Source organism: Semicossyphus pulcher, unplaced genomic scaffold, assembly GCF_022749685.1.
Source record: "Semicossyphus pulcher isolate SPU_LCO1_2020_fin unplaced genomic scaffold, fSemPul1.0.p SCAF_9, whole genome shotgun sequence".
Classification (NCBI taxonomy): domain Eukaryota; kingdom Metazoa; phylum Chordata; class Actinopteri; order Labriformes; family Labridae; genus Semicossyphus; species Semicossyphus pulcher.
In genome coordinates this window covers 6,049,876-6,553,459 of record NW_027211770.1, presented here as the reverse complement: position 1 = coordinate 6,553,459, position 503,584 = coordinate 6,049,876, and the positions used below count along the sequence as shown (strand labels likewise).

The 503,584-nt window shown below is 40.6% G+C and overlaps 7 protein-coding genes and 1 long non-coding RNA gene across 13 annotated transcripts; 4 read left to right on the top strand and 4 right to left on the bottom strand.

Annotated features, from left to right (window-relative positions):
* Nucleotides 1-16,243: 16,243 nt before the first annotated feature.
* Nucleotides 16,244-130,531, top strand: zfpm2a (zinc finger protein, FOG family member 2a). Its single transcript, XM_069656208.1, has 8 exons — nucleotides 16,244-16,592; nucleotides 47,875-48,033; nucleotides 55,296-55,397; nucleotides 70,606-70,730; nucleotides 87,308-87,419; nucleotides 126,273-126,479; nucleotides 127,116-127,343; nucleotides 127,704-130,531. Exons 1-8 carry the CDS (start codon nucleotides 16,553-16,555, stop codon nucleotides 130,238-130,240), a joined length of 3,510 nt encoding a protein of 1,169 aa, XP_069512309.1. The 5' UTR covers nucleotides 16,244-16,552; the 3' UTR covers nucleotides 130,241-130,531.
* Nucleotides 130,532-131,284: 753 nt separating this feature from the next.
* Nucleotides 131,285-173,182, bottom strand: LOC138584076 (uncharacterized). The gene is made up of 11 exons (XM_069656209.1): nucleotides 173,077-173,182; nucleotides 172,211-172,373; nucleotides 171,978-172,049; nucleotides 171,766-171,842; nucleotides 171,125-171,225; nucleotides 166,200-166,316; nucleotides 164,644-164,718; nucleotides 144,679-144,817; nucleotides 132,416-132,498; nucleotides 132,200-132,296; nucleotides 131,285-132,076 (listed from the first exon to the last, which is right to left on the bottom strand). Exons 1-11 carry the CDS (start codon nucleotides 173,134-173,136, stop codon nucleotides 131,909-131,911), a joined length of 1,152 nt encoding a protein of 383 aa, XP_069512310.1. The 5' UTR covers nucleotides 173,137-173,182; the 3' UTR covers nucleotides 131,285-131,908.
* Nucleotides 173,183-178,191: 5,009 nt separating this feature from the next.
* On the top strand, nucleotides 178,192-357,898 carry oxr1a (oxidation resistance 1a). 5 transcript variants are annotated; one of them, XM_069655581.1, is made up of 17 exons: nucleotides 178,192-178,298; nucleotides 201,082-201,167; nucleotides 262,554-262,747; nucleotides 303,733-303,815; nucleotides 321,202-321,309; nucleotides 323,984-324,097; nucleotides 332,815-332,967; nucleotides 335,454-335,638; nucleotides 336,329-336,975; nucleotides 340,187-340,343; nucleotides 342,809-342,974; nucleotides 345,775-345,855; nucleotides 347,259-347,384; nucleotides 353,539-353,691; nucleotides 355,315-355,410; nucleotides 356,791-356,864; nucleotides 357,053-357,898. In XM_069655581.1, exons 2-17 carry the CDS (start codon nucleotides 201,151-201,153, stop codon nucleotides 357,186-357,188), a joined length of 2,490 nt encoding a protein of 829 aa, XP_069511682.1. In that variant the 5' UTR covers nucleotides 178,192-178,298; nucleotides 201,082-201,150; the 3' UTR covers nucleotides 357,189-357,898. The 5 variants fall into 5 exon arrangements, with proteins under 5 accessions (XP_069511682.1, XP_069511684.1, XP_069511683.1 ...); XM_069655583.1 differs by lacking the exon at nucleotides 345,775-345,855 and having other exon boundaries at nucleotides 178,193-178,298; XM_069655582.1 differs by lacking the exons at nucleotides 178,192-178,298; nucleotides 201,082-201,167; nucleotides 262,554-262,747 and adding an exon at nucleotides 285,763-286,079.
* Nucleotides 357,899-361,771: 3,873 nt separating this feature from the next.
* Nucleotides 361,772-380,488, bottom strand: sqlea (squalene epoxidase a). Its single transcript, XM_069656809.1, has 11 exons — nucleotides 380,068-380,488; nucleotides 379,282-379,540; nucleotides 372,907-373,084; nucleotides 372,669-372,765; nucleotides 369,821-369,934; nucleotides 369,061-369,232; nucleotides 368,543-368,638; nucleotides 367,164-367,306; nucleotides 366,752-366,848; nucleotides 366,496-366,583; nucleotides 361,772-362,523 (listed from the first exon to the last, which is right to left on the bottom strand). The coding sequence occupies exons 1-11, from the start codon at nucleotides 380,344-380,346 to the stop codon at nucleotides 362,331-362,333; spliced, it is 1,716 nt and encodes a 571-aa protein (XP_069512910.1). The 5' UTR covers nucleotides 380,347-380,488; the 3' UTR covers nucleotides 361,772-362,330.
* Nucleotides 380,489-388,823: 8,335 nt separating this feature from the next.
* On the top strand, nucleotides 388,824-394,043 carry LOC138583704 (dynein regulatory complex protein 9-like). Its single transcript, XM_069655666.1, has 9 exons — nucleotides 388,824-388,946; nucleotides 389,090-389,124; nucleotides 389,213-389,335; nucleotides 389,544-389,628; nucleotides 389,733-389,894; nucleotides 390,172-390,246; nucleotides 393,443-393,574; nucleotides 393,687-393,776; nucleotides 393,921-394,043. The coding sequence occupies exons 1-9, from the start codon at nucleotides 388,824-388,826 to the stop codon at nucleotides 394,041-394,043; spliced, it is 948 nt and encodes a 315-aa protein (XP_069511767.1).
* A 15,399-nt stretch (nucleotides 394,044-409,442) lies between these two features.
* LOC138583703 (NACHT, LRR and PYD domains-containing protein 1a allele 5-like) lies at nucleotides 409,443-440,910 on the bottom strand. Its single transcript, XM_069655664.1, is given in 13 exon segments — nucleotides 409,443-409,859; nucleotides 410,721-410,862; nucleotides 410,951-411,067; nucleotides 417,113-417,378; nucleotides 417,529-417,743; nucleotides 419,989-420,032; nucleotides 436,088-436,149; nucleotides 436,293-436,333; nucleotides 436,955-437,128; nucleotides 437,986-438,159; nucleotides 440,001-440,089; nucleotides 440,091-440,177; nucleotides 440,884-440,910. Coding segments are annotated over 13 exon segments (1,773 nt in total). The 3' UTR covers nucleotides 409,443-409,524.
* A 2,664-nt stretch (nucleotides 440,911-443,574) lies between these two features.
* Nucleotides 443,575-478,776, bottom strand: LOC138583653 (protein NLRC3-like). 2 transcript variants are annotated; one of them, XM_069655599.1, is made up of 6 exons: nucleotides 478,716-478,776; nucleotides 478,295-478,444; nucleotides 457,088-457,323; nucleotides 453,902-456,110; nucleotides 452,656-452,829; nucleotides 443,575-444,764 (listed from the first exon to the last, which is right to left on the bottom strand). In XM_069655599.1, exons 2-6 carry the CDS (start codon nucleotides 478,423-478,425, stop codon nucleotides 444,641-444,643), a joined length of 2,874 nt encoding a protein of 957 aa, XP_069511700.1. In that variant the 5' UTR covers nucleotides 478,426-478,444; nucleotides 478,716-478,776; the 3' UTR covers nucleotides 443,575-444,640. The 2 variants fall into 2 exon arrangements, with proteins under 2 accessions (XP_069511700.1, XP_069511701.1); XM_069655600.1 differs by lacking the exons at nucleotides 443,575-444,764; nucleotides 452,656-452,829 and having other exon boundaries at nucleotides 453,875-456,110.
* Nucleotides 478,777-481,127: 2,351 nt separating this feature from the next.
* On the top strand, nucleotides 481,128-484,722 carry LOC138583655 (uncharacterized). Its single transcript, XR_011305433.1, has 3 exons — nucleotides 481,128-481,187; nucleotides 484,347-484,401; nucleotides 484,488-484,722. It is a non-coding gene; the product is annotated as an uncharacterized lncRNA (long non-coding RNA).
* Nucleotides 484,723-503,584: the final 18,862 nt, after the last annotated feature.

Sequence of the window (503,584 nt, the reverse complement as noted above, 5' to 3'; positions counted from 1 at the left end):
TCTCAAAGTGTCGCTGTATAGACGCAAAGTCTAAATGTCTGAAAGCAGAGCAGCAGTGGATCCTAAATTAATTCCTTTATGTTTCCGTTGTGTGTGAATGTGCTCACAGCTTAATTTAGTCAATATGCAAATGTCGGTTTTCCGGCGTCAGACTTTCGGTGTGAATTGGTTGGGTTCAGCTGAGCCAAACAGCTCCACCATAATCATTTGATCTTAATGATGTCGACAGAATTGCAGCATCACCCCTGTGATTTAATCAAACCTAATTCGGGTCAGTCAATTTTGGATGCAGCTGAGCTCCTCAACATCACCATTACACTTCTCAACCCAACCTCGGTGCTCACCTTACCTCCTCAGAGGCCGGCCAAGCCTGCCAAGCCTCAAACAGCTGTTCATCATCTGTTTTGTCACAACCTGTCCCGCTTTCGGACATGGGCATGTACATTCTCAAGTTTTGGTTCTGAATTTTACCATGATCCGAATCAGAAATGAGACTTTGTGTTTAAGATTTCACTTCCAAGCTCTCTCTGCCTGTGGGACCTGCTCCTTGGGCTTTTCATCAGCTGCCATTTTCGACGGCATGCAGTAATTTCATGGCTCATTGCAAGCGCTGAAAACCTTTGAAACTGCAAATGTTAACTTTGCCTGGCCTGGAGCCATTTAGGAAGCGATTAATTTAGCAAACAGAAGTGAGCCACTTTCTCCTCCTAGCCTGCGCATAATTTTTGGGGGCTTCTATCTGTATTTGAGTAAGAGTGAGCAATGTAATGACGATTCCTGTAATTGTGGCAGTGTGAAAATGGTTCCTACCTCAGCCTCCACTATCTCGCTCATCTCTCTTGGCGGAGCCTCGACTGCCTTGTACAGTGAGAGCACACGTAGATTGAGAAGAGGTGGAATCACTTACAACATGCTTGACCTTATTTCTTGTTGCGAGTTGTTAAAGTGAATAAAAAGAACATGTTTGTTTGCAATTTCACAACCTCGCGCATTGATGCCGTGCTAATATTTGCAAGCCACTGACTGAACAGGCATTTTCTGATCGTGACAATTCCATATCTTTGATAGCAATGTGATACGGGAGCAACAATTCAATTTAGAAGAAGAAGTGAGGATGATTTTGGAAGTGTGAAGCTTTTTGGCTGTGGTACTCTGAGGAAATAGTGCGGATCCCAGTGAGAGGCTCTCACTGTTTGCCCAGTATTCCTGGAGGCTTGTTTTGTCACAGACTCTGTGCAGCTAGGCATGGGAGAGGCAGAAGGCAGCGGGTCGGCCAGCCTTCCCCCACAGCTGTCCTCCTCCATCCTGGCACTCAGCTCCACCAAGCCAATATGAAAACAAATTCTTGTCCCTCTTTGCAATTAATTTTCCTTTGCCGCTGAAAAAAAGACAGTCTTGACAACATAACATATAGCAAGTTCTGTACAGAAAATCTGGTCGTACACAGAAGCAAGAGTAATTTTTCACTCTGCCGGGACACTCTGCAGTTGTCTAGTACATATTCCTCCCCATGTGAATATAGATCTGTGCAGTCCAATGAAGTGTTGGAGTAAAGAAATGTGTGCTCATTTTATTACAGAAACATAAGGCTCAACTATAGTTAGAATACTTTGATATTCAGGTAATCACTATTTTTCTATATTCTTTATGGGTCAAAGGGCGAACCCGACAAAGGAGAGAAAGGTGGGAGTAATAGGAACACACAATGACAATAATCCAAATTCCTATTATGCTTCTTACAATTATACCATGCATGTGTGTGCGTGTGTACATGTGTATCCGTGCTGTGTATAGGAAATGACTGCTTCCTTACCTGGATGCCCTGTAACCACATCTGCATCCTGTTTTACCACGGCCACACTGCAATCTCCCCCACACCATTAATTTTACTGAAAGCCATTCACAATAACCATGAGATACTGGGCAGCGGTGTTCAAACGTTTTCTTCCCCCTTCTTATCATAAAGGTCCCACATGTCTTGGCAATATCCCCTAAATAAAAAAAAGATAAATTTGTCCTAATTACGTCCCTCGAACAATGTTGTTGGACGGCCAAAGACATCAAATTAAATAGTATTTTGATTCTGCAAAAGTGGTGTCAAGGTCTTATATTTTCGTTGCAGGTACATTGACTGATAAATATGAGGGAGAGAACAGTAATTATAGGGTGGGAATGACATCAGAAATTAAGCAAATTGTGAAGGGTTCGCCTTTAAATGGGTTTGAGCCATGAATTAAAAAGACCATTAACTGGGAAGAGGCAGGTGTTATCCTCCCCACCCAAAACAAAACAAACAGGGGGGTTGGTGAGTGTGTAAATGCGTGTTGTGTGTGTGTGTGCTTGTGCAAGGAGAAAGAGATGCAGGTGTGTGTTGTTATCTATGAACAATCCCATGTCATTACCAAGTGAAGGTGTATTTAGCTGATTTTCAGCATTGGGTAATTTGTGATGCATTGTTCCATAAATAAACACTGTTGGACTGAATGAATATGTCCCTTATATTCAGTGCAAGGAAACTGTCATTATTATACAAACTAATGCAATCAATAAGTCCTCCTTATTGCTGCTGCTTTCCTTTATTACATGTTTAAGTTTGTTGAAAAAAAGGCACGTAACATCTGTATGCAACTTCATTGATACAGCTTACTAGCTTTAACATTTTTCTACATTTCAATAAAGAGTTCAGAATGTTCTCCATTGTATTGTGTCTGCTTGTCTGCAAGCCAGCATGAGTACAAATTCAAAGGACTTTAAATTGTACTACAAGCAAGTTGTTGCATAGTGACTCCACCAGATTTCAAAAGGCAGAGGATCAGAGTCTCATTCCACCCCATTTTGTGTTGCCAAAGTTTTTTTTGCTTTCATTTTATCAAACCTGTGTCTGGTCTTTTCATGAGCCCAGAGAAATTTAAAGGTGATGAGAGGTCCTCTGCCCGATAGGACACTGGGCCAGTGTGGTGATCAGACAAAATTACATCAAGTTTTTCCCCCTCGACTATGCTTGTCTTTTTTTTTTTCTTCATTTAATCAAAGCTCTTGCAGCCTGATGCTGCCCTCTCTCTGGGCCAGGTGTCAAATGGTTTCCATTGATGTCAGTGCGGTGGTAATCACAAAGTCTATCCACAGATGCCTGCTTGCACCAGCGTTTCACTGGGCCACCGCATTCTCCGCTCAACACCTTTGAGGCATGTAAGATTATTTCTGCAATCTGAAAGAGAGAATAACCTCTAGGAAGAAACTAAATCACAATATAAAGTAATTAAGCACATTATCAACGTGGAGGTTAATTAGTGAGACCCTATATGCCTGCACCACTGGTAGCATTGCAAACAGACAAATGCTTTGGTTTCGTCTCTTTTTTGACCACAGTCTCTCACTTACACACACATACCTACACGTAAGCACATGCACACACACGGACTGCAGGCAGTTGATTGTCACTGTTTGGGGCTCTGAAATTGATTAAACAACTTGCAATCCAGTTTTAATTAATGGAAACTATCTGTAGTTCAAAGCTATTTAGCTGAATGTTGTGCCTTAGCACTGCCCTCCTGTCTCATTTTGCTTAGACAATCGTGGAAATTAATTGAATTCTTGCATTACTGAATAGAATAACATTAAAACAATCTTTGATGTTGATTTAAAAAGCTATTCTATGTATAAACACACACAACCAGAAAGGTGATATACTGTTAGCCAGTGTTTATCCTTTAACATGAAAGAACTGTTCCTAGCTGTAATATCACAATACAGGGAAGACAACATGCCCAGCCTCTGTATCTCTGAAGTGCAGCTGAGTCCGAAATGGCACACTGACAACAACATACATAGTTGCTGCATAGAAACAAAAGGCAAGGCATTCCTAATTATTGACAAGCAACATATATTTACTTTCCCTCATTTCAAAATGATAAGTCCTTCAAGCCCCACTCAGTGTCTGCAGCGTGGAGATGTCCCTATCAAAAGCTACAGGCGTACCTGTTTGTTCAGGAAGGCTTGGCAAGAAAATACCCTCCCTTCTGTTCCAGCGCTGGATGAGGCCATTAACCAACTTAACTTGACTTGACTTTCTTTCTACACATCGTATTTTTGATTGCTCCTTTTGTGCTGCATATCTCATTTCATTACACTAGAAGGCATAAAACACAAGTTAAAGGCTTGTCATTTTTTAATACTACTACCACTAAGATACTTTTGTCCTTGTCTCAGGAGTCTGAAGAGTTAAGTTGTATTTCCAAACCAGGGATACCTTGTTGGCAGAACTTCATGAACTTAAGAAAAATGTTAATAGAAAAAAAAGGGATTTGATTGTAAATATAAACAGTGTTGCTACAATATGAATTCACACATCAACGGACATATAATAATGAAAATAACAATAACCAGTACATTTCCTTCTAACCTGCATCTGTTGTAACACAACTGAAACTGCATGTTAGAATTTGCTTGAAAACTAACGACTTAGTAATCTTACAAACTAATCAACTTCCAAAATATACAGTAAGAAAGATTGGCTACAAATACTAAATATAGTGCCAAAGTCAGAAGTTTTATAATGCAAAACCACAAACAATCATATTAAAATGTAATGTTTAAGGCAAAGTGAAACTCTTCTGTTTTTAAGATTTATATCTTTTCCCTCCATAAAAACATGTGAGGGAAACTTTGGCACATCCCTTTAACGTGAAGCACATGATACCCTTTAGCATCTCAAGTCAATCAGTCTCTTTTGTCATTTTAACTGTATACAAGTAAAAACAGACCAATGTAGGCCCATCTACACAGTATTAAAATGCAGCTAGCATATACTGTATGCACAGTATACATAGTGCAAGTATTGCAATAAATTGACTTAACATAAGATATATGGATGCAGAAAACTGTGCAATGTACAAATATACATGCGCAAATTGCTGCACAATTTTTTAACATAATTTATCTTCCCTCTATTTTAAGGTTTGCATCTTGTTCTTTCTTTCTAACATCAATATATTGATTATTATCAATGTATTTTATGACTCTTTTTTATTAAAGAATCTGGAAATTTGACATAGTAAAAAATAAATGTATAGTATCAAAGTGGGGACACATCACAAACCTGGAAGCTTAAAGCTTTTTTGGCGTATGTTCCAGACATGAAATTGTTTGGGACTTTTATCCGATCCTAGCATTTGGTTAGTGTTCGTCTAAAGGTAACCTTTCTTCCTGTCTAACAAGTTCTTAAAGTTGTGAAACTGTCACAGTTTGGTTCAGTTCGGCACACAACGTGGTTATGAAACACATTTTGCCATTGGCTGAAAAGAAATAACTCCTTGTTTACAATTGGTTTTACAGAGAACCCAAATCTAGGTCTCATGGATGACAGTTCTGTGTTGCCAGCCAAAGCTGACTCTATGGCTCCATCCAACTTCCCACGTAGTGAGAGCAGTTACCGGAGGATCTAATCGGAGCAGTTACCCGAGCTCTTTATGTATCAGATGTTTTGGGCATCTTGTGTGTGTCTGCGTCTTGTGCATCTGCATCTTGTGTGTCTATATGAGACACCTTAGGGTTATGACAAGACGTCTGTATTTGTGAATCTGGGAAGGAGAACGTCCAACAGCTGCTTACTTGCCCCAAAACCTAAGAGCAGGATCAAGCAGCCTTATTCACCCTCCCCCTTCCCTTACTCTTTTCTCTCTATCCTGCTGCCCCTTCCCCCCTCTCTTTTCTTAAATGGCATGAAGGTTGAGATGGCTGGAGTCCAAGATCATCGCGCCTGAGACCACACAGATGGGGAGATAAAAGTTCTCTGTGAGCTGCTCACAGTGCTGCCATTTTCCACACAAGTAGAAAGGAGGCAAGGAGGAGGGGGAGCCACCTGCAGCCGTGACATCACTGCCTTATCACATATCATGTATCACCTGCAGCTTCACGTCAAGCCCAAAGAGACAGATTTCATCTGTCATCTCTGAGAGAATCTCAATATAATTTACTCCGCTGATCTGACATCCAGCAGAGAGGAGAAGAGTTGCCAAACCTAATCTTACAGATGAGGACTCTCCTTTTTCTGCCCAGTCATGTCCTTGTGTGCTGTTGCAAAGGGGGAGAGGGGGTGGCATATCAGATTTAGCTGTTATTTGAAAGCAGAACCCAGGGTTAAGTGGCTCTTGTGGTTTCATTTCTTTGTTAACTCAATACATGTACAAGTTGAGCTACTGTTCTTTCGTTTTAAAGAAACATGAACCAACCTTACATGCTAAATATTCCAAAAATGCTAAATATTTTGCAAGGAAAAACAGAAACATACAGGATATTTATCACACCCATGGGCATGGGAATACAGGCTCTACCAAAATGTGTTTCCTGTCTCCTGTCTCCACTTTCATGATGCCAGTGTGTACAACTACAATGAATTAACTTTGTAGGCAAGTATGCAAAAAAGAGATTATCATACATAAAAGCCAGAAGCAAAAAACACAAGTGGTATCAAAAAGCATAACCTAATTAGAAAGACTAATCAACTTTAATGTCTTCATATTTAAGGGAGAGGCAAAGGATAATTAGTCTTGGGGTTCAGTCCTCTTTCCTCTGCAGTCATGCTACTAACAAGAGTTGATGCTGTCTAGAATAGCCACCCACATATACCAGCTAATTGCAGGTCTTCGCCCTCAAGCACCCCTCTAGTCATAGAGACAACAGGGAAATTGGCCATTTCAGCTGTGCTGTGTATCATTAATAATTAATGGCACTTTCAAGAGTCAGACTGTCCCTAAAAAAACGAAGCAAGAGATGCACTGGGAACTGCGCAATGCCATTTGCTCTTCTTGCAAATATAGCATTTTTATAAGTTGAGATTTTTTGTTGTTATTATCACAATTAACTATCCAACAGTTACTCAAATAAACAAGCTTAAATAAAATGCATATCACGGTATATTCCAGTGTGTTTGAGATATAGGCTACAGCAGACATTACTCACAGTCAAGGAGAGCCATTATTGGTTGCCTTCAATTCAATTCAAACTTTATTACAGACTCAACGTCCAAATAAAAGACAAGGCAATGCACAGAATGATATTAATAAAGCACGATTCATGGTTTCAAATGTAAAATACATAAAAATGTACATCTTATGAGGAGGCAACTGTACCAGTGTCTCTGGTATCATCACTGTTGTTATAGCTGAAATATTCACAGGTAAAAACTATCATGTGTCAGCCTCCAAAGCTAAATGGGATACTGTAATTTCACCTTAATGGCTTTTGTTTGGGATACTTCACACCCCACCTAGATTTGATACTAAAAACGTATGCTTCACTGCAACATGGCTAAATACGATTTACTTTAAACTCCTACTATTTCTTATTCTGTTATAAGTGCTTTGCAACGATTTGTTTAGTCTAACGGGGGTTATACCTCTCTGGGGTCTAATTGACTGAACACATACACTAAACAACAAGGCTCTGCACAGGGCATACATACTGTTATATACCGTACGATGCTTAGTCTGTGATAGACCTACAAAAATTGAATATATTTGTGTTCATGCAAAGCTTGAATATGTATGAGTATATTCTGCAAAACATGAAATATTTTTTATTTGATTCAAAAGCGATCCTTATTTTTATTACATATTGGTATTTAATTGGGTCTAAAAAAAGAAAACAATAATCAAAGGGGGAAGAGAAACTTCTATTCAAATTATTATTTTTTACATATTCCACAGTTATATATATTCCACAAATTATTGGGCTTCCATGTCTGTGGAACCCCAATAATTTGAGATACAATACTGTGCTTTGGCAGTTTATTCGTGGGTCTGAATGAATGAACCATTTCAAACACTATCATTATAAATGTCATATTAAAAATTGTTTTATGAGGTTGCTCAAGTGAGTAATAAAATAACAAACTAATAGTTCCCATGTTCAAAACAGTGAGGAAGAATGTTTTTCTTATAAAACATCAGCAAAAAAGCTGCAGAAAGGATGATCACCTTTCCCCTCCTCAGGAAGTCATCCATGGCACCGTTCAAGGGTAACCAACCACTGTCTTATAACTTTATTATTCTTTCTTAATCGGTTTATAAATATTTATGAATCACCAAAGCCCCCCTGACTAGCGGCTGAGATTGAAGCCGGAGCGGAGTATGTACGTTCCAAAGCAGCCATGGGTCGGAAGGAGAGAGATAGCGTGGACAGGAGATTTGTGACAGAGCAGAGCATGAAACCCATCAGTTGATGAGTGGAAATCCCTACTTTCTAATTAATAGAGGTACACAGGCCAGGGGGATAAGGAGGATCAGGGAAATGAAATCAGCAAAAAGATACCATCTCTCATTTCTGAGGTCCATTGTCACACTTCAGAATCTGCTGTAATGAATCACTCAAGCATTCTGCAGATACATTTGAATGGTGGAGAAAATTCATTGTCCGGTGGAGAGCATTCGATAAGGATCTTTTCTCTTGCCTCTCACTCTTCAGCCTCTTCTTTCCCCCTTTTGTCAAAGGGCCCTCTGATCAAAAAGCGAAATCAAGGCTCAAGCAACAGGTGTGCCGTCTGAAAGGCTGCTGCAATCTGCAAGTGAACTGGAAAGCTATCTCGGATATAAAGACTGATTCAAAAAGTTTCAAGGGATTTGCTTCTTAGGGTCAGTTGAAAAAGTCAGAATGGGGTAAGGCGCCAGAGTAGCTCCATGATTTGAGATAAGTATGTGACAGAACATCTTCAGGAAAATATCTTAATCACCTTCTCGTATACATACTGTCATAAACCTATTGTAGCATGAGAAATAACTTAAACAGAAATCAGTAATGTTTACCATCTTGACCCTTGGTTTCCTAATTGGAAGCTTCACTCCTGAATCTGTTGTGTAAGATTTTTTGTGCTTTAAGTGCTTGAGATAGATATGACATGTTATGTCCAAGTAACTCTGCATTGTAAAGATGCAAAAATCAAAAATATAAATCAACACAAAGGCCTTGTAACCCTCATTAGATGTCTGTACAAGCACGTGAAGACAATGGCAGTCATCATTCATCACTCTCTCTTTTGCTTGGAACGTTTTTTCATATTAAAGAAATTAGCTTTTAAATGTTTCCTACATGATGGATTCATCTGCGGCCGAGGCAGCCTGAGCACTTACCTTTGTGTAAATGCTCTTTTTGCTTTTTACCAGAGGTGTCTCTTAAAAAGAGGTTTGAAACCTCTCACTTGTTTGTAATCAGTGACTGTATGACATTTACAGTTTATGATGCCTCTCGTTAACGGACAAGAGAAGTACAAGCATAAGCCCAGCACATATTAGCTGCTGCTTACACAACTGGCAACCAGCTTCTAAACAAGCAAGAACGCAAGACTGTGATGGTGAAATCGAAGATGATGTGAAATGAGAAACAAAATGCAGCATATATCTTTCCATATCATACATCCTCAGAGGGGATTTACCACAACTGCCTTTAGACATTATTATTCTTGTTTGCAAAATGCACCGAGAGCTCGTTTGAAAAACACAAGTAAGTAAACATACAGTAGCTTAAGTCTTCTCTCTTTAGCCTTTGTCTTTGTTTGCTTTCCAAAGATAATTTAAGTTTTCAGTTTCTAAGTAGTTCAATCCAACCCAGGGGAGCTATACCCCTGTGAGACAAGGTTTTTTTTTACGTCTTTCTCTCTCTCTCTCTTTTTTTTTTTTACTTTAACCCTTATATCCCAATGCAATTATTTAATATACACCCACTCATAGTCTGCATATGAGATATGAATATAATTGTATGTTACTTTTTAATTACAGGAAGAATCTAACTTGTAAGATGATGGGCTGGAAGGTGCCATTGCATTGTTATTTTTTTTCATCCTCGTTTTCTGATTATGTGAGCTGGGCTCCTTTGCTAAGCGATGATAAGCAGAATTTCCATGTTCTCTGCATAATTAATCCATCTTTGCCTCTCTTCATGCCAACTCTGCCGTTATCGCCTGCACATGCCTGAATTGCAAAAGAATCCTTTCTTCAATTGGAACTTATTGATATTCTAAAAAACTGGAAATCCTCAAATTTAAGCCACAGATTGTTAAATGGATTAATTTCGCGGCAATCGCAACCATCTAACGCGGGGAGACAGGCAAGGCAAATTGAAAGTATCTCCTGTTTGTGGAGTTTTAGTCCCAAATGATAGGGTTTATTGGCATGTTTTTTTCTCCATAGTCAAAAATTACCATTTATTTGCATGCCATAAAATACTTTTATATGGTTGAAAATTCAGAGGAATTTCTTTCAATGCCTGTCGTTGGCTTCATGATAACAACTTCAGCTTCCCACATCTGGGCGCTTTTGATACTGGGTGAAAGGAATGTCTGAATATTTAATATTTTTATCTGTTTTCATCGATGGTTTCACCATTAAGGAAGGCTCTGCTGTTTGCATGGAGCCTGGCAGATGTAGATTTATTTTCTGAGCTGTCTACGGCCTGCCTTTCTGTGAATATATTGATGCCTTTTTCCATTTTGCTGTGCACTGATGCCTCTGCATATGTAATAAACCAGCAGACACACTTATAAAATACATCAACAGACTGTATTATAATGCTGCGTTCAGATGTGGGTCCTCAGTTACTCATGCACATATAGGAAAATAGGGAAAGGATCAGCCACACATCAAATATAATTTCCTTGACCTCATAAAAATGAATAATATTAAATCACAGGATGTCAAAACAGAGAGGGTGCTCATGTTCAAGGCAGCAAATGTGTTATTTGGAAACTGCAACCCCCTGACTTACATGCAAACAGTGACATATTGTAATATGGGCATGATCACTACAGTGAACCTTAATGTTACTTTTAATGTAGTGCACATATTAACTGATGTTAGGGGGTGTACTGCCAGAATTACTCTAATATTGTAACAGTTGCTTTTTGTGACTGCACAATTCTAACTGCACAATTAGAAAAGAAAGATTTTGTAGATTGTGAATATAAATAGGTACGTAATAGCCGTCATAAACTCTGTTAAAACTCATATTTGTTGTATTTTAATTATCGGTTAGTACTACAGGAAAGAAGCTAAAGCCCTTTAGATGCTGACAAATGGTACTGGTAAGAGGCTGGCAGTTTGAAATATGGTCAAGAGAAAAAAAAGGATTGTGTGAGTGGAAAGGTAGTCCCATTTCTCTAATAGTAAAACTATTGCGATTTTATTGAGTTAATTTGCCATGAAATGCATTGAACATCACTACAGTATAATTAACAGGTACAGAACATTCACATTTGGAATAGTTGTTTATTTTATATTACATTGAATGTAAGATCTTTTTAAGTATTTGTTAAATTAGGTTTTCTTTAGTTTTCTTGTATGTGAATATATTTATGAAGCACTATAGCTTCTATCATATTGTGGTGTTCTGCAAGCCAGAACAGTCTGGCCAAAGTTAGAAAAAATCATGAATGAACTGTGTGCCAGGATCCCATATTTACGCTGGTATAAGCGGTAATGTATTCTCCATTATGCAGAAATGTCATTTTAAAAAACATTTCTTTAGATTTTAGATCAAATAACACTTTCACCTTTGTCCCTACAAACTGAAACATACAGCAAAGCATAAAACGTCACATCCACTTTTTTTGTATTATTAATTCAATGATATGTAATTCAGATTATTTCATCATGGATATGAGCACCGACTGTTATAAGGTAATTTTAGGGTAATGTTGAAGGTTCTCACAAACGTAATTGATTAATCAATTCATTCTACAGGCTGCATGCCCTAACCTTCCACTGGCAGATCAATCTACTTCTTATTTAATAATGCACACACTTTTTCCAAGAACTGTACCCGTTGAAACAAGTAAAGATATTTTATATTTTAATCCATAAAAGCCTCACTGGTTATTCCCTGGAGGAGTCACAATCTCAGCTTTTGACCACATGAAAAGACACTGAGATTAGCAGTAAGAATATACTGCCCCGTGGTTCTCTCGTCCTCAGCCCCTTCCTCTACAAAAAGCCTTTATTTACAGATTTACACACTCCCATTGAGAGGAACATAGTTTGTTCATCCCGCCCTCTTTTAGTATTTCCATCTCTCCCCTGGACTTTTATGTTTTGGTGTAATCTTAAGATGCTTTGGGAATGTGTGGCATTTTGATTTAATTTTTTTGAACGGTCCGACTTTTTTGACGATGCATTTTCCTGGAGGGGGGGGGGTGCGAGTTATATTATATCTCCCTGGTAAACGAAAGCGATGGGAAGGAGGTGTAGAGGGAAGGGTACTGGATGGTGGTGCGGAGAATGAAGTCTCCCTGGAAAGAGCAGGCGCTGAGGCCTCCAGGGCCGCGGGTGGTTTTGGCAGCTCGGCCAGCGCAGTGGGCACTGTCTCAGACATCTGTTTGCTCACTGCTGCTGGAGCGGCTGGCTGGATGGATGGTGGGGCTGGAGAGCTGGAGCATTTAGCCACAACCAGCACCATAACCAGCATCTTACCCAGGAAAGACAACAACAACCCAATATTAAAGCTATTCAAAGTATCAAATCATATTTATACGTTATGACATTTGGAAGGCTGCTTTCATGTGCTCTGAGTAAAGCAGGAAACTGTGGATGTCAGCATTAGGATGCGGTGCTACATCCAGGGCATTCAAGGACACTAACGTAAACAAAAAAATCCCAAAGAATTGTGGGATATAATGCAAAAATAAAAGCTGATCAGCATCCATTTATTGCTGAACAAAATTCTATTTGAATTTTTCTGTCTTTCTCTCTCTCTTCTACAACATATAAGGTCCTAAACAGTTATGTGTCACATGCCGTGCCCTTCATCCCACATCTGTCTGCTGCACGCGCACACACACACACACACACACACACACACACACACATAAAGACCTAGCATCCTCTGGAGACAAACCAATCCCCAAGAGCCAGAGGCTGACACCACACCAGGCAAACTCATAACGCTGATGTCCAGGTTGAGCTGCTGAGGCTGCTTTTTAAGGATGGCGTCCCTGTCCAACCGATGGCTGTCACTCCTAGCGCCACTGGACATGTGTGATCCCTTAAAGAAATCAACCCAGTAATTTGTCATACCAGACTCCCTGTGATATTACCCAGTCAGCACAGCGCCCCCCACCCCCCCACCCCCAACAGTGTAAGAGTGACACTGAAGCCATCATTATATTATACAATTAAGTATTGTCATAAAATGAACACAGAAGTGGGATAACATTGTTTTATATCTCAATCGTCAATGGATAGGTAAATTTAAGATTTAAGTTTTTTAAACTTTGTTATGATGCACTCCCAAAGTCAATGAGACACTGTGCAATAATGCATTACAGGGGTGGGGGTCAGGAAGGGGACAGGGTTAATCCTTTCTCTCTTTCCTTAAAGGAGGTCACTCTAGAGCCTTTGACTTAACTGTATTCCTGAAAAATAAAGAATTAAAATATTTACTGTTTATTAAAAACAAACAAAAACAAACATATCTGTTTCCATATCCAAGCTTTAAGACAAATAATGCATGTGGATCATTGTAATTATTAGCTGTTGAACATTTCACCTCATTTAAAATGTCTGTGTCACAGTAACAGTAACATCTATTACAAAAAAAAACTTGCTGGAATACTAGGGAAACAAGACAGCAGTTACTTCCATATTTTAACATTGTTCTGTTTTTGTTGTTACAGAAAAAGTGCATGGCAGAAATGTAATATCGTCATAGTCTGAGATATTGAAAAAAGGGCATAGAGGGTTTTTTTACGTAAAGGGGAGGGTCTAAAGAAAGAACAATAAGGCTTAAAGGGTGTTGAATAGGTAAATAAATTTTGTCTAGTCCCTAACTACTTTATAGTGTTATAGCAATGTTTAACATGTTAAGTTTCCACCAAATAAGAGTACAGCTAAATGCTTTATTGACAAAAAAAATCCCTTTCAATTGAACTGTATAATTTGGGTCAAACTGGAGAAAAAATGTAGTTGACGTGAAATACTCAGCCATAGCTAGTGGTTGAGCTGGCAATGGTCACATCAGTAGAAAAAAACGTTATTGATTATTTCAACATGTCACTTTAACAAAACGTTTCAGTTGTGAGTGAGACAAACAGTTCACTGACACGCTGACGTATCTTCAGTCAGAACACTATTGGGCATGGCAGTGAACTGTTTACAAACATCATTTGTTCTGAAACATATTTTCTTTAAGAATGAACATGATGAATCCACCAGACAGCCCACCTCCGCTGCCCCGATACTGAATGGCATTCCCCAAATGTGACTTGGCAGTTCTAATCAAATGATTTAGCACATTAAATCAACCTTTTCCCCTGTAATCAGATTATGTGAGTGCACTGTGCAACATCTCCACAGCGTACAGTATACCTTAACCTATTAATATGACCAACCTTGTGTCAGTGATTTCCCATGCGATGGAAACAGTATCATGTTAATTATCACAACCATCTGGTCCGAGCTGTGAAAAAAAGCTTTCTCTTCCACTCGCAGATTTGTACCTGTCAATCAAAGTCGGCTTCAAACAAGCCACTGGGGCTCAGGAACAGCAGAGAAGAACCACGCTGCAGTCTCAGAGGATTTAGGAGTGGCGTTAAATTAATCTTCAGCTGGCAATTTGACTCTCCTTCTCTCACTATGTTGTTGCTCTTACAACAATTATTATTGATTTTGGTGGTAGGTTCCTAATATGCCTCCTAATGCTATTTATGCATGTTTAGCATGGTCATTTTAAAGACTTTTTTTTAACATTGTCATAAGTTTAAAATTTTACTTGCAGGTTTTTGGAGACTTTATTTTGTGTTTTGAATTGTTATAACAGGAAATCACTCCAAAAAGTGCTACATTAACATTATTTTAATTATCATGTGCTTTTCTATTTAAGACCTTTTTCTTCATTGTCTCACTTTTCAACAGGAAGTGAGATCAGTGTGACATAGCTGAGATATTGGAATGATACGTGACCACTGTCTGATAACATCACTCTGTTTGGATCATGACCATAGCTCTAAGTAAAGAAGAAAAAGAAAGACACACAAAAACTTTTGCTTGGAATTTTGGGGTGGGGTGGGGGGTGGGGGGTGGGGGGTGCAAGAAGAGACATGAATGATGCTCTGCTCAAGGTGAACCACCGCTGACCTGTCTGCCACATAAATTATTCTGTAGTTTCAGACTCCATTCCAAAGTTGTGGAATTGGGTTACAAGATAATTTCACAGGCCACTTGCTTGTCTTCCTTGGCAGTCCAACTGGCTAATTGAAGAGAGTGATTTCCAGTTTGGGCAACTATTCAGAACATGGCAGTCAAAATCTGAATGATTCAAAGACTCTTTCCTGTCCCTCTCTCACTCTCTTTTTAATATCCTGAATATTTTTCTCATCCATACAGACTACTAGTAGGCAAGAAAAAAAAAAGGCTCAGATTCTGATTCAATCTATTAATTAGTGATAAATTAACAAAGCATTAAAAGTTGGAACTGTTTCTCACTGCAATTTATAAAATCAGTATATTTAAAAGTACAAAATATATTTATCGCTGTGTTGGAAATATCTCCAGTATAAGGGTCAAGCACGGAGGATTTTACTCAAGGATTTTTAACACTGATAATTTGAAACTGTAGGTGGTGTGTGTCTTTAATATAATCTAGACTGTAGGTTACATCTATCAGCTTTTGGCAAAGAGGTCAAGTCATTTAAGGTCATGGCATTTCAATCAGGATCAAGTCTCAGAGTCCATTATGGGGGAATGAGAGGCCAAGCTGCAACTGAGCTAATCCTGGTGTATTTAACCAACATAGGTTCAGATGTGTTGGTAATATGTGTACGACCACTTGAGATATTAAATTGTCCTGATGTAATATTGAAGAGCTCTCTCTTTTTTGGAAAACATAACGTAGCAGTGAAAATAATTGTATGCAACACTTTTAAGCAGCATTAATTGAGGGTCACAGGTCACTTTGGGATAAAAGAAAAGTGGAAATAAAATGTTTACATGAAATAAATTGGAAGCAAATAAGTTGTGTTTATACTGGGACTGTAATCTCTCATGATGATCACCGGCTGGAGCTCAGTTTGTTTTTATCTCCATTCATATGTAGCCCAAACACATAACTAAACATGACGCTAATTAATTACTGGAAGTTAAAGTAATTGTGGATCAAGTGAAGTTCACGAAGCTGCGGCTACGGTACCCGGGGAGGAACAAACTTATCTTCAAACAAAAGCGCGAAACGCTTTCACCTCCCCAGTCAGTCCGTGCGGATCGCGGCGAAGCGCAGCCTCATCACGGAGAACGGTGCTGAGAAAGAGTGAGAGAGAGAGGGAGGGTGTGCATGTGTGTGCGAGAGAGAGAGGGAGAGAGAGAAAGCCAAAACCAGAGCCAGAGAGACGAGAAAGATAAAGGAAAGACAGACGGAACGATAGACTTGTGCGTAAAAAGTACTGGTGCCCCCCTTCTTCTTCTTTTTCTTTCTCAATTTCCATTAGACAAAAACTCAAACCGGCTGCTTGGATGATCCAGAACCTATCGATCTGTCAGTACTACACCTGGATTCACTGACCAGCCGCACAACAGGCATGTCCCGAAGGAAGCAGAGCAACCCCAGGCAGATCAAACGTAAGTTTTTTTTGTTTTTTTTTAATGTTGTCTAGCCGCTAAAGCGCGTCTCCAGGCTTATTAGAGTTAGCAGAATATTGTAATGATAGTGACCACACTGACGCTGATTCAGCAGCACTCAACTGTCGCCACTCATGTTGCCTGTCACGGTCCAGACGCTTCAGTTTCCCTCCGCTGATATTTTGTGTTTTTTGAAGAATTGATTTACAATCCAAATCCCACGGTGCTGCTGGCTGAAAAGTTTCACCGCTGCTGCCAAGTAGTAGCAAAATGAAGTTATTTTGTTGTTCGCGTGATGTGACCCTATTCGAGTTTTCATCCAAAATTGCAAATAATGCATCAGTGAATCACTTCGACTGGGTGTGCAGACTAAAGCGCTTTATGCCAATTAATCACATGTAGTCTAATTGTAAGTTAAAGGCCATTAATAAATACTGAATCGGTTTTGTGAGATTGGTTTAATAGGCCGAAGTGTAATTTCATTCAGTAAATATTTTTATTTGGAACTTATTTACACACTCGCCTTACACACACTCCAACTCATTACACTCTTCAGATGCTTTTCTTTTCCACACACTTGCAGGATAGTGTGCATTTATTCGTGCACACACACACACACACACTTGTTTTCAAACTTCCCATTAGAGGCTACATTATGTTAATATCCATTGGTAGTGTTGACAAGTGTCACAAGTTCTAGCACGTTTCAATTTTTATTTCACTGAACTAGCATTCATCCGGGGAAAGAGTTGACCTCATCTCTCAGCAGCTTGTTTTCCACATATTTGCATCTAGAATTTAGATAAAATTTGACCTAAATTTTAATGGAATGGTATTTGTTTTATATGCATGAGAACATAGAGAAATTAATAAAAAGTATAGCCCCATTGTCTAAATTATTTTAAAAGTGTGTGATATTGGTAAATTGTCTTTCCCTTCAAATTTAATTTTAATGAATTTATAGATTTCAAAAAATATGTGGTGACCTGTTCACACACTCCCACAAGCACATGGACATAAACACAATTTGATATCTTAAATACAGCTGACATGTGAGTGGGTGTGCAGTGTGTGTGTTCAGTTTGTCCACTGTATGCTGTTACTTGTAGCTGCTGCTGTAAGAGGCGAAAAGCAGACTGTGGTTACTTTGGGGTCAAAACATGAAATATCAATCCACTTTCAGTCATTTGTTTTCTAATCATCGTATCTGTGCTACAAAATAATAAGAAGAACTTCAGCAACATTTGTTTGTTTGTTTGTCTGCATGTGTCCAAGCGTGTTTGTGTCCATGTGTGGGTGCGTGTGATGCCTGTGTGTGTGTGTGTGTGTTCCCATGCATGAATTCATGAGGACAAGTGCAGGTTAGTATACTAGAGCTTGTTTTATTACTTTTATGTAAGACAGGTTATGCGACACAAGAGATTTGTTTTCTTCAACAAACTGTAGTTGTTATTGTTTAACCTATTAAATAGATACGCTCCGTACATTAAAAATACAATTTAGGGCAAATTTTATTTTTGAAATTGGATTTATTTATAAGACATTTCAACATATTTGGGATTTGGGATTATTTAAGTAAGAGTAAAAGAGTAAAAATGATGGAAAAACAATAGTGAAATCAAACATTTTAAATCAAGTTTGACATTTTATTTATTTTGCTTTTATTTAAATAATTGTAGAAATATGTGTATATGTATATATGTATGTATATATATATATATATATTTACATATACACACACATAAATTTCTCGTGTAGTTTAGTACCGCATAGTTGCGATAAACTTTCAATGAAAAAAAAATATTTAGCAGAAACATCCTTTATTTCAACTATCTCTGGTATACATATTTGTGTTTTTTGCTGGCTGCTAGCACAACCCTACAACCATTTCTAATCAACAAAGCGGCACGACAACATATGACGTGATAGGCCCACTCATCTTTGGACCAATCCCCATCGTAGCATCCAAATACTTTTGAGCAAAGGAGGTCGAACATTTGTGTTACGCTTTCATCATTGTGACCTGGCCTTATGTGAATTAGTAAGTCATGTGTAAGATCTTGTTAATATGGAGCCGGTGTGCAGCCGTATAATCAAGCCCTAGTTAGAAACAGAAAGGTCACGAGGAGCCTAGATCCTCTCTCCTACCCCAGGAACTCTGGGAAAAAGGCCGAGGAGGCACTGCACAGAAAGTCGGCACACACAGTCATTCTAAAGGACAAAAAGGTTGTTGGGCGCAGTCCCCCCCCCTCCTCCTGCATACATTGGACTGTTATCTAAAATTGTGATTTATGCAGTATTTTAATATTTTGCTTATTCTTTCCCCTTGGGTGCTCTCTGAGCGGTGATAAAAAGGCGATGCTGAAAGAGCACCATTAATTTGCTCCGATGACTGGGGAGATATGGCCAGATAATGGGAAAGATAAGCAGAGAAGATATACCATCAGAAACCCGATTATTACCATTAAAATTCCAGCCCAGCAATCTGCAGCTGGCTGATAATTCCTTCTCCGTTTCCACCACTTTGGATGATAAGGCAAAAAATAGTCACTCAGTGCTCCTTGATTAGGCTGCCTGGATATCCCGATAATGCAGTGATAAATTATGTATTTCCCCCCTTGTTTTTTTTTATGAAACGTTACATCTGATTTTATATATATATTTATATATATATATATATTTGTCTGGCCCCTTTTCTGTACCCCCCTCCCCTCGTGGATTTTCCAAGAAAAGAAAACCCCCCATACACTTTTATTGTAATAAGTGTTTGATAGAAAGGGGAGATAGTGGTAGAGGTGTTTTGTGTGGGAGCACATATCAATGTTATCAGCTCATCTCGCAGGGCCAGCTGCTAGCTGCTGTTGTTTTTAGCCTTATCACCCCGTGCCAATATGCCAATAAATTGCCCAGATTGTTAGCTGTTCCAAGGCGGGTCAGTAGAATTTGACAGGAATGATGAAAATATCGCTGATGCTCTGCGGATTGCGATTAGCTGCTGTAATATGATGTGTGAATTCCACCAAGCTCCCTCTATCCGCTCTTCTGCCTCCTTCCTTTCCTCCCTGCCCCCCACCCTACGCCAACCCCACCCCCCCACCCCACTCCTTCGCCTCTCCCCTGCTGATGGTGGTGTCCATACCTCTATTGGTACTGAGAAGAGAACATTTTGATGCTTAATAGGAAGAAAAGATATGAACAGGCTGAATTGAAACCAGGCCCCTCAGAGTAATTTTTCTGTAAAATTGCCCCCCAAACTTTCATGGCGTAGAGGGGAATCTGGATGATGTAGGGAGCGTGCCTCTGCCAATGTTTATGGGAACATATTGAAGCAGCCCTCTGAGGCCATGGTCGGACATCTAATGTCAAATGTGCTTATTAAACTGACTTAGTGCTCTCCCCTTTACTGTTGTCTTCGCCATATGGACCGTCTGAGAATTCATGTTGCTTCCTCTGGCTTTTTAACTCAACATTGTCCAACCAGAATCCACCACTATATTGTATTGATTATACTGATCGTTTACTGTAGGTTTGTATAAGTGCACAAGTCCAAAGAGCCTACCACTGTGTCATACTGTCAAAATGTCTTATCACCCCATGTGATAATGACCATATATCTGTAAAGCCGTTCACCTGCAGTTAACAGTATTTTTTGCTGTTGTTGCTACTTCACTTCATTTTTACCTATAACACCTTGATGTTATAGTTGGAACGGAGAATGAAGATGCTTTGGTAACCATTTATTTCAACCCATATGTTTCGATGCACTGTTGGCTGATATATTTGATATTTATATATATCATAATAATGACGAATATGCTTTGTGGTTATTTATCTGCTTCTATTTATATTTGCCATCAAATGACCTTAAAACCAGTATAGTGTAGGCTACCTGACACCCTGGAATTGTTATAATAGTGTCCTTGTTTTTTCTCAGCTCGTCAGGTTGGAACAGAACTAGACTCTCTGCTGGAGTCTGTTCTTTTTTTATGGTAGCTACCATTTTTATCCATCTCTGCTTTACAGTTAATCTCTCATACTCCTTAGTATAAGGCCACTTTATGTAACGTTAGCATACTGTTTATCATATCAGGTGACATTTATATCTTTGAGGGGCATTTATCAGAGGCAGATTACAGTAGTAAGGGATAAGGGGAGTGTTTACTGAATTGACTGCGACTGCCAACATCCTGTATCTGAATTTGCGAGAGTGTTTGCTTGTGTATACATTGGTGCATGTACAGTATGTGCAATGAGCATGTGGCTTTTAGCAGAGCTGTTAGCTTGATGTATTTTCCTTTTTTTCTCAGGGACAGACTTCTCATCCATATTTCCAACAATTTAGCTCCGCTTTGCTGTTTTGTATAAGGAAAGCGTGCTGAAGCTGTGGAAGTCGTATATGCTGCGTTTCACCCTTGGCCTAAAAATGCTGGCAACTTCAGCAGTCAGATGTTTTGGGGGTGTAAAATCAAAAAATGTTTGCATGCCAGCCTCCCTGTATATTTAAGGGTTTCTCTTTCATTGGGTGACAATCTCGGCATGTCTCTTGTGTTTCTCTTGTTGATTTCTGTCAGAAGAAGAATGGTTGTTGAATGCCAACTTTCCCTCAAACATCTGTTCCTTGCCAATAACAGCTTGTGCCGTTGCCTCGTCTTAGCTGAAGGATCCCCAATTGCCTCCTCACTTTTGACACAAAACAACAATGCAGATGAATGTCATCTTCTTGTAATGTTCTTTCTATTGTGTCGAAAGTACAATAATTCTTCTATAGAGAAAGTATTTTACGATGTTGCTTTTACTGTTTATGTCACAGACTTCCTAGCTATAGGGAGAGTAGTGTATAGCCGCTGTTGTTTCCTTTGTTGACAACAGTACTGTGCGATGTGTTGGATGGGCTGAGGTTGGCAGGCGATGGCCTGGCGCTGCCTGTGTCGCTGTGCCTGCAGTGCCCGGACAGCAGTGTGAGATGTGGGCTGGGTAACTGAAAGGTGGAGGTCACTTCCTCACACAGTTTCCTCTTTATCTTCCTCTTTCCTGAATTCCACTGCTATTATTCCAATAACTGGTCCAAGCTTTCACCATTGTGTTTTTCATTCAGGCTTTGTAACTGTCACCAAGGTGAAGAAAATGTTAATTTTAGAAATATTTACAGATCAAACACAATTTAACAAATGCTTCCAATGTTTTGTCCATTGTCCATTTTACGTTTCAGTCCCTGACCGTATTCCTCTCTGTTTATTCAGATTTTATATCAATGAAGTCCGTTGAGCCCCCAGGTAACAATTGACTTTCAGCCTGCTTTAAGTTAATAGCCTTGTCTCTTGCTTGTAGGGATCAATATTGGTATTAATTAATCACCATTATCAAGAGCAGGATCTAGTTCCATTTGTTGTTACATCAACAAAATATCAATAAAGAAAGTGGACTCCCTGATCGTCATGGCAACTTCATCTCTTAGGTCAAAGAGAGTTTATCTTATCTTGCTGCTGAGAGTGGCAAACTGCTTAGGAATCTAGTTTAGACTGAAAGATCATTGATTTAAGGCTTTTTTACCCCCACCTTGTTGTTTCAGGAGAGGGGGGGCACAAAGAAAGGCAGCATTCTAATCACAACAAAGATGTGAGATTTAAATATTGATGTCCAAAGGCCATTACAGCAAAGAAGGCCCCTGGTCTCGCTGTTGTTCAAGTACGTCCTTTTAAGACCCAGACAAAGCTTTGATTTGATTATCAGAGGTGTCACCGTGGAGTATGTCTGTATAGCTGACAGTGTGTGGCTGCAGGGGAGATCAGTTTCCTGCAGCCACCGCTACAGAATGTTAACAGATCAGGCTCTACATCCTTGTACATCTGCAGGCCTCCTCCCGGCACTCGCTGTTTACGGCCCTCCCTATTTCTTGATAATGCAAAGTTTCATTTGAGATGAAATGATAAGTTGATCTGCAAATTTGTCAATTAACATTAATTTAGTTGATGTACTAATGCACTGCTTCCATGTTCCCTGATTATGACGGAAAATATTGAAATATTGGACTGTTGTTCTGCCGAAACTGGACAAAAGGACAAAAAAATGACTAATTTTTTGTTTTTAGTTACTTTATATATAGAGACATTTTACAGAAGAAAAGATGAATCATTCTTTCAAAGTTGGTCAAAGTGGTCACTTATTTTTTTCTATTATAGTTTTAAATACATTTAAAAAATCTAAATATGGTCACGTGTTGTGCTCATGTGTTGTGTTCACACACACACGCACACACACCGAACACACAGTAATAATGAGAGTAAATGTACTAAGTAACTGTCCAAGAGTCACAGTTGTGCTGAGATTCAGTAAATTCTTGGTAATACATTCTTTTCAACCTGGACGTCCTGTGTACATAGTTTAATAAAACACAAGCTGCATTAAGTATTTGACAAATGAGTAGTTTGCTTCTATGCGTATTAGACTTGAGTAGCCGGCTCTCATGGTTAGTTGGGTCCGGTATGAGTTATTTTGGTGGTGGAAGGCCTGAGTTCTTGGATGTACCTCATCATACTGCAGAATGCTCCTCAGGGTTGGAGCAGAGAGCAGGGGCAGTGCCTGCTTTTCTTTTTTTCTTCCTCTTTTTGCCTCCGGGACACAATTGCCTCATTTAACATTCTCTATTTGGCCCCTGCCAAGAGGGGAAATAGCCAGGGTGAGTAAGAGAGGCCGCCACACATCATGAATTCTTCTTTCATTTAACTTGCACAGTCCCTTTTCACCTTGGTGATGCACATGGATCAGGAATGATGATATTGCTCAATTAAGGGGATTTCTGAGGTTGCTCCTGAGGTATTGCAGTTATTTTTGCGGCATACCGAGGTTTTGATGTATCATGGATATGGATATTGGGTTCATCACATTTGTGTGATGCTTTGACATCTCCATAGCCCAGAAGAGAAACAGCTCTGCGCCTGCAAAAGCATCTTGTCTCTGCCATATTCAGAAAGTCTTTCAGTCTTCCATTGCAGAGATGTAAATAACTTTTATGTCTGTATGAGGATTTTTTTTTTTTTTCAATTTTGATTAGCCACAGTTAATCAAAACATTTTCATGGAATATGTCAAAATTAATATCCGGGTATTGACTTAACCTTGGATGAGCAAGACAAGGCTTTACTAGGAAAAATGACTCATGATTTGTAGTGTGTGTGTGTGTGTCAACAATATACTGCAAAATTACTGGCCTTGACTTTGACTTCAACCAAATAAATGTTTCCAGTAATTAGAAAATAAATGTGATGGTCCTTTTTCAGAAGAGATGATGTTAAGGAGGGACAGTTGAGCACCATTTCCTGAGCAGAATAGTCGCTGGCACACAAGAAAGTGATGCCCTAAGAGCTGTTCAGTGTAAATCTCTGGCTTGGCAGGAATTACTGAGGATATATTTGTGGGGGGCAGCGCGATGCAGAACTTTGCATTGGAATGAAATGCAGCAAGCTCTATAGTTAAGAGATAGGTGGCAACAGAGGATTAAGTAACAAGCTTTTCAGTTCAATTTGTACATCAGTATTTTCAGCTAGACGAACGGCACAAAACACATCGCATCTTAAGGCTGCGGTGGAAAATCACTAATGACAAAGCTTTGTAAATAGATAAACAATTTATGTCAAATATGCTGAAAATATAAAACAAACTTCAAAACATGTTAATACTTTAAAGAGGCTGTGTTTTGATTTGCACCATTGCAAAGCTTGTAAAGCTGTTGACAGCACGGCTTACACATCATGTGATCAGTGGCCATATCTGCCTGCCTGTGGTTAGCAGTGAGCCCTGTTACAGAAATAGCCATAATGGGGCCATATTACATACAGCACACTTTGATGACGATCGATTATATTTACAGTAAATTATGCAAATCAGATTAGACAGAGCGTGCGCGATATTGGACAGTGACGAAAGGAATGACGTGTGGCAAGGAGCACGTCTCCTGCTCCTTTTTATTTCAAAGCAGGCTTTGTGAAATGACAGAGACATCCATAGAGAAATGCAGCCGCTATTATTTCATATTCAGCCAATATTCTTTCTCTGTGTATTTCTGAGAATGCTTATCTAGTAATTACTAAAAACTGTTGACATTGAGCAAGTGCTGTAGCCAACAAAAAATGCCTTTTTGTCTTATGATATCAGATTGGATTTTTATCTTAGGTTTACACACTCACGCATTCCTGAAAACTAAAGATAACTGGCTCAAACTCTTTTATTTCTAGCCTGAGTATAGAATTAAGAGCCTTGTTTAAAAAGCTATAATCATTACATCCTGTGTTCATGTGGTGAAATACTGACAATATTTTCCACCTCTGGTTCAGTCTAGGATGTGCTTAAGACATACATTTGACCATAATCAAGTTTTTTAAGCTTCAGAAACAGGATAACAACTGGGTCAGATGATAAGCGAGGGCAAAACAGGGAAAAAAGCCTCCTCTGATAGACGAGGAGAAAATCTGATTGATTGATGTCTGCTGGCTTTGCCACCATCACAAGCCAGTTGACAGTTGGTTTGGGATCAGATGATTTCACTCTTAAGATTGGGGTTGAGGGGAGGCTAGGCAAATATGAAGGACACAAAGGTCAATGGCTTCTCTCCTCCTCTCTGTATCTATCTCTCCCTCGCAATAGCTTGCTTTGACAAACTGTAATATGTTGCTAAGCTTTGTGGCAGCAGGACACATGGTCATAGTTTGTACAGTAATATCCTATTGCAGTAATCTCACGAGGAATGATTGAAAGTGCTGGAGGAATCTGGTACTAGCAGGGACCCGTTGACATCATCAGCTGCTGTGGACTGTCAGATGTCTCCTGACTTGTTTGAACTGAATTTTCCCATGGGATTGAATAAGTTAAACAACAGCCTCGACTTGAAGTAAATCTGTTATTGTAAGCAGGATCTGATAAGACGGTACCATATTATGAGTTTTTGTTGCAAAGAGGCCAAAAATGGAATCTCCAGCGAGTGTCTCTCTCTCTGTGGTTTCGGAAAAAGACGAACATGGAACCCTGACAAAGGATGATTGGATGCATATTGTAAATAAACACCCAAGTCCCTCAGTCTCTCCATAAAGATGTTCCATACAACATTTCAGCTGCGCTGGCTGCTGAGATCATGCATCACTTAGATGAAGTGACAAGAGCTGCTCTGGAGTTGACCTCGTTTTGGCAAAAGTCACGTGAATTACGTTAACCAAAACAAACACTTGAGAGATATTTTTTGGTCTTAACAATCCTTAATAATGCCAGCGTTTGTCATTTTCTTTCTTTAGCTATTGTTATGGAAGGGAAATTTAATAAGACAAGCCTTTGGTGCCAATAGTGATGTCTGGGATATTGAATAGAAGGCCTTGACTCCTCTGAAGGTCCATCTCTAATAGACATAACAGACGTGTCCATTAGCTTTATATAAGGGATGCTTTCAAGATCAAGGTCTCACTTGTAATGAAGTGGCTATGCAAATGCAAGTCAAATGTTACATTTGTGAATCACTTGTTTTAATCACGTTTTTATTGAAAGAAATATAGCCTCCCCTCAGAACAACCAATCAAACAGCTAAAAAGGATAATCCGAAAAGACAATTCCAATCCAAATGGAACCGGACATCATTTAGGAGAAGAGACAACAACTCTTTGTTTGTTTGAAGTGGTTGATATGACATCCTACTTGTCAAAGACTCAGGGCGAATAAAAGGGACTTGTAATTACCATAATTATCTCTTATATGTTTTCACCTAATGATGTCCATTAAATGCCTGAGGCTTCATTTGCAGACTGCCTCACTGTAGGTTGGCATTGACTCATAATACAGCATGTAACATTACACAGCGCACAAGTAATGAACTTCTTTCATCAAAGATGTTTATCGTGCAGTGCTTCTGGGGGGAAAAGCCAATATACTTCAGCTTTTTGTTACAGCTGGATTATAACAATTCTCATAGTTCCCACTTATCTTTCAAATTTTCTCTACATGTGATATCAACCCAATTGGCTTCATGTCTAAACAGGATGGCTCTCTAATCTAGACTGCAGTTCGTTTCATGTAAAACATCTCATTTTGTGGCTTAGGCTGGTGGCTGTCTTATCATTACATAATTCACTGCCCTCCTCCTGATTTTCTTTGTGGCAATTTATTTAAATTCCCCCATGTTTATACAATACATTTCCTGTGTCCTTTCTTTCTAAATGATTGCCTTTCACAAGTTCAAAGACTCATCTTCAAGACTTTCGGTAACTTTTCAGATACGAATTCACGGTGGAGAGGAAAGCTATTTTGCTGGTGAGCAGAAGAGGGAGAGTTAGTGCATGTCCATCTCTGTCTTGAGGCTGAATCCAGAGGTTGAACTAACCCCGATCAAAAGCACAGATATAGCACTCTAACAGTCCACACCTCAGCAAGTACAGCGTTTGAGAGATCATGCCTGAATACATGTGTGCTGTTCTGCCTCTGCGCTTAGGCCCTCAGTCCTGCATGTGGCTCTGCTTCTGTGGTTGCCTTGGTCTTTGTCCGCCACCTATCAGCATATCAGCACTGTCTCTGAAGCCCAGTTGTATAATGCACCATTTATGGCTTTGTGGAGGGAGATGGCGGTTGGGCGGCGGAATAGCTCCAGGCCTTCCCCTCAGTGAGTGGATTAACGGCGGCCTGCTTTAGCGCACACTACCGCGGTGTGAAATCGGCCCCGCTTCGGCGCCGGCGATGAAGCTCCCTCTCTCTCTCTCTCTCTTTCTCTCTCTTTTCTCTCTCTCTGTTTCCTCACCTCCATGCAAAGCCTCTCCCTGCCATCTGTGAAATGTGGAAACTCTGTGTCTAAGTTGAGTTCAGATCCCATCCCCTCCGTCAAGCTGAGGCCAGGAAGCAAATGGGCAGGCAGTCGGTAAAGGGGGTTTGCGGGAGGGAGGGGCGGGGGGGGGGAAAGGAGGAGGTGGAGGAGGGTGGTGGTGGTGGCGGATCAGCTCACTGATGTCGTGCCGCGTGTGCAGGAACCCTGCCTGTTCTCCGCGGGCGAGTTGGAGGAGGGTCCAGGCCTGGGTGCCGGCCGAGAGATCTCTGGTTCCTGCTTGCAGGTCCAAATCCCCCCTCTGTGTGTGTCTGTGTGGAGACGAGGCAGTGGCACAGCTCCCCTGAGCCCCTGCCCAGTCCTTTGAAGATAAGATGGTGATACAGAGTCCCTTTCGGTACGTCGCTAACCGATGGTCTTTGTGTGACACACATGCCTCTCTCCTTTCGAGCCTGCGGCTGAAACACCTATGGTCTTTACTGAAACGAATCAGCTGTATGGCCTTAGGTCAAATTAGATTTTGAATGGGTGGCAAAATCCTAGATTGTATGTTTAGGATATATATTTTTTTCATCATTTCATGCTGATAACTTAGAGTTCTGCTGTGGTTGATATTTCTATTTGATTTCCCTCCACTGAGAAGAATCACTTCCATAAATTCACCGACTACACTGGCTGCTGACTTAATTTTTCCAGTTTTCCATGGCAACGAGTTGTCATCTTAACTGTGCTGATTTCTCTGCTATCTGCGCTGTATTGCTCTTCATCATGACAGTTTTTTAAACAAGTTCCTCCTCTGCATTTATAACCATATTTTGTGTCACTCTCGGGCCAATTCTCCCACTTCTGGCTCTCCACAGCAGCTTTTCACAAGAACGACCATCATAATCAGGCTTTTGAATTATGAACTCAATATTCCCTTTTTTCCCTCTATCCTGTGGCTTTGGGGTTCAGATCTGTGCATAATGTCTTGTGATTGCATGGCATTATGGTGGTTTGGAAAGCTGTGTCGAGGTCCAGCCACGTATCATCTTTCCATAGACAATGTGGATCTCTGTGTCTCTCTGAGCTCATCAGGGATGGGGCGTTGATTGCTTTTTGATACGCCTCCAACGTGGATGAGATCCTGCATACATCAGCTAATTAGAATGTACTTATACTGTGTGTGTTTGTGTGTGACAGACCCCACACTTCTCAACAGATCTTCAGCCCAAGTGCTTTAACCACACTCGCTAAAGGCTTTATCAAATTCCTGACAAGAAAAGAAAAGCTAAACAGTGCAGTGGTAGGGATGTTGTGTGTATATGTGTGTGTGGTTTGTGTGTGGGATTTGATGACAGGGAAAATAAAACAAAGAAAATGAAAAGAGAATATATAAGGACAGGAGTTACATCAGTTTTTGTGTTACAATTCCACCAACCCACTTTATACTCATTACATATAGGGGAAAATCAGATGGCAGATGCCAGCTCACTACTGTTCCAGACTACAGTCAGTACTGTCAAACATAGTGGCAGCAATGGATTTAAATACACCCCACAACACCTAATGACAGTCACTTTGCTAGAAGCTCTAAATGGATAACAGGCACAGCAGTTGGGAGGGAAGTTTCAGCAGCTAATTAGGCAGCACAAATGAGTGAGTGGTATCATCCAATACACCTTGATGATATAACGGTTGTGAAACATCATAGAGGGAAATTTGGAAAGTTTTGCTGTTGTCTCATTGACTTTGGATTTTGGGGTATTTTACCAAGGCCATATTCGTCTAGCTTCCCGTCTTCTGCCTGTTCATCAACAATCCTAGCCCATGCTATGATCTGTGGTCGTCTCTATATTTCATAAAGCCATCCTATTACACCCCCATGGCTTGCTGGGAACAGCACACTGCGGTCTAGTCCCCAAACAGCAGAGAATAAAGTGTAGGATGTGGCACTGGAACAGGAATCTAACTGCTGTTTCCTCATGTAATCTTGACTTGGATCTTAATTCCAATAAAGTGTTTTCTTTTTTTTTTACACAGCGTAAGCCAGATCCAAGCAAGAACACTCCACTCGTATTTCTACCGCCATACTTCATTGAATATCATTTCAGATAAGAGGTGTAATCCCTTGGGTGGGAGTGATGTATATTGACCAGCTCAATGATAGCGATACAGTGCATGTCTCTGATCTGAAAGTGGTAAATAACTGTTTCTGTCACTGGCTCAGTCAAATGGCATGGCATATTTAAAACTGAATATCTTGTTGTCTGTCTCAAACTTTGGTCTCTGTTGGCATATCTAGTATGTCAGGACACCTCCAAGATGTAGGTAGTTGATTCTTTTGTGCTGAGCATAGCAGCTAGTGGTATTCTGCATACTTGAATGGCTAGATAAAAATGTCAGTTAATCAATCAGAAATTAGTTAAAATCTTTAAGCAGCTGTCAGGCTGGTATATTTTGATATTCGGACTCAGAATCAGAAATATTTTATTAATCCCGGGGAGAAATTCGGGCAACTCATGTGCTCTGCAGCTGCTATTTGGTGCCTTTTCTCAACTGAGTCTACATCAGATCACTGTAAAAAATAGTTAGAAATTTCAACAAAACTATTTTGCTGAATTTTTTTATATGGACTTCATTATTCATGGTTAGAAAAGTCAAACCAGCATAATTCATTTACGTACACTAAGTATTGCTTAGAGTAAAGGACCTCATATCAGCTCATAAATCAATTTGACAATGGCATTGTTCTGTAATTATCTGAAAAATGCATTGATTTACTGTAGCACAGTGATAGGTAAATATATGTATGTGCATTCATAGGTAGATGTGCAAAATCTTTATTTGCAATGTTACAGGTAATTCTAGCTGTTACGATGCAAATGTACAACATTTCCCTCAGAAATGTAGTTGCAAATGTTGTAAAAGTTGCTTATAATCATATTCATACAATAAATATAAGAAAAGTGGAAAATTATTAAACTGTTAATTATTTGTTTAGGCTGCCAGTATATAAGTAAAGCCCTACTGTGTGTTCCTGGCTCTCTAAAGTGAGTGTAAAGGAGCCCAAACAGTGAGCCAGGTCACTCAGGTCAATACGACACTCTTACAGTCTTACCTCTCAGAATGACTGGGTTCCTTCCATCTGTAGAGAGCAGCCCTCTCTGCTACCACATGGTTCATTCCATCAGGGTTTGTTTTATCTTGACTGGCCAGGCCCATGACCCCTCACTACTGATAGTTCAATAAGAATGCATCCCCGGGACATTGTTGAGAATGAAACTGGACTTAAATAGGTTAACTTTTCTTGCACATAAAGTTTTTTGTGTGTGTTTTTGCATCTGTGTATGTATTCATCTACTGACATATACATCTGTATGTTGAAAAGTTAAGTATGACATCCTCAGACAGTTAACGGGAATGACATATGAACAGTGTCAGATTCAGCATGAAAAATGCATCATCAATTAAAGTCGAGGTGAAATGAAAAATGTCATTTTAATCACATCCCTGGTAATATTGTGCATCTATTTGACAATTTAGGCCAAAAAAATACAGAAAATCAATTTCTTCGTATTCTTATATCAAAATCCGATCATTTTTTCTTCCAGTAAAACTAAATTTCACGCGTGCTTACGTAAGCTAGGACCAACCAATTTCAACCAATCAATCTGCAACATTTAGCCGCAGAGCACCAAGAACACTCGGTCAGTTAGCTAGCTACTGCGCTGTGGAGAACGTCTGTCTGCGCCCACTTTTCAACGATCAAATCAAGTCCCTCCAATGATATGTCCCGCCTGCACCTCCTGTTTCACTCGGAAATACGTCACGATACAGAAGCTAGATACTCTCGAAATGCCGTTTCAGCTCGACTTTAAGTTTGAAGCATTTTGAAAAATATATACAGCAAAAGCAGCGGTGGAGCTACCAAAACTAATTCTAAAACACAAAAAAGAAAGCGATGGCTTTCATGCTCAGAACTGTTCAATTTCATGAGCCTGCAGAGAGTGTCATGTTTACTTTCCATCGCATAGAAGAAGAGAAATGAACGCTCTGGGTTCCCAGTAAAGACAAACATGAAAGGAATCATCAACAGTTCTTTAGGCCCTTTCTCTTGTGTTGTGTGTAATGCAGCTTTTTTACTGCCTAGGTAGTCCCTGCAATCCGACTGCTGTTTGAAGTCAGCAGAAGTCAACAATATTTGCTTTTCAGCAATTCTCGCCCACTGTGTCTCTCTGTTGCATTTGAAAGTCTGACCAGTGTGGAGTCTCTATCAGTTCACTCCTTGGAAGAAATGGCTCAAATTGGGTTCGTCAGTGGATTGATGATGAGGTCCTTGCAAGTGCAGGGTTGGTGCTCATTGTTGTCATGGGGTAAACAAGACGGCTATGGTTGGGGGAGGAGGTGGACAGTGATTGGGAAGTTGGACAAAGAGGATGGAGGGTGCAGAAATAGTCTCAGCTCAGACCTGCTGGGGTGCGATCTCACCAAAGCACCCCCCCACCCCAACCCACCCCGAATAAAAAAAGCGACAGGGTAAAAGAGAAGAAAACAGGAACTCAGCACAGCTCCCGGGACCAAATTTAACTCACTTCAATATCTTCCCTTTATTCATTTTCTTTATTACTAGTATTGTGTTAATTTTTAAATTTAGTCAAACGAATCAAAAGCATCAGTGTTTGTTTGTGCCTTAATGTAAAGGGCCTGGAAAAGAAATCTAAATTTAAAATAAAGAAAAATTGTATCCAAGAACAAGTACACAATCGGACCAGGCATTTGATGCCAACTTTGAATTTCAGACAGTCCACAAAATGTGCAATATTGAGAACATGTGTAATTAGTCTGCTTCTGTGCTCCTAGCTCTTTTGTCTTAAAACATTTAACTGCCCTGCGATGGAGCTCACTAAATTAAGTGATGTGCACAACCTATCCCCAATATACATTACTGTAAGTTTTCCTATTTCAGCAAGCACATGTTTGTGGATTAAGTGCTATTTCTAATGGCCTTAGCCAATGATTGTGTATGAAAGCTGCTCCCTTTCAGCAGCTGAGGTGTGTGTGGGTGGGTTAGAGGGAAGGCTGTGAAGCTGCTGAGACCCTGGCGTTATCAGCACCAGATGCAGGTTGACTTCAGACTTTCAATGGAAGGTAAAGGGAGAGAGGGGGGAAATTAATGAGAGCCATAAAGCCAGCAGGATAAATAATTAGCCAACTGGTTCTAAGATCCATCCGTTCATTTGCAGCTGCAAATAAATTCTCCTGGCAAAGTTTGTTTGTCAAAACTGCAGCCTGACGCTATTGGCTCTTTTTTGTTGCAATTGCATACATGTGTGCATTTTAAGATTCACTTGTTGGTGTTTCGCTGCGCTGTCCCTTCATCATTTCTCATGTATATTCTAGTGACAGGTTTCTCTGTCCTGCCACCGATAATTGGCCGGACTAGTGCTTCCTCCAAATGTGTGCACAGACTGACTGAACAAAAGACAATTCAGCCGTCATAACGTTCTTCATAAATCAACTGGATGAGAGAGTGTCATATTTGTGTCCACAGTTTTGTTTTGAATAATCAGAAGGATATAATGTTGCTTGTTTACTTGTGGCTGTTGTTTCCCCAGCTGAGCTTCTTTAGCAGCGCGGTTGTTAAACACATTGCTTTGTACAGATACAGAACCAGACGTGCCTCAAACTGCATTTATGTCCGACAACTGATGTAATTTCACTGAACTGATAGCTACTTTGCCATGCCCTCGTCAGGATCAAAGCTAATTTTTGCTGCATTAGAGGACACTTTGTGACAGTGTACTGTGTGTTGATCTGAAGTGTTTACATGCGGTTCACTCCCTGAGGATTTTGTATTATTGTTGTCACACTATATGGAGCACAGCCGCTTGTATTGTTCTAATACTCCACCGGTACATTTGAAAAGAGCTGAGCAATCACTGAAAGACTTACATTATCCGCCAGTCTTTGATCGCTATTCATGTGTCTGCGCAAAGTAATCTTCTCCTCTAATCTCATTCACAGATATAAATAAACAAGTAATGCTCTAAACGAGAGAGAGAGCACACGAGTGAACATCCAGAGGATTATGGTAATTTGTGGATAAATAGAGGTGTTTAAAAAATGTGACTTTTTATTAAGAATGTTTAAAAATCAGTTTTCACTCCATGAACCCAGAGAATTTATCAGTAAATAGACTTTCACTCAGACATTCTGCATTAGTAAATCATGGAGTGATTATCTTTTATGTGTATTTGGCTGATTTTAGGAACACATGCTGTATGATTGTAACAGTTGTTCAAAACGTTATTTTCTATACAGTCAAAATCCCCTGGGAATTATAGAATTTTACAGAGCTTTAATGTAGAAAACAATCTTTGGGTGATTCAGGAAAAATGTCATCAGATTATAATTTTCCCAGCATATTTGCTCCAGCTGCATGCATCACACTCTTCTCAACACTGTCTGCAGTCACATGAAGCAGAGCTTTACATCTGGGCAGACAGTAGTCCACATTAGTGTCGGTTGACAGTTGAAGCTGTTTGTTTAAGAGAACAGCCTTCTGAGTACATATAAATGGTCAAATCCAATCTCTTAGATTAACTATATCAACCACCATATCTGTAATCTGTCATTTTTTCTTTCTTTAATGGTGTCAGCAGTATATCCCATATTGGTCGGACTGTAATGTCTTTACTGATCTGGCCCTGTCGGTGTGTGTGTGTGTGTGTGTAGTTTTCTCTAAAGATCCACCCGCTTCCTTTTAAACTGGTTAACGTAGCACTCACTTCCAAACCGCTATATAGAAATAGCAAATCTTCTCGCTAATGGTCTGGTTTGTGTTTGGAGGTCATATACCTCGGTATTAAAATGAAACCATTTCATCACCAGGTAAAAACTCCTCGGAGTGATTTAACTTAAAATTAAAAGACCAAAACTCTAAATGCCATCCAAATAAAGATGCCCATATTGGTGATTGATTTTTCGTACATTGCTCTTTTTTGTCATCTCTTCCAACTTGACATTTGGTAAGTCAGAAATCAATTATGTCTCCTTCCCAAATGAAAGGCTGAAAAAAAACTAGTTTATGACTTTAAAGTCAGCCTAGTTCGCCTTTGACACGGCACATTACAAAGGGAAAGGAAAATCACACTGCATACCTGATCCATAAAAAAGCCTTTGAAATGGATTGCTGGGTGGGATCCAGTCTGGCACAAGTCATGGCATTGATGGCACAGCCCCTGGGCGCAGGGATACTTGGCCTGGACAAGATGGTTGCTGGGCCCGTATCAGTGGGCACTGGCCCATCCTCTGGGAGCTCCTAAGCCATGCCGTCTGAAGAAGAACTGATGGGGTTGGCAGCACATATGGGCATGCTACGGGTTTTATTTCAGTCAAAAAAACAGCCCCGATGTTATCGCCTTCAGTCACCAGCACAGCAGCATTAGCAGGGCTGACCAAGATGATTAGACTTCACAGGAAAAAAACCTTCCTGCAAATTAACTTCAAAACAAAAACTTTTCTTTCATTCCATCTGCACTGTTTCCCTTTAGTTTCAAAGTAAATACATCCCAGGTGCTCAAATCTAATTGCAAAGCAGCGTTTCTATCTTCCATATTGTGTTGAGGTGACAATTTGTTCCAGCTAATTGGAAATGTTGCGTAAGCCTTGCCTGCAAAACATCAGCATATCATAAATGACATTGATATGATGAGCATGGATTCCGCTAGCCTCCGCTGTTTTTCATGGCAAGACAGGAAGTTGACAGCTGCAACAGTTTTCAGTTATAGTTTGTTGATAACCATCCACAGGGTAATGAAACTTCCACCTTTGATGAGAAGTTGAAAAGAGTGTTTCACTGTTGGCTTGGCAGAACATTAGAAATGGCTGCAGGCAGGCAGGGCAAGGCTAGGGATCGAGCTGTTTTAATAGGGCTCATCCAAAGGTGACGAGAGCACTTCATGCACTGAACCGTAGGTGTGAGCTGGGGCTGCCAGTACATATCTTTTGTCTTTCATTATCTTTATTTCCTTATTATTTTAAATGGCCGGTGTGTGTATTTTTTTTTCTTCACTAGAAGCTTTTTTGATATCCATTTAGATTGGAGCTTCATTAAAAAACCTCAGACAATGGAGTGACTTCTAATTAAGAAGCGCCGCATCTGGCCCCTGGCACCCTATCCCGTTGTTCCATCTATTTTGCTGGGGAGAATTCATTTGTTTCTTAATTAAGAAAAACACCAATAGCGTGAAAAATCTGCTTATGGTACCTGAATCCTAATTAGTTAAATAGTGAGGGGAAGGGGAAACACATTCCAGTAGCCCTAGAAATGAACTCAGAGCTGATAAAAATGAACTAACTAGCCTTGCATAAATCGAAGCTGGGGAGAAAGTGTACCATCATTATGGCTAAGACAATATGCAAACTATCTTCAAAGAAATCAAATTGCCGGAATGTTTTCATTTGCATGTATTAACCATTAACATAATGAGGAGAAGTGACATTGGACCCGGATTGTGTGTCTGTTCGGATTGATAACTCTGCTGCATCTGCAAATAGTCTTCTCTGCAAAATTATGCTAGCAGTCAAATCAGTGTTGAACTGTGGAGGGAGAGGGAGAGTGATGGAAAGAGTGAAAGAAAGACAGAGACACACAAAAACAGGGGGAGAGAGAGAAGAGGCTTTTACATTTTTTCATTTTATCAGGGAGCTCGGTGCAAACCTGCTGCAGTGTTGAATCGGAGCCATCCTCCTCTGACAGCTATCCTTAAACAGGAAGGGGCCGCGAGTCTTTGTCTCTAAGGCTCTGACGAAAGCTGCTGTGTGAGGGACTTGGGGCAGAGGGATGTGCCCATGTGGCTGCTAGCTGGAGATGGACCTCAAGTGGGCACACTTCACAACCCCCCCCACCACACACACACACATATCGGACACATGCACACACACGGCTGTACACAGGCTCGTGAATTTATGTGTGCCGCCCCCCCTACTCGAAAAACACACACACACATCTGAGTGCTTCCAGGATACCAAAGGCTCACTTATCTGTTCCGTAAAGATTCAACATGGCCCACATTGGCGAGTTGGTGGGCAACCAGCCAAATCCACTGTGTGTTTTCCTACTGCAGGCGACATGCAAAACACTGAACTGTCTTCAATATTCAAAATAATTTTTCAAACATGCTACTTCCCAGGATCAGCCTCTTAGGTCGAATTATTCAATTAAGTGTCTGTTTATTACTGATACCGAAGCTGGGTGGCGGGTCTACTTATCACCTTTTTTGCAGATTGGTGTTCTTGCAGAATACCACCATAAAGATTGCCTTGGCTGTAATTAAAATGGCAGAGAGACAAATTTGGCGCAGGGCTAAGACACGGGGAAATGAAGGCGGTAGGGGGAAATTGCAGGGGCTACATTCTGTCATCCAATGAAAGAGTTGAAACTGTAGAGCAGCAAAATTATTGTCAGAGCACTACTGTACACCACAAAGGAGCAGGCATATGAAAAGAAAAATGAAACCTTATGGTTGTTGTGTTATCATTGCGGTGCATTTATGTGCAGAGAATGATCGGGAAACGAGGGCCGTCTTCGTAACTCTAACTGAATCAAGTAAACAGAAGTCAGTGACGGTTTGTGTGGCAGAGCGGATGCTGTTTAGACATCCTAAACGCCAGCCGGGCTTGCGTCCATCCACAGGCCTGTGTGTTTGATGAGCTATTGGCAAGCTATGGGGACACGTGTTCCCGAGCCTCGTGGCAAACATACCTTTCACCGTCTTTGACTCCACAAGCCTGTGTGACTTCTCAGGGAAAAAAATATGAAAGGAATCAAAGCGCCAATAAGCTGAGGGTGTTAAGCCAGAGAGGAAAAAAGAGAAAAGAAAGACCTTAGCGACTTTGGATTTTGACAGAATCTTCATGCGCTCTCTGACAAAAATTTGCATTGTTATCACAGATAACTAGTGATGTTTTTACTTGGTAGTACATTTTTGTGAAATATGTAAAATGTAAACCAAGCCTCTAACGATTCCCTTAATGACGAGGATCTTGCTTTTTTTCCTCCGAATCGCGTCTTAGCGGGCTTCTCGGTGCAGGGTGTCTGATATCTGAATATTAAAAGGGAGTTTCAAGCTCATCTGCAAATGTGATTTGCACATATCACACTTCTGCAGTCGTCAAGCTGCTTCATCGCCAAGCTTCTGAGCAAAGACGGCTGGGGAGGAGAGGGAGAAAGAAGAAAAAGAAAGATGCACATATGGGTTGCTATTGATGTATTCCATTTCTGACCTAATTTAAATCCCTGCCAACAAGCTCATATGCATACTGTACATTTGCTAAATTACAGAGTGTAAACCTTTCCTCCTCACAGAGACAGGTGTAAACATCAATGTTGTCATAATGCACCACCAGTAAATATGATAATCGCGCCATGCTGCAATAGAGCACAAAATAATTTGGACATCATTTTGATGCCTGAGGGGCCCAGGGGAATGCCCTGCACAACGAAGGTGGCCCATTGACATGCCATACACGCCAAGATATAATTATGGCTGCCTGTCTTTGTTCCTCCCAAGCTTCCTCTCAGAGCACTAGTAATTTGCTTGTGATATTTTGGTATTCTTTACAATTGAGTTATTCTCTGTGGACTTGAGTATTACATGGGTTTAAATGAAGATGCAAAGAAGCTGCTCAACTGCAAAATCTCAAGTTCAGAAATAAGCATTCACAATATATATCAGCAGATTAATTATCTGCAGATATTAGCCTATCTGTGTTATATAGGTATATATCTGTATCGGCACACATTTTGTCTCATCTGCACAAACAAGACTGCTTCTATTTTGTGTACAACTTGATGTTTGAATTAAATAGAAATAAAGATAATTTATCCGGTAGAGCACTTCATTGGTAAAAATGTTGTCACAGGGATGAAGCATGGATTTAGACTTAAGTCATCATCTGTCTTTGCTCCCTTCATTTTGCTCTATTTTACACTAAGGTGTGCTAAAACTAAAGATCTTGAAACTTCTTTTTAAAAAACAAAAATGCAAATAGAGGTATTGGCAGAAAAAATCCATAAGGTGCATCCCTTTTCAGAAGCTCTAAGCGTAATATCACAACAGCAAAGTTGATGCAAGGAGTCAAAAGCTGTTTTGTAAAGTCGGATTTGAAAATGCGTGTGAGATTCTGACACCTAAACGAGTTCTGTTCCTTCCCATTTTTGGTGTCATCACTTGCTATCTGTGTGGGACATTGCTGATAATAAGGAGCAATGCCAGAATATCTTTAGGGTATGCAATGTGTCGAGCTGCGGTTTGTTGTCATGATAATCCCCTCATTTGTAATGTCGGGATCAGCAGGTTACGGCTCTCCACTTGACTGCCATGTCAAGACTTGGGACTGGTGAGGTGGATTGTCCTTTCTGAAGCAATATTTTGACAGCACCTTCACTTTACTCGCATGCTTCAGCTCAAAGGTCAGAGCTGTGCCACTTCCATTTACTGTGTGTGAACACTCAATCCCCGAGGAGCTCTCTACATCTCCCCCTGCAGTCTTTCTCTCTGAAAAACACAGATGCACATAGTCTTTCTCTGCCTCTCACCATTTAACTCACTTGTTTTAGGAGATAGATGTCAAGGCTAGTCCCACACAGAGCTTTATAGTGGGTCTAAAGCTCCCAAATTGAAGGCCAATTACAACTTATAAACCTTTAGAATAGAGTAAATGGAAAAAGGCATCTGCTCAGTTTTGTTCACTGTGATGCCTGATTTCTCCTCCTGCCATTATTCAAATTAGTGTATCGCAAAGACAGGCACCTCTCCGTCAGTCACTGCTGTTTTGGCTTACCTCATATCACACAAACTGAGATGGGGTATTTTTTAAAAACATAGTCTGGTATGATTGTTACAGCTGCACAATGTCTCAATGGTGTAGCTGTCATGCATTTTTCCGTGTGCTTAGTGCCACTCCTCGCACACCGAGGCAGGTTATGTCAACCAAATAAGGCACTTGTCAGTAATACAAAAAGACATTGTTGCTGGTCTATTGTTACCTGCTCTGCCAGCTATCATATAGAAAGTGATGGAGTGACGGTGTTTTGGAAAACGGTGCAGCTTCCAGAGCCCCAGGGGTATTATGGGTGTAAATCTCCCTCACACAGTTCTGCTCAAGGCCAGGGAGAGCACCATCATTAGCCGCAGCAGATGGGGGGGCTTCAGCGCTGTTTTGCTCTCTCTTCTGTCGGACTGTACTGCTGGAATCTGGTTTGATACAATGAGAAGGGAAGTAAGCAACAGCCAAGCTTAGACAATGAATGATGAAATCCACATGAAATCAGATGAAAGCTACAGTACACACATAGGCAGTCTGATTCATCATTTATTTGTGAGATGATAATAGTGGAGGTTTGCTCATGTGCTGTGTGTGTTCACACTGTATGTCTGTGCTCCTTTGTTTTATTTGAAGGGGAGAAGCTTGTAAGAGACGCTGTAACTAACAATAAAGGCTGATAATGGCATTAGAGAAACGATGACTTATACTCGATAGACAGAAGATTAAGGCAACAATTTTGATTTGATTTGTTAATTGTATAAACTCATTTCTGAAGCAAAAAAATGTCACACACTCTAAGATTCGAGTGTTGTAGTGTGAGCCTTTGCCATCTTTGCCTGCCTTATATTTTTCTATCTTTGGTTTTTGGCCAGGCAAAGCAAGTAACAATATTTGAGTTGTTACAGCTGATCATTTCCACACTGTAGTTTTTATTATGTCACCCAATTACATATTCTTAGTATGGTTGTAAAAAATTTTTTACAAGAAATCTCCTCTTTACATCATCATCCATCTTCTTTATTTAAAAGAACTTAAAAAAAATGTAAACATTAATATAAAAAAAGTCTGTAAAGTTTAACAATAAAATATAAATATAGAAATATGCACAGTGGGATGCATCAGATGACCATTACCAGATATCTCATAAAGAGCCAATATCCAGCTGATATATCAGTTTAAGTCTGATTCCATGCAGCCAATCAGTGCAATCATTTATCAATGAGGAGTATTTATCTGTAGCAGCCACTAGCTCTTCATTGATGCAGCAGTATTTCACAGTGTGCTAGAGGCCTGCTATCCAGGGAGCTGTATGTGTGTGTGTGTGTGTGTGTGTGTGTTTGTGTGTGTGTGTGTGTGTGTGTGTGTGTGTGTGTGTGTGTGTGTGTGTGTGTGCGCGTGCTGTCTGAAGCACTGGCAGAATTCTAATCTTCCAGCAAGAAGCTTCACATGGCCAGATCAAGAATTAGAAGGGAGGCTGACTGGGGGAGGAAAGGGGAGGAGGAAAAAAAGCCCATCTCGGTCTGTGTTTTAAAGGACAGTGCTTTGAATGTCATTTGACAATTTCCTTTTAATTAGAACTAATTTACAGAAAGATGCCCACCAGCTAATCTTTACAGGATAATTAACTTCTATTTTCTTTACTTTTAATTAAAAAGTGGAAAAGATTTAGCTGATCCATAAAGAATTGTTCTTTTGAAATGTTCATCAGACTTCACACTTCTTTTGGCATTGGTAATATTTAGATCCTATCTGCTCCTCACAGTCTCTACTGAGTTATTGCAATGATTTTCTCCCCCTTATCCGAGGTATTAAGAAGTAGAACTATCAATAGTGGAAATAGGAACCAGAGGAAAATTAGAATTGAATTAATGAAGAATTTAATGCAAAAGCCACCCCCCATCCTTCATAATACTGGAATGAAATTGACATCTTAGATATATCCATTTCATAGAAATTCCTTGATGGAAAAATATTGTTTTATCTATTATTTGATACAGAAATAATTTTTCCTTTTCTGAGGGCTCCCCATTAAATTCTTTGAAATGACGCTTGACTAAAAGCTAATTGTTGCAGAGGCAGTTTTAGCATTTACATTACTGCTATTTTAGTCCCCAGAGAATTGTGGGTCACTAAATATTCTGAATGTGATGCCTCTCGGGTTTAACAGTGGCATCTTATTAAGCATTAAAGACACAGCGGAGTGTGTGATGCTTCTACAGGATGAAAACTCCATCGGCCTCATCAGGGCTGATGGAGAAAAGTCTTTTTTTGCCACTGTTAGCACCTTCCAAAAGACTTTACTTAGTGGAGATAAAGTGAGCCAATATGAGGTGAGCATGCAGTAGACAGAGCCTCCACTCGTCTGCAGACGAGCCAATGGCTGAAGATGGATGCCCCCACTTAACCATGATAGCTCCCTGGAGGAGCCTCAGTCAATGGCTTCATTAAAAGTGAACGTTCTGGTGAAAAGCTTGCTTATAAACCAGTAATTAAGACCACACATATTTTACCTGCTTTGTTTCAGCTGTCACATCTGGTGTAACGGCACATGGTTAACTTTTATTTCCTTATAAGTAACAGACTGACACTAATAAATCATTCAGCTAGAGAACAAGCAAGTGTGCAACAGAAAGGATTTGAGGATGCTGTAATACAGCAGACATTTTTAACAGCATTTTAATCAGTTTGTTGCCCTTGAAAAGCAAATGTTACCCTGCTAAAGAGGCATTAGTTAGGCCCATATTACTTGGAGGACAGGCTTTGTGACTTTTATGGACCAAACCTTGTACCAGTGTCCACTTGGACGTGTGTATGTGTCTGTAAACTCTAGAGAGGCAAGTACAGGCAGTAGAGTAAAGCAGGACCCAGCTAACTCCACAGAGAAACTGGCTGGCATCTGCTGAAGCCCTCGGGCATGCTCAGAGGTGCCTCCAGCATTTTAATGGCATAGTCAAATGCCAGCATGTTTTTATGCCTTTCCAATTCAAATTCATTGGATAAAGAAGTAAGAGCGTGTTATTCCCCTTCAACAGTCCAGACAGAAACACTGGGCGCAACAACACAGAACTTAGCAACTCTGCAAACATGCTGGGATCCAACGTTTTGTCTGATTGGAATAAGATACTTGACTAGAATTATGTTAGCAGTGTTTGAGAAATGTGAACAAAAATACATTTCTGTCTTAGAGAAATAACACTTTCTGCATCTGGGTTCATAAACTGTGAAGCGGTGATATTGGCAGAAATCGTTTTTCCCAGCTGATGGGTGTGTCTCAGTCTTACTGTATGAAGCATAAATGTACTGTAATGTAAACGTAGTGGACCATCTAAATGCATGATGTCATCGGATTGCCTTCTGCCTTGTCATCTCTAGCGCTGCAGCCTCACAAAACAGTGTGCATATCCACACGTGTGTGTGTGTTTCACAGGAAAGTGAAGACATTTATTCATCTCCCCATGAATCCGCCCTCTCTCCTTTCCACTGCAATTTTCAGGTGATCGTTGGTACTGAGTTCTCAAGCAGTTTGTTGATTGTTGATTGTAAGTACCCGAATTTAGGAATGCAGCCATTTTTAATCACGAGAATTACATTGCTTAGCAACCGGAAAATCAAGTTAAACAATACCATCGCTTATTCTTGGTCACAGACTGCAGCTCTGAGAACACATCAGTCTCCACTGAAGCTGTTTCACACCCCTCCCGAAACACACTCACAAACGCGCTCTCTGTCTCTCACACACACATGCACGCACACACACACACACACACATTAGCCATTCACAGAAAATATACAGACTGTTAATTTACTTCTGACTTGTTCGAGAGCATTAGCTCCACATTTAGTCTGATCACAGTGTACAATTTGGAAAGGCGCTTTTTTACGCAGTTTGTAAAAAAGGAGCATTTCGTTTGAGGGTTCCTGTACCATATTAAGCTATTAAGAGCTGCTTAAATGGTATCTGTTTTATTACAGTGATCAAGGATTAAATTAGACGCTTGAGCCCTGTTACATTTACACTAAGTCTCCACCTAGACTGAGGGAGCCCTCTGCTTCCCAAAGGTCATTAGAGCTGAAGAGAGAGTATGGCCCCCAGTCTCCCCTTGTCTTTCCCCACTTTCTCCTCCTTCTTTTTCTCTTCTCTCTCGGCCTTCCCAAACCTTATTGCAGATGAGACTTTTTTTTTTCTCTCTCTCTGTCTTTAACACTTTGCTTTTCGAGAGTGACTGTTTATCCATGTTCTTTCCCTCCAGCTGTGAAGGTTAACATAAGAATGTGTATCTAGACCTACCTGGCTCACAGCACACAGCTACTTTCAACTTTAGACAAAGTCTCTATTTCTGTATTTCCTCCCCCGCAGAAGTTTGAAGAGTCCTGCGGAGTATGTGTGTGTTAACCTGGAAGTGAGGAAGGCCCAGTATCAGTGTTGGCACAAAGGTACAGTCACAGAGAGCGGAGTTGGCAGGGGTTGAGCCGTATGGCCCTGTTGGATTTTAGGGCTGCATTATGCATTCATGTTTAGTCTCAGGTGCAACGTTTTATCCCCAGGCCAGCTTGGACACATTTTCAATGGACCTTTTGGATGAAAAACTGTATAGGTGGGAGCAAAAATGATTTCCATGCTTATAGAGATCTGCCGCTTTGTTCTGTCAGATTCAATTACCTCACCTCTAATTAGGGAGCTATAGAGGAGGCTGGGTTTGTGATCCACACATCACACTGTGGAGCCTGCTGATAATGTGAGGTATCGCTATCACAGCCCAGCCACAAGCTCCCCACATTGTGGCAGCGGAAAAAGCAAGCCATGAAATACAGTTTTGCACATACACACATTTTCATTTAGCTCTTCTTTTTTTAAGTGTAACATACTGCGGCAAGGGTAGTGCATCATGTGTGTGTTTTTCCTGTTTTTCTCCATTAATGCACAGACTCCTGTACAGAGTATTAACCTTAAAGATACGCTCATTCCACCTACTTTGTCCGTACTCCTCTCTTCCATGCTTCCCTTCCTCTGTGACTCATTAATCCTCTGTCCATCATATGGTCTCAGAGTATCACCCCATTTTATAGACTCAGTGGGGGCATTACCATATCCCTCTCCGGAGCTCCACTCCGCATGGCCGATCCCTATCAGACAGAGGCCATGCCATGAACAAAAGAGCCACTGTGATCAAGCCTGCATTCAGCTACCAATGTCTCTATTAGCATTGGCTGCTCCTGCCGGCTGCTCCTGCTGCATGACTGTTTGTACAGGGCTGTGATTTCTCTCTCTAGTCGATTCAGGAAGAGTCTGATGAATACGGATGATACAGTTCAGGGCGGAGGGTGTGGATGACAGGGCTCTGGGATACCTGGACACTGACCCTGATTGAAAGGACGCTCAGACAGGGTACAGTTTCTAAAATTGGCAGATATGAGTCTTGAGGCTGAGATAACTTGCAAACCAAACCTTTTACAAGAGAAAGAGTTCATGAATTCCCACTTGAGCAGAGCAGCTGTCAGACTTAATATTGTAGATTAACAACACTGCAACTCATACTCCTTGTTCTAATGATTACTTTGATTATTGATCATTGTTTAGTAGAGTGGTTCCCAACCTTTTTGGCTTGTGACCCGTTAAAATAAAGACTTAGGCTCATCACAGTTTAAGTCTGTTGATGTACTTTAATTTTGAGCAGTTTACTCAAAGATCTTTTGCTCTGTAAGAGTGTTTCATCTGAATTACTTTGACAAGGAAAAAAGGTTGAAGTATCCAGAATGTTTCAAGAAAACAGTCAGAGAAACCAGACAAGTAATTTTGTGTAACAAAAGCATTTCTGTTCTGTTATTGATAATTCTTATTCCCTTATCATCACATGACCACCTTAGTTTTGTTTTTAATTCCTTGAGCTTCCAAGTGTTATGTTCAGTTATGGGCAAATGAAGTGAACATTCCCCTTTGCCCAGCCCGGGTGCGCTAGTTTACATTTGTTTTGTCTGACCAAATGGTTTATTCCTAAAAACATAACATGGTGTCATTAAATGTTGTATAATGCAATTCTCTTGAACATTATGTTCATCAATACATTTATAAGTTTGTAAATGGCCTTTAAAATTAAACAATCATTCTGACATTGGCGTTTTGGAAAAGTAACTGATGGATGTTTTTACATACAGCAGCGAATTCAAACATCAAAAGAAACATTTCATTGTGATTTGGTTTCTCTTTTAGGCATCACACAATAAGACATCACAAAAAATCCTCATGTAAAATCACTGTATTCCACCGATTTTCGTGTCTTTTCGGGTGCTGTAATGAATGCACCATCTTGAAGCAGACTGTTATTGTGGCGACGTGAAACTCAGACTCTCTCTTAGTGGTGTCATTGGCCATCTGAACCCCAGAGAAGACTCGATAAAAGGGTAAAGCAGCAGACATTCCTCCGGCCCATTTCGTCAACAGACCCTATAGAAATGCACCAACAAGCGTGGGTCACACAGTGAATGTGACAGGATTTTAAACAGTACACAACTAAATATAGCAGGAACGCCACTATCAGAAAATGAGTTAGGAGTGTGGTGCTAGTCGTTTAGAAAGTCATTATTCTTATCATTGCTGTCTCTGAAATAATTTCAGGTCTCTCCATGCAATGAATACTGTATAATAAACTAAACATATGAGAATGCGTACAAACTTTGGTAATCAACGTAGCCCCCAAGAAGTAGCCATCAGACACCCTTGAATGTCCACCGTGACTGGTTAAAGTATTTTATTTCTCCATATTCAGTAAGGCGTCCAGTATCTCTATCAGTCTGAAAATGCTCCATTTAGTTACTATCTGTTCGAGTGGGGAAGTGAGATGCCCTTATTCTGAGTCTATTAAACCTCAATTCTATCTCATCTTATCTGCCTAATCTTTGTGTCTTATTGACCATGACGTTTATCTTTAATCTCCCTTTACCCTTACTATCTCACAACACTGTAGGTCTATTTTCTATGGTGCACAAGTGCTGCTGTATTTGCCGGCAACAGAGGAAGAATCGTTTAGTTGTACACACAGTTCTTATTCAGCTGTGTAATGGAATGTGTACAGAGTGTGTGTATAGAAATGTATTTCCCCGTTTTCTTTCACACTGTCTTCAATTGCCTTGGCAGAAGCTTTTAACGCCAGTCATACAATCTCCCCTTGATACTGCGATATTTATCTCTCAGTATCATCTTAAGCGATGGTAGACTCATCGAGTCACTTCACGCCTCACTTCACTCCTCAGCAAATCAGCAGAAGGCATCAGATAAGATCATAAAAATGTATCCTAATTTAAAAGCAGCACTCTGCCTCCACAGTGTCTATTAGAGATCTGTGTGCTAATTCTTTTCATGTCTGGGGCTCCTGCAGATGTAGGCTTCTACAAAGGAGTAATTTATAAGACTAATGAAAAGAGCAAGCAGTTTGTGGACATCAGGGGGGTCTTTTATGAGGCTCACTGAAAGAAGAAAGAGAAACAGGAGAGCCACACCAGCCCCACTTTCTGAACTGAAATTATTGCTTTATCAAAGCCGAGGGGCTCACACTTGCTACAATAAAACAAACACAATGAAAGGTGTCGAGAGGATATCAGTGCACTCTGTTTGAGCTCCAGGATGATGCACAAGGGGCTGCAACATAGCTCATGGTTGACAAGCAGAAATTGAGACAGCATCCACATCTAGCAGGCAGCGATGGCAGCACTTCTGATATGATGTTTAGTTCAGACAAGTCAGGAAGAATAGTTGTTTTTTTTTTGCTTGGAGTGTATTTTTTTTTTTAAATAAACTTACTTCAAAATTAAAGTGTTCCATCACTTTGCTTCTACAGTGTAATTCATATGCAGACATGGTTTTGAAGGGGAGGTGTTCAAGATGCACATTATCTATTAACATTCAAAAGTCGAATGACATGTTTTTCAGTACCAATACAATTCAGGTAGCAGTACAGTAATTCCATCAACACCCTTGATTGAAGCAAAATGGTAATATGCAAATACCAAAAGAGATGTACAGCTACAAGCAAAACTCTGAAATCATTTAGATTTAAAGAAATAATATTGCACAGAGGGGGGAAAACATTAATCACACGGAAAAGTGTCTCCTTTAAGATTGCACTGGTGTATTACCCCGAGGCATGGAATGTAAATGGAAAATCAACATTGTACGCTGTGATAAGGCTAACAAATTAATAAAAGTATTTTCTTTCCTCCTACCGTGCTGATGCCCATATGAAATGAACTTTTTTTCCTCCTCCCTCCCATCTGTGTGAGGTTTTGTGTTGCAGGTTGCAGGATTAAAATTGGCACTCACCTTGGCTGCATGTCAGCTTGTTTTGCAGAATGCACGAGGCTTTTCAGCCGCTAAAATGGAAATTTCTGCGTGAAATATTATGGTTAAATAATATTCTTTATTGATATGACCTTATCTTTGTCTATACTGAATGTCTGAACAACAGGAGTACAGACAGTGCACGTCTCTGCTGCGCTTTAACTTGTATCTGCATTTGTAGTATCTGAACAAAAGAAACGAGGAGAGGGAGAAGTTTTTTGAAAGCCTGAAGGATATGATGAAACTGCTGAACATCTCCCCTGTGTGTGTGTGTGTGTGCGTGCGTGTGTGTGTGTGTGTTTTTATGTGTGTCTATATGTGTGTCTATGTGTGTATGTGTTCCCTCAGGTCCTCTGGAGGATGGCCTGGAGGAAGAGGAGGAGGAGTGTGTCTCTGAGGAGAATGAGCTCTTGGCCAAAGACGAGTTCTCGGTGGATGATAACTTCTCCACTGAGTTTGAGACTGAGAACATGAGCTGTGAAGACATGGAGTTCTTCTGCAACAAAGGTTAGGATCATTTACTTACCCTATCTAAAACCAAAAATACAAACGCTATTATCCCCAAGCTGTGTACAGTGTTCTTTTTAATACCTAATCTAAGACAATATGTTAAGGTACACTTTGCCAAAACATCAAAAATAAGTTAAACTCCTGCCAATGTTGTCTGATAAAATTCCTCAACATGTTCAAATCAAACCTGGCAGAACTTGTATCCATATGAGAATCTCTCCTGCATCACTGCCTAGAGTTGAAACTATCCATTTTGAAATTTGATCCCAGCACTCCACCCAAGAGCAGTGGTTTGATCTGAGAGAGAGATGGCATCGGCAACACCGGCTCTCCCTCTGTGATAATGCTGTGAAGGTGTGCTACGATACACCAATGCACTGGAGAGCGTAGCATTTCCCTTTGAGCCGGCGCTAAAGCTCTGTGAACACTCAGCAGCACCTGCTACTGCTTGGAGGTCCAACACTATAAAGCGCCTTAGCATCGCCAAATGCGCCCAAGTCCTCTTTGAACTCCAATTCAATTAGATTGCTTCTTTGTATGTTTGTTTCATTTCGGTCACACCTTGCCATCACAGGAGCTAATTTGTGGTCTGCTCCAGGTTATAGTGTGAAGATGACAGACTTGTCCCGCCTCCCTCCCCCTAACTCCCCCCCACCCCTTCCTACCCCCCGGTTGCGTTGCTTTCACTACCCCAGGTGTCCCCGTCCCCACTTTTACTGGAGCAGGGATGCCATAAATTTGACTTTTTAATGAAGAACCAATGCTTTGAATGTCTGCCTCTTCCTCCTCTTTTCAAAGGGAAAACTGTTTAGAATTATTTCTTCACACTTCTAAACTGATGTGCCTCGTGGGATTACATTATTGAAGAAAAATAAATCTTTCATGTTTCAGGTAGGCTATGGCCCAGTAATCGTATCAATAATGTTTTCCTTTTGTTCTCCGGGAAAAGTTGAACAGCGCAATTGTTCAGAAATTGCAATTACCAGTGACGCCTCGTTGGCTTTACCCTTTGTCTCCCTCATAATGTGTCCTTCCACAAACTTCAAAGTAGAATGTATGGTCGTGTAATAAGCCTGTAGCCATGAAATAGATGGTGCAGTATACATACAAAGTTAAAGCTAGGGAAAGAAGTACACTTCTGGAAATCTTCAAAGAACCTTGTCAAAGACATTAGATATTTTCATTGTTTTGGATAAAACCATGCAAGGACCAGGGCCTTAAATCTCCTCTCCATGTTTCTGTATAGAGTCAACACTATACAGCAAACCCAAATGTCAAATACTACTTTTTGGGGACACTAGTAATCTGTTCCTTGTCATACACAAACCCATTTTATTACTTTGCTATCTAAGCTTATAGCTAAGTCTCCCATTGCCTCCTAAGACCCAAATGATGTACTAGCCAAATTCTTTTTTCCTCATGGCGAGTTGTGCGCAATCATCAGGTGTAGCCATTTTCCCCATGATCCCTTCCTCAATTAGATCTATTTAAAACTAATGTCGCCGTGGCTTAAATTTTCCCCACTGTGAAACTGCCGTGAATTAAACAAGACGCAATCCTGGCGGCATTAAATGGTTTAAGTGTGTTATTCCTCGAATATAGGAGGAAAAGAGAGCCCCCTTGATTAACTAAACCCTCTCAAATGTGATGGCTTGCTGTAATTAGTCCTATGCGGACTTGAACGTGGGTTTTAAAGCAGCCACTCATCCCATGGCCTTTATCTTCTGCTGCTTCCCGGAGAATAAGGTCTCCCGTGTAAGGTTCCTCCACTGAGCAGTGACTCTCTGGTCTTAGCTTAGCCTTGTATCTGTGTAGTCACTCTCTGAAATGGGCTTGTCAGGGGGACCTAAAACCTCCATTAAAAGTTTCAGTCTATAATAGGTATTAAAAAGCTGTAGGAACACAAAGAGGAGTACCAATTTTCATTAACATATGAAGCACTTATTAACTTTGATCAGAGTGCGGTGAAGTAGCAAAGCTGCTTAAAGGCGCAAAGGTCAAGAAGTTGAATGCCACCAAAGACTCAGTCATTTGCCTTACCCTTGCAGAAAAGGGACTCCCCAGATAAGTGCAAGGAGCACCTTGTCGCCCCATCTTGTCCTGAAGCTCGGGAACCTCTGAATTAGGCAATGGTTGACTCCATAACCTGCTCTCAATTGGTTCAGGTGCTTATATGTAGTGTATATGATGCCATATATCTGCAACATAAACGTAAAAACACACTGATGCTAAACGGTGTCTGCACTGCTTTGTTCAGACATAAAGAGACAATTACCTCTTTCCTTCAAATCCCTAGCTGTATTATCCAAATTAGTGGTTTCAAATACTGTTGGCTTGTGGTCCTCAGCAGAACTCCTATGAGTAGTGACCAGTTCAAGAAAAGCCTCAAATTTACTAAATTATTATACAGGCTTTAAAGGTAAACTTGTGTACTTAGTCACTATAAGAAAATAAAGGAATTAATTGAAATTAAGTAGAGCAATGCTTTTTCATCGTTCCCTTCTGGTTCCTTTCTGTTACCTGCTAACTCCTTGGTAGTGAAAACAACCAGTACTGTACTGAAGCACTATTTTGACGGACTTGTGCAGCACTTTACTTTTAATTGTATGGTACTGTAAACTGTAACTCCGTTACATATGTGAGGGAAATATTGCGATGTTTGCTCTACTAGTTATTAGACCACTTAAGTTACTGGTTACTTTGCACACTTAGGTTTTAGATTCACAACATACTATCAACAAATTATATATGATGCATTTTATGAATTAAACAATCCAACTGCAAATAAGTTGATACAATTTGAGCCATGAAGACCAACTTCTACAATAAAATGTTACTAATAAGTCATAATTATGGGTAATTTTCCACTGTGGTTCAAAGGATCTGACTACTTCCACTTCCCCTCTTAATTATATTGCAACCATTCCCCAGCGTTAGGAACTAGTCATCAATAATATCAATTTCTAAAACATTTTGTAACTACAATTAAATATGTAGCACAGATGTTACAATACATGTAAGAAGAGTGACTCTCAACACATTACCTAAATGTCATACATGGTGTGAACTGAATTTATGTGTCAGAAGAGTCGGGCCAAAGAGAAGTTTTCATATCGGCTACATGGAATGAGAGGGGCTCTGGCTGTTATTGGCTCTGTTAGAAAAAGAAATGCACATATCTAAAGAAAAAACCTTGACATTTTTCTGTGTTTATACAGAATCTTACCTCAAACAACTTCTGCTAGGTCAATTTCACATTTATGGAGCTTCGCTTGTGAAGAGCCTGCTGTTAAACATGTTGATTCCACAGCAAAGATTTATACTCTATTGACACACCTGGCTCCATAATTGTAAGAAAGATACCTCTTTTATATACACTGAGTGGCACCTTTTTTTTACTGAAATTGTGAAATTTCACCTTGCTGTTGTACCCCCTCTTTTATTGTTGGCTATCTGTGAAGTTCAGCACAGGGTGTTGCCACAAGCTGTTCCCTTTGTGCGTTCCAAGTGTGGTTGAAGACAAATGACTTCCTTAGTTTGCTCTAACAGTAATTTTACATGTAATTTCATTGGTCTCATGTTTGTAATATGAAACACCTTTCTGTGTACCATGTTTTTTTATTACCTCAAATTACCTCATCATGATGCTGTTTCCAGTGTTCAATTTTAGGATACATTAAGCACAACTTAATGTGAACATTTTTTTGTCTTCGACACTGAAGAAGTAAGAATAAAAGCTGAGGATTGAACATGTCGGACTTGAAATAGCAAATAACAAACCCACCTTGACGCTACAAATAACTTCTTGGTGAGTAATTTGACTTGCAGCTGTCAGAGACTACAGTAACAAACAGAAAGTAGCAGAATTAATTATGCCACTCTTTGTGTAACACAGAAATAATCAGAATCTCCGGCAACAGAGGAGAAAGATCTCCTTGGCGCTTTCTCACAAGCTGCCAGTGCCCAGAATGGTAAATGTGGAATTTTAATGCACAGTTGATGCTGGAGAATATGGGGAAATGCTAATTTGTGGTGCGATAAGATGAATCGAGTCATCCCTTTAGCCCCATTTGACTCAGTGGAGGAAATTAATCATTAATGTTTGTTAAGTATGACAATCTAACTGGGCCAGATCTACATGCTCAGAGACTGAGGCAGAGCGAGATAAAGACCCAGGCTGCAGACAGGGAGGAAAACTGCCAGATTCTGTAATGATGGGAATTTATTGGCATTTAAAGAGACAGTGGCAAGGCATTTCACTAATAGCTTCCCTTCATTGGAGTGCTCTGCCTGCCACGAACTGCATACAATTCTAACCTATTTTTCAGATAGTAGAGAAGTCTTACAGCTATGCTTGACTTTGGTGACAGAGGTTTATTTCTGGAATTGACTTTATCTGTTGCAGTATAATCTGCATCAACAACCAAATATGCAATATCAACTGACTAGCACTACCACTGCTGGGGGGATAGCAGGCATTCCCCCTATATTACATTCTGAAAATCATTGCCAAGTACCAATACTAGCAAGAAAAGTGGCAGTAGGTCAAAGTCATTGAGCCTAGAATTTATTAACACATATAGCTGTGCAGTGAAGACCTTAAAATACTTATAATCCATTTTTGCATAAATTGCAACCTGTCTCTAGATTCACTTTTAAGGATTAGAGTGTTCTGAGTTCCTTGGAGTTGTTCATGAGAGATTGACATTTTCAAGGGCTCCCTAAGCAGAGACAATGCTAAAAGGGAGACAAAAAGCCAATATGACTTTGTTGCTACCTTGCTCCAGGAATTGTGTGTGTAAATCGCCTATAAGCTTATTGACCTGAATGCATAGCACGCTGCGTGTGACTGCGATTTGGCTAGAGAGCTGTCCTTTGATAGAGCAGCGATAGGGCTGATTTTAACAGCTCACTGGCTCCTCTTGCATGCCTGCCAACCCTGCACTCAGCAAGCTGCCTCACCTCGCCTCCCAAGCCCTCCCCATCCCTTCTGTTCTGTTCAGCCTTTTTTTCTCTAGACCTTCCTTAAGTATCTTTATTTGATTGTGCAAGGAAGGGAATATAAGCCAGATGTAAATTAAGATCCAAGTGATAATGTAGATGATGATCATCTATCTGTCTGTCTTTAAAAGACATCAGAGGTTTTCAATTCGAATGATGAAAAAGGCTCTACTGGTTGTAGTGGACCTCTGTTCATGAAACTGAGCTCTTTAGTTGATCTCTTTCTACGTACGAAATTTCAAAATTCATCTATTGTTTCAAACCATAAAATTTGGTCCTATCTTCTTCATATTCTTTTTTTTAAAGCACACTGTAAGAAAAGGAGTTTTTTTTTTTATATTGCTCCAGCACTTCTTCCTCTGCTCAGCTCTTTCCTTGTGACATTTGTGCAGGAAACTTCATCAAAGCCCTGTGACATTGTTCCCTGTGAGGTTGCCTGGGTGATTGTGTTTAAAATGCATTGCAAACTGTGTTAGATAGAAGGCAGAAAATCCTTAATCACTGCTTAATTAAGGAATCATCTTGTAGCTTCATTTCCCGGGCTGTAATTAAACACTTCCAATACGTTTCGTTACAGGGCTTAACATGTTCGCCTGAGATCAAGGTAGTGCCTTTAATGTTATCTTGCCAGCTTTTTTAAACTCCGCTCCATTGGAAGGAACTGTTGATATACGCCTTTGTTATCCTCATCATAATACGAGCCTAGTATGCTAAAGAGGTTCTCCAGGCCCAACAATAAATGGTGGGGGAATTTAGTTGAGTGGGCTCCCTGATAATATACTGGGAGAGGCAGAAAAGTGGGGGAGAATTTGCCAGCCCAAGCAGACACATGCATAAGCAAAAGTGGGTCATAATGACCTCATAAGTAGATCATTTTAGCAGACCTACCTACAGAATCACTTTTTTTCTGTTTACATCTTTTCTTATATTGCAAGGCAGAAAACCGAAATCCTTTTGGCAATGTTTGGTACCTTCTTTGATGTGAGCCATGCCAAAAAAAAAGCTAAACAAGCGTGGTGTGTGTGCTTGATCGAGAGATTAACCTTACTGAAGACGGACAGCACTGGAGTGAGGTAGTGTGTGTCCCGTGGCAGTTGTCACTGGAAATGTGATAACTAACACTCACTGAACACACACTGAAATGCTTTTTGGAAGCTGGGGGGGGCGTAAGATACAGATGTGTTAAACGACCATATGACAACAACTTATACTGTATGTTTGTGCTGTCATATTTGCTAGAACCAAATCTATATATATATATATATATATGTATTGACCAGGTCATCAAAATATATTAACCTTTTAATTACCTCCATTCTTTTTTCCTTGTTGAGTGTATAAAGTGTAATAATCCATTGTATACTCCAGGCCTGTTCTTGACCGTTCATTATTTGGTTTAGAACATCAAAGGGATCAAACGATACAGTGACAAAACTGGGAGAAGTGTTCCTCCACAAACTATCAACCAAAACTACATGCCCCGAGCAGGTTTGCTCTTACTTGTCCAACTTTGAGGAGATACAGTGCCGCCACTGTGTCAGCCATATTTGATTTATTAAAGGCACGACTTGAGGGGCAGATTTATGTGCTTATAAACTTTGTGTAAAAACTGTGCTTACTGTAGACATGTATTTTTTTTAGTTAGTGCATCTACAGCACTCAACTCAAGTTTTCCTGTCAGTGTTACCGCTGCACATGTAGAAGCTCAGTCTGTTTAACATGATCTTTAAGCATGTACACCTTAGACACCCAAATCTCCCTTAGCATGGTCTGTGTTAGCTCTGAGACTGTAAATCTGCCCTACATCCTATAACACACATTCTAGCTCGCTCCACAATAGATCAAACAGTAATAAATAGCCAGCTCTCTCCCACACATTGCTTTCCTTCCTGTTCCATGAGGCTTCCTCCTGTTCCTGCAAGCACTCATGGGAACTCCTTTTTACATAAAAGTATGCAGCTGAACCTGCTGAGCTCACAGCAAATGTGCATACAGATCTATATTTACACAAAAACACTGTTGAGTACAATGACTTTGGCTCACACGACTTCAGATTGTGAGACACAGGAAATGGTTATAAAACGACATCATTTTTTATGGGATAATGACCAAAGTACTAAGAGTTTACCTTTTGGAAGGGCTGCACAGTCCATAATGAAGTGTAGCTAAGTTAAGTCTGAGCAATACATTTAGATTGAATGTTGCTCACTTTGTTTTTTGTGTGCTTTATAAGAGTTAACAAAAATTCTATGTTGCAGGAGAGGAAGATGTCAACCAAGAAGCAGGAGACTCAGAGATGGATGGGCAGGGCGAGAAGACCAGGCATACCGCCACTGGGCCGGATGAATGGGATGGTCCAAGTAAGAAAAGTCTTCATATCACTTGTTAGCCTCTGATCAATATTGTGACTGGACTGCAATGCATGTTTAAGGTTAGGTTCTGATTTCGGCATTGCTGATGAAGCTTTTTTAATGAGTTAACATCAATCTTTTTTTTAATCTTATTGGGCCTTTTTAGGAAAAGTAACTTTATCAAAGGATGGATAATACATTTAACAAGGTGGTTGCACGGCAATTACTGCTCAGCAATAGCCTGCACTCACACTGCTTAACACAGAAAATAAGATTCCTTTTAATGCTTCAAATGACCCCAAGAATTCATTGCAGGTACATGCGTATGTAAAAAAGGAAGAAACGAGAGGAAAAAAAGAGGGAAGAGAGAGGGAGAAAAAAGTGGATTTGGGCAAGTTGTGCTTGCTAGCTCAAAGCCCCCCGGGGTGTGTATTTTATACTGACAGTGAATCAGTGTTATCACACCTATCAGATAATGCATTTATCATTAAATTTCACATTTGCATTTAAATCTGGGGAAGGAAATGAGCATTGCTGGCTAAAGATAAGAACGCTGGGACGACAGTAATAAACCATCACTGTGATCAGTCGGGAGACAGGGCTGAGGGGGTCAGCTCAGAACTATGGGGGCCATGACAAAAAGAAGGCAACACATGCGGAAAAAGGCCCTTTTGGATGAGAAAATGCTGAGCTTAAAAATACTGCTTTGAAAAGGAAGGATGGATGTAGCATGACAAGATGTATGACTGACTGTAATTATACTTACCCTTTCTACTTAGCCATCAGAATGAGAATTAGAGGCTCAGAAACACACTGCTGGACAGGCAGTGGAGAGAGGCGGGAGAGGAGTTTTATGGGAGTATCTCTTGCATACAGTGAGAATGGCTGAAATGCAGACAAGGTGATGTGAGACAGGATGCCCATTTCATGTTTTAGTAAACCATAGCCTGCAGACTTATCAAGTGACATCCAGTTTGAGGACTTCAGCACTGTGTCCTAATCTTGCCTGTAGTACAAACTGAAAAAGGGCCCTCAGCACATGGCTGCATCCAACTCAAAATAAAACACGCTTTTAAAGATGTACTGTTTACAGTAAAGCCTGTTGTTTAAAGGAAAGCATACAAACCTCTTCATAATCAACTTGCTCCCACCGATGTAACTTTCTCAACATCTCTATGATATGCCAACCAATTAGTAAGTGATTTACTCTGAGGCAGTCGTGCCCCTGTTTTCTCAATGGGCAGCATAGAGTGGGCAGAAATTAATCTAGCCGCATAATAATGCCATTCACTCCCCCATCATGGCTGCCATGAAAGGTCATTTCCCTTTTTAATTTTTCCCATTGTGCTGGAAAAGTCAGATGGGCATGTTATAATTTGAATAAAGAGGGGAATCAGACAATCAGATAGGAACATTTGAAATTACATGACTTCCTGTTCGAAGCGATTAAAAGCAAATTTATTTAGTTTGAGACTGTCTACCCTTTAATCTCTTTGTAAATGTTCCGATAGTTCAGCATTCAAAAGTTCTTTGTTATTCTTTGGCTTAAGTTTAAGCAGGTGTGATTATGATCACCAACAGATAATTTTAATCACTGCGCGTGTGCATCTGAATAGGATGTGAAATGGCCGTTACATAAAAAGAGAGTGAAGCCTTTTAATGAGGTGGGCTAACTCGAAGCATGCCCACCTGCTTTGGTGATTCTATTGAAGCACCTCCATACAGTTTCCCTTTTGCTGAGTAACAACAAAAGCCTTTACAATCTACATCCTTTAATTGAACTTTTTTTGTCCCAGCTTTTCATCTCCACTTTAGTAACTCATGTCAAGTGCTGTCCGCGATTGCCCGTGTTCTCTGATTGTCTTTCTGTCTGGAAAAGCAGAGAACCGCACTGAATGACTCACTATTAATCTGATAGCTGCCTCTTCTCTGCTGTTCAGAGTGCTGGGTCTCTGATGTGGAACACCCAGCGAGTTTCCTTTCTCTCCACTCGTCTCCACAAGTATGTCCTTAAGCAAATCTGCACACTGATCTTGTGTCTCGTGTTCATTTCTCGTCACGGATGTTTCGCAATCAGCCGCTGATTTGGGAGATAGCGTGTCATGCTATTCTATTCATTTTCATGGACTAGCGGTGATAGGAATCTGACTCTGTCTCTCTCATTCTCTCACACTCGATCTCCTCTAGGCTAATTGGGAATAGTACGTCTTAGCTAGCTAACTCTGCTAATGAACTTGTTCTCAGCCTTATCTAAATGCTTGCGCTTGTAAACTACACCCCCTTTTGAAAGTCATAAAATCGAGCATGTGTTAAGAGTGTGGTAATTATGATCACTGTCAATTCTGTTACAAGTCTTAAGCGTGAAATATTCCATTTGATTTGGTGTGTAATTTAGTAATACATTTCCTAATGTAAATAAACTATAAGGAAATGAATGTGTGGTGCAGGAGAAGGGGCCTTTAATTATGGAGATGTAGTTTTGTTGTCTTGGCTGATTCTATACATTTAACTAGTGAACACTATGCTGGTTGGAAAGACCTGAATATACATACATATGGCCTACACATGAGTAATCTCTGTCTCTAACTTATATGAATTAGTTGCAGAAAGGGATTCAGGACATTGCCAAGCAGACAAAGTTGAAATTAACAGAATAATAAAAATAAAATAGGGACATGCCACCATAATTACACACCAAGCTCAGTTTACTCACCCTGTAAAAACAGTAGTTCTTAATATTGTGGGTTTTTTGTTCTATGGGAAAGCTTTAAAAAACATTTCTCTGATGATGTCAAAAGGGCGCCAGGAATTTTCATCAGAAAGCTGGGGGGCATGCGGTTTGAAAGAAGGCATTTAGCAGGAAGGGAGACTCTTTCTGGAGATACAACTGAGTTGCGTAATAGAAAATAGAATCTATTGTTTTGGAGGCTTGACAAATATTTAGTTCAAAATCTGTTTCTTGTATTGATGCACAATATAAAGTTGCTTGAGTTCCCCTTCAATACAAAGAACAGTACGCGTAAAAAACCTTCAAGCATTATTGATCATTTTAAATCTTTATTTTGGTCTAAACTAAACCAGATCTTACCAGCAGTGTTGGAAATCTTACTTTTCATAGAGTGACTCAAGCCATTGTGGCTGCAGCTTTGCATCCCACATTTAACTGTACGGTTTAACTTCGGATGGTAAATAATTGTACAATACAGGTTTTGCATGATACAAAACAACTGCCATTAGGATCTGATATTCAGACAGCACCAAACAAACGTAAAATAAGGCACATAGCAAAGGAGGGGATAGAGAAGGAGGATTGTGACGGAGAGGTAACAAAAGCCAAGTGATCACCTTGTCCGCAAATCTCTTTTCTTGGCTGTCCCTGATGGCTGGTGTGGCCCAGCTTGCTCAGCACCTGATGCCAGCTGGGCATCGGCCAGGGCAAGGCATGGGTCAGCTAAAGGAGTGGCCATCTGAGACTCTACCTGACGGTCAGACACAGACGGAGCCCAAGCAAAGAGACCCACTCCTCACACTCACCACCACCACCACCACCTAAAAAAATTATGATTTTCATCCACCCCCCTTTCCTCTTCCGTTCATGACATCAAACATGCACGCACTGAAAACACAGCTTCACTCAGATGTAAAAACGCTTGTGTCTCATTTTTGACTCCAGCCAACCCAGAAGGGTCCGTGGCAGATCCGTCTTCTTCCTGTCTGAAAAAACAACAATAGCCATTTCAGTTTTAATGCACATATGTCATGCTTGGAAAATAGGAAGAGCAGATGGCCACGATACTGTGGCAGGTGCCTCTACAAATGTTTGGGGTTATTCTTGCTGCTATTTATATCACATGGTGAAACACAGACATGCTCCTATTGGGCATTGGGCCCCATTTTTATACAGATGGGATTAAACCTTTTGACTATCAGTCACCTGAACATTGAAATTCCTTCTGTTTATCAAAAGACAATTCCCGTTCTGGAGAAGAAGAAAAAATGAGACAATGAAAAAAAGGTGCAGGTTTATGGGGTATTTATTGAGAGTTCAGTTCATCTTCAACAGCGTCATCTTCAACGTTTCAACAGTTCATAATGCATTTCAGTAGCAGACACTGAGCTGAAAACAAACTGCAAACAAACTCCAGGAAAATGCAGCGGAAAAACTTTTCAATTCTTGCACAGCGAACAGTCCATTTGAGCACAGTTCAGTCAGGTTGCACTCGGTAAACAAGGAATTTTCTAACTCAGCACCCAAGTTTATTATAAAGTCAGGGTGTCGTCAAGGAAGGAGGGGCGAGCTAAAATGAGGGAGAGAGACAAACGGAGCACCCAGATGCAGATTAGGCTGCAGAAGATGAGGGTGTAAAAGGGATTTAATGGTAGGATGGATTAGAGAAATCCTTGTAACAATGTTAAATAATTATGGTTCCAGCCGAGATCAAAGCGCCATTGATTGAACCCCTCAAGCCTTCAGCACACAGAGTCTTGGAAAGCAAAGATTGGTAAACTAGTGCTCAGACCACTCCGTCTGCTCCAGTTAAATTGGATTGGAAATATTAGGATATAGATGAATCCTTCAGGAGGCTTTCGCAAAGCTTTTGTCACCGGAAATGTAGCTTGGGAACGGTATGAAAGGTTTGATAGTGTACTGTCTCGACAGAATCATAAGACGAGGGTGTCGCAGCTGTCTCCACTGATACCTAAGCGTTTTAAGTAGACTTATAGACACACTTGACTGTTATATCAGCAAACGGAAAACTTTCAGCGCAGGCTTTCATTCAAGGTTTTATTTTTTTCCCCCTTCGTCTTGTAATCAAGAAATTTGGACGTGCATCATGGCAATTCTCTCCCAGAAAAGCAGGGTTTTATCTCACTTCTCCAGGGGTTTATTCAAAGTCCTCAGACAAGTCTCACAAAACATGAATGACACTGAGATTGCTGATACTGATGATGAAAGTCCATCATCAGCTTCTCTGTGAGTTCTCGACCTTGAGTGATGTAAAATTTAATTGCAATCAAAGTGCTTTAAGAGTAAACACTGCCTGCCTTCTTCCAGATACATTTATGCCTTAAGAGATTACTGATAAGGGCTTTATACTATATGCATCACCTGTGTGCAGAAACAAGACCTTCCCCCTCTGCCTCACACACACACACACACACACACACACACACACACACACAACAAATGCGCACTTACACAGATTCACAATGTGTGATTATAATGATGAAATATGCAACAAGAGATTAGACAAATCACTGTACTTCTATGCCGCATCGCCTTGATGCAAATTTAGTCACTGATCCGCTATACTAAGAGGCTTTATGGAGGTTTTTCATGGTTGTTAGTTATATAATCTAAAAAAGGGCAAAATGCAATCACTGTTCTTATCATCTGAGAAAGATGTCACTATATTCAGTTCTAGTTTTGTGTGGATACGTGGGATGTGGCAAGCTGAGAATGAACCATAATAAGATAAATCACTTCCAACCATTTTGTCCACATTTGAGCTGAATTTGTGTCTGCTTACAATGCCATCTTTTCACTGTGATTACTATTTCACATTAACAAGACCAAAATGTGGAGCTGACTTAAAGTGCGGCTGGTGTTTCTGTACCCCCAGGGACTTGACACCCATTGCGCCTTTCTTTAGCTCTCTGAATATGTTTGTTCTGCAATGCATACCCTCCCAGGCGCTGTAGGTGCACACGCACAAGAGGTATCATTGTAATTGGTTGAATATTTGATGTGTATTTAACATTAACATGGAGACACTCATGAAAGCGTTGCAGGGGGATATAAGGCTGGGTAAACTCTGAATTGCTCAACTGAAACGTACTTGTATGTGGAAATGTTCATTTCTTTTGGCCTTTTCTTTTGATAAAACTACTGAATATTTAATTTACCTTCCGCTTGTAGTTCTTTTAATGCGCAAATTTGCAAAGTATTGTTTGTTTTTGTTTGGGGTTGTTTAAGTACAGTTTTTATTGAGTTCGAGGTCCTTCTTAGGAATCCATTCATTCCCATCCAAGCCACATCCCCCTACTCCCTTAACCCTACTCTTTCTTTCACACACACACACACACACACACACCCACACAATTATGTACAGACTTCACACTGATAGGTATTGATATAATAACAGTGTCCCCGCTTGTGAAGGCCTCTCATTGGTGATGAACAGCTGGGCCCAGCTTGGCCCGCTGGTCACGCCAATTCCACCTCCTTCTTTTTTTTCTGTTTAGGGGTGGTGGGGGGTGGGGCCCGCTTGTCAAGTGAATTAAAATACCAAATAATAGTAATAATAATGATAATAAAAAGTTAATAAAAAATGGCATGTTCCTTCCTGATTGTGCGGGTGTTGTGGTATTCAATTATGCAATTTTCATTGGCATATTAATCATCTTTTCAACAAACAAGCCGCCGTTAATTAAAGCAAAGCATGGATAAAGACGTGTTGCCGGATCATCACTCCGTTTATCACCGCGCACAGACCCGCAGTTAAGTAAATTCAGGCTGTGAGATGAATTTCAATGGTTTCCCCGTTTCTTCCGCTACGCGCGCGCGTGTGTGTGTGTGTGTGTATTAAACCATATATTTATGCACATTGTGTTTGGAGGTGTGGTTTGTGACGTTTCAGCTCAGTTTGTGTGGGAATTGTACAGAATGCAGACCTCCAACTCGTGAGGGAGATTTTTTTTCAGCTCTTTCATTATGACGGCCACTATTAGGTTTTGTCAGCCTGACTCTAATTGATGAATTTAGATTTTTCCTTTGCACCTCGGTGGCCATACTAGAGGCGACCAATGGAACTATGTGACATACTGTATACACAGGACGGCTCTGCCCATCCTCCCTTACTCCTACTGGCTTTTGTGCCACCTCTGTGCCTTGCTCACTGGTGGTGGTGGGGGGGGGGGGGGGGTGGAGATTATTTCGGATCAGGTAAGATATGGGCTTCTCTAATCATAGCTCACTGCCTCTACTGTCATTCAGTCACTAAATAGAAGTGGGAAAATGTCTTGTCGACGGGGGCAGCCAGACAGCCATGCAAGTACTTGAGTTCCGCCAGCAGAAAAAGAACTCCAGGCATCTGTAGACATGTCGCTTGTCCCTGTCGTTTATTGTGGAGCAACTTATCAGCACCAGCTGCTCACCCACTTGCAAAACTGGAGGGCCAGTCGCCTCTTAACTTAAACATAAGATCTTTGTGGTTTGAAGCACTCGGCTGCTCTGCGCCCAATGTGGATCTGAAAGGCAACACGACTCCAGTGTTGCTGTTACCCATCACAAAATCACACCTCATGGAAAACTTGTTTCTGCTGTATTAGCTTGAATCTAAATGCTCTCAAACAGACTGTTGCACTGGAGCAAGATCCCACCCCAACCCATCTCTGAAGAAAAAGGAAAAGAGATGATGGAGAAAGAAAAGGAGAGGGAAGGAGAGAGGGAGATGAAGTGGGAGAGTATGAAAGTGATGGAGATGGAGGAAAGAGAAGGAGGAGTAAGAGAGGGGGAGAGAAAAGTCAAAAACCTCCACATAACAATGCCGGAGAAAAATCAGAACATTTTCCACCGAAAGATGGGCCATTTCCAAATCCTTGTGCCCTATCAGACAAATTAAAGTAAATCAAGCATGAAATGAAGCAGAAGAGCCCGGAGATAAGGCTCCTTTAAGTCGTTTACAGATTAGGACAGAGAGAGAGAGAGAGAGAGGGAGAGGTGCATCTGGTCTCTCGCAGTAAAGGAGGCTAGTTTCTCATTTCACAATAGCAGCCTGTGTATAGGATTACTCTCCCCTGTCACCAACATGAGGAGCAGTGGGGGAATAGACGTCCACAAATGTGTCTAAATATGTCCCCTCAGAAACGTTACAAACCAAAAACCTCTCAATGTCAACCTGATGTGACACATGATAAACAAACATGTTAGATGCAGCATTTGACCCAGTGTATCATTCTAATTTGTTTGTTATTTCGGTCGCCTCTTTACCTTTTCTTATGCTCAAGTAGCTTCATCACGGCGTGGCTTAAAAATTCAAATGAATTCAGGATTGGCTGAGCTGCATCACGTGATTGTACGGCTGTCAGCTCTTATGCGCATGTTAAGCACGCCTCAGATCAGGTCTGGAGGAGGCGGAGAAGGGAGTTGGTGGAGGTGGTGAGGGGGTGTTGTACAAATTATGTTCTCAAAATGTGATTTTGTTTTAATGTTGCTTTGCTCTGTAAACTAGGTTGTCTAATATGTACGTCATACTTCTATTTTCTGTCTTACATCAACACATTAATTGCTGTTTTATTTTAGTACTCACAAATTATCAAAACATAATTATGGAGCTAGTTGCTCATGGAGGAATGTTATTTTACAGTGTACACACAGACACAAAGGAACACACACACACACTACCATCTCATTCATGCATGCACGCGGTGTAAGCAGGATCTAAACAACCCCCCACACACACATGCTTACTTACACACACACACACAGGCACCCACACAAGGCAAGGGTGCACTGCTCTTTGATGCCACCCGTCGAGCTCTCACTGGATTTTGTTTCACTCCTTTCGTGTATCCTTTCTGGGAGTGATGAGAGGTGGCTCGGCTGCGGGCTCAGCTTGCTCTGAGCGAGACGAGAGCTGGCCCCTGTCGCCTGGTAGCTGCCCTCCAAAGCCGCGACCTTGACCTTCCCTGCCCAAGTCTTAGGTTTAGCTCTTTTATCACACTATCTCCAGGCATTTAAAAATACTCCTGAAACTCAATGATTTAACCCGCTTTTACGCTGTTCACATCAAAACTGGATGAAAAAAAAGCTTAATCCATCTTATCTGTTTACTGTCAAACTGCTCTGGCTAAAACCTACTCACAAAAGACAAGTAGGTCACCCAGGAAAAAAGCAGAATTCCCCGTTACCCAGGGGAAGTTTTAGCCTGGTAATTGACTTGGTAGGAGATGCAGGAGTGTATCTTGAAATAACTACACAAGGTAGCAATGTTTCATGTGTTCCTCAAAAGTACTTTGTTTCACAGCACTGTCACATGAGGATTTCTCAAACCAGTCTCCACCTATATTTCCTTCTTAAATAACTATTGCATGCCATGCTGCATTTCACACTTTATTTATGACAAGACTGAACAGACAAAACAGCAACTACCTTTTGTAGCTCAAGTCTTAGTGTTGTTATACACACATAGCAATTGCTCATTCCCCCTGACACACTCAATAGGAGTAATGTCCTTTTGATGGCTCTGAAATTTTAAGAAACCCTTTAAAATAATCAGATTCCAGCTGAAGTGGTGTGTGTCCTCTAGATGTTGTTGGCGATACGGTGATATCTCTGTGTGAGGACAGTCATTCTTTAAGTTTTGCTGTCTCCCTTTACATGCTATCAATAGAAATTGCAGTGCTTCACTAAAGATGGATGTCTCAGAGATTGTTGTCAGCGGCCCTGCTGCTGACTTCGCCAGGCTTCTGATAAAATGGCGTGCTTGACAGCTGGTATATTTCAAATATTCAATGACACCTAACAACGGTCTCTGAGTTCATAATGTACTTCAGGGCCAAGTCTCCTTTTTTTTTGGTAGTCACTCATGCGTGTGTGGCTCCATACTCGCTCATATACTTTATTATTTCATTGCTGAAGTTTGAATTTAAAATGGGTTGTTGGCATAATAAGAATCTGGGTTATCCTGAGAATTCACTGTTTACCTCCACTGCCAAGGGATCATGCCATTCCAGGAAGTTGCGTGCCATTTACGTAAGCACATGAAAAGAGGTTTGAGTGGAGGTCGGGGTTGATGGGAGGGGGCCATGTGACTTGTCAATGTCCTATTGCAGACCTACAAATAAGGTTGTCCTTTTCATTGCACATACAGTGATTGCTCTTTGATGGAGAGTTAGATGAGAAAATCACCTATCGGCCCATTAAATATAAGGCTACAGTCAGCAGCCAGTTTGGCTATAGCTTAACACAGAGACTGGAATCAGGGGGGAAACGGCAACCTCTGTCTAAAGGTAACAAAATCCATCTAACAGCACCTGTAACGCACCTGTAACGCTCACTTATTTTTATTTTATATTTAGTTTTTATCTATGTAAAAAAATAAATTGTAAAAACTACAATTTCTAGCTTGTAGCCATTGCCAGCCGAGAATCCAACATATTACTCTGGACAAAGAAATAGTCTGCTTGTAGTCTACCTTGTAAAAATGTGGTTCTTACCTTTGGGCTTGACATGGCTAAGATTTTCCTGCTTGTTTCCAGTCTTTAAGCTTAGCTTAGCTAACTTGCTGCAAGCAGTAGCCATAATTTTAAAAGACTAGAACAGTATCGGCTTATCTAACTCTCTACAAATGATTGAGCCTAATTTAAAACATGTTCAAAATTAGCTTTTTAGTTGCCCTAACATCGTTTGTGTTTTTCAGACGTAGCCAATATCAATTTTCTTGTCTGGCCATTTTGCTGTTTTTCACCTGTTTCTCAAGCTGTGTCTTTGAAAACAATACTTTGCAGGCTTTGTTGGGTTCTTCTTCAACAAAGGGGTGGGTGTCCTCCATCCAAGGGACCCCCACGACCCCCATCTCTGCCTCCCAAACCCCCTTCTCAGCCTATTTAAGTGTCACAGTTTAAATGCTCTAATCCCTTTGGCTTGTTTAACTCTTTCCCCCCCAGTCCTCCACTCTCTAAAAGACAAGCCTGACCTAAAGGGTTGAATCGCCCAATTAATTCACCCCTTCACCCCCCCTTCCCTAAACTCCTCCCTCCTCAGATGGTTCAAACTGATGTGGTTGCTCTCAAATCAATGGTCAACTTGGTCAACTTTTTTCACGACCAATGGTCATGAAAAAGGTGGGTAAGGAGGAGACAGCACTGCCGGGGTTGGCCATCTTCCACTGTTTTAAAACAAGCCCCATCTTTGAGATAATAGTGTAGGCTGTGGGTTATAAATGATGTATTTTGCTCAGTAGGACCTGATAATAGTGGTTTGGGTTGGGGGGTGGGAAAGTTCATCCCTCTCTTATCAAAGCTCTGCGACATTTCTCCTTCAGCTGTAAAATTTCATATCACATATCTGCTTTAAAGATGTGGCACCTTTTGTTGAACCGATACAGTGCATCCCATTTCACCCCATATGCCTCTCTCATGGTACATTAATTTATGGCCCATTTGCTGGCTCTATAACACTGCCTGTCAGTGGAGATGACTGGGATTCAGTAAGACATCTGTGAATTGCCATGCACAGGTTATTGAACTTTCAACAGCTGTCATTTATTTGCTTTGATTCAAAGGTAATGCTTGATATCAATGGGGATCATCTGCCGTGTGATGCTCAGCCGTATTTTCCCACTCGTCTGTACTCTTGCCCTTCTTTGTTTCCCAATAACATCCGCCCTCACAATGTACTCCAGATAACTGGGAAAAAGGTTGATGAAATCAAAAGCTAGGTTAGTAATATTTTCTTGTGCTGCAGGCTTTTTCTCTAGTTAAAAACAAAGAAAAACTAGACATATTGAATTTGTGAAAGAAATTGCTCCAGCAAATCCATTGCTTTAACAAATGTTCATCTGCAGTAGAAAGTTGATGATGTCATTTGTCATCTTTGACCATTAGCAAAGACCTTACTCCAGGCCAGAAATTACATTAGGCTTACCTTTCATGTGCATTAATAGAAACATTCACAGAGAGATCTGAATCTATCACTGCATTTCAAACAGTTAAGAGAGAGAAGTTGAAGTCTTGAATATGGCATTTAATTAAAAGTTTAGTGTTTCAATAAAAATGAACTTTATCATTTATTCAAAGCAAAAAAACATCTTTATGAACTCCTGGTTCCATGTTCTTAAAGATACATATACAGTATGACAAACTGATACCAAACGTTATATTTTTGGGTGCAGTCATAACAAACATGGACTTTATATATAAAATTGTAAACATCATATACTTTCAATGAAGACAGTATGGAATAAGAAAAGACTGTATATAAGACGTGGACTAAGCCACCATGACATCAGCCCTTAGTTTGTGGACTACTATTTTAGAGCATTGTTTGGCACTTTGGTTGTCGCCATCTTTTTATGTATTTTTGGTGAAGCCTGTAGTGACTGGAGCTTGAGAGCAGCGAGGTGCTAGCAAATGCCAAGATGATCAGCTAATTATTAAGCTTTTAGCAATGCTGAAAAAAACAGGATTAGAAAAAAATTAACTTACCAGAATAAATTATAAAGAGCCCACTCCCAATATTGTCTTGTAGTCCAGCCAAACTTTAAACAAAGCATGCATTCTGTGCCATCAAACTTTGTGAAACTTGGAATTGACCTCTGCTGGCCGTTAGAAAGAATGCAGGTTTGAGGCAAATCGCCATTGGCTTTACTTTAGAGACCTGGATTCTACACCATGTACAGTCGATGGGAATAAGAGGATTTTCCCAATCTGAATGGGAAATAAAAGGAACATTTTGAATGTTGAAAAGTGTTAAACTATCTACTTATATCAGTAGAAAAGTGGGAGTTCACCTCTTTTAGGCTGTCTGTCTGTCAATGGGACACATTAGTTTCTTACCAAGCTGGCACCATGCCACTGAGAAACTCATGTCTTGTGCCATTGAAGAGAGAGATGACTTTCCCGTAACTCTGCACCTTAACAAAAACGGATGACAGGACACACATTAAAAAAACAAACAGTTGCCAGCATGGAGCATTTTTGGTTGCTATCTTGGGAGGATCTCTCCACACAAAGAGACATTTATTGGTCTGCCAAGGATCTGTGGAGCGCAGGAACAGACCCTCGAGTCTAGTGACAGATGATGATCTTATCGAGGGAGGGGTGGGGGTAGGTGGTGGTTGAGGGGGTGTTGGTGGGTGTAAAGGGTGAAGGTGGCGGAGATGGGTTGGTTTGGATTTGAAGAAGAGGATACAGCTTTTAAGCATGCGGGATCGTGAACTTTGTGAAGTGTGTGGCATTTAAAAATATTGATAGTAACATTGAAGAGAGACTGGGTTTCTTAAATTTCTTAACAGTCTTTGTAAGCTTTTCATCATTTTTTAAGAAAAGAAATGTTTGTGATGTGTAATTAACAGAGTTGAGATATTGGAGCTTGTAAAAATCTAAATTATCTCCAAAAAAAAGAGAAAAAAATTACTAAAAATGTCACAAATCCTGTTGAAAACAGATCACATCTGTCCGTTTATTGTTGGGATGTTACTAAACTTGAAAATGCTCATTGAAAACGTACAGACTGTGCATAAAGACAACTAATTATTCATCCACGGTTGTTTTTGTGGAGATCTTGCGCTAGTATCTGCAACAGATGTGACAAGCCATCTGTGAGCCAAGGTCCTCAGGCAACATTTGGTGTGAGATGCACACAACTGGCACCTAAACATGGTGGACTGCAAACGGCACGGATTAAATCATACTCCCCTTACCACAACCCTTTTTGCACCTACATTACCCATTACCCCCTTTTTATGCCATGCATCCCACCCAAAAAAAGAAAGAAAGGGTACAGGAAAGAAATCAGAATCGTTGGCTCGGGATGGCTGTAGCTGTTTGTCAAGCGGGGCTAAACAGGAACTTGCATCCAAGCGGTTAAAGGCCGTGGGTCTTATCTGAGGACAAACAGAATGCATCAAGCGGTGGCTGTTGCTCTCAGTGATGACGACCAGCTGTGCACCAATGTTTAATTATTTCTCTGTAATGAGCTTACCCACCTTCCACTGCTGCTCCACAAAGACAGCATGCAGAAGCTGGAACTCAGGAGGGGAGGCAGAGTGAAAGAAAGAATGAAATAACGCTGTCCTGATTATCTTATTTTCAGGCCTGTTCCAAAACTGTGTTTTCTCTTAAGATTAAACCGACTTTCTTACCATTTTCTTATGGTACAGATATTTAGCTTCTAGCTTTAACAAAGATTTGGGCTATCAAGTGGTTACATTCAGGTTGTCAATGTTACTGGTGTGACCACCAATGATAACTGTATGATCACCAAGACGTCATGTGTAGCAGGTAATAACAACAGCCTGAAGTTTGATCATGTTTATACATGCAAAGACATTAGCTCACGTTTCCAAACCAGTACGACAGACACAGCAGCTGCTGCAGGTACATGCAGATTCAATAGGTCATTATACCACATAAGTATAGTAAGTATATCAGTAAGTATATCATAAGTATATCAGAAAGTTCAGCAACCTCTTCAGACCAGCATGGGCTGAATGCCCTGAGTACCTATTAGCCCAATGCATGAACTTACTGAGGTTAAAATACATGATGTGAACATCTCTGATGAAGTCTGTTTGAATAATATTACATTTTGATATATATAGATGGGAGGGTTTTTTTCTGCTCAAAGGTCAGACCTTCAGTTGGAGCATGCTAGAACAATGGTGATAATTACCAGCTGAGCAAGATCTTTTATCTCCCATGAATAAGTCAAATGATCAAACAGTAACATGTAAAAAAGGCTAAACAAGACTCAGTCCTTATAAAAGTGTTCTTCATATGCATTTATGGAACATCCTGTTTCTAGCAAGTTTATGGAATAGGAAATAACTTGTAGCTACAGATATCTGAATCATCAAAGTTCCCCTAACAAGACTCCTTAGGGTTGTCAAGGCAATCATTTTGAAATGTACAGTTGAGAGCTGCGCACACACAGGGAAACATCCTCTTCAGTAAACGATGTCATGGCCTGCTACATGGCTTATCATAACTATTTGATTAATCACCATCAGGAAAAAGTACACTAAAACTAAGAGATAAGATAGTGGGGGGTGTAAGGGAGGTGAGCACCGTGGTTTCTTGTAAGTGGTTCTTACAGTGCTATCCAGTTTCAGTGTTAATTAACTGGAGTTCTGCACAGCACTAACGAGGGCCCAGCCTTCCTGGAACAACAGAAATAGGCCTGCCACTAACTGCTCGCACAAGCCAGAGCCTGCACTGTCTCACAGAGATTATCTCACACAAGACACCTTTCACATAAGGTTAGCGCACCATGTGCCTGAGGAACACCATCAGATGGATGCTTGCTTGATTTGCTTATCCATTTGAAGCTGCTCGGCTTTAACCTTCACTGCATTGTTGCCTGCTCTGAGGCAATAATGTAATCACACATGTAGGTTTGAGGGGAAAGTACAATGAATGCACATCACTTTGATTTGATTCTGAACTTGTGTGCTCTAGAGAGCTGACAGCTTTGGGTTCTGGTGTTTTTTAGGAGAGCTGGATGCGTTCCTCAAAGAGGGCGAGCGTCGGATCCACAGCCGGCAGCAGCTCCCTGTGGGGACAACATGGGGACCCTTCGAGGGGAAGATCGAGATGAGCACTGACAGCACTGCACTGGTATGTCCTTGTTTTAGTCAAGTATGGTGTAATAATTTGGATTTTAGGTACCACTTAATACTAACCAACCAAAATTGTGAAACGTAATCCAAAATGAATTATGAATTAAATGCAACAGGCTTAAAAACCAAGAAAGAAAAATTAAAATGAAGAAAATGAGAGACAGTAAGTAACTTAAACAACTCTTTTCTAGCAAACTGCTCCAGAGCTTTAGGGTGTTAACAAAAATCAGGCAATCACCCCTGACCTTATGCTAGGAGACCTCTGCTACAGGATCTTTGGTTAGGTTCATATGTTCATTAAATGTAGCTAGGTGCATGCAATGCTTTAACCATTTTCCGTAACATTTTTAAGATCAATCCTGAAAAAATTTGGCTGCTAGTGTAAAGAAGCTAAATGTGATCCCGTCTCTTAGTCGGAGTTTTAAGGCTTTCGGCTTAATAATTCACAAGATGCAAAAATTAAATGAAAGAGGTGAAAAAAAGCATTGCAATAACCAAGACAAGACCTTATCTTAGTCAATGGACTGTACTTATAGTGCTTTTCTTTTCTTTTTCTTCCGACCACTCAGAGCACTTTTACACTACATGTCACATTCACCCATTCACACTCACATTCACACACTGACGGCAAAGGCCTAAGTGCCAATCTCCAATCAGTATCTATGCACATTCATACCCAATGGCCATACCTTCGGAGAAATTTGGGGTTCATTGTCTAGCCCAAGGACACGTGTGACATGTGACTGTGGCAGTCAGGGATCGAACCCCCAACCTTCCAATTGAGAGATGACTGACTCTACCACTGAGCCACAGCCGCACCCGAAGGCGTGTATAGTGCCTTTAAAACTAAGCATTTTTTAATCTTTGCAATGTTTTTCAGTAAAACAAGACTGAAGTAGTGCATTGTAAGAATATCAGGTTTAGCAGTACCTTATTAAGAGTCTGTTGCAGGACAATGATTACAATGTTGGTCTTGTCCAAATTTAGCTGAAGACAGTTATAAGCCAGACAGTCCTTTAGTCGATGCAACATGTATAAAAGCTAAGATAAGGCACTTTAGAAGCTGTAAAAATAATGGACAAGTGCTGTGATTTTCCTCTGGATGCTCTTCTGTGTTTTTTCTGAAATTTGGAGGTCAGACTGTCCATTGTTGGAGTAAACATGATGAATAAAAAGATAAAGCAAGTCATGCTACGGTCAAATAGGACATAAAACACCCGAACACGTTTCTCACTGCCTATGAACTCAAAAATTGGAATTAAAAATGTCTCATTATAAAGTTTGTTGTTTGGACTGAAGGGAAACTGCATCCGAATCACTTTATTTGTTCAGACTCTGCCTATAGCAACCATGGACAAATGATGCAGGTCCTATATCATAACCATTTTAATGTCAATTCCCATTACATCCAAACATACTGAGGTGAATCTTCAGGGATCAAACTGGCCCCCAAACAGAAGACTTGCTTCCATTTTTAACATTTAATCTGCATATTTGGTTGATTTGAGCTCAATCCGGCTTCAGTTGAATGAAGTCACTATCCATTATTTAGGATGTTGGAAGCACACAGCCACTTTATATCTCTTGTTTCAAAAGATCCCAGAAGAGGTTCGTGCTGACCTGCTGCTCTGGTAAAGTGGCAATTCCTCCATGGGTTTGATTACATTCTGCCTCAGATTAATTAAGAAATTCGTATTAAAATTGTAACCAAGCTCAGAGTATCCCTGTTTAAAAACATAAGGAAAAGTCCACGCGGATTGTTTGGCCTTCCCCATGTTTCCAAACTGCATTAAATCATTTTCAGAGCAGTTTCGACTGTTTTCTAAGCTCTCCTTGTGGTTTAGAAGTCATCAGTGGCTTTAAATAACTCAGGCCGTATTATAGCCATGAAATACGGCTTCTCTCAGGGTAAAGCCAGTTATCCTTGGGCGGAATAGATTTGACAGAGCAACACCTCAAGTTGCCTTACAAAGTAACACACTCCCTATATTTCTCCTGCAATCTCTGCATGAATTCTTCTGAAAGCGATCCAAAACCAACCTTCAACTGTCCCTAAAATGAACCTTATGCTGTGATGTCATATAAAACGTTTGTTTCAGAATGGTTTGTTGCTTGAGTGCTTTAAGTAGATACAAACTTTACAAAATCATTACACTACAAACTGAACTACATTCATAAATTGATTGTTACTCTTGGCAACAGTGAAAAGTTCTTAACTAACTGCCCTCTGAGGAATTTATTGCCGCTTTCCAGAACCTTCTCGGGTTTTCTCTTTTTTTTTTCTTCTTTTTTTTTGTTGTAAGTGAGCAGGTGCTGGTCATCACCTGAAACAGGCTGTGGAGGGGTTACAGAATATGCCAAACCTCCCTCGCAATTAAAAGCAGTGGAGAAAGCTTCGGCATATTGCCTTTAAGGATCTTGTGTGTGTCTATTCTCCTGGGGCCCCTTTTAATGCTTTGCTGCTTGCCCCCCCCCTACTTAGTTTCATCTTTCAAATAGGGTACTGGCTGTTAGCAGCTTCTCACCATCTCTCATTAAAGGCTAGGTCAACTCAACTGGCAAGTTTTGTTTTATTGAGCCTTCCTTTCAGTTCGGTGTAACTTTTTTCTTTGTTTCTTTGTTTTTTAGAGGCTGAAATAGGCAGAAATTCAATACAAAATAAAGAATGAATACACTAAGAAATCAGATCATTTACAGAGGCATAGTTTTATTTCTTCTTTTTAAAAATCAAACCACTGGTTATCTATGCTATTGCGTAGTTAAACATGCATCTGTTGGCAACATCCCTAATATGCTGTTGCATTTAGTTGCAGCACCATATTAGGGACTCAGTTGTTTCAGTGGGAGGCAAGGGAGCTGTGCAAATCTTCTAACACTAAAACATCAGGCCAGGAACAAACCCACATGCCTCACCTGGGAAGGGAAACTGGGGAAAGTTTAAATAAGAAATTTTAGTGTGAGAGAAAAAAGAATAAAAAAGAAAAGCCTGTCTAGTTTTTTTTTTTTTTTTTGTCAGGGCTGCCGTTGCTGCAGAGCAGGGTTAGAAGGCAGTGGAAAGCGTTTGAGGTAGAAATAAAGGCTCATTGCTTCATGGGCTCTACCTTAGCTAGGAGGCACTCTCAGTCACTCTTATGATGTGTGACCTCCACAGACTATTAAATCTCCTTTTACTCTCCAGTTTTTTTTTAAAACCATAGAGGTGAATGAATTACCCAAAGGCAGCCAGTTCTATGGCAGGAGGGACACCTCTCTCATGCTTGAAACACATGACCCACTGGTGAGATATTGATAGGCCCCCTTTGAAATCAAACATATATTATCCCTTCATTCGGACATGTCATTTAAGAAAAGACTTTTTAGAGGTCAAGCTGGGTTGGTCTGTTTCGCAATCCTTGGCATCACGCCCAGAGAGGGACTAAAGTGTAGGGACACCTTAAATTGGCTTACAGCAAATAATGAAAATACAGTTAATTTAAGAGGCTTTTGCGTTAAACTGATATGGAGCAGCACTTTGGTACATACAGAGCCATTACAGAGGAGAGCATGTAAGGTCTTGCTGGTCACTGGGGAGCAGTCCTGATGGAGTGGTGGGGAAGATGGGAGGTAGGGAGGGTTACTGGTTCTCATAGGAAGCAAATGTAGGCAAAAGCTGGAGCTTGCCTCGCTATATGTACTTTGGCAAAGAATCTGACGTTGGCTGGCTGCTAGTGGACAACAGGCCTCAGTTGCCGACTACAGTGATGGATGCTGCTAAGAAAGAACGACGAGTGGAGCATTACATCCAGTTGTCCGTGCAGGCCTGGAAAGAAAAGAGTATAAAGCTCAAAAAAGAAAGAATGAAAAGAGAGAAAAAGAGAGAGCAGGAGAGAGGAAGCAGGAAAAACAGGGGGGAAAGCATGACAGGAAATCTGGGCATCTGCAGGACAGAGATAGGGTCACATCTCTACCGTTTATCAAAGAGGAAAGCAGATTTCACAGCTGATGGGTCGGCCTTGGCAGGTCTGTAGACCCCAGGCGCTCAGCTCGGCATGAGGGACTGGAGTTATAGTTATTGCTGTTGCAGGCCTGTTAACACAATCACATTGCTCTGTATTAGACAGCTCATATGCCTGGCCTGTCTGTGGTATTTTTATACATTCTATATCACTTTTACATCACATACGATCTAATACATTTTTGTCAAAGTACAAAGCTAGTTGTAACACATTTGTTCATGTAGGAAAAAGAACAAAACACAGCTAATGAAGGGAGCAAAGCAGTCTCAGGAATACAAGGCTCTGAACTAGATTAACTAGAGAGACTCTGGTCTTTAGTTGATCTCTAGTTAAAGCAAGTAACAGACAGCAAGAGAAAAAACAAGTGAGGAAAATATCCATAAAGAATAAACACACAAGAGTTAGCGTCATGCTGCTGTTGTCATCCTATTCTCTGTTCCTCTTACTCCTCCTCTCCTCTGTCCTCTCTCCTCTCTGTCTGACTGATGGAGCTGCCAGAGCGCCGTCTCATCCCTCACTTCTCTCACTGATCAATCAGACCATTAGACTCCAATTACAGCCGTAGCCACGGCGCAGGTGAGCGACGAGCACATTCAGCCGGCTGCCGACAACGCCTCTGCCCGGCTTCCTCACACTCCAAATTAACGTAAATTAATAGTGACACTTAGACATAAATGTCTGCAATCGAGGGGCTAAATTAACAGTCTGGGTCGAAGCTATTGAGTAGCAGGTGTCTTAAAAAGCAGTAATTACCTATGCCGGACAGAATAGGAAAAAGAGGGTGGCCCACAGTTTGCCTGGAGTGAGAGGCCTGGCCCTGGTGTGCCTTGCTTCCATTGTAGGTGTTAATAATTGATTGGGAGGCAAGCTATTAATGAGCAGCAGATTTAGAGCTCTGTTGTAAATGTGTGTTGATGAGGGTGTTGCCGCCTCTTGTACAATGCTTCACCAACGCTAATTACTGGGGCTTAGCCAAGGTGCACTGTAATGAGTCTGGTTTCAATACAATTCTTTATGTGTTTTGAGGGCCTTTTTGTGTAAATGACGTTGTAATTGTAATGCACATGACTTCCTCAATTCCAGATTAAAATCCACGTGTGCATTTAGCATCTTGTCTTCTAACTTTACAAACTTGTTGTACAATAGCTCTATTTACTGTGATCATAGTTTTATGATCAAATTAATTTTTTATACAAGGGTCCTGATATAAACGTAATTTGGAAGGTTATAAGTGCATAATGAAGTCAGAAGGCCCTAACTAAATATAATAACCAATTTAGTCTTAACACTGTATTACAATATCATCCTGAATCATAAGTCAGTAATAATAATAATACTATGTTTTATCTAATAATACTGTGTCATATTTCGCCAATCCAAGGCTCTGTAGGGAAACAAGAGAGAACAAAACATGAAGTATGAGGAACCTTTTTTTCTTATTATTTAATGTGAAATTGTTAAAGATACAAAATGAACCTTTAATTAAGGGTGTAAGTCTCGCACTGAGAGAAGGGACAGAGTCACATTTTTGCTAAATGCACATGAGAACAAAACCATTAAATGCCCCTGTGCTTGCACGTGCACACTATGTTTGCATATTTGAAAGTACATTTCAGTGTGTTTCGGGTTATACAGTAGTGTCAGTGTTTGTGTGGGAGGGCATGTGCAAGCGCCTTCTTGTGCGTGTACAGAATGTGAGTTGCTTTTTGCTGTGAACATAGAGCTTTAGCTTGTAGACTACAGAAGAGCAAAATGTCAAGATACTGTCCTAATTTTCACCTGGGACAGAGAGAGAGGCAGAGGCTGTCAACTGATGGAGTGTGATTATTGTGTAATTTAGTACAAGGGTAGGAATATGGGCTTGTGCGACCAAAAACTGCTCCAGAAATTATTCAGCCCATCACTCAAGCCATTTATCTCACCCCTTTTGCCCACCCTCTCCCTCCAATATGTTTATTGTTAGCTACCCCTAAACTTTAACAAGTGGTGGCGGATTTTTCTGTTTCAGAAATTATATTTTTCTTCTTGTCACTGCTTCATTAATCAAGAGGAGGCATTCTGAAAAATGTTTTGTTTTGGAGGCTGCAATCTATTTTGTGTGTGTGTGTGTTGTAGTTAATCTGCGCCCGTGGCAGGTTTCCCCTCCGAAACGCAGCGCTAAGCAGCGGTATCGCAGGCCTATTGTTGTAGCCTCTGTCATAGCAAGGAGAGCCTGATGCAGGCCTGGGCTCGCCTGATAAGGAAAAGAGGATTCAACATGGCTGGAAAGGAGAATCAGTGGGACTTGAGAGTGGAGTACGGATGGGGCAGATGCGCTCGCGCTCACACACACACACACACACACACACACACACACATACAAACTCACACAGAGGATGATACACACATGTTCTACACACATACATTCACACATGGGCTGACACACAAACACACACACACACACACACACAGAAATCATCGCCATCATCACACTGGCACATGCCCAGGCAATTATTTACGGTAACATCCAATTACATATGCAAGAAGGCACCCCAGGATAGGACCTCTGTGTAGCATAGCTGTTAAATGACACACACACGAACACACATCCCAGAATATGAATGCACATAAACAAACAAACCATTCAAGTAAAAAAAATCAACAATTTGAAGTCCAAACATTTTGATGTGTGTATGTTTGCATTTTAAGGTGGCCTGTGCCTTCTATCTGTAAGTTACACTGTCTGGGATTGGGTCTGAAAACAGCAGACTTTATCAGGACTAACAGGATTTGAATTTCTGAGTTGGACACACAAATAATTTTGGCACAAAGAATGTGGCTTCATCTAATGAAATAATGGGCCCAAATTTTAGGCGGAGAACCAATTTGTGATTGCATGCATCAATTATTTCTTGGGTTTGAACCAATATCAGGGCTGGGGTCTCTTCAGATGAGTAAAATGGTAATTATCTGGCATGCTTTCCCTTGCTCAATGCCATCCATATATTTATCTATGGCATTATCAATGGTTTTCATGTTCTTATATTTAATGCAGGAATCATCCAAGCAAATTCTATTAAAGTGGCCTTTAGAGCTGGGCCTTTTAACACTGATCCACATGAATTTGGTGTCTGTTTGTAATTCAGATGGAGAATGGATTGCAGCCTGTGGCAAATATAACTCAGAACTTTTGTTTTTGTTTTTATCGCTATTTACATTTATTCCCCAAACCTCTACTTACCAAAGTTTCCCTATTCAGGGCTTAAACTAATTGCAGCTCCACGTATTAGTGGTGAAGCATGTCAGCGTGGTAGTCAGAGCTATAATGGTCACAGCCAAGCTGCACAGTTTGAGAAATAATGCACGGTTGACTTGATCTACAAGTGAACCTGACATTTTGCTGTCCTTACATCACAACACAAATACCCAAACTGATATTGCAGGTCCCCTGATAAGCAGAGCAAGGCTAACTGATTTGCTTTGTGCTCGCTGACATACCACAGATACAGCAGCAAGATTTAAACACGATTACAAAATTCACAGCAGTTTTTGGTCCAGAGGTTGTTACAATCATCAGACTGTCTGAAGGACTATTTAATGCCTATCTATGAATGCATTATTCTGTTGTTATAATTACTAACAAATGGTGCTATAAAAGGAAAACTATGGTTGGGGATGAAGGTTTTTTTCTCCCAAATTAAGACCATATTTCTCTGAGATCCTCATATCACAATGTTCATAGCTTTCTTTCTATATTTCCTCCAAACAGAAACAAATTGAACATGAGTTGATTTTTTTTCACTCCCCTTTTAGTCTTTTGCTTTCATCAAGTTAATGCTTTTTTATACTTCTACTCCGTTTAATTAGAGTAAAATATTACTGATGCATCGATTCAGCAGTATCATCCATTATCCATGTTCATTTCCGGTCACTATATTTATTATTCACTTCAGATTACGTGCTAAAAATGCTTTTATTCAGTAATGATATATTCTGTGAACTTTTTCTGCAGCGGGTACAGTAGAGCTAAATTAGATGTATGTTCTGCAGATTTCAGTAACATAACATTGCTAATATCTTCTTAAAGACATGGCTCCATCTTCAGAGATGCAGAAGATGTTGCCATTTTACTGAAATACATAGACATGCATCTGTCTTCTTGCAACCATATGCCCATCATTTATCACTCAGCAGCAGCAGAGGACTTGTGGTGGCTGAAGGCCCAGCGAGGCACCAGGTCCTGGGGGGCCACACTTCACACCACAGTGTCCCTGTAGCCCTCACAACTCCCTGGGTGTTTGCTGTCTGCGAGTGCAACATCAGAGACACAGACACACACAGTCATGGTAGCAAATTGTCATTTTGAAGAGATGAAGTGTATGCATGCATATGTTTTCTGTACGTCGTACACACACATACACAGCTTGAGACAAAAATTAACATTCCTTAACAACTGTTTTATTTCAGATAGCAAAACAGTTTAACAAGTCATACACTATCACCTCCACAATTAGCAGGACTCACTGATTTGCTTTGTGCTCACTGTAATGGCTGCATGCTTTAGTGATAGTTGAATGAATTTGAATGACAGCTTGCAGCAGATTTGGGGAGATGGTTCTTTGGCTTCAATATGCCTTACAATCAAATAAGCAAACCTTGGTTTCGTCTCGACAGAATCGGACGGACGATGATAGCGCTGCTAATAAGTACATAATTACACAATAGGTCTTCCCAAATGAATGATTATCAAACACAAATAAACCATAGACCTCTATTGCACCAAAAGTGCAGGATGAACAAGAAGAAGAGGTAAAAATAGAAAAATGTAGCAAAGTTGAGAAGTGCCAGCTGCTTTTCCATCTGTCACTGTCGTAGCTGCTCTTGTGATGTGTTGAAACAACTTCCTTGAGAAGTGGTGAGGATAATCCTCGGTTGTTTCCATTTTCAAGCCCTTGATAGTCCTCTTGGCATTCCTGCAGACAGTGAGTGACGGTAGCTGTACGTTGTGACCAGTCTCTATATCAGCTGCCTTTGTATTTATAAAGTTTATGTCCTTATAATCCCAGGAAGTCAAAGGAAATGAAGCTGGAGTCATCCATGTATGGCTTGAAAATTAGGAAATTATACTTCAGAATATTTCCAAAATCACATATTTTGTTTACAACCAGAAGCTTTGTACATTGTCATTGTAACTCTTAGAAAATCAGCATTTTCCTTCCTCTGTCTATTTTGGTGGCATTGGCAAAGGAAGTGGAGAAGCACAGAGGCTTTGCTTGCTTCACCTCCTTCGGAGAAAGAAGGACAACCTCCCTACAGGGAGGCAAACCCCTGCTGGTAGACCTTGATAAGTCCTCGCAGTCCCTCGTCCTGGCCTTAGCCCTCTGATGCTCAGCCTAGTTGGCCCGGGGCCTACCTTAGACAAAGCCCTGTCAAAATGACTCTGGATGGATGAACAACCAAGCAGAAAAATTAAAGTCTTCTGACAAAAAAAGGTTAGCATTGAAGATAAGAAAGCTGATAGGTGCTGGAGGAGATGAAGGTCTGGACAGTGTCCATACGCTCCCTGGTGGTCCAGCAGCGCCTCATTAGATGGATGTATTTGAGGCTCTCAAAGCAGGAATATTATACCATGGGGTCGTCAGCAAACTAATTGGGTAACAAAGACCATTTCCAGCCCAGAAACCCATCTTTTAACAGTCCGTGTGCTGAGACTCTGATAAGAGAGTTCAAGTCTAATGCATTTAGTGAGGGGCAAGTTCACCATCTTTATCTTATTTACTATACTTGGTGTAAATATTGTTGGTCTTTTACGTGGGATTTAGTAAGACCCCATTTCTCTGAAGTGCACCCATGGATCAAACTACTGCAGCAAACTGTAGATGATCAGGTGGTATGCTAATCACAGATACCTTCGTTCAGGCTGCTCACCATTAAAATAAAGTTGCATTTGCTGTGCATTTCATGTTCACATTCTCGCTCTTTCAAAATCTCACTCATGATTGCTGAATTTGTTCTGGCTCTATTTTTATTGTAAATATTATTTTGAATGCTGAGACGTGGCTGCAGCTCAGTTTTGAATCAGGAGGTGAGATTTGATGCGGAGACTGAGAGAGTCTCCCACATCACGTAAAGGACATATGCTATTCTAATACATCATAAAATGTATAACTCCAGCGAAAAGAGAGCGGAGTTCAAAAGAATATTAAAATTCAATACCTAAAGGGGGGCACAGAGGTTTATCTAAAGTCAGGGGCTTTATTCAGGCATCATGCCTACTATTTTATTGTTTGTCTTTATTTACTGCCTCTGACTGATCCTTGTTCTCTGTGTGTGGTTATGAAAGCAGAGATTTGTTGTGACCCCATTGACTGATTGACTCTGGAGTTCCCTTTCTTCCTTTTGAAGAAATCCCCCATCCGCATGTTTATTCCTGACAGGGAATGAGTGGATCTGTCCAGAGAATATGCCACCTGCCACCTTGACCCCCAGGGGCCATGGTAATATCCATACAGGTGAACATTACTGGCTCCAGGTTCCCTATTATGTTCCCTCACACAGCTTCATGCTGCTCGGGGACTCAGCCCTAACTTACATGCAAAAGATCAAACAAGTCCTTCCCAATTGAATTCAAATGGGAAATTTCCTGTAATTCAAACAGTGAGTAGTGAAGCGACTGGGCTGTTCTGTCCCCTGACCAAAGCTTAACACAAGAAGTACATGTGTGTCTATGTGAACTCTACCTCCTAGACATGATTAAGTCCTGGAGCACATGCATTACAAATTCAGCCTTCTCTTGTTTACAACTTCAAATAATTTTCAGGACATACGCATCATCCAAAGTTATGGAAGTACACACAACTTTGAAGTTTAATGAAACATTATACATTACAAAGAAAGTGGGGGACATTGTTGTATGATGCTGAAGGGCTGGGAAAGGAAAGGAAGTGAATAAGAGGAGGTTTTGACTTAATCAAGAGTGAGTATAGGTGATATAAAAATATTAGAAGAAAGACAATTGATATGGGAGAGAAGAGGAGAAAAGGAGCAGGGAAGGAAATTCAAAGGCATGAAGGGAATGAAAAGGAGAGAAATGTAAGGAGTGTATACCAAAGAATATGAGAGAAAAATAATAGCAAAAGAAAGAGGAGGAAAGGAAAAGGGACAGGGGTGTAAAAGGGGTTTCTTGTCTTCAGGGCAGGTACAGCTTACACTAAACTGTTCAGCTTTAGAGTTGGAGAACCTCAATGTGCCTGAAGGTCTCCAAAAATGGAGGATGGATAGAGTGTTTCCTTCTTCTGAATCTCCATTCTTCTCTCTTCTTCTCCCCGATTTAAAAAGCAGCAGATTTAGTATAAAAGAAATAAAAAATAAGGTAGGAAAACAAAATCACAATAAAATTTCTATATATGCTGTTCGTTAATAAAGTATTGCTCTTAATCAACACCCAGAGCAGCCAATCACTTATCTGCCTTATTATGAAGTTATGTCTTTTACAAGAAAGGAAACGTACCGTAATCATGCAAAGCCGACCATAGTCAATATAAATACAGCCACTGTGAGCATTTCAATTGAGTGATATAAGTAATAGCTAATGCAGCACATGAACTTTGATGTTTACAGTCCAGTCAGCAGGATAAAAGGTGATTTAAATGAGAAAATATTTATTCCCCATAGCGCCGCCATGATAGCAGCTGTTAAATAAAGGCACATGCGCACAGTGATGGGTGTCCCTTTAAAGATTCCGGGAACAGCAGTGACTCTCAATTTAATCGATTTTAAAATGAAAAGTCAATTTAACAAAGTTGAAAAGAGAAAGATGGGCTAAGGGAAGAAAAAAGCATTCTCTTGCACTCAAGCAGTAAACTAACTGCTGCACAGAGCAGGCAGAGATTTCAGCTGAATTATCTCCCACCTCACATTTGCTCTTAGGCAAGCAGTTTAAAAGCCAAGCGATTGAGCCAGTGATCCAATTTGAAATGCAGAAATGATTAGAGCAGCTTGCCTCATTTCATATCGAAATTCTCTGATTTATGACAGGGCACCAGCCAAGATCTATCTCTAAAAGGAATTAGTGTGCAATTCCTGCATATTTCTGTTATTTAGTCTCCCAATAGAAGAGGCTATAGCCTTAGAGAGAGGAGCGAGGGGGAAGAAAAAGGAACAAAAGTGGTATGTAGGTATCTTCTAATTTCAGCAGATGTAACCTTAGCCATTTAGAAGAGGAGAAAATGACACAAAGCAGGCGGGAGAAATGAGGGTATTTCCCACTTTGTGTAGGATGTTGACTGAGAATCTTATTTCAGGGTGCAATGAAAAATATTCAGCATACTAAGCATATAGCTGCTCTTTTTCCAAGCATGCATAGAGGAGGCAGAACACAGACTTAGAGGTTGGCTCTGGCCATTTTTGTTCGACAAAAAAGACCCTTGCAACCCATCCATCCTTGAGGCTAAGAAAATATTAATACACCGAGTGATAACGAGGGCTAGAGGAAAATCTCCCTTAATGAAATTTCCAGTTGACCACATGCAATTTGTTTCATCGCAGTGAACAACTAATTGCAAAGGACGTTATCAAAGGTGTGAGTGTGCTGTCTGCTGTAAACTGACTGGTAAAACAGGTACAAATCCTTTATCCTCACTCCCATGTTAGAAACAGAGAACATATAAACCTGACATATATAAGCTTGTTTTGTGTTATATTTATACTGCTAGAATCGTCTGAAAAGGACATAGTAGTTTAAAATAATTCAGTACACGGTACAAGTAATGTCAGGAAGGAAAAGTCAATGTTTAAACAATAATTCCCTTGGAGAAAAAAAAACATTTGTTGAAAGTGGTATTTTTTGGGGGGTAAAATAGAAAAACATGCAACATTCAAAAGCAGTTTGCAGATATTTTGACTGGTGTTTTTGTTTCAAAATGGCACTACTTCATACTGAGTGGGTGTTGAAAGCGTGATGTACAAAGCCAATGAATGTCTTGCTATATTCAGACGGAGTGGTTTTGATCTCTCAGTTGTCTAAATCCCGCAGCTGTAGGATCAAGACGGATACAGTGCCAGTTAGTGACCTTGTTGGAAAAAAAAAAAAAAAGATGAGATGATCATTCCCACCAAGGTTTGTATCGATTTCACCTGGCCTGACCATGAAGCGGGTTAAGAGTAGCCAGTAGTGGTGAAATGGTCAGCCGTGATATCATTAGCTTGTTGTTTACACAGGAAAGCAGGGAGTTAGAGGAAGGCTGAGTGTCACAAGCCACTTTCTTCTTCACCTCCTTCAGCTGATCAGAGGATCATGGTATCAAGGAGGGATTAGTAGCGACTTGGGATTTGTGTGATTGGTTAATTTATTGCGGTGATGGCAGGTCTTTCATCTATGGCAACATTTAATCAGCGCAGCCACAGAGGCTATTACAGGTTAGCTCCTTTCTGGAGTCAGTCCGGCTGTGCCATCAGCTCTATCACAATTCCCCTGAAATTTCCAAATTATCTGGAACAGGCTTTAGCTTCTCAGTAATAAAAATTAGAACAGATTCCTGATAGAAGCTTTTGCTCACACAGGGCCAATTATAAATAGCACAGCCCTGCCTTGGAAGAGGAAAAGGGGAGGGAAAAAAATCCAACTCTGAGAGATGTGCACGGAACTTATCGTTCAGCCCCTGCTCCGCTCTGATCCAAATCCGTGTGGCTGAAAATTTATATTAGATTTTATCACAGAGGCCTAAGTCTAGAAAAATCAATGAAGGTTATCTTTTATGTTGCAGCAACTTGTGGAAATATTGATTTTCATTTTATAGCGAATTTGGAGCATCAGTTTGTAATCACTTCCTCGCTGACTACACTGTTTTGGTCACTGTATCTCTTACACGAGGAACGGTAACAGAGCTCAGAGAAAAAAAATACCAGGAGAGTATTGAAACCACTGGAGTGAAAGCAGAGGGTGGATAAACCATAACACAGTACACAGACAGGAAGGCCAGAGGGGCTTCTACAAGCTCTGACAGGGATGATGTCTGTAAACTGATATGTAACACTGTGACTATATATTTAAAATAACTGCAGCAAACATGTGATATAAAAATAAATCATTTTGTTTTTCCCCCCTTTTTTTTTTGTTTGTTTTTACATTTTCATCATAAAGGTGACATTGAAATATGGATTAAGTTGAGAACAGCCGCTTGTATACATTAATGCATACACACACATTTTACTGACATAATAAACTATCCAATAGTGGTTTGCATATTTTACAAACTCAGGAAAAAGCTCCCTTATGTCAGATCCACTGGTTGTGTGATTGTCAGGTAGAAGAGGACTTTGTTTCTCTAAAGACAGTTCGTCTCGTGCTCACTCGCTCTGGGGAAATCTAATTTTTCAGCCTGTCAATCTGCATTTCTTCTGACCTCACCCACTTAGGCCAACTGATCCGGAGGTATAAATGTTTTCATTTGCATTTGCAGGCGCACCTTCCTGCAGTGACACCACTAGGTCTTAATCCAAAGTATAATGTGTGCGGTTGCTCTTCTGCCTTTCTTTGTCTTTGTGACGGCTGATACGTGCAGCATGCTTACACAGTACATGGGCCGCTATAGTCACAATAGATGTATTATGTTCATCTGCAGTGAGAAACTGTCATCTGTTTTTGGGGCTGGGTTTCCAACAAAAAGGAGCAAAGAAAATACAACTCATTTAGAATGCCATACAAATAATTCATATAACCCAGAGTTAGAATTTTACTAGTTTCTGTCTCATTAGTAACTAAAGAAAACATTCTGATTTCGAACAAATTGTATCATCATTTCTAACAGTGGGAAGATGTCCAGTTAATGCAGCTTTTTTCCCTCTTGGCTACATTAAGAGCAGCTGGAATATCATGAATTCCCAAAGGCTCAGAGGGACCGCAGAGGCCTCACTCTGTTGAATAAGAGATGGCTCCAGTCTGGAGATCTAAGAAAGGGTTAATCTGATTCCCATTTTAGATAGTTGTCCTAGCAACAATCGGTCGGTCTGCTCTGCTCTTTTGACAGGGGTGTGAGATTTTCAGGTTAGCCTGATAGAAGACTTTTTTGTGAGGCTAATTTGAAATGTGAAATCGAGGATGACTTAAATTACAGAGGTCCTCTCTCTCTCATCTTCTGCCAGGATGGGATAAGAAGATGCCAGGAGACGGAATAAGACTATCAACAGCCACAATTTACTGTCTGTGTTTGATCAGTTTGAAAGTATATGTATATATTACAATTTGCAGACATAATCCTAACAAATACCTAACGGAGTTGTATTTGCTTTTTGAAAATAATGCTCTCTTAAAAAAATCAGTTTGTCCTCCAGCCTCACACTAGATAGAGTTCATGGAAAGAGAAATAGGCAGGTGGATGAGGAGGAGGACAAAGAGGAGGGGGGAGCATGCAGGCGCACTGCCGGAGCACAGTGCTCATCTCTTGTGCATATCTGTGCCAATTCAGACCTTTAACATGCTCAAGTGACATTTGCATTTATCCTTGAAGGTTGTTGCCTTTTGCGGGGGAGAAATAAGTGAAAAGCACGAGAGGGACTAGTATTTTTCTGTTGCATTAGGCAGATGGACAGTGTTCTGTCGCTGCCTGCCTCAGATGGAAAAAGAAATGAAGTGTCGAGATTGCGCCCTTACCCATTTTCTCTTTGCTAAACTATTTCTGTAACATCCTAATAAAGGAGGGCCCCAGGGTTCAAAAGTAATGGCCCTGAAAAACTGACATTTGCCTTTGAGTAATACTGTACCCAACTGCCTGAGATGTTGCCACCACCCCCCAACACAAACACAACTACACCAACACACCATTTTGTAGGATGCTAAGCAAAATCAAACAGAATAATACAGTTATTGATATGAGGATAAGCGAGTGAGAAAATCCGGTTACACTACATCGTATGAATCTATTATGGTGGACATCGTACTAAACCTCCCTGTTTTATTTTTTTCTTTACGAGAAATAAAATTCCATGTTAGACCTCTGACCAAGAAGAAAAATGACCTTACACATCGAGAATAATTTTCATATTATAACAACTTTAACCTCAGTTGCCCTTTGAAATGGATACTGATTCTTTAAATTCTTTCCTGCTTGTTTCAGGAAATAGTGAGATCCTGGCGATAGCGAGGCACAATGCCCAAAGTTCAACGCTGAACACTCGCTTCCCTCTCTCTGAAAGTCACCGGCATTTTTTTCTTTCTTTCTTTTTTCATAATTCCCAGACACCTAAGATGTTCTAGTTAATCCAAGAGATCTGATGCTTAATCATTGGTCACAATCCTGGATGATTACTCCCACTTTTAATGAAATGCAGGCTCCTGTACACATTTTTCACCACTTCAACTGCGGGGCAGCCTTTGTCTGTTGGCCACCATACACACATGCAAGTGCACTAAAAGCCCTGACTCTAAAATCTTCTGTAAAAAAAAATGGATTCGGGGATACTTGAGTTGCATGCTGTATAGTTTTTTAAATTGTCTGTTAATGGCCATTCATAGCAGCAGGGGACCAAAACTCAGTGGTTATTAATGTTTCTTTAATCACCAAAATAAGCAAATGATTAGTGTTTGTTATCTGTCCCCGTCCAGAAGACGAAGAGCACGGTCCCGGTGGTGCTGAGCGCGGGCCCCAGGTGGCTGCTGGATGTGACTTGGCAGGGTGCGGAAGACAACAAAAACAACTGTGTGGTGTACAGCAAAGGTAAGCAAGCAGCGCCGGCATCCTGTTATCTCTCCGCACCGCAACACACCACGCCACAGCACCGCCGCAAAGACACTGACAATCCTCCAGCCCCTCCACTCCTGCCTCTTTTTCCCTGTCTGTCTTTTTCACCTCTCTTTCTGGCTCCCCTTGCCTCTCAAAGTCAAAACACACACAAATAATTGCGTGTACAGAGCTACGAGCACGCACAAGAACACATGCATACACACTCCCACACCATATCCGTTTTACTCCAAAGAGTAATTTATATCACTAAAACTCTGATTAGGAACTGAGAAACATCACTTGACACACAAAGTTAATGGTCTTTAGATTTCAGAAGGTAATTAATGCACCCTTTTTCTCTTTTATACTAAGTGAATCCCTATCTCAGTGAGATAAGTGAAGATGGGTTTGCCATTTTGCTTCATTTGTTCTCTTGCTAATTCAGCAAAGGGTGAGCTGTATATCTTTCATAAATCAGAATATTTCATACAAGCCCTACCAGATATGGATTTATGTAAATATGTTGAAAGAAAAACTACGTATCTGCATGTTGTTTACTCTGCCTCGGCCCTAAAAGCACAAAAACCCAAATGACCCACTGTCATAAAGTAAACTCCTCAATCTGCTGAATTGTCCGGAAAGCTGTCATTAGAGCAGATCTGTAAGATCTGGAGAGAGCCTGCTTTGTTGCAGATTGTAGACGATGCTTGAACTGTATACAGCCCTGACACTTCAGTCTGTGGTGTCATTTCTCATGAAAGCACATGGCTTCTGCAGCTATAATTGGGTCTTGACAGGTTTTAACCAAAGAGACAGAGCAAAAATAAATACATAAATAAAGATGTGTTTTGGATTCCAAAGGGTGAAGGAAAAGGGCTCTATTTATCACTTTTCAAAAATGATTACCCCGTGACAATACCCCCAAAGCTGAAATGGAGCTTCTTCCCTCTCAAAGTGAATAAGTGGCGAGAGTGGGATTTGCAACCCGGATTTCCAGTCTCCCAATTCTCATCTACTAATCACTAGACTGCACTCGGGAGTTATCCTCTTAACCGGCTACTTAACTTTGTGCTCTTTATCACCAAATCATTAAAGTTTTGATAAGCTGTTAAAGAAGATTATGCACTTCTTTAAAATCTTCTAATCTTTTTGCTGGGAGACTGGCTGTATAAAACAAGACAAGGGCCAATAACAGGATTTTTCACTTTTTTGTCTGGAGAATTTCCTGTGCCACTCTTCATACAAGTGTCCTCCAGATAGCATCACAAACAGCAAAAGCTGCATCCCCACCTCAGCTGTGTATCACTGACAGATCCTTTGTCTGTCGCCTCCAGTTTGACCTTATTAAATTAAACACAATTACATCTCCAGCAGCCCCTTGTGAGAGTCGTTTTATGTTGTACTGTGAAAGTTCATTACAGTAAATCCTCCACACGATTCTTCACACGCTTGCCAACTGATGATAAACGATAACAGAGTCGATGTTGAATTAATTTAAATCTCGGAGTGGAAGTTAAATACTTCTTGTCACCTCATTTTTGCTGTGTCTGAGACGTCACTATACATCACAATAAAAACACCAGCATTGTTCATTTTAGTATAGTTTTATACTTTTTATACTTTTTTTAGAATAGAATTAGAATTTTAAATAAATACAACAATACGTATATACACTTACCAGCCACTTCATTACACCTGAAAAATCTAATGTAATCCAATAGACCAGCTCGATTTGCTTTTATGTTGCCTGTAATGTACAGGCTTTTTTCTAAGCCGTCACAGAGGTGTTCATTCAATGATATTTCAGAGTCAAGGTCGTAATTGGTGGTGGGGCTGTACTCAGCTTACATTCAGAGGTGTTTCTAATACTCTGGCCTCCTCATGTATGTAAATAGGGAGAACAAAAAATTTGAGACAGATCTCAATCTAATTTAGTTCAGTACAACAGCACCTTTAACTGTGGCCTCAGTAATAAACATAACTGAATTTACACACTTCCGACTCTCAACAAAACAAAAGTTAACAAAAAGGAAACTTCATAAAAGCAGAATCCATGGCAGTGCTGTTGTATTGAATTGCATTAGATTGTACAGGTATACCTAATGAGGTGGCTGGTGAGTATATATTTTTATATATATGTGTATATATATAACAACTACTATGATACTACAAGTAATGACTACAAAAAAATCAATCAAACTGTGTAATTCCATACTTCAGTTGAACAGCTTTGTAGCAACTTTACCACAAAGCTTTGGATAAATTGGTTGGGTGTCCGTTTTACTCAGCTCTCTTTCCAAAATTGTTCCACATCTTGCTCTTGGCGACTTTTTTTTTTAAGATGGTCCAGGAGTAAGTTCAGAAAGTGGTGAAGTGTTTGATGCTGCTTGACTCTTGCGTCTGCGCTGTGACTCGATTTTTACAAGTCATTCTTCTTCATCTCCTTCTTTTAAACATTCCAATCTGCAAGAGTGGGCACCCTCTGGAGGTGACATTGAAATTGCGTGCAGACAATGTCAAATCTTTGTCAAATTCATTTTTGAATTTTGCCTTTTTTTCGCTTCAGTTTTGAAGCAGTGCTGGAATTGTGTTTATCATGTCGACACTGGAGTGGATCAACTAAAGGAAAAAGAGTCCAACAGGAACTTTCTTCCCACCTCGGAAAGCTGGGGTCCAGATTGTTTATATCCTTACCCCTGTGCTTTTTCTCCTCTGTAGGCTGCTTCATTGCTCCCTGAGATGCGTTACTTATGGAAAAGAGTGAATATCTCAATACACAGTATGCCTGCAAAATATGTTTTGGCTCACGTTTCAGTGGTCTCGGCTTTTTATGGCTGCATGCAAAGATAGTAGCAGTTCACTTTGGATCCTTGCCAGTGTGAATCTATGGGGGAGTATCTCTAAGTAAGGCCTGGTGATTGGTTTGAGTGGCTGTAGCTTACTGTTGGGTGTTCTGTCCAATAATTTCTGCATTACATTTTGTACAAATGCTCGTGCCGTGTCCCAAAACTTGAACAGGAAGTTGGGAAATATGCAAAGAGGGAGAATGGACAAGATTCAGCAAAATGATTAATCTGAGAGTTATTTTCCAGCACTGTGTCGTGTATAATACACGTAGTGGAGTGTGTAAGCAGCAGGGAATTCAGGTCCCCCGCAGGCCGCCTCTGGTCATCAGAACCAATACAACCCTGTAGTGTCAAACATAGCTTTTTGCCTATTTATGGGACCCTACAATTGTTGTTGCCAGAAAAACGATGTACTCCCTAATTATCTGTATTCTTTTTTATATCAACATTAGGAACAATTTAATCATTTAAAGAACTTGAAGTCAAAGACTATGAGGGATGTTTGAGGCATTTAAATATCTGAAGTTAGAATTCACGCTGACATTTCATAAATATAAATTATTTATACATTTCTGTTTTTAAAATTAGGGGCAGGGGGAGCCCTAAAGTGTAAGTGGAGAACTGCAATATCTGTTTTTCCCAGGCTGTCAGTATGGCCCTGTTTGTTTTACATTAAACTCACAGGAAGAGCCTTAGCAGCCAGCCATTACTAAAACTCTCAACTTTACTACTGCGCTAACTCATTATCGAGAAATCCACCTGGAACTCCCACAATGCTCTCCTCCACACTCCGACAGTTTCTTTGAACTGCTGAAGTTAAAGAAACAGGCAGCAAGTCTGCAGAGTAATTATATGTTACAGTAACGCTCGAGACCGAGAGGAGAGGGGGAGAGTGAGAGAGAGAGAGAGAGAGAGAGAGAGAGAGAGGGAGAGAGAGAGAGAGTGATAGACAGGGACCCAGACAGAGAGCGAGAGAGAGAGAGAAAGAAACAAGTGCAGAACTTCCTGTGCTGATAAACAACAGAATTATAAACAATACAGCTGTACAGTAGTAGACATTTAACATTGAAAATAATTTTATTTTTCCTATTCTTTTCTTCTAACATCTCCCAGTTGAATATGTTTTTTTTTTAAGCTAATGTTACTCAAACAGGAGTACATTTTGCATTTCTTGGATACTACATACAGCAGTCGATTGATACATGTAGTAATACAGCAGCAGAATGGAGTGGCACTGAAAGATAAACTACTTAACTACTATAAATTGTGATAAAGAAACTAGCCATCCAGTGCAGTTATGAATTATGTAGTTTTTTTTTTATTTGAAAAACAATTGGGCCCTTTGTCACACAAGAAAAACTTATCCACCTTTGGCTACATGGGCAATATTTCTTCTTCTTTTTTAAATGGCATAAATAAAGAAAACCAACATTATATTGCTTTGACTCTTACTGTGGTGCCAAATGTCTATATTTATTATATTTCATCATGTTTTAATTCATGCTGAATTTTAAAGTTATCTTTAAAAAACTATTCTGTGTACATTAGCTGAAATCAAATGCAGCCAGCTCTGGGTGTAAAATTAATAAGCATCATATTTAGGTCTTAAGTATATGACTTCATTCATTTTTAGTGTGAGCCTTCATTGTGCTTACCCCATTGTTACCTGATATCTGAGCCCATTGAAACTATACACATCCAATGTGACTACATTATGTGGCATTATTCAGAGGTCACCTAAACTTTTCAACTGTAAGCCTCTTAAGGCAGACCACATTCAGATACAGCATGTCCAATAAGTCTCCAGAGCAACTTAGCCCATTGTTCATGCAGAAATTGACCAATGTAACTAGGCCGTTTTACATAAGCCCGAACAGTGCCGAATTAGCCAGCTCGCTGTGTCTTTGTAATATTTCATATTCTCTAAGTCCTCACAATCAGATCCTTCTTCATGCCTTCATTTGCTCTTCCCTTTGCTCCGGAGCTGTAGACCTCTAAGGCATAAGATGAACTAGCATGACCTGCCTGGACAGATGTAGTATCTATTCAACAGCGTTTTAAAATAAAACCTGCAGTGTACTTTAAAAAAGCCCTGTGAGGTAATGTATTCCATCACAAATGAAAGCAAAAAAAAAATGCACTGTCGCCCGCTCTGCTTCCTGGCAGGATGCCGCATTGGGAGGAGGACTCTTACAGTTCAAAATGTAATTGTTCATTTCAACCCTCATCTTTTAAAACAACTTTAGCAAATAGGAGGTGCAAGGGTTATTATCTGTTATCTGGGAACATAGCGAAATAGTGTGACTGAATAATAACTAAACAACTGACACAATGTAAAAATTTCATTATCAGTGTATTAAAACAAAATTGTACCCTAAAGGAGTTCCTACGACAGCTCCGAGCAGGCGACTAATTATGTTTAATTAAAAGACAACAGATCAACAGAATCGTTTTCATTAGGAAATTATTAATGATTCCACTGCAACAATAATTGATTGCACTGAGCCAAGCGATAACTCGGTACGGTCAGGCTGGAATGAGCCGGGTGGAGAGGAGCGGCTGGTTTTGGCATTTGGCAGCTGTCTAGTAACATGTCTTGTAGCTGAAGCTTCGACATAAGCAATTGAGAATAAGTTGTAAAGCTGGCTTTATGGTGAGGAGAGGAGGAGTGTGTGGTGGGTTAAGGACAGCAAAATCCAAATCAAACTGCAATCTCAGAAGACCATCCCACACATATATTTAGAAGCACAGGCTTTCATGTGCATACAAACACACACATTTCAGAATGCATGATTAAGACGGGAACACACTTTATTTTCTCCTGTCTACAAACATATTCAAGACGGTGTTTTTTCCTTCTATTTTTTTTCTTTGTCTCACTCTTAAGCATATATACGACATGCAGATACACACACACACACACACTTTGCTGCTGCTGCATTCTGAGGCATGTAAAAGACATCAGCTCCAGACGCTTCCTCCGGCAGCCTTTTATGTGCATTGTTCTCCCACCACGCAAGCAGTTTCCCTGTGCTAGACAGTATAGCACGAGCAGACACCACACTCTGTCACAGCACCCTCATTCACTGCAAACACACACAGACCAACCGCCATTACTGCAAATTTGCATAATGGTTGCTGACACATATATGTCCATCTGCATTCAGTGCAGACTAAGCCTTAAGACAATAACAACAATACAAGCAAAAATGTAAAAGAGGTGATGGGCACTGATGAGGGACAATATTTCTTTTCATATATCACCATGCAACTTTGAATTTTATAGCTGTGGTCTGTATGCACATTTTTGAGAATGTGCTTGTGATGTGTGTTGTGTGTGTGAGAATAGCCGGCTGTCCTTGTATCAATGCCACAGAAGGTGTCAGGCTAATGAGCGTGGGCTTGTCCTCAGAGCAAGAGGGTTTGGGTTGTGCCATTCACTATGCATATTTAAATGCCTTGTAGAGCTTAAGTAGGCCCACTTTTCCATGTCAGGGCAGTGTTCAATCCTGCTGCGACCATTAATTATGATACCATTGTGTTCCAGTGTGGCTAATAAGAGTGATGTATTGCACCCTCGTGGCATTATAATCATCTGAGTGAAGTACCTGGACTACTCTGAGCTTGCTTTAAGCACCAGGTTTTTAAAAAAAAAAACAGTGAGTGAAGAGAAAGCTTCTTCCCTCATCTCACACACTGCTGAGTACATTGGTTAATGATTTTACATGTGAATGTGTCACAGATTCCACTTCTTTCTAATTGTATAATCAATGATGGGGAATGTTTTGGTATTGATCATGAAGAGAAAACAGATATAGTCACGTTTGCATAAAATACTACAAGTGTGAGTCTTTTTTTATTTGTTTGTTTTCACTCATCATAAGTGCCTTTGCCGCATTTGGACTGTATAAGAAAGATATGAGAGTGATATGCATTGAATGTATTGGTGCTAAGTGGATTTTGAGTACTTGCTTATTAATATTTAGAGAATATATTGTCAGTACTGAATGTGTTCAATGCAAATGGGGGGACATGTATATCCCTTAACTTCCCTCCCTAAATGGCATGATCAATGACCGTTTTATGTTCAATGAAAAGTTCTGTGTTTATGAAAATAAGCACAGGCCAGGTTTTTTATTCTACCTTTGGATCTTGGGTCAGTAATTAAAGAGTCTATTCTGTGTCTTCTAAAAGCCCTTAGCCTGCTTTTAGGACTGGGTATGATGCAGCCCACCAACCCCATCTCTGCTGTGTTAAGAAGGTGTGAAAAGCATTGTCAGTGTGCTTCAGGATAAAGCTCTGCTGTTGGATGCCATTGGTCAGAGACCCCCCCCCCCACCCACACACAGACACACACACACACACACACACACATAACACGCACAACATTCTGGAGAGCAAGTTAAGAAGTGTGTGTGTGTGTGTGTGTGTGTGTGTGTGTGTATGTGTGTGTTGGTGTGCAGGGATAATCAGAGACAAAAGCTGGAGAGAGGGGCCTCTCTGCCCCTCCACACAGCTTTTTGGGAGGGGGGGAGTTGGTGCCTTTTTATCAGGCTTGAAGGGGGTCACAGTGTTTTTGCTTGCGCTTGTGTGTGTGTGTGTGTGTGTGTGTGTGTGTGTGTGTGTGTGTGTGTGTGTGTGTGTGTGTGTGTGTGTGTGTGTCAAAGAAAGTGAGCAAGAGAGATGGAAGGAAAGAGATAGAGGAATCACTGGGGTGGAGGGGTGTTTAGATCGCCAGTCAGTGTGATGAAAAACCCCACGGTTAAAGTCTCTCTGAGGGTTGACACAGGACTGCAGTGAGTGGAACTAAACTAGTGAAACTGAGTCTAGGTGAAACTCTGGTGCGCTAAGGGAGAGGTGATGATCATACTGGGAAAGGAAGCAAAAACAGAACATGACAGTGGAAGAAAAACATAGATGCATCCTTGAAAGCAAAACATAATACACTGACTGTTCAGATGATACTGCTTGCTTAGATAATACAGTTACAGCAATTCAATTCAAGCCTTATAGAGTCTGGTGGAGCAGGACCTATTTCTGCTTTGATAATGGATACCTCTGCAAATCAATTTTTTTGGTTGGGCAAAACTTAATCAGATTTTCCCTGCAGAAATAGCTCGACACATTACAAAATTGTTTGCGGGGTCGCCAGTGTTCATGCAGGAGAATTCGGTGATAACCTTTATACATACCTTTGCAGCTAATCTATTTTATTGATTGTACATTCACCTGCAAGGAAAAAGCACATAGCCCCATAGTCTTCAGATCACTGTGTCAGTGCAATATCACAGTTTTTCTTTACTTATTGCAGTGCACGGGGGATCACAACTGCAAGCCACATTTACTATTAGTACCTTATCTGTAATACTCTGTTTTATCATTCTGTCTGATCAAGTGATCTTAGCTGTTCTACTAATCTTAAAGTCAAATGCCTAAGGACGTGGATGCATGAGGTGGGTTAAACAATTACCTTTAACATCGGTCAATTGGAAATTGGACTAACTTTTCAATAATTCTTCTAGAAGCATGGTGAAAACATCAAAAAGCTGCAATCAAGTTTGTTTTTAGCTAATTTGTTGGATAAGAACACTGAACATGAAAACTATTTGAAACAGCTTTGGGTGAACAAAACACTGGCCCACAGATACCCCAAGGTAAGCTACTGAAATAGGTGTTGTGAGAGAAAAAGTTGGATGAATTAAACAAAATAGGGTTATGGTATGGTAAGAGTTAATTAAAATATTTGGTTAAGGCCATGGTATGGTTAAGGGTAGGCAAGGAAAACACTTGGTGAAGGTTAGCGAACGTGATGGTTGGGGTTTGCAAAATGGCAATTATTAATTATAACAGAGAAAAACTCTAGACACATGCTTTCAAGTCTGGTGCCTTAGGGTGCTTTCACACATAAAGTCTGTTTGTTTGATCCGAATCAAAGACCAAATTGTTACAATGTTGTGTGTTCTTGTGCGTTTCCACAAGCACTTGTGAAATTGTTTGGTCAGCCCATATTTCTATTTCCTCGTCGCTCCCCCACGCCTGTCCTCTACTCATCTTGCTGTCTGTCTCTGCAAGTGTAAGCAACCGTTAACAACCAACAATGCACTGTTTTTTGGTTTGCTTCCTTTAATAGGTCCTGCTTGAAGTCCGTTTATGTTCTAACCGCAATCGAAGCGCACTAGGCCCCCTCTCCAAGCGGTCTTCACAAATGCCCAACCAACCCACCCCAGGGGTTGAACCGCACCAGAGTTCGATTAAAACAGACTAAATGCTGTGCTTGTGAAACTTACTCAAAAACTATGGCATGACTTTTTACCTGACAACATATAGGATTCACCAATTATGGCAGGGGGACTGATGTACATTCTTGTCTGACAATCTTCCTAGTAGCTCATCCATATTGGAATTATCTAATGCGAACCACATTCTGATCCACCGGCTCAAACACAGGTGATTTAGTTAAGTTCAGGCAACTAAATCTGCTTTGTATTGGACGTGCACATCAGAACTTTTTAGAGGCATCACAGATTATCTGTTTTGTCATTTAAGTACCAAAACATCTTGTTCCGATTTTAGTGAAGTAACAACATTGTTTTACATTTTTGGGGTTGTAAAAACCTCAATATGTCTCTTAGCATGACAGCAATATTAGCTGCTTATGAGCTAAACCCTACATCCATCCATAGTGCCTGAGCTCTACTGACCTCTGCCTGTCGGGACTGGATGACAGAGATGGGTGCCCCTGTTCCTCGTATGTGCTTACTGTCTGTATGTGAGAGAGAGTGGACAGAGCAGTAAGGGAGCAGACAGCCGTGCTGTAGGTACAGTTGTGTAGCGGACTAGACATCAGTGTCGTCCATGTCAGACAAGGCCATCCATTCTCTAAGCCCCTGGGAAGAGAGAGAGAGAAAACGGAAAAAGAGGAGGGAATGGAAAGAAGATAGAATGGAAGAGAGAAGTGTGAGTGCATGAGTATAGAAAAGGAGATATTTCGGGGGGTGGGGGGCTTTGTTTCTCTTAACTCTGTCAGAGCCACTCCATTGTGTTCCCCAGTGCAGTGAGTGGAAACCAATCTGTCATCGCTCCACTAGCCAGCATACTAGAGGAGGGTTAGACTGCTGGAAACACGAGTCTGTTCAATGTGAAATGTAACTGGAATCAGAGCTGGGTTGAAAAAATGATGTAAGATTTTTTTACCTCACCGACTGTGAAATGAAAGTCGTTGTTACAGTATTTGGGTCTGCGCGAGTGAGGTTTCAGGCTCATATCTCTCCCTCTTCTACAGAGAGGTCATTGATGTGTTTTGTTAAGGGAACTTTATCCAAACCATGTGAGATGTGCATAGGCATGAAGGGCTCAGTGAAAACCTCAGACGGACATCCTTGCTGATATTACCGAGCAGAGTTGGCTTCTTTTGTTTGAGATTTTATTTTTCTGGCATTTTAAATATTTGACAGTCACAGTCACAGAGTGATAAGTAGTCCCAAAGACTGTAATTAAGAAGTCATCATAGCCACCATTGCATAACCCATTGGTTTTTGGAGTACCATTTTGGTGCTTTAAAGTTACAGTCTCGAAGTTCTCAGTTTCGTTCTATTTGGCGGCACCTAATGGCGATAAAAGGCACTTGCGGGCGCATACGTCCCAGATAACCTTCTACAGTTGGCTCCCTTTGTAACGGTTGTAAATCTGATTGTCCTACCTGACGGTCACTTTCCTTCTTCTGAGCGTCAAATTTGTTTCATTTTCTTTGGATTTTTTGCTTATTGTTGAAGTTTTAACTGCAGTCATTGATTTTTTCTTTGTTTGTTCAGCCACAGGAGATTACTGTTTACTCGCAACACCGGAAAAGCAGCTGCTTAGCTCCGCCTACCGTCTCTGGCAGACCAACCACTGCTGGGTGATGGAAAACGCATCACTAACTGGGCGCCGCTTGGGATTTTTTACCGCGAATGTTGCCACAGACACCCAGTCCATAATAATGCTCGGGCTTTCATCAGTGTGCCATAGGCTCAATCGCCATTGTGTTACCTCATTCAGCAATAGATGACTTAACAGACATTTATTTAAATGAAAATCTTCCAGATTACATCTTTAAATTGCAATTTTGGTTTTGACAATATTTGAACTAGAAGATGGACACCCAAGAGGACGAGTTTAGCGACTTGTATTACTTGTCGTCTTATCCCACAAAATAAAAGTCTGTCCATAAGAACTTCTTTTAACTAAATACCTACTTCCTCACGAGAAAGCAAAAACGATCCCAAAAGCTCAAAAACAGCATGTCAGGCCACTAAAGAATAACATTTGTAACCTTTATGTATGTGTTCATAGCTACTGCCTAGCTTGTAATTAAATGTAGTGCTGCTGACCATTGCTGATCATTTTCAGGTGCATGCATATTTCCCTGGGCTTGTGCATGTGTGAAAGGGGCTATAGTCATTTAGCATGTTTTCCTTACACCTGTCACCTATCGAAACCAAACATCACCTGACCAGCACAGAGAACATGACCTCCTATCCTGATGCCCTGAGCTCTCTAAGCCTGCATACTGTTTAATAGTAGCTACTAATGCTATGTTCCCATGCCATTTGTGGAGTCACTTCATCCCCTCTCCTCGCAGGAATCCCCTTTGCACCATTTTCCCTGTAATCTCACCACTCCTCTCTCTTATGGGGTGGCTCACCTGCTGCTCCCGCCACTATTTCACAGCCCCTCTCCTTCTTACAACCAGCACCTCCACCATTTTAATCCTTTTGACCCAAACCCTGTGTGTTTCCCTGTATCAACAGCTCCTAGAGATTACATACTGCCTCCCTCCTCACCACTGGGTGCTTCAGTCACTGTGGCTGTGGCTGGCTATTGCATACTTGCTTCTTAGTCAAACACTGCTGGGTGTGATAGTCGCTGTGGCCAGTCAACTTGGTTGGGGTTGTGGAAAGAGTGAACGCAGCTGAAGGAGGAGTGATGATGGAAGAAGTTGCGCTGTGCAAAAAAAAAATCAAAGAGCAGCATCAGAGGGAGATAGAGGAGATAGATATTGAGAGAGTTAGTGGGGTCTCAGGAGATAGCAAAGAATGCGCCCCAAGCAGGGGGATTTGGTGCCTTGCTCAAGGACACCTCGATAGTGCCCAGGAAAGGAACTGGCACCTCTCCAGCTACCAGCCCCAATTCCATGCTTGGTCCGTATCGGGACTTGCCGGTTTCCTAGCCAAATCTCTACAGACTGAGCTATGGTCTACACCCCACCCCACCCCCAAATGGTCACGTGAGCTATCCTAAAACAGCCTGTAAGGATTCTCAATTGCTTCTGCATAGCTTGTCGTTATGCTAAGGAGAAGTCTGTGTTCACAGAGAGTCCCTCCCATTTCATGAAGTGTTTCTGGTAATAGGTTGGGGCTTTATTGATGTGAACTTCTGTGATCATTGCATAAAGAACTATTTCTTTCTCCCTTCCTCTCTCCTTGCTCAGTTTTCCTGTGGGCCACATTAAATAGGCCTCCGACCTAGACTCTAGTTAAATTAAACCCTATCAGCATGTTGGCCTCTCATATCAGAGAACAGCCCTTTATATAGACGGCCTGTAAATGGTGATTAGTGAGTGTTTTGATTAAAATTCAACCACGTGTGATACTCTGGTCTAGCCAATCACCCCCTTCTCTCCCCCTCCATCTGCCTCTTTCTCTCTGTGCATAAACATACATTGAGACATATGCAACCTATACATACACACAAACCTTCCTCTCTCCCCCCCTCTTCTGTCTTTTCACCGTCCTGTTCTCATGGCTTAGCTGCTACAAGTCTGATTTAAGGGCCCTTACAAATGGGAAGGTTGCACGTGAAGACAAAAACCAGAGACAAATCACTCCACAGCAGTCTCAAGGTTTCTACTAAACCTATTCAACTGGAAGGGAGCGGCAGAACAGTGAAAAATATATACACACTCCATCCTGTCAGAACGCTTTTGGCTTATCTTGAGTGACTGTCAAGGCTGGGAATATCAGGGAATGGACAGAAATATATAAAATTAATAAGCTGCTGGATGTTGTCGGAGTTATGATGCTTTATAAATCCTGGTTTGATCATTGCGGACAAGGCTTAAAGCCACAGCTTCCTAATACGCACAGCAGTGTCTGGACGGGATTTTCTTCTGTTTGGGAAATGGAAGCCCTTAGCTGGCAAAAGTAAGATTTATCATCTCCCTGCTTCTCCTTCTTTCTTTCATTAGTGACAAATATTAAAAGAAGGCCTGAGGAGAGTTGGCAGCCATTACAACCTTTAATAGAAGGGCACAGGCCTAGCAAGGTGAAACTGGGGCCAAATGCAGAGAAATGCTATTCAAAGAAAAGAGAGGGCAGTGGGAGAAGAGGGAGAAATTGGTACTTACTTATCAGTTGTACCTCCATTGTCGGGTCAGAGGTCTTGGAGCTTTTGTTTGTTTGTTTGTTTCTTATACTATAAGGATGGATGCTATCTTTTCCTACCATCCAAGCAGGTCTGCTCTGTCGAGTGCTGCAGGTAATATTTCATGTCAGGAATTAAGCAAGCTTACCCACTGAGTCCTTTCTACAGTTAGATGGCCACCGCATAAATCATTGTCCCCTCTTCCTCTTAAGATTGCTGGCTTCAACTATGGAATGTGACCAAGACCATTTACTCAAGTACTGTACTCAAGCACACATTTAAGGTACTTGTACTTTATTGTTGTATTTCGCTTTCATGACATCTTATTCTTTAACCTTACTGAATTTCAGGGAAATAATGTATTTTTTCCTCCACTACACTTACACTATAGTTACTTTACCAATAGAAGAATTAAGAATTTATATTAATGTACACATTTTGAGCTTAAACAATTAGTGGAATCAGTTGATTAGCCAGTTATCAAATCTATAAGTTTTGATTACTGATTAATAATTTAAATAATATTTAATGTAAAATGTTTAGCATCTCAGAGGTGAAGATTTGTGGCTTTGCCTCGAGGTTGATGATAATAAACTTAATCCTTTTGAGGTCTTGATTGTGATTTGGAAAAAAACAAGACATTTGTAGGGGTCATTTTGAGCTCAGGATACCATGACTCCAGTTCTGGTAATGTTCTGTGAAAAAATAACAAACCAGACAATAAGTGGGTTCATTAAGGAATTAACCAGCAGATTAACACCTAAAGGAACAGTTCGCCGATTTTCAACCTCAGTCCTATCATGCTATTATGGGGAGCTAATGCCATTATGGTAGGAAAAAGATGCAATTTCGCTCTGTGCCTTTGGAGGACGTTATCCGCTTCTCCAATAGGCTCTGGAAAACCTCCGCCAGACTACATAAAACGCGTCATCTGGCAGAGGCCAGGGAGCTCGCTAGACTACACTTCCATGAGGTTCCCTGAGACGCTGCCTGCTCTCCTGTTTTCCCTCCCCGACATTCCACATTTATAACTGAGTCATGTCTCGTTCATAATTGTAATGTTTGAAATGTAGACTGAAGTCCAGAAGTTTTTTTTGGACGATCCACCGGTATATTACATTATCGTATTTCGGATTCTGTACTGCTTGACCCATTGCCTGCAGCAAAAATGGTAGTATTTCACTCCAGCGTCTCTCACTAGGCAGTTCCTTTCAGAGGGAGGGGCGCAGTGCATGCTGGGTGTTGTAGGAATGTAGAATGGGCGAAACCACGAGCCGTTTGTACAACTTTCTCCACAGCTATGGCGCCAATTTCAAATATTAGTGTCTACACCAAGTTTCTCCTTTAATGGTAATGATCTGCTCCACTTCAGCCAAGTCCAGAAGTAATTTCTTCTGTACAGTATAGTTATAATAATAATATAATAATTATATACACACACATGCTATTTCTCTGCATTGATTTTCTGAATAATACTTGCGTATATATACTTAATTACATTTGCGTTCATCCTTTTGAGTTTTCCAGTGTTGTTTTGGTACTTTTACTCAAGTAAAGGATTTGAATATTTCCTCCGTGACTCGTTAGCTTTGTCTGGATCACTTTTCTTTCAGGGCCTTTGAGTGTGTAAATACGTCAGCAGAGAGAGAGACTAATTAGACCACCATGTCTAATCTCCGGGGCTTTACCTGTCAATAAAAATGTTGTCAGTGAAGATGAAGCCTCTTTAAATGAAAGGCTTGGCAGTTTTGATATGTAAAACACATGTCATAGTGTTTCACTCAGTAACATGCTGATGAGACAAGTTGTCAACAGAAGTAAAATGACAACAAAAACATCTCCGCTGGACCAAATCTGAATAATGATATTCTAATTTAAGACTGTTTTTTCACCCCTGTTCTATTTGGGAGAGGTCATGCTTTTTGAACACAAGTTGTAGCAAGTAAATTTATTCCACTTATTTCTTGTAACTGCACACAAAAGTAATGAGTTGTTAGAGATAAATATATGAAGACAATAAGCCATGCAATCATTTTTTCTTGAGCTGCTATTGAGTCAATTAGCACATCTCAGAGATTCTGAAGAATATCGCTGGCTTATGTAGCTTCTCAATATGCAGCATCTGACTTTTATCCAATTACATTATGTTAGGTCTGTGGGCACACTAGGAAGAGCGCACATAATGGTGGATGCCATCTTTGGTGCGATATTCTCCAACACTTTTCCATTGCATATGCCTTTGGCTCTCACTATGAATTATTCAAAGGCTTCCTCCACAAAGACGAGAGTGAGGAACTCGGCTCCATAGTAAACAGATTTTCTGCTCACCATCCTCACAAATCTGAAGTGTAGGACATTGTAAGTGCCAAATAATTACACAGTGCCCCCGTTTCCCTCCTGTCTGAGTTCACCTGGCCTCAGAAATGCATTTGGACTGAATAATGGTTGGTTATTGGTTGAGTTAATTCAAGTTTGGTTGCTCAGGACTTCAAACTGCAGATGCAAGAAACTGATGCATGAAGATGCATGATGCTATAGCTCTCCCTGTAATTTCATGTAAATGAATCCTCTATTAAATATTTCTTATCCCATCTTTTTTCAAATCTCATCAAACATATTTGGCTCAGGAAACTGCTTATTGGTGACAGAATATTTGTGCACCCTGCTCTCTCTCTCTCTCTCTCTCTCTCTCTCTCTCTCTCTCTCTCTCTGTTGATTTATTAAAGTATAATAGAAAATGGGCCTAGACTTTGACTCTGGCTATGTATAATCACTTAAGTTTGTCACTGGCTATTGTGCCGTGAAACAGAAAATATGAATATTACATGGGCTTTAAATCCCTACAAAATTATTTTTTCCAGAACAAGAAAATTGGCATACTGTATCCATTGCAGCGCCCATCTTTGGCTAATGGAGATTTCACATTATAACACTCACATTACAGCAGCATGAAATATGCTAAGTATTAACAAAAATTAACTTTTGTCCTTCTGAGCAAAAATGGGAGGGGGTCTATGAGGCGATTTTCTCTTTTTTCTCAGCTGTAGGAATTTGCCCTGACCTTCAACTGGCCGTATCTTCCGGTTCAGATCTGTGGCAGTGACACATGTCTTGTTTTGGAGAGGATTGAGAAGGAAGCAGAGGAAACAACAGGGAGTGATCTGGGTCTCTAGCCCAGTCAGAGTCAGAATGCCCTCATGTCAAAGGATGGACATGTGTCGCCCAAAACACAGACTGCACCTCATTCACTAATCTTTGCACAAAAACACCTTTTGGTGGCTTATGGGGAGATGAGTGCTGACGCATTTTTAGAATGTCTAAGAACACAGAGAGAGTTCAAAGCACTTGGGAGGGATGGCTTTAAGGGAGAGAAGAGAGACCAAGTAAACGATAGGGGAGTGTATCTCCAGATTCTCCTCTTGCAAAGCCAACCTAGCCAAAGCAAAGCCAAGCCTCTCTTTCTCCTTCCTATTCTGCTGTGTTGGACCCTCAGTGTTTTGTGCCACAGTTGTTCTCTCCCACAACTACAAAAGAGTAGAGGCCCTTCATAAAGGACCCCCCTCACTGCCTCCTACGCTTGAATCACAGGTTTACTATTATGTTGAAAGCACATTATCACATGTGAATGAAGTTAACATACACATCACCCTGCGATGTTTCATCAGTGCAACGCTTGACTGAACGCTGCCTTTTCACCGAGACAGATTGTATGAAGGCGGGGGAATAATTTGTTATCGACTCGACAAGCTCTGAAATCGAGATCAAAAGTCCCTCCTACCCCCCCCCCCACCCCCCCACCCCCCCCCCACCCCCACCTAAGATTAACATCTGTATCTTAAAAAGATGGCTAATGTCACACAGTTGACAACTATCATTATGTCCTGGTTACTTTTGAAAGTATTTACCTTTAATCATCAAAAGGCAGTGTTTTACCTTTTCTTAATTGATCAACTGAGACCTTGATGTTTGTATGCAGCATATCAAGCAGACTCCCTGACTTTCAGAGTGTCTGTAAATAAATAAATTGTAAAGTTTGTTTTTCTCCCGAGTCAAAAGAAACCTTTTCTTTGTCTTTGTGCTGAGCGCCTTTTGCATTGACATGAGGCTAAAACCCTGAAGACTGCAGCATTTAGGAAAGCTCCTAAATAGCAGCTATGAAGCTTGGTTTGAGCTTTGTCATCACGCTTGAAGAATTTTCCTTTTAATGTACTGTAATGTGAAATTCAGTGGGGACAAGTTTAATTGAGTTTTACACAAACCAGTTGGGAGTAGCGCTGGAAGGTAGGTGATGTTGAGGTTTTTAATCTCTGGCTCCGGAGAGGCTTGTTGACGGAGTGGTTCTTTCTCTTTGTGGAGAAAAAAAGAGGAAGCCTAAGAAATGATACATCCATGGATAAAACCAATTGGCAACCCTCAAAGGGACGGGGGGTGATAAGGCAAATCCAGCACTTGTAGAGAAATAAAAGAATCCAACTGTTCATTAAAACGGGAAACAAAACAGGCGATTGAGAAGGAAGGCAGATTGCTCAGTGGAGGAGTGAGTGAAACAGACAAACAGAGCCAGAGATATCAGAGGAAAGGATTGGAAAATAATCAAGGATTTGTGAGGAGAATTAATAAGGAAGATAGGCACAAATAAGCATTTTTACTGAATGTGTAAAATTAGGAGGGATGGACCACAATTATCAAACAGGGGAAATGGCATAAGCGACACAGACACCTAATTATGAAGGATAACCTAGATATGAAGGTTGCTGTCTTTTTATTTTACATACTCTGACTGTGAGGCAGTAGTGTCTTTTGTGCTCAGTAAACCAAAAATTCATTGGATAGAGAATTTTTGGAGACAGTTAGAAGTATTCTCTTATTATTTGCCAGCAGTCTGCATTATGTTACCAGTAAACCTCCATTAAGACGAGGAATCGTTTTATAACACATAGAAGCTTTTTTAACCAATGAAACAAGTTTACACAAATGAATTTCTGATAAATACAACAAAGAATCAAAAGAAAAAAAGACAAAGAATAAGAATTAATCTTCCTTCACATTCTGCAGAAAGTGGGTCTTAATGTAATGAATGGACCTTTTGGGAGAATATGTCTAATTATCTGTAAATAGACTGCAGTTGGCCTTTGTGTTCAATTCAGGATCAAACAATTGTTGACACTGAATTTAACATTAGAAATGTTTTGAAACGTCCGAGGCTGCTCTCGTAAAGACTAAAGATCACTTCACAGGCAATGTTTTGGGTGTCTCTTTAAGGAGCAGCGGGTGTTTTTGGGACGTTGCTGTTGGACTCCTTTTATTTCTGACAGTAATTCACCTCCTGGAGGTTAGTTGGCTCCATCGCCTGATCCAGCTCTCTGTAATTAGGTTTGGAGTCAGGGACTTTAGGTGATACAAACAAGGGGGTAATGAAAGACTCAAGGGGACAGGTTGAAGGAAAGGCCAGGCAAAAGGGGAGCTGGGTTGAAAGAAACTGGCAATAAAATAATCAGCAGTTGTATGATCAGCCACTGAGACATTCCAGAGGAGTTTTGTGTGAAAGAGCCATTCATCAATGTATCAATAAAAATATGGGGCAGATTATTATTCTGTTTTCATACATTGGCCCCTATCGTAAATAATAGGGCAACCGCTGATGCCTGTATTAATTATAATTAGAATGCTGATAATGTGTATACTCTTTTATTACAAGAACTGAATCAATTTTACAGTCTTATTCAGCCCTACAAGGTCACACAAAGTTGCCAGGATGAGAGATGGCTTCTTGTAAAGCCTTTCTGCAATCTGGGTTGGGGGTGGCAGGAGAGAAAAAGACCCAAACTACTCAGATAGATGGCTCAGCATCTTCACATAGCAAGTACCGTGAATTATTTACTTCACAAATTCATGACGTGAAGAAAATTAACTTTTGAACCACATTGATTGATATCTAATGACTTTGAATTTACTTTGTAAAGCTGCATTTATAGATTCTGTTGGACCAATCTGGAGCAGAAAAAGCTCTTATGTTATGTTACATGTTATCACCCAACTAAATTAATAGGGTGAAGTTTTTAGCAAACAACTGACTTGAAGACATGCATTGCAATTGCATTTATTTAGTGTCTGTCTGTTTCTTTGAGCGGCCCCTTTCACATTACATGTCGTCATATGTTCCATTATGGATATTTAAAAAAAGATTATTGCAGGTTTAAAGCTGTTTGTTGACATTTCTGCATTTTTGCTTAACAAGGATTGATGCATATTAAAGCAACTTATTTTTCTGCACACTAGACACAGATATGCAATTCCGTTATCTGTCAGATTGGTCGACCATGTAAAATCACATGACAGATTACAAAGCAAAATGGCAAAATGCGTTTTCACCAGTACGGTTTTTGGGAGTTGGTTTTGTTTGCATTCGTTAAGAGTGTAGTTCACAGGAGAGTGTGTTTTGGTAGAATGTTATATCTCAACTTAGTCTAAATTCATAAGGCACCCCACTGGCTTGTGCCTCTGTTTTCTTCTTCCTCCTGAGTTAGACTGTCAAATGGCCAAACAACAATGGATCTCGCCTATCAGCCAGCTCCTACCTTTTGTAGCTTGCTGTGTGGCTTTAAAGACTTGATTTAGTATGGCTTGGCAAGGTTCAAACCAGTAAACCATGCCACTTTTTTTTTAAATCTACATATGTGTTTGCTCCATTTTAGCATTTGAAATGCATTGTGTTCAAGTCGCTACACATTAAACCGGTCCCCTTCCGCTATGAGGCCAAGACTACAGTGGTTTGTTTCAAATGTGTTTTCTGAGTGAGACACCTGTTTAAACAAACAAGCTCGTAATCTTAACAATAAACACGGCCATCCTAATTAATGTTATGCATACATAGGGCTTTGTCTTATTTCAGACACATTTATACACATAGGTTTCTAAATATCTACACAGCTATGCTGCTTTTAAAAGCTATAAACGTTTGTATAATGCTAAACTTGCATTTTACAAATACTCTGCTGTGGACATCCTTTTACTCATTCCATTTGCTATTGCTTTCTTTAGGTTGGTAATAATTGGGTATGCGTTTCCTTTTTAGGGTAAGTTGTTTTTTTTCTCTGTGAATGTTAAAACGACCTTGCATTCCCCTGCAAATGCGTGCATCTGTCATGAAATTATACATTCCATCAGCCCTCATTGAACTGGGCATTGACTCTGTGCAGCAGACTCCGGCTCTGGTAGTGAATCTTGATTATGGATTCTGTGATATTGTAAATGACTTGAGATTTCTCTGAATGTTTCGGATTAATCGGTTTGTGCAGATGTGGTTCCCTTTTTTTGGAGGCACCATCTTACACAGTTGCTCATTTCCTTTTCGCCATGACATTCTGCATACAAAGCAGATTTCCAGATAGGTAATCCTTGTAAGGTTTTTAGAAGACAGGTTATTAGAGGATTGAGGGCTCTGTGTGTGTGTCTGCACCGAGGGGAAATTATGTACATTTTTTAAGTTGGTTACAATGAGCTGTGTCTCAAGGCAAGAGACAGTAAATGTCTTCTTTCACTTCTCACGTAACAACATCCCATCCCCTTAAAAATGAGTACACTCCAGGTACCTAGACACACACAATCCCCACCTGCTCCCCCTTTCCCTCTCCACCACCAAGAATTCTTTGAAATGCCTGAGGCTAAAAACCTGGTTACTTTCCTCTGCCTTGCAGCTCACAGCTCCAGATTATTCCTGAATGCCAGAGCTGGTCTGCCCCCATCATCCTGCAAACCCAACACCCACCCCCCACCACCCAACCCGTCTTAAACCTGGCTCTACCTGTCACCTGTCAGATGCACCCCACCTTTAAGTGGCCAGTTATTTTCCATTGGTTTTATATGTCTGTCATATCATGGCTCATTAAAGCGCAGCACAGTAGGCAGCATATTTACATAGGCTATACTGGGGAGTTTTAATTTGCGTCGGTACAGAGCATGACCGGAACTGAAAAGTGCAGTGCCAAAATGACTTTTTCATACGACACCCCCCTCTTTCCTGCCACCCTCCCTTTTCTCATCCAATCCCATTTGAAAACATGTATCTGGGCATAATTGCTTGAACGAGGCACAAAGATGGAGACAGAGCCATCACAGAGGGGACTGAGGTTTTTCCAAAGTGACAGACAGCGGGGCCAATCAAAGCCAGCAATGAGCAGTCTGTGGTTCATCATTCCACTGAATATATAGTCTCTTCAGAATACCCTAACTATTTCAGCTACTGTGTAACTTCCCCATTTTTACTCACTTAGTCTAACTACTATATTCATAACCCAGAATGAGACAATCCCGCCATCTGCAGCTTCACTTCTATTCCAGTAATGGCTGTGTTTATGTTTGTTTATTTAATTAGAGGATATTTTCACATTCAAATTGATATTAAATTTATAATCATTGCAGATGAGTTTAAGGTGAGTTTTAAAGTATTTAAAGTATTTTTTTTAAAGTAAGTATGGGTCCTAATTTTTATTGTGTTGTTATTAATTAATTTTCTGTGCTGTATTAGGCTATAATGTAAGGGCGCTCTTTGTAAGGAGAACAATGAAAATTTTTTTTCATTTGTTTGGGAGGGCAGCACGAAGGCCCCTCTGTTAAATTATTTACATGACAAAATATGTCACGATAGTCGAGCTGCCAAGTCCTGCGAGTCTATTTCACAATTCTATCAGAGGAATAACATCATTTCCTTCGGACAAGATTTTTAACAGAGATTCCCCCCAAAACAGCAGACCTTTTCTCGCAGCAGAGACAGCCGTAGCCTATCAGTTGTAGATACCATTATCAGTCCCTGGTTCAAGATTCTGTCAAAAAGACAAGGAGGAATAGAGGCTAATATTGTCTTAAAATGCTCTGTCACTCCCGAGATGCATGGAGCAATGGGAGATCCAGCAGTTGCATAGTTTGCTCCTCAAACAGTTGCTCTTTTTCCACATCGCTCTAAAGTCACTGTGCTAACTGGCTCCTGCAGATGCACTCCAAATAGCAGGCTGTTCATCATGCGTTGTTAGTCAAAAAATAATTTATAAATTAATTAATAATAATTAAAAAAATACCCTTGTACCACCACCCACCCTCTCTCTCCCATCCATTGAGGCTCCTGTTGGCCCTACATCCCATTGCAGTGCTCTGATATCAATCAACAGCAATGAGGCTGGCTCTGGCTTCTACATCATTCCAAACAACACTAGGCCGCCCCTGTCCAGGCGCCACACCCCGACAAAGATGGCCAGGATGCCATGCAGAACGTACGGACTGACAGACAGAAATGCAGGCAGGCAGATAGACAGACAGACATTCGGTCATGTGATTTCGGTGTAATTTTGGAAAGCATATTGTCTAATTTTGCCATCTGTCCGAGAGGGAACGATGGCAGCGTAGAGCTCATTTGCCGTCTGCTTGCTTTATTGCGGCTATACAGAACAAGTCTTTGGAGCAGGATGCAGAACCGGGTGTGCAGCCCACTGGAGCTGAGAGGCGTGTCGATGCAGGCACCAGGTTTCCCCCACTCCATCATGGGCTACTGTTTGTCTGACATCTGGAGAAACATGAAAAATACCTCCGAATGAAACCTTACATTCAAGCGCTCTTGCTTGAGTTATGAACATTACAGTTTAGGATTAAATAATGCAATCTGAATGCAAAGTCACAAATGTTTGCTGTCCTCAAGTTACTGAGGACAAGTTGGAAAAGTGTTTCACACTCTCTGACAGTTCTGAGCTGTCACTCATAAAACCAGACCATTATGAGTTTGGTCCAGTTTGCGGCAAATGGTCATATAGACACACACATACACACGCACACACACAAATGCATCGCTGTCACACATTGTGGATCACGTCTGGTTCAGCTGCTCCTTGGCTCTGACATTAATACAGAGCAGATTGGTGGAGATCTGCAGCCCTTGTTGTTTGATCTTTCCTCCTCTTGCCACATTTCCTGGCACTGCCCCCCTGCCACACCGCGTGGCGCAGGCAGGACTGGCATGGCCTCAACGTGCCTGCCAGGTTTGTTCTCTGTCTTCTTCCTCTTCCAACTTATTCCCTTATGCCCGCTTCATGGATTCAGTTCTGCAAATTACAAGAGCTCCCCTACCCCCAGCGACAGCCTGAATTCAAGAGACCTTCAATCTACCAGTTTGTCTTCTTCAGAAAGGAGTGATGCTACCTCGGCCTGGGATGTGTCACTTGGTTGTTTTTTCACATGTTCATTGTCCTCTGCACTGAATTACTGTCCTCCATTTTGTTTTCTTAGTTTAGCTTAAAGATTTTCCATTGAAAACCTCTCTTTTATGATAAATTATTCCACCATATATTAGACTGTACATTAGATGCAGAACAAGCTTCACCTGAGAAGTAAAGACATCCCTTAGCCAACAGTAGCTGCAGACTTAACTTGAACAAATACTGTATTCTCATATCAAGACCCCATCCTCTCACATTTTCTATTTACTCAGGAGTGTCATTAGGCCCGTAATGTCCCGAGTCTCAATAAAGAAATAGTTGAAAATGTCACAATCGAATATATGAATTAAAAGCAAATACATCTTAGAGGTAAAGGCAGCATCAGCGCCTGTTGTATAATCTCGAGTATTTGTTCAAAGAATAATGTGTCTTCGCGCGACACAATAGTGCCTATTCCTCTCCCATTCCTCCCAAGGCTGTGATCAGGATGGGCAGGGAAAAAGCAAAAGCTAATTTGATAATAACATTGCCTCGTGATGTCGGCTCCCAATTTGCACAGTCTATCTGCCATTTCACAACAATCTGCCCTCCATTTTATGAATCAGATCTCACCCTTATCTTCCCCCTTTTTTTTTTCTCGCGTAAACCACTTCATTTGTGACTAATGGCACGCACACGATTGTTATCGTTCTAATTTATTCAAAGTTTAAGATGAAGGTCTGGATAAGGTGGAAGAGACAATAAGTTGAAAAAGCCAGTGTGATGCCTCAGTTAATGAGACAAATCGTCTTGTTTTGTGCTGGGGTCAAAAGCAGAACGCATGCAGATTGAAAGTGAAGCGAGAAAAACTCAGACAGCAATTCAGAAAAAAGAGAGAGCAGAGAGGGAGGATTAACCTCAGGTTTGGAAGTAGATATAAGATCATCATTAGGGGCGGCTGTGGCTGAGTGGCAGAGGTGGTTGTCTCTCAATCGGAAGGTTGCTACAGTCCACATGTCGAAGTGTCCTTGGCCAAGACACTGAACCCCAAATGGCCCCCGAAGGCATAGGCATCGCTGTATGAATGTGCATGAATGAAGAGATCCTGATTGGAGATTGCAGCCTTTGCCATCAGTGTATGAATGTGGTGTGAAAGGGTGAATGTGACGTAGTGTAGAAGCGCTTTGAGTGATGGGAAGACTAGAAAAGCGCTATGTAAGTGCTGCCCATGGCTGGTTTAGCTCAGGGGTTAAATTGGCAGCCATATACAGAGGCCATAGTCCTCAATGCGGCGGCCCTGGCCTCAACTCCCGCCCTCCGCCCTGTTTGTGTTATCCCCAGTCTTTCTTCCCCTGTTTCCGACACTGTCCACTGTCCTCTCTGTCAATAAAGGCATAAAAGGCCAAACAAATAAGTGCTGTCCATTTATCATCAGAGCTTTGAAATAGAAGCACAGTTAACACCTGAACATGAGGTTAGGTAAGGCCTTCTGAGGCAACACTAACTCTACATAGATTTCGCTGATGTCCAAGCTGAACCTTAAAAAGGACATTTTTGTGTCAGAGCTACACTGCTGTTCAAAGGGAGTTCTTCAGGCATCTTAAAATGCACATTAGTATTTTGATGTGGTGGAGAAGAGTACATTTTTGGTATTTGGTGAAAATAATGTTTGTAGAAGTCACACTATGTCTTTTTAATTGGCCTTACTGACTTTTTTTGTGAACTGCAGCTTTAATATGCAGAACACATTTTGGACCTGTGCAAATAAATATGCAATATGCAAATTTTTGTTTTGAGTTTTATTTTGAGGCTATCAGGGTCAAAGCTGCTTGTAAAAAGCACACTTACAGTTGTCTATTTATAGTTTGCCTAATATCTTTGAATTGACGTCCTAATGTATCAGGCAATCCATATTGATAAGGATATGTTTTAAATGAAAAGGCAGCCCAAAGATACATAATTATAAACGCTGTTCATTGATTTAGCTGCTTTCTCTCTTCGTCCACAAAAGCAGTGAACATTGTGTCTCCTAATGTGAAACACAGAGGATCTGTTTGTCTCTCAGGCCTCCTGGGCAACATATGGAGCCCTCCAAGTTAGTGTTCAACTTCCCAACGGCTGTTGTGAAAACTGCTGCACTAACTGCAGCCCTCAGAGAGCTAATTAGAAACCCTTGTGCATAAACCTTTCTTGGAAGTTGCTGTGGGCTGCTCCAGTCCAACCAAGGAAGGATCTGTGCTGCCTGTGAGATAATAAACAAAATTTGCATATAATGTCAATGTTTGGCATCCTTCAGCGACTGCCTAGTTGCTCTCGTAGCCCTTTTGAAACACACTGATCAAAAAGTTTGGGCAAAATGTCTGATTATTTAGAGCCTTTTGTGTGCGAGAGAGATGTTTGGATTCAGCAAAGCATTTTTCTATTAGAATTCTGGATGCCTAAATCCTTACTAATTATCACTCCCACCCTCCAGTGGTTTAAAGTTGTGATTTGTATAGCAGATAAAAAACCCTACATAAGAAATCCCCATAAAACACATTTAGCTGCTGAGTAATTAAGCTGTATTAGACTTCAATCATACCTGCCAGAGTGTAATACTGCACTGTTACATGGTGACACTTTTAATTAATAAAAACGTCTCAACCAGCATACATCTGGGATCACAATGCAGGGTCTAGCTTGACTGTATTTATCATACTCTGTAAGCCAACTCAATTATTTAGACCCAACATAGTAATTGCTACGAAGCAGCGCTTTCAGTGGTAGCAATGGAATTACCTTGACAGAAAGCATTCGTAGGTCTGGAGGGATAGTTAGAAAGAGGCAGAAAGGAGGAAAAAAAGAGAAAAAAAAGCCTTTCACCAAACTGTAAATCAAACCTCACTTTTAAGAGGTGGGAAAATAAATAATGTTTGAAAGTGCAATGATTCAGTGATTTAGGGGAGCGTTTGAGAAGCGTATTACTAGAGGTGACAGCTAGTGTGAGATAGGCAGGTTGTGTTAAGAGGAAAGGATAAGAGGCTATGACATTATGTCTGCAGGGTTAAGGTGTCAGAGTCAAGGCGTGAACCACTATTACTGGATCAATACTTCTCAGTTTTGCTCTTATCTCTGGCCCGATGGTTAGCAGCAGCTTTTCTGGATATACACAAGGACCAAATGCCACTACTGAGAGAGGGGCTGCATGCTGCTCCATTTGTTATACCTGGAGAGGGGAATTGTAACAGGAAATATTTAATATTTGTGCCCTTTTCCAGGAAATGTGGAATGAATAAATAACAGTACTATATGTTATCCAACACTGCTTTTTGAATAGATGTAAAAATACTGTTTTAATATTGTACATTAGGTTTTGTCAAATATTGCTACCGAAAGGAAGTGAAGTCCATCCCTTACACGCATACTTTAGGTATAAAAACAAAAGTTGTACTTGGGTCCACTCTCCAATGGAAAAAGAAACATTGTCACAGCCAGAAACCAGAAAGAGTGTATACTTTCAAGTCTTTCATTAAACTTCTGAAGCTTCTGAGTTAATCCTCTCTGTACATAGAACAAAAACTCAGCATTCAACAATTAAAAAAAGCCGTTCGAGAGAGAAGGGAAAAGAGACAGAGAAAGAGAGAAAGAGCAAGATGAGGTGGGGGGGGGGGGGGGGGGGGGTGGCTGAGGGGGCTGGCCTGATCGCTACATATTCATATTTCTATGCAGGCGTTATCACTTAAAAGGCTTTCTAATTACAACAACAAGACAAAAACTCCTTGGATTCCTTCCAGACCTGCTAAATGATAAAATAAGCTTGCACTCTCTCTCTCCTTTCTTAATCTCTGCAAAGCACCTTGGAGCCTCATCTCCCAAATACAGGCGAATGAATGTGAAAATGCCATTTAGAGATGCAGGTGTGACATTTGATAAGAAACTTCTGGATTAAATATGTTCTGCTAATGAGGAACCCAGCTACCCCATCAGGGCAAACTATTGGTGGGATTGTGTGCAAGCTGATAACATTCCACACACAAACATCCAAATTCATTATTAATAAACAGCCACAGTCCCTCTATCACACAGAAAGTCTGGATCCTTCAGAGGAGAGACAGAAATATTGCGTCTCATTAGGAGAGGCTAAGGAGAAAGGGGGGAGGTACAGTCGGGATAAGGGTGTAGGGGTATCAACTGTTTTCATATTTAGCTGTTTTGGGCCTTTTTAGGGGAGGGGGTAGAGACCATTTCAAAGAGTATGTTAATGGTGCATTTAATGTTGGAACAAAAGGGTTGAAAGTTTCAGGGGCTCTGGCAGAGAATGTGAGTCTCAGGCTACAGCTAATACGGAGAAGAGGGTATAGCAGGCTAAGCCATGGTGCAGTAGACTGGGAAGTCCCTGGCCCCAACTTGACATTTATAACGATTTGGAGAAGATTAAAGCCATATTACTGGTGTAGTCCATAATGTGACTCTGTAATGAGGTGCGAGTGCATTACTACACTGTGGACATTAGCAGGTGTTTCAGACCCTTAAAGGAAAGACACAAAGTGAACAGTTTCAAAATACACAGTTACTTGACTGTACTGTGGCCATCTCTTATGAAAGATTCTGAGCCTGGGACCTGGAGCGAGAAAGGACTCCAGAGGCCTGCCAGTTGAAGCTGAGGCTGCCACCATTGAAGACTTGTCAGTCTAAACCAGCTTAGTTCAGCCAGCCAGCAAAGTGTCTCAGACTGACAGGCAGCACTTTGTTATTCGGACCAGTAACTGGAGGTCCATGTCTGCTGCCTAGAAATATTTCATACTGAAAAAGAAATGAGAAAAGGAATGTGTTATTTCAGGCACAGAATATAAAAGTGCACTTTTTTCAAGGTGCATACAAACTCAATTATAAAAATCACTTTGTTTTGACAATTCTTTTTTTTTCCTGGTGGCTTTTTTACAGTACGTAGTAAAAAGGACAGTGATGCCAATTCTAACGGCAGCCGCAGAAAAATTATTATTCTAAAAGGTGTTAAAAAATGCATGCGTTATCTGAAAAAATAAAAACACAGGTAATTTTGTGTTAGCATGTGCAAATGAAGGTTGCAGGTGTCGTCCATCCATTTAAACGCTCTTTATGATGTTAATTAGTTGTTAGCGTAATTTTCCAGCCTCCGCTATCAAGCGTGAGAAGTTCAGAGACCTGCTGTTAACTCAGAGTCAATGCCATGGCAGCGTTTCAAGAGCTCCCAAACAGGAACCGGTGATAACGAACAGGTGATGGGGCCTGATGCCTATGGCAGCAGGATATTGCAGAGACAATTGAATTTGTAGGTAGAAATGAATCTTCTGGACAGCATATCAAATGTTAAAACAACACACATTGCATGCAATTTGCTTATGCAGGAGGTTGATAAAGTGTGCTTATTTAAAAGATAAACAAAGGCGGGATCTAGTGCAGTAAATTTTGCATGTGTGTTTCTTCCCTATGAGTAATGCCAGAGGTTTATAGTCCCAGACACAAGCAGCCGTACTTTATGACTCTTCTGTTTTTGTGATAGCAGTATTTATGACATTGGAATTTATGTTGTACTGTATGCACACTGTCTGGGTGTTAGTGGTTGTCTGTATTTAAATGTACCAAGTAGATTTGGTGTCTTCTGTTTGTTTAAATTTCTTTGATTATGTCACTCAAGAGGTCAGATTCATTAGTCAGATTCATCACTCTCCGTGCCTTTCAAAGGAATCCGGCCTCCCAAGGTCAAAGTCAACATTCCAATTTTTTTGCTGTATGAAAGCCACTCGAATAGAGAGGAGATTCATGTCTTCAGCTCCTTGCAACAACAATTCCACCACCTTTCCAACTTTTTCAAACATATTTACTCTCCCTTGTGCTGGTGTCCTGTTAAGATTTAAACAGCAAACATAAAATGTGTAAGATAACCTAAGAAACAGCTTTGGAGAGACTTTACCCCTAACATTATTTTAAAGACCAGATCTGAGAGCTCCGGCGCAGCAGTCAGGAGCGATTATCTGCTGTGATCCCTCTCCGATGCACCAAAGTCATTCATCTGCCGATCCCCCATCCCCTGCACACACACGCAGCCCTATGCAAAGGCAGACCCCTAATCATGGTGACACCGTGTGTCAGTGCTGTGGATGAGCAAGGCCTAGAGATGAGAACAGCTCTGTAAACATGGGCAGGCAGCAGGGAGCCCCCCACCCCCACATCACCCAGCTCAGAATAAGCAAACTGGAAGATTTAGGGATTTTGCCAGGGCCAAACTTCGTAGTATTGGCTCAGGGTCTTTTTAACGTGTTTCGGGGTGCTGCATGTGGGATATTGTTCTTAGCTTGAGAAGTGCTGCCGCCCCGTTATAAGCCGTGAATCTTTTGTCAGTAGTATTACAGTTTAGGAGCCGAATCTTTTTTATTTATTTTTTTCTCTCTATTTTTATATTTGTATTTATATATTATTTTTTCCCTCCTTTGGATTTAACCCTTCAGTATCTGCTATGGTCCACATATTATTTAACATATTCTGTTACTGACCTTTGCTGTTGACCTCTAACATTCAGATACCAGCATCTTTATGAGGAACTCTTATTACACTGCAGCAGCCATTTTTCATTTGACCTCTATATTCATTGAAGGCAACTTTTTTTTCCAGTACTGTCGATTATGAACTATCCTGACAGACTAGTAAATCTAGTGTGCGTCACTGTGTGCATTCCATAAACAGGCTAATACAATTGGCTGTATCAAATGGGGTATATATTAACAACAGTCAACGTTGCTCTCTCCACTGTCAGGATTCTATTATGAGCATACTCCCGCCCCTTGTTTTGATACAGCAGTAATTTAAAGACCGATCTTAATTGACTTATTTTTTCCGCATGTCTGTCGGAGCTTGTGCATGCACTGCAATAAGGGCCTTGTTTCTTTATTGGGCCACACACAATGTACTGAGTTCAATTTTACCATTTATAATGAATGCAGCTTCGCCATTCAAAAGCAGCCATAAGCACACAGCTGATAAGAATTTAATTAAATGTAGATTAAAACCAAACAGGAAAACACACTGGGTGATAATTTTTTATCACGTCCCCTGGTCATATTTTTTTCCCTCATACTTTCGACTTGTTCTTCCTTGGGCTACATCTTTTCAGCTTGCCAAAAGTGGCAAAACACCTCACACATCCCACCATGGCGCCATGAGATTGTGTAAAATGCAAAACGAGGGGCAGTCACACGATTAATAAAAATCCTGGTGTCTGGGGAGGATGGAGGCTGGCGGAGGATTGGGGATGGGGGGGTACAGGGGTTGCATGGCAGGAATTAGTTGCTTCATCCCAAATTTGCATCATATTCCAAACGACAATCCCAGCACTGTAGGCAAGGGGAAACATATCTTGCTCTCTGCAGGAACAATTAAATATTTTCTACAATGCTGAATAAATGTCACCTTCAGTATCAAATTGTCAATACTTACTAAACATGGTGTTACAATAAGTGCCTGGAAAACATGCCTGAACAGAGAAAACCCACTTTTTTAGAGGTGGACCAATGCTTTGCTAACATACTGTAACACTCGTTTGGGCGCTGTTCACCTAAGGCTCTAGAAGTGTGTTGAACTCCACTGGGGATACCAGTAAGCAAGAGACAACTGCAGCCTTGTCAGGGATTCCCCAGTATTGAAACATTACATCCACTTGCACAGTAACATACAGATTTTTTTGAAAAAGGTTTGTACACTGCAAGAATTTCCCTCTGTTATTATATTTATTATTCTGAACACTGAACGGCCTTCTTTAATATCAGAATGCAGCAGTATAATTTTTTTTTTCAGAAGAAATAGATTAATTTCCCACCATCTGGTGTACTGTATTATAAAGCATATTTCAGTTTCACACAGCTGTTGGCTTTAATATTTACCTGAAATACTTCAAATGGCAGTTTTTTTTAATCACAGGCAATTGCCTCATCTTGCGCATATGTACACAGATTCTCAATGGTGCGTTCAGCGTGGAAAGCACATCATTTGCATTATTGTAAATTATAATTTGGAAAGTGACTGTGATATTACAAGTGCTGATGATCAAAAGCACAAAGGTTATGTTAGAAACATGGTTTTGGTAACATGGAAGTGGACTAAAGCACTCATGCCATCTCCACAGCGGTTAACACCACCGTGCTGCTGCCTGCCTGGCTGTGCCCGTGTCCGCCTGCCCACAGTGCCGGTGCTGCATCTCAGTTCCACTCTATTACCCTCACGCAGGCGATTGGCCTTTTCTGTGGGGAAAAGAGCAATTTCCTGTCGCAGTCTGTTTGATCAAGTGCTAAACCCTTGTGATCAATAGAGAGACAGATGTCGGCTCCAGATGGCCGCGTGGTGATACCTGGGGCAGCGTGGGGGCTTGCCAGGACGACAGAATGGCAATGAGGAAGGGCAGCGGCTATGCTCCCGATGTCCCAGCCACCGAGACACAATGTGACAAACTAAATTAGGCCTTTTAGCCGCAGATTATTTATTTCTCATGCAAACCGACAGAAAATTTAATTAGCTCATTCTTTAAGCAATATGTAGAATCACAGGGGTGCAGAGAGAGAGGGCATGCCCGGATGTTGAATCGCTGATTTGTGTGTATACGTGTACCTATGTGTGTGTGTATTATGCTATGAACACCAAATAAGCATGCTCATATAAGGCATGAGACATCAACCATTTTTCAAATACAGAACTTGTTTTTAGGGACAAATCACTAAAAAATTCTACTAGAAAAACACAACTTCATAAATTCCATTCCCCATGACCAGATCAATAATGTTGAATTTCAAAATGGATGACAGGTGCATCTTCCTGGCTTTTTTCCTGGGAAAAAAAACTGCCAGCACCAGAAGGCCAAATAGACCTTTCCAAAGAGGAGAGACAGAGTAGGAAAGAGGCTCCCATTTTTTAAACGGCAAGCATTTGCATTAGGGCTGGCACCCACCATACACACAAACACACATACACCCACACACTTAAAAACACACAGACACACAGACTGGCCAGCCAGTCCATGTGGCGTAGGGCCGGAGCAATGTTGGAGGAACCACTGAGGCGCGTGGCGATGGCGCACTGCTCTCCCAGGAAAACTGAGTACACCGGCGTTGGCCCTCTGCCGTTCACCTGCTCCCGCCGAGGCATGATGGGTAGGGGGACATGGGCCATGGGGCCACAGCTGGAGGGGAGGGAGGGGTAGGGTCTACTGCAGTGTTGAACACAGTGGCGCCCTGTCACAAAGGGTCTTCTGGTCCCATTAGCAGGGCTTGGTCAGGACGGCCCCCAACCAGCCTGCCGCCGCAGCAGGGGCCGCAGTAAACACATGTCGACTGACCAAAACCAGTACACATGCAGCACTACCCGCAGAGAAGGATAGCTAATAGAGTGCTCAGTGGGACAAACCTGTCCAAATAAAGAATAAAGCACAGAGGAGCACAGCAGAAAGGAAAGGGGCCAGTTAGAGCTTTCCTTAAATAGTCCACTCCACTTTACTTTGTGTGCGACAGCCAATGAAGGAGAACAGCTTTGTACTAAATATATTTGTGGCTGGTATTTTCTCAGACAGAAAGCGTAGATCCTTTGCAACACAGACAGAGCAAAATGTTTCAGTAGCCATTGAGTGCTTACAGGAGAAAAGTATATTTGTGCAAAAAAATTATCTGTTTAAAACATGTTAAACAGGGGACTCTGAGTGTTTTATATGTGTATGTATATATATGTGTGTGTGTATATATATATCAATGCAATGATCGTCAGTAAAAAATTATTACATTTTTGTAAGAAATTGAAATAAATATACTCAAGCGCTGTCATTGCACTTAATAAAGATAAAATAGCTTTTAATTGAAATTTCAAAATTATTAAAGCACTATTACCACGCAAACATCTCCCAGTATCTATCTCACTGTACTGAAAAGCTAACATTTAGGTTTTACTCACCTTTAAGTTTCACATCATTGCTAGATTTTTTAAATCTGTTTTTGTCATGTTCAAATAATTGACAAACGTTTGTTGAATAACATCGTATGTTGCGCTGCTTTACTGTCTTTGTTGCCTGTAAATGTATACTATTGAGACAGCGGCATGTATGAGGCTCCCCTGGGGGGACTTTTTAATTTGTGGATTCTGACCCACATGCCATTCCCTCAAGGCCATTTATGAGCTCTTGGTTCTGACTATATCTGCAAAAATTAGTCTGGATGCTGTAGTGTAAAAGGAGAGAAATCGGGAGGTTTGGGGTGAGGCAAGACAAGGCAAGTGAGGACTCAGTGACACATATTTACTGCACATTTAGAAGTATTTATTTCCTTGGAAAATAGTCAGCATTTTTCCTGCTACAATACAGAAATGTTGAAATTGAAATATGAATGTCTTAAAAGGTGACAAACGCATGTTGGCATGCTTGATTCCTGTCATAACTGAATTGCCCCAACAGCAGAAAAATATTATAAAACATTTACAAATTAAAAAACATTTTACCATTTGCACTGTTAATTTCTAGACAAAGATAAAGTCAAAAAAAGGTCAGAGCACCACCTTTTATCCAAATACCTCTCATGAGAGTAAGATGTTTAGCTCCTACCTGCAAGGATGTATAGGCAGACTAGCACATATGCTGCTTTGCCATGTCTTAGGCGCCTCTGCTTCATCACAGCAAAACATCCACTAGCTGCCACTTGAGCATGAGAAGAGTGCCTCCTAGTGGCCAAGACAAAACAGAAGAAGAAGGTGGAGGAAAATGTAAGAGAGTAAGAGTGGTAGAGAGTCAATCTCTGTCAGTGCCTTAGTGAAATAATAGTAGAGTCAGCTAATTCTAGTTTAGTGTACCGTCAATAATAGTAAGCTTGTTTGACCCCTGTGAGTGATGTTCCTGCTCGGGTCCAACTCAGCGTTTTCCTTTTTGCTGCTTGCTTGCTCCGGCCAGGCATTGTGACAGCAGGGTTGACAGCCATGAGTCATCCCTAATGCGTTCAACTCTGATGATCCAGAAACAGTCCAAATATTTACGAGTATTCATGAGGAGGATTTGTTTAGTGTTGTTGTTTAGTGTCACAACAACTCTGCTGTCAGGTGCAGATACAGATATTATTAATCTATGCTTTGCAATAAATATTTTCACAAGACCCAGGGAAGTAGATTGGTAAGTTGTTTTGTGTGTGGCACTGTCAGTTACTCCTCCTATGATAAAGCTTTGTTCAAAAATATAGTGGTGGCTAACAACATGCAGCTACTTGATATTCGTAGGTGCGTGGAGCTTGTACCCATTTGACCAGGAGGAGTTGGAGCTGATTTGAAGACAAGAAGAGTCGAGGTCTTTAATTACAACCCTCTCAGTGGCTTCAGGCTCTCCTCCCTTTACAATTAAGACCTGTAGTTAGAGCAGTGCCAATAAACAGCGATGGCAGCTTTAAGAGCAAAATGACCAAGCTAAGGAAAAAAGAACAAATCAACATCAGCCTTGACAAAGAACAGATGCTTGATGTTTATTTGTTTGGGTAGTTATTCTTATAATATCATTTTTGAACTTTTGCTCTTTAAAACGTATAAAATGTTTTATGTGACAAAACTTGATCTTTCCTATTTTTCAAAGTATCGAGATGCTTTGCTATACACGACCACACTATGCATTCAGGTAATGCCAATGGGCCACTGGTAGTTTCCCCAGAGGTCCCATTCATCCCCCTCATAATATGTGGCTGTGGCGCAGTGGGACTGTTCTGCATTGCTGTAATGGCCTCTGCAACAGTAATGTGTTTGGACAGATGGGAGAGGCAAATGCTGATGTGCTTAACTACGCATTTTACAGCTAAACTATTAAAGAGTTGTGCTGTTTACACACCAACATTTGAATACCTGTCTTCAGGCCAGTTTAATTATCCGGGCCCTTCTGTTATTTCTGTTGCTTTGTTGTCTCTCAGCTTTTGCACAAGGCATGAGAGATTTGTTTGCAACTTCATTAAGATATGGTGGTAGTCGTTTGAAAAAAAAAAATTCCTGCTTAAGTATCTCATACTCTATTCTCCCTGCCTCCCCCATACGTATAAAGATACTGTACACATTCATTTTCTTATAAAGTCATTCAAAGTAAGAAAATTAAAAAATGTCCTGTGATGCTGGCACTTTGAAATCTCTCAGGGCTTTAGGCAAAGGGGAGGGGACACGCGCCCTGAATCCCTTCGATTCATCCTAAGACATTTGATTAGTTTATAAGTACTTATAGGAGGCAAAGGGTTTGCATTATAATTTTCTTTCATGAAGTCCTTCATATGTTCATCTTCAACTTCATGTTCAAATAAAGCATTAATCAAAGGGAAGAGAGGGAAGAGGGCATTTAGCCAGTAGAGCCATATACTCAGGGCCTCAGTGAGCTGGTGGATATAGTATTGAGAGACTGTAGGAAGCAGTGGTTTTTAATTATCTGGACTACGTACAGGATGCCGTTTTTGATTGTTTTAATGAGGCAGCTGGCCTATTGTCTCCCCTTAATTCCTTCATTGTTTTTAGAATATGTCATAGTTCTTTATTCTTTTATCAGGTGCTCTGCAGGAGGATTTAGACAATAGCCTTCATTCCAACTGCATTGGCCACTGCACAAAGGCAGCTCATTGCAGACAGTTAGCAGGCAAACAAGTGCAAATCACAAGCTGCACTTTTCGCAGCCTTTTCCCCAGTTTCACGACTTACTGTTTTGATCTTTTGCTCTGACTTTTGATAACGTGTCCTCGCTCCCTCATTCATACAGATCAAGCCATTGTCATAGGTGGCTCACCTGTTTTGTGTGTGTGTGTGTGTGTGTGTGTGTGATTTAAATCACTTGTCATGGAAACAGCCATGACGAATCATTCGGCAGAGCTCATTCGTGGAATATTGTTTTTGTCATCTGCCCACCTGACGCCTCTGTGCGTTCTGTTCTTTATGGCTTGCATCTCCATTTGAACATATAAATGACACAGCATTAAGAACAGTTGCTCTTATGCTTTGGTCAGTTATGCATGTATTATGGCTGCACAGTTCATCACGTTTTTATATTTTTGCTTTTATTTCTTTTCTTTTTTTTAATTATTCATGTCAAATATTTATTTTTAACAGCACAGACCTACAATCATGTTGTCTCTAATAAAACAGTCTAACGTAGATACATAATTCATAAAATTGCAGTAAGAACTCATAAATCTGATGCAAATATAGTTTAATTTCTAATCCTGCAGCAAGACTACATGTATCCCTGGTCTTGGTTTAGTGACTGTCACAAAACAATTGCTGTCTTAATGCTTTTGGCGGCTCTGTAAAAATTGGACCTCCTAAAATTCTCACACACAACAGATAGATCTGTAGTAGTCTTGGCTGAATGGATGCAATCTGAGTGTATTTTCTGCTGTCAAACATTTTCATCAAACTCCTCATAACGTTCTTAATCTCAACCGAGGAGAGCGTACAGTGTCTTTGATTTGGATTGATCCAAAAAACACTCACTTCTATCCGAGCATCCGGGCCTAGTTCATAATTCTCTTTGTAAGCCTTTACGCATCTGAACTAGATCCATTCAGTGAGGAGAAACTTTTGTGGCTATGACTGTGATATATTCCCCACCACTGTCAGTGGCAGTTTGTATCTACCTTGATGGTAACTTGGGCAGACAGTGGAGAGGAGTTTTGTTATTTTAATTAGGAGATAAAAATTCAAAGGGCCTCTCCAGGCAGTGTGTGGTATGACAGAATCAAAACGATGAAGTGGAGCAGCCTGAAGTGTGTGTCTCGTCACAGCAGATTGGCCGACAGATAGGCACTGCTCTTTAAGGTGGCGCTGACATGCACAATTCACACAATCACACACACACACACACACGTGGATAGGAGGCCTGCACACAAATGAGACTTTGAAGATTGCATATTCTAATACTATTTCACTTCTTTGACACATTTGTGCTGGTCTAATTTTCAGTGCTTCACCAGGAAGGACGGGCTAGAAAGGTTTAATCAAGACAGCGTTGCGAAATCTGAAATATTACATTTTGAATTTAAATAATGGGGTAGTTCATTTTAGAAACTTAATGATTTATACATAATGCACGGCGTAGTAATGTAAACTAACAGTGGATCTGTTTCCACCCCGTAGATTTCTATTAAATCCACAGAAAAGTCCATTGTATTCACAAGGAGCCTCACTCAATCATCTTCACTGTGCCTACTGGCTGGTTTCAAACCATGTGATTTATAGGTTTTGTGTAAACATGAGTAATCAGCGATTCACATATGTATGGGTTGTCTAGTCGAGTCCCCTGCCTTCACACCTCTCCTCAGGACTCTCTTTATTCTGCATCAGCTAGGGCTCAAACCACACGTCCCCTCACAGGCTGACACTCTGTTGGTATGTTTGCACATCTTTGAAAGCTAACAGCGTGCTTTAATTAATTGTCCAGCTTTCCTCTGAAACAATGTCCTAATTCTGCCATTTAGCAGGAGCATATCATAGTTTGTTGTTATCTCCCCAGCCAGATTTCTGTAAATAGTCATATTAAAAACTTTAATCTCTTCAATGGAAAATGAAGTGCGGCTGAAAAGCCTGTCATGTGCTGAGATAAATATTATCTAAGTTAAAACCTTCACTCTCTCCCCCTACCCCCACTTCCTTCCTCCTGCCCCTCCCCCTTTCTCTGACTTAATGAATATGTTCAGAAGGTTTCAGAGGAATGCTTAATCCCAAAACACAACAATCTAATAATATGGAGGACCTGTCTCAGTGTTCTCACTGACAACAGCACTGTAGGCTACAGTTTAGCTGAGGTTTGCCTTGCTTCTGGATATTGTCTCTTGTCTAGTGTTACAGACATTATAGATATTTTATATTTGTTAGATGTTTGCCCCAATGCCAGAACAATGACTGTGACTGGAATTTAATTTCTTAGGGTTTGAAACATTGCAAAGTGTCTCTGTGTGTCTATATTATCCAAAGAACTCACCGTGGACCATTTCATTGGGACTACAGTAAAACAGTCCTTAAAAATGACTGCTGACAGCATTCTCTGTCAATTACCTAAAACACCATGTTGCAGCAGAAGTGTGTACGCTACTATGCTGTGAAGTCTCCTTTATTGTAACTGGGTAGTAGCAAAAATCTGGAATCTGGAAAAAGTGAAGTGACCTTTTATATTGTTGGGGCTCTTGTGCAATTCTCCTTTTCACTCTATGTGCCAGCCAGAATCCTATTCAACAACACAGACTTTTGCAACATGCCATTGAAGTACTGAGTCATAGGGATGCTGTGTATGCCATCCAAGATGCCCAAACAAACGTATACTTTTATAATGTCGCAAAATGCCCTGAAATTTAAGTCACGAATGATGTACATGCAGCAAAGCTTTTTATTTTCCCACAGCAAGTATTTAACTGCTCCTCTATCTCTGTTTTGCCCAGGTGGCCAACTGTGGTGCACCACCACCAAGAACATGATGGAGGGCGAGGAGCTAGTGGCGTTTGCTGTGGATTTCGACTCACGTCTGCAGGCAGTGAACCACATGTCTCTTAGTGAGGGCATGTACCCAGCCAGGCTGCTGGACAGCATCCAGCTCCTGCCTCAGCAGGCCGCAATGGCTTCCATCTTGCCCACTGCCATCGTCAACAGTGAGTGTCCACGCACACTAACACAAGGGCACAAACACAGAGCAGGAAAGAGATTTGCTTTTGTTTACACTTGCAAAATCACACACACACTTTCTTGTTCTTTCTCTGTTTCTGTCTCACACATGCACGAGTACACAGCCTGCACTCAGTCACCTGCTTAACAAGGAGTGTTGTCTCCGCTGGGCGTAGATTAGCCCAGATGAGTCTCTGCACTGGAGATAAGAGACCAGTGACCTTCAAGTTTTGGGTTCACATAAACACACTAAGGCTCAAACTAACGTGTTAATTGCACAAAAACATGCCTCATGCAAATAGTGTGTTTGTTTACTTAACGAGGGCTATCTGGGTTCAGCTCAACAGGGAGGCTTCTGTAAGCAGATGGTCCAGTGTTCTTGTTTGCCCTTGAGAAAGGGCACCAACCCAGTGGTAGAAACACAGCGAATTATAGCAGCAGCAGAGGATTTGGTGAAAAAGCCTTTAACACAGGCTTTAAGAGTCGAAACTATAGAAGTAGAGAAGAGTGGTATGCTTGTATGCATGTGTGCAAGCTCTTTATCTTGATTTTAATGCATACATGTGAATGTTCTGTATACATCCTGATATCATGTCCCCTTGTGTATCTCTTTGTCCCTCCAGAGGACATCTTCCCCTGTAAGGCTTGTGGAATTTGGTTTCGGAGTGAGAGGAACTTGCAGGCCCATCTGATGTACTATTGCAGCGGTAGACAGAGGGAGCCAGACACAGTCATGGAGGAAAATGACACTGGTCCCCACCACACCCCCAGTGTCTGCCCCTTCCCACAGTGCAACAAGAGTTTTTCTGGAGCCAGGGCCCTGGAAATGCACTTAAACACCTCACACAGTGGTGAGTGCCAATGTTATGGATGTGTACGCATAGGAGATGCTTGCAGATTTGTGTATTTTTTTACATTATGGCTGTTGAAGGTGGCTACTTTCAATCAATGGCTGAATGAAGGGGGGTCCAAAGTTGTTGTTTTTTGGGGGGGGAAATCACATACGGACAGAGTTACACAGGTTTGGAAAAATGACTGTCATTTCTTTTCAGAAATATACATACCCTGCTGTCAACTACCATAGTAGACAGTCTTTGGGATGGGAGTAAGCTTGGCATTATGCATGAGTGTTTGATGGTTTCTACCGGTAACTCTAAAGGAGAAGTGGGAGGCGAGATTCTGAGCATTTCTCTCTTTTATCTCCTTCACAGGTGTCAAAATGGAAGAGAGCCTTCCTCCTGGCACCAGCTTGAAATGCACAATCTGTAACTACACAGCAGATTCTCTTATTACATTCCAGCATCACATCATGTCTCACCTGTCACAGGCGGCCTTCAGATGCAATCACTGCCATATCAGCTTCCAGAGCCACAGGGAACTCTTACAGCATCAGGACTTACACGGGCACGGCAGCAAACTTCACAGAGAAGGAGACGGCACGGAGCATTCCCCTAGGGGGTCTGAGGAAAGCCTCCAGCAGCAGCAGACCCGTGCTGAGCTGGCCAACAGGAAGGATGCTCTGCTGGGAAGTCCCAAAGGGGCCCTCAGCAAGGAGACCAGCACAGACGCAGAGGCTGACAAGGCTGAGAAGAAGCCCTTGCTGTCTGTTCAGAAGGGAGAGGCCCATCCAGGCAGTAAAGCTAGTTTTTCTTACACCAGGATCAAGTCTGAGCCCTCCAGCCCCCGACTGGCCTCCTCCCCTGTGCAGCATAACATGCCTACATTTCCCATGGGCCCCTTCTTGTCACAGTTTGCTTTCTCCCAAGACATTTCAGTAGTCCCGCAGGCTTCTGAGATTCTGGCTAAAATGTCAGAACTAGTTCACCGGAGGCTGCGCCATGGAGGGAACAGCTACCCCCCTGTCATCTACAGTCCTCTAATGCCCAAAGGGGCCACCTGTTTTGAATGCAATATCACCTTCAGCAACCTGGACAACTACCTGGTTCACAAAAAGCACTACTGTAACAGCCGCTGGCAACACATGGCAAAGTCCCCAGACTTCTCCGCCCTCTCAGATAAGGTCCCAGAGGCAGTGAGCCCTAACAGTGGTCACAGTTCTGTTAGCATGTTGGCAGGCTGCCACCCTACAGAGGCAGACAATCACCTCATGCAGTCTGCCTGTCTTAACTCAAATGTTTTGGACATGATCACTGCTGGGGCCAAAGGGGCTGATAAGGATCTTGCAGGGCAGGGGAAGAAGGTCTCAACCCCAAATGCAGCTGAGGAGCGGCTGAATGGCAAGCAGATGGAGGGGAAAAGCCTCAGCACAGGTTTGGTGGAGAGTGACAATGACCCAACTAAGACAACCTGCGATGCCTGCAATATCACCTTCAGCCGTCATGAGACTTACATGGTCCACAAGCAGTACTACTGTGCCACTCGTCATGACCCACCTATGAAACGGATGTCGACCAACAAGGTACCCTCCATGCAGAGAACCATGAGGACACGCAAGCGCAGAAAGATGTATGAGATGTGTCTCCCTGACCAAGACCACCAGCGGCCCCCTATGGGTCAGCCGGGTTTTCTTGGGGTTTCTTCTATGAACCCTTGTACATCCCAGGAAAGTGTCGAGAGCCTAGCAGACCGCTTCCATCCCCGGTGTGACATATTCCCAGGTATGGTACCCAAACACCTGGAGGCCTCTCTGACTGTCACTAAACCTATTCTGGCTCCCAAATGCAATACAGTGGAGCAGCATGAGCTGGATGCTCCCATTGATCTCAGCAAAAAGTGTTCCCCCGTCCCTGACAAGTCATGTAGCTCCCCTAAAAGACTGTTGGACTATCATGAATGTGCAGTGTGCAAAATAAGTTTTAACAAGGTAGAGAACTACCTGGCGCACAAACAGAACTTTTGCCCTGCAACAGCCGCTGCCACTGCTGCTGCCACTCAGCAACAACAACAACAGCCACAACACAATGAGACTGGCAGCCTGGAGCCAACTCTGTTCCCTGAAGTGAAAAGTGACAGCAGTAGCAACCCTGATGATGTCTACGAAAAGAGCCCAGGCAAATGTGACAAGAATGGGAAGGTGATGGTGCAAAACGGAGGCATGTTCCCACCTCACATGGGCCCTCTGCCAGGACTCAAGGCTTTTGCTGAGCCCCAACTCATCCCACCAAAAGATGAGAAAAGTATGTTTCTGTCCCACTGCCTTTATCCTGGAGCAATAAAGAAGGTGAAAGGTCCTGAGCAGATATCGCCGTATTTTGGGATAAAGCCAACTGATTATGTGTCTGGGGTAGCTGTGATGCAGGGAGAGGCCAGCGAACAGGAGCAGAACGTTAATGGGGGAGGAGGAAGCGTAGTAGGAGGAGTCGATACAGGGACAACCAGAGAGCAGGCCCAGCAGCCTGCTGCTAATGGCTGCCCCCACCCTGGCAAGGAACCTCTTCCCCTACTGCCCAAAAACCGGGGCATGGTCATCGTCAACGGGGGGCACAAGCCAGAGGAGCGTTCAGGCACTGCTCCAGCAAACCAGGAGAACCAGCCTCAGCCAGAAAGCCAACCTCCCAATCCCTCACCTACGTGGGCCACTGAGAACCAGGCTGACTCCAATGAGAACATGTCGCCTTCTTCCAAGTCTCAAAATGAGGAGGCTGCACCCCCGGCCAACAAAGGCGTGAACGGCTCTGGAAGTGGAAAGTACTGCCGCCTCTGTGATATCCAGTTCAACAACCTCTCAAACTTTATTACCCATAAGAAGTTTTACTGTTCATCACATGCTGCAGAGCATGTAAAATAAGTTGAGACAAATAAGACCTATTCTTCTTCCACTTCCCTCACCTTTCCTCGGCAACTTTTACCCCATTTTTCTCCAATGTTTTGGTACACTGTTGTGTCTGGAATAGTGCATCATGCAGTGATAATGCTGCTTGTGGACAATCAAAAGAAGCTTCATCTTCCATTGTTTTAAGACTTATAAATGCAAAATCATTGGTTAAAAAAGAAAAAGAAAAGTAACATGAAGAATAATATTGGTGCCACTTTCTCATTAATTTATTTTACAATCAGTATTAATAGGAGTAGTGATCTTAATTTAAATTCAAAATGAAATTTATATCAGAGTTGTTTGTAATGTTATTGTATAGTCATTCTTGTGTAGCACACATATTGTTTACACTGTATTGTAGGCTCAATGAAACAATAGACAATACAAAAATGAGATGCATTTTAGACACAAAAATAGCTACTGAGGCACTTGTGTATTCTTATTTGCTGTACCAGTTTCTGTATATGTCCAAAATGTCACTTGCGGTTGCTACAAATGACTTGTTGCCTTAAAAAAAAAAATCACCATTTGGGAGTGATAACCAGGCACAACCCTGCATCTCACATTTTGGCTTATACACATGGCTTTGCATACATATGTGACTGTTTGTCTCTGTCTCTTTTCTTCAACTCAGACGTGGATGTTTCATGAGGATGGCAGCATTCTTGTATAGTACTCGTATTTCTGTTTGATGATAAACTTTGGTCTCCCTTTTTGAAATTTGCTCTCAATGCAATACTTTGTAAATTAGGGAACATTACTGAAAGCAGTATTATGAAATGGGGACTGTGCATATAATTATTTGTAACCCCATAGGGGAAAAAAGTTCTACAAGAATTAAGTTTATTGCTGATGAACAAGACGGGCGGGAGGTCAGTGGGGATACTGATGTAAAATGATCATTCCAATGTCCTGATTATGGGAGAAAATGTTTCTTAAAACGTTGTTGCTATGCATGTATATGGATGGAATCAAATTCCAGATCTGTTGGAAATTTTTATTTTGATGTGGTGTCATAATTAAACTTTAATCCTCAGGATAAACTATTGATGTGTGGTCTTTTTTTATGCTCCTTACCCATCAATAAGCACCATCCTGTTAAAAATAAAAAATAAATAAAAGTACAACAAGATTTATTTAAAAATTAGACTTTTATAAAATAATTTATAAAATGAATAAAGTCAACCTAATTCCAAAAACAGAGTTCTATGTTTGGTAGTGATTCAACTCATAACATCCAAGCAACAAAAGTGAAGCTGATGACATAGAGACAGAGGAACTCAATGTACCTATTTTGAGCTATAACATGGCAGAATGTTAATACAGAACTGAACAGTGATTAAAATTAGATGAGCACTTCCTACATCTGTGGCCTTACTTTGACAAGGAATAACGAATGTAATTTTTTGGCACTGGACAATCATGTAAAGAGACTGAAATAACAACTTGAAAGGTAAGTTTTTTTTAAAAATCTAACGCATCAAATATTTCATCACACTGAATATCAAGCAGTTATTTTATTTAAAAAGCTGCCACTGAAGCAGAACAGTGCAAAAATATTATCCAAAAGATAACTTTATTGGGTGTTTAACATATTTCACTCTGCCAATATCTTGGATACTGTTACATGTTGGGCATGGGTCACTCGCTCTGCTGGTTGCCTTGTCGTTTGTTGACTAGCTTCTTCAGGTGCTCGCTAATGGAAGTTGGGTTCTTGTAGATCATTCGGCGGTCTCCTCCTTTTATGTGGACGTGAGTGGCTGATGGGTAGGACTCCTCCAGGAACTTCTTTTGAAGCCTAGCAACCATCTGGTGCAGGGAAAAGATGATTTACTATTGGGTTTACACAACCGTTTATTCAGTATTGTTTTGCAACTTTACATTAGTTGATAATGCTTCATGCAGTTGTGCAGCTTCAGGAAATGTTCTCACCTGGTTTAGGTGTGCTGGTATTTGCTGGTCAAAGGAATCCCCAGTGATCACACTTACAGGTGTCCTGCTGGTGAGGGGCTTAAACTTTGAGATATCCCTTTAAAAGAACATATAAATACTGCTTGGTTTAGTATTTCAATCATTATTTTGACTTTTACATTTAACAAACAGTAACAGACCTATCAGAAAAATAATGAAAAAATGACTGTTCCATACCGTACTTGTGCTGCGCTTTCATTCAAAAAGTAATGTTCATCTACAGCACTACTCTGGTGGGCAGGGTTACTTTGTAGATACTTCTGTTGGAGACAGAGAGAGAAAAAAAAAAAAAAAAGATTAAAAATCTCAAAAGAATATTTTTATATTTATATTTTATTATTATTATTTTTTCACACCTTATTCTCATAGGGCACAAGTTACTTTATGTTCGTGGATAAGACAAAACAAAAAGCAAGCCAATACATAGTGTTGTTGGAATTTTTCAAAAACATAAACTTAACAAATTAAACATGTTGCTGTCATAGTTGATAGTAGACATTTAATGTTCATGTCAGACATCTTATATGTAAACATGAACTATAATCCACATTTATCTGTCAAATCACACTGACTGGGGTATCATGGAATATAAAATGCATTTCATTCTCAACTGTTCTTAAAGCCAAATCACACAGGTGACACAATCCCTCCTGTTCTCGGACTAAGTGAAAGTATACAGTTAAACAGACGACGGGATTACGTCTCTAAACTGTGCACATCAGTATGCTTACGTTAATAGTAACATGTTGCTGGAGATGGTAAGTGCTCATTATAACACATTACGTGCTCAGTTTTAATTAACCTATTATACAGTCCCAGCATTTCACCCTTTTGCTTAAATACACACAGCTCCATCCCATATCCCCACATACTGACGGCTGCTGTGGCTCAGTGGTAGATTCAGATGTCTTTTAGGTCGGAGGTTCGATCCCCAGCTCCCTCAGTCTACATGTTGAAGTGTCCTTGGGCAAGACGCTGAACCCCAAATTGCTCCCAGTGGCATAACCATCGGAATGAATGTGTTAACTGATTGACAGTTGGGCACTATACGTAGCAGCCTCTGCCATCAGTGTATGAATGTGTGTGTGAATGGATTAATGTGACATGTAGTGTAAAAGCAGCTTTAAGTGGTCGCAAAGACTAGAAAAGCGCTATATAAGTACAGTCCATTTACCATTTACTAGTTTCTGGGCCATTCCATTAACACCATCAAACCAAAGCAGCTCTGTTTTCCCCTTTATCACTTTTTATTTGTCTAAAACCACCAAGGATCCATACAGTGTGATCATATTAAACTTGAATCCTACTCTGACTTCTCAGTTTTGTGCTAAATGAACATGGTCAAGGTGATGAGAAAAAGAAGGGCCTGCTGCTGTAATAATCCAATTTGAATACAGTGAAGTAAATATCCAGCTCATTCAATGAAGCAGCTCCAGACAAAATAATGTCATGACATTGTAAAACTCAGTTTTGGTTTTCTGATTCTAATTTATTTTATTTTATTTAAAAGGGACCATGTACAGTTTAAAACATAAATGTCACCATTTGATGCACCGTACCAGATTATAGCTTTAAGCTAATTTGCATCTGTAGTCCCTTCTCCATCTAGATAGGAATTCTCAAATTCAGCAGAGCTCCCTTTTAGCTGTATCTATCACCCACATGTGATGAGTTCAGATAGATTTGGTGCTGTTAATATAACAGCAAACAATTCTGCTCCAAGTTCAATTAAGCAGTGGTTACAGAACATGCCCTTGAGAAATGGACTGCATGCTCTATTGAATCTGGCTCGCTTATGAGTGTGTGCATGTTATAACCTTCACTAGCCTGTCTACAAAACCTTTCTCTGTCCTTGGGGAATTCAAGTACAATGATTTCCTTATCTCCTTGGCAACAAATGTAATGCCTGAAAACCTGAAATAAGTCCCTCATCACTACTGCCATCAAATCGTGGGTGGCTGGCAGCATTGAACAAGGAGTCTTAACAAACTGTTAACAATTATTCCCAATCAGCTGTCATAGTATTATGCGGACAGCTGAAGAAAAAGAAATGTAGTTCTGAATGGCTGATAGAAATGTCACTGAGTGTTCAGAAAGGTTCACTAAAGTGTATTTCTTTTCACCAAACAAAAATATGTAAGTCCAGCTGGATCATTTGGCGTTGGTTTTGTATAAGCCTCTTCAGAAAAATGATCGGTGCAAATGTATAACTGTCTCAGTGTTGCGCCTGGAGTGTGGATGTTTACATTTAGCCTCTGCTATCTAACACCATTAACACTCAACAGAACTCGGTGTAATCTGTAAGGTAATCAGGACACTCTTCGCTTCAACAGTCAAGAAAATAAGACAATCAAGCACCATGGGTGATATCTTCAGAAAAGTTTGATTTCAGTCTGTGCTAGCTGCTGTACTTTCTGACACAAACAGCTGACATACGGCATAAAACACTTCACACATGAAGGACAACAATGTCCTCTGGTCCCCACCATGAACGGCGCTTTGTCGTTGCCATAATATTGTATTTTCTTTAGTTTGTTGTCTCTTCTCCAAACCTCAACCAAACAGCTGATCCGACACCGTACGCTGCAGGTGTAGTGACACATATGTGTTGCAGTCCACACAAAGTAGTGCCAAATAAAAAGGGTTTCTTACTGAAAAGTGAAATGCGGTGAAATATTCAAATATAGCGTACAATTGAAACCACGATTGATTTTTAGGTGGGACGTCCTTGTAAGTGGATAAATTACGTGTGAAAGTGACCCTATCTGCAGCGGCATATAGCCTAGCTTCCGTGCCCGTTTCTAAACACTGGGGTCGTGCTGACTGGCATCCACTGTATGTAGTACACTCACTATTGATAACTATCTCATACAACCCAATTTCAAACAAACCAAACTATCCCTTTAAGTGCAGAGGTGTTCATGAAAGAGCTGGATCTTTAACTTTTTCTTAAAGGTGGAAAGGGACTCTGCGGACCAAATGGAGTTTGGCAACTCATTCCACTGCCGGGGGAATACAGAGGAGAAGAGTCTAGCTAGCGACTTAGGGCCCTGTTGTGATGGAGTACCAGGTGCCTTTCATTGGCAGAGCGTGGTGGGCGGGAGTAAGTGTAGACCTGGATGAGGACGTTCAGGTAGGCGGGAGCCATTTTGGTTGCTGTTTTGTAAGCATGCAACGGGGTTTTAAATTTGATGCGTGCAACTTGGAGGTCCGTGCCGAGACTGTAGTGTCATCTGGCGGGAACGACACAGAAGAGTTGGGTATTGTCCGCATAGCTATGGTAACCATGGGAGTGGATCATTGTGGTGTATATTGAGAAGAGAAGGGGACCGAGCACTTATCCTTGAGGCACCCCTGTGGATAAGCTGTGCGGTTTGGACACCTCTCACTTCCAAGATACTCTAAAACATCTCCCTGAGAGGAAGGACATGAACCAGTGGAGGGCAGATCCTGAGATACCAAGCTCAGAGTGTGGAGAGGAGGATTTGGTGGTTCACTGTGTCAAAGGCAGCTGACAGATCTAGCATTAATAGAGCTGATGACTGACCAGCAGCTCTAACCAAACACAATGATTCTGTTACAGACAGTGGTCGGAAGAGTGGCCTCGCTTAAGCCAGGCTGATTTGGGTCAAACGGAATTCAGTGACTTGATTAAAGACTGTGCACTCAAGTATTTTTTACAGGGAGGGAAGAAGTGAAACCAGTCTGTAGTTTTCAACCTGGGTTGGGTTGAAGGTGGGCTGTTGAGCAGTGGGGTGACCTGAGCTTGCTTGAATGCAGTGGGGAACACACCTGTTGACAGTGAGGAGTGGATGATGTGCGTGACTGCAGGGTTAAGTGTTGGGGAAATGGTCTGTAGGAGGTTTGATGGTAAAGCTCTTGCAATAATATTTTAAACAGTTGTTTCACTATAATTTGTGATTGTATAGATTGCACATTATTCAATGTTACCAAAGGTATTGGTTGTTGTTCATCAAAAGAATCCATTTCTTCTGCTGTTTGTCACAGAAAGTAAGAAATGACTACATGACTTTATGACAGGTTGGTTTGTCACCACTGAATGTTTGTTTAATTCAGATTCAGCAGATCTGAGTCTGAACACCTCCAAAATGAAAACCCCTCCCTTGATGAAAAATTCATCTGCAATACACAGCAAAAAGTTTACAAAAGAGTTTACAAAATTGCAGGCATCAGAAGATACAATACAATTGCAACTTAATGGAAGGGTTCAAATTGCATCTATTTTAAAATTATGCCTGGTGATCATGTCAAATCCACAGACAACAACATGTAAACAAACCTTTGCAATCACCATCTACTTGCATCTCTGTTAAGACGGATAAGTGATTATTCTAACACTAGCACCATCCTGTGGCTGTCCAGGAAAGATGTGAGGACTATATTTAAAATGCCTCAAACATAAAACATAGTATTTTTGTGTAATTATAGTTCTGTTTAAGTGAACAAAGTCCCAAATGTTTGGGCAAAAGAGAGTCTTTTTCTCTAAAGTACATGAGTCATACTCTCGGACAGACCTTTTTCTGGTTGATTCAGATTCAAACAATTACTGTAAAGATAAATCCATTGCAATCTCTGACCATACCACTGTAGGTATAAACATAACACTTGTACAATGTAGACAGCAGCTTTGCCATCTCTAGTTTGCTGACTCTCAATTTGTGCAGGTTATTTCAGAGCAAATAGATATTTTTAGATACAAATGTGACAGATGGCATCTCAGCCTCAACACTTTGAGAAAACAATAAAGCGTATCTCAGAGGACGGACTTAATGCTTGTGATTCATATATTAAGAAAATGATTGGTATAAGTAATGAGGATGCATCTTCAAAAATTAGGGATTTGGACAGACAGTTTCTCTGACCCATATTCAATCAAGAGCAAATACTTGAGGAAATTGTCACTGCAATGTTGTCCCTTCAGAGTGTAAAAGCCCAAGGACAAGATGGGCACAGAGTTTAAAAAAAAAAAAAAAAAAACTTAGATAGATGAGCAGATAGAAGATAGAGAAGACTAGCCCTGTTCTTTCAACTTCTACAAAAGTCCTACAAAAAAAACTATGTCCCACTAACACTCTAAAAGGCATCTATTATACTGTTAAAGAAAAAAATGACCCACTTGGTTGCTAATCCTAGCGACCAATCAGTTTGATAAAGTCTTAATATGAGTGCAACAAGTCATGCTCTGAAAACAACACCCAACGGATGGTCAAAACAGCTGTTCTACATTAAGCAGCCATATGAGTGCTTAAACCCAGACAACATGCCTGTAAATAGTCAACAAGACTAGGTCAAAACCTAGTATGTGGCTGACTGCATCAGGTCAATGTGCGCTTTTGTGGGCATTGAGTTACAAGGACTGTCCTTATGAAGCCGATGGTGAGGACAGCAGAGGTGCAGCGGAGGAGCAGCCCCGCCTACTCACTGAACAAAGGATCCAGAGCCATGTAGACAGTGAGTCGCGTCAGTGGCGGTCCAATATGCTCAATGATTCGCCATTGCGATGTCGCAACTCTCTCTCCCTATGGCTCTGAAAGTACCGTCACTTACTCAGTCACTCAGTCAGTCAGTTACTCAGTCAGTCAGTCACATACAGACCCATGTGTAGGGCTGACCCTGGCAGAGAGCATATTTAGTGCCCTTCAGGTAGCTGAGAGATAGAAGAAGTTACTCAGACAAACTCAATATTGTTGATCTACTATCATTGTCCATTCTCTTGAGCTTGTTCTTGAAATTAACCTACTGATGACGATTTACATACTTTGATATTTACAACTATTTATAGAATCACAATGTAAAAACATCGTTTACCCTAACAAAAATCAAAAGTAGTGTGTTAAGGGCTGTCCCACTGTCAAATCATCCATCGTCTGCAGACCTCCCTGTGGGACTTACCCTTAGTTAAATGGTAAATGGTAAATGGACTGTACTTGTATAACGTTTTACTAGTCTTCTGACCACTGAAAGTGTTTTTACACTACATGTCACATTCACCATTCACCTACTCACACTCACTGATGGAAGTCATACACCAAAGGCCTTCAGGAGCAATTTGGACACTTCGACATGCGACTGTTACAGTCAGGGATGGAACACCCAACCTTCTGACTAACTAATATTCAATAAAGTTTGAACAAAAAAAAATTGTAAACAAAGCATGCATGGACAGTGATAAGTGTGTGAGGGTTCAGTGCTTGGTTTTTCCTCTTAAAGCTGTTTTTCTCTTTGAATGCTTCTAAAAAAAAAACTTTGATCTGGGTTCATTCCTCTGGTCGTGATTCATCCCAACACATTGGGCATTTTTCTGTTGTTTGCTAGTACATGAACGAGATGAGGAGGCCCCTTCACTCAGTAGAAAATGGAGAGCCATGAGGTGTTTTTCTGGTCTGGGTGGGACTTAATTGCACTCTGATTCTATGGTAGAGCGTTTTCAAAAGCCATTGCAATCTATCTTAATAAGGTATTTCCTCATATCATCTCAAATGAGAAGAATGGGTTTGTTTACAGCAGAAATTCAATTTGAAATGACAGTTTTAACCTAATCGATACTACATCTGACAATCCATCCCCAAGAAGCAGTAATATTGCTTGACGCCTGATGGTGTAAGTATTCAGTAGGGTCAAGTGGGTTTACACTTAGTCTTTTCTATTTTGCCCTTACCATAGTGGCCAAACAGGGAGATACAGCTCTGGAAAAAATTAAGAGACCACTGCAAATTTTCCTTAAATCAGCATATCTACATGTATGGCAGCCATTCCATTCCAGTGTCTGTTGAATTCCTTAACAGGCACACCTGATTCTACTTACTGAGGTACTGATTAGGTGATCACCTGAACCAAATCTTATTTAATGAGGAAAAGTATGGGGCACTGTTTAGCTCAGTCGGTAGAGCAGGCGCCCCATGTACAGAGGCTACAGTCCTCGTCGGACTGCTCGCAGGTTCGACTCCCGGTCTGCTGATCATTTGGTGCATGTTACCCCCCACTCTCTACTCCCAACTTTTCCTGTCCAGCTTCAGCTGTCCTATAAATAAAGCCAAAGGCCCAAAAAATAATGAGGGAAAGTATAAAAACCACTGCTGTGGTCCTCATCCTCTTGCAATAGGACCAGTTGGATGGCAAAAACAGTGCTAGTAGTACCTCAAAAGTAATTGGAATTGGAAAAAAAGACTATTGACCATGCCAAAAGAGTTGAAAAGAAAAGTTTTGAGTGACGAAAAGAAGGGTTCAATTCTGGTTTTACTGGCAGAGGGATACAGTGAGCGTCAGGTTGCTTCCATCCTTAAAATTTCAAAGATGGCGGTTCATAAGAACAAAGTCAAGCAGCAGACATTAGGGACAACAAAGCTACAGAGTGGCAGAGGACGAAAACGACTCTCCACTCAACGGGATGACCGCCAACTCATTCGAATGTCACTCAACAACCGTAGGATGACAGCAAGTGACCTACAAAAAGAATGGCAAACGGCAGCTGGGGTGAAGTGCACGGCAAGGACGGTTCGAAACAGGCTCCTAGAGGCAGGGCTGAAGTTGTGCTAAGTTAGAAAAAAGCCCTTCATCAATGAGAAGCAAAGAAGAGCCAGGCTGAGGTTTGCAAAAGACCACAAGGATTGGACCGTAGAGGACTGGAGTAAGGTCATCTTCTCTGACGAGTCCAATTTTCAGCTTTGCCCAACACCTGGTCGTCTAACGGTTAGACGGAGACCTGGAGAGGCCTACAAGCCACAGTGTCTCGCACCTACTGTGAAATTTGGTGAAGGATCTGTGATGATCTGGGGGTGCTTCAGCGTGGTTGGAATCGGGCAGATTTGTCTTTGTGAAGGACGCATGAATCAAGCCACATACAGAGTTGTCCTGGAAGAAAACTTGCTTCCTTCTGCCTTGACAATGTTCCTCAACTCTGAGGATTGTTTTTTTCAGCAGGACAATGCTCCATGCCACACAGCCAGGTCAGTGAAGGTGTGGATGGAGGACCACCAGATCAAGACCCTGTCATGGCCAGCCCAATCTCCAGACCTGAACCCCATTGAAAACCTGCTGCTTGAATTTTTGCGCCAGGAGTGGCATAAAGTCACCCAACAGCAATGTGAAAGACTGGTGGGGAGGATGCCAAGCGCATGAAAGCTGTGATTGCAAGTCAGGGCTATTCCATTAAATATTGATTTCTGAACTCTCCCTAAGTTAAAACATTAATATTGTGTTGTTTAAAAATGAATATGAACTTGTTTTCTTTGCATTATTTGAAACTGCACATTTTAGAGTGGCCTTTTATTGTGGCCAGCCTAAGGCACACCTGTGCAATAATCATGCTGTCTAATCAGCATCTTGATATGCCACACCTGTGAGGTGGATGGATTATCTCGGCAAAGGAGAAGTGCTCACTAACACAGATTTAGACACATTTGTGAACAATATTTAAGAGAAATCGGCCTTTTGTGTTCATAGAAAAAGTCTTAGATCTTTGAGTTCAGCTCATGAAAAATGGGAGCAAAAACAAAAGTGTTTATATTTTTGTTCAGTGTAGTTTAATTTTAGTTAATATCTACACCCCCAACTTTGACAATAATCAGTTCTTTAAAAAAATGCTAAGCTCCATCCCCAGTCTGGGTAGTCATCACTTCATTCTTTCAGGGGATTACAATCTTGTGACGGACTCAGTGTGGGATCATTCTCTCATTCAACATCAAAGTCATCTAAATCACAAACGATCCGAGCATTTGCGGACACACATAAACTTGTTGATCAATGGAGGTTTAGTTCTCTAACGTACACAGATCATTTTAGAGAATAGCCTTTTTTTTGGTCGATTTTAAATATAATCCAATTATGATCTCTGACCATGCCCCTGTGTGCATAAATATAATGCTCCCGTCACAAAGGACAAAATGGAAAAGGCGAATCGATCCACTCTTGCTCGCAAACTCGGACTTTGAGCAGTTTATCTCAGATCAAATGAATACTTTTCTGGTTTTAAATGCGACTGACGGTGTTTCAGCTTCATTCAAGCAAATTATACTCCTCTCTTAGACGGTGTAAAAAGGAGCAACTATCCAGGACATTTAGACTCACTAGTAACCAATTTTTACTCTACCACAAATCAGGGACTTTGTAGGGGGAAAAATTGCAAAATTTCCAACTACCCCCCCTTTATCTTGCTTAGATTCTTTGTTGAAGGTCAACACAATAGATAAGAGTAGGGTTTCATTGATATATACTCAGATCATGGATGAGTATTAGCCCCCTTATCTCATATTCGGGAGCAATGGGAAAATGATGTTGGGGTCCCTCTATCAGATAAAGAATGGGACCTGTCGCTCTCAGGGGTTAAATCATCCACTATACGTGCAAGACATGTCTTAATACAGTTTAAGGTGTTGTATTGGCTACACTTTTCCAAAGCCAAACTTGAGAAAGTATTTCCAAATCTAAGCCCAATATGTGACAGGTGTAAACAGACCCCAGCGACCATATATCATATATTGTGGTCCTGCCAAAACTTCTCTCTTTCTGGTCTTCCTCTTTTTCTTGACACACTCTCCAAGTCTTACGGCTGCATGGTTCTGCCCTCTCCTACTGTTGTAAACTTTGGTGTATCCCTAACTTCAGTAGGTACAAAGGATGTGATCCCTCCATCATCCAACCAATGGATAACCAATGTGATGCAGAACATCAAGCTGGAAAAAATCAGATGCACCCTTAATGGATTAATCAACAGATTCCACAACACCTGGGACCCATTTATAATGTGTATGTGGCATGTGTACACTTATCCATCCAAATGTGGAAGGATAAGTGTACACATGCCACTGGGGACCTGTATATACTGTATAACTCTTTTCAAGTATTATTTTTTTCCCGTTATTTGTTAAACAGGGACTTTAAACAACAATTTTTCAACTATCCCTCCATTATCTTGCCTGGATTTTGTTAATGGTGTAAATAAGGTACTTAATAATGGAAGGGGTCTCAATGACTCATGCTTAGTATAGATCATGCAGAGATAGAATCCCTATATATCTCATATTCCAGAATGTAGCAACTTAGATTGTAAAATGCCGCTTAGAGCATAAGTGGGCTCACATTAGAGGGAGTTAATGTTGCCTGCGGCCCACCCTTGCCTACGACCGGATCACAGCTGTGATGATATTCAGTACAACATCACAACCTTGTTTAAATTACAAGCAAATTATGAAAAACAAGTGCAGTATTTATTAGGGCTGTCAAAGTTAACGTGTTAATAACGTGTTAACGCACATTCCCTTTAATGCCACTAATTATTTTAACGCAAGATTAATGCACGCACGCTCTATTATTATGACCCTCCGCCCACCCCGTAGTTTGAGAAATCAGGAAGCGATGCAGCCACAATGTTGTGGATTGCATGCAGAAACAAACTTTTAAATGACACGTTCAGCCTCAAAGCCCTGCTAGATGGTTCTCTGGACAAGACAAAAGTTATTTGTATTTACTGTCTATGTGAACTGAGTTACCACCGGCAGTGTTTCCGTTACATACATTTGGCACGGCTCCGCCGCTGCTTCAGATTTCTGTGTAATTTAAATGACTCCGCTCCAAATGAACAGTCGGTCGCCCGCTCTCCTTGTTGAGGAAGAGCACTGAAACAGTGACAGGAATCACAGGACATCAGGATGCTCTCTGTCACAATCATATGCAGTTCTGTAATGCAATGTAAACATTCCTACTGTGTATCTCTACCTATTGTAAATGCATTGATTGTCGCTGTTTATAAAGCTTATAAAAGGTGCAGATGTCATTGTGTAACGATTGATCGTTTACGTCATTAATAACGTCCGTCGTGCTTCAGCATATTTTCTGAGCGTGCAGTACCTTTGAGGTTATTCTGTAGAATATTCTGGACAGTATTTGTCATTGTTTTGGAATGTTGCAGTAATAATAAACATACATTTGCATAAAGGAAGCATATTTGTCCATTCCCATGTTGATAAGAGGATTAAACACTTTAAAAAATATCTCTTTCAGGTACATTTACAACAGGAAAAAAAAAGTTAACTATGGACAACCATACGATTAATCGTGATTAAATATTTTAATCAATTGACAGCCCTAGTATTTATGTATCTACACTATTTTATGTGTTTATTGATTGTGGAAGTACATTCATATTTGGTGAGGACCCCTTTGTATGTTTGTATGTCTATGTTGTTAAATTTAATGGCTGCTAAGAGGAACCCAACTCTTGTTTTCTCTTCTTTCGACACATAGTATCGTCTCTCTGACTAACAATTCTGCTGGGCTGCTTCTGAACTCCATAACACAAAATTGAGCCCCTGTTAGAATGAATGACTTGAGCAAAGTGAAGGTCGATGTCAATTCATATTTTATTTTATTATGTAAGAACAGCTTCCATAACTTCTGTTGATGAAATACCCCTCTGGCCTGGAACTATGAACTCATCTGTCAACGGGTGGTCTGTCCACCAATGCTTACATACGCTCTGATGCAATTGTTTATTTGCACTTGTGTTTTTTTGGTTTTCATCATTTTTTTTGTTTTGTTTTAGAATATATGTTTTTTTGTTTTTTTTTTACTTAGTTTTTCTTCTGTGTGTGTGATCTGTTTTGGGTGTTGGTGGTGTTGATAATAGTCTTTGCCCCCCTCCATAAGTGAAGCCAAAACATCTTGGACAGTCCCTGCTGACTGGCTGCAGTACAGGTCATAAAGCCCGCCTCCTCAATGTTTACAGATGGGGAATGAGTCAAACTATAAAATCAAAATACACGCCAAATATTTTTTTCTCAAACATGGTTTCTGTCATTAAACCCAGCACTTATCATGCTAATTTATGTCAAAGTGTCAATTTTTTAGGGAAGTTTACATTTAGTTAGTAGTTATTTCATGCTATAAATAGGGTTCTAATGTGCCGATTGACAGCTCTGTTGATAAATACAGCTCCTGCAGCATTCTGTACCTGGGGTAGCAAAGTAGAGGAGGAAACAGCGAGAGGAAATGTAACATTCAATGGCTAAAGTTAAATGTGTGTTGTGGGTAGCAGGAGGGGCTGTACGTCAGTAACGCAGCTCCACCAGCTGATCCCTACAGCGCACGCTCTGGCTCCAAAAGCACAAAATGGTAGCACCCACTGCGGGGGTATTTTGGCTTCAATTTTGTACAAGGGGAGGTGGCGATGCGTTGTACGTCTTTATATACAGTCATTGATTTGCAACTTCAGAGCCAGTGTTAAAGAAGCAAATTGTTGAAGCAGCAATTGTCTCTACATACATTTCAAGAGCAACGGTGGGATAGCCCTTTTTTACCTTGATTACTTACTAAATGACCCTGATAGATACCTTTAGCTTTTTATTTCTTGAACAATCAATGTCACAGCCTTTTAGCCATACTTCACTGAATAGTGTGTTTGTGTGTGTGTACATTAGCCTGACCTGGCGCTGCACGACATCCTCAGGCACATTTTCGCCTTTAATAGTCGGTTCAAGTGCCCCAAGGATAATCAGCATGCGGCTCAACCCTGTAGCTGCCGAAAACTGCCCGACTTGGAGTGATGGCAACAGCTTACCGTACCTGAAAAAATGCACAGAAAAATTCACACATATAAAACTTAAGCAGCTGGCAAACTGAAGTGTTTTGGTTTGTGGCATGGTTAAGTCATTTTTTTCATTCAGTCATTTGTAAGCAGCCACCTTCTGCTGTTAAATTGCATATTCATTAAGTCTTATTTATTATGTTTTAAAGCTTCATTTACCACTGTTGATTGCTCTGCCAATGTTATATGTGGTATGTTGTTGGGTACGTGAACCGTACACACACTGACAATTTTAGACAAATGAAGTTCCTAACAGGTTAATAAAGTTATTTTAATTGAATAGAGGCGAAGTTTAAGAAAGTTTATGAGTCACACATCCAAAACAATATGCTAAAAAAAATTATGATTAAAACAACAATAATTTATGCTCTTCTCTCTTATTTTTCAACCCCAAAATCTTAAGAGTTTCTAGAAAACATTTGCCTGGAGAATGAGAAATACATGTTTTTGGCAGATGATAGAAGAAGAGCTATAGGATTTTGAAACTCAGAAGGCCCAATCGGTCTTGGCTCACTGGTGCCTTGAATTGGCTGGTCTCAGCATGTGGAGCCCAATCAATAGTGCTATGCGCCTGCTGTTGCCACCGCCACACCGCACCGCACAGCCTGCTTCTGCACGCAGCCAACAGCAGCACCGGGAAACACTCATCCTTGTCTTAGTCTTACTTCTGATCTAGATCGCACTGTGCCCCTGTGTCCTATCATCTCTGCTTTAATCAATCACATAGTAAATTTGAATACCTGGTAAATAACTAAAAAGCACATTTATAAAACACATACTTTAATGCTACAGACCTATTAAAGTATAGATATAATGGATATAACTATGGCTTATTTTCACTGTTGATTTTTTTGGTTAGGTTTTTTACAAATTAATTGATAAATCATCCAGTTTAGTAAAGGAAAAGTATAGTGAAAAGGGCACATTACATTTGTCCTTAGATAGTAGTACCAGTCCAAAACTTTACACACATTTACAATCATTTGTAAAAACAGGCCAATCCTTGCATTTGAAAAGCTAGAACCAGATCAAGTTTTTATTTTAGGCACACTTGAGGTGTTGCTCCATTTATGGCATTGCCAGCCAGCTAAAGTTGGTCTGCTGACTGGTCTGCCACTTTGGTCCAGTCTGAAACATCCCAAATTCTACTGAATTGGTTGGCAGAATATTTTATGGAAACATTTATTGTGCAAAGTATAAATATTTATTTCCCTTTTTTGCCAGTGTAAGTTGATATTGGTATTATTTAGTGAAATGTCTCAGCTATTGGATGAATTGGCATAAAATTTAGTACATTCATGTACATGTGGGTACATTTTATTAACATTGTTAATCATTTCCTTTTTACAGTGGCATTAGTTAGAAACAGGAAATGTGGGGAGAGAGGGATGACAACCACGGACCCCCGGCTAAGAGTCAAACCATGGACAATGTTTCAGAATTTCGTAGTGAAGGCATACACATCAGAACAACAGCCACCAGAGCCGAGCAGTCTCTCAGGCTGCTGTCAATCACACGCTGCACAGCACAACAGACTCCACACATACTCAGGTCAAGCTCAGTTTCTTCAGCTAAAAAAGCAAGCTAAAAGAAAGAGTTGGACCGAGACAGAAGCAAAACGAGAGTAAACATTGGAGCAGCATTTCTGATGTGGAGAGAGCTACGGGACCTGAAAGGATCAAAAAGCGATGCTGAGTTAGACAGTTCTGCTCGACAGGTAATTACCCCAGCTTCATTTCTGCTGTAATTGTTTCACATTGCTAAGATGTCTGCGGTTACTGTGACGTTGTATTACGTTGGTGTTGCAGTCAGGCTAACGTTAGCTTGTTCTAGATGCTGCTGCTGTTCAGCGTTGTTTCATGGCAGAGTGGCTGATACTAACTTAGTGAAGTGCCCAGGCAGTGTGACCGTTTCAGACTTCCTCCTGATAGTTCTGTGTGCCTGTGCTCTCACGGCCAAATGATACTGCTTAGCTGGCTCTGTTTTTTCCACAGTCTCTGTTAGCAAACTAAGTGCTGGTGGTTTTGCTGCTGTCTTTTCTTTTAATGCTCTTAATTGTTAGGTTTGTGTTTTTGTTGGACTGTTTTTGGTTTTTGTCTGCTCTGCTCTCTTTTTTCCCCCCTCCCTTTTCTCTTCTCCACTCCTGCAGTGCTGGCTCGTGACAGGGGGCGTGGCTAGCTTCACCTGCAGCAGGCAGACTAGCACACCTGTTCTCTATCAACTCATCAGACCTCCCTCTACTAAAGCTTGGCTTCAACTTCTCTTCTATGCCAGATAATTCCAGTTCCTTTGGTGGAGCTGACATTCTCTTTCGTATTTTTGATTGTGCTTTCCTTACTCGTGTTTTTTCGTGTTCGCAGGTCTGGTGAGTTGCCCGCCTGCCTGCCTTTTTCGCGTGCTCTGTGCCTGAGCATTTCCATGTGTATGGTCTTCTTTGTGTTTCCTCTGACCGGCGAGTCACTGCCAGCCAGCCAGCCAGCCAGCCTCCCATCGCCACAGCTTATTTTGAACATTCTTTTGTGTTAAATCCGTAATAAATCTTTTGTGCTTTTTACCAGAGTCCAGTCTCTGCTTTGGGGTCCAAGCGGTACCCGGCCCTAGCACTTAATGTTCTTATGATCTGTTCTTACTGTGTAAAGCACTATGTATGAATGGTGCTTCATAACCTTGACATCCTAAAGAGGTTATTTAGCACCAGAACCGCCAGAGACGACGTCATTTGGCGTTGTGGTAGAAAAATGTAAATTACTCCGTCATTATGTGTGATATGTTTCCCTCCTGCCCTGACTTTTCCTAAATACATATCCCGCACATGCCTGCATTGTCACAATGACGTAATTACATTTAGAAAAACAGACAGATGCGTTTTTTTGTTGTTTTTCACCCTCAATGACCCCCTATAGCCGCCAAATGATGTTGTTGAGCGTTTGTACTTTCTTCCGCAGGAGGTGAATAGACACTTGCGTAATGGCCTGGTAAGCGCACTGAGACAATGGCTCAGACATCGAAGCTAATTATGCACACAAGCACTTATAATCACTCACGAGGGTTTATCACAATAGAAGTAAATAATTGTAGGAGGTCTTATTATTTAGGAAAAGCTAAAAATGCTTTATAGATTCAACTCAGGTGACATGGTGGTTATTCTGTGAGAAAATGGCACTTTGTCTCCAGTGTCTGGAGACAAAGTGACGCGACTGATTCTGAGCCAGAACTGGAGCAAGAACCAGAGCCTGAGTGTGACCCGGTCCCACCTGCTGAGACACCCAGAGCTCCTCACCGCAAAAGGTCCCGAACTGAGCCGACTGAACAAACATGAAGACGCACAGATCCCTTTTCTCTTTTGCAGAGAACGGATAAAGGGAGGGCGCAAGATGGCACCATGCCAACAGAGCAAACGGCTCTGGTGCGCACAGCGTAGGTAGGCTGCCTGCGCATGGTTCTCACTGAGACACATTTAAAACTCAAAACAGCGGTAAGCAGTCTATTTATTTAGTAAAAGCTATACATGGTAAATAAGCGTGGCAAGCAATCCCAGAGTAATTATTGTCATCGGTATGGATATTGCTTATTGTCTCTGAACCTCACCAAGAGAGAAAGACAGAGAGACCGAGAGTGTGAGTGTGTTTGTGTGTGTGAGAGAGAGAGGGAGCGCACCGGGGGACAGTGGACTTGAATAATTACACAACTTTTATAGTTCGACAAAAAGCGTGGGTTTTTTTTCGCTTTAATTTGTTATTATTTTATTTACCCAAATATAAATGCTGAAATTGATGATGAGCGATGGGGAGACTTCAGCTCTGTGCGTACAAAAGACCGCAGGGGCAGTGATTAGTGTTGTTGTTTTGTTAGACACACGTGATCATCTGCGGCATGTTTTTTTGATTATTTCTTACACATAAGCAAGTGAGAATAACACATTTCACTCTGCATATAGCATCCCAAATGCTACCTGTTATTAGATCATCTCTCTGGCTTTGTTTGTGGGGGCTGGGTCGCATGGTGTCCTTGCATGCACCTAGTGAGATGTAAAGTGATGACGTCATCAGTCCATTAACAAGGACAAAAGGATACAGACGCTCTTGAGCGTCGAAGTTGGCCAAAGTAGTACCGAAAAAGTGCTTGGCTGGTCTAATGTTAAATCAATGTTTGAAAAAAATGGAAAAAATCCTTTGTTGTAGAAAGGACTGTGATTCTGTCAAATCATTTCCTTCGGACCTAATGATGCTCTGTGCTCCTCTCCCGAATATGTCTCTCATGGGACACTTTCAGAATGTAGCTCACTCTTCCATTTTCCCTTGCTCATAATCTTTACCCTGACAATTGGAAGAAGTAGACCCCTAACTGATAAAGAAATGTTCATGTCCAAATGCCTGGCACCTCTACAAACCAAAGGCATGCTGACATGAGTGATGAAGTGATGTGGAAGTAAAGCCTTGTGTTGAATTTCAATGGTAATACTGAATGGCAGATCTACTGCTAAACTACTGCTAAGATGAATGTAGTGTACTCTGTGATGCCAACAGCATCTCACTGTACCTGTTGTTGGAACAGGAGAAGTAGAGCATAGCGGTTAATGTAAGTCTTAAAAAATTTGCGATGGTTTGGCTTATTTTGCTCTGTAACTTTCTTTCTTGGTTGTTCCATGGTGGGGCTGACAGCATTCTTGATGTTGGTAGCCCAACCTAGATGCAGCCTGCTGCCACCCATGATCCCGATGTTAACATAAAGCAGCCTGCCAGCACTTAAAGTATGGCTGTAAAGTTTTGTCACTTGATTAATGACTTAAACAATTAATCAATCATCAAAATGTTCAAAAATTATTTTCTTCCAATTGACTCATATAATATTCAGTCATTTGACAAATAATTACAGCACAAATACTTACTAATACTTAAAAGTATCTAAACTCACAGCACAAAGCAAGCAATGCCTATTACAGTTGTGATCTACTGTTGCAGCACAGCTGTGTAAAATTATATCTGCCAGAATGTCATCTTCGGAAGGAAGACAAAAATGTTTTCAAGACCTCACATTTGACACTCCCACCCCATTTAGAACTGACATTTCAACCTGACGGTAATTCTCAGTCCCTGCACATATTCCACCTGTCTCTTTTTTCCTTACTTCTTGTTTTTAAAAAAAAAAGATATAAAAACACTCTCCCTATCAGCCCCCTAGTTCAAATCTGGTCAAATCATTCTCGGGTCTGGCATTGAACATTATTTCAAGGATTCTCCAGCCACCTGTCCTATTCCCACCTCTTTTTTCCATTTTTAATTCTGCCCCGGAGTGAGGATTATGCGAAGCAAGGCATGCGTGTCAAAGGGAAATTTAGTGGGTAAAGACAGCCAAGATTGGCGGGATGAATTAAACAGATAACGGGAGGAGACGAAGTGGGGGAACCATGTAGAGCAAAACGCCTCACCGATGTTGGTCATTTCAGAGGGGCTCTTTTTTTTCCTCCCCACAGCAGCGAGGAGGCAATATCTAAATTAATAAAGTGATGAAATGAGTTTGTGCGGTGGACTTTCTGCTGTTTGACTTTCCCATCTGGATTAGTGAAGGCTGAATGGACGCTCTGTTACTTTTGTTACAACTGCGCAATTCACTGTCGGAATTTGGACCTGAAGTGATAAGGTTCCCCTCCTCCTCCTCCTCATTACCATCTCATTTCATATGCAAGGCCTCTGTTACCTGAGAGCCTGCTCACTCACAAAACACGAACTATTACACAAGCTTCTGCCAACTATTACAATGAACAAGGAACATTTAAATACATACTATTACATGGGGCTCAGTTAAGATAAAAAGAAGAAACATTTTTTCTAAAAACAGAAATAACATCAGAGACTATTACAAAAAGGAGGAATATGGACGTGGACAGGTACATGATTAAGCATCCAACTCTCACACATGCTGGACAACTTGACCACATCCAGAAAAATCTATCTTCAGTAACTTGTTAGAATGCTTTTACATATCAGCAAAAAGTCTAATTGTAGATAGACAGAGGGAAGATTTGATTCATAATTTTACATGCAGAAGGCCCACAGGCCTTAATCTGTTAGTCAAATCTGTAAATGTAGTGTTCTAAACGGTTTATATATGTATTATGTATTATATACGGTTTAATATACGTAAGGGTAGTATTAGTAAAAAAAAAAGCTTGAAGTCAAAACAGGAGGTTTTGAAAAGGATAATAATATATGACAACATATGAGTGACCATTCTGACACACTGTTAACACTTTTTGAGTCAACCGACCAATTAACACTACCCTTATTCATTGTTTGTCTGCAGAGGGCCATGCATTATGAATTTAAGGAGCAGATTGTGGGATTTGGTGGCATCTAGCAGTGAGGTTGCAAAATGTAACCAAGTGACAAGAACTTCCCTGTTCCAACCCTTTTTAAGCTGCTAGGAAAATCTACTGTTTGGTTTTTTTGGCCTACTGTAAAAACTTGGCAATGCAGCACAGCTAGATATATAAAACTCATTCCAAGGTAACAATAATGCCTTAATTTTCAAGTGATTATACACAAATTTAAACATACTTCGGAATATTATATCCCATTCCTGCTAAGATCCCCCATTCTTACACATCCTTCTTCTTCATCCACTTTTTATAAAGTAAACTAAACTAAACTATACTAAAAAAGGTAAACCTGACACTGTCTATAGGAAGACATAGTGAAACAGGAACTCCCGTTCCAGGAGTTAAAAAAATAAAATAAAATCACATTGTCATTTGCAACTATACAGATCACTCAATGTCCAAGAGGGACAGGGGTGAAATAGGAAGTGATGTCATGACTTCTGCTCTCTGTAAGACCTTTTCCTTAAGAGGAACTTAACAACCAATAACATGGAGCTTCCCACAAACTAAACATGTAAGTACATATAAGGTTCTAGGTTCTTGAAAAGGTGAAAATGTATAGCGACACAGGACCAGTGTTATCTGTTACATTTCATGATTTTATAGTATTGCCACATTTAAACAAGAGGTTGCAACTAATGAAGTTTTTGCACTGACAGCATGTCAGTGGTAAAAATGACATCTTGATACAAATGTTTACACAAAGAGAACACTTTTCACATCAGACCTGTGGATGACAAATCTACCCTTGACACAGTTAAACACTGTTTCAGCATTTACATAAGCATCTGACCTTTATGAAGCAGGCACAGCCAACCAATTAACAGTACCCCTATAGGCCTACAGGATACCAGCTTGTATAGTATAGTGTATTGTAATACCTATTATTGTACAGTATGGAGTAGAGGACTGCAATGGGAGTGGGACCCAACACAAATCTCACGGGAGCGGCGGTTTAAACTCTGCTGCAGGCTGGAGCAGGCGGTAAAAAAAATAAACGGTGGGATTTTTCGCGAGATGAAAATAGTAGAAATAAGTCCCTTTATGAATGTAAATGATCAGACCGTCTGAAATAACCTTGTTTATTAAGAATAAACACCAGGTGGCTTCATAAAGATCCCTGTCGTATTTTTTGTGTGAAACTTGACTGTTCTGTTATGTCATGAATACTTGGAAAAATAAGTTTGGATACAACGTCGTAATCTGTACCTATTGCTCGATAACCCGGTAAAAATATTTTCAATAAAGAATAAACACCAGGTGAAAAGATTGTTCGCAAGTCCTCTTTGCCTACATGACTGCAGAGGATTCAATGAAAGTCATGATTCTCTTGCTCCTTGCGTTTTAATGCGACCGATTTATTGATGTTAAAACCATTGAAGCAATCCCACTGCCCAGCACAAACAAGAGAGACGCTGTGTGAGTTTACACACGAGGCACAGCAGCGCAACTTTCTTAACTATTGAAATTTCCTGACGGACAGGATCTGATGTTTATTAAACTTCTGTGTGCTGACCATCAAAGAAAGGTCGGTTGTAAATGTTTATTTACTTATTGTTGCTGCTGGATCACATGGCTGTATTCTCCAGTGCGTAATGGACACTGGACAGTGTATTAATATCTGTGGGCACGATAGTGCCAAAGGTAGTTGTGTTGTAGGTTTATAATAAATATACCTCTCAAACTCGTGTGTGTGAGTGTGTGTCTGTTTCTGTATGTATTAGAGGGAGAGCGCATCAGAATGAGCGCGCATAATAGAAATCTTGGTGTTGGTCTCTGGATGTTTTGGTCTGTGCACGGCTCAAGCACGAAACTCCCTGAGGTGAAGCGGCCGTGTGTTGAGGAAGCTTTTCCCTGCGGGACGGGAGAAGACGCAAAAACAATGGAACTCTATTGTGCAGGCGGTAATATAGTCAGAAATCCAACGGGAGTGGGATTAAGAAAAAAGTCAACAGCCAGAAAAGTTCCTAACATGATTCCAGACACAGTCACTACTGTGCAATATCATATTTGGCTACTGCCCTTGTTTTACTGATCAGCCATAACATTATGATCAGCTGCCTAGTATTATGTAGGTCCCCCTGTTGCCACCAAAACAGCCCTGACCCATCAAGGCATGGACTCCACCAGACATCTGAAGGTGTGCTGAAGTATCTGGCACCAAGATGTTAGCAGCAGGACCTTCAGGTGCTATAAGTTGCGAGGTAGGGCCTCAGTGGATCCGACTTGTTTGTCCAGTGCATCCCACAGATGCTCGATTGGATTGAGATCTGGGGAATTTGCAGACCAAGTCAGATTGAATCTGTTGTTGTGTCCCTCAAACCATTCCTGAACCATGTTTGCAGCGTGGCAGGGCACATTTTTCTGCTGAAAGAGGCCACTGCCATTAGGGAGTACTATTTCCATGAAGGGGTTTACTCGGTCTGCAACAATGTTTAGAAAGGTGGTACAATGTGGGCAGCTGTGGCTCAGTGGTAGAGTCGGTCATCTCTCAATCGGTTGGGGGGGGATCCCTGCTACAGTCACACGTCAAAGTGTCCATGGGCACTGAACACTGAACCCCAAATTGCTCCCGGTGGCATAGCCATCCGGTATGAATGGGCATAGATCTGATTTCCAGATTGGCACTTAGGCTTTGCCATCAGTGTGTGAATGTGTGTCTGAATGTGACATGTAGTGTCAAAGCAGCTTTGAGTGGTCACAAGACTAGAAAAGCGCTATCTAAGTACAATCCATTTACCATTTACCATTATGTGTCAAAGTGCAGCAGAACATTGCCCAAAGCATAACACTGACTCCGCCGGCTTGTCTTCTTCCCATAGTGCATCCTCGGCTATGTCTTCCCCAGGTTAGCGATACATCCCCGGCCATTCACATGATGTAAAAGAAAATGTGATTCATTAGACCAGGCCACCTTCTTCAGTTGCTCCCTGGTGCAGTTCTGGTTCACGTGCCCTTTGTAGGTGCTTTCGGCAGTGGACAGGGGTCAGCATGGGCCCCCTGACCAGTCTGCAACAAACAGCAATGCACCGTGTGTTCTTACACCTTTCTGTCAGACCCACAGAACCAGTATTCACTTTTTCAGTAATTTGAGCTACAGTACCTCTTCTGTTGGATCAGACAACACGGGCCAGCCTTTGCTCCCCGTGCATATCACTGAGCATCAGCCGCCCATGACCCTGTCGCCAGTTTACCTGTTGTCCTTCCTTGGACCACTTTTGATAGGTAATGACTGCAGACCGGGAACACCCCACAAGAGCTGCAGTTTTGGAGATGCTCTGACCCTGTTGTGTGGCCATCGCTATTTGGCCCTTGTCAAAGTCGCTCACACTCCTACGCTTGCCCATTTTTCCTGCTTTCAATACATCGACTTTGAGGACAAAATGTTTACTTGCTGCCTAACATGTCCCATCCACTGACAGGTGCCATTGTAACAAGATCATCAATGTATTTAACTTGGTCAGTGGTCATAATGTTATAGCTGATAGTGTATATTATTGTGTAAAACCATTCAAAGCGGATGCACTACATTTGCAGATTTGACTACAGGATTAAGGCCTTTGGGCCTTCTCTGTGTAAAATTTTGGGTTAAATTTCCTTCTGTCAAACTACAATTAGACTTTTTGCTGATCTGTAAAAGCATTCTAACAAATCACTGAAGATTCATTTTTCTAGAGGTGGTCAATCTGCTCAGCATGCGTGAGAGTTGGATGCTTAATCATGTACCTGTCAATTTGGCCCGTGTCAAAGTCGCTCGCATCCTTACACCTGCCCATTGTCCCTGCTTCTAACACATCAACTTGAAGGACAAAATGTTTACTTGCTGCCTAACATATTCCAGCCAAGGGAACTCAGTTAAGAACTCAGTTTTTCAATATGGATCATTACACGTGCTTCATACATTTTATGCAAACAAGGGGCAAAAAATGGTTTTTGGAAGTTAAGCAAAGTAAAACAGTGATTCACTACAAACATTTATTCTGGTTAAATTCAGTTAAATAATCTGACTGGTCTCTGATATAATCTTAACTTAATGTTCTTTTGTAAATACTCAAAAGGCAGACAAACATTGCAAAAACTGTCATTATTATTGTAAATCAAATTTAGCACCATGTCTGTTTTGACCAGACATAAATGCCATTATGCATTCCTATATTTATTCAGTATATGAATCACTGACCAAATCTCTGATGCAGGCAGCGATGAAAAGTTCTGGAAGCAGGCCCCTTAGTTTAAACTTTGAAAAGATCATTTGAAATAGGAATTCAGGACTTCTTCTGCCCCAATATAAGACAATTGTAAAATACAGGTGAAAACACTACCTCTAAAGTGTAATACCCAGTATGAACACAAGGAGTCATTCTTGCATCACAGCCAAACACCAGCATGAATGCATTCAGTGGCTCTAATTGCAATTAATTGGCATTCCCAGCTTGTCCGGGAGTCTTTATGTAAAGGGGGACATGGAGAGGGGGGCTGTCAGCAACGTCAGGAGGGGACTAAGGGACGATGCTGACAAAATGGAATTCATTACAGTACCAACATCATACTTTCTTCAGGTTGCCCCCTCATCCACTGCTCCATTTTATGTCCCACTGTCCAAACTTTTTTGCCAGGTCTGTCTTAAGGCATTGCCATATCTTCCTTTCCCTCTCTCCAAATATCCATACATTCATCCAGCCAGCCTTTAGCCCATGGCTGGGTGATTGCTGCCAGTCTCAGCTGAGGATCCCTGGAGGGGTTTAAAGCAGGGCTGTGCTCCAGTGGGTTATTGAACACACCTTACAGTGAAAGCAAATGGGCTCTCAGGGTCAGACTGGATATGTCATCACTAGCCTGGCTGCTACTGTTTATCAATGAAGGCAGAAGAAAAGGAGAGCAAAAGGAGAGCAAAAGGGAGCGCGAGAGCAAAGGCTAAGAGGCTGCATATTGTCCCTTACAGTTAAATTAATAACTGTGGCCTCTCTTAAACCCCGTCTGGATTGCAAACCAAACCAAATGCAGCAGTTGTGAGCGAGTGAATGGTCGTCAGTCAAGGTGATACAGTGCCTGTCTTTAAGAGCAGGTCTCAGGTGAGCTGAAAAACATATCTATTTACATCTTGCAGCAAGCTGTGAGTGCAACTGCTGGGTGAGCGCGATATGCATACATCCTGTTTGAACGTGTATAAGTGTTTTTTGATCATAACCATGAGAGTGTTTGTGTGCAGGTGCATATTAATGGCGAGTAGGATGATGTATGGGACAATGTTGTTTTCCCTTTGGGCCACATATCTCAATCCGGTTTTGATCCAGGCCTGCAGCCCTGGCTGTGAGGCCCACACAGAGACACTCATACCTAAAATATTTTCAAACCACTACATTTTGGCATTTTTTTTAATTCAAAAATAAAGCAATTCATCAAAATGGTTGCTTATTGGTTGAATATTTTTCCATTGATTGATAAATTGTTGCAGCTCTCTTGCTGTCGATGCATATGGGAATATTAGCCCCAAGCTAATATGTGTGAGCAGGAGCAAGCATTAAAATCATGATGACTGCAAATGGTTCCCCGCCAGGCAGCACACAAGTTGCATTGCACTTCCTGTAGCTGCCTTGCAATAAAATCCTGAATCCAAGTAAAAAGAAAAACTTTTAAAAATATGTTGTTGGGTATTTAATAACTATCAGATGCATCACAGAGATTAAAGGAAATGCTCGGACAGAGTGATCATAAATGATGCAGCAGCTGTCCCTTTGCTGACACAAACACATATCTGAGCCAATGTTCGACACCCTGGGTCACTAATTGTCACACCGCAGTCTGGGCCCGGACCTAGATGCCGTCGTATCCGGACCCAGACATCTTATTTGATTCTGACAAGCGCATATATTTTGACCTGCGTAGCTTTTCTGATCTTTGCAGTAGTGATTTTAGTGTTCCAGGAAACTCACAGACCAATTTTTCGTTGTCAATCATCACACGTGAAGCTATTCAGTCAATCAAATGTTACTTAAAAAATTGTGACTGAACTCAGTGGGTGTACGAGACTACAGAGACAGAGAAGCCCGCCGAGAGGAGCGTAACAGAGACGCAGTGAGAAAATAAATGAGTCAGGGAAAGGTAGGCATGGCATACTGTAAAATAAGAAAAGTTAACAACGAATGCAGAGCTTTTAATCAAGAAAGGACAGACTCAGAAATGTTCTGTGAACGTGGCGATTATTAAACGCGGACACTCTGTGTGACCCAGTCACTCCTGACTCAGTCTGTCACTGTTAACAGAGACTCCAGGCTGCAGTTTAGTTCAAACACTTCACTGATAAACCTGAGAGTTACACAGAGCTACATCAGGCTTCATTATGAAAAGGCCAGTTTCCCTCTTACGTCCGCACTTCTGTTCTTATGTCTGTGCTCTATCTGTCCGTCCTGCCAGGAAGCAGGATTCATTTGTTTTCATCTACAATCACAAATTGGAGCATAAAAATAAATCAACCAAATAAAGGTTTTGACACTCAACATTTCTAACCAAGATGCCCTCGCAGAAGGAAAAATTGTAATGTAAAAAAAACAGCATTACCTTAATATAGCTGAAAGGGTGATGGTATGAAGAAGCACATGGAAATAAAACCAAACAAAACACCACAGAGATTCCATTAAAAGTTACAAAAGCAATGATAGCTGACCAAAGAGATTTTTAAAAACAAAACTTTCTCTCTATTTCTCAATCTAGACACTTCCAATCAATTAATTGGAAGTGTGTCTAGGTGCCAATCAATTTAAGGGCAAGACACTACCTATTTAGGGCATGGACACCATTCCTAACAATAGCATAACACCATGACTCAGCATAACATCCCTCCTGTTGCTGCTGCGGCTGCTGCAGGAACACAGTAGAAGCGCTTGGCCTGGTGTGACTCTCTGTCATAAAAGTGGATTAAGCCAGTTAAGTGGAAACTTGACTTCAGTTCCCATAAAGGGTAATGTTAATGTGACAGCATGCAATATCTTTGACAAAACTGTGCTTTGTACTCATCGGCACAAAAACCTGACCTCAAACCCAGAAAACAACTTAGTAATTAACTGGTTTTCCAAATGTCATCCAACAAGAAGAGTGGACCTCACTAATAGTCTTGTGGCTGAAGGTGTGTTTATTATATATTTATATAATTATTATATGTATATCTCAGTATATTACTGGCAATAGTATTGGAATGATGTGTTTTTTAATCACATATGGGTAGAATGCTTTACATACGTAGCAAGGAGTTAAGTTAAAGTGTAGAGAACATTCCTGTCTGTAACTGAAGAGATGCAAAGCCTCCACTGCCTGAGCAGATAAAACAAAGACTGACAGCTAAGAGTGACTCATACCAATGGCTCTCATCCAGAATGCAATTTGTCCCGATGTAGGTCTTGGGCTGTTCCTAATCTCTGAAGCTACACCCTCTGCTTGATCTTTTCCTGATCTGGATTCATGTTACCTAACAAAGGCAATCACACTAAGCGGTCACACAACGCTGGTTATCAAATAAATAAGTCAGCCTAGGGTTTCTATGAGCATGTTCACATTAAAGGAGTGGAGTCTGCAGCGTATGACCAATCACACAGAGACCTAATCCAGACTGAAAGCTGCAGCTGCCAAATGGAGGACAACTGGCAAAAGATCGCAGACTGTGTTAATGCACAAATGTAGAAATATCACTGCTCCATCATCAGAGCAGGATATACTGACTATAATGATACTTCTGTATTGCATTAAATTAATATGTTGCACAGATGTATTTATGAGAGATTTAGACTTATTCTCTCAGCCCAGCCGTATCAAATGGACTTATGGAGCAAATAAGAAATAAAATAGGCTATGAAACCACAACTTAAAGCAGTAAGAATGCTCTCTTTTAAATCTAATAAGTAGGCCTACAACAAGTAAAAGGGTTTCAGTGCTTTCATCAGCCTATATTGTAGATGTATAGCAGAGTAATATATCGTATCAATATTTCATATAAAAAATCATACAGTAAAGCATAAGTGTTTAACTGGCCTCTCCCTCCTCCCTCTCGAAATCAGCTCTCAAAGCTCCTGAATCCAGAGACCTGATTGGTCAGTAGGCGGTGATTAGTACAAGGTGATCTCTTATCTCGAACATTACCTGCTCCGGAGCAGGTTAGGTGTTCCGCATAAGTTACCATGGTGATCTAACCCGGTAAGAAGTGAACCACCTTCATAGTACTGAAAACCAGACGTTAACCCTGAAGTTACCTTGATAACAGCAAACCTGCTTCATAGTAAACCCCCCAGGTCTTGGACGTTTTAATCCTCAGGTCCCAGCGCATATCTGACCCTGTCTCTCCACAATCCTGTTCAGGTATAACCCTTCTGGATTGCTTAGCTTGTGTACCAATTACTGAAACACCCCACACAGCTAATAAACTTATATCTAAGAAAGATAAATACATACCTACATGCAACCTTGCCAAATAAAAAATGAGGAAAAGACGGAAAGTTGAAGAATGGCAATTGTGATGTGTACAATTGTGTTGCTTCTAATAATCTTCATACTGTATATCACAATCCTGTTTCTATACTCCACCATGGACATCAGACACTGATGACTGAATGTTTTGGGCAAAGTTAATCTAACTTAGGTTCATTTGATTTCTCCATTGCTTCTCCTAAGAGTTAGTGGCTTGTGGCTGCACTGTCATGTATTCAGTGAAATGAATAGCGATTCATCAGAGGATAATTGGACACCTACCTATGCTAAATGAAGCTGCTCCACTTTGCGTCACATACAAATTAGGCCATTTTTATGGATACATGTCTTATCTATCTTGCCTCATTCTTATATAAGCTGCCAGCTAATATTGCTGGATGCAACAATGCAATGAGTCACAAAGTCACGCTCAAAAGGAGATTATTTGATTTCAACATACATTTGTAAAATATAAACAGTACAAAATATAATACACAATATGAACAGAAACATGGTTTATAAACTCTTGAACTATGAACTACTATGCGAACATTAGTTTAACTTGAGAAATATCAGCTGCAACAGAAAATAAAGAACATGCAGTAAGGGTATTACTGATCATAAAAGTAAGAGTGTAATTGACTACCTACAACAGGTATATTGCAGTAGTGGGGTGGCACACACCTGAATAGGTATGAATATCTTCGAATACATCATATTTATTTACATTTTTTAAGGTTACTTGTGGACTCAGTGTGAAGACCTTTAGGGCTTTAGGTCACATAGCAATTCATTCTGAACATCAACATGGGGTAGGGGTTAGCAAACGTTAAGTTATCAGGGTTCTACAATCTATAACTAAGGCTATTTTTGCTGGCTTAGTAGTTAGTTAAAGCAACTGTGAGGAACTTTATTTTTTTGTTTGATTTTGGCAGCTCCTGTAGACAAAGCGATACGTGTTAGCTCTTTAGCTATATGTCTTAGCGGGTGTAGTATTTTCCAATTAATCCTGTCCTACGTACTTTTAACGGTCTAACATACAACCAACTGTGAGCTAACAAAAAAGTAAAAAAAGGCTCTTTCAGTATATATGCCATGTGTCATATGATGTCATATTGAGACATTAGTTTTAACATGAGTTTGTTTCACAAACTCCAAACAGTGTGTTGAACCATTTTTTTACACAAACGAGGTTCTGGTTGTGCTGGTAGCTGACCAGAGTTTATAATTTATTAGCCTAACAAAACTAAGAGAGCGTGTGGAGAGTAGCGAACATGCCAATGGCTCACCCACATCTTTGGTGGGAGAGTAAGTGGAGATCAAGTAGCCGGTAAACAACACAAACCATGCCAACCCATGAACTGGGTGGAAAAGCCAACAACTCCCATGCATTGGCCATAACAAATAAATCAGTGTATGAAAACACTGAACAAGCTAACAGGCCAAAACGGGAGCGCAGACACCGATAGCTGCTTATCAATGCAAACAAAGAGTAAGACCACATTTTAACTCACCCAAAAAACTGGAGGATAGATTTCTTGGACAGTCATTAAGTAAAATTAATTGCACAGCGAGCCATTTTTTCCAATATTTGAAAGGAAAATAATTTAAAAGACACCAACAACACAGTCAAGAGGTTAAGTTCAGTGACTCGGATTAGCAGAGGAGAGATCTGGCAAAAAGCTAGTGTCACCCAATGGTGGCGACACCCATAGCATAACCTTAATCCAGCCTTTCTCAAAGAGTGGTGCTCTGTGAGCAACACCTAGTGGTCCGCGAGTAGACTGGTAACGTCAATATTATGTTTTAAAAAATTGGGGGAAAAAGCGTTTCTCAAACTTTGAATTGGCTGTGTTGTGGTCTTGTGGGAATTCAGCAATGTAGCCTGACATTTTACGGACCTGACTAACGTAAAGTAGCTACAGCTAATCTGACAGGATCATGGATCGGTGGTTTAGGATGGGGTCATCTTAAAGAAAATCAAAGGAAACTTTTGACACAACAGGTGCATCAACTTAATGCAAGTGGTTAAGCCACAGCAACAACAAGCATTACCGTACCGAGTATTACCGTTGAGTCCCAGATGAATGGTTCTCAGTCAAGCGAGATCCCTCAAAGTTGCATGAACGTGGAATATCCAGTGCTAAGGTGAAACGAAAATACCACAACGACTTCATCAAATTCAGAATTTTTTGGACAGGGGATGAGGAGGATCCAAAACCACATTGTGTTTTGTGTTATGAATCATTGGCTAACGACGCTATGAAACCGGCTAAACTGAAGCGCCATTTTCAAACAAAACACAAGGAGTACATTGGGAAACCTAATGGATTTTTTGAGAGAAAACGCGGTGAACTGAAGAAACACATGACAAAGGGGGCCTCACAGTTTGTTGCACTGGGGGAAAATGTGAAGGCTACAGAGGCTTCATTCAGGGTATCCCTGTTAATTGCAAAAACACTAAAACCTCATTCAATAGTTGAGAATTGAGTTACACCAGTTGTGAAGGTTATGGCTAACATATTGTTTGGGGGAAAAGCAAGTGATGAAATTAACAGGGTACCACTGTCTAATGACACAGTCCATCTGCGAATAATGTCTGTGGCTGAAAACGTTAAAGATCAGCTGATGACACATTTAAGCCAAAGCCAGTTTTTCTCACAACAGATGGACGAGTCAACTGACATCGGGAATGAGGCCAATCTGCCGTGTTTTGTAAGGTACATTTATGCTGGCGGAGTGCATGAGGAATTTCTTTTTTATCGTTCCCTGCTGACCAACAACACAGGAGAAGCAATTTTGACTCACTCAATGATTTCATTGCGCAGAAAAACCTCGACTGGACAAGATGTGTTGACATCTGTCATGTCTAGAAAACAGAAGGGACTAGCAGCACATGTACACGCAGTAGCTACCTGCTGAAGAGGAGCTGGATGGCAACACGTTTGCAGCCATCAAGGAACATCTGCAACGCCTTCACTCGCAATTGGGACCATATTTCCCAGAAATCCATTTAGGGGCAAAACAAACATTCAACATTACAGTTCCAAGCTTCCACCAAGGCAGCTTGACAGCCTCGTGGACATCGCATCTGATGGAACACTGAAGACGACTTTCAGAGAGAAAGGTGTGGCAGACTTTTGGGTGCACATCCGACCTGAGCACCCTGAGCTGGCTGACTCTGCTCTGAAACTGCTCATGCCATTTCCAACCACCTACAACTGTGAAGTTTGATTTTCCACACTTGTTGGTCTGAAAACAAACCAGCGCAACCAGATCAATGTGGGCCCCGTTCTGAGACATAAAACTCTGGTGGTCCTTGGTCTGAAAAAGTTTGAAACATTGCTTTAAGCCTATATCAGTTTAAGTGGGTGAGTTGTATAAAAAATAAAAAGGGTTAACAAGCAAAAGAGACCAGAAATATGTTTTGTTCTAGGTCTTACACGTGTTTCATTCTGCTAGAAGTTGGGCACTTTAACATGGGACCTAATGGGGATTGACTCATTTTTGCAGCCAGCCTCAAATGGCCACTTGAGAAAAAGGTGTTTTTGGCATTTCTGCATTTGGTTCATTTTTCATTTTGGCAGTTTCCACATAGCATATGCATAGAAAACAAATACAAATACAATAAAGTACTTCGAAAGAGAGCCACAAGACAAAGAAACTAAAGTACTGCAACAACTATCCTAATCTATGAAAGTAAAGGTGCGACAAATTGGAGACTTAGATTTGTGGACAACAAAATCATACATAAGGCCAAAACAACAAATTAATTCTTGAAACAATTCAAGTTGTAAAAACTTGAAAAGTGAATAGTTTTCTGTGAATTGTGTGAATATATTCATTAAAGCATGTATTGATGAGCTTATCATATGTAGAACACTATGTCATTTTGAAGTTATACTTTCTACTTATACTGGCACCAGTATAGTTAAACATAGTTTTTATCTGATTATGAAAATTGGCAGTGTTTTGAAAAACAGCAAGTTCATTAAGTCATTTAAAATCTTCTGTTGTCTGACCCTTTTTATCTTCTCTTATCCAAAATTGTTATGATTAATAATAACTTACAGAGATACTATTTTGTAAGAAGGATAACTAGAGAGATAAGTGGATTTGAGCAAAAGAAACTGCTTGTTCTGCTTTGTAAACACACTGCAGATACACTCCAGTGATTTGTTCATCTTTGATCCATCACCAGGCTGTCAGCTAAAAGCTAAGCATTGTTATCAGAGTTACACATTATATTCTCCTTAGCAGTGAAATACCTTTTAATGAATACACAACATATTTTACGTGTAAACAATCTACTGTGATATTTTAAGTGCATAATAATTGGCAAATCTTTCAACGTTCCTCCTCTGCTCTCTCACCTATTATTAATAACAATCCGTCCCCATTGTATGATAAATAATTCATAATTAGATAAATGTTATGACAATGACTACCAGACATGGCGTGGAGAATTGGAGCAATGTTCATACATTTGCTGTTACTCAGTCCCGACCACTCCCACAGCCCTCCATCTCCCCTCATCTGTTTCATGCAAAAAGAGGATGATCAGCTAATGAGTTCCTTTGACCCTCAATTAATCATGGTAATGAGTCCAACGCTGCAAAGATAATCAACTAGTCTCAGCATACAGAAAAAAATGTGGGGCTTTATTTATTAAATATACTACCATTTCTGCATCCACTCTCCTTATCTGTTTTTGCATGATACATTTGCTTTTTCCTTGTTTTCCCTGCCCCATGCTTTTTATCTGTTTCCCTCAAAGCTCTATATCGTCCTATTTGCTCCATCCCATACTCCTCTTTTCCATTCTGCTCTTTCACAGCCCCCCCTACTTTCTGCTTCTTCAACATGTCTCCATCTTCTCTTCTCTTTTGAGCCATTGCTCCTTCATCCCTTCCTCCACTTTAATCCCATTTGTGCCCTTTCTATACACCCTGAACCAAGCTATAAACTCACCAGTAATCTGTCCACTGGTCCTCCTTAAAAACATCCTCTGGGATGGGATCAATCAGCACCAGGTCTGACACTTGCCTGAGGACGAAGAGGAGACACACACACACACACCTATATTAAGTAAGACTCATTAACTACCCTACTCCATGTTACCCTTCTGGCCCTAGTTGTAATGAGTGTGAGATGGATGGTGTTATCCCGTTGGTCTTTCTGTAGATTCTTCTGTCCTCCACCACATCCAGGGGCAATATTTCCATTTGGAAAGGTGTCATCCACTCACCACTACTTAATTTTCTCCCCTGGCAGCAGCAACATAGTGCATGATTAAATACTTAATCTTTCATCCCTGGTACAGGGCACTTGTCACAGTAATAACCGTGGTGTATCTGACATTGCCTGCATATGGTAGATGATGGGATGGATATCGGGATATATTTTGCTAGTTGGAAGATTGGGAGAAACTGCATTCAATATAAACTTTAAAGATACTAGTGTCAGCATTAGTTGCCACTAGATGTCTCACTAGCGCACTAAAATCTCAGACCAAAACAAATGTGCACACATCCCCCTAACCTGAAACAGTTGCCTCTCCTTGAAGCAACCAGACTCCATTGGCAAAGGCACTTTTTGTACTTTGCAGATCACTGCAAATCATACTTCATCTAAACTTAAAAGATAAAACTGGGCCAGTGCACAAAGACAGAAACACACACAGAGGGAGTGTAATTTCATTCTCTGCTCAGAACGTCATTGCTCCCCTGTATCTTTACATAACAAATGTTCATATTAATGTTCAAAGTTTCATATGCATGTTTAAGGAAAGTCTTCTAATCTTCCAGATGTTCTATGTATCAAGAAATCCCATGAAAAACCTATAGAGGCATAACGTTCCATTCTTGTTAAAAGACTATTAAACCACCTGATCCTTTGTTACCATAAACACATTTTCCTCAAGGTCATCAATGATTCTGATTCTGAGAAATCAAAATTCATTGTATTTTTATTGTAGACCTTATAGCTCTATAGAGAGATTATCGTGTTAAAGTATTGTGAAATACATACAGAACAAACACAAATACAATTCTATAGTTCCAAAGATTTAAGTTATAATAGCTGTACAACAATAAACTACACCAACTGACCCAATATATGATGTGAAAAGTTCTAAATTCAGGGACTTGGAAGATTTAAAACACCACAAATCAAAAAACAATTGCAACATAAAAGAATCCAAAAGTTGTTTAAAAGGATTAAACTCATTAATTTTTCATTTTTCAGTAATGTTTGTCAAAACTACAGTACACAGCTGTTTCACAAAAACACTAAGTATTTTAAGTTTCTGACTTATTTTCAAAGATTTCCATCTTTGTAAAACTGCACGAGCCTGAATGAAACAGACAGAGGGGATTTGGATGTGTCTGCTTTAATTAGTGTCTTATATTGTAACAAATGTTTCATCTTGTTTAATCCAATTTCTATTATTTTCTAATGACACAATGTCCTTCAGGTGTGGAACAAGTGGAGCTATTCTTTAAGTAGTTTCATTATACATTACTTACACATCATGAATGTTGCTGTAAAACCTGCTATTGAGTGCGCCGAGCTCAGAGCCTACCAAGATGAAGGGCTTGGCTATCTCAGCAGCTTGCAGAAGTCGGTGCAGATCATCCACCATCCTGGAAGACAAAAAAACACTCATCTGTCTCAGCACAAAACCAAAATGTGCTGTAAATTGGGCCATGAGGTTTGTTTATTCAGCTAGGCTGGACTTGGACTCCCAGCAGGAAGGATAATTACCACAGCCCGTCATTTATCTCATTCAAGTCCACAATAAAATTCCCTATAAGGACAATGAAGTGTATCATATTGTATAATAATAATCTCTTACCTGCCTGTTAACAGGTCTATTGAGAGCCCACTGGAGAGTCATGATTTAAAAGCAAGAATTACTTGGGAGCGGAAAAATAAGTGTTACAAAATCTATCCTTAAATTAAAAAAATAAGCAACTAATATAAAGCTAAGGTCGGAAGTGTTTTTAGTTTTCCATTTGATCTCTTTCCAAACAGCACATCAACTAAAATAGCAATGCTGAGACCAAATGACAGCATAAAGGAAGGCACTGGTGGCTCTTCTGTGTTGCAACCCGCAGGACAAACAGTCCCCGGCGAACTTATATCGTCAGAGAAAATTATCATTACATGAGATGCAGCAGCTCCTTTCTGAGAGCCATCTGCTGACCTGGGTTTGTTGGGCTGATAAATCAAACCTGAGGTGTCACACTGAAATGAAGAGTTTTCACAGGACTCCAAGGGTTAAGGTTAGGTAGTCATCACGCTCCTTGCAGTATTGAATTCTGTAAGATTGATTGCTTGCATCTCAAATGGGCGCCCGCCTGCTCTCTGGGCCAGATGCCAAGGTAAACTAGATTGCTGACCGTCGCTGAACCGAACCTTTCTCATCCCTTTGACAGATTTAGCACTAGACAAACGTATTACTGTGGTGTATTACAGAGAAGAAGGCACGAGGTGTCCATATACAAGCATCGGTTGGGAGTCTCAAACAGCCACAGTCACTAGACATATGTTGATAAACAGGCCTGCTCTTAACAAAATGTTATTGTAACATTTACCAGTATTCACAATCTGATAGATCTAGTGTTGAAATTATCAGTTACAACATAAAACTGCTGAAACGGTAAGTAAATCTACAGATAATAATAATAATAATAATAATCAACACCAGTTTACAATTTACAAACAAAAGCTCCAAACACTCTCTTCTTACAGCATCTCTAATTAGAATATTAGCTGCTACTTTTGGGAGTTGTATTTAATCATAATTGGTAAATCTTTGGGTTTAAACTACATCTTCTTAGTGTATATATTTATTATTAATATTATCAGTGCATTTTATTGTTATTTTGTCTTGCCTTTTTTTTTTATCCATCACTTGTTTTAACCTGTCCTTTAATTTGAGCTGTTGTAACAAGTGAATTTCCCCCAATGGGGGATCAATAAAGTCTATCATACCTTATCTTCTTCAATCTCAGAACACATGGGCTATTGTCTGATGACAATATAGCCTCTGGGAGAGACAGCAAACCTTTCAGGCATTCCGGTGTATCCAGCGGTTAGCAATAAAGGACTTCCAGCCAAGACTTCCTTTTCCGTGCGCTGCATTGTTTACAGTTGCTGTGTTCGAAATCGGATACTATATACTAAATACTACATTCTACATACTGCATACTGCGTTCGGCGGTAGTATGCAGTACAAAGCTGTTTAAATTTATTTTACAGTATGCAATGCCAGGTGCCAGTTTCTGGTTTTGGAAAGCAGAAGTAAACAATAGCCCGCCAATAGCAAAAAGCTGCTTCTTTAGCTATAGCGCCCCCCTTCAGGAATGCTGTTGCCGTCTGCCATTTCAACTCAATGACTGTATATATAGATGGACAACGTGTCTCCATCTGCTTTCCCATACGAAATTAATGCCAAAATAGCCCCTGTGATAGGCTCTGCCATCTTGCGATGGTGACGTCATATGGAGCCAGAGACTGCGCAGTAGAGATCGCCGAGTGAAGCGGCGGTAGCCACTTCCGCTAACCCAAACACACACTTGACTTACCGTCCTCCGGTCTGCTCACCTGGAACTGATTGGCTGCAGGAGCCGAATTTGTCAACAGAGCTGTCAATCATCATTTTGACAGCATCACATAACTAATTTAAAGTCGAGCTGAAACGGCATTTCGAGAGTATCTAGCTTCTGTATCGTGACGTATTTCCGAGTGAAACAGGACGTGCAGGCGGGACATATCGTTAGAGGGATTTGATTTGATCGTTGAGAAGTGGGCGTAGACAGACGTTCTCCACAGCGCAGTAGCTAGCTAACTGACTGAGAGTTCTTGGTGCTCTGCGGCTAAATGTTGCAGATTGATTGGTTAAATACGAAGAAATGGATTTTCTGTATTTTTTGGCCTATATTGTCAAATAGATGCACAATATAACCGGGGATGTGATCTAAAAGGATTAAAATGACTTTTTTCATTTCACCTCGACTTTAAAAGTAAACTTGTAAGAAAAATAAACACTTGGATGTAAATCAGCATGATAAGAACTAGCTATAATGACAGAAACAATGTTTGAGAAAAATGTATTGGACGTGTATTTTGATTTTATAGTTTGACTCATGCCCCACCTGTTAACATGTAGGAGGCGGGCTTTATGACCTATACTGCAGCCATTCAGCAGGGGGCGCCCCAAATGTTTTGGCTTCACTTTTATGGAGCTGTCATGTCGTCCATCTTTTTATACAGTCTATCGCTGTGTCCGAAACCGCATACTAACGTACTGCCTACCACATACTCAAACAGTACTGCATACTGCCTTTGTAGCATGTTTCAACTGCTGTAGTGACGTTCCAGTGCTTTGCATTGTGGGATACAGTAGGTGAGGCAGACTGGTCTGATGCATACTGGAGATTTTTTCCGAATCAGTACAACATCCGGGTATTTTTGGTATATTGTAAATTTTGCTTTTGTTTGCATACTGCATACATACTACATTTTGGCCAAATCAGTACGTACTGCTAGTATAGTATGACATTTCGAACACAGCCAGTCTTTCCTGCATACACCAAAGCCTGCTGCTACGTGATTGGTGAAAACTACTCTTACTTCAAACGTACTACAAATGGAAATCAGAACACTTCCCATACTAAAATCCAGTCCAGTGCCTACAGATTCTTCATCAGAGCACAGAGTGAACTGACGCGGATCTGCAGCATCTGTGTGTGACCTGCCTGTAAACTGTAAACAAGCACACGACGCTGCTGCTATCCCTAATAATGTCGGCGGGGTGATCAGGCTTGCTTTTAAGGAGGCTTTTAGTTACGCACCTCGTCCCGGTGCTCATTAACGCTGTCGCCACAGATACGAGCTGGTAACGGAGCGGACGTGCCACGGAGTGTTTGTTTACTTTAGTGGAGCTGCAGCTCTCACAAGGGAAAAGGTCGTGTGTGCCGACACGATGTGGGATACAGCAAATTTGTTTTCAAAAGTTACCGTCAACGGGCTGATCGCGCTGATTAAACTTACATATGAACATCGTTAGAAATGGTAGATGACATAACGTACAGGTAACGCAACTGCAGCCCACAAGTCTATTTGTAGCCTTCTTATTTCTTATAAAGAAACGTGTCCTTCCAGCTGTGCTCTCTCTACTATCTATCTTAAAATGGTTTTGTCATAAATGACGGTGAACACAAGTCTAGGTGATTTCTGAATATGTGAGTGGGATGTTTTAAAACTGCAGGGCCTTCTGTCCCACTTATCTGTTATTTCTCATCTGCTCTATTTAAGTGATTTCTTGATTCAACAGGTCTGGCAGTAATCAGGCCTGGTGTGGCCGGTGAAATTGAACTCAGATTTCCCAAAAATGTGGTTAATCAGAATTCATTTGTGATTTAACGCGGGGCGGGCAATTACTTTTTCACATAGGGCCAGGTAGGTTTGGTAACTTTTTTCCCTTAATATAAGAAATCATCATTTAAAAGCTGCATTTTGTATTTACTCTGGTTATCTTTGTCTAATATTAAAATTTGTTGGATGATCTGAAGCATTTATGTGACAAATGTGCAAAAATATAAGAAATCAGGAAGGGACCAAATACCTTTTCACAGCACTCTATATAGTGTATATTACATAATAGAAGCCTCTGTTAATGATGACAAGGAATATGACTTGCACTCACTCTTATAGCAGAGTCACATATGTATTTTCCTTCTAACGCTTCTGTGTTCACAGCATTAACAAAAGGCCTGTGTCACAGGCACAGAAATATGCTTTAGGTTGATTTTATCTGCAAACTATTACGGGACCGAAAGACTTCTCCACCATGCTGCTGTAAAATTGGCCTCCATTGTATTCAAAACTTTCACAAAACATTTTTTACAAACCCAGAAATAACAGATAAGTGGGACAGAAGGCCCTGCAGTTTTAAAACATCCCACTCACATATTCAGAAATCACCTAGACTTATGTTCACCGTCATTTATGACAAAACCATTTTAAGTTAATCTTGAAGGTAATAGGGATCTGGTTTGGTGAGTCCACACAACACAATAAACTGAGGTGCCAATTTACATACAACCCACCTCATGTACAATGAACATCTTCAGACATATAAGTAATTTAAGTAATAGTTATAACAATAAATAATTAAAACATCACTCCCACGGGGAAGCTATACTACAACCACCAATAGTGAATACCATTGTATACCCTTACAGTGTGTCACACAGACAGGGATAATAGCAGTGCATTCATTATTTAATAGTTAAGGGCCTGGACAGCTTCTGGTAGGTTCTGTTGCAGAACCAAACTGTCCTGATTCTGATACTTTTCTGTCTTACAGTCTCTCTTAAAATAGTCTTAGCCCACATTTTATATCTCCAAAGCACTCAAAATGATTGCCAACTAGCATACTAACCGTCCGGTTGTTGACATCCCCCAGATTTTCTCAGTTCCAGTAGTTTCATTGTGCATCAGCCGCCTGCTAAAGCCCAGTCCCATCCTGTCATAGGCACAGACCTGAGCCATGTGACAAAACAGGGACAACACAGATTTTAAGGGATTTCTAAATAAAACCCTTTATACACACACTAGATGCTTTCAATTAGGATTAAGCCCTGCCCTACCCTATTTGTTGTTGTCATAGCTTATGTAATTTACTTGGTCAGATGTGTCTCGGCCTTTCCCCCAACAAGCTAGTGACCTCAATTGGGTCAAATTTCAGACAAACAACATGAGGCAGGCTGTCAGCCCCGACTTTCTGCTGCACTGGGTCCTTGTTGAGCAGAGACGATGTGGCAGAACCACTGCAAGGACTGTCCCTAAATGCCCCTAACAACAAACAGTATGGCTGCATTAGTAGAGACTGGTTCAAAAGAAGGTTTACATCAGTAGATTTCTTTGGTCAAAGGCAAAACAAAGCTGTTTTTTTAAACTTGCCCTCATTGTATCTTTTTTACAGTTCTATTAAGTTGTTTTAACATATATGTTTAAACAATCTATAATATTTTAATGTACAGTCAGGCAATAGCATTCACAGTATTTGTGTCATTTCCTCACCTTTGTAAGTGTGGCCACACTTTCCTGGACATGCAACCAAACATCTGAGGACATGCCTGTTGGTGCATCCAGTACAACTAAAGAAAAACAAAGTGTTTATAGTGGTGGGCCAAGTTAACAAACATAGACGTTAAGCCATGTTTCTGAAAATGTTGGTCATTTTCAAAAGTAAATTCTGTTAAATAGCCTACAGTATTTGTAGGATTTATTACCAACTGGTTTTCCTTTTCCTTTACACAAAAGATGCATCTTTTGACCTAAACCAATATCAACAATCTGCCCATCTGGATGTAAGAGAGAAAAAATAGAAAGAGCAATTGAGCTTCACAGACTTGTATAACTGACGGATGTCTTATTAACAAATGTTAAATGTGCATGTTATGCATGTCAATATAAAATTGAATTGAAAGCAACAACAACGTTGAATGTCTTAGCTAACAGAAACCTTTAGGCAAGAGCATCTGTCCTTCTCTCTGTAGTGATGCATAGTTGAGGAACGGAGGGATGATGATGATTAAAATTAAAAACTTAGCTATGTTCAGGAGCACAGAGCTGTTGGACAGTCTGCCTTCAGACTCAGCTTGTCTGTGCAGGCTTTGATCTGGATCCTAGTAGAGAACAAAGAGTAGAGAACAAAATACAATGACCTCATGTGTTTTCTTGACTTCAGCATCTCAGAACAGTAAAAGTTATTTTACTCTCCATATCTCCATATACAGTAACCTTAACCTAAAATGTTTGTTTTTACATTATAATTCTGATACCACTGTAGCTTTTTCAGAGCTAATTCCATACCCAATAATAACAATAACAATAATAATCGATTGTTAACAAGTATTTAAAAGTTAATTTAGGGCATCAGGTTTTTAGTGGAAGGTTTGTCCCTCTCCCAAGTGAATAGCTGACAAATATGATATTACTGTTCTGAATACACGCCCAATTTAAGAGCCGTTGCTAATGCTTTGTTATGAAAATAATTATGAATCACGTGAGAATAAGTAAGTTGTAAATCGACAAAGAGCTCTTAAAATCATTGTTTTTAAACAGAATTTGGCTCATCTCTTCGCAAAATTAAGGGACACTACAGGATACTGTGTCGTGCTCCACTTAACGTTAGTTTTGTATGATCGATATAAGAGCAGGAAAACGTCAGTAGCAGACATACTTGGATGCCCGCATTTGACTTACACGAACATAGACTGACGTATTGGGTAATGTTAGCAAACAGAGATGTGCTATCGCCATAAACTGTGTAGAAAACGTCGTCACGTGAACAATAATACTACCTAGCTATCGTTACTGGCGCAATACCTTTCTGTCAGACTTAAGAGGTTCTTTGGTCGATGCTTGAGCTTCGGTTTTTGAACGCATTTTGAAAATAAGTGTTGTAAAAACACATGCATGAACCCTAGCGTCACACAATGAATTAAATTGTTGCAACTTCCTGGTGGAGGTACGGAAGCCGAGAGGAGACAAAAATAGTTCCATGCGCGTTGTTAGTATTATACCCACCCACTATTTCATGATATCTTCTGTTGTACTTTGCCATTTATTTTTTCCTTTTTAATTATTTATGATTTAGAATATGTGTCACTCGGCTTTTAATATGATTTCCAGAGTCACATTTTTATTTTACTTTTACAGCTGAGTGTTTCAATAATGTCAACTACTGATATTTTATTAAATATTTTAAGTTATGTCAATTTTGCCAAAACAAATACATTTTTTTAAACATGCATTATGTCAATATACAAAATATCCCTGTATGTTTGTACATACTGCAGCAGCTCTTAAATAGTATGTACTTTATTTACAGTACATTTGGAACATATTTCGTTGTCATAAAAGTGTGCCTTCAACTTTGTTCCCATTGCTTATATGCCTGTAGCAGTATGCCAGGCATTCTGTCTAGCTCTCTTACTTGATCAATTTAGAATCAGAATCAGAATCAGCTTTATTGGCCAGGTATGTACACATACAAGGAATTTGAATCCGGTTTAACTTTGCTCTCTTTGTAGACTAAAACATTAAATACTAAAAAATAAATATGTTCAAGCCTACAATTAACATTAAATATTAACCTAGTATCTACAAGCCTGTGAAAGACAATAGTGCAAATATGAGGAGTGCAACGATGCTGAAATATATAATATGATTTAGAAAAAAATATGTAATTATGTAACAGGGTTTTGTACTTTCCCTATATAATGTTACACATTCAAGTGGGTATTTTATTCACATAAAATACATTTAAGCAAGTATTTTATTCACATTTATTTATGGAGACTTGAGATAATAATAGCCAAGTGGTTTAACAAAATATTGGTACCTGTCGTCAAAGGGATTAGGAGACATGTTTTTTCTCATCGAGAGTCCAGCAGCTGCAAAGACACATTTTTATGCTTTTATAATCACCAAAGCGAGAACAATGCGAAACTACCCTGACTATTTATCTAGTAAATAGTGTCTAGACAAAGCAAAGCCTCAACAATAAACCCTAGATAGCAGTTAACTGGTGCCTTGAGTAATTATAAAGGCTGGCTGGACCGAAATGATGAATGTCAGGTATTGACTTACTGTTAGTCAGACTGCGGTGTTGTTTATGTTGCAGGGTATCCAGGGTTGCTTAAACCAAATAATGCAAGGGCCTTCTTAGCCTCTTGCATCTGTTCCAGCTCCACATGATTAGGATAGAGAGAAGGATGGTCCAATCAGACAACTGTAGGTTCACTCTACCGTTAGTGAATACCATTTAAACAGCCGTCTCTCAGCCCTTGACTTCCATGTCGTCGTCAGTCTGAAGAGAGGTGAACAAAACACTAGGGTATTTTGGTAATGGCTCCTGCCCACCTGAACGCCCTTATCCAGGTCTACACTCTCTCCCGCCCACTACGCTCTGCCAATGAAAGGCGCCTGGTACTCTCATCACAACAGGGCTCTAAGTCGCTAACTAGACTCTTCTCCTCTGTAGTACCCCGGTGGTGGAATGAGTTACCAAACTCCATTTGGTCCGCAAAGTCCTTTTCTGCCTTTAAGAAGAAGCTAAAGACCCAGCTCTTTATGAACACCTCTGACCTTAATGATATTGATGCTATTGATGATGATAACATTGAGGATGTTGTTGATGTTGATTAGGTTTTTCATGATGGTGATGATGTGACTATATTGACCTTGATGTTGTTGATGATTAACAAAAAAAAAACGCCCTGTGCACTGTCTGACGGCACCAGTGTCCGGTAGCACTTGAAGCTGTTTGTTGGCACTTACTGACCTCGTTCCCTCCTGTCTTGATCATTGCTTGTGTTGTATTAACTCTCAGATGTACATTGTTTGGACGAAAGCGTCTGCTAAATGAAATTGTAACATTGTAACATTGTCTGCCTCATTATTGATATCAAAGTCAACTAATTCCATCAAAGATTTAAAAATAATAATATGGTTTATGATGATTAAAGGAACATACGTCTGATTATGCTTGGTGTCCTTGACTTCCAGACAAAGGTTTGTATTTGTAGTTTGCCCCTTGGATACAATTTCCCTCTATTTTCTTGTAGGATAGTAAAAAATCCATAATACTTTAACAATATCCCTTTTGGGATTACTATTTACTGTGACCTTCATATACTCAGTAGTCTAATTTAAAACGGTGTCATCTAGTTATTGTTGCTATAATATTCCATACATGTATAATACTGAGGACTTCTGTAAGTACATTAAGTCTTTCACTGGGGATCAACATGAAGCCCCATTAAAAAAGAATGTTCTTAACAGTGCTTTGTACATTGCTATGCTATTTAGATATTGCTCATAAACAACACCTGCCCTTAAGCCACATGTAACATCTACACTCCTCCACTGCATGATGATGAGCCATTCCTTCAGTGCCAGGTCACCTTGACACCATCTTTGTGCCATATCTGGAGGCAGGAGCCATTTTCAAAGTGTTGCTTCTTCCCCCTCGGCCCTGACATTCAGAGTCTCACACAATGCATTTAATATGTAGTTTCAGTGAACTTTTCTATTATAATAATTATAGGATATGGCACAAAATAAATCTGGGGTGCAGAGCACAGTCCAAGTGCAAATAATAACCTATTATTTTGACATTTCTCACATACCTGAGCCCCCACATTGTCTCTGTCCAGTTTTAGCTTCTTCCTAAGCAGGCTACTCACTTTAGTTCTATGCTGATCTCAAACCCTGAAAATTGATTACTTCAAAAAATCACATTACACTAAAGAATTGACATACACAACAGAGACTTACTACAGGCCTTTCACAAGCATGAAAAACTTTTGTGGGGAAAAAAGGGAAAAAATTAAAAAACTCTTTTTATCATGTCTGACAACTGGCCATCACATCATTTTCACAAATGAACATATAGCTTAAAGAAGCTGGTGTGGCAGTGTCTTCAAACTCATTTCCGTCAGACTCACTCAGATGAGAAATTTACTGGCTCTCAAATAGTTGCAAGCCAAATGAATAAAGTCTGTTTACTGTTTATTGGTGTGAGAAAACACATACACACACCCTAAATGATATTGCTGCAATGCTGTTCTTTTATTTATTTTATTTCTGGTGAATTCTCTGCCCCATAAAAAAAGCTACTGTCTTTTTGTTAAGTGAAGAATATGTAATAAGGGCTATTTCTGTTTGACGTGTGATTCAGTGTAAAAAGATAAACAAAGGCTATTTGTATACCAAGCTATGTAGCAAACAAAGCAAGTTAGCTAGCTATTTCTCAGGATATGCACTGTCTCCTTCATTTATTTATGAGTAAGCTTTGGGTTGTTCTGGAGGGTAAGCATCAGGCATCAGTCTTCCGCACTCAGTCTTAAGACTCCATGAGCTGTCATCGATTTTACCCCCTCGCTGTTAAAGTGCACTATCAATCAATACAGTAACAAGTCTTCATTTATACTTGAGAAATGCAGTTTCCAACTCAGTGGGCACAAAGTCCTGGTGTTGTAAATGTGGTTGTGCAAGAGGCACTGGTATGCTTTTGGCCTTGGGCCCCCAACAACTGTCACATACCTGTGCATCACGATCACGACACAACTACAAAAAATATACATCTTAAATGCAAGCACAACAGTGGATGGCAACATTTCAAAATACATGTTTTTTAAGTGTTCCTACAGGATCCCACACTGAACCATACCATATCTATATTGTGCGTTCTTCTGTACCTACAATGACAACACCCTGAAGAGAAAAACAATTTGTTAACTGTATTTAAATCAATGAGGTTATACCATCAGATGTTATTGTATATAGTAATGTAATATACTTTTTTCACAAAGCTTTTCTGAAGCTGATAATGTGCCAGTTGGCTGTCTGGATATTCTGTAATATAGCTGGTAATTTATTACACAGATAATGTAGTCATAGTGCTGAGTAACTGGTACACATAAATTAACAAAAACAAAGTTTAGAGACCCCTATATGCTATGTTATTTTTAATGGTAAAATACTTAAATAGTATTCTGTTGTGATGTATGGTGTGTTCATGGGGCAAGTGTGTAACAGTAACTACAGATGGCAATTATTTCTATTATAATCAAAAGAGACTTACTGATTGGCTATAGTGTCATTACTGACTATGACACTATAGTCAATCATTAAACATTAAGTCCCAAAGGAAGTTTCAAGAAAATCTCTCTTGATTGGAAAAAATGCCATATGAAGATGATCTGATAAACTGTATAAATATCGTGAGTTTAACTATTTAACCTGGATAATGCATACATTTAAATAATAATGAATAATAAATCATAGGGCATAAAGTTCCAACATCTAATGCGATCTAATGTTCACGTCATACAGGAAATTTCACATTGAAACTATTTCGTTTTATAAAGAATATGAGTGTTTAAATATCCAAGCCTTGTGCCTTTCTGCTTAAATTGCCCAGTCCTACGGTAATGTGCCATTTGGGAAAATTGGACTTTTATTTTGTAGATTATGTTTACTTTACACTTCCCATATTGGCATAAACATGCTAGTTTGATAGCTTTTTCTCTATATTTATCTTAACGATGAATAAGTGAGAGACAACAGTAGGGGTGTGAAACCTCTGACCATAATAAGGGAACATTTCTACAGAGACAGAAAAAAGATTGAAATTGAATGAAAGTATTGATTGCATTTCTACACTCTGCTATTTCACTATAGTTCTATTGGCTTTGTCCTCATTCATTTCTAACCTTCACTGCACAACAAATACTGTTTAATTCTCACTACCTTAGAGTATCCCCGGATAACAGCTCTCTATTGCTCTCTTCTCCCGACTCTCCCCCCTCGACTCGCCGACGAGCCTGCTTGGTATGGTCCGCTCCTCCCCTCTTCTACGTCTCAGCGATGGTAGCTAGTTTCTATTGGGAGAAGGTCAAATGACTCCGCATGTCTGCTTCTGTGTACGCTCCCGTGATGGTTCACGCCTGATGAAGAAGCACTTTTAATACAAAATCATATGTCCGAATAGGCTTTTGGCGAACAACTGAAGCGGCTTTTGGCATTGTGTCCCTGTGAAAGTAAGTACCAATGTGCAGCGACGTGTTTATCATTTCCGAAACGATTAACCCGGTTTATATTTTGATATTGCCGGATTAGTCGTTGCCTTATAAAGGTTTAATGTTTGTAAAGTGTTGTGTTTCAGTGCAGCTGGTGCTGCTCGGGAACCCGGATGGTAAAATGCCTTTTAAGATGCTGATTCTTAAGATGCTTTCAGACAGCGCAGGTGCAATTCAGGTGAAGGGTCGCTGTAGTTCTACCTTAACTGGCCATTGCGTGACATTTATGCCGTTCAATTGTAATTATCGAGATAGCGAACTATGCATTTACCCTTAAGCATTACTTGTAGCATGCTTGTCAACCAATTTCGCTTCAAACGCGATCTGGGACTCCCTGCAGGAATATTAGGCTATAGGACACTTGGAGGTACTAGAGGATAATTAAGACAGACATGATCGCAATGACGTCGCTTAAGACTTGTCACTTAATAACATAGAAGTAAAAGAAACGTTTAAAAAAATACAATATAATACCAATGATTAATACAAGCCTGGATAAACTCAGCAACTCATAATTGTTAATGTTCAGTGTCCTTATAGCGACCTGATAAGGATGTTAACCATCTACATTGAGCATTTACGCTACCCTAAATGGCATCTGAGGTGAGTGTTATTGTGGGGGAGTGGAAAGTTCATTCCTCAGCAACTAGAAGGCTCTGAGGATCAGAGACTTATTAAAGTGAGTCATCAGAATCGCCCCAAAACTCCCCCTGCATAGAGCTTAGCCTATTACACCATTTCCTGATGCAATGATGTATAGCCCCTTAAGGTGCACAATGATCTGCCTCCAGGGAGAGATGGGTGGGCTCCTTTATCTTTTATTATAGGCTACATCTTCATTAAACATATTAGTCCTGAGCAGGATCAGCATTTTAAGTTACTGTATCACTGTCTAGGGACACACTGTCCTTTGCTAATGCACGCTGTAGTTTGTTCAAGGTCGGTGAGATGTTCAAGGTCGATTTATAACACAAAACATGCAGGAGTGAAGGAGCTGATGAGCATTACATGCAGCTGAAAAACTGACCCAATATGACTCTTTTGTTCTGTGATGACAATGGCTTGTGTTGTTTTACATGGTCTCAACTGTCCAGAAAAAACAACTGCCATTATAAGTTATTTAATCTCCAAAGTGTTTTCTCAGCAGCACAAAAAAAATAATTTTTTTCAGTGAAGTAATTTTTCCATAGCTCCGGATAACATATTCAATTTGCTTGTTTGTCCAAATGACAGCAGAGACCCAAATGTATTTATTGCACTATTAGATATTTTAAAGAAGATCAAAACAATTTTACCTTGAAGAAGCTGGAAGTTGGGCATTATTGGCATTTTTGCTCAAAAATGACTTGCCAATTACCTGATTGTTAGTCAGTCAAAATAATGATCTCACTGTAGCTTAAGTACCTATTTGTTTAAGCTCTGACACCAATATTTAGGTTACAGGTAAAAGACTCTTACTTGAATGTAAAATGCTCTGAACTAGGGCTGCACAATATATTGTTTAACAATCGCAATTGCAATGTGTGCATGTGCAATACTTACATCGCAGGAAGTGCGATACCGAAGTAAATTAAGTGAAACACGTCAAGCTGCTACTTTATTGTTGCTGTGTAAAACGAAAACTTGCCAGTATCTAATTTTCCATCCCTTATCTACAATAGAAGTTAGTATGGTTTCACATTGGTGCAGCTCTTCACCAGAGCAGAGTCTGTGGGTCACCTGCCTGTAATCTGTAAACAAACACGCAACGATGCTGCTGTCACAGATCTTGTCGTCAAAATGATCGAGGCAGATGCTCCGTTATGTGAGGTGGCTTAGAAGTAAGTGTATTCCCGTTACACGTAGCAGCATGCTTTAGCTTTAGCGCCATGCATTAGTGGCTACACCTGCAGCGCACACACAGCATGAGGTTTGTTTGTGCCGACAAGAAGTAGGAGACGTGAGCCTTTTTTTTTTAAAGTTACTGTCATGGGGCTGATCCCGCGCAGCCCAATACTGTGCAGACCTACTCTAAACCTATGTTATGAAATAAAAGTTCTCTTGTTGAGAACAAGTCATGTTAGAAAACAAGGGCCATCATCTCTGTCACTACTATACTGGATGGCACCTAGAAACACACACACACACACACACACACACTTTGAATGATGACTCTCATGATCAAATTATGCATGGTCCTGCAGGATTGATTAATCCCTCACCCTGGAAGCATCAGTGAGTGCTTGCTGTTACCAATTGATTTCTGCATTGAGATTTAGGTCAATGAAACTGAATTATATTAACTTAGTAGACATTTATATATTCATGCTATTTTAATTTTAATTAAAAGACTATTAATAAAAACTGATTTTGAGTTCATCAAACCGTGCTTTCATGCTCTGGATGCTTTGTTTTCACACTGACAGGCTGGTGCTGTGAGGGAAGTAGTGAAAGTGTGATGTTTATCAAGATGGCCGCCACAAAATTTAGAATCTCAAATAATTTTTCGTGAAAGGCTTGCCATGTCTTGATAGCTGCAACAATCTATCCAACTTCATTAATAAAGCTCCTGTGAGGAACTTTTGGTTTGTGGTGATTTTGGTGCCCCCTGTGGACAAAGCCGTACCTCTTATCTCTTTGCTGATTTTGTCCTGTGCATGCTTGAAGCTGCAGTAGGTAAGATGGAGAAAGAGAGTGGACTTTGCTTAAGAATTTGAAAGATTACAACCTCCAGGTCCCTCCCCCTCTCTCTCCGTTGCATCTCCTGCCTCCAAAACCCTTCCCGCAGAGGAGGCTGTCATGCGTGCGCAAGCTAGTAACCACGGCAACTGACAAAGCTAGGTATACAATATGGCGAAGACACCGGTAAAAACGTGAAATGACAACAACCGCAGCCGTTGTTTTACACCACCAACACTATTGTAGCAGATACACATCAAACCAGTGGAAATCAGTGTTTTTGCTGTGAATGGTAATCTACAGCTAATTCTATCTGGCAAAACCACCAGCACTTAGTTTGCTAACAGAGACTGTGGAAAAAACAACAGAGCCAACTAAGCATTAACACACTGATGTTGAGAACATTTAGCCGTGAGAGCACAGGCACACAGAACTATCAGGAGAAAGTTCAAAACGGTAACACTGCCTGGGCACTTCTCAAACATATTTTCAGCCACTCCACCATGAGCAGCAGCGTTGGGAACAAGCTAACGTTAGCCCGACTGCAACACCAGCGTAACACAGCGTCACAGTAACCGCAGACATCTTAGCAATGTGAAACAAATACAGCAGAAATTAAGCTGGGGTAATCACCTGTTGAGCAGTCTGACTCAACTGTCTAACTCGACATCGCTTTTTAATCCTTTCAGGTCCTGTAGTTCTTTCCACCTCAGAAATGCTGCCCGGATGTTTGCTCTCGTTTTGTTTCCGTCTCGGTCCAACTCTTTCTCTTTAGAGCGGGGCGGCTGTGGCTCAGTGGTAGAGTCGGTCGTCTTTCAATCCGAAGGTTGGAGGCTAGATCCCCTGCTCCCTCAGGCTACATGTCAAAGTGTCCTTGGGCAAGACACTGAACCCCAAATTGCTCCCGGTGGCATAGCCAACCATATACGTTAGCTTGCTTTTCCTAATTTTTCTTCTTCGGTTTAACAGTCTTAGTAGTGTAAGCCGTAGTTGGCAATGAAGGGATGGGCAGTTTTTCATTCCCACTGGTTGTTTTTAAGCCTTTGTGGACACAAACCGGCTGACGCTGCGCACACTGAAGAAATTGAACCTGACTGTGTGAGCATGCACGGAGTGGTGCTGCGGAGCGTGTGATTGACAGCAGCCTGAGAGACTGCTAGGCTCTGATTGGTTGTTGTTTTTCGGGAGCAGTAGATTCTTACAAATGCCATTAGGAGCAGTAGGAGGAGCCAGAGGAACATGATTTTTTCACAGATTATCTCTCTCATGTACTACTGCATGTTTAAAGTGACAGTAGGAGCAAATGTGAGAAAAAGTTAGTTTCAATAATGTTACCTACTGAAGTGGTGGTTTTTAACAATCAACAAACTCTCATCCTGCTTTCTTTAACAGTCATATGTATCACTCACTTTAAATTTTTGCCCTGGAAAATGTAAACAAAGGCAGCGTGCAGTTCATCGCTTCGCCTGACACCTACCCCCCACCAGCAGTTTCTGGCATTAAAAATAACTACATAGAAATAATCAATGTTGTCGCTGATGGCTTTTGTAGGTCATATAGAGTCATCAGAATTATTTTCAGTCTGTTTCATAACCAGTGAAAAACTCCTTGCAGGGCCTTTAATGTACTCTCTCTCACACACGCACGCACGCACGCACACACACACACACACACACACACACACACACACACACACACACACACACACACGGTTCTTAGGTAGAGGCGGGAGGACATTAGTGCAACCCTAAGGAGAACAGACAACCATTGAATTACTGATATCCCATTTGACTGTTGCCGGCCAGAGTGTGAAATGTCTTAGTGAAAAAGTGGTTTGAGTGTTAAGCAGCTGTTTTTCTGCTTCGATGAGGTGTTTTTTGATGACAATATAGTACAAACATCTTTAACATTGAGCTTGTACATTTGAATTCAAAAATATGAAGACAAATTAGGTGTTCTGTATAACCCTGAGCAGCTCTGGGCAGATTTACAACTGACTGAGAATAACACACCCTCCAAGTTTGGCTCGCTATACAATAATCTTAAATAAGAAAGAGGCTTTTGTGATCAACCAAAATCACCTTCCCTCTGATCATGGCAAAACAGTTTTGACTCTGTTAACTAAGTTGTTTAGTTGTCACAACCTTTTAGTTGCTATTTTACATGCTAAAGTGAGCTAAGTAAGTTAATATATTACACTTTATCTACTCGTTTAGTGAAAACAGAATATGCAGTATGCTAAAGGTGAGGTCATCAAGTGACTTGTTCCCTGCTTCAATATTTTTTGGATTATACATTTAAAAATAAAAAATCACATCATTTATTAAAACAGTTTTCAATTCATTTTCTGTCAATAGAATATTTGAGTTATAATGAGTTACCTGAAGTAAATGTTGTAAATAAATGTCGCTCAATATTGACAAGCAGCCGCATGTGCATTTTAATTCAGTCTGGGAGCGATAAAATTGCTAGATGAAAGGATTTATTTCGCTTTTACTTTTCCACAAGAAAGCAATTAAATAATGACAAGTGCAGTGACAGTGATTTGTTGCCATGTGTGGTAAATGTGTTTCCAGGAATCCAGGGGAAGATCATTTAAAGGCTTCCAAGAAATTCATTTTTTCATTATCTTCCTCTATGGATCCATGTCGGATAGAGACATTCTTTTCCAGACATGCACCAGAATTTCCTGACAGAACAATATACTTTCATGCTGCAATGCCAACTTGCTAGAAATATGTTTACATGGAGGAGTGTTAGTCTGGAGCAGTTGAGAAATAGCAGTTCTCCTTGATTATTTTACTTTGTATCTAAGAAAGATGTTAACATGCAGCCAGACTACAGACTGTTAAAAGCCCCCTACAGCCCTCCCTCATTTTAGTGTAGATGCCCTGAACAATGTTTTGTTTTCTCAACCCTCTCTTTGTGATTTTCATTTTTTGGTCTGGCTTATCCCGCTGTCTAATGATGATAATCTCTAAATAGACTTAAAAGAGAAAAGCATTCTCAGCAGTGCTCTTTTAAACAGAACAGTGGAGGACCAACCGAGGCAGTTGTATGATGTAGCTTACATGGCAGTGGGTCTCGTTTGGTCTGGGTCAGTAATAGCTTTACCTACATACAGTAAACAACGCCTTGGGACACGTTGGAGGATTACTGAGGATTTGCCATGCTAAGCCACAGGAACCCAGCCCAGTGACCCCCTCATGTCTCCTCCCTTGAGCACAGCAACAAGCAACCTTATTCTTCTGTCTTTTCCTAGTCCCCTGGGCCCATGACGCATCAGAGGCTGGCCACGTGACCCAAATCACTGATTATATAGCTAGGATAAAGAGTGCCAGAGGCCGTCTATGGATCTTGATGTTGCATCAAATGATTTGTTTGCCTCAAAAAAATTGTTAGAGAGTGCTGAACCTGTGCTAAATTCCTGTGATTTTCCTTTTCACCTCTGGTAAGGCAGACATTTTCTGAAAAATATTACTTTAACTTACTTACAAAACTTAAATTAAGGGCATGTTTTGACTCCGTAATTCTCCGCATTAGCCTGCTGCTTCAAATAAAGGGATCCGCTTTGCCAACTTGCCAACATTCTCACTAGATTTCGTGTCTTATCAGACCTGCTTAGTGGGTTTATTTTTAAAAGATACTAGTAACAAATTAGTCAGACCATCAGGGGAATAAGCAAGAAATATTTTCCAATAATTTTCTGTTATTCATTTCCATGCAAGCTGCACAGTCCACAGCTCCTCTGGGTGGAGTGACCAGATGTATTGTAATGTATTTTCAGCGGTCCCAAATGACAAACAGTTGCCCCAAAAAATAACGTTTTGCTGACTCATATCCCAATAGAAAAAGTAATTATTTTTGCTTGCCTGTGAAACCTTCTGACGTTGCCCATAGCCAGGCACTGTGGTTTTTAGCTACTTTCAATGGAAAAGAGTCGACAACTCTAGGAGTGATAACAAGATGACATGCATCACAAAGCCCATGCCACGTAACTTGATAGGAAGAAGGTAAAATCTGATTTAGCCCTTTCACTTAAGTTGAGCAAACATTGCATTTGATTCCACTGTGGGCCGCTGCTTGAAAGCTAATTTAATCAAAGATCATTTAAGTGGATGGTGTAATTTTTGACTGACACTGCATAGACATCTGTCTCTGTCAGCCCAGAATCATACAGCAAAGTGACTCAGCACAGAGCACACCCCAAGCTGACTGTGTAGCCTTAACTCAAACTGACAGTGTTCTAGCTTCGGTACCTTGCCATGAGCTACTCTGTCGGAAAGATTTCCTCTTTTTTTTTTTAATGTTTTTTTTTTACACCCCATTGTCATCAGCATGTGCAGCCCCCATGACCATAGAAACCTCAAGAATAGCTAGAAATAGATCAACCAAGGAAGGCAAAGGCTTATTTTAAGCAAAATGAGAACTCTGAATAAGAGTCTTAGTAATTTTCTTGGCATGATGAACAATCACATGGGGCTGTGTAGTTGTTGGATGGAATGGTGTTATATATTGTACAAGCAAGCAAGGGAGGAGAGTTGATCCAAATGGTTCATGAATGACTGTTAAAAAAGCTCTCATGTCATCTAAGTAGTTCAGTTTTTCATTGACTTGTTTGGTGACTAAGATAGTTCGACATATTTTTTATGTGAGATAATATTGAGGAAAAATGTAATAAATTGTACAGAGAGGGAAATTTGTAGGATTCTACTACCTCTATACTGTATTTTTTAACAATCAAACATTAGTAAGGTGGAAACATTATTAATAGTTATCAATAGTTTTGATTTTTGTGTTATAACTGACTTTTTTGTTTTGGTTTGTTTTAAATGAATGTCTTTTTCTATTTAGGGAAAGGAAAAAACAATTATTTTGTACCATTTAAGGATGTCTGTTTTGTGTATTCAAGTCTAATATGAGGGCTGCAAGATAAATCATTTAACCATTGCAATTGTGATGTGCGCATGTGCTGTAGTTTGATGCTTTCAAAAGGAGTAATAACCATTGTTTCTTGTTTTCCATGACTGATCTACATCAAAAGTCCATCTGATATCAGATATCAGCCTGAACAGACTGAGTGTCTCACCCACATGTTAACTGTGAAAATGCACATGCTGCTGCTGCCGTCGCAGATAATGTCGGTGGGATGACTGAGGCAGGCTTTTAGTTGTGCATGGAGGCTTTTCAGTGTGTGTATTTCCGTTATCAGGTGTACCTCGCCCCAGTGCTGGTTAACACTCACACTTGCTTCATACAGGCTGGTAATGGAGCAGACATGCTGCAAAGTGTTTACTTTAGCCGCTCCGCCTACACACGTGGTGTGAGGTTGTGTGTGCCGACAGGTAGTAGGACAGCGAGCTTTCGTTTCCAAAAACTACCGTCGCTGAGCTGGTCACACTGCTAAAACATACCTTTGAGTACTATTAGAAATGGCAGATGACCTATCGTATAAGTAACCAACTACAGCCCACAAGTCAATTTGTATTTATTTTATAAAGATGTTGCTGCACCTGAACTCTCTCTACATTTTCATGCAGGTGTCAGAATCACTGAACCAAGAGTGGTAAAAGTAGGAGGAGTTTGTTTTGTTAAAGGACTTAGAAGTCCCAAATGATAAAAAGTATGACTGATAGTGTATATACAGTTGCAAGAAAAAGTATGTGAACCCTTTGGAATTACCTGGATTTCTGCATAAATTGTTCATAAAATGTTTTCTGATCTTCATCTAAGTCACAACAATAGACAAACACAGTCTGCTTAAACTAATACCACACAAACGAAAAAAAAATGTTTTCATATAAAACATTCACAGTGCAGGGTGGAAAAATGTGAACCCCTAGGCTAATGGCTAATGGTGCCAAGACCCAATTGGAGTCAGGAGTCAGCCAACCTGAAGTCCAATCAATGAGACGAGATTGGAGGTGTTGGTTAAAGCTGCCCTGACCTATAAAAAACACACACCAGTTTTGAGTTTGCTATTCTCAAGAAGCATTGCCTGATGTGAACCATGCCTCGCACAAAAGAGCTCTCAGAAGACCTATGATTAAGAATTGTTGACTTGCATAAAGCTGGAAAGGGTTACAAAAAGTATCTCTAAAAGTCTTGATGTTCATCAGTCCACGGTAAGACAAATTGTCTGTAAATGGAGAAGGTTCAGCACTGTTGCTACTCTCCCTAGGAGTGGCCGTCCTGTAAAGATGACTGCAAGAGCACAGCGCAGAATGCTCAATGAGGTGAAGAAGAATCCAAGAGTATCAGCTAAAGACTTACAGAAATCCCTGGCACATGCTAACATCTTTGTTGATGAATCTACGATACGTAAAACACTACACAAGAATGGAGTTCATGGGAGGACACCACGGAGGAAGCCACTGCTGTCCACAAAAAACATTGCTGCACGTTTGAAGTTTGCAAAAGAGCACCTGGATGTTCCACAGCACTACTGGCAAAATATTCTGTGGACAGATGAAACCAAAGTTGAGTTGTTTGAAAGGAACACACAACGCTATGTGTGGAGAAAAAAAGGTACAGCACACCAACATCAAAACCTCATCCCAACTGTGAAATATGGTGGAGGGGGCATCATGGTTTGGGGCTGCTTTGCTGCCTCAGGGCCTGGGCAGATTGCTGTCATCGACGGAAAAATGAATTCCCAAGTTTATCAAGACATTTTGCAGGAGAACTTAAGGCCATCTGTCCACCAATTGAAGCTCAACAGAAGATGGGTGATGCAACAGGACAACGACCCAAAGCACAGAAGTAAATCAACAACAGAATGGCTTCAACAGAAGGAGTGGCCCAGTCAGAGTCCTGACCTCAACCCGATTGAGATGCTGTGGCATGACCTCAAGAGAGCGATTCACACCAGACATCCCAAGAATATTGGTGAACTGAAACATTTTTGTAAAGAGGAATTGTCCAATGGTCCGTTGTGCAGGTCTGATATGCAACTATAGGAAACGTTTGGTTGAGGTTATTGCTGCCAAAGGAGGGTCAACCAGTTATTAAATCCAAGGGTTCACATACTTTTTCCACCCTGCACTGTGAATGTTTACATGGTGTGTTCAATAAAAACATGAAAACATATAATTGTTTGTGTGGTATTAGTTTAAGCAGACTGTGTTTGTCTATTATTGTGACTTAGATGAAGATCAGAACAAACTTTATGACCAATTAATGCAGAAATCCAGGTAATTCCAAAGGGTTCACATACTTTTTCTTTCAACCGTATGTACTTAAAAACCCACTGCATTTATCTGGTATAATTTCCTGTCTTGTTTTATATTGCAATAAATATTGCAGAACAAATTTAAGCAATATCACTTTTTTTCAATATTGTGCAGCCCTACCTAGTATTAACTAATTTCTCTGTGAAAGTTGCTGAAAATGGTTGTGTGCTTAATATAAACATTTTCAGTTAAATCCAAAAATACCAACAGAGTAATTGTACATTTTGTACTTTAGCCCTGTCATATTGCAACAAGTTACCGTAAAAAACAAGCAAATGTTTGTTTGGTATCGCAGACGATTTGACAGTTAGGCAATGCAGCAAAATATCGTCGAGTGGATAACATCCGCTAACTCGCGCAGCCTCCCAGGGCTGATCTGGCTGGTAATTTGCTGTGTGGTTACGAAGCACAATGCCAGAGTCATGCAGTATATTTATGTTAGAGCTAGTTGGCTAACCTTAGCATGCTTGCTAACATTATGACTTCCAAAATAGTATCCGAGTGTGTAAAGCCGTTTTCCCACAGGTCAAAAAACCTGCTAACACCCGGCTTTTTTGCTTAATGGGAGAGGTTACAATCGGCATTCAGACCCGGGTCAAATGACTGCAGTAGACCCGGGTAATTATCACCTTGGCTCCGATCAGTATTGATGGGAACACAAAACCTGTGTCAACACGCTAATCTCCTACCACTTTCCAGCGCAATGCTATGCTCCGTCTGTAACTTCTACGACTTCTGCGGTTCCAAATTCATCGGCACCGAGTGTGATAAACAGACTGATTGAATAATAGATACAATGAAGAGCTAAGCGCCGTAACAGCTTCACTGTTTACTTACCCTGTTTCGGGCGCATTTGTGACATCAGACAGTGAGGCAGCAGAAAAGAGACCGACAGAAGTAAATCCCACTGGCAATGGGTACAGAGACAATCGGCATCTATAAGCAGGTCTTCCCGGGTCTAAAAAACCTGTGTTAACATGCTAATTTTAGATGGGAAAGGGGTATATGTCAGTTGTCTAGCTCGACAAATAATCGCCAGCTAACGTGGTTCTAACTTAGGTCTGACAAACAGTGTTGATTTTGGACAACATGATGCCAGTCAATAAACACGAAACGTCAGTGAACAGTAAACAGAGCCGGTGAGTTTCAAGATTGAGCAAAAACGGCAAAAACCCCTGATGCTTGTTCATGCGTGCAAGTGTCGGCGCAAGCTCGTATAAGGTTGACTGCAGTTCACTCAACGGCCAACCGTGTTTCTGGGAATGAGGATTTTTTGAAAGTTACATATGGCCCCTTTAATATGTTTCTGTGAATTTCTTTTTGTGAAGGTTGAGGTCATTTTTGTTTTCCCATATAAATCTAACCTCTTATGCCCGTGCTGCTCAGGCGTGCTTGTGTGATCCTGGAGAGTACAGTGAAGACCTGCTCTTTTTGTAAAGTGTCTTAAAATAACTTTTATCATGATTTGCCGATATATAAATAAAAATTGATTGATTGGTTGTGTGAACCTAGTGTAACTCTACAGACTGAGCCAGTAAGGTTTAAACAAGTCTCAAATAGTTCATTTCTACTTGCTTTTTGGAGTCTTATTACACTTTTACACTTCTTACAACACAAATTAATGATGTCGGTTGTAATACTACCTGGCTCATCTGCAATGTCTGTCAAAGCTGTTTTTGCAGGAGGGGCGTCTCCATGAGGGTCCTGGCCTCTACAATACAATATACCCTTCGATGCTAAGGTGGCCCTGATCTCCACCATCTTAGATTAATTCAGTCAACAGTCTGAAATACTCTCCCATTAAGCATTAGGAATTCTATGATGAATATGTGTGGGATGCCGTGACAATCTCATGGAGTAAATTGTGATGACTTCATTAGAATACCAATTTCAATTCTGGTAGTGGAAAATAATATTCCTTTCATCTGTGGACTTCTGAAGTCTATCATACTGTGACCGAGAAATAGACACAGTTTGTACAGTAAGCTAAAATAAAGATAAAAAATTGTGCTAGCCATATTTAGCAAAACATTAGTCACCAAAAATCACGACCTGCCCCAACTTCTGGATTACTATTTTTTGTTTTTCATTATGAACAAATGCTAAAACACTGCTACAAGACACTCACACAAGTTGTCAAGTTGTGAGTGTCGTGTATTCTGTCAGCTCGGTGCTTTCAGCAGTGTTCTCTGATGATTCTGCTTGTGGGAGGTCTGAAATACACACGACTCAGTGAATGTTGTTTTGTTATCTATTCACTCAGAAAAAAGGACGAGCATGAACAGTGTTTCTTTCAGAGTCAAAATACAATTTTCTCCAGCATTGCCAGACAAAACAAAAATGAAACGGTGTCAATGACAAACCACACTTCTTTGATTGTTGCAAGCTCCGGAAAAACATCCTCATCCACCTCTATGCCCTGCTCGTCTGTGACTTTCAGTGGTGTATTTTCATGTATGAGAAACGTCTGCTGCACTGAAGCATAACAATCATGATGCCATTAACACATTTATGAAAACTTTCTCTTATGTGACTTAAAAAAAATTGAACGCTTAAGATAAGATAGAACTTTATTAATCCCCAAGATAATTCTAGTGCCTGATTGCTCTAGAATAACAGTACAGAAACATATGGATTGTTACTATAGGATGAGCCTCTGTTGTAGCTCTTATTACGTGTATAGCATAATATTAATCCATTGACATGAATGTATTGTCACAAAACTTGAGCACTCTAACACAAAAGGTCAGCAAGTTATAGATGCTGTACAACCACACGACCAATTGTGCTAGCCTACCTTACCTTAGATCACATGCCTCAAACTCAAGGCCCGCGGGCCTGGCCAGCGAGATAATATCATACCCGCTGATACTACAAATCCCAGAATGCACTGCAACAGTGTGCGCCAAACAAGACCTGCCAGCACTGGCTTTGTGAGTTAGCATTTCTCTGCGACGTAACGAAGCACCTCACTCTGCTAAACATCCAGCTTCAGGAACAGGAACGTGTGATCATGCACATGTATGATGCAGTGAGAGCTTTCCAAGCTAAGCTGCGCTTGTGGGAGACTCAGATGCAGCAAGGAAACTTGGGTCACTTTTCCTGTTGCCAGATAACGACAAACCAGATCTCTGCCTCCCAACTGCCCATTTTGCTGATAAACTGAGCGGATCTGACAGAGTTCACACGGCTCTTTTCCGACTTTGGAGCTCAAATATTTAAATTTGAACTGCTCAAGCAACTGACGCACACCTTCACTCAGTTGTTGTCACTTGCTGACGAGGCTGGCAGCAGAGGGGAAGAAACTGTTCCTGTGTCGGGAGGTTTTGGTCCTGATGAAGCGCAGCCCAGAGGGGAGGGTCTCAAAGAAACTGTGTCCAGGATGAGAGGGGTCGGCCAGAATCTAACCTGCACCCCTCAGGGTCCTGGAGGTGTACAGGTCCTCGAGAGATGGCAGATTGCAGCCAATCACCCTCTCTGCAGAGCGGATGATACGCTGCAGCCTGCCCTTGTCCCTGGCAGTGACAACAGCTGACCAGACGGTGATGGAGCAGGTGAGGATGGACTCAACGATGGTGGTGTAGAAGTGCACCATCATTGTCTTTGGCAGGTTGAACTTCTTCAGCTGCCGCAGGAAGTACATCCTCTGCTGTCCCTTTTTGATGAGGGAGCCGATGTGTGGAGTGGAGTCGCTGATGGTGATGGGGGCGGGTGTGGCTGCTTTCTTTCTAAAATCCACATCCATCTCCACTGTCTTCAGAGCATTAAGCTCCAGGTTGTTATCACCACACCAGGTCACCAGAGGGTCAATCTCCCACCTGTAGGCAGACTCGTCCCCACTAGAGATGAGTCCAATGAGGGTGGTGTCGTCCGCGAACTTCAGGAGCTTGACGGACTGATGACTGGAGGTGCAGCTGTTGGTGTACAGTGAGAAGAGCAGAGGGGAAAGAATGCAGCCTTGAGGGGAGCTGGTGCTGATGGTCCTGGAGTCGGAGAAGTGTTTCCCTAGCTTCACGTGCTGCCTTCTGTCGGACAGGAAGTCTGTGATCCACCTGCAGTTAGAGTCGGGCACGTTGAGCTGGGAGAGCTTGTGCTGAAGCAGAGCCGGGTGAGAGCCGGGTGAGAGCAGGGTGAGAGCAGAGTGCACTTAAATATATACTTTTTGCACCTTTACACTAGATTGATCACATTTAAAATATACTGCTAGGTTGTTAACTAGTGTAACATTAGGTTTTACAACTATGACAATATTAATTAGAAAAATAAATACTCCAACAGTAGAGACAGTCTCCTTGCTGTCTAGGCTTTTAACTCATCTTAAATAAGAGGGAGATGTACGAGGCAGAAACATTACCTTGTCATTCCTTCAAAGCAGGGCCTGTGTCGCATTAAATATCTTCCTTAACATGCAGAGTCCGCTGTTTTCGCTCACGGTTATCTAATGAAACATAGACACTCAATGAACGGAAATAACACATTCATATGTTGATAGGACTAGAAGCACTGTTAGTCGATGCTCACCTTACGATTTATCAAAACAAGAGGCAATGAGCAGGATATTAAAGTGTTATGCGAGACGTCGAGTTCTCCATGTTAACAGTATATTCTTTGCTTTTAAAGCGGTCCTTTATAACAGAAAACGGGAAGTTCTGAAACGACACTGATCGTGCTTTATCATTTACGGGAAAGAGGATGCTTTTTAGACAGATTTCAGTCATATCCTGACACCCGCCAAAAGTAATAAGGTCCAAAGCGATCAGTATGGATCCGTTAGAAATAGGAGGAGGTTATCCGCGTAAAGCGATTTAAGTTTATGTACTTGTCCCCCCCTTTGCACCCCAACCAGACTAGTAGTCTCTCTTAACCTTATTGCCAGAGACTCTGTGGCAATGACTAATATCTGGGGGCTCAGTGGACAATCCTGTTCCTTGTCCCGCGGAACAGTGGAAAATATTTCGATATTATTTGATAGATATTTGTCCGAATTGAGGCTTGAGGCCCAGCATATAGAATCTTAATACACAAACAAAAAGTAATTCCGAAGCCGAACTTCTCGAGCACAGTAAATTGATGGTTGTATTAAATCCTTTTAAAAGCCTTTTGTGCATCCAAGGATATTATAAGCTCCAGTTTGATGTTGTTGGGTTGATAGATAACATTGAATACATACACAGCTTTTTTAACCAGGATTTCTTCAAAAACCTTTAACAGTAGCAGTAGTAACTTCAGCTGGATACCCATCAGGGCCAGGTGCCTTTCCAGGATTCATTGTTTTTTAATCGCTTTGTCAATTTCTGTTCAAGTAATATTCAAATTCAAATTTGACAGATTCATCGAAGGAGGGCATTTCCAATTAACTAAAGAAGTTATCTGTTAAATCTTTGTCACTTGCTTCTGAGGTATACAGGTTTCATAGAAAGACATAAATTGAGCGTTAATGTCCTTTTGGTCCGTATCAGCCATACCCTCCCCATCTTTTACTGCAGAAATAAATCCTGCCACTGCCGACTGTATGAGTTGATGGCACAAAAGCTTACTGGTGTGCTCCCCATGTTCATAGAAATGAATGTGTGATTTTGAAGTGGAGGCATTATTATCATTAGTAATGGAGTCAAAATCTGTCTGAAGCGGAATTCTCTCCCGGTATAGATTCTCAGAGGGTCATGTTGAATGTTATTAGTCAACTGTCCTATCAATTAATTCTGGAGCTGCTTGGTTTTCCGTTTCGTTGTGCTAGCATTATAGGATACCACTTGTACCCTCACATATGCTTTCATGGTCTCCCATAACCTGAAGTAACTTAGGCTATTTCATGTGATTCAATGGTTTTGAGAAATAAATCTATGTTTATAAAGTTGTCTTGAGTTAAGCGCCACACAATGACGACGTATGTTATCTGGAAAGCGGATCTTCAAACTAGGGATCGACCGATTATCGGTGCCGATATTTGGCATTTTGAGGCATATCGGCATCGGCCTTTTTTTTTTTAATCCGACAGCCAATAAGAGTGCAGAGTGCTCACACACACGGCTGAGAGGAGAAAAAGTTCATTTCTTTGCAAATTTTATTTAACTTTTTTTTTATTTACTTTATAAAACTTCAGGAAGTTATTTATTTATTTATTTAAATTTTCCGTTAACTTTATAAGAGATGCTGCTGACCCTGGGAACTCCCTGCGCTTTTTGTTTTGTTTAATAAACATATGCTTAAAGGCATTTAAACAGTTGTGTTAGAGTTTGTATTATTCAAAATTTTGACGCCAATATTTTCATTTTTACTGCAAATGAATATTGGCTCCAAATATCGGTTATTGGCCTCCTTGACTACTAATAATCGGTATCGGCCCTGAAAAAACCATATCGGTCTTTCTCTACTTCAAACGTACTGGACAGTGAACCAATATGACTGTCCTGTTGTCTTCCACCTGTGTAATTATGGGCAGTTATTTATGGTCATTGAAAAAATAATCAATTGTAGAGTAGGTTTGGTGTACTGGGGAGAAAAAGATTTTGGAGTTTGGATTTTTGAATCTCCAGGGGTCGGTCACTCCATAAGCCAAATATCCAACAATGACAGAACCGACCTCAGGCATATTGCATAGATCCCCTGAGAGACGCAGAGAAGAGTACCCTGAGCAGATAACCACCATGCAGAGCAACCATTAATGCATATGTAAGAGTTATAAATGATAGAGAGTGTATGTATTTGTAGAAAAGTCATTGATGAGCATTTTCATAATGGCATTGCGTTTCCTGCCAGGTCAATGTGACCCCTATCAGTTCAGGAAAGTATTTCAATCAGGCTTTGTATGTGCTGCCCGATACAGCTCAGGAAATGAAATGGGAAGAAAGGAGAGCTGTAGAAATGGTGAGTTTCAGCCAGTGGGAAAACCAGGATAAAGGAGTGGAGAACAGTAGGGAAGATGAGTCATATCATTGCAGCAAACTGGACCCCATTTAAAATGCCACTGCAGCTCGAGAAATCAACTGTTTTTTGGCTAAATTCTGATTATGGCTTGCTTACATTGGCATTGATGTTTCACTAAATACTCAAAATTTTAAATTAGGCATTGGGCTCTATTTTTTGTTGAGTCTTCTTACTTTACAGTACTAAAAGGGTATTGCCTACATTATCTTAGCTATAGAGAAGACATTCATCTACTGCAGCAATAATTAAGTCTTACCTAGTCTTTAATGTTGCCCTTTACTGTTTGCATTGTTTCCTTTCCACTGTACTTTTTTTCTCAGCTGTTGCTGATTTAGCTACATGCGGGGCCAGCTTATCCGGCCTCTGATCAATACTACGCTTCTCCTGCTTCGGCTTTAGTTTCCTCCAGGAACCAGCACAGCTATCTTTATTTACTTTCCCTTTTAGTCGGTCGTTCATAAACCTAGAAACAGTTTAGGTTAGGTACAGTGGCAATACTTTACTCTGTTTACCTTAGCAGGGATAGCTGATGAGTTCACAGTTAGTCGTACTAACAGAGCACTGGATACCTGCTTAACTCATCTTTGTTTTGAAAAAAGCTCTGTCAGCCCTAAACTTAAAGCTCCCTGTGCTAGGCCGAAAACAATGGGCTTCATGCTACAAGCGATATATGAATACATTTTCTACATTCTTAATCTTATCCAAGATTTTTTCTTATTTTGTTTTTACCCATTTGTTTTTTTGGGATTCACCAATGTTTTCTTATTTTTGCTCACAGATCTTTTGCCTTTGCTGCATTTTTGATGTACCTGTTACGCAATCCTCAGTTTGGCCGCACCTAATGGTGATACAAGGGAATTGCAGGCACACGTGTCCAAATTTAACCAGATGTCCACAGTTGGCTCCCTTTGTCCTGGTGCTTACTCTTGATTTGCCATAGGTTCGATCACCATTGTGTTACCTCATTCAGCGATGGATTGTGACTTAACACGTGACATTTATTTAAATGAAAATCTTCGAGATTATATCTTTAAGTTGATTTAAAAGTACTTTTTTCGGGAGCATTTCTTCTTTTCCTTGTGCCCGATTTGCACACGGCACAACATGCGCCTGCCCTAATATGGTGTTTAAGGGACATTACCTATGCTAATGACTTATTTTTTCTCTTAACAGAAAATTAAGAGAACATTTAAGAGACATTTAAGAGGCTGTTGCTGCATGAGGCCCAATGACTCCTGTGTTATTGTTTTATGGCCGGCAGCTTTCAGCAGAAGCATAGACCCAAGCACCAGAGATGCCTGCTGTCCCTTTGACGGTCTGAGGCAGGGCTGAACGATTTATCGTTTAACCATTGCAATTGAGATGTGCACATGTGCAATTGTCACGACGCAGGATGTGCAATAGTGAAGCAAATTTACTTCAACACGTCAAGCTGCTCCTTTATTGTTTCTTGGTGCAAAACAAAAACTCTCCAGTTTTTCTTTTTATATACGACCCTACGATCTGCAGGAAAAGTCCTGAAAGAGACCTGACACTGTGCAGAGTCTGCGTGTCACCTACAGGTAAACAAGAACACAATGCTGCAGTCATTCAGTTACAGACCATTAACAGAGCGGTTGTGCTTACTTTTAGCGGTTACACCTGCAGAGCGCAAGCGGCATGAGGTTGTGTGTGTCGACGGGATGTAGGAGACGGTGAGCTATTGTTCAAAATCATCTCAGGTCGGGAGGAACCACTCATCATTAACGTCTGGAAACTAACAAAACCAAACATGGTTATAAATGACACCGGAACTACACAGCTGTACTTAAAAGCTTTGAAAGTAGTGGCATAAGAATGATCATATTTTACATGGACATTCAGTATATTATGTCCTCTCTCCCTGTATGTGTGCGTGTTTCTCGACAAGCTTGTGTGGAGGCGCTGCTCGCTACAGGGACGGTAGAATAAGTTGCCATGTATACCTGGACAGCCCACTTAGATGTATTCTATGTGTGGGAAACGCTGCTGTGGGTGTTAGGGTCGAGCATTGGTGTTTAGGGAAGTAAATCTTCCTCATGTGTGCAAAACCCAAAGTGTGTGTCCGAAAACCAAAACATGTGCGTTTATCCCAGTAATGACGGTATTGCCAAATCCATGTCGTGGCAGAACATAACACCAGTGACGTTACTGAAACCTGTATACCTCCCATCCATCATACATACATACATACATACATACATATGCAGACATACATACAGACATGCAGACATACATACAGACAGTATAAGGGGAGGAGAGTTCTGTAAAAAAGGTAGCCAATGGCAGGTTCAAATTCAAATTCAACATTCACCCCTTATCTGAAACAGCTCCTAACAGTGGTACAACCTAATCCTTAATCCAGCTAATTGCATTATGAAAGGCACTTCTTACCCTGAAAGTGATGCAATGTCAAAACAATTTATCTCCAGAAACTCCAGCATTTAAAACTAAAAATGTTTTATCTCCCTAACATATCATATTGAAGATTTTCATTTAAATAAATGTATGTTAAGTCACTATCTATCACCGAATGAGCTAACACAATGGTGATTGAGCCTTTGCATTTGCAGTATGTAGTATTATTATGGACTGGGTGTCTGTGGCGACATTTGCTGTAAATATCACAAGCGGTGTTAGTGATGCATTTTCCATCAGCCAGCAGTGGTTGGTCTGCCAGAGAGGGTAGGCGGAGCTACGCGGCTGCATTTCCGGTCTCTGCAAGTGATGCGAGTAAACAGTAATCTACTATGGCTGAACAAACAAAGAAAAGATTTACAGTAGGGCTGTGAATTGGCAGGGACCTCCCCATCCGATACTATCCCGATACTTGAGTGCCGATTCTATATGTTTTGCGATTTAATATTACGTTTTCTTTTTTCTTTTTTAACACTAGACCATCAAAGACACTTGAATTATACTTTAAAAGACCATGCATATCCAAAAACAAAGCACATCACAAGTCAATCTCAGTCTTTCAGAGTTTTATTTCAGGTCTACACAAAAAAAGTTGTATAATTAAAGAAAGGACAGTCCTCTCTTTAAAGCCTGTTAAAATTTACATTTAATACAGCATAAGAGCTAATGTGTTCATTTACACAGTTAAAATCAAATTAGTTTAAATAAAAAATAAAATAAAATAAAATAGTTTTTATCTACATAGGTCAAAACCAGAGGCAGACACAGCATCATGTTTGTCGTTTTATAAAACCTCTTCATGCACTCCTGATAGTCCAAGGCCTCCTGTTCTGGTCTATCGATGGCCACCTTGCAACACACATCCAAGTGCTTGCCTTTAATCCGTTATACAGGTGTGTCTTAACCTAAAAAACAACAAATCATGCATAAGGAACTCTGTATTGTTCTGAGGCAGACATAAAAAGTGATCGTGTTCTACATATTACAGTTTTCATGGACAGTAACAATAAGTCATATCTTTTAAGTGCCGGTAATGATCAGATGGTGTCTGCAATGTTTCACTCACTTCTTACTTCTCCTCCTCACGAACTCGCTTTGAAAAGTAATAACTTATATTGTTTTTCAAGCCGTAAAGGTGGCGCTGAAAACACATTCAGCTTCACTGCTTGGATGTTACGTTAAGGAAAACTTCATAACAAACTGGACGTGCTTAGATGCAAAAGAAACAACATTTAAAGAAACACAAAATATCAAAAATATTGCCTTACCTGTAGCTAAAAAACACAGGCATTCTTCGTGGAAAACTTTTCACTCCTTCTTCTTTCACTTTTATTCTTCTTCAGCAGTTTTGGTGGCGCCTTTTCCGCTGTGCTGAACTGATTATGATACAGCGTTGCCACCACATCGACATAATGTCGTAATTGAAGTTAGAAATGACCAATTTATCAAGTGCTGGCCTTGTTGGATAACTGCTTCTTTTCATATGACGTCACCATTGCCCCATCTGCTGGATAAAAGCGGGATCTTCCCCCAATGAAAAATGTTCATTTGAATAATATGACTTATACCGTAAATATTGATTCAGGAGTCTTATTAAAGAAATTGTTAACCAGACAGATACAACTTCAGAAATAAGTGAAAATCCAAAGAAAAACGAAAGATATTGGATGCTCAGACGAAGTCTAACAGGAAAGCGTCCGTCAGCGAGGAAAATCAAGAGTTACAATCGTAACAACGGGAGCCAACCAGGGCTTGACATTAGCACCTGCCAACCGGCCAAATGCGGGTAGAATTGGGCAGTGGCGGGTGACTCACTCACTCTCACTAGCCACTCTGGCGGGTGGCATTTTATTCAGTAAGGAGACTGCTTTAAAGTTTTTAATACGGGACAATCCGGATGACGAGAGGGAGAGACAGCGCGGAGAGAGAGAGATGATCCAGAGTGTGATCTGTTACCAGTTTATCAGAGTTTATAATCATGTGATCCAGCAGTGAGCAGTTTATCATCATAGAGCGCAGTGATGACACCGATCTGTATGTGGTTCTCATGCTCTGCCCCTGACTAAATGGGGTCGCGATCTGTCCCCGTATTTCCGTGAACAATCATCTTTATAAAGCAGCTACGTCCACAGCCTGTGAATGAAACGAACCGGAGGTGATCCACGCGTAGTTTATCAGTTATCATGCGGCGCAGGGAGGAGATATGACACAGATCTGTCCTTCTACCTGGCTCAATAACGTCACGATCTGTCCGTATTTCCGCACACATGTAGGCTACTATAAAATATAAACTCTCCACATGCTGTCATATGTCCATATGCTGTGTACTTCATATATTTCACTGATGAACACAGGCGTCAGGCTTCATCATCAAACTACGTTTCACGTCATCACTTCGGTCCGTACTCACGCGCTCCCTCCCTCTGTGCGCCTGCGCAGCAGCTCTCTCCCTCTCTGTGCTGTGAGTCTGCATCACAGCTTTTTGTATTATATGATGTTTTTTCAAGTCTTATTAAGGTGAATGAGGCTCCGTGTTCATTTGCATACAGAGCGGGACATGAGCACTACCTGCGCACAGTATTGCCTTGCGGTTGCTGGCCAGTGAGCACACATGAAGCCCCAGTGAAGAATCATAATGTGGCTGCACATAAGAGTAACAAGGCCCGGGGAGGAGACAACACAGAAGAGAAAACTTAGTGAAACAGAAAATGAAAAAGAGACAAAGAAAAAGAAAAGACCAAAAGGTCAGGTCGAGATTGGCTGATAATGATCCAACAAAGAATATAATGTAGCTGCACTGACTGTAGGACATACGGCTGTGACAAGGTGAAGAAAAAAAATAGTGGCTAGTGAAAATGTTGAGTGGCTGGTAACTTTGGAACACCGCTAGCCACAGTGGCTGGTGAGCCAAAAAGTGAATGTCAAGCCCTGGATAGGCCTGAGCCGGGTGCTTTAATCACCTCATTCTCCTTCTCTCCTTTTGCATCCCTCCTGCCGTCCACTCATCTCATTACAGACAGGAGAGGGTGAGAGGCAGGGCCTGCATAGACCTAGGCATGAATTATTGAACCCTAGCTTATTTTACCCCAGCTTCTTAAAATAGCAGAGGCTAACTCCCAGTCATTATACACTGCAGCCGGTATATCACAAACAAATTGAGACTTAATATGTGTTTTAACCATTCAGATTTTTTTATTCATTTGTCTTGTTCCTTGTTGCTCCACACGAGTTTCAGTGCTGTATAGTTTCATTTTAAACTTGTTATTTTGTGGTAAAACATTATTAAAAATGACATTTAGCTCCATCCATTGTCTGTGTTATATTAGCTGAGTTAGCTAGTTGAAGTCAGCATGGCCACGGCATCAAGACAAAATGAGGGCGACTTGGCTGTGATGTTGAAAATAAAATGTGTTTTCCTTCTGTCTCCTGACCCTGTCTTTTTGTTTTTGCATGTATGTGTGTGTGCATCTGTGTGCGCGTGCTTCATACAGGTTTGAAAAGTCAACATCAAATATCGAGTCCCCCAAGCCTGTGAGCAGGAGGAAGAAGACGCTGTCAGGATGTTTAGCACCAAAAGGTCAGCACAACGTCACTTTTGATCTACTTTTATCTGCATAAAAAACGGCAGTTTGGAATCTCTCCTGTTGAGGGATGGGATTTCTGGTCCGCCATGTTCCACAGATGAGTTGAGGCGGGAAAACAAACCGACGTGAGAAAAGGAGATAACATTTCCCTTCTTTTATTTTTTAAGGGTAAAAGCTTTGAAGAATATAATCTGACACTTAATATCTTAACACATAAACACTTGAATTGATATTTGCAGCTTTACATTTATAAGTAAGCAGACCCTAGCAAATCCTAGCAACAGTAGATTCTCTCACAAATGTAAGAAATCCAGTTTACAGTCCTCTTTGGTTACATTCGTGTTTGTAATGTTGCATGTGGCAGAGTATAGTCTACATTAATCATTAATTATTTTTTCCCCATCTGGATGTTAACTGCAAGTGTGAGAGATGTGTTAGTTGGATCAAAGCAAAATAGTTTTGGTGGTTGTTTTACGTTGTAAAGCAGTACTGGACACATTTCTGGGAATAGCCCATAAATTATTCCATTTTACTTTATTTCTGTTGAATCATTTCTACCATGAGTTCTGATACGTAGAACAGTGCAATTTGAATCAATAAGGCAAGAATGTGCAGGCTCATCACCTCACAACCTAATTTAACAACCTTCCATGACATAACCTTGACAGGTTGTATGCATCTATGCATGGATGGCTCATACTAGGAAAAAATACAATGAAATGAACATTATTTAATGATTGTGTTAGATTTTGTTTTAATATCAACAGATTGTATTTTAACATGGAGATGGTATAGCAAATGTAGTTTTGATGAAAGAAAAAAGATGCTTTTCTTAAAGAATATAACAAGCTGTTGTATTGTTAACTGCGTATTTGCTCTGCGTGTGGGAATAGTTACTAATGGACTAAATGCTCTCATCAGTTTCAGCCGGTCATGCTTTGTAATCATAGCCTTATATCTTTACCTTTGAAATGTATCTGTAAACCTACTGTCCATTTAGCACTAACAAGTGGAACTGAAATCTGGAGTTTTTCTGTGTGAAAGTTGTAACGATTAAAACGCATCACCTGCCGTCCCAGGCCATAACTTCAGACCTCTTTCAGTTTGCATCTCTATATAGACTTCTGTAAGAATACAAATATGTCCAGGAACACATCTGTTCTTTGGCATCTCTTGTTTTAAGAGTTGATCCTTACAATATCCCATATTCACAATTGACTATTTGTATTAAAATACTCACCTATACTGTACACACACAAGCACACACTAGCTTAAATGTTACCTCTAGCTAAGCCCTTGTGACAGAGCAGACGGATTCACAGTGTAAGAACCACATAGGAAGATCAGACTGACAGTCACCCATAAAGTCCTGATTTACGTTGACACAGGGGACTGGCCCCTGCATTAGTAATATATTGATTTCAATTTTGCTTTAGGTATTTGTTTTAGGAGAAAATGAGAGGTCTACAAAAATAATAAAAGAATATGTGAACAGTAGGAAGTTTCCGTTGAGTAGAAGAGATATATATACAAGGAGGTTAGGATATCATAATGTGATGATAACTGAGTGTGGTCACAATGCTGCATACATCCACCTGTCTCCTCGCTGTGCGTGTGATCATCCTACGTTAGGTGATAGGATGATTAAACCTAGCCAGCTCTTCATCTTAAAGAAGCTGTGTCAGCACAGTCGATGACATGGATAGGCTCAGGATCTTGAAATTCAAAGATGCCAAAAGCTCATTGACATTTTTTGCAGAATACCACACAAAGCATTTTTTACCTGCCAAACTGCTGAATGGACATAATGGATGAGGAAACAAGTGCATCTGTCAGAGTTACGTTGTGCTGTTGTAGCTTTATCTGTGGGTTGGATGTTGGTTTTCCTTTTGGGTGTGCTTGAGTTATCCCCAGAAACACTTGTGCAGAACACAAGAGTGTAATTAAAAGTATTTCATTACATTTTAAGCATTTAAGCATCTTAAAATAGCAGTTAACCTTTGTTTTGAATGGAATAAAGTCTGGAACAGTGGAGTAGATAATCATTGTAAATCCAAGTGCATTTGCTTCTGACCTTGTCTCGTGCTCTCTTTGATTATATGGATTTTTGCTTAATGGATAAACTAAGAGTGCATGTATCAACAGCCTAATTGTTTGTGTCTACACTTGCTCATTAAAATGTCACTTTATAACGGTCAGTCGGAGTCTTCCATTCTGGAAATAAAGCATTGTTGCTTTGATTTGGTTACACACTTACATGCTGTTGCCTCTGCCTGCCAGTATTAGTCAACATTCTAAAGACAATCTGTATTATTCTAATAGATTTTTGATCAAACTGAATTGATTTTACCTGAATCGTCTGTTCATAATCATCTATTTTACAATGTTACAGTGTTACAATTTCATTTAGCAGACGCTTTAGTCCAAAGCGACGTACTGTACATCCGTGAGTTAATACAACACAAGCAACGATCAATGCAAGAGGGAACAAAGTGCCAAGGAACAGCTTCAAATGTGACCGGTGCTGCACAGGGTATTTTTGGTTGTTGTTGTTGTTGTTTTTTTATTATAATCATCAGCAGCATCAACAAGGTCAATATAGTCATCATTTAGCAAGCATCTCACAGGTTCAGAGGCTATTCTTATAATTTCTTCCACCATAAAGGTGAAACACATGCCTCCTTTTCTGTGAGCCCGGGTAGGTGGACAAGGTCTTAGTTCAGGACATTAAAGAATGGTGTTTCAATGTCAGCTATTTGATTTAACTTTTTTATCCAACGTATGCCTTGCTGTCCTGTTATACATGCAATACTCATTCATTAGCTCTCTGTCGGTAACACTACAATTGTGTTGCAGCTTTAAGAAAACTAACTAAGTACATTTTTAGTCAATGATGACATTTAAGTATTTTTTTATTATCCAATATTGAACATATTGAAGATTTCAGTCGATCTAATCTACCCAAAACCAATTTGTCTTTATTTTATTATTTACCACATTGGTTCTCTTCTGATGAATTAATGCATTTGTGTTTTTCTAAGCCTCATTGAAAACAAGCACAATTATCACATTGTTTCTCCCAGGCCTTTTGTTATCACAACTTAGCTTGACTGTGCTCATTGTGTGCTGCTTACAACAACTGACTCTCATTCAGGGAGCCACCCAGCGCAAACTGTGCACCCTCTGAGCCGAAGTGATGCAACTTACTCTGGCTCCTGACTAAGATCATTGTGAGCTTTACCAGTAACTTAGTGTTGTTTTTTTCCAGGGCTGTTTAGGGGTATGTCTGAATGACTGTCACAAAGAGTGATTCAGTTTCCATCCTTGGTTGTCAGACATGTTGGGTCATCCATTCAAAGTAGTTCCTCCCTGCTGTTTCTGGAAACTGTCATGACAGGAACAGGAAATAACTCAAACAGCTCAGACAGAGATCTTGAAGAGAAGGTGTTAAGGTGTCAGAACTGGACCAGCTTTTAGTGGGTGCTGTAATACATTAACCTCAATATGAGATGTAATCATTAGTGGCAAAATTGATGATAAGCTTAAAGAGGGTAATTTTTAAGTCATATTTGTCCACAGCTATTCCGCAATTAATCTTGCATACATTGATGCTTACCCCACGAAAGTGCAGCCCAATCTTCATATAAATATACAAATATGAACACATATTTTTTTTACCTGGCAAGGTACAAAAGTATTAATATTGTTCGTATGTGTACTGACATTGTATTTAATTTGTTTTCTGCAAAAACAGGCAATGTAGCAAATCACTATCCAAACAGTGACTAAAGCATTCTTCAAATTTAGTTTGGTTATGTTTAATACAGAAAATGACGGCGGTTTTCTTCACCTTAACACAAGGTGTTTTTGTTGCCTACAGCTAACCACAGACTGCAGTACGGACCATGGAACTCTGGTATGACAGTCCTGCATTATTTATGCTTGCCTCCACCCCACCACCTTTAAAATCCTGAAGTGTACACATATGTTGTGTCTCACTTATTCTAAACAATGTGTACTGTAAACATAATCCAGGCAGTGATTACATTGTGATCAGAACATTATTAGGAAAGCAGTTTAATAATATAAAAACATCATTGTAGGAGACAGGGTTGCATAGTGATCCATTGTTGAAAGGTTTCTTCCTCTGATAGCTGATAGCGTGTTTCTCAGCCTCTCTCGATGACTCATCACAAACAATCCACCAGAAAAAAAAAGAAAAGACCTTTGTCTTTCATGCCACAACTCTGCACATCATATTTGCAGTGTCTTTTGCATACTCTGGTACTATCCAAACAATGCACTGTCGTCTAATACAGCAATCAACATGTCATATCCTCATCATAGCAGCTGAGAATATAATGGCACGTAAGTAATTATGGTTTTTACAAAACATGCAATATAACATTGACCCCCCCACTTATCCTGACCTTCATCAGGAGTAAGTGAATATCTGTCTGTGCAGCCACATCAAGGGGCCTTGCACGTGATTACTTATGTATGTGGAGGGAAGAGAATGGTGTCTGGGGAGGAGAGTGCATGCTGGAATGTGCTAACCCCCTGCAAAGGCCTGCAGATCCAATCATGATGAACAGGCTGCCATCCACATGTAACACACATACTCTCCTTGGAGCAACCTTGAAGGGTGTTGCAACACTGTGGCTGTCACTTAGTGTATAAAAGCCTCTCATTCAAAGACTATCTGTCTTGCACTTTGAGGACTTTGTAATTTTGTAATTGTATTTACATTAGCTCTACATGGTTAATGTATTTGAATATTGAGTGGGTTTTTTATTTAATTAACATGTAATTTGGCAACGTAAAATACTACTTTCCGAATGGTTGACTGGTTCCTTATATAATTAATTATTACATGGCTGTGTTGAATATACAGTACGATTCTGATTGGTCAATTAGGGCATTCTTTTTCACAATCATGCAGCACTCCATGCATCTGCTTTATTAAGAGAAATCAACTGAATTGAAGAATACACATGAATGAAACAGCAAATGGAACTTGGAATGGGATACGAATGGAAAAGAAAATGTTAACAGGCTTTGATCGTGATCACGTGCTGTGGTGATTAAAAGATAAAAACTTCATCATCTGATACCACATACTTAAAACACACAATGCAATGTGCATTCATTTTACATTTGATGGTATTGAAAGTAGACCGCCAATCTGTTTTAAAATCAGATCTACCGTAAAACTTTCAAACCAAGGCGCCAGCAAGCGGGAGCAATGGTGGTTTAGTGACGTAGAAAGGGAGTAAAAACTGTAAAAACGAAAACTGTATTAAAAACAAACCAGTGAATCTGAGAAATATAACATTATTTTACATTTTAAAGCACCAATTAACACCCACACCTCCACACAAGGTGCAGCAGAAGCAGAAGTTTTAACTGGCTTCTGTGCTCTACCTCATGGTCAGCTCTTTATAGATGCACTACACAGCAGACCATTCTCATTTCCAGGTCGTCAGTCTGTCGCGTCACTTTGACATCTCATACCAGCATGCCAGCTTACTCTTTAGTGTCTTCCAGACAGACAATGGGAAAGAAGAAGAAAGGCACAGACTGGTTGCAATTGGTTTACTGCATTTTATTTTGTGTTGAATGTATTTGCTTGTCTTGACCTGTATACTGCACCTCTGGCAGGTCTGGGTAGCTACTGGCAGTTTCTCTAGCAGGTCTCGGTAGCCACCAGAAGAAATAATATAACTACTATAGGGCCACTTTACCGAAACGGCACTACTGTCGGTAATGGAATCACTGCGTCTGGCTAACGCTGCTGGACAGTCCTCAGTTCTATTGCTGCTAGATCTGTCAGCTGCCTTTGACATAGTGAACCACCAAATCCTCCTCTCCACTGTCTCTGAGCTCTCTCTGCCCTCAACTGGTTCGTGTCTTACCTCTCAGGGAGATTTTTTAGTGTACCTTGGAAGGGAGAAGTGTCCAAACCCCTCAGCTTATCCACAGGAGTACCTCAAGGGTCAGTGCTTGGTCCCCTTGTCTTTTCAATATATACCACCTCACTTGCCCAGAACCAACCTTTGAGTGGCCCAGCCTGAGGTACCGCAAGAAATGCAGAGAAACCATCACAAAACCAAAATGCATAAAAAAACACATTTCGCTTGCCCATAACAAAAAAGTCCTACAGCAAAGCAGACCCTAAATGCAGCACACAGCCGTATCCTAGCAACCTAGCAACATTGAACCCACAATGCAGTGCGTTGTTGTGTCTCTCTGGAAGCGTTAACATGTCTCTCTCAACTGAGAAGCGTAAAATTGAAGATGAAAACCGTCATTTCAACCCTACTTGGACAGACAAATACTTGTTTATTTTACCACAAAATTCAAACGCCAAGCCCATGTGTTTGCTTTGTAACGAGTGCATTGCAGTGTTTAAAGACTACAACCTGCGGCGACACCACTTTGAGAAGCACCAGACTTTCCGCACCAACTTTCACGAAGGATCCCAAGAGAGGGCTGCAAAAGTGCAGCGTTTGATTGCAACTCACACTAGGAGCTGTACTACCATGGTGCAGTCATGTACAGCCCAAGAAAGAGCTACAGCCGCTTCCCTTCGTGTTTCCTGGATCTTGGCAAAGAAAAAAGGGCGTTTACAGACTCTGCACTGTAAAAGAGTGCATGCTGGCTGTTGTGGATGAGGTCATAAATGACGACAAGACAAAAATGAGCATGACCTCCGCTATTAAAAACGTAACCCTGTCAGACACATCAAACATTTGCAGGGTTGAAGTTGTTGCTACAGATGTGTTTGAGACTCTGTTAGAAGACCTGAAGAAAGCTGATGTCATGTCAATAGCAGTGGATGAGTCCACAGATAAAACTCACACCGCACAGTTGTGCATTTATGTCCGTTTTTATGACAGCAAATGTTTCAGAGAGGAACTGCTCGCCTTGCTGCCGTTAGAAGGACACACAACTGGCGAGGTAATCTTTGAGAAAATGTCAGCTTTTTTTTAAAGACAGTGGTCTGGATATGAAGCAGGTGTGCATGCTTGTGACTGATGGGTCTCTGTCCATGTCAGGAAAAGTGAGTGGGTTGGTTGCACGTTGGTCCGCTGTTTCACCTCAGTTGACATCCTTGCACTAAATTGTGCATCAGTCGGTGCTGTGTGCAAAACTAAGTGGAGAGCTCAAAACAACAATGGATAGTGTGATGGCTATAATCAATTTTATTCGCTCCGCATCAAGCCTACACCACCGCTTATTCCGCATGCTGCTGACAGAAATGTTTGCTGAGAATCACGACCTGCTTGTGCACAACGACGTCAGGTAGCTGTCAAAAGGCAAAGCATTGGAGCATTTCTGTGACCTCAGAGAGGAGATCACAACTTTCCTGTGCAACAGCAAGCATAAAAAGGCAGTAACACACTTGAATCGCTTACTGGACAACAACTTCATGGCCGACATGCTTTCTGAGCGACATATTCAAACACCTGAATAACCTTAATGTGGGACTACAAGGCAAAGATCTCCAATCCAATCTGATCTTCAGCGCAAGTCACGTCTGTAATGACAGGTTTCATTGTGAGGCTGAAAGAGAACTTTGCTGGCCGACTGGATGGACTTGCCCTGCCCACTGAGCTGATGGGTTTTGTCAGAGATCCATTTGCTGTCGCAACAGAAGGGGATTTATCCAAAAGAGCAAAGGAAGCGGTCCCTTCCATCGATGAGGGGGAATTTATACTCGAACTTGTTGACATGCAATTGCCTGTGACCATGGCTCAGGGGCTTTGCGCTGACGGAGCAGCAAAGTTTTGGACTGATGTCAATATACACCAGTTCCCTAACGTCAAGAAAGTAGCAAACGCTACGCTCAGTATGTAAGAAATGTCACTTCTCCCACTGATAAACTCCGATGACAAACCTAAATAATGTCGGATGTGTATCTCTGTTTTAGTTACTGTTGTGATGGGGTTTTGCACTGATACCATTGAAAGTTCCTTTTTTATTCTGTTAAATGTTTTTGTTAAATGACCAAAATATTTAGTTTCATTTAAAGGGGGAAAGGTTATTCGCTAAAACTTTTGCACTTTTTTGTTCAATCGGAGTTGTGCCTTAACTCAATTATGACTGTTTTTTTAATATTACAGAGAAAAACATCTTTTAAGAATGAAACAAATGCTGTGCACTTTATTATTTTTATGTACTTGGTGTTCCAGATTTGCAAAATATTTATCCTAATATAAGATAAAACAAATACTGTGCACTATTTTGTGTTTACTTTGAGGTGTGCAATAGGTCAGGTGTGAACAAAATATTTATTTTAATTTAAAAAAAAGAAATAAGCTAAATCTTTTGCACTATTTTGTTTTTCATGCACTTTTAACAAGTTATGTTGACTTTTTCATTTCAAATTATTGCAGCTACCTCAGATTCTGTTCACTTATAAAAATGTTTTATGCACTTTTTATGTGCCCGTGTCAAATTTTAAAGGGAAACATCAAATAAACTGACTTGTGTTTCAATACATTTATTTGTGTTGATAATTTGTCATTACCACTGCTTACCGGCTCTGAAAAATGTGTGCGGCCCAGCTAAATTATTTGGTTTGAAAATCTGTTCAGACTGAATTTGTAATTGAATAGCCCTGCTTTAAGGTTCACGTGGCCTCGATTGCTCGGCCATGTCGATTTGCCCTGTTCAACATCAGGAAGATCAGACCCTACCTTTCAGAGCATGCAACACACCTGCTGGTACAGGCTCTGGTGATATCACGCATTGACTACTGCAACTCCCTACTGGCAGGCCTTCCTGCATGCACATTCAAACCTCTGCAGATGATCCAGAATGCAGCAGCGTTACTGGTCTTTAATCAACCAAAAACGGCACGTCACTCCACTGTTCATATCACTCCACTGTTCATATCACTCCACTGGCATCAAATTCAAAACCCTGTTGCTCGCTTACAAAACAGCAACAGAAACGGCTCCTGCCTACCTGAACGCCCTCATCCAGGTGTACACTCCCTCCCTCCTCTACTCTCTGCCAATGAAAGGCACCTGGTACTCACATCACAACAGGGCCCTAGGTCGCTAACTAGACTTTTCTCCTCTGTAGTCCCCAGGTGATGAAATGAGTTGCCAAACATTTGGTCCGCAGAGTCCCTTTCCACCTTTAAGAAAAAGACGCAGCTCTTTCATGAACACTCTGCACTTAATGATATTGATGCTATGATGATGACATTGAGGATGTTGTTGATGTTGATTAGGATGTTCATGATGATGATGATGACTATATGGACCTTGATAATGCTGCTGATGAGTATTATGAAATAGCAAAATAGCATAATTAGGGCCCGAGCACTGAACGCAGTGCGAGGACCCTGATGGAATGCAAGGAAATATTATTATTTTGTGCACAAAGTAATCGCAGATTATATGTGGCACAAAATCCTGTGGGGAGACACTGAGAGGGCAGAGTGTCTACAGATAAAGACACCAAAATTCACTTCTAGCGGGTCATCAGTGATGATGTCCTGTATATTATTACCTTATTAACATAAAAATTATTAGCGATGTTACAACTGGTAAAAAAAAATGAAAGTTATCATATTGTGTGTCTAGAGCTTAAATAATTTTTGCTGTGATATTGAAAGAGGAATTTGCAAAGTAATATCGCATTGTCCTTGTTGCTAAAGAACATGGCATTGTGACAGTCCTTTGCTACAGTATAGTCAAATTCTAGTTTCATTTAACTTCGGTCTTGTTTTTGTGTTTTTGACTATTATCCCTTTTAACAATAATTACATTGAGGACACGGGCATCTGGAGGATCTAGAATAGTCAGACAATCCTTGAAGTTGTTAACAAACCTCGAGGATAGCCAAACCTTTTCAAAAAGAGACAACAAAGAATTGTACTGTACTACAGTGCTGTATTTAACACAGTATACAACTTGTGTATATACAACATTTCTTTTGTAATTGGATTTTTAAACAGTGGTATGTTTGAGATCACTATAAATTTGTTAGGATGTAAAAGTGTCCAAAATACAACTTAATTTCTAACAATAGAGTTAACTATTGGGTGACTATCACAGGTAATGACTGTGATAGTCTAAAATTATGAAATATTTGGGAAATGTTATTGACATGATTTTGATAATATTTAAAAGTTATAGTTTTACAATTTACAATAATTTTCCACAAAACGACAAAGGAATCCTTTAACTCCACTTTAACCACTGCTGCAATGGCACTGACTTACAAACACACTTTAATAAATGCACTGTCAGTTTGAACACTTACACTACCAGTCAAAAGTGTGGACACATTTTGTTTTTTTTGACACACATTGTTTTGAAAAAATGGAGGAAGTTCTTATGGACTCTCAGTTTGACTTCCTTAACCTACAAACACCAACATAACACTGACTCTGGGGATCATGGACGTTCTAAGAGATTTATGAAATCATGCAGTGAAGTACAAGTAAATGGGGAAGAATGTGGTCATACAAAAATATAGCATCACACAACATAAATGCTTGCAGGCCTTGGACTGCCTATTTGTGCTGTTCATGACTTGGTCCTGACAAGTTGTGCTGCCAAGAACACATCCAGAGTGGAAGGATGTACCTGCAAGCAAAATGTGCATATAATCAGTGTCAGGGCGAGGAATGTCCAAGTCAGTCTGTACCAACACAGCTTAGTTATAATGCAGATGGCAGCAGCTTTTTTGATCTGGCAGTCTTTGACGCAGCAGGTCCTTGACATAGGAAGCCAGTATCAGTAATGGAGCCAGAGAACTGCTAGACTGTGCTGGAAAGTGATGAGGAGTGCACTTTCTGCTGACACAGGAAAGAGGGAGGTATCCGATGTCAATGGACTCAGAACCAAGAAGAAAAAGCAGTATTACTAAGCACAGTAAGTGTATATTAACATGTAGCATATTGCTTTTGTATGTATCAGTGTTTGTGCACTACAACACACAGTACACTTAAATGTGCAAACTGTCAGAAAGTGGCTCATGACTTTCCATGAGATAAATGAGTTATCATTTTCTCATTCACTGTTGATAGTACATGTTTTAACTGATTTATCCTTCACATTGCTGAAGTCAATTCTGACTGTACAAGTCAGTTGTTTTGTACAGAGAAGGCATTTTCCTTTCAAAATTGATTTTCCATTCTCCATGCTATTTAAAGCATATTTGTGATTTAGATGTGGAAGTACTTTGACGAGGACCGATATTCACTTGCCAGTGATAAAATCATAGCTCGTGCTGTGCTGCTGTGCTCTAACATGCATAAATCAGCTGAGCATTACAGTATCTGGGCTGGACAGGTTTTTTTTTTTTTTTATGAGAGGAAGCCTTTTTTATATATTAATCCAGGCTGTGGCAACTTTACAGCTTACTGCATGCTACTGGTTGCACTATAAAAAGCCTGACCTCTTGTGCTAAACTATCTCTCATCACTTAGCTCACATCATAACTCTACAGTCTCAGCACTAGGATTAACACCACTACCATGACAACAGCAGATATATGTTGTGCTTGTCATATAAAACAAAGTCAAGTGCACTCTGGGAACTTTGAAATACGATTTCACCCTCCTGCTTTAATGAGAGTGTAGTTCCGATTGGTGCTCGACGCGTTCTGACGAGAGATGATTTTTTAAATCATGACCTCAAACAAATATAGCTCATCATATGTTTCATGCTTTCATTCAATGAGTAGTTTGGGTTTGAGTGGGAAATAAGGAAAGTAGCAAAAACAAAGAGTTCGCTTTCAAACCCTGTTGATTCAAAGGGCCTCTTGCTTGTGAGCCTTCACAAGCTATTTGACTTCTACACTTCCTTTCTTCATGTGATGTAAATGTTGTTCATTTCCAATTTTTGTTGCGTTTAAATAAAATAAAGCATCAACATCATCAGTATCCAGCATCAAACTTTGTATGAAAATGACACCAACGCACCAGAGATGTCTTCCTTGCATTCTACATTACCCATTATACAATTTGACCACTGACCATTCAGTTTGAGATTTACATGATATACTAGTAGCAGCTAATGAAGCTTTGAGGTTATTTCTTGGTGTCTGGAGCCAGCCTCAAGTGGACACTCGAAGAACTCCAGTGTTTTGCACTTTGGTATTGGCCTCATTTTCAACACCGGAGGTTGCCGCTTGGTTTGTCCACACCTCTGTACAACCCCTCAGGTGCCAAATATTGTCTGCATGCAGCAGAAGCCATTCTTCTTCACAGGTCAGCAAATACAGGTATTTTGTCAAGTTCCTTTCGTGTCTCATAAAGATGCCCAAGTTATGTCATTGTCTGTTGCAGACACATAGAGAGCAGAGGAGAGAGACAGCCATGTCACCTGGTTCCTACCTTTTCCTTTAGTCCGGGCCTGCCAACTCTTGGCTCGATGCTCCACACCACTGCCAAATGATTGACACCCAGAAACTTCCCAAACACATCAAAATAATTGGACAGTTACAGACAGACACCAGGGTCTCTGCAGATAAAGATATCACCACACACTACTGGATTATAAGAAGTGACTGATCGAGAGAGAATATTTTAATAAGCCTATACATTATTTTTTGGAGGGAAATCGTCCTTATTATGCCTTTCATTACTATTAACAGTATGTTAAGTGTGTTTGTATGTGTTTTTCTGTACCAGCACTGTTAGTAATTAAACTTTTTTGATGCCTTGGTAGAGAAAGAGGTATCGATATTGTTTGTTTTTTACTAATATCGTATTAAAGTTTCTGTTTTCTGTTGACCCAGTATATATTTGTCCCAGCATTCTTGGGCACTAGGTAATCCAAGTGACTCATTGAGCATGGCGTGTTGCTTCTTCAACATGATCCAATTTTCATCATACACCAACATATAGAGCCTTTAAAAATAACCTTAAGGTCATGGCATGTTTTCTTTTTGGGAAGAAGATAGTGTTTTATTTGTCCCCCCACCTCACTTTTTTACCCCAGCATTTGTCACTCATTTTGATGAGCTGCACGATTACATATTTCTTACTACTTTTTGCTTTAACCTTTTAAGCTTGACAGCTGCATGACAAAAGCAACCCCTATACACCTTTGGAACAGGGTTCACTTTTGTGTACACTTCACTTGTAGTATAAAATAGAGACTGGGGATTTATGTTCTTCTAGACTATAAATATAGGTGAATGTTGAGCTTTAAGATAATTAATATTTTCCTTTTCTGGTTTTAGAGTTGCAGCTAAACTGAAGCCCCCTGATGTGATAGAGTGGGGGTGCAGAACAAAGACAGAGCTATATCTATTCTCAGGAGCCATATTCAGTGGAAATGTATTGCTTCACTTATCAGATCAATGTACAGAGGTTAAATGTCGCCGAGTAGAATTGGTGAAAGTGAGCCTGCAGGCTTTGGACACAAGCTAATGAAATTTTGATGCAGCTTTATTTAGAACTATTTTTTACAGGCTTATGTTCCAGGCTTCATTTCCAACTTCAAAGGCGAGCCTTCACCACTGCAGCCTCTATCGAGCCTAGCTGCACCACTCCCCAGAATAGGATGGTTCCAAACAAAAATGTGCTTGGTTTTTTCCCCTCCACACATCATCCAGAGGGCATTCAAGTTATGGTCATAATCTCACTAACTTATTTTTGCTATCCTTATCCTTTGTTGCCTTGATCTATAAAGTGTTTTGCTTGATGGGAGATAAAAGTGTATATTGGCAGGGAGAACTGTCAATTCTCTCCATGTCAATGGTTCTGGAGAGGAGATAAACTTACCACAGAATAAACACTTAAATGTTTAGTTGTGAAGCTAATTTGAAGGTGTTTCATTAGTTGCCTGTTTCTGTTGTCTCATTGAATGTAATATAGTGGATTTATTATCATGACATGACACAAACCGGGAGTCGAACCTGCAATCAGTGTGACGAGGACTGTAGCCTCTGTATACGGAGCGCCTGCTCTACCAACTGAGCTAAACCAGCACACCTTGAGTCATTCCTCACACAATTTTGTTTTTGTCCATCCATTGTATGCAACCATATACACTCCCAATTCCTCCCTAAGCTTTATCAACAAATAAGTGTTATTCCCGTGAAAATAAATATTTGATCTAAAGTCATCTTTGATGACTAAATCACATTTAGTATTTTCTGTCATAGGCAAAAAAAGGATGTAAAAAGATAATTAATTGATCGTTATTGTTGGTAGAGTTAGGGAATTTCTTCAAATGCCCATCTCTAGTTGCAACTATCCAGATTAAAAAAATTAACGAATGCAACAAGCTGTTTTCCTTGAGTATCACACAGTACTACAGCAGCCTCTATCTGTTTGAGTTTTGAAATGGAAATTACTGTTTGAATAACAAAAGATCTATATCCAAGATGTTCAAACATCCCCTAGGCTTAACTTAATCTTGCTTAAAAATTGAATAAGACAATTGATTATCAAATATAATTTGGCAAGAATCTGCAACCCTGGTAGGAAAGAGAAGGGATTCAATCCCGGTCGAGTATGGATATGTCCGTTCTATTCTGAACTACTACTTATTCAAATGCAGAATTTCTTCCCTTTTGGCCTTCTCCCTCCTCATCAAAAACATCTTCTATTCTCTCTGTATGACTCGACGTCTCTCTGTTCCCTTCTTTCATTCCCTCTTTCTCCCAGTCCTACTGCTGGATAGATGGTCTGAACTAAAACAGGTGCGGCAGATGGTACCCCAGGAGATCGCTGACCTGGGGCGCACAGCAGAGAAGAGTCATATTAATGCTTTATTTAATTACTCACATTCAAACACTAGCAGCTGCAGGAGTTCTCAATGTCATTTCAGAGGTTAAATGCTCCTTAATAAGGAGATAACAAAAACATAAACAGCATCGTAACAACACAAGGAAGACCATCATTTACATATCGATGTGTGTAAGCAGAGCTAGTGTTTATTGTTATTTTTCTATGTATCCAATACTAACATTTATTTGTAATGCCCACATCATCTCTCTCTTCCTGTTGTTTTTTCCTCTTTATCTCTGAGGGCCCAGAATGATGTCATCCTAACAGATGGTAGATGGTTTCCAGAGAGAACTATCCAGTGATTGGACATATTTAGAAATGTTTAAAGAGTAGCTGCACACTTAAACATGTTTTAAGCTGTAATCTAAATTATATTGCTGTACTGTGCTGAAACACATCAATGCTGGTAATGCTACTAAAGTGCTCTTCAGGGGACTCTGGAGGGGAGAAGTCCTCCACCTCAAAAGAGCCCTCTGTGGCATATGTGCCTTGTGACTCGCTCTCCATTTTTCTCTGGCCAGAGGGGGCGTCACTGAGCTGGTGGACACACCCACCCCCCTCTCAGCCCCTTGCCCACTTTGAGCATTTTTCAAAATTATGCAGTGGGTGGACTAATGGTCAGACCTGTGGGTGCAGTTACACTTGAAATTGTCCTTGAAGTAATTTGATATGCAAACAAGGAAATATAGTGCTTTATACATATAGTACGTAAGAGAATTGAATTTCCTTTTGTTTCTAATTTTGGTTTGTTTTGGGGATTTTTTTTTTTTTTCCCGCTTTTTGTCGGTTCTTTATTTGAGGGGATGAGATTGGCAGTGACAGGAGAAGATACATGCAAAAAAGGGGAGGGTGGGCCCTCAGCAATTTCAGGAAAATGATGCTACCCTCACAGTAAGCTATATTATTTTGTTTGTTTGTTTATTTGTTTTGTTTAACTGTTGGCAATGAGGATAAGAAACATTCATATTTGTTAAAAACCATCTGTAGGATGTGAATGGTGCCAATAATCAAGCTAAATGTGGTCAAATTTTAAAACATTTAAAAGTTTTCCTCTATTTTTCCTTAATTCAGCCACATTTAAAGATGAAAAATGTTCAAATCTTTAAAAAGAGAGGGTTGGGTAGCAACTTGGTGCTGGACAATCTTCAAAGAGCTATTCAACAAGAAATTAGGCCACACATTGCTTTACTAATCAACAAAAAATAGATATATACTTTTTTTAAGTATATAACTTTGGATAATATATTTGTACCAAAAAAAATTAATCCAAGTGGATAAAAGTGAGAAGATTGGACAGCTGAAGATTTTAGAGCTGAAGACATTCTCTTGGATATCTTACATTACCCCTTTATACTTGTCCACCAGACATTAAACTCCCTCAATGATCTACCTCTTCCTGGTCTTACAAGAAATCTGCCACAGCGAATTTATTCACAAAGGTAGCTTATTAACAGAAATTAAGCTATTCCACAGTCAACAACATAAGATGTTAAAAACAACAATAAAGATGGACAGTGTGTGGTAGTAAATTGCCCCACAACAAAACTAAAATCAACAACAGTGAGTCAGTCAAAGTCCTCATACTGATATTATAACCAGAAATACCTTTTTTCAGTCAGTCCCAATAATAAAAAAATGAAAACTAGTGTCTTAGTTAAAACTAGTGTGTTAGTGAAACTCTTCAAAACAATATAAAAAGCAGAAATTGTGTGTCTGTAAAAGTCCCAATGATGATATGCTTTTAGCATCTCTTAGTTTTTTTGTTTTCTGCAAGCTACTTGCTATTTTTATTAAGCTGTAATTGGATTAACAGAGATTTATTTCTGAAAAAAACTTCCTGCTGTTGGAAGGTTGATAATGAGCAGGACATTTGCCAGCTGCTAGCCAAATAGCTGACTACTGTCCAATTTAATTTCACAAAATGGATTAGCCGCTTCATTATATTATTTTTAGTTTCTTGTGAAATAGTTTTGCTAGTTGTGATCTGAAATGCTTTGGCATTTTACTATCACTACCCACTGCTTTATTACAATGTGGCTTTCTGTTTGTGACAATTTTGCTTCTACTCAGTGAATGTGTACGCTTAGCTTAGAGGTTGTGTCCTGCCAAGTAGGGATTGGAGAGTCATCTTCAGTTTTTCACAGTCCCCACAACAATAGGAAAACCAAGTAACGCCACAGTTGTGCATCATTAAAAAAAATCCAATGAAATGCAAATGCAAAATATATACGTTGAAAGCAGAGGCAGAAATATAAAAATATACCTATATATACTTTAAAGAGTCAGGGCAGTGTGTATTACACAACATAGTTGGATTGTAATTGTGTGTTTATTCATTTTAAAGTCTTATGGCCCGGTGGATAAAGCTGTTCCTCAGTCTGCTGGTGTGTGCTTTTAGGGACTATACCTCCGACCTGAGTGCAGCAGGGTGAACAGGCTATTGTGTGGGTGTGATGAGTCCTTGATGACCCGAAGGTACTTCCTGAGGCACCGCTGGGTGTATAGCTCCTGCAGGCTGGGTAGCTCACACCCAGGGATGTGCCGGACCGTGCGCACCACCCTCTCCGGTGCCTTGCGGCCCATGCTGGAGTAGCTGCCATACCAGGGGGTGAAGCAGCCTCTCAGGAGGCTCTCTATGCTGCCACAGTTGAAGTTCCTGAGTATTTGGGGCCTAATGCCAAATTTCTTTAGGTGCCTGAGTCTTTGTTGGGCTTTTTAACAACCATAGCAGTGTGGCTAGCCCATGTTAGGTACTGTGACTGTTCACCCCCAGGTATTTATCTTTCCATAATCTCCACCACTGTGCCCTTGATGGTGACTGGGGGGGTGAGTGCTCCCCCTCCAGGTGTTTGAAGCCTGTGTCACCATGCGGTCGTCGGGTGTAGAGGGAATACAGGAGGGGGCTAAGGTAACAGCCCTGTGCAGAGTCAGTGTCAGTGCTGACAAAGTGCGGCTGTCCACTCTCACAGCCTTGAGGCGGTCTGTCAGGAAGTCCAGAAGCCAGTCACACAGTGCTCAGAGCCCAGATCCCTGAGCTTGCTGAGTTGCCTTATCTTGATATCGAATGCTGAGCTGTAGTCCCCAAACAGCATCCTCACATAAGTGTCCCTCCGCTCCAGGTAGGAGAGGGCGGTGTGAAGGACGTGGGCGATGGTAACCTCTGTGGCTCTGTTTGGGCGATATGCAAATTGCTGGGGGTCAACAGTGGGGTGAGCATGGGGCAGATGAGGGGTTAACCAGCCTCGCAAAAAAACTTGCTGGTGGGCGCAGACATTCAGGATGCGACCGGGAATGCAGTCTGGCCTGGCCGCCTTACGTAGGTTAATAAACATAGAAGACCGGCGGACATCATCCTCTGAGATAAAGAGGGGGCCGTCATGATCTGCAGCGAGGGTTGTGGGGGGACACTCAGATTATCAGTAGGGGCAGTCCAGGTGGGCAGCAATGGTAAGCGAGGACTCGTCAAGTTTCGTGTCTCGCCATGAAACGTAAGTCAATCATACAGGGTCTTATCTGCCTGAAACTTAATATGTTTAATATATTGCCTTGCCTTGAACACACGTTGAAAATCAGTCTCTGTCAGAGCGGCACCTACTGGTACAAGGTAGTATGCCTTATGTGACATGCATCCTTTGCTTGACTGGCATTGTCACTGTGGTATCACAGAACAATTCAGAGCCGTTTTCACAGTTTTGTGTTTGTTAAATGCACCATGGCTGGTGCACATTTTTTCTTGTCTATGCTTAACATAGAATTTACATTGTATTGCCAACACTTGGTGTTGTCTCCACATACGAGAATTTAGAGCTGTTTTCACTGTTCTGTTTTTAAATGTCATACAGTGGCTGCAGCTTACTCTGCAACTGCAAGACACCCCGATATGCAACACATTCTGACGTGCATAAGGGTGCGAGGGCCCATTCAATGCTGCTTGCAGCACTAGTCAGGGTTGTTTTCAGTGCAGCAAATCTCAGTGTCGCACCTAAATGAGTGGGAGACTTCTCGTGGTCTCTAATCTTCTTGTTGCTTCTCTCCAATTGGAAAAGTCTTTCTCTTTCAAGAAGAGACTCGGTTTCTGACACCAACTTGCTCTTGATAGCTGACCTTGCACACACCACACACAATGCTGCCGCCTAAGCGCTGAAAACAAGTTTATTATTATTTTAATTGTCGTGAAAGGAGGTATATTTTAGTGTTTTCCAAATATTTCCAATATTTGTATTCCTCTGCTGATATGGAGGTGAGGTCTGCTGTCCGTGCATCAAGAGCTGCACTGACGTCACTATATATCCATGGTTTTGGATGATTTTTATTATTTCTGTGGGACCACGTCATCCGTGTATTTTTAATGAAGCTGGTGACAGTGTCTGTGTAGTCATCAATATTGTCACTTTCTCTGCTGAACGTTTCCCAGTCCACGTGATCAAAAAAATCCTGCAAGATGGCGTCTGGTTGGTCTGACGAGTGGTGTACGGTCCTATATGCTGGGGCCTCTCATTTCAGCCTCAGCCTATAGGAGGGGAGGAGGATGGAGGAGTGATCGTATTTGCCAAATGACGGGCGAATGAGGGCTTTGTATCCATTGAGGAAAGCAGTGTAGCAGTGGTCTTAGTATGTTATTCCGTCGGTGCTGAAGTGAATGTGTTGGTGCACTTTGGGCAGTGTTTTCCTTACATGGCCCTGTTCAACAAGTCACCGGCAACAATAAGTGCTGTCTCCAGGTGCACGGTCTCCGGCATAGTGTAAATCACTCAGTATTTAGGTTTGTGCCAGTCCCCACAACAATATTAAAACCACAATGATATTTTAACAAGAGAGCCTGGGCAGGTCGTTTCAGAACCAGAGTGTCCCCACAATAATATTAAAACCAAAAACATTGTTTTAGTAAAAGTACCCACATCAAACTAAATGGTAAATTGACTGCACAGATAAAGTGCCTTTGTAGTCTAGACTAGAAGCCTTTTGATTTAAGAAGGTTGATAAAAACATTTGAAACGTATCAGAATTCACTGTTTTACACACACACTGACATGCCTGTGTGTTTTGAACACAATAATAGGGCGGCTGTGGCTCAGTGGTAGAGTCGGTCGTCTTTCAATCGGAAGGTCGGAGGTTCGATCCCCAGCTCCCTCAGGCTACATGTCGAAGTGTCCTTGGGCAAGACACTGAACCCTAAATGGCTCCCGGTGGCATAGCCAACGGGTATGAATGTGTTAACTGATTAACAGTTGGGCACTTTACGTAGCAGCCTCTGCCATCAGTGTGTGAATGGGTGAATGTGATATGTAGTGTAAAAGCAGCTTCGAGTGGTCGCAAAGACTAGAAAAGGGCTATATAAGTACAGTCCATTTACCATGCCAGAGGCTATGCCTTTTGAAGAAATTTGGGGTTAAGTATTTTGTCCAAGGATACTTCGACATATGGACCAGAGCAAAAGAAGCTTAGCAATTATAGGAAAACCAAGTTTAGTAAGTCAATAAAAGTCCCCACTTGTTGCTTGATTCTCCTTTACAGTTATTAACTAAATGTATACAATAAGGACAAATAAAAAGTCTGTCAGTAAATAACGTCACGACACGCATGCTCAGCTGCGACAGCACAAAACTAACTAATGGCATTAAGTGCCAGGGCCTAGCAAATTTGGGATTTCATAGCATTTTTTTTCTGTAGGGGAGCATGCCCCTAGATTACCCTAGCTAGCTAGAGGCATTGGATATGTTAGTCTCGTCTGCCTGACTCACTGATACCTACCGGACTTTTTTCTTTTTTTTTTATGAATCCATGCCTCTGATATAGTTCTTACTGATAGAAGGGACTGGCTGATCGATCGGGTTGTCTTTCAATTGTTAGATTGATTATTAGACATTTCAAAGTGTCCTTGGGCAAACACTGAACCCAAGATTGCTCCCAAGGGCAAAACCATTGATGTATGATGTATGAATGTGTGGGAATGTGCTTAGATTAGTAGTCAGCTTGGCAGTTTGCATAGCTGCCTCCACCATCAGTGTAGTGTGTGTAAATGCTGACCGGTAGTGTAAAGTGCTTTAAAGGGTTGGAAGAGTGGTAGAGTCCTGCAACCCTTCAGCCACCTACCGGTAACACTCTCACACCCCATTTAATGTGTAAAAGTAGAATTGCAGCTAAGGAGATGCAGATGAATCTGAGCTATGACACCTTTTAATGGTGAGAGTGGTTATTACTTTCTACTAATTTTATACAGGGTTCACAAGAAGGCTAAGGTAGCGGCATCAATGACATGCCAGTGCTCATCAGCGTCCTACGAAGAGCTGACTGCTCGCTCCACTTGTTCTCCTGTGTAGCCTGCTTTATCTCTGCCTCCTTCAGCCTAAGGTTGTTCAAATTAAGTGGCCTGGAAGGCTGTAGAGATTGGACCACATGCCTTAGTTTGGAAAAAACAAAAAACCTTGAGATAAGGTTACCAAAGTTCATAATGTGTAGTTTATGCACACAAGATGACACACAGCTAAGATGAAGTGAGCAAAGATGGATTTATATTAATATTCTATACTTAACAATTCTAACTGACATAACTCTGAACAGTCCTGACTCTTCAATTTTTTTCACTCTGAGAAAATACATCATCCTTTTTGGAAAAAGTTTTTTCAAAGTTGTGAACATATGCTTGTTTACTTCATTGTAGAGAGTTAGATGGAAAGACTGTAAACATTCTCATTTACGCTAAAGCTAAAGATTAAGCCATAGCCAGCCAGCAGTCGCCTAGCTTAACTACGCTAAGCACAAAGACTGAAATCAGGGGCAATCAGCTAGCCTTTGTTGGGCACTGGTGTTGCACCAGTTCTGATAATATTCCAGCACATTACCCTCAATTAAACCACAAAATGTGTTTTTACCCTCTGATCGTTCTACAGATATAGTATAAAGGAAGAACTTGAATGTTTTAAGTACACTTGACAAATGCTTTTATTTGGATGTTTGATCTTAGCAGCTGCTGGCTGTAAATCCAGTTAACTCTTGCATTCAAGTTCTCACACAGTGTTACATAGTTATAAGTGGTTTTCGATACTGGCAGTAATAATATAACTATTACTAATAATATAACTAACTATCATTAGTTCTGCTAGCTACCAGAAGCTCCATGTAGTGAATGGTCAACAACATAGGTGCTGATTGGCCAAAAAGGAGTGCTGTGCTTGAATAACATGACATAAATATCTGTTGTGAATGACCTGCCTGAGGAGAAAAGGCTGCATCAGTGATCACACTAGTTGAAAAAAACACATTAATAGACTTGCTTTTTGATAAGATTTTTTTCAATGCAATTCCAGCTTAACAATACATATTCAAATTATGTGATTCACATTTTTAATTGAACTATTCATGTTGACCAATTCAAATATAAATACCTTAAGTTCAGTTTCTCCTGATACATATTTCTGCCCGTATTATTGCTATGTCATGGTATAGTTTGCCATTAATGTACAGTTTATCGACTGAGATGATTGCTTTTTTTTCTTCGTGCATGTTATTTGTTAGTGTTTTGCATCCGTCCATGATTTCTCTGGTGGAATGTTATGTCCTTTACTGTGTTCAGGGGTGTTTTGAGGTCAGAGGTCATGAATGGCTGTATTAAGCGCTCCGGGTTATTGTCAGGTTTCTCTTGAATGCTGGAAAAAAAAAACAGGTTGTCTCATGCTGCTGGATTGTAGGTCTAGTAAGGTGTCTTCTCTTCTTTGGCAACAGATGCAAGCTGGGCTGTGAATGTGAGTATTGGAGGGATTTGTTTTGTTTAGCTAGAATGCTGAGATATTCGTGTGTGAATTCCTATCTGTTGCGTAATTGGTGTAATTCCTTATGAAGTACTTCAACCAGCCTTATTCTGGCATGGAGTCCAGCGAGTTTATTGTCAATTGATAATAAAATATCACTGACCTCAGAACAGAACAGCATGATTTTTCCGGTGTGTTGTGGATGAGTTGTGAAAGATTAACTGCATGTTTTGGTGTTTGAGAATAAATTGTCCTTTTGGCGTCTTTCTCTGTGTCGTTAATGTTATAGAGTCAGTTGTGACATTCTTCTACGTAAGCCTCTAGGTAGTCCAGATCAATCGGATCGTCATTTGCATCTCTGTTTTCTGTTTCTTCTCAGCATCGCTCTTTCTCCATGTTTGATCCTGCACACTGTATAAAAGTTCTGTTTTTCTAGGTGGCATTGTGAAATGGAAGAATAGTCTTAATGACTTAATTTCTCAATTAACTTAAATAACTCAATTTCTTGCAGTTCTTTATATTAATTTTTAAGTCATTTTCCATTATAAATTAAATTAATGTAATTCTATAAAAGGGTCTGCTCACCTTTTAAATCAATTTTGCTGTGATTCTCACATCTGATTTGGTTGCACATGACAATAATGCATCCATTTGCTTTTCATTTGACAGATCTTGTTTAACTTAACCTGTTCTTTAATTTGATTAGCACATCTCTCACACATTTGTTGTCAAAATGCTGTCTGCTTAGTGTGTTGTACCCCTGCTCAAATGTATTTACCATGTCATGAAAGCCATCACTCTCCACTACAATGTAAGGTCCTAAATCTTAGCAATACAATGCCCGCCCAGGTTTTGCCATACCCTCTCATCAGGTGAAAGGTACGATTTCTACAGATATTAAATTAAGAGTTAGACATGTATCTACAAAGCATTCTAGGAGACATACTTTTGTAAAGTTGCCCTTCCTTCATATAAAGTCTAAATGACTTCTGCCCTTTTCCACCATCTCCTCTTGATTGTTGATGAATTCAAATCACATGACTCCTCCTGGGCTCTGTTGCTTAAAGTTGGGAATGTGACTCATCATAAAAGGAGAGAGTTAGATATTGTAATGCCACCCTAAACACAATGCACACAGCATACATAGTAAATAAAATATTTTTGAAGCAAAGAAAGTAGGTCAAGTTCAATAGTTGAGTGCTCTGTGGATACCAACTGACAACATCTGCTGGTGACAGTTATTTCAGCCAACTTAACTGATGGTCATATAGTTTAAAAAATATGAAAACATTTAAATGGTTAATCTGTCAAGGTTATTATTATAAACTGCACATTTGCTTTGTAAGAAGAGACAGTGTGACAGGTATTGCTACAAAATTAAGAATGGAGGCTTAGCAAACACTCAAGTGGTAAAAGGCTATATAGTGCTTTTACCCAACCTTATGTTTCACAATTTTACATTGGCAGTTTTACATGACAGTACATTGATAGTTGTTCCTTTTGAATATACTTCAAGTCATCTTTGCAAAAGAAAATATAAAATTGTGCTTTGCAAGAAGCGACTCTAGAGTCAAATATATTATAGATTTAAGTTTTTTTTTTTATGAAGTAGGTTATTGAGAGGCATGAGGTTTCCAGCTTTTTATATTCATTTCCACTTAACTTGATTTTTGAAATAGAGACATCCTTATAAGGGCTTTCCTTTTTTGGCTGTCAAAAAAAATGGCACATGTTAATTCCACTATTCTATCATATACACTGTTATTTATTATTTCATATTTTAGTGAGTTTGCTAACCCATGTCTAAACTGTTAGTGAATTATTGCAAAGGACAGTAAGGCCTATTGTGAGTTTTATCCCAGTCTGTAAACAGCTATTAATTTGGGGGGAAAAAATTACTATACAAATAACGTCCAATTAATTAACTTATAACTTTTAACAGCCCACTTTCAGTGATCATGTTTGGATCTTCTAATGTATGAAAACGTATAGAAAAACTTTACACTTGCTACTACAAGCTATGATATACTTAGACTGTCTTCTTACTTATTTGTAAGAGGTTTTTGAACTGCCATTGTAACACCCGTCCCTGCCTCCTCTCTCAATTTAACTCCATCATATGTTGTTTGTGTGTATAGCTGTGTGAAGTGGTCCTGTACTCACATCGCTGTGACTCAGTGAATCGAATGCCCTCGAATTCCTGGCCAACTCTCTCACAGCAGTATTTGCATGTGGAGTGTGATGCCTAGTCTCTGACCAGCTGCTTGAGGAATGGACCACCATGGTGCAATTTATGTTTAAATGAGTAAATAGCGAAGCTGTCCGTTTCGTTACCCTACTTTAGATATGGCTACACTACAAATTTCAATTGGATGGTAATCTGCAAGAAGCTTAAGCAACAAGCTTACGTAGGACAGTACTGCCTACGTTTTGTAAAGCATCTTAGAGATCGCTCTACTGTAAAAGCACAATGTAGGCGATATAAAGGTAATTTAGTCAAATCTTTTTTATTAGAATCAAAAATAGAAACAAAGTAGCCAGCTGTTATGTGACCTGTCGGCTGTTTGGCTGCTAGTCGGCGGTTTGGCCAGCGCTAATGGAAAGCCCTGCCATATTTGATGTCCTGCCCTTGTTCGTCTGACCCGTCCCTGCTGCCCTGCTATACAATCATTTGATTTGACAGTGTGATATTGAGAAATGATTTAATCTCATTAAAGAATGTGTGAAGCGACAGCTACAATGCTAGGAGCACTTAAGCCATGAAATACATTGTCTTTGTGCCACTGTAGCTTTACTGTACTATTTATTTAGCTTAATAGCCTGCAGAGGTACATACAGTCATTGTCTGCAGAAATGGTTCATCAGTTGCAAATATTAACATCTGAGATTAACAAAGAGTGAGATTCAGGTCTGTGTGGGCATGGTTCAATTATTATGGGCCTCGAGGTATAGAAAATGACTCATAGCATTCAGTGTTCTCTCTTTCTTACACCATTTTGTTTTCACTGCAGCTCTCGCCCAATAAAAAAGTGTTGCGGCTCCTTCTGGGTTTTAATTATAAATGGGTGATTCTTCAACTATGGTTATTTTTGTGTCCTTCGAAGAGATAAGAAAAACAAAACACATTCGACATTCTTAATTTTTGATGAGATTACTAAAACAAATTTATGAAAGATTAATTTTTTTTTATCATATAAAAAGTGGTCAGTTGTGTGGTTTCTGCTATATTTCCTTGTCTCAAGGTCCAGTTTTGAACATTCGACCCTACTTAATTTTAAATTGTATAAATCCCCATTTTTAATAAAATATATATTCAGTTTTAAGTTAAAGGTGCTATATGTAACTTTCAGATAATCGTCAATGCTAGTGACACGGTCGGCTGTTGAGGGAACTGCAGTCAACCTTCTTGTATGCACTTGCACGGACACTCGCACCCATGAACGAGCATCCAGGGTTTTTTCCAAACACACACGAAACTGAGCATGCTCAATCTCTAAACTCACTGGCTCTGTTTACTTTTTACTGACGAGACATGTTTAGTGATCGCTATCATGTTGACCGGCATCATGTTGTCCAAAATCAACAAAATTAGTCATAATACCAAAGTTAATATCATGTAAGGTGGCAAAGTTATTTGTCAAGCTAGACTGACAAGACTGACATACACACTCGGATAGTATTTTGGTTGTCATAATGTTAGCGAGCATGCTAAGGTTAGCCAACTAGCTCTAACAAAACTACACTGCATGGATCTGGCATTGTGCTTTGTAACCAAACGGCAAATTACTCAATTACCAGCCAGACCAGCCCCGGGACTCTGCGTGAGTTAGCTGATGTTATCCACTTAGTGGTGTTTGGCTACGTTGCCTAACTGGCAAATCGTCTGTGATAGCAGACAAGCTAACGGTAGCTTGTTTCCAGCTTACAGGCAGGTAATGCAATGATATTGGCTAATAGAACAATTGGTAGTTATACACATTTGCTTTGTTCTGCTACATAACTTACAAAATCAACACTGTTTGTCTTGTAAGCTGGCGAAGTTGTTTGTCAAGCAAGATAACTGACATACACACTCAGATAGTATGTTGGTAGTCATAACGTTAGCGAGCATGCTAAGGTTAGCCAACTAGCTCTAACATAAATACATTGCATGATTCCGGCATTGTGCTTCGTAACCAAACGGCAAATTATGCCAGCGAACCAGCAAATCATCACAATCATTGGCGAACATTAGCCAGGCAGGACAGGGCGGCTGGAGAGAGCTGGGATGAAGCACTGAACGCTGTACCCAGTGAGAAAACACTGCACGCAAGTTTTGTTTGTATGACAACAATAAATATTGGGTCTGTTTTGATCCCCAAAAGCAATCAAAGGTCTCCATGATTCGCATGCCCTGCCGAGGCTGACTCTAGTTTTTCCCCTGACGTCGGTCACACTAAATGTAGCTTCTGTTAGCCAGTGTCAGCACATGAACAACAGACACATTCTGCTCCAGCGGCTACTAACATTACAAAGTCTGATAATTAACAAGTCCACTGCCTCGCCTCCGTCTCTCGCTCCCTTTAATAATAAACCTGTCACACCGAGGGGCCCCTACAGGTCTGGAGCACTTCTGCCGTTTTACTTTTGCATGGTTTTTTCTGGGTTTGTGTTTTTGACTTTGCAACGTTTCTGTATTTGCAGCGCATTTGACGTTAATGCATTTGTTTTGGCCTTTTGCAGCACCTTTTTTTCATTTGCAGCACGTTTCCGTCATTGTATTTGGTTTGGACTGGCATGTGTGTTTGAATTAACATCGTTTCTGAATTTGAAGCCTGTTTCTTCTAATGGAAATCGTTTGGGCTGTTGCAGCGTGTTTGCCCTTGTCGGCCACCGTAGAAGGGTCATTCGCAATGATATTAAGCAAATATGTAGAATATATAGATAGAAGGTATAGCGAGAGGTAGATTGATAGGATTAAAAGACAGATCTGGTTAGAAACCATAAAAGCACATACAGATAAACACACTGTGAGTAATGTGATTTTTTAATAATTGCACTAAACATTTTTTTAATGGGACATATCCCAAGATGTCTTCTCAGAGGAGCCAAATGGAAAATAAATTTCGGCCGGAGGTATCTCAGCATATTGTGTTTGCTTCCATTTAAGATGCAACAAAAGGGACACTGCATCCGGTCTTGTTATCTTTGACATGTTTGACATTTGAAACTAACACAAAGTCCAGTGTAGTCATCCCAGTTGCATAATATTCACTCCCAGGCTGACAGCCGAAGGACACATGGCCACAATTATCATGAAAGGTCATTTAGCGGAGCCGAATACGGAGCATCCACTCTGTTGCATACATAATTCAGGAGCACAAGCTCAGGGGTAGAATATATTTTCTTGTAGACAAGGTAGCCGCTCAGACATGGTGCATCTCAGTCAAGCCTGTGTTGGAATTGAATTGAAATTGTGTTGAAGATGGTATGCTGAAACAATATATCATTCAGCCCTACTTTTGACTATTAAATAATCTTTTAGAATAGCAAAAGTCGTTCTTATGTGCTAGAACTTAGATACGATATGGATTGCTCTCTCTCTAAAATATTCATGTTTTTGTACCAATTTCTGAGAACTAAGTAAAATAGATTATTCCTTAACAAAGTTGGAGAATTGAACGCCTTCTACAGTCAAAAGACTGCTGAAATTGTACTAAAACTCTAAAGCTCAGCTACAACATTTAACAGCAAGGGCAAGCTCAATTGTGGTAGCTGTAGCTTGATGCGGCACATCCTGCCAGAGGACGAGGAAGCGCTCACCGCTACCTCTTACACATCTGCTTCACTCAACGGAGATTCTTGCTGGATCCCTTCGCAGGCCAAAAACTCTCGAGAGAGACGAGATTGACCCCAAGCTCTCCATCATGCGCGTTCACTCTGATGCATGGTCTACAGAACTTCCAATGTCCATTATGCACGCAGTAGAGAATATAGACATCGATTCCAGCAGCATAAATAAGTAGACATATATGTTTACAGCAACAAAATATATGTAGTGTTTCTATGTCACTAAAGACAGGGAACTAAAATGAAAATAACATCCTATCAAAATAAAGTGCATATTAAAAGTGTTCTTATGTGCCACTGAACTGAAATTAATATGGCTGCTATATTATCACAGTGTTTCCCACACAAAGATGATACCAGGGCAGGTCGCCCAGGTATATTATTGTGTCTTATTTTATCTGTCCAAGATCATCATCCACGATTGATTAATACTGAACCTCCTCTATCCGCGCTGTGCCCCCCCCCGCACCCGTTGCAAGCAGCGCCTTAACACATGCTCCTCAGACAAACACACACATCTAAGACAACACCAGGGCAGGTTCCCTTAATTATTTAACACCAGTAAACACAAAACATTCATTTATTTATTACCAGATCGGTAATTTCTGTTTACAGATTCTAGAAATCTAGTATCTGTATAAAGTGACGTGGATTTTAGGGACGGCAAGTGTTCTGGTTTCCATTTGTAGTACGCTTGTAGTCTTATTAATATTGACCAATCACGTATCAGCAGACTGCGACACATGCAGGAAAAACAGTCCGTGTGGAGAGCAAAAGCAGGCGGATCCCATCAGGGTCATCTGACAATGATTTACCTTCTTATTAATCTCTGTAAACAGATGTCTGTATGTAAGCTCAACCAACAATCCGTACTAGATCTAAAATTCAACTTGAGATAAATTCCCTTGACGCTGTATCACAAAAGCCGATCCACGTTCAGATTTCCCGACGTCCTTGAATGCATCATCAGATGATCGAGCCGACCTCCGTTCAACAACGAACATTTTAAAAGTACTTTTGTTCTCCTCTTGATGACAGACCTGACAAAGCTTCATTTTGACTTTTTAATAATCAGCATCATGATGTTGACATTTCGGCAAAGGTGAGAGCCGTTAATTAAAGTACATCACAGGAAAAGCGGGTTCTTTTTCTGTAAACAATGCAGCACGTGGAAAAGGAAGTCTTGACTGGAAGTCGTTTGAACAAAAACAAGGTAGGCCTGGAAATACCTTGAGGCCAATATGACTTAAACAGGTAAATGAAAACATACAAATGGCATGACAGCCTACCTGATGTTATGCAGCAGGTCCTGTCAGTATGATAAGATGGGCAAGCTCAGCAACAGCTGCACACCGTATGATTGACACATGTCACAAACAAATGACTACTGAACTTTGGCCGGTGGAGCATTAGTGATGTTTTCTATTGGTTAATACAGCAGCAGCCTTGGCAACGACACTGATTGACATATATACAGACAAATCAGTGGGTGTAAGAATGGTGCATCGTTAGTATTTCAAGTGGTCAAAGCCGGGACAGGGCCTGTTCAAAACCAGGACATATTAGTGTTTTAGAGATATTTGTCGGGACTCGGGACACGGAGCTTGAAAACGGGACGTATGGTCACCCTATTCGCGCTGTGCCCCTCCCGCACCCGATCCGAGCACCGTACGTGCTCATCAGACAAACACACACACACACACACATACAGAAAGAGACATTCGATGACTCGATCGACAACTTCGATGCCTCGAAATTTTTGCACAGCCCTACATAAGATCCTGTCCGATACTGTGTGTCTGGAGATTTTGAAGGAAACTGGAAAAATGGAATAATGCTGTTGTGCCTTGTACATAAATATACCCAGTGTCTTTCTTCATTTGGAAAGGTACTAATCGTTTCTGATGTTATGGGATTGCATCAGCGGATATAACTTAAATTTCCAGCATCAGCATATATCTGTGTATACTGTGTGCATTCTGCGTGAGGCACAATGGAGGAGATAAGTTACATGAGCAGGCCAGAGCCCAGTCTATTTAAGAAGGAAGGCTGTAATCCTCCGTGTTAATAGAAATGCGCTGCCTGCAGGCTCACCTGATTCATGTTACATCCAAAACACATGAATAGTCGAGGGGCTTAATACAACAGCACCCTGTGCCTCACTTTGGGCTAAAATTGTGCTCTGCTTAAATAACAAAAGTTAGTCTGATACACTCTAATTTACAGAAATCTGATGTTGTTGTTAATCTTTCAAATTGGCAATTTTTATGAAATTACCACTAGATTGATTTATTCAACCTGAATATTCCTATTGGTTATAATGCACATACACAAACACATTACAATTCAAGGAAGGGAACTGTTCTTATCTAAAGACCCTGTTGTCACCCACAGGATGGAAAACGTGCATAAATAGGCAAAGCAGGATGATGACCTACTGTTTGACAATAGAAAATGGTTTGCCCCCCTTTGCCATTTTCACTGCCTCCTCATACTTAGTAGCTACCAGACCGAATAATAGAACTTGTAGTAGTTTGGTAGCCACCAGAGCTGCCACTGCCACTGCACTGAAACCTGGCTCAGTGAACACATCCCGGACAGGTCACTACATCTACTGGGCTTCCAGCTTTACCGAGTGGATCGCATAACAGAGCTTTCGGGAAAGACCAGGGGAGGCGGAACCTGCTTCTTTATTAACTAAGGTTGGTGTACAGATGTCACAGTGTTACAGAGGTCACGCAGAGACTCTTTTTCTGGACCGTAAATCCTTTTATTCACCAAGGGAGTTTTCCTCATTTGGTCTGGTCGGTGTTAACATCCCACCTCAGGCCTGTGTAACTGAGGCATTACAACACCTGTCTGACCTGATCACAGATGTGGAGAAAACACATCCAGACTCCCTGCTCATCATTCTGGGGGATTTTAACAGAGGGATGCCAACATCCTAGACCACTGTTACACAGCCTTAAAGGACTCATATCGCTCTGTTCCCCGTGCAGCTTTCGGCCTCTCTGACTGCTGTCTGGCCCATCTTATTCCTACCTACAGGCAGAAATTAAAATCTGCTAAGCCTGTAGTAAAGACAGTGAAGAAATGGACAGACCAGTCAAAGCTGGAGTTACAGGCCTGCTTTGACTGCACAGATTGGAGTGTTTTTGAAGCTGCAGCCACAGACCTGGATGAACTCACTGGCACTGTGACATTGTACATTAGCTTTTGTGAGGACGTGTGTGTGCAGACCAAAACCTTCTCCACATACAACAACAATAAATCCTGGTTCACATCAAAACTCAGGCAGCTATCTCAAACCAATAAGGAGGCCTACAGAAGCGGGAATGTGGTAAACACGGACATTGTCTGACACTGTCACTCCGTTTGTCTCTGTTAACAGAGACTCCAGGCTGCAGTTTAGTTCAAACACCACTGATAAACCTGAGAGTTACACAGAGGGTCATCAGGCTTCATCATCATGACCAGTTTTCCTCTAATGTATGCACTTCTGTTCTTATGTACTGGTATGTGCCCTCTTTCTCTCCCCCTCGTTCACGCTCTCCCCAGCAGTCCGTCAGTGTACAGTGCGTTTAAATATTATTTATTTCATAGTCATTGCCTGACTATGTTAACTTATCTCTGCACCTTTGCACTCTCTATTGCACCGTTGCACTATTGTCTATTGTCTACTGTCTGTATATGGTAGTTTTAGATTTAGTTTTTAGTCTCCAAGTGTCTGTGTCTGAATTCCTTGTATGTGCCCACATACTCGGCCAATAAAGCTGATTGTGATTCTGATACAGCTCTGGCAGGTCACGGTAGCTCCAGGCAGTTCATCTGGCAGGTCCTGGCAGCTTCCGGATATGCCGTAGCAAACTACCGTTACCACAATTGAGCTTGCCCTCTCTCACATTTAAATGCTGATTTAATATTTGTGTGTGTGTAAAATTGATTAGCTATAAATTATTCAGTGATTTCTCCAGCTAATGAGGATTCATCTTTGTCTACCTGTGAGTTGTAAATTGCAGAGGTGTGTAGGCATGAGTGCGTGTGTACAGAAGTGTGTGGACACAAGGAAAGCAGCTTTGAGGTGTGAGTGAGAGCAAATAGAATGTGTGTGTAAGAGAAAATGCCCACATAAACAGGTTTTACCCCACAAATGAGAAAAGGATCTCTCAAAAAACAAGATTGTTGACCCCATGAGATAATTTTTACTGTGTACAATTGATGACTGCTATAAATGTCAATACGATTCACAAGGACACATGCAGTGTATTTATGATTTATGGAGCTGCACTGTCAGTGATATCTTCATCTTGGCTTTCAAACAGCCACCACACATGAGGTAATTTCTATTCTCTTTCTCTCTCTCTGTTCCTCTGTGTGTGTGTGTGTGTGTGCGTGTGTTTCTTTTTTTTATGACTCTTAGTTGAAAGGTGCCATCTCTCTTTGGTGTTTTAAGATAACCGCAGCACCATTCACATATAGGAACCGGCTTTTTTACAGTATCATAACACAAGCCCAAAAAACTGTTGTGTAATTACAGCATTTTCCTTACAAAATATATTGACTGCATTTTTTGGGGGAGGGATACGACAACGAGACCATTTATTTGTCTTGGTAAGGAGACTGTTTTTACAGCTGCTGTAAACTCTCACAAACCTGTTAATGTTGGTCACTAATAAAGGCCACTGAAAAGATGATTAATATATGACTTGTAAATGTTGACTTTATGGCTGCTGTTGCTTACATAAAGACTTGTTTTTGTACTTACACACTATAAACCTGTTTTGCCAGCATGATGTAAGCCCTTTCTAAATATAAATCTAACAGGATTAATGTCTCGTCCAATAATGAACTTTGATGCATCATAAAACGACTTATGTAATCACTCTTCCCCCCCCCAGCCGAGTTATTCTCCTCTATAGGCCTTGGCCTCTCTGATAAAAAGCCTACTGCAGCTTTTCATAGGCTGTGCTTAATACATCACAGAGACAGAGAGAGGAGAGCAAAGATGGAGATTAATCTCTCTGCGTTCCCATTGGCCAACAGAGGATTTGTTTTCATGTTTCCACTGGATGTCCTCTTTAGTAAACAAATGTTGGCCATGTACTTTAATCTAATAACTAAATAGACATGTCACAACAATAACACCCATTAAAAGGTATTAATACTAACAAAAAATTCACAAGGCGTCTCCATTGAATTATCTGTCTTTTACTATGTAGTTAATTCGTTTGTCCATCCTAAATTAAAAAAAAACAAGACACTGTGTAGCATAAATAAGTTATTCTTGAAATGATCATTTCATAATTTGCACTTGTTAAGAAAGGGGCACCAAATCAAACAAATGAACATTTGGTAATAATCAATCTAATTTTCTGGGTTGAAAGTTCTCAAATACATTGACCGACAGTTAAGGAGACGAAGAAGAAGAAGATATACTTTATCAATCGCCGAGGGGAAATTCAATTGTTTCACTCTGTTAGTACAAACATGCTAAAAAACATTAGCCAGAGAAAGGGCCCTTTTCTGCTTTGAAAAATGACGCCTTTTTAGTTATAATAAAATGATTACAACAAGTGACCAAATAAATGAGGGAGAAAATAAGCATATAAACAGATAATATCAAATGAATGGAGGACGAATGGCAATCAGGCTGAGTTATAGTGATGAAGAATATGAGTTTGGTTCCTAAGAGGCTAACGGTGTCAGGCTGATGGGGGATGGGACACAGTTGTTTTCAGGGTGATCAGGGAAACACCTCAACCTGATCACAGTGGCTGCCTTCAAGAAAACACGAAAGGCTGGGGTAGAAAAGACCGACCCAGCACCAACAAACAACTTGAGAAATGTTAGCAATTCACGGAGAATGGGAAATCACTCGAGAGAACCTCTCACTACCTCTGAAGGTGAGATGAGTCATGAGTCCAGTGTGGGTCAAGCGGTCTGCTTTGGCTCCAATCTGGTGATACCCGCTCTTCAGCAGGTAGCGCCCAGTGATGATTTTGACCTGGCTGAAAGCATCCGCCTCAGTGGATCTGAAAAAATTCTCTTGACTTCAGGAAAAAGTTCAAAATTCTTAAAATCTTGAACAAGAATAAAAGAAAGTGGAGAATTTTGAACTCTTCTAGATGTCACGTGTAAGTTTAACCTGCCTGCCTAGCAAGCCAGTTTCCTTATCTTTTGCACCTGAAGAAATCTCATTTTTATAGATCTGGGCCCGTATTCATAAAGCTTCCTAGTGCAAAGAGTTGCTCCTAGTGATGAAATTCTAAGAAAAGTCTTAGAATCGTGACGTTTTCTAAGAATTTCCCCTTAAAGTTAAGACTAGATCCTGGTAAAGATAAGAGTTATTCACAAAGCATCTCAGCCCTTAAGAGAGCTCCTAAGGTGAGAAACTGTTAGGAGTAGTGAGGAGGACTTTTAAGAGGCGTAAGAGTTTCTTAAGCAGGCGGAAAATGGCGGAAAGACGGAGAGACAGGAGAAAAGTTCTCAAAACACTGAATAACAGTGAGCTAATTAAACAATAGCCTGCAGAGTGGATCGTGCAGGGATCATTTTTGTGGTAGATCTCATTAGAGATGCGACGCAACAACGAGATATTTCCAGAAATGAAAGTGATCACAGCATTAAAATATTTGGCAACTGGAAAAGTGCAGCAGTGATGACTTGGGTCTAGTCGCAACCGTCAATCAGCAGAGTGATCACAATTAAAGGGAATAGGCATGGGTATAGCGGGCTTGGATATGGGACGCACATCCGTATTATTGCACGGGCATATTTTAATTCTGCATTTAAGTAAACTTTGACAACAGTTGCAGGTAAGAGGTAAACTATCTCACCTGTGCTTGCAGATTCCCGTTTGGGTGCTGCAGTCTCCCCTCTCACATTAGACTTTAACACAGAGCCTACCACTACTTTTCGCACTCTTCACTAGTGCGCACCACCAGAGGGAAAGATGCATTTATCTGCTGCGCAACATTTTCCTATGCCCCCCTCTCTGTTTGAGCTGTAAAACCGGGGTTGAATTTATGTCCTAATATGTTTGTTTGTTTATCAACTACTTGAGATAAAAGCATACTCTGTCCCTCCATCCAGTTGGGTTTTCTGCTGCTTCTTGTTAAATGTCAGCAAACGCAGCTTCTTATAAGCTTTATATAGGCTGGCCAGCATTCACACAAATTGCGAATATGAGCCATTTTCCCTCGTTAATATCAGTTAGATTAAGTACTTAGATTAGCAGCACGGTAAATAAAAGTGATCAAGTAATTATAACTGTATCAGCATGTGAAGATGAGCATGCATTTCAAACATTCTGTAGGCTTTATACTTTAAACTGTGGCTTACAATTTATTCAACAGAGATGTTCAGTACATAAAATGGTGTTCATAATTACACAATGTCTGAGTAAATTCTATGATTAGGCCGAAATATTTCACTGTCCTTCACTGCCCATCATCACTGAAAGAGCTTTTTTTTTTTCAACCAATCACATCTTCTGAAAGAATGAGTCTTACCTAGCAACAGAGTCATCCACGCCTCCTCACAAAGATAGAAGTTTCTGTCCCTTCCTTGCTCAGAGTTGCTCTGAGAGTGTTCCTAAATCACTCCTAGGCTAGGACTCCTTGCTAGAAGTCTTTAAGCAAAGTTAGGATCTCGCTGAGAGTTCTGAGAATGTTTGTGAATACGGGCCCTGAAGTTTTATCGTGAAGCCACACAGCGTTATTTTTGAGTTAATCAGACAAGTTTAGTGAAGATTTTTGTTAATCCAACTTCAACGTCATCAACCATATCACCATGATGCACATCGTGTGTGTTTGTGACTTGCTGCAATTGTTGTACAAAAACTTGACCATCCACAATAAGTGAAAGGTGTAAATAGTGTATATATTTATGATTAATGTGATTATTGCATTTTATTGTCTTTTTTGCCTTTTTTTATCCATCACTTGTTTTACCCTGTCCTTTACTTTGAGCTGTAACAAGTGAATTTCCCCCAATGGGGGATCAATAAAGTCTATCATATCTTATATTATCGTATCTTCAGCTTTTGATGGGCCAGCATCTGGAGCAGTCTGTGCTCCTCCCTTTAATGGACTGAAAAGCTGTTAAATGATCATTTATTTTTAATAATTGTTTTATAAATAGAAAGGCTTTATTTATGGCGTTGTCTGTCCTTTATTAAATCAGAAACTGTCGGTCAATGTATTCGAGAACTTTCAACCCAGAATATGAGATTGATTATTACCAAATGTTTATTTGTTTAATTTTTTCTGTAGCGGAGGTGGTGCCCCTTTCTTAACCAGTGCAAATGATGAAATATTAATTTCAATAATAACTTATTTACACTACTACTGCATGCTTAACATTTAAAAAGGACTGTTTTGAATGCCTTCACATCACTGCAGCAAGATGAGTTCAAAGTTCAGAAAAATAGTTTTTTCAGGATTTTAAGGTATTCTTTAAGGATAAAAAACTTGATCATTGAAAACCCAGGCTTTTCCAAGTAACTAAGGTCAATCTTTTAGTGTGATCTAAGTATTTAACTAAGTCTTGTGCACATTTAGCTATGTTGAATAAATTGTTACATTATTTTATTAAATTGTTAAATTATCTGTTTTTGTCAATTTAAACAATGCACTGTATTCACATGGTTCACAATATAAAGAAGATTATTTCACATTGTACATGCCATAACATTTAGTAAAGAGTAACTACAAAGTAAGAATTACTATACATGAATGTGTCACAAAGAAAAAAGTCAGAACTTTGTGTGTAGAGTGGTTTAACTGATCTCTGGTGGAACATCAACCTTATTGTTTATCATGTGATATATAGTGTCTCTTTTAACACTATAGAACAATGTGACATGATCCTGATTTCTAAAGGTGACACAGAAGAACAAGCCTAGCACACTACAGCCTCAGGATTCAATGCTAATTCAATTTCTCATTCCTTATTAACCCTTGACAACACCGGTGTTACTGTTTACATCTGATATTATGTATGATTGCTGGTGACTCATTATCTGTAGAGCGCTGCTGCATTCACATGGATTCACACAGATGGTAGACGGCAAACCAACATCATTTTGAGTAGTGGAGGAGGGCAGGACAATTGTGAGGCAGGCATATAATACTGGCAACTGTAATGGAGGATGGCATTCAAATCAGTCCTAAGTTAAAAAAAACATAATTTTTTGCATTCCCCCTCGACGACCGAGACTAATAATTTTACTGTGCTGCCATTCTGTCGAGCATATCTTGCAGTTGTGCAGTGGCAGATATTGGCTAGGTCTATGAAATTAGAATGTCATCAACACACAATGGTAATTTGCTAAGTGTAAAATATATCAGTCCAGTTATGATTCACAGTGTGAGTGCTCAGCCAGCCAGTCTCTATCATGTCTGATGTGCTATTGAGTTTCCATGACAATGATAGACGGATGTGGAGCTAACAGATATGCTAATTCTGCAGCTTCTATTGCTGCAATGTCAGGACAGAACACTACTTTGACAATTTTGTGACGCATCTGTCGAATCCGATTTTTTTAAGCCTGGGGTGTTTAATCCCTGCAAAAGAATGTGTTGCATGTGTTGGTTCTCTGTACAGTTGTGATGTAATAGGACAGCATGCTCAAAGCCAGCCTCCATTCAGCACCCATACTGTCACAATAAGAGCACTGATCTAGCAACACCAGTCAAGTCACATTAATGTGATTCCTTTTTCTATAGATAGAGCTGGCATATTTCAACTTTAAAATTCAACTGTTTTTCATATTACAAAAACTAGCAGTGTTTCCCATAGTAGCACACTGTTTTATCTGCCAAAATATTACCCTTTTTGTTTGAGATAATTGACAGTGTCAGCTAAGTTTTTCTATGGTACAAATGGATAAAAAACACACTTTACATATAGTCCTGTTTATTATTGTACTGTCATACAAATGCTACTCTTCTAATTCACTATTATAATGTATTATATAGGATAGGGGCAGTAGAAGTATGGCTGCACAATTTTTGTGTCCCCAACATGACAGTTGTAAGAGAGAGTGTAGTGGCCACTGTTGCAGCTGGCTGTGTAATTGTTGGTAAATCAATGGAGAAAGAGAACATAGATTTGGGTCAGCTCTGGCTTGGAGGAGGAGAGCTGTCACACAGAAACAGGGCTGTTAGTTGGCTGCATCTATCTAGGAGGCAGCATGCATGCAGAAATAAGGCATTCACAATACTGTGTAAATCGCCTCCAGCCCCTCTTCCGTACTTTTTACATTTTATTTGCAACACGATATTACTTTTAAAGCAATATTGCTTTTAGAAATGCTCTTTGTGATGCGTACATTTCTGTCTTTTTACTATCTTCCATGACCTTGTGATTTTTTGTAAACAAATGTAGCATCTTATTTAATAGTTTCTACCCCTGCACCTGATACTCGAATAGCATATTTAGGTTGCTGTTGTTCATACACGACTTTTCATGTGTATCAATGCCTCTCTCATTGCTGTTTAAATTTAGATAGTTGCACCTTTATTGATAACATTTAACGTTTCCATCACAATAAACATGGTACTAAAGCATTGAAGGCACACACAGATACACACAACTATACACATACTTATTGATGCATTCTCATGCCCAGTCTGACCAAACAAGAGCAGAGATAGGGTGACTCATCACCAGATGGCCCGAGTGTGGCACCTCTCTGCCACCAGGAACCCTTATGTTATTACCAGGTTGAAAAATCCAAAGTGACACTCTCTTGGAGCCCATCAAGGACCAGGCAAAACATGGCACTAAACACTAGTCCATACAATCCCCACTAAGCCTGAATCTTTTTTGTTTTTCGTTTCCTTGTAACCTCTGCATTTCTAGCCTGCTATCTCTTTCTGCTAGTTTCGAGAGCTGTTCGTTTTTTTGTCTGTCCCGTCCATCTGAATCTTTTCCTCTGTCATCACATCTGCTGTACTTCCTGACACACACACATTTCCTCACCCTCCTCCCATCCCTCAGGTCTTGGCTCAGGCATCAGAAACAGTCTGAAATCGGCTTGGCCAGCTCAAGCCTCTCTCTCCTCCCTCCTCCTGCTCCTAGTTCTGACTGTGTATCCCTGCTTGTGTGGGTTATATTGGGTAAATAAATTAGCACAGTTCCCCACTCTCCTAATGAGGGCAAGGTCACATGACAGGCCTTTTCCTATGCTTAAGTTAAGCAGTTTGAGGGATCGATTCCATAATCTCCTATGCGCTAGAGTCAATGGAACCTGTTCAGAAACCTGCTCGGTATGTACCAACAACTCTTTTTACTGGATTCTTCTTCTCTACTTTAAATAAATGTAGCGTATAGTGTCTTAAAAGTATCTTTATTTGAATCAAGGTTTGTTTTGAAGAAAGACAAAGGTCAACAACAGCTTAATCAGGAATTCTGCTCTGCCAATGGAGATCACTGTTGAAGGGAGATATTAAAGAAGCCTCTTTGTTGTTTTGGGATTCTTCAGCAAGACATTCAAAGGGAAACTAATAGCAAGGTAGTGCCCTTCCCAAGGCTTGACTTTTGAATATTTGATTATCAAAGAATTACTGTCTTCAAATAAGGCTTCCTGGTGGTGGTTTGGGAACCACTTCCAATGCATACTGTAAAGGAATTGCAAGAAGAAGAAAAAAAGTGGTAGTTTGTTTTTTTTTCTAAATAAATGACAACACTGGCATTCCCTTTCAGTCGAGCAGAATGGAGAGATCTGATAGGCTTTGTGGGATTGTGGAGGAAACAATATGTTTATCAGAGATGGGTTTAAAAAACATTAGAAATGACCAGCTAATTTTTCAACCGTGGCTATAGTGTCTCTTCTCATCTGATCTCTGACACCAGATGGTACAGTTGTCATGAGGCTGCGATGACAAGCCTTCTGAAGTGGAGCCTGCTGTGTATCACTTTACACCAGCTTTTACCAGCATTTCACAGAAACATATATTGTCAAGATAATTTCTCTGCTATTGTATGATCAGACAACAGGGCCTGCATGTTTAAATATTTTTATAGTTTCAGTGCGCCCTCAGCAGCAAAGATATTGGAATAAATATTATTTAAGACCACAGTAGTAAAAAAATTGAGAAACGGAAGTTTTTTTTGAGCATTGTCTGTTGGAGCGGCGGTTTAGCTCAGCGGTAAAATCTGCAGCCCATGTACATGGGCAACCGCCATCGATGCAGCAGCCCCAAGCTTGATTCCCACTTGCTCCCCTGCTTCGTCATCCCCCATTCACTCTTCCCCTACTTTTGGTTGAAGTGTTTGATACAATGTTTATCGGCTGTTATGAGAAAGGCAGAATCTTAAACTAACTCTTTAACTGAAGTAAAGTGCTTGTTGGATGCTTACCATCATTTTTTAATGGATTCCAGACTTGTAAGAGAGATAGACAAGATTTGTATTTTTTTAAAGCCAAATAAGGTGCAACAAAATGCATCTAGACTACCTTTTAGCTCATTTACACTTACTCACTGAATGGTGCTTGAACTGATTAACATCCTCTCAGGAAAACCTCATTTCTTAACCCCCCTACAGAGTTGGTTTGAGACACATTCTAGCTGGATGTTAAAAATAATTGTAAATACTGATTTTTTTTTTTGGCTTTTGCCTTTATTTTTATGACAGCTGATTTTAGATGTGTAACACCCTTACTATTTTTAAGTGTAAGGATAGTTTTTTTTCAGCTTTTCTTTGCCAACGCTTTTAAAAGTCTACCCTGAACTAAACACGTTTACACCTGCGATTTAAACCTAAAAGCACGAAACTAGCTTAGCATTAATTATTACTTATGGGCATTAATATTTGCACTCGTTAAGAAAGGGCACCACCTTCAAAATGAAGAAAATTAAATGAATCAAAATTTGGCAAAAATCAATCTCATCATGGTTAGAAGTTTGTAATGCATTGACAATTAGTTTTTGCTTTAACAATGAATATAGACAGACAATAAATTAAGCCATATTTATAATAAAAGGATTACAAGTGAACAAGGGAGTAAATAAGCATATAAACAATTGAAATTGTGTAAAGGTGAAATGGCAAATTAGAATTGATTAAAAACTTTCTGTCCCAAAAATATGGGTAAGAAAATACAATAAAGAGAAAAACAAAGTGGCAAGAGCAAAAAAGAAGAAGAAAGTAAAAAGAGAAAAGTAAGAGAGAAAGAGACACAGAGGGCCAAAGGGGCGTCTTTTGTATTTTACTTATTTTTCTTTTAAATGATTTTTCATACAGTTTACAGTCTCATAATTCTTCACCACTTTTAACAGTGATGTTACATACTTTGATAGAACAGTGATAAACACAACATTTCTATTTAAGGGTGACCAAACAGAAGAAGGCTATAGGGGCTTCTCCTTGGAGTGAGGTAGACAGAGCAAAAGTCCATCAAGGAGCGGATAACCTCATGAGCAATTCAACACGTAATAGTTTCACATCTACAAGTACATTACTGAAGGGAACACAAGTATTTGTCAAACACAAACAGAGGCTGTATGTGTGTTTCCATCTAGTACAAGTACATTTGGGTACTTGCCGATACCGATTACCGATATGAGTACTTAATAATATCATTACAGTTCTCATAAAGACTTCTGAAGCATGTTTCATTCTCATTAGATGTTCCTCACTTTCTGACTGTAACAAAGTAAATCGACAGAATGATGCAATTGCAACTGTTGCTGACATTTTAACACTCAACTTATTTTACTTAACAAACATGACACTGCCACAGATTTTATTTTCATGTAACCTGTAACACATTCAGTGGATTTCAGTGTAACACACCACACCACATATAGTGTAAAAAAGGTCACATGCACCTGAACGAGACATGCCCTGACTTGTTTACTGCACCTACTACGGAGACATCAGTGATTGCCGACGGACTCTTTTGCGTGTGTCGTGTGTGTGTTCATGAATATGTAAGTTAGTTTACCTTAATGTTTATGTTACACTCTGTTAGCTTCAGTTTGGCCGTGAGTGTATATGTTAGTGCTGTCTGTGAGGACTAAGCCTTTTTCTGAAAAGTCACATTGCTCCTTTTTCTCCTACCTGCTTAACTAACGGGAGGCTAATGTCAAGCTGTAAAGTGGTGTCAGGTGTGGTTGTATCAGCGTAGTTTTACGAGTAGGAGTACGAGTACTAAACTCTGATACTGCCCGATACTGGCACCGGTAGCCCTAATCTAGATCATGGATTATATGTCAATAATGCATCCTTCAGTGTGTTGGACAAAGACTCAGAGTTTGTCTATGTTATTGTCTGTGTGTGTGTGTGTGTGTGTGTAATGAGGAGAAGAAATCAGCATACTTGTTTGCTCAGGAAGTTTTCAGAAGATTTGAACTGATGAATTAATGTGGCAGAGCATTCATGCAGAACATGCTCTCGGGAGTGAGAGAGAAAGGAGAGAAGGCACTGCTCCATCCCGCCATGCTTGACTCCCTGCTTCGAAAAATCCAGTTGGGTCAGACTGGCACTCGCTCAGCGGTGGTGGCATGGGGAATGAAAAAGGAAGGGGAGGAAAGAAGGAAGGGAGGGTTGGTAGGGAGAGTAAACACAACAAGGACAAAGAAAAGACAGGCCACAGGCTGTCTGTGTTTTGTCATGTCAAGAACCAGAAGTTATGCTGCTCTGTGGCTGCAGCCTTCAAAGGCAACACATTGCTGCTGCCACCAGCAGCCATTAGTTGTGGCCATTTAAAAAGAGACTATGCCCACTGTTTAATTTGTGGGAACTTAACGTTGAGCATGACAGTGAGTTTTCAGTGCATTAAGCTTTAAAACAGAAAAACAAAAATACTCCTGGATGCAAACATCCTAATGCTCTTATTCTGATGAGAACCTTCCACAGATGAATTCATCCATGAACTGTGGCCTTAACCCTCACAACAGCATGTTTAATGCAAGCTGTCCAAGCAATCCAAGCTAAAAACGAAACCAATACGAAAGTGCAAAAAAATGCAATTCCTTGAGTGTCCACTTGAGGCTGGCTCCAAACAAAAACAACAACTATTAGAGCCCATGTTATAATGTCCATGTTTTAGTCCAAGTGCCGCTAAAAGAAGCTTATGATTTTAGGGTGGTCAATTTAAATTGGACATATTGCATATAAAGTACATGTATACCATATATTGTATTTTTTAGTTAGTCTTTCTTATATACTGTAAAGTATTTGAAAGATGTCCTGAGGGTATTTCTTAAACTATAAGTTATTTCTTTTTCTGAAGCTAAACCCAACAGAAGGGCAGACATTTTTAATTTATAAGAGATACCAATTTTAGAGAGAAAAAAATGATGTCATAGTTAAATATGAACCTTTTGTGTATGGATTGTGCACAGATTTTGCACAGTGCTGCTTTCTTAAAAAAAAGAAAGCATAATTATCATTACATTGTCATCAGATTCTACTGTGGACCACTGTCCCAATGCTGAGATATTCTTCTACATGTGCAGTAGACAGTGTTGAGAGAACAGTGAATATGGAATTGGAGTGCACTCCACCAAATGCTTGAGACAGCAGTGGCTCCTGCAAGATGGGGATAGGGATTTACATTACTTCCTTTCTGTAGAATATCTAGCCTTAAACTTGCTTCACCTTGATGTTAAACCTAGCCTGAGAACAACAATTACGCGTTGTGTATGTATGACACAGATTCCCCCTTCATCTAGAATATTTTACAAGAGGTGGCCTTCACTACAGATATAGGTCATAAAGTGTTTTAATTTGATATCAACAGCTGGCGGTTGCTTGTCATAACAATCGGATGGTTTACGTAAGTAACTTTGTCACATAGCCTCCTGTGATGTGTAGATATTAACTTACTGGTACCAATGTTACACAAACCTAGTTTCATAGCTGTGCTGGGTCCAACAACTGAAAGCATAACCCCAAAGCCGAAGCTCTGAGTTTGTTGTATTGCCTGTGACTTAAACAAATGTAGGTGTAGCCAGTAAAAAAATACACATATCTGCGATTGTCAGAATACTTGTTTAATGTTGCCAAAAATGATGTTGATGATGAAAGTAGTAGTTGTTTGTAGTAAAGCACACTTGCACTATACTAGCCTAAAGATGTTTTTTTGTTTTGAGTTTGTTATGTTAACTAAAGGTGTCGCACAGATACACAGAAAAGATACGTCTTTGTAATAGTGACAGTTGTTGAACAAGCACTTTCTTAGAGAAGAGAGTTCAGATCTATATGAATGAATTGATGATAAACTACTGTGAAGGACTGTGGAACATTAAAGATAAGATACGTTAGGTTACATCTAAAACTGTTATTCAGTTAAGATCCAGAGTGACAGTCATGGCTAGTAGAGGAGTGGAAAAGGAAGTCTAAGTATTCATTTTATTTTATTTTGTCTGATTAAAAAAACAATTTGGTTCATATGGAGAAAGGAGCTGCGGGTTGTCAGACCCACAGAAAAGGATCAAGAAACTAGAAACTCCAGTGACTGTGTTTCAGATATCTATGCTACCTAGGCTACTGGTCACAGTTGGCAATGGTACATTTTGAAAAGTTGTGTCTTATTTTTCATGTGAAGAAACTGACTGCATTGTAGAAAGCTTCTTTATTAGTTCAAAATCGCCTTAATATTGACATTAACCCTCCAACCAGCATTATATGATCACATCGGCAAACAGATTAGGCCTTATAATTGCTGTATATACGTGTATATATATATATATACATACACATATATATGTATTTATATGTATGTATAGTAGAAAGTAAGCAGAGGAATTTGGGGAGTGAGGGACTAAAATTGATGGTTAACTTGCTTGTAGTTGCTGTTGTGTTTTACATTTTCTGTATATAGCGTATACTAGAGGTGCTATAACCAAAGCAACCATGTAGCCAATAGCCATAACATTACTGGGTTATTTGGGGATAAATGGAAAAGTAAAGTCATTACAAACGTCACATTGCAGACGTCATGTAGCTTCTCCCGTAGCTGACGAGAGGGGTGACGACGAGTGTGTCATGCTTCTTCTCTAAAGTCATTGGTCACGGTGTCAGTTCACGGTAAGGTAAGCGACAATCGACACGATTGGCTGCTCAGTTAGCAAAGGGGTGTCAGTTTCCACGCCCCATTACCTGCACACTCAGGTCGGTTCCGTAGCACCCTCCACTGTCAGGCCGCCTCCACTGTCAGGCCTGGCTGCAATAGCTGGGCTATCATATCTGTGTAAAACAGGTTGAGCTGGTTTTCTCTCACAGCGTCCCTCTGCTGTGTTGCTGTCCTTCTTCTTGCAGCCTGTGGTGGTTTTCATGCCATCCCAGACCTCCCTCATGTTGTTGTCAAAGCGGATGCGAGTGCTTCTAAAAAGAACAGGAAAAGCAAGACGCAACTTGTTAGTCAAAACCATAGACTGTATGAAAAGATGCACGACATGACAGCTCCCTAAAAGTGAAGCCAAAACATTTTGGGTGCCCCCTGCTGACTGGCTGCAGGTCATAAAGCCCGCCTCCTCCATGTTAACAGGTTGGACATGAGTCAAACTATAAAATCAAAATACACGTCAAATACATTTTTCTCAAACATGGTTTCTATCATTATAGCTAGTTATTATCATGCTGATTTACGTCCAAGTGTATATTTTTCTGACAAGTTTATTTTTAATTAGTTATTTGATGCTGTCAAAATGATGATTGACAGCTCTGTTGACAAATTTGGCTCCTGCAGCCGATCAGTTCTGGATTAGCAGAGCGGAGGACGATCCGCGAGTAGAGACGTAACTAAAACAATCACTACAGTCATTGAAGTTTACATACCTGTGAACGTTAACCTCAGACCAACACAGAGAAGCTATTCTCACCCAGCGTGCGGGATCCTTGCTGTAGCCATCGCAAGATGGCAGCGCCTATCACAGGGGCTATTTTGGCATCAATTTTGTACAATGGGAGCAGATGGAGACGCGTTGTTCATCTATATACAGTCATTGGTCAAAACTACTTAAATTAAGTGTAATTAAGTGACTAGTTGGCTGTTTTGCCAGCAAGGCTTAGAATGTAAAGCGTTGTCAAAATGACGTAAAAGTTAAGTTATTAATCAGTGGTTTTGTGACATCACGATGACACGATATAGAAAAGACACTTTCATATCGTTTTGACGATATACAGTATATCGTCATATCGCCCAGCCCTATGTGTATGCTACAAATGTTTTAATCAGATAAGAGTTGTTTACCTGGGCTGCTGATCTGGGCTGTTGACCTAGTATCACCAAGATTTGTGTCTGGCCCGGATTTGAATTTGGCTGTCAACAAAGGATTGTCCTTTGTCCTTTAGATGTAGGTGTACATCTAAATCCTGACCTAAGCAGCTGGCTGTCCGATGCCTGACCATGCATTTGTAAAGGGGTGCATATACTGGGGATGGGTGTTTTAAAGTAAAAATACTATTTGATATTCACTGGGAACTATTCAACAATTCTCAGAAGATCGCAGAATTCATACAGAACTCATTGATGGCGGCAGAAGTCTCTGGGACTTTATCAAACCGACCCCTATTCCCTCTCACTACACAATTCCACTTTGTTTGCGTGCTCGTGTGGAGGCTCCGTCACATTGAGCTCTGTCCAAAACCTCTACGTGGAGTGGGAGTGGGTTGTTAAACACTCAACCAGCAAGTCTGCACCAATGCTGAATTACTGACAAGGTGCAGCGCTGTGTTATGATCGCCATGCGATAGACGCAAAGTTCCGTGTTATTACCCGTAGAAACGGAAACTGCTTTAATTAAGAAACGTGAAATAATAAAGTAACATTAGCTTCTTCAAGTTAACATTATATTCAGAATTGAATAAACCCTACAGCAGTTTATTAACATCAGATTGAAAAACGTATTTAATGATACGAAATGCCACCCAGGAAGCTCGGGATGAGGTTTATTTTCGTCATAATGTGGAGTGATTTTAATGACTCTGCCTCACTGGTATTTGCTAAGTTTTTATTATTTTTGAGACATTAAACCATGGTTACACAAATTTCCTGTCTCCACCGAAGTGAGGGTGGTCGTCTCAGAGCCCGGGGCTGTATTTAATCCCTCCACCTTAACGAAGGGTGCTCCAGTGTGAGTGGGAAGGGTCCGGTTTGAGAAAGGCCCTCTGCATATACAGTATCTCTGGTTCCAAATCTCACAGCGATGCAATGCTTTCTTCTTCTTTTGTTATTTAATGGTGGTTAGCAAAAAGCTTTCAGATGTGCTACAGCCACCATCTGGCAGTAGTACTGCATCACAACCAGGCGCTGGTAAAAACAATGGAAAATTTTATTCAGAAGTTAATTACATTTTTATAATTTAGTCTCATTTAGAGATGAGACGATAGTCATTTGACCTTTTTTTTAATAAATTAATGGATTTGAATAATCAAAATTCATAACCCATCCCTGACGTATACTACATGGCTCTGTTTGTTTCTGCCTGTTCTGTGCTTTGGGTGGACACGCTTCTGACTGCGCATGTTAGTTGGTTTAAAATGTAATGTGTGTGTGTGTGTGTTTTGAAAAGACTATTGAGTTTTTCTGAAGACATGGAAGGAATGACAATATTGTGGACTTCATTGTTTACCTTTTCCCTATTAGTATTGCATTTTTTAGAGGTCTTGATGCAGCCTGGTTTGTGTAGCTGCACATCTTAGGTGCAGCCCTGAGGTGTTTCTGTTCCATCTCTTTTCCCTCTGTCCTTTTAGAAAGATTTTGCGCTTGATGCTAATGAGCCCTAGCTTGTGTTCTAGGTTATGACAGTCAAACGGTTTCTTCTAACATCCTCCCAGGTGAACATGATGTTGCTGCCCACTATGTTGATGTGTACAGTGAAAGCTTCCACTTCTTTGGTTCAGGTCTGATCCAGGTGTCACCCACATATCTAAACCAGTGGCTGGGTACTCCAAAGCCACATTGCCAGGGATGTGTGAATATGTAGCACCCGTCATGTATAAACCTGAGTCTATCCACACACAAAAAAGGGTTTGGGGGCAGTTGGTAGTTATGGGAAACCCTATATTACCCTTTCCAGAAATGCACTGCTGTTGAACAAAGGTTTCTCTGCATGTTTTTCTTTCTTAATATTATTATTATTGTTATTATGCATTCTGGGAAGCCATGACTTTGATAATCAAAACGATCCTTTTCATTTCTGCCATCTCATCTGCCCCTCCTGTTCTCTCTTGCCCTAATGATAAAGCATGATACACATGCTTCTGAAAAGCACCAATACTGAGAATACATGTGATTTTGTACCATCACAAGCCCACAGCAGCATGACGTTGCATCCACTACTTCTGCTGACCAATCATGTTGCATCCTGATGCTGGCACTCAGCAAATGAGAGAAGGAGAGCAGTACAGAGGCTAGCAACAAGGAGGAGGAGGACTGTGAAAGACTGCAGTAACGGAAGTAACAGTCTTAAGGCCACACTCGCCAAATAAAACGCTTCAGACTTTGGATGATTGAGCTGCTGAGTCTGTTGACAAAGCAAGCATCTGCTCATTTTCCTGTATGTGTCTGTATTAGCTGCTTTAGTCAGCAAGAGAGATACAGAATCATGCCCGTGTCAGACCGTGACACTTAATGAACTCATGATTTGTTTTTTCTCTTTTTCCACCCTGCCTTGTGTCAACTAAGATAATTCCTCTATTAGTCAAGTGACAAACCATAGCTGAGGGCTGTTTCTGTGTGATATTGATACATTTTAGGAAATGAATAGCAGCCTTTCCCCCAGTTGTGTGCTCGTGAGCCGAACTGTTGATTAATGGACCCGTTTTTTGATCAAATTGGAGCTATTCAACATTGTTGCCAGATTCTGTTAAGTGATACAGAAATCATTAGACATAGCTTGAGGGATAGTTGGCTTGTTTGGGCATCTGTGATCTGTTTTCTTTATCTGGTGTTGTCTTAATGCGTATACTGTGTGGTGGTTTAAGGGTTTATTCCAGTATACAAAACGGTGTCCTTGGGATTTTATTTAACCACTCAGCAAGGCTGGATTTGAAATTGAAGCACAGGTCTACTTGTATATCTTGTAACTTGTATATCTGTTATTGCTCTATACTCTCTTATCGAATGTCTTAATGTTATTCACTGAAATGTATGTTGGGTTTTTTGGAAAAGACATTTTTATATTCTCATTACAGGTTTTTTATGTTTGACAATTTATGATTCCTAGATCTAGCATGCAGCCAAATATATGTATTTAACTAATGCAATATTTCCCTATAAAATTAGGTGGTTTTGAAATATAGAGTAGTGGGAGAACACAGGCTACTAAGTGAAATGAATTACCAATGATTATAGCAAGTTTGCCGAATAGTGTCGCTGTGCAGCACAGAAATACAAAAAAAGGGGATACTGCTCTGCTACAATCAGCTAGGTGGTCATTCAAAGTTTCCTTATGAGTATGCTGCAATTCTGTCTTATGTTTGAATGATGGGGGACTAAAAGAATAGTTATTTAAAGTACATAGTCAGCGTCAGTCAGGGTGGACTGCACGGACACCCACTCAGCAAGGAAACTGTTTCACTTTAAAGTAATGGTGAGGTTTTTAATGTTGCATAATTTATAAGTGATATGGAGGGTGGGCTTTACTTTCTGTTTGTATTGTTGGAGGACTGGCTCTAAAAAGATGCTTTCAAACTGTATGTACACTCAGATGACATGTTTTGTGTATTTCTAACACCTCTTTTTGTTTCTCCCCTCTGGATGGTGCTGCAGATTCATATTAAACAATACCACAACCTCTTTTCTACGGCAATCAGAAAAAAATTACTTAACCCCTCTCTTAACTTTACCCCACTTGGTTCAGCAACTCTGACACCCTTATGAAAAAATAGAGTAACCGTCCGTTTACCGTCCATTTATGTGGCCACAACATTAACTACCATCAGGACGAGGTGCAAAGTAACGGAGTGTCTGCCTCAATCATCCTGCCGACATCATCTTTGATGGCAGCAGCGTTGCATGCTTGTTTACAGTTTAGGCAGGTGACACACAGATGCATGCGCAGCAGTCAGTTCACTCTGCTCTGGTGAAGAGCTGCACTAATGTGATATCAGATGGACTTTTCCTGTAGATAAGTCATGGAAAACGAGAAACTGGTGAGTTTTAATTTTGCACTGAGCAACAGGACTTGACGTGTTACACTTAATTCGCCTCACTATTGCACGTTCTGCGATGTGACTATTGCACATGCACATATCGCAATTGCGATTGCTAAACGATATATCGTGCAGCCCTACTCTATACTCATCTGTTTCCTTTTTGTGTGTGTGTTGTTCGTATGGTTTATGGTGTCAGCATATTTTCTCTCAATATTTTTGAACTGGAACGGAAATACCATGCTGTATCAAATCATTACCACCATCACTGTTGTCTGTCTGGCCTTTCACTGCTACTCTCCACTCCTTGATCCAAAGGCAGCCTAAGCTCAAAGCCTCCTTGGTCAATGACACATAAACGTGTGACTCACAATTGCTGCTTTGGCATTTAGCAAGGGCAAATGAGCGTAATGCAGCATAGGGCTCAAAACATCAAAATGCCTAGGTGTCTGAAAGAAGGCATAGAGCGGTGAGGTCCAGCCATATTTCTTCTGGCTTCTGGATGCAATCAAGAACTTTATTTGCATGCATGGCCACAGCTTGTTGCTGCCCTCTCTTTTTCCCCTATGTGCAATCAGGAGCACAGCTTCAGTCTGGCTGCTTCAGCAGTGAATTGCTTACTCTAAAGCTTAAGGTAGTTCACAGTTGTCCAATTGTTTTGTTGTGATGGAGAGTACAGGACTTTAATTCTCTGCAATCCATTTTAAACAGCAATATGATACAAGACTGATGGATGGATGGTGTGAAGATGAGAGGATGATGACAAGCATCGATACTGTGGCGATTTTTCCATCAGGATTAAAAGACATGTCATCTTGTCATTGTATGTGCACCTGATGAATTATGTTTCCTGTGATGAGGATAACAGAACGCGTCATTAGTTTTAATAGATCATAATAAACCAAGGCTGTTAAACAAAGCCTCTGGTGGCTAGGGCTAGGTATTACTTTAAAAATATGTTTTTTATAGTACTGACTATAAAATTCTGTAAAGTTTTACTAAGATTGATAGTTATTTTCTTGTTTTTTGGATAACAATTAAAATACTTTTATTTTACAATTTTTAGGCTTGTGGTGAAGTTGAGCTTGGTATATCAAATCTGCCCAATCGTGTAATTTCACCACTGGTGAGACAAACTTTAAAGGTGCTATATGTAACTTTCAGAAAATCCTCATTCCTAGTGACACGGTCAGCCGTTGAGGGAACTGCAGTCAACCTTCTTGTATGCGCTTGTGTGGATACTCACACGCAGAAACGATTACCAGGGTTTTAGTCGAAGACACACGAAACTGAGCATGCTCAATCTCAGAACTCAAGTTGACTGACATCATGCTGTCGAAATCAACACTGTTATTATATGAAGTTATTTGCCAGGCTACACTGACAACACAAACATACACACTACAGCCCGACCGATCTTGGATTTTTGGGGCCAATGCTGATTCCAATATGAGGGAGTAAAGAAATTTCAATATCGATATATCGGCAAATATATTCACATATGTTCAAAATGTATCTTAAATTAAAAAATTAAAATTCCAAATCTGAAAACTTATTGTCACATTTCCATGACATACAAAATTCAAATAAAATAGTGTTTCTGTAGCAGCTTAAATAGCACAAAAATAAAATAACAAATTAAATCAAAATTCTTGTTTTTCCCACCTTCACACAGTGCTGCTGAAGATAAAGGTCACTAAACACAGCCAGCGCTGTTTAGGGGCTTTTATTTTGACATTTTAACTTTTACTTTTACTTCTGTGTCACATGACAGCCCAAATGTATTCCTTTATTCATTGCGATAAAAATCAACATAATAAATGTACAAAAAAACAAATTGGACTGTTTCCTTTGAATTGGTTTTCTCGTTTTTTCTATTTTGGATTCTGAGTGACTCGTTTTTGGTCGAAAACTATAAAACTATACCCGAAAACTATAAAACTATACCCGGACCCCACTGAACGATTGAAAAATGCTTTTGTTGTTGTCCAAAATACCCTACTTGAGCTGAAGCTTGTTCTTAGGGCGTTTTCAAACCTTTTTTCCGTTTGTTTGCTCCGAATCAGTGGATGAGTTGCTAGTTTGGATTATTTTACATACTTTAATTTAGTAATTTAAATGTTGTCCCTTTTTGTGCTGTTGTGTCTGTAACTATGTGTTTTTTTATGCTGCTGCCTGTCTTGGCCAGGACTTTGAAAAAGAGATTGTTAATCTCAATGGGACTTTTCCTGGTTAAATAAAGATTATAATGAAAGGTGTAATAGCTTTGTAATATACTCATGTAACTTTCATTCTTTCAACCTGCAATCTTGCTCCATAAGATGCACACTTTTATTGTTAGTTACCTAGCAAGCATTTGCTAGCGCTAGCTCACAAGCTTAGAAAAAAGTGTGCAATTAATTAAGCAAGACAGTCGGTTAAACGTTCGCTAATGTCACGATCCTAGCCTGCTACAGGAACGTTAGCTTATGATAGCAAACGCTAGCTATGCGAACAAGCTAACAACAGTGTTAACTTGAAACAATATGTCTACCAAGATAGTATCAAACAATTGTTAATGACTTCCCAGTCCTAACATAATCATTGGCTTAAAACCATTTACCTCACTATATAATGTAGGGAAACATTGCACATACCTCCAAATAGCTGCTTTTGCCAGACCAGCAGTATCCTCAGCACAAGACCCCCTGCAGTTTGTGTACCAGCCTCATGTAAATGTAGATGATGCAATAATATATCTGCTGCAGAGAGCACACTCTTCCTTGGTCAGGTCCAACAGACACATACCTTGCAACTGTTTGATAAATACCTCAAATTAAATGTATTTGCTATCTAAGGCATCATTACTGTCAGACTGGTCATTGTACAGCCAGCACTGAGTATAACTTCAATGATCCCTGAAATCAGATCATCTTAGTGATGCTTAGACTGGTAGGACTGCCTCCTGGCCCAGGCCAGATCACAGCAGCAGGGTAGAAAATAAAATGCCTGAGCTTCTATTTGCCGTAGTTTTCTCTCCCTTAATTCATCTTTGTATAAGGATTTGTTAAATGCAAATCAGTCACAGTTGGTAGCGTTTGCTGACGCGTATGAGTTTTGCATGCAGGGAGATGGTGATTGGCACTATCTAAACTAAGAGCGAAGCCTATTTACCCAGACAAATAAACAGATAAACAAGGAAAAAAAACTCAATTTCAAACCAATGGCACCAGTCATAACCAGTTCCTCACAGGTATGGGAGAAAAGGTGCTTTAATCTTGGGGCACTTTCCTACCAGGGCCATTTTCTGGGTTTCACAGTTTAGAAGACGGTGTTTACATGGATTATCAGTTCGGTTGAAAAACTCCTCAACCGAACTGAGGTACCCAGGGGCGCCTATGGGGGAGAAAAGTATGAAGCGATTCTGAGGGCCCATGACTGACAGGTGCCCTAAAAAATATGAGAATATTAGTTAATTTTTTTCTCCAACATTAAATTATTAACCTATCGCCATAAGAGAATACTTTTTTCTCAGTGTAAAAGGTAACTGTTTCTTTAACTTGTTTTTGGCAAAAAAGTATCATTCAGACCGCCTCTAACAACCCTCCATTTTAAATGAAATGGTTTAGTCCTGCCCCGGAAACAAGGTTTCCTCACAGTAAGTGAGGAGTGCTGCTGCAGCCTGCAGCACCATGTCCCCAAGAAATTTACTTTTTTTTGGGGAGAAAAAGAGAGAAAGCAAGCTGAGGGAAACAATATTTAACTAGTTTCTTTCAAAGAAAGATGAGCACAACTAAATCAGTTTAACGATGGTTTAAGCTCATTTTCAACAATTCAGATTTAAGGCAGGCAGGAATGTAGCTTGGATCATATTGTATTATACTGTTGAACGATTGACTGCACTGCTGAACAACATGGAGGCTGAAAAAATGATGAAGATGCTGGAAATGGTGAAAGAGGAATACTACAGGAAAAAGAAAGAAGACATGGGGCGAATAAAGAAGGAAGAGAGACTAAATGGAGGAAGAAAGAGAGAGACAAAGAGAACAAATGAGAGGTGGAAAGATATAGAGATGGAGGGAGAAAAAACAAAGACAGACAGATCGAAATGATAACTGCAACCAAATCCTTGAAAAATGTAAAACAGATGAAAAGAAAGTTGAATGAGTGTGTGTGTGTGTGTGTGTGTGTGTGTGTGTGTATGTGTGTATGTTGACAACACTGATCATCTCAAACAGCTGGAGATACAAGCAGGCATTAAACAGCTGAGACAGTAGATTTAAATGAGCTGAATACTAACCTCTAACTAGTGCTCATTTTAAGGGGCAAAAGTAACTGTGATGTAAATGAGTAAAATAATTATACTTTGAGCACATAGAGAGTCTGCTAAATGCTAATATGTATTTTTATGTCTGTGATGCCAGAGATGTGGGCCCCACAGCGAAATACAAAAATGTTCCCAAGGGGCTGTTGAAGTCAAAATTAACATTACGATGGATGGAGTTTTTTGGTGCTCCTGTAGCTTTGAAGCCCATTGTGCCAAAACAAAATGTGTGAAAACATCATGTTACGTAGAGCTGTATTATTCAAAAACAACCCAGGTTGTTCTGTTCACTCACAGCTCCAAACAGGGCAGGTTACTCCTCTCAAAACACATGAAGGCCTTTACCTCATTTTCATTCCTATTTTGCACAAGGAACATATTAGTATCTTTAATAATCTTTTTTCCCTGCTGAGATGTGTTCCCTTACATTGACAATAGGGTAAAAAGAGCTAGAATCATGTTTTGATTATAGTACCCCTTTTCATTCCTTGATACTGCAACATAATACTGACACCGCCAAAAGAAAAACAACTGTGATATAAATGTATTAATGTTACCTTTTATCATAACTTTCTGTAGGTTTAAACAGCTCGGGTCTACTTGAGATGTTTGGAATCCCCTCATCGTAGTTTGACAATGTAGGGGACCCCAAACAGCATCTTGCATAGGGTCCCAACAAAGGTGCCTTGGTGTCAGGTTCCATGTCCCCTCCATACTCCACTGTCGTTGTTCTGCTGCAGCTGGTCCTCTATGGAATGCTCACTGATTGGTACAAGTATCTGTTGGCTTATAATGGATAATTTCAAATAAAAAAACCGACAGTATTTAGTATCCGACATATTTATATGTTAAGTCATAATGATGTTGGCAAAAAATAGTTTGACCCCTACAAGGTCTCATTTGAACAAATCCGGCCCACTACCTAATATGAGTTTGACACCCCTGAAGTAGAGCACACAAGAGTAGCAACTTCAGAGTAACCATAACTCATGTTTCTCATTAACTTACAGTGCATTATTTTCCCTTCATTTATATGTTGATCCATTTAAAGCAAAGAGAAACCGAAGCTGCTGAAGATTGTAGCTTAAGTGTTACTAAAGCATTATAGCTGTCAGGGTTACCTGAGTCACTAATTTTGTGTTTATAGCAGGGATATCAGAATGGACTATCTTGAAGTCAGCTCTTAGTATGGTCGCAACTTCTTAAAGGGCCACAGGGTACAAATAAACTTCTAAGGGTACAAAACAGTTTGAAACTTAAGTGACACATTTTCATATTCCTGCCATAGAGTTTGTGTGCAGAGTCACTTGTGGCCCACACAGCTGATCCGTGAGAGCAAGTGACTAGGACACAGTACATTGCCTGAGGCAGCTGAAATGTTGGCACCAAACTGCCTGTAAACAGGGGGAACTGCTGAACCAACAGTACACATTCTGCAGCAAGAAAAAATCGCAATCATTATTCGACAAAAATTCAACAGTGGATAGCTGGAAATGGACGGTTTGTGGAGAGTGGGTTGAAAGCAAACACTGTCTTGTTACACTTGAGATCAGGTTACAGTTGTGTATGTGGGGTCTTTTTCACACGTCAGTTCCAGTTTACCTCAGTGATCACTGTCAGTGTTAACATGCACAGTCCTGTTATAACCCAGTAGTTACAATTCTGTTTATACTGGGGGCCCTTTTGTTAAACAATTACAGTTTAATGTAGTATTTCCAGATTGCATGCAAAATTGGCTTTACACTGCTAGTGTATCACATACTATTAGGTATCCAAAACTGTTGTGTTACTTTGTGTCACCATATTTTCCTCAAACATTCTCCTCCTTCCCAGGATTCAGAATAGGATTTTCACAATATCAGAATTTTAAACTTTACATACTCAATACCTCTTTCAATAAAACGGCAAAAAGAAAAGAATGTCCTAAGCACACGAAACAGGATCACTTTTCTGTTTAAACTAAAGATTTTGTTATAATGTCAATACTAATAAAGCCATACTGCCGGATTCTCTAAAAACCCAATGTATAGACTCACAAAACTAACCTTTTCAATGATCACTTTTAAACTTAGTTGCTCAACCAACCCTACTCGTGCTTGCTCGTATTGCAGCTTTGGTTTGATTATAGGAGATCAGATTAAAAAGACTTGGGGTCAACAAAGTGTTGAATTATCAATACTTTTGACAACCTCATGTCAGATTACAGGCACATTAAAATGAACCTCTACAGCTTTTAGATTTAATGTAGGTTTTTGAAAATCTTCTTATCACTGTTATTAATTATGAGTGTCATTACTACAGTTTCAATAGTTGTGGGGACAGCATGTAAAATGAGACTGGTTTACGCTTGGACTTATAATGGCAAGGCATACGGTCAGGAATTTAAAAAGAACAAAATAGGAAAATAAACTGTGCTTGACCAGAGAGTTGGGGACTTGGAGAAGTTACCATGGAGATTTATTCTGTGCAGCTAGCCTGCTGCAAACCAGGCTAACAGCCAGGCTTGATTAATCCTGGTACCAGTTATCAGTTCAGTCAGCAGTCACTCCGATCGGAAACCAATATGAGCAAATCAGCTCATTAGGCTGTTCAGACCATTTCTCAGGACTGTGTAGGCGTGGCAGCTCCCGTGTTGATTGACACGGGGTCCGCCTGTCCGAGTTCTCATGGCAACTGTCAACACAACAATGGCGCATGGGAAAGCAGTGTTTCCTCTAGGACTTTCAGCAGCAGGGTAGAGGGTTTATTGTACCACCCAGGTATGTGTGCATGTGCACATCATATCAAAACTATTGCTGTCAGGTGATTAAAAAAAAAAATCTAATTAATTACAGGTTTTGTAATCAATTGATTTCAATTAATGTCATATATTAATGATTTCTGTGAGGAGCACATCACATGTAGACTGACCCTCTTTATCGATGGTTATTTCTTACTTCCACAGTTTGATTGTACTTTCTTCTTCTCCTCATTAAGTTTTAATTCACAAACTACTTTAATCTGATCACTTTGCACCAACACACCTGCACCTCTGCTCTCTGCACCACTACTGGCCCCTCCCCCCCCTCTTTCTATCTGTCTCTCTGTCTGCTGTGTTGACTGACTTCATCAGCAGTCTGTTTAATTAAGTCACAAAAGTTACGTATTTTCTCAGCACGTGAGTCGTGTGTGCACGAGGGATGTTATGACATTATGACAAATGACATCACCTTTTATAAGCTTTAGGCTATAAACCACGACAATCAATGTATTTACAGTAGGGACGTACGGAGTTAGATACACAATATCTTCCCATTTCATTTCAGAATGACACGTTGTCATCTCAAATAGTAGATGTGCACCGGGGACAGCACACACAGGCATGATGGGGAAAAAGGCGATCGTTAGGTGGGTAATTGCAACAGGTATGTGCAGAGACGTTCAGGGTATGTGTACACGAGTTAGCGCAGACTCAGAGAGGCAGATTGATCGTGAGCCGAGAAGTGTTATTGCACCTGTGAGGGCGGGACAACTGCGGTTGATTGGCTCAAGGAAATTTATGACGTGATAAATATCGTACATAACCACGCCCAATTCAACCTCAGCGTCAGGGAAGTTAACAAAGAAAGAATGGCAATAACTGGAGTTTGGGTTAAAACTAATTTCTAAAACTTTTAGGATGCTAACTAGTTTGTACATAAGACCCTAAATTACACATTTAGAAGGATTTTGTGGATTTGGGTTTACAGGGGCTTTAAGTACCCTACTGTTATTATTTTAACATTGTGACATTATAATCTTTACATTTATTCTTGTTATAGTCATTGTTACTATTTGGGCTTATCAACACTGTTGTTAATTTTATTATAGAACTTTGATGAATATATTATTGCAGTTATTGATTAGAAATGGCTAATGGTAAATTTCCTGGGTATTTTCAGTCCTACGAAGGTTGTGCTATTTTTACCGGGGTACATCACAATCAACAAGCCTATCAATTTCCCCTAATAAGCTCCAGAGCAGGCTGTTCAAGATAAGATCAACCTGCATGAAAGTACCACCCACTGACTGACGTATCAGGTATCATGATCCTGGTTGCAGCTTGGGGAGTAAATTTTGAGGGGAAGACCAAAGAACCAAAAATGTTGAGTGCTGGTTTAGCTCAGTGGTTAAATCAGTGGCCTATGCATGAACAAAAGTCTTAGACCTCCATGCGATTGATTCTGGTTCAGGTCCTGCCCATCCCCATCTTCTCCCCTGTTTCCAACACTCCTTTCTGCTCTCTTTAAATAAAAGCATAAAAGGCCAAAAAAGTACTCTGTTTTTAAAAAAGTAAAATATTTTACCTGTTCTGCTATTTTATTTGTGCCCGGGAGGGGACATGGGTAAAAAACATTTAAGGTAGAAAAAAAAAAAGATCCAGATTGATTGTCCATGGTAAGGGAGCCTCAATTATGATGCTCACCAAGCTCCAGCAATACTGTAATCTCCAGATGCACCTATAATATATACCATACACAATGCAATGCTATCATACATTTTCCAACACTAGAGACATAGACCTTTATAAAAATCACAATGAGACATGGTCCAATGTTTATTTTAGGGTAGTGTTATAAATTGCCTGACAGCACACATAAAGCTACCACTGGTGCAATGCTATCACATATTTTCTAACTCTTGAACACCTTTCCAAAAATTAGTATTCGAGCATTATTGCCCTCAGATGGTACTGACCAACCCTACTGGCTCACGGACTAACAGTGAGGTCACGACAATGGGTTCTCTTTTGGTCTGTTTTAGCTTGTTTTTACTCCATCTTGACAAAGACTCAACACCAATCCAGTATTGGTTTGCTCTTGAAATTACCTGAATTCTGGCTGGTCTCGAATTTGACTTCAAGTGGTCTGGATTACAGCCCTGATTTAGGTGGTACAAGGTTAATGTCTATACTTGTTAAGGTTTGTGAAATGAGATGAGCATTGTCAGATAGTAGGAACTCATTCTTAACTTCAGAAAGCTATATTAATGTGGTTTAGAAATGATGTGTGATAGGTATGATTGTGTCTTTTCCAAAATGCTGTGCTTTGGGACTGACTGTTCATAAGTTGCCTTTAGATTGCTCTGCATCTCTCACTGTAGAATACTTAGAAACATGCAGGTGAAGCACAATAAATAAAGTGCTATATGATTGAACTGCACACACATACTTTAAGCAACAATGATCATTGATCATCTGTAAACACAGTTTCACCCATCTCTTCTTCATCCTTCTTTACACACTTTAACTCAATTGTTCTTTCTTTTTCTTCTTATTCAATCGCTGTTTAACACAAACACCAACATTCTGTTTTGATACTGTTCGGCCTTGTAGCTCAGTGAAACAGAACTAGAAGAGGGGCTTCTGCTTTAATGATAAGACAGTATTACTCCTATGGAAGTGGAGATAGATTTACCGCAGCTTCCTGTCTGCCTCTGTCCCGCTCTCGTCTTCCACAGCCGTTAACAGCAGCAGCTGGTCTCTACTTCTCACTTATTCTCCAACCTCATTATGTGCCATCCAAACAGACTGGAAACTTTTAAATAATAAAAAAAGGGAATGCGATCCATTTAGGTCTTTTTAGTTTAGGTGTGTATATTTGTAGAAAGATGTTTGGTGCGCGAGTGAACTAAATACATTTTGTAAAGGGAACACTGCATGATTTCTCCAGGTATTTTTTCAAAGCTTGGCCCACCCCACCTCCTTCTCTAGACTATTTAGGTTTGTTCAATTTTGTAAGAGCACACACAGTGATGGTCAGCATTTCTCATGGAGATTGTGCATTTTCATTAGCTAGACACTATGTCAAGTGTGCTGCTTTGGTTTATCAGGGGATGAGCAGTTTGGTGAAATGGGCAGAAAGATTCTGTTCACTTCAGCAGTTTTGCTGGAATGATTGAAAGTGTGTTCAAGGGAGCTGAGTGCTGGGAATCTTGAATTGCTATTTAAGGACTTTTTCAGACTACAGATAGATAGTGTCTTGAGGAGCCATTTTTCTCTTAAATTCTACTCCAATTTGTAACTGGAGCAGCCAAGTATGATCTTGTTTTTCCTGTTTTGTTTGATGTGCTTGTGTGTCAATGTATGTGCATTTTGTTCGTATAATAATGTGCAAGTGTGAGCAAATGTTTGTGCTGCAGAAGATCCTAATGTTTTGATATGCCTGAATATGAAGGACCCCCACAGTAACTGCAATGATCTTGAATTAGGATTATGAATTTGATGGAACATCTGTGTAGAAATTCATGGTTTTCGTTACATAAAACATGTAAAACTTTTCTAGATGGGATGAAATAAAAGCATCATGATTTATCCCGGACATTATCACCATCACAGACTGTATTACATTTGCTTCAACATTTGTTATTAAGGTAGTTACTAAGTAATAATAGTCACGACTTAGTAGTTACACTCTAATTAGCCTATAATTATGTTTTCATTGACATATACAAACTTTAAGTACAAATGTGTTGTGATTCGTCGGCCCTTGAACAGCCATGCAACATTTCCCACTCCAACACTGACATGGGAACAAGCAAATGTTTAGTGCAATCTTACAAATATGAAATAATGTGTTTGTGTCTTGCTTGTCCCCTGCAGGCTGAAGAAGAAGTCTCAGTCGGTGGATATTGCCAGTCAAGGTTTCTCCCCAACTCTGGTGCCAGACTCGCCCCTCAGCAAGGCTGCAGCACCTGTTGCCAAGACAACTAACATTCTTGCCGTGCAGGAAAACAACACAACTAACTCCCATCGCAGCCCCCGATGTGGCGAACTGAAGAGAGGCTATACCATAGGTAAACTACACAGTGGGGTTCTGAAATGTCTGTTTGAGCAGCAACTGATTACTTGAAAAATACCAGATCATATAACACCTTTAAGTTTTTGTGTGGAATACATTCATGCAAAACATAAATTTTCCAGCCAGATTCAAACCAGATCTTTCAGATTTTGTACAATCAATTATTAATAACATTTTCTTATTATATTTTTGCCTACTTTATATTTTTCCACTGAAGCAGCTACATTCTCAGTTACATTTAATTAGATTTTTGATGGCAAACTTGTGTTTAATATAGCAGTTATGTGATCAGTTGGATCAGAGTTTCTTGGGAGGGGCTTGTTTTATTCTCTGTGTTTATGTGGGGAGAAATTTGAAGTTCACAGGCTCAAAGAACTGTTGGCATGAACCTTCTACCCAGAGAAACTTCAGTATCTCACATGAAAGGCTGGCTTCTTATCTACTAATTAATTTTGTGCCTACAAATTATAATTACGTAACTGATTTGATTTAGTTCTGTGATTAATCCAATTTTTGGTGGGGGGCAGCTTTCTGCTGCTTGTCTGTGTCAGCCGGTAGGCTAGTGTGAGAGTAAGTACACTTCAGGGAGCTGACTGGCTCAAACTTATTTCATCATCTGACAAACTACTTCCAACCTCACAACTGCAATGCATCTCAGTTTGTTTCGTTGAGGTGATTAAGTAAGCAAACTGTCAAGACGAGAAAGAGGGAGGATACGGAAAAGTAAGCAAGACTTTTTAATGCTGTTCAACCACTTAAGGTAATTTGCAGTACATTTATTTTTGAGCCTTTCCTATTGTTTTTGTGTTGACAAATCATAACCAGAGTTATCTCGAGACACTTTACAAAAAGAGCAGGTCAAGACCGACTCTTTGTTAAGTTATTTAAAGAGAGGCCCAACATGAATCCACCATGTGTAGCACTTAGCAATATTCGGCACATTGGCAGAAAAACTTCCTTTAACAGGCGGAAACCTCGAGCAGAACCAGACTCATGTTGAACAGCCATCTGCCTCGACTGGATGGGCCGAAAAATGGGATAGAAGGAGATGCAGGATAGAGACGGGCAAAGAGAGCAACAACAACAGATAATACATACTTATGATTATGATTCCAATAATAGTGGTAGACTAGTGTGAAGATTAGCAAGAACAGCATAGTAATGATAAAGGCTGATGATAGTAATTGTAACAATTGAAGTCAACAGGTCTATTATTAGAAAGGGTCAGCAACAACAGATAGAATATGCAAAACAGAAAGGAGAAACGCATTAATGGTTGAAAGAAGGCAAAAAAAAGAATCAACAAAAGCCAAAAAAATGCTGTTCAAAGTCATAGTGTCCTTTGGCACCAGATCATGACCCATATTTTTTGGCCATATCAATTCATCTTTTTTTGTCCATTGTTGAGTTTAAGGACATGCTCTTAAATAAAACCAATCATAATGCAAATGCACCAACATGGATGGATATTTATCACCTGAAGCAGCTGAGCTCCTGATCCATCAGCTTGTTGTCCTTTTAACACCTCGTGCAGCTCTCTCAACAGAGCTCTTGGTGATTTAGAATTGTACTTTATGTTAAACTAGCATTCTACGTTTGCTCATGTAAATATGTGCAGCAGTTGCTGTTTTGCTGTGGAGGCCATGCAGTGTCAGGGTTGTTGGTGGCTCAGCCACCATTTTCAACACAGGGGAGAAAGATAGTCTAGGTGTCTCATTGCACTTGCGCATCTGCTGGTGTTACACTCTGATAAGCTTTCTACGTCGTCATCACGTATTGATTTCACTCCTCTGGCAAAAAATCGAAGGGAGAACAGATTGATCTGTGGTCATCCATATTACTTCAGCTGTCGATAATCAATAAAGGAAAGTGTTGGATAAAAGGTTGGCAGGACTGGTGAAGTTACTCTTGATATTTCATTCCCCCTGTTTCATCCATGATCCATTCAATGGTAACTATGGTTTCTTTGGAAGGGCCTAGGATTGGAGTCAGAGTCATCCAGGCATTAAATGAAAAGTGACTGTGACTTATTGTGCTTTTACAGCTTTTAACTGCAAAGTGACAAATGGCATAAGCCTTGGTATGAGCATGAGTCATGACAGTTAATCATTTGCTCTAGCTAGTGTTGGCCTAGTTCAACCACATGCACATTAAGGCCTGAGTTTGCACCATATGACAACAGATATAAAGCATCTCTCAGTCATTTATGCTGTTTTGTTATATTACATAATGACATCATTTATGACTGTCCCATGTCTCTACTTCTCACGTGTAGCCCTGAGGCATTTTATATAGTCAAACCCTAGCTAGGCTGCTCATATAAGGCAGAACATGTTAATAATGGAAGAATAATAATCTAGCAGGCAGTTTGCTGTGCTATATGTCAGGCTTCAGACAGGCCGGTCATTTAAGGCACACAGCAGATTTACCACAGACGTTTTACCAGCCAAATGACCTCTTACAGGACAATACCACCAATAGTTCTCACTTCTGAGGTGGAGCAGCATATGCTATGTTGATGGCATACTTAAATTGATGAAAAGGAGCAGAATCTAAACATGCACTGATGAGTCTCAGTCTTTACTCAGGCTGAAGTCAGCAGAGCAAAAATGGGAGGCAGCTAAAATGAGGACAGAAGAAAGGGAAAATAGGGATTTTTATATCTGTCAGAGCAAGTCTGAGTGAAAAGACTGATTCATAGAATATAGTATTATATAACACAAATATATGCGCATATGATGGGACAAACACAGAACGTGTAATAAAGAGAGGGAGAAGAAAGTGTGGAAAGGACAAAAAGATGAGGAAAAGAACAACGAGGAAGGAGATAGGAAAGGAACAGCAAAAAAGGGAAGGAAAGGAAATTTGTAAAAAGGAGAGGGGAGTGGAGAGAAGAAGGAAAGAAGAGGCCCAATTGTTGTGATTCCCCAGATGCCTTCAGTGTTGCTTCCTCAGAGGGTGTGGCCCTTGACACTAGCTCTACTCGGGCTTCCAGCATCTCTGTCTGATGGCATCCAGATCCCAACAACAGGGACTAAAGGTTGCTGGTTAAGGCTATAAAGGCTATAAAACAGCCCCCCGTTGTCCAGAAAGTCTGATCAGATATCGGGGTTAAACCAGTTGCCCTGGGATCAGTACATTCAGAATCTGGTGTGCAGTGAGAAAAGAGAGGGAGGAGATTTAACAATCAGGTTTGTGGCTGGCAGTTAGTGAAACTGACAGTGGAAAACTGACATCATGAACAAGTTTCTGAGCAGTGGCGTCACACAGATGACCATGTGTCAGCCGACTGTGCAGTTTGTACTTGTTAAGGTTCATCAATCGCATAAATGCCTGCTCGCATAAATATGTTGTCCCAAACATGCAGACTATCTTTGATGCAAATGCTGTCATCTTTTCATAAAGTGAAGCCAAACGATCAGATGTAGATTCATCCTTTAAAGGTGTACTACACTGCATTATAGCTGTTTGTCAGGGCTCATATGAGGGTTTAAAGGTCGATTTACTGTCTTCACTCCACTCCAAATGGAGCTGATCAGAGTGTACTTGTATGTGTCCAGACTCTTGTAACCCACAGATAGAGATATTAGACAGGGGTAGTGGATTGGGTTGTCCACAGAACCAATTTAATTTGGAAAGCATGAACGCTGTCACAGTACTCCAGTTTGTTATGGCCCTGCAACATTCAACGCATTCAAATGTTGTGGTGATGTCCGCTAAAAAAGGCGAGACCTATAACCTTGTCTGGCTCATCCAACTCTGCCACTGACGCATAGAGCAGGTGTGTATGCCCCTGCTGTATGCGACCACAGATCGATATCCAGCTTGAACCAAGTGAACTCATGCCCCACAAAATCTGCCCGAAACCTGGGTGACATAATTGATGATCAGCTAACCTTTCAGGTTCATGTGGCCTTGATTGCTCGGCCATGTCAATTTGCCCTGTACGGCATCAGGACGATCAGACCCTACCTGTCAGAGCATGAACCACAACTGCTGGTACAGGCTCTCGTAATATCACGCATTGACTACTGCAACTCCCTACTGGAAGGCCCCCCTGCATGTACATTCAAACCTCTGCAGATGATCCACAATGTAGCAGTGTGACTGGTCTTCAACCAACCCAAAACAGCACACGTCACTCCACTGCTCATATCCCTCCACTGGCTCCCAGTTGTGGCTCGCATTAAATTCAAAACTCTGTTGCTTGCTTACAAATCAGCAACAAAAATGGCTTCTGTGTACCTGAGCTTCCTCATACAGGCCTACACTCCCTCCCGCCCACTACGCTCTGCCGATGAAAAGCACCTGGTGCTCCCATCACAACAGGGCCCTAAGTCACTAGCTAGACTCTTCTCCTCGCTATTCCCCAGGTGATAGAATGAGTTACAAAACTCCATTCAGTCCGCAGAGTCTCTTTCCGCCCTTAAGAAAAAACTAAAGACTTTCATGAACACCTCAGCACTTAAAGATTCAATCTCAAAGATTTCAGTGACATTCTATGGCAGCACCTTTTGCAATAAAAGGTAAATATGGGAGTAAACTTCCAAATTTAACCAGACTTTTGAAGTTGTATCTATAGTCATCGATCTTTTCTTTGTTTGTTCAGCCATAGTAGATTACTGTTTACTCGCATCACTTGCAGAGACTGGAAATGCAGCCGCGTCGCTCTGCCTGCCCTCTCCGGCAGATCAACCACTGCTGGGTGATGGAAAACACGTCACTAACTGGGCGCCGCTTGTGATTTTCTCTGCGAATGTCGCCACAGACTCCCAGTCCATAATAATACTATATACTGCAAATGCAAAGGCTTTCATCAGTGGGCCATAGGCTCAATCACCACTGTGTTACCTCATTCGGCGATAGATAGTGACATAACAGATGTGCATTTAAAAGAAAAGTATAATGTCCGATATAATACATAATATAACTGTTGAGGATCAGTTAATTACTTCAGTACTTTCACAGCAGTACTTTGGTATGACAGTGGCATCACTGTCTAATCCTTCAGCAGATGCTTGCTCCGTCTTTGCTGATGGGGACAGCTTGCGAGTTTAATTAACGGAGGAACATTCACTCAGATGATTTCCAGTGAATAAGCTAACAACACCAACCCCTACTGAGTTAACCATCATCAGTGTCTGCAAACACCAGTGATGGAGAGAAACACATGGGAGAAGGGCTGAGTATTATTCAGGCCTATACACATATTTTTTGGTTGGCAAAGAAACATTTTAGCATCAGTTATATGACAAGTATGTAAAAGCAAACTATATCAAAAATATTGTAGTTTTTGCCAGTGACATTTAAAACCATATAAATCATTTAGAAAAAAGTAAACCTGAATTGCTTTTGGTTTTTTTTTTCCAATAATGATGGCTATTGGGCAAAGTGAGCCAAATGCTATGGGGTAAATTGAGCCAATTGTTCAACTTACACTATCATAAGGAAAATAAAGTTAAGTTTTTTTATATATATATATATATATATAAATGTATTTGCTTGTATTTAGCTGTAGCTACTAATTTCCAAAGTGGTCCAAATAAAAATACCATAATAATAGCATTGTAAATGAAAATATCTTTAAAGTAGTAAGCTACTTTGCCATGTTGCTGTAGCTTAGATGTTCATTTCTCTGAGGGGTATCTTCAGTGTAGTGAAGCTTAATTTATTGTAGAGTAACTGGTAGCTTCGCTTATTACATTTCATTGCCCAACACGGTCAGGAGGAGACACAGGCCAATGAGGCGCAGGTCAAAAAATGTTGTTTAATGAAAAGTGGAGAAAAGATGACAATGGAGAAGAGTCCCCAGGAGTTGTTAGTTTAGAGACAAGCCAGACAACGTTCTGTGTGGCATGTCACTAACACGCTTTGGATGCCAATAAGATAACTAGTACTTTAATTGTGGTAACTAAAAACCTAAAATTGGAAGCCATCAAAGTCATCATAATGTAAAAAAAGATACAGCTGCAATGAAGGCAGTTAACACCCTGAAGATTTAAATATTTACCCTATGAAATCAAGTAGCATTTACCATAATAATAATAATAATAATAATAATAATAATATTGTTAATCTTCTATTATTTTTCACATGCAGTTACACATTTTCGGTTAAAAAAGTGGCTTAAGTGCAGCCTCTATAAGCTCCCAGATCATGATCTCCATCTCCATGTGCTTTCTCAGACGGTCCTCTTTCAGTGAAGCATCCTCTCTGCTTTGGTGATATGCTGGGTCACTTCTGCTTCTTTAGGACTCATATGGTTTGCTTCTAGCTCTGCCCGCTTGGCTGCCCTGAGCTGCTGAAGGTCACTCATCCCACGCAAAGATGCAGCGGGTGACTTGCGCCATGAAGCTGGAGTAGAGGGCATCTGAGTCTGTTGAGCATCTGGTGGCAAAGCTTCTCATCAAGTGCCAGATGTCCAACAGGATCTTCATGCCTGGCCATGCCCCAAAGATCTTCTGCTGGTGAGAGTTCCCAGCAGTCATGGTTCAGCGAAAGTGCAGGTGTCACAACACCCAAGGGTGCAACCTGCATGCTCCCACAATTTAGACGATTGTGGGTGAGGTATTTTTAGCTGAAGCTTCTTCTCTGGCGTTGATTGCGCCCCAGCCCCAGCCCCAGCCCCAGCCCCAGCCTTAAAACATTGAGATAATAGAACAACAATTAACTTTCCATACTTGAATAACTTGACATTGATTTCTGAGGCGGGCTTGGCTTCTGTCCCATTCCTGGTAGCTCTACTCATTCTGATTGGCCAAATCGTAAACAGCACAATGAAGGTTGATTGGTTTTCCCAATTCTCCGTAGTGGGGTTGCATCTTATTGGTCAAATCTTGGCAGAATTTTTGGTAGAGATAAGCCACCTGATTGGCTCTAGCATGATCAACCAACAGGTGGCAGAGAGCGCCACAGTGCAGCTACTGGGACAACTGGTTCTCAAAAAAAGACTCAAAAGCAGGCGTAAAATCAAACAGTTTACTCAAAGCCAGGCAGTAGGTCACACACAGGAGGTCAGTCAGAACAGCAACAGTACAGATCAGGATCAGGCTTACACTTAGTATCCAGGAACAATCCAAGGTCAAGCAATAAACAGACGAACAGGGCAAAAACACGAGAGAAAAAAGGCTGGAAAGCTTGTTGCAAGAGAATGAAGACAATCTTCAGAGTTACAAGTGAAATGGTGGTGGTATATATGCTGAATGACTGATGGGAAATTGACAACAGGTGTGGCTGAAACTTAACTATGGGAACTATGGATGCCGCAGAGCTGAGCAGACGTGAATGAGCTGAGCTCTCTAAAATATCCTTTAGTCTCATTTATAAAAGAACCTAAATCGAACTTTTGAGTTGGACCAATTTTATTTAAGGTGAGCCCCCCTCACATGTCTGTCAGCTGGGAAGGGGGAAAAAATGAATAAAACGTATACATCTACCCACATGTCAGGATATTTCCTTCCAATTGCATCTGCATTCTGCACAAAAGGAGTATGATTAAAAAAAAGATCAAAGTGATCTGGCTTCTCCTGTAAAGCCTGAACCATCAGATAACTGCCAGAAAAGAGTGTTTATTGGACCTTCTGACAAAAAAAAAAAGAAATTAAATAGCAATATGCATATATGAGTTTTAATTAGTATCATATTTGATACATCAGGCATTTTTGTGCATTTTATTGCTCACTGTTTTTTTTATTTTTTAAACAAATAAGAACATATAAAAACAAAATTTTTAACCCATTAAACTTTGAGTTTCCTTCAATATTTTCCTCAAGTAATTTCAAACATAGAAAATAACATTTTTTCCATATTGCACAACAACGTCATACATTCTGTATCTGCTACAATTAAAATATCACGCAGCAATGACAAACCCACCAATGGAACCTGCAGGGTGGAAGAGGAACTTTAGGTTAGTTTGGTTCAGACTCTCTTAATTGTGGTAGGCCTGAAAACAGTTTCTGTCCTTGTTTAGGCAAAGATGGACCTTTCATTTCCTGTCATTTAAATCTTTAATTAGTTTAGTTAAATAATAAAAAGACTATTTTTTGCTTTATTGAATGCATAATGTATGAAATGCAATAAGATTACGACTGAAAGATCTGCAAATAATTTACTATATATATCTGCTGTATCTTTTTTGATACACACATTTTCAACACGATTTTACTATAAATTTAGTTATGAAATATTAATTAGTTTTACTTTGCATCAATCCAGTAAATATTCCTATTGAAGTTTCAGTAACAATTTGAAAGTTTTTCTTACCTTAACTTGAGTGAAGGCCTTCTGGTGAATGAGTTAGTGACCCCTGGTGGATTACCCGTGCACTGCATGTATCCGATTGTATACATTAGGTTTTTACGGGAAAAAAAAAATCACACGGATGATGTAGAGGTCTCAGAAACTCATGAATCAAATATGATACGCTTGGCGTTATAGGTTATATAGCCAGAGGGTCAAATTTTCTCCAGGGGGGCATGCTCCGGGACCCTCCTAGCTGCCTACTTTTTCCCACTATCTGACTTGGAACATGGGTCTAGGATAGTGTGGTTCTATCTAATTTTTCACATTATGTGCTATTCATTTAAATAATAAATCTTTCTTATACTTTTCATCATAGTTTATGTATAAGAAAAAACAAATGCATAGCCAGCTGTGGTGCAGTGGTTCTTTTTTCGCCTAACATGTAGATAGCTTTTGCTTTTGGTGTGCCAGCAGGACACCATTGTCCTATGGAAGACGCTAACCTGTCATTTTCTAGAAACAGAGATATCCACCACCACTCATCAGGGAAATCCACGAGGAAAACAAGACTCTGTCACAGAAAATGTATTCGAAATCTGCGGAAGTTCAAACTTCCACTGACGGAGTGAAAGCCACAAGGGCTAAGGGCAAGGGTAAATGAGGCTGAACAGCTCATAAGTGACACAGAGGACACTAATGGACTTGAATGACTGACTAAGCATCTGCAGAAAGACAACTTATCAGTTATGTACCCATAATGTGCGTGTGGTGGGATTACAGGAAGATAACGACGGCCGGGACCCCGTCAAAATTCTTCACCGAATGGATACCCAGCGTTCTGCGAGCAGAGCTAACTAGGTGGGTGTAATTTGAACGCGCCCACAGAACCCTGAATCCTAAGCCTACACCATCCAAACCTTTTATTTATTCGTCTGCTTTGATACCATGGCCGAGGCCAAGAACTCGCACTTGTTTTCAACTCTTACCTCTTACCTCTTAGCGTGACCTCTCACCTATGGTATTCTTCAGAGCACTCACATCGGACTGGATGCTAGAAATACCGAATTCTGTTTTCAGTGTCTGTAGCTCCGTCTTGATGGATGACAAGTTCTCGTTTAAGGTCACTTGAAGCTCGGTCTTGAAAATCAGCGCCGTCACGTGGCGAAGAGAGGAGAGCAGCTCAGCCTTATTGGAGGGAGCAAAAACACGTGTTAGCTTGGCAGCTCTGTCTGGACAGGGAGAGGAGTCACTGCGACGCTGGGATGTAGTGTTCGCAGCAGGCCGCTGTGGTTGGGCAAATGAAGTGTTCCCGATTTTGACTTTTGGAGGCATTTTGGACAGCATGAAAAAGTTAAAGCTTTGGGTAAAAGTTATACCAAAAAAGTACAAAAAGGGTGCCTAGAGTCGGATTTTTCATAGATTGTTGCAGGAGCTCCGAAAGTCGGGACCTAGTCCATTGATTGCTTAACCAGAAGCCCAACTGGAACTAAATTTGAACGATGCTTGGCGACAGATGCATCCACAGGACAAGGACTACTCATTTTATTCACACCCACATGACACACATACCGGTATAGATCATTTTTTGATATCTGCTCAGTTATTCTATAGAGTGCTAGATACTGAATATCTTTTAAGACTACTAAGCGACCATTCTCCCATGGTGCTATCTGTCTCAAGTAACAAGAGCATACAGATGGGGACTTAACCCTACACTTCTTAAACAATCAGAATTCTGTGCATTATTATTATTATTATAAAGAACAAATCCATTTTTTCACCATAACAAGCAAACTCACTGCCCCTAGCAACACATACCAAGTAGAGAGAGCAATAACTAGATCAAAACAACAATACTACGAACTTGGAGAGAAGGCCCAAAAAGTACTAGCGTGGCAGCTTAACTCGAGGAGAGCAAGCGTACAATCAATGCCATAAAAAACACCTTTGAATGAAATTTCCTAAAACCCCATAGAAAATAATGATGCCTTTAAAGACTACTATAGCAACTTTCATACCTCATAATCAGACGGAGATCCAACAAACAGAGACTTGTTTCTCTCCCTCGGTTGACTTGCTTTGCCTACCAGATGAAAACCAGGGAAAAATGTTTCCTAGATTCTTTCTCCCAAACTATTATAACTATTCATAAGAAGGGGAAGGAGCCTCCTTTATGTACCTCCTACAGGCCAATCTCTCGCCTAAACACAGATTATAAACTGGTTACTAAAAAGTTATCTAAAAGACTAGATACAATTCTCCCTCTGCTGGTCAATCAGGATCAAACAGGCTTATTACTAATGGGATTATGTCTAGTCCTTTCCACCATTTTAGGGGGAACAGACAAGGATGCCCGGCTAGTCCTGCTCTTTTTATACTCACCATTTTTGTCATATTTAACCAAACCTGAGCGCTCCTTTTCCTATCTGCAGACTCTTTTAAGACTATACAGTTCCTTTTCTGGATATAAGGTTAACCTTGACAAAAGTGAAATCCTGCCACTTTCTGGGCCCTATTGTCCACCCAGTGCAGAGCGCCAAAGCGTGCAGCACAAGTGTCATTGCTATCTTCCACCTTTTGCAGTTGTCATTTTCACGGCCAGCGCCCACGTTGTGTAAATAGCAAGGGATCTTGCGCCACCAATAGCGCCTGTGGGCGTGCTGGTTTTGATATGAGGTGTGGTCAGGCAAACAGGTGGCGCGTTGCTATCTTGAGGACGCAGAAAGCTACTGCGCCTTAGACCAACAAAAACCTGGTCTACAGTCTATGACGCAATCTATGTTTGCTATTTACAGGGCCCATTATGGACATACATTGGAGAGTTCACAACACGAGTCTGTGCTTGTCACTCGCACAGGGATGCACGCTTCTACTCATAAGGAAAAGGCGGTGTGTTTGCAAATACAGTGAAAACATGTTCTTTAAGGGACAGACTGCAAGCTTCGGTTTCCCTCGTCTCCTTAAATCATGATACTGCTTTTGGTTTGTCACTGATCTACTGAGAAGTGCGGGAAGACGTGGACAAGCTCTTCTCCACACACACCTGTCTCACCTCAGGAGATTCCTACTCCAGCCGTGTACGGGCCAAAAACTACCGAGACCGACACAAAGCTCTCAATACTGTGCGCTCATTCAGACGCGCGCTCTCTATAATACAGCAGAAGCAGAGACACACTCACACACATGTAACTAGGAGGTAAATGAATTACCATAATCGAACATAACTCCCTGTGGCACCGACAATCTGGCCCACAGATATTAATACACTGTCCAGTTAGTCCCATTACGCGGAGTGTCCATTATGCATGGACAGAATACAGCCATGTGATCCAGCAGCAACAATAAGTAAATTAACATTTAAAGCCGACCTGTCTTTGATGGTCAGCATGCAGAACTTTAATAAACAGATCCTGTCCGTCTGGAGACTTAAATCATTAATGCTGTGCCTCGTGCGTAAACGTACACAGCATGCCTCTTTTCATTTTCGTTTCTGCTGGGCAGTGGGATCGCTTCAGTGGCTATAACATCAATCCGTGATTCGACATATCGTACAGTAACCTGTGTTTTTTTTCTGGGTGTTCAAGGACACACTGGAAAGAAATCAGTTAAATATGCCGGTCGGGGTCCAGTTTATATGAGAAGAATAACAGCAACAAGCCTGCCTACAGGCGCACCGGGCACTTAAAGGGAATGAGAGCTGAAACTCTGATTGGTTTGATTCATGTTATGCCGAAAACACGCCTATGAATAATCCAGGTACTTAAGCCAACCTCTTTGTGCGTTGCGCCTCTGTTTGCGCCCAGATTGTGCGCCGTGTAACTAGCAAAAGTTCGTTGGACACACCCTAAATCACTTAGCGCCATGCGCTTTAGACTGTGCGTCTTCTGCTGTCTAAATAGGGCCCTCTGTGTTCGATTATAGTTGCGTCAAACACAAGTTCCCTTTAAAGTGGTCCCCTTTGGGTTTCAAATACTTGAGTATTTTTGTTGATAGTTACCTGAACAATCTTTATAAACTCAACCTAGCCAGCCTGTTAACAGAAGATAGCTCCCCTATCTTCTGATTTGAGAAACTGGATGGATTTGCCACTTACTCTATTGGGCAGAATTAATGTTATTAAAATTATTTCCTGCCTAGATTGCTATAAATGTTTAAATTCCGATCCAAGTCCCATCAATATTCTTCTCCTCTCTCAACAAAATTACCAGATAGTTTATCAGGCATGATAAGACCCCAAGAGTCAGTATGGACAAATTAACTGGAGACGAGGGACGAGGGAGAGCTGAAACTTCCTAACTTTCAAATGTATTACAGTCTAGATTCCTGGTACAGATGTTTGATAAGGGCCCGTCCCCTTCATGGCTCAACATTGAAAGGATAGAGATGAAAGAAGAGACTTCAATGGGTTTACTGCATAAATGGGATAAAAAAAAGATGGGAGAAAGACTTGGGTATAAATCTAGATGTGGATCTGTGGGGTGGCCTGTCTAGAGATAGTGTTACATCTACTTTAAATATAGATATATAGATATAAACTGATACAATTCAACTTCCTGCATCGGCTCTACATTACCCCATATAAACTACACAAATACAACCCCAACTATCCTCCCTTTCCTTTAGATGTGGCTTGGATGAAGGAACATTCCTACCTTCCATCTGGTGTTGCCCTTAAGTTCAGTGGTTTTGGCAGGGGGTATGTGACTATTTCTAGCATTCAGTCAGATGCCTGCCTTCCGATTGGACTGTGGCTTTCTGAAATCAATAGCTGTGTACCCCTTGAGAAAATAACTTAGTGCTGAGGAATAAGAGTAAAACATTTTACACGACATGGCAGCCTTTCTGGATTATATAAAAAACATCCCATCAATTGCATCAATTGATGGGAGCAATTGATGGTGCCACTGTATCATTTAACTGTACCGAGGCTGCTGTCCATATGACCTTTGAGTGACCTGTGTCTCTCAATGTCTTATCAAGCTACTTTATTTTGTTAGAAGAAGAATACATTTTATTTATATGGCGCTTTTCATGATACTCAAATGCACTTTACATTTTTAAAAGAACTCTGAAAAAGCAAAATAAAGTATTCAAATTTAAACCAAACAAATGAACATATCCTATTTACTTATGCTGTTAAAGACGTGTAATGCAGATTGTGTGTGATTGAGAAAGAGGGTAGTATGGGGGGAATGGGGCATAGAGACAGAATGAGGGAGAGACTGGTCACCGAGCACCAAAAGGGGGCTTAGCCCCTGTAAATACAATGAAGGGTCTTTGGCTTTTCCCTTTCTCTGTGTCTCCATTTTACATTGCATATTCTTCTGTTCTCAAAAGATACGTACACGGAGTGTGCATCTCTCCCTTTCAAGACAATCTGATACATGTCTAGATACATTACATACATGGGCTGCTATACGATTCATATTAATTTTGAATGACTCAGTGCAATTCCATTAGGTGCAATTCGATATACAACAAAATTCCATGCGGTTCCTCACGTTTCTTGTGATATGATATTCATCTTTCATTTTATGTTAAATTTAAATAATTCTATAGTAGGGCTGGGCTCACCTTCAAACAGATACATTTATTATAGACCAAAGAATCCCACATATTTTTTTTACTTTATGAAAAGGGAAAAATAGCCCCTAAACGTAAAAACTAAATAATACATTCTTACGTATCGCACAGATTTAAGCTAAATAATCTGAAAAAAAAATACTGTTTTTAGGGAAGAGGAAATTCCAATTGTAATATATTTGCCGCTGTCCTTTTTTATTATTTATATTTATACTCTGTTTAAATATACACAGAGAGGGTTTGTGATATAACATATAAATAATAAATGATTAATGTATGTCATTATAAGTAATTAATATCTAGCTTTGCTATTATTATTATTGTGATTAATGATAATATGTTTTCTGTCTTTTACAGCCAATAATAATATTGGGTAATAGGATATCTTATACATCTGAATTGTTTCTGTAGGTAAACAAAAAGCAGTGTTTTGTTTCCTTCAGGTGTCTCTTGTATGCATGCAATACAACACGCATGCATTATAAATAATATAACAGCATATTTCCTGAACAGCATTTAGTGGAATCAGTAAACACATTGACATAAATAGAACATTTTACAGACATACAGACATTTACATTAACATTAACTTAATTTTTACAGTGTAAAATTAGTAGAGGTAAATAGTACACCTCGGCATCATTTTATTTAAGCAGAACATTTCACAGTAAATAGGAGCCATAACCTTTGTGTTACCTGTGTTGATTGTTTGTTTAGTATCACTTGTTTCCAGTATGTTGCACTTGGGTGGGGTTTCTCATTATTTTTATCTGTTCAGCTGGGTGGCGGGAAGCAGACAAAGAGGGTCAGTGGGTTAGGTATTTTCCGTCATCATCATAGTTTAGTTATCTTTTTTTTTTTTTTGATCATCTTTTGTTTGATAAAAGAATAAAATGTATCTGGACTTTGGTCTTTCCGAACAATATGATACGTGCCACAGTTATAGCCCATTTACACTCTAAGAGGCATTGTACCATGGTAGTCGCTACAGTATGTAACTGTGATATATCCCTTCCTCACACATTTTGTCAAGCATGTAATAGCTTAAGCTTAAATCATCAGCAAACTCATGAAGAGGAGAGAAAGAATCATGAAAGTGATTCAGCTAATCCACAACAAGAGCATTTAGTGGAATAAGGAAAACACAGCGGATCCCCCTGGCTCCTGGCACCTAGTGGATTACAGATAAACATCGCTACATCTTTATCTTTAACAAAAAAGAACATAGTAAAACAAATACAACCTCATATTTACAAAACTGTAGTTCTGATAGAGTTTCATCTGGGAGTGCATCATTTAGACAGGCTTGTACTGAGTGTCAGTGTTCAGATGTGTCCTTGTACTCAGCATACCTACAGAATACATCCACAGTGAAATACAAAAGAGGTGGATGGGCATGCAGACACATACACACTCCATAGCAACCTGGGAGAGCTCAAAAACCAGTTGAACAAAGGTTAATAATATGCTTAAGTCATCCCCACAGAGCACTGGGGCAACTTGAGTTCTCTGAGCTCTCTTTACATTCTTATCCAGACAAGAATAGCTGCTGCGTTAATTAATAACCACTGTGTGGAAATAAAACCAGATTAAATGTGATGCATATAAAAACATTGAGAGTATAAAGCAAGTTCATATCCCAGGGATGGTTAGCCATATTAAGAAAAATTAGGCTTGCTGATTGGAGTATCTGGCTTTTTTAGGGGCTGCGCCTTCTTCTTCTTCTTCGTTTATTCCTTACCAGGAAATCTGCCTTCACATTCACCAAAATAAACTAAACCTTGCACATAGGTCCATTCCTATGCCAAGAGCCCACCTTGCTTTTAAGGCTTAAAGTCCTAAAAGCAGATGTTTAGCAATCATATTAATTAAAAAAATGTCATAAGTTCCTAACAAATCAGACGTACATGCTACCGCTTTCAAGTGTATACCAAAATGTCCGCCCCATTGAGCAGAATTATTCACATGCACTGTTTTACTCAAAATCGGTCAAATTAAATAAGACTATTTCCTCCCACTTTTTTTCTTTGCTACACATCATCTTTAGACTGTCCTCCACAAATGATCCAGTCAGATCTTTGATTAACACTGAGCCCACAGTGCATCAAAATGTTTTACTGTTAACAGCAACTGCAAATTCTGGCAAAATAAATCCCTGATCTTCATTGGAAAAAACATGAACAATTTATACGGTAGATATATCAACAGAAAGACATTTTGACAGAATATAAAATTGTATCCTCATATGAACTATAGACGCCAAAGGACAGGAAGCATTTATAAACACCAGTTTGTCTTTCATGGCGCGATCAATCTATGTCAAAATATGTTACAGACATCTCTTTGTTGTTAAGATTGATAGATAGAAGTACACAAAATCAGGTTGTTTTCCTGATAACTGAATATTTGACTCTACATTCATGCCTTTAGACGTCTGTCTGACATTTGTCATTTCTAAATTTCGCCTGAGATGACCCATGCAGTCCTTGAATCAAATATGTGCCTTTAAACTGCCCGTGTGCTGCTTGTTTTTAAAAAGGAGTAATGTTAGATTGACTTCTAGAGCGCTTTACACACACTCACTTCAAGGGCACTAAATGCAGAGGTTTATTTTGCTATGTTATACAGCTTGGCCAGAAGTGAAAACTCAGAGTTTTGTAGTTGCCAAGGTCAGTGTTTTATTGTTTTTTTTTTACTCTATAGACAGGAACAAAAATAATTACATTTTCTTCTTTAGTGCAAAAAAAGCTCACTGCTGAATTGAAACATACTTCTACTTCAGTATAAGCTTTAAATGCAGGACTTGTTCTTGTCGTGGAGTATTTTTACACCTTATCATTTTACTAATATTAGGGAATTATACAAACCTAGGTTACTCACTGCAAAGCAATTGCCAAGGTTAGGCTTGTTGTAATCACTACAGATTCACTTTCCTCGTGACTTCTCTGTCCTTCGGTTTCCCATATACCAGTGGTGGATAAAGTACCTGAAAGCCATACTTGAGTAAAAGTACAGATATCGAACCAGAAAATGACTTTGGTAGAAGTAAAAGTCAGCTATTCTAATATGACTTGAGTAAAAGTCTTAAACTTTAATGATAGTGGATACTGCTTAAGCAGAAAATGTCTTGCTACAGCAGTGTGCTGCAGCAAGCTCTTAGCACATTTTGCGGCAACTGCTTATTTTATTTTTTTATTTTTGGCTGACCGCGGGCTCAGCCCTACACATGAGCCTGTATGTGACTGAGTGAGTGAGTTACGGTACTTTCACAGCCGTAGAGAGAGAGAGTTGGGACATCGCAATGGTGGATCTTGGAGCATATTGCTCTCTGTCTATACGGCTCAGGTTTTGACCTAGTCTTGTTTCTTTTGACCCACAACTTCTCTGCACTCCAACACAACTTTGTAGCATATTCTTATATCTGAATAATTTGGCATTGACATATTTCATTCACAAATGATCTGAGCAGGAAAGGAAGAAGGTCGAAGGGGTTGAGCTGGCCCAGTAGGAGACATGATTTAGCCAGCCATCTGTTGTTTTTTAAAAATGAACCAATGACCCACTGCCCCTGCTTTGTGGGATAGTCATTAACAAAAAAAGTTTTTTTCAAAATAAAAATATATATTATCATACTGATAAACCAACACCCGCTGAGCAACACTGTTTGATATGTTTTAAGAGGAACTTGAGTTAAATTTCTACACTTTACATTTTTGATAAACATTTTTCTCTCCATTAGTGGTCCAGTGTAGTTACATTCAGGAACTAGGTCATTTTTATTTTCTCGCCATATTCTACCATTTTCACACTAAATTCAATTACCTACTAACAGAATGGACACTCACAGAAAATGATGCAGAATGTAATCATTACTGTTTTAATTTCATCTCATCAGAGCTGTAGTAGATGACGATGGCAACTGCACAGTTGCTACAGCTGCTGCATCACATTGAAGGCATTCACTAACACATGTTGGCTTTCATTGTGAAACCTTCGTAGGAATCCAAATCTCCATCACTAAGGTCAGTGCTGACTGCAATCTTTTTGCATCTGTTAAACAATAATTTTCAGCACTTTTCACCATAGATCAGTTTAAAAAGAGGGCAAACCAGTTTTAAGAAGAGAAGAGTAAGTCATGGAATAAGAGGATTAGATTATCCATGCTAAAACTGTTCAAGAAAGGCCAAATCCAACACTTTTTTTTTTTTTTGCCATGGGATGATACTATTTAAGGCAGAGTCAAAACATTGTCTCGTTATGTATGTATTATATTTTACATACATATTTATTACTCATCATAGAATAATGAGCGAGCAAGCTTTAATGCTGTGAGTTGAATTTTTTGTTTTACCCTTTGTCCTTGTAGGTTTTTTCTAATGATTGGATAATGACTAATAATGGGAAAGTCAGATCCATGCCAAAATGGTTAGAGTCTAGCATCAAAATACTCACACACTTTTTATCTATACCACACCTTACCCCCTTGACACCCCTAACCTCCCCCTCCTCTAGCTTTGATTATCATGTGGAGGACTTTGCATTGTAAATGCTCTGGGGCCACGTTTGCTATGCACCGGTTAATTCAAGAGGAAAAATAGCTAGAGGACAGGATTTAGCCGGCCAGTGCACTACACTATCTTCTCCACACGGGTCATTGCTTTGGACATTCAGTGGATGGCAGAGCTCTTGCAAACTGTCACACAGAAGCACAGTAGAATAAGCCACATACATAGAAGTGAATGCCTCCTCTGTTTTTCAACTCTGGCTGCACAGAGTATTACTGGAGGTATAGAGTGTGGAGTACACACAGGTCTTAGACAGGAGGATGGAGATACTAAGAGATTATCTTAGTGAAAAATATATCACATTAAAAATAAATACACAGTAAATATACAATAACCCTATAAGATAGAAATACATTTAACTTATTGTTATTCTACTTCCTTGTTTATTGTTCTGCACCTAAACACCAAGTCAGCCTTGTATGTGTAAACCTACTTGGCAATAAACTTGATTCTGATTCTGATACAACAAAGAAAAATATTCTCAACAGTACGACAATTGGGGTTGGTTTATATATAGTACGCTGCGCACACACGTCCTACGCCAGTTTAATTTTATAAATCACAATCCACCTGGAAAATGTGCGCACGTGAATGAGCCTCTTATTCCGCCCTCTACACGCCCACACTACACCATAAATGGTCAATCCAAAGCACCTCGTGAATGGAAATGCGTACAAATGAGCCGGCTGATCACAGGAGGTTGTTTACGGTGAATCACGGAACCACACTAATGACTTCGCATTATGACTGAATGTCTGCTCCTGCATATTATCTGATAGAAGTTTCATCGGTGGAACACGACCTTTTTTAAGCTTGTTGAGTTATGATGAAGTTGGCCTGCACGATGTTTGGGGCTGATTAAAGGGATATGTGATGATTGTGAGAGCAGTCACTGCTTTATTTGTAGACTTTGCTCATTTATTCTCATTACTTATATATCTTATTATATATATATCTTAACGATGCTCGTGTCATATTAACTCTCAGATGTACGTCTGCTAAATGAATTTGTAACATTTACACGATACATATGTGCAGGTAGCGAGGATATTCCCATGGAGGTGACAGGGGAAGGCAGAGTGTCTGACGGCACAGTCGTGATCAGTGCAGTTAATTAAGTCATAACATCTTTATTAAAGCTAAAAAGCATTAGCTAAAAATCAAAATCATCAATCATTTTTGGATTTCTACATCCGAGGATTCAGGAGACGGTCTCTCCTCTGCGCTCCGGGGGGGCTGTGAAGGTGACACAGTGCTGATCACATAATGAGCAGACTTTCATTTAATATTTGCTTATATATTTTTAAATTTTAAGGTGCTTATGGAATACGTCTCACTACAAGACGAGTACAAATAACACTGCTGGTATGATGTTTATGGTGACTTGGCTCGCTCAATAACACTTGCTATTTAGTGACATTAAATGGTATCAATTTACTACCTGGCTTCAGTTCACCACCTCACCATCAGTGTCGCCAATTCTCCAAGTCTCAAAAGTCTCAAAAGTCTCCGTTCATACGCATGGGTCAGAGCTGCTGTGGAGGACCGCACATTTTCACGTCAAGTTTGTTTTTTATAAATCCCAAAGTTTGCTTTATAAGTAGCGTACGCCTTCTTTTGTGCATAAGCTGCGTTTATAAAAGAGGCCCCTGGGCTCTGTGGGAGCCATACCATCACTTCCAGGACTTCTTGTTCTTCTTTAGGCTGAAGATAGTTCTTCATGACATTGGCTGTATGTTTGAGGTCGTTGTCCTGCTGCAGAATACATTTGGGGCCAATCATATGCCTCCCTGATGGTATTGCATGATGGATAAGTATCTGCCTGTATTTCTCAGCATTGAGGACACCATTAATCCTGACCAACTCTCCAACTCCATTTGCAGAAATGCAGCCCCAAACTTGCAAGGAACCTCCACCATGCTTCACTGCTGCCTGCAGACACTCATTATTGTAGCGCTCTCCAGTATCAGACTTCTTATTGCTTCCTAAATGAAAATAACAACAATTAAATAAATGACTAAATGTAAAATAATAAAATTATACAAATAATGTCAATAGCTCCAGTGGGTGCAAGATCATTTGCTATTATTACTTGCTATCACTTGGCCATGATGTTTTTGTGTGCTCTGCTGTCACTGTGGAAAAACAGAAAAGATATGCTTTGTGTGGGGTTGACATGAAAATTGACCACGGGGTCGGTGTATGTTCATCTTTTCTCTCCATTCTTCATATTTAATGTTTTTTTTTTTTGTAATAAAGTTGTTTTATTAATGCTCTTAAATAGGCCATGTCTTGTTATCATTAGGAAAATTAAAATTAAAATGACAGACAGCAAAATTCTAACACAACCTCTGGTGCTGAGCCTAAAAAACTTCCTCAATCATATTATATCGTTCATGAATTGTCAAAGCTTGGCATCGACACCAAAGAGCCAATAAACCTATAGTTTGGAGAATTAATTACACTTCTATAAACATAAATGTAAAAACACCTCTGTTGTTTTAGAAGTAGTTGCAACTTATTATTTCCCCTAAAACCACGGACCCACGCTAGCTAACACGCTAATCTCTCCCTGGGTTTAGCTCCATACTTGATACTTTTTGCTGCTACATTATTATTTAGATAATTGTTCAGTATCATATATCACATGGTGATGGCCACACTCCATCATTGTTAGTATAGTCCTTGTAGCTCCCTGCAAGACGATGAATAAGGTCAAATATGTGCATGTAAAATAAAAAGAAAATGATCAAAAATGTCTGAGAGACAGCAGTCACAGTGTTGAGTAATTAAACAGCCCTTTTTCTCCAGAGGATCTAGGGATTTTGTTCAACATTGTTAGATCTCAACAGGCACCATACAACATGTGATTCAAATTTCCCTCTCATAAATATTTGGGTCCTGCTGCTAGAGGGAAACATGTTTATCTGTTGTAGTGTTGAAAGCTAGTGAGAGGCAAAGTTTTAATTCCCTGATAAAAAAGAATTCTCAGACAGGGAGGGATTTTCTGACAAGGACTGTTTAACACCTGCAGTTGCTGCCATTTTTTGGATGACTCAGCCTGATTCCTCAAGAAGCTCACTGCCTTTTTTAGTTGGCATCTTGTTCTCTTTTTGTACAGGCTGCAGCATAATAGAGCAGAATTCTTGTAAGACACAGGGAAATGCATGCTCCATATTCTGTATTTTACCACACCCCAAGAGATGCTCCAAGATTACCTTGCGAGATTTTTAAATTCAGAAAAAAATATCTGAAGCTATCTCTGCCAACAGCCACATGCTGAATGGCTTGTTTGTCTTTGCAGGTAGGTGCATTAGTGTAGCATTGGTAAACTCTCTGCTGCATTTTTGTCATAGTGAGCAAAAGAGTGTGAATATGTGGGTACTGGGTGTGTGCCCACTCACATGTTTGTACAGCTATTCCACAGGCCAAAATAACTCAGAATTATTATTATTATTATTACCCTGGGAGCAGCAAATTGTCATCTTAAATCCATTACAAAGTCGTAATATATGCTTTTTATTCAATTGGAAATCGTTAATTAAAGCAATTGATTTAATCGTGACATGATCTATTTTATATAATTTACGAGCATTGCTGCTACTTTTCATCTTAACTTTGACTATTTCAACTTGGGACATTAAAACATGCACTACCCAATGCAACCAGCAGATGGAATACATTCAGTACTGAATATTGCCCTGGCTCAGGGTAAAATCACACTGCTTTAATGTACTCAATTAAAACAGCCACATCAACCTCAGGCCCACTACTACAGGCGCCAGAAATGGAGGTTTTCTTTCATCATTTCACTTAAAACCAAACTCCAAATAATTCTTTGCACTTCTGACTCCTGCTTCTCCACAGCCCCAAATTACTAATGCAATTCCAGTTCACTACCTGGATCTGCTGCCAATGTTGTGGTCTGTCTTTTTCACTTTTCAATAATTACTTACACACTGCAAACACCATCATGCTTTATCTCTCACAACCACTTCTTTGCCCCAACACTTGATGGCTATAAACTGAGAAACAGTCTGGAAATTGATGTGGGATGACTTGGGTTGCATTTTTTATTCATGAATTAACTTTAACCTAGACTTTGTAAAGTTAATTATCCATACCAATGATCTAATTTATGATAACCATTAGAAGTCTGCATTCATGCTGATTCTGCAACTTATTATTCATTTCAAATTAGTTGTAGACTTACAGAATAGCCTAATAATCCATGTAAGAGAACACAAATTTTGAACCTCAGCATCATAGAATAAGTCAATTATAACATAACGAAATTAAACCTCGACTGAAAATGTTGCCTATACCCTTATTGTACATGGAATGTTTTATGTTTTGGAATAAAAAAAAAAAAAGACTCAAATGGCTTATGAACTGAGATTCTCAGCAAAATGAGCAGGAGAGGTAGTTTCATAATCCCAGTGTTATTGAAAACATTTGCTTGTTGGAAAATAAATCAAATATGGGCACGGTATTTGGAAATGGACACCTATTTGTCACCATATTAAATGCTGCCAATAGGCTTGCCAAACTAAGTTGCACAGTTTAACTCCACCGGGGGGGGAGTTTTCCCTTGTTGACGTAGCCTATGTTGAATAGTTCCTGTTTTGGAATGTGTTTTGTACAATGTGAGACTTTTCACACGACGGGTTACATTTGTGCCAACGCTGCGGTTTGAGCAGTGTCCGCGGGCTTTACAACTATTGGACAGCTTTGTTTTTAGCTTATTTCGCTCGGGTTTGCAGCAGTGAGTTGGCGTTATGGAGTTCATACTGTCTTTCACGGGCGGCGGCGCGAGAGTTGTCAGGGACGCAATCGCACAGAGACTATGGCCTGGACCCGAACAGGAGACAATAGAAATTCAACAGCACCATACGAGGACAACACAGGGTAATTACACCATCCATCCCCAAACAGGTTAGTTGAACATTTAATTCAGTTAGCTAATAGTTTGCACTCTGAAGGAAAGCATGCTATGCTCGCATGCTTTCCTTCAGAGTGGCGTGCCAAAGTCCCTTTAAAATGTCTTCTTTTAAAAGTTTCAAGTCTTTTTTGGATATATTTCTTAGCGCATTGGACAATTGTTGGACATAGGAATATACATGAAGTGTCAGCCTTGAATTCGGTCAAAAAGAATTTATGATGATGTGCCGCTTATTTCATTATTGTTGAATTTTTAAGTTAGTTTTTGGTGATTTCCGCAGCCATCTGACACCAATATAACGCTACACTGTGTTAAGAACCTTTTGAAAGCGTATACAAGCGTGGACTTTTTTTTTTTATTGTACTATTTTCTTTACTATAAGTCTCACTAAACTGCCAAATATTAAAACATTTAACAAATAGATTTTTAACGAAACCAGTGCTATCGCCCTACTGGTTTCTACCCTAGTTTCCTCAAGCCAGCGGTTTCTGTGTTTACTTAACAGCAGCAGTTGTTTTCTCCATCTGTTGCCAGATTCGTCAAACATTCACCAACAGATTTCTGAAGATTTTCGAGTTGCGTCTCGTGCCTATATGAAGGGAAGTTTATGTTGCAAAATGCGAGATCTCGTAGACTTGATGAATAAAAATCTGAGCTTGTATGTTCAAATTTTCATCTAGTATAAATTATTCACACACATGAGCTGAATTTGAAGTCACAGAAAAAATATTCACAAATGTGTAGATTTTTTAATCCATACATTGACAGCTGCAAACTTGTAATCCAACATTTGCTGATATATATATATATATATATATATATATATATATATTTATTTATTTTTATTTTTTTCCCCAGTGCAACCACAACCACAACTTGGCAGGGGTGGACAGTAACAAAGTAAATTTATTTGAGTACTGTACTTAAGTACATTTTTAAGTATCTGTACTTCACTTGAGTAAAAACTGCATTTGAAAGCCAAACATCGTACTTTTGACTCCACTACATTTCTATGAATGTTCTCCTTACTCGCTACTTTTGCTCCGAAGTCAGCTGATGACTTTTCTTTCTTTTCTAAAATCCGAAAGACAATAAACTGTGTTAGTGTAGTTCTGTGTGTGGTTCGTCTCAGCACTGTCAAACCTGACAAGTTATTTAATCTCAAACCATTTAAGGAAACCGATTCCCTTAAACCATTTAAGTGTAATAACTCAAATATTTTAAGCATAAGAATGTATTTCAATTGAGTACACCTAACTTTTGATTTATTGTTAAGGTAACTTAAATAAATTAAGTATATAGTACCCATTCTATTCAGTGTTGAACTTAAAATGAGTGAGTTATTTTAATTTATATGTATAATTTCAATAAACTTGTTTTAAATATATTATAGTAATTTGAATCAATTAAGTAAGATGAACTTAGTTAAGTAGTTTATCTCAACTTAAAACTCTCCTGTGTCGACTCATTTCATTTGAGGAAACTGATTGCCTTAAACCTTTTAAGTTGCATTAACACAAAACAAACATTTTCAACTGGAACAATTTTCAAACACTTTATTCAGTTCAATGCTTAGCTCTTACAACATGCACTTTGCCATACAAGGTAAACATTTTAATGTAAAGAATTATTCACAGCTCCCAAAATAAATATTTTATAATATGTAAAACATAACAAAAATCTGTTTAAATATTAACCCCTTGTATAAAGTATATCTGATTAGTGATACAAACTTAAGAATCCTGCAAAATTGTTAATTATCATTGAGAAATGGATGAATGATAAATATATGGAGCATATTAACATGTTTGAATCTGTGGGCCATGTCAAAAACCTTTTTCATCAACCAAATTAGATTAGATTTCTTGATCATTTCCTCCACAATCCAAGAAGGTGGGGGCAAGTCTGAAAGCAAAGTCTAGTCCAGCTAAACTATGATAAGTATTAGCTTAAATGAAGCTAATTAGGCTAACGTCAGTAACCTTAGCTAGCCAACAGAACACAGATAGCGATATCAGAATATCAAGCACAAGTAAAATAACATTTAATAGTAAAGCTAAAAGCCTTAAACCTGAACAAGAATGCAGGTATCAAAGTAATTTAAAAATTATTTGATTATTTGAACATTTTAGCTCAACTTAAAAAGAATTACCTTTTAAAACAGAAACGTCACTGTGTCCGTTGCGGTGTCCTCCAGAGCCTGTGGTGAAAGTTTTCAGTAAAAATCATAAATACTCCTACTCCAGTGCAGAAGCTGTGTCAGTCCAGCTTCTTCTCCTGTGCACTTGACCAACTCCTGAACCGGCAAAAAACGGTTACTCTGCATCAGAGCAGTCCTCTTGGGCGGGGTTTACAATTTAAAAAAATGTTATGAACTCAATTTAGACTAAATGAGTTAATATAACTTACTGTTATCAATTGCTACAACTTCCAAAAAATTAGTATCACTCAAAATGAATGAGTCAGTACCACAATGAATAATTTTTGAGTTAATTCTAATTCATTGGGATGAGCTACGTTAAATTTCTTTGTGGACTGAGTGAAGTTAACTTACTTCTGTTATTAAGATAGACTGTTTTTACAGTGGTTTTACAGTGAGTGGTGTTACTCCCCCCCCTTTTCTACCTGTCTCTCTGTCTGCTGTGTTGACTGTCTTCATCAGCAGTCTGATTAATTAAGTCACAAAAGTTACATATTTTCTCTCGCAATTCAGTTCTCCCAGCACGTAAGCTGTAATTGTGCAGCTTGCTGGAAGGAGATCGCCAGTGAGCTGAAAGTTTGATATTGAGCACACAGCTGATGGAGGCACTTAGATTGTTTACATTGCTTATTAGAACTGCATGTGTATGCCGATGTCAGCGATGCGGAGCGGACCCTCTTTTGCCGTTAGAAGTAAACTGGCACCGCTGTTGTTTATTTGGTTGCCAAGACTTCACGAGTTCTCTGTTTCATTGCTCTTCCTCAATGAGGAAAGGATGGACGATCGTTGATTTGAAGTGGAAATTTCCAAAGAGTCGTTTAATTACAACTTCTGAAGCAGCGCTGCAACAGTTCATTAAATGTATGTAGCGGAAACACCGCTGCTTCTCCAAGTTCGCCGCATTTACAAAATAAAAGAATGACACGTTGTCATCTCAAATGGTAGATGTGCCCCGGGGACAGCACACACAGTCATGATGGGGAAAAAGGCGATCGTTAGGTGGGTAATTACAACAGGTATGTGCAGAGACGTTCAGGGTATGTGGACATGAGTTAGCGCAGACTCAGAGAGGAAGATTGATCGTGAGCCGAGAAGTGTTATTGCACCTGTGAGGGCGGGACAACTGCGGTTGATTGGCTCAAGGAAATTTATGACGTGATAAATATCGTACATAACCACGCCCAATTCAACCCCAGCGTCAGGGAAGTTAACAAAGAAAGAATGGCAATAACTGGAGTTTGGGTTAAAACTAATTTCTAAAACTTTAAAGATGCTAACTAGTTTGTACATAAGACCCTAAATTACACAGTTAGAAGGATTTTGTGGATTTGGGTTTACAGGGGCTTTTACAGGCCGTGCTTTATTCACTCAGTTCAGCGAACACAATACACGGCCCTTTTTACAACCGCTTTACTTGAACCTGAGCTTATCTGGACACTTTCTGCTGACTAATGTAACTTAACAACCCATGAAGCATGCGCTTCACGGACTACAGTCTACACTCTCTTCCCATTACAAACCTGCAAGACGTCACATGCAGTGGTGGATAAAGTACCAGAAAACCATACTTGAGTAAAAGTACAGATATCACACCAGAAAATGACTTTGGTAGAAGTAAAAGTCAGCGACTTTAATATTACTTGAGTAAAAGTCTTAAAGCTGCAGTAGGTAACATTATTAAAACTTACTTTTTGTCACATTTGCTCATACTGTCACTTTAAACATGCAGTAGTACATGAGAGAGATAATATGTGAAAAAATCACGTTCCTCTGGCTCCTCCTACTGCTGCTAATGGCATTTGTAAGAATCCAACGCTCCTGAAACACAACAACCAATCAGAGCCGAGCAGTCTCTCAGGCTGCTGTCAATCACATGCTGCGCAGCACCACTCCTCCACACATGATCACATGGTCAAGCTCAATTTCTTCAGTGTGCGCAGCGTCGGCCGGTTTGTGTCCACAATGGCTAAAAGACAACCACCGGGAAAGAAAAACTGCCCATCCCTCCATTGCCAACTATGGCTTACACTACAGGGCTGTTCAATTGAAGGAGGAAAAAGAGGAAAAGGCAGGCTAAAGAGAGAGTATGACCGAAACTGAAACGAAACAAGAGGGGGGCGGCTGTGGCTTAGTGGTAGAGTCGGCCGTCTTTCAATCGAACGATCCCCAGCTCCCTCAGGCTACATGTCGAAGTCGAAGATGCTCCCGGTGGCATAGCCAACGGTATGAATGTGATATCTGATTGACAGTTGGGCACTTTACGTAGCAGCCTCTGCCATCAATGTATGAATGTGTGTGTGAATGGGTGAATGTGACATGTAGTGTCAAAGCAGCTTTGAGTGGTCGCAAAGACTGGAAAAGCGCTGTATAAGTACAGTCCATTTACCATTTACAAGAGAAAACATTGGAGCAGCATTTCTGAGGTGGAGAGAGCTACGGGACCTGAAAGGATTATTAAATGATGCTGAGTTCGACAATTCTGCTTGACAGGTAATTACCCCAGCTTCATTTCTGCTGTAATTGTTTGCAAAGAATGTCTCCACTTTCCTAAGATGTCTGCGGTTACTGTGATGTTACGTTGGTGTTGCAGTTGGGCTAACGTTTGCTTGGTCCTGCTGCTGATGCTGTTTAGCGTTGTTTCATGGTGGAGTGGCTGGAAATATGTTTGAGAAGTGCCCAGGCAGTGTTACCGTTTCAGACTTTCTCCTGATAGTTCTGTGTGCCTGTGCTCTCACGGCTAAATGTTCTCAACATCAGTGTGTTAATGCTTAGTTGGCTCTGTTGTTTTTTCCACAGTCTCTGTTAGCAAACTAAGTGCTGCTGGTTTTGCCAGATAGAATTAGCTGTAGATTACCATTCACAGCAAAAACACTGATTTCCACTGGTTTGATGTGTATCTGCTTTGATAGTGTTGGTGGTGTAATACAACGGCTGCGGTTCTTGTCATTTCATCTTTTTACCAATGTGTCCGCCATTGTATATCTGGCTTCTTCAGTTGCCGTGGTTACTAGCCTGCGCGCGCATGACAGCCTCCTCTGCGGGGACGGCTTTATAGGCAGGACTGAGCGCCGCGGAGAGAGAGGGGGAGGGACCTGAACGTTGTGATCTTTCAAATTTTGAAGCAAAGTCCGCTCTCTTTCTCCATCTTACGTACTGCAGCTTTAAAGTATCTTATCTTTTTTTTACTTGAGTATCAAAAGTATTTTTCTCATATTAATTGTACTTATTGAAAGTAAAAGTATTTCTGTAACCATAAGTTTATTGTAAGGGTTTTCATAAAATCACACACATTGTCAGATGAGGTGTAGTGTCTGCTGTTTGCCTCTCATCATCTACTGCTGCTGGTCTTTCTCTCCTCTATCTATTCATCATCTACGCCTGTCTGTCTGACATAAAAGCATTCTGTGTGATCACACAATAATGGCACACTAATTAAACAATAGCCCCTTCAATCATGATGAAGAGAAACGTGTATAATCTTATTAGTTGACATTTTTTGGGAAGTTACTTCAGGGTCTAACTTCTTACCCTTACTACTGTTTTAGAACAATCAGGAGAGATTGTTTATTTCCGCAATGACATGATCGCTGCAACATCCCTCCTCTCCATCTGCTGTAACTTGTGACAGGGGGGCAGGGGGGCAGGGACGTAGTGAGTGAGTGGTTAAGCGAGAGAGAGACCGGCAAAGTGACGCTGCACCGGGTGGAGCAGAGGAAAAGGAGCAGGGAAGTTCTATATCGCGTCGAGACTATCTCTCCACCCTACATATTTCATATGTATGGGACTGATCCCCTTGGGACAGTTGACGTGGATACACCTTTAAGACACACCACCTATGTGGCCGCAGGCGTGGGCATAAAAGGCCCAGGTGCGCATGCAATCACTGATTCATTAATTTCCACTTGGGAGTGGAAGACGTGAGAGCAGAAGTTTCAAAAGAGAAGTCTGGAGAGTTACCGAAGAATCCACTTACCGCTGTGAAAGCAGGAGAGCTGGTCCGCGGGCCCCTCTCTGGATAGCTGATTTTCCTCCCTTAATCCATGGTAAAGGACTTCAAAGGGGTAACGTACAACGTATTGCACGATTCGCTCTGTTAACGCGTCTAGGTGTAGCCTACTATCTAAGCTGACCCAGTCGGCAGGCATAGTGTGGCGTCCCTTTTTTGTCCGGTAGAGCTGAAAAGGGTACCGTACAGCGTATTGCAGCATTCGCTCTGCTAACACGCTCAGGTACAGCCTGCTATCAATGCTGACAAGTCGGCAGGTATAGCGTGGCATCCTTCCCGTGCTCGAGGTAAGAGCACTCTGTCTGGTGGTGTATAACAAGACCCGCTCTGTTAACGCATCCAGGTACAGTGGCTATCAACGCCGACCCAGTCGGCGGGGATGGCACGGTAATCCTAAAGTCAGAAAAGCATGCACTCTTCTTGTCATACACCAAACATATTCCACCACGACAAGCCGAACGAGTTGGTGGGAATAGTGTGGGGGTGCTCACTACGTGTCCAAACAAAACGAGCAGGCATTAGCTAGCCGCTAATGCTGCAAACATAAGGCACAGCACGCGAGTTTACTTCCGGGTTTGGAGAAAAAAAAGGAGGGGGGAAGCTTTTTGGCTGCCTGCCGACAAGCAGAGTCAGTATGGCAAGCAGCGAGGGACCTCCCTGCATGGGCTGTGGTGTGAAAATGCTCCTAGAGGATGGGCATGATTGTGTGCTCTGTTTAGGAGCTGAACATGCAGCAGGAAACAGACATGGAGGATCGAGAACAGCAGTCACCTCTCCTCCAAGAGATTATTAGCAGTGCGGCAGCAGCATTAAATATTAATATGCCCCCTCATGCTTTGATGACGAGGCTGGGGGTCAGCCCATAAGCCTTCAGGTGCCTCTTCTCTCCGATTTTGAGGAGGTAATGCTAAAGCAGTTTCAGATGACGTCAGCGACTGGTCGCTGGTCTGGGCTCTGTAACCGTTACCTCCAGTGGACCAGGCGTTGGCAGCCTTGGTGTCTCCATCTAATTCAGTTGTTGGGAAGAGTGGTTGCCCTAGCAAGAACTGCAAAAAGATGGTTGCCATGCTGACGAGGATGCATGCCGCAATGGCAGTACAGACTTGGCTGGCTAATACAGGGGCCATACTGACCCTTTACCAGCGTCACCTGACTCAGCAGCTGAAAGAGGGATGCGAGGCAGGATTGATAGCGGAGTTGCCATGGAGGGCCATGACAGGTCTCTGGGGAGTTAGGCGCCACCTATGGCTGTCACAGTCCATGCTGCAGCCAGAGGACAGGGCGTGCCCACTGAAGTTAACAGTAGAGCCATCTGCCATGTTTGGGTGTGATGCTGCTAGGATGCTTCAGCAGGCACAGGGCGCTCGTCGCTGTGCCCGTGAGGTATCAGGTGCCTAAAGGCAGAACCGGGCATGGCACCGGCCTCAGCCACACCAGCCAAAGCAACCCCAGCCTACCTGGAGTCAGGGGGATCTGAGGGGCCAGCTGGAGGCATCACGGCGGAGCAGGGCGAGACAGAATAGACGAGGGAGAGGTGGCCAAAGTTAGTGAGGGTGGAGGAGCTGGGAAGAAACACACCTTGCAGCTCAGTAGCGCCCAACTTTGCAGATTTTAAAAGCGGATAAATATAACGAAATTGAAATGAAATACATAAACATTTTTGAGCTCTCATCCACATGATCCATCAACTGACTTGTACTAAGCTAGCAATAATTCTTTGTTCTGGAAACAGAAGGTTGCCATGGAAGAACACAGTCCCTCTGCTCTGGTAATGTACCGAGGCTTGCGGCACATACAAAGTCATCAGGCATCAGAGCTCAGGGGCAAGCAAGTTTGATTTAATTTAATTTAAGTAGGACAAAAATTAATCAGATTCATTCCTCTGTTGCTCTTGAAACCCAATGGATAGCAGCCAGTTTCATCAAGCGACAACCTCCGGTTTTGAAAAATGAAGCTCAAAAGTGCAAAAAACCACAGTTCTGTTCTTCTTCTTCTTTCTTTATTCATAAAAACTGTACAGAGGGTGATTTTTATATAACTCACCCATTTTAATTGTACTAAGCCTTAAATTATAGGGGCATGGTTACTTGAGTGACAGGTGGATACTGCTGACTGCCTGCTAGACCTCAACACAGCCACGCAGTCAGTGATCTTAACTTCACAGCCATTTTTGCTGGAACCTTTTTGAGGATTTCTTTCATGCTTAAATTGGACAAATGATATGGCTGTTTGTGTGATTAATGGATCTATCTGGCCGTCCATGAGGTCTGTGCTCAAGCTTTATTGGTGAGTAAAATTCTAGTATTATAGTATTGATATTTTTGCACTTAAAAGCTGCTATACCGTGCTCACCATACTTGGCTTGTTAGCTCATTGTTAGTCGGTGCCTGGGAGTCAGGATTGTTGTTGTCTTTCCCTGGGAGGAATTACAGCGAACAGTAGTGATGAGAACACCAGTTATCTTAACGTACCAGGTACATGTTGTTTACCTAGGGCAGGCCCACTCTGTAAAACAAACTGAGACTAACTAGATGTAGAGTCAGGAATTGGAATTGGAATTAAACACAAGACACCTGTCACTGCAACCCAAGCAGCATTGCCACCTTCAACTAACCCAGGCTCTGTTCATGTGAGCTTCAGGTATTGACAACGCCGATACTACCTACTCTACCACATGGCCATTCAAGGCCACCGCAACCCAACCAGCATTGTCACCTTCAACAGCTTCTGCTGCCAAATCTGCACATCTAAGCTTTTTCCTTAATATGTTCCTTCACTGAGCCCTCCCAGGGCACCACCAGTTCTATAAGATAAACAATCCACTGACTTGCAGACCATACCATTATAACAACAACAGTTTTTCTCCCAAATTTACCTGCATCTCCCAATTATTAGCACCCTGTAGGTGGCCTGACTTGTGTCAAGCTTAACCAATGACCTTGTTTACACCTCTCACCCTTGTGGACAAAATTTAAAAAACCTGAAGATGTTCACATGATATTTGCATTCACATAAGGTGGGGAAGACGGCAAAGGGGCTGGATCCTTGCATGATCTTGCAAATCCAGCAGTCCACGAGTTCTCAGGATTTTGGCAAAAGTGCAGAAGCAGAGAGTACAGAGCAGAAGGAGGCTTTGCAATCCAAGATGAGGGCTATTGGCTAAAAGTATAGCATTGTCTACTGTATGAAAATCAAATCAAAAAATAATTATTTGGGAAATGTGTAGTCACCTAAGGATGCAAACTCAAGCTAAAAGTCCAAAGTGCAAAGTGTTCTGTTAATTATCTCGTCTCCCAGATTTGGAACCACTAGATGCAACACTATGAAATGTGTGGAGCAATGGTTGCTACATCAGCACCAACCAGCTGCACAAAATTATTTAAACAGCTGCATCAGAAGGCCTATATTTAACACAGAAGAATGCACCTCAGTCAAAACATTAACGTGAGGGACGCCACTTTTTCACTGTGTCATCTGCAGAGCAGGTTTGGAGACACTACTCCTGACACTCATGTGAGGAGTAGAGAGAGAGAGACATTATCCAGTAGTTTATTGATTAATGACAATCTTATACAGATGAAAAAAGAAAAATGCTTCAATGGTGGGTAAATAAACTTGGGCGGGCTTCCCAGATATTGTCTATGTGTGGGAAACACTGGCAATGCATCCTGAACTGCAAAATCCTTACCTGCTGAAGCGATGTCAATACGGCTCTATTCCGCTACAGATGTAAGGGACGTAATGATGTCAAACAAGACAAGTCCAAGGCAGATAGTGGCCTATTTTGTTAAAACAAGGGAATCACCATTCATTTTTCATCTCAACGATTAGAATCATCTCTTATGTGTCTCGATTTTCAAATGTCTCGTGAGGTACCGTTACGTCCCTACTAACCACTGCATTACCTTGCAGCCCCTCTTGCAACTTACTTTACTTATTTTTGTCAAGATATACTGAACAAGCACGAGATAAACCTTGGAAATATTGTTACAATAACAATGCTAAAACGTCACACAAACAAATTGTATATACAACAGATTACCAGTGCCTGCATCTCTCTTTGTCCCCCAGGGTGTTCACCCTTTTGTCACTGTTCATATTTACCCTACAGCTGACACACTCTGCAGCAATTATTAGGATGATTCATGAAGTGCAATCTGCTTGTGCTCTCAGCACTGTAATAGGTGATTTTAATCACCTTGTTTTCCAAAGAGTCCTTGAGCCGTTTCTATCAGCATGTCACTTGCCCTGCAAGCAATTATCAGAATCTGTTGGTATTTGTAATGACGCTGTCATGGGAACTTAAGGTAGGAGTCCCAGCCTGAATCACCAGATCTCAGCACAGTATACCTTTGAGACTGTGTTTTGGGTTCTACACTTATAACTGCCCCCTGACTTTAAGTATGCTCACGGCCTGAATTTGGGTGCAGGATTGTGCTATTAAAATAGCCACCCACATGTGTTTGAGCAGTGAATAGGGGAAGTGACTGCCTGACAATAGACCATTACTCAACTTAATGCAAATACAACCTTTATGGAGTTTTTCATTAATAAAACATGTCTAACATTAGTTACATTGGGGCAACACAACAGAAAGCAAAACATGTAATTTTAATTATGGGTCACAAAGTGTTTGTGCCCACCACTGATCCCTCCTGTGTAGAGCATTTAGGGAGGAATTCCCCCCGATATGAGATATAAAACATTTCAAACAGATAAACAAGAGAAAGAAGAGACTGTGATTGTACTCTTCTTGGTAGGTTTTATGGTCATCTGATTATACAATAGCATTTTTCTTTTTATATTTGAAGATTAATATTTAATTAAGAATAAAAGTCATAAAATCTGCTTGATTTGATGATTGATAAAGGTGTCCAGTGACCCAGAGTTTCTAGGTGTTGAAAGAATTTGGTAGAATGTATTTAATTCTACACATAACTAATGGAGCATAAATGACCTGATACTGAATTAGTTAAAGAGTTAATGGGGCAGGAGTGTATGCTGTGAAGAAGGGGTATAACAAATGGGGGTTAAAATTGAGTTTTAGGTAAGCAGCTATTTTTTTTAATATCCATACATTTGTTTGTTTATTGGCATTAAGCATTTCTACCCACAAGCTAAAACTCTTGTCCAGGCTAAGCTTTGCTATCGCTAACAGCATGAACTTCCACCTGATGAAACGTTGTACAGCAGATTTAGTCTTGTTCTGCTTTAATGTTAAGTAGTCAACGGAAAAGGAAAAAGAAATAAAACCCATCTCATCTGGGGGTCACCCCGCCTCACTGGTCACTTATTGGAGTGAATTGAGGAGTCTTTAATCAAACCAACACCCTGCAAGGTTTATTTACTAAATAGTAGATCAACGTTTCCTTTAAATGCATGATTATGACATAATGAGTGAAAAAAGCTGTAAGACAGTGGCACCGCATACCTGGTGCGTGTCGCTAGGTAACCCAGCATGCTTTGAGCAGTGAATCCGCTGCTTGAAATACACAATTAATAGCGGCTTATTTTCAGCCGTGTGAGTTTGCATACAGCGAGTAACAGATGAGTCCCTTCCTTTGTCTTCTAATAATCCATTTTAACACAGCATATCCAAGTCATTTTCTAAGCTCAAAAGTCTTATTTCTTCAACACTGTCAACAGTGATGTTTTCAGTTGTGATTATGAGTATTCAATATTTCTATCAAAGCATAACCATATAAAGGAAAGCAAAAACACATAGCCTAATCAGCAAAAACAATTAAAAAGCAATATACTAAGAGTTACATAAACCCCTTATCTGATTAACTCTTCAGAATCCTTCAACATTTGTCATAAAGTTGTTTAACCATATAGTCAGGAAGAGGCTGGCATTACCTGTCGGCAGAAAAATGGTCTATGTGTCCAACAACAAATACGTTGGCGTTAATCGAGGAGTCTTTTAAGTCAAACCCTACAAGGTTAATTTACTAAATAGTATATCGCAGTTTTCTTAAAATACATGATTATGACATAATGAGGGAGAATAGTGGTTTAGCGGCGCTTGCCTGGTGTGCCACACTAGGTAGCGTAGCATGTTTGGAGCAGGGAATCGTCTGCTTGCAATACACAATGGATGGGGGCGTATTTTCAGTCGTGTTTAGAGGGTCTGCACCGTCGCCCACGATATCAGAATGAACAGGTAAGTGGCTAGAGCGAGGGGAGTGCCACTGGGTTGGTTCAAAAAAATTTGAACCAATTGATGGAGAAACACAAGCTTGAGTATCATAAATTAGATTACTGAATGATTGGTTCACCAGTTAACCTTAATTCAGATTAATTTGAGAAAATGAGAACAATGATGTAAAAATGATCATTGCCTTTAAAGGAGAAGTTCAGTATTTTGAAACCTGGGCCCTATTTGTACAAATTTGTGTGTCGAAATAACTCAGGAACAGAAAGTTTTGGAATCGGTCCAGTAGATAGCTTCCGCCTTAGCTGCTGTACAGACTAGGACAACTGTTCCCGATCAAAGTTCGTGTGTGTTTGTTTTTTTATCACTGACCGGCTCAGATTGTTACCCCAGGTGTCCAACAACATTACCAACTCTTCCACCGTCCTGTTCAGGTGACTTCTCCCTGAGCGAGACTCATCAAAGTATGTCCACTAAAAAAGTCCTTGTTTTTGCCACTGACTGGCTCAGATTGCTCCGAGAACATTACGGAAATGATCCATACAAAGATAGTGATATTTTTTAAAGTGTAAGATCCTTTGTGTAAACGGAAACAATTTTACTAACTAATTGAAATGCATTTCTTTTACTAAGTTGCATAGAAAGGCACAACTGTTTCCCCTGAAACATAGCAGCTCATTTTTGGTTTCTGAGTCACACAGCTTCTCCCACAGTTGACCCACTGTAGTTGTAATTTAGCCCATTAATGAGCCAAGTAAAATATTTTTACTGGCAGAAGGCAACAGTAAACTGGCTAACGCTTTGACAACTTTTGTTTTACATGGATGAGACACAAATGAAAGATGTTTCTTCTGTGCTGTTCGGCAAAGAAAACTGTTTCCTTATCTAAATTGGTATTAGTCACAGGCCTGTTTCATCACGCCTTTCCCATGAACTCTCTACATCTTCAGATTGGCCGATTTTGAGTATATTATATTAAGCTTTTTAAACACATGATGTGCAACTTGATACTATTCTAGTAAAGATAAGCAAAGATGAACAGAATTCCAATACATAAATAGATGCAGGTGGATCACATGAAACAAACAGGCTGTGATTTATGGACTTAAAAAGAGCTTCCCTCTATAGAAGCAGGGCTTATTTGGAGACAACAGATGATCCTGGTTTCCTGTAGAGTAGGATAAAACCAGAGCCTTTGTTTCTGAATGTGCCCAGGGGCTGAGCGCTGCTGTGTGTCTGAAGTGTGAATAAAATGCCTATTTCTTGTGACACCATCCATGGTGGGGTTTAATTTTAGACCAATCACTGGCTCACCATGTGAAAACACCCCTGCAGCTGCTTATGCATATGTTTTTCTCTTTCCCTTTTGGTCTGTCTTGCTCCTGGTAGTTTACTGTCACTCTCCCCCGCTCTTATGCTGTATTATTTTGGATTATGATCTTGTGTTAACCCTGATTGTGTTCAGCCTTAACTACTTTAGTTTACTCCAGTAGACTCAAAAACAACTGGATTAGTGATCTGCTGCACTGGCTTGACTTGCAATTAAATAGAGACACAATTGATTATATTTCATAACAGGAATAAATGGAACCACAGTTATGACATGTTGTCTTTAAATAAATACAATTAAGTCATCCACAATCAACAGCTTCAGTATGTTTTTTCCCTCTGAAAGTAATGATGCTAAAAGTTTGATTTGGCACAAGCTCACAGTTCAGCCACTGTGTTCTCTCTTAACACAACTCCTTATCCAAGGATTAATAGCACTAAGGGTATTTTATAAACTACTCTAGCTGGGCACTGTTGACTTTCTGAAATATCCTAGTAACTCTGAGAGAATGCCTTAATATTGTAGTGCAAATAATTTAGAGACTGGTCCCCTTCAAAGTTGGTACACTTGTTGTGTAAAATGTTGAGAAATTATCCTTTCTAATGTAGGTATGATGACCAAGCAGCATACATACTCAAATACAGGACTAGAGGTCGGTCGATAGTGCATTTTTAAAGACCGATATAATAACAATAGTTTGTAGTAGGAAAAAGCCTATAGTGGATTAATCGGCCTCTATCTCCCTCCCCCACGAAAAAAAATTGAAACCCGATTTAAATCAACAATCTTTATCTTTATTACAAATCAAAGTCAAATGAATAACAAAAGAAAAAACACAAATCTGGAACAGAACATGAATCTCAAAGAGTAATGAATACCTAAATAAATAAAGTAAGCAGTAAAGAAAATATAATCTGGAAATGAATGTCAAACTCAAATCGTTGTGCCCACGTTGTGCCTTTCTTGGGGCTATCTCAGAAAAATAGTCCCATACAAGGACTCCGTTTCCTCCAGCTGCCATCTAATGTAAGAAACAAGAAAAATGTAAATCAATTCAATATATAGGCTATCAAATAGATAATGTATATAAATATAGATATATTACTTGATTATATACTTTTATATATTTAATATTTATTTAAATCTACATGAATGATTTAAGTTGCACTTTATTAAAGGTGCTATATGTAACTTTCAGAATATCCTCATTCCTAGCGACACGGTCGTCTGTTGAGGGAACTGCAGTCAACCTTCTTGTACGTGGTTGGCTGGACACTCGCACGCATGAACGAGCATCCAAGACACATGAAACTGAGCATGCTCAGTCTCGGAACTCACCGGCTCTGTTTACTTTTCACTGACGAGACATGTTCATTGACCGGTTTCATGTTGACCGGCATCATGTTGTCCAAAATCAACACTGTTTGTCATAATACCAAAGTTAATATAATGTTATTATCAAGTTATTTGTCAAGCTAGACTGACCAGACTGACATACACACTCGGGTAGTATTTTGGTTGTCATAATGTTAGCGAGCATGCTAAGGTTAGCAAACTAGCTCTAACATAACTACACTGCAAGGATCCGGCATTGTGCTTCGTAACCAAATGGCAAATTACGCCGGCGACCAGCAAATCACAAGCATCTCCATCATATCCATCTCCATTTCACAGCTTATGTTTTCAGGTGTTGCTCACTGTTGACTGTAGTGGTGGAGAATGAGCTCGCTGCAGAGATACTTGCGAACGCGTAGATACGTCACATCCTCTCGTTTCCTGGAAAAACCATCCCGAGTGCTTTACAGAAAAATCAGCCCACAGGTTGGAAGGGGCAATGGAGGAAGTTGGGGAAGGTCTCAATTTATGAATTCTTCTACTCCCTTCATTGACAATAAAAAATTATTTGATTGATGAATATATTAATCTTACATATAAATTGAAATGATACTGCAGTTGTTTTCTTAACGTTTGGTTTTTAGAACCTTTCTGATAAAGTAAAGTTTTACTAAAGTTACAAATGAATGGTTATCATCATCACGGAAGCTTTCTGGTGTATATTTGGGAGGAAAAAAAAGTGAACTGCCCCTTTATCGCCCCTGCGCCAGTGTCTTCAGCGATGGACGTGATATACGTCCCTGCCTGAGGCTGCACAGCCATCGGCCACTATCGGAGCCCAGATCCTCCGATGAGGATTGTTTGTAATAATTTCTATCTGGGCCGATTAATCAGCCAAAACAATAAATCGGTCGACCTTTTTACAGGACTTCCGGGTCTAAACCCGTAATGCCCAGTCTAGTGGTCACATGATGACCACGTTGATTCAAAATGACATAAAGTAAAATGCTTCTTTCAAGAACTTGATTTTCTTGTTGGACTGAGTATTTTTTGTGTTCATACACCTAGGTGAATGTAACCTTTATGGGAACCCCTTGTTGAAAGTCTAAAGGTGGCACTATTGAGCCAAATTGCTGCGCCAATTTTGGAGACCCATAAAGTATCAACATTTTCTCCACTTCTGATGTGCCTGCACTCTTTCATTTGTTACAACGCACGGAAAGGCCCTCAAAAATGCGATTAAAGTGACGGAAAATAATAATAAGAATTCCATCAAACACAATAGGGTCCTTGCACCCATTGGTGCTCGGGCCCTAATAAAGACCTAACCACCGTAACATCTTCACTGTTTACTAACCCTGTTTCCGGCGCGTTTTTGACGCAGTAGAAAAGAGACTGAAAGGAGTATACTCCACTGGCAATGGGAAAAGAGACACTCTGTATTTATTAGCGGGTTTTCCCGGGTCTGAAAACCTGCGTCAACATGCTTATTTTGTTGGGAAAGTGGTATCAGTGACCTTCTCCTTCTTGGACCTTACATCCTACATCTTGAACGTACTACCTCAAGCTAAGTAGCCCGTTCTTTTTGTTCCTTGCCTAAGTCAAGAACTGGACCCTTTTCGAGATCTTCTCCAGTCCTAGGATTCCCTTTTCACTTTCCATCATCTCCCATCCTCTTTTGCCTCTGTCTTTCACCTTCTTCCTCTTTCTGCAACATTCCATCCACTCGCCTTCGTTGCTTTGCATTCTCCCAACAATTTCCAGACTCCAAGCCTCATTGTCTGCTCTCTTCAGCTATTTTCTCTTACTATCCACCCTTTTATGTGTTATGTACCACCAAAACCATTCATCTTAAGTTTTCCCTTTAAACTCAGATTAAAACCCCCTGTAACCAGCTAACCATCCATCCTGTTTCTTCACCTCTACCTTCTGCCTCTTCATGTCCGTTCAAGCACCTTCTTAAAGTTTGCTTTGAAAATGCCTGAAAACAAATATAGCAACCATTACATTTCAAAACCCCCAACCTCTTAATGGCTGCCACTTCCCAATGCCAGATACCTCTGGGATGCCATTACCCAGCCAACATTTAGCAATGATCCCTCCCTTCTCATCCATCCACCCTCTTGTTCAGCCCTCCCTTCCTTCCGCATCTCTAGCGTAAGAACTCCCTGCTTCCCACTGGAGTCTATCTTCTACTTCTGCTAATGGCTGGCAACCAGAGCAGCAGTATCCTGATGGAGGTAAATTTTGGTCTCTATCTATTATGAGAGGCAACAAGGAAAGAAAGTAAGGTGAACTGGTTTTAACGGCTATCATTGTATACGGCGGGCAAGGAGGAAAAAGGAAGAGAGAGAGGGAGAGAGAGAGAGAGGGAGAGAGAGGACGGTGTGGTAGAGGGAGGATAAGGGCAGGAGGGTAGAAGCCAAGCGAGAGGGAGAGAGAGAAAGAGAAAAGAGAGAAAGTGGTCCGGCGCTCACAGCACATATTGCTGGCTGGCTGGCTGGCTCCCTCACTGTTGACGAATGAGCTGTCTACCCACAGGGCTGGGAAACGGCAGCTTGTGACAAGCTGGGGAGAGAGGAACATGAATGTAATGCGTACCTTACCTCGCTTGCTTTCAGATACCGGTCAGAAGAAGACTCCAGAGAAGAAGGATGGGAGACGCATGTCGTTCCAGAGACCCAAAGGGACCATTGAATATTCTGTGAGTAACGTGCGAGCAACCCTGCTCTATCTGTGTTAATGATGTTACTTATTTTAGACGCTATTCTGCATCCCTACTGCTGCTGCTTCTGTGTGTGCCTGCCGCTGTTGGTTTCTTCAGCTATTACGAGCTCATATAATATGCGAGATGTAGCAGTTCTGTTTGTGTGTAGCGAAGGCACAGTGTCTGACCATGCATTGTAGATTATTAGTGGGGAGAGAAGCATTTTGTGGATATTACCAGTGTAACAAGTGTACCTCATTCTCAGTGTGGTTACATAAAGAGGACAGAGTGTTTGCGTTCACAGACATCCGGGTTAGCTGATAGAAAGCTTATGGTAACAATGTATCTGTTGGTAAAGCCTCCCTGTGCGCCCGCACAGCTCCATTTTGCATGTATATGAAGAAGAGAGGAATAACAGCTCTTTCTTCCTGCATCATAGCAGAACAGAATAACAGGATATGTATTTGTATCTATCTGCCTATATGTGATTTGTTATCTGTGCCTTGATAAGGAGCATTCCACCACAGAGCTTGCTGTGCTCGCAAATGACCTTCCAACTGCGTTGTCATTTCTATTGATTTAAGCTGTTGTGAAGGAGAAGAAGATGGGGGAATGAGACGATTGAGAGCGGGAAGGTGAGGGGGAAGAGGGACAACGCTTTGGTTCCCTTGTGTGCGCTGAAAATGGAGCCCGTCTCTGTTATGCCTGGTTGTGTTCTTCAAATGACCCTCAAATCCAGCTGCAGTCAGACTGCTTTTCATCGCCTCGCTCCCTGGCAACAGTAAGGAATGGGATTGCAGTTGCTCAGCTCTTTCTCTCTCCCTGTCTGCCTAAAGAAAGAAAAAAATGACGGGAAGGAAGAAGGAAAAGGAAAATGGTGTGAGGGGAGGGAGAGCAGGGCTTTTGGCTTTTCACTAACCTTCTCAGCCACTCCTTTGAAACTCCTCTATTTTGGTTCTCCCTTTTTGGGTTGATTGTTCTGCCGTCAGGTTTCCCCGGCTGCAACTCCCAGTTCCAGGGGCTACTGTAGATTTGACTTTGATCGGCTCCCTCTCTGCAACTCCAGCACCTCAGTAACACTGATACCACCTCCAACCTCTATGTCATCTGAGACTTGCTGATTGACAAGGCCCATGTTTATCTTGCACTGGCCCTTTAACAGGATCAGAGCCAAAAACACTGTTATGGCCCTGATATCAGCTAAAGAGCCCCAACAAGTAACAATAAGGACAGAAATACTTATTGAAAAGAAAAATAGGAGAGATTTACTGTTTCATCTGGGATAAAAGATTTGTACCTGATTCACAGCCACCCCACCCCCACCCCCACCCCCACCCCAACACCACCACTAGATTGCTCCTAGTGTGATTGAAGGATAGAGCACTGCAAATGATTGTGTCTTGTAACCTGACATGCTGCAGCAGCATGTAGCTTTAAGGCATGAATCCACAGAGATTGTTCAAGGAGGTATCACCAAGCCTCTCTTGCACTGTGAGAGACACATGTCGTCAGTGTCTGAGCGATCGAGAAGCAATTTTATCTAAAATTCATCTCCTGCGCTGGAGATACGGCAGGCAATGTTTCCTTATTTCACTCCTCAGCAAACAACTTTATGATCAATCTTCTGGCACTGACAGGAAAATTGAGGGTGTCCTCTAATGCCGCCTTATCAATTAAATCTTGGTCTCCCTCTCCTTCACCCCTGTACCTCAGACACAAGCTTCTTTCTTTATCCCTTTTGCATTTAGAAATATCCCGAACAGCTGCAACCAATCTGCCTTGACACTGATAATGCCGTTTCATTCAGCTAAGTCCAGCTATTGCCTAACCTTCATCCAATTAACAAGTGTTAAGGGTCTGTAGGAACATCAGAGCTGGGGAGACATAAAGCAAGGAGTGAGCCACACAGGGGTGCTTCTCTTCATACTGATGGCGAGTCAGCGTAAAAAAAAGATTAAGAACTGAGAGAGTGAAAGCCACACTCTGAAAATGTTCAGGCCCACTAACATGGTATCATTATGAACATAGATGCTTTGTATGGGATTTTCCCTGAGTTTAGCTTTGGCCACTATTTTTATGGGTCAGGAAAACATTGCCCTGTCTATAGGAAGACAGTGTAACTGATCTTGTGACATGGGTGCATGACTAAAAAGAAGTCACATGAGGCAAGAAACCAGATCAGTCAGATTATAAGGCAGGTTGAAAGAATATTATAGGTTAGGTCGAGGGATTCAGAGGTGCTGACAACAAACAAAATGACAACAACCCCAGTTCCAGGCACTTATTTACTGCTTGCTAGAAAATAAAGCAATTCTCTGAGTAGGGACTAAAAACTACTCACAAACAAAACTAAAGTTTTGAGCCAGCTGACATTGGGCTAGGGGCAGGGTACACCCTGAACAGGTCACTAGTCAGTCAGAGCTGGCATATAGTAACAGAAAACCATTCAGAATCGCATTCACACCTACAGGTAATTAAGGATTGCCTATTAACATACCTATCATGTATTTGCACTGTGGGAGGAAGCTTGAATACCCAGAGAGAACCTATCACTATCACTAATCGTGTGAAATATCTCAGAATTTACTGTATAGACTTGCACAACATTTTCTAAAGAAATGAATGGTTCCCAGGGGATGAATGCTACTATATAACTTTGATGATCCCCGACAGTTCCTCTAGGGCCAGCGTAGAGACCACATGTGTGTTTATGTGTAAGATGTTGCAACAATTCTAAGACGAATTACCATGTCATCAAGCTGTAACCTCCAGGGCTGAGAAAATGATCCACAGTAGCCACTCGGAAGTGCTAAAACTAGTGGCTGGCTCGTGTGGCTGGCTCTGAATCAATCCCCTTAAGGTACTAAATTAAAATGCCCAACTTTAAACAGCCTGGTACGACAAACTGTTTTCGTCTCAATAGCCAATTTTCTGCTCATAACACCTTGACAAGAAATTTATTTTGAAAACTTTGAAAAGTTATGCATAATTAAGGCCGTGGTCGTCTTAAGAGACAGGTCCATGCCGTTAGCTGTGTTTTGGTCAAATGGAGAAATATCGGTCAAAAATTATGGCTTTCTGTACAGTTGTAAGAAGCTTATGCCCTATCTCAGGGGTCTCAAACTCAAGCCCTGATACAATTATATCCGGCCCGCGAGAGAATATCATGTGTATCATAACTGGCCTGCCGCACACTGCTGATACTACAAATCCCAGAATGCCCAGCAAACAGCGGGTGCGCCAATCACAACCTGCAGCACTGGCTGTGTGAGTTGGCATTTCTGTGCGACGTAACAGCATCTCACTCCGCTAAACCTCTTAAGGAACGGGACCGTCATAGACATGTATGATGCAGTGAGAGCTTAACAAGCCAAGCTGCGCCTGTAGGGGACTCAGATGCAGCAAGGAAAGTTGGGTCACATTTCATGTTGCCAGACAATGACAAAAACCAGGTCTCAACCGCATTTTGCTGATAAACTGGGCGGACCTGGCAGAGTTCACATGGCTATTTGCCAACTTTGAGCTCAAAATTTTAACTGTTCAGTAATCCGTTAGTAGTTGACGTGGAAAGAGCACCTTTTAAGGTGCGTTCCACTTGTATTCAGAAGTCAGAATTTCCGAGAGCCCATTCGGAAATTTTAAATGGAACGCCCCCTGAGGTCGGATTTCCGACTCGGAAAGTCGGAGGAACCTCACCAATCCCGACCTCATATCTCCGTGCATCAACAGTAACTGAAAGCTGTAGTATTAACTGTTTATTATCACGTCTGTCATATTTGTGTCTCATTAAATCAGCTGTACTCACAGTCCAACTTCTATCCGTGGACATGTTGTTATGGTGTTTGTATGCGCAAAATACAGCATAATGCGTTGTTATCCACTGGTATTGCTAACATTGGCTGGAAATTAATGACAACCCTCGTCTTAGTCCCAGTTTGTAATTTCGGGCCCCTCTCTGATTGAGTTTGAGACCCCTAGTCAGTGAAAGGCTGGTATTATGTCACTTATATTTTAGAGCTAACAAGGTAGGCATTGGTGTTTGCGCTCACCCTCCCTTAGCTTGTTCAGTGTCATGAAATGATCTATTTGTGTCTGTTTGCCTGTATAATGAATCTAAATTACTTTTATAAAGCTAACATATTCAAATTATTTGTGGCCTTTATTAAGGTAAAACTCATGTAGAACGACAGGGCTGGCTGGAACAGCCCAGCTGAATCCGCAGCAGACACACAGTTGACATGCACCCAGCTGCTCAATTGCAGTAAAGCAGGTTTTGCGACATCACGATAGAGACGAAATAGAAAAACACATATGATACATTTCATTTCGTTTTGACGAGATGTATCGCCATGTCGCCCAGCCCTATTCTACAAAACTCCTTTATTCACATAGCAAATACTAAGTGTTGTTGAAAAAACAACTATAAACAATAGCAAGGGTATGATATAAATAACCAAATTGAAGAAGTCCAAAAAATTATGCATCTGAAAAAGCATTAAATTCCGTTAGATATGAAGAAGGTCAAGGCTGATAATGTCAGAGCGCAGCTCTCAGTGTTAATTTGAAAGGCTTTCTGCTATGCTGACGAGAAGCTCGTGGATATTAGAAGACTTGCAGACATAAGAGAGGTCATATGCCAAGGGTCAAATGTGTGCGCAGAATCTTATTTCTGTACCATCCTGGCAATCAGTCATTCTGATTGCATTAATCAAATCAAAATCAAATCAAATCAAATTTTATTTGTATAGCGTCAAATCATAACCAGAGTTATCTCGAGACACTTTACAGAAAGAGCAGGTCTAGACCGACTCTTTGTTCTGTTATTTAAAGAGAGGCCCAACATGAATCACCATGAGTAGCACTTAGCAATATTTGGCACATTGGCAGAAAAACTTCCTTTTAACAGGCAGAAACCTCGAGCAGAACCAGACTCATGTTGAACAGCCATCTGCCTCGACTGGATGGGCCGAAAATGGGATAGAAGGAGATGCAGGATAGAGACAGGCAAAGAGAGCAACAACAACATATGTCCTTGTTACAACAGCAACATATGTCCTTGTTACAACAGCAACATATGTCCTTGTCACATGAACAACAACAGGTAATACATACTTATGGTTACAATGCCAATAATAGTGGTACACTAGAAGATTAGCAAAAAATAAATTAGCGTGAGAAGCAGAGTAATGATAAAGGCTGTAGTAATCGTAATTGTAACAGTTTAAGTAAGCAGGTCTACTATTCGCCAGATAAACACACACAGAGACAGAGAGAGAGAGAGAGAGGGAGAGGAGCTTAAATCTATAGCAGCATAACTCTGGGCTGGTCCAAGCCTGAGCCAGCCCTAACTATAAGCTTTATCACAGAGGAAAGTTTGAACTCTTAAAAGAAGAGGGGGTGTCTGCCTCCCGGACCTTGACTGGTAGATTGTTCCAGAGGAGGGGGGCCTGGTAATTGAAGGCTCTACCTCCCACACTACTCTTAGAGACTTTAGGTACCACAAGCAGGCCTGCATCCTGGGAGCGCAATGTTCTAGAGGGGTAATATGGCACTATGAGCTCTTTAAGATATGATGGTGCCTGACCATTAAGAGCTTTGTAAGTAAGAAGAAGGATTTTAAATTCTATTCTAGATTTTACAGGAAGCCAGTGCAGAGAGGCTAATACAGGAGAGATGTGATCTCTCTTCCTAGTTCTTGTCAGCACACGTGCTGCAGCATAGGAAATTAGGGATTGAAGCAAAAAGAGCTGTTGTCCTCAGTTCTTGGAACACAGGGCGAGAACAGCTTGAAGTTTAATGCTGGAGCAATGTTTATTGTCGAGGTCTTCAGCACAGGCAAGGCCCACACAAGCTCTGGGCCTTCTCGCGTGGCAAAACTTAAGAAGTATAGAAAAGTGTAAGAAGCCCGGACGCAGGTTGTGGCGCTCGTCAGCTGCCTGGTCGAAGAGGATGCAGGAACGGCAAAGGATGAAAAAGAAATGAGAGGAGAAAAACAAGAGGAGAAACAAGAGCGCGATCTTGACCACTCTTTCTTACTCATTAAACTATTTCTTCCTAAACTAAAAGTAGTTAATCTCATCTATATAACCCCCCATATTCGATACCTCTGGACTCTCAGCTGCGTGTAGACTCCAAACATCGCTGGGGTTATGATACACAGAATGAGATTAAATAAACAGTTCATGAGAGTAATAGATAATTCAACAATAAACATATCATGGTGAACAGACATTTATATGTGAATGTATCTGTGGATATGTGTGTGCATATATATGTGCGTGTGTTTACAGACTATTAAACAAAATAAATGAGCCACTGTGATAACTCAACATTTTCTCTGTCCCGGGTTAACTCTGTTTCACCCAAGCGGCAACCTCCGGTGTTGAAAAATTAAGCCAATGCGGAAGAGCAAATAACTGCAGTTCCTCGAGTGGCCACTTGAGGCTGGCTCCAGAAAACAAGGAATAACATTACAGCAGATGGGAAAGTGCCAATTTTTACAGCTGAAATAAACATGTTTACAGCCTGGTACAAAAAACAGTTTTGTTATAAATAGCTAATTTTATTGTTCAAGAATACTGAGTGGGGTGTGAATTTTATTATAACACACTCACTTGAATTCTATGAAGCCTTAAATTATAGGGGCCGGCTCACTTGATTGACAGGTGGATCCTGCTGGCTGTCTGCTAGACGTCAACACAGACACAGACACTGAGCTTGACTTCACTTGTTTGTGTTGTTGGAGCCTTTTGGGGATTTTTTCATTCAAAGTTTTGACAAATAATCTCTCTGTGGGATTTATGGAACTTTACGGCTGTGCAAGAAGTCTGAGCTCCAGCTTTTCGGTGAGTTAAATGCTATTGTTATTGTATTGATATATTTTTAGCACTAAGTAGCAGGTATACTCTTTACTATACTATATATATACTATATACTATTATGTAACATTTATTTATTTATTTAAATCGTTGGCCATTATATAGTATATAGAGTCAGGAGTTGTTGGCTTTTCCCTGGAGAGATTATGGCGGACTGTAGTGATGAGAAGATCGGTTATTTTACGTTTCCTGGTATCTGTTGGCTCGCTGCTCTCTCACCGGGCGAGCGAGCAGCGAGTCCGCTACTTCGCTACGTCTTTACTCTGATAACTTAACACCTGCAGTCAGTCACCGTCACAAACAGAATCTCCTCCTGGCTAATTAAACTAGCTCATTCATTATGTATACAGTCTATGGCTAACAACCGCTAGCTACGCTGAAGAGTATACAGCCTAGCTTCATAGCCGTAGCTGGCTGATTCATGCGGCCTGCCCATAGGCCTCAGCCATAGGCTTCAGCTCGTTCACGCTCCACCTCTTTGCCTGCCTCTGGATTAGCCGGCACTTGCATTTCCAATATGGCGACCCCCAGCGCTGACGAAATTGGGTCTTCAAAACTCTTCTTTAGAAACCAAGGGGTCAATGAGACTTTGTCCATTATCTATACAGTCGATGGTTTCACCCCTCCCTTCTCCCCTCTGTGTGAGGGAGAGGGAGCATTATTGGACAGCAGAGACCTTCACACACTCCTGCATGTCATATCAGGAGTTTGGGGTGCAAGTTCTCTCTTGCTGTGTCACAGTCCTTTAATGAAGCATTTGGTAAATAATCATACACATATTATTCTAAATGCAAATATATAAAATAAAGCCACAATCAACTCAGTTCATTTGAGTGTGTCCTAAAATGTACATCCTGTCTCTGTGGAATGCTGAATGACTTCCACATCAGTCCGTAGAAATGATTTGATCCAGAGCATGCCAATTAGACAATGACCCTGTGGAAAATATCAAATGTGAAGTGATTACCACTTTCATGTAGCCAATTATCCAGAACCAAGAGCAAGTTAAATTTGGGGATTTTTTAACATTATTTATTTATTAATTCATTAAATTATTTATGTAGTAAACATGCATGGCAAAGTGCTTCTCTACACTCTGCAAAGGATGTTTTTGTTTTGTGGAAGTCCCAGATGATGCTAGTAGATATTAAACAATTGACGGAATATGTGTTATACTTTCAGTACTTGTGACGTAATGATACTAGGGCTGCACCTAACAATCATTTTTTTATCGATTAATCAAACAACATTTTTTTCGATGAATCGATTAATCTAACTACTAACTCTTTGTGCCAAAAGGTAATGTCGGCCCTTTCCGCCAGCTACCACCCGATTATATTTCAGACCTGTGGAAAACACTGAATAGTAGCTCCAATAAAAAGCAAATGTGGTCACACATTAGAAGTATTAAGCGACAAATATAGATCGTATATTAAAAAAAAGAACTGATATTTTTAATAACTTTTTCCCTCTTCAGCTAGCCTGTCTCTGTAAATCTCTGTAAAACTGTGGCTCAGTGGTAGAGTCGGTTGTTGGAAGGTTGACTGCTATAGTCGCATGTCCTTGGGCAAGACATTGTACCTTCAGTGTATGAATGTCCATAGATCCTGATTGAAGATTGGCACTTAGGCCTTTATCATCAGTGTGTAAATGTGAGTGTGAAAGGGTGTATGACATTTAGTAGAGCCAAACCGATTTATCGGTCAACCGATTCTATTGGCCGGTATTAGCATTTCACAGATATATCGGTATCGGCCTATATTTCCTCTGATATGCTCCGATATTAATGACTTTAATTTTTGCAGTGCTGTGAGAGAAAGTCATTACACCTCCCGACAAGCAGAGGGCGCAGGCATAATTTTGACATGAGAGCTATGCTCTCAGTCATACAGCAAGAAATGTAACAGCCACCTCACTCGTGGTTACAACTATAAACCAGCACAAAAATGACACTTACCAACATATGCAGAACATATGTTCTGAACAGACACATTCAAATAACTAACAAACTCAGTCAGCACTAGGCGGCAGGCATGATGGGAAATGAGGACGTCCCTATCGCTGAGTGCGTGTCACAGCTGAGCAGAGCAGCACACACAGTAAGGAAAGAATTATCTTTCCCATACAGAAAGAAACGTGAACAACAAACTCATGTTAAAATCACAGTAATCAGCCAAAGAAATTTGCTTTCAGAACGCTGCTATTTCTACCCTCTCGAATATAAACTGCACGGACGAGATCCTGTGTGTACAGTCTGGCTCTCAGTTAGTTTGAAGTTCGATAATAACGAAGGTACAGAAGCTTTAAGCTTTATTGTCTGCTAGTTTCACAGCGGTTACGCTCTAAACAACAAGCTTACACGTCTACACCTCCGTATTACTCTGCAGGAAGATACAGGGTTTTGTTTTAATAAGCCATCGTCGCGCTGCTGCCAGGTGTGTGCGTCTGTCTACTCCACCCTCAGCACACCTGCAGCTCCTAACAGCAGCGAGGCACATGCGCGTTGACTGATCTCATTGTCAGAACAGCAAATGAAGACGTTTTGTGAAGTCCCTTTCACGTCTCATAAAGATGTTAAAGTTACGATGTTACGGTGCTACAGACAGACAGAGAGCAGAGCAGAGAGACAGCCATATCACCGTGATGCTACGTGTTGACTGGGTGCCGACCTGCGGACTGTTGGCTGAGCTCCAGACCGCTGCCCCGCGACAGACAGTCCATAGATCGTCCAACATGTCCCAAACAGAGCAGAATAATAAGAATAGAAACACAGACGAAGGGCAGATCCTCTGCAGATACAGACACCAGCTCACACTTCTCCTGGATTATGATGTTGATTAAGAGGGAATATTTAATATGGAAAATCCTGCTCATTAAGCCTTTTATTGCCATTATTAACAGTATCAGTCTGTCAGATGAGCTGGTCTGTGCTTAGTGACTTTTATCTTCAGCAGCACGTGTGAAGGTGGGAAATTAAAAAAAAGAAAATCATTTATTGTTCCCTCTTTTTGTGGTTTTGTGTTATACTCACTTCTATTTATTTTGGTGCTATTTAAGCTGCTACAGAAACACTTTTCAGATTTGGAATTCTATTCTTGTAATTTCTTGTAATTTCAGATACATTTTGAACGTGAATATATCTGTTAATTATAACTATATTTTACCTTCAATAAACACGGTTAACGATATCAGAATTTTTTTACTGCTTAATATCGGAATCGGCATCGGCCCCAAAAATCCAGTATCTGTTGGGCTCTAACATTTAGTAGGAAAGCACTTTTCTAGTCCTAGGACCATCTAAATCACTGGTTTAGCTATTAATTAATTCTTTCTAAAAGAATTGCAATGCATAAAAATAACGACTATGACATTAGTGGACACCCCTGTCATATGGTTTTAGATAATGAGAAAGTATTGGATCAATATCCACTAGGAGTGTAATGGATCTAAACATCCATGGTTCCAGATTGTTTCGCGGTTTTGAGTCACGGATTGGATCATTTTTCTTCTTATATAAACTGGACCCCGACCGGCATAATCAATTTATTTCGCTCCACTGTGTCCTTAACACGCAGAAAAAAACACAGGTTACTGTACGATACACTCCCGATCCCACTCGCCAACAGAAAAGAAAATGAAAAGAGGCATGCTGTGTACATTTACGCACAAAGCACAGCATTAATAATTTAAGTCTCCAGACGGACAGGATCTGATGTTTATTCAAGTTCTGCATGCTGACCATCAAAGACAGGTCGGCTTTAAATGTTAATTTACTTATTGTTGCTGCTGGATCACATGGCTGTATTCTCGTGCGTAATGGAGACTGGACAGTGTATTAATATCTGTGGGCACGATTGTCGGTGCCACAGGTAGTTATGTTTGAGTATGGTAATTAATTAATTTACCTCCTAGTTACATGTGTGTGAGTGCGTCTCGGTTTCTGCTGTATTATAGAGAGCATGCGTCTGAATGAGCGCGCAGTATGGAGAGCTTTGTGTCGGTCTCGGTAGTTTTTGGCCCGTGTGCGGCAGGAGCAGGAATCTCCTGAGGTGAAGCACGTGTGTGTGGAGGAGAGCTTATCCACTTCTTCCTGCACTTCTCAGCAGATCGGTAACAAACCGAAAGCAGTATCATGATTTAAGGAGACATGGGACACAGAAGCTTGCAGTGTGTCTCTTAAATAACGTTTACTAAGTAGAAGCGCTGCTGTGCGTCCCCGTGTGAGTGTCAAGCAGACTCGTGTTGTAAACTCACCCATGTGTGTCCATAATGCGCTCTCTAAATAGCAAACACAGATTGCGCCATAGATTTTAGACTTTAGACCAGGTCTTTGTTGGTCTGAGGCGTGGTCGCTTTCTGCGTCCTCGCGATGGCAACGCGCCACCCGTTTGCCTAACCACACATTTTACAACCAACACGGCCATGGGCGCTAATGGTGCCACAAGATGACTTGCTATTTACACAACGTGGGCGCTGGGCATGAAAATGACGACTACGCTGGGTGGAAGATGGCAATGACACTTGCGCTGTGCGCTTTGGCTCTTTGCGCCGGGTGGACGATAGGGCCCGTATAGTGTAAGAACGCTTTGAGTTGTCTGAAGACAAGAAGAAAAGCACAGTCCATTTACCATTTACAACGATTCACGATGCATCTCCATACATCTCAAAGTATGGGATCCCCAGTTGTCTTAATTACAATGAAGAGACATTGCTACTATTTCAATATTACTCATTTTTCATTTCATTCATCTTCATTTCATTTAATCTTTCCTTATATGCAAATATATTTAACAGGGGACACAAAATAAATACTAGAAAAACACACACAAAAAAAAAAATTATATATATATACAGTATATATAAACACAATAAACCTGTGGCAACCCCCCATAGGTCTCCATATACAGTACACAGGGTTGGGAGGGTTACTTTAAAAATGTATTCCGATACAGTTACTAATTACCTAAAGTAATGTAACTGATTACTTTCAGTTACTTTGTGATTACTTCAATACTAAATCTGCAAACAGACAAGAGAAAAGACATTTCAATTCTTTTGTAATGCACGAATGCCCGTTTAAATTAATAACAGTGATTATGCGCATTTAAATGTACTTTGTTCAGTATTGTATTCACACTACTTCACATTCAAATGTAAAGTAAACTGCCATAAACTTATTCCAGTATGGGGCTTGTGTTTTTACCCACACCATCCTGGCCGCAGCCATCACCATGGTCACAAACTATTTTTAAGTAGTGGTTGTAGAAGGCGACAGGTGACATTTTTAAAACGAATTCTGCGCAGCCAACATTAGAGGTTGGTCTTACCTGTAAATGTTTCTTTAAATTAGATGTGGAGTCCTGGGATAATTACAGCCGGAAGGCATAACTTGCTTACTTACTAACTTAGTAGTTTATTTTTATATATCTTATACTTTATTTCAGCTTATTTTGTTCTCTTTTCTATAAATCTCCTACATACAACATTTTTCTTCTTGCATGCATTGACTATCCCCTTGGTAATCCATGGCTTCTCCACATACTGATCCTTCCTATGTTTTTTAAAAGGACAATTTTTTTCATATAACATAATTAATGTGGACATAAAGGCCTCATAGGCATTGCTGGGATCTTAATTTGCACAAACTTCACTCCAATTCTGTGCCTAGGTCCTAGGTCCACCTTGAGGGCAGTGATACCCGATACCGGACTGTAGGTCGTTTAGTACCGGGCCGCGAAGCCCAACAGATGTCTGTGACATTCCAAATTCATACGTGGAGTCAGAGCAGTCAGGGCTGTGTGAAGTGTGCAATAACTTTGATCTTCAAGCCTGATGCCCCTCTAAAGCTCTGTGTTTATCAGTGAAATATATGAACTACACAGCATACGGACAAATGGCAGCCTGTGGTTTGATTGATTGATTGATTCTTTAATGACCACACAGCCAGGCTGGTGGAATTTGTTTTCAGTACAGCTTGGTAAAGGTTCCAACATTAAACATTAAACATATAATACAGATATACATACAGACAAACACATTTCACGCATAAGGGCCCTGCTTAATCCTCAGCGTTCAGAGTTCAGAATGTTTATTGCAGTGGGAATTAAACTGTTTTTGAAGCGGGTTGTTTTGGAGGCAATTGTCCTGTAGCGCCTCCCAGAGGGCAGTAGCTGGAAGACATAGTGTGCAGGGTGAGTGGGATCAGAGATGATCTTGCGGGCTCTGCCCAGTGTCTGTTTGTGGTGGAGTGATCCAATGGATGGTAGGGGTGAGCCAGTAATTTTGGATGCTCTGTTAATGATGCGCTGCAGTTTCTTCCGGGAGATTGTGTCGAGACTGCCGAACCAGACTGTAATGGATGAAGTGAGGATGCTTTGGACGATGGCTGTGTAGAAGCGGAGGAGGAGATGAAACCTTACTCTGAACTTCTTGAGCTGTCGCAGATGGCAAAGTCTTTTTAAAGTTAAAGTTTATACTTTAACTGCGCGCAGAAATCCAGACGGATCCCAACGTTATTGATTCAGGTATGAGCATCAAAACACACACAGGTCAGCGTCATATCTGCTCCTCTCCTAACGTCTGTCTCCTCCTCCGCGCGCGGCATGATAACTCTGATAAACTGCGCGTGGATCACCTCCGGCTCATCTCAATCACAGCGTGTGAAAACGTATTTCATGCTTTATAAAGAGTTTTCATGGAAATACGGGACCGATCGCAACCCTAGTAAGTCAGGGGCAGAGCCTGAGAAACACACACAGATCATGTCATCACTTCGCTGCATGATAATAAACTGCTCACTGCTAGGATCACACTATGGATCATCTGTCTCTGACCCGCGCGGTCCCCCTCGTTGGCTCACCCCGCCCCCGCCCCCCAAAGAAGGGGAGACAAAAAATTGAAGGATGAAAGGATGCCACTGAATGCTGTCCTTTTTCTCAACCAACTTGCACTGAGCACATGGGAGGGGTCGAGACCCAGAAAAAGAACCGCAAGGTTTAACTCCTGGCTGTTTAGTCTGGTCAAAAGGTCAATCCAAAATATTGTCTGTGTGTAAGTCTTTGTGTAAGCATAAGTAATCTAAACTACAATCAATACCTAACTAAACAGACATTACAACAATACAACTGAGTAACAAATCAAATCAATAACATTACAATACAGTAAACATTACTGCTTAGCCGGTACTGTGAGATGTTCTAGCTTTGCCCAGATGTTACGTTACCAGACCGTTGATGGAAAGCTATTGTGCTGTGCTGTATTGCAGCTTGTTAGGCTGATGATCCTGTTGCTCAACCGGGCTGGGGGAGCAGTGGTTTTGGTGAAGAAAGTTGCAGTCCTTTCTGCAACTGGTCCTTCCTTGCTCTGTTGTTCCTTACTCAATAAGTTAGCTGGCAGACTCTTTCCGCTGCTGCTAAACTATGGTTACTAGTTCGTGCTGAGTAAACCAGGAGTATTTTCAGCAGGATCTCGCATCGCTGCTGAGGCCTTGCTCTGTCAGCAAGCCAATGAGAGCTGTTGAATTGGAGGAACCTGCTGCAGCAGCTCCGACCTTATTTGAGTTTATGTGTTTCTTTGAGCTTCTGAGCCAAGAATAATCTTCCGGTTCTACAGACCTGATCAGGGGGAGGGGTTTTCACATGAACGTGTGAAAACCTAGAGGTTGCTGGGAGTTTGAGTTTTGAGTTCAGCTGCCATTTTGAAGAGTCAGTTAAAGAGTCACACAAATGAACACATTCCAATATTGGAGATGCAGTGAATCCCAACAGTGTTCTATGACGTACCAGTTTAAATGTGTTAGCTCTGTGTTTATTTGTAGTCCCCAGAAATGTCTGAAAGATTGCAAAAACAAGAAGGTGGTCACTTAAGTCATTTATAAGAAGTCCACCTACTATATTACATTCAATTTGATTTGTGAATATGTTGTCTATCATTGTAGTCTGTTGTTATTCTACTTGGTTTTATAATTAAAGGAAAAAGGCTGCTGCTACACATTGTATGAATAAAGTCTGTTGTTCTTTTGTGTCCATACGGGTTCAACAAATCAATTTTGAAATCACCACATACTATTTGCACCTTTTTATTATTTAAATTAATAAATATACACAGCTTATGATTATATTTATATATATATATATGAGTTTTCCATATCAAATTCAATAGTTAGACAGTCTAATATGTTATCTATAATTTTAGACACATAATTAACCTGGCTACATCTTAAACCTGTGTCTACATACAAGGCAACTCCTCCCCCTTTTGTATTGATCCTATTCATTGTAAATAACTCATATCCTTCCAGTCTAATATCATGGATTTTCTCATGTCAAGCCATGTCTCAGGTATATGGATTTCTCAATTTGATTCGATTCCGTTTCACAGGGTCCCGTTTCGATTTCGACTATAAGAAGTTACATCATGTAATTTTTATTAAACATGACCAACACACAGCAGTCAGCACAATATTAACAAATTTATGAATTAGACAGTTTATTTACTTTTTTTCCAGTTTCAGATATTTAGTCTGTACATCTGGCTCATGGTTTAATTAAACGAACTGGGGTTCAACTTGCGCGAGATTTGGCAACGAGATATCATAGCGCGAAGAACAAAGCCACACGAGAGTTACAGGGAAAGGCATACTGAATAACAACATGCCAAAAAACACAGTCGCGGCCAAAGCCAGCACTAACAGAGAGTATAAATAACGGCAGTGCAAAACTAACTGATATATTCATGGACGCACACACGATAAAAAGAGTCCGTCGGGAGCGATCACTGATGTCTCTGTAGTAGCTGCAGTAAACAAGTCCAGGCATGTCTCCCTCACTGCCGTGTTTCGAGGGGATGCGCTAAGTCGTGCTGTGTTCAGGAGCGCTCAGAAATGCGAGGGATCAGACACGTTTTTACATATTTTTAAAGATCGATCTCGGGATTAATGAATCGATATTGGGTCAATAAAATGAGAATCAATTCGAATCGGAAAAATCGATTTTTTTAACCCAGCCCTATACTGTATGTTGAAATCTGTTTTTGGTAGATTTGGTTAAATGCAAATGTGTTTCGGAGACATACAGTAGATGTGTAAATGTGTTTCCAACATAAAAGTTTATAAAGGATGAACTATGTAATTTATTTTACTGTGTTATGTAAAATACAGAACTCTCACAGTCTTTTTCAACAGTATGTTTTTCTGTTGACATTAAAAGAAAAAAGCCTTGGAAGGATGAAGAGTGATCAAAAAAAGTGAGCGGTTGTGGCTCAAGTGGTAGAGTCAGGTTGTCTCTCAAATGAAAGGTTAGCAGATTGATTCCTGGCTGCTGCAGTCTACATGTTGAAGTGTTGAAAAAATGCTGTAAACTAAGAATGCTTTCAATGTTTTTCATCTGCTGCACTATGTTTCCTTGAAAGACCACTGCGTCTACGATCATCAACGTCGCCCGTTTCTTTGTGCTTCTTCTAAAGAGCTTGAACAGCACATCTTGAAACCCCAGTGTGCTTTGACATCTTTGTCTGGGAGAGACCTTGCTGATGCAGTATAGCTACCTTGTGTCTTGTTGCTGTGCTCAGTCTTGCCATTGTGTATGACCTGTGACATGAAACTGTCTTCCACAGCCTCACCTTGGTAGCAGAGTTTGGCTGTTCCTCACCCAGTTTAAGCCTCCTACACAGCTGTTTCTGTTTCAGTTAATGACTGTGTTTCAAGCTACATGTGAAACTGATGATCGTTAGCACCTGTTTGGTATAATTGGTTGATCAGACACCTGACTATAATCCTACAATATGAATTTGTGCAAGTGTAACTTTAAGAATTGATGCTGGTTTGAAAGCAAAGGGTAGTAACACCAAATATTGATTTGATTTAGAGTTTTCTTTTGTTCGCTCACTTATTATTTTCTTAAATTGATAAAAATAAACAATTATTATTTATATTTTTGAAAGCATTCTTAGTTTACAGCATTTGTCCACACCTGCCTAAAACCTTTGCACAGTATTATATATCGTTATCGAGATATGAAAACTCCTCTATCGTGATAAAGGAGCTTTTCCATATCGCCCAGCCTTAGCAGGTAGTAGATGGTCAATTTGAAGGAATCACCTTTTCATATGATCATAAAGTGCTTTTTTGTTATAACAGTTAATCAGAGTAGTCACCAATCAAAAGAATCATTTTTATTCATCGTTGTACCTCAAACTTCCTTGTTTTAGAGTGAAAAGGCTCGATGTTGCTGCATTAATGCTTTACCAAAAAACAACATTCATCCTTAGTTCTGTTTCTGTCAGCCACTTTGGTTTGCATGGGATTCTGTTCAGCTGATTTTTAATAACTTTCCAAAATCTGGCGAGAAAAAAATAAGTTAAAATGCACAGCTCTGATTTCTCTCTCTCTCTCTGCGTCTCTCATCATCTGTGTGCCACTTTCAACTCTTTTCTATAGAGCTTTATGAAGAAGTTCTGTACAAGAGCAGGGTTTTGATTTTCTGTCTTTCTCTTGTTTTATTTTTCAGGTGGAATCGCGGGACACGTTGAACAGCATTGCGCTCAAGTTTGACACCACACCCAATGAACTGGTTCAGCTGAACAAGCTGTTCTCCAGAGCAGTGGTGCCTGGCCAGGTGTGGACTGCCGTGCATGCCTTCATTGATTCAGCTGCATTACTTCATCACTGTTCTACAGTTACCTCATATCTACAGCATTTTACCAACCGTTCAATCTCATATCATCAGTTTTTGGCAGTTCATAATGATAATCTCTGCTTCCATGGCAGCAGTGCCACCACAAGAAAACAGCAAATATAAATTTGTTAGCTTTTTCTTAATGGTAGAAAGGGAATCTGCGGACCGAATGGAGTTTGGCAACTCATTCCACCACCGGGAGACTACAGAGGAGAAGGATCTAATGACTTAGAGCCCTGTTGTGATGGGAGTACCAGGCGCCTTTCATTGGCGGAGCGTAGTGGGCGGGAGGGAGTGTAGACATAACATACAGCGCAGCAGAACATACAGCAATTCAGTACAGAAATACAGCAGAAACAATTATTCAATTAATAGATTTTAAAATGAATAACCTGCATTATCTTAATGGTTGTTTTTTTGTTTAAGTATTTCAAAATTAAAATCGTAATAATTCAAAGTAGAGGAAGGTCAGGTGCTTAGGAGAGGAAAACAGCTGTCTAAATTGGAAGTAAACTCCCGCTGACTGTCCAACACTGTCCTGCTCACTACACAACATCTATTTACGTGTAATCTCTATTAAGAGATTCTACATAGTAGAATAGTCTACATAGTAGAATCTGTAGGCAGGGACGTGGATTTCCGGGAAGGCAAGTGTTCTGGCTCTCAGCATCATCTAACAATGATTTAGCTTCTTATTAGCCTCTATATACAGACATCTGCATTTAACATGAGATGAATTCCCTTGACGCTGTGTCCCGAAAGCCGTTCAGTGTTCAGATTTCCCAACTTCCTCGAATGCATCAGATCGAGCAAACAGTGGCTGCAGCCACTCCCTACTTAAGCAAATAAATGAAGTGTCTGCAAGTTCGACAGTGAACAAATCTCAATAATCGACATATTAAACAAGAATAAATATAATGGTAACACTTAAACACTTTGAGGAACGAATGAAGAACTAACTGCTAGTTAACAAGTAGTTAATGGGCAGATTGTAGGCAGACTCTATCATCAAATTTGACAGAGTAACTTATTACTTAATAGAGAAACGATTGTGAGATATTATGTTAATTAACTACTAGTTCATGGGTATCTGTGAATGTATATGGTCCTCTACCTACTGCAGTTTTTGAATATTTCACAGCACTTAACCAATAACAAATCATTCCCTTATTACCCATCTATGAGTTTTGTAGTTTAGTATTAAGTGTGCATCATACTGGGTAGTTACTAATATGGCTGTGCAAAATTATCGATACAGCTAAGTATCACGATATTTGTTTTCGAGATAATGTATTGATTTTCCCGCCCCTCATATCGATACATTTAATGGATTTGAGACAGCTTTATATTTCCCTCAAATTCCTGTGATTACAACGGCCTCCGCTCCTGTTGATGTTGCTGTCACACTAGTAGGCTGGTTTCTTCCCTGTATCCGTCACTGCCGGCAATACTTCATAAACAAGCAGAGTGGAAAAATAAGAGCAGACGTACGATTGCACTTCGGTTTTGCAACCAAAACCGAGAGAAATTATTTAGATAACCTACTTAGTATCGCACTAATAAAACACAGCGCAGATAACCCTTTTACTCCACACTCAGCTCTGATGTAACTGAAGGTTTTCACCTGTGACCCTGTTTTGTGAAGGAGGTTGTCTTTAAAGACGCTGCATATCAAAATGATCGAAAGCCGACGTGGTTCTGGATGACATGGGCACTATGCCGCAGTTTAAACAGCACCATAACAAGGTGCGGCATGCACGACCCTCTTTTTCTTCTTCTGTTTGGTTTTACAGAAGGTTCTTCACATAGCAAATACCAAGTATGATTCACATTTTACTTGAAGAGACACAAAATAGGTAACTAATGAACAGGTAGTCATGAAGTAATGATTCAGTACTTGGTAACTACTCATGAAGCACACTTTTCTTGAGGGGACACAAATATAAAAAAACTAATAGGTGGTTAATAATAAGGAAATGATTTGTTTTTGGTTAAGTCCCATTTAGAGCATTATCGGAAAAAAATCAAAAACTGCAGTGAGTAAAGGACCATCATAAGGTTTCGCAGATACCCATGAACTAGTAGTTCATTCACATACTATCTAACAGTCGTTTCTCTGTTAAATAATCATAAGCTATTCTATAAAATTTGATGAGGAGTTACTCACGATCTGCCCATGAACTAATAGTTAACTAGCAGTTAGTTTTCATCATTCCTTCCTCATTCGTTCCCTGATAACTTTGCAAATTTTGTGTGCCTTATTGTTACCAATATAATTATAAGCCTCAACCCTATATAGAAATATAGGAGATGTAGGCATGGAAAGTAATGCATTGACTAAATGCACTATAAACTACATGAAAACCATCAGGCATCACTTCATTGTTTCACTTAATATTCTCAAATGTTAACTAACCATAACTTTCTCTTTCTATTGTTATCGTTTTCTGTAGCTTGAGGCCATTCACACAATTGTATGTTATTTCCTTTGTCAAACCTGTGGTTTGCTTATGTGCAGTCTTTTATCTCTCCCTGTCTGTGCATGTGTGCTGTTAAATGTGTTTTTAGAACAAAGCAGCGCTTGTGTAAATACAGAAATGGATTGTGTTTGCAGGTTCTGTATGTTCCGGATCCTGAGTACGTCTCCAGTGTCGGAAGCTCCCCTTCCCTCAGTCCCATCAGCCCCCTGTCCCCCACCTCCTCAGAGGCAGATTTAGAGAAGGTGACGGTAAGTTGACCACACCACTGATGCACAATCTCATACACTCAAAATGTGCATGTGTATTTACCCTATTTTCTATCGCTTTTTATGGATAGACTCTACATCTGTATGAATTTAATACCAATATGAAAAGAAGAATTTTGATACCAAATTCTAAAACTCATTCACACAATATTTGGTACAAAAAATTGAATGTAATGGAACTTTTGTGAAAAAAATTAATAAATAAAAACATGCAGCAGGCAATACATGTTACACAAAACAAGAGAATTAACATTTTGATTGTTTGGTACAGGGTTTTGGGCATCAGGGAAATTTGCAAATATAACAGTACCTAAGGTTGTACATAAAAAATGCACTCAAATTTAAAAAGGTAAAGAATTCCTTGAATTCAGCCACCAAAGACCCGCATGCCCTTTGTCTTCATTCAGTTCCTACAATCAGACATGAGATTATGCAAAAGAAACAGAGATCCATAGCCCCCTGAAACCGGTTTGTGTTCTCTGACTGGAGCCCGGTAGTGGTACATTTTCCCACAAAGTCATCGGATAGTTTTAAGGTCTTTACTTGCAGAATGAGGTTTATACAGAATGGTGCATAATTCTTTAGTGGCTGAAATGAAGCACAAAAAGTAATTCCTTAGTTATTAGTCTACTAATATCAACCTTAACTAAGGCATGAAATCTGCGTACTTTCTCTGTGAATATCAAATGTCAACTGTTGCAGTTGACAGTAACAGCGATCCCCATTAAAAAATCTACTTCTACAATGTGCTTGTAATGGAAGAAAATTATCCTTGAAAATTAGTAAACGATAAAATTAAGTAAAAGACTTCAATAGAACAAGATATAAAATGGGCAATAAGAATACTTTTTGTTTTGTTTTTTAAACAATGCGTATTATACAAAATATGTACAACAGGTGTAATTAAAAACTGTACAGATGTGCAGGATATTGGTGAGTGTGAAAAAGCTTACAGTATTAAATTAAAAATATTGTAGTGTACAGACAATATAAAAGTCCACTGTGTGTTAATGTAACACAGAGTTGTTTTAGAGACATTTTAGAGTGGCCAGCCTAAGGCACACCTGTGCAATAATCATGCTGTCTAATCAGCATCTTAATATGCCACACCTGTGAGGTGGATGGATAACCTCGGCAAAGGAGAAGTGCTCACTAACACAAATTTATTTGTGAACAATATTTGAGAGAAATAGGCCTTTTGTGTACATAGAAAAAGTCTTAGATCTTTGAGTTCAGCTCATGAAAAATGGGAGCAAAAACAAAAGTGTTGCGTTTAAATTTTTGTTCAGTGTATGTTGTCAAGAGGGTTCTCATGGTCCCAAAATTTTGGGAGGCATTCAGAGAAGTAATGATCAGAATATAAGCCTAAGGATGTTTCATTTATATTACTTGTATCTGAAAAAACAACAACAGTGGGTGATTTTACTTCAGCGATCAGTCTAGAAGCTGCAGCTTAGCAAGCTTGATGGACAAGAAGTCTACTAGCTATATCCCCCATCTCAAAAACATGTCTAGATTAATAGTAGAAGTAGTTCAGCCTTACTTGTTGATAAAATGTCAAACTCTGCCTGGAGTTGAAGGCGTCTACTATAAAGAGCTGGAGTTGGATCTATTGCATACCGATTGTCTAATTGTAAAATTTATTCAGAGATCTCAGACAATTTAATTTCTTCTGACGTTTTGTCCTGTGAAACATAAAAAAGAGGTCTTCACGGGTCCACCAGAACCCTTGTACCCAAACCGGTCCTCACATAAAACCACGTTTCAACCAGTTTGTTGTACTCCTTGTTTTTATCCATTTTTTCAGAGAGGAAAGGATGCTCCACTTGAGTTTAGACACCCTCCAACTACAAGCGTTCCCCTTTTGTTTGCCGTCATCCCTGTCCTTATTCCTTCCATGGTTGCCGAAAGGAAGGCCCCCGTTAATTTCACACTTATGTATTTAGGTCATGCCTGCAAGAACGGGAGCATTTTCTGCAGCTCTCATTGTGAGTGAGGATCAGAGAGAAAAGCTGCGACTGCAAAGAAATTAAGCCTTTAAAAGTGATGCCGTGTTTTAGAGCAACTAATGTAGGGAGGAGCTAGCTCTCCCAATAAGTCATCAGACAGCAGTTACTCCAGGCAGAGGAAGTGTTCTTGGAAACCAGAAGGTAGGGGACATTACCCCAAGCGATGTGCCAACTTTGAATGTGTTTGTTGAGGCGTTTTGTGTGTTTATCTGTCTGAATGAAACTTAGATTATGGAGTAGATAGTTGACAGATAAAGACTGTCAACTCCTACGACATCATTTTGTCTGCCTGCTCTCTTCCTCTGTTATTCAGTAGCCTTATAGAAGCAGGCAGAATCCAGGTGTTTTTTAGGAAGGACAATCAGAAGGATCTCCAGGATCCCCTGCATCTTTCCATTTCAAGCCTATTTATGTGCTTGGCCCACACGTCTCAATAAGGATATGATCCAAATACCTACAGCAATGCGGGAATGTATAGAAGACAAGTGCCTTAAATAGACACTACTTTTTAAAATTCTGGATATCAGGAGTCCGATCTAGCATGAGATATGGCTATGCCTTCGGGAGTAATTTGGGGCTCAGTGTCTTGCCCAAGGACACTTAGATTGCACCAGCCGGGGATTGAACCATTTACCTACCAATTGAAAAACAACCAACTCTACCACTGATCCACAGCTGCCCAAATAATATGCTCAAATTAGGGCCATCTCAAGGCTTAGGCGATATAGGCAGCCGCATAGGGTGCCACCTTTATTTATTTCTATTTATTTATTGGTTTATTCTCAGGGACAATGCACATTAATTAACATCACTATAAAAGTGCCAGTGTTAGCCAAAGGGCTAATTTTCAACGGTTGTCCCTTGGCCTGATGTAAACTGTAAACCATTAAAACAACACATAATACACACAACATATAAAAAACTGAACAGCTAAACAGGCTAAAAAAGCTTGGGACAATAAGGCAGCATCATGCAGAGTAGGACATATAAGCAACAATAAATACAAGCCAATATTAAGCAGACAATCAGCACAAGCAGTTAAAACATGACACATACAATCACATTGCGAAGGACGTCACACAAGCAAACAATCAGCACAAATTATTCAGACATCACAACATAAAATCACATTACATTACAGAAGAGTGGTAAGAACATATAATGGAAACACTTCCACTCACTGTGAAGTAAGACAGTGTGAATGGTAACACAAGAATGAGCGCAGGACCTGATGAGGTTTTCTGTCTCGTCACTGTCAGTTTATTTTTTCCATTCTCCGGCATATCTCATACTGTGTTCCGTTTAATGTTCACTTCATGTGCACCCTCTTTAAACACTGCCGTATCACCCACTGTGTTCTGTTTCATGTTTACTTCATGTTCTGTCTTCAGTTTTGTTGCAGCCTATGTTCTTGCTTCGTTTAGCCTTTATTGCTTTTTCTCCACTGTTTTCTTTCTTTCGGCAGATTGATATGATTACAGTTTGTCCTCCAGATTGTGTGATTAGAGCTGCATCCCTAGCAACAGTCAGTTATTCATAGCAATGGTCTGTTATCACGAAATAGCAGACCTGGTAATGCCGTAATCAACCAATCAGAATCAAGTATTTAAGACAGCCGTGTAATAAAGATCAGTATCAGAATCAGTTTTATTGGCCAGTTTAAGTATGTGGGCACATACAAGGAATTTGACTCAGTATGTACAGCCATACAAATTCACATACTACACTTAAAACAAGGACAAAGTGGACAAAGGTAACACAAAGACTTAGAACACTAAAAACAAAAAGTACTATATACAGACCTATATAGATGGATGGATATAAAGATGGATATTGAAGGGGTGCTCAATAATAATATATAGTGCTATGTGCAGTATAAGTCCTTACTGATTATTATAGTATTTTATGGCAACTGGGACAAACGAAGTGTGTATACTTTAAGTTAGTGATTGGTATACTCTATTTTAAGTGCAAGTTGCTGACCTCAAAGCTGGGAGGAAGACCTCAAAGGAAGCAGGAAGAATCTTTGCTGTGCTTTTTTGTACATTCAATATGGTCCAAAAAGGTAAAACAGCTGTCTAACATTGTCCCCAGGTATTTAAAAGTGCTTACTTGCTCCACCTTCTGGCCTGTAACTGTAATTATTACAGTTGAGTGAGTCAGAAAGTAGGTTGATGTCCTCATCATATCCTTCAAAGATAACATCCCAGTCTGTGGCTTCCATGCATCCTCTGAGTTGTTCTGTTGCGTCATTATTCCATGAGGGGATAGTTTTGGATAATTCAGGATAAGCTTTAAGTCTTTGCATGAATCTTGGCAATAGGTGGATTCCATTATGGTCTGAGAAACCAAGCGGTAGGTGGCATTTTGTCACATAGGCATCAGGTTATGTTCCCAAAACATTTGTCTAGTATTATGTTCTGCCTGGTTGGACAGGGCACATATTGTTCTGTCAGGCTCATAATGGTAAATGGTAAATGGACTGTACTTGTATAGCGCTTTTCTAGTCTATGCGACCACTCAAAGCTGCTTTGACACTACACCCATTCACCCATTCACACACGCATTACACATACACTGATGCACTAAGCAGAGGCTGCTAAGTAAAGTGCCCACCTGTCAATCAGTTACTCATAGCGCCACCTACTGGTAAGAGCCAGTAATGACTCTCACTTACAATGTTCAATCAGCTTCAAATTTCACATGTATGATCACTCCCGGCCTACACAGATCTACACATGAATTTGGGTGATAGCACCACCTACTGGTGCACAGCCCGTGGCTGCAGCACATCCTGTGCTTCATGCACACTCCGCTGCTGCGGCACACCCCGTGGCTGTAGCACACCCAGCGGCCACGACACAACCCAACGTGGCCACGGGTGCGAGGGCCCGTTCATCGACTGCGGCTTTAATTTTTTTTAGTTTTTTTGTGTGTATGAGAGGTGTTAAGCAGTTTTTGTTATCTGTTTGTAAGTTGCTGTACTGATATTTTTGCAATTGTGTGAATCGTGTTATGTGATGTATGTTGGGACCCCCTCGAAAATGAGATGGTACATCACAAGGGGTTATCCTAATGAATACATTTGTACATCAAACACCTAAAAGTTTAGTTATTTTAATCCTGACCTTTGACGTGTTCACTCAGAGTAAAAAAGTTAAACTTTTACTTCAAATAAAAAAAATCATTTGTGAGGTTTCTGAAGTGACTAAATTGGAAAATTAAAAGTGCATTTTGACATAATTCTCTTCTGGAAGACAACTGAAAAAAGATCAGCGTTTCCTTTTGTGGCTAGCTTCAAACTAGTGCGAGTACTTAACAGATGAATTACCTAGTAAATTAATACTACATTTTATTTGTTCCAAAGTTGAAGGGAAAAGAGGGAGTATTTGACCAAGGTGTCTATACACTATTTACTGTATTATATGACTATCATATGGGTAAGGGCACTTGTTTTACAGAACCTAACCATGCAGTTAGCACCATCCATCCCTGTTGTTAAATGTTTCTTTAATGCATTAAACCAGATTAGGCCTGTCTGAAGTATCTTCATTCTGTGTCTGCCTTCAAGGCTGCTGGTATTGGCAAGAAAAAGTAACACATATTGCAGGCATGGATTGTTGGCTGGCTGTTTGGATGAGTGTGAGTGTGTCTGTGTGTATGTGTGTGTGCAGTCATGGGTAGCTAGCTGGCTGACTTTCTTGCTGCCAGCCAGAAAGTCATTGGATTATTTGGCAGCTATTGTCTCGCCGGCATACTTGTTCTCTGGTCATCTGTGTGGGTAAGCATATCCAGACCGTCCTTTTCCTTATAGTCACACGCGCACACACACACTCACAAACAAACCCTCCCGCTCTTTTGTTCCACAGGGGCGTATTCTAAAATTAGGCCTTGAGAAGGTTGGGCCCGTTTACCAGATTACTGACATGTATAGTTATGTCTTTTAAAGTGTTTTTGTTTTTTTATCTTCACATATTTTGCGCTCATCAAGCTGTCTGCATGGCATGTGAAAAAATCTGGGATGATAACAGTACAGACTGCACTCGAGGCTCAGGCACTGTTGTTGGATGAATCCCAACCAATGTGTGCTCCCCTTGAAGAAAGCGACTGTAGACACAAGGTGAAGCTATCGAGTGATTTTTGATTACATCATGTGTGAATGTCAAGGTCAAAGCTGTCTGTATATTTATAACACCATACTTTAACCTGGATAGAAGCCATATTTACATGAGCCCTCGTTGTAGTTTTTTTTTCTCCTTCTACTTTCATTTCATCAGTATTTTAGAATAATTGTTTATAATGCACCAGACAGCTGGAGTGTGGTGTTGAAGAGAGAACATAACGTAGCTCATAGCGACGTGTAGCAGGAAGGAGAGAGCAGCACAGGCAGTACGGCAGAAACCACAGGGAAGTGAGAAGATGTTGGCAGCCTGAAATGTGTGACACACATAGGATTGGTAGTTTGGATCATGTGATGATTCGCTCATGTAACATGACATAATAATTCCACAAACTCCATCAGAACACTTACTGTGACTCGGTGAAATTAAACTAAATTGAGCCAAGATTTATTTTTTTTCCATCTAGAATTTCACAATGAAAGTCGAATACATGGCCAGATTGTCAGCATTTGACAATGTGTTATTATTGATAGACTAATAAAAAGACCAACTTATCTTACTGTTTACATTTATTTGCATTTATTTCAAAAAATCATCAATATTTTTTCTCAAGATACTGTACTTAAGTACATTTTTTGAGTATCTGTACTTTACTTGAGTATTATTTTGGGGGGACACTTATTACTTTGACTCCACTACATTTGAAATACAAATATTCATCAGGTATTTTTGTTTGTTCCTATTGTTGTTCCTTTTGTTTTTTGATCTGCAAATCTGGAAATCTGTAGGGTGTGAGTTTAAAAATGTAAATAATGTTTTCTAAATAAACATTACGTTGCAGAATGTACACCCATGTATTTTTGACTGCACTCATGCAAAATGCATTTTGAGATTCTTTTTAAAAAGGAGTTTGAATACTTTATTTTTAAAAGCATTTTTTTACTCAAGTAATAATTTGACTGAGCAACTTTCACTTGTATTGGAGTAATACTTGACACGGAGTATCTATACTTTGACTAAAGTAATGAAGTTGTGTACTTTGTCCACTACTTGCTAGACTTAATGAGAGGAATTGGGCGACATTGTTTATCCCTCACTTCAATTACATATTTTGACATCTGTAGCCACTCATTTCAACTCAGGTGTGTTCTGCTTATGTAGGCAACATGTTTGTTCCTTGTCAGATATGAACCAAGTGTCAAACTCTTTTCTTGCAAAATGCAGCTCCTCTTTTAATTTTTAACCTTGGAGCAGAAAGAGCAGCTTTAATGACTCATTAGAAAGTAACTGGTGAACAGGGGAGCAATTAAGTACAGTTGTGCAGAAGAGGTGAGGTACCTTTAGGTGGAAGACGAGGGGGTATAAAAGGTTGCAACAAACAGACATCATTTCAACAACTGTGCCTCGGATCTGACATGTATTTACTATTTATAATTATTTATTAACATAGGCCCCCATGGATCAGATTCTCTATTTCTTTTAAGGATATCCCTGGATTATCAGCTCCTCCTTACATCTCTCTTTCTTCAAAGAGGCCTGTTTTGGCTGTAACAGATTGGGCCAGCCCCCTCAGCCTTCCCTGGCTGCCAGTATCTGCACCGCTTGTGTAGGTGTGGGTCAGTAGCTGCCGGCTGTTTGTCAACTATGCCAGGAGACAGACACAGGGAGGTGAGGGGGTGAGAGTGTCAGGGGAACAGCAGACAGTTGTAATGGACTAGGGCTCTCTTCTGCAAGCTCTTCACTGCTCTTCACTTCACTTCTCCAGCTGCCTTTTCTACCCTCCCTGCCCACATTCCCCTTGTTGATTGCTCCCACACACCTTACAGCTCTTTTTTATCTCATTGTCTCCTATTTCTCTACTGTGGCTTTGCACTGCTTTCCATTTAAAGTTGTTCAGTGTCCCAGACAGCAGAGGGTTGTTCAGTCATTCAGACCAACAGTCAGTTATCCTGCAGATGGTTGTTCAGTCAGTCAGACCAACAGTCACCTCCTTCCTACAAAATGTCCCCCAAACCAGACAGTTTTTCAGTCCTTGCAAAAGGCCACAAGTAGAAACACCTACCTAGATACCTTAGTGTAGATGAAGAAGCAGAAACAATACCACTTCTTGGCTGTTATGAAGTATTTTTTTGCTCTTATTTTATTTTCCACTTTTTTTCCCAGTTTACGTGTTCTGTTTACATTCCATCAGTTTGATACATTAGTTTGGTGAAATGAGACACAAATTAGTTACACCATGTATTATGAACCATACTATGCTTGTTCATCAATGCTTATTAATTTGACTTGAAATTTAGCGTTTGGTTAAATGCTAATTACAGATTTAGAAAAGATGCATGCTTATAGATATTTGTGTGTGTACACAAGGATAAAGTGAAACAAAAGTTTTGTCTTTTTCAGTTTTGAATTCACCTTGATTTCACTTAGACCCCAAAATGTAGCCTGTGTTGTTTATTATGACAATTTATGAACTAGTCTGGGCTTGAGAACAGATTATTATCAAGTGTCATAAGAGGCGTACACTGATGAATGGTGTCTATTTCTATGCCCCCACCCATCATACCTGCAGGACTCAGATGGCACACACAGACCAGAAGGTTTTCCCCTTCCAGTGTTCTCCACTGTGCGCCAGTCCAGAGGGGTGTCATCAACCTCCGAGGAGGAGGAGGCCCTCACAGAGAAATTCCTCAAGATCAGCTGCAAATACATCACAGAGGGCAAGGTAAGGTACATAACAAAGATACACCCATTAATGAGTCAGGGCCCTTGTTTGAGATCACTCTCTAACCTCTGGTCATGTGACAGTCAGATTACTGCAAACTGCTGTAGTTTAGAGTCTAAATCGTCAGATGCAAAAAACCTATCCATTGATGTTATGAATCATACATAATCAATCAAACTAAACACATAAACACACAGCAGACATGCTAGGTCACACATATGTCAAATTTATTGGCTTAAAATGTTAAATTCATAAACAAATTACAAAAATTTAATGCACTCCACAATCCGCTAAAACATAATTTTTGAACCTACAAGAAACTAAAATGACCTAGAATGTGTGGAGCTGAGAAAGCTTGGAAACTAAAAGTTACGACGAACAAAAAGGATAGAAAACAACGAAAGACAAAACCAGCATGGAGAGGATGGAGGCAAGCAGTGAGGAGGGGGACTTGATCGCTGTTAAATCTATTCAAAGCCTGGGCAGGGATATACAAGACTTGAAAACTGAACTCAAGCAGGTATTAATGGACTTCAAAAATGACTTCAGGAATAACATAAAAAAAAAAAAAGAATAGATAGATAAATTAAAAATTAAAAAAAATACGAGGGATACATATAAAAATACAAGGTATATACAAGTGTTACATATACAACTAAGAGTTAGGGACAAGATAAGTAAAGTGACAAGTTAAAGTGACAGTTATTTGATATAAGTGACACGGTAGTAAGTGTAGGAAGTAATGAGTGACAAGGTATGCAGGATGAGGTAATACAGTATGGTATGAGCTCTAAGGTAAATGATATGGTACAATATAAGGTGCAGTATAAATTGTGTAAGTAGAATAACGGTAATGATTGCAATTATAGTATGATATAGTATACTGTATGGTAACAATAACAGTATCGTAATAATGTACATTATGAACATATACATATAGAATACTACAATATAACACACTATATAATATACTATACTAAGTGATCAGTAGATATAATAGTAAGTAATAATAAGATAGTGCAGTAAAGTAGTAAGTACAGTACAGTATATGAAGATATAACCACCTGGTGGATATTACAGTATATGACAGGTATATAGGTAAATCAAAGCAGCAGAGTCAGTGAGGTGAGTTCAGCAGAGTATACTTTATGGGACTGAGTTAATTAGATGGTTATTTTCTTAACTTTGTTAAGTGGTGCCCCATACAAAGGTGATTTTAATGTAGATTAAATCATATCATTTATATAATTAATAATTATTAATTTATTTTAATAGCCATTTGTAATACCTCCCTTTACGTATGGAATCTGACTTAGAGGCATAGTCCGGTCCCAACACAGCCCAATTATAAACTATAATACTTTGGTGTGACAGCGGATATCAACCACAATGGAAGGGAATATAGTTGTGAATGCAAGGGTACCCTGGTTCAACCCCTTCATCTCTTAAACACATCTGGTTTGATGTCATAAAGCAATTCAATCTCCTCACGTAGTCTTCCTGTATTTCATTCTATTTCTGTGTTCCATTTTCATCCAGTAGGTGGTGCCGTAGAGCCAATAATACACTCTATACAGACATATATAATTATAGTTTTTTTTTAAGTATTATTATTAGATGTAATTAGAAAAACACAGACACAAAGTTAGTAGCCTAGATACCGTTTGTTTAGTATTGTGGAAGAAAGTATTTGAATGAAATATTTATTGTACCATCACCATGGAGGGCAGAGTTAGCTCACTGGGTAAGGAGCTGGGATTACAGTCTAAACATTATGGGATCGAAACTCACCGTTGCCATGTTTTTTTTGTGTGTGTAACAACGCACGTGCGCACACACACGTACCAAAATTTACTATGTTAATCACGCGTGCACACACACGTTGAATTTACTTTATTCAAGTTTTGAGAGTATATTTATATATATATATTTTTTGTGTTACTTTGTGCTTGAAAGTTATATGAGAGAAAGTGAGACTATATGTTGCAGGTAAATTCAGTTTGCAAATGAAATAGAGTGTGCACTTCTCTCTTCCTTCCATTCGACTTTGAATGAGTTGTTTGGATCATGGAGATGTGGTTATAGCAATTGTTCAGGGTTAGCTTTGGCAGTGATGGTGGAGCCCGATTCCTGGCCATGTCCGCTTTGATTCGCTACATCATCAACAACAAGCATCCTTCACACATAGACCACCTGCGGCTGTTAAACTGAATCGCTAGGGAAACAATTTTAACTTTTATTTATTTATTTCTATACAGACACACACACACACACACACACACACACACACAAACATACATCCATGGTAATGAACTGCCTCTTATTCACTCCAAGGGTACCAAATGAAAGAACTGAAGTGGTTGGTACTGGCAGTCAATTATTTTTATGATCATAGAGGAATGAAGCGGTGTAACTGTTCCTTTAATGTTTTAATTGACCCCTTTCAACGTCCTCTCTCTTTTCCTTCCTTTCCTTTGTTGATTAAGGGCGCGGTGAGTGGGGTATTGCTTGTGACCCCCAACAACATCATGTTTGACCCTCACCGGATGGACACCCTGGTTCAGGCCTATGGATGCGAGGAGTATGGCATTATGTGTCCTCTGGAGGAAGTACAGTCTGCAGCTATCTACAAGGAGATCACTGACCCCAAGATCAGAGAGGCTTTGCCTGAGTAAGAGAAAAAATGATTGTGTACCTAGTTGTAATAACACTTGTTTTTAAAGGATATGCAGCTTTTAATTCCAACATTGTCATCTTACTTTGATTTTCTTTATATCTTCTAGCATAATTTAACTTCATGTGTCTTTCTTACACTCTGAATCTCACTGTAATGCATCAACCACGCTATAAACAATGCCAGTCTGTGCTGAACCCATGGTTGGATTGCTTCAGCAACCAACTGCTGCCAGCTTAATGGTGGAACAACCTCGCTATTCCAGTTATGTACATTTTATACAGAATGTGAGGCGGAAAAATGGCTTATCGGTCCTGCCTCAAACAGTCGGTGTAAAAGGGGCTTTAGTCTCTCGTTTGGTTGAGCACAAAAACACTTATTCTGTTGTGTCATGCTAAATGTATACATCTAGCATGACACAACAAAATAATGTCTGTCATTACAACCAGTCTGCCTAAAAGTAGTTTCTTTTGAACTGTGAACTGTGTGTTTTGAGCACAGACTTTCTGTAAAAGATTAGTAGTCAAAAGCCAGAGCTTTTACCTGTGTCAAATCTTTGAAATGGCCTTTTTGTCCCAATTTGGAATACTCATTTAGATCACCTTAATGCTATGCATGTTATTTGCTATATCCCTTTATTATTAATATAGTTGCATGTGTTTTATCGCGTCTTTGTCATTTTGCCAGTGACCTGGAGCCTCTTCCTGTTGAAAGACATCCTTCCCAGCAGAAGGAGCCAGGGGCACATGACAGTAGCAGCACGGCCCCACGCAGCACCGAGGGCTCCATCTCTGAAGACGTTTTCACTGAACCGGAGCTGTCTCCCATCCGGGAGGAGGAGCAAGTATCTAATGAGGACCTCCGCCTAGACAGGTCTTCTGGCGCTTCCACCGAGTCTGTGCAAACTGTCACCCAGGTGGAGGCTACCAGTGACAGCTCCCAGGCCCCAGGCATTGACCACAGCTCAACCAGCCAGCTAGAGGAGCTTGTACTGGCAAAAGCAGTACACAATCCACCAGACACTGCCACAGAACAAGATAGCCAGTCCCCCATGGGATCCAAGCAGTATAGTGTAGAGAAGCTATCAAGCACACCAACTACCACCAGCAGCAGTGCTACCCAGGCCCAGGGTCCCAGCAGCAGAACCTCTCACAAGGGCTCCCAAAGTTCAGCCACCCCTGGTGCCACAGATGTCACCTCTGACTCAGCCAGTCCACAGGGGGATGCCAGCAATGGGACAGGCATCTCTAAAACAGACGATATGCAAAAAGGCAAGGAAGAAAAGGAGAATGAAAAGCAAACGCAAAAAGAAGGCATGCCGAACTCTGCAGATGGTAAAAGTGCTTATTATTGTTACTGTTGTATCCTTGAAAAAAACATTGGACATTTCAGGTGATGAACCTGTCGTCCAGACGTCTTTTAGAACCAACCCTACATCATATTTTTCTGAAGGCTATAAGAGCCAGTTTCGTCTCTTGCAGCTCCAGAATCACTTTTTTTATTTTGTTGTCTGATAACCTTTCCTGTTCCACCTGTCTCCATTCCTTTCTCCTGGTTATTGCAATATAACGATGAAGGGAAATGGTGGCCTTTCTGTTGTTATCAGTTTGGGGAAACTAGCCAGGCTTCACACACCACTTCGATCTCTGGCTTTATAGGTCTTGACAACGCCTATGAAAGCCTATCAAACACTTCCACATCACAAACACACCTAGTTACCCAAATTCCACATGGCCTTGAATTGAAATTTTGTGTTCATTGCCAAGTTTAAGATTTGCATGTAAGGATCGTACTAGTGGGTTAACTTGATATAACTAGTCAACTAAAAGTTGTTAGGTAGATTTTTTTTTTTTTAATTTTCTCCCAAACATTTTGTTGGGCCCACATTGAACTCAAAGACCTTGCTATTTGTTACAAATATACAGAGACAGATATGCTCCAAACCCCATGTGTCTCCCAGGCCTTTCAAGTAATTGGCTATCTTTGCATCAATTAAATTCCTTAACTTAGAGTCATATATTTCCCAGCAAAACTTTAACCCCCAGGCCCTCCACCCTCAACAACACTGTTTTTCACTGAATCGCACATAAAAAAATTAGTAGGCCAGAAGTCTCAGTATTAGCTTAAATCTGTTTAGTTTAGCTCATGTAATCCAATTCATATCATACCTGTCCAAGCATGCTATGGGCAGGTATGATATGAAGGTGATCTCTTGTTTACTACAAATTGGTAATACAGAACTAACATAATTGATGTAATGTTTCAAAAATAAATCTATAAGAATGATGTTACTGTCGAGGCAGCCATTGATTTCCTTCAATTTACGTCATTGTCTGGCTGCCCAACAGAAACCTGGTTCATTCTAAAAACTATGACCAATTTTACATCATTCCGTCCTTCCAGGTTTGTTTTTCTGAAAACATCATTTAAAGATTACGTACTTTTCAGAAGCTTACTTTCACCTTACAGAGTATCCTTAAACACAGCTGCTAGCAGTTTTAAAACCCTCCATTCTCTCAATGTTTTACCTCACAGTGATAATTTCAAAGGTAGCAATGTAGAATGTCTAGGATGATGAAATACTTACCTTCAGCAAAATGATCAGTCAGTGTACAGACATTCATGGTTAGCAGTGACTGTTTGGAAGTTATCACAACAGAATGCCAGATTTTCTTCTTCTTATCTTATAGTGGCCTCAGTGTTGAACATTCACTACAGTATGACCCTCTGTAAATTGAAACTTAGATGTCATGCCCAGTGGTGGGGGAGAACCTTTGTCTGCATAGCAGTTTTTGTCACAGAGAGAGTAGCTGCAAAAGCTCTTCTTAATAATGGAGAGCTCAACAAGGCTGCCCCTTAATCTGTGAAAATTAGCACAGCTCAACCAAGTAACAACAACAACGTCAAAGATAAGCAATAAGCAATTCTAAATTAAATTCATGTGCATCTGTCCCACTGGGCTGTGTTGTGTAAGAAGAATTATAAGTGCTCGGGCAGTAGGACCCTTTTGGAATCACTAGGATTCTTCTTCTTATTCTTTATTTGCACAAATTAATTTCATTTTTCAGGGCCTAAATGTGCGTAATGATTCACTAAGCACTAAGTTCACATATGTCACAAGTAGGGGAAAATCGTATATATAGTGGTTTTGCACATAGGTGTGGCAAAATGGCCCCATGGCGCCCCCTAGAACACTCACATACAACGTTCAATGTATTCCGAATTTCACATGTTCGATCACAGTCATGCCTGAACACATCTACATAGAAATATTCAGTCATGGTAATAACGCCACCTATTGGAAAGAGGTAGGAGTAACACCAAAATACCTTGTTCTGTCTGCTTCTAATTTAAGATAAGATAATCCTTTATTGATCCCCAGGGGGGAAATACATGCTTATATTCGGTGATAGTCATGCCACCTTGTGGTAAGAGCCAGTAGGCCTTGCACAACAAACATCATCCAAATAAAATGACATTTACACAGTCTGTCTACACTTCACATACTGCAAAATAATCCATGATTACTGTGTGTTGTCGTGCCACCTAGTGGCCACAATTCGTTCATGTACTGTCCAAAACATATAAAAGATTATCGTCTCTGTCAAGTGCTGCATACCCTGTAGCTGAAACACATCCCAACATGTGCAAAGGTGCAAGGCCCATCCAATGCCGCTCTCAGCTTTAATTCACAGCTCCCTGGGGCTGTACATAGCCGTTGTTACTGTACCATGGGCAGAAGCCTCAGTGCCATCAATTACAGAAGGGTGGTAGAGTCGGTCGTCTCCCAATTGAAAGGTTGGCGGTTCGATTCCCAGCTCCCAGTGTCCTTGGGCAAGACACTGAGCCCAAGATTGCTCCCAAATGGTTAAATCCTGATTGGAGATTGGCACTTTGCATAGTAGCCTCTGCCAACAGCGTGTGAAAGAGTGAATGTGACATGCAGTGTAAAAGCGCTTTGAGTGGTCTGAAGAAGACTAGAAGAGTGCCATAAAGATGCAGTCCATTTACCATGTAAAGCATCCAACTCCATCTATCTCTCGCATCTGTTGTGTTTCTGCAACAAAATGACTAATGACAGAAAAAAGAAGACCACGTAAAATACAGAAAGTAGGAATTAGGAAGAGAATACACAGTAAATCAAGAAATTAAATTTTTTTAGATGGCATACACTTGATACAAGGAAACACTGTGAGAGCTGGATAAGAAGATTAATACCACTTTCATGTCTGTATGGTAAACATAAAGCTAAGCACACTAGCTTTTAGCAAAGCATGGTATCTCAATCATTTGATTTATACAAAGGCTTAAGTGGAAAAGAGAGAGCCAGGCTAGTTCCCCGCCTTTGTTCTAAGCTAAGATGTGACTTTATCCACATATTTGGTATACAGTTAGGATGGAGGCATCAATCTTCTTATCTTACTCTAAAAAGCAAATAGGAGTAAACCCCAAAATGTTGAACTATTCCTTTAAAACTATTTATCTTATTTATTATTGCTATTAGGTCTGACATAGCAATGACCATGTGATGTTTTTCTCTTTCAGGTAAAGACAGGCGGAAGCACTGCTCTCATAAGTTCCTATGTCTGAGGGTGGGGAAGCCCATGAAGAAGACGTTTGTTTCTAATGCCAGCGCCTCAATGCAGCAGTATGCCCAGCAGGGCAAGAAACACGAGTACTGGTTTGCTGTGCCACAGGAGAGGTCAGTACCTCTGCTGCACTTCCACTATCCCTGAAAGGATACATGCAAATACAAGCAATTTTTTTTCGTTGCTTAAATAACAGGCAAAAATACAAAGAAAGCACATGATATTGGATCGATGTTTATTAGTCCACACACAGTGCAGCAATAGACTTTTTTTTATGTGGGAAGCTGCACTGATTTGACATCAGGCAAACCTAACACACCACAATAGACAACTGAGTTATCGAGGCACCTTACCTGCAGTTGTCTTATATTGGGACCAATGCGGTACTCATGCCTGGGCACTCACATGATCCATGCATTGGTAATGATCTCCTAAAGCACCCCCTCTGCATGGTCCTTTCAAAGATCATGTTTGTCCTAGGTTTGTTTCCCAAAAATGTAATTCACCCTCAAAGATACTTGAACTGGTCCACACCAATAATTCATGTTTCATGTAAATCAGTGTTAATGTGTTTTTCCTAGTTTCCAAGTCAGTAGTATTTATAATTACATTCACAGTGGAAGGAGATACCTAATAAGAATATGTGTTCTTTAACACAAGTTCAGTTATTTATGCGGAACATGAATCACAATTGCAGAGGGTGGGGAAGCATCCCGAGGTCAAAAGACATTAATTGAGCCAAATCTTGAAATTATTGGACATTTATTGGCAATATATCCAGAACATTGGTGTTACTTTCTCTATTGAACTCTCTCAGGGACAAGGAGAATAAAGGACAAAAATGCAACCCATTTCAAAACAGTTATCTGAAAAGTTATTTGACCAATCTTGAGTTTCACCACACCTCTCCTGTTTTCACTACATGTGTCTATAGTTTTACAGAAGCAACACACATGGTGCTCTTTCGGGCCACTAATCACATGTGAAACAGGAAAAGTGGAGGAATCACGGTGAAATCCTTCTCTCTTCATCGCTCACTATCAATTTAAATAGTTAAAGCTTTAGTGTTTTTATCCACGCTTAGTTACATTTCTCACCTGAAAGACAAGTTTGTTGTTATGCACACTGCTCTCGGGAATGTTATCCCAGGGACATGACAAGTTAAAAGCTAGTATTTAAAGAAAGGGCTCATACGTGTTACAACTCATTATTTTTAATGATCAGAAGATAAATGACCTGACAACACAGCATCTTGTAGTGTCTTCAGACACTGCTTGACACTGTCTAGTTTGACCTAGATGTGAGGCGATCCACGTGATTTGTCTTTAAGTCACCTAGCAAGGGTGTGGGAAGAAAGGACTAGTGAATGAGCCATACAAAACCATGACACTTAAAAGAGTGCAGTCTACTAAGTCTGACACAGCTCTTTCATTTCTACCAGCCATAAAATATGTTTACACAAACTGTGTTCTGTATTTGTGGTAACTTGTCATGAGCAAACTTATGATCACGATCACTGAGAGCTACAGGAGTTAACAAACACATTTTTCATCATTTCAACGAGACTTACTTGTTATACTAAGAATATTTATAACATTTGCATGTTAATAACGTAACAAATGTGTGATGTGAAAGATATAGCTTGAAGTGACAAACTTAGAGATAATTATCATTTGACTCTGGAGTTTCCCTCAGTTCTCAACATTTTAGCCTCTTCCAACCTTATATTTGATTTACTCTCATTGCTCTACCAAGCCTTGCTTCCAACTTCAACTTTTTCTGCCAACAACATCTCATAATTCTACTGTATGCTCCCTGTCCAACTCCAGAGGAAATTGACAAGGTAAGCTGGTGAACATAGTAGAGCATCTAGCAGCTAAAGAGCCAAATATTTCCCCTTGGAATTGGGGGAGGCCAAAAAAAAGCTGAAAGGAGACTCAATATTGGACACAACATAATGTGTAATGCTCTGTGTTTGTCTGATGCGCACAAAAACACAATTTATGTTACAATTCTATTAAAACATTAAACCTAAGCAATGTGTTTACAGCTTGTTGCACTGTCCCCAGGTTGCCAATAAAAATAATGTATGCTGGTTTTATACTGTATAATATAATTTCTTCTTAAGTTAGTCTACGCTAGCTGGTGGCCCAAAATACTTGACAGACCAGAACACAGTTCAGCATCATTAAAAAGAGAGACAAGTAAATGATCGTGCTTAAATCTGGCTGTTTGAGAATTATTTAACATATGACAATAATTTAACATGACTTTTCTTTTTTAATTCTAATTTTATTATTCTCATTATGAACTTTTACGTTTCATCGGCTGGTCTATTGTTTGTTTGTTTTTTACAATATCTTCTATGTGATTTCCAATCAGGTCAAACTCAAAATATAAAATGTCAATACCACTTTGTATTTGATTTTACTTTGATGGCTTTGCAACTGGCCTTGATATTTTTGGGAAACGGAATGACACATCTCAGATAAGGATTTCTATTTAAGACTTATACCATTAAGGAACAAAGGTTTAAAGGCTTTTTTTCTTATATTTTGTCCCTTGTTTCTTCCTCAAGGTCAGACCACCTTTACGTGTTCTTCATGCAGTGGAGCCCAGACATGTACGGTGAGGGGGTCAGGGGGATGGGACAAGACCCTGGATTTATGGTTGTTAAGAAGAATGAGGCATCAGAAACAGCTAATGATGACCCCATCACTGACCTCAATATAAAGGAGTGGGAGGTAAGGTCTACACAGATAAATTGTTCCCTCACCTTGCTTAAAGTGCATGTTTAGTCGTCTCAAGTCTTGCAGACATGGATTAATTATAGTTCTCTGCTATGTTTAATCCATAACATGTGAATAGAGTATCTTATGTGGTGCATTGTTAACTTAATCTTTGTCTTAAATGACATTAGATATTGTGTTGATTTGATTCCATTATGCAATGCATAGTGAACTTGTATTGTGCTGATCTTGGTTTTTAACCCTTTAGATTTGTGAAGTCGTCAAACATACTTTTTGTATTTTGCTTCTGTGTTTTGCACTTCTGTGTACCGCAACGTGATTCTTGATGTGATTGTGCATATTTTTGTGAACTTTCTATCATATGTAAGTTGTGTGAACACTGGCTTTGCTTGGCTATGCGCTTCTCTGAGCTTCCAACCAAAGTGTTTTGCATGTTTGTGTAATTGTTTACTTTACTCACTCAGTGTACCGTAGCTTCATCACATGTTGTGTGGCTATAACTAGTGTTGGTCAGCATTTGGCAAGTTATTTTGCTGAATGGCAAAAGGCTAACACCATTAGGCTCATGCTCAACATATGCACAGAATTTAAGTATTGAGCCACTAAACTGGTTTTATAAAATCCCCAAATTTCACATGCATTGGTGTTGGTTCAATCTATCTTCCTTTTCCAACTAACTAACTAACACCTCAAAGTGTTTTAGTTACGAATTTACAGAATGTGTAGGTAATACCAGGAAATGGATGAGGGATAACTGGGATAATAATTTTGATTTTCAGCACTGTAAGTACATGCTGCTGCAGTGAATGGGTTTTGCTAAAATGAGATTGTTTACAACTCTGTGAGTAATCAAAGGATACATTAATTGTAAGAAGGGACTGATACAATGGAAGCAGTGGCCTGACCAGAGACTACATGATCTATTGCATTTGAATAAGTAAATAGAAACCTGCTGTTTTCCCAGTTGACCATATATGAATTTTAAGAAAAACCTTTTTTGCATAGAGCTTGCCCTAACTGACAGGGTATAATCTTACTTTTCAAAAAGTGTTAAAAAAAACTCAAACATCAAAAGCTTATTAATGTATCATATTTAATCTCTGATTGGTTCATTTGATGTGACGTTTTCTGTTTTTCTTTTTTCGTGGAAAAATATCAGACAAAACCCATACAAATTATAATACATGGGACGGGCAGTGGTTGTACTGTATCTTTAAATAATGTTGGTCTCCGTCATCTTTTTTGAACCAATCGGGAGTCGCTATACCTCCTTTTCCTGTATTGTCATTGGATTCCAACGATGTCACACAAAACATACGTTGGTACCCCATTGGAAAATAACATTTCTATATTAGTCAAGCAAGCTACCAGGCTTTACACTTATTCCTTCTGCCTGTCTCGAGAGTACAAGGAGACAACTTGGAGATCTGTAATGTGACTTTCCAGCTCCAACCTCGCCCAAAAAGCAAAACATGTTTTTTAGGAGGGTGAAAGACCAAGAGAAACGGCTAACCCCTAAGTATACCTGTGTATGTTCTTTGCGCCTGATGTTAGTTTTTAAGTCCCTAGCGATGTGCATACTTGCACATTATCTTTCTGTTTACAAGCCGTGTTAGCTCGCTAGTGTAGCTAACTAGCCCTTCAGTCGGTCCGGTCGAGTTCCGGTTGTTAGTGACCGTTGTTGTAAAAAAAAAAAAGAAAAGTGGCCACTGTCCGACCACTAGCGTTATTTGGCTTATGTTGTATTATTTTATCTCTTTAGATATAAGGCATTTAATTAACATGGAAAATCTTCTGCAGGCTAACATGCTGCTAGCTTACCCCTTTCAGGTGATACATGCACTGAAGTCCTTTCAGCCAGACATGAAGTGAGGCACAGATATTTTATGAGGGCTGTAGTTCACCCTCTTTTCTTCATTATATAGAACAGTTAAGAGATAACCTGTTACCAAAAACGTTATTTACGCTAGGAATATCCGGGTGGGTTAAAGATATAGTAATTAATGGGCAGGATATGACATTTGTGACTACACATTTGGTTAAATGTAGACCTGAAACAAAATGACGTACAATATAGTGTACGTACGTATTTGTTTTTTTGTGTATCCCGTCTTTGATAGATAAATATCTGTCTGTAATGACACTTGGTGGACTCTAAAACGCCACTTTTACTAATTTGCAGAACAGAGTCAGCCCTCACTGGATCTTCCAGCATTGGGTATGACTTTGTTGGACAGTTGTTGTCATTGTGTTTGTTTGGCTGGGCTTTAGGTTTTTGGAATTAGAGAGTTGGGTTTGTTTATGGACAAGCAAGTTTTGGTGTTCCAGCATCGAAATGTTGTAGATTTCTGTACATCTTGCCACTCCCAAGAATTTGTTTGTCTTTGCTGATTTGGGTTAGCTAGAAAAAGGTTTATGTTTCTCAGGTATATTTTCTGCTGCAGTGTTGTTTCCATTCTGTGTTCAAAGTTAAATATAAGTATAACTAAAGCATCTAAAAGTGGGCATATTAAATATATTACACAAACATGCAAAAAGAGTGCTCTGAACAGCTCCATTCTCTCCTCTTTTGACCAAAGTACACTCCTGTTAACAAGGGCCTTAAGGCCTTGTTACTGTTTGCTTCTTCCGTTTTTTTTCTACATCTACCTTAAGACGAGAGCATTGTTTAGTTTGCCAGAATTGCAATACATTGTGCACATAATACCTTCCAATATCACCTTTTTCTTCCCATGGCCAGCAATAGATATGGTAGAGTTTTATGTTCCACTTGTTCCTGTCTTTGTACTACCAGGTAGTGTCTCTGACGGAGTACGACCGTCGGATTGATGCACTAAACAGTGAAGATCTGCGCTCGCTCTGCAAACGACTCCAGGTGCCCTTATCAGCCCTGTCTGCCCCCTCTCTCTGCTCTGCCCAGTCCTGCAGTTGTTTTCCCACAGAATATGTACTGCAGAATTTAGCTAATGTTGCATACTTTCCTCAAAAACCCATTTTTTCCATTGCTTTACCTAAAGCATATGGGTTTAGTAGATTTTGTGGGTTGTTGTGTTCACACATCCTCTTCAAAACTTGATATTCAAGATACATTTAGAGTAACTTTTCACATCATTTAAAAATATCTTTTATCTATTCATCACACAAAGTTGGCTTGTTTGGATTGATGAGGTTCTTAATAACCACTGCCTTATCTCCATTTGTCAGCCTATCCTTCTAGACTTGTATTGACATCTTTAGTGCTTCAACCCACTGTATTTGTCTGGTTATAAATTAGTTTTGACTGGCTGTTTGTGCTAGCTGTATGATTCACACTGTTTACAGAATGATCCACGTGTAGATTTTGTATAGACCACCTTAGTGAGTGTTCATGAAGGAAATTTCCCTTTTTCATAAAACATTTTCTTTGGCTCAAACAAGCTGAATGTAAAGAATATGGCCTGGCTTGAGGATTGAGCAAGATACAATCAGAGAACTTAAGGAGAAAGAGATGGTGTGTTTGCAAGTGGTTGGAAGTAAGACTCCTCTGCTAGGGTAAATGTTTACTGAGGACAATGCAGGCAAGGCCTTTTGGAATTAAAACTGAAACATGAGACTGCCCCACCCAACAGTGATAAAGCACTTCTTAATCATCATCTGTTATCGAGAAGATGGAGTGTAATTAATTAATTGGGTTGATTTCCCATTCACTTTGCATTCTCCTCTTCCAGACAGTGTCTCTTCCAGCTCTCTCCGACAGTGTCTCTTCCTGCTCTCCTCTATTTCTGCCAAACCAGTCCTTGTCATCTGGCGTTGGAGAGAGGCAGGAAGATGTTCAGCTGTCATCATCAAATTGTTGGATTATCAGAGTGTTGCAGGCAAACACTGTATTTATAAACAGTTTTTTTTTAATACAATTATAACTTGTGAGAACTATGGTTAAAGCCTTTTTCCTCATGTTAATATGCCAGTTTATATCCTGGAGCTGTGAAGTTAAACTTTTGCCGTGTGTTAATTTTATATAAATTAAGTTCCTTCATTTTGCCCTATTCCAATCTCACAGTGTAAAATAATCTCAGCCTAATACATCTGCAGATTACAGTATGTAAAGCGGTTACTGCTCTAGATAACCTTACTATTTAAATCAGTTGAAACAGCTTCCTAATTTTATGCATAACAAAATAGTGGATTGATGAAAGTAGCTATAATTAAACTCACTAAGTATCAGTGCTTTGTTGAAGCAAAACTTAAACTTTTACTTTTCAGTGTCTGTTCTCACTTAATTTGACTTTTTCCTTGTAGATCACCACCAAGGAAGAGGTGAACTCCAAGCAAGGCACATCCATCAAGACAGAGCTGGAGCCAGAAACATTTAAACCAAACCTCAGAGAGCCAAGTGATCTGTTGGAGGCTGACCAGATAGAGAAGGTACAGACTGTTGTACAAACCTGTTCTAATGCTACAGTACACATTTGTTCCTCAACAAATCAAATAACAAGACTAGGTCAAAACCTAGTATGTGGCTGACTGCATCAGGTCAATGTGTGCTTTTGTGGGCAACGTGTTACAAGGACTGTCTTTATGAGGCTCATGACAACGTGTTTGAAATCAAATGTGCGCTGTGGACGTAGGTGAGGGCCGTGGACGAGCAGCAGAGCAGCAGCCCCGCCTACTCCCCGGACAAAATATCCAGAGCCATATAGACAGAGTCGCGTCAGTGGAGGTCCAATATGCTCCATGATCCACCATTGCGATGTTGCGACTCTATCTCTCTACAGCTCTGAAAGTACCGTCACTCACTCAGCTAGTCAGTCACATACAGACCCATGTGTAGGGCTGACCCCAACAGTCAGCCAAAAAGACCAAAACCAGCAATTAACTGATCCAACTAAGTTTATGCATTCAGATACATATTCAATATATTTTGTTCCTCTGAACCATATAGCTTCATTGCAGTGTTTCAAAAACAAAGAACTAAGAAATAACTTAGTTCTTTGGTATACCCAGGTATAATAAGGACGACACAAGTATATTTAGATACTAGGGCTGGGCGATATGACGATATATCTCGTCAAAACAATATGAAAATTTCTATTGTATGTGTTTTTCTATTTCGTCTCTATCGTGATGTCGCAAAACCAGCGTAGCATGACGGCTGTGTGCATGTCGACCGTGTGTGGCTGTGGAGTCAGCTGGGCTGATCCAGCCAGCCCTGTCTTTCTACATGAGTTTTACCTTAATAAAGGCCACAAACTATTTCATTATGTTTGCTTTATAAACATTATTTAGATTTATTATACAGGAAAGAGCGTATGTTTCATTGTCACTGGTGAATAGGTATTTGTAGATCGGCTATTTGAAGTTGAGGTGTTGGACTAGCTATACCTGTCAGCAGAAGTCTGGGCCTTTTTCGAGAAGTTGTCTCCTCATCCTCAGATGATGATTCATCATCGGGTGAAAATGACGGGTCATCTACCTCATCCCCATCCGATTCCTCCTCCGGTATCTCTCCCCCATCTGACTCTCCCTCACTCATGGCCGGGAGCATTGCCAGGGCTCCCTCCACATCCATAGATCTCTTTCTCCGGTCCATGTTTCAAATCCTAATAGCTAAAATAGCTAATATACTGTTTAGTATTGTGAATGTCTTATTCTCAAAACTGTAACAATAGGCGTTGCTAAGCAACCAGACCAGTGGCGCGAACAGCTGTACGCGAGCCAGTGTCACTGACAGCTGTTAAAAGTTACATGCATTTGAAATAGTGAGCGGGTTAAGATGACCCCCTTGGCGGTTCTAGTGTTAAAGCAAGAAAAGTTAACAAACTACTTAAATAAAAAAGAAAATCGAAAAAGGTAAAAGATATCAAATACAATAAATAAAAGACGACAAGGAGCGACTCTAGCAGGCTGCCGCCCAGGACAGTGCCGGGGATTAATGGGAAACACTGAGTTATAAAGTGAAAGGTCTGCATAGTCCCGTAAAAAAAAAAAGAAAATATTACAGGAGGAGAGGTGTGGCAATCCTGGTAAACAGAAACAAGGGGCCCTGAGTAGGAAAAGGTTGGGAACCACAAGTATAGACCAATGACTGTATATGTAGGTTGACAATGCGTCTCCATCTGCTCTTATTGTACGGAATTGATGCCTAAATAGCCCCTGTGATAGACACTGCCATCTTGTGATGGTGACGTCCTTTGGAGTCAGAGACTGCGCAGTAGAGATCGGCGGGTGGAGCAGGCATAGCCACTTACGTTAACCAAAACACACACTTAACTTACCGAAAAAAACAGCAAGGATCCCGCACGCCGGCGTGTTTAACAGCAGAAAAGCTTCTCTGTGTTGGTCTGAGGTTAACGTTCACAGGTATGGAAACTTCAATGACTGTAGTGATTGTTTTAGTTAAGTTTACTCTCGCCAATCGGCCTCCATTCTGCTAATCCAGAACTGATTGGCTGCAGGAACTGTATTTGTCAACAGAGCTGTCAATCATCCTTTTTACAGCATCACATAACTAATAAAAAATAAACTTGTCAGAAAAATTAACACTTGAACGAAAATCTGCATGATAAGAACTAACTATAATGACAGAAACCGTGTATTTTGATTTTATAGTTTGACTCATGTCCCATCTGTTAACATGGAGGAGGTGGGCTTTATGACCTATACTGCAGCCAGTCAGCAGGGGGCGCTCGACATGTTTTGGCTTCACTTTTAGGGAGCTGTCATGTAGTCCATCTTTTTATACAGTCTATGGCAGGGGCGGGCAACCCTGCTCCTGGAGAGCTACCTTCCTGCATGTTTTAGGTTTCTCCGTACTCTAACACACCTGATTTAAATGATCTGCTCGTTATCAACCAACTGAAGCGTCTCAGGGGATTGATAACGAGCGAAACATTCGAATCAGGTGTGTTAGAGTACGGAGTAACCTAAAACATGCCCTCCAAGAGCAGGGTTGCCCACCCCTGGTCTATGGCATAGACCCATCTCTTTATTATATTTCAGATACATATTATAACTGTGACCTGCGAATATTAACGTCAATTTTGGCCAGACGGGTAAATAGAATTATAACTCATGTGATACACCCGGATCAGACCAGGTTTATAGCCAGTCGTTACTATGGCGACAACATTCAGAGACTGCTAATATAATGACATATTTACAGACAGAAGGAGAGGGCGCTACGCTCTTGTCTTTAGATGCCCAGAAAGTGTTTGATCGCATATCCTAGCAATTCTTATTCAGACAATACAACATTGTGAACGCTAAAAAGGAAACCCTGTAAAAAAGAAAAAAAAAGAGATTGACAGCTCTGTTGACAAATATGACTCCTGCAGGCGATCTGTTCCGGATTAGCAGAGTAGAGGGGGATCAGTGAGAGGAAACGCAACTAAAACAACCACTACAGTCATTGAAGTTCCTATATCTGTGAAAATAGCTTCAGACCAACACAGCTGTTCAGCTGTTAATTACGCCGGTGTGTGGGACTGTCAGTACCCGATCCGTCACGTCTGCCCGATCCGTTCTGCGCATGCGCATACTTATTCCTGCCCGATCTGTACCAGACGTGAACATTTGACGGTCTTTTTTTTGATAACTTTATTAACAACACAATATAAGACAAATACACTACACTGCAATACAAGTAAGCCAACTAAAAATCACAGAAAGGTTGCGTAACTGCTTGTTTTATTAACATTTATTGTGAAAAGATGATAAAAGGCGTTTTGCACAGCCATCGGCGTGGCTTGTAAGTGGATTATTGTCATTATTGCCTTATGTTTCCACTGAAACGCTCTCACACACACTCTTTTTTTACCTTACACATGCACACAATGTCTCTAACACACGTTATTAAAACACACTCATGTTCACTGCTGAAACTAGAGAGTCTCAATAGTGTATGTGAGAGGCCTGTTTTTTAATGTGAGAGGTAAAATAGTGTATGTGAGAGGCTTGTTTTTTATGTGTATGGTAAAATAGTGTATGTGAGAGGTAAAAATAGTGTGTTTGAGAGGTGAAAATGGTGTGTGTGTGAGGTAAAATAGTGCATGTGAGAGGCCTGTTTTTTAATGTGTGAGGTAAAATAGTGCATGTGAGAGGCCTGTTTTGTTTATGTGAGAGATAAAATAATGTGAGAGGTAGACTAGTGTATGTGAGAGGCATGCTTTGTTTATGTGAAAGGCAAAATAGTGTGAGAGGGATGTTTTGTTTGTGAGAGGTAAAATATGGTTTTGGCACTACATGGCCCCTCAAAGACTAGATTTACCTTCAATATATGGGGTGGGATACAGTCATCATTGAACTTACCCAAGTCAGTTTCATCTGCATAAAGTTTCAGTCTGATTGGGAGTTTTGCCCCTAACCTCCTTTACACGGGGTTTAAAAAGTGGTCAGATTATGGACATATAAATGTATATACCATCTATTTCATGAAGGTAACTTAGTCATTTGAGCAAATAAAGGCAGAACTTTTTCAGCGCACACAATCCAAACAACGGAGGTTTTAATTCAAAATTCCAATAAATCCATTGTCAACAAAACACACGCACAAGCAAGTCAGTTCCACTGTTCCAATAACAGTTAATAAATATGCCGTGGCTTTTCCAATAAAACCCAATACGGCACACAACAACTCAGCAGCAGTTCCAAACGTCGGGCAGGAGAAAGGCACCGCTCGGCTTATCCATAGGTGCCTCTCTTACCTTGCCGGTGGATCTGCGGCGGCGGTTTTGTGACTCACTGTGCTGTGGAGATGGTAATTCCGAACTTTAGCACTTGCATCCTCCTCAGCGTCTTTGTCCGCTGGATCCTTAGCGTCGCACGTGCGTCCTCTTTCCAGCGCCTTCTTTCCTTGGGGAAGGTTCTAACTTTTGTAGTGACTATTGACTTTACTATCTTGAAGCGTATCCAAATGATAAATGTCCAGAATGATATTGCATTTGGATGATGTTCCCATTTATTGCGATGACAGAACAGATGAGTGGTGATTACCAGTTGATGATGAGTGTTTATTGATCCAATGGTGCTGTGATCCTGTGGTTATGTCTGTGTTACGGTGAGAACCGTATGTTCCCTTCACCTATACCAACTAACTTCCATTCACCTGTGACCTATAAACACATGACCTAGTCATGTGACCAATTACCCAACTCAAATACACACCCTAGTGGTCAACGTAAATCATTATAACAATATATTCATCAAACTATTTAAGACTCATTCATCAAATCATACATGACAAGACTGAACTCTCTTCAAAAACACCTTCAGTTTAAAATGCTCCCAGTCAGGGTCCAGTTTGAGCTCTGCAGGTAAGGCATTCTAAATATTGATCCCCTGAGAGGAAAAAGCACTTCGTCCAAGTGATAACTTACGAAAGGACACCTTCCAATCTCAGGTCCCACAGCTCTCTCCACCTCGGAAATGCCTCTCCGATGTACTCTGGTTTCTTTTTAGCTTGCTTTTCCTCATTTGTCTTCTTCGGTTTAACGGTCTTTGTAGTGTAAGCCGTAGTTGGCAATGGAGGGATGGGCAGTTTTTTTCATTCCCAGCAGTTGTTTTTCAGCCAGTGTTGACACAAACCGGATGACACTGCGCACACTCAAGACATTGAGCTTGACCGTGTGAGCATGCGGACAGAAGCCTGAGAGACTGCTCAGCTCTGATTGGTTGTTGTGAAACGGGAGCGGTGGATTCTTGCAAATGTAGCAGTCAGCGATAGAACCACTAACCCTCTGATTGGGAGACAACTGAGTCTACCACTGAGCTACAGCTGCCCCACTGCAATTTGTCAACAATGAATTTTGTTGGGGAGGTACTTAATTTCCTTTCTGTAATTAAGTATCACAGCAGAGAACGTGAAAAAAACGTTTGATACATTTTTGCAGAATTATTTAAAATTGAAAGACCTGTGAGAAAGCCTGGAACAGTTGCTAACATGTCTCAAACTGGATTGCCAATGTGTATCTTTCTTCAATCACCCTAAGGATGCGGCTCGAGGCTCAGGCCCGGCTCATACCAGAACAAATTCAAGCCAAGTCTGCACCCATCTCCAAGTTGTTATGTTTCCAGCATGTTGATTACATGGCTGCTTTAGCTCTACCACTGGAGGATCTGCCGAACCAATAAGAAAAGAGCAAAGAGGCTGATGAACTATCGTAGGGCAAACAGAACATTAGAAGGCCTTGGTCTCTACAGAGAAAATGGTGCATCATACTGTAAAAAGTTGTTGCTTTAATTCAGTGTTTTAGTCAGTGTCTGTTTTATCTGTCCCTTCAAATAATGCTTACACTGAACTTCTTCTCTGGCGTCCATGTCGGCAATCTCCCCATTAACCCCAGCCATTAATCCTTCAGTCTGTCAGCAGCAGGGCAGCAGGCTCTCTTAGGGAGTGCTGGACCTCCCTTTGTCTGCAAGTGGTTTTGGGTGTTTGGAGCCGTGTTTCTTTTCTTTAGACACTAGACAATGTTATAACCCTGTATGTAATTCACCATTGGTGACTATGGCCTTTTTGTGTTTAATTTCTCTGTCTTTATTTCTTTATTCATTCTTCTTCTTTCCTAATTTGTTCCTCTCACAGCTTGCAAAGAATCTCCCACCACGGACCATTGGATACCCATGGACACTAGCTTTTGGCACGTCAAAGCATGGCATGAGCATTAAGACGCTGTACAGAGCCATGCAGGGCCAGGACACCCCAGTGCTCATGGTTATTAAAGACAGTGATGGCCAGGTAAGCTGCAGATTCCAGAGATGTTAGATAATTCAGCACAGCACTGCAAAGGCTTGTCCAAACTGCAAGGCTGAGCAGTGCGTGTTGGTTGAATAACCCTTTTGCTTTTCATTTCAGCATTCATGTTTACAGGTTAGATCAGGCACACAGACTGCATGAGCAGCGCAGCTACAGTGCTGCTACAGTGCCAAAAAGCTAGGAATCAGGACACTCGTCTATTTTTACCTCAAGCCCTGCACAGTTTTCAGCCAAAATAGACTGTGAAAATTGTGGGTAGTCATATCAACATCATACTAGCAATATTATTAGATATTTCCCTACAGTTTCAACATCTATCCCAGTAGAATATGTAACGAACATGAAAAAAGTTAGTGCTGTCAAGTGATTAAAAAAATATATCTAATGATTTTGATTACAGGCTTTGTGATTAATGAATCGCGATTCATTGCATTTATCAATGATTTTTGATACCCACCTGCACCTCTGCTCTCTGCACACAGCTGCTTGCCCTCCACTCCTCTCTCTGTCTGCTATGCTGACTGTCTTCATAGCGTCTCAAAACGAATGATCGCAACCAAATGACATCAGCACCTTTTACAAGCTTTAAAACAGCGACAGATTTAGGTGCGTCTTAGAAGAAAAAGACTTCCACTCGATCAATGAATTTGCAGTAGGGACGTACCAGAGGATGTCTCTGTCTTTGTTTGTGTGTTTCTCTGCAGAGTGTGTTTGTGTAGAGGGGAAGAGAGCAAGGGCAGACTGTCCACTTTTGGAGTGATCTCAGATGGATAAAAAATATTTTAACTAAAAGTTAGGCAACATTGTGTCATGTTTTCAAAGCTGCCGTATACGGTTGTGTGATCAGTGACATACAGTACTGTGCAAAAGTTTTAGGCAGGTGTGAAAAAATGCTGTAAACTAAGAATGCTTTCAAAAATATAAATAATAATTGTTTATTTTTATCAAGTTACAAAATGATGAAGTGAGCGAACAAAAGACAAATCTAAATCAAATCAGTATTTGGTGTTCCTACCCTTTGCTTTCAAACCAGCATCAAGTCTTAGAGGTACACTTGCACACAGTCAGGGATTTTGTAGGATTATAGTCAGGCGTATGATCAACCAATTATACCAAATAGGTGCTAATGATCATCAGTTTCACAATTTGTGCCTAAAACCTTTGCACAGTACTGTATGTGGTCAGGGTTAATAACAGAGTGCAATTAATCTGTGTTCATTTTTTTATTATTTTGACTCAAAAATGCCTGTATTCATTTCAGATTTCTGTCTAAACAAAATATATTTTACATTTCTATTAAAACAAGAACAAATGAATTATTTCTGGCCATTCACAAAGGGAAATTCAGTGTAAAGACACAGGGCTGTCAGCAGCAGCCTCGCAGCAGATGGCACGCAGCAGATGACGCACAGCCACTGTGAACACATACCAACTTGGTTTTCACACAGTTTGCCACAGTTCAGCGAGGGAGCTGTCACGCTGATCAGGTGTGCTCTGTGGACCTACGAAGTATAATGGAAACGAGCTATAGCACTAATCACTTCTAACCATTTTCCGTCAATCAAGTGTACGTTTGTCACTTTTTCTTTGGTTCTGTGTCTCCAGGTGTTTGGTGCATTAGCATCCGAGCCATTTAAAATCAGCGATGGCTTTTATGGCACAGGAGAGACCTTCCTCTTCACATTCAATCCGGAGTTCGAGGTACACTATCGGCTTCACTTTGTACATGGTTTTCTGTAAGAATCCAAAACTAAAATGTGCTGATTTGTTCATATATACTTTGAGCCTGTTTACAAAATGTGTCCTGATTTATCCAATTACAAGTGGACAGCTCTTAAGTACGACTTTTCACATCTCACATTAAAATGCATGACAGCATGCGGTTAGAGTGACCATTTATCTTACTTCCCCACTCGAGATGCAAAGAAACACGCAAAGCCTCTTTACATTGCGGTTCTGCCACAGCACCATAACGGGCTTCACATATATACGCACGCTGTTACGCCCTGCCGGCTCTGCCGTTTCACCTCGCTTATGCCTCTGTTAGGGGAGACTGGGGCATCTTGTCACACGGGCAAGTTGTCACATTGTTAATATTTTCATCATAAGAGGGCGCTACTTAAAAGTTGAATACTAGTTTTGTGCATCTACTTGGTCTGATTTCATATCCTGTCTGTGACAAGCAAAGCACACTGTTATCTGAAGTGAGGACTGATTTCCCATGTTTCACATTCTAAAGTAAAAAAATTGAACTTGACATTTTTTGTTATAATCTTCTTCTAGTTAAAAATATTCACAATTATATATTTTTACTTGGTAGAGGAGAGAATTAAGTGTCTTGTTATACTTTTGTTAATGACTGCTTTAGGCTAGCTTTAAAGTTGAGCTGAAACGGCATTTCAAGAGTATCTAGCTTCTGTATCGTGGCGTATTTCTGAGTGAAACAGGACGTGCAGGCGGGACATATCGTTAGAGGGGTTTGATTTGATCGTTGAGAAGTGGGCGTAGACAGACGTTCTCTACAGCGCAGTAGCTAGCTAACTGACCGAGCGTTCTTGGTGCTCTGTGGCTAAATGTTGCAGATTGATTGGTTGAAATTGGTTGGTCCTAGCTTACGTAAGCACGCGTGATATTTAGTTTTACAGGAAGAAAAAGTGATCGGATTTTGATATAAGAATACGAAGAAATGGATTTTCTGTATTTTTTGGCCTATATTGTCAAATAGATGCACATTATTACCGGGGATGTGATCTAAAAGGATTAAAATGACTTTTTTCATTTCACCTCGACTTTCCTCGCTCGAACATCACTATTGAACACTATGTATGTACTTGTAGCATATACTGTATGTCAGTCTATACGTGCCTCTCCTTGATACAGTCAAGGTGAGTGTTTTTTGCTTTTTAAAGTTATCCATTGCCTCACAGCTCAATGTTTTGTAACCTGATTCTTCATTATGCTGCCCTCTTAACAACATTTACACTAAGTGGATTTAACCAATGGACACTGAAGTGAATGGGCTGTGTTCTACCATTGAGAATTTTCAGTCTTCTTATGTATGTTCCATTGTGTCTGCAACAGGTGTACAAATGGACAGGTGACAACATGTTCTTCATCAAAGGAGATATGGACTCCTTAGCTTTTGGTGGAGGAAGGTGAGCCCACACTACTTTTCATTAACACAGTATGCACTCAGTATAACAGAAATCTCACATGTGTCTGTTGATACAGAATGACTGACTAAAACTGTTTAGTGCTCAAAAAAGATACTTCAGTGAACAAAAGCACCTGGATGAATATCTTACGGGCCTCCGCATAAGACTGTTTGTTCTGTTTTATTTAGTGGGGAGTTTGGCCTGTGGCTGGATGGAGACCTATACCATGGCAGGAGTCACTCCTGTAAAACATTTGGGAACCCGATGCTCTCAAAAAAGGAGGATTTCTATGTGCAAGACATAGAGATCTGGGCTTTTGAATAACAAAACAGCTCACGACAGGTGAAAAAAAAAACAAGTCCTGCCAGGGCAAACAAAGGAGTCCTCTTCCTTGAGAACAATGGCAACGTCCCAAACCCAACTGCACATCACCACGGCTCCCCAGGCCGGAAGCCAGCTATCGGATGCTTGTTGTGTGTTACTACTGCAGTTATTACGGCGCTTTTTTTCTTTGTGAAAAAATTCCTTTGTGTGTATCTTGTTACAGCCTTTGCGTTGTCTTTGCAGAGTAGGGAGAATGTGTCACGCAGTGAAAATGATGGTAAAATTAGGTTTTATTAGAGGGATGAGGAGAGAGAAGCAGGGATAGGACCATCAGAGCTCCTCTCACCTGGGAGCTGGTGAAGATCATAGCGGCTGAGGTTTGGGAGTGCTGCAAGAAGAAAGAGCTGCCGTACCGGTCAAGATTGTGTATCTGAACTTTACAGAACCTCAAGCAGTCCCTGGCACAATCACAGATGCCATAGAAGTTTGTTCATTTGATAGAATGTTACTGTGCTGTCTGCCTTGATGGACAGACACCCATTTAGAGGGCAAGAAACATGACAAAAGCTGAACACATTCCACTCCTCTTGATGATGTGGAAGTGTCAAAATCAAGTTATGAATAGTGGTAAAACACCAATATTCGAATAAACTCATTAGCTGCAGGATACAATGACACAACTCAGAGAAGATAAACTGTGTGTGTGTGTTGGGGGGGGGGGGGGGGGGGTCTTTTTGAAGTACAGTTTTGGGTTGTCTTCTGAGGCTAAACTATTGAGTATTGTATATTGTAGCCCTCCTGTTGTTCACTGTCATAGCACACCATCTGAAAGCACATGGTTATAATCATATTACCCATTGTTGTATCGTTCTGTTCAGTGGGTGTCCGTATCAGTCCAGCTAACACCAGCTCCCCTAGCAGGATGCTGGCTGTACTGTTTGTAGACAGTAATGTGTTGCAATAGATTTGTGGAATATGCAAATAACTGTCCTGTGACCTCAAATACCCGCGGGTTGTGGCACTTTTGCCGCTGCTTGTCGCTCTTTCAGAAGACAAACTTGTAAAGCTTTTACGTCTTGATACAGACTTGCCTTTCTGGGTATCAGCTGAAAAGCCTGAGACGTGGTGAACTGTTTTACATGCTTATAAGACAATTATATATTGGTATATGTGATTATATATGGATTTGTATATAATCATATATATTTTGCTGTTAAGTGTGACAGTGATCTATTTGTGCTGATATTTCAGCTGCTAAAATAGTGTATATTTCCTTGTAAATTAATGTTAAAATGGTAGGTTTGTCCTATAGACATGCACACACTCAAACGTGTGTGCGCGTGTGCGTGTGTGTGTGTGCGTGTGTGTGTGCGTGTGTGTGTGTGTGTGTGTACACAAACATAATGCTATATATATATATATATATATACATATGTATATATAGCAATATATGTATATATATGTGTGTGTGTATATATATATATATACATATATATAGATATATAGAGATATATATATAATAAAGTGTGGATTGGTGGGTTGCTTCTAGCACTTTAATCGGGTGTAAAAGTGTTAAGGCCAGGTTCTTATGTTCTATTAGCAGTAGCTGTATAGTACTTTTTGTTCAGATCATTAAGATGTTAACTATAGGTAGAAAGTTTGCTGCTACCGATATTAATAAGGGTAAGCACTAATGCTCTACGTGTCTAAAAAGGAGAATTAATATAAGGTAGGAAGGGGGTATTAAATGTGGCATCACCGCTCTATTTCTCTCCTCGTGCGGATGTAAAGTGAGTCTCATTAGGTAAAGGTTTGTATTCAGAATCACTGACCTCTGTCAGGCAGGCTAGGGGATATGTATACAGTATGTAACCCTCCCTTCAAGAGCTTTCTCCCCCCCCCTTTCTGGTCTTCCACACCAGTATTTGTGTCCTTGTGGAGAGTCACAAAGAGTAATATGGATATTTCTTCCAATTATTTCACCTGAATACAATGTATCAGTGGTGTTTAAATAACAATAAAGCTGAATTAATTGTTGTACTCTGGGAAATGACTAAATCTGTGATGTTCATTTCTGTCTTTACACATTTAATAACTTTTTTGTCTATAACACTTTTTAAAGTCTCTGAAGTCAGAACACATGGCTATGGACGGTGGCCTCAAAGGGAATCAGTGTTTTAGCCCACATGGAGTAACTAATTGTGTCCTCAACTTTTAACCTCATACTTTATGGAGATTTATTTGCCACTGGAAGGGCTTTCATTTTTAAGTGAAACAGTGCAAAAGGAAAGCTTACGATTCCAAACAAGAAAATATGGAAGTAAAAAAAAGGTTTTTTTGTTTTTATATCTCTGTGTCTTTATCTTTTCTTTCTTTTCATGTCAGGGGTTTAAGAAATAATCTGAAATTAATGCAAAGCAGTTTCTTTTGATTCCAAAAATGTAAAAGTGAATTTTGTTTTTTACAAAAATTTGCCTTTTAAGATTTTTTTTTTTTAAAAGCTGGTGTCACTATTATAAAGGACAACTTCTCCTGGAGAGATTACTGATCATGACAGCAACCCGCATGGGCACTTTCTTCTTTCACGTGACACAGTATTGAAATATATTACCTATTTAATTAGGACTCGTTGGAAGGAGGCTTTCAAACAAAAATCATTTCAATCATCATGGAAAACTTCTCAAATTTAATATTGGAAAATATATGAGATCATATAGCAGCAACTTAGCAGTCTCAAACTGCATTTTTATCTAAGAAAAATATTAACAATCTTACAGAGGAAGAGCTGCTACAACTTAGTGAGTGCCAGAACCATTTAGATGACATCTATAGAAGAAAGGCCCAAGGGGCTTTTGTGAGGTCAAGAATGAAGTTTATGTGGAAGGTGAGCAAGGCTCATAGTTTTTCTTCTGTTTAGAAAAATCAGAACTGAAAAAATCATCTATAGATGCACTAGAAATGAGTAGTAGCCCTGTTTCTTACACCAAAATGATTGCTTCCTTTTGTTCAGACTTTTACCATAAACTCTATACGTCACATTTTTGTAGAATAAGAGAAATCTGAACTTCTAGACTTCATGAAGAATTGTAAGGTAATTTCTGAAACCAATAGAACACCTTGTGACAGCAATATAACCACAGAGGTGTTTGCTTAACAATGATTACAAAATACTGGTTCTTATTCTTGTCAAAAGGATTAAGACATTATCCTCTATTTGTCTGTGAAGGTTCTCAGTCATCCAGGTCATGGTCATTCTAAGCTTAATCCAAAAGGCAACTGGACTTGGTTGAAGTTCTTGAAGACGTTTCACCTCTCCTCCGAAAGGCTTCTTCCAACTGACTGGTGGACAGAGCTAGAAATATAAGCCTCTGCAGGTCATTAGTTTTATGTCAAACAGACATATTGTAAATAATATAAGATTAGTTCAATATTAATAAATGTGAGCTACTGCCGCAGTCCTGAAAAATGACCTATCTTAAGTATTACAATAAATAACATATTTAGGTATTACAATAACAACAAATTAACAATAACAACAAATTAACTTATTTATGATTTAAAAAAAAGGATTCAACCTGTGGCATCATCACAAATCATCACGGCCACCAACAGAAAAAAAAAAAAAAGACAGATGAAATTAGATTCGATCCCACAATCACTGCACTTGGATCAAGCACTCATAACCATTGTCTAACCACCAGCATCTTCTTACACAGACTAGCCCGTCAGGTATTAATGAACTATGTCAGCATCCAGGGGTTGTTTTGCCTTTGTAGTCAGAGCTGCACAGCCCAAGTACCTGAGCATGCGCAGTCTTAAGTCTAAATGTTTAAAACTGCTCCCTTTATGATGTCTCTGAACCTTTTTGTTAACAACATGCAGCCCATTGAGCGCTGTTCTTATGAATCTTGTGTGAAAAATAAAATACGTTAAAATTACTTCTTTCTGTAAACTGGATTTAATCCACCACTGAAAACTTACTTTGGAAAGTGCTGTCACAATATTCATTTCCATCCTCCTTTCAAGCCGAAGGTGAACAAGTTATCAAAAATGATAATTGAATAGAAATACACTTTGAATTATTATTTTGTTTAATTGAAGCTTGGATAGCTTAATATATTGATGCCCACCATATTTATTTACATACATTGTATGAAAATAACTTGAATTCTGTAAAGATGGCATTCAAATCTGTTGCTGTCATTTTTGCGTTTTCATGAACAGCTGAGAGGTGCGGCACTTGAAATGTAGCTGCCGCAAGTCGTTTTTTTCTTCATTCGTAATGTGTGGTCCAGTGTTTTCTATGCTAAAGGAGATAATACAGGAAGCAAGGAAAATTCAAACTGCTGTCATCATGGCTGACACTTTTAACACATCTGGGTTGCTTCACTCAGTTAGAAACCGTTTGTTTTTTACTGCAGCCTTGCGATGTACCCACAGGTGTATCCTTAACAGTTAGCAGTCTTTTACAGAAGACCTGATATGATGGTGCAGAGGTGCAGCATTTCACCACAGATTATTTTTTAGTAGACTTTTTCTTCATTTACATTCTTTATTCTCCGTAGAAAAAATGTACAGAAAATATAACAATATAACGGCGCAATTTATTGAAACACATTAACGACTATATACAGAATGATTTTGTGATGCAAGGCCACAAAGTATTGTTTTAGCAAGTTGATTGTTTCTATTGTAATTAACAATAAAATCAATAAAACGTGCAGCTCTGTCATGGATTATTATCCAGATTTCAAAATGCAAGTCAATAATAAAGCTGCATTAATCATACCAAATAACACCAATTTGACCATAAACCTGAAGATTTAAAAGAAGGATTAAAAGATTGAAATTAACAGAACTCATTGGCTATGTTGAATAAAAACAACCCATGGTTTCCTCGCTTCTCTCCATGCTTCCCTGGTAGGAGAGACTAAGATGCCAGGAAAAGACTCAAGTGAGGGAAACATGAATGTGATTTAAGATACTTGGGATGTTCACTACAAACAAAAACCTGAATTCCCAAGACAACAAAAATCGGATTTTCCTTCATTGCATTCATATGCAGAATCTGAAATTACTTCCAGTTAAGCTATTTGGACTTTACTCTGATTTTGGTCCTTCTGTTTTCAGCTGTAGGCCTCCTCAGTACACAAGGTACTTAAGTTCAGAGTAGATGAGTGGCAACATGACACCACAGGCACGGTACAGGATGACTCCACTCTTGAATAAAGCTCGGGGTTTGTTGCTCCACGACTCAGACTTGAAGTTAAAGTAGATCGCATACAGTGCCACCGCAAAGAAGTGTCCAATGAGCGTCATGGGTTTGGGAGACAACCTGGTTGAAGAAAAAATGTCATTCAGTCAATAAAATGTAGTGTCTTGTTTTTGGACTATGATTTCGGTCAGTAATCAAGCTGCAAAAGAAAAGGATTACTTTACAAGCTGAAAGTCGTTAGTAGCACTAACGACTCAGAAAGCTTAGAAAGACATACTTAACAAAGTATATAACAAAGTGATTGGATTAGGTGACTGATTACACTTTGGTAATTAGTAACTCTATCAAAATACATTTTTAAAGTAACCCTCCCAACCCTGTTTGATCCTGCTCTATGTGTCAAAGTATCCTTGCGCAAGATACTGTGTAAGTATCAAAAATCATTAAGTCATCTGCAATTTCATTGGGTGTGTGATAAAAGTGCCTCCACAAACAAACATTGTTTAGAAGACGTGTTTCTTCCCATTATGTTATTGTCATTATTATGAGTACTCCAAAGTTTTTGCTTAACTGTGGATCAATATTTTGTTTCTTTTTCTTATTTGATTAAATTGTGTCACGTTACTACATTAAGACCATTACAATCTTGAATGACTGACACAGCCTTACTAAAAATTATCCTTACTTAAAGTAACAATCTCAAACTTTTTCTTTTAAATAATATCTTTTAAGCCACTATCTATCACGGAATGAGTTAACACAATGGTGATTGAGCCAACTGATGAAAGCCTTTGCATTTGCAGTATATTGTATTTTTATGGACTGGGTGTCTGTGGCGCAGAAAAAATCACAAGTTAGTGATGCGTTTTCCATCACTCAGCAGTGGTTGGTCTGTCAGACAGTGAGCAGAGCTAAGTGGCTGCACTTCCGGTTGAACAAACAATGAAAAGATCGATGACTACAGATACAACCTTAAAAATAAGTGAAAATCCAATGAAAAAGAAACAAATTTGACGCTCAGATTAAAAGGAAAACTTGCCGATTTTCAACCTCAGTCCTAATGCCATTATGGTACTACAAAAATACAATTTCGCTCTGTACCTTTGAAGGACGTCATACGCTTTCTGGAAAACCTTTGCCAGAGTAAAACGCATCATCTGGCAGAGGCCAGGGAGCTTGCTAAACTACACCTCCTCAATCCAAGACAGCCACCCCCTTTGGTCGCCTGCAGCAATCAATGTCCTTGACTGGAAATGGGGAGTATTTCACTCCAGCATCTCTTTTCCTCTTGCTTTCCTTACACTCCAGTACAATGCAGGTGAACACCATGATGATCTGTTTTTCTTTTGTTTGTTGATGTATTTGGTAGGACTCTGAGGGGGGAATTCACTAAAGGATTCCGCGGCTTTTGTGCCCGCTAAACCTGTGCAAAAAGACTGCCTCATACTCCAAGCACAGGCAGAGGGTTGAACCCCAAAGTGCGCTGCAGAGCAAACAGCATCTGTGTGCTCCGGAGCCGTTTGCACCTATTTCAATGTGGCATGTTATTTTACAAATTTCTCCCTTTTTCTATGCCTTGTGGCAAAAAGCACCTAGTTCAAAAACGGCAGCACTAACAGCAGGTGTTGGGAGCTGCGGTGCAGTATTATAAGGACTGTCAGGCTCAGAGTTTCCAGTGATCATGATGACAATTCCACCTTTTGTGTGATCAAAACATTTATTTGTTTGTAAAAACAATCTGTTAATAATGTTTTGTCATTATTATTATAATTGGGAGACCAATCAGTCCGGGGCTGTGCGAGGCTCAAGCTCGGCACACTTTGTCCACATGTCCAGAGCCTTTATGCAGGAATGTGATTATTATATGGACGAGCTGCTGTTGCGCACTCGTTAAAAAACATAAAGCTGCATTACAGAGAGTAATACTATTAATCGAGTAGTCGAATAGTCGAATCTGGACTTTACAGTATGTGGTGTGCGCACAGCTGAGAGTGGAGCTTCACACAGCTGCTCTCCACAATCAGACACAAAACAAGAGCAAACGGATCTGCGAAACTTTATGGGCATGTTTGCGCTTGAATATCATAGGTGCAATTTGCTTTGTAAATCGGAGTGTATTTCCCCCTATGTTTACCAACAGTCAGACTTCTCGCGCACACCTAAGACTTTCCTATGTAACCACACCCTCGCTGGGCCGTTCCTTTCAGAGAGAGGGAGATGAGAGATGCACGCTGGGTGTTGTAGGAATGTAGAATGGGTGAAACCACAAGCTGTTTGTACAACTTCCTCCACAGCTAATGCCAATTTAAAATATTATTGCTTCTATTGATTGCAGAGAACACCAGCTTTGACGGACAGTGGCTTTTTCCAGGGGTGAATTTCTCCTTAAAGTCAAACAGTCTACAAACAAAAGCAAGGAAAATTAAGACTTACAACCATGACAAAGGGAGCTAGCCGTAGGCGTCTGGTTAAATTGGGAAAAGTGCTCTCATCATTCAAGTTTGTTGCCAGTTGGAGCACAAACATTGAAATCTTTAAGATTGTATCTTTAAGTACATATGATTTGTAGAACCTAATTTAGTTAATTTTTGTCAGCATTTGGTAACCAGATGATATTTTAAGGGACAAGTATGCAATAGCCAGTCAATGTTAAGGTTTCCTGTAAAAGAACACGCACACAAAAAAACACTTTCATATTAAATTCACACACTTTATCTAGCATCTGACCATAGCGATTAAAAAGTAACTGTTTTGTCTTGGTGGCCTATAGCAGAGGGGAAAGCTCATACAGTCTACATATGTTTTGTGGACTTGGAGAAGGCCTACGATTGTTTTCCCTTGGGGGTCCTGTGGGGTTTAATGCAGGAATATGGGGTTTGGGGCCGCTGCTACGAGGCCATGAGGTCCCTGTATAAATAAAAGGATCGTGCTGCCGCAGGAACTATGAAAAGAGATCACATCTCTCCTGTATTAGCCTCTCTGCACTGGCTTCCTATAAAATCTAGAATAGAATTTAAAATACTTCTTCTCGCCTACAAAGCTCTTAATGGTCAGGCACCATCATATCTTAAAGAGCTCATAGTGCCATATTACCCCTCTAGAACATTGCGCTCCCAGGATGCAGGCCTGCTTGTGGTACCTAAAGTCTCTAAGAGTAGTGTGGGAGGTAGAGCCTTCAATTATCGAAGACCCTGGTGGCATACACCCTCTCTACTTTTAAGAGTAGGCTTAAAACTTTACTTAGTGATAAAGCATATGGTTAAGGCTGGCTCGGGCTTGGACCAGCCCATAGATTTACTGCTATAACTACAATTTTTTTGTATCTTTCTGTCACATGAACGTTACTAACCATATTTCTTCCCGGGAGTTTTTGAGCTCCCTTGTCTCGTAGGTTCCTGGGGACCGTTGCTGCAAACCACCTGCTGCGAACCTGCTCGACTCCAACTGCTACAACTATTAATATCAGTCTTACTTTTATTTAGTCACTATTTAAATTGTTAATGTTAATCTGAAAGCTGCTTGACTTCAATTGCTATAATGATTTTTACCAGACTTCCCCATTATAACTTCTGTTGCTTAATGGCTAGAATAGATTTGTTGACTTCAACTGTTACAATTACTATTATCTATATTATTTTCTTTTATCATTTCTATGATAATATTACACATTTTTACCATTATTATCGATATTGTAACCATAAGTCTGTATTATCTGTTGTTGTTGTTGTAGTTGATCTAACAAGGACAACATAAGTCTGGTTCTGCTCGACGTTTCTATCAATCAATCAAATTGTATTTGTATAGAGCCAAATCATAACCAAAGTTATCTCAAGACACTTTACTAAAGAGAAATAGACCATACTCTTTGCCATATGACCCAACATGAATCACCATGAGTAGCACTTAGCAACATTTGGCACAGTGGCAGAAAAACTTCCTTTTAACAGGCAGAAACCTCGAGCAGAACCAGACTCATGTTGAACAGCCATCTGCCTCCACTGGATGGGCCGATTCAGCGGATTCAGAAAAAAGCCAAGTGAGCACATTTCTCTCTATACTATGATCTTCTGGAGGACATTATTTCATGCTTACACTGAGAGTAGTCCAATAGGCCCAGCAATGCACTCTCCTCCCAGCTTGAAGTACTGGAAGCAGGCTTTTCTCAGCTCATGAAGAGAATCTGTTTAACACAGAACAGGCACGTGGATGTAAGAATCAAAATCGTCATTGATAATTGCAGATATTGACTGTTTTGACAGTTTCAATGCAAAACAATAATTATGTCTGATCCAGTGTGATTGTTCTCCATGTGTCAGCCCTTAAATGGCAGAGGTAGGCAGTGACTCACTGTCGGTGGCTGCAAACAGCTCATACAGAGCCTGTGCTAAAACATTCACCACAAAAGAATGTGTTGACTTGCGTTCCCAGTAGAATTTTTTCTTTGCCTATTGAGAAGCAGAAAAAAATAGCTGAGTTTATTATTTCACACTGGTCTAGGATATAGTAGGGCAGGGCAAATATGATGCAGTGCATATAAAATTATGCAGTGCGTATACAATCTGAGTTACCAGTGGATAACCCGGAAAACACAACTAACTTGTGTTTTCCATTTTGCAAAATAATACATGTATTAATAGAGTTCATCTGTTACAAAGTTTGTAATAACAATTGTATTATAAATGCTGTCGCTCCTGATAAGAATGATGTCTATGGGGAAACAGTAAACTGTTGGCATGAAACCTGGTAGGACCTGTGTTTACCTGCAGCATCTCCCCGTCATTATACAGATCCGGGATGTTGTTTAGCAGACTCCTCCAGATGCGAATGTCACTGAGAGCAACACTCATCCCTCCTCCCGTGAGAGGATGCCTCATGTTGTAAGCATCACCCAGAAGAAGCACGCCTGCAAACAACAGTCATTGTTTCAGATGTTTTGATGGTTTAAATCTCATGGGAAAGTTGAAGCTTGTGACCACTCATTACCCCAACAAAGTGCACCACTGTCAATATTTTTTCCAGTTTCTGTATGAACTTACATGCGATTTACAGACTTACAGCTCTGATTATTGTACAAAACATATGAAGCTACTGTCAGCAATTTAGCTTCACTCAAAGACTGGGAACAGGGAGAACCAGCTAGCCTGGCAGTGACAGGTTACAATAACCAAGGTTCACATTTGAAGTGGGATTGTACGGGGTGCTTATCAATAGGCAGTGTTCTATGGACAGTAGATGGCGGTCAGTACAGCCTGAGTTAGGAGAAACCTGCCAGAGTACCGACATGGAAGCTAAGGTATTTATCGATGAGCACAGCAGTGTGAGACACGTTCTTGAGCCTCTTAAAAAAATCCTTCATATAAAAAGAAAATCATCAGTTTAAGTGTAAGCCATATTTGATTATATTTTTTAACACATGCATCACCTTGATGTCAGACAGCCTTTTCCTTTGGGATTACATTTTTAACCCTACAGAGGTTCTGTATTCCGCATTTTCTCTGCTTAGTATCAATAAGTACTTAGATCAACCTCCAAAAAATCCAGACATCACTTTAATCAAACCAAAAATGTAGGTGTAATGAAGACCTACATTTTTGTTAAAGAGGGTTTATGTGCTTGCCTATTTGTTGTCCATGTGCTTCCTGGATTTTCTGTTGATTTTTCTGGCAACTTCACAGCGTTGACAAGCTTTACATGTACAAGTTCTGGTAACCTGTATTGGTTTCATTGGACAGAGCTGAGCTGCCTGTTTTGGCTGTTTCTTATCTTTGCACTTTGCTGAGGTAACTGGCAGAACTTCGTAGTTCACTTTGCTCTCCCAGCACCTCCAACCCTTTAACAATGGTATTTGTAGGATTATACACAAATACGTTTGTGCTTTTATGCTTAGCTAAGCTAAATGGCTGCTGGCTATACCTTCATACTTTCTACATACATTAGAATGACATTGATCTTCGAGCTGTTTGTCAGAAAATGTTCCCAGAATGACAATTATTTTTAAAAAATTGTTTGAAACATGTAAAAAAAAATGTGTTTTTGAATTTATCCACAAAACAAGTATTAACATATAAACATTTTAATCAGTTGAATAAATTCCCCACGGTCCTTTCTGAAAATACAGCTATCAACAACACTTCATTACCTCGCTTGCTGACAGGGGAAGGAGGGAGGAAGCTGGCGGGCATGGACCTGAGTCGATCGTTCTGCAGTGCCGACATGAACGGTTCCTTTAAATGCTCTGAAGGAGAAAGAGAAACAAAGAGCACAGGCAACCCATCACTCAGCTGACTCAGTGGAGGCAACCCATAGGTGCAAACCTGGCTTCTTCTTTTTGTGTCTGAATGGACATTTGTCAGAGGGTCTGACTCAGCTGTTTCAGCTGAACTTCTGTCAAGGTTACAAGAGCTGGTGGCTTTGATATTTTATGTGAATAGCAGAGCGTACCACGAATGTCAAATCTTTAAACTGTGGCTTCCTTGGCGGCAAACAAAACTGACAGCAGTATGAATTTATTCCTACCTAGCAGCAAATTTGGCATCACTGTCTCTTGTAAAAAAATATGAAAAACTTTAACTAAACCAACTAAAATGTTTTTTTTTCCTCAGACCAAAGGTGAACTTCAGAGACACTATCTAAATAATGTTCTCATTTGTCTTTTACCGGGTAACTGTGGGTATATCTTCTCAGCCATGTACTCTGAGAGGTTGCGAGGCATCTCCCCCCTGATGTCCACAAGGACTCTGGTGTGTGAGGAGGAGATCTGGTAGACGAGCACCGGGCTTGGGTTGGCCAGCACTAGCTCAGCGTGGTTGGCTCTAAACTGGGGACAGTCCTGGAAGAAACCAATATGATTTAGAAAAAAAGAAAATCATAACAATAATCTTGTTTCCATTCAAATATATTGACAGAACCATGTGGCATTTGAAATAGAATAAATCATTCAAATACTCATAAGAATCCAAAGTCAGAGATATCTTTGTGCTGCAACCACTGCAACTAATGGTACATTTGATTACCGATTACTCTTCTAGCTATTTTCTTAATTAATTGATTACTCATTTTGTATGACATGACTAAAATAATTAAAATGCAAGTTGTAATTTTTCAGAGCCCAAGGGGGCATCCACCTACAAGATTTTTTCCTGTCATGTATAACAGTAAGAATTTGAGAAGCTGAATCCTGTTTAGTATTTGCTTGAAAAAAATAAAAAAAATAGATAGTATAATGTTTAAACATGAACATGAACTTGTTTTCTTTGCATTATTCGAGGTCTGGAAAATGTCTTTTTTGCATAATATTTTCTCCTTAATTTTCTATCAATCGACTCTTAAATTGATGTATTAATAGCTTCACTTTAAAGTCATTTAAATGTATTTAGTTCAGTCATAAGTGCAACAACACTTGGTGTAGGCTACTTACCTTCATAAGGCATCCAACAAAGTGAGAGGAGGTGTGAGCTTTCCCAGAGACAAGACTCTTTCTGAATTTGGAGAAACAGCCATCAGCCACCACAGTCAGGGCTGCATAGATTTCCTGCAGAACACAAGTTCACACAGTCATCACACATACTGTGCAGTAGATACATTATTTCTCTCCAGAGAGAACAAGGAAGTAGAATATAATGTATAATGTTCTATGTGTAAAGCAGATTTGGTGTGGCGTTAAATCCCTGTCAAATCCTGTAAGCGCGAATGAACCTCACGCACACACATTATTTTCGCAGGCCCGTTCACATGTGGGAATTTTCCGGGGATCATTAAAGGGTAACTTGTCTAAATTTAAACTTATATGGGGGGGCAATTTACTTTATGACGTTTATTTGGTGACACCCGGCTTCCCTCCGAAATCTCTATTTCATAAGCAGTTCGTGTCATTGTAGCACACCCAGAAATGAGTGACCACTTTTGTATTGTTTTTGACTTGATTTCAAGCAAATTAGAAACATATATATTAGCCCAGAGCCATTAAAAATAATTATGGAATTTAGTTTTTTATAAAATGGACTGTAGGGCAGAGCAGCACTAAAGGGGGAACTGATGGCATCAGAGCAGGAGGGAGGAAATGGAGTCAGAGCAGACGTCGGAGTGCGAATTTGGAAATGGAGACACCCGGGAATATGAAGATAAAAGAAAAGAAAAGGAGAAAAAGATAAAGTGTTGGCAGTAAAACAATGAGAGGTGAAAATGTCGTTGGAATGGTCGGAGAGGAGTTACATGTGGTAGAGAAGTCTGTAAGAGAGATTCTTGGAGCAGTAAGATCTGTCAGGATAACGAGAAGTGGGGTTGTTATTATTGAATGTATTTCGAAGCGACAGAGGGATAAAGCCCTGAAAATAAGTACCTTTGGTAAAGACTACTGCAGTATAAATTGCTTCCCACTAGGAAAAGAGGTGAGGAAGAAAGGAGTTGTAAATGTGCCACTGGCTGGCGAAGCTGAATCATTTTTGGATATTAAAGAAGTATGTGAAGCAAGCAGAATGACCAGATTCCGAGAAGGGGAGAAGGAAGACACTACAATGGTGTGTTTGACATTTGAGGGAGAAATGCCCGAGATGGTGTATATGGACTATGTGTGCTACAAGGTGAGACCATATGAGAAAGCTTCTCCCAGGTATTACTACTGCCGGAATACGGCCATGGCCAGGGAGGAGAAAATAAATAAGATCGGAGCTGAGAGGGGAATGTCATATGCTGAAGTTGTCAAAAGAGTGGAAAGACACAAGGAAATGTAACAGTAAGGAAGAGGAGCAAGCAAAGACTGGAACCAACCAAACTATCTGCATGGACAAAAAAGGTTTTCTGGCTTTTATTTCCATGGTTATTAACTGTGCTGCTGATATACAAGGGATTAAAATAGTGCTGGATGCTGCCAGAAGGTTCTTAGGAGGAGTTAGATTAAACATTGAGAGAAGGACTAGGGCAATCCAACACAAGTGTGTCAGGGTTATAAAAGGGGATAGGTAAGGAAAGGGGATCACTTTGGGTTTGAAATTGTATACATTTTTGAATTGTGAATATGAAACAATCCAGTAGGTGGCGGTAATGCAACAAATATGGATGCCAACCGCCATAAAATCCAACAGAAGAAGTAGAAGAAAAAGAAAAAGGAGAAGAAGAATCGGAGCAGGAGCACTGGGGTTGTTTTAGAGGGACACTTCCGCCCACATTTCAGAAGCAACCTGGATGGCAGAACGGGTGACCTGTGTCGTCATTGCTGCTGAACTTACCCTTTAATTTGCAGATCAGTTGGCTACTTGGTAAAACATTGCTGATACTTGAAGTGACCCTTGAAGTGCTACGTTTTATTTACGTTAATTTTGTGGAGTTGTTATTTTGAGTATACTTGCCGATATAAAGAAGTAAAATCGCGGCATTCTCCGGCTGCAGGTACAGGCTTTTCAGGCTGCCTGCCTGTCGCCTCACATTTTGGGTTTTGTGTACCTGAATGTTGTCTTGCAGGCATGTCTCCAAGTTTATCTGACAGTAATTGCTCAGACTCCTACACGGTTTATATGCTCAGGGAAGCTGTTAAATATTACAGTGCCTAGGAAATAAGCACATGTTATTACTGCTTCATGTAAAATATTTTGTAAACTGATTAAGTTTAGAGATTTATATTTGATATTGAAAGTACGTTTCAGAGATGTGTGTTCACTGTGCATAATTTTAATATTCAGAACGAGGGCTTTGGTCTACAGTAATTTCAGACAGTTGAATATAGTTTGTTTTGAGTGCAGCTGAGTATTGCTGTAAGTTGTACTATGAAAATGTAGTAGTCATAAATCACCTGTGAATAGGTAACTGTACATTTTCGGCGCCTGTCACGCCGGCAGTGTGAGGACACTCATCTGTTTTCATGCATTTGAAATGAAAATGAACACGTCCCGCAGCCGTCACGCACACGCCATGCTTCTAGTGTTGCCCACAAAAGCACACATTAACCTGATGTGGACAGCCATGTACTAGGTTTTGACCTAGTCTTGTTAATAACACTTCACCACTTGCAAAACCAAAGAAAAAGGACAAATGTATGGGACATAGTACCTCACGAACAGGAGTGCAACTTATACTGTATCTTATCAGATATAGCACAGTCTTTTACACTTGCACTCACGAGCCGAGAAATGTTTTATGCGAGTACGGCGAAAGTGCTTGCGAAAAAAATAGGTGTGCGTGAGTGTTTGATTTCTACATCCTTGCACGAGTGTCTCATTTGCGCTTGCGGGATTTCCCAGAGATTTAACACCATAGGATTTTCCTCCTCTCACCTTGGTGTCTCCAGTTTCTTTATCCTTGTACTGGAGTCCTGATACACAACCATCCTCTTCCAGCAAACTGGTTACTGTGCCTTCTACCATCGTGACACTGGGGGGGTGCAGTTACACAGTTAGAGATATCTACTCAACACTTGTTTTCTTATTATTAAAGGTAAACATAAGCATAGCTCCAGCTGAGTGTAATGAAATAAGCCAACTTAGCCAGGCATTTCTTTATGACTCTGCTCACTTTGGCTCCGCCAGTGCCGCTCTCCGGAGGCCCATGATGAAGCGGCCATGATGGAAAGCACGTCCACACTGAATGTTGTCCTCCTCCTGAGGATAAGGAATTTCCACCTCTGTGCTGCTTTCTATGTCATGGATCACATAGCCGTTGACCAGATGGGCATCGAGACCTTCCACTGAACCTAAGGGCAAACACACGCATGTTCCAGTTTCACATATCACATTAATTATTACTCAGCCTGCTACTGTTAACACACAGTAAGTGAGACGTAATTAAACAAAATTAAGGACAGGTTAAAAGCCCTTATATCCTATGTGATAAACAGAAAAATAGTAACGTAAAAGTAAATGTAAAACTCCTGTGAGAAGATGTTTACTGGCTATGAAACAGACTGAAAATAATACTGATGAATCTACATGACCTCCAAGCAAATGAAACCATCTGGAATAAGGTTAGTAATTTTTTGGTTTTTTTGCGATGCCTGTCACCGCTGACACTACAACAGTGGATTTTACAGAGTCAAAGCCCATCACTGCTGACACTGAGTGATTATCCGTATCAGGAAGCGATATACAGCCTGCAGACTCAAAGTGCCTTTTTCTTGCATTTTACACAAACATTAATGAACCTACAGCCAAGAAATGATGCCAAGCACCTGGCTCTGGTTATAAGAGCAGAGTGCACTTAAATATATGTACTTTTTGCACCTTTTCCTGTAATCACAGGCAGACTGCTTATGGTTGAAATATTTGCACATTTTAACCAGATTGATCACATTTGAAATATTCTTATTTTCTCGATGGTGTTGTGAATGAAAAAGACTAAATATTTAAGATTTTCTTTAGAAAAATATTTTTATATAGTTTTAAATCATTTTCTGTCTTTTTGATGCCTGTGATACAACTTTTTTTGGAAATGACTCAGTGAAAAACTGCTGATAGAGAGGGAGACAAAAACTAATTAAAGATGCTGATTTATTTTATCTATATTTTGGTCTAATTATTTTGATACCCTTGGTTTGTTCTGAGTTCTATAAGATGTCTTTGGAGCAGTAGAGTTCATATTTCTGTATGACTAATTTGTCATAATGCCTCTGATAAACACGTGGTTTATTTATATCTGTTGTCCAAATAATGTTGACCCCGTTCAGCCCTCATCTTAGACCCATTTTTTGATTTTGGCCCCCTCTCTGACTGAGTTTGAGACCCCTGATCTGAGGTGATGTGTTTGTCCCAGTTGGGATCCTGACTCTGCTGTGCCATTGACAGCACTGACAGCAATGTTAATGAAGTAGCCTTGAGTATACACTGGATGACTGTATAACTTCCCTGGCTCCTCTCCTACTTCAACCTCTCTACCAAATACGGTCTCTTATTAAAACTGATTTCATACTGCCTTACTGGTTCTTGGTGGTTATCTTTAAAGTTTGCTGTTAAGGCATCCCGTATCTTTGTAAATTTGACATTGTAAATGTGTTTCATTAAAGTAAAGCAAAAACTGTTAATGCAAGTGATTAAATGATTGTATTAAAGTATGCCTGTGCCAATTATAAAGCAAGTTAATGCCAGTATAATGGTTAAGTATAAAAAGGATACCAGAACAAATTGAAAAGCTTGTTAATGCCAGTACAAACAATTTAAAGCAACTGTGTGGAACTTTTGTTTGTCTGTTTGTTGGTCCTAGTGGACAAAGCAGATGAAAAATGTCACCCTGCTTTCTTTAAGAAGTCAAACGTATCACACAAGTGAATCTTTGCCACGAAAAAATAAATCAATGGCTGTTTCGGCAGCGTAAGTTGCTGTTACAGACATTGAAAATTTGTTTTCATGTCCCTTTCCCGAACCAATCTAAGGATGGTTCCCTCAGTTAAATGTGTCCACTTCGACCACTGTATATTATTATAGTATAGTTTTGAGAGCATTAAATCAGTAAGCACTTCCAACATGGCAGTAGCTGATTTTTTTCGTTGTTGTTACATGAAAGAAGTCTGACAAACTAGCAACCACTTGCTGGTCCTCAGGTCTTAATGCTGCTTGTGTAACAGAGTTAAAAATCTTAATACCAATTTGTAGCTCTTAATTGAATCTATCATGTAATTATCCTTTGAAGTATTTGTATCTCATTAGGTATTCTTTATTGTTTTATGCAGGTATGTGATATGTTGTTTAAGTCATTCTACACCATGCACTGTTTACATTCGTCCAGCAGATATCACTGTTCTGCCTTTTATACTGCTTTTTTAGGGTTTACCGAAGATTTATTTTATTAATTTAAGTTAAATGTGTTTCTGCTATGGGCTTTTTATAAAAAGTAATTTTGATGTACTGTATATGTATGTATACAAAAACACTATTAAATTACACACTGCCATTCATTGCTGAGAGAAGCAGAGGAGAGAAAAGAAAAGAGCGACCAGAAGTCGATTCATGGTTTTATTATCTTATGCAGGATAAAGTAAATGCTATAAATAATGATTTGAGTCATCTCCTACTGTGCCCCTACACTGAAGCTGACCACTTACTGATGCTCAGCGCTGCAAGTCCCAAATTAAGGACACCATGCCATAATTTAGATCCTGGTCCCTGTGTTAATGTGAAATCTGCAATTTTCTTGTACTTTCTGTGTCAGTTTTCTTATTGTTTTTTCTCTCTCACTGCATTGTTCAGTTATTGAATAATAATAACATTGAATAAACAAATGATAGAGGAAAATGTATATTTTTCATGAAGAGCTTGAGAGAAAAAAAGACACAAGCACATCCTGATTTTCCTTAGAGAAACTATACTGGTCACAAAGTATGACAATAATGATAGAAACAGGTAGGCTAGAAAACTTTAACACTTGGTTAATCTTTGTTTCAGAAGTATTTCTCAAAAACATTTCATATTTGGTATTAAATGAGCAGCACTCTGACTTAAAGTTCAGGGGAAAAAAGGTGTGGGCTGTGTATTATTTGCAATAGCACTTAAAACTCATCTGATCTGCTTCATAGGGACTGTGTGGGTCAGATTTAATTGAAAGCACTGGAAACATGAGCCAAAAAGCAAACTGTCAGCAGATTCTAATCAAAATATCAAAGTTTGTTCCATGGCATGGCATCAATTTTCAAATTATTCCAACTGCGCTCTGCTCACTTTAAACCAGTATGGGAGTACAAGCATGGCACAAAAATACACAAACGTTTCATGTGAAATACACATCACTGTTTCTTACATGTCACAAAACAGTGCTGCACTTTTTTCATCTCTCCTTTACCTCTTTCACACATGCAGTGCAATCATGAACATTTCCAGACATTGGTGGGCTGCATGTGTGAACATAACCAGCCAAACTTTTCAACCCACCTTATGCATCATAAAATGTCTGTAAGAAGTCGGGGTGAGTGGATGTGTTAACGCAGTAAGTACTAGTCACGAAAATTCACCGGGAGCGAGTCAGCAAGTCGATGATGTTTATACACTGCTCAAAAAAATTAAGGGAACACTTAATCGTCACAGTATAACACCAAGTCAGCTACACTTCAGGGATACCAATCTGTCCATTTAGGAAGAACAAGTGATTGTGAATCAATTTCACCTGCTATGGTGCAAATTAAAGAGACACCAGGTGCAATGGAGAGGCAAAAGCAAGACAAGCCCCAAAAAGGGAATGGTTTTGCATGTGGTGGCCACAGACAGTTGCTCTCTCCTGATACTTCCTGACTGATTCTTCTTTAGTTTTGTGTTCTGCTAGTGTCCTTGTCACTACTGGTCGCATGAGGCGGTACCTGCAGCCCAATCAGGTTGCACAGGTAGTCCAGCTCCTCCAGGATGGCACATCCATACATGCGGTCACAAGAAGGTTTGCCGTGTCTCCCAGCACAGTCTCAAGAGCATGGAGGAGGTACCAGGAGACCGGTTGTTACACGAGGAGAGCTGGACAGGGCCGGAGAAGGGCATCAACCCAGCAGCAGGAGCGATATTTGCTACTTTGTGCGAGGAGGAACAGGAGGATCACTGCCAGAGTCCGACGAAATGACCTCCAGCAGGCTACTGGCTTACATGTTTCTGACCAAACTGTCAGAAACAGACTCCATGAGGGTGGCATGAAGGCCCGACGTCCTCTAATGGGACCTGTGCTCACAGCCCAGCACCGTGCAGCTCCATTAGCATTTGCCAGAGAACACCAGAATTGGCAGGTCCATTGGCGCCCCGTTCTCTCCACAGATGATTTGGCGGTGGGTCAGTGATGGTCTGAGGAGGCATTTCCTTGGAGGGCTGCACAGACCTCCATGTCATAGCCAATGGTAACCTGACTGCTGTTAGGTACCGGGATGGCATCCTCCAAGCAATTGTTAGACCTCATGGTGGTGCAGTGGGCCCTGGGTTCCTCCTGGTGCAGGACAATGCCCGGCCTCATGTGGCCAGAGTGTGTAGGCAGTTCCTGGATGACGAAGGCATTGATGACATTGACTGGCCCTCTCGTTCCCCTGTCCTAAATCCAACTGAGCACCTATGGGACATTTTGTATCGGTGCATCAGACGCCGCCACAGACTGTCCAAGAGTTCACTGATGCCCTGATCCAGGTCTGAGAGGAGATCCCCCAGGACACCATCCGCCGACTCATCAGGAGCATGCCCAGAGGTTGTCGGGAGTGCATATGGGCACGTGGGGGCCATACACACTACTGAGTCACATCATGAGTTGCCATGATGACATTCATGAAGTTAGATCAGCCTGTGATATCAATTTTTTACTCTGATTTTGGGTTTGATTTTGAATCCAAACCTCAGTGAGCTGATGATTTTGGTTTCCACTGACCGTTGTTAAGTCATTTTGTTTTCAACAAATTTTACAATGTACATCAGCAAAGATTTTCAACTTGAATTATACGTTCATCAAGATCTGATGTTTGATTTCAGTGTTCCCTTGATTTTTTTGAGCAGTGTATTATTGCGAAACCAGAAGAGCATCAAATACAAAAAATGGGTAGAAACATCTGAGGTTGAAGAAGAAGAATAGTTTAAAATGGCAGTAGTAAAGATGTCTAAAAATTGGAGAGATTAAGAGATTCGGCTGAGGTCCAACGGCAAAATTAGGGTTAAGATGAGAGAAGATAGGCCTAATCCTTTCTTGATCTCAGCACCCAGAAGTAGAATTGTTTGTTTACTTTTTACGAAATTCTCATTACATTAATTGGCGCATCCTTACGTCCTCTCTCCTCGGCTGACCCAGAAATCCTTCCCCCTCTGCCACGATGGAGAATCTTCCAATTTCTTAATATTGCATTTTCTTTAGTTTGTTGTCTCTTCTCCAAACCTCTGACACAAACAGCCGATCCGACACTGTGCGCTACAGGCGTAGTAACACATATGTGTTGCGGTCCACACAAAGTAGTGCCAAAGAGGTTTTCTTACTGAAAAGTGAAATGCAGTTAAATATTCAAATATAGCGTTCAATCGATACCACTATCTGCAGCGGCATATAGTCTAGCGTCTGTGCCGGCACTCCAGCCGAACAGTTTAATGCACCGTGTTGTCAAAATATATTATTACACATATCAACTACATAACTAGATACAGGATAATGTAATTACAAAGTGCTGTGGCATCACACCGTCTGTCTATCTGTCTATCTATCTATCAAGTTATAGGCTACTTCAGGGTTCAAAATGTAAAGAAGCGTTTCTGTAAACATTACTGACGGTCGGTTTGACAGGTAATAGTCTACAGCTGAGCAACACGTCATCAGTAAAAGTAACCTAATAGTATGGACCCAAGGATTTATCATTTGTCAAATTCGAAACACACACGCAAACCGAGAGAGAGCAAGAGAGAGAGAGCATGATGTAAAAACAGCTCCAAATGTGAGTAAACGACAGCTGGGGGGCAGAGGCGCTTGTCGACCGGCGCGGAGAAATGCGCGTCTGTGTGAACGGAAGTGCTCCGGCTCGCGCGCGATTTTCGTTGCGCGGCGCTGCAGAGCAAACGGTGTCTCTGTGCTCAGGTGCCAGTTACGAGTTTTTAAATGAGTCATTATGGAGACATTCTGGGCAAATTTGCCGCCTTTCTATGCAAATAAGCCTTGTAGCAAAAGGCACCTAATTCACAAACGCCAGCGCGAACAGCACCGCGCAGTTAGAGTGGTACATACGTGGTATTACAGGCCTACCGTCTGCAGAGAGTCGGTGGCACCTGTGGAGTCTGGACTTTACAATGAACTGTTAAAAGAGATGCCCCCTCCTCTCCCTGCTCATCATCGATCTGTGCATGGAGTTTAGATCCGTCAGTGTGCGCTCAACCATGCTGACACACTGCAGACAGCTTCTCTCCACAATCAGACCCCGCCCCCATGTATTTTCAGGTTTCTGACAGCAACATTTTTCTATCTATCACCGACCTTCAAGTCCCAGCTGTTTGAGTGCTCTGTATCCTCCAGGCTGCAGCAGCTCCCCGACTATCCTGTCAGGCTCTTTCAGGTCCCTCTCCACCACTGTCACCCTCCTCCCGTCCCGGGCAAGGACGGCTGCCAGAGCAGAGCCAAGCACCCCTGCCCCAACTATCACCACATCAGGCTCCAGGGCCACTGCGGGGCAACTGTCTGAGGTACTTGGTGAGGCAGAAGACTCTATTTCTACCCTTTTCTTTGTTCTCTGTCTCTGGAAACAAGGAAGTGGGGATTCTTATTATACACAGAGAAAGATAGAACTAGACTGCAGTGATGCAACTTTCAAAACATTTAATAACAGTTTTTATTGTACAACAATCTGAAGATTATTTACACAATTAATTGAAAATGTTGTTTTTTTTTAGAAATACTGTGAAAAATACTTTGCACACTTTCCCAGTGCCCAATGAGACAATCCAAAAAAAGTTCACTAAGTGTCATGATTTGCTGGAATAACCCAATGTTTTACATTTTGAGCTGTGTTTCTCTAGTTTTAGTTACAAGCCTATGATATACTACTACATTAACACTTAAAGCACTTTTCTTATTATTATTTTGTAAAGAAGTCATGAATTATTCCTTCCTCAATTCCTTCCCTAAGTGTTAAAACTACGTGTAGTATCATTTCTTTTTAACGTGTCTTACATAATAAGAATAATTAATTATAACGTAGATTGTGATAATTAAACCAGTGCATTACAAAAAGCTGACATGGATCCATAATACGAATTGTATTACCTTTTTACGGATGTTCTCTGCTCTCTCGTTCCACTGTGATGAAGTTTGGGGGATGAACTTGTTGATAACAGGTAAAAAAGACAAGAGACTCAGAGGCAAATGCAATACCTTAGAGACTGTGAGCTTCTGGCCATAAAAATACCTGATATATTGACGAAGCAGCCCGATTGTGAAAACTAAGACAATTGCCACCACGAGCTCTTTGGGAGCAAAAGTCAAAAACGCGTTGGATTTTTTATAAAGATATGTGAAGCTCGCTATTCCCAGGAAAGTCCACATATTTTTGGATAACAAGGAAAAATAACTGATAATTTGATATCAAAAGCACTCCTGAATAACAGCTTTATTAGACTGACAGAAAATCACCGTTTAATAGCCTAAAAAAATATTCTTAATGTGATATCGTTTCTTAGGCGATCCGAAAACGAGTCTATCCCACTAAATGTTCCTTTTTATCTCTTGAACACTGGTTCACAGACAGTTGACAGAAGAGGCTGCTAAATATATGATAATAAGAAACACGGACTACTTTGGATTCGGTGGTTTCAAATCCCGCCTCCTCAACAGCTCAAGCTTCCAATCAGGAGCGACATGATGATGAGCACACGCTCACGCTATCCGCCGACTGGACAGCTGTTCGGCACTAGGCGTCTTCTCGGCTTCTGATTGGACCGTTGGCTGGCAGGACGGTAGTATGATGTGATGTCAGTGAAAAGCGCGTGTTCAGTCTGGTTTACACGGTAGGCATGAATGAAAGGAGGTACTGCTGTAAAAATTGTCGCCATTTGACAGGATACATCACTCTGTAAGTGCGTATAGGTTTAGCTTCCATAGCCGGTGGGGACACGACGTGTGTGCGTCCGAAGTTAAGAAATACCATTCTAAAGTATACTAAATGCACACTAAAGTGTACCAGCCAATAGACTTATAGTTAGTATACCTAAATTGTCGTAAAATGGATTCTCAGTACTCATTTTGTACTTTATATAGGCCTACTTTAGTTGTACTACAGTAACAGTAGTACAAAAGCTCAATTTTCAATTCAATTTTTTACTTTACTGGACTAAAATGGGACTATTTTAAGTAAACTTAAGTACACTAATATAATACTGCATATGTACTTCTTACATAATTAAAATGTACTTGCAGTGAAATTAAAACACATTTTAGGAGTTTAACAATTGCACTTTGAGCATCCTATAAATGTGCAAGCAATATAGAATAAATGCATTAATACAATAATAGCTTACTTGTAATCATACTTCAAGTTTTTTTTAAATTACCAAAATAGTAAACCTCAAGGTAAAGTTGGTAGTACACAAGAAATACACTTCAATATACTTTGCTACACTTTGAAATGTTACAAATACACTTAAAAATATAAGATATGGTATTTCAAATGTGATCCAAGTACACAATAGTAAAGCTGAATCATGTTTTAAGTTCTAATTTCTAATTATTTTGAATATACTTTAGTCACAGATAAAAACGTAAGTTTTAAGCTTAGTTAGTTATATTACAAATACACTTTCTCAGTACAATTCAAAGGTGTGTTAAAACACATCTGTATGTCATCATCAAAAATTACAAATTTCTCTGAACATTGTATGTCAAAGGCTTTTTTGAGCAATACTGCTGCTCTTTAAACAGGACAAATAGCGTATGTGTTGACTCCTCATGAAAAGAAATGTGCTTAACATAAGAACGCTGGAGTTGCTGTTTTATTCTCTCACACTTTAAATATGAACATTTTATCCAGCACAGAGATCGAGGCAGGCAGAGCTCTGATGGTGAAAGTTTTATTTTCATTTTGATCAATGTCAATGCACAAAATCAAGGACCTGAACGGTTAGCTCTGTTTAAGGTTAGATAGTATGACTGATGTCACTATAGACAGGACGGGACAGGAGCTCCATTCTCAGTCGTCCTCTTTTCTGTCCCAGCTGGTAAAGGAGGCCAGTTTAGTGGATGTGTGGAGGATGAAACATCCTTCAGATAAACAGTTCACTTGGGTGAAAGTATCAGATGGCAGGGTTAGTGCAGCCAGATTAGACAGACTTTATATGTCTGCTTCTTTTACTACACGTGCTGCTAACTGTCAAATACACCCTGTTGGTTTTACAGAACATCATTTCGTTTTTATTAGATCTGTTTTTATCCTCTACTGCGAAACCTAGATCTTTTTGGCATTTTAATGTTAAACTTTTACATGATTTTACTTTCTGTGAAAATTTTAAACTGCTTTGGGCTAACTGGAGATCCAGGAAAGAGTCTAATCTCTCCCTGAGTCACTGGTGGGAGGTAGGAAAGGGCCAAATTAGGGTGTTCTGCCAGCAGTACACGTCCTACTCCACTGCCAACATTAGGAGAGCCATGGAGCAGTTAAAGGCAGAAATTAGGGATCTAGAGAGTGTGTCCGCTGGAAATGGACAGTTATTCCTCATAAGGCAACAGCTGAACTTGTTTCTTCAAGAGAAAGCCAAAGGAGCCCTGGTCCAAGTCCGCTTAACATCCTTAAGAGAAGTAGATGCGCCAACCACCTTTTTTTTCAACCTGGAGAGGTCAGTGGCTCAAAGAAAACGATGGTGTGTCTCCGTCTGCCTGATGGGAAGGAGACATATGAACCTGCTGAGATGAGGAGGCATGCAGTGTCTTTCTACACGGACCTGTTCAGGAAAGAAGGTTGGGATGTGGATGCTGCTGCTGAGCTCCTTCAAGGTCTTCCCCAGCTGAGTCCAGGTGAACGTGACCGCTCTCTGGAGCTGATCTCTGCGGTGTCACACATGAACTCAGGCAAGGACTCCAGGCATGGACAGCTTACCTGCAGACTTTTTTAAACACTTCTTGGACATGATCTGCTGGACGTGTTTAAGGAGTCTTTTGAAAAAGGGACTCTTCCCATCTCCTGTAGGCGAGCTGTTATCTCCCTGCTATATAATATATATATACTATACCATATACTATAAAATACTGTCGAAGGTTTTAGCTAACAGACTGAAAGTTTTTATTGATTTATTTATTGGTGCTGATCAGTCGTACTGCGTCCCTGACAGATCAATCCTGGACTATTTGTTTTTAAAGAAAGACATTTTCAACGTCTGTAAATCGTATAACATCAACGCTGGTATCTTGTCTATTGACCAGGAGAAGGCGTTCAATGTGTTGATCATGCTTTACTATTTGCCACACTGCAGGCTTTTGGTGTTGGAGAAGTTTTTTTGTCTTGGGTGAAGTTACTGTACAGTGGTGCATGCTGTGTTGTGAGGGTGGGGGGAGGGCTGAGCAGTCCTTCAGCATTAAACAGAGGGATCAGGCAGGGCTGCCCCATCTCAGGCCAGCTGTACAGTGTTGCCATAGAGCCTCTCCTGTGTATGATTAGGAAAAAGCTGAGAGGACTGTGTCTGCCTGAGCTGGCTCACAGCCCCCCAGTGGTCATGTCAGCTTATGCTGATGATGTGAATATTTTTGTTCAGGGTCAGGAAGACATCCAGGAGCTAGAACATAGTCTTGCCTCTTATGAGAAGGCTGCTTCAGCAAAAGTGAACTGGGAGAAAAGTGAGGCATGTCTGGTAGGTCAGTTGGATGCAGGGAACACATCAATTCTTCCTTAGGTGGGTTAAAACAGGTTTAAAGGTCCTGGGAGTCTATTTAGGGAGTGGGGACATAGAGGCGCAGAACTGGGAGGGAGTGCTGGTGAAAGTACGAGCAAAGTTATGGAAATGGAAATGGTTGCTACCCCAGCTGTCATACAGGGGAAGAGCTCTGATAGTTTATAACCTGGTTGCTGGATCTCTGTGGCACAGACTGCAGTGCTAACCCCCCCACCAGGCCTCATGAAACAACTGCAGCAGCTCCTGGTGGATTTCTTCTGCTCGGTGGACTGATGTTTTTGGCTCAGACTTTTCCCCTAAAGGCAGCTGGCGGGTCCTGTATAAACCTCCTGTTGACATCCAGTGGAGGATCATACAATTTGGTAAAGTAGGAAGAACAAAATTGTTGGAGAAGGCTGGACTGACCCAGTCCCCTTGTCAGGTTTAAAATAGTTGGAAAATTAGGAAAAGTAAAACCTGAAGGTGGCAGTAATGCAACTTTATGGATGTCGGCTGAAGAAGTAGAAGTTTTTTTTGTTTTGTTATTTTAACTGTTTAACTGCTCGTTTATATATATATATATATTTAAAAAAGAAAAAATGATATTTAACTGTTTAAATTGATCAGTTAACATTCTTAACTGACAGTTAATGGTTAACTGGTTGCAGTGCACATCCCTACAACTTATGAATACAAAAGCACTCACATTTGTGTAGTCCTGCTTCCGCCGTGGTTTGTATATTCCAGCTGTGTTTCACGCCTCTTTTTACGTCACGGGTGCCAAAAAGACTTCTGCAAAGGATACACCGGTGTATCCCTACTCATAGCTCCTCCGGCAAGCCTCCTCGATCCTCTCTCCTCGAGATGCATTTTATAAATTGATGATATATTTTATTTTTTGATTTCAGGCCCATTGGCTGCTTCTTCTTAAATTGCATCCATGCTTCCTTCACTTGCGTCTTTCACTTGCGTCTTAGTCCCTCCCACCAGAGACGCATGGAGAGATGCGAGGAAACCAAGAGAGGAGAGAGGAAACGAGGGAATGTTTTTTAAGAGACATGAGACGTCTTTTCCGATGAAGCGTCACGTGCAGCAACGACCGTTTGTGATGAGGCCGTCAGCTGATCACCGCTGGATCAGCTGTCAGTCTGCTTTAACAGCTGTTTGTGTCTGCCCACATGTGCACTATATTAATACTAATAAAACACACAGTAACAGTATTTTCTCTCTGTATCCTGTTACCTGTTTAACAAACACCTGCACAGGCTGCAGTCTCTGTCACTGCTGCTTAGAGCCATGCGGACATTTCTTACCGGGACTATGCCTTTCTATTATAAATTCATTATTTACATTTTTGATCACTGATCATCTGATCTGAATTCATTATTAGATAAGCCCAAATACTGTCTGTTCATGACCTATGAAAATGATGTATTAGGCTAAAAGCTTCAGGGAAAATATAAATCAAGTCATGCTGATCAAACCCGACCTCACTGATGATCAGTCTCACACGTGACTGAATAAAAAGTGTTGCTGACAGAGAGACTCTCCTGCTCCCTCTGAATTCATTCATTCATCCGTAATAAAAGTTAACATGGAAATAACTGATCATGACTAGAGGTATTTTTTTTCTAAATTAAATTTAATAGAAATTAATGTGTTTTTGCTACTTTTAGACAATTAACTTATTTATACTTAGATGCTGACTCAGAAAACAAAACAAATCTGCAGTTATTCACTGCATTTTATTTATTTTATGACAATTTATGATCAATATTTTGTTCTAAACGATCACAGGTCATCAGATACCAACTCATTATACCGACGTTGTTTATAGTCGGTTTCAAGGCGCCCTGTAAAGTCTGTTTTAAGGTCCGCTTCTTCCTCTCTGCGGTATGAAACTCTGGCGATGTTGTGAAGTTTCACATCAGTCCGAGCAGCTGCAGCGTCCAATCACTAACTGATATCTAAAAAGGGGGCGTGCCTACCAGTAAAGGACTTCTGTGGAGGCTGCTCTCGTGTATCCTCGCTCCTCTGAATTCCCTCCCCGCTCCTTGATCCTCGCTCCTCCGTGCAGCAATAAGAGCTTTGAGACGGTCCTAAATATGGCGGCTCCGGAACTACTTCCAGTTCCAGCGAGGTTCAAGGAGTGAGGAAATATCAAATAAGAGACTTGAGAGGCAGCCATTGGCCCAATCCCAATCTCCACACTCACAGACTCATGGACTTTGAGGCGCGTTCCCAGTAAGAGCGTGAGTGCTTAGTGCTGTCCCGTCAGATCAAGTGTGTAAGGGGTCTGATACGCACTTTCCATGAGTCCACATATCTGCAGACTTTCCTGTGGGACTTACCCAGAGTTCAATGCGAACGTGGTGACGTATAAGACATTGTTTGTCCAACCCCCTTTTGAATGTCAACAAAGTCAGCATGGAAGGTGGAGGAACGCGTTTGTAGAGTTGTTATGGTCAACGACGGCAAAGGATTTGCATTTATGGCTTTCCTGATTTGTGGTATTTTGCAAAAAATGATAAACATTGTCATGTCAATAAAAGGGAGTGAAGACCAAACCCAGCAGTTAATACGACTGCGAATGGAACATGAGTCCAAGTTCACAGGACATCAGAGCTCCTCAGCCCAAGGTTTTGAGTAAGTTTCTCAGTTGACATATTATCTATGCATGTAGTTAACAGCTACTGTTACAACTGTGTAGGGACTGTTTGCTGTTTGTAGTACCTTCATTCCTGTTGACAGTAAAATGATTATCTCATAGTGGCACACTTAATGAGATGGGCCTGCAAAAAGAGGTCACAGGCCAGCAGGCAAAAAAGAAATGGGAAAACCTGAAGAAAAAATATAGGGTAAAGTTTCATTGTTATAGGCTACTGGGTCACACAGTGTGAAATGTGGTTAATGGTTCTACACTCATGGTGACTGATAAGCTACTCCTTTTGTATTCATAAGTAATACTGCATCAAAGACGACACTGTATACACATTATAACTTGTGTTTTATTTCTCTTTCTACATAGGAGCTCATATTGCCCACAACGGGATCAGGTACCGAAACTGGGGAGGTTACAGCAGCAAACTGGCGGTCCTTCAAGCTCATGCATGAAGGACTGGGGCAGAGGGACCCACAAAACCACTAAATTGAATAGCCAGAGCAAGGGACTCAGACCAAGAGGAGACAGAGGAGATTGCAGGTCCATCAACCAGCTCTGCTCCCTTTGCCCCAGGGCCATCTACTGTGCTGACAACACTCAGAGCAAGGAAAGAAACAATAAAGTGTTAGAGTTCCTGAAAGAGTACTCAACTGGATTTTCTTTTTTTTGGGGCCGTTTTCTTTTCTTTAATAAAATCATAAATATAACACTTTCTGTAGCAGTGTTTTTTATGAACATTTTTTTTAAATGAGAAAACAGAGAAAACAGAAACAGCTTTTTGTGATGTCAGTCTACTATCAGCATAATGAATTTAAATAATAATCACTCAAGGCAGTAATACTGTGTATCATTTATGCATCACTGAAAATACAAACACAACAATACAAGTCAGAGCAACATGTTCAACATAAATTGTAATCTGTCTAACTACAGAAAATAATGTTAACAAATGTGACGTATTAAAAAAAAGGTGTTAACATTCATGTAATGCATAATCATGATCAGTCAGTGGCAGCTGAACATTCTGAGGTGCTGAAACGTGTGCAGCCGGTCCCTCATCTGGGCCCTGCTCCCCTGGCAGAACTCGAGTGTGTATGATCCCCTCAAGTCATCCTAGTAAATGCACCTTTATGTCCAGGTATGAGTCATTTTAGTTATTGGTAAGTAGGGCATGGTTAATGCCTGAGGTATATAGACATTACATAATTGTACATCTTACTATATTTTGAACATCTTATAATATGTAATGTGTTTTCTTGTATTTCAGGCCTTCATTGGCTGCTGTTTTGCCTCAGCTGTTGTTGCCACTAGTGTATTTCCTTGTGTTGCTGCTAGTATCAGGGTGTTTAACCTAGTGTTTGTATTATCATTGCCTGACTGATACCAAGCTGTAAATATAGATTGAACCAACTGGTTTGTTTGCCATTTGTTTTCTTTTGTTTGATACGTGTTATTTTCCTCTTTTAGTTGGCGGCCGGCTTGTGGTGGAGGCTAGGCACTTAAGGTGGTTCCCTGCACTGGTTGTAGTGGTAAGAGCACGGGGACACAATATTTTCACCTGTTTGCTTTGGTTGTGGATTGCAGTGAGTTCACTTGTGGTGGTTAAGTTGCACTCTTGGAACACACCCTTAAGTGATTGATTGCCTCCCCATTGCTGGCCTCCACTCACTTTCCCCCTTCCCTTAATTTTGATTGTTTTAGTGGAAGTGTAAAATAACTCAATCATTGTTATAAACTATTGGATTGAAATTCAGCCTGTAATGTGTCTGCATACCCCTCAGAAAGTGGGTAGTTGCGACCCTGGCTGCGATTGACAAACGCATTGCGGCGCGGCTCCTGTATGTCTTGAAATGGCGTGGTGTTGTATCCAAGCAACGTGTCACGTCAAGGTAGTGTGTCCCATTTCCCCGTTATACCATTTGGAGCCCTCATGAACTCACACTCAAGCACTACAGCTGCGCACACAGGTGACGTAAATTTAGTCCGTGAGTGTTCCGTGCTCAGGTTTTAGGGTGGAGATTGGGATTGGGCCATTGAGTGCCGTCCCCCTTTGGGCAACCCCCACCTACCCACAACGCCGATGTGTGTTCCCATGGTGACATGCATACTATGCCACTAACGGTCGTGTTGTGCTGAGGACAGTAATGTTATTTATTTCGAAGGATATACTTTTTAACCAGAGATGGTGACTGGTACGGAGAGAACCGAAGTAAGTGACTGTTTTTATTTGTCCAGTTGAAAATTCGTTTTCCATGAAATGGAGTTTGCCTGTACTACGCCACGGACGCGAATAGTTATTTTGTTACACCAGACGCCATTATAATAGGCTATATTTATTTGATTTCACCTTTCGTATCGATAAAAGAACCTCCACACGTTAAAAATAACGCTTCCACTTGTGGGATATATGGGCAACTTTTGTCACCTTCGTGTCGTAAACTTAGTAAACTAACTTACTGTAACAAAATCTCGTTTACTGTGACCTTCACTCTCCCCAGTAGGCTATGTCTTCATCCCGAATTTCGAGTCTCAGACTTGCAGCTGTACTCGAGGACTGCTCAGAGCAGTTAGACATACTGGGATATAAACTGCAGATCAGCAAGGAGCGATGCACTGTAGTTGCACAGGTAACTTCACTTTTACACAATGTTCCTCTGGACTGTGAAACTAAAAACGTGATTAATAGCGGCCTGCTGCAGAAGTGATCAGTGTGACTGTTCTTGTGCCAGACAATTTTCTTAATCTTTTTCTGTTTGTGTGCGTGTGTCAGGAAAATAGCAGATTGCTTTGGCTAAGAAGAGACTGGTGAGTGGTAAAGACAAAAACAGACCATAATACATTTTTTTTAAATAAATATTTTTAAAGAAATTTTGTCTCCTGTCTTTGTCTGCAGTCAGTTCATCTCACATCACATTTTAAAGCTTCATTTAGAGCTGGGGGAGAAGCAGACTTTCAGTTCTCTGCTGCAGGTGGTGGAGGAACAGGAGCAGAGAAAGAAGGCTGAGAGCATAAGAAGGTTCATCAATGCATCATTTGGAAATCGTGCTAATAATACCACTGTCAATCGTTATAAAATTGTGTTATAGAAAAAGGTTGTTTTGTTGACCCAGTGTTGTGTAATTAGCACGGTGTTACATATAAAGAAAGGAGTAGTAAACAATCTGAAAAAAAGCCTGAGTTGCCTGTGTTGTAATTGTTAAAGTAAGGTCGGTGTCTCCACCCAGGGAGGAAAAGGGAGAGCTGGAGCAGAGAAAAGTGACTCTTAAGGGACAGCAACAGGAGTTCCAACAGAAAACTGAGAAACTGAAGGTAAGAAACTAGGAGCAGAAAAAAATGGCTGTATGAATAACTGTTAGGTGTGATTCACAATTTAACAATCTCTTAACAATCTCACACACATGCAAACAAAACAGTATGTGTGCCAGCTCGCCAAAGATCTGACACTTCAGATAACTGAAAAGTCATCAAAAATTGCCAACAAGAAGAAGATCGTGGAGAAAACCTTTGTGTTGCAGCTCCAGCAGACACAAAAAGAAACCAGTCAGACTGAGAAGCTACAAGAGAAGCAGTTGGAGGTGGGAATATTACAACATGTGAATACAAAATCAATATGTAATGCTCTCAAAATGAATTAACATGCCTTGAATTTAGATAGGGTAAAAAATCTTTCCCGTATTTCCTGTTTATCAAAGGAAAATTGGCAAAAGAAAATTTAAAAAAAAACAACGTGGGCCATGAAACATAACTGCATAACCAGCAATTACAGTTCCGCTGTGCTGTGTGCAACTTTGCGCCCAGTGTAAGTTAAGAGTTAAATGTTGTCCCAATCACGTGTTGTGATCTCTGTCTCAGCTGCTCCAGAAACGGCTAAATGAGGAGAAAAGAATTCATGAGGAGTCTGAGGTTTTCCTGCAAAATCAAAATGAGGTTGGTGCAACAATACCATTAACGACAAACTAATCTTACCATAACATATTGTGATTTTTATGCTTTTGAAGGCTGTTGCTCTGTCATAACCTGTCATTTTTAGCCTGTTTAAAAATCCCCCTTGAACTGTTATACGACAAGAAAACACTCTTTTAAAATTGCTTTTTAACTGCTTTATTTGCAACCGCCATGTTCACCACAAACATCTCCAGCAGGACAAAATGACTTCTGCTGAGACTTCAAAAGAAAAGTTACCCTTCTGTACTCTTGCCTATCTGGTAACATGTATAATATCACACGTAATTGTTGGATCAACAGAATACATGGCAAACAGTATAATAAACTTATCAAGCTCACTCTTGTAAAAAAAAAAGAAAAAGAAATAGTCGTTGCCATTAATTATCAACATCCCTGTGACCTACTTTGAGACCAACAAAACATGTTAAACAAGAGTGCAAAACATAACAGTTATACAAAAAGTTGCTTGATAAATGTTTCTTATTCGTCAGTCAGCCAAGAACTTACTTTACATCTAGTGGCTCTTAAAGGTGCTATATGTAACTTTCAGAAAATCCTCATTCCTAGTGACACGGTCGGCCGTTGAGGGAACTGCAGTCAACCTTCTTGTACGCGCTCGTGCGGACACTCGCTCGCATGAACGAGATTCCAGAGTTTTTGCCGAAGACACACAAAAGCATGCTCAATCTCTGAACTCACCGGCTCTGTTTACTTTTCACTGACGAGATGTGTGTTAGCCAACTAGCTCTAACATAACTACACTGCATGGATCTCTCATTGTGCTTCATAACCAAGCGGCTAATTACTCAATTACCAGCCAGATCAGCCCCGGGAGTCTGCGTGGGTTAGCTGATGTTATCCACTTAGTGGTGTTTGGCTACGTTGCCTAACTGGCAAATCGTCTGTGATAGCAGACAAGCTAACGGTAGCTTGTTTCCAGCTTATAGCTGGCTGGCTAACCTTAGCCTAGGCAGGTAATGCAATTATATTGGCTAATACAAAACAATCTGTAGTTATACACATTTGCTTTGTTCTGCTACATAATTTACAAAATCAACACTCTTTGTCATGTTAGCTGGTGAAGTTATTTATCAAGCTAGATAACTGACACACACTCAGATAGTATTTTGGTAGTTATAACGTTAGTGAGCATTCTAAGGTTAGCCAACTAGCTCTAACGTAACTACACTGCATGGGTCCGCCATTGTGCTTCTTAACCAAATGGCAAATTACGCCGGCGAACCAGTAAATCATCACAAGCATTAGCTAAAATTACCCAGGCAGGGCAGGGTGGCTGGAGAGAGCTGGGATGAAGCACTTGTGCTGTGAGAGAAAAAACGCTGCATGCGGGTTTTGTGTCTATGACAACAATAAGTCGTGAGTCTGTTTTGATCCCCAAAAGCCATCAAAGGTCTCCATGATTGGCATGCCCTGCCCATATTGACTCTAGTTTTCCCCCTGACGTCAATCACATTCCTGTTTGGTCAGACGGGCTTCACTAGATAAAACTTTTTTTTGTTTTATATTCTTGTGTGTAGTTTGTGTTGGTGTTGTTGTGGGTGCCGGTCATTTGCTGGCCTTATCTGTCTCCATTTCACAGCTTGCATTGTCTCGCGTTGCACACTGTTGACTGTAGTGGCGGAGAATGAGCTCTTGGCAGAGGTACTTGCGAACGTACAGACACGTCACATCCTCTTGTTTCCCGGAAAAACCGTCCTGAGTGCTTTACATAAAAATCTGCCCACAGGTTGTAAGGTCCAATGGAGGAAGTTGGGTATTGTCTCAATTTATCAGTTCCTCTACTATCCCTTCACACATTGGCAATGAAAAATTATATTTAATTGATGAATATATATAAAATATTACATTTAGCCCCTTTAAGAGCATTAATACATCTACTACCTAGAAGTCTTATAAATGAAGGCCATAGTCATAAAGTTCAGTTTTAGGTCAGATAAGACATATAAACATGAGTTCATTTTATTAATTCGTCAAATTAAAATGTCTGAAAGCATGTGTGGTCTGTTAGTAGGAATACTATTCTAGGTCCAAATTACTGCCCCTCCTAAAAACAAGTTAAAGACAACATACACAGATGGAACTCAATTTTTTTCCTTTGTCTTAGTCATAATATTAACTCTGTAAAAATGAAACTTCATCCATGATATTCCTTCTTCTTTCAACCCCCTTCTGTGGAAAGGCTATCAAATCCTATTTGGCAGGGCAAAAAAACAAAGCCAGGGTTAAAACACTAAAACAACTTACTACAAATGTAAACAGGAGGAATGGCATTTCCCTACGTCAAAGATTATTTTTATGCAGCCCGAATTAAACCCTTAAATTGCATCTGTACCTGAAGATTTCAAGCCAGGTGGAAAGACATTGAACTCTCATTTATGAATAACTCCCTAATTCATGCAGTGTTGGCCTATAGAATGTAGGAGGATTTAAAAATACTGTACAAAATCCAATTAATAAAGGATTACTGGAAAGGATTCCTCTTTGTTGGCACTTCAGTAAAATGTGTTCATATAACTCTGGACCAAGTGGGCGAAATATGAAGGGCCAATATTTGTAGGTGTAACCAACAAATGACCATGTGATGATCTTAGCCAACTTCATTCATTTTTGTTTAACTCTTCCCTCCAGTATCTCCCTGACAGGCTCCTCATTACTTTTGTGTACTGACTTAATTTCTCCCAAGATGCATTTAGTTCTTAGATCTTAAAAATCTGAAGGCTGGAGAGGAAATGAAGCTGTTTCGTCTTAAAATATAGTATGTTTTTTAATATAAACTGCTGTCCCAAATAAAGATAAGAAAAATAAACGAGTGTAATTCAGTAATGACATCTAAAAGGTGTCACATCTGCTAACTACGTAACTATCAAGGTCAATTCATAGAAATTACCTAGTCTTGTAATGAAAGTTTTTCATGCAGCTGGTTTAGCAGGTTTAAACTGCTTAGTCAGTTTAAACTATGGCAAAAAGCTCTGTAGTATACCCCAGCAAGTTGCAGTTCTGCTGGAAATTAAAGGTGTCGGAACAGGGGGTGTTAATGTGTAGTATTGTGTTTGTAATGTTAATTTCCCCCAAACAATATAATACTGAACAACACTGTTGTCTCACAAGCAATAATGCTCAGGTTTTCGTCACGGACATAACTGTTGATTTGTTTCAGGAGTTGCAGCAACAGCTGCTGCAGTGTCAAAAACGCACAAAGCAGATGCAGCAGGAAAAGGAGCAGCAGTTCAACAATGTGCAGTGCAAAAGAACAATACATTTAGACAGATTCATGGAGAAAAAAAGAAGGGTGAGCAGCTATCTTCTTATGCTTAACATGATTCATTGTACAGCTGCAGATGTAGAACAGTGTGCAAAGTCACAATTTGATAAACATAAATGAGATGCTGAATTATGTTCAGTTCAAAGAGATGGAACTGGTGGTCGTTGAGGACAGGGAGAGGCAGGAAAAACTACAGCAACAGCAGGCAGAGGTCAAAGCTGCAATCAAGGTAACACCATCACATACTGTAAATACTTCCAATAAGATCATCATGCAGGTTATGCTAATGTATGCCCTATGACATCAGTACATCTGTTTGTCTAGTTTAAAGATCCCTAAATCTGACTCTGGCATGTGACGTTTAACCCCTCAGCTTCAAGCCTGGTGGAGAGGCTGTATGGTCTGCCGTGGCCTCACTAGTTTTAAAAAATCAGAGGAAGACAAGAAAAGCAAGAAAAACAAGAAGAACAAGGAAGGAAAGAAGAAGAAGAAATGATTTCTCCAGTTCTTTGAGTCACTAAAATATGTTTTTTAAAAATCAATAACAATAAAACTTAAGCCAAAGTCCATGTTTCTTCTTTTTTGTTCTTTATTAAAGCTACGGTAAGCTACATTATTTCAGAAGAATTTGGTTAAAATAACACATTTTGATCATTGCATTTCCCTAACAACATTACATTTAAATTATGTTGATTGCTGATCTGTGACTGTGAGTGCACGTCCATTTGTATTTAGTTAATTAAAAATGTGTATGGTCTGAATCAAACAACCAATCAGGGTTAGCTTTCCACGTACCTGTCCAATCATAGTGACTGTACAAACTAGCATCTGGCTTCCACATGACTTGTATCAGCAGCGTGCACACAGAGGTTGTGTCGTCAGGAGCTATGGCAACTTATGTAAATTTGTTGTAGCCTACCTCCTTTTCAGACAACGGCATATACTGCTAAAAAGCTAACAAGAAGGAAGAGAAACAAAGAGAGTCCTAAATAAAAAGAGGGATCAGACGAGTGGGAGTGCAAGGAGCTGAAGGGCGAAGCGATGCAGAGGTTCTACACAGGTAACGGTAGTTGATGTTGTGGATATGTGCACTAGAAATCCTAAAAACGTATACATGTAATAACCAGAGGTCAAGTTTTTAAATCAGCTCTCACTAATGTCAGAGCTAAGACCAGTTTTAAGTCAAGTAAAAAAAAGACGAGCTCAAAAGTAGTATAAAACCACAACAGTAAAATGTTAGAAATAATAGAGCTAACACAATTTATAAATACATCCATTAATTTACTTTAATCTACATTAAATGAATCAACATAAAAATGATGATTGTTTATTGATTATTCTTCTAAAGCAAAATTACTTCTTCATTTATATGAAGTCTTTTTCAAGTCCCTTATGATATATGGAATGTTATTGTGTTTTGGCAGTTCATCAGACAAAACATTTTATAGGCCAAACTATTAATTAATAACCTAGAAAAGAATCAACAATAACAATTAGTACGTCAGATATTAAATATGTATTATGATTTAATAATACAATTATAATAATAATGTTAAAGGTTGCCCCAAAAGATTATGAGACTGATCAATGTCTGTCTGTAGCCAGTGGTGTCGCTATAGTGAGAGTGTGAACTCTGTGTGCCCTCGCACTTGGGGCTCTTCTGTTTCATACAACTGGAAGTGCTCAGTGTGCATGTATTTCTTGTCTCTGGTGACATAGTTTAGATGGGAGCTGTAGATGATGATGCTGTGAGACTTTAATAATGGAAGAGAATGTATATTATGTATAGCTGATACAAAAAACAGTATTTATCGAATAAAAACTCAATATGCTTCACTTCATAGAAATATACTACATGTGTCTATACTGGGGCTATTAACCACAATGCATAGAGCTTAGATTTGTGCACTAGAGGCTAATTTTTTTTGTTGTTTCTGGTGTCACTACCAATGGAGTTTACGAGCAAAATAGCAGATGGCGGACGCTGGCGCCACTGTTTATGGGTGGACAAAGAGAGAGAGAGAGGGGAAAAGAGAAGAGAATATTAAAATGGTAAGAAGATGTTCCAGACTAATGTAATGGCAGAAATGTATCACTATCGCAAATTTCCCAAAAATAGATGTAAAAAGCTGACAGCATACGTACATATATGCTGCTAAGGAAATGTATTATAGTGATTAACTCGCTCCCCAATTTTGTTTAAATAATCCTTATTCATCATGTCACAAAGCTTAACATAAAGGGCCCTATTTACACGGCGGAAGGTGCACGATCTTAAGCACATGGAGTATCCAACCCACTTTTGCTAGTTACACAGCTCACAATCTGGCCGCAAGCCAAGGTGCAAGGCTCTGCGAGGTTGGCTTAAATCCTTGGATTATGCATAGGCGTGTTTTCAGCATAACATGAATCAAACCAACCAGAGTGTCAGCTGTCATAAAGTTGTAAAAAACTAATATGAATAGTTTCCTCTCTTTGCCTGGCGCTTTGCTCATTCTCTCTTTATGTTTATAGATCATTGCTCATCAGCCATCTTTGTTGTTGATCTGGAGCAGGGGTGGCCAACCCTGCTCCTGGAGAGCTACCTTCCTGCATGTTTTAGGTTTCTCCGCACTCTAACACACCTGATTCGAATGTTTCGCTCGTTACCAATCCCCTGAGACGCTTCAGTTGGTTGATAACGAGCAGATCATTCAAATCAGGTGTGTTGGAGTGCGGAGAAACCTAAAACATGCAGGAAGGTAGCTCTCCAGGAGCAGGGTTGGCCACCCCTGATCTGGAGAGTCACGTTTCCGAATCAGACACTTTGATTAGGTGTGAGTAGGTGCTGCCAGCCTGTGTTTTATTCTGTGATAAAGAGGTGAAAAGGGAGGAGTACTGGAGCAAAACGAGACGACAGAGAGAGATGAGAGGGAAGAGATACGTTTTCCAAAGTTTAGTTTTTATATAAAAAGAAAAGAAGAAATGGCAAAAAAAAAAATACAGTTTTTTCTTTTATAGACTGATATCCCCTATTATACTGTAGTGAACTCTCTTTTGAGTGACATATACAGTTAGCTGAGGTTGTGCTGATTCTGGGGATGTGTGACACTTGATGATACTGTGAAACTAACTTCATGAGGCGGTGGTGTGGCGCCCCCTATGAATGGATGCGCCCTTAGCATTCGCCTTTACTGCCTATGCCATGGGCCAGCCATTGGAACAGCTACAGACATACTATAATCACAGAACACAAGACATTTTTACTCCCTCTCACTTCTACTGTCCCTGTTGCTGTCTACAGATGGATACATAGCATAGTATTCAAGACCACATTATTAAAACCATGTATGACTGAGTGCTCACTATCTCAGCAAACATGGACGGACCTAGACCAATCCATCAGGGCCCGATAGCGTCCGGATCAGTCAGGCCCATATTATCACCCTATTTCAACTAACATAAATCACGGAGAAAATTACTTTGCCACGGAAATCTCCACGAGGACAACCTGACATTTAATGATTTCCGGTTACGGTTGAGAAAAGTTTGCTGTGTGAGTTGTCCGCTGTGATATCGGCTTTTTGACTACTGTCTGGACTTTTTGTCTTACAATCTTGGATTCTGGACTTTGGCTAACTTTGGTTAGACCCGCGACTTGAAACATCTGGCATTTGGAACACGGACAAATCAAAAAGGAACGGAGGAGAAGCAGGTTGCGCACTGGTGAGTTGGATAGCTGCCAGCTAACAGCTGATCTGCCGGTGAACAGCTGATCAAGCCGTCAGCTGTCACCGGGCATAATGGGGCCAAAAAAAAATCCTGACCCTGAACACGGAGGAGGTCGATGACATAATAAAGTCACTCGACTTCCTATCAGAGGAAGTTACTGCTGTGAGGACGCAGCAGAAAAACATCTTGAAGCTGGTTGACCAGGTGAAGGTGCTCCGTTTGCAAAATGCAAAGAAGAAAAAGCGGCTTGTCTACCTGGAAAATCGGGTCGCGGACCTTAAACAATACACCAGGATGAATGATATTGTCATTACTGGAATACCAATTAATCCACGGTCCTATGCGAGAGCGGTGACTGCAAGCAGCGAGGGGGAACCCGGATGTGAGCTGGATGCGAGCTCAACCGAGCAAAAGGTGGCTGCATTTCTGCAGTCAAAAGGGATTGCTCTGGACTTCAACCAGGTTGAAGCTTGCCATCCGCTACCCAGAAGAAACAATGACAAACCAGTTGTCATACTGAGATTCGTTAACAGGAAGCACAAAGTTGCACTCCTGAAAAAGGGCAAGATGCTCAAAGGCAAAGACGTGTACATTAATGAACATCTGACGAAGACCAATGCTGACATCGCTAAGAAAGCACGTTACCTGAGGAGAATGAAAAAAATTCCAGAGCACATGGACGAGAAACTGCAAAATATTCATCATGCTTAATGGATCACCAGAAGAGGCCAAGGTACTGATAGTGAGGAACATAGAGGAACTGGAAAAACTGGAATGAGTAGGCCTATCCCCATTGTAAAAATAGACTGGAGTGGACTTGGGACGGAATGGAGGTAACAGCACAAACACAAACATAATGCTCAGTGACAGAGCTCAACCTACATTACGTGACAATGGACAGGTAATGCAGTGGATACAGGAACATGAACAACTGGAACTAACAACATTTGAATACAATGAAAGCAGTACATTGGACATAGAACAGGATATTGATCCAGACAGTAACTTCTTCTCCACCATAAACAACACATGCTATTACTACAATAATGATCAGTATAATGATAGTATTATAGCAAAGGATAAACTATCTATAGTTCACTTCAATAGCCGAAGTTTATATACAAACTTTAACAGCATCAGGGATTATCTGCACACTTTCCAACAGCCATTTAACATAATCGCTATTTCTGAAACCTGGATTACCACTGAAAAGGGAATGAATTTTGAGATGGAGGGCTGAATTTATATATAACAACAGACAGAGCACTGAACTTGATATTTTTGGTTCAGGAGAAAACATTAAACAAGTGGAAACAGTTATAAACGAGGAAATGAAAAAAGTAAAGCTATGGTTTGACTGGAATAAATTATCATTAAATGTAAGTAAGACTAAGTTCATGTTGTTTGGCAAATGCACAGTGAACACAAAGGTGCGAATAGAATTAGATGGGGTTGAAATCGAAAGGGTGCATGAAAACAAATTTCTTGGGGTTACAGTAGATGACAGACTGAGTTGGAAACCACACATCAAACATGTACAGTCCAAAGTTTCAAGAAGCATTGCAGTCATACACAAAGCAAAACAATTACTGGATCATATTTCTCTTTGCACACTTGACTGTTCACTGGTCTTGCCATGTTTACATTACTGTGCTGAGGTTTGGGGAAATACTTACAAAACTTAATTACAGTCACTTACTATCCTGCAGAAAAGAGCAATAAGGACTATTCACAAGGTCAACTACTTGGAACATACAAATCCACTTTTTATACAATCAAAACTACTGAAATTCACTGACATTGTATCTTATCAAACAGCAATCATTATGTATAAGGCAAAAAACAGACAATTACCAGAAAATATACAACATGTATTTAGGAATCGGGAGGGAGGTTATCAATTAAGAGGGGAACATAACTTCAAAAGCCTAAACAGACGAACAACCTTGAAAAGTTTCTGTATATCTATTTCCAGTGTTAAGCTATGGAACAATCTAAGTGAGGAACTCAAGCAAAGTCCAAATATCAAACAGTTCAAGAAAATGTACAAAAACATTTTATTTAGCGGGTACAATGGATAATGGTCATTAGTGATTATTGGTGATTATTATTTATCAATATGGTGATGAGAGGTAGAGAATGTGAATGTGTATATGTATGTATGTATATATATGGGTATGTATATGTGTGTGTGTATATGTATGTATGTATGTGTATATGTGTGTATGTATATATATATATTAATTTCATTTAGACAAAGGGGTGAGAGCTAACAAGCTATGCTTCTTCTCACTCCTTTTCGAATGTCTTTTTTTTTTTTTTTTCTGTTTCATTATTATTTTGCTTCCTCAAAATCTTCATTTCTATATTATGTTGTGCAAACAATTTGTTAAATAGCAATCAGGAAGCCTTGTACTATTTGCATATTCGAAAAAAAAAATAATAATAATAATAAAAAAAAAAAAAAGAGAGTTTTAAGAGTAAGATTTTGGGGGATCTAGTGGCATAGAAATAGAATATAATATTAATAATATAATATTATTATACTTGTTCATAATAAGGCTGCCCTAATACTGAAGTATACCACCACCTAGTGGCTAAAATGAGTCAGTGTCTCACACCTGATATGAATGATCTGCTCGTTATCAACCAACTGAAGCATCTCAGGGGATTGATAACGAGCGAAACATTCGAATCAGGTGTGTTAGAGTGCGGAGAAACCTAAAACATGCAGGAAGGTAGCTCTCCAGGAGCAGGGTTGGCCACCCCTGGTGTAACTGCTTGTCATACCAACACAACAGGTCCAAGTAGTCCAGCAATAACTGCACCCTTGTTACGTGTGGCCAGTTAACCTTTTGTTCCTCCTTTCTCTCTCTCACGGAGGTGTGTCTCTGATTCTCCCTCCTCCTTCTGCCTGCTGCGCACCTGAGTGCAATGAGCACTCAGGGAGGGGGAGGAGATACAGAGGTGCAGGGAGAGCAGAGTGGGGGTAAGGCATGCATACACAGACAGCAACCTCGTGGTGTGGAGGGTTTTCTGTAGTTCCTCCTAACTTTGTTTTTTTTTCTTTCCACAGGTCTGTTCCCCCCAGCATTAATTATATTGTTGGGTTTGTTGTTTTAGTTTGTTGTTTTAGTTTGGGCTGGAGATCTCCGGTAGTCCAGTTATTTCGTCTTTTGTTTTCCATTGCGTGGCTGGCCCAGCACCTGCCCACTTTTGTTCATTGTGGCCGGGGTCTCCAGCTCCTTTTCTTTTCACTTATTTCAGTAGTGAGGATTTAGATTTTTGTTAAATAAACAAATTAAAACCCTGTGCGTTTTCAAACTTTCATTTGTTGTGTGGCGTCCTTTTTAAATATGTTGCGGTCCTCATTGTGAGCCTTTTTTTCCCTTTCTTGTACTTAGAGAGGCCGTAACAACCCTGGTATTCTAACATTGTAAAGCATGTATTGCCACAATAGAAATTAAATAAAATAAAACAGAGGTCAAATGTGACAGATACGCTATGTTACTGATGGATTGATAGTGATTGTAAAAGTATGGTAATGAAGTGCAGTAAATGAGGCACACATCTGAAGGAACATGGGATTACATTTCACTGGAATTCTATGATTTAATGTGGCAAATGAAAGTTATTGACAAATGTATACAGTAAATTGCCATATAGATGTAGTTAATACAGAAACCTATTGAACATAAACATACTAAATAGAAAGAGAACTAGAACTTGTTGATTACATAAGAATTATTGCAGGAACAGAAAATATGTGCAGGAAAAAGTGTAAGTGATTTAATAATCCTGCTCCTGCAGTGCAGGGATGAGAGCACCAGGAGCAGAAACCTCTGCTGCCAGCCTATTTCTCAGGTTGTCTCCTGGCACTGTCTGGTCCTCAGGCTGGTTCAGCTGCTCTTCCTCTTTGCCCGTGAGAGCCCCCTCTATTTCCTCTGGCTCCACCAACTCCCTGTTGGTTGTGCAAAAAGGCACAGATGGACACCACCACCGGCACAAATGAAGACTTCACCTACAGGAACAAAGATACATTTTATGTAACTGAATAACTCATTGAAACTTGAGTTAATGTTAGTCCTTTTAAGTAAGAATGCTTTATAAATCTTTGAAAATGCTGCTCGTTTTCCCTATGTAGTGCAGCACAGCAGTCAGCGGGACATTATGTATGCAATTACATGTAGACATCTAATGCTGTGTCTTACCTCGAGAGCCACCGGGTCTTCATCATCCCAATGGACCTCTCCACCACACATCTGGGCTTTGAATGGTGCAGGTTGTGTCTCGCCTGGACTGGATTTTGCACCGGCTCCCTGTAAAGGGTCATCAGGCTGACGGGTGCAGCCAGGCAAGGATCCTCCATCCCCAATAATGGCACGGGAGCCAGCCAGCTGTGCAAAGCCTTCACCGCTCCCCTCCAGCTCATCTTCGGCCGGGACATGGATGATCCTCTTAAAGATATCCATGATGCTGCGTGCCACCCGATGTACATCATGGATCATTACAAAGTATAATGATAGAAAGTGTGTGTGTGAGAAATTTATTTGGCATGTCTTTTGATTGTATAGTTCTCACCTGATGACATGGAGGAAACAGGTGTAATGATCTATGCTGCAGCAATTTTGCAGTCACTTTTCGGGAGATGTTGTATACTGGCAATTTTCAAACATAAAACAGTGAAACAGCTTTCAATGGGTTTGTTGTGGAGACAAAAGCAAGTATTGCGGTTCTAAAAGCATATGTTGTTAAACTAAGGGAGTGGCTTCAGAGTTTTCATAAAGTGTAAGTTTTCAAGCATGTTATAGGGCAATGGTTTTCATAGTGTCAATTGTTTGTGTGGATTGAGTCATGTAATAAATGTAATGATGTACCTTTTGCTTCTATGGAGTTGTCTTCATTTGGTACGTTGTTTTGTTCTTGGTCATCTGTGTCCACTGAAATATTTGAAAGCAAGGTGAGTTCAATTACAAAGCGCTAAATGTGTAACAATCTGCCTGGACAGTTGAACCCGAAAGCACGACAACAGACAAGGATACAAAGTAAGTAAGTAAGATTTATTTAAGAAATAAATCCAACAATTCAATAAACAAAAAAGGGCAAGAGGAAATCCCTGAACACTCTAACTTATACTAACCCGAAAAGCCTATCAAGACTGAAAATAGAAAGAAAAGAAAATCACTCTTAACGAGGAACCTGAAAATTAGAAACAAAAAGGTCAAAACCTGAACTAGAAAAGAAAATCACTCTAAACGAGGAAACCTGATCTGAACAGAGAAACAAGAAAAACTATCTAAAGAATGCAAAAACAAAATCCTTTCTAAACTGAACTCTCACAATTCTTACGTGGAATTTGAAACAGGAACGAGGAACATGGAACATGGAAAACGCTGGAACGACTGACATGGAGACAAGTACGAACTGGCACAGGACAAAGGGAGACGCCACTATTTAAACATGAGGAAGGGGATCACAGGTGAAAACGATTAGGGAGGGGCCAGACGATCACCAGACACAGGGGCAGGAAGTAAAGCAGTCTGAAACGAGAGGGAATAAAAAAAATAAAACAGGAAGTGTCAAAACATGAAAAAAAAAGAGACAAAATTGGTAGCTTAATGACGAGACATGACAAAATGTTTAAAGTTGAAGTTGTTAAGCATAATGTATGAAGTTGTAGTAGAATGTTTTGTGTGTGGCAGGTATTTGTATGGTTTGTGTGATGTAATGTTAGTGGATAATGTGTTTGTGTTGTGTTAGAAGGTATAGGACATTTGATTATATTGAATGTATACTGTGAAGTTATTATGGTTAGTAATATGGTGAGGGATTTAGGCTATATTGTAATGATGTGTGGAAGCATGTGTACTGGATGTTGTAATTGTAAAGGTGTTATGTTATACTTACTGTCATCTGCAAAGACTTGCTCATATTTTTTAGGTCTTGTTTTTGTTGTAGGTTGTATTGGAGTTTCCCGTTTTCCTGTCCAAGGCGTTTGTTGTCTCGTCAAAGGAAAGCAATATTTTTTTTCTTGATTTAGTTGTATTATTGTTGTCTGAATTTGGATTTGCATGATTTGTTGAGTGTGTTGCTGTATTTTGATGACCAAATCTTTATTGATTTCTCGGTCTTGAGCTGCGTACTGAAAAATAAAGAAATATATGGTAGTACATTTGTAATAATATGGTATATTGATATACATTTGTTGGAGTAAATGTGGATATACTTACAGCGAGTAGTTCGCAGCTGTTTCTAGTTGCTTTTGTGTAGCAGTCACCCATCGTGGGCAGTTTTGATGGTGATGTGTAAGCCATAGTCTGGAAGAAGGACAAGATAAATCAGAACTTTGAGCAGTCATTAGCGCTTGAGTGGTGAATATGTGGTTATAGGTAAATGTTGGATTAGAGTTGATATATGAAATGTGAAGTGTATTATTTGAGTGAGGGTACACAGTAGCTTCTGTCACACATGGAAACTGATGTTTGGCATATTATGTTGTAGGTGTTAACAAGTGACAATGTGTAAATATGTGTTTAGGACCTGACTATTATTGTGTCTTTGTGCAGTGTACTTTATTGGTGTGGTAAGATGTGTGCAGATGATGTGAGAACACAGATGGTATAAGGAACCCTTGCAGTGAAGAAGGTGCCATTTTTGTACATTACCGTAGATCAAAATTAACTGTGATTGAGTATGTATTATATGTAAGTGTTATGTCTTCAAATAGCCTGCACATCACCTGCTGTCAAGGTTTAGGTTTTGCACAAACGGTTGAGGACCCAGATGCAGACTGAAATAAGAATTTATTTAAACAAAAAGGCAGAAGGCGAAACAAAAGGCTTACTGATCTGAGGAATCCAAGGGGTGCAGGCAAACACAATCCAATGGCAAAAAGCTCCAAACAAAACAGGCAATAAGTAATCCAAATAAAACCGGAAGGTGAAAAATCCACACAGGGAACACTGAGAATAATACGCATGCATGGACATGGCCACGGACAGACGACACTCCAGAGGAAGGACGGCAATGAACAGGCAACGAGACAGGGGAGCATAAAGACTAAATAAACTTAGGAGGTGAGGCTAATCAGACACAGGTGAGACAATCAAGGGGCAGGTGAAAACAATCAGGGCAGGGCACATAATCAAACAGGCGGGAAACACAAAGGCAGGAAGTAAAACAAGACAAAACATACATAGGGCAAGAGCTACAAAATAAAACAGGAAACACTAAAAACCAAACTCAGGACTGTGATAGCAGAACTCAAGCAGAAAATCTCTAGACAATGAAACACAAATGAATTACATAACTAAACAAGACTAAATCAAGACAAGAACACAATATATTAAATACAAAATTAAACAATAAGAACTCATGACACCTGCTGTAGGTGCACATGTGTATGTTTGTCTTGATACGGCTGCATTGTGTACATGCATGACGGTCTTCAGGTTTTTCAATCTGGCTTTCAAAACACACGGTGGGTCAGTAATTTTACACACAGTGGGTCTCATTCATGAAACGTTAGTAAATGTGTGCGTAGGTTTGCACATAAAAGCTTATGCTACTAAAAACCTACTCCGGATTCATGAACACCGCGGGAAACTCAGATCTGATCTTAAACACATGTGTATGATCATGAATGCCAATCCATCGTAAAGTGACAGCGCGCTCCCGGTAATCAGCTATTAGCATAAATCCCCGCCCATGAATTGCCAATGACCACCTTATAAGGAGGTGTAGATGCATCCAGTCGACCTGTCAGTCATGGCGCAAACAAAGAAAGAGAGAGAAAGAAAAAATAATTTTTCCGAAGCAGAGATAGAAATAATTTTGGGTGAAGTGGAGTTAAGAAAACACATTTTATTTTCATCTGTTAGCAGGGGTGTGACAGGGACAGGCAAAGCGAAGGCCTGGAGGGAGGTGACAGATGCCGTTGATGTTGTCTCTGTAGTCCAAAGAACCATGTCCGAGGTGAAGCGCAAATGGTGCGACATGAAACTGGAGGCAAAGAAACGCATAAGCGCCCACAAAAATACATCAGCCACAGGAGGAGGAGGCTCACAGTCACAACTATCAGCTGCAGACGAGCGCATCGCTGGCATAATTGGAGAGACCTCTCTGTCAGGAAATATACCTGACGGAGACAGGGACATGCCTCCACTGGAGTCAACATCAAACCCAGATGGTAAGGTGATAAGTGTTGTATCATAATACATTAAACTATCAATGATAGCTTAGTGGTCAGTACAGCTTAACCTAGGTCGTACAGTCTCACCAAACAAACAGAAGATTCATTTGTGGGGTTTTCTCTCCGGATTGAATGAAGTGGAAACGGGAAACCAGAAATGTTATATTGTGCGTAATGGATAAAATCTAAATCAGTGATGGCTGTCGGAATGTATATTTAACATTTATTTTAACAAAGGATACGGATAACAAATAGCCCACAGCAGTTTTGTATGCATTGTCTTCAAATTATTTGAATCTTAATAGCCTAAAGTTCTGTTTTATACAGCTCCAAATAAGTCTGTCTGCAGCCAACGTAAATTAAACATTTTTCAAATCAGATTTATTAAAGGTTTCTTTCAAATGATCAAAGAGCCACACAAAAAAAACCAAACGTGTTGTCTCAAATAATTTTCTAGCTGGCGAGTGCTCCTCCCATGATGTGGCTCCACCACCTTCTGCCCCTGCTGCACCCAGGTACCGAGGCCGAAGAGGTGATCCGGCTGTCCTTACGGATGAGGTCCTGAGGAATCAAGAGGCTTTACTTACCGCAGTTAACCAAATTAACACATCCCTCCAAGAAATTAACACCAGCTTGAAGGGAATCTGCGAGGCACTTTTGCGCCCTCAAAAATAAAGTCTTATCTTAGTCAGTATTGTGTGATGTCTGTGGTTATCCTGGGAAAACACTTGAAACAAGATAATCAAGTTACTCTCTTTTATTCTGATCATTAAATGTAGCCTATTTCTATACATTTTCAAGAGCATGACATTAAAATGAACCGATGTAGCCTACTGAAACAATCAATTTCGTTTCATGTTTAACTAAATGTGTTATATTTTTAATCGTTTGTCATGTTTAGGCTATACCACGTGTTTCAAAGGCATCTGCGTATTGTGTACATAACAGAGCGCAATATGAATTAAAATTCATAATTTAATAATTTAATTTAATTTCCAATAGTGACAAGCATTATTTATGTGCATTCTTAAATTTACACAAGCACTATGCGTGGTCAGCAGCATGTGTAGATTTTGTTAGTAGCTACGAAAAGATCGGAGCTACTAAAATATTGATGAATGCGGAGATGCACGTAAATTTCCGTTTGCGAACAGTTTACACACAAATTCGTTCTGCTTATGTTTCATGAATTAAACCCAATGTCCTTTTCAGTGCAGTAAGTGAATTGCGCGTGAAGGCGTCATCTTTTGGTACAGATGCAACTCAAGTAATGAGAGCAAAAGTACATCGTTGCAGGGATTATTTAGGAAATTAATAATAAATATAGTGCTTCATAGAAGACGGCACATGTCAATCACTGTATGTACAGAAACGTGAGTTTGTGTCTGTGGTGTGAGTGTGTGTGTGCGTGTGTGCGTGCGTGTGTAAGTGTGTACATTGAGAAGAGCATGTGAGAGACACAGTTGCAGGTATGGGAGCGACAGAACGTTACGTAAAAGTGTGCAGTAAGTTAAATGTTCGCGGATGGCATTGTGTTAAAGAGATGCGGACACACGTGACAGAGGTAATAGGCAAATGCTGTAGTTACGTTCCGGTCCTTGCCTCCGCGTTGGAGAGTTGAAATTAACTGGTGGGAATAACATTGTGGTAAATTTAAGTTTGGTAATTTCGAGGTTAAACTGTTGTTTTGATTTGCTAGGAATATTTCAGGAGTGTATGTGTGAAAGTGGTTTGTCATAGCATTAATTCAAGGGATATTAATTGCGCGCGCATAGTTTTGAATTGAACAATAAACGGCATTGTAATGTATTTACAGGAGCTGTGGTTTCTAGTGTGTGTGTGTGTGTGTGTCTGTCTGTCTATAAGCGCGGTAGAAACGAATGCGTCAAATGTTTGAAATGCAGGTTTCTATTTGGTAAATACAGTTTTGTCGTTACACATGCAATGCTTAGTTTACATGTGTTTGAAAAGCGAGGGTTGCGTTGCTCCTTCGTCTGTTACTGGCTTTCGGTGAGTTTGTAGGCCTACTGTACTGTTGCGTGTTGAGGCCTGTCGTTGTGATGAGGATGTGGGGGATGGTGTTTGATGCATGGTAGATATCGAATGTAGTTGCGAGTGTTACATTAGTGACACATTGTATTACATTTAGCGGATTACATTATGATTGTTTCTTTATCCGTTTTCGTTTTGCGTCTGAGAAGGGAAACTCTCCGTGTGAGGGTTAGTGTAAATGGTGAATGTAAATTACGTATCTATGGTGTTAACATTTTAAATAAAATGCTGTGATTGCATGATCGAACGGCATAGTGAGTGTTGTATGGACAAGAGAACCAAGAATATAAGAATACTGTTTTGTCAAAATTGGGTGGCGTCCAACATTGAATTTAAGGTAAACCTAAACTCTGTTATTTAGTAATGAACTAATCGTTTCTAGGAGCCGAAGATGAGTGCCCTCACTCTCCTTCAGCTTTAACACCGATGTCTGTAATAATGATGCAAAACCTTGAGTTATGGATTATTGTTACATAATTTGATATTAATTAGTTATTAATTATTAGTCCTTTGAGCCGCTACACCCGTTATCTTCTGAAAGGTCATTTCCTGAGGTGTCTGGGGACCTGGGATATCACTGGAAAGGAATCACTTTTGTCATCTTTATGACTTTGAGTGCAAAGCCCATGAGGAGGTGTCAGGACGTCTGCTCAAACATCCTCCCTGGGCTTAAGCACTAATGTGCACATGCATTCCCATCAGAGACTTTAGGAAACATGTTACAGAAATATAAGTCTAACACGATAATGTAAAATTGTAATTGAGGTAATAGAATACGTATTAATTAAGGGTTCGGTCTATAGGTTTAGGAATTGTCTGTTTCTTGCACAACTGAAATTCAGAGAGTCACAGAACTGTAGTATCTGTAGGCAAAGGGGGGATGAGAGGGAGAGTGGGCAGATAAAACTCATCCTCTCTGTACATTTAGAATCAACAATCAACATTAAGCATCAGTCCAGTAACTTCAGTTGGTTATTACACATAACATCTTAGTAAATGTACATTTTAATCATAAAGTTCTTTATTTTCATACAGTTTTTGGAGATCTCCATCTTGTTGCCCGAGTGAGTCTTTTGATGTTAGCCAGAAATCAAGGAAAGTCGTCCTTCTACAAGAGCCATAAATTAGCTGGCTTCACTTGTTGTTATTGACCCAGAGGTCATGTGAACAGGAAGAAAAAGATTCCGCTTTTGTTGAGGAGTTAATGATTTTATTTCTTCATCATGGGATCATCCACTACAACTACAAGCCAAACTTGGGCAACCCCATAAAAAAACCCACAGTTCCTTATAGAAAAAAAAGGCTGTCAGGAACTGGAGAACCAAATAGGTAATTCCCATCCTCCAGAAAATAAATATAGACACAATTAACTGTGACTACATCTAACCCTACATATTAGGGATTGTCTCAATAGCTGCACTTTAATCAAATCTGCACAAGAGAGGATGACTTGAAACAAGCCACAAACATATTTACAGCCCTGAAACAGAGGGAATATTCCAGGAGTTTCCAGAGGAATTAAATAACATTTTTGCAGACAAAAACAAAAACACAAGACCCTGAAAAAATAATTACATTATTTCAACATTTTCATCAATGACTGTACAATTAAATCAACTCATTAAAACACATTTTTAACAATTCTCCAGAGGTACTGATTTTCTGCAGAAACAGTGATTTCAGCATACAGAGTGAACAAGAATCTGTAGGACTACCTGCTCCGTAGTATATTACCTGTCCTGAACCCAGTACAGTCTAAAAGCAAACACATGTGGTCCAACATTTTATACATCATGGCCTCTCCAGTGTTCAAATTACTGGCCTTCAGGAGAACGCTTTGTGGTCCACAGGAGAGCGTAAAACAATCGAGAGACAGTGGATCAACAAATTAAACACGAAACATCCCAGAGGGCTGAATGAGTAGCGGGTTTTATGTCCAATCCTAAGATTAGAACAAGTAATGTAGAAGTGTAAAACAGCCACCTGGTATAGAGATCCACCATCACACTCCACAGTTTCTGCTTCAGTTCAAGTTCAGCTCTCTGGAAAGGCATGGATCCAGCTCACAGAGAGCAGCAATAAGAACTGAGCTGGCTTCTCTTCCCTTTCTTCGCACCGTGTCGATCACGTCTCGTGCTTTTTCTGCTTTGACTTTTGTCCTGATTGACTGCATTTCATCATCAGTTATAATGCCATCCTGCAGGAGTTTATCCAGAAGCTGATTCAGGACAGGTTCAGACACTCTGCTCAGAAACTGTGTCCTCAGTGAGAGCAGCTCCTTCTCTGCAGGGGCCCTGTCCTGTGCAGGGGCCCTGTCTTCTGCTGGGACAGTGCTCTGCAGAGTTTCCCTTCTTGAACCTGGAAAATAAGCAGAAAAGATCTTTGTTTAATATCTCTTAAACATGACAACATTTTGTTGTTGTTAAAGTAATGTAATTCATGTTTTCTCTGTCACAGTAATATATTTTGGCTTAACATTATTACTTCTGTATTCTCCTTTGAAATGTCTCTTTGTTTCATGATGGCTCCCTCTATCTTTGTATTAATTATTCTATATATAGTTGGTTGTTATTTACATAGCTAAGGCACATTGTTTCCTTATAGCTAATCAAATCAAGAAATTTATACCACAACAGTCTCAAAACGCAGCAAAAAGCAGTAAATATAAAAGGCAACACAACAACAGAACCAGAAAAACATGGACAGACACTTCAAGACAATATGAAGGTGCAGTCAATATGAAGTCAAAGCAAGAGGACAGGAGCTGTAAAAACACAGCAGAGTGCAGACGTGGACAGTAAAAGAGATGCAGTAGAATAAGAAATAAAGGTAAAATGAGTAACAGGACTAAAAAGACAACATTAAAATAGTGCTCTCCAGAGGAATGCCGATACCATTCAGATAATCCAACACCAGAGACATTTGCATTCAGTGATTGTAATGGTTTAGTCTTTATTTGTTAAATTCCCACAGTGTTACACATAAAACACACACAGTTCCCTCCCTTTGTTGTTTCTTCTACATGACAAATGGAGTGGATTTTCTTCAATGAATGAAGCCACAGTTTGGTGTTAAAAATGTGTGGATTACAAATTTTCATGTAGCCTAAATAAAGAGTTGTAGAAAGATAGATGTGCATGTTCTGCTCAAGACTCTCACTGAGGTCTTAAGAAATACAACAAGCGAGGTCCTGCTGCAGCAGCGTGAAGCCTACTTTACCTGTCAGATGCACATCCCGCTTCCAGACGACTGTCCTGTCCTGGTCCTGGACCATCAGAGTAACTTTCTCTGGGTTTGTAGTGAGGAAAACTTCAAATGTTGGGAAAAAATTTGGTCCATAGTCTGAGCAAAATGGTGCGTTCTGAAAACCATAGCAAAGAGTCATTCAACAAACTGTATTCATGATACATCTGTGTATGACAGCTGGAAGTGTCTGAGACGTGACTCACATCAGGCTGTATTTTGAAGCCATCAGGTTCACAGTGGATGCCATAAATTTGACCAGAGCTGAGCTGACAGTCAGAAGAGATCCTAATGTACTCAGCAGGACCTTGTTGGGCAATAACCTGAAGAGACAGAAAAAATGTAATTACTGTTTTTACTTTGTCTGTTAATTCAATTTTATTATTTGAAGAAAACTGAGAAGAAAAATGTTCCTAAATAGAGAATCATAAAAAAAAACTATCACAGATATACAGTGATTCAAGGAGATTTAAAAGGTAAGGCAGGTAATTCCAGAACATGTTCGTCATGACAGGGAACAAAAAAAGAAAAGCAATAATAGAAAAATACAACATACATTACATTAGTTTACATTAAACCCCCCTGAGCACCTCCCCCCACGGACCTGGTCAACCTCTACAATAACCCACTATCCTCCTGTCTTGACCAGCTTTCAACCCTCAAAACCAGAACTGTCTTATTCACCCACACTGTTACCTGGTACACCCCTAAACTCCGTCTGATGAAATCACGGAAACAACAACTAGAACGACTCTAAGAGAAAACCGGCTTCACTGTACACACCCAAGCATGCAAACAAACATGCCCTCAACACTGCACGCTCCACCTACTGCTCTGGTCTCGTCCATTCTGGTTCCGCTAACCCCAAGGCTTTATTCTCCACAATCAGCAAACTTCTTAAACCCTTGGACAACCCCACCCACTCCTTTACATCTGACAAATGCAACTCATTCATGTACTTTAACCAATTAAAAATTGATTCAATCTACAACCAACTTGCCACTTCGAGCTCCACCCCCCCATCCTGATCCTGACTCTGCCACTCCCCGTCTTACAGATCGGTAACTCTCCCAATTCTCCCTGATCTCCCCCTTTGAACTCCACAAATCACTTTCTGCCATGAAGACCTCCACCTGTGACCTGGACCCCATCCCCACCACCTTAGTCAAAGCCTGCCTTCCTGCTCTCCTCCCCCTCATCCTCTCTGTAATCAACTCCTCCCTGTCTACTGGCTCTGTCCCCCTGCCCTTAAACTCGCCTCTGTCAGACCCCTCCTCAAAACGCCTGGCCTTGACCCTGACATCCCCAACAATTACCGCCCCATCTCCAATCTCCCCTTTCTGTCCAAAATACTTGAACGCACCGTCGCCTCACAACTCAAAACCCACCTGGACTCCAATCATCTCTATCAACCATTTCAATCCAGTTTCACAACCCATCACAGCACAGAGACTGCCCTTCTCAAAGTCACCAACGACCTCCTCTTTTCCTCTGACACCCACTCCCTTGATATCCTCATCCTTCTCGACCTTATTGCAGCCTTCGACACCATCAGTCACTCCATTCTTCCCACCCGTCTTGAATCCTCCTCAGCATCAACTGAACTCTACTGGTTCAAATCCTACCTCTCCATCCGCCACCAGTTTATCAGCATCAACAAATCCACCTCTTAAACAGCCCCTCTCTCTCAAGGCATTCCCCAAGGCTCAGTGCTTGGTCTCCGCCATGGCCTCCATTTTCACTGTTATGCCGTTGACACCCAGCTCTACATCTCCACCAAATCCATCACTGCTGCCACTCACTCCACCATCACAAACTGCCTTACGGACATCAAAACCTGGATGCGAGCAAACTTTCTCAAACACAAGAGCAACATATCAGAAATCCTCCTCTTGCCCCGACTTCACCCTTTGTATTGATGGCTCCACTGTCCCTGCTTCCACCCACATCCTCAACCTTGGTGTCATTTTCGATCAATCTCTCTCATTTAAACATCAAGTCAACTACATCACCAAAACGGCCTTCTTCCATCTCAAAAACATTGCCCATCTTCGCCCTCCCTCACTTTCTCAACTGCTGAAACATTCATTCACGCCTTCATCACCTCAGGACTGGACTATTGCAACAGCATTCTGTATGGCACATCCTCCAAACTCCTCGACAAACTCCAATACATCCAGAACTCTGCCGCCCGTCTGCTCACCCACTGTCGCACCAGAGACCACATCACCCCTGTCCTGCAGCACCTCCACTGGCTTCCCATCAAATTCAGAATACAATTCAAAATCCTACTAATCACCTACACGGCCCATCACAATCTTGCCCCATCTTACCTCACTGACCTCCTTCTCCAAGACATGCCCACCCGCAAACTAAGAACTACCGATGCCAACCTCCTCACCCCTCTCGCCCGAACCAAATACCAGACCTGGGGGGACAGTTGGAGCCTTTTCCATTGCTGCCCCCTCCCTCTGGAACTCTCTCCCCCAACACTTCAGAAATGCTCCCTCACTTCCTTTCTATAAAACCGCACTAGTATAAAGTTTTTATAATCAACTGTTTTAAAGTTCATTAAAAAGCCAGGTGTTGATAACAGGGTGTGTGACCAAAATATCTTATCTGATCTGGAGATATGGGACCAGGTGGTCCTTGGTAATAAGCCCTTCTTATCTGACCAGCGCTGTGAGAAAGCACCTCCTACAAATTTATCTAGATTGTCCTGCTGAAAGTTTTAACTGTGTCAACAAAACTGAGGGGAATTAAATTTGGGAGCTGAGTGGCAGCAGGAGATGACACCATAAGACAAAAGTCTGCCCTTTATGACACGATTAAAAAATTAAGCAGAGAACAGACAACAAGAAAAAAAGTTTCAAAGCCCAGCAAAGGAGGGGCCTCAGAGTATATAAGACCAAGCTGTGAATATGTCTCATCCGGGTGGACTCAAGTTTATTTGTTTGTATTTATACTAGGGCTGTTAATCGAATAAAATAATTAAAATATTTAATTGCAATTAATTGCATCGTTGTCCATAGTTAACTTGTGATTAATCACACATATTTACCTGTTGTAAATGTACCTTAAAGAGATATTTTTAAAGTTTTTAATCCTCTTATCAACATGGGAATGGACAAATATGCTTCCTTTATGCAAATGTATCTTTATTATTACTGCAACATTCCAAAACAATGACAAATACTGTCCAGAATATTCTACAGAATAACCTCAAAGGTACTGCACGCTCAGAAAATATGCTGAAAGCAGATCGTGGCAATCATCGCATATATCAATGATTTGTGTGAGAAGCACATCACATGTAGACTTACTCAGTCTGGATTTCCCTCTTTCTAGATGCTGATTTCTTCCTTCCACAGTTTAATTGTACTCTCTTCTTCACCTTAATTCAACTTTTAATTCACAAACTACTTTAATCTGATCACTTCCCCCAACACACCTGTACCTCTGCTCTCTGCGTAGGTTCTGGCCCCGCCCCCTCTTGCTGTCTGTCTCTCTGTCTGCTGTGTTGACTGTCTTCATCAGCAGTCTGTTTAAGTCACAAAAGTTTAATATTTTCTCTCGCAATTCAGTTCTCAGAGCACGTGAGCGGCGTGTGCACAAGGGGACGTTATTAATGACGTAGCGATCAAAACGATCGATCATTACCGAATGACATCTGCACCTTTTATAAGCTTTATAAACAGCGACAATCAATGCATTTACAATAGGGACATATGGAGATACACAGTAGGAATGTTTACATTGCGTTACAGAACTGCATATGATTGTGTGCGGACAGAGAGCATCCTGATGTCCTGTGATTCCTGTCACTGTTTCAGTGCTCTTCAACAAGGGGAGCAGGCGAACGACCGTTCATTTGGAGCGGAGTCGTTTAAATTACACAGAAACCTGAAGCAGCGGTGGCGCCGTGGCAAAATGTATGTAGCGGAAACACTGCCGGTGATAACTCAGTTCACATCGACAGGAAATACAAATAACTTTTGTCTTCCCTTTGGAAAGCCCTTCTGAAAGACACCCCCACCAGACAACAGGGAGGTCTGAAGATTCACTAGACGAAGATGGGCTGCACAAGGAGGAAGTGGAGCAATGCACAGAGGTAGTGCCTAGCACAGTCCCTGGTGAGACAGAGGAGGAGCAGGTCCTGGAGTCAACCCAGTGTCCAGAACCTCGAGCACACGATTAGAACATCGCTGGGTCTTGTGGCCTGCGGCAAACCAGGAGCCTAGTGGCAGATGTCTCAGTTAAGGAAGGAGCTGAAGTCCTCGAAACAGCAGTACAGGAAGGCAAGAGAGGAGGATAGATCAGCCCTTGCTGAGCTTTAGGAATACTGACTTTGATCGGAGGTTGACTGATCCAGTGCCAAGATGTCTATGGCTCCTACAAGGATTGGGGAAGGCCATTACTTGGGCTAGGATTAGCTTCAAGCCAGCCAAATACAGAACCATGGTTCTAAGAGGGGAAGTGTTACTGAGAAGTACTGCTTCTCTTTAGGTTGAGTCCAGATTCCATCTGTGTTAGTGTATTTTATTTAATTGCTACACTTCTTATACACAATATTTCTTTTTCTTCTGGCCAATCAATATTTTTGGACTGTTTTTACTTCTACATCTTTAACGCTAGGCAGCCTAAGCAGCATTGCCCTTGATGGGCACACCGACAAGCTGCAGCTTTACCAGCATAACTGAGGAATTCAAGGTTTCCAGAGCCAGAGAGGTACTGCTCTACAAAGACTCAACTGACAACAGACTCTCCTCAGCAGGAATCTTGGTTAGGGCTGGGTGGGAGTAGTGGGCGCAGGATGCTGTCAAACAGGCAGAAGCAAGGCTGCGACATTGCATCCTGGTGGCCACAGTGGAACTCAGTAGAACTCAGTACGACAAGCCTAGGGGAGAGAGACGTATCAGTGGATACATGGGGAGATTCATGCAGAGGGTGTTGAGGGGGAGTGCCACAGCAGGACCGAGGCACTGCGCAGTCAGGGAGCTTGGACTAATCGGGAACCACACAACTGCCCGTAAGATCATCTAGACATAGCTTTGGATGTCAGAAGCTGGACTCAAGTTCCTGATCCAGGCAAAGTATAAGGTCCCACCAAGTCCATCCAACCTGCCATGCTGGGGCTGAGCTGACACGCCATCATGTTCACTGTGCCTGGGTAGAGGTTCACTGAAGCATATCCTAAGCTGGTGCCTGAAAGCCTTAGGAGAGGGGAGGTACAGTTGGTGGCGTGGCCAGGTGCTGAAGGCAGTAGCCAAGACCACCTGCACGGGTATCCAGCACAGAAAAAAGAAGCTCCCCACCAGGGCCAACATTTCCTTTATCAGATTTGGAGAAAGACCTCAGGGCCTCAACTGGCACATTAGTCACAGCCCCCAACTCGTAGCTGAGTGCCAACCTAGGGAAGCAGCTGAAGGTCCTGGACAACATTGTAAGGAGAACCTGCATTAGACAGTCTGTCTCCTGGGCATCAGAAGATTGCAGGAGAGAAGAGCCACCAGGATTATCACAGAAGCCACAGAAAAAATTCAAAGTTGGCCGGGGATGAGGAAGGGCAAATAATTGTGCAGCAAGCAATTTGGACACAAGCCCCAGACGGATCACCCACGGCTGGGTCGTCTAGGTGAGGGTGTTTGATGATCAAAGACCCGAAACACCCTATGTCCCTGGGTCCATCACTGAAGATATGTCCAAGTTGCAGCAGCTCGTGTTTCAAGAAATTAGTTGTCATAAATAGATAAATGAGCTATAGAGACCAAAACAGATTTTTGTATCAGGCTGTAAACATGTTTATTTCTGCTGTAAAGTCAAGGTTTCTGCTTTGGTGTTTGAACGGGCATTTGAACTAAAGATAGTCAGAAATTATGGCAGATTAATGAGTTACTCTTGCCCACTGCATCAGGCTGAGAGACGCAGAGGACAAGGTGCACCAGATTTTCAACTAACTTGGGTATAACCCATCCATGGCAAACTTAAACACTTAAACACAAGTTGCAAGTCCGGTTGAAGCCAAAAGTCAACCTTGTGGTATAATTTTATGCACAACCCTTATGTGTTAATAAACCTAACCAAGCAGTAGTTTTCGTGCCTGTACATGTCCATAATGCAAGCGTTTCACAGTGAGTTTCAAGATACCAAAGCTACACAACAGGGTACCTTAAAACAAAAACTAAACCTTGGTTGTCCATATTGCAGTGTTTCCCCATGGTATTAATATGCATCCCAAGTTATCTGATCACAAGTGGACATCTTTATGTACAGTTGTGGGTAAACCCAAGAGAGTAAAGTGTGAATTATCCTCGTGGTTTAAACAACACCTCAGGATGAAAGTAAGCAGGTGTGACATTCAGCTTTACCTCATGCAGAACGATGTTGTGCTGCAGCAATAACACATCCAGAACTTGATGCCTTATGTCTGGAGGTCGCAGGAACAGCAGGACTTGGCCTTTTATTGGCAGGGAAATGTTCAGAAACCTTCGAACAAAATCCCAAGCCAGGCCAAAGGCAGAGAGGTGAGGGACGTCCACAATCACATGAGTGTCTGTGATCTCCAGCGGCTTCAAGATGCTCATTCCCTCATCATTGATGTGGACGACAGACAACAGGCCATCAACCAGCAGAGCTGCGAAAGCAAAGAGGGTAAACCACTTGATTTCTGTTATTATTATGAGTTATGAATCTATTTACATATATTCTGGAGCATGTCAAGGATACAAATCATCTTCATTTAAGTAATTAATTTTTTTAACATTGAAGGAAGCATTGTGTGTACCTTCCTTTGTGTCACAGTGAGGGAAATGGATCTGACACACAGCATCCTCAGAACACTCCATGTTGAACAGCGGCCCTGCAGCCTTCTTGCCAGCGGATTGGAGGAGGCGCTCATCCCATTGGACAGTCCTGTACAGAAGCTCCGCCTCCTTTGCCATAACAAACACCAGTCTAGTCAAAGCACACTGGAACACACCTTGACCAGGACATCTGAACCTGCAGGCCACAAAAGGCTGAATTAATTTTATTTATTTATTTTTATTTATTGTGCAATAAACAATATACAACAACAACACAAGACATGTGTGACGTTAACACCAACAACAGGACAAGACACTTATACAACTAGACAAGAACACAAAGACAATACATTGCTGTGTCATTATAAAACATTGAGAATCAAAGCCAGGTTGAAGAGGGTAAACATAAGAAAAGGGAACAATAATAATAATAGTAATAATAATAATAACAACAGTAATGATAATAATAATAATAATAATGATAATAATAATAATTAAAGCCGCAAGTGGCAATGAATGGGGCCTCACATCCATGTGCACGTTGGGGAGTGTTGCATGTCGGGATGTGTTGCAGTCACAGAACAACCAGCAGCCACAGTGTGATGATCAAAGACAGAACAGTGGAAACGACTCTCAATTCTGCTGTGTTCTGGAGACAACAGCAAATGTTGGCAACACAGCGTAAATTCTATGTTAAGCGGACCAAAATGTGCGGCAGTTAGTGTGTTTAACAGACACAAAACAATGAAAATGGCTCGAGATTGTTATGTGATTTGGACACAACATCAAGTGTAAACAACAATGTACCTAAGACTGAGCTCCTTGTTATCCCAGCCAGTCCTTCTATGCAATCACAGATTAATATCCAGCTTGGACAAACTGAACTCATACCCACTAAGTCTGCCCGGAACCTGGGTGTCACAATTGACGACCAGCTAACCTTTAAGGTTCACGTGGCCTCGATTGCTCGGTCATGTCGATTTGCCCTGTACTACATCAGGAAGATCAGACCCTACCTGTCAGAGCATGCAACACAACTGTTGGTACAGGCTCTCGTGATATCACGCATTGACTACTGCAGCTCCCTACTGGCAGGCCTTCCTGCATGCACATTCAAACCTCTGTAGATGATCAAGAACGCAGCAGCGTTATTGGTCTTTAATCAACCAAAAACGGCACGTCACTCCACTGTTCATATCCCTCCACTGGCTCCCAGTCACTGCTCGCATCTAATTGAAAACCCTGTTGCTCGCTTACAAAACAGCAACAAAAACTGCTCCTGTCTACCTGAACGCCCTCATCCAGGTCTACACTCCCTCCCGCCCACTACGCTCTGCCAATGAAAGGCGCCTGGTACTCCCATCAAAACAGGGCCCTAAGTCTCTAACTAGACTCTTCTCCTCAGTCGTCCCCCGGTGGTGGAACGAGCTACCAAACTCCATTCGGTCCGCAGAGTCCCTTTCACCTTTAAGAAGAAGCTAAGACCCAGCTCTTTATGAACACCTCTGACCTTAATGATATTGATGCTATTGATGATGATGACATCGAGGATGTAGTTTATGCTGACTAGGATTTTCATGATGATGACTATACTGATCTTTTTGATGTTGCTGATGATGATTATTATTTAAATTAAATTAAATTAAAAAACAGCATATACACTGCCTGTCAGCACTGGTGTCTGATCGCACTTGAAGCTGTTTGTTGGCTCTTACTGACTTCTTTACCTCCTGTTATGATCATTGCTTGTGTTGTATTAACTTGTGTTGTTCGTCGCTTTGGACAAAAGCGTCTGCTAAATGATGTGATATCAACATGCTTCAACATGTATTGTACAGGAACCTGTGTTTTTTTTCTGCGTGTGCAGGTGCACAGTGGAAAGAAATAAGTTAAATATGCCGGTCTGAGTCCAGTTTAAGAAGAAAGACTGAAATCTGCTGTGTAAATAACAACACACCTGCCTGCAGGCGCACTGGGCTCTTAAAGGGAATGACAGCTGACACTCTGATTGGTTTGATTCGTGTTATGCTAAAAACACGCCTATGAATTATCCAGGGACTTAAGCCAACCTCTTTGCGCCTTGCGCCTAACTAGCATAAGTGCGTCCCACACGCCCTAAATCACTTAGCGCCATGCACTTTAGACTGTGCGCCTTCCACCGTCTAAATAGGGCCCTATGTGTCTTTATAACAGGCTGAAGTCGAAGATATTTAAAATGAGCTGTGTGCCAAGACGCTGGATTTTCAAGTTCAGAGTCTAAGATAGTTAGATAGATTACAGTTTTATAAAGCACATTATTTTTTAAATTGGATTCTGCACACGGTTTTCTAAATGAGGTCGATGTTAACACTTCTGCATCTGCTTAGTGTGTTATGAATAGTCTTCCAACAGAGTTCAGCTTTAACAACCTCACTACAGACAGAGCAGTCTAATATGATTACCTGTATGTAGAGTCAGTCTGTTCAGGTGAAAAGAATGAGGGAGCCTGGAATTAAAAAAGACAGAGAGTTACTTTACAGAAAAGTTAATTTAATAGAAATGCCAACTTCTTTGAGAGTTTTATTGAGCTATGAAATACTATAGTCACACTGTCATATTCAAATTAGACATATTGTGTGAATCAGAGACGAATGGCATCAATGGAGGGACAGTGTAAGGTGACACAGAGGGACAACTTTAATTAAGAAAATGGGTCTCTTCTCTCTTACTTTCAAGAAACAAGTTAAAAGACAATCATAAAGGTAGATAAAAAATACAAAAACTGCAAAAAACAAACATGCAGTTTAACAACTGTATAAAAGAAAAAGTCAAAATAAAACAAGCAAAAGGTAGTAAAATATAATAATAGTAAAATATGCACACCAGAGCTCTATTAAAATGATCTGTCAGCTAAAAAGGCAAGTTTATAAAAATGTATCTTAAAGGTGCACTGTGTAAGATTTTTCATGTATTAATCATTTTATATTGCCAGTGTGTGAAGGGATACTAGAGAAAGTGAAAAACTGAGACCTTCCCCAACTTCCTCCATTGCCTTTAACAGCCTGTGGGCTGATTTCTATATAAAGCACTCGGGACGGTTGACTGGCAAAAAGATGAGTATAGTGGCTTCATATTTTATTCCTATAGCCACGCTAACTTATACACTGTACATTTGCTCATGTTTGATGATCTTGAATGGTTGTTGTGCTTGATGCTGATGAGAGGGGCGACTGAAAGTAACAACTCAAACTAAACTCAACTGAACAAAAGTAAGCAAACAAAATGGATATAACTAAATGAAACAATCAAACTATTTTCTTTCTTATATTTCATTTACATTTGTTTTACGGTTGAGAAGCTGTGACTCGTTGGTGACAACAGCTGCTTTCCACACACCTACTGTCTGGTTGATTTAGCCAGAGCAGAAAGGGTCACGTTTCTTGTATTCCTTCCCCTTCGGAAAAAACTAAAAGCACCGGTAAGCGCAGGTATTGATATCTCATTCTATTTATTTATTCTGGCTCTTACAGAGGAAGAGGAAGTGACGTATATGCGTGCTCTTCTTTCCTCGCTGCCTATTTTCCAGCCATACAGTCAACAGTGTGCAACACGGATAATGCCAACAAATGACTGGCACCCACAACAACATCAGCACAAAGTACGTGCAAGAATAAAAAACAAAAAAAAAGTTTTATCTAGTGAAGCCTGTCTGTCCAAACAGAATGTGACCGACGTCGGTGGAATACTAGAGTCAACCTCGGCAGGGCATGCGAATCATAGAGAGACCTTCGATTGCTTTTGGGGATCAAAACAGACCCACAACTGGCTTTCTTGCTATCGGACAGGTAAGCTGACATCATTGAAAACCATGTTAAATATACACTACCAGTCAAAAGTTTGGACACATTTTCTCATACAAGTGAATGGGGAAATGTGTCCAAACTTTTGACTGGTAGTGTATATCATTGTGATATTGTGGTTTTAGCTAGCTAATGACATAAAAACTTGGATGGCCCAAAACTTCCTACAACTAAACCAAAGCAAAACTGAAGCTGTGCTTTTTGGCCCCCAAGATGCCATCAAACTGGTCTCCAATAGCTTAGGTCACCTGTCCTCTTACATCAAACCCCAAGCTAAAAACCTTGGAATTATCTATTACATTTGACCCCCAGGTAAAAGCAGTTTTGAAATCCAATTTCTTTGAGCTCAGAACCATTTCAAAGTTAAAAACCATTCTCTCCTTCAGTGACTTAGAAAAGGTAATCCACACTTTTATCTCTTCCCGACTTGATTGTTGTAACTCCCTGTATACTGGCATCAGCCAGTCGCCCCTGTCCCGCCTGCAACTTGACCAAAATGCTGCAGCCAGGCTGCTGACTGGTTCCAGGAAGAGGAAGCACATTAGTCCCACTCTTCACTGGCTTCCAATCCGCTTCAGGATCGGTTGTTAGGTTGCGTTGTTTATTTTTAAAGCCCTGAAAGGCCTGGCTCCCTCCTATTTAACGGACCTCCTCAGGCCTTACAAAACCTCCAGGCCCCTCAGATCTTCTGACACAGGTCTCCTGGAGGTCCCCCACTCTAATTTTAAACGTAGAGGTGATTGTGCTTTCTCATGGCCTCTCGACTGTGGAATAGATTTCCATCCTCCGTCACGTCTGCCCCCTCTGTTGAGTCTTTTAAGGCTCGCCTCTCGCTACTTAAAATCATCCAAAGTCAACATAGCCTTTATCCAGGAAACCCATTTAAACAATAGTCTTTCAGAATCAGAAGAATCAGAATCATGTTTATTGGCAAGAAGGTTTGCACATGCAAGGAATTTGTTTTGGTGATTTTGGTGCAGAACAATTAACACAGAACTAGAATAAAGATAAGAAAACAGGCAATAGACAGGGGGTGGGGGCTTCTTGATGAGGCTGGCAGCAGAAGGGAAGAAACTGTTCTTGTGTCGGAAGGTTTTGGTCCTGATGGAGCGCAGCCTCTTGTCAAACGAGAGGGTCTTAAAGAGACTGTGTCCGGGGTGAGAGGGGTTGGCCTCGATCTTACCTGCACGCCTCAGGGTCCTGGAGGTGTACAGGTCCTTGAGAGATGGCAGTGGTTGCAGCCAATCACCCTCCCTGCATTGCGGATGATACACTGCAGCCTGCCCTTGTCCCTGGCAGTGGCAGCAGCGTACCAGACGGTGATGGAGCAGGTGAGGATGGACTCAACGATGGCAGTGTAGAAGTGCACCATCATTGTCTTTGGCAGGTTAAACTTCTTCAGCTGCCGCAGGAATTACATCCTCTGCTGTCCCTTTTTGATGAGGGAGCCGATGTTCAGCTCCCACTTGAGGTCCTGGCTGATGATGGTCCCCAGGAAGTGGAAAGACTCCACAGTGGAAACAGTGGAGTTGCTGATGGTGATGGGGGCGGGTGTGGCTGCTGTCTTTCTAAAATCCACAGCCATCTCCACTGGTTGTAAGCTCCAGGTTGTTATCACCACACCAGTTCACCAGATGGTCAATCTCTCACCTGTAGGCAGACTCGTCCCCACCAGAGATGAGTCCAATGAGGGTGGTGTCATCCGCGAACTTCAGGAGCTTGATGGAATGATGGCTGGAGGTGCAGCTGTTGGTGTACAGAGAGAAGAGCAGAGGGGAAAGAACGCAGCCTTGAGGGGAGCTGGTGTTGAGGGTCCTGGAGTCAGAGACGTGTTTCCCCAGCTTCACGTGCTGCCTCCTGTCGGACAGAAAGTCAGTGATCCACCTGCAGGTGGAGTCGGGCACATTCAGCTGGGAGAGCTTGTGCTGAAGCAGAGCCAGGATGATCATGTTGAAGGCAGAGCTGAAATCCACAAACAGGATCCTGGCATAGGTTCCTGCTGAGTCCAGATGCTGGAGGATGAAGTGGAGGGTAGAGATGTTTCGGTCCTGAACGATTCGTTCAAAAAGAACGAATCTTTTCAGTGAACGGAATGATCCGTTCACTTTCAAGCATCAAAGTCGTTCCTTTCGTTCACTTGGCTCCCCACTTCTTCTTTTAGGAAACCAGACTGATTGATGTTAGCACGAGCCAATTGCGTTTCAGAGGAGGGCTGTTTGTATCACATCTAATGTATCAAATCACCATCATTGGTTAGGAGAACGACTGAACGTATCATCGTTCATGAACGAGTGACAGTGACTGAACGTATCGCTTGACCGAATGTCTCTCTCTCTCTCTCTCTCTCTCTCTCTCTCGTTCACTGAACGAAGCGACCTGATTAGGTGCATCTGTACATACAAGTCAATTCACAGACTCAGACTCTGATTAAATATATTACATCCTCAGGCCCTGTGAATATATAAGGAGCCTCATTCACCTCCGTTAAACTTTAAAAACAACATATCATAAAAACCGTGATGCAGACTCGCAGCGCTGAGAGGGAGAGAGCATCTGCACAGAGGGAGGGGGGGAGCGGGTCATCGCGGACTGAAGTGATGACGAGATATAAAAGTTTGATCATAAAGCCTGATCATCTACAGCTCTGTGTAAAATATATGTAGTACACAGCGGACTGCAGTCTCTGTTGACAGACAGATCTGAACACAGGTCCACGTTATTAAACGTCTGTGTTCTCCCCGCGCTGCGTTATAAACTATGATGAACTGATCGCACAATGAAGTTGTAGTCTTCGTATTTTATTTTATGTATTGTGTTTTGTACAGATATGGACGTATGTGTCTGAAGTAAAGAAATAAAGTAAAGTACAATACTAGAAACGATATTACAACAGCTCAAAAATAAACTGACACAACAGCAAGATGAGATAACACATGAATGTTTATTTTTATATAAATATAATATTTTCTTTTTAATATAGTTGGGCCAAGTAACTGTTATTTTGTGATGATTGAACAAGAAGACCAGTAATGCAATGGGAGCCGTATTGTTCGTGAACGAGTGAGAGTGAGTTACGGGTAAACCGGAAATGTCACTGAACGACCTGGTGAACGAATGTAATGAACGAATCGTTCAGCTGAGCGAGATCCGAAGATCCGGGTCACTGAAGTGAACGAGAGTTGACATCTCTAGTGGAGGGCCATGTTGACGGCGGCGTCTATGGACCTGTTGGCTCTGTATGTGAACTGCAGGGGGTCCAGGAGGGGGTCTGTAATGGACTTGAGGTGTGAGAGCACCAGGTGCTCAAAAGACTTGATTACCACAGAGGTCAGGGCGACAGGGATGTCTGTGAACACAAGAGACAGCTGATCGGCACAGTGCTTCAGGGTGGAGGGGGAGACAGAGTCCGGTCTGGCTGCTTTGCGGGGGTTCTGTCTCTTAAAAATCCTGTTAACATCTCTCTCCATGATAGAGAGGGTTGTTGCTGTGGTGTGAGGAGAGGGGGCCGTTGAGGAGGTGGGGGATGTGGAGGTGATAATCTGTAGCTGTTGAGTGGAGTCACGGGGGATGTTGTCAGGACTGTCCCATTGTCTATCAAAGCGACAGTAACACTCGTTCAGGTCGTTGGCAAGGCGCAGGTCATTGACAGAGTGAGGGTTTTTGGCTTGTTGCTGCTAAGCTATCTGTCTTTCAAGTGGGTGAGCAGCCTGGCCGGCTGCTTGCCTACCACCTTTAACAGTTAAATAGCATAAATCACATTACAGGTATTAGATAACCAGATGGAAATGTATCTCCCTCATCTAAACAAAGAAATAATAGTTTTACATCATTTTACAATACACTATACTCATCACAGGGGGATCTAGACAAACAAAAGTTTGACAAATTCTTTACAGGACTCAGTCTTCCTCAACTCTCCGATAGTGACAGAGACATTCTGGAGGTACCACTAAGTATATGGAAAGGAAATATCAAAGGCAATCAAAAGCATGCCTCTTAATAAATACCCTGGGTTACAGCTTTCCCGTTGATTTCTACAGAACTTTTAAGAACATTTTGACTACTTTACTGCTTGATGTCTGTAATGAGGCCCTTGTAACCGGCTCTCTTTCACAATCTATGCACTCTGCAATTATATCCTTTATTCATAAAGAAAAGGAAGGATGCCTTAGACCCGAGTGGTCATAGACCTATCTCTCCTTAATTGTGAACAAAAGGTCTTCGCAAAAGTCTTTGCAAATTGTTTATCAAAAGTCATTGGAAGCATAATCTATGTCGACCAATCTGTATTTATACTTAATCGTTATAGTTCTGACAATATTGGCCGTCTGGTCAACCTACAATACATTACACATTACTTTGTTAAACCAACAATCGCTTTGTCATTAGATGCTGCAAAAGCCTTCAACTGTGTAGAAGAGTTATCGTTTTCAAATCCTTGGAAAGTTTGGCTTTGGGGAAAATTGTATTTCCTGGATTAGAATTTTGTATGCCACACCTTGTGCTAGTGTGCTTACAAAGTGACTCATATCTGATTTCTTCCAATTACACTGGTCTACAAGACAAGACTGCCCTCTGAGCCCAGGACTTTTTGTGCTGGCTCTAGAGCCTTTAGCACAGAGATTAAGGGATAATACTCACATCCATGGAATTACAGTGGGTGATGTTCGGCACAAACTTTAAATGTATGCAGATGATATGCTATTACTAATAACGCAACAAGAAAAATCAATACCCACTTTATTAAGCTGTATTGAGGATTTTGGTCTGGATACCGTAACCAGTGGAAATTTTGTTTATCCACAAAAGGTATTAAATACCTAGGCATTCAGATAACACCTGATTACAAAAAAAATGAAACTAGATTTTGGTAGATGGACAAAAATTCATCTTTCACAAGGGGGTAAAATACATTCTATTAAAATGATGACTGCTGCTGCCATCTCCTTTTACATATCCCAGAGTCTTACTTTGGATACTTTGATATTCTCATTCTCGATTTTCTTTGGGGCAATTCGAAACATAGGAATAAAGGACAAGCTTAGGAATAAAGAAACTGCAAACCCACATAAAGAAAGGGGGATTTTCTCTTCCTAATTGTGAATGGCATTATTGGGCTATCAATGAAAGATTCATAAGAAGATGGTTAGCAGGTCATGAGGCGAGGGACAAATTCGGCTGGTTACAGGTAAAGACTGAAGTTGGTGGTGGGTCAACTCCATGGTCAGGTCTATTTGTTACAAAATCACTACAACAGAAAGAACATCCTCTTATTGCTAATGCTAGATTAATATGGACTAAACTGCATAGAACTGGATGTTGGGACCCTCTGGCACCCTTGTGGAACAACAACAGATTCCTTATTGGAGATAAGATGGTAACTGGACTCTATGGAGGCAAGCTGAGATTTTATGTCTCAGATTTATTTGATAGTTGTACTGAATAATTCCTAAATTTCAACCAAATTGTTTTTAAATATAATTTGGTGGGTAACCAACTCTGGAAAAATGTCCTAATGCATAGCGCCTTGTCTAAATGGCTGGGAAGCCCTCTTATCTGCCCCACTGATAGCCCAATTGAAGAACTGCTTACTAAATGTTCATCATGAAGAGGCACTGCCTCCAAAATGTGTCATCTACTGCAGGAACAATTATGGGATCCTCCAATCAAAGTTAAAAAGCAATGGGCAAGGGACATGGCAACACTGAAAAAAAGGAGACTGGCCATCTTTTGAATTTATCTAAGCATCTTGTGTGCATTTTACACAAACATTTCATGTTCTAAGGCAAAATGTAATAGTGTTGTGTAGAATCTACACTATACGCCGAGAGAGTACATGAACTTGTTTAGCTCATGTTGGGATAAAGTGACTCAATCAAGTAATGTATCAGTTTTGTAAATGCCGCAAAAACGTGCATTGCGCACAATGCATTTATGGAAGAAGACAGACCTGCTTTCTCAAGCTTACTCAAGTCAGCTCGGTAAGTATGGGTGGGTGGAATAAATGTGAATATCGACTAATGCCTAGCCATATTTAGTATAATTTCTTCAGAGTTGCCAACGTAAGTCCATGAAATGCCATGAGAATTACGTTCACGCTGTTTAATCATTTGTCTGCCTCGTTTCCTGATAAATACTTCCAAGCAGACGCCATTAACTGTCTGTTAAGTTAACGTTACCACATTACTGCGCGCGGTGCGGCTCATTTCTGAGCAACTTTCTGCATTGGTGAGAATTATATGAGTTTGTGTTAAATTATTTCATAAACTGTACAAATGTGTAGGCATAATGGCATCAGTTACCTAAGTTAGTAAGGTGGGGCCCGGGGGCGTCGTGTGTTGGTGTATATACAGTCATTGGTTTGTAGTAGCTAGGTAACATTATCTGCTAAGTTAGCATTTGTAGACAAACGTAGTTCATGTAACGTTAAGATTAACTTTGGTTAACGAGGAGTACTGGCGCTTTGTTGTGGTCACTGTGGACAGTCGGAGGATTACTTTATTGGGCTTGTGTCGTAAAAGGTAGGCTACCGAGTTAACTTTATAGTGTTGAAAGTCAAGGACACTGTTAACGGTAAGGGCTAACGTTAGCCCCATCAGTCGCAAGGCCAATCTAGTTAGCAGGCTCAGTTAAGTAATGCCAGCTCAAGCTGCGACTGGTCGGACTTCTACAGCAGGGTAGTTGTAAGGGTTCGGCTGGTGTTATATTGCTCGTGCTTGTAGTGTTGGGCTGCGGGCGGCAACACTATCTCTTTGAAGGCATTGTGCCTGTTGAAATAGCACATTGTCTCAAAGGACTAATATCGAAGAAGTATATCACCTTGGATGATATTAACAATTCCATTCTACATTTCCCATACAAGTGGACAGACAAAACAAATAAACCTCATATTTTGCCACAGAATCTCTCAAGCAGGAAAACCATTGGTGGTAATGCCCATGAAAACTGGAACCTGTTATGATGGGGCGGCTGTGGCTCAGTGGTAGAGTCGTTCGTCTTTCAATCGGAAGTTCGGAAGTTCGGAGGTTCGATCCCCAGCTCCATCAGGCTACATGTCGAAGTGTCCTTGGGCAAGACACTGAACTCCAAATTGCTCAACGGGTATGAATGTGATATCTGATTGACAGTTGGGCACTTTACGTAGCAGCCTCTGCCATCAGTGTGTGAAAGGGTGAATGTAATATGTAGTGTAAAAGCAGCTTTGAGTGGTCGCAAAGACTAGAAAAGAGATATATAAGTACAGTCCATTTTACCAAGAATACTCCCATTTCTAATTGGTCCTAAGATTCATGAGCAGGAACCAGCCTGGCAGGTATTGTTGGACCTAAAACATGGACCTAAATAATAGACTTCTGCCCAAACACCATTACGTAGAACAGTACCCTCAACTAATAAGGTTTTTTGGGCCTCTTGTGGGACTTTGGACCATCAGATTTGAGGCAAAGCACAGCTTCTTTAAAAAGGTAATTAAACACACCACTTGCTTTAAAAACGTGCCCCTCTCTCTGGCTGTGAAACATCAGTTTATGATTGGGTACCACTTGTCGTCTCCAAATATCGATAAACCAATGCTGGATGTCTCAGATGTATCAACTGTCCCGTTAGATGTTTTAAAGGAGGAGCTGGCTGAAGCTTTTAAACAGAGAGAATCTGATCTATCTGAAATACACCTTGAAAAAAATGTTTCGAGGAAGGGAATAAACTACAGGACAAGTATGATAGTGGAACATGGGTCCGAAGGTGGCTTGCCTGAATTTCGGGAAATCCACCAAATATTTATTTTGCATGAGAGACTGTTTTTTGTTTTGAAACTGCTGTGTGGATGGTATATTGACCACTCTGGAGCCTTTGGGATGACTCCATCTCCAACAAGAGAATTTGCTCTTGTGGAAGTCTGTGAACTGGTTGATGAGTATCCCTTGGCCTCCTATCTGGTTGGGTGTGTGCAGATGGTGACCTTGAAGAGGTCAATCTGTCTCTGAGGCAAGGTAAGAAATTAAAGAATGCATGGGCAGGTACATAGTCACGTGAAAAGGAGAGGGCGTATGTGTTTGATGTTTACATTTAAAGTTGGTTTAATGAACTAATAATATTGTTTATTTGCTCCTTTTTCTACAGACGGTGAAGTAAGACCATGACGACCTCAGCTATTCTCAGAGTAATCCTGGGGGCAGACAGCTGTCAGAGGGTGATGTTTCCTGCTGGCCTGCCTTTAACTGTGACTGAACTGGAGACAGAGATCAAGAGTCCGTGTAAAATAAAGGAACCCTTTCGGCTGCAGTTCATGGACACGCCTTTTGGCAACGAGTTTATGAACTTGACTTTAATGGAAGAAATACAAGACAAAGCTACAGTCAAGGTCGTATACACATCCTGCAAACCTCTTGATGCTGATGCAGGTCAATGTGTGGACAGTTGCTCGTTTCCACCTGTCAGTCATACTGATGACACCATATATTCTGATGACAGCACCGTGATTCTCTCATATCCAGAGTCCACTTCTTCACGATCTTCGTGGCCATGTTCTGTGTTCCTTTTTTTTCATTTGATGCAGAGTTGAAGCTTCAGAAGCTCAGAAGAAGAAGCTTCACGATGCTCTCAAAGAAAAAGGAACACTGCTTATCCCTGATCCAAAGCTGAAGTCTGATATACTAGAGGGGTTGATTCAGGAGATAGTGAAGCTCAAAGTCTATGTCACAGACAGAGAGTTTGGCCAAGTTGCAGAGGCGCTCATCATGAGGCATCCATGTTTACAAGAAAAAGGCTCAGCCACTGGCTACGGGGGATGGAAGACCAGTCTCAAATACAAGTTGTCTAACTATCGCACCCATCTCCGGAAAGTAGGATGTCCTGAAGTTTGTGTAAATGCTTTGAAACCTAAACCAGATGGGAAACGTCCTGCCTTTGACGTTAAGAAACCAAAGAGGGGTGAAGTGGCCTACTGCCCCTCCTTTCCATTTGGAGAATGTGAGCAGTCCCTGGAAAAGATGAGGGTTGAACTCCTTTCAGATATCAAGAAGCGTAATAACAGAGAGACAGTTCGGGCTAAAATGGAAAAAACATTTGCATTAAGACGTCAAGAAGTAGACTCCCATGGTCAGTGATGTACATGAGAGATGGCCAGCTCTCTTTGATGTGATGGAGGTAAGTTAAAGAAATCTTTCAATAATGGTGTGACTTTTTGTGCTGTAGATGGTATATGCAACTGTTAGACTAATGCTTGGCTCCATTAGGATGTGGTTCAGAATATTCCATAGCAGAAATCAATGATTGTCTAAGCATGCATAGTGAATGCAGTGATGTGACCGGCAGGTATAGTTTTGGTGTAACAAATGTATGTCTGGGCTGTGATGTTTAAAAAATGGTTTCATGTTTTTTCAGGTAAACGCTGAGTTCAAGCGCATCACAACTATGCCTCTACAGTCGAGGTTTCTGTCACAGCTTGACCTACACTCCGCCAATCTGCTGAGGGTGTTTGCGAGGCGATCGGGGCAGCAGGGCCCTTCAAGACATGGCTGCTATGATGACGGTAAGAACTTTTTAATTATTTAACTATATACAAATATCGAAAGCTGTCATACTTCACAGGCCTGAAAGGACCCAGAAAATGTATAATGCACCCATACTGTCACTCTCTGGAAATTTGATTGATTTTTTTGATCACATCCACTGGTGGAGTTAATTTCATTTAGACTTCAACTAAGGCCCTGAAATGTCTAAAACAAGGACGCACCTGTTCCTAAAATAAAACTTACTGCATACTGTAGAGGGGGATTAACACCATGAACTGATTTCTGTAACAAAGCTGCCACTTGGCAATAGTTATTAAGTATAACTTAATTTCTCCTCAGATGGGGCAGTTGGTTTTAAAGCAGAATGAAACACACTTAAGACACAAACCACATAAAGCTACACCAGCTATTGTTAGAAGCTAAAATGTTGAATAATTCAATTATCATTTATCATAGGTCAACAGAGAGGAGCCTCTGCATTTGGTTTTCAGAGTGTTATTATGAAGATGCTAGCCTCACAAGTAATTGTTGAACAGAACAGATTTCAGGTTTAGTTTTTTTTTGCCTTTGCCCACTTTCATCCCTGCTACCGAAAATGTATGTTGAAGTTGCTCTGTTCTTTCTTTAAATCCTTGAGGTTGACATCGATGCTAGCAGGGAGTGCGTCATAAAAGGACTCTGCATCTACCTCAACGAGGATCCCGAGGATCTGGTGCAGGAATACATGGTGAGTGTGTGCAAAAGTAGGTGGTGCCTTTGCCACATTTAAAAAAAACAAATATGTTTGTTTAAACATGACGAAAAAACTGGTTATGCAGCTGACTTGAGAAATTTTATCATTTCAGATCAATTTCATTACGTTCTTAGGGAGCACTCTGTCTTCCTCTGGCTGCAGTGTCCTCTGCCTTATAAAGTAAGGTGAATTATGAATCAGGACTATGACCTAATGCTTTGCTCATTTGTCTACAGCTTGAGGTGTTACTGTGGTGGCCTTCCCTCCACCTCTTTTGAAAAGTCAGTGATACTACTGCCACATCTGCAAAGATATATAAAAAAAAATAATAATAATAATGTAAAAATATTAATTCACCTGTGTGGTTCACATTCTGACAATTTTTTTCACCAGTGTTACTTATTCAATTTGACAGTCTGTTAGCCAGGCTGGTAAAAACCAAAGGTGACAAGCAGAGTGAGAAGATCCTGCATGTTTTTGGGGTCTTGGTATAAATAAAACTGAACCTTACCTAATATTCTTTTCCTTTCACCAGGACATGACTGAGGCCAACACACTAAGTGCCATAGAGCAAACAACAGTGGGGATCTATGTCACCAGAGGGACTCCCAGCAGTGACTATTCTGACGTGGGAGTAATCCTTGAGGGTGTGGTGGTGCTTCAAGATGTGGAGAATGTGGCCCTTGCCACAGCCATGCTGTTTGGACTATTTTATACCTTAAATATGAGGTACCCGTCAAAGCTCCGCTACACCTTTTCAGTTGTGGGCCCCAACCTGTGGAACTCATTGCCTCCTCGTGTCAAAAGGGCAGACTCAAATTCTTTCTTTCAAAGCTCAGCTCAAAGCCCACCTATTTTCCTTGTCCTTTGAAAATACTCAAAGCCAATGAAGAAGTTTTGAAATGGTTCATAAGTATTTTGTATGTATGGGTGTATATACGTGTTGTGTATGCATGTGAAATTGTATACTGTGGTGTGTTATATTCATAATCTGTTGTATCTCTTGCCTGTTTTATCTGCCACTGTTCTGTAAAGCACTTTGGTCAGCTTACGTTGTTTTAAATGTGCTATATAAATACATTTGACTTGACTTGACTTGACCTTAGAAGTTATTCCAAAGGTCATAATGGAGTTGGATGCAGGTGAACTATCAAGAAAGGCCCAAAGCTTGAAAACTAAAATACACCAGTGAAGAGAGCTCACTGTTCGGTTTCAACCTACGGTTGTATGTTTCTTGCAAATTACTTTTCCAGGAAGAGAGAGGTGTGGCTGGTTTTCCAGCAGTCCAGGGCTGTTGATGTTTTACAGAGTAATTATTGTCAAGTTCTTTGCATATTTGATCGTTAATATTCCATTTGCTGTTTTATAGTTGTGATTACTGTGCAGTTCTATGCATAGTTGATATTGGGGGGAGATTCAAACACTTGCCAATCAGAACTGCCACTGTCAGAGTATTGTACAAAACCTTGACCCAATCTAGAAAGTTACCGCCCAGGCCGAATTCTTCCAGAGCATAGAACAAATACGACCACTCGACCCAGTCAAATGCCTTCTCGGCATCGAGAGAAGGCACAAGGGCCGGGTCCTTGTAGCTCTGTGATAGCTGAATAACATTAAGGAGCCTTCTCATATTATCATGAAGGTTGGGCTCGGGGCTGATATTACGACGCCTTTTGGATGGTATATATCATATAATCAGTCCCCGGGAAAATGTTTTACATGTTTCTCAGAGGACAGAGGGGTTGTCTATCGATGGAGAGTTGATTGAGTAAAAGATCTTGAATTCCGAGGTAAAGTAGGAGATAAATGTATCATCTTTAAGAAGAGATGATTGAAATCTCCAGCACTTGGACAGTGCTCTATCCTCAGAAAGGGAATAGACCAGATATAAAGGGGCGTGGTCAGATACAATTATATTACTTAAAGTGCATGAGGGAGGGAATGAAAATATAATCAATTCTAGTGTCACTTTTCTGGGGAGCCGAATAGAACGGGAGGAGGGAGGAGAGACGCTTGGTGGGAGTTTCTCAAGAGACAGTTTGAGATGGCAATAAAAATCTCCTCCCACAAAGGAGTCACCAGATGCCAGCTCTGAAAACGCTGCAAAAGCCTTAGAAAGAAAGTCAGAAGAATAAGCAGGTGGGCAATATAGATTCATAAATGTTACATCCTTTCCTTAAAGTATTCCTTAAACAATAACATAACAGCCTTGACTGTCTTTAACACAGGTAAGTGATCGAAAAGCAACCTTTTTACTGACCAAAATAGCCACCCCCCCTACTAAAGGGGAACAAGAAGTTGCAAAAACGTGCCCCACCCAGACCCTTTACAATTTGATATTATCCTTGTCCTCCAAATGAGTCTCCTGGAGAAAAGCTATGGAGACATCCTCCTTTTTCAGAAATAACATTACTGCCACCTCTTAGATGGTTTTTGGAGGCCCCGGATGTTCCAGGAGCAGAGCTTACTGGTACTTAGGTTAGACCTGACAATCTGACAATTTGTTAGCTATAATGAAACGAATAACCAGACCAGCCCAAGCCTGCAGCCCACCTCCCGCTTTGTACATACATCACTTAACCCATATCATCAGACATCATAAACAGATACACTCAGGGGCATGGAAAATCCCACACCAATACATAATTCAGATGTTAGATATGTGTGTCCTGAGCTAAACACAAAAACTGAACTAAATACACATAGCAACAACTGAAACAGATCGAGGGTCTTTCCCCAAATAAACAGGGGCTGCTCACCATTCAAACAACTTTCAAACTCACAACAAAGAGCAAACTGGCAAGAATAAAAGTTTAGTAGAAAACAGAACATTTTCTGTGTGGACCAATGTGGGGAAAAGAATAATTGTTTACATTTTGAGCAGCTACGGCACTGAGCCAGAAATGTTCAAATGTTCAAAACTGGTGTCAGGAAGGCTAAACCAGACTTACCAGCATAGCTGAAAAGACAGCTGAAGCTGTAGCGTGTCAAGGATCATACAACCTGTGCACAAACTCCTTGGTCCGAGTGGGTATCATCCATGCTGGGAGTCCATATGGTCTTCAAACCTGCCCCGGGGTGGTGAACCTCTTTCTGAAGCCTTCGTGGGTCACCCGTAGAGTTGCTGTGAATAATATTGCGAATGGTATGCCACGCTCCTGCAGCTGCAGCCTCATCGCATCGAACGCCTTGCATTTCTTCATCACCGCTGAGGAAAAGTCACTGTAGTAAAATGCCTGGATCCATTGTACATTAAGCCGCCTCCTGACTGGCTTGGCGCGCTGCTTCCATCACCCTCTGCTTGTCCCTGAATGCGTGGAATCAGAGCAGCAGCGACCTGGGCCGTTTGTTCGGGTCCAGTTTCAGAGTGAGTGAGCGGTGAGCTCTCTCGAGCTTTATGTGCCCGGCTTTGATTGTCATCTTGAGGACGCGAGGACGCCACGACTCTGAGAAGAAATCTGCCGGCTGTCCTGTCTCTATGTCTTCTGCCTGGCCAACAACCCGAATATTTAGGCGTCCGCTGTTGTTCTCCACCATGTCCAATCTCTCCGTCAGATCACTGACCCGCTTTTCCAGCTCGGTTATCCTGGGCTTGTGAGCAGTGGCAGTGTTTTCAGCAGCTAGCAACCTAGCTTCTGCTTCATCTAGCCGCTTACCAGCAGACTGGAGCTCTGCAGCGTGCTTGTGACTAGCCTTGGCGAGGGGACGAGAATCTTTCATCAATCACTTTCATAATATTAGCTGTCATCAGGTTAAAAGCTTTAGCAAGAGCTGGATCCAGTCCGTCGGAGATATCAGAGTCGGCCTGGTCGCCATTTTGTGAGCCCTCGTTGAGTTCAGGTGGAGTTTCCTATTTGTCCCTATTCATTCGAGTTCTTCCCATTTTGTCGAAAGACTGCGGCCAAAAGTTTTCTAGGGACACATCACGCAATGATCATGCCAAAATAAGTTCCAGTGCTCGGTTGTAGACAGAATAAACAAATATTCAGAGCCATGTGGCACAGAGCTCAGGCCAAAACGCTGTGCTCACTTCGCCGCCATCACGTGACCCCCAACTTGATTTGTTTTTAACAATGGACAGTGTGTTTTTTGTTTGTTTTTCTTGCTCCTCTGTTGGTTTGTTGTCTGTTTTGTTTGTTTGATGTTTTGTTCAAAGAACTTCCTGTCCTTGTTTATTTTTCCTTTCATGTGCCTTTTGTGTGGATTTTATTAAGGATTAGACTATAGCTATTCGAAGTGGGCTCTTTGTTATTGCCTGTTTGAAAGTCAATAAAACTTTTTTAATATAAAAAAAGATGGTTTGCAGTTCTACTGTAGCTTAAAGTAAAGAAGCTGCTGTTATTTCTTATCGGTGTGCTGCACTGCCACATGCTGTCATGCAACTAGTTCAATGCAAAGACTTTAATTCTGCTATAATAATGGACGTGGGAGAGCTCATTGTAACTTCTTTTCTCACCTTTTTGTCATCATCAGGCAGGTGAAGCTTTTCCTTCACATCCAGGTTGACATTGTAGTCACCTGATAGAGAGAAGAAAAGTGACTTTAGAGCTCTAACAAAAAGAGTATGTAAAATAGAGTTGAACAAGGAGAACCTTCTTTTATAAAATCAGATATCTGTGTAAAGTAGCTTGATGAATCGGGGGCATTTTTTCAATACTCACACGTTTTTTCTTTGTCAGCTTTGATCACCTCTCTGTTGATTCTGTTCGGACAAAGACAACACAAAAGTTATGGATCCAAATTTAAATAGTTTGAAAGTTTAAGTCCTCACACAACAGATCACATCTTCAGTACAAAGACTAGCAGTAACTGCGGACTCGTGTTCTGTGTCCACAAGGATTCGCCAGTCAAACCAGGCAACCTTTTAAGTCTAATGTTAATACAAAAAAAGATCAATAAAAAATTATAATGTACAGTAAATTGTTTCTGTCCCGTTTTCTCACACAGGCAGGCTGCATCTCATTTTGTATTGAAGAATTAAAGAATGCAGTGAAGAAAAGAAATGTGAAATGGAAAATCAGAGAAAACTGCATCCAGAAATAATCTCACTGATCTGTTGGGCTTGGCTAGACTGACCCCTGGGTGGTGGTACTAATGCAGAAACCCAAGGCTCCATTTACAGAGGTGATACTTTGATCACTAGCAGAAGTGCTTTCTTACAATTGGTTCTCATCCTTAAATCTACACTAGCAACTCTTAGTGGTTGGTTTGTGTGATCATACAGTGGAAGGTGAAACTTTGGGGAGGCCGTGATGGTGTACAAACTTATTCCCTGTGTTTAACACTGCTAAACAACATGAACAATCTTAAATCTTTCACTGACCTCAGAGTCTCCAGTTTGCAGTTTGGACTCTTCACTAGATAAGACAGCAGCTTCACTCCTGAATCCTGAATCTTGTTGTCTTTCAGGTCCAGCTCTCTCAGATGGGAGTGGTTGGACTTGAGAGCCGAGGCCAGAGAAGCACAGCTGATCTCTGACAAATTGCAGTCCCTCAATCTGAAGAAAAATAAATGATGTGCCTTTCAAAGTTTTTCTATAAACCATTCAATAATGATCTGTTCAGAACCGAAGAAGATATAAAGTGTAAACGTTTAAAAATGAAAACCCCAGACAGGTTGCAGGTTGCAAAAATATGAAAACCAAAAAGTCAATTCAAGTCAGAAAGGTCCATTGAGGTTTTTTTCATTTTTTTGTAATATTTATACAATATACAATATACAATTTCTCAGCCACAGTAAATGGACTAAATCACAGAAGAGAAAAGTATACTTTATTGTTAGAGTCATAATCTGGAAGATTTTCATATAAATAAATGTCTGTTAAGTCTCTATCTATCACCGAATGACGAAACACAATGGTGATTGAGCCTCGAAAGCCTTTGCATTTGCAGTATATAGTATTATTATGGGCTGGGTGTCTGTGGCGGCGCCCAGTTAGTGACGCGTTCTCCATCAGCCAGCAGTGGTTGGTCTACAAGAGACGGTAGGCGGAGCTAAGCGGCTGCTGGTGCAAGTGTTGCAAGTAAACAGTAATCTACTATGGCTGAACAAACAAAGAAAAGATGGATGACTACAGATACAACTTCAAAAATAAGTGAAAATCCAAAGAAAAAGAAACAAATTCGACGCTCAGATGAAGCAAACAGTCTGAAAAGGAAAGCGACCGTCAACGAGGAAAATCAAGAGTTACAACCGGAGCCAACCGTGGACGTCACACATGCAACACTGTCTGGATATCTGGGAAGTGTGCTCCCGCAATTACCGCTTATCGCTATGGGTGCTGCCAAAGAGAACGAAACTGAGATCTTCAAGATGACAACTTGAATAAGCACAGACGTAAAAAGGGTGTCTAACCTCAGCGTCTCCAGTCTGCAGTGTGGACTCTCCAGAAAATCACAGAGCAACTGCACATCTGAATCCTGCAGCTTGTTTCCACACAGGTCCAGCTCTCTCAGATGGGAGTGGTTGGACTTCAGAGCTGAGGCCAGAGACGCACAGCTCATCTCTGACAAACTGCACCAACTCAAACTGAAAACAAAAAAAAGAAAGAAAATAGATAGAAATCAATTTAATGCCAATTCAATCGTGTTAAAACTGTGTAGCTCAACTTTACAAGAGGTTCTTGCAGAATGCTAAAGTGGAGGTGTGCCACCTTGCTCACAAAGCAACTCAAGTTAGATGAATTTTATTTTAACCAGGAGAGACTTAATGGCCAAAGACCTTGATGGATGAGATGTGGAACAGGACCTCTGGTGAGCTCAGGAGATGGATCTTTAGGTATTGGATGTAATGGGAACTGTATGTGAACAGGGTTGGCATAGATCTGACATTGAAATGACTGTGAGCCGCAGAAAGAGGAACAGTTTAAACATGAAACGAGATGAATGGGGCAATATCTGATTGGTTAACCAGAGAGTGTACGCCCTTAGTCATTACAGTTAGAGTTTTTTGCAGGAAAATGATCTCTATATTATTTATGAAATTTCACCAAATCCTGTCAAATATTGAAGAACATTAGGTTTTTTATGTTCAACATGTTTTGTAGCCCACTGAAACTCTCGTAGTCCAGGCTGTGTTCACCGAATCATTAGTCTGCTCATTGTTAAGCACTCATTTAATTTCATAGCAAGGCTGAAACAAAGCTGTCATTCATATGTAAACTAGGTGCAGGTTTAGAAGTTAACTGGTAGACACATGTTTTGAGAGCTACAGGGTTTCTTGTGCGTTTGTTTGCTAACAGGGGACAGGGGCCCCGTGGGGAAGAGGCTCTGTTTGTATGTATGTGTATTCTGTCTGTTCACTATTTACACTGAACAAAAATATAAACACAATCTCGGCAAAGGAGAAGTGCTCACTAACACAGATTTAGACAAATTTGTGAACAGTATTTGAGAGAAATAGGCCTTTTGTGTACATAGAAAAAGTCTTAGACCTTTGAGTTCAGCTCATGAAAAATGGGAGCAAAAACAAAAGTGTTGCGTTTATATTTTTGTTCAGTGTATATAGATTATTGTACTGGTTGTAATTACCATGCCTCACATTCATATGTTTTGAAATACATTTAGTATTTAAATAATTTCAATTCATGTATCTTCACATTTTATTTAAAAGCTTTATTAGCCATGCACTTTCTTTAGGTGTAAATTAAACACAGTCACTCTGCTCACTGAGATGAGCACATCCACACGTGTGGAAGAGATGGGATGTTACAAATGATTTTTTTTTTTTTTTTTTTTTTACTTGTGCAGCCAGTAACATCTCAAATTAAAAGAACAACCAGTTGCAGCTTCCGGTCCTGTTCCTTTCTTCAGTCAGCACAGCAACAAAACACTTAAGTAACTGATGTGCATCCAGTCAGATTTAGAATGGCTGCAGGCCAGGTACACCAAACAAAAGCTTTAACTGAATCAGGATAAACAGCACTGAAAAAGAGGCTCCAAGAGTAAGTCAATTAAGTTTAGTGCACATTAGATATCTAGTTAATATTATATGTGGGAGCTAAAATCTGTTCAATTTGCTGGAGTATTGAACAGCATTTCATTGTATTACAACCTTATGGAATGGAAATTATTATTAGGTATTAGTCAAATCCTCGGGTGTTACCAGGGAAACAGAATAATAGCTTTTTAAAAACTATATTTAATAGCAAAAAGCATGAATACATAAATTAATGGTCTCATTCTTTTTAACAAGTGACCATTGAATAAGCAGAATAATTCCCTTGAAGGTGTCCATTATTAGGAATTCATGGACTCCGCAGAAGCAACTTCTGGCCTCCAAGTCTTCAGGCATCATCCCTTGTCCTCAGTGATTTAGTTCAAGAGCTTAGCACTTTGTAGTTGCCCCACAGCAACAAATGGTGAACCTACCACAGAATCTCCAGCCTTGAGTGTGAACTCTCCAGAAAATCACACAGCAGCTTCACTTCTGAATCCTGGAACTTGTGATTATAGCTCAGGTCCAGTTCTCTCAGATGGGAGGGGTTGGCCCTCAGAGCTGAGGCCAGTGAAGCACAGCTGACCTCCGACAACCTGCAGTAAATCAATCTGTAAAAAGAACATATGCTGAATATTAAAATCCATTAAGATTGAGTTGTATTATGGCCTCTCATGTATAATTCCATGTAATGCATTTTCCCTTTTGTGGGGTGATATTTCACATGATAATGTAAGCCTTATCAATGGCAAGACATTATCCACATTACATTAAAATCATGTACTTGTACTCTGTAGCATTTAAATAAATAGCCTTAGCAGAAACATCAGTAATGCTGTCCTATTAGGCAAATAAGCAACCACAACAAGTGGATGTAGAATCCTCTCAATTAATTTTAAACCTGGAGCTGACTGGTTGAAATTGAATGGCCTTATTTGCAGTTCAGCAGAGTTCCACTTCAGCAGGAAGCCAGGAAGTTCTTGTGATTAAAGTTATTGTGGTCATTTATCAAAATAAGCATTAACATGTTATTCAGTTAGGTTGGGTTGTGTCCAAACAACTAGTGGTAAATAATGGAGAAGTGGTTTTAACCTGTGCTAATGGACAGGATCAGACATGCAAGCCAGGCCAAATGAGAAATAGACATGTTGTCATGGTCTCGGCTGTGCCTTTCCCTCATTCCTAGTGTTTCCTAGAGAGCTCTTTCCTAACAACAGGGAGCAAGTCCTCAACTGTCTTTGAAAACAAAGAAAGAGAACAGGGACCACTTCAAAGATTTCATAAAGAAAATCTGGAACATGATAAAAGTGCTGGTACCTCTGAGCTTTGGCCTCTATCATCCATGAATGCTAGAACAGTCCAATATACAAAATGACATTCAATGGCCTGGATTTAATGAGAATCTTTCTGGGAGAAGACCTTGTTTAAAAAAAGGCCTTGATGTTGGGCAGGACCAGTGTCGTGCAAGTTCACACTTTCTCAGATTTGCCCGAAATTCAGTTCATACAGATTAAAATGACAATTCACAATTTTAAATTTTGAAGTTCTCAGTCCAAAAAATTATATTTCACATCATTTATTTGTTTTTTGTTTTTTTTAGCTGCACCAAGCAACTCTTTTTCTTCGGTGTTATGATCAACGATTTTGGTGCCCTAGGTGAGTTTTGGATAAGAGGCCTAACACCTCAAAGGGTATAATAACAGTTTTTCGGGTAAGTAAGCAAGTAAAGCTTTATTTATAAGGTGCTTTTTAAAACACCAGGGGTCCGTTTCAGAAAGGAGGTTCAACAAAGCCTCGGTCTAACCCCGGACTGTGGTTTGACTTGCTCTGAGCTGAAAGTCGCTTTTTGGTTTCAGAACAGCTGATCCGAGTTAGCTCAATCAACTCTGAGTAGGTTCAGCCGGAGCTAAGTGCGTGCACGCGGCGTATAAAAAGTCAGCATTAATGGAGCCCAGATACCACAATTCACCATGGCAACGGTACACAAAAAGAGGTCCTCCTGCGTCACACCAGTGGAGCTCGAAATCCTCACGCAGACGTTCAGCGAATACGAGCATGTTTTTAGAAAAATAAAGTAACACGGCTGCAGCTGCAAAAGAGAGAGAAGCTGCTGCTCAAGTGAATGCTTCAGTTTGAACTGGTCTATTTATTTAATATTTAATCACGACTGGAAGCTAAAATGTATAGTACATTTACAGTACTGTGCAAAAGTTTTAGGCAGGTGTAAAAAATGCTTTTAAAACTGGAAGTGTTAATAGTTTATTTTCATCAAATAACAAAATGCAGTGAATGAACAGAAGAGAAATCTAAATCAAATATATATTGATGTATGATGATTTAATAGCTGTTTTTTGTGGGTGTACATTTTTGCCATGAAGTTGTCCAGAGGGTGCAAAATGCATCAGATGATTATAAAAGCCATGTAAGAGTAAAAGACATTGGATTTCAAAAATTAAAAAGAAAAGTTCCTGCAAAATTTCATGCCAAAAGCTGTAAAACAGCCAAAATGATCACCAATCCAAAAAAAAACTGTACAAAAATGCCCGAGGAGGGCACAAAGGTTAAGTTGCTCAATAGTGCGGGGTTTCCATTGTCGTATTTTGCGCTTCATAATGCGTCATCCATTTTCAATGGGAGACAGGTGTGGCCTGCATGCAGGCCAGTCTAGTACCTGCACTCTTTTACTGCGAAGTCATACTGTTGTAACTCTTGCAGAATGCAACTTGGCATTGTCTTGCTGAAATAATAAGGGACGTCTGGATGGAAGCATATGTTGCTCCAAAACCTGTATGTTCCTCTTTCTATTAATGGTGCCCTCACAGATGTGCACCAATGCCATGGGCTCTAATACACCCCCATACCATCACAGAGGCTGGCTTTTGAACTTTGCGTTAAGAACAGTCTGGATGGTCCTTTTCCTCTTTAGCCCAGAGGACTCGACGGCCATTATTTCCAAAAACAATTTGAAATGTGGACTCGTCAGACCGCAGCACACTTTTCCATTTTAGGTCAGTCCATCTCAGATTTTCATCTTCAGATCACTTGGAGCTCCTTACTATCAAATGCTGACCCTTCTATCTCCCCCCAGAGGTTCACCTCAAGTATGTCCCACCAGAGGAAAGAGAACGCTGGATCACTGCTACACACCATTCAAAGATAGCTATAAAGCAAGTGCTCTCCCTCTGTTCGGCAAGCCTGATCACGGCGCTATCCTCTTCATGCCTAAATATAAACAGAGTCTTAAGCAAACAGCCCTGGTGCAGCGGGAGGTGACACAAAGGTTCGATCAGTCAGAGGCTGCCCTGAAGGATGCGCTGGAGCACACAGACTGGGACATGTTTCAGCGCAGCTCTAACAATGACATCCACGTGTTTACGGAAACACAAAGTCCCCAGAGTCACAATAACGATAAAAATGTCCTAACCAGAAGCCCTGGGTGGATGAAACGATCTGCGATGCTTTGAAGTCCCGCACTTATAACACAGGGCTAACAACTGGGAACATGGATAACTACAAGGTGGCAAAATACAATGTCCGCAGAGCAGTGAAAGAGGCAAAAAAACGCTATGGGGAAAGGCTCAAATCACAGCTGCAGCATGTAGCATAGCCAACTGATTGACAGTTGGGCACTTTACGTAGCAGCCTCTGCCATCAGTGTATAAATGTGTGTGTGAATGGGTGAATGTGACATTTAGTGTGAAAGCAGCAGCAGTTGCCTAACTTAAGTTTCCAGAGGTCATAGTGAAGGGGGTTTCATCTTTGGCAAAGCAAGGCTTTCTCCAAAACTAGGAATCACAGTTCCACAACTAGAGCTATCTGCTGCCGTACTGGCAGTGAAGATAGAAACGCCACTCCAGAGGGAGTTGGACACAACACAAGTTCATTACCAAAAGTCAGGTGGTACCTGGCTACCTCTTCCATGATTTGAGGTGGTTTTATATCCATGCCCATAATAACATACAGCAAATCAAGCAGTCCACAACAGCAAGTCAGTGGAAATGTGTTCCCACAGACCCAAATCCAGCTGATTCTCTTCATGGCTAACAGGACTTGCCTTCCTCACTGATGCAAGACAGTTACTTGAGAAGAATTTGAGCCTTGTTGAACCTGAGTCAGATGCAGAGTTAGTCAGATTTTACAATTCCTCTGTCTGTCATGCTGCAAAATTGGCAGTCCATTCAATTCTTTACCCTCTTGAAGGCTTTTCCCTGTCCTTCTACCAGAGGTAGCATGTGTCATAGCTGTCATTAGTGCAACAAGCATCTCCATGAAGAGAAGAGTATAACCCTAGTCGAGCCCACTCAGCAAACTTTGTCCTTCTATTGGGTCAGATCCTCTTCTCAGAGTTGGATGTTGGCTAGCAAGAGCTCATGTTTGAAGAATCTCATCCATACTCGTTCCTGGAAGACATCATGTCACTCTGCTGCTTATCAGGCAGTTATATAATAGTTCATCAGCAAGGCAGACATTTAACAGAAGAAGCCCCAAAAGCAGCTGGATTCTGAATCATGGGGGAAAGAGATCGTTCAGTTGCATCATTGCAAGTTTCAGGGCAAACAGGAACATCATATCATGGCTCACTTTCCTGCCAACTATGACTATGCACAAATTCTCCTTTAGGTATGTGGGACTGAATTGGTTTGCTCCCTGGTCTGTCATGTCAGTAAGAAGCCTGGTTGAACAAGCCAACACCAAGAGATGGGGAGTTATCCACATCAAGTTTATTGAATCTGGATCTGGATCCATCCTGCTTCTTTAATGGTCCGACTTTTCTTTGCAATCAGAGACCATGTGAAGCAGCTTTGGTCTTATTTATGCTACTTTGTTGGTGCCATCAGAGTGCATAAGATGAAAAAAAAAAGGTTGACACAAAAGACAAATTGAGAGCTACCATGTAGATCAGAAAAGTTTAATCCTCCACATGGTCCACATATGGGCATTTTCATAGTTCTTAGTTAATTCTGTTATTCGTATACTGTTATCTTCATTATGTCTGAGGATTGTAATACTTTACCTCTTAGTTGCGTGTGTGTGTGTGTGTGTGTGTTTCTACATGTATTAGAGAGAGCGTGCATCAGAATAAGATGGAGAGCTTGGTGTCTTGGCTGTTTTTGGCCCGTGTATGGCTCGAGCAGGAATCTCCCTGACGATTTGGTCCAAATTGCCCTCTAAATCCACCAAACTCACATGAAGCGTATCTGAGAAAGACAAACAAGGGCTAAAATATGACGAAAGACAACAAAGCTAAAGGCAGAAAAACTACACAAACTGCAGACAATTTGCACCAAGACCAGAGTCAGGAGTCCTCACTTGCTAGCTGCAGCTCATCGCCTGATGCTAATCACGTTTAAGAAGGAGAGATGGAGGTTAGCCTCAACACAATATTCAGTCAAAGTTATCGACAAGATACCCGGCTTAAGGAGATCAGGGAGGAGATTGGTGAAACCAAAATAAGACTAGGAGGACTGGACTAGGAGGAACGAATTACTGACGCAGAGGAGAAGCTGCAAACAGTTGAAGAAGTCATGACAGAGCTCATTCAATTCCAGACTCACCTGGAAGCAAAACAAACAGACCAGGAAGGAAGGTCCGGATGGAATAATGTTAGGATTTACTCCGTAACTGAAGGGTCTGAGAAGGACTCCCATCCATGATAAATTTTGTTGAGGAGCTACTGAATCAAAAACTTGCTCTGCCAGCTGACAGGGATTTACAGATTGAAAGAGCCCACCGAGCACTCGGCCCCTCCCCACCTGAAGGAGCTCCCCCGAGATCCATCATTGTAAAGTTTCTTAGTCACAGAACAAAAGATGAATTTCTACGATTGGTGTGGCAGAAACAGGGAGTCATTTGGAAAGACAAAAAAATTAACTTAGATCAAGACTATGCACCTAATGTACACTGAATCCAGAGGATCCAGAGGCGGACATGGACCACCAGCAGCAGCAGAGGATGAGCAAAGGAGCGAAAAACAATGAGGGATCAGTGCCAAGGATAAGATCCAGAAGTTCAGCTGGGATCAAGATACCGTCGGGTAGAGAGTAAATACGAACACTGCTCACATTGAAGACCCGCAAGTATTCTAATTACTGTGTGTTATGATAATACTGATATGGCGGTGCTATGGTATTGGTGTTGTGATAATTAAAAGTTCTTGCATGATAACTTCCCTCCTAACGCATATTAAGGATAAGTCTTCACAGCACTCTACAGGTAAACTACAGACTTGATTGATTTGGTTTTGCCAAATTTTTTTCTCCCACTCTCTTGACTTTTAATTTTTTTTCTTGTGTAGTGATCAAGTCCTAGAATTACAAAATGCCTACGTTTGTGTAACAATTATGTCGGGAGGCAACATTTGCCTTAAATATGAGCGAGAACTGCTTCGACGCCACCATGTTATAATTTTGTTTCTTTATTTTTTTTTAATTATGTACAGGGACTTTGAGTACCATGAAAAGCGCTATATAAATAAAATGTGTTATTATTATTATCACTGAGGGCCCTCAGAGAGGCTGTCCCTCAAACACAGGGTTTTTCTTTAAACCCCTCCCCTGGAAGCCCTAAAGGACTAGTTTGTGTTTCATGTAATACCTCTTAGGTAGCTGTTAGCTACTTTGTTGAATGTTTTTCCGCTACTGTTCTGTGTAGCAAAAAAGATGTCACACAACTATTGCATACAACACATGCGGGTTCTGAAGTGATTCACCATAGTACAAATGATTAGGTTATAATCAGACCATAAGGATTGTATCTTTTCATGCGAGAGGAGCAAAATAGCCATTCTAAAAGAAACCCACCTAAGCTCAGTTGAGCACGCAAAAGTGAAAAAGCTAGTTTCAGACATTTGTTTTTTTCATCATATAAATCAGGACACAGAAGAGAGGTTGCTTTATTTGTGTCAAATCAGATTCAATATGATCATATATCAGAAATTAAAGGCAAAAGAAGGTCAATTCCAAAGAAGCTACGTACAAATTAGACTGTAAACAATACAGATCCATCTCTGTGCTGAATCTGGACGACAAAATATACACGTCAATACTAGCCAGGAGAATACAAAATATCTTTATTCACCAGAGACAGACCCAGGATTGCATAAGAAGAACATCACACATCATGTGGCATATACACCAAAATCAAACAGGAGCTTTATGAATGGGAGTAGACGCAGAGAAGGCCTTTGACTCTGTCAGATGGACCTTTCTCTATAAAGTATTAAATACATTTGGCTTTCATAAGACTATTATTGAGGCCTTCCAAGCAATACATATGAAACCAACAACAAGAATCAAAATCAATGGCAACCTCTCAAAATCCTTTATATTAGAACGTCCATGCAGACAAGGCTGTCCTTGCTCTCCACTTCTTTTTGCATTATTCATTGAACCTCTTAGCCAGTGTATAAGACAGACCGAAGGGATCACGGGAATAAAAATAGGGGAAGGGGAACATAAACTTTTTGCAGATGATGTATTAATCTTTCTGGCTCAGCCAACAAACTCCTTTCCCATTCTTTTTTTGAAGACTTTTTGCCTTTATTTGATAGGACAGCTGAAGAGAGACATGAAATGTGGGGAGTAGAGCGTGGGGGCTGACATGCACCAAATGATCAGCAGACCGGGAGTCGAACCTGTGATCAGTGCAACGAGGACTGTAGCCTCTGTATATGGGGCGCCTGCTCTACCGTCTGAGCTAAACCAGCGCCCCACTCCTTTCCCATTCTGATGTCAACTTTGTTCGACTATCAGGATGCAAACTAAGGTCATGACCTTCAATTATGACCTTCCAAAACACCACATTGATACGTCCGGTCTGAGATGTGAAAAAGATTCAATGAAGTATCTTGGAGTTAATCTAACCAAGGATATTACAAAACTATTTGAGGCCAAGTACACACCTCTAAACTCCAAAATGAAATGTGATGTATCCAGGTGGAACCTCATACCCTTTCTGAACATCTCCTCACGACAGAGTCAGTTAAGATGGTTGTTCTGCCATGTCTGGTATATCTATTCCAATCACTCCCAATTGAAATACCTGAACAACAATTCATTCAATGGGACAAATTAATTAATGACACCGCCCTTCAACAGTCCGAGCTGACGAAAAATGACTTTAAAAAACGTTTTAATTTTTTAAACAGCTCTGGAAAGTCTGCTTTTATCAGCGGTCCAACTCCCACTTTTGGTCGCGGTTCACAGCGTTTTAGCATAATGCTCAGTCTCCACACCTGTCTCCAGTCCGCTTGCAATTTTTACCTGTTTTGGGATCGCTTTTCATTTTTTAAGAAAGATGGAATTCACCATAGCAAGCTTCGTAGCTGCATGCTAGCAGCTAATTTACAGCACGCTATGCAAACGTCCCCATGTGACTGACTATTTACTTTTCACACACACGCTCCTCTCTCTTCTTCTACGCCATCACCTCAGAGCACTGTTCCCCGCGACAACCCCCCCTACAGGCCCCACCTATCATTTTCTCCCTCAGCTGCTGGTCTCCAATTCACTGTATTATGACAGACAGGCTGCCCGGTCCACACCGCACATCCAAAGCATATAAACCGCACGTAAATACAGCCAACCTCCAAACTCTTCCCAAATCTTCAAAACCCATCACAAAACACTGTATGAAACTTGCTCTATTTAACACCCGGTCATTAAACAATAAAAGTCTCATCCTGAATGAATTTATTACTGAAAATAACCTCGACATCCTCTGTCTCACTGAAACCTGGCAAAAACCCCTGGACTATTTTTCACTCAACCAAACAACCCCCACTGGATATCATTACCTGGACAAACCACGCCAGGACTGTCGCGGTGGTGGAATGGCTGTCCTCCACCGCCAACACATTAGAACCAGCCTGACTACCATCCAACCCCCATCCTCGTTCAAACACCTAACCTTCAAACTCCCTGGTCCCAAACCCCTGGTCATTTCAACTATCTACCACCCCCCCCAAACCTAACCCTGCTTTTCTGTCAGACTTATCTGAATTTCTCACCCAACTCTGCTCCATTTTACCTTCCATCCTGCTCCTGGGCGACTTCAATATCCACATCGACTCCACAGACTGCAAATTAGAATTTCTGGACATACTCAAATGCTTCAAACTCACACAACACATCAACTTCCCCACCCACAACCGCGGGCACATTCTCAACCTGGTCTGCTCTACAGGAATCAGCATCAACCACCTCTCCAGCTCTGACCTCACCATCTCTGACCACCTAGCCATCATTATGAACATTGATATCCCCATCCCCATCCCAGAACCCAAACCCTCACGCACCATCACTTTACGTAACATCAAGTCTATTTACCCCTCATCCCTGTCAACCTGCCTTTCTGAAAAACTTTCCTCCCTCACCCCCTCCCTGAGCACCTCCCCCAATGACCTGGTCAACCTGTATAATAACACCCTATCTTCCTGCCTCGAATCAGTTTGCCCCCCTCAAAACCAGAACTGTTTCCATCACCCACACTGCTCCCTGGCACACCCTTGAACTCCATCTAATGAAATCCTGAAAACGTAAGCTCGAACGACTCTCCAAGAAAACCGGACTCACAGTACACATCCTGGCAGACAAAGATTACATTCAACATTACAAGGACGCCCTCAACACTGCACGCTCCGTTTACTACTCTGGCCTCATCCACTCCGGATCCGCTAACCCCAAGGTCCTTTTCTCCAATATAAACAAACTGTTAAAACCTATGGACAATCCTTCCCACTCCTTCACTGCCGACAAATGCAACTCCTTTCTATCATTTTATCAAACTAAAATCGAAACAATCTACAACCAACTGCCCAATCCCATCTCCACCCTCCCGGAATCTCCCACTCCCCACCTAACTGACCGGTCACTCTCCCAATTCTTCCTGATCTCCCCCGCCGACCTCCTCAAATCACTGTCTGGCATGAAGAGCTCCACCTGCGTCCTGGACCCCATCCCCTCCTCATTAGTGAGAGCCTGTTTTCCTGCTCTTCCCCTCATCCTCTCTGTAATCAACTCCTCCCTGTCTATTGGCTCTGTCCCCCCTGCCCTCAAACTCGCCTCTGTAACATCCATTCTCAAAAATCCCGGCCTTGACCCTGACATCCCCAACAACTACCGTCCCATCTCCAATCTCCCCTTTCTATCAAAAATACTGGAACGCACTGTCGTCTCTAAACTCAGAACCCACCTGGACTCCAACCAAATCTATGAACCATTTCAATCCGGCTTCAGATCCCACCCCGGCACAGAAACTGCCTAAATTAAAGTCACCAACGACCTTCTCCTCGCTTCTGACACTCACTCCCTCAATATCCTCATCCTACGCGACCTCAGTGCTGCTTTTGACACCATCAATCACTCCATCCTCCTCAACCGCCTAGAGTCATCCCTCAGCATCACTGGCACCGCCCTCTCCTGGCTCAAATCCTACCTCTCCAACCGCCACCAGTTTATAAGTATCAATAATTCATATTCAAACACAGCCCCTCTCTCTCAAGGTGTCCCTCAAGGTTCGGTGCTTGGCCCCCTCCTCTTCATCCTCTACATGCTTCCCCTTGGTCACATCATCCGCCTTCAAGGCCTCCGTTTCCACTGCTATGCCGACAACACCCAGCTGTACATCTCCACCAAATCCATCACTGCTGCCACACACTCCACCATCACTAACTGCCTCACAGAAATAAAAAACTGGATGCAGGCAAATTTCCTTCAACTCAACAGCAACAAATCTGAAATCCTCATCATCGGCCCCAAATCACTCACCTCATCCTGCCCCGACTTCTCCTTCTGCATCGATGGCTTCACTGTTCCCGCTTCCACACACGTCCGTAACCTTGGTGTCATCTTCGATCTATCCCTCTCATTTCAACGTCATGTTAACCACATCTCAAAAAACGCCTTTTTCCATCTCAGAAACATTGCCCATCTTCGCCCATCCCCCTCGTTCTCAGCAGCTGAAACACTCATTCACGCATGTATCACCTCATGACTGGACTACTGCAACAGCATCCTCTACGGCACCTCCTCCAAAATCCTCAACAAACTACAAAACATTCAAAACTCTGTCGCCCGTCTTCTCACCCACACCCGCACTAGAGATCATATCACCACAGTCCTTCTGAACCTCCACTGGCTCCCCATTCAACAAAGAATCCAATTTAAAATCCTCCTCATCACCAACAAGGCCCTCCACAACCTAGCCCCCCCCTACCTCACTGACCTCCTTCACCAATACACTCCCACCTGTAACCTCAGATCCGCCAACAGCAACCTCCTCACTCCTCTCACCAGATCCAAGCACCGGACCTGGGGGGACAGGGCCTTCTCTATTGCTGCCCCCTCCCTCTGGAACTCCCTCCCCCATCACCTCAGAAACTCTCCCTCACTCCCCCCTTTCAACACTGGACTCAAAACCACCTATTTAAATCTGCTTTTAATCTGTGACTGTCTGTGTTTTTTCTTTTCTTTATATATACACATTTTAACTTTATTTTTCTGCATCTTGATTGTTTTATACTGTATATTGCTTTTAATGTCTTGCTATGTTGTTTTTACATGTAAAGTGTCTTTGAGTACCTTTTAAAGCACTATATAAATAAAATGTATTATTATTATTATTATTATTATTATTATTAAATTACCACTGTTATTGCAGATCTTCGTTTCAACCTTTGGAAATATTTATTTATTGCTTTTTTATTTGTTTGTTTTTACTTTTTAATGTATTTTATTTATTCGTATTCATTTATTTTCTCATAATGTACCACAACCTTTGTAAGAAAATGTCTAGAGAAAAGTTAACTGTTAATGTTATGAGATTCTATTTGTGTATTCAGTGTTCATTTTTGTAAAACCTTCCCTAATAAAAACAAAACAAAAAAAAAGAAATAATGGTAACATGCTTTCTCCAGCTGTCTGTCAAGCAACATTTTTATGGTATATACTGTTTGCATTAAACAACACACAAAACGTATATTGATTTGCTTTGACAGCTTTACAGACCTACATGTCTGCGTAGCACTCCTTATGCTGGGGACACACCAGAGGCGGAAGCGCGGCGAATAGTCGCGAAGCGGAGCCAGTTTCCATTCGGCGCCCATGTTAACTGATTGTGTCGTTCACACCAGATGCGGCGCGGCGCGCACCTCCGCAGCCAGCTCGCCCCCTGCAGCGATCGTTTCGGCGTCTGGTCTATTTTTAGCGCAATCTGCGAGCGATCGCGTCAGTCCTGGCAGGAAGTCGCACATGAAACAACGAGAGAATCCGGTCAATTTTCAAAATAAAACACTGCGATTGACAAATGCGATATATTTATATATATGCGTTATATTTGTGTGCTTTTATATATTTGTCAGTATCTAAACAGAGCGCGAGAGAGATGAAGATACACGCGCACACACACACACACAAGAAAGAGAGAGACACAAAGTGGGCTGGATATAGCGGCTGGGGGCGGGGTGTCCAAACACACGCAAACAGAGAGAGAGAGAGCAAGAGAGAGAGAGCATGATGAAAAAACAGATCCAAATGTGAGTAAACGACAGCTGAGGAGCAGAGGCGCTTGTCGACCGGCGCAGAGAAATGTGTGTCTGGTGTGAACGGAAGTGCTCCGGCTTGCGTGCGATTTTCGTTGCGCGGCGCTTCGCAGTGCTTCCTCGTCCGTTGTGTCTCCGGCGTTAGTGATACTTTAAACCGGGGTCTCTGTCTCTCCCTCACTCTCTCATAGCAGCAGGTAGGCAAAGACATGGCAAGATCACATCAGGGATTTTCAATTGCTATGTTGGTCCATAGCCTAAGTTGGTACAAAGGTAAACATTCTTACTGGTTTAAATCAACATTTTTATAGTTTTCATCTTTGCTGTCCAAGAGTTTTGGACAAAAATAAACTAAAGCCCATCTCGTATAGACACCCGTCTTGAATAGGCAGGGTGAGTTTATACATTAAAGCAACTAAAGGCCTAGGCTGTTAATTGAAATTTAATGGTAAAAAGACATCCTTTAACATGCACTGTTTCCTGTATATTCTATATACAGAGTATATGGAGAACACATAGACAAACCACCACCAGACAGACCATAAACTGACCTCAGACTCTCAAGTTTGCAGTTTGGACTCTCTAGTCCAGCAGACAGCAGCTTCACTCCTGTGTCCTGCAAACTGTTGTTGCTCAGGTCCAGTTTTTTTAAATGAGAGGGATTAGACTTCAGAGCTGAGGCCAAAACCTCAAAGTGAGTGTCTGAAAGTCCACAGTTATGAAATCTGTGAATACAGATAAATAAAAAATCTTTTATTTTGAGAAGTACAGTCAAATAATAAAGTAAACTACAGTCTCGAAAAAACTGATCCTGAAACAGTGCCTTGCATGGAGCTCAAAGATAAAGATAAAGATAGACTTTATTGATCCCCCATTTGGGGGAAATGTACTTGTTACAACAGCTCAAAGTAAAGGACAGGGTAAAACAAGTGATGGATAAAAAAAGGCATGGACAAAATGACATTATTAGAATACAATAATAATTATAATAATAAATATATACACCATGTGTAAGTCAAGCTACTTTAAACAACCTGGAGCCCATGTTCTGAAGCGCATGGCCCAGTGCTTTTGGAGCCAACAACTTTTTGTTAATAACACGGTGCACCATATGGCACAAAGGCTGTAAAGGGGTTGTAAGTCCCTTAAATCCTTTATATATGTGTTTGGGGCATTTGGGCATGACTATCAGTGACACTGGTAATTATGTTTGAGGCAGATAATACATATATTATGCGAGTGTGTGTTTCTGTATGCACTTCAGTGACAGCACATCAAAGAGTGCGCATGAGGGAGACTTAATGTTGGTCTCAGGCTAAAGGTTTTTTTAGCCTTTTAGGGGGTCTTGGAGGATGAAGCATGCACGGGAGGAGGTAGTCATCGGTGTGTCTTCCTCTATATCAGGAAAAAAAAGTCACCAATGCACCTGACCATACCTCATTTGAATAAAACACGTCAATAGGCACATAGATGGGCACAAGTGCTACTTACACAACTGTTTATGGCGTAAATTAGCAATGACACTTGCGCTGCTAGGTGTCTGGTCCAACAGCTGTAAGATAGGGCCCCGTAACTGTTAGCTGGCTTGACAAACCTTAACCTTACCTAAAGCATGTACAAATTTTGTTCCTATTGAATTCTTCACAACTCAAGAACATTTGTAAAAAATAAATAAACTCAACTGACATTTTTTATGCAATGGCAGTGCAAAACTAGTAAAGGATACATATGAACTGTGCATGTTTAACTTTAGTTTTATTTAATTTGACTTGACTTATTTAAAATGCGTGCACTTACACAGCCTTCCTGCAGTTCCTCACAGCTGGAATCAGTCTCAGTCGTCCCTCATCTGTTGTGTTGTACTTCTTCAGGTCTAACTCATCCAGAACCTCCTCTGACATCTGCAGCATGTAGGCCAGAGCAGAGCAGTGGACCACAGAGAGTTCATTATGTGATCTGCTTCCTGACTTCAGAAACTCTTGGATTTCCTGATGTACCGAGTGGTCGTTCATCTCCATCAGACAGTGGAAGATGTTGATGCTTCTGTCAGGAGAGATCTCATCACTGTTCATCTCCTTCAGGTTGTCGATGACTCTTTGGATCATTTGTGGACTGGTGTCTGTGCGACCCTGTAGGCCTCCTAAGAGTATTTGGTTTGACTCCAGAGACAGTCCATGAAGGAAGCGAACAAACAGGTCCAGGTGACCATTTTTACTTCTCAAGGACTTTTCCATGACTCTACCTAGGAAGACTTTCAAGGAAGAGTCACTGTCATCACTTTTAACTGCAGTTCCGTAGCCATAATCATCATCATAAGAATCATATAAGTCATCACTATCCTTTTCTTTGTCTTCATCATCATCATTATAATCATCTTTATCATCATCATCTTCATCATCATCATCTTCATCATCATCATCTTCATTATCATCATTATCAAAATCATAATCATCTCCAGCGTATGGGTCGTCATCATCTTGTTCTTCATCTTCATCTTCATCATCTTCATTATCATCATCATCAAAATCATAATCATCTCCAGCGTATGGGTCGTCATCATCTTGTTCTTCATCTTCATCATCATCATCTTCATTATCATCATCATCAAAATCATAATCATATCCAGCGTATGGGTGGTCATTACCTTTCTCTTCACCTTCAACATCATTGTCGTCATGTTTCTGTTCACTTCTTTTCTCCTCCAGGAAAGCCTCCAGTACCTCTGTGTTTTTGTTGGTGTAACAGTGGAACATGTAGACTGCAGCCAGAAACTCCTGAATGCTCAGATGAACGAAGCAGTAGACTGTTTTCTGGAAGATCACACACTCTCTTTTGAAGATCTCTGTACAAACTCCTGAGTACACCGAGGCCTCTGTGACACCCAGACCACACCGCTCCAGGTCTTCTTGGTAGAACATGATGTTTCCTTTCTTCAGATGTTCAAACGCCAGCCTCCCCAGCTTCAGGAGAACTTCACTGTCAGCCTTGATGAGCTCCTGTGGACTCATCTCTTGTCCCTCATCATACTTCTGCCTTTTCCTCTTTGTCTGAACCAGCAGGAAGTGTGAGTACATGTCAGTCAGGGTCTTGGGCAGCCCTCCCCTCTGGTCTGTGGTCATCATGTGCTCCAGAACTGTCGCAGTGATCCAGCAGAAGACTGGGATTAGACACATGATGTGGATGCTCCTGGATGTCTTGATGTGTGAGATGATTCTGCTGGACAGCTCTTCATCACTGAACCTCTTCCTGAAGTACTCCTCCTTCTGGGCGTCAGTGAAGCCTCGGACTTCTGTTACCCTGTCCACACATGAAGGAGGGATCTGATTGGCTGCTGCAGGCCGAGAAGTTATCCAGATGAGAGCTGAAGGGAGCAGATTACCCTCAATTACGTTTGTAAGTAGTGCATTTACTGATGACTTCTGTGAGACATCAGACACAACCTGATTGTTGTAGAAATCCAATGCACGTCTGCTCTCATCCAGGCCATCAAAGATGAACAACAGTTTACAGACTGTGAGCGTCTCTGCTGTGAGCTTCTGTAATGTTGGATGGAAATCATGGAGCAGCTTGAGGAGACTGTACTGCTCGTCTCTGATCAGGTTCAGCTCCCTGAAGGAAAGCGGAATCACCAGAGTGATATCTTGGTTCTCCGAGCCCTCTGCCCAGTCCAGAGTGAACTTCTGCACTGAGAAGGTTTTTCCAACACCAGCGACGCCATTGGTCAGAACGACTCTGATGTGATTCTGTTGGTCAGGAAAGGCTTTAAAGATGTCCTGGCACTTGATTGGAGTCTCACTGAGGGTCTCCATCTTGGAAGCTGTCTCAAGCTGCCAAACCTCATGTTGGGTATTCACCTCTTCACTCTGTCCCTCTGTGATGTAGAGCTCAGTGAAGATTCTGTTGAAGAGGGCTCTACTTCCTGCTTCAGCTCCTTCATTCACAAATTCATATCTCGTCCTCAGACTCATCTTATGTCCCTCAACAACATCCTGGAGACCACCTCTGACTGAAGTAGAGAGAAAGTTACAGTGTCAGAACAGAAACCTGTTTTTAGAGAGGATGGCAACACTGTGAAGTCTACAGTCTTGTAATTTAAAAAACCCTTTTTTGCAATTAAACCATCATTCATCAAAAACACTTTTTACACCAAGTCTGATATTTTGTAAAAAACAAAAGTCAAGCATTGAATTGTTAGGTTTTGTTTACTTCCTATATATCAAATGCATTTTGTGTCAAATAAACCTTTTTGCTGTCATAAATAATTATCTGGTCAGAGAAATCCTTGTGTGTTAAACAAGCTACAAGAACAACAAAGAATTGGCCTCATTTCTCAACCTACCACATTTTGACTTATCCTAGCCATCACTGCAGTCTTACATCATAGATAGATCAAAGATTAAGTGGCTGTTTAAATGTCTGAAACCTAACTCCTGCGACGGCCCTTGCATAGTATTTAGTGTGTTGTATTATTGCATATTTGTTTCCTTGCAGAGGAGCTGGTTGATTAGCTGCAGCTGTATCTGGGCCCATTGCTCCATGGGTAAAAATACCGCGGCAAGCTCTCTCTCTCACTCGCTCTGGACTCAATGCCTTCTTTGTGTTAGTGCACTCTTCAAACATCTCACCACACCATACTCACACACCCACATGTACACTACTGATAATACAGATTTCACACATCTCATAGTATTTGTAAACTCCTCACTTAACTTTCCTTCATTTTGTAATAAATTCTAATTTTGTCCCTTCCCGCTGTTTGTCATGGCCTTATGGGCCGGGTTATGACACTACCAATACAATTGGCCTTAATTTGGTGAATTTTCAACAGCTCATAGATCCATTGCTGACCATTGTGTATGTGAAGAAAAGACACAAGGTTAAGAAAAAGAAGTGCAACTTGCTGAGACTTGAATGCATTGCTCCAAAACAACCAATGTTTTTTTTTGTATTTGAAGTTTGTTGACCCAGTGGGCTGAGACTTACTATGTATAGTGCTGGTCTGAAAGGCTGTCTGAGGTCCAGGTTCTGTTCTGCATCTTTTTCCACACTGGGGACAGGGGGAGTCTTCTGGTGAAGCAGACTGGTCCCAGTATGAGGTGATGCACTGTCTGCAGAACGAGTGTCCACAGCTGATGGAGAGCGGATCCTTCATGGCCTCCTGACACACAGCACAGCAGGACGGCTGCTCCTCCACAGAAACATGACTCCTCTTCCTCTGGCTGTGAGAAAGAAGACAATCAGGACAGTCACTGATAGCAGTAAAGGTCTAGTTGTATGTGCCGTAGGAGTAAGTAAAAGAAGTAGTTTATTTGAAGTGTTTTGTTTCACTTGATGAAGTCTTCTTTATACACTTTTAACAGTTGCTTAGATATCTCTTCATGGTGCCTGGAACCCTTATTTGCTCTTTTAATTTTACTGGTTTCTGTTAATACAAGCTAAACACTACCTGCAACTACCTTCTGCTGGACCACACTACCATATAACATCAGTGTTCCTGGTTCAAGCCACACAACACATTTGCTGGTACTCAACAAAGCGGTGGTGTAGGGATTTATGGACAGCAACTGCACTGACAATTAAGACATTAAAGCCCCTGTAAACCCAAATCCACAAAATCCTTCTAACTGTGTAATTTAGGGTCTTATGAACATACTAGTTAGCATCTTAAAAGTTTTAGAAATTAGTTTTAACCCAAACTCCAGTTATTGCCATTCTTTCTTTGTTAACTTCCCTGACGCTGAGGTTGAATTGGGCGTGGTTATGTATGATATTTATCACGTCATAAATTTCCTTGAGCCAATTAACCGCAGTTGTCCCGCCCTCACAGGTGCAAAACACTTCTCGGCTCACGATCAATCTTCCTCTCCGAGTCTGAGCTAACTCCTGTCCACATACTTTTAACGTCTCTGCACAGTAGCGGTGCAGAGAGCAGAGGTGCAGGTGTGTTGGGGGACTGAAGCAAAGTGATCAGATTAAAGTAGTTTGTGAATTAAAACATAATGAGGTGAAGAAGAAAGTACAATCAAACTGTGGAAGTAAGAAATAACCATCGATAAAGAGGGTAAGTCTACATGTGATGTGCTTCTCACAGAAATCATTAATATATGACATTAATTGAAATTGTTTGATTACAAAACCTGTAATTAATTAGATTTTTTTGTTAATCACCTGACAGCAATAGTTTTGATATGATGTGCACATGCACACATACCTGGGTGGTACAACAAACCCTCTACCCTGCTGCTGAAAGTCCTAGAGGAAACACTGCTTTCCCATGCGCCATTGTTGTGTTGACAGTTGCCATGAGAACGCTGACAGGCGGACCCCGATAATGAGCTGATTTTCTAGTGGTTCTGAACATCTATTTTGACTATATATTCATTTCATATTTATTCACTCTATACCTATATATATATATATGTGTGTGTGCGTATATATATATATATATATATATATATATATATAGGTATGTAGATATCATATATGCATTTTTGCTATTTCAAGCCGAGTTTCCAGGGCCTTTAAAGGCATGGTGAGGTCCCAGAAGACATGGTGAGGTCCCAGCGGCCCCAACTGGGTGAGCCAGGTAATTTTGGCTTTCAGCTGCACACTGAAGGGCAAAGGGGTGGGGTGATCGTGGACTGAAGTGATGACGTGATATAAAACTTAGTTTGATCATGAAGCCTGAAGCTCCTCTAAAGTTCTGTGTTTTTCAGTGAAAACTACACAGCAGACTGGAGTGTGTTAACAGTGACAGGCAGAAAGCTCTGTGTGATTAACTGTCCTGATTCAATGTTCACAAGAAAGGTGAGGACCCAGATGCAGACTTAGATATATATATGATTTAATAAAACAAAAGTCCAACTGAAGATCCAACAAACAGGCGAAAACACAAGGAGCCAGGTAATCCAAAACAATGCACGGGCAAACATGGGGATCAAGACGGAAGACGTACCTTGGGTTTAACAGACAAAGACAATGAACCAGCCACGAGACAGGGGAGCACAAAGACTAAATAAACTAAGGAGGTGAGGCTAATCAGACACAGGTGAGACAAGGGCAAGGCACACAATCAAACAAGTGACAAACACACAAAGACAGGAAGTGGATATAACAAGAGACAAGGTGTCAAAGTAAAACAGGAAATGATCGAACCAAAGAGACACAAGATAAATACTTCACTAAACAAGACTAAATGTGACCAGAACACAGAATAAACTAAATACAAAACTAAACAATGAGAACTCATGACAAGAGACAAAGTGACCAGGTAAAACAGGAAACAATATCTGAACCCTGAAATGCAATACATCAGAACCAGAACTAAACTAGAATAACTCATGACATACACACACAGATCCATGTTATTAAACGTCTGTGTCCTCCCCGCGCTGCGTTATTATGAACTATGATGAACTGATCGCAGGTTGCAGCTCTTTCTCGTGTCGTTCACAGCATGGACACACACTTTATACTTTGTAATAACTTTGTGCAGAAATACAGACAGATCGCGACATTATTGATCCAGGTACAGAGCAAGAGAAACACAGATCTGTGTCATATCTGCTCGTCTCCTTACGTCTGTGGTTAAAAAGGCTACGTGGAAGGTTTAGTAAATTAAAATTTGGGGGGCTTTGCTTTGATTTCTTTATTTGGTGTTGCCATATTTAAATGGCTGTTATATTAACATTTGTTGAAAGCAAGAGTGGAGGTGCCGACAGCTCCTCTTCACAATCAGATGCAAAATGAGAGTAAACTGCTCGGGTCTGCAAAACTTTACGGGTGAGTTTGGGCTGGAATATCAATGGAAATATATCTTTTGTGAATCAGTCCTTGCCAGGTAGTGTTGACAAGGGTTGCTAAATTCATGATTCATTATTTTTGAAATACAGACCAAATTTGTGTGTGTGTGTGTGTGTGTGTGTGTGTGTGTGTGCGCGGGTGTGTGTGTGTGTGTGTTTGTATTGCTATACTTGTGTGGACCAACCTCTGACATCCCACCTTTCTTGTGTGGAAATTTTTCCTTGTGAGGACATTTTGCCCGGCCCGCACAAGGAAAATGCTAGGATGAGCTCCATTGACCCTAATGAATGATCTGTATAAGTTTCAGAAGAGGTCCCCAAAAAAATAGAAATCTCTGAAAAGTGTGTGTTTGCCAGTGCTCTTGGGCTCCTACTACTGACCGTTCACCTGTATTGCAGTTAAAATAAAATTTGAGGGGAGGGGAGCAGTCGAATTTTCTGATTGGCTAAGGGTGAGGATTTTTGTGCTTGGCTGTTTCATGTCATGTGACAGCATGACTGTGGGGTTGAACAAGAGCAAAATGAAAACCAAAGGCAGAGAATACATTTAAACTAGAAAAATAGAGCAAATAGTGTTTGTCAAATATACATGATTACACTAAATTAAGGTAAATAGTTAAAAGTTAAAATGATAGTAAATAACACTATGACACAACAGTGAGCAAAGGGGAAAAATACTACTGATACAAGTACTGCTGAGGCAGACAGTATATTTAAACTGGAAAAAATTGCAAATATACTTTTGTCAACTATAAATATTATAATACATTAAATCATAAATATTCAATGATTAACAATAATTATTATTATTTGATTATCATATAATATCATACATTATAAATTAGACTAAAATACGCTATGACATTACACAAATATTGAGCAAAGGGGAAAATGCTACTGATGCAAGTAATGCTGCTTCAGCCTCTATTGCTTCAAGTAGTACATAATTACTTAAAATAAAACTACATACACAAGAAGCACATATAGTATCATTGCTACCAGTCTCTGAATATAAATACATTTACTAAAGTGCTGCACTTTAAGACAATTTAAAGGTACTTGTCTTAATGTCCCCTCTATTCATGCCACATTTTATTTCTACTCCACTGCAACTCTACTCTACTTTTTACTGGATTAATTTTACAGTTCTAGTCAGTAGTTACTTTACAGATTAAGAATTTACGAATACAAAACATAGGGAGCTTATTAGATATTATGTTTATGAATAATATTACCCAACAGCAGCCTATAGATGTAGGCAAGTACAGCTGAAATGTTGACAGAAAATCAGATGGCAATTATTGTGATAATAGTCATTTCAGGGTTCCATCTTCATATATGTAGTGATTTGCTTCTTGTCAGCATTAGTATTTTAATAAATGTAATGTATTTTTCATCATTCAAGGATTGGACTATTGGTTGAATGTATTTGTAATAATGTAGAGGTTTGGACTATTATTTTTACTATGTACATTGTGCTTATTTAAATACTTTTATTACAATCACGGTTTCAATGCGCAAAATGTTGATTGATTGAATGATCACCCAGCTGACTCCGATCAGGATCTGATGTAAATTAAACCTGAGGCCCACAGGCGGGCCATCCGGCTACTTTGGTAACTTTTTCGACAACACCTTAACAGATAAGCTAACGGTTATATTTTAGATTATAGTCTTGGCATGTATCATTTGAAATCTTTGATTCCACACATGTCAACCTTTTTAAGCCAAATCCACATCATTCAGGTACTATCAAAAAACAAACAAGCAAAGTAAGTAACAAACAAGTATCTGCATCCATTTTCATCAAAAGACTGTTTTCTCTCATTCCCAACTGTCCAGTAAATCCATTTCAATGAAAATATTTAGTCAAAAACACAGTAATACGTGGATAAATGGTGAAAAAATAGCAAAAAACTGCAATTGTGGATACTTTTACATGCTTTTATGAGTCCAAAACTTTTTCTCGTTTCACAGCAGACACCATTAGGGCTCTGTAATGTCTTCCTGACTGCCAAGTTTGGTTGACTGCACTGACTGCACCCGCCTTGAAGCCTCAGCAGCCAATGAGTGGTCGTGTATACAACAGACAGTCTTTCTTCTATCACTTCTCTCCCGAGCCACTTACATGCAGGGCTCCAGATGATTGACGCATCACTTAGCCAATGAAATTTCTAATCTGGCAATATAAAGTTTTTTATGGTTTCTCAAAGGAAAGAATGCAAGTTTTTGCAAGTTTATAGAGTTTATGCCTTTTGCTCTTTATATAGGCAGTTTTCCCACCTGAGCACTTGTTTTTTTATTTATATTTATATTTGATTGATGCATTTATTTAGTGTATGTAGAAAAACAGTGACTTCATGCTGCTGTTATTTTGTGGTTACAAAATGGCGTTTTTGCCAAGCACTTAGATATTTCTTGATATTTCTATGACATTGTTATCAAATTTGAACTTGGATCATGTAATATTTTATTATGTGGAACCATTGCAGTTAAAAGGGGATATTATAGTTCATTTGCAGGCTTATTTCATTTTCTAAAAATTAGCTATTATTAGTAAAATAATAACGCTTATAAAATAATGGCACTGTTGGAGCCTATTCATATTTTTTCATATTTATAAATTTTTTGGAAAATGGTAAATCAAAATAATAATGGTAATAATGTTGATTAATTATTGAAAGTGGTAGATATATTGCAGATAAATGATAATTTATTATGATTGTTTTCTGCTGCTCAAGGCCCTCCTCCTATGATTGGGGCAGCTGGGTTCTCCTCTGAAGTCTCCGCTTTTTGTGTTGAAGGAGTGAGGAGTGAGGACAGTTTATCTACTGCTAAATTGACTTTTTGTTTTGTTTATTGTACGAAGTCAACCACGGTGATTATTTTTTATTTAAATAAATTGAGAACCTTTTTTTCAACCTGGAAAGATCTCCGCGAGTGCTTATTATTTTGCGAGTCATAGACCTCCTCCTCTGAAGTCTACTCTGATATTTTTACACTTACATCTGCGCAAGAGTAGCCAGAACAGGCACATACAGAGCTTCTGACTGTTTGGAGTCAAAATTTGGACTGTGACCTGTCAAAATAGCCCAAACCAAGAGTTTTTTTACTGTAAGTATTATTTTTTTTGGCCTTTCATGGCTTTATGCGATAGGACAGCTGAGACGTGACAGGAAACAGGATGAGAAAGAGGGAGGATGACATGCAGCAAAAGGTCACATATTGACTTGAATGTTTTTTAAAAGGTGTTTCGTAATATTTTTGCCAACATAGAAAAGATATTATACATTAATACATTATATTCACCACCACTATCAACTGAAACCACATGAAAAGTGCAGAGTTTTATTATACCTGTCTCGCACAGTACTGGGAAACAAACACCTCTCAGAGCTGGTATTTATTTCGGGGATAATTATATGATGTGAATATTTCTGGCACAAAATTATTTCTTTATAAGTATGTCTATGAATAACTTAATAATAAGAACTACACATTTGTACAGCACTTAGAATTGTTAAGACCCCAGAGATCATATAAACATTTCTATATGTGCTTTTCATTGCCTCTGCTTAAATATCCCTCTTCTACCAGAGTGTGTGTGTGATTGGTTGCAGGTGTGTTTGATTGCAGGTTGTCCATAGAGCTGATTGGTTCCAGCCTCGCACCCAGGAGTTTAAAGGACGGGTCTTCACCAGTTCCTGGGGGCTCTCCTTGGTCAGCCAGACTACCAGCATTTTTGATTGTGTGCAAGATGTGTTTTTGAATAAAACCATTTAAAAATGCTTCGCTGCTGGTGGTGCTTTGAGGACAGGAAGAGGAGAAGAGGATTTACTTGTTGCGCCAGGGTTTCCCCTAGGCCCTGGTCCTAACAATTTGGGGCTTGAAGTGAAGTGAGGTAGCCGTGGTTCAGTTTGTCTGTATTAGTGGCCTTCAGTTAAGTGTAGTGGTCATCTCTTTTGTTAATTAGTTGTTGTTGCTGTATGTTGTGTTTCTGACTGGGCAACCTGACCAGATAGCTGCCGGGCAAGTTCAAGAATTTGCCACCTTATTTTGCCTTTCTTATTTCTGGTGGTAATCCTGAGTGGGGGCATGCTTCAATGTATCGCAGTTGACTAGATTCCTGGTCTGCGATGTTGCACTGAATAGAATGTTTAAAGATGCCTCAAGCTCGGCAAGTCACTGAAGACTAGCTAGGTGAGTTAGCCATGTTGGTAGGCAAGTAAAGTTTGGGTGTCTCTGTAGTTTGTTTCGCTTAATGTTATACTTTGCACATGAACTTTGTTTTGTGTGACATGGCTGCTTTGTTTTTTTTTGGTCACTTTGTGATGTGTGGCTGTAAGTAAAACTTGTGCGCAGTAACTAGTTTGTGACCTTTTGTGGTAACTGCACACCACTTTTGTTGGGTCACCTGTGGTTGCAGCTTAAGTGTAAACTGGCAACATTTATATATAGTAGTGACTACGCAGTGACGCCTTGTCTGTGGTTGTTGTAGTCCATATATTATGCAGTAAGTTGTCCATATTTAAAGTTAAATTAAGTTGACAGTATGATAGATGTCCCTTTTACATGTCAGGATCTGGTTTTTATAGACAGATTCAATATTTAACTGTCATTTATTATCACGGTAACAGCATTGCATACATTGGCAGCTGTAAACACATTGTAACAATTCATCTGTGGGTTTGGTGCCGACCTGTATACTGAACATATAAGGAGTAGTTAATGTTTATAATCATCAGAGAACGTTAAATACCTTTTTGGTTCCTATCTGTTCCCCAAACATACTCGTATGTGTGTGTGAATGTTAAAAAGGGGGGAGGTGTTATGACCCTAGAGGTCTTGTGAATGTTTCTATTGTTTGTGCTTGTATCTGTTTCAGTAACCCTCTGTTACCTGAGTGTGTGTGATTGGTTTCAGGTGTGTTTGCGTGAAGGTTGCCCAGGGAGCTGATTGGTTCCTTCCTTGCAGCCAGGAGTTTAAGGGCCAGCTACTCCCGGTTCCTCTGGGCTCTACTCGGTCAGCCAGACTGCCAGCATGTTTGTGTGCAAGATGTGTTTTTGAATAAAACCATTTAAAAATGCTTTGCTGCTGGTGGTGCTTGGGACAGGAAGAGGGTAGTCCCATTTTCATATTGCACCAGGGTTTCCCCTAGGCCCTGGTTGTGACATAATGAAGGATGGATTGTTTAATTAGTTGAGAAATGTTCCTCACTTAAGCTAAAACTCTTTAAAAAAACATTTGAATGAGCTGGAAAATGCTAAAATTAGCTCAGCTTGAAACCTCTACAAATCAGTCATCTTGCACTATAGTTTATTACAATAAAACAGGTATCACAGTTAAAATACCTGAAACTGCCTATTGTCCTTTTCTTAATGGTTAGAAACATATTTATGATTAACTTTCATCAAATATGCTTCCTTAGGGGGATGAATACTTCGAACCAATTAGTTCATTAGATTTGCTGTCAGATTGTAATATTTTCAATATTCTAATATTCCCAAAATGCCTATATATAAATAGATTTTTTTTTTTTTTTTTTCCTTCTGTATGCTCATGATGTTGACATGATTTTGTTTTGCCAGGTTAGTGCAACAGTGAGACTTTAATCATTATTAACTTGGTCAGTCCAAGCAGTTTGAAGGAGCAGCAGAGAAAGGTGGGGGATGGGCAGCTCACACAGCTCTGCAGCTCTGAGGCAGCAGCAGTGCTGGTGGAAGGGGGGAACGGCCCCTCCCCTTGATGGGCCATTTACCAAGGCTGCACTGAAGCAGCCGCTTGGTAACAAGTTACAATGATTTAAAATAAAGCAAGAAGTACTTGAATAATTGTGCTAAATTGCTTTTCACTTCACGATAGTTATCATGAATTTGTGTTGGAATATTGCTTAAACCTGAATTCATGACAGACTACTGTGTTTTGTGGCTCTGTTCAAAGGGTCACAGGCAGGTCAGGCCAATTAAGCACCTGAACCCCACAGTTTTTTCAGAGAATGCTGCATTCAGGAAATATGGGAATTGCAGACTTACTGACAAAATGTGTTTATGCTAAACTGGAAAACTGCTCATCCTAGATGTTATACTTTTTAACTCAGAATCAAGGCTTAAAAAAAACATATTGTGTATATATATATATAATTAAGCAATTAATTTGGAGTAATTCACTTCAAAAGTAGTAGATTTTTTTTAATTGTAAAACGTCCCTCCGACATGAAGTCCCACAAGTCCAAAACTCTCCTTGTGTACCTGAATGCATCGTCAAAGAACATGCCTGGGCAAAGGGAGTCGCAGAGGCTTTAGCGACTGAGAGATCATCATGCGCGATGTGCCAGATATGAAGTGAAAATGGAAGCAAAGAACCAGATAGAGCATGAACAAAGACTACGACTTATGGAGGTAAGATATATTTAATTTTTTATCTGATTGTGTTAGCCTGTGTTTTGTTTGGAAACTTTGCTAGCTAACTGTTGTATTCTCCAGCCTGTTACCTGAGTGAAGAGTGCCGTTAAGCTAATGTAACTTTCGTTTATCAAGAAAAGGGTAACTTTAGTTCGTAAGGTAGCAAAACACACTATATGGCAGCCTGTGTGTTATTGCAACTTTATATGATATCAAATATATTATAATATTAAATAATATATAATATAAAAAAATAATATATATTTATCATTTTTTCCTGTAAACTCTAAGGTTAAATGACAGTTAAAAATAGAAATATAAATAAGTTGCTGGTAGTTTCCTCACCATCAAAACCACAAAGTATAATCTAAAAAATGAAATCATCTAAAGAACTAGTTTCTAAACGGTGGCGATTTTCATTATGTCCCTCGGGTGTCCGTGCGTCAGCCGACTGCGCAGTTTGGACTTCATCCCTCACGTTAATACCTGCTCACATACATATGTTGTCCTAAACATACAGACTACCTTTGATGCAAATGCTGTCTTTTATAAAGTAATGTCAAACGATCAGATGTAGATTCGTACTTTAACGGTGCACTACACTCGCAGTTTGATCAGCTCCATTCGGAGTTCCTCTCTCACGTGCGTAATCCCTCTCCAGCTGAGTGAAGACAGTTAATCGACTTTTAAACTCAGCTATGAGCCCCAACAGTGTGTTCCTGTACGTGTCCATACTTTGGTAATCCACAGGTACAGATTTTAGACAGGAGAAGTGGGCTGGGTTGTGCTGGGACAGCTGCGCCTGCCACAGAGCACATTTCATTTGTAAAGCACGAGCGCTGTCGGAGTACTCTGTGATGAGTTTGTTGCGGCCCTGCATGTTAACATTCATCACATTCAAATGTTCTGTAATGTCCACTGAAAAAGCAAGACCTGTAACCCTGTCTGGCTTATCTTACTCTGCCACTTGCTTTCCTCTCTGTGCCATGAATTGAGCGATCTCTGTGCGTAATTGAAAGAAGCGTCTGAGCACCGCTCCTTGGCTCAACCAGCGGACCTCAGTGTGAGGGCAGCTCATGCCTAATATCGTGATCAGATAAACGATCATCAAATTCTCTATATATACATCTATAAAAATCTCTCTATAAAAATATAAATAGGCATATATATATATATATATATATATATATATTTTTTTTTTCTTCCCCTTCCCCAAAATGTCTCGCGGGCCTGATGAGACCTCCTGGCGGGCCGCATCTGGCCCGCGGGCCGTTTCTTTGATACCCCTGGGCTAACAAATACCCACTGTAACTTTACCTAGGAAAATATTGCTTGTGGACCTGGTGGCAGGCAGAAGAGCTGTTGAGAATAAATAGAAAAACTTAATCTTATGGCTGATGGTTTCGTTTGCTTATGTAGGTCATATAGAGACATCAGGACTAAACTGATTCTGTTTTCAAAAATAAAACAGTTAAAAACTCCTTAAGATAAAAAAGTCAAAATGAATTATTAGATAATAGTCATAAATATGAGATAAAAACAGTGAGAATTATGACATTCAAAAGACATTATGAGATAGAAAGTCAACAGTTTGATAAGGAGTCAAAAATGAGGTAAAAAGTCAAAATTATAAGATTAAATAGCAACCTTTATCAACCACCATCAAGTTCCAGTTTTGGCCCTCCAACATAAAAGGTTTGAGCAGTTCTGCTCTAGAATAATATGGATCACTATTCTAGTGCAACACCACCTTTAACTATAACCCCATTGATAAACATATCACTTAATTTAAATATTTGCATGACCAGAAAGTGAACAATATAAGCCTTTTAAGAGTTGAATTACAATAGACTGTACAGGTGGACCTAATAAAGTTAAAGTTAAGACTGAGTGTGTTTATGCTGTATTTGTTTCATTGTTTGTTGTTCTGTAACATCATTGCTTTTTGTTAATTTAATAACCTTTCATTTTACAGATGATGAACAGAAAGAAAAATGAGGAAAAAGAGGCACAAGACAAAGTGGTATGTATTCCTTTTGGCTTGTTTTTTATTCTGATGTGGTGTGTAGCAACAGAAACTAGTATTGGATTAAAGTATTCATTCTTTTTATTGCATATATCCCACCCATGTAGTCAGTTTATCTAGGGTGCAACAGGAAGACTTGTCCTTTGCCAGTGAAAACTAGAACTTATCTCCAAAATTTCACAACTCGTTTCGGTGATTTCAGATCACATTTGAAGAAAATGAGGGATGTCCCGATCAGGTTATTTTTACCCCGATCCCGATCCGAGTCCTTTAATATTTAGATAATGCCGATACCGAGTCCCGATCCGATACTTGTCCCTAACTAATATTTTCCTGGATAATACAGCTGCATTAAGAAAAAAGGTACCTGCATCCAAGCTGTTCCTTAATAGGTTTTTTTATTTTGTTGAAACAAAGTATATACTTTCATATGGCTCTTTCTTATTCTGCACATGCTATTGCAACATTGGCCGACCACCTTCCATGTGTTAGCAGGTGAGTCTGTGACGCTGCACTGTGACAGCAGACCCTCGTGTACAGCCAGCTGAAGTGTGTGCGAGATGCAGCCCATTCTTGGTACCTCTATATCATCCATTGCTTTTTTCATATTCCTAATGTTGTCACGTAAAATAACGTGGACGCGTTGCTTGTCTATTTCACACGCGTTCAGCAATACTGTCAACTAGTGCGCATACCGGCACGTTGTAATTCGAAAGTGGAGTCAATATAATGTAATGCTGAGATGGTAGGGCATACCGGGTATTCAAAAACTCCAGGTGACAAAGAAAACCCTGATCCTCTACCACAGAGATGAGCTGGTTATCCAGCGGGATTAATTCAGTTACCTTCTCTGTAATGTGTTTGGCCATGTCGCTGTCTCAAGGATATTTATCTATCCTTTCGAGAGTATCTGCAAGTGTTTGCTGCTTCAGTGCATTTACCTGTATTGCTTGAGTGAACTTGTTGTTTAACTGAGTGTTTTTGTTTTTTATGTGCCGTATGAAATGTGTAGTATTAAATGCAGCTCTTTTATTATCCTCTCGCGGTCGTATTGCAGATGTTACATGTCGCCGTTGGACTGCTTTCGCTTTCTAAATGACCAATTTCCACACTGCAGACATTTTATCCACAGGTTTGCCAGAGTAACGTGACACGCGTGTCTGCACTCTGCCACAAATTGTGATCTGGGTCCACGTTCAAAATTGCCGATTCCGATCAGTGAAAAAATGCCCATTTCGGCCCTGATCCCGATCCTGCAGATCGGATCGGGACATCCCTAAAAAAAATCATTGTTTTTTATTCATGTCAATGTAATTTATTTATTGCTTGTGAGGCTGTTGTGGGCTCATAGTTTTCACAGATGACTCTGATTTGATAAATTCATCATGTTAGGATACTGCATTATAAATATTGACCACAACTATTGACAGCAAATTTTTTTTTTTCCAAACAGTCCTGGTTATTTTGAAAGAGATACACATTTGAAGCTAATAAAACACGTTGGGAAGCTAATAAATGATTGCATTAACAAAACAAAAAAAAGTTTTTGGCCTGGGACTGAAAGGGTTAAGAAGCATCTTTGTTTGGGCAGCGTATTTACTATGGCACAAATCCCAGTTCCAAATGTAATGTGCTGATGATACAATTATGTATTCAGCTGAACAGGCCTTAATATTATCTAAATGGATAATAGATATATGATGATGATCTGCTGTTTGAGCATCTTCTTCATTAAATTTCATCCAAATTTGTCCGTAAGTTAACTTGTAAATTTGAGTGAGTGGTTATTGTTATGGCTATTTCATATTCAAGACTAAAACAGTTATTTCTTTCTTTCAGGAGGACTGTGCTACTGATGTCTCATTATCAGATTTCAGCCATGACCTGGATGGTGACTACGTGCCATCAGGCTCAGAGCCCTCAGACAGTGAGAAGGATTCTACACAGGTCTACACAAAGTCCTCATTGGAAAAAAAACTCCCGAGCAGCACAGAGGAGGACAGAGACTGTGGCACAGACGATACCAGTGACGATGAGGGTAAGGAAATGACACAGTCCCAAATTACAGTGAAATCCTGTGTAAAAGGACCAAAACGAAAGTGGGACAAGAGACATTACTGTGTTTACTGCAAAAAAACCACAGAGCAAAATGACAAGGCACCTTCAGTGGAAACACAAAGATGAAAAAGAAGTGGCCCTAGCAATATGTCATCCACCAAAATCAAAAAAACGTTGGCAGATGTTAGAGGATCTTCGTAGAAAAGGCAATTACTACCACAACATTGAGGTTTTGAAGGAGGGTAAAGGTGAGATCGTAACCTACAGACAACCTACAGAACATGTTGATCCAGATGGTTATTTACCATGCAACATATGTTTTGGTTTCTTCAAAAGAGCTAAACTATGGAAACATGAGAAACAGTGTCATAAAACAACAGGTGAGCCTGAAGTTCAGTCGAAGCAAAGACGAAGAGTTCAAACTGCTGCCTCATCTCTTTTACCATACAAAGGACGATCGTCGCAAAGGTGCTCAGAGATTGTGAGCAGAATGGTAATTGATAAGGTCTCCCTTGAAGTAAAAAATGACCCACTCATTTGTGAATTTGGCGACAGACTGCTGGAGAAACATGGTAGTGATCGATCAAAGGATGGTCATGTCAGTCAAAAGATGAGAGAGTTAGGTAGATTTGTCCTCGCTGCTAAGTCCATTGACCAGAAAGTGGTGATGTTAAAAGATGTCTTGGTGCCTCCCAAGTTTCAATTAGCTGTTGAGGCAGCAAAAAAAGCCTCTGGCTTCAAAAATTCCAAGTACCGGTATGACACACCCTCTCTGGGAATAAAACTGGGACACTCGCTAAAGGCAGCCTGTGATATTGTGATTGGGCAACATGTAAAGGCGGAAGACGAAGTGGCTGCAGCCAGAGTCAGAAGCTTCTCAAGCTTGATATCCACAGAGTGGGACCTTTATGTGTCACGCCGTGCAAGAACTAACTTAGAGGAGGACAGGTGGAACAAAAAGGACATGATTCCACTAACAGAAGATGTGATGAAACTTAATAACGTCTTGAAGTCCACAGAGGAGGAGGCCAGACAGGAGCTCTTGGATGGACCCAACCCAAAAGCATACAGGACTTTGAGTGAGTGCCTCCTTTCAAAAATCATTCTGTTTAACAGAAGACGGCAAGGTGAGGCAGCAAAAATCCCTCTGCTGACCTACAAGAACAGAGTCACAGAGGAACCAAATGAGGATATCATGCAGTGCCTCTCCAAACTTGAACAAAGTTTAAGTAAGGACTTTACAAGGTTGGTCATCAGAGGAAAGAGGGGTAGGAAGGTGCCTGTGCTTCTGACCAGTGAGATGACAAAATCTCTCGATTTTCTACTCGAGCAAAGGAATGAGCAAAATGACATTTTGGACAGTAACGAGTTTGTCTTTGCCAGACAAAATTCAGAATCCCATCTCCGAGGCTCTGACTGTTTAAGGAAGTATGCTGCTGCATGTGGGGCAAGATGGCCTGAAACACTCACGTCAACCCACCTTAGGAAACATGTTGCCACGCTGAGTCAGATAATGAACCTGAAAGAAAATGAGTTGGATCAATTAGCTAAGTTCATGGGACATGATATCCGTGTTCATCGTGAATACTACCGGCTAACAGAGAACACGCTTCAGCTTGCAAAGATGAGCAAGCTGCTCATGGCGATAGAAAGTGGGACTGAGGCTTACAAAGGCAAATCGCTTGATGAGATTGACCTCGGCATAGAAAGTGAGTATGGAAGTAGAATATTCTAATTGTACCAAAAATACATTTTCAACCTTTTTTTTTATTTTTTATTTTATTTATCCTTTATTTTACCAGGAAATTATTCCACTGAGATGCAAGGTCTCTTTTACAAGGGAGTCCTGGCCAAGACGGCAGCATAAAAAGTTTCACACAAAACAGCAACATAAAAGTTTCAAGTGCTGAGCAGGCAACTGACTAAGACAGGCGAGAAATTCATCAACCAATAGCTCAATAGCATTCAGCACTAGGACAATTGCATTTACTGATCAAATGCTCCTTAATTCAGCTTTTAAAGACTTCCAAGTTAATTAATTTCTCCAGTTTGAGGTGACCCTGCAGCTGGAACCAAGTTGAGGGAGCAAAGACATTAAAAGCACTTTTACCAAAGACAGATTGAGTTCGAGGAATGACAAACATGATACGTCTATGTGACTGAAGGATGTGGTCAGTGAGAGTTTTAGGAGACAGTAGAGAACATAAGTAAGAAGGCAGATCATGTAGTAACGCCTTGTAAAGGAAGATGTAACAATGTTCCATCCTGTCATTATATAATGAAGACAAGCCAACTTTCTCATACAAGATGCAGTGATGGGTGCGGAGACCCAGACCACACACGAATCGCAACGCTGCATGATACACTGAGTGCAGCATCTTCAGTGAAGATGAGGTAGCGTGCATATAAAGAATGTCACCATAGTCAATAACTGATAAGAAAGTTGCTTGAATTAGTTTTTTTCTTCAACAAGAGAAAAACAGTTTTATTTCTATAAAAGGAATCGAATTTCACTCTTCACTTTTTTTGTGAGGCTCTCAATATGATTATTAAAAGACAGGTTTTCCTCTAGTAAGAAACCCAGATATTTATATGTTGTCACACGTTCAATAACCTCGTCCTTAGCAATAGTCTCTGCAGCAATCTGTAAGAAGAATGGGTCCAGACCATCAGGACCAGCTGATTTCTTAGTATTTATCTTTTTAAGTGCATCATACACTTCGTGCGCGTCTACAGGGCTGAAACTACAATCAAAAGGCATACATTCTTCCTCTTCAGGAACATTTTGAGGGAGATCTAGATGTGCTTCATTTTCAAACAACAAACCAGAAGATATAAAATGCTGATTCAGGGCATTTAGCATTCTAGTTTTATCAGTAATGATTTCATTTCCTACCTTTAATGATTGTGGTAAAGCACTGTATTTTCTGTGCCTGAGGACATTCCCTTTATTAAGGATTATTTAAGATGTCAGTCATTTCTTTAACATAGAAGTCTGATTTAGCTTTTCCAATTAGAGAGATACATATATTTCTTAAGTGCCTCAAATGTTTCCAGTCTGATTGACATTTGGATTTTCTTGCAGTTGCCCAAGCAATATTTCGAGAGTTTATCTGAAAACCATGGATTGTCACGTCCTTTGACTTTAAATTTTCTAAGAGGAGCATGCCTATTTATGACCTCCAAGAAAAGTGATTTAAAATAAGTCAGAGCCATTTCAGGGTCTGGAATCAGGCATGTTCTGTCCCAGTCATATATATAAAGATCATATAAAAATGCTTGCTCACAGAAGTATTTGAAATGTCTTTTGTATAGAATACGTGGTTGTTTCTTCGGGAGCTTTGTATCTCGCACTGCAGCAATTACGCAGTGATCACTGATGTCATCAGCGAATACGGCTGTGGCTTTATATTTGTGGGGAGAGTTAGTTAAAAAATAAGTCAAGGAGCGTTGACGTTTCAAGATGTTTACGGTTGGGCCTTGTCGGAGATTCTATAAACTGCGTCAAGTGTGCAGAATCGCAAAAATATTTAACAGGTTCAGAGATAGGAGCCAGCCAGTCCCAGTTTAAATCCCCCATAACAACAAGCACACTACTACAAAACATAGACAGGGATTCAGATAGTGAAGACAAAGTTTCCCTTGGAGCAGAGGGAGGTCTGTAACATCCCACAAGTGTCATAATACAACTAGACTCGTGCACAAAACCAATACCAGATCTGTGCTGGAAGTCTTTGGGAGTTTCAAAGCGTTCAGAGTTTATGTCAGGCCCTGGATTAGACTGCATGTTTCCAGACAACAACAACATGATTATACATTTCAGCGTGTGTGCACAATGCGTGCAGCTCACGTTTTTCTTTAGGTGAGATTTCCGCGTGAGTTCTTGGCCAGAGTTTTTAGGCATGAAAGTTATTTAGGAGGAGGAGGCTTAGGAGATGAAGTCCTGCGCACTGATCGTCAAACTAAAACATTTGAGTAGTTTGAGGTGATATTTTGACATGATTTTGTTGTTCTGTGTATATTATGTCATAACAGTTCCCTCATCTTCAGAAGTGGGACCTGTACAGGAGTCACTTATCAGTGGAAGTGTTGAGGTCCTCAGTGTGACGTCTTCCAAATCCACTCAAGAATCAGATGGTAGGAAGTTACTTGGGCAGCAACTGACAATTTCCTTTTCATCATTGATTATTATGCCGCTCACTGTTCTTATTCATCAATTATATTGTCTATCAATGTCAGGAAGTAATAAAATAATCACTGTGAATACCAATTTATTATGGTATTCACATTTAATATTAGCCTATGTCAGAATGATGAATTTAATGCTGAGGTGTTGTTTTGTTCCTGTAGAAGAAACACACGACATGACAACAGAGACCTCACCCTCAAGACCGCCAGACAAGCGGAAAAGGACTCAGAAAACAGGTAAATTCTTCTTCTGTCTTACTTGTGTTTCCTCCTGTGAAGTACACACTGTTTTATGATAGTAGAATTGTTCCGCTTTCACGCTTCCTGTGACGACGCTTCCTGTGACGCACATCGGGACTTCCGTGAGATCGAAAGCTGTTGTTTACTGTGTCTCTCTCCTTCTCCGTCTATCTCTGCTGTTTATTCTTCTTTGATTTCTTAGCCTTCATAGTCACACTGGTTTTGTACCTTAGCTAACGTTAGACTTTATAACCTGTACATATTTTGTCGAATTGAGCTTCTTTTACTGGGTAGTCTGTTGCTGCCCGGTTAGCTTCTTCAAACTAGCCTAGCTCATTGCTTTTTTGCCTTTCACCGCAGTCAACACAGCCTCGATAAACAAGTGTTGCTTGCTGTTCTTTAGTTACTGATAGGGTGTCTCTATTAGAGAGATGTGTCTGTGAGCTAGAGCAGCTTCTTTCAGCTAGAAACATGGGCACTGCAGATAGTGTTAGCCCCGGGCCTGATAGCAGGCCTGCTAGCCTTAGCACTAGCTCAGTCTCGTCGGCAGCTGCTGTGGAGTTTGTTCCTGCTTGGTTGCGGCGTGGGAGGGGGCGCAGGAGAGGGCGCAGGAGAGGGCGCAGGAGCAGGTCACCGGTTGTGTGGCCTGGCCAGCAGTCACCCCTCCCAACTGCTAACCAGTTTTCTGTCCTTGCTAGCCCTGTTGTTAGTCCGGCTGGCTCGTGTGCCTCCCCACTAAACTCCACACGCTAGTGATAGGGGACTCCATTACCCGCAACGTTAAGTTAGCGTCGTCAGCCACTGTTTACTGTTTACCTGGGGCCAGAGCTTCCGACATAGAGGCTAATCTTAGGGTGCTGGCATCAGGCAGGGAGAAACAGGGAACTCAGGCACACAGCACCACAAGCTAAAGCAACATTGTAATTCATGCTGGCGCCAACAATATTCGTCAGAAGCAGTCTGAGATTACAAAAGATAGCCTAGCCAGGACTTTTCAGGCTGCAAGTAAAATGTGTCGGCATCGAGTAATTGTCTCTGGTCCCTCACCCCAGCGGGGTAATGATGACACGTACAGTAGGCTTACAGCTATGAACCGCCCTCTTTCTGGGGTCGCCCCCACCTGCTGAGAGCACACAGCCTTCATCCTACTGGAGTCAGCGCTGCTGTTTTGTCTAGCAATATAGACAGGTGTTTAAAGCAGGTTTGACAGGTGACTAGAGAGCCTGCTAGTGTTATTGTTACTGTTAGTGCTGGTAAGGAGTCCACTAGCCTGGTTAACATGGTTAGTCAGGGACATAGCGCAGAGTACCAGACTGATTAGTTTATATTGAGACTTTCACCTTCCCTCGCCATTTTTTAATTGAATCATCCTCTAAATGTGTAAATCATAATAATCTAATCTTGATCTCCACCTCTGACAGTGGGGAAATGTCTCAGCAAGCACCTTACACAGTCTTACATTATAAAATACCGAAGCTAATCACTACGATATCCCGGCATCCCTACCTGCATAGGCAACCAAAACTTACTACTACTACTACTAAAAGGAACCTTGTTCCAATTCCTAAATGATCTACCATAAGCTCCACTGAACGGCCTGTCGATGGAAACTACTCTGATGAGCTTAAAACCCGAAAATGTTGCTTTATTAATATTAGATCACTGTCAACCAAAGCCTTACTGATTAATGATTTGATCACTGAGCATGAGCTGGACATGATTGGTTCCACCTGTTAAAACTGTTGTACATGTGTTTTATACTTTCATACATTGTTCCTGTCTTATATTGGTGTTTCATTTTACAGAAAGTTTGAACATGTCACGAGTTTTGTTTTGTGTGAGGCTACTTATACAAAAATGTTTTCATGCATTTTATAGTTGCAGAAGTTATTAAGTTTGTGTCAACATACAAATGTAAACCTTTAATAACAATAGGATTAAAAATGAAATCCTACTTTCATGATGATTGAAGGCTGTATCTACCGGTTTAAATGTAGGTACAATAACATTTTATCAGTTAAAAGTAAACATTAGGTTTGTTTCTCAGTCAGTTTGAGAGGATAGATCTCGCCTTTCTCTGTTGATATCATAAGTGATCTTGAGTTGGAAAAGGTTGGTGACCACTGTTTTAGAGTATCTTGGAAAGCAGAAGTGTCTAAACCCCACAGCTTATCCACAGGGGTGCCTCATGGGTCAGTGCTCGGTCCCCTTCTCTTCTCAGTATATACCACCTCACTTGGTGCAATAATTCACTCCCATGGTTTCTCCTACCATTGCTATGCGGATGATACCCAGCTCTTCCTGTCATTCCCACCAGAGGACACAACAGCCTCGGCACAGATCTCGTCATGCCTTGCTGATATCTCTAAATGGATGAAAGAATGTCACCTTCAGCTATCCAAGCCTGAGCTCCTTGTCATCCCAGCCAGTCCCTCTCTGCAACCACAGATCAACATCCAGCTCGGACAAACTGAACTCATACCCACTAAGTCTGCCCTTGACCTGAGCATCATGATGACGACCAGCTAACCTTTAAGGTTCACGTGGCCTCGATTGCTCGGTCATGTCGATTTGGATCAGGAAGATTAGACAGACCCTACCTGTCAGAGCATGCAACACACCTGCTGGTACAGGCTCTCGTGATATCAACCCACAACAGCACCCAGGACCCAGAAAATGTCAGGTCCTAGATTGACTCATCAAATCCTTTACTATATATATGCTTATACTGAACTCATTCTACTGCTATAAACAGCTGCTTTTTCACCACTGTACCCATCTGTCCTTCTCTCAGCTGCACCTAACTCCCTGGCTGCCCAACAATAATACTTTCACTTGTATAATCTGATCCGAAGCCCCCCTAATCATAATGCAATTTAAACACACAGCGCTCACATGTTTCTCTCATGATCATTCTTCAGTTGTGCTTCAGAGCAGCTCAGGCATACAGTAAGGTGACAAAGTTTACTCAAGGAAAGCATTTTTAATGTGGGCTTTTGTCACACTAACTAAAAACGATGATATACTGTAAAACTGAAAGTTACACAGCTACACAGCTGTGTTACACAGCTGATATTACAGCCTCCCCCGTTTTATTTTTGGTCTGACAATGTGTGTGAGTGAAGGAAAACATTTTAATATTACAATAAACGTATCTAACCTTATGTTTCAATCCTAAATAAGTTTTACAGTTAATGTTTGGACCCCATTTTTAAATGTTCACTGATTAACTATTTCTTTTAATTAAATTAAGGTGCCAAGATTGCATAAAATAGCATCAAATGGTTGTTTTCAAGGAACAACACCTTTGAATCATGGTTTTAATTTATATAATAATTTTTAATCAACCCAGAGCTTGGCTATATAACCCAGCCTTACTCTCTCTGCACCATTACGTCCCAGAAAATGTTCCTATGTCTCAAATATTTAAATTCTACCTCACATGCTAGCTTAACTGACAGAGCACAAGGCTCACCTTGTGTCTGAGGGTCCAGGTTCATTACTGAAGTCTGGAGGTCTGCCTCTGGACTCTTCAGTCCTCACAAGCAGACAGTTGTATTGTGGAGACTCTGCTCTGTCCTCCTCGTCCTGCACAGAAACACTCATCTTCTGCTCTTCAGTCAGTCTGAAAGATCAAACAGTAACACTCCCTGTGAGCTCAGACACAACCAATGCAAAAGAAATATGTTTGTTCAATAGTGAACACGAAGAGTGGAAGAACAGGAAGTAACACACACTCTCTCTCACACAGTCAAAGCAGTGAACCTTTCACCTGGTTATCTGCTTGTTTTCTGAAGTTACTTTAGATTTAAAGTGTGTCATTCAACCAGCTAGTTCATTGTAAGATTTCTTACTGACTCTGAAAGTAAAACACAAGATGTTGGATAAACACTCACCCTGCTGCAGCCTTCAGTGACCTCCTCCCGCTCTTTTCTGATGACTCAAAACAGTCTTTGAAAAAATGGTTTGAACTGCTGAAGCTTCCTTTCCTTCCTGTTCTCATATAACTCTCAATGAGGCTCCTCCCCCGTGATTTCCCGGAAATAAAAAGACTATTTGTGTATGTGTGTGCTGCTTACACAGATGTGCGTCTTTTGCCATCTGTATCTGTTTATCTTCATTTCTCTTGCCTGACGTGGGTTAAACTTACCACCTTGATTGCAAAGTTGATTGATCATCATTATAGTTCATCCTGTCATGGTTTGGAGTTGTTGTGTTTTGGTGTTTTTCCCGTGTTTACCCTTTCCCCCCTCCCCTTTGTGTTTCAGTGTGTGTGACAGGCTGACCTACTTTCTGTTCTCTCGGTCTGCGGCTGAGGCACACCTGGTTCTCATTAACAAGTAATCAACTCTCCATATAAGCCTGGTCATTACTCCAACACCTTGCCAGATAACTCCGTCCTGTTCGGTAGTGCATCACAGCCTTACTCTACTCGTGATAACTCGTGCTTATATATTTCCAGCGTGTAAGTTTGTCTTCACATTTTTTCCTGTCTCTCGTTTTTTCTAGTGTGTCCCTCGCTGTGTTTGTTTTGGTCAGCGCGTCTCCTGCCACCTCCTCTGGAGTTCTTTGGAGGTTTTTGCTTTTGTTCTGTGTACGCCTGTTTGCTCTGCACGTTTATTATTACATCACTTGGACTGAGCCCTTGTGTCTCTCTCCGCTCCCGCCTGGTCCAAACATTACTGAAGACATGTCACATCCTCTGTGAATCAATGAATGTCTAAACTAAATTTCCACACTGCCATCCTGTTGCCACAGCACTTCTGCTAAAAAACAAAGTAAAATCAGGTGAGTTAATACAGAATTGGCTGGTTAAAGTTAATATTGTCTTCCACAGATATTAATTCTCCAGCTGATTGTAGTTTTATGTCCCTCAGACCTTCTGATGAACACTACATGAAACATCTGATTGCCGTCCAGAAGAGGTAAGGACGTATACGAGAGGTATGAATTTTACTAAGATTATGTTTTGTATTTAAATATTTACCAAGATGAAATATTGTGCAACCAGCCCGGCCACATTTGTGACATTTCTGTTCAGTGATCTTTCACTAACAAGCATGAAGAAAAACAAACACTGCTTCAATTTAATTTAATGTTTATTAATTAATTATTATTGTTAATTTTAATAAAAATTGTTGTTTCCCCAAACTTGACTTTGTATCTTTTTTGTTCAACAGCTTTAACATTTCGAGTAAAGAAAAAGCATCATAAAACCAGGTATTAAAAAAGAACTGAATACTGAATACTACACAGTGGACTGCAGGTGGTCCTGTAGTGCATGCATTTCATTCTTTCATCAGAAAACAGAAAAAAATCAGAGGTTCATAAAAATGAAATGATGGTTTCTCGATCTGCTCCTCATCCTGAATTAACATGTTTATGGATTATTTTCTCTCCATGTTAGCAGCAACAAGAAATGTTTGATATACAGATGTTGTCAAATGTAACTGAAAATGGGTCCAGGTTCATTGCTGAAGTTTCCAGGTGGATCAAAGACAGACAGCTGGGTCCCGAAGACTCTGCTCTGTCCTCCTCGTCCTGCACAGAAACTCTTCTGCTCTGAAGTCAGTCTGAAAGATCAAACTGTCATTCAACCAGCTAGTTCATTAAGATGCATTTCTGACTGACTCTGAAAGTAAAACACAAGATGTTGGATAAACACTCACCCTGCTGCAGCCTTCAGTGACCTCCTCCTGCTCCTTTCTGACGACTCAAAACGGTCCTTGAAAAAACGGTTTGAACTGCTGAAGCTTCCTTTCCTTCCTGTTCTGTGATTTCCTGGAAATAAAATGATAATTCATTTATTACAGGAGAAAGGAAAATGAAATGCACTGTAGCAACGGGAGACAGAGAGCTGCCCTGTGGCTACAAATTAGGAGGGAAGAATACGAGCAACCTGAAGAGACACTTAAAGTATGGAATTAGATTTGTGCCAAAATAATCAAATAAAACTTTTTAAATATCAAACAAAAATACGAATTTGAAAGAGAATAAAACTCACCCAAGCAAAAAAGTAATCTCAAAATTAAAACTTATCACTTGCAAACAAATTATCTGTGTAACTGTGTAAATTATTGGTCTTTTACTCTTTTCATAACATATCATTTTGTTTACAGTTTCCTTTGTTTCTTTCTCACTGCTGGCTTTACGGTTGTGCTCCCAGCTGTCTTGTTTGAGCTCCCTGATTTTTTGTTTAGAGTTTTGGCACAAATCTCTCGGGTGGGCGGGTTCTTTAAGGGGTGCATCCTCATTGGCTAATGAGTTTTTGAGTGACAGCTCCATAGCTGGAGAGTTCACTCAGTGCCCCGGAAGTTGTTCAGCAGCGCACGAAGTTCTGGCGCGGAGTCCTACATGATCATTAACGCGTAAGTATTGATCATGTATGTTGTCTGTGTCTTACTAGACGTTTTGTTGTTTTGTTCTGTTGTGGTTAGTAAGTTTTTATTGAATTAACGTTAGCTAACGTTAGCTATTGCTATCAATAACGATTGCTAGCTAGCTAACCACACACACACACACACACACACACACAGACACACACACACACACACACACACACACACACACTAGTACTAACTTTGCAGAAAATCGGGCAGTGTAGGTAGGATTTTAAATGCAGGATTTTATTCGTAATGAAGTGCAACCAGCCCGGCCACAGGTGTAGGTCCTGCTCTGTTCCCACAATGTTACATTGTTCAACAAAGAGAAGATGACAGTCAAGATACATTCAGCCTCCAGTGATTGTCACGGCAAATTAACATGCTTTTTCATTAAAAAAGTTATCATCACATGCACTTACATATCTATGTTAACCAGAAAAGAAAATAGGCCGGTGTTACACGGTATTTGGTTAACCAGCAGATTCTGTGACCCGAAGTACTCAGATTACCTAAGCAAAGTTATCAATGCCACATGTAAAAATACTTAATTACAAATAAAATCCTGCATTTTAAAAATTCGTATTTTTGTTTGATATTTAAAAAGTTTTGTTTGATTATTTTGGCACAAATCTAATTCCATACTTAAAGGCCCACCACTGTGGTGTTTATGCCACGGTAAGTCAGCTAACTGTAACGTTAAATTATAAATCTGAATGTTAACTAAGCATATACATTTGTTAATGTTAAGTCAGTGTTACAGGGCAGTGGGCAATGTCAACTTGTTTCAAATGTGCTAGAAAGCCACATTAGCTTAGCCTGGAGCAACTCTTCTTCCCTTAAAGTTTTCACTTCACGGTTGCAAATGAATGAGCCTGACTTCCAGGCTAATGTTTGCTTGGTTCATGTGTTAGTTAACGTCAGTCCGCTGGCTTGAATGCTTGTGTCTGAAACATGCAGGGCTTGACAATTAACATGAAGGTTCATCAGCCATGGGCGTGGGAAGTATGGTGCTGAGGGTGCTGCAGCGCCCCTTAAAATCAGAAGAGATAAAAGCCATCAGCTAATAAAAAGCTTTTTTTTAATCTTTTAACTTTCAATAGCATCTAAATAGTTTGTGATACTTCCTGCAGAGTTATGCTATCCTCACTGCGCTGCACTGTTCTATTATATGTTCCTGTATGAGGAACAGGCCACATCTGTGTACACTCTCTGTATCTCTCCCTGATGCAGTATTCATTCTTCTGCTTATTATATTTATATATGTATTCCGTCTTCACAGACTGACTTCCTCTCAGCGCCCCCAGCTATGGCTGACTTCCTGTGGCCTGTCATCAGGTGTTCTGACGATTTGCGCTACCTGTTTTAAATGCTACGGTAGCAGGGAACATGTTGTGATACACACGATATCGGCTAGATCAGGGGATATTATAGTATTGAAATGTCCAAATCTGATTTCTATACAAGGTCAAAGGTCAACAACTGGTGATAAGCAAATTACTTCTATTTAATTTGCTTATAGCCGACAAGCAAAGGAGGCAAAAGAAATGGCGCTGTCTGTAATTGGTTGCTTGTGAACCCAAACAGCTCCAACTTTTTTTTTTGGCCTTTGATGCCTTTATTGAGAGCGGACAGTGGATAGTGTTGGAAACAGGGGAAGAGAGAGTGGGGATGACACATGGCAAAGGGCCAAGGGCGGGAGTTGAACCCGGGCCGCCGCATCGAGGACTGTAGCCTCTGCATATGGCCGCCGATTGAACCGCTGAGATAAACCGGTGCCAGCTCCAACATCAAAGCGTACATGTGCACTGTGTAGTTTTAGAAGAAATTTTAACTAAAGGAGAAACATTTTCATTGACTAATTTTCACGCCTAAAAAAACAAAAAAAACAAAGTGTCCTTGTTTTCACGCATTAATAAACAGATAAACTGACCTTAAAGGACAACACAACAGGACACTGTAACGTCAAAATGTTTTTGAGGTGTTGTAAAAGTTACATGGTGCCCTAAGACAGTTAAAATACACAGCAGCCTAATGTGAGAAATGGCTCCGTCTGCCTTCATGGTGCGGCACCCAGGCCACTCGGAGAGAGGCTTCAGTAGCTCTCTGATGCTGTGTCACAAACACCTTGTTTGTTGATTCATAGGACATTTTTAACTTCTGAGGATATAGCTGTTGAAAATGTCTGTACTTTGTGTCTTAATGACTTTTAACATTTTAAAATCAAACACATGGGCTTCATGCTGGATTGGGGCAGAATGAGGGCATATTTCTCCGTCCACTCTAAAATATAAACTAACTGATAACTAAATATAAACATATCTGAAAAGTAAATCTAAATATAAAACTAACATATAACTTTAATGTAAACCAACACTACAGGGAGGTAGAGGTGTTAACCATACAGTCTTCACAGTTGTAAATGTGCAATTACAGTGTGCAGAGATGTTAAAGGTCCCATATTATGCTACTTTCAGCGGTTTTAAAACACGTCCAGTGGGTCTTTAAAACACGGTTATGAATTCTGTTCCAAAAAAACACACACATCCAGGCTCTGAGAGAGCTCTCTGTCCTCCCAGTTTCTGCCTGCATTTACTCTGCGCTGTTTTGAGTGGGCGGGGATGATATGTTAATGAGGTGCTGCTATGATTGGCTGCCTGATCGCTTGGGTTCCAGGGGAGGTCGCAGACGCAGAAAACACAACAAACATGGCGGCACTCACAAGTGTTGCAGCAACCGTTACAGCAGGATGTCACTGAGTGGTAGCTTGAAATGTTGATGCCGGTGAGCTTGACTCTAGCTTTCTGCAGGCTACTTTGACATTACTGTAATGTTACTCCATGACATATCTTATAATAGTCGCTGTATTGGCCAGCGATAAAACACATATCCACACAGAGATTATGTAACGCTAGTTGTAAACTGAAGAAACAATCTTTTGGGGATATGCCTGTCGTCACTCATGCTAGTGTTATTCAGTCGTAGTTTCACAGTTTGATCTCTAACATACTCTATAATGTACACATGACGGCCTACTCATCATTCCCCTGTACATAAGAGTGCATGTGACCAGCTTTGGATTTGACACTGTCATTGTTTATGTTCCTACAGTAGCCTACTGCTATCTCAATTGTCCTTTTTCAACAGGTGCTTATGTGTGAATTGTGCAACAATGCCCACATGCTGCATGGAGACCCGACAGGTAATATAACCAAATAAGTTAATGGACTTGCCAGTATGATGTTACAGTTTGCAAAAGACACTTAATTATGCTTTTTATTTCATTAGGTTACGAGAAGAATAAATCAGCTGCAGAACCCACCCACCTGCGTGGTCCATCATCCTGGTCTGGAGCCTGTTGGAACATTTTCTCTCCATGCAAAGAACATACAGAGCTGACTATGGGCCTTGACGGCTCAGAGGTTTAGAGCAGTGAGTATCTCTCACGCATTTAATTAATGTTTTGATTTGCCAACATGACTTTCTATAATACTGTACATGTCAATAAAAGTGAGTAAATAAATGTTTGTTTTGTTATTACTACGCCTGTCGATCGATAAAAATATTTAATCGCGATTAATCGCATGGTTGTCTTTAGTTAACTCGTGATTACTCGCAAATTAATCTGCACTCTCTGCATCAGCTGTGTGCTCGGCCAGCAAGTGGTCTTTAAGACTCTCTGTACTCCGGTGGAAACTCGTTCACATCGACAGTAAATACAAATAACTTCTGTCTCGTCCAGAGAACTTGACATTTAAAAGACCCTTTCCTTTATAATAATAATCATAATAATAGAACACGCATGCGTTAATCGCACGTTCCAGCCCCAATATATATATATACATAAAAATATCGCTGCTTGCGACACGTGAATGAGGCAGATGAAGCGAAAACGGCTGAGAATGGTTAAAACGATCATTTTTCCTGATGCATAAAGCCTGTGTTAAAATTAGGCAACCAGTCACTGTCAAAAAGGATTATTGTTACCTTTCCTGGATGTGGAGTTATCATAATGCGGTAGATGAGAAGGTTAGCAGGACGCTTCCTCTTTCACCTGAGCTGCCAGTGCTGCCGAGTGGCTGTACGGCGTGACTGCGACCGGTCTGCAGCCACGAGGGAGGCTGATGATGACAGATTTTTCACAGGCCAGATAGCTTGAGTCGGATAAATGACCAGAGTTAGGGTTAGCGTCAGAGTTATTTGTGATCGGGCGTTTTCTGCAGCCCCGTGTCTTGGAATAGAAATGAGTTTGAGAGCAGACATAGGCTACTACCAGGCTACTACTTCCAACATGAACTGAAAGGGTGAGCGTTGGCATTGATCGAGCTGAAATGACAAACAGCAGAGGGATGAGTGGTCGGCAGACGTCAAGGCTAACTCTGGCTCGTTTAGTACGTAAATAGTATCCGCCCATAATCAGCTGATCACCACACAGTAAGGACAGAGAGAGAGAGAGCGATAGACATGATGAATGATGGCTCGTGGATGGATGAATGAGTATAAACAGTCTTCCTTCTTGAATTTACGCTGGGCTACATGACGCCGGGGACACACCGGACGAGGAAGTGCTGCGAAGCGCCACGCAACGAAAATCGCGCGCGAGCCGGAGCACTTCCGTTCACACCAGACGCGCATTTCTCCGCGCTGATCGACAAGCGCCTCTGCTCCTCAGCTGTCATTTACTCACATTTGGAGCTGTTTTTTCATCATGCTCTCTCTCTCTTGCTTTCTCTCTCTGTTGGCGTGTGTTTTGACACCTCGCCCCCACCCCCTATAGCCAGCCCACTTTGTGTCTCTCTCTTTCTTGTGTGTGTGTGTGCATGCGTGCGTGTATCTTCATCTCTCTCGCGCTCTGTTTAGATACTGACAAATATATAAAAGCACACATATATAACATCGTAGAAACATCATAGAATTGACCGGATTGTCTCGTTGTTTCATGTGTGACTTCCTGCCAGGATTTACGTGATCGCTTGCGGCTCGCGCAAAAAATAGACCAGACGGCTTAACGATCACTGCAGGGCGCTGTTGTTGTTGTTAACGACACAATCGGTTAACATGAAAGGAAGCCGAAAGGAAACTGGCTCCGCTTCTCGGCGCTTCGCGGCGCTTCCGCATTCGGTGTGTCCCCGGCGTTAGAGTTCACGATCTCTGCTAGCATTAGCAGCTGGTGTTTTTTCTTTTTTTTATTGACATTATTGCAAACATGTCAGCAGAGTATATATCAGTCACTTTACACTTCACACATACTTTATATGTTATAGGGCACCTAGCAGAGGTGTTTACATACGAAACAGAAAAACTAAGATAAAATGATGTACAGATAGGGAGTGATCTGTTTATAATAATATGAAATAAAATCAGGCCTACGGGGAGATACGTAGTGAATCCATTGTTCCCAAAATGAAGTGAATTGTTCCTGTTTATGTTTAATGAGCCACCAGCAGAACATTCATTAATTGTTTATCTTTTATGATGTGCCTTTTGGTTTCCACAGTTTCTCCAGCAAACAGGGAGGTTATTATCATAATGAAGCTTCTGAGAGGGCGTGAGAAAGTATCTAATCAAGTTCTTCCAACCAAACCCCCTCCATCTCTGTCAGCTCGTACATTTCCACTGATATTTCCATATTGATGTCCATTCTTCCTCAGATATTCTCATCCCTCCTTCTTTCTCCCACTTTAATGTTTGAGGTCTAATGAGTTTGAAGTTTTGACCCCTGTAATACTCTGGTCGAGGTGGTGGAGTGGCAGCTATTTTCAGTTCTAGTCTTCTAATCAACCCTCGACCCAAACTTAGTTTCAGCTCTTTTGAAAGCCTTGTTCTGAGTTTTTCACACCCAGCTTGGAAAACTATACAGCCTGTTTTATGTGTTATACTATACCGCCCTCCTGGCACATACTCTGATTTTCTAACTGAATTCTCAGAGTTTTTTTTTTATTTAGTCCTGAGTTCAGATAAAATAATTATTGTAAGTGACTTTAATATTCATGTAGATGTTGATAATGATAGTCTTAGCATGGCATTTATGTCCCTTTTGGACTCTATTTCCCTTACTAAAACGTATCTGCCCTCCTTGTCTTTCATTTCAAATGTCTTTTCAATATTAAGCTTACTTGAGGTAAGAATAGCAGCTCCTGTCCTGTGTCCTTTGTTATATGAGGAGAAAAACAAGTTAGTGAAACACATTGTCTTAAGTTTTGCGTGTTCATTGTTATTTAAATTAGTTTCTGTTTTATTGGATTCAAAAGGCCACTGACATTAAACTGACTGAATGAGAACAGTCTCACTGCTGGAAGGAGCTGCAGGTGTGCTGAGGGCGGAGTAGACAGACACACACACCTGGCAGCAGCGCGACGATGGTTTATTAAAACAAAACCCTGTATCTTCCTGCAGAGTTATACGGAGGTGTAGACGTGTAAGCTTGTTGTTTAGAGCGTAACTGCTGTGAAACTAGCAGACAATAAAGCTTAGAGCTCCTGTACCTTCATTTTTGTGCTGGTTTATAGTTTAACCACGAGTGAGGAGGCTGTTTCATTTCTTGACTTCAGCCGTATTTTGTAAAAATATATGAGTCTGCCTCTAATGCTGTCAAAATTAAATCTGCGCCCTCTGCCTGTCAGGAGGTGCACTGGCATTTTCCCGCACCACTGCTAAAACTTAAATGTATATATATCGGAGCATATCGGGGGACTTATACGCCGATACCGATATATCTGCAAAGTGTGAATATCGGCCGATAAAATCGGTCTGGCTCTATAGAATACCACTCAAGTTATCTCAATAGAACTTAACCGATCTACTCCCTGAACAAGTACGAACACAGGAACATGAGCATGAGAATAGAAAAAGAAAGTGTGATTCGAGGTTTCTGCCTGTTAAAAGGAAGTTTTTCCTTGCCAATGTGCCGAATTGCTAAGTGCTACTCATGGTGGATTCATGTTGGGCCTCTCTTTAAATAACTTAACAAAGAGTCGGTCTAGACCTGCTCTTTCTGTAAAGTGTCTCGAGATAACCCTGGTTATGATTTGGCGCTATACAAATAAAATTTGATTGATTGATTGATTGATTGATTGATTCCAAGGCCGGGGTCTTTGAGAGATGAGCGTGGGCCGAGCTCGAGGGAGCATCTAGCTGTGAGGGAAAGCCTCCTCTGCCTGTGGGCGGAGGGCCCACTGCAGCCTCCTGTAAAACACATGAAAAGATCTGTGTTCATTACACAGAGAAACTACCTTGCATGTTCCTCTCTTATGTATATACGTATATGCTCCTTAAAATAGGGGAATGGGGTAAATACCCCTTACATACATTTGAAAGGATACAGCTCAGTCAATTTTCACTTCTGGTAGGCTTAGCAACACCTTAAGGCTCATAGTTATTCTGGAAGAGGTGAGAGTTCTAAAAGCTCGCAGTCTCTCCCTGATATTCCTCTCTCGTTCTTCTCCCCTGCTGTCCTCCCATCTTTTCCCATGGGAGTGCGGTGCGGGATAGCTGCTCAGCCAGGCTCTCCCTCGGGGTGATCAGGCGGACAGGCAGTCCTCTGACCTTCATGTCTGCAGTCGCTTCCTCTGCTGTCTGGTACAGCTGCATCCCGTCCTCGTAGAACACCCGTAGTTTAGCAGGGAACAGAGTCTGGAAGCGGATCTTCGTTGCTTTAACACCTGCATAGCTTCAGAGTATTCCTTACACTTCTGCAGGACTGTTGGGGAATAGTCTTGGTCAAAATGTATGGGCCTCTCATTAAGAAACACCTTTTCCCCCCAGGCCGTGTGCAGACTCTCTTCTTTGGTTTCGTAGCACAGAAATCGGATTATTATTGACCGTGGTTTGTCTTATCTGTCCTCGGGGGGGTCTCGGGGCAAGCGCCCAGTGTGCTCTCTCAATGTTGAGGTTGGTGGTCGAGGGGATCTCCAGCGTTTCACGTAGTAGCTTCTTAACAAAATCCACAATAACCGATTTTCGGCCCTTTTCCCCATCTTTGGAAAAGGAAGTTGACACCTAGAACTGAAATGATTGGCTGGCTAAACTAAACTCAAAGGCAGGATGTTAATGTGTTTTGTTTTTCACTTTATCAACATATTCAAGGGAAATTAACTTACAATGACAAATAATAAAGAGAGAATAAATGTTTTCTGTGTGTTTCCACTGTTCATCTCTATTTTTATCAGATATTTTATAAGCTATTTATTTAATGCTGTGAAAGGTAATTTTCTGTTCATTCTTAATTTTAAACTAATCTCACTAACTAACAGTAACTCGGGTTAGTTATTTCACCTGGGTTACACAGACGTCTGGAGCAGGCGCACGGGAACACAGAAGTGTGTAACGGCTCCCGATCACTGAGGCAGCTGCTGAACAAGACTTGAACAATGAGGGTGGCTCCACACCATCATGTTACACATTCAAGAGAACTCTGTGAGCTGACTGCGACTTCTGCTTTTGTGGAACTAGTGACCTCCCTGCCAAAATGGCCTCCTCCCAAAAAAGGTAGTGTTCTATTTTTAGCCACAAGATGGAGGCAGAGCACTGATTTTCAGAGCTGCAGCCTTTGACCACTTTATAAACCTGACACAGGTCGGAAAACGCTCCCCACACTCCTTCTCCCCTCCCTGTTAGCCCCCTCTTTTTCTTTTGTTGTTATTTTATTATGTAAAGTTTTTTAAACTCAGTTCTTTCCCTTTTTGTACTTTTACTTAGCTTTTTCGGTTAAACTGACTCTTTTTCAATTTAAATTCAGTCTAGTAATTGAGGACGCCTGGGGCTGGCCTACTGGTCATCAAGAAATGTGTGGTAATCAAGAAAGAGGCGCAAATGATCACGTTTGTCTAACAAAAGAATTACTAACACTGCCCCTGCGGTCTTTTTCACACAGAGCTCAAGTCTCTCCATCGCTCATCATCAATTTCAGCATTTGTATTTGGATAAATAAAATAAATGAAGGGGAAATTAACCCGCTTTTTGTCGGACTATAAAAGTTGTGTAATTAGTAAAGTCCACTGTCGCCCGTGCTCTCTCTCTCTCTCTCTCTCTTAAACACCTTTCTCCCCAGTTCATTCCTGACCTTTGGGACCGACAGTCTCTCTCACACACGCTCACTCTCTCTGTCTCTCTGTCTTTCTCTCGCTCTGTGATGTCAGAGACAATAAGCAATATCCAAATTGATGACAGTAATTACTTTGGGATTGCTTGCCAGGCTTTTTTACCGTGCATAGCTTTTGCTAAAGAAATAGACTGCTTACTGTGCGCGCTGTGCGCTCTGTTGGCACGGTGCCAGCTCACGCCCTCCCGTTACCCGTTCTCTATAAGAAAAGGTATCTGTGCATCTTGGTGTTTGTTCAGTTGGCTCAGTTCGGGACCTTTTGCAGGAGGAGCTTGGGGTGTCTCAGCAGGCGGGACCGGGTCACACTCAGGCTCCGGTTCTGGCTCAGAATCAGACGCGTCACGTCACTTCGTCTGCAGTGTCAGCTTGCCATTTTCTCAAGTCACCTGAGTTGAATCTCTAAAGCATTTTTAGCCTTTCCTAAATAATAAAACCTCCTACAATCATTCACTTCTATTGTGCTAAATCCACGTGAGTGATTATAAGTGCTTGTGTGCATAATTAGTTTCGATGTCCGAGCCATTGTCTCGGTGTGCTTATCAGGCCATTACGCAAACATCTCTTCACCTCCTGCGGATGAAAATAACGTCACTCGGCAGCTATGGGGTTCGTTGAGAGTGAAAAACAACAAAAGGCATCTATCTGTTTTTCCCACGATCCGACGATGGCTGTATCATCGGTGAACTTCTGGAGGGGACAGCTACCAGGGTCGTAAATGTAATCCGGTGTGTACAGGGTGAAGAGAAAGCCTCACATACTGTGGTCTGTTGGTGAGGCAGTCGATAGACCATGGGGGCCGAGTAGGTGTGACTGGGGTGCTCTGATGGGTGGTGGAAGAAGGTAATGTCCCAGATGATGTCAGTCTTGCCCTGACTCAGACCACCTTTAAATCAAAGCTAAAGCCCCTTTTACACTGCCGGTTCAAGATGGGATTATTACGCCTCTGTTACGTTCTGTCTTCTATGTAAAATGCACAGAGGCTGAATGGTGGGGCGAGGTCGTTCCACCTCTGTGCCGGCATTGGAGGTAGTAACAGAGGCAAACAGCGTTTGCGTAACCAGCCAACCAATGGCGTGTGTGTATTTGACTGTTTGTTTACACCTTGTGCACATTTTTCTTCCCCGACGCCGGAACATAGCGCGGCTTGGACCAATGTGAAATGACAAACTCTGCATGAGGGAGGAGCTTCGTTACGGCGCTGAGGGGGAACGCAGTGTGAAAAGGGCTTAATGTTCCTTTTTTGCACTCCCTACTTGACTCTCTAATCATGGCTGCAAACTTATTTTCAAACTCAAGTTTATCGTTTTTTATGTTTATTGTAACTATGCATCCCTATTCTGCCCTTTTGCTATTGTAATAATCTTAAGGAATTATTATTAATTGATCTTATATTTTAATCTATTTTGTATTCGAACAGTTTGCTTTCACACCTGACAGCTTTCGTCCGGACTTTAGTCTGACAGTCCGGTTCAGTTGGACATGTGAGAACACGCATTCGAACATTGGTGCGGACCAAACAACCGGACCATGGTCTGCTAGAAAAGACGGGTCTCGGTCCATTTCCAAACGAACCACGGTCCGGTTTGATTCAGGTGAGAACATAAACGGACTTAAAGTAGGACCAAATACAGGAAGCAAACTAAAACACAGTGCATTGTTGGTTGTTAACGGGTGCTGACACGTGCAGAGACAGACACGCAGCCAGGCAGCAGGATGAGGAGAGGACAGACGTGGGGGAGCGACGAGGAAAAAGAAATATGGGCTGACCAAACGATTTCACACCAAAACACTTTTGCACCCCTCCCTTTTGGAGGTCCCAGCTTGATATTCAACCAGCACCAGTATGCATATTCCTGCAGTACCCCTTACAGGACGCCCAGGGTACATGATGTAGATTGGATGAGCAAACTGGTAACAAGCAACATATAACGTCAAAGGTAACGAGCAACTTAAAACGTCAAAGGTAACAAGCGACATATAACGTCACAGGTAACAAGTAACATATAACGTCACAGGTAACAAGTAACATATAACGTCACAGGTAACGAGCAACATATAATGTCAAAGGTCACAAGCAACATATAACGTCACAGGTAACGAGCAACATATAACGTCAAAGGTAACGAGCAACTTAAAACGTCAAAGGTAACAAGCGACATATAACGTCACAGGTAACAAGTAACATATAACGTAGGTAACAAGTAACATATAACGTCACAGGTAACAAGCAACATATAACGTCACAGGAAACAAGCAACATATAACGTCACAGGTAACGAGTAACATATAACGTCAAAGGTTACGAGCAACATATAACGTCACAGGTAACGAGCAACATATAACGTCAAAGGTTACAAGCAACATATAACGTCACAGGTAACGAGCAACATATAACGTCACAGGTAACAAGCAACATATAACGTCACAGGTAACGAGTAACATATAACGTCAAAGGTTACGAGCAACATATAACGTCACAGGTAACGAGCAACATATAACGTCAAAGGTTACAAACAACATATAACGTCACAGGTAACGAGCAACATATAACGTCACAGGTAACGAGCAACATATAACGTCAAAGGTTACAAGCAACATATAACGTCAAAGGTTACAAGCAACATATAACGTCACAGGTAACGAGCAACATATAACATCAAAGGTAACGAGCAACTTAAAACGTCAAAGGTAACAAGCGACATATAACGTCACAGGTAACAAGTAACATATAACGTCAAAGGTAACAAGTAACATATAACGTCACAGGTAACGAGCAACATATAACGTCACAGGTAACGAGTAACATAACGTCAAAGGTAATGAGTAACATATAACGTCAAAGGTTACAAGCAACATATAACGTCACAGGTAACAAGCAACATATAACGTCAAAGGTTACGAGCAACATATAACGTCACAGGTAACGAGCAACATATAACGTCACAGGTAACGAGCAACATATAACGTCAAAGGTTACGAGCAACATATAACGTCACAGGTAACGAGCAACATATAACGTCAAAGGTAACGAGCAACATATAACGTCACAGGTAACGAGCAACATATAACGTCAAAGGTAACAAGTAACATATAACGTCAAAGGTAACAAGTAACATATAACGTCACAGGTAACGAGCAACATATAACGTCACAGGTAACGAGTAACATAACGTCAAAGGTAATGAGTAACATATAACGTCAAAGGTTACGAGCAACATATAACGTCACAGGTAACGAGCAACATATAACGTCACAGGTAACGAGCAACATATAACGTCACAGGTAACGAGCAACATATAACGTCACAGGTAACGAGTAACATATAACGTCAAAGGTTACGAGCAACATATAACGTCACAGGTAACGAGCAACATATAACGTCACAGGTAACGAGCAACATATAACGTCAAAGGTTACAAGCAACATATAACGTCAAAGGTTACAAGCAACATATAACGTCACAGGTAACGAGCAACATATAACGTCAAAGGTAACGAGCAACTTAAAACGTCAAAGGTAACAAGCGACATATAACGTCACAGGTAACAAGTAACATATAACGTCAAAGGTAACAAGTAACATATAACGTCAAAGGTAACGAGCAACTTAAAACGTCAAAGGTAACAAGCGACATATAACGTCACAGGTAACAAGTAACATATAACGTAGGTAACAAGTAACATATAACGTCACAGGTAACAAGCAACATATAACGTCACAGGTAACAAGCAACATATAACGTCACAGGTAACGAGTAACATATAACGTCAAAGGTTACGAGCAACATATAACGTCACAGGTAACGAGCAACATATAACGTCAAAGGTTACAAGCAACATATAACGTCACAGGTAACGAGCAACATATAACGTCACAGGTAACGAGCAACATATAACGTCAAAGGTTACAAGCAACATATAACGTCACAGGTAACGAGCAACATATAACGTCACAGGTAACGAGCAACATATAACGTCAAAGGTTACAAGCAACATATAACGTCAAAGGTTACAAGCAACATATAACGTCAAAGGTTACAAGCAACATATAACGTCACAGGTAACGAGCAACATATAACGTCAAAGGTTACAAGCAACATATAACGTCAAAGGTTACAAGCAACATATAACGTCACAGGTAACAAGCAACATATAACGTCAAAGGTTACGAGCAACATATAACGTCACAGGTAACGAGCAACATATAACGTCACAGGTAACGAGCAACATATAACGTCAAAGGTTACGAGCAACATATAACGTCACAGGTAACGAGCAACATATAACGTCAAAGGTAACGAGCAACATATAACGTCACAGGTAACGAGCAACATATAACGTCAAAGGTTACGAGCAACATATAACGTCACAGGTTACAAGCAACATATAACGTCACAGGTAACAAGCAACATATAACGTCAAAGGTTACGAGCAACATATAACGTCACAGGTAACGAGCAACATATAACGTCACAGGTAACGAGCAACATATAACGTCAAAGGTTACGAGCAACATATAACGTCACAGGTAACGAGCAACATATAACGTCAAAGGTTACAAGCAACATATAACGTCACAGGTAACGAGCAACATATAACGTCACAGGTAACGAGCAACATATAACGTCAAAGGTTACAAGCAACATATAACGTCAAAGGTTACAAGCAACATATAACGTCACAGGTAACAAGCAACATATAACGTCAAAGGTTACGAGCAACATATAACGTCACAGGTAACGAGCAACATATAACGTCACAGGTAACGAGCAACATATAACGTCAAAGGTTACGAGCAACATATAACGTCACAGGTAACGAGCAACATATAACGTCAAAGGTAACGAGCAACATATAACGTCACAGGTAACGAGCAACATATAACGTCACAGGTAACGAGCAACATATAACGTCACAGGTAACGAGCAACATATAACGTCAAAGGTTACAAGCAACATATAACGTCACAGGTAACAAGTAACATATAACGTCACAGGTAACGAGCAACATATAACGTCAAAGGTTACGAGCAACATATAACGTCACAGGTAACGAGCAACATATAACGTCAAAGGTTACAAGCAACATATAACGTCACAGGTAACGAGCAACATATAACGTCAAAGGTAACGAGCAACATATAACGTCACAGGTAACGAGCAACATATAACGTCACAGGTAACGAGCAACATATAACGTCAAAGGTTACGAGCAACAACAGATTTTACTTGTTTATTGAATAATTCATTTGGTTGGTTTTTGATGACACATGAATCAGAGTCTGCTGAAGTTACTTTGGTGGCCTGTGACTGATACATCTGCTGTAATGTTGATTTAGTGTTCAGCACACCTGAGGAAGGCCCAGGGATGCTGTTGCCTTAATTAGCATGTAAATGTAACGTGTATGTGTAGGAAGCATTGTGTGTTTGCTTCTTCTGTGCACACACAGTTCATACTAAAGTGCTGATCGAAAAGTGAGTCTGGTAGTGAGATTGTGGTAAAAGTTGTGATGAGAAGGGAAGTTTGGATATGATGATACATCCACGTCATCTACACACAAAGTTTCAGAGATATCTCCTCGTGGACCGGGTTAGTTACCTTCTCAGAATAAGCACATGTCCAGTCCTTGTTTGTATTTATGAGGGTGGGTCAACTTTAACACAAACATTACACTGAACAATGAAACAAGAGAATCTCTGAAACATTGTTGGACATGAAGTCTAAACCAGAAGTGGCTTTATGTTGGTCGGATGGTCAAATTTTAACTTCAACACACAAGAAACATACAGAACACAGGAGGAGGTGTTACAGGAAAGTGTTCAATCTGAGGAATTTTAAAGGTCAGACACACACGCACGCACGCACGCACACACGCACGCACGCACGCACACACACACACACACACACACACACACAGGAGACTGATTTCAGAGGGAGTGGTAGATGAATGTTTGAGCTTAAACATATTGAAGCAATAATAATCTCTAATGTGTTCCATCTCCCATAAAAAATGTACCTGGTGCCACTCTGGCTACCCCCCCAACACACACAGACACACACACACACACACACACTCTCACCAGTATGCATTAACCATCTGTGGCCCTAAACAGAACTATTCTCTCAGCAGTCAGTTGAAGTTCAATAAAGATAACATAAATATAAAGGTGACCATTACAGAAATGTGATTAACATATAATAATAATAATAATAGTAATAATAATTACATAAACTATAACAGCACATAAAGACGCTGCCTGCAGCTGCAGACGGACGGTGTTCTTCATGTTTCATGCTCAATCAATCACGCTCCAGATGTTCTCTCCCAGATGGTCCAGATGACTAAGCTCAGATCACATGCACAGTTTCCAGAAGAATCTCACACTTTTCATGTACTCTTAAAATACTATTATTTTATATCAAGTTTTATTTAAGTTTTCGTTATGTATTATACATTTTCTTCTGGTCACAGGAGGCTAACCAAGTTAGCTCAGACGTCCCTCTCCCCAGCAAGGTTTTCCAGCTCCTCCTGGGGGATCCCGAGGCATTCCCAGGCCAGACGGGATATATCCCTCCAGCAAACTCTGGGTCTGTCCCGGTGTCTCCTCCCTGTTGGTTGTGGCCAGAAAACCTCCAAATGGAGGTGCCCAGAAGGATTCGGATCAGATGCTGAACTAATAAGTCACTAAAAACTCTTCAGCTGGTACAAAATGCTGCAGCACGTGTGCTGACAAGAACTAGGAAGAGAGATCACATCTCTCCTGTATGTAAATTTTAATGTGTGCGTGTGTGTGTATGTGTCTGCGTGTGCATGCGTGTGTGTGTGCGTGTGTGTGTGTGTGTGTGAGAGAGAGAGCGACTGCACTGTTCTGATTTTTTGTATGAACTCAGCAGTGACCGAGCTACACAGAGCTGTGAGAAAGAAAAGACCACACACACACACACACACACACACGCACGCACACACAGTAACAGTCTGCGTGGCCTCTGCACACTTACGTCAGAGTCTGCTGGTTTGAGTGAAAGAGGTCAGGGAGCTAAAAATGGACGACCAATAACTCAGATTGTTGCAGAAGAACACAAATACACACTTTACTTTATTGAACACTTTAACTTTGTGTGGTTTGGATCCAACATGGCTGCACATATGTCTCTAGATTTACATGTTATGAGAGATGTCTATTGTATTGTTGGTCATGGCCAAACTCACGTTTGGTACATGATGTGTTTGGAACACTGTGTTGTTTTTCAGGGTCTTCTGGGTCTCAGTGGGGGTCACGCTGTTTAACAAATCATAATAATAATACAAATGTCCCATTAGTGTGATATTATGAGTTGATTTTTCTGAACTACTGATAGAAATTTATGTAAATTTGTCTTCTAAACTTTATCAGAGTTCAGATTCTCCTGATGCCCTGACGTATCACAAATGTTCAAACAAATAAAAAAACATTTTAAAGGTTGTTTTCTTGTCGTCTTGCAGACAGACCTGCATCATCAATCAGCATCATGATGTAGTTATTCTATTTTATTCATGCGTGAATTGGATGTAAATAGTGAGAACGTTGAACTTATTAAATCATCCACACAGTTTAAAGAGAACAGGACTTGAAGTGGGCCGTATCTGTTCAAATGAGACCTCATGGGGGCGGGGCTATTGTTTGCCAACACCAGTATGACTTACCACATAGATATGTGGGCTACTAGCTGTTTGATTATTTGAAATGATTCAAGAAGAGCCATCAGATACTTGTTCCAATCAGCGAGAACTTCATGTTATAAACAACAAAATATGTACAATTACATTAATCAGAACAGCAACAAGTCTAAACAAGTGTGACAGACAGCATGAGGCAGTCCTTCAGAATCAGAATCAGCTTTATTGGCCAGGTATGTACACATACAAGGCATCCGACTCTGGTCTAACTTCGCTCTCTATCTTCAAGCATTAAACATTAAACTAATATGTACAAGCTACGAGAAACAATAGTGCAATGATGCAGAGTACAAAGGATGCTGAAAAAATATGATAAAAAAATATATACAGTACAGTGCAAAAGTTTTAGGAAGGTGTGAAACTAAGAATTCTTTCAGAAATGGAAGTGTTAATAGTTTATTTCCATCAATGAACAGAAGAGAAATCTAAATCTAATCAATATTTGGTGTGACCACCCTTTGCCTTCAAAACAGCATCGATTCTTCTCGGTACACTTGCACACAGTTTTTGAAGGAACTTGGCTGGTAGGTTGTTCCTACCAGCCGGGATCTTCTGTGGATGTAGGCTTCCTCAAATCCTTCTGTCTATTCATGTAATCCCAGACAGACTCAAGGATGTTGAGATCAGGGCTCTGTGGGAACCATACCATCACTTCCAGGACTTCTTGTTCTTCTTTAGGCTGAAGATAGTTCTTCATGACATTGGCTGTATGTTTAGGGTCGTTGTCCTGCTGCAGAATACATTTGGGGCCAATCATACGCCTCCCTGATGGTATTGCATGATGGATAAGTATCTGCCTGTATTTCTCAGCAGTGAGGACACCATTAATCCTGACCAACTCTCCGACTCCATTTGCAAAAATGTAGCCCCAAACTTGCAAGGAACCTCCACCATGCTTCACTGCTGCCTGCAGACACTCATTATTGTAGCGCTCTCCAGCCCTTCGGCGAACAAACTGCCTTCTGCTACAGCCAAATATTTCACATTTTGACTCAGTCCAGAGCACCTGCTGCCTGGAGAGACGGATAATGCATTTGTAAGGTGCAGTGAAAAAGGAATAACGGCTATATGTACACTCAAAGAGGGAAAAACGATGAAAACCTTTGGAAAAATCAAGGGAATGTCCAACTACTCGGGTACTTACAGCTAAGACATTTATGTGCTACAGAAATCAAAAAAAGAATTTCAGCAGAAGGTAACAAGGGGATTGAAATATTGACTGGTGCATACAGAAATACACCCTCACAGATTGTCTCTAGATTGTATAGACGTCTACAAAAACGAAATGGACGTAAGTCACTATATGTAAAGTTGAAATGGGAACTTGAACTGAACACTAACCTGTCAGAGAGTGATTGGCATTCTATGTGTAAAACGCAACAGACGTCCAGTCGTTCCAGAAGGTGGAGGAGAGCTTCTTTGTAACACCCCAAATAAAAAATAAACAGGTACAGGTACACAGCAGCCATGCTGGAGACAGTGTGGTGAAATGAATGCCAACCACTCACATATTTTCTGGTTATGTATGAAAATACAAATATTCTGGGACAATGTTCTCCAGGTTCTGGAGAACATTTTACTTTACAAGATCCCCAGAGACGCCCGGGTTGTGTACCTAGTCATCACAAGGAACTGGTTAAACAGGGCCCCCCCTAGCCCTGCACAGTGGTTGGACATAATAGAAGAAATATATTCCATGGAAAGACTTGCTCATTATCTAAGGACCAAAACTGGGACCCACGATCAACACTGGGCATGGTAGAAAAGACTGGATAAAAACAAAACAAAAAAAGGAGAGAGAGAGAGAGTGTGTCCCCCGCTACATTTATGTGTCTATGTATTGTTCTGTTTAAATTGAGAAAATAAAATAAAAAGTAAGAAAAAAAAATGAAATAAAATTATTAAAATGTCCTTAGTTTTGGTCTTTGTAAATAAATTTTATACATATACCTGTGATCTGCACGGATCACCCCCCACGGTTCGGCACGCAGGTGATCTGTGGACTGACTCCCGTTAAATCCCTGTGCAGAGTTACATTGAAAGAGACAACACAACGTGATGTGTTTTACTCTGATGTACAGGTATTAGAGGTGTGGACTTCCTGTAGCGTGATGTGGAGGGGGGCGTTATCTTAGCAACAGCTGCAGCGCTCGCTTCACCGCAGTGCTTCACATAGCGTGACAGCGAGGAGAGTGGCTGCTAGAGTCAGTCCACAGAGATCCGCTCTGTCACTGTAAAACTCACCAGCCTGTTCTTAATGCTCCTACGTGAGGTGTGCATGTGTCACTGCACATCGGCTCCTTCACATCAAACAGAGCTTCCACACTCCTCCTTTCAGTCTGACCGCGTTGGCCTTTATTTTGAAAGTAGCAACCGTTGGATGCCTGTGATAACGATCGGTTGCTTTATGTTGTAACTGACGTTGCAGGCTTACCAGGCTTGAATTGATTATTGAAAAAGTAGCAATGTGAAGTGATAAGATTATTGAGGATCGATACATTGAGATGTGTGGAGATAGAGCCTGAATTGTTATGTAGTTCAGATTTACAGTCATGGCAGGCTGCAGAGGGAAAAGTTAATATAAATATTAATAATAATTTATGATGTTTTGGGTTCTTATTTCACAACACTTTTTCTGGCCCTGTTGGGTCTCACCCCTGACAAGTTTTCAATATTACAAAAAAAATAAAACTAATGAAAACTAAACTGAAATTGAAAACAAAAAGTCAAAACGTAATAAAAATTAAAACTATTGTAACCTTGCTGCCTCCTGTCAGTCAAGAAGTTGGTGATCCACTGACAGGTGGGGGCCGGCACAGTGAGCTGAAGGAGTTTGTGCTGGAGGATTTCAGGGATGATGGTAAATGGTAAATGCACCGTACTTACAGAGCCTTTTTCAAGTCTTCAGCACAGTAGAAGGGAGAAGTGTAATGTTGAGTGGTACAGTAAACTTCCTATTTACACCTCTCTGACCAACAGCACATTGTGTGTTTCAGTCTCTTTGTGATTCGATCATTATTCATATGGAATATTGCGATGGTTCAGTCCTTTAGCTCTGATAAAACTGACAGTTTGAGTCGCAACATAACGTCGTCCATTCTCAGGCTCTTGCTGCTGAAGGCCTCTGGATGTAACACACAGGGAAAGTTCCAGAAAACTTCCCGTGCCTGAACTTTCACAGCCTCACCTGCAGTGTCACAAAGTCCTCACTGACGTTACAGATACATCCAATATCTAGATGCAAATATGTATGAAAAAGCATTTTTATCTTTAAAAAATCTCATAAATATAGTTTTTTTCCTTTTTTCTCTCTGTCCCCCAAAACGCCTCGGGGGCCAGATGAGACCTCCTGGCAGGCCGCATCTGGCCCTCGGGCCGTATCTTTGACACCGGTGCTTTAAATTGTGCTCTACAGGATTGTGTTTTAACTTCACTTTGAATGTTTCTATAGTTCATTTGTTCTCCTCTGTCCTCTGTCTGATCCACATGTGTCTCTGCGTCGTGACGTCCTGCTGGTTTCTATAAAGGTCAGAGCTGCTTGTGTTTCATTTCATCTCTGTTTCTGTGAGGAGGATGAGTCCTGATGACTCTCACCACCTCTGCTCTTTGCGTGTCACTGTGGCTCTCTGTGTGTTCAGCACCATGAAGCTACATCTCAGGATAATACACATGCCTCATGCTGGAGTCACATACGCAAAACTTCAGCCCAACATGGAAAACAAAATACAGACGATTCAGGAGGAGGCGTGATGACAGAGAGAGTGAAACCACCATGTTTTCCCCCGTCTGAGGCTCCTCCCCCCTCAGTGGGTGAACTCACCACAGAGCCTGATGGAGGCCCTCTGAGGTCAGACAGTTAATATGATGCTTCATCACAAACTCATGAGCCACGTCTTCTTAAAGGGATAGTTCGGTTTGTTTGAAGTGGGGTTGTATGAGATACTTATCAATACTAAGTGTCTCTTCTCTGTTGTCTCTTCTACAAACCGCTGACCCAAACAGCTGATCCAATCCGTGCGCTGCATGTGTAGTTATACAGGGCCCATCTGCAGAGTGAGACATAGTGCCGAGGGAAGGGGCTGTCTGACGTCAGTGTGAAGAGGTGACGAAAAACTAAAATACAGCGTACACTTAAACTTTGTTCATATGTAGGACTCTTTAAGTGGCTGAAGGACATGGTGCTCCTGACCCCGTCTGCAGCTAGCTTAGCTTAGCTTCTGTGTGGGAACTCCGGCGGGCTTCTCCTAACAGGAGCCGTGCTGTCTGTTATCTACTGTACGTAGGACACCTACTGTTGATCAGTACCTCATACAACCCCACTTCAAACAAACCCAACTATCCCTTTAAAGTCTCTTAATTTGTCTACATGTAGAGACATGCGTGTGTGTGTGTGTGTGTGTGTGTGTGAAGGCAGCAGCATTAAACCCTGAAAGACACAGATTCCTACTGATGAAGGACAAGTGGTTTACTACTGTATATCACACACACACACACACACACACACACCACAGACTGTACAAAGATGGCCGACGTGTCTCCTCCTCCTCTCGTTGTACTAAAGTGAAGCCTAAACCCCCCCGGAGCAGGCGCTGCCATCCTGCTCATCTGTATCCAGAGTGTGTGCAGTAGAGATCGGCTGGTGGAGCCACAGTGTTGATGCTCCGCCCCTTCCTCTACCCGACACACACCTTCACCTTGTGTCCTTGGCATGTTGGAGCCCTCAGGTGTCCTTGGCGTGTTGGAGCCCTCAGGTGTCCTTGGCGTGTTGGATCCCTCAGGTGGGCTCAGTCTGCAGCAGAACAGCTTCTTGTGTCGGTCTGAAGCAGATATTCACGCTTATGGAAAGTTCAATGACTGTAGTGTTAGTTACGTCTCCTCTCGACGTTCCTCCTCTACTCTGCTACTCAGGAACAGAACGCTGCAGGAGCCCCATTTGTCCACAGAGCTGTCACTCATGAGGCCACGCCCCATTTTTATAGCATCAAATAACTAATTAAAAGTAAACTCAGAAAAATGAACACTTGGACATAAATCAGCATGATAAGAACTAACTATAATGACAGAAACCCAATCCTGAAGAGCACAATTTACAGTACGGGCGTCAAAGATATACCGAGGGCCCCCAGCAGGTCTCATCTGCCCCCCCTCACACTGAGGTCTGCTGGTTGGGCCGAGGAGCACTGCTCAAACGCTTCTTTAAATTACGCACAGAGACGTAATGAAAATCTCCACTGCTCAGAAAATTCCTAGTAAAATAAAGACATGTGAGTCTTCCTTCAGTTTCAGATATACTGCCAGTCACAAACCTGAATGGCAAAATCCCTCCCTCTCTCTTCCTCTCTCTCGCTCACTGCACACTGGATTCCACATGTTCTGATCCCAGAGCAGCTGGTTTAACCGCGATATCAGGTCGGACTGTCTTGACAATATGTGGCTGTTTTATAACCTTAACCAGCGATATTTCAAATGAATAATTCATGAATCACAGAGAGATTTAAACCCAACATGTGCTGTTGTTTAGAGTGGTGTAAATAGTATTCATAGTATGCATTCTTTCAAATCTATCGTC

Bases quoted from the DNA above. Each gene is read 5' to 3' on its own strand.
- LOC138584076 (XM_069656209.1), bottom strand. From the start codon at position 173,136: ATGCGTTCAAAAACCGAAGCTCAAGCATCGACCAAAGAACCTCTTAAG. The intron at 172,374-173,076 runs GTATTGCGCCAG...GTTCTCTACTAG, and splicing joins CTCTTAAGTCTGACAGAAAG to GATCCAGATCAAAGCCTGCA. The intron at 132,297-132,415 runs GTATGGAACAGT...GTTCTTTTAAAG, and splicing joins GAAAGCGCAGCACAAGTACG to GGATATCTCAAAGTTTAAGC.
- sqlea (XM_069656809.1), bottom strand. From the start codon at position 380,346: ATGTGGACTTTCCTGGGAATAGCGAGCTTCACATATCTTTATAAAAAA. The intron at 368,639-369,060 runs GTAAAAGACAAA...TTTCTCCTTCAG, and splicing joins GATATACCCACAGTTACCCG to AGCATTTAAAGGAACCGTTC. The intron at 366,849-367,163 runs GTAAACACAGGT...GCTTCTCAATAG, and splicing joins ATGACGGGGAGATGCTGCAG to GCAAAGAAAAAATTCTACTG.
- LOC138583704 (XM_069655666.1), top strand. From the start codon at position 388,824: ATGTCTTCATCCCGAATTTCGAGTCTCAGACTTGCAGCTGTACTCGAG. The intron at 388,947-389,089 runs GTAACTTCACTT...TGCGTGTGTCAG, and splicing joins GATGCACTGTAGTTGCACAG to GAAAATAGCAGATTGCTTTG. The intron at 393,575-393,686 runs GTGAGCAGCTAT...AATTATGTTCAG, and splicing joins TCATGGAGAAAAAAAGAAGG to TTCAAAGAGATGGAACTGGT.
- oxr1a (XM_069655581.1), top strand. The intron at 336,976-340,186 runs GTAAAAGTGCTT...TTTCTCTTTCAG, and splicing joins CATGCCGAACTCTGCAGATG to GTAAAGACAGGCGGAAGCAC. The intron at 347,385-353,538 runs GTACAGACTGTT...TTCCTCTCACAG, and splicing joins AGGCTGACCAGATAGAGAAG to CTTGCAAAGAATCTCCCACC.
- zfpm2a (XM_069656208.1), top strand. From the start codon at position 16,553: ATGTCCCGAAGGAAGCAGAGCAACCCCAGGCAGATCAAAC. The intron at 16,593-47,874 runs GTAAGTTTTTTT...GTGTTCCCTCAG, and splicing joins CAACCCCAGGCAGATCAAAC to GTCCTCTGGAGGATGGCCTG. The intron at 55,398-70,605 runs GTAAGAAAAGTC...GGTGTTTTTTAG, and splicing joins GGATGAATGGGATGGTCCAA to GAGAGCTGGATGCGTTCCTC.
- LOC138583653 (XM_069655599.1), bottom strand. From the start codon at position 478,425: ATGAGTGTTTCTGTGCAGGACGAGGAGGACAGAGCAGAGTCTCCACAA. The intron at 457,324-478,294 runs GTGAGCCTTGTG...TCTTTCTCACAG, and splicing joins CCTGGACCCTCAGACACAAG to CCAGAGGAAGAGGAGTCATG. The intron at 456,111-457,087 runs GTAAGTCTCAGC...TCTCTACTTCAG, and splicing joins TCAGACCAGCACTATACATA to TCAGAGGTGGTCTCCAGGAT.